Source organism: Lontra canadensis, unplaced genomic scaffold, assembly GCF_010015895.1.
Source record: "Lontra canadensis isolate GAN:19392208 unplaced genomic scaffold, GSC_riverotter_1.0 scaffold28, whole genome shotgun sequence".
Classification (NCBI taxonomy): Eukaryota; Metazoa; Chordata; class Mammalia; order Carnivora; family Mustelidae; genus Lontra; species Lontra canadensis.
Genome location: NW_022631022.1, coordinates 10,880,142 through 11,408,669, shown reverse-complemented (window position 1 = coordinate 11,408,669; position 528,528 = coordinate 10,880,142). Strand labels below are relative to the sequence as shown.

The 528,528-nt window shown below is 38.2% G+C and overlaps 1 protein-coding gene, 1 long non-coding RNA gene, 1 other non-coding gene and 2 pseudogenes across 9 annotated transcripts; 2 read left to right on the top strand and 3 right to left on the bottom strand.

The window, feature by feature from the left end:
* Window positions 1-51,488: 51,488 nt before the first annotated feature.
* On the top strand, window positions 51,489-432,948 carry TCF12 (transcription factor 12). Of its 6 annotated transcripts, XM_032864863.1 has the most exons (21): window positions 51,489-51,753; window positions 52,718-52,814; window positions 53,829-53,901; window positions 218,066-218,139; window positions 250,933-251,035; window positions 318,394-318,458; window positions 348,145-348,280; window positions 352,382-352,434; window positions 384,126-384,231; window positions 385,263-385,402; window positions 385,671-385,815; window positions 386,141-386,205; window positions 395,522-395,600; window positions 403,519-403,592; window positions 404,602-404,673; window positions 405,422-405,628; window positions 413,700-413,814; window positions 414,832-414,994; window positions 419,391-419,623; window positions 427,181-427,334; window positions 430,584-432,948. In XM_032864863.1, the coding sequence occupies exons 2-20, from the start codon at window positions 52,740-52,742 to the stop codon at window positions 427,321-427,323; spliced, it is 2,121 nt and encodes a 706-aa protein (XP_032720754.1). In that variant the 5' UTR covers window positions 51,489-51,753; window positions 52,718-52,739; the 3' UTR covers window positions 427,324-427,334; window positions 430,584-432,948. The 6 variants fall into 6 exon arrangements, with proteins under 6 accessions (XP_032720754.1, XP_032720755.1, XP_032720756.1 ...); XM_032864864.1 differs by lacking the exon at window positions 404,602-404,673 and having other exon boundaries at window positions 51,490-51,753; XM_032864865.1 differs by lacking the exons at window positions 51,489-51,753; window positions 52,718-52,814; window positions 53,829-53,901 and adding an exon at window positions 133,410-133,429.
* Window positions 99,917-100,473, bottom strand: LOC116871950 (annotated as a pseudogene).
* Window positions 165,244-166,257, bottom strand: LOC116871949 (annotated as a pseudogene).
* On the bottom strand, window positions 199,085-199,191 carry LOC116872134. Its single transcript, XR_004383600.1, has one exon. It is a non-coding gene; the product is annotated as a U6 spliceosomal RNA (small nuclear RNA).
* Window positions 432,949-485,901: 52,953 nt separating the features above from the next.
* LOC116872093 lies at window positions 485,902-501,246 on the top strand. Of its 2 annotated transcripts, none has more exons than XR_004383590.1 (3): window positions 485,902-485,981; window positions 496,479-496,581; window positions 501,062-501,246. It is a non-coding gene; the product is annotated as an uncharacterized LOC116872093 (long non-coding RNA). The 2 variants fall into 2 exon arrangements; XR_004383591.1 differs by lacking the exon at window positions 496,479-496,581 and adding an exon at window positions 486,288-486,383 and having other exon boundaries at window positions 485,905-485,981.
* Window positions 501,247-528,528: the final 27,282 nt, after the last annotated feature.

Genomic DNA, 528,528 nt, shown 5'->3' with positions numbered 1-528,528 from the left:
CCTGAAGTAGTCTCAGCCTGCTACTTCTCCGCCATCTTGAATCCTCCTGAGCATGCATCTGTTAATCTTGGAGTATGAGTTCTAGCTCCATGCTGGGTGTAGAGCCTACCTTAAAAAAATAACAAAATGGTTTTTAAAGAATATAGAGAGTCTTAAGTCTTGAAGACTTAAAAAAAAAGTGAAAGAAATTACATCAAGACACATGATAATTAAATTACTCAAAACCAGTAAAAAGGAGAAAATACAAAAAGAAGGAGGAGAAAAAAGACACATTACATGGAAAGGAACACAGGCAAGGATAACAGCAGGTTTCTTTTCAGAAACAATGCAATAGAAAAGACAGTGATGCAACATTGTTAAAATAGTAAAAGGAAAACCTATCAACATCTAATTTTATACCTAACAAAAATATCTTTCAAAAAAGGCTAAAGACTTTCAAACATCCAAAAGCTGAAAACATTCCTCGTGGAATGTTTTCCAGGGAGCATGGAATATCTTCCAGTTCCTCATGAGCACATCTATGCTATAAAAGAAAGGTCCTTAAAGGTTCTTAAGGCATTAGAAAAAAGATACCAGATGGAAATACAGATCTACACAAGCAATACAGAATAATGGAAACCATAACTCCTTGAATAAGTACATAAAAATTTAATCTATAAATCTCTTTAAAAGATAATAATTTAAATTAAAAAATAATAATGTATTATTGGATTTATAATATACATAAAAGTGTGACAACAGCAATTCTATTGTATAAGGATTTTTATACTATATATGAGGTAGTATAATAACAGTTGAGGCTAGAAGAAAGAAGTAAAAGGTATACTATAAACCTACTACATTAAAAAAAGAGTTGTAACTTAAAATAAATGTAAATAATCTAAACACACCCAATCAAAAGACATAAATTTTCAGATTAGATAAAAAGCAAGACAATTATATGATTTCTATAAGAAATATACACATACATACATGTTTTAATTTGAGTAGAGTTGACACACAATGTTACAATAGTTTCAGGTGTACAACTTAGTTATTTGACAAGTTTATAGATTATGCTATGTTCACCACAAGTATAGCTACCGGGTATTCCATGACATCCCTATTACAATTTCATTTGACTCAGTTCCTTACGTTCTGCTTTTTATTTCCACGACTTACTCATTCCATAACTGGAGGACTGTATGTCTCTCTCCCTTTCACCCATTTTGCCCAACTCGCCATCCTCCCTTCCTCTGGCAACCATCAGTTTGTTCCCTGTATAACTGTTTTGGTTCTGCTTTTTGTTTATTCTTTTTTATTTTTTTCTATTTCATTTATTAGTGGAATCATATGATATTTGTCTTTTTCAGTCTGCTTTATTTCTCCTAGCACAATACCATTGTCTCAAATGGCACCATCTCAACCTTTTCTGTGGCTGTTTAATAAATACTCCATTGTGTATATATACTGCATTTTCCCTATTCTACTTTGGTTGTTCCCATTTATGGTTACTGTAAATAATGCTGCAATAAGTATTGAGGTGCTTACTTTTTTTTCGGGATACAAGATTAATATGTAAAAATAAATTGTATTTCTCTATGCTAGCAAATGAATAATTGGAAATAAAAATATTAAAATAATATTTGTAATAGCACTAAAAATATGAAACATTTAGGCATAAATATGACAAAAGATACAGGAGATTTGTACACTGGCAACTCCAAACACTGCTGTAACTAAACAAAGAAATTCCAAATAAGTGAAGATTTATACTTTGTGCTTCAGAAGGTTCAATATTGTGAAAATGGCAATTCTCTCCAATTTGAGCTATAGAGTCAATGAAACTTCAGTAGGCTCTTTTTATTTGTTTGTTTCTGTCTCTCTCTTTCCCTCTCTTCCTGTCTTTTTTAGAATTTGGAAGTCTAATTATAAAATTTATATGGCAATGGAAAGAGCCTACAATAACCAAAACAATTTTGAAAAAGAACAAATTTAGACAGCTAATGCCTCCTGATTTCAGTACATTATTTGGAGTCAATACAGTGTGGTATTGGAATAAAGATGATAAAGAAATACTGCAACAGAATAGAGTCCAGAAATAGAGTCATACATACATATATGGATGACTGATTTTTTACAAAGGACAGAGGCAATTCCGTACAGAAAAGATACTGTTTTCAATCAATGATGCTAGGGCATGAGAAAAGAAAACTTATAGAGAGCTTCTAAATTTGACATGTTCTAAATGTTTATGTAGCCCAATCTGCCAAATATCATAAAATATCATAAAAATTTAGAACATGGGTGTGGAAAAGATAACCTTAACTAAAAGAGAAAACAACAGATCTTCTGAAGAAAAGATGTAATTATGGGACAAAGGATTAAATTCCATAATCTATCAAGAGTTTCCGCAAACTAGTAAGCAAAAGACAAAGAATAGGCAATTCACAGAAAAAAAGATATGCCCAAAAAACCTATAAGTTGTTCAACAGAAGCTTCTTAGTTCGAGTAGTTCCACTTTTTAATTTTAGTTTTTGTTGTTTGTGCACTGGGTGTCATATCCATAAATTGTTGCCAAGGCTTATGTAAAGGAGCTTCTTTCCTTTGTTTTGTTCTAGGAGTTTTTTGGTTTCCAGTCTTATAGTTAAGTCTTTAATCCATTTCAACTTAATTTTTGTCAATGGTCTTAGAGGTCCAGTTTCATTCTTTTGCTTGAGAATATCCAGTCTCCCCAGCACTATTTAGTAAAGAGACTCTTTTCGCCATTGAGTATTCTTCACTCTCTCGTTAAGTATTAGTTGGCCCTATAAGAATGGGTTTATTTCTGGACTGTTGATTTTGTTCCAGTGGTCTATTGTCTGTTATCATACCCCATACTGGTTTTTGTTTTGTTTTGGGGGTTTTTTGTTTTTGTTTTTTAGAAAAAGAGTGTATGAATGGGGGTGGGGGATGGGACAGAGGGAGAAAAAATCTTAAGCAGTCTCCACACCCAGTGTGAAGCCCAACATGGGGCTTCATCTCACAACCAAGCCAAAATCAAGAGTCAGACACTTAACCAACTGAGCCACGTGGGTGCTCCCAGTACCATAAACTCTTTTGATTACTATAGCTTTGTAGTATGGTTTGAGATGGAAAAAGTGTGATGCCTCAAGATTTGTTCTTCTTTCTCAAGATTACTTCGGCTATTTAAAGTCTTTTGTGGCTCCATATGAATTTTGGAATATTATTCAGCCATAAGAAAGAAGAAAATCCTACCACTTAAAGCAACATGGATGAAACTTGAGAGCATTATGCTAAGTGAAGTCAGTCAGACAGACAACTGCATGATTTCAGTTATATGTGGAATCTTAAAAAATCAAGCTCACAGAAACAGAGAATGGATTAGTGGTTTCAAGGGGCAGGGAGGGAGAAGTAATAGTGGGGGCAGAGAATGGGTGAAAGTTAAGGGTACAAACTTCCAGTTATATGACGTATCATATAGCATGATGACTATAGTTAACAATACTGGGTTGCATATTTTAAAGTTTCTAAGAGAGTAGATAGATTTTTATAAGGTCTCACCATAAAACAAACTGTAACTTCATGGGGTGATAGATATGTTAACTAATCTTCCTATGTTAACCACTTTGTAATACATACTTATATGAAATCACTATGTTGTACATCTTAAACTTCCACAATGTTATATTGTCAATTATATCTCAATAAAGCTGGAATCAATAAATAAAAAAGTTGTTTAACACCATTAATGATTAAAGAAACACAAATTATCGAATCTATAAAAGGTTGATAATGGCCCCACAAATCCAGGCCAGTTCTCCAGTGTGCTCTTGGAAGTAGGGTGTCCCTTCTCCAGGCACAGAAAGGATATCAAAACATGATAAACTTCTGCTGTGTACATCTATCTATAGGACCTTGAGAAGAGCATATCAGAGTTAAGCACTAGGTTTCCATACTCAACTCTGACCAATCAGAGAAGTAAACAAGATACTCCCTCAGTCCTTGTCAACTCTAAAAAACCTTCTCAGATTGGCTTAAAGACATATTTTCTCTTAACTCAAGGCAAGATAACTTATCTTTCTGGAGTGGCTACTCAGTGCCAAATGCTATCCCTTCGACCTTGCACTAACTATTTCATTTCATCTCTACCACAACACTGCAAGATTTATATGGATGAGAAGAATGAAGCTCAGGGAACTTAAGTAACAATATACTTCAGTATTTATATTCTTTCTACTATAGTGCAAAGAATCAGTAAGTTTTTCTCTCGTCATATGCAAATCAGAATATGACAAAGGCTCTGAAGAACATCCAATTGGTTAAAATTACAATAGTAGAAGTTCTACCTGAAATGCTGAAAACAACTTTAATGTTGCATATTTCTGTGATAGGCCCTGGTATTTATGTGTTATGTGTATTGCATTTCAAAGTAAAAACAAACAAACAAACAAACAAAGATGAAACTACTTAAGAACAAAAAACAAAACAAAACAAAACAAAACAATCCAAAAAAAAAAAAAAAAACTACTGGTCTTGGAGACGGACCTGATCTCAAATCTCAGCTCTGTTGCTTTCCCATGGTGTAATCATCACCAAGAACCTGATTTGTTATGCTAAACCCTGACTTCATGGTGTTCCAATTGTATGCCATCTATAATGCCATCATTTGACTTGTTTTGGAGTTAGGTGTTTTGTGACAGTCTTCTTAACTGGGAAGCTACTGGAGGACAATTACTTTGCGTCACTGATAATACACCAAAAGTTACTTGTACATAAGAGTTTCACCATACATATTTATTAGATGAATATCTTATTATAAACAAAAACAGGAAAGCTTGATAATACTAAGAGTTGTCAAAAAAATATGGGAAGGCAAATTTGTCAGTGATTAATAAAAAGGAGTACTATAAAGAATAAGACTCAAATGTCGCCCCTCCACACCCTACTCCATACTTCCTCTACCCATACCTTGTTTCCTTGGTTTTCTTTGAGTGCTCTGAATTGAGATGAAACTACTTAAGAACAGGCACCATGTTTTATTCATCTTTGAATTCTCAGAAATAGCATAGTATAATGCTCAAAAGAAGACTGTTGAAACGAACTGAATGGTAATTTTGAGAAGGAAGAGATCATTGCAGGAGAATATTCATCTGAAGAGGTAAAGTAACAGTTTTAACTTATTTTCAGTTGCAGTTCCTCTATAAGTATGGAAATTCTATACCAAAGATTGAAAAAAGACCACATCATAAAACGTGGTTCAGTCCATCTGAGCCCTGTTTCAATTTTAGAACAGAATGTGTTGAACTTCAGCATTCCTGATTCACACCTTTCTAATGCAAATTTATCAAACTTTCAATTATTTGATGGTGAATTATCAAATTTGTAGATTAGCAAGGCTTTTTGCTTCTTCTACTCCCTCCAGCTCACAGTCCTTTGGATGCCTTCTTTCCATGAGCATGAATTGCAGTGGGATTAACTCATTATGAATAAAGGAAACATCTGTGATGCTTAAATGGTGGTAAGGAATGCATAGAAATCCAATATCACCTGTATGCAGCTCTATTACTGGTCATAAATTGTATTGAAAAAAGCTGTCACAGTATTCAAAATTCAAAGGATGTTTCTTGAAGTAGTTCGTCAGAGAACATTTTTTTCCTTGTATCAACCAAAGAACCAACTAAATGAGGCACTTTATTTACAATAATAAAAAATGTTATATTGATTCAGATCATTGGCAGTGTCTACAGACACACAACGGAAAGTGGATGTCAACATCACTGAAAGATTTGGTCAGGCTTATTTCAGTTGTCTATGCTTTTCATTTAGTGGCAGGAAATCTATCAATCCCTATCACTTAGCGGTCAATTAATTTCAGGTTTTGGTTCTATTCAAAAACTTTGCTTTGATCCAGTTGTAATCAACTCATAAAAGTAAGAAAAAGCAATCCTGTTCATAAATTACGAGCATTTTAAAACCTGGCAAATGTAATTTATTCTTTATTTTCCTACTTATATTTTTCTATCACTATTAACACATAGGTATGAATATAAGCTCACATGTTCACAAACCCAGCTGAATGCCAACACCTTTGGAAAGGAAAAAAAGAAACTTGTATAGGGGAACCAAAATGTACCAAAGTGTAAAGCTTTAATGTGTGTATGTCATCTGGTGAGTATATATATCAACATAAATATGGAAAAAAGAAAGGAGGAAGGAAAAGAAAAAAAGTTAAAGTGACTGAATGGTAGGCTTCAGAGCTACCATGTACGGCTACATAGATTGTCAACTGCACCATCTCAAGGATAACAGTCACTGATTACATAGTCTTCTTGGTGGGACTTTCTTTTGGGGGGGACTTAAACATTTTGGTTTATAGTAAGGACTAGACTGTAACTACAGCTCCAGATCACACTTCTTAATTCCCTGGCATGCTTGGAAGTAACTTATTTACTCACAGGGGATAGATGAAGGAGAAAGTAAGCAGAAAGGATAGGAAAAAAGCAACTGTATAGAGGTAACAAGGATAAAATAACACTAGCCAAAAATGTTTTGAACATTCGCTATGTGCCAGGAATGGGTCACAGCACTTTGTATATACTAACTCTTTTAATCCCTACAGCCATCACAGAAGCAGGTACTGTTATTACCCACATTTCACAGATGAGAGAACTGAGGGTCAGAGATCTTAAATAAACTGCCCAAGACCATGCAGCAGAAAGTGAGGTAGAAGTAGCAGAGTGAGCTGACTCCTCTGCTTTACAAAACTGTGTCTCTCAGCTAAAATTCAATGGAGGTTCCCTTCATTTAAATCTTTATTTGGTCTGCTAAAATGAATATTTTATGGGGAAAAGCAGTCCCTTAAGAAGACCCTCTGTCGGGGGTGGCTGGATGGCTCAGTGGGTTAATGGTTAATCGGTCTGCCTTGGGCTCAGGTCAACGTCTCAGGGTCCTGGGATCCAGCCTTGCTCTGGGCTCCCTGCTCAGCAGGGAAGCAGGGAGCCTGCTTCTCCCTGCCTCCTGCCCCAGTCCCTCTCCATCCCTGCTGTGCGTGTGTGCCCTCTCTAAAATAAAATAAAATAAAATAAAATAAAATAAAATAAAATAAAAATAAGAAGACCCTCTGTCTGCAATCATAAAATCAGATTTAAAAATAGAGAAAAAATTAAGTTCCAAATAAAATTTTGACAAAATGAAAATTCTCCAAAATAAGCCCCCAAATTGAAATATAAAATGCCAAGGGTTACATTTATATTTAGCACAAAGACCGAAGGATAAAAATTCTTAACTGATCAGTTAGCACGTTGTGGAAACTTCTGGCTTTTAGAATGAATAAATAGAAACGTTAGGAGAAGATGAGGCACTGATAAAAAAAAAAAAAAGAGGGGAGCAGTAAATAAACACAGCAGTCACCAGAGCCTCAATAGCAAAAGGAAATGGGCATTGGGGGTGGGAGCACAGTTTCTAATATACAGCACAGGAGGCCCGGAATATTTCTCAAGTGAGTCATTAGCCTTTGTATATCTAATTAATTCCTTGTTTCATAACTTCTGAATATTTGAATTTCTGCAGACCTAATTTATTACATAGAATCATATTCACGTTGAGATGACTTCAACTGTGTATGAAATTTAAATCGAAAAACCAACTTAATGAAACTATGACTTCAAATGTAAGAAGAAATCACAAAAAATATCTGTAAATTATTTGTTCCAACTGTCCCATCTCCATGTTGCTGTGTCAAATTATTTGAGCAACTGAAATATTTAGAGCTACAAAGGAAAAAAAGTACAAGTACAGGTAAAATAGCATTTGTAAAATGACCACAAATAAAGCTCCGTCTTACAGACTGTAGGCAACAGTCAATTTTACAGGTTGTCAAAACGACCCATTTTTGAAGCACGTTTAGAGCTTGCAGAGGTCTTCATTTATACCAGAATGTCAGAATTTAAAGAAGCAATAATATTTTGAAAATGATCTGTGATGTATATTTTTTTAAGATTTTATTTATTTATTTGAGAAAGAGACATAGCAAGAGAGGGAACACAAGTAGGGGGATTGGGGGAGGGAGAAGCAGGCTTCCTGCTGAGCGAGGAGCATGATGTGGGGCTGATCCCTGGACCCTGGAATCACAACCTGAGCCAAAGGCAAATGCTTAACAACTGAGCCACCCAGGGGCCCCTATGATGTACATTGTTTTGTCAAATATCTAATCAAGTGGAGGAAATATGTCAAAGTCAAGAAATGTTACGTGGCTAGGGTGGGTAGGACACAGACCTGGCCACTCACTCACCAGCTGCAGGAAATGAATTTAAAGTAAGCTGGTCATCTGTCCTAGGATAAAAAATTCAACTGCCAAATATTTTATCCCAATTTGTCATCCCTGCTCTGTTCTAGTGAATTCCATCAATCGAAGCCCAGTCCTACTGTTCATTCTCTCCAGAACAATAAGCTTAACCAATCGGTTTATTTGTTTAAATCATCTGGTGAATTCTTTTAAATTAAGCCTTGTTTCTAGTGCCACTTGCATTTTGCTTGCATTCATGGAAGCTTCTGTGGCAGCTGCATGAGAAGAAAAGGAAAGGTGGCTCTTGTGAAGTAGTGAGAAGAGAATACATTTTTAAACTTTCCTTTCTTTCTCCTAAAATTAGTACCTAGCATATGGAATATTCAGCAGGTGGCTCAGCAGGGACAGGCTTACTGGTTTTCATACCTGCCACTGAGATGTTTGACATTTTAACTTGCTAATGGAACAAGATTTTTGAAGCTATTACTGTGTGTGTGTGTGTGTGTGTGTGTGTGTGTGTGTGTGTGTGTGTAGGGGAGTGTGTGGGGTGTAGTGCGTGCTCATGGGCAGGCTAAGGAACATCTCATAGAGGTCCCTCAGAGGAGACAGTACAAGAGACTTCAGAAGCAACTAAGAGTTATACAATTGGGAAAAGCTAAATACTAGAAAAGGGAGTACATTTGCGTGCATTTCATATTATTGAAATTGAACAACCAATTCAAATCCCACTAGTGTTAAAGAGTAAGAAATTAGTTTGTGGGGTGCCTGGGTGGTTCAGTCCCTTAAGTATCTGCCTTCAGCTCAGGTCATGATTCCCAGGGTGCTGGGATGGAGCCCAGGTTGTCATGCTCCCTGCTCAGCAGGGAGTCTGCTTTTCCCTCTGCCTCTCTCCTCCCCCTGCTCATGCTCTCTCTTGCTCACTTTCTCTTTCTAAATAAATAAATAAATAAATAAAATCTTATAAATAAACCATCCTTTGGGGAAAAAAAACACTTTGTGACTTAAAGAATTCCAGGAATTACACTATATAATACAATAAGACTACTCTTTGAATATTATTTGAAGACACCAATTTAAAGTTCACTGCAATAACTTCCCCCATTGTCTGAAAAGCGACTATTAAATCAGCATTCCACAAACATTTATAAACATACACAGAATGCATCATGCATTATTTTAGGCAATGGAGCTTTAAAGAAAAAAAGTGGAGTTTCAAATTTGAAAGAAATTTGGTAAGTATAATAAACTAACCTTGGATATGGTCAATGAGGGAGGAAAAAAAGAGTCTCAGATAATTCCTGGTTCTCCAACTTGATGAATAGGTGAATGGTAGAATCATTAATGATGTCTGATAAAGACTACCACTTGCTTACCTAATATCCACTCTACCCATTTTCTTATGTAAATGACCTATACAGTATTAAAGATGGCAACATAACCAGCTAAAAACCATATGAAAACTGTATTTTCCTGTCTCTACTATGTCTAACAAGATATAATGACATAAGACATAGGCAGACATCTTTGGGTGGAACATCCAATGTGTCTAAATACATTGACTCAGCAGGGTGACATTTTTTTCTTCCTTCTCCCCACCTGGAATGTGATGGTTGAGGCACAAGCAGCCAGTTTGTGACCATGAGGTAACTTGAAGATAGACACTTCATGTTAAGGATTGTAGAACAAAAAGATGGATTCCTGAAATAGTGAATCACCATGTTATCCCTGAGTGGCCTAATTCTGGAGTTTTATTTTTACAGAAAAATAAATGTTTATCTTGTTTAAGTTTATTTCAGATCTCTGTTAGTAACCACTAACCCTAATTGATATACCAGTATAAGAAAAAAGTTGCTTGGGGCTTTTTGGAGGTGGCAGAGTTAGGAGGAAGTTGTTTTGGATGTGTTGTATGTGAGGTGCTTGCTGGTGGAATGCCCAGACATTACTTGGAAACACAAGGTAGAGATATAGACTCGGGAGTGATCCAAGGGGGAGGCTAACATCTACAGCTTATCATTTCCAGCCAGCGGTTCTTTATTTTCTTCAGATCAACTATGGTAAGGACTTTCTGTTTTTCATTTTTGAGCATTTAATTTGCACTTTACCTTGAATGCAAAAAAAGGCAATCTTCATGCAGAAGCTCAAAAATGAGCACACAAGGGGTGCCTGGGTGGCCCAGTCAGTTAAGCATCTGCCCTCGGCTCAGGTCATGGTAACAGGGTCCTGGGATCAAGCTCCGTGTCAGGTGTCCTGCCTACTGAGCTGGGAGCCTGCTTCTTCCTCTCCTGTTCCCCCTGCTCCTGCTCTTTCTCACTCATTCTCTCAAATAAATAAAATTATTTTTTAAAACTGAGCATGCAAGGTGAAACTGTGCCAAATGATCTTAATAATTATCAATGAAAATACTGTGATTGTTTCATGAACTTTAAAATTTTTGTCAAGACAGTAAAATCTCTTATCTACACATGTATAGAGAAATGAAAAAATAAAGCTATTATTTACTTAGTATATTGAAATTTAAGGCATCAGAAACATTGAGAATTGTTTTATTTCTTTGTTTTAAATGCATCAAGAGTAACCTAAACGCTGCTTGCGGCCTTCTCACTGTATAACTTACAACAGGAAACAAGGATCTTGTGTTTGCCCTAGTGAATTGTTATACTCTTTCCTAAGTTTGGATTAGCTTCCAACAGTTTATCCTTTGACATTTGTGTTGTGAAATATCTCCAAAAGTTCTGTTAATGTGGAAGGTTTTTTGTTTGTTTGTTTTTTGTTTGCCTGTGTTACTTCTTCCGGGATATCTTCACTCTTTTTATTGCAGCCACTTTCTTTATGTTGATAACTTCTCCTTCACAAAGTTCTTCTGCCTGTACATCTACAGTCTTTCCACTGTCAGCTATTTCTTCTATAATTCTATTTATGTTTAATGTGATTTTCATTTCTAGCAGTGTCATTTTTGTGTTATTTGCTGTACTATTGGCCAATTCCCTCTTTTGACTATCCATTTTTATAAAATGTCATGTGAATTTATCACTGGGAGACAAGATTGCAACACAACTACATGCTTTTGCTGTGTGTGTATAAAATGAATAACAGATGCAGAATGATCAATCACTGATAGATTTTGAAAGAAGGGATTCAATTGGTCGCTGATCACAATGTGCACGTGTTATTTATGTGGTGATTTGTGGACTGAAGACACAGCAATGAAGTTTGTACTTTATGCAATTACTGGACCCAACTGAATCATGGTAACTGAAATGTTACCATATAGGACTGGATTATTTAACTAAACTATGGTAACTGGAAAACATGCATGTCAGAACCATGCAAAGTGAGACCTGTGTATAATACAGCTGAGGGCTGGTGAGGAAAATCTAGATGTATCTATGCAACATTCATTCTCTTCCTTTTGGACCTCTTTCTCACTTTTAGTCATTTCATTTCTATTAGTATCACCTCTAGAGAGAGATAAGAGTAATTTGCAAGGCATCCTAAATCAGTCAGTTTTGCTACTGATAATTTTGGTAAATATCTGACCTAAAGTGAGGGGTTAAAATTATCTTCAATCATATATTTTCTGTCCTTTTCTCATATCCTATAACCATGGTCTGCTGAATTAACATTGCTATAAAGGAGTTTTATTATAATAAATGTTGCTCAACATCCTACCAATCAGAATTATCTTTCTATCCATTCATTTGGTAAATATGTGCTAGGCTCTGTACCATGTGCTTGGAATATTTTGTTTTGGTGAGTAAAACAGGCAATAATCCTTGCCCCTGTGGTGCTTACATTTTATTTGGTAGTTGTGAGGGGCTGGAGTATAAGGCAATAATAATGAAGCCTGCTATGCTGCTACCATGTTATCAGGCTATGATGACACTATAAATAAGAAAAATGCAGATATTCAGGTATACATTTTTTAAAAAGGATTAACAACTTGGCCAGGTGATCAAAATTAATATCACTAATAAAGTGATATTATGGACATCATGTACCTTATTTTTTTTTAATTTTTTAAAGAACTTTCTTTATTTCTTTATTTTATTTATCTTTGGTGGGGGGCAGGGAGAGAGGGAGAGAGAGAATCTTAAGCAGGCTCCATGCCTAGCACAGAGCCTTATGCGGGACTCAACCTCACAACCCAGAGATCATGACCTGAACCAAAATCAAGAGTCAGATGTTTAACCAACTGAGGCACTCAAGTGCTCCTGACATCATGTGCTTTAGATAGGATGCCCTAAAATAGGCATAATATCGCTATTGATATTCTGGTCAGATATGTGTGACTTTAATCCAATCATGATGAAACATTAGACGAATCCCAAATAATAGACATTCTATACAAAAAGAAGTATCCTCCAAAAATGTCAATATCATAAATGCTGAAGGTTTTTTAGAATGTCAGTTTTAGGGCTCTTTATTGCCAAGGATTGTTTTACCAAAAAATCATTATTCACATTTCTGTATCTGCGCAAATTTAGACTCTAAGTTTATTTACAAAATATCTTCTTTAAGAATGCATTTTGACACTGTTTTGGGTACTGTCTTCATTTGGATTATCTAGCAAACAAAGCCTGAAAAAATTTGAGGACAGCACTTCATTCGGAGATATAATCTAAGGACAGGGAGAGTGAGGAAATAAGCACATGAGGCAGAAAAGAGTGCATTACTCAGCTGACCACAGCTTCTTGAGAAGATATGGTAAGGATGTCTTTGGGAAAACTGTACCTAGAAAACAAAATCTGAAGTAAAGCTTAATTCTAATGCTTTGCCTTATTTACTATACTGCTTATCCAGTGGCTTTACTGAGCACCTACTCAGTACTGAGCACTGGCTTAGTATCAGATTCCACTCAGAGTTTAGCCCTAAATCACCTAATTCACAACCATACAGATATATCTACACCTTGTGCTGAGTTTTTCTGTAGAGAAGTCCTTTCAACTCAAATGTTTCCACCTCCTCTTTACTGAGAAGAGTTAAGTGAGCAGCTGAGGTTCTATGTCTGTGTAGGAGAGGCTTAAATGATTGGAAGTAGGTCTTAGAACTTGTACTCCATGTGAGAATCAAAACTAATTTCTTGACTTCTCTCAATTTAAACCTTTATAATGTTTACCTTGAAAACTACTATAGGCTTATATTCAGATGAAAGTAAAAATACCATTCTAAAGACAAGTAGAATAATGTGTGGGTGTTAATGTGTTTTGGGGATACACTGATTCATTTCCCTTTGTTGGTTAAAAAAGGCCAATTTTAAGCAAAATGATGACATAGTAAAAGAAATTTGTTTTTGCTATTCCTCCACTCTCCTCTTTTCCATGTTTCTTCCCTACCCCCATATACACAAATATCTTAAATATTCATGCTGCCCTTGCCTACCTATGGCACCCCCAATCTCACCTTTTCTAGATAGTGCCTCATTTTATTTATTCTTTTATAGTGCCTTTTATACTTACCTACTGCCATCATAAAATGCCATAGGCTGGGTGGCTTAAACAACAGAAATTTATTTTCTCACAGTTCTGGATACTAGAAGTCTAAGATCAAGATGCCAGCAGGATTTGTGTCTGATGAGAGCTCTCCCCTTGGGATGCAAATGGCCACTTTCCCACTATAGGCACATATGGCCTTTTCTCGGTGAATGCATGGGGTGGGGGAGAGGGGTGGAGAGCAGGTTCTCTGGTGTTTCTTCTTAGAGGGGCACTAATCCTACCAGAAGGGAATCCCACTTTTATGGCCTCATTTAACTTTAATTGCTTCCATAGAGACCTCATCAAATACAGCTACACTGGGCATTAGGGCTTCAGCATGTGCATTTTGGGGGGACACACATTCAGTCCATACCATCTCTCATTTTAAGTCATCTTTCAAATCTTACCTCCCCCTATCATAGCCTCAGAGACTTGTTTTGGCTAGGTAGCTATTATGATGGGCTAAGTACATATTGTGATGAACTAATCTGGACCAACAGACTAGTTCTGCTCTTAAAAGAACGATTCACACAGGAAAGCAGATAGAGTTGTGTCCGTTAGAGAGCATCAGTTTGAAAGAAGCGTTTTATTAATTCATCTAACCATCAAGCGTTGCTGGCCACGTTCAGCCCTATGCCCAAGCATTTGCTAGATGTAGCTTCAGAAACTTAGGCATGTGATGCCTAGGCATCTTTCTGTCATATACTATTTGGGATTTCTCGTCATTAATGGTATCAATAAAGTTCAGAGAAGGAACTTCACATAAGAATGGGATAGCGCGCCGGGGTGGCTCAGTTGGTTGAGCATCCAGGTCTTGATTTTCAGCTCAGGTCATGATCTCAGGATCATCAGGATGGAGCTCTGAGCTCGGGAGAGAGTCTGCTTATCTCCCTCTGGCCCCCCACCCAAAATTAAAAAAAAAAAAAAAAACTAAAAAAAAAAAATGAAACAAAGATATAGAAATTGTACTTTCTAAATTTAAATTCCAGTTCCATATAATTTATTAATAATCCCCAAAATGAAGACAATAATAAGCTTTACACTATGGTGATTCTTGAAGATAGTTAAGATTCATTGATTATTTTGAAATATACTGTGCCAGCTATCAATTTATTGCCTCTCAGCTCTAAACTCACCCTTTACTCACTCTCTGCAACATCACCCCCTTAAAATGAGCACAAGTGAACTTTATCAGTAGAGAGCATGGGAAGAACATTGCAGAGAGAAAAGGGTTTCTCTTCCTGGTTCCTGACTGTTGCATTTTGCTTTTTCTAGATCCTGCTGTATCATCTAACAGTGATGCAAGTGTGTGGGGAAGAACTTCAGGCTCTGCTCCAGTTGTGCACCCAAAGTGCACAGTCCCTCAGCAATCTTGTAGACCCCAGCCTAGTCCCAGTGACCACATCATGGTGGTTACTCTGGAGCAGACACCATGTACTCTAAGCCTCAGTCTCACAAAGGGCCTCAACTCCCTCTAGCCTTGGTTCACCTGCACTAGTGAGTGAGACCAGGTAGGATGTTCCTGCAGCAGACTAGCCAAGATATAATGACATCTTTTAATGAGGGCTATTGAAGCAGAGATGATGAGAAATGGTTGGTTCCAGATACAATCTGGGATAAGAGCCAATAAAACTTCCTGATGGATTGGATGTGGGGTGTGCATTAAAGTGAGAAAGCTAGACACTTGTATGAAGCAATAGGATAAATAATAGGGGCATAATTTATTGATATGGAAAAGATTTAGAGAGGTCCATATTTGGGAAGTGGGGAGGGCAGACAGAAATCAAGTTTTCTATTTTAACCATGTTTAATTTGAAATAACTATTAGACATACAAGTAAACTACTGAGTAAGCAGTTCGATAAACTAGTCTAAAACTCAGGAGAAAAAACAAGGTTGAACATATAAACTAGAGTCATCAGCATATAGGTGGTTTACTAAGCCATGGCTCTGGATAGGATTACATTAAGTCTAGATAAAAAGAAGGAAAAAGAAAGAGGAAGGTAACAGAAGGGAGAGGAAGAGAAAGAATTTTGGAATAAATACAACAGAGTAAGCTTAGGAGGAGAGAGATTGAACCATTGGCTGTGGTATTAGTTTGCCATGAGTGATCCTGGTTAGATCTTTTTAAAGGTATCAGTATAAACAAAACAAGTTTAACACTAATACTAGTTCTAGACCTCTAAGGGCTGCTTTTTTCAAATCTTATTGATTGCACTAATATCTTCTGTTCCTTCAAACCAACCATCACATTGTTATACTAAACCATTTGCAACTATACTTCCTTCATTTTATTTTAGCTATTAGGTTGTCAGCAGATTGGAAAGCACAGGTGGGAACAGATGACATTTAAAACATTTTTATTTTCAGGCATTTATACCATCTTTGTTACCATCTGAATTCCAGGTCTTGCTCTGACAAACTCAGTTTTACTTGAACTTAAGTGAATGAAAATCAGCCTGAGAACTGTGAGAAGAGATAGGGCTGGGGTCCTCATGGTTGTGATGTTCCTGGCTTGATATAAGTTCTACCCAATATAATTTACCTTGCTTCTCTCAACATTAAGCATACATTAATTGAACTCCTTTCCTTGCTCTAGTTTCTTCGTACTATTTTTACCCGACATTATGTATTGTAACTTATTTCCTTATCTGTTTACTATCTGTCCTACCTCACTCCCACATAGAACAAAAACTCCATGGTCACAGACTTTGTTTTATTCATTCCTGCTTCATATGCTGTCCTTGGACCAGTTGCACATCGTAGGTGCCCAATAAGTTGAACAAATGAACTTAACAGAAATTAGCTTGGTTAAAATAGAAAAAAATCATGTAGTGCAAAAATTATCTTGTTTCCTCCTCAAAATTAAAACATTATATTATGTAATGAAAAAACTATGTTTATTGATAATAAATACATACAGTATATACATATGTTAGTTACAAGTTCTGACAAAGCTTTTTAAAAGACAGTACATACATCTGGGAGTCTTCATTCAATTAACAACTTACTCAGGCTTTTGTCATTCTCTCTGAAGCTGGACAGTGTGAAAAGGATATGTCTCTTCTTTTTTTTTTTTTTTTAACTGATTTTTTTTTAACGACTTTATTTATTTATTTGACAGAGAGACAGATCACAAGTAGGCAGAGAGGTAGGCAGAGAGAGAGGGGGAAGCAGGCTTCCTGCTGAGCAGAGAGCCTGATGTGGGGCTCCATCCCACGACCTGAGCCAAAGGCAGAGGCTTTAACCCACTGAGCCACCCAGGTGCCCCAGATAGGTCTCTACTGTTTCTATTTGTACCTTCAGTGTGAGACCAGTTGAAGAGAAAAAACATGGTGGGGGAACATCTGAAGGTCAGCTCTAAGGGTACCAGATTAAGAATGAGCTACACACTTAGGGCACCTGGGTGGCTCAGTGGGTTAAAGCCTCTGCCTTCGGCTCGGGTCATGATCTCAGGGTCCTGGGATCGAGCCCCACATCGGGCTTTCTGCTCTGCAGGGAGACTGCTTCCCCTTCTCTCTCTCTGCCTGCCTCTCTGCCTGCTTGTGATCTCTGTCAAATAAATAAATAAAATCTTAAAAAAAAAAAAGAATGAGCTATACAGACATCTCAGATCCATCATTCATTCATACATTCATTCATTCGGCATCTCTTTCTTTCTCTCTCTGTTTCCTAGTCTCTCTTGTGTTCTGGCTCCCCTTGAGCAACTAAAATGCCCACCCTATCCCTAATTTGCCTTCAAAACAGTATATCTTTTTCTGGAACAGATGATCTTAACCAATATGCTCATTTTAAAAGTCTATTAAGCATATCAGCCTATTGCCTGTTGTGCATGTTGCCTTCTCCCCCACCCCGCCCCAGTATTCTGTCTTTTGACTTTGTTTAAATGGCTCTAGCACAAAGATCAGCATGACATAAACTTTAGTTCCTGTTTCTTCCTCCCTTAAGCACACAAAGATTAAGGGGTGCCTGGACGGGTCAGTCGGTCAAGTGTCTGACTCTTGATTTTGGCTCTGGTCATGTCTCAGGTCATGATCTCAGGGTCCAGCCCAGCATCAGGCTCTGTGCTGGGCATGGAGCCTGCTTGAGAGTCTCTCTCTCTCTCTCTCTCTCTCTCCCTCTGCCCTTCTCCCCTCTAAAATAAATAAATAAAATCTTAAAAAAAAAAAAGACATACATAGATTAGGCATCTTCTTCAGACCAAGTACAGTACTAGGCACTGGAGATACAAATTAATAAGACACAATCTCTCCTTCAATGGGCCGATACTCCTGCCAGGATGAGAGCAGTGCTAGTGTTGATACAGACGGAACTACTGGGGTTTATTTCCTCAGCCTTCCCTCCCTGGCCCCTGGCTCCAGGGGAAAGTGGAGGCTTGTTCACTTCTGTCGCTTCTCATGAGCATTAGCATGTTTTCTAAATTTTATTATTGCCTTATATACAGTTTGTATTGACTATAGATTTTGTGTACAGATACCTTCAAGGGTTGACTATGTAACTTCTTTTTCAAAAAGACTCAAAGTCTGACTATTATCCTGTCACAGTGGCCTGGATTCAGTTTTTGGAACATTCCAAGTTTCTCCTTCTTTAAAGCCTTGTTAATGTTCTCAGGATGAGCCTCTCTGCCTGGAATGCTCTCCTCTTGGCTCTTAGGTACAGTCAGCTTCTCCAGCATGAAGCCACCATCACCATCCTACAAAACAGCCAATGCTACACTATGCCCTATCATACATATGTTTCCTTCATGTGATTTAACATCATTTATAGTTATTTCAAGGGATTGTTTTTAGATTTACTGTTTTCTTCACTAAACTGTGAGTCAAATCTTGCCTGTCATGTTCATAGGTATACTCCCAATGCGCAACAGAGTATCTGGCATGTGACAGTTGTTGAGTAAATGTCTGTCATATGACTGGTTAAGTTATGAAGAAGACAGCAAAAGAGGGGAGTAAAGACGGGGAGAAGAAGAGACCTGCACAATCCTCAATCACCTTGCTCTTCTGAACTCTTGAAGGGTCTACTATCTGCTAATCTTTAAAACTCTTTCCTTGTATACCTCCTAAAACAATATATCTAAGTGATACATGCCTCACACACTTAAGTTGTTATCTATAATTTTTCATCATAAGTTTAAGTAAATGCAAACAATAAATATCATGTATAATATAAATAGTAGCATTTAAAGTAAATCTATTATACAATATTCTTTGAAATGTATCCAATGGGACATAAATACAAGAAAAATTTGATATCCACAACTATTCATGGTGGTGAGCCACATGAGCCACAAACACTCAGCCATTCCACTACTAGACATCAGATGGAAAGTAGTATAGAGGTCCCCTATAAGACATATACAAAAGTACTCGTGGCAACTTTATCCATAATAACCAAAAACTGAAGAAAAACCAACTGTTCCTCAGCAATACAAAGGTTAAGTAAATTACAGTACATACATACATACATACATACGTACACACATACATATATACATATACTGGCATATTATGTAGCAATGATTCTCCAACTTTTTGGTCTCAGGACTCCTTTATACTCCTAAAACTTATTGAGGACACCAGTGACTTTTTAAAATCTACTTGGGGATTTCTATAAACATGTGTCATATTAAAAATTAGGACTGAGACATTTTTAAATGTTTATTAACCTATTTTTTAAATAACAACAATGACACAGATAAACCTTAAAGAAGTTTTGTGAAAGGAGCCAGATACACATACACACAAATATTATATGATTTCACTTATAGGAGGTATCTAGGGTAGTTAAATTCATAGAGACAGAAAAGAAAATGATGGTTGCCAAGGACTAGGAAGAAGGGCAGAGTTATTGTTTAATGCATAAACAGTTACAGTTTGGGAACAGAAAATGTTATAGAGAAGAATGGTGGTGACAATGGCATAACAATGTGAATGTACTTAAGGTCACTTACCTATACACCTAAAAATAGTTAAAATGGTAAATATGGGGGGCGCCTGGGTGGCTTAGTGGGTTAAGCCTCTGCCTTCGGCTCAGGTCATGATCACAGGGTCCTGGGATCAAGCCCGGCATCTGGCTCCCTGCTCAACAGGGAGCCTGATACAACGCCCCACCCCCGCCTGCCTCTCTGCCTACTTGTGATCTTTGTCAAATAAATAAATAAAATCTTTTTAAAAAAGTAATAAATCCATTATATGTTAAGGTACCTATTTTCATGTATGACAATATCTTCCAAATAAAAATACTGGTAAGAAGTAGTAGCCTTATTTTAATTATTGGCAAATTTTTTAATAGTAAGGTTTAATAGAACACAATTAAATTTTAATATCTGCTTCAATCTCAATCTGTCACAATGTGTTCTTTTGTTAAGGTATTTGAAGAAAATCTGGCCTTACAAAAACATATAATGGAAAAGAGAAAGATCATTTTAATAGTCTTCTCAGAAAATTTTGAATTGTCTTCTTTAATACTATATCAAAACTTGATAAGTGAAAGTTTCTTAAAATACTCATTCACTATTATATGCAGATCTTCCAAATACTGACATACTTCATTGTATGTCAAAAAAATCACATTTGTTAATATCACCACCAATCTCAATAGAAAAGTTGTGAAGTACTGGGAAGATGTTAAGCCCAAAATAGTGAATATAAATTTTCCAAAATTCTATTTTTGCTCAAAAATGCAAATTTTATCAATGCCAACAAATAAGTTATTTGTCTGCCTTGAAGTAAAAGGCTCACTCCATTTTTTTTTCTTAACAAAATATCTGCCAAATACTTTAATCAGAGTAATCACAGTTTGTCTTGTTTTTTATCAAGTAAAAACAATGTTCTATGAAAAAAACAACCAGTTCAGTTCACAATTCAGTTGCACAAGTGCTTTTTCTTGAGACAATCATCATACTCCTATATGCAGAAGTGCTTCATGTGTACTTCCCATTTCATCACATATAACATTAAGAAGACATGTATTAGTCTCAGCAACCTATGAATGGAAGGAAACTTCTTCAATCTATTAAAAGACTATGAAACACCTATTTGTCATATCATAACTAATGATAAAAAACTGAATTACTTCCTTTCCAAGACTGAAAACAAGGCAAGGATATTTGCTTTTATTGCTTCTTCTCAACATTGTCCTCAAGAATCTAGCCAGTGCAAAAAGACAAAAAAAGGATATAAAAAGCACATAGATTGAAAAGAAATAAAACTGTCTTTATTCATAGATGACATAATTATATATGTATTTATATATCATTTGTATATAAATATCAGAAATAATAACAAAAAAGCTGCTAGAATTAAAAATGGGTTTAACAAATTCACAGGATATAATATCAATATAAAAATATATGCAACCAACAACTGGAAATTGAAATGTAAACAATAAAATTTTTTAAAAATAGAAAATACTGAGGATAATTCCAACAAAATTTGTGCAAGATTTGCATCTTGAAAACCATGATATACTCATGAGAGAAATTTAAAACATATAAATTGAGAGAAATGTAAAAAGATATAAATAAACATAAACCATGTTCATGAATCTAAAGATCTAATTTTGTTAAGGTGGCAATTTGCTCCAAACAAATCAAAATCCCAGTCTTTTTGTAGAAATTGATAAGCTAATTTTAAGCTTTACGTGGTAAAGCCAAGCATCTAGAATAAACTAACAACTTTTGAATTCTTTTCCTCTTGAATTCTTTAAAATGAGCATGACTGTTTAAAACAAGGGCTTAAAACAAATTGGCTGTCAACAGAGATCCTACAGACATTAGAAGAATAATAACCCAACACTACAAACAATATTATGACAACAAATTCAACACCACAGATGAAAAAAACAAATTTCTTGAAATTTACCATGTACCAAAATAGGCACAAGGAAAAGCAGAAAATCTAAATAGTCCTACATCCAATAAACAAATTGAACTGTCATAAAAAACCTTCCCCCAAAGAAAATTCCAGGGTCAGATCATTTTCACTGGTAAAAACACTGAAATTACACAAAAGATTTTCAGAAAACAGTGGAGGAAAGAACACTATCCAACTCATTTTATAAGGCCAAAAGTTATGGGCTGAATTTTGTCCCACCTCCCCGAAAACTCATATGTTGAAGTCCCAACTCTTTGTATTTCAGAATATAACCACATTTGGAAGTAAGGTCTTTATTATGGTGATTAAATTAAAACAATATGCTTAGAGTAGGGTCATAATCTAATATGACTAGCATCCCTATAAGAGGAGAAAGAGACAACAGGGACATGTGGTTGTAAAGAGAAAGGCCATGTGAAGACACAGTGAGAAGACTGCCATCTATAAGCCAAGGAGAGAGGTCTTAGGAGAAACCAAACCTGTCAACAACTTGATCTTGAACTTCAAGCCTCCAGAACTGTGAGAAAATAAATTCTGTTATTTAAGCACAGTCCATGGTATTTTGTCACAGCAGCCCTAGGAAACTAAAACACCAACATAAGCTGAATACCAAAACCTGACAAAGATGATATTAAAAAAAAAATACAGACCAATATCCTTCATGGTGATAGAGACAAAATCCTTAACAGAACACTAGCAAATCAAATGGACCATATATAAAAAGATTAACACTTCAGGACTCAGTAGAATTTATCCCAGAAATGAAAGATTAGTTTAAGAATTTAAAACCAACCAATGTAATTCACTCTAACTATGTAATTCACTAAAAGAAAAATCCAATATGCTAATTTCAATAGATAAAGAAAATGCATTTGACACAATCCAACATTCATTCCTGATAAAAACTTTCAGCAAACCAGAAATAGCAGGGAACTTCCTTAAATGAAAAAGGGATCTATAAAACTACAGTGTAATTAGCAATAAAAGATGTTTTCCCCTATAATGGGAATAAAGCAAACATGCCATTATTATTACATGTATTCAACATTGTACTAGAAGTCTTGGTCACTGAGAGGAAAAAGAAAAGGAAATAAATGTCATTAAGATAAAAAAGGAAGAACTAATATTGTCCCTATATGCATATTACTTGATTATTAATGTAAAAACCTAATGAATCTAGAAAACAATTACTAGAACCCATAAGTAATCTTAGCAAGGTGTCAGAATACAGGGTTCATATATAAGAACCTGTTTAAAGCAAGCATTAAACATATATCTCTATATACTAACAGCAAACTATTGTAAAATGCAATTCGAAACTCCACTCTGTTTACAGCAGGTAAATAAACAAAAATAAACAAAAAAAATAATTATGAATAAATATATCAAAAGATCTTTATATTAGAAAGTACAAAAGACTGTTGAAAGAAATTAAAGAATACCTAAATAAATAGAGAAATATACCATGTTCATGGATCAGAAGATTCAATATTAACAGAACAATTCTCCTCAAACTGTGGTATTATTAAAGGATAGATATATATAGATCAGTGAAACTGAATACAAAGTCTAGAAAAAGAATAAATATACAGTCAGCTTGACAAAAGTGCCAATGTGATTCAATGGAGAGTCGTTTTTACAGTAAGTACTGCTGTAGCAATTGGACACTGTACATCTATATTAAGAAAAAAAAAAGGACTATTGATCCTAAAGTCACACCATATGCATAAATTAACTTGAACTGGGTCATAGTCCTAAATGTAAAACCTAAAATTATAAAAGTTTTGGAAAAAAACATCAGAGAAAATATTCATGTCCTGAAGGTAGACAAAAGATATTTCAGAGAGGACACAAAAAGTATGGACCCAAGGGAAAAAATTCATGCTAAAGTGCCAGCAGTTTTAACCATCATTACTTTTGCATCATAAATTAAAACATCAATGCACTGAAAAAGACAAATAAATAAAATCCTAAATTATTATGAAAATAATTTGACTCATGGACCACCCTGAATATTCTCAGGCACCCCCCCCACCAAGGATTCTCAGGCCACACTTTGAGAATAGCTATTTTGCAATAATTAAAAAGAATGGACTCTGGTGTATGCAACAATGGATGCGTCATACAGACATAATGTTGAACAAAAGAAGCCTGGCACAAAGGGCAGCATACTGTATTATTTACTTTATACAACTTTCAAGAACAGGCTAAAGTACTCTATGGCATGAGAAGTCAGAATAATGGTTATCTCTGGGATGGGGGGAGGAGATTAACTAAGAAAGGTCATAGTAGGAAGGGGAATCACCTATATCACGATTTAAGAGGTGGTTTGTGCATTTTACTGTATGAGTGTTGTACCTCAATAAAAATTTTGAGAATTTTATAAAGAGTTCTTAATCTTTAATGGTTCTATATATTTTCCCCTTGAATTTATACTTCAATTCCACTTCCTTGCAGAATATTATTCTAGTGAAACATATGTCTATATTTAAGTCTTTTATGAAACATACTCTACTACCTTTACACAAAAAAACTATATGCACATTCTCAAGCCAGTCAATTGTATGGAAGAAGCCATAGTGAAGCTGAGAATCTGAGAGTTCTAGTTTGAGGATGATGGACCATAAAATTTATTGGGCATTTCATACCTCAATTGTTAAATACCTTTCATTGTATATATTGCTTACTTCACTAGAAAGTTTCTTAAAGGCAAGGATACATCTTGGATCTTCCATAGCCGAGGACCTGACACATAGTAGGTGGCTCAGTGATTCATTTTCTTATTCATTCAAGCAACACAAATTTCTTCAGCATTTTAGTTATGTTTAAGCTTGCTAGGCTCTCTCTCTATAGTGCTGGGTAAATGCAGGGCTTAATAAATTTCCATTGATAATTGATTGATAACTATCAGCTACATTTCAGAAACAGTATAATTTTCTCTTCTCCCAAATTCCAAGTACAGGTGCACTACCTGCCTTATTAACCCTGTTGTAAAAATGGGGACACCAAGACACTGAGATTAATTAACTGACTCGTTTAGGGTCATGCACTTCATCATGAGTCAAGTGAAGATTAAAACCCTTACAGGGTTTTCTGGACTGAGGTGCTAAGGGAATTCATTCAAATTGACTAGAGTTCATATTTCATTTAAATGCTCTCATTTCACTTCTGCTACATCCACCCTCTCTGGCTTGTAGTTTAGGACCTGCAGTCTGAATTGGTTTACTTCTACTTCAGACTCTGTCAAGATAGATTAGACACTGAGTGTCCATGAAACCATGTGAAGTATAAGGGCTATTAGTTGAAAATACACAAGCAGTTTTATATTTCAATATAGTATAGGCATTCTTTGGAGAGCCTGTTTTCTACTAAAAATGAAAGTGGGATTAATAAACCTAGGTGAAATATGAAAATGCTAAAAAATTAAAATTTGATTTTACTATATATCCTCAGGTGGGTATAGCCAAAGGCAGGCAGATTAATAGGAAATATTTTTATCTTCTGCCAAAGCATCTACAAAACATTCTGTTCAATAAGATCTGGCAGGTTCCTGACTGCGAGCAGAGATAGAGTAACAACTCGGATGATACATAAATTTATATCAGATACAGGTACCATTTTTTGCTATAATCATCCATCCATAGCCTAGCCCGCTCAGCTGACAAGACATGTTATTAATAAAATGTACTGTACCACAAGTGCATTGCCCTACATGGTGTTTATCTTGTTGGAAAGTGTAATTGTCTGAAACAATAGCCTCTGTGAAAGATGTTATGAGCTGTGTAAAGACCAAAATAATTTCCACTAATAGTGGTAGTTGTTTTTGAAGAATTAAAAAATAGATTATGCTGCAGAGAGTTAACAACTCGGCTACTTTGCTTTGAAGGTTTCCTGAGATAGCCTTGAATTTCATGCCACACCTTGTGGATAAACACCACCAGAATGTAAACTCATCGAAGGCGGAGAATTCCAGCTTATTTGCCAATGTCTCCTTAGCACATACTGTGGTCCTTGAAAGAGTCAACATTTAATATTTGTTAAGAAAAAAAAAATGAATGAATATGAGTATAGGGAAGAAATGAAACAAGTTTCAGGTTCAAACCAACCAATATCAATGTTCCACCAGGTTGTGCCTCAGAAAAACAGAGTGGGATCCAAACTCCAGGAGACTCTATCAGTGGAGAGGGAGAAGGTAAAAATGGAAGCAGTCTGAAACCAAGTCCTACATAGAAGCACTCCCACATTGCTGAGGCAGAGAAGCCCTACGTATAGATGAAGATGAAGCCTGTCCTTGGCCCGAGCCCCACTGAATAGGATCTGAACAGGTTCTTGCATCTTTCAATCTGGATCCTCCTGGCACAACAAAAGGAGCTTCAGATCTCTAACTCTCTCTAGTGGAATGCTGGGTGGATGCCTGCAGGTAACTGAATGTGGCTTAGGGACGACTGTGAGGGGCTAGGACAAGAACAAGGTCTTAGGGAGGTAAACAAATGGAGGGCCAGATCCTGAAATGGAGCTGGGTTACCTCTCCATTGAGAGAGAGAGGAAAAAAAAGGAATATGAAATAAGATAGAAAAACTTAGAAGTGATGGAGGACAGTAGACACAGAAACATTTTGAAGTAGAGGAAAGGAAAGTTGAAGCAACCTCCTCAGACCTAAACCACAGTCACTTTTCCTTATTTTTTCCCATGGCAAAATTTGATATTGTTAGGATTATAGCCTCCTACGTGCTCACAGAAAGTGATTTCTCTCTCTCCCCAGCATGAGGGGTAAATTATGTAAATTATGTTTGACATCATTCTCTTTATAAGCAGTTAGGTTAGGTCCTGCCCAATGGGACTCAGTTCTGCCAGAGGCCTCTAGGAACTAGGGTTATCCTTTTTTTATTGTGAGAAAGTGACAGACAGAGAAAGACAGAAAGAGGTGGGAGACAATGTTCCTCTTCTTTGGGCAATGCCCTTACTGCATCTGATGCCAAAAACGCAGAAGCTAGGGTGCAGCCTTGAAGGGAGATGGCCCGAGAGTATCATCTGAGGATGGCAGAGCAGAAAGAAGAAACCCCATTTGGTCCTCGACAACAACATTAAGTTACTCAATTAATCAATATAGGAACGACTTTCCTTCAAACTTCTTATTTTATGAGATAAATTCCTTCTCTTTCAAAAGACGCCACTAGTCAAGTTTTCTGTTGCTTGCATTTTTGTCCAGAGCTTCATCTTTTCTTGTAAAGGTGAGAGTATGTATCTGAATGTAAAATGTGGGACTTGAAAGTTTAAAACAGATGGTTCAGTTTTCACCTATAGCCTCCCTCCATCTTCTTTCCCCTCCCCATCCCTTCCCCACATCTGCTGGACTCAGATGAAGGCCAGGAGACTAGACGCAGAAGGACCTCTCCTTTTTTCAGTATTGAGTCTTTCCTACCCAGAGCTCACTGTGTTCCGCTCCTTCTTCACAAAGCACACGTCTGTCCCAGGAAGCTCCTCAGCCACTCCAGGAAACAGGATTTTGAGGCCATCAGTTCCACAGACATATTCAGATATATCTGAACCCCAAGCCACATCTTAGACTCAAATGAGGAGCCCCAACCGCAGCATCATTCTGTTCCTATAGCAAGCAATGCTCTGTGGTCCTTGAACACAAGTGGAGGACGAAAACGGCCACGACTTAGGAATGGGAACTGGCACAGACATGGGAGAAGGTCTGAGAATGCAGGAATTAGCATGGCTTTACTAGATTATAAGTCTTATGAAGACCACTTAGCACCTAACACAGAACTCTGCAGCTACGGAGTTGGTCTCAAAAGATGTGTATTAAATTTAATTGAAATAACCACTTTGTAGGCTGAAGGTCAGAGGGCTTCGTATTACAGAATCTTCTGTCCCAAGAAATGCCTTTCAACCACCACCAACACCTTCCCCCCAAAACGAAAACTTCCATGTTTTCACCTGTTACCTAAGTTTATTTTTTATAATATACTTTGAGACAGGCAGCAGTAAGAATAGTTTTAACTTACCAGGAGGAAACGAAGACACAAAGAGATGATGTGACTTGGCCACGGTCCCAGAGGGCATCCGTGGCAGAGCTAGGATGGTCTCTAAGTCCCTGGGGGCTCTCAAGCCATTGTTCTGACGTCCCTGTATGTAATTGTTTTGATAGCAATTTCCCTGGTTCTCTCTCACTAGCCTGCTAATCACGCATGTCAATCACATTCAGGACGGCCATGGGCCTAAGGGTCAGCCACGGTCTCAGGAGGACGGAATTCAAAAGGAAAAACAAGACACAATAGTGCACTTTCTCCTCCAAGCAGTATGTCAGTTGTGGCCTCATAAGTCTGACAGTGTGTGCAGGAGGGGGTTGCTTTTTTTTTTTTTTCTTCCCGATGGAGAAAGGTTGTGTCGAGTGCTCTGACCACAGCAGAAAACCCAGTGAGAAATCCACCAGTTTAAGATCCTCTTACTGGAGAACACTCAAGAGTTCTCCACCCACTCTCTAAAGAATCAGGAGGGATGTCCTCTTTCTTCCTCCTCAGTGAGTCTCTGTAGCTTCACTCCATCTGTTAGGCAAGCCTGGACAGCGGAGCAGGAGTGTAAACCTTGACACAGATGCTAATTACCCTTCCCCTACAGACCACTTGGCCTTCTTTCCTCATTTCACTTTCACTTTACAGAGCAGCAACTGGGGCCCAGGAGACGCGGTCCAGGCCTGGACCTGGAGAAGGCCCCGAGGAGAGGCGCGCGTGCAGCCGACAGGGCGGGGTGGGACGGGGAGCGTGCGCGAGGTCGAGGCCGTTCGCGTGAGGCGCCGATCCTGGAATGTGCGTGTGCGCGGCTCTCGAGCACCGCCCGCGCGGCGCCGATTGGCCGGGGGCGCGCGCCGGGGGAAGCCCTTGGCTAATCTCCTGCCACTCAGGCCGGTCGACGTCGGCGCCGGGGCCGCAGCGCGGCGCGCGGAAGGACAAATAGTCCCCACGGCGGGGCTGCGCGCCCCTCCACGGCTTGCCTCGCCCCGCCCGGGGCTTTCGGGGCCCGGAGGCCCGGGCGGCGGGGGAGGGGCTGCTCTGCGGCTGCTCGACCCCCCCGCTCCCCTCTTGGCGGCCTGAGGAGTGGATTGCGCTCCCTTGGGAAAAGTAATTGGATTCCCGGCTCCCTCCAGCCAGGATCGGCGGAAATCGGAGGCTGAGCCTGCAGGTTGCGGGGGGGTTGGGGAGAAGAGAGGTCGGGGAGCTGCGGCTTGGGAAGGAAACTTGGTGAAAGCACCACTCTGCCCTGACGTGTTGGCGTGCTTGTTTCTGTACAGGCCGCCGTAGAAAGCTGGGTGGTCAGGAAGGATCAACGGAGATTACCCTGGTATCCTAACCACCCGGCACGTGACTCTTGCCCCTCCAAGTTGTCGTCATTCTGAAATTCACCTGGTTGCTGATCTCCGGGAAGAGACGTAATTTGGAACGTTTGAGTCTTTCAGCCACCACCACCTCGTTTATCTCTCAGAGCTCTCCTTGGAGCTAAGATGGAGAAAGAGCCCTGCCAACTCTGGGATCGGAGATAACTCTTGTTAACGGGGGTACCTCGGGAGAAAGTAGCGTTCTCACCAGAATCATCCAGGGAAGCATCTGCTTTAGCAGTAGCGAACTTCCCTAAATTGTCTTTCCTTTGGGGAGATGGAGCAGAAGTGAGAGCCTTAAGCAGAGTTTTTGGCCGAAATGATAGGAATGTGCTAGGGATTTAAGTGACCAACTCATCCCTCTTCTGTTTTTTTTTTTTTTTTCTCCTTATTTACTGTACTTAACTCATTCATTCATCTTCAAACAAGTTTTTATTGGGGGCTTTCTATGTGCCATCCTCTGATGTACTTACCAGGGATACATCGGTGAATAAAACAGTCCCTGCACTCCTGGAATCTCATTATAGTTAAGACGATACATGTACAACAAATAGATGTACAGTACAGTGTCATGTAGCGATGAATGCAACGAGGACAAAACAGACTAGAAGGACAAAGATACAGGTAAGAGTAGTGTGGTTTTTTAATACTTTAGGTAAATTGATCTGGAAAGGCCTCTTTGATGAAGTCATGTTCAAATTGTGGTCTGAGTGAAATGAGGGAGAAAGCCAAGCAAATGTCTGGGGGAAGGAACTTTCCAGGCAGAGAAAAGAACAAGTACAAAGGCTCTCAGGCCAGAGTGTATTTAGGGAACTTGAATTAGTGGGAAGGAAGGAGGCCAACATGGATGCTATGCAAGGAGCAGGAAAACAGAAATGGTCTTTCTGACTTCTTCCTCTGCTCCTATCTAACCCATCAGATTAATCATTCTAAGTCTTCACCTTAGTACATCTCTTTGTGCTTCCAAGTTTCATGGCTATATTTTCTATTCCATTAAATTTAAGTTCTTTTGACTGATTGTCAAGCTCTTGTCCCAATCTAGTTCCCTCTTAACCTTTGAGCCATTTTTCAGTCTACTCCTTTAGTTCTAGTTAGGTCTGTCTCTCAAGTATATTCATGTTCATTTACTTTTTTTTTTTTTTAAAGATTTTATTTATTTATTTGACAGAGAGAGAGATCACAAGTAGGCAGAGAGGCAGGCAGAAGAGAGGGGGAAGCAGGTTCCCTGCTCAGCAAAGAGCCCGCTGTGGGGCTCGATCCCAGGACCCTGAGATCATGACCTGAGCGGAAGGCAGAGGCTTAACCCACTGAGCAACCCAGGTGCCCCAACTTTTCCCTTGTGTATTGTTTATGGATCTACCCTCACACAAGTTAGTATTGATTCAGTAAGGATGTATGGTTGCAGATGACATAAAATCCAACTCAAATTGGCTTAAGTAGAAAAGGGAATTTGTTGGCTCACGTAACTGAATAGCTCAAGATAGTTTTGTTAGATGTCGCTTGACTAAAGGGTTCAAATTATGTTGTCAAGATTTGGATTCTCCCTGACACATTAGCTCTTTCCTCTGCTGTTGGCTTCATTCTCCAGCTCCACAAATGAACAACCAGCAATTCTATGGTCGCATTATCCTCACTACTAGCAAAGGTCAAGAGTTTATTCCTAAACCAATCACTGTTGCCAGAGAAAGAGATGCTGGGATTGGCCTGCACTGAATGATAAGCCCATCCCAAAAGTTGAGCCTATCAGTAACACGTGAATGGCACAAGAAGGTGATTTTAGGAAAATAGGAGTGTTGTTATCAGAGGAAGGGTGGATATGTCTTGGATAATGAGAACAGCAGATGTACCACACACCCCTGTTCTTCTCTTGATTCTTTTCAAACATTCTTCCACTACATATGCCTTCAAAATGTTTATGCCTATTCAATGCAATAATATTATTTACCACCAAAAATATGCTCACTTCCTCTCCAAAGAGAGAGGATCCAAATTCTCATATAGTTCCTGAAGATAACTCCGAAGTCCAGAACAGCAGGGTAATAAGTATGTTTCTCTATTATACAACAATATAGTTCCTCAAGGTCTAGTAACCTAAAGCTACAATATAAAATTAGCTACAAAATACTTAATACATAATGACAGAAAAAGAAAAGAACAACTGCAACGAAAACTCATATTTGGAAAAATAACTAAAGGCAAACACATAGTGGTCTTTAATTCATAGCATATATCATGCTGGACAGAAACACCAAGGGCTTCCTCCATTAGAGAGGAGAAAGTTCTTTGATCAACACATCTGGCTGCCATATGTTCAACTATTGGAGAATCTCTCATCCATTGTTCCTCCATGCCATATCTCTAATGGACAGTGAGAGTATAATCTTTCTAGGGACCATGCCTCTCCAACATTCTCTTCCCTGATATAGTGGTGACTGAACAACAACAACAACAACAAACTTGGTATTTCAGAGATAATTAGCTTTTACTACTAAATAGCTGTGATACTCTTCTGCTACGTAGAATTGTTGCTAGGAAGTAGCTACATAGGCAGGGAATACGTTTTCCAGCTTCTCCTATTAATCTTGGTAAAGTCATACAATTAATTACCTCCTTTGGAATATGAGTGGAAGTGATGTGAATCACTTCTTGCCAATGTGGTTAAGAACTAGGTATGTCTTCCATGGTTTCTTTTTCTTCCTCTAGCTGCACTGAAAGTACTCTAAGACCCAGAGAATAGTCATAAGAGAGCCATGACGTAGAAGGAGTCTGGGTAGCTGAATGACCTTGTAAAGGGCCACTTGCTAATCAGGAATACCGATAATGGACTTTACAAAAGTGAAAAATAAACACCGGTGGTGTTACACCAATCAAACTTCTACACTATGTGTTACAACACTTAGTGCTAAGCTTAATAACTAGCCTTTATTCTCCAGACTTAGGATTTCTCTCACCATACAATTTACTTTTTTTTTTTTTTAAGTAGGCTCTATGCCCACTGTGGGGTTTGAACTCATGACCCTGAGACCAAGAGTCCCATGCTCTACAGACTGAGCCAGCTAGGTGCCACAATTTTCTTTCCTTCTTACTAAGCTTCCAGTCTATTTGCTCCTGGCCAATATCATGGGGAAGAAAACCTCCAAAGCTAGATGTTATCTTAAGCTGCAGTCTTTGCATCTAGATTCCAATACGGATATTTTTATCTTTCCGTAATACACCGTGGTATATTCCTCACTTAGTGGCCTCCATTTTAGTTTCTGCCTGAGAATAATTTGAAAAAATTGCTACTGAAAAAAAAAAAAAAGAAACAATAACCACTAGTTTTGCAAGGGGGGACATGGGCATAGTGGAGCTGGAGGGAGTAGCATGGGATAATTATTACCTTTCTAAGCAGGTAGGAATTGCTTGACAGAGGCTTGCGTGTGTTCAGACTTCTCCCAAGTGCCAGTCTTTTCCATTTCTTGCCTTCATTGGCATTAAAATTCTCTTGGGGCTTTTCCAACTCTAATGGCTCCAGATTATTGGAATTTCTGTCATATCTGATTGCAGCCTTTAGCAACAATGGTCACTTATAACAAAGCAGTATTTTTCCCTTTCGGGCTTAGATAAATCAAGTTCAATCCTAAACTTGAGTCTTTCTTATAGGACCTAACTGAAAGCCAACATACCAACATGTAATAGTTGGTGTGCTCTGGTATCTGACCTTTTAGTAACATTTTCTACATTTCATACTTGATAGACACATGTTTTGAATTCTCGTGTACAACAGGTGCCACTTTAATGTACTATTTGCTATTGAATTCCCAGCCCAATATAGATAAGGCCTCATCTGAATCAACTGATTCAACATTTTAAGATCTTTCACTTACTAATCCCTACTTCTGGTACCAATTTGTGAATTGTTAGAGCTATTTTAGTTGCAGGTGACAAAAAACACAAACTGACTTATACAAAAAAGAATATATTGGCTATCAGCTCACATAGCTAAGGAACTAGTGATATATTTAGCTTAAGGCATAGCTTGATCCAAGGGCTTAAGCAATGTCATTAGAATTCTATTTCGTTTCATCTCTTGGCTCTGTCTTCTGTGTTGGCTTCATTCTCAGGCTCCATATGGTGGCTCCTGGCAGCTCCAGTTCACATAATCCTTACTGTTAGCAATCTCAGTGGAAGAGTACATGCCTTTTTCCCAGAAGTGCCAGCAATAATCTCCTTATATCTTACTGGCTTTGATAAGGACATGTGACCAGAAGAATGATTACTCATATTGTTAAGAGTGGAGTCCAGTCTTCCTAAAAGACATCGACTGAAAGTAATAGAGGAAAACAGGGTATGATTATCAAAAGAGTGAATGCTGAGTGGCAAACCAAATGTCTCTCATTAGATACCAATGCGTAGTGATTCCTAATTGCTTCACATGTGTTGGTTTTATCTCCTTCACTGGACTGTAAGTCTCTCTGGAGCAGGATCATGTATTATATGTCTTAATGGTGCCAGCCCAGCAGGCAGTCTTAGATACTGGCTGATTGATAGTCTCTTCGTGTAACACTAAAGATGGCACACCAAAGAGGGTAAAAGAGCTTAATAAAATGATGATTTACAGAGACGTGGGAAGGGTTAAGGGAACCAACTAGCAATGGTAAAGCACTTAACTGATAACAAGGAGAAGACTGAAACCTGGAGGAGCAGCGGAAAGGAACTTTGGAGAGCTACAGTTTAGAAGGGGATGTCTGACAAACGTTCTGACTATAAATAGAGAAATGCAGCCACTGCCAGAAGTGGCCCAGAAGGGGACTGGGGAATAAACACTTGCCCTCTTCTCCCCCAATCTCCAGACTTCTGTTGGTACCTCCCATTGGTCAAATTCAACCAAAAGCTATAGGGTTTAGATAATAGATAAAGTCTGTGGAGGTCAGCCTTCAGTATAGAGCAAGGTAAATGGGATGAAAAATGGATCTGGAGGAGCAAATGGAAAATAACCAGGACATCCTTGTTATATTCCTTAGAGCAACCCTCAATAAAAACTACTCCTGTTTTGTAAGTGTTAACCATATAGCTTGATTTCCCAAGAAAATCTAATTTTATCTTTTCCAATACATTTGTTAAATATATAACTATTGTGGCTTAATTTTTATAGCATTTTAAGACTTTAACATTCATGAATTCATAAAGCATGAAAAATCTTTTGTTAGCCTATGTAGTCAAAAAGCTATCATCATTGTATTGATAGGAGCTCTTCAAGAATATTGTACCTGATAATCCATCAGAAAGCCCTGGCACAGAACTTGTCAAATAGTGACAAATTTGATAAATGTTTGATGATTTGAAGAATGATTAAATGAATAAATTAAAGCATTTAGAGCCAGACTCTAAGTGGGAAACTAGATAGGTTTTCCTTGTTAAAGGTTGGTGCTAGCTATATAACATCTACCAATCCTGTCTCTTAAAGTCTGACATTGGCTTCTTAACTGTTGATCAAGGTCTTATCTCATAGAAAATGGAGCTGCAATAAATTTTCTTTGTCAACCTTTAGAAGTAAAAGGTTTTATATTTAACTGTCATGCTAATAAACTCACTATAAAGTCCATTTCTGTTAAGGGACTTTTTTTTTTTAATCTAAAACTGGGTTTCCTCATGGAATTGTCATTTAAATGTAAAAAAAAAAATATATTTGCTTCAGTATATAAACTGGCATTATAAAATATCAGTCCAAACTGTTTCTCTAACAGATTTTAGTTAAGCCAAAAATCCATGCTTCTATTCTTTGGCAATCTTGGGTATGTAGGCCTTGAACAGTTTATAAAACGTTTTCATGTGAATCACCATTTATTCATACAACAAATAGTATTGAGTACCTTACCTATTGTGTGCCACACATAATCTCTGCCCTCGTAGAACTTACGGCATAGAGCATTGTTTCTCAAACCTTAATGAGAATATAGATCACCTGAGGAGATTGTGAAAATGCAGGTTCTAAGTCTGAGATGGGACCAAAGATCACATTGCTAATTAGCTTCTGGGTGACGCCACTGCTTCTAGTGTAAGGACAACACTTTGAGTAGCAGGAGCCTAATAGGTTCCTTAATTCCCACAACAACTTCATAAGAAATTATCAGTGTTTTTTTATTTTATTATCTTGAGTACTTGTACTATGTACAAAGCACTGTGCTATTAACACTTCAATAAAGATAAACAGTTCCATTGCACAGAGGCCTTTTTGGAAACTCACCATATAGAAGGAAAAAAGCTAGTGTAACAAATAATTATGAATATGATTCTATTTATATGAAATATCCAGGAAAGGCAAATCTATAAAGACAGAAGATAGCTTGGTGGTGGGAATGGGGATTAATTGTGAATCATCATGAAGGATCTTACTGGGGTTATGAAAATGTTTCAAAAACTGGAAATAGCAATGACTACACAACTAAAAAATATGCATCATTGAATTATACACGCTCAAAAAGGGATGAATTTCATAATGTATAAATTATACCTCCATAAAGTTTTAAAAAACCCAATTATTATATAATGTGAAAAAATGCAATAATAAACATGTGGTCTTAACTCAGTTTTTGTAACTCCCTTTAATAGACAAGAAAATGGAGCTCACAGAGACTAAGTGATTTGCTTAAAGTCACGATGTAACTAGTTTATGACAGAATTAGCATATAAATCTAATTCTAGTAAGCCAAGACTAGTTGGTATCAGAAACCTCATCTCCAGAGGAGGCATAGAAGTGATGCCAGGAAATAGATACCCTTCCACCAAGTGGAGGTTATACCTCTTGCAGAACTGTCTTCGCCCTGTGCGGCAGACATCATCCTGAGTGGAATATCATACACATCCTGCGGTTGATGGGCAGTGCAAGCCAGCTAGCTCCTGGCAGACCTTTTGGCTTCATCAGGGTTCTTAGATTCAAGCAATGAAAATTAATTCTGACTGATTTAGTAGCAAAGAAAGTGGCCAACTCACAGAATCACTATGAGGATTGAGACCTAGCTCAGAGCTGTGCGGCCAAGAACGATACCCAAAATCATGCTGCAGAAACAAAGTGTGGACACTGCTATCACCGATGCTGCTAAGCATACTGGACTCTGCCCCTTTCTTCTACCACCACCGCTGCCCTGGGAACTCAATTTGGCCACAACTGCACTGTTGCAGGAGAACGGACTGCTATCTTTGTTTCCTTTTGTTTTTAGCTCTCTACTCAAGGCTAAGCAGGTGCTTCTGATTGGCAAAGGGCAGGTTATGTATCTGAACCCAAGCTGCAAAGGCAGATGGTTAAGTATTTGACAACTTCTGTCCATTTCTAGATAGTGACAATAGGGGATTCACTTCCCACTTTCTTCCAAGATTCAAATATCAATGAATTCTCTATGGTAAGAGAGTTCCGATGCTGGGCCACTGAAATAAAACCAACTAACAAAAAAAGATGTCCATTATAGCCTTGCATAAATGATGGTTCATGAAATAGCAGCATCGATGCAAAGTAGGAGGTTGTTAGAAATGCAGAATCTCAGGTCCTATTCCAGATCTGCAAAATCAAGATCTGCTTTCTAACAAGTGGCTGAGGTAATTTGTGTGCACATTAAAGTTTTAGAAGTGTTGCTCTATATTAGACAGCATGTATTTCTTTTTAATTTTCAAAGATCAGTCACCATTAGGCTCTATTTATCCACAGGGTTGCCAGTTTTAATACAGGATGATCCCCAATTAAATCTGAATTTTAGATCAAGAACAAGTCATTTTCATGGGGCGTCTGGGTGGCTCAGTGGGTTAATGCCTCTGCCTTCAGCTCAGGTCATGATCTCAGGGTCCTGGGATCGAGTCCCGCATCGGGAATCTCTGCTCAGCAGGGAGCCTGCTTCCTCCTCTCTCTCTGCCTGCCTCTCTGCCTACTTGTGATTTCTGTCTGTCAAATAAATAAATAAAATCTTAAAAAAAAAAGAACAAGTCATTTTCAGAATAAATCTGTTCCATGAAATATTTGAGACATACTTATATTAAAAATTAGTTCTTATATATCTGAGATTCAAATGTAACTGGGTATGCGGTATTTTATTTAGCAATCATGATCACCACAAAACTCATCACAATGAACAGAAATTAACAAAAAGAAAGGTCATTAATGTAACTGTCTACAGAAAAGCATTTACACCAGTTTTCTATTTCGCCACGGTAGGCTCTTTAGTATCCTGAGATGAGAACATGGAAATTCTATACAGTTTCAGACCCACTTTGGGTTCTGCTTATAAAGCATTGAGCGCTTGAGATCCCCTAAAATATGAAGGTGAATGTTCTGCTAGCCCTGAATATTTTTTTTAAAGATTTTATTTATTTATCTGACAGACAGAGATAGAAGTAGGCAGAGAAGCAGGCAGAGAGAGAGGAGGAAGCAGGCTCCCTGCTGAGCAGAGAGCTTGATGCAGGGCTCAATCCCAGGACCCACTGAGCCATCCAGGCGCCCTAGCCCTGAATATTAACTGTTCTGTAGGATAAGTTATTTTTAATACATCTATGAGTTACAACTGATTTATTTTAATGAGTTTTGACCAACAGCACCTTTATCCCACAGAACCTGACCACATGAATGGAGTAAATAAACGAAATGAGTGATCACATCACCATTGGCTTCCCTCTGGAGACTGCTATTATCATTTCATTTTCTTCCTAAAGGAAAGAGCTTTCAAACATTCTGTCTGGGAAAGAGGCAGATCGCATCATACATCAACTGGAATTAGAAGCATTACACTCAAAAGTTAAAGAAAACTTTTAGTATTCCAAGATATATACCAATTGCATTTATTTGGAAGATGTTTTGAGTCATTTTAACATTTTAGTCAGTCCCAATATTTCCAATCAGCTAAATAAGGGATCTGGGGTGACCGGGATATGGTGATTTTCCTTTTATAATCTTCTGCATAGTTATCAGTGAGTCGCCAATACAGTTTATCAAGAAAAATCTTCCATTTATCATACTCTCACCAAGGCTTATCTTACTCTCTTGGCTAGTGATGAAATGTCCAGGGACTGTGAGAGGGATTGCAGTTCCAAGAAGTGGCATATCTTTAGGAGATGACAAGTGTTAGGGACTAAAATACATAGTGTCCCCCCCCACAGAGATTTTATATTATATTTGCTACCACCTTTTAATTAGTTGTTTACAAGCTCCACCCTAGAGTCAAATGTCTATACTAGTGAATGATATGCCCTAGTTTATAGGCCTGGCCATAAATGGGCCTATTAACTAGCCTTTCTTTAAACATTAAATAACAGGAAAAAACACCCACTTATTAGTATACCATCAGTCACTCATACATGCTGTTTCTACAAAAGAGATAAGCACTTAAATTTTAATAGAGAACAGCTAGAAACTACATAAATTCTCTTCCTCCCCAGTGGTGGACTAGTTAAATAAATAATGGTGGTTGCATGAGACGCAGCCATCACAAATCATCCTTTCCAGGGATCTTTGGAGAAATTGCCGATTCTAGGACTAGAGTAGGCAATTACAAGATGATCCTGGAACACCTTGTCATACCAGAAGGTGTAAGACTTCTGGGTCATGTCAAAAGGGATTCAGGAGCTAACTTGAAAATGCTCTTATTGGTCAAAGAAGAGACAATCTGAGTATGAATTAGGATAACTGTAATGGAATGGGTCAATGCATATTATATATGTTTCAATCTATTAGCTATACAAAAAACTGTTGGTGTCCTTGGAAAATGCAAAGAAACTGATTTATGATTTTGAAACCTGATAAATAAAGAGAATGAATCAAGCATCTTTCTTACTTCTCATATACATATTGTACCCCAGGGTAACCTAATAGTTGATAAGAGGAGGTTTTAGTTAATAATTGAAGCAAAAATGATGAAATACAACATATTGTAATCCCTAATGAAATAATGCAATTAAGAGGTGACCATTAATGATGGCTAATTTCACAAAAAGACAAGCAGATACTACTTAACTCCTGTGTATATATATATTTTTTTCTTGTAAAAAATAAAACTAGAATCTGATCAAGCCTATATAGCTAAATAATAAGTTACAGAAAATACAGGTGATAAAGGAATATATTAAATAATATACTAAAATCAGAAAATCCAGGCTATGGAAAATCTTACAGGACAAAGCATATGGTTAAAGCTTTAATAAATCAATTGAACAAGAAGGAGGGGAAAGTCATAGATTTAAAGATTTAACACATATTAAACAATTCACTGTGTGGATCTTATTCAGATCCCATTTTTTAAAAAGGTTTTTTTATTTAGAGAAGAGAGAGCGTGGAGCAAGGGTCAGGAAGGAGAATCTCAAGCAGACTCCCCACTGAGTGCAGAGCCCAAGGTAGGGCTGAATACCAAGATCTTGAGATCATCACTCTGAGATCATTACCCAAGCCAAAATCAAGAGTCTGACACTTAACTGACTAGACACCCAGGTGCTCCAGTTTGGATCTCAATTTAAACAGATCCACTACAGCTGACCCTTGAACAACATGGGTTTGAACTGTGGGGGTCCACTTATAAGTGGAATTATTTTGGATAAATACTGTATATGTATTTTCTCTTTTAATTTTCTTAATAACATTTTCTTTTCTTTAGCTTGTTTTATTAAAATGTACAGTATATACTACCTATAATGTACAAAATATGTGTTAATCTACTGTTTATGTTATCATTGAGGCTTCCAGTCAACAGTAGGCTCCTAGTATTTAAGGCTTGGGGGAGTCAAAAGTAATGGGTTGATTTTCAACTGTATGGGAGTTGGTGCCCCTACACTCCACATTATTCGATATCAACTGGGTGATTTAAAAAAAGCATTCATGAGACAATTAGGAGAAATTTAATTTGAAATCACTATCTCGAAGAGATATCTGCATTTCCATGTTCATTAGCAGCATTATTCACAGTATCCATCTACATTCAGTTCCTTTCTGAATATTTTATATTAAAGCATTTTTATAAGCACAGATGTGATGATGATATTGTCATTATAGCTCAAAAAATTCTATTTTTTATATATAAGCATTCTGAACTATTTGTGGATGAACTATTTGATGTTTGCTTCAAATTATCCTGGACGTGGGGATGCTTGAATAATCGTTGAAGCCACAGAGTAGGCTCAAGGGTGCAGATTATACTACCTTTGCATGTGTTTCAAAATGTCCATGAAATAATTAGCTTTTAAAATTGTGTTTAGAGTATGATCTCAATTTTAAGTTTGTACAATAAATGCAGAGAATTAGTTCCCCCTTGAACACATGTCCTCCCCCACTTCCCCTTTCTTACCATTACCTGATCATCCTAATGTTCCCAATAGTTCTTTTCTTCAGGTTCTCTATGTGTACCTATCTCCAAATCAGTTCAGTTCTATAGACAGAGAAAAAAACAACACAGAGATGATATTATTGATGAGCTAATTGCATTCTTTGTTCTGTCCTGGGACCAGTACTTTTTGAGATGGTCAGGAATAGAAGACTGATCTGTAGTGAAGAGACCTCCTGCTTCTCTGAGAGAAGTTAACGGATCCTTTGGGGATAAGCCTATGATTTTGATCTCATTAGCATCTTGAGCTCCATTCAAGTGTGACTGACAGTTACATAAGTCAATACAGGAGCATTTTGGGAGAGCCAAGTTAGTCAGTTTTTTTTTCTTATAGATTAGTGTTTCTGTTCTTACAGAGCTCATCAAAAAACAAATCAGAGCACTTTTGATTCCACAAATGAATGTAATGAAGCTGCATTTCTAAGGAAACTGAATTATTGTGTTAAAAGAGAAATGAAACACTAATCCATTTGTTCAAATAAAAATGTTACTGAAGAAAATGGAAGTGTATTCTAGATGATTATTAGTGGTTTCATTTTCACTTTCTTTAATCCTAGCTTAAGTCATATCTAAAGACTAATTGCAACCTTAAAATAAAGAATATTTATATCTTTGCCAGTTTAGGTCCCACCAAACATAGTTTATTAAAAATAAAGTAAAATCAAGATGGAAATAGAAATTAGAAATGGAGTGGAAAACAGTAGCCAAAGACCTGGGGAATAATGAGCCAGTCCCATCTAGTATTTTCCTCAGGTTTCATTCCCAAACCCTAAGAAGTAAAAGATATTTAAAATATTCAATGGCATCCTTTTATCATGCTACTGAATATAGTTTGAAAGTTTAAGGTGATATGTTTAAAGATTAGAAACAATAAAAAAAATCCTGAAGGCTTATAATGCAAATGAAACAGGAAAAATTACAGCAAGATATTTTGGATTTAGAGAAGAATGTGCCAATCACCAAAATTTAATGTTTAATTGCATAAAAATGCTGGTGCAGTGAAATTAGAAATTCAACAGATGGTCCTAAAATAAAATATTTCTGCAGTATATGAGAACAATTGTTCCCTAACTCCTCTCAAATGAAAGTGCAGATAATTAAGTGCAATCTAAATCATCCAATCCAAGTCAATCAATTCATTTTATCAAACACTCGGGGGAATGAACTCAAGACAAGGCAACTTTCACTGAAAATACAATTTCTCATTTAATTAATAAACAATTACTGAAGGATTACTGGGGCTAGAGAGAAGATACAGTTATTAATAAGAAAAGGAGATTCCGTAGCCTTTCCCCCGAAGAATCCCTAGTTGAAAGAAACTGAAGGCATATCCACCTAAGAACTTGAGAATGTTGACTGTGCATTCTCCTGATTTTTTCATAAATGTTAAAATAAACAGTAAGTTTATTTGCCTATTATACCAATGACTTAAAAGAAAAAAAATCATAAGACCTGATATGTGGTGAAAGCTGAACTTGGTGTCACCTCTTCCTGGATTTTTCTTTTTTCTTTTTTAACGATTTTATTTATTTATTTGACAGACAGAGATCACAAGTAGGCAGAGAGGCAGGCAGAGAGAGAGGGGGAAGCAGGCTCCCTGCTGAGCAGAGAGCCCAATGCGGGTCTCCATTGCGGGGGGGGGGGGGGGCAGGACGCCGGGATCACGACCTGAGCCGAAGGCAGAGGCTTTAACCCACTGAGCCACCCAGGCGCCCCCTTCCTGGACTTTCCACCAGCAATAACATTTGCTTTTAGCAACCATTTAAAAACAGTTCATTCATACACACTTTATTCCTTTCAGCATTGGTCTACCTTGCCAAGTACATTTTTCCAGTGATGTTTATCTATTCAAAGTAAGTACACTCTGGCAATCCATTTCATGTTCATCTTTTTTGTCCCGAGGCATTAAAGACCTCATAGAACCAACAGAACTAAGATGCCATTTCTCAGATTTTAGTGTCCAACAGAATCACAGAGAGGACTTATTAAAAATAGATTGCTAGCTCCACCCTCAGAGTTTCTAAGGATGGAGTCCAAGAGTTTGCTTTTCTAATGAACTGTGAAACTGCTGCTACTATTCCAACGACCGCACTTTGTTTTATTTATTTATTTATTTATTTATTTAATTTTGTTTTTTTTAAGTAATCTTTACTTCCAACATGGGGCTCAAATTCTGAGATCAAGGGTCAGGTGCTCTGCCAACTGAGTCAGTCAGGTGCCTCTGGGACCACACTTTGATAACTACTCTCCTAAGTAATCTCTATCTGCTTATTCTCAGAAGTTAGAGAGCTGAGGTCACAAGAGGAGTTGAGGAAGCGAAAAAAGAATTTTCTTACTCCCATGAAAAATCTCAGGCCTGGTTCTATATGTTCATATATTTTTATTTTGTTTTTATTATGTTCAGTTAGTGAGCATATAGTACAAATACTTAAGGCCAATGTCTTCCTTTCTGGAGGGTTCTAATACCAGAGTGTCTTTTAAAGGCAGGTAGCTCCTAACCCACATGTGCTCTTACTGGCAGGATGGAGGTCAGCTTATATACTTAGAGAGCTGTGCAGGCCACAATAATAGATCAATGATTAATTATTTCCAAAACACATGAGATGAGAAACAAGGAACAGAGAATCCTTATTATGTTATAACACAGGTAATAAGTGACTCCTTATTCCAACAAAGTAAAACTTCTACACACTAAAAACCCAAGTATGAGAGGGTTGGTACGTGATCGTAATAGGGAAGGGAGGGCTCTTCTTCAAATAGTTGTTAAGAGTGTGATCAACTCTTTGGGCACCTGGGTGGCTCAGTGGGTTAAGCCGCTGCCTTCAGCTCAGGTCATGATCTCAGGGTCCTGGGATGGAGTCCCGCATTGGGCTCTCTGCTCAGCAGGGAGCCTGCTTCCCTCTCTCTCTCTCTGCCTGCCTCTCTGCCTACTTGTGATCTCTGTCTGTCAAATAAATAAATAAAATCTTAAAAAAAAAAAAGAGTGTTATCAACTCCAAACACCAGGTTGTCTTTCCAGGTAATGAAAAAAGAGGTTGTCACTGATAGTAACAAGAATCTCATAAAATCTTTACCTCTAAACTTAGATTTCTCCACTATCCTTTTTCTTTCATCTACTTTTCTTTCTTGATTATTGAGCACTGGTTCTTTAACACAGTGAATTGAATGAAAGAATTAAGTAATTTAGTATAGATATCTAATTCAGAGCATTGCTTTCAATAAATGATCAGTGTGATGCCTGGGTGGCTCAGCGTCTGGCTTCAGCTCAAGTCATGGTCCCAGTGCTGTGGGATAGAGTCCCATGTTGGACTCCTTGCTCAGCGGGGAGCTTGCTTCTCCTTCTAGCTGCCACTCCCCCTAACTGTGTTTGCTCTCTTTCACTCTGACAAATAAATAAATAAATAAATAAAATCTTTTTAAAATAAATAGATAGATAAAGACAATTGGATAGCCAACTGAAAAAAATAAACTGAGCCCCTACCACATTCCTTTCACCAAAAGAAATTACAGTTATGTTGAAGATTTAAACACAAATAAGTCAAACTACTAGTTCTAGAAAATAATTATGAGTGAATTTTATTTATTTATTTTTTACAATCTCAAAGGGAGATAGACCTTTCTAAGTATGACATACACCTCAATGCCCAAACAAGATGAATACATTGATTTAGAAATAAAATATTTCTAAAATTTTGCATATTAAAAAATAAAGACGAGAGGTGCTTGGGTAGCTCAGCCAATGGGTGGCATCTGCCTTTGACTCAGGTCATGATCCCACAGTTCTTGGATTGAGCCTTGCATCAGGCTCCCTGCTCAGTGGGGAGTCTGCCTGTCCCTCCTCCTCTGCCCCTCCTACCCCTACTTGAGTTCTCTCTCTCTATCAAATAAATAAATAAAATCTTTTAAAAGAAATAAAGACAAAATACAAGTGAAAATATTTGCTATTAGTATCACAAAAAGATAGCTAGGTCTATGTTAAGATCTATACAAATCAATAAGGAAAGACCAACACCCTAATGACAAAGTGGCAGCTCCAACCATAGCCTGTTTCCTCAAGTTGCTTACTTCTGAATCAAAATCTCAAGCAGGTTCCCAGGTCAAAAGTCTATATCCTGGATGCAAAAGGGTCTTGGGAAATTTTGAGTCTGACTTTTACATGTTAGAAATAGAAGGCAATATCACTGAAATGTCTTTTAATACAGAAAGGCTGTTTACAATGCGGTGAACATTCATGACTATGACAAATGTCTACTACTATTTTTTTTACCAGTTTTATTTTAATAGTGGTCAGTAGGAAAATATGGATGCAAATTTAATTTTCATTTTTCATTTACTTGGAAATTTAGCTGCTACTTGGAAATTTGGCTTCTGTCATTCATGTACCCTTTCAGTTTTTCATAAACCCAACCAATATTTATTAAGCACATACTACGTACCTGGCAGTGTCTTCTAGATGCTTGAAGTACACCAATGAATAAAACAGCAGAAAATTTCTGCCTCCGTAGGGCTTATGTTCTAGTGGGATGTCTTCAGTCCCTGTTGGTAGTACACATCAGTTTTCCAATTTTTATTCCAAACGAGGGCAGGTTGAGTGGGTAGAGCAGAATAAGTAGGCTTATTCTGCAGCTGTACGTCAGCTTCTGCAAGACAATTCTATTAATTGGTCTAGTTTCTAGATATCTGCCTCTTCAAATACATGGCAAAGATACATTCTAAAAAAGCCATTTGCTGTTCAGGATGCTTTCCTCATTGTAGTGAATGAATGAGATCTGACTGTAAGAGATATGCCTATTGAATTTAACTATATTCAAAAGAGAATATAGTAATTAAAAAGATTCTTTGCTAAAAGTTCAGAGAACACTAATATTTTCAAAATGCTTTAGAAATGTTGAGAAAATAGAGAGTAAAAATTGTATGTATATTTGCAGGTGATGCCTGCTTTTTTTTTTTATTATTATCTATCTATCTATCTATCTCTATATCTGTGAGAGAGAGCAGAGCGGGGCAGGGGAGGAGTAGAGAGGCAGAGGGAGAGAGAATCTCACGCAGACTCTGCACTGAGCATGGAGTCTATCTTGGAGCTCGATACCCTGGGCCCAGAGATCACAACTTGAGCTGAAACCAAGAGTTGGACACTCAATGGACTGTGCCACCCAGGCTCCCCAATTACCCTGTGTGTTTTATTGGACCCAGTCAGGCATATCTCTTCATCCCTATCTCACATTGACCAAAACAAGAAAAAAAAAAAAAGCAATAGTTGGTTTAATAATGATATATAAAGTCATTTTAAAGATACTCCCAGGGAGTGCTGGCTGGCTCAGTTGGTGGACCGTGTTACTCTTGATCTCAGGGCTATAAGTTCAAGCCCCACATTGGGTGTAGAGATTATTTAAAAATAAAAAAATCTTTTAAAAAAATCTCCAAATCATTAATTCATTTAGCAATATTTTTTCTTCAGAATGCTTGAAGTCCTTGTTCCACTGCCCACTAGCTCCCAGTATTGTTGTTGAACAGTGGACACAATATCATTTTGAGTGTTAGTCCCTGGTATTTGTCCTGTTTTATATTCTCTCTGGAAGCTTGAAGGTCTTCTCTGTCTTCTGTGTGCTCAAATTTCCTGATCACAGCCTTTGGTATAGATCTATTTTTATCCATTGTGGTAGGCTCATGGTGAACCCACTTAATTTGCTAACTCATGTACTTCAGTTCTGAAAATTTTTTTTAGATTGTTTCATAGATGATTATCCCTCTCTCCCCCGCCCCTCCCCCCATTTTTGGAGGCCTTCTTATTTGGAAAATCCAAATAATTCCCTGAACTAGTCCTTTCTTTTGGTTTTGCATTCTAGGAAATTTTCTCAACGTTTTCTTCCAGTCCTTTTATTAAGCTTATATGCTCTTATTTTCAGTTCTTAAGGTCTAAATGTCTCATATGATAGTGACTTCTCTCAAGTGTCTGATAATCCTCGGTCATCTGCTCATATTTAAGATTAAAGCAACAAGCTGCTGACGGGCAATTCTGAGTATACAGGTGGGGATTTGTCAGTTGCAAACTTACCTTAGAGTAATTTTCTTTGGGCTTATAGTTAGGGAACCTTTCAAATCAGTATCTTCAGGTCTTTCCTTTGGGGTTGATCTGAGTCCATATAGAAAGATCTTCTAATCTTCTCCTTGGAAGTTGAAATCCTGGCTGCCCTGAATCTGGGAGCCAAACTGGTAAACGTATCTGGAGGCCTTATTGTCTAATACACAATGTTAACTTAATTCCCTCACCCCTGAGAGACCTCCTGCTTCACCATCCGCAGAGAGTAAGTTTGCAGTATTTTGCCTCAGTAGGAGAGAGGCATTTGTCTGCCTGACTGCATGGAGTTGGGAAGGGAATCTGACTACTTCTTAAACAGATTGGCAACTAATCCTCCTTATAGTATTCCCCCCTTTCCTTACTTCACTTCAAGGGGAACCTGGCACCGGCTGGTTATGAGTCTTCTAGTGACACTTTAGTATATATAGGTTTGATTATCGATTTACCTCATTGCTCCCTTAAGATGCAGTTGTGATAGTCTACAACAACTTTTATCACTCATTTGCTTTTCCAGCTAAAAGACTTCTCAGGTTTTGTTGCCATTATCTCTTCTTTGGCTCTCTATGATTTTAACCCTTACAAAGTCATTTTATGGCATGATTTACTTTAACTTAACATGGGGGTGGAGAAGCAGGAGGAAAGATAGAAAAATCCATAATTATTAAAGATAGGTGATTAAGGGGCGCCTGGGTGGCTCAGTGGGTTAAGCCTCTGCCTTCGGCTCAGGTCATGATCTCAGGGTCCTGGGATCAAGTCCCGCATCGGGCTCTCTGCTCGGCGGAGAGCCTGCTCCCCCCCTCTCTCTGTCTGCCTCTCTGCCTACTTGTGATCTCTCTCTCTCTCTCTGTGTCAAATTAAAAAAAAAAAATTAAAAACAAAAGATAGGTGACTAAGTACTTGGAGATTCTTAATACTACTCAGTCTACTTTTTCTTTTAGAGGGTTGATACGTTCTATAATAAAAATATTTTTAAAAAATCCTTTTACTGGGGTGCCTAGGTGGCGCAGTGCGTTAAAGCCTCTGCCTTCGGCTCAGGTCATGATCTCAGAGTCCGGGGATTGAGCCCCACATCGGGCTCTCTGCTCAGCAGGGAGCCTGCTTCCCCCTCTCTCTGCCTGCCTCTCTGCCTACTTGTGAGCTCTTTCTGTCAAATAAATAAAATCTTTTAAAAAATCCTTTTACTGAGTTCTTAGTGTGATGTTAGGAGGGAGTAAACTTCAGAGCATGTGTTAAACTGCCATCCATCTAGAAGTACAGAACCATTATTTTTCAATAAATATTTACTGAGCATCCACTATGTACTAGGCATTGTGCAAGGATATACACAGGAATTGGGAAAAGAAATTATTTATTTTACTTGGTCTACTATACTGAGTTAAAAAAATTAAAATCTATGGCCATCTAGGCTTGATGTTTTAGAGTGGCAGTATTTTTTTTTTCCTTTTCTGAATCTGAATTTGTCTTGATTTTGGTATAAATGCACACTTTTATGAAATATGAAAGAAGGAATCCTAAAGGGGAAAAAGACATTGAATATAAGATGGACCCTTAGGGAATATCTCCTTAAGTCTGAAAATAGCATTCACACAAGCCATTTAGTGGCTTAAATAATAAATCACATTAGCAAGGAATAGAGAACTCTTTTTACCTATGAACAGAGAGAAAAGGCAAAATCTGTACCAGGAAATCCTGCAAGGGGTTCTAGCTAGCTGATAGAAGAGAATGAGGAGAGTGGACCTTTGCTGACTAGTAGAATGTGATTGATAATAGTGTGGAAAATCTTGGCTCTTAGTTCATCAGCAATGGAAGTGCCATGAACTGAAGGTAACATTTATAAAATTAATTGTTACATAAAATTGTTCCCTTTAGTCCCAAGGGGATAGTTGTGGAAAAGAATGCAAGAACTTCTAGATGCTCTCCTGTGGAGAAGGGAGTTACAAGAGAGTCCATTACCCACCAAACTTGGTTCTAGTTGGATTATGCTAAGAGGCCACTCACTCCATCTAGATAGCAACTTGCCACTTGACTTGATTAGCTCTATTCTCTTTCCTTCTCCTCCTCCTCTTCCTTCTATGAACCTTCTAGAATACTTCCTTCTTAATCAGAGGCCAAATTCAAGTCAATCTCCCAAGAAAGCAAAGCCCACTGCCTTTATTACTTTTGACTGTAAAGGTTTCTCTGGGCAACTCAGTTCTTCCTCATAAATTTGTGTCTATGTGTTTTTGAGCATAGAGTGGGGGCTCTTAGGAAGTGGTTACTGAAACTCTGTTGACAGAATTATTGTGTCTGCCCAGTGGCAGGCTAAGGTGAATGGACGGGGAAATAAAATATATCAGATTACAAAATTCTTAAGGCAGAGTGGGTTTGAGATTTTCTGTTCCTCACAGCATTCAGCACCAACCTTGGATGTAAGAAATACGTTATATTTCAGTATTGATTGATGTAAGAAATCAAGAAATACGTTATATTTCAATATTGATTGATGTTGACTAATTTACACTATAGATACAATACCCTAAATTATCGCTGAATTTGTATTACTAGTTGTTTTCCCCCTGAGCTTTTCAGTAAAGCCTTCTGGCTCTATTTAACAAGGTCAGCAAAGGCCCAGAAATTAATTATAAGTGACACAAAACTGTGGTTTCTATATTCTCTTTGTCTTCCATATATATAGGGAGTATTATAGGAAATCCATTGGTGGGAATAATATTCCTGTATTAAAAATGATATATACAAAGATTACATAACAGCATGAAAAACTAATTCATGTTATAATGTCAAATGATTGATAGATTTAATTCCAACCTCCCTTTCTTGAGTGTCTATTATGTATTCAGTCCCATGTTAGGTGCATGGTGCAGACAGATGCATGGCAAGCCTATTGCCTAAGGAGTATTTAATCTAAAGAGAAAAAAACCAGTATGGGCCATAATAGATGTGAAAAACTTCAACAGTCACTCCTTCAAAGGAGTAAAGGAGCCCTCATAAGTGAGGGTTTGGGTAGATAGCTATTTCTTCTTCTGAATTAGTTATATGAGAAAGAAGAAAAGAAACTAGTTCCCTCTTCGCCCCCCCCCCTCCTTTTTTTGAAAACAGCCTTAATCCTTCAGATGGGATTACATTCTCCTTTCTCCAATATTTCTCTTCAGGTTTACCACTGAGTGATAGAATGGGCCTTAAAAGTTCTAGTCAGACTTCCCATCTGATGTTTAGGTCTTTGCTGCAAAAAATGGCCGTTGGGTCTGTATTACTTAGAACACACTAGATTACAAATAGCAGAAAACTCGAATTCTGTTGGTTTCATCAATGAAAGAAGACCTGGGTTCAGAAGCTGTTTGATCAGAGCCTCAAAAGCATCATTAAAGATCCTATCTCTTTGCTTTCTCCATGCCTACTTCATTTAATCTAGCTGGACCTTGTACTTGGAAAACAGCTGCCTACAGTCCAGGGGCTCCTTATTTTTCTTTCTTTCTTTTTTTTTCTTCATACAACAGGCTGGTGATGTTCCTTCAATTTTTGTTGTTGTTGTTATGATCCCTGATTTTTGGAGTACATGCAGAAAGAAGAGGTTGCCGCTGAAGTTGTTTTGGAATACGTGAAACAGACAAACAAAACTGTCCCCAAAAGTCCACAGCAAATTGTTCCTCTCATTGTCTCAAATTGTGTCGTCCCCATTGCCAACCAGTAACTGTGGCAGGGATGGGGCTATGTTGCTTTATTTAGGTTGGAATTATGCTAATTTGTTTATATTGGAACCACATGCTCCAGCAGGCCTCAGCCAGGGCAGGGATGTGACGGCTAAGAACAAGGAGTGTTAACCTAGGGAGAGCGGATAATGGAGAAACTACCACAGGATATGGCACAAGGTCCAGGGTGTGTCCATTGGCAACGTCTTGGAAACCCCCAGCCCCAAGCAACAATTGCTTTCTCCCTCTGGACAGCTTGCGTTGTAATAAAGTAAAGCAATTGCATATTTGCAGCTAAATCTACCTCCTTGTTTCCATACAAGTCTGGGCTTCAATGACTCCTTTTTGCCATGTTGTTGCCCTCAAAGCGTTGGCTGCTTCCTTCAGTTTGTTACTTTGGTTGTGTCTTCTTTCTTCAGTGTTTCTACTGCCTGGCCCTTACTGGTCTTTACTACACTCACTGAGCCAAAAGACTTAAAACATTGGATGTCACTGGAGAAAACCTTACTTCTATTTCCAAACTGAAAGGAATTTAAGTTTAGTTTTGTCTTCTTTTTTCTCTGCTTGGAGCTTCTTCGGGCTAAGTTAGAATTTGCGCCAAGACGGCGGCTGTGCGACCAAACCTCCCTGGGCCATCTTTGCAAAATGAAGGCACTGGCTTGATCCGTTTCCAAGAACTCGTCTTGCTGTCCAATTCCGTGGCCCCGACAGGATTCGCGTGGGAAGAGGTGATTGTAGACTTGGGGGATGTGTGAGTGGAGTGTTTGGGTACCTGAAGCCCACACTGCTTTGTATAGTTTGAGGGAGCTTTTGACCCTTTTCCTGCGTGCTGCTCAGCAACGAATTCGACCAGCTGCAGCAATTCCAAGCGGACACCGAGGTGGCTCGGTTTCCCTTCCCCACACACGCATACCCCGCCAGCGCGGCGCAGCCTCCCGGGGCTGGAACGTCCAGGCCCAGTGTGGCTTGGTCGGGAACTGCAGCTTCCAGGGCTCTGCGGCCTCGGACAGGGTGGCCTGAGCAGCGGATCCAGATGCGCCCGCAGCTGCGTCTCCACCGCGCCGCTCTGCCGTCCGAGGCAGGAGCGGGACAAGCCAGAGGAGGCGCCACGGTGCCTGCCTCCCTGCTCCCGGGGGCACGGACTAGGCGCCCTCGGCGGGCGGCCCGGTCCTACTTCGCAGGGTGCCTGCGCGCGTCTCCCGCCCCTCCCCTGCAGCCCCGACTTCGTCCCGCCTCACCCCACCGCGGGCTTTGTCCACCGGCAGCGCGGCGGCTCCTCCCCGTTCCCGCCGGCTCCTCCCCACCCCCTCCGCTGGCCCCACTTCCTCGGCGCAGGCGGCAGGAGCGAGCAGGGGACGGAAGGGTTAACCCGGGGCTCTTCCCGGCGCGGAGGGATCCGGAGCGGAGCCGAGCGCGGTGCTGAGGCCGTCTCAGCGAAAAAAATGTCCGCCTGAGGAGACCCACAAGTTCTATTCGGGGGGACCGCCAGCCCGCCCCGGGAGGAAGGGGCGGCCAGGCCCGAGAGCCGCCTCTCCCGCCCGGATCCGAGAGCTCGCGCGGGGCAAAGTGAGCCGAGCCTCCGGGAGGTGCAAGGGGAAGCCCGAGCCCGCTCTCCCGGCCAAAGTGAACTTTAATCGGGGTGGTTGGATGCGGAGACGGGGCGGCAGGTAATTGCGAAGAGGCGAGCGGGAGGGGTACGCCGTGGCGGGGCTGGGGGCTGAGGGGCGCCGCCGCGTCCCTGCCGGAGCGGAGGCGACCCCGGCCCCGCGCCCCAACTCCGCGCCCCTTTGTACCGAGGCGAGCCCGGGGTTCCCTCCAACTTGGGGAGCGGAGTGGGGGCGGAGGCGAGAGTCGCGGGCGGCCAGGCCCGCTGGCGGCGCGCTCGGCCTGCGCGCCCCGCTCGGCACACGGCTCCGGCTCTGGGGCGCGCGGGAGAGCAGGCTGCTTCGGCCGCCGCGCCGGGCTCATTGTTCGGCAGGTCCGGGGCTGGCTGGCCGCAGTCAGGGCAGCAAAAGTGGGAGGAGGCCGAGCCGGGGGAGGAGGACGCCGGGCAAGAGCGAGACTAGTTGTCGAGGTTTGTATTTTCTTTTTAAAAACGCCCCTCGGACGCGCGGGGGTTGCTTTCCGACCCCCGGGGCCCGCTGGGGACGTCCGGGCGGCGGCGGCGGCAGACGCGGGCCTACGAGAGGCGCGTTCCCTGCAACTTGTCAGTTCTATTGTTGCCGAGCCTGTGAGTCACTTCGCATCTCCCCTCGTCGCCGCTCCGCTCGCTGGACGCCCAGTCGCCCCTCACCCCGCCCCTCGAGACCCCCGCCCGGCCGGGCGCCGCGCCGAACACCCGGCGGCCGCGCGGGGTGGGGGCGCCGCGGAGGGGGCAGGGTTGAGCTCGGAAACTTGCGGGAGCGGCGGCGAGTTGCGGGAGCCGCCGCGACGCTCCCGGGCCGCGCGGAGAAACGCGTGGATTCACCGACCCGGCGCGGTGCTGGGCTCTCCTGCCCCCTGCCCGCACGGCGGTGGGAACGAGTGGGGTAGTGGAAGTCAGCCCACAGCTCTCCTGCCCTACGCCCCTCTTCATCCTCTCACACTCTTTGGGCCTCAGTGGTCTCTCTGAACCTATTTCCTCTGCTTTAGGACCCGCTAGAAGTGGCTGAAGATGAATCCCCAGCAGCAGCGCATGGCCGCTATAGGGACCGACAAGGAGCTGAGCGACCTGCTGGACTTCAGTGCGGTATGAGAGCTTTCCGCGGCATCTTAGGGTTCTGCTGAGGTTTACCAAAAAAAAAAAAAAAAAAAGGAAAAGGGGGGGGGGGGAGCGACGTGGAGACTAGGCAGCGTGAACTCCATCTGCTTTGAGCAGTAGTTCTCAGGGCTGGAGTCCAGCTCCCCCGAGTTGGACACCTGAACTTTGATGTAATGTCTAGACTTGCAGATTTAAAACTTTAATGCCAGAGGGGTCATTTGATTTAACCAGTTAAAAGGAGAACAATGTAACCATGAGCTTTGGTTGAGTCACCTTCTGACCCTGATGATTATTAGGGATTTTGAACTTTATATGAAAAAAGAAAATTATTTTTGGTGCACTCCATTTCTCTTCGAAGATGTGATAGAATTTATAATACCCGAAAGAGGTCAGTGATGAAAAAGCCAGTTAAAGGCAGGAATTTCCAGCCTGTTTGAACACTTTTAAGGACATGTATATTTGTGTATGTGTATAGGTATACATATATATGTATATTTGTAAATCTTTTATCATGGGGAAATAATTAAAGGACTTTAAAATAGCTGAAACCTAAGGCCTACTACTTTATCACAAATGGGTTGAATTCCTTTATTAACTGTTGTTAGGAGGCAGGACCAATACCTACTTTCTAAAACTGGGTTATAATGGATCCTTACTCTATGTAGTTGTTTCATTGGATGTGATTCTGACTGTGTGTATTGAATAGTAGTGTAAATGTAATGAGATCTCTGCTAGAAAGTGAAGATCATGGACAAAAATTTATAATTTTTAACCTTAATGTAAGTGACTGGGTTTTGAGAACAGATGATAACCAGTATTTCCAAGTAGCATTAGGAAATAGTATCACTTAGTGTGTTTGCTTTTCTGGGTCTGAATGTATATTTTCAATTTTATCTTAACTTTCTTCTGAAATACAGTAACTGATGATTCTTGGTGGACTTTTGTTTGCAAGGAGTCTAGAAGAATTTCAGGACTAACAGATACATTTGGGTTATTTTGTAGATGTTTTCTCCACCTGTTAATAGTGGGAAGACCAGACCAACGACACTGGGAAGCAGTCAGTTCAGTGGATCAGGTAAGATGTTATCTAAAATAAGACACTCATATTTTGGTGTTTGATACATTTTAGTAGAAAAATATGAAGTATTTTAATATTTTTATGTCATTCTGTAGTGTCTAGTTCAAATTAGAAGCAAAAACAAGCCTTAGATGAGAGCTGTTGCTTTTAGGATCCATTGATACTTCTGAGAATTTAAATATTGATGTAAGATTTTTCTGTTTTCCATGAATTTTTAAGCTGAATTTGTCTTGTTTGAGTACAAGGGGTTATATCCTGCTTTTATGTTTGGGCGAGTATCAGAAGATTGTGGTCCATGTGTGGTTTTTTTGTTTGTTTAATGTTTATTTACATATGTGTATTTTTAAATTTTGCCAAAATTACAGCCTATTAGCATTATTTACATTTGGGTTCTAAAAAATTGGTGAAATAATGCTATTTGATATATGAATATGAAAAGTGGAATTGAGTCAAGAAGTAATTAGTAAGACTTATTTTAAAAGATGGCTATTCCATTGAAAGACTGCAGCAAATTAACAATTTTGAGGACAGTTAGTTAAAATGTTAAAGGAATGATGTTACAAATAAATGAATAGAAAGATGTATTTTCAGATGACATCTATTAAGTGTCTGAATTCCATATTCCGATGACATTAGGATAATGTTTAGAATAAGTTAAATCAGATTTCTATTCCTACACTGGTGCTATGGTCTTTAAATTGACTTTCTGTATATTTATAATTACTTTGCTCCATTATTAACATTTATCCCATTTTTTTTTTAAGAATGCATTTTTTGTTTTTCCAACTTATTTAAACTCAATGATTTGAAAAATAAATAGTAAGAAGCAAGGTCCATTCCAGTGTTCAAAACCTATAATTTTCTTTTTAAGTTAAACTTATTTCTTAGTTCTCAAAGATGGGAAAAAAAAAAAAAAAAAGCCATGGACAGCATCATCTTAAAACTTCTGTCAAATTCCTGGGCTGAAATATGGTAATTCCTCTTTGACCGGTGCTTTTATTTTCCCTAGTAATATGGTAATTGATTTTTTAAGATATTATAAGAGCAAAACATCAGGAAAGAAGGAAATGTCATAACTGATAACATCTTAATACTGCTTTATATTTAAAAAGTGTTTCTATTTAAAAATAATTCAGTAACTTTATTAAAATTTATTTTTCATGATGAAATTACAGCTTATGGGTAAAATACAGAATGTTTAACACCTCAAATAAGCAAAATAAAAGCATTCTAGGTTTTAAATATGCTCTGATATTGTCTCTATTCAAAAGAATATCATAAAATGTTAGCCAAACTCCAACTCTGTTCCTATCTCCTTTCCATTTACTGGTAATTATTTGAAAATTGTCACTTTTTTGGGGTGGGGAGAAAAAATTACTAGTTAATGTAGAAGGCGGCTATATTCTTTTACTTTCTTTACTACTGTTTTGAGTATGTCTCAATTTTTGCAACTAATTCATTTTCAGTACTTTAAATTTACTTTGTCTGATACATAGTAGATGCTTAGTGTATTTCTTTGAGTAGTGACATTGCTCTTTTTAGGTTGTTTGTTCGAACTTTAATTGTGGAAAATATATTTAACTGATATTCATTGGCATCAAGGACATGAACTTTATTTAGAAACTTGCTATTAGAAAAACTTTCTGTTTTTAGAATAAAGGCAGTTATATTTTTTCACTTTTTAAAATTAATGTGTGGTTTATGTAGTGTGTGAAACTAAAAAGTATGCATGAACGTGGTATATATTATTATAAACGTGACATTGGAACATTTGTAGGCCTTTCTTGTCACTTGCATTATGTGAAGAAGGAAATTATTTGTTTATATTGCAGAAATAATTATATGGTATTTGATTATTTGGAGTAGGAAATTTTAAATTTTAAAACTGTTAGATTTGTTACTTGTCCATTGAAAGTTTGAACTTAAACACGTGTTTAGTGGATATAGTTATATTTATCTTTGTGGTTTGTTTTAAATACCAGGAAAAAAAAAAGCTATGACCTCTAATAATTAGTGAATGGATTTAAATTGTGGGGAAAGCATAATGGCATAAGTGGTTATTTTATATCAGAGTATATTGGTATATGTGGTTTTCCTATAGTCAATTTGTTATCTTAAAAGTCTAGAAGAAATTGATGTAGCAATAATATTTTATTTATATACTTTGTTGACATCTGAATAATCTTCTATTCTGATTTCAAAGGATATTAATATGTCCTAATGCCTGTTTATTTGCAGCAATATAAGGAGCTAAAGAGAGCTAAAGATCTTTCTGAAGAGCTGACTTAAAGATTAGAGTTTTCTTATATTTGGAATAACTTCGTTAAGACCTTAAGCTTTTGCTTAATGAAAACTAGTTGTGCAGTATAATTTGCTTTCTTATGTTCTTTTGGAGGATAACTTAATTTCATGTTGGACTTTTTTTGAGAAATAATAAAACAGACTTAGAATTTTTTTAGGTGAAAGCATACAATATATTTTATAGTTTAAAAAACCATTATTTTAAAAAAAGTTTTATTCCTAAAACTAGTAAGTTGTATGATAGCTGACACTTCTTCAAAAGTCATTGGAAAAGATGAGAATGTATTTCTATTACTTTTTTGTCTGGAGTAATGTGTTATAATGCTGTTTCTTCATCAAGGTGTTAATTTTCTTGCATTATCATAAGACTGAATTTGTCCCCTTCATATGATAGAGTCTGTGATGTTCTTACAGTGACCTTGAGAGGTGTATCTCTCTGTAAGAGTTCAAAGTGAGGTTACTGTGTTATGTTAGGCCAGTGTATCAGGAGAAAACTTATTGAAAGGATTGATAAAATGGAGGTACTTCAGGTGTTTAAATCCACTATTCCCTCCAACTTCAGAGTTTGAGTGTGTAGAACTAAATTGTGGTATTGGATTTAATTTTTAGTAGTTTAAATATTTACATGATATCCAAAAATTTTTCTTTATTAGTTTTTGAATCTAAGTAGTAAGAAATATTGAAACAGAATGGGTATATTCATTTTGTAAGCTATCTTTGTATATATTGAATCTATCTTTGATATTTCTGAAAAATTATCTTGCTTAGCAAGTAAAGTTTTGCTTTTTGTTATTCAAAGTGGATTTTTGTAACATAATTTCTTCTTGCCCAAGATTTTTGGAAATAATTGTAAGAACTGTTTTCCGGCTTTTAATTTTTAAAAGGAATACAGCTTTTCATTCTTCAGTTACTGTTTTTGGGGGAAGTTTTTCATTTGTACAGGCCTTATGCTTTTTGAAAGTAATTTATTCATTCAGGAAGCAAATATGCTAATCTAGGGGTGAGCTGGTGAAGGTTTGACTTGGTATTAGTATATGGGGAAGGAACGAAAAAATACCGGAAAGAAAGGACTGACAGAATTTGAAGAACTGGATTTCTGTAGGTTAAGAGAAATGACTTAAGGTTGCAATTCTAGCATAACTGGAGTGTGGTTGTGCTGGAGGAAATAAAGATGCTGAATTGTTTTGAGCATTTTAAATTTCACAGGACCTGGAACTCTTCTAGCTAATTGTGGGATTTATGAGAGAGAGAAAAGTGCTGGGAGATGAGTTAAAGATGTTGGTTAAAAAAAAAGAACAACAGCAGCTCTTTTTTGTTTATAAAATTAATAGTCATCATTGAAAAGAAAGTTGGAGAACAGAAAAAGCAACAAAGGAAAAAAAAACACCCATTATTTCACTGTCCAGAGAAAATTGTTATGTTTTGATATGTTTCCATTTGGTTTTGTTTTTCCAGTTAGTTCTTTGTTTGCAAAGTTGAGAGCTTAATAATGGTTTCATTTTATGTCCTCCTTTTTTATTTCACTTAATGTTATGAGCATTTTCATCATGTACTTAAAGATACTTTATAAAGTTGGTTTACTATTGTATAATATTACATGGAATGGATATAGTATAACTTAATTTAGTTTTCTTACTGCTTGACATTTAGGGATTTTGTTAATTTGCTTTTTGTTATAAAAAATGTGATAGTGAACACCTTTTTGTACATGTGGATTTTTTATCTACACTTCAATTTCCTTTGGATAGGAGATGTAGGTTTTGTTTTTTGTGCCTGTAAGTTATAATTAAAGCTAAGAGAGTGAATGAGTACCCTTAGGGAAATGAACTCAGAGGGAGATAAATTATCAGGCCAAGGATTGATGTTAATGGTGGAATTAGATGTATAAAATTAGTGACTTTGGATAATTACTTAATGTAAAAATACATTTTTTATTTGTATATAAGTAGAGTATAAGATGACATTATGTAGAGATTTATATTTGTGTGTAAATTGGTTGTGTGGTAACTTGAGGGGATTCCCATCATTCTTCGACCTGTGCCTTTTGAAATGGAGTGTAATCTAATTGGAGTCTATCGGTGAAGGCTCTTGAATTCTTGACTTCTTAAGAGAGGCGCTATAGGATAGTGAGAGGAATTGGGCTCAGGAACCAGACAATTGGAATGGAATCAGTGCTTTGCAGCTTATTAGCTGGGGGTCCTTAGGCAAGTCCGTTCAATGATCTGACCATACTTTTTTGTGAAAAGTAGATGATACTGCCTACCTTCAGAATCTTTATGAGGATCAAGTAAGATTATCTTTTTTTAAAAAAGATTTATTTGTTTATTTATTTGACAGAGATCCCAAGTAGGCAGAGAGGCAGGCAGGGTGTGGGGGGAAGCAGGCTCCCTACCAAGCAGGGAGCCCGACGCAGGGCTGGATCCCAGGATCCTGGGATCATGACCTGAGCCGAAGGCAGAGGCTTTAACCCACTGAGCCACCCAGGCGTCCCAAGATTATCTTTATAAATTTCCTGACACACAGCAGTTTCAAAAATGGTAGCTGCCAAGGGTGCCTGGGTGTTCCAGTTGGTTAATCGTCTGGACTCTTGATTTTGGCTCAGGTCATGATCTCAAGGTTGTGGGACTGAGCTCTGTGTCTGGCTCCGTGCCGGGTGTGGAGTCTGCTTAAAATTCTCTCTCTCTCTTCCTCTGCCCACTCCACTGCCTCTCTAAAAATAAAAATGGTAGCTGCCATTATTATTGTGGCATCCTCTTAAGTAATACTAATGATAATATTAATAATTAACAGTAATACTTAGAACCAGCTTTATAGGCAATGTTTATTGAACATTATCTACTAGGTGCTATGTTAGTGGTGGTGGGTGGTGGAGGTGAGGAAATGCCCCCCACAAGGGCAAATATCAAAGTTGCTTTTCAGTGCCATAAAATTATATATGTTGTCAGAAGTCTAAGAAGAAATCAGGCAGTAGTTTTTTTAAATTAAAAGATTTTTTTCCCCTAGAAGAGTAGCTTTGAAAGGGCACCAGGGACCTAAGAATCTTACCTTTTTTTTCTTTTACAGTGGATTTCTTCTTAATACTATTATTTTGTAGATTAGATATTGTATAGTGCAGAATGATAGACAGAAATGTGTACAGCTTTTGAAACCCTCTTCCATGCTTCGGCATTGCCATTTGGATGTAGTGTTTTCTCCGTATTCTCTAACTACTTGACATTTTTTCTGGAATGAGATATAGACTAAATAAATAAGTAAAATAAAAATTACGTGACCTGAGAGGATAGAATAGCTGGGAGACAGGTTGGAGAGAGTGTTAATAGTCTCTAGAGTAGAGCTTCTCCAATTTTTTCTTAATAGCAGAGGAGAAGTAACATAAACTCCCCTGGGAGCCTGAAGCAACACATTGCAAGTGAGCAGAAGAAATCTTACCTTAAAAATTTTGTGCATTTTACTTTCTACTCCCAAACACAAACATATTTGTTATAATATGAATATGTTTTGGGGCGCCTGGGTGGCTCAGTTGTTAAGCATCTGCCTTCGGCTCAGGCCATTCTCCCAGGATCCTGGGATCAAGCTCCACATCGGGCTCTCTGCTCTGTGGGAAGACTGCTTCTTCCTCTCCCAATTCCGTTGCTTGTGTTCCTTTTCTCGCTGTGTCTCTCTCTGTCAAATAAATAAAAATCTTTAAAAAATAAAGATAAATATGTTTTAATTAATCATTGAGTAAAACAAGTTGTAGGGAGGTGCGTCATGATTAGCTTCTAGCATTGCCTTCCCCCTGTTTTGCTTTGTATCTTTGGGGTTGGGGCAAAGGTGGAGTGGGATGTAGGCTTATATTATCTTTCTTTAGTGAGAAGCCCACTTTTATGCTTTGTCTAGAGCATATTATTCAGCTGTTTTTATTCTTGGGTCTTCTCTTGCTCCCACAGAAGTCTATGAAAAAGGATCATCACATTAGGGGGCAAATTGTTTTGTTAGGGAGGAAATTGTTATTCCATAACTCACAGAGAAATTTGTTAGTAATGTCGCTTGTCTTTTGAACCCTTGTTTTCTGTTTCCAGCCAGATCATCCTGTAATTTAACATGCCCATGACTTGAGAAGAAAATGTGTATTTTTATAGAGAAAGCTTTGTGTTTTTGTTGTTGTTGTTCTATGTCTGAAATGTGCTCTGGTGTGTTCCAGGTTAAAATTGTGCTTTCATAAAGACTGTGGTGAGTCATCCAAGCTACTCTAAGCTGATTGGGAGCATAAAGATCACACTGAAATGTATAAACAGATCAGGGATCGGTTGCTAATTTTTATTGCATTGAGTAGTGACTCAGTGATGAAATTTTCAAAATATAACAATAAAGCAATTTAAGATTAGGTGCAAGATAGAAGAGAAGACTTTTTTTTTTTTGTTTAAAGCAACCACTACCATACCTTAACCATGTTTTTGGCTATTAAAAATGTTGGCGGAAGGTGTCATTTTGTCAGGTCTGTTTTAGGTGCTAGGAAGGTGGCTGAATTTGAATTGAGGGAATTCTCTGAATTTGAAGGATTATTCGTTACCCAAGGGAAGTCTCTTTGGAAACCTCTCAAAAATTGTCAGTTTATTTTCTTCCGGTGGTTTTGCCAGGGAGCCATTGCGAGGCTTTGAAATGAACGGGATCAACTCATGATTACTATTCCACCACTTCTACATTGGTGGTTAATGTAGAGAACACAGGTTGAATTTAATATGATCGTGCAGCTCCAGTCAATGAGCAAATGTGCTCCTGCTCTCAGCAAGAGTTGTGAGTAGTGGTGGGGCACCACAGGGATCCCTGCTAGGAGGGAATTACAGTCATCAAGCTTCTCAGTCCTTGAGGCATATGTTGTTTTGAGGTTGTTGGGGATAAATAAAAGGTTTGCTGTACCACTAGAGAGGAAAAAATACTAGGCTTCACTTTGAACTAGTGGCAGAAGCATGCTTTGGCCACAAGGTAATTTAGAGAATCTGAGTTTGTATGGGTTCTCAAATAGCAAAAACCTGAGTTAGCAGGTCCTCTTAGGTTTTTGCTATTTGGAAGGCTTACTGTATCTAGCTGACTTTGTCATCTGGTCAGAGGCCCATTGCCTGTCTGCTTGGCATTGACATGCTAAAGGTTTTAGAAAATGTTTTTCACTTTTGGTCCCAATTTAGGTAGAGTGAAGTTTAAGGGGAAAGTTGTTTCATGGTGGGAACTTATAGACCGCTTGAATTGATAATGCTTTTCTAGGTAGGCAAGTAATTAGAACCATTTCAAGAGCATAAGAAATATAAATGTCTCTTGTCTAAGCATCAGCTTGTTCCTTTTATTCTATGGGATGGTGTGATTATTATACGCCAAGATCACCTTTTACCTGCCATAGATCCACAATCCCTGATCTGCGATTTTGAAATCCCAAAGAGTCAGAATTTTTCCTTTAAATTCAGCATACATTATTTTAATGGCAAAATCTGATCTTATCTGAAGGGAGGCCGTTAACAGTCTGTTTTCCTAGTTGTATGGTTACCAGGTGCTGGAAGTGATTTGTAATATATGGTATGTGCACTATATTTCTTTCTTAAATTTGAAAAAATGAATTCTAAAATCCACCTATCTCCATGGATTTTTGAAAAGGTATTATAGACCCCCTGCTCCCCCCTTGTGTGTGTCTCCCAGGTATTGTTTACAACTCAAGATAAGAATTTCTTTTTTTGACTAAAAGCCTAGAGTAGAGAATTTATTACTTTAATACAGAAGAAATAATGGTGGTGAACTTGTTAACATAAAGGAAATTCTTCTTGGAATTTGACTTTTCAGGCTGAGCTTTGTGTTTGAGTATCTTGGCCAGTACATGATTTAGGGAATCAATTTCTGTTTTGAGGAGGGATACACTTTTTCATCTTTAGGGCCAAGGAGTGTACCGATATTTCCCTGGTCAGTTTGCATGGGAATTTTCAGGGTGCTAAGCGGAGACAAATTTACACATAGATATATAAACCCAAGTAAAATAATTTCTTATATATATGTGTGTGTGTGTGTGTGTATATATATATATACATATATATATATATAAATATAAATCTGGTACTGTATGATTACTTTCAAAAGGAAGCCTGAACCCTGACCATAGTCACTTTTAACTGTTAGCTGAGAGCAAATGGAGAAGAGAATCTTAGTGAGTAATCATGACAAAAAAGAGGAGCTAAGATAAAGTTTGGTATGGGACAGATAACAAAACCAGTCTTTGGTAATTTTATTTATTTATTTAATTTATTAATTAATTTTAGTTTTTACTTCTTTGGGAGGGAGAGAGCACAGGAGCCCGGGGTGGTGGTGGGGGGGGTTTCAGGGAGGGGCAGAAGGAGAAGCAGATTCTCTTCAAGTGGAGAGCCTGATGCGGGGCTGGATCCCAGGACCCTGGGATCATGACCTGAGCTGAAGGCAGACGCTTAACCGACTGAGCCACCCAGGTGCCTCCAGTCTGTGGTAATTTTATTCTCTTCTTTTATGTTAAAGTTAAAAGTTTTCATAGACTGATACGTAGCATGATGTTTATTCCTGTAGTGTACTTATTAAGGGCATCTTCATTGAAAATACATTGTGATTCTAATGGGTATATGAAATTTTCCTCAGTAACCTGTCATTGGCTCACTTCTACTATTGATAAAAACTGTGGAAGTAGCTTTGAAACTAGTTGGGTATGTTTTGAGGGGCATGCCAGTTGTTGGCCATTCAGACTCTGGTTGCCTTGCAAACCTGTTCCCTGTAATGTTCCCAGTAATGCTGTCTTAAGAACCATGAATACTTAAACAAATAAGCTCAATTAAATAGTTTAAATAATTAAATAATTGAATAATTAAATCCACTTAAAGTTTGTAGGGATTTGAGATTCTCTCCTGTAGGAACACAGAACAGGTCATACTGCCAAGCTCTCTCTTGGCTTCCTATTTATATAATCTCTTGCAGTGCCGCAATGAACAGACTCTGAGTTTGACTGTGGAGCCTTGCTAGACAAGTTGTATGGTAGTAACACTTTGCCCAGTGGATGACTGAAGGAAGGAGGAGTCTGTTGAAAAGAAATCAGTAATGATAAAACTATTTGGTAAATATTTACTCATACACTGTTTTCTTCATAATTCTCTTAGGAAGTTGGTAACTTCATTTTGTAGAGGAAATAAAGAAATCAACAGTGATACACATTTGCCTGTGGTTTCTTATTGCCCCTCAGAAGTAGCAAACTGATGAGTTGTAGTTGCACCTGCACTGATACCAATCTACACCAGGGCAAGGTTTGTCTTGAGGAGGAATTTAGTATCTCTAGAAATCTTTAAAATTTGTTGTTGTAACAGGAGGCTAAAGTGGTGTAATCTTGGTATTCTCCACAAGAAATTGTTTCAAAATTTATTTTTATTAAAAAGAAAACAATAATCAGAGCCTTTATACAATAGAACTTTTAAAAAATATTAGAAGATATTGAATATAAATAGCTACACCCTGAAATGTCTTTAGGAGAATGTAATTCTTGTGTGTGGTCTTATTGTCCAGCTGTCATCAGACTTTGTGCCTTGGGAAGAAGATGAAATTTGATAGCTGTAAGATATTGGAATATTCACAGCTATTACGTAGTTGAATCCTAGGAAAGAATGGTTGCTTGATAGTATGGAAAATTCTTTATTTTCACTTTCCCATTTTCAAAGATTTAATGCTTATTTAGTTATAAAGGCAAGTAAAAGCAGATGGAAAATAGTTATTCCAAGGGTAGTTTAAAAATGTTATTAAACATACAGAAGAGATTTTAATTGAAGTCATTAAAATTTAATTTTGGGAACAGAACTTTCAGTGCATTAAAATGAAGAGACTTAGGCTAACTCTTATAGTAGTGAATGGTGCTGATTTGTCCATTTTGTATTTTCATTTATTTGAAAGTAGACTGGGCTTTCATTTTGTTGAAGGGCATGTATAGATATTTGAGAGAACACTTAGTAATACCCGGCTGTTTTTCACTGATCTTTGCAGGATGGTTTATTTACATTTAAGGAGGTGGAGAATAGAGCGCATTGTTGTATATTGGAAAGAGGAGGGGTTTGGAGTCAAAAAGTTTTGGTTTAGTGTTGGCTTTATCCTTTACTAGATCTGTGATCTTAGCGCTGTATGTTAACTCCTCTTAACCTGTTTATCTTATTGTAAAATGAGGAAAATAAAATACTGCCCTAAGGGGTTGCGATAGTGATCAAGTTAAGTAATTTTTAAGGAAATTCCTTTCTAAAATGTGGAGACTTACAGTTCTATACAAAATATTGGTTGCCTTATGTTAGGAGGCATAGCAACTCTTGAAGGGATTCTAAGATTACAAGTATAGGTGGAGAGAATGACTATTCATGCAAAACTCATAATATTTCTGACAATCACTTAGTGAAGATTACATCAGGTGATTGAGAGGTAAGGAACTCCTTATGGTAGTTAATGCTCAGAATTTCTAAATTCTTCAAATGAATTCTTTCTCTTTTTGTTTAGATGGGGGATGTTAAGGCAGAGAAGTAAAATTCTCATGCATATTCTTTGGTAGAACTCTTAATTATATCCCAAACCATGGAGCCCCCAAATTAGTATCTCTGAATCCATTATTCTCAGCTTAGTTATTTTAAATGCTTTTTTGAGGCTCTCTTGTAGTGACAAGGTTAATCCCAGGCTTAAGTAGGTGTGACAGCTGAATGGTTCTTAGGAATAGTCTGGTTTTGCTTTGTTTGATGAGCAGTAATCTGAACAAAATTTTAATGTCAGTAAGAGTTAGCATTTTAAAGATTTAAAAGTATGAGATCTAGTGTCCTTGGTATATTCCCGAGTGAAGACAAGAGGTTGCAAGGATGAGGTTGGGAAATGCAAGTGGAACTCCCATCTGCTCTACGCCTGTGCTTGAAGCAGGAAGGACCCAGTCTTACCCATAAATGACCTAGGTATCAGGGCTCTGAGATGTTTGATGATGCTTCTGTTTCTGGGTGTGTGATTAGGGAAGACGGGGGCCTCCTCAGGAACTAATACTGCTTCCCATTTAGTATGCTTGTCTGGTTATATAAAACACCTGGCTCATATGTTACTGGGAAATACTGAGGCTTTTACTGACTCTTTGTATGTGTGTGTTGTGGGATTGTGTTGTTTAGAATTCTTCTTTAAAGAAGGAAATCAGCAAATTCAAAGTTCATAGAACCCAGAGCCAGTAGAGGGTGGTTTTGATGGAAGTCTGTGGACTTCTGGGCTCCGTAGGAGCTCTTTGCTAATTATTCTTCAGGATAAGACAATGACTGGGTTTGGAATATAGCATGATTTGACAGCAACTTACCTGGCATCAACAAAGTTCTGAGGCCTTCTGTCTCTGCACTTCCCATTGTAAGAATTCCTAGTCCTTCCTTGAAAGATCTGTATTAAATTGCAATGATGTGAGAGTAGATGGTTGTTGAGACAACAAAATAAGGGACCTTTGGAAATGGAGATTGAGGGTTTCTGAATATAACTTCTCATCCAGGAGCCAGGTGAGATAGTTTATTTTTTTTCCATAGTAGTTGATGGCTTCTGCATGCCTGCTGCCAGCTCTCTGCAGTGGTCTCCTTACTGGGGCTCCTTGTGTCCATTTGCTCTCTTTTCCTCTTAATCTGCTAAGCTGCCATAACAAAATACATACTGGGTGGCTTAAACAATAACAGTTTATTTTCTTACAGTTCTGGAGGCTGGAAGTTTGAGCACAATATGGTCAGGTATTCTTCCTGTATTGCAGATAGCTGCCTTCTTTTTTCATTCTCACATAGCCTTTCCTTAATATGTATGGAGAGGGGTTGTAGGAAAGAAAATGCTGTGGTGTCTTTTTTTACAAGGACACATTTCATCATAGCATTCCCACTCTTATGACCTCCTCTAACCCTAATTATCTCCCAAAGCCCTCACCTCCAAATACCAGCTTCTGTAGATGAATTCTGGGAGGACACAAGTCCATAACACAATCCTCATATTTTTTAAACATTTTCTTCCTGTGATTCATGTCAGATTTGTTCCTTGTTGGCTCTCAAAACAATCAAAAAGGGGCACCTAGTGACTCAGTCCGTTAAGCATCCAGCTCAGGTCATGATCTCAGGGTTGTGAGATCAAGCCTGGTGTTGGGCTCTGTGCTGAGCGCAGAATCTGCTTAAGGTTCTCTCTCTCCCAGGGCAACTGGGTGTCTCAGTCGGTTAAGTGTCTGCCTTCGGCTCAGGTCATGATCCTAGGGTCCTGGAATCAAGCCCCACATTGGACTCTCTGCTCAGTGGGGAGCCGGTTTCTCTCTCCCTCTCCTGCTCCCCCTGCTTGTATTCTCTTTCTTTCTCTCTGTATCTAGTAAATAAAATCTTTAAAAAAAAAAAGTTTCTCTCTCTCCCTTTGCCCTCTCCCCAAAATAAATAAATAAAAATTTAAAACAAAAACAATCAGAAGTCTCCCCTTGGCATTTAAGTTCTTTAATAATCTGATAGGAACTTGCCTTAGTTAGTTTTATAATCACTACTTCTAGTCTGAATCATGTGGTTCACTTACACTGGTCTCCTATGTGACCTCTTGCCTTTAGTTATTTTTTTTTTTCACAAACTGGATTTCCTCTTGCCATTTTTGTGCTATTTGAACCTCCTTTTCTTATGAAATATTTGCCAGCCATTTCAGTCACAATTTTGTAAAAGTATGGCTTCGATATTATTTAAAGACTTTCAGGTAAAGGATTTCTTTTTGGCTCCTGAAGGCAAAGCTAGGGTCAGTATGGCAGTTAGGGCCATTCGATTTTGAGTCCAACCAGTTATTGTAGCTGGACAGCTTCTTTAGTTTGACACTGTAGCTTAAAAGAAGACTGAAGCCTACTTCTGTTGAATACTGAACATAGAATTTCTGTTTGTAGGAGTTGAACTTGGTGTTCTGAGTTCTTTTTTGCCTAAAATTGTTTAGAATACTGTCCTTTAAAAAAAAATATATATATATATATATGTATGTATGTATGTTAGCCAGGTTATAAAAATTCCTGGAAGTGAAGATAGTGTTTTAAGTTTGTATTTCTGCAAAGTACGTTGCTTTGAGGTCAGAAAACACGTGGTGATTGACTGTTTTTAGATTTGGAGATGTGTGATAGTTTGGTGAAAAGAAAGATTAAATTTCCTAAGTTAAATTTCCTAGATCACATTCCCTTTATTGCAGTTTTCTTTTCTAGCATCAGCTACACGGTGAGGTTTTAAGGAAGCACTGAACTTGTATGGATTAGCTGAGTGGATACTGGGGTGTTTGTTAGAATGTTTTACCTGTTCTCTTCTTTCTTCTGAAAAGATCTTAGCCCATCCAGGACTCCACATTTAAATATCAGGGATGAGCAGAAAGTGTCCCAAGTGGTAAAGTTATCGAGGTTGTTTGTGAATATATCTGCCTCTACCAAACCATAGCCGGCCCTTGCTCTGAAAAGCAAAGAGAAGTGATAATTTCATAGTGTTCTCTTTTGACAAGGTATGTGTCATTTATGTTTTTTAGTAATGTCAGGTTGTGGGGAGAATGGCTTGTCTGATGCTGGGATTGATCAGGTAGAGGAGATCTGTTCTATGAGGTGTATAGGAAACATTTTACCACACTCCGGAAACCAGTAGATAGCCAAAACCTTGGAAGTGGTATTTCCCTAAGACAACCCTGATTTTTAGTAGTTGGGTTGAGCCATGGAAGAGAGGTTGGTTATATGATCTAGCATTGTAGTAGTTGTGGGGAAACATGCATAAGGGCAGAAAAAGATGATCTTACTTAATGGAATGGAGTCCATCACCTGCTTAATTTGTGCACCACCCAGGAGCCCCTAAATGTTTCTAAGTCATCTTCAGTTGGAAATTTTTGGGCTAAAGCTGTGTTTGTCTACTGTAGAAAATATGTCCTCTTCATATTTTGAAGTTAGCTTGCAGATCTAGACATGGTATCTTTGGTAGTTGTATCTTAAAAATGTGTGTGTGTGTGTATTTATATATTTATATATATATTTTTTAAACTAGGAACTGAGTTGATCACTCTGATGTAATTTGGAACTAAAGTGTTACCCTTGTACGTGGAATTTGGAAAAAGCTTGTTTTGAGGGAAACATCAGTTGAAGGTTAAGGAGTTTTGTGTGGAGAAATCTGGAGCTGTATCAAGCTGGAGATGTGATCTGTGTGATAAAGATAGTAAAAATTCTCATTTCAGTAATCTACCTCAGAACAAAATTTCTCCATTATAAGCTTCTCACTTACTTAAAGCCACTTTATCTGATCTGTTGGCTGCTAGAATACTCTTTTACATGACTCAGATCTCATTGTAGCTTACCTCTGAAATATGTAGATTATGTTTTCTTGTGTAGTCTGATAGTGGTCTTTTATTTCAAACAGTAATTTTCATTGCTTGTAAAACTCAAAGATTTCTGAGATGCCACCTTTATAGACTTATGGTTGATTTTTCTCTCAGAGTGCCCATTTGCTCCCTGTGAAAGGAACAGGTTTGCATTTATTCAGTGAATCTAAGATGAGATAATTGGTATTTTTATTATGTGAATGGAGGCTTTGTATTTCTGAATTTTGTGGAACAAAGCTGTGTTTGTAAACACATTTCAAAAATATAAATGACACTTTTTGGTAAAGATGTTCACTGAATAGCAAGAAAGTTCAAAAAAGAGCTTTTGTTAACATTCTATAATAATCTAACTGTTTTCATTGACTTCTCATTGATTAAAGAGTACCTGATTTTAGAACTTTTTGTGTTGAAAATAATCCTTACACTGGGTTGTGGTAGGAAAATATTTTCTTGGTATCTGGTACCTCTGGGAGTTTGGAGTTTTCAACTGTTGTCTAGGTTTAGAAGAATGTTTGATAAACAGTGTATTTCAATGTAAAAATAGTCTTGGGAAACTCTAGGAAAGCATTTGTTTAGTGCTCTGATGTAAGATGAACAAGTTGCTCTGGTATTGGACCCATAACAGAAATATTTTTATATGGCTCCAATGGTTGAGGTATAAAGAAATGGTGTAAAAGTTTAGGTATAAATAAGTGGATTTCAGGCAAAATTCAAAGTGAGTCTTCAGATTTTGTAAAACAATGTGGTTGATTTTACATTCCCCTCCAATTCCTTCTTCTTATAAAGACTTCTCTTGGCTTTTTAAAGGAAGTTGTCTGGTCAGGTATGGAAGTATTGTTTCCAGAGGAAGCATATTATGTTTATATGTCGTGATTTTCATGTGGGAGGAAAGTGTTGAATTTTAAATTAATTTTGAGAACCTATATATAAGTGGCCGATTTTTCTTTTTAAACTACTTTTGAAAAATTGTAAAAATATAAGCCAAACCTAAGTGAATCTAAACAGCACAGAAAGGTGCATGGTGAAAAATAAGTTCTAGTCATTTTTTCCTGTTCCCCATTTCCACTCCCTTGGCAGAGACTGATACTGTTCAGTTTCTTTTCACAGTTTTTCATGCATGTGCAAACGATGTAATCGCTTTTGTTTTGCGCAGGGAAAAACAGTTCTGCAGCTTAACCTTTTTATTTAAGAGAGGGAAGGTGGGGGATCACTATGTAAAGGCCATTCTTGAGCCTATGTAGATTTTTACTAGGACATTTGATTCCCTAAGATACGTGTAATGATTTGACCTGTTATAAAAAGTAACATAATTGTATAGTACACATGTACATAGTACATATGGCTTAATGAAGCTAAAAAACCCAAAAGCTTTAGCATTTGGTAAGATTTCAGTTTCACCCACTTAATAATTGTTCTTCCCTTTAAACACACAAATGAATTTTATTGAAATGGAAAACATTTGGTAAGATATTAATTCTTTATGTGCTGTGCACAGGACTCACTTTTACATAAGTTATTTAACCATCTTCATAGTAATAACTGAGGCAAATTCAATTTTACTCCTGTTTTTGCAGATGAGGAAACAGGCTTTACACTGTTGTAACATATATACTAAATGGCAGAATCAGTTTCAAAGCTGTTTCATGCAATTTTGTGGCAGTAGCTAGTTATTTAGATTGTTTAAAAAAATGTAGTCTCATGGATAGTTGTCTAATATCCTGATATCAAATATCACAGTTATTTAAGTCATTGTTGTTATAATGTGTTTAATGGAGGGATTGGCTTTTTCCTGATCCCAAATTCAACAGTGATTAGCATACTTGGGGAGCTTTTAACAAATACCTATTCCTGGATCACTAACCCTAATAGATACTCAGATTGCACAGATCTGGAGAAGAGGCTAGGAATCTGAATTTTTAATAAGCTGCTGCTTAATTCTTAAGCAACCAGCCTGGCTTCACTGAAGTATGTCTTTATTTTAAATTTATGAATATAAAGTTTTAGCTCTCACTTATTTTTTTCTGAGGATAATGAACCATGACTTTATAGAAACACGTGTAAAATGTAAAGGTTCATTTGGAAACAAAGCATCCCTTGTTGAGCTATATTATATTGTGCTGTAAGGATTTTTTTCATAGGGCCACACTATAACTGAAGGTGAATTAAACTGAAGACTTTATCTTGTCTCCTGCACAGGTGAGCTGTGGAAACATTTTGTAAATACATCTCTAAAATGCATAGAGTGGAAACCAAAATTAAGTGATTGAGTCTCAAAAGCCTCTAGAAATGTTTTTTCAGTATCATTTTTAGTTGAGAGCAGGATAATACTTACCCAAAGAAATAATTGTGCATCAGATCTCTTGCCTTATGATTGCTTTAAATGTTGAAGTTATATTACAGTGCTTCTAAGGAAAAAGAATTAAAAAAATAAATCACTTGGTGGCTTTTTGGTTTGGTTTCTGTTTGCCTTTCTCTCTTTTTTTCCCTTTGCTCATTTGTTTTGTTTCTTAAATTCCACATATGAGTGAGCTCACATGGTATTTGTTTGTCTTTGCCTGACTGACTTTCCTTGGCATAATACTCATTAGCTCCATCCACATCGTTGGAAATGGCAAGATTTTATTCTTTTTGATGGCTGAGTAGCATTCCAGGTGTGTGTGTGTGTGTGTGTGTGTGTGTGTGTATACCATATCTTTAGCCATCTATCAGTTGATGGACACTTGGACTGTTTCCATAAGTTGGCTATTTTTTTTTTTTTAAGATTTAATTTATTTATTTGACAGAATACAAGCAGGGGGAGCAACAGGGGGAGGGGGAGAAGCAGGCTCTCCACCTGAGCAGGGAGCTTGATGACTCTGGGATCATGACCCAAGCTGAAGGCAAATGCTTAGCTGAGTGAGCCCCCCAGCCCCTCCATAAATTGGCTATAAACACTGGGGTACATATATATATATATCCCTTTGAATTAGTATTTTTGTTATTCTTTGGGTAAATACTTATTAGTGCAATTGCTGGATTGTAGGTGGTTCTCTTTTTTAACTTTTTGAGGAATCTCTTTGCCTGAGGGGCCATGCCAGTTTGCATTTCCACCAATAATGTGAGAGGGTTCCCCTTTCTCTACATCCTCTCCAGCACATATTGTCTCTTGTGTTGTTGATTTTAGCCATTCTGACAATTGTGAGGTGATATCTCATTTTAGTTTTGATTTGCATGGTGAATGATGTTGAGCATCTTTTCATGTTTGTTGGCTATATTGTCTTCTTTGGAAAAATGTCTATTCATGTCTCTGCACATTTTTAAATTGGATAATTCATTTTTGGAGTGTTGAGTTTCGCAAGTTTTTTACAGATTTTGGATACTAACTCTTCATCAGATTCGCCATTTGCAAGTATCTTCTTCCCTTCCATAGGTTGCATTTTTGTTTACTGTGCGGGAGCTTTTTCTTTTGAAGAAGTCCCAATAGTTTATTTTTGCTTTTGTTTTCTTTGCCTTAGGAGACCTATCTAGACAAAAAGTGCTACAGTCAATGTCAAAGTGGTTAGTCTGTGTTCTCCTCCAGCATTTTTATGGTTTCAAGTCTCATGTTTAGGTCTTTCATGTATTTTGAGTTTGTTAAGAAAGGGGTACAGTTTCATTCTTTTGGATGTGGCTGTCCAGTTTTCCCAACAGCATTTGTTGAAGAGATTGCCTTTTTTCCATTGCATATTCTTTCCTGCCTTGTTGAAGATTATTTGACCATATAGTTATGGGTTCATTTCTGGGTTTTATATTCTGTTCCATTGATCTATGGGTCTATTTTTGTGCCAGTACTGTACTGTTTTGATCAGTGCAGCTTTGTAGTATAAATTGTTCTGCTATATAGAGACCAAAATAATAATATTATTATTAACTTTATGTCCCATGACCTTTCTGAATTAAATAGACTTATTAGGTATAATAACTTTTAAAAATATGGATATCTTAGGATTTACTATGTGTATAATCACATTGTAAATTAAGATGGATATATATTTTTCTTTCTTATCTCTATCTTTTATTTTTTTTACTGATTTAGGATACTGGCAATTATAGTAAATATATAGTGTTAAATAGAGCTGATGGGAGCGGATATCTTTGTCTTGTTCTCAGTTTTAGAGGAAAATGTTCAGTTTTTCACCAGTAAGCGTGATTTTTAAGCATAGGTTTTCTGATGATAGCTTTTACCAGATTGAGGAGATACCCTTCTCATCCCAGGTTGCTGAATGTTTTCGTACAGGAATGGATAGAAATTTTGTCAAATAAATCCATTGAGATCATGAGACCGATTCCTTCCTTTGTTCTATTCATATAGTGAATAACCTTGATTTTTGAATAGTAAACCAGCTTTGTGTTCCTGGAATAAATTCCACTTGGTCATGATACATTATTATTATTATTATTTTTTAAGTTTTTATTTGGTTCTTTTTTTTTTTTTAAGATTTTATTTATTCATTTGACAGACAGAGATCACAAGTAGGCAGAGAAGCAGGCAGAGAGAGAGAGAGGAGGAAGCAGGCTCCCTGCTGAGCAGAGAGCCCGATGCGGGGCTCGATCCTAGGACGCTGGGATCATGACCTGAGCCGAAAGCAGAGGCTTTAACCCACCGAGTCACCCAGGCACCCTGATACATTATTTTAATATTACTGAATTTGTTACTATTTTGCCGAGGGTCTTTGTATATGTATTCATCATGGATATTGATCTATAGTTTGCTTCTTTTTTTCTTTTTTTGTACTGTCTTTTTCTTGGTTTTGGCATCAGTCTCTTGTTTGCCTCATCAAATGCATTGGAAAATGTTCCCTTGCACCTCCACTATTTTCTGAGAGTTTTGTGTAGAAGTGGTTTTATGTCTTCCTTAAGTACATAATAGAATTCACCAGTGAGGCCTTCTAGGCCTACTATTTGTAAGAAGGTTATAAATTGTGAATTCAGTTTCTTTAGTTGTTAAGGTGATTCAGGTTTTCTTTTTCTTCTTGAATCAGTTTTTATAATTTGTGTCTTCCAAGAGATTTGTCCAGTTCATTTATTATTGTTTATTACTCTAAAATTATTCATAATACTCTATTATTCATTCATTTTTCAATTTTATTCTTTTAATTTATTTTTAAAGATTTTATTTATTTATTAGAGATTGAAGAGGAAGGAGAGGCAGAGGGGAAGATAGGGAGAGGCTGACTCTCAGCTGAGCAGGGAGCCCAGTGTGGGACTTTTGATCCCAGGACCCTGGGATCATGACCTGAGCCAAAGGCAGATGCTTAGCTGAGTGAGTCACCCGGATATCCCTCCTTTATCCTTTTTATTGTGTATAGGATATGTACTCATATTTTATCGTTACCTTTTGATATTGGTAGTTGTGTCTTTCCTTTTTTTTTTTTTTTAATAATCAGTCTTAAGAGAAAGTTTAACTCTATCATTATTCATTCCTTATATCCAAGTTTCATTCCTTATATCCAAGTTTCAGTCTTGTCTCATTTCTCTCTTATCTCATTTTCCTTTCACCTGCAGAATTTCCTTTAAATTTCTTACAGTATGGGACTTTACCTTGCTTTTACTTTTGAGGGATATTTTTGCTGGGTATGGAATTCTGGCTTAACTTTCTTTTGACAATTTAAAGATGTTTCTTCATTGTATTTTTGCTCTCATTTTCATGAAAAGTCTGGAATAAGTCTTAATCTTTGTTCCTTTTTTTGTGATATGTTTTTCCAGCTGCTTTTAAGATTTGCTTGTTTACGGTAATTTGATTATGAGGTTTTTATGTGTGTATGTTTGTTTGATATGTACGTTTATTTTTTTATTATTATTATTATTTTTAAAAGATTTTATTTATTTATTTGACAGAGATCACAAGTAGGCAGAGAGGCAGGCAGAGAGAGAGGAGGAAGCAGGCTCCCTGCTGAGCAGAGAGCCTGATGCGGGGCTCGATCCCAGGACCCTGGGATCATGACCTGAGCTGAAGGCAGAGGCTTTAACCCACTGAGCCACCCAGGGGCCCCGATATGTATGTTTATAATGTTCCATCAAATTTGAAAACATTTTGGCCTTTGTATTTTTTTTTAAGATTTTAGTTGTCAGCGCACAAGCAGGGGGAACGACAGGTAGAGGGAGAAGCAGACTCCCTGCTGAGCAAGAAGTCCCATATTTGGGACTCAGTCCCAGGATCCAAGGGATCATGACCTGAGCTGAAGGCAGACACTTAACTGACTGAGCCACCCAGGCATCCCTTGGTCATTATATCTTCAAGTATATTTCCATTTACGACTCCAGTTACACCTATGTTAGCTTTCTTGATATCTCACAAATTACTGAGGTTATATGAAATTTTGTTTCAGTTTTCTTTCTCTTATAGTTCAGTTTTAATTGTGTCTTAAATCTACTGATCTCTTCTTTTGTAGTATCTAATCTGTTGTTCATCCTACCCATTAAATTTTCATTGCAGATACTGTATTTTATTTTTAGAAAAGCACCCCCCCCATTTTTCTTTTGGTCTTGCATCTCTTTCTTCATGGTGTTTTTATTTTCATTCTGTTTTCAATTCTTTATTAATATTGTTACCTTTTTATTCTAGGCCTATTTCTATTGACAGTTTTTTTTTTCTGGTTGTGGGTCACATTTTCCTACCTCCACATGTGGCTGATAAATTTCAATTCGATTCTAGGTACTGTGAATCTTACATTGTTGGTTGTTTGGATTTGTTGTCTTTTAAGAATGTAAACCTTTGTTATGACAGGAAATTAAGGTACTGGAAATCAACCATTCCATCAAGTCTTTTTTTTTTTTTTCTTGTTTTAAAAAAAGATTTCATTTATTTGTTTGACAGAGAGAGAAGGAGTGAAAAGAGAGAGCACAAGCCAGGGGAGCTTGAGGCAGAGGGAGAAGCAGGCTCCCTGATGAGCATGGAGCCTGATGTGGGGCTCGATCCCAGAACCCTGAGATCATGACCTGAGCCAAAGCCAGACACTTAACTGACTGAGCCACCCAGGTGCCCCCCACTTCAAGTCAAGTCTTATTTTTAAGCTTTGTTATAGTAAATCTAGAGTAACTTTTATGCTAAGAATATTTTACTCTTATGAAGTCATAACCCTTCTGAGATTTTTACTTAATGCCTGAATTTTCAATGATTATGCTCCACTATGACTACTTTCAACTTAAAACATCTCCTAGTCCTGTTTGAGTTCTGGAAATTGTTCAATTTAACAACTCTTAGGTTATTTTTTTGCTTCCCTTTGTGGAATTTTACCATGTGCCTGTGTGATTTCCTGTTAGTAACATACTCAGGGGGACTCCATGGAGATTTCTGGAGATCTTTCTTTGCATAGCTCCTTTCTCTGGATCTCTGCCCCACAAATTCTAGCTGCCCTTGTCTTCCAGAATTCTAGTATCTGTCCCAACTCATTGATATCCTCTGGTTTGCTTGAGATCTCCTCCCTGCATAGTGATATACAAATTGCATCTAGGCAGGAAACTAGGATGATGGTAGAGTTCATGTAGTTTGTTTCCCTTTTTTTCAGGGATCATAGTCTTACATTATTTGTTTTCCATTGTCTGAAAGCAGTCATTTGACATATTTTCCAGTTTCCTACTTGTTTGTAGTGGAAGGTTAGATTCAGTTACAATTACTACATTATGACTGAAATTAGAAATTACCTTTCCTTTTTAGGAAGGTAGTGTGGCTAAGAGAAAATGTGTAACAGTGTTCTTGAATGAGGGCAGTGTTCATGAAGGTAGGACAACCACATATGCCTGGCCAAGTGTTACACTGCATTGTGAGTGATGCCCCTGGAGGTGTGTGGTGCGCAGCTTACATGGCAGCTTTGTGTGGAGCACAGCTGGGTGAGAATAGATGTGAGAACATGCTGATGTGGAGTTGACGGGACTTCTCCGTAAATGAGTAGAGTGAGGTAGAGTGGGCCATCCGAGGTGATGTCACAGTTTTTATATTTTTGTGATTTATTAGCACTATAGTGGTGAATAAGTCCTGTTCACAAGGATTTCTTTAAGTTTACAAGATTGTGCATGTGAAAATGCTTTCCAAGTGACAAAGGAGTATACAGCTTGAAATGGTGTTTGTTGCTCAAGTCCATCCTCTGAATCTCTACAAAAAAGCCTGTAATAATGTTGCCCTGGTGTCACAGTGACCTGAAAAGGTTGCTGTAACTCCAAACCATCAGAATTTATATCCAGGGAGAAGTTTTTTCTCTCTTTGAAGAATTCAGGCTAGTATATGAGAGTTTCTTGGCTTCAGGGCAATCTGCATAAGACAGTGCTTTAAAAAAAAATCCCTTGACTCCAGAAGAGACTGTTTAGACAAACTGGGGTAAATACCAGTGGAGTAGTAAATATCAATGACATTTTATGTAGGTTGAGGAAGATAAAACATTGTTTTCAATGGCGCAGTCACCTCAGAATGAAACTGAGGACTGAAGTTTATGACAGAATCAGCTCAAAGATCATAGCCAAAACTACAGAAGTAACAGCAGTCTATAAGGCCTCCATAGAATATCAACATGCTCTGTTATTCTAAGTATTACCACCCACTCACTTGCCTACATATTCTACCTGCACTTATTTTCCTGTATCATTAGAGGGAACAGAATATTTATACATTTCCTTGGTAAGGATAGGAAAAGTCCCATTCTCTTCCCCAGAGAAATCATAATCTATACGAAATGGACAAGACTCAAATACAGATTACCTTTTAATTGATTTTCTCTGCTGATTTCTCTGATTCCCTCCAGATTTTTTTTTTTTAAGATTTTATTTATTTATTTGACAGAGAGAGAGATCACAAGTAGGCAGAGAGGCAGTCAGAGAGAGAGGAGGAAGCAGGCTCCCTGCTGAGCAGAGAGCCCAATGCGGGCCTCGATCCCAGGACCCTGAGACCATGACCTGAGCTGAAGGCAGAGGCCTCAACCCACTGAGCCACCCAGGCGCCCCCTCCAGATTTTTTTGGTGACTGTGTATGAGAGAAAATGTCCCGTTTCATGACTTCCAGAAAAGGTCATTTGCATAGCACTGCTAAATGCAAAACTATTTTTAAACACTTAAAAATATCATGGAAATCCTTGATTTTTATATTTATTCATTAAGTTATTTTATTTATTTTTAACTGTTTTATTTATTTTTTGATCAGAGAGATAGAGCAGCAAGTGAGTGTGCAGAAGCAGGGGGAGTGATAGGCAGAAGGAGAAGCAGGCTCCTCGTTGAGCAAGGAGCCAGATGTGGGACTCCATCCCAGAATTCTGGGATCATGACCTGAGCCAAAGGTGTACACTTAACCAACTACGCTGCCCAGGCATTTCTCATTGAGTTATTTTTGATGTCTTAATTTTTTAGGTGTTCTGGGCTATTTATCTCATCAATAGAGATAAACAGTTGCATTACTGTTTGCGTTATTATTCTGTATCCTAAACATAATCTGTGTATATCTGTATTTGTTAACATTATTATGAATACTTACTAATATGCAGTTTTGTTATCTTGGTAATTTTTAAAAAGTACCTACTAAGAAAGTATCATAACCCACTCTTTTCAATTATTTCATTAGAATGTGAATGAATAGAACATCCTTTGTTTTAATTCATTTTATTCTATAATTTATTCTGAGTACATAGGACATTGTTATATATTAGGGATTCAGTAATTTTGTTGATGAAAAATTATAGATCTGTAAAATCAGTCTGTAAAAAAAAGTCTTGAATCTCAGTCATGAATTAAAAGCATTCCCTTTAGGCGGGATGATTTAACAGTTTCCTTATCACATAAACATATCTAATTGTAATGGTGTTTCTTGGTACAGAACACAGTGTAAAAAGACTAGTTTACAAAAAAAACTTTCATAAAAGAATTGAACTATATACTTTAACATTTATTTGACATGTACTTTGTGCCACGCTCTGTGCTTGGTGTCTAGGATATAAAGGTGATCTTGGTATGGCCGTCCTCTTGGAAGAGCTTCTCATTTTTTTGGAGAAGACAGTCGTGAACAGATACTTGTAACAGTACAACCTGGAAAGTGCTTTAAGAACAATAATTATAGGGGCGCCTGGGTGGCTCAGTGGGTTAAAGCCTCTGCCTTCGGCTCAGGTCATGATCCCAGGGTCCTGGGATCGAGCCCCACATCGGGCTCTCTGCTCAGTGGGGAGCCTGCTTCCCTCCCTCTCTCTCTGCCTGCCTCTCTGCCTACTTGTGATCTCTGTCAAATAAATAAATACAATCTTTAAAAAAAAAAAAAGAACAATAATTACAATTGGACCCCCAGACCCTACAGACCTAAAACATCTACTTCTGTCCGGAGAGTTGGTACGTCATTTGTTAGTATGCTATGTGAAGACATAGTGAGTGGGGAAAACAGGAAAAGGCTCTAGATGTGCTTTTACGGTAAGTCTGAGCCATTCAGTGCAGTAGCAACTAGCAACACGTGAGTATTTAAATTTCTGGAAGTAATTTACAATAAATAGTATATATTTATTTTTAAATTATTTTTATTTTTATTTTTAAAGATTGTATTTATTTATTTGACAGCGGGAGAGAGAGAGATCACAAGTAGGCAGAGAGGCAGACAGAGAGACGGGGGGAAGCAGGTTCCTTGCTGAGCAGAGAGCTCGATGCAGGGCTTGATCCCAATACCCTGAGATCATGACCTGAGCCAAAAGCAGAGGCTTAACCCACTGAGCCACCCAGGCGCCCCATACTTACTTATTTTTTTAAAAAAGATTTATTTATTTATTTTAGAAAGAGAGAGCGTACATGAGTAGGGGGTAGGAAAAGAGGGGAAGCCCACTCCTTGCTGAGTGGGATTTGCAGGTGGAGTTTCTGAGTGGGAGGTCATGACCTGAGCAGAAACAAAGAGTGGATGTTTAACTGACTGAGCCACCCAGATGCCCCTCTGTTACTGATTTTTAGTTTAATTCCACTGTGGTCAGAGAATGTACTTTGTATGAATTGATTTTTTTTCTCAATGTATTGAGTCTTGTTTTATGGCCTGGATATGGTTTGTCTTACAGATGTTCTGCATGAAGTTGAAATAATGCATCTCCTGCTCTGGTTTGATGGAGTGTTTTCTTTTTTTTTAGTATCAGTTCATTTTGGTTTACGGTATTGTTCAAGTCTTTTATATCCTTTCAGATTTTCTGTCTGGTTGACTCTTACAAGTTGTTGAAAGGGTAAATTGAAATCTCTGATTAGAATTGTGTCTTTTATTTATCTTTGTGGTTATATCAGTTTATTTTCACATATTTTGAAGCTCTTATTAAATGCATTAATTAGGATTGTTATGTCCTTTTGATGAATTGACTCTTTTATCATGATAAAATGGCCTCCTTTATCCTTGGTAATACTCTTTGGTTATAAACCTACTTTGCACGATATTTATATATATCCTTCAACTTTCTTTCTTTTTTTTTTTTTTTAAGATTTTATTTATTTGACAGACAGAGATCACAAGTAGGCAGAGAGGCAGGCAGAGAGAGAGGAAGGGAAGCAGGCTCCCTTCCCTGAGCCGAAGACAGAGGCTTTAACCCACTGAGCCACCCAGACGCCCCTATCCTTCAACTTTCTTTTGATGTGTTAGCATTGTATACCTTTTCTTTATTTTTTACTTTTAACTGTTCTATTTAAAGTACATTTATTGTAGGCAGCATATATTTGGGTTTTACTTTTCTATCCCGTCTGAAACCTTTGGTTTTAAATTGGAACATTTAATGTGGTTGTTAAAATGGTTAGACTTAAATCCATCTTCTTGCTATTTGTTTTATCTTGTGTTCTTTGTTGCCTTTTTCCTCTTTTCCTGCTTTTTTAAAATATTGATTATTTTTATGATTCTGTTTTATATTTTTATTACCTCATTAGGTATATTTTTAAAGTTATTTTAGTGGTTTAGCTCAGTGTATCATAAGTGATACTATGTCATTTCACATATAGTATAAGCACTTTACTATAATATAAACCCATCTCTCTCCTCCAGTCTTTCTGTTATTATTACTGTATAGAGAACCAATGGTTATTAGAGGGGAGGTGGTTTCTCTGTCATCAAGAATCTGTTTCTTGGGGTGCCTGTGAGGCTTAGTGGGTTAGGCCTCTGCCTTCAGCTCAGGTCATGATCCCAGTGTCCTGGGATTGAGCCCCACATTGAGCTCTCTGCTAAGCAGGGAGCCTGCTTCCTCCTCTCTCTCTGCCTGCCTACTTGTGATCTCTCTCTCTCTATGTGAAATAAATACAATCTTAAAAAAAAAAAAAGAATCTGTTCCTTGATTTGTGTCTCTCTCTTCTTCCGACTTTGCTCATTTGTTTTAAGTTTCACATATGAGTGAAATCATGGTGTTTGTCTTTCTCTGGCTTCACTTAGCAATGTACTCTGTAGTTCCAGTCGTGTCATTGCAAACAGTACGATTTCACTTTTTATGACTGAATAATATTCCATTGTATATATATGTGTGTTACATCTTTATCCATTCATCAGTTGATAGTGAATATCTTGGCTATTGTAAATAATGCTGTTATAAACATAGGGATGCATAGATCCCTTCAAAATAGAGTTTTTGTAGTATTTGGGTACATATGCAGTAGTGCAATTGCTGCATCTTAGGGTAGTTTTTGTTTTTAACTTTTTGAGGCACCACCTGACTGTTTTCTGCAGTGGCTACCCCAGTTTGCACTCCCCCCAACAGTACATGAGTGTTCCTTTTTCTCCACATCCTTGCCAGCACCTCTGGTTTTGTGTGATGTTGATTTTGGCCATTCTGACACGTGTGAGATTATATCTCATTGTAGTTTCGATTTGCATTTCCTTGATTGTAAGTGATAATGAGCATCTTTGCATGTATCTGTTGGCCATCTGTATTCTTCTTTGGAGAAATGTCTGTTCCTGTCTTCTGTCCATTTTTTAATTGGATTATTTGTTCTTTTGGATATTGAGTTAATTTTAAGTTCTTTATATATTTTGGGCCTAACCCTTTTCAGATATATCATTTGCAAGTATCTTTTCCCCTTCTGTAGGTTTCCTTTTAGTTTTATTGATTGCTTTTTCCTTTGCTGTGCAGAAACTTTTTATTTTGATGTAATCTCAGTGTTTTATTTTTGTTTTTGTTTCCGTTTGCCTCAGGAGACCTATCTAGTAAAAAGTTGTTAATGGCCAGTGTCAGAGAAATTATTGCCTGTGTTCTCTTCTAGGATTTTTATGGTTTCAGGTCTCACATATAGGTCTTTCATCCATTTTGAGTTTATTTTTGTGTATAGTGTAAGAAAGTGGTCCAATTTCATTCTTTTGCATGTGGCTGTCCAGTTTTCCCGACACCCTTTGTTGAAGAGTGTCATTTTCTCATTAGCTATTCTTTCCTGCTTTGTTGAAAATTTAGACGACCATATAGTTGTGGGTATATTTCTGAGTTTTCTATTCTGTTCCATTGATCTCTATGTCTGTTTTTGCACCAGTACCATACTATTTTCATTACTACAGATTTGTAATATAGCTTGAAGTTCAGAATTGTGATGCCTCCATCTTTGCTCTTCTTTTTCAGAATTGTTTTGGCTATTTGGGTCTTTTGTGGTTCCATACAAATGTTAGAATTGTTTTAGTTCTGTGAAAAATGCTCTTGGTATTTCAATAGGGATTTCATTACATCTGTAGATTGCTTTGGGTAATAAAGACATTTTAGCAATACTTCTTCCAATTCATGAGCATGGAATGTCTTTCCATTTCTTTGTGTCCTCTCCAATGTCCTACATCAGTATTTTATAGTTTTCAGAGTACAGGTCTTTCACGTCTTTGGTTAGCTTTATTCCTGGTGTATTTGTAAATGGAATTGATAACTTGATTTCTCTTCTGCTGCTTCATTATTGGTGTGTAAAAATGGAACAGATTTGGGCGCCTGGGGTGGCTCAGTGGGTTAAACCTCTGCCTTCGGCTCAGGTCATGATCTCAGGGTCCTGGGATTGAGCCCTGAATCAGGCTGTCTGGTCAGCGGGGAGCCCGCTCCCCCCCGCTCCCCCCCGCCTACCTCTCTGCCTACTTGTAATCTCTGTCAAATAAATAAAATTTAAAAAAAATGCAACAGATTTCTGTGCATTGGTTTTGCATGCTGCAATTTTATTTGTATATCAGTTCTAAGAGTTTTTTGGTGGAGTCTTTTGGGTTTTCTATGTAAAGTATCATGTCATCTGCAAATAGTGGAAATTGACTTCTTCCTTACTGATTTGGATGCGATTTATGTCTGAAAGTATGTATGTATATATATATATTTTTTTCTTTTTTTGGTCTGATTGCTCTGGCTGGGACTTCCAGTACTGTGTTGAATAAAAGTGGTGAGAGTGGACATCCTTGTTTTGTTCCTGACCTTGGGGGAAGAGCACTCAGTTTTTCCCCATTAAGGATGATGTTAGCTATGTGTTTTTCATATATGTCCTTTATCATTTTGAAGGTATAGTCCCTCTAAACCTACTTGGTTGAGGGTTTTTATCATGGATGGATGTTGTACTTTGTCAAATGCTTTTTCTGTGTCTACTGAAGTGATCATATGGTTCTTATCCTTTCTTATATATCATGTTGACTTGTGAGCACCAAACCTCCCTTACAACCAAGGAGTAAATCTCACTTGATTGTTGTGAATGATCTTCTTAATGTGTTTTTGGATTTGTTTGCTAATATTGTTGAGGATTTTTGTGTTTATGTTCATCAGGGATATTGGCCTCGTGTTCCCTTTTTTAGTGATGTCTTTATCTGGTTTTGGTTTCAGGGTAATGCTGGCCTCGTATAATGGATTTGGAAGTTTTCCTTCTGTTTTTTTTTGTAATATTTTGAGAAGAGCAGGTATTCATTCTTTTTTAAATGTTTAGTAGAATTTGCCTGTGAAGCCTGGACTTTTGTTATTAGGAGTTTTTTGATTCATGATTCAATTCCTTTGCTCTTTATTGGTCTGTTTAAATTTCCTATTTCTTCTTGGTTCAGTTTTGGTAGGTTATTTGTTTCTAGGAATTTATCCATTTCTATAATTGTATTTTTGTGATGTTGGTTGCTATTCTCCTCTCTTCTTTGTCATTTTATTTATTTCAGTCTTTTCTCTTTTTTTCCTTGATAAGTGTGGCAATAGGTTTGGCAATTTTATTATCTTTTTTTTTCCCCCAAAGAACCAGCTCCTGGTTTCATTTATTTATTTATTTATTTTTATTAGTTTTTATAGCATTTATTTTTCCTTTATTATTTTATTATTTCCTTCCAATTCTGCTGATTTTAGGTTTCATTAGTTCTTTTTGTAGCTCCTTTACGCGTAAGATTATGTTGATTATTTCAGGTTTTTCTTCTTGAGGTAGGCCCATATTGCTATATACTTCCCTCATAGAACTGCTTTTGCTGCATCTCAGAGGTTTTGGTCCATTTGTTTTCATACACTTTTTAATTTCATCTTTCATTTCCTGGTTGACCATTACTTAGCAGCATGTTATTTATCTTCCATGTATTTGTAGTCTTTCCAGATTTTTTGTTGTGGTTGACATCAGTCTTCTGAATATATTTATTAAGGCCATCTTCTCTAGTGTGTCATTGAAAGCCATTGTTTCCTTGTTGATTTTCTGTTTAGATGATCTCTGCATTGCTGTAAGTGGGATGTTAAAGTCCCCTACTATTATTGTATTATTGTTGATTAGCTCCTTTATGTTTGTTATTAGCTGCTTTATATATTTGGGTACTTCTGTGGTGGGTGCAAAAATATTTACAATTATTGTATCTTCTTTTTGCATTATCTTTATTATTATATAGCCTTTGTTATAAAGTCTCTTTTGTCAGATATAGGTATTGCTACTCCGTTTTGGGGGGTTTTTGTTTGTTTGTTTGTTTTAATGTTCATTTCCATGACAGACTTTTTTTGTCCCCTTACTTTCAATCTTTAGGTGTCTTTAGGTCTGGAATGATTTTCTTGGCATGCCTGGGTGGCTCAGTTGGTTAGGTGGCTGCCTTCTGCTCAGGTCATGATCCCAGGGTGCTGGGATAGAGTCCTGCATCAGGGTTCTTGCTACATGAGGGGTCTGCTGCTTCCTCTGCCTGTAGCTCCACCTCCTTGTGCTTGTTCCCTGTCTCTCTCTTCCTTTCTCTCTGACAAATAAATTCATAAAATTTTTATAAAAAAAAGATTTTCTTGCAGGCAGCATATAGATGGATCTTTTTTTTTTTTTTAAATCTATTCTGTCACCGTGTGTCTTTTGATTGGAGTGGTTAGGTCATTTACATTCAAAGTAATTATTGATACATATGTATTGTCATTTTATTAGTTATTTTATGGTTGTTTCTGAAGATTTTCTCTGTTCCTTTTCTTGTTTTTCTCTCATGGTTTGCTGATTTTCTTTAGTGATATATTTGGATTTCTTTCTCTTTATTCTTTCCATATTTATTCATGGTTTTGATGTATGGTTATCATTGGGTTTGTATATAATCTTTTCTGCATATAGCAATCTATGTTAAGTTGATGGTCATTTAATTTTGAAGTCATTCTTTACTCCTCCCCATGTTTTAGGTATATGTTATTAAATTTTACATCCTTTTATTTTGTGAGTTCCTTGACTGATTTTTTTCCAGAAATACTCATTTTTAATGCTTTTGTGTTTCCTGCCTTTTACTGTCATTTTTGGTCTCTCCTTTCCACTCAGAGAGTCCTCTTTAATATTTCTTGCAAGGCTGTTTTAGTGGTCATGAACTTTTTTAGTTTTTGTCTGGGAAACTCTTTATTTCTTCTATTCTGAATGATAGCCTTATTGTATAGATTATTCTTAGCTGCTGATTTTTCCCATTTAGCACCTTGAATATATCCTGCCACTATGGCTTATAAAGTTTCTGTTGAAAAATCCCTTAGTAGCCTTCTGGATTTTCCCTTGTAAGTTACTGTCTTCTTTTGTTTTGCTGCTTTAATTTTTTTTTTTTTTTAAGATTTTATTTATTTATTTGACAGAGAGAGAGAGATCATAAGTAGGCCGAGAGACAGGCAGAGAGAGAGGGGGAAGCAGGCTTCCTGCTGAGCAGAGAGCCCAATGCAGGGCTTGATTCCAATACCCTAAAATCATGACCTGAGCCGAAGGCAGAGGCTTACCCCACTGAGCGACCCAGGTGCCCCATTTTTTTTTTTCTTTATCACTATATTTTGCCAGTTTAATTATTGTACGTCTTGGTGTGGATCTGCTTTTGTTGATTTTGGGTTCTCTGCACCTCCTGGATGTGGATATGTTCCCTTCCCCAAGTTAGGGAAGTTTTCAGGTATTATTTCTTCTGATAAATTTTCTGTCTTCTTTTCTTTCTCTTCTGGGAATCCTATAATATCAATGTTACTGTGTTTGATCAAGTCATTAAGTTCTGTTCTCGTTTTATAAAATTCCTTTTTTCTTTCTTTTGTTCACCTTAATTACTTTCCATTACTCTTCTAGGTTATCATCAGTTCATTTCTCTCCTTCTTCCAGCCTGCTGTTCATTCCATCAAGTGTGTTTCTCATTTCATTTATTGAGCCCTTAATCTCTGCTATCTTATTATTCCTTATCCCTGTGTCATAGATCTTACTTACTTCTTCCACTCTTTTCTCAAGTCCAGTGAATATCCTTCTGATCATTACTTTAAATTCTCTATCAGGTATGTTACTTATATCTGTTTTGCTTAGGTGTCTGGCTGTGGGCTTGTTTTCTTTCTTTATTTGGGATAAATTTATTTCTTCTATTTTTATCTAAGTCTCTGTGTCTGTTTCTGTGCATTGAGAGTGTCAGCTGTGTCTCCTGTTCTTGAAGGTAATGGCCTTACGAAAAAGTGCCCTGCTGTGTAGTGTCCCCTGTTCCTCAGGGCCTGGCACATCCTGGAGTATCTCCATTGTGTGCTCTGTGTGCTCTGCTGTTTTGTCCTGGCTGATTTACTGCTCAAGTCAGTCGTCTGCAGAACCTCTCTTTGCCTTTTGAGGCAGTGTTTGGTCCCTGGCCTGAATATGGCACGTTCTAATTACATGTATTCTGGTCTGTTCATGAAATGAGACCTGTTGCCACCATCAGCAAAACCAAAACTCCAAAACTCCTGTGTTGGGAGACATGCGTGAGCAGGGGTTTGGGCCACTCTTCTTGGGGAGGGAGCCTGCTGTGCTGGGACTTAGGCAAATGTAACTGTGAAGGGCATTTCCACTGATGTACAGGGAGGGTAGGGCCTGATGTATGCAATTTAGGTACACAGTGTTGGTGCTGTGCTGGTGTCTGCAGGTCACCTCTTGCTTATGCTAAGGGGTAGGAGACAGAAATGGCATGAGCTCATCTCTTGAGGGGGTCTTTTTGTGAACTCCGTCTCTCTGGTCTGGAATGTGCTCTGAGATGAGCATATAATCTCCCCACTGTGTGCCACAGGCACTCTTCAGATCACTGTTTGCATGCTGTATTTCCATAGGTTGTTTGCCTGCCATCTCTCTAAGAGCGGCACAAGGCTCTCCTGGCTCTCACAGAGCCGAGCACATTGACCTTTAAAACTCCAGATGTTAAGCCCTGCTTGGGTTAAGGTTTCAAGAACTTACAAAATTTGGCCCCTTTTGCTTTCCAAGCCAACTGCTATGGGAATTGGTTTTTCCTGTATGCTCCTCTGTGTGCTAGTTTGTCTCTTGGCTTTCCAAGCCAACTGCTATGGGAATTGGTTTTTTTCCTGTATGCTCCCCTGTGTGCTAGTTTTTCTCTTGCCCTTCTTGGTGATTGTTGCTCCCTCCCCATCACAGTTTCTCTTCCAAAATGTGTCTCCATACTTCCTGCTTCCTTTGATGTGGCCTCTTCTCTGTCTTTTGTTGTAGAGTTTGTTCTCCTAGTGTTCAGGTCAACTTCTGGGGTAATTATGATTTTGATAGTTATCTAGTTGTATTTGGGGAACCAGATGACTGTAGGGTCCTCCTCCTCTACCATCATCTTCCAACCTTCTCATATATTGGTATTTACATATCTAGAAACTGATTTGTACTTTTTTATATCTTCCATGTCTCTAATCATTTTCAACGTATGGAATAGTTTATAAGAACTAACTTAATATTCTGGTCTGTTCATTGTTAGGTCTGTGTCAGTTGTGGTTGGATTTGATTGATTTTTTTCTGCCCCTCTGTATGGTTTGTACTTTTTTGCTTCTTTGTATGCCTGGTAATTTTGTATTATGTATTTTATGTATGTATTATATATTTTTGTATTATGAATTTTACCTCCCATGGCATTGTATATGTATTTCTGTATTACTAAAAATGTTGACGTTTGTTTTAGTTTGTAGTTAAATTACTTTGAAACAGCTTGGTCCTTTCTGGCCTTGCTTGGTAAGATTTGTTAGGTAGATTTATAGCAGTGCTTAATTTAAGGCTGATTATTCCTCACTACTGAAGGAATCTGTTTTTGTGTGTTCTACCAGTACCCCAGGATTCCAGTCTCCCTGCTAGGAACAGATACTATTACTGGCCCAGTGTGAGTGCCTGGCACTGTTACTTTTATTTTGGGGAGTTATTTTCTCTAAAGCTTCAGGTAGTTTCCTCATATGCATGTGTTGATTAGTACTCAAAAAGAACTGTCTGTAGGAATTTGCTTGCTCTCAGTGCTGCACTTAGATTCTCTGTCCTGTTCACTCTGTGAGGTTCATGTCCATGTTTTCAACTCTGAGTCCATCATTCTCCATCTTCATTCCACTTCTCTGTATCTAAGCCTGGAAACTTCCTCAAGTCAGTAAGTTTGGTCATTTGTAGAGCTTATATTATTTGTATCTTGCCTCTTGGAGATTAATGTTCTTTGTTGCCTGTTGTTCAGTGTCTTGAAAAGGCACTGACATTTATTTTCTTCATATTATCTTCATATTTTCTTCATATTATGCTTTTTTTTTCAGGCAAGAACGTAAATCTGTCTTTACTGGAAACAGAAGTTCTGCCTATTTATATTTAAATTAGTGTTTTAGAATTTTTAATTTAAGTATAGTCGACATATATATTTCAGGTGCACAACATACATAATGATTCAGCAGTTATATATATTACTAAATGCTCACCATAACAAATATAGTTACTGTGTCATCATGCAAATTTATTACAGTATTACTGACTATATTCCTTATGGTGTAATTTTTAATCTGCATCACCTATTTTATAACTGAAATTTGTACCTATTTTTCACATATTTTGCCTAACCCCCTGTCCTTTCTTTGGTAACCAGAAGTTTATTCTCTGTATTTCTGAGTCTGTTTCTAATTGTTCATTTTTTTTTTTTTTTAGATTTTACATAAAAGTGAAATCATATGGTATTTACCTTTTTCTGATTTATTTTACTTAGCATAATTTTCTCTAGGTCACCTATCCATGTAGTTACAAGTGACAAGATTTCATTCTTTTTTGTGGCTGGGTAATACTCCATTGTGTACATGTATCATATCTTCTTTATCCATTTACGTGTCAGTGGACACAGGTTGCTTCCATAGTGTGGCTGTTGTAAATAATGCTGCAATGAATATAGGGGTGCATATTTTTTTTTGAATTAGTGTTTTTGTTTTCTTTGAATATCTAGAAGTGGAGTTATTGGGTTGTATGGTACTTCTATTTTTAATTTTTTGAGGAATTCCCCACACTGTTTTCCACAGTGGATGCACCAATCTACAGACCTACTAATAGTGCACTAATGTTCCCTTTTTTCCACATCTTGGTCAGCAGTTGTTGTTTCTTGTCTTTTTGATACAGTCATTCTGATTAGCGTGAGGTGTTATGTCATTGTGGTTTTGTTTTGCATTTCCCTATTGATTAATGATGTCAAGCATCTTTTCATTGATCTGTTGGCCATGTCTTCTTTGGCAAAATGTAAGTTTAGGTCCTCTTCCCATTATTAAATTCGATTATTTATTTTTTTGGTGTTGTGTAAGTTCTTTATATATTTTAGATAGTAACCACCTATTAGGCATACATTTTTGAATATCTCTTTACATTCAGTAGATTGTCTTTTGTTTTGTTGTTGGTTTCTTTTGCTCTGCAAAAGTTTTTTAGTGTGGTGTAGTCCCAGTTGTTTAGTTTTCTTTTGTTTTCCCCTTGTCAAGGGAGACATGCAGAAAAATATTCCTAAAGCCAATGTCCAAGAGTTATTGCCTATATTTTCTTTTAGGTGTTTTATGTTTTCATATTTTAATTTAGGTCTTTAATCTGTTTTGAATTTATTTTTGTGTGTGATATAAGAAAGTGTTTCAATTTTATTCTTTTGAGTGTAGCTGTCCAGATTTCCCAGCACCAGTTATTGAAGAAACTGTCTTTTCCCGTTATATGCTTCTGCTTTAAATTATTTTTAAAAAAGAAAGTTCATTTCCACAGTTGCACTGGCCACATTCTAAGCATATTAGGCCATGTATTGTTGTATGTAGTATGCTCTTACATATATTAAAAGTTCACATAAAAACTGCAACTAGCTTTTTTTAACATAAAAATTATTGAGTTTATGCTTAAACTAGGTTTATGTTTCTAGCTTTTATTTTATTTATTTGTCAGAGCGAGAGGGAGGGTGAGCATGTGCACACAAATAGGGGGAGTGGCAGGCAGAGGGAGAAGCAGACTCCCCGCTGAGCAAGGAGTCCAAAGTGGGACTCTGTCCCAGGGTCCTGGGGTCATGACCAAAGGCAGGTTCTTATCCAGCTGAGCCAACCATGTGTCCCTGTATCTAGCTTTTTAATATTAAGAGAAATCTAGCTTTTTAATGTTAACAAGTTTATATTACCTTTCTAGTGGATTATGAAACTGAGAATGGGTTTCAACTTCAGTGCTTTTAAAAAAAAATCTTTATTATCTTTCTGTAGCAGAGTGAGAAAACTCTGTCTTGTTGGGTCATGTCTTATTTTGAATTTTTGTCTGTTTCTTATGGCAAATAGGATTCTGATTGATAATATTCTGTATCCTTTATATTGCCAGGACTAAGACAGTGCTTGGCATGTGGTAGCTATTTAGATACTTGTTCATTCAAGAAATATTTGAGCACTTACTATGAGCCTGGCATTTTCTTTGTGATATGTGGGTAAAAGACTAATTTGTGCTGCAAACCTAATAGACTCTGAGTATCCATTGTTTTCATCGAGAGGCTACAACACCCTAAAAGTGGTGTGAACCTGTATCCTAAACCTTAAACTAGATTTCTAGTCATTTCACCAGGTAAGATGGCACAACTGAGCTGCCTTATAATCAATCAGTCCAGTGGAAAAATAGTTCTTTCCTTGCCCTAGTGACTGTCAGAACTGTTTCATGTAGAGAGCAAAGTCTCTAACAGTTTGATGAGCACTCTTAAAGAGCTGTGAGATGTTAATCACCTGGCTTCATGAAAAATGGAAGTAAGAATCCAGTTTTTTTTTTTAAGATTTTATTTATTTATTTGAGAGAGAGAGAGTGAGCAAGAAAGAGGACAAGAATGTGGAGAGAGGCTGAGGGAGAGGGAGAGGCAGACTCCCTGCTGGGCAGGGAGCCTGATGCAGGGGGAGGGGCCTGATCCTGATCCCGATCCTGGGATTCCAGGATCATGACCTGTGTGGAAAACAGAGCCCCCCAGTCATCCCAGAATCCAGTTTTTATAGGAGAAAAAACCTTCTGCACATAGGAGACCATTTTCTTCCAAGAGTCTAATCCATTGTAAATTGAAGAATTGGGAGACAATTTAATCAATCTTTAAGTTTCTTGTTTTGACTTGGCTGTTGAGTCTACTTAATTGTTTAGAAAAAAATTTACATTCAGGATTCATATATCTACATTATTGAAATGGTTATGTATGTGTTTACCACTTCATAAAATTGCTTATAAAAAGGTCACGTTTTGGTGATGGTGCAGGCAAATACTGAATTAGATGAAGTTCACAGGCCATCTGTTTCATTTCATTTTGGTCTTGAAATAGTGAACTCATCATTCAATTTTTTGAAATGACAGAATTAATCTGAATAATCAGAGTAAATAGATGCTGTAAAATATAGTATCTTTTATCAATGAAATCACTATCTCTGAGTTGTAAAGCTAAAAAATGGATTTGTTAAATATGTAATTTATTTGTATTCTGATTTATCCGGAAAAGAATTTGAGTCAGAATATTCCCTTGTAGAAAAGAAATGATTAAATTAAGACTTACTAGCTACTCATGTGGATTTTTAAAATAGGGATTTAATTAATAATAAGTGGGTTTTGGAATTTGGTTTGAGTCATTTTTAAAATAAAATTCTATTTTTAAGTAATTTCAAAGGTCTTACAAATACATAGAGCAAAATTTAGGCTTCCAGAGATTTGATTTGATATTTGAGGTATTTTGATAGTTGTATCCAAAAATACTTAGCTAACCCAAAACTGTTTTATTGTGCCTTATCCTAATTCTTTGAGATTTAAACTATTCTTTAAGATGATATAAAACCATTAGTTCAGTAAATAAGTACCTGTTCTTTGTTAACTCCTTCAGGGATAAGAAAGATGTATTGGATATGGTTAATACTTTCCATATATCTAAAAAGAGAGACTATGTATACTATGTATACTATACTACTAATTCTAATACAGATATAAACCTTTTTTGGTATTGTAGACATGTTAGGAAAAATTAGTGTGAAAAAACTTAATGAATAAATGGGTTAACCCATCTGTCTTTTTCCCCTTGTGTATCTAACATTATTAAATAAAAACCACCAGAGTACAGTACTCTATAGTTATATTTGTATGAGTAGTCTCAAGATCTTACAGTATAATAGGTAACACAGTATAGTCAAATACATAGTATTATGCATGCAGTATTAGCATGTGGGGAATGAATGCCTGAAAATTGTTCTTCCTGAGGCTTTGTCTTAGTAATGGTTAAGATATACTTTCCATCATTTTCAAACTGCAGGCCATTACCCTTTAGTGAGTTGAGAAAACAATTTAGTGGATCTCACACATCATGATCAATGCAGTAGAACAGAAGCTATGAGAATGCATCGTATGTACTTACAGGATTGTTTTTATATAATTTTAGTTTGTTATATAAATATACATTTTTACACACTAGGTGGTGATATAAAATGTATTTAACAGTGGATGGTAGTAAAAAAAAAAAAAATCAACAGCAGCAACAATAAAAAACACCCCGAAAAAAACCTTTGAAAGCCATGATCTCCTAGTTGATTTTAGCTGCCAGTTTCTCTTTACTATTTTGTCAGGTGTGAAAATGATTGGATTTGCACATCTGAGGTGTGATGGGTTTGGTCTTTGTTAATGCAGCTTTGCAAAGTACTTGGCACTATGGCTTAAACTACACTCCAGATTCCTGTATTGAATAAAAGGTCTGTTACAACTGTTTTTATTCTAGGTAACCTTTAGTCTTTCAGATCACTGACCTTTAACTCGCCTTAGACATCTTCCTTTCCAGAAAGAGGGTAATTTCATTGACATTGGAGGCAATTGATGTTTCTATCCATGTGAAGGAAAGAGTGCAGAAACATGAAGAGAGAAACTAGAATGTAACTTTGTAAAAACCAAAACCAAAATACAGTATCGCAGAGGAGACAGTTCTTCCAGTTAATGATGTAACCTACCTATACCTCAGTTTGCAAAGAAAAAGGAGATTGTTGTTACTTGATTTCTCCGGTTATTTTCTCATAGAAAATGTGGAACTTTTCAGACATCTTTACTTCTCTTTCAGCTCTGGAATTCCATCAAATATTTGGAATGATATTATGAACAACTTGATTTTCGGGAATTCGGAACCCCTAATGAACTGGAAATGGACTGCATTCATTAATATGTGTGCATTTAAGTAATTTTCCATGAGCCTGTCTGGTCTGTTTGAAAAAGTTTATGTAGAAGAATTAAAAGCTCATAGCCTGCGTATTGGAAAAAAATATCTTGGAACTTTCCTTGAAGTAAATGTTTCTTTGAAGCAGATTTAATTTGTATTAATGTGTCAAGGCCACTGTTTTTCACTCCCTGTAGAATTATTTTTTGACACTGTAATGAAAATCAAATGCAAAAGATAAACTCTGCATTTGAATACTCTTTACTCTGACTTTCATTTTCTAGGAACACATATAGTTCTTAAAATTGAGGTTATTTTCAGAATCTTCGCAGGTCCTTGCCTTCATCATGCTTTTTCAGTGCTTGATTTTTAGAGTTTACTGTTACGGTATTTACTGTTAATATGAGAGCTACTTGAGCATAGAAAGCACAGCTTACTTGGTTTGGGAATGTGGAGCAGTATAAGTTGAGTATAGATGAAAAAATAATTTCTTTAGGTCAGAAGTATTTTACATCTAGAAACATACACTTGAACTCTGGCTGTGATTTTTCACATGTGCCGTTTATTAGCAGATATGTTCTTTATGAAATTTTGACAGTATACTTTGTAACCTCTAACTTTCAGAGCCTCTACTCTTTCTTCATAAGGAAAGTTTTAATTCTAGGCAGAATTTAGCTTCGTTTGTTTAAATAAGATGCTAAATCTTCAGTCAGGGTAGGGGACATTCTTAACCAAGGGATCACAGCTGTATTTTTATTCAGGTTTCTTCTTTTTTTAAGGAAAGTGTTTTGAGATATATGAAAAGGGAGAAATCTTTGATCAAATTTCAGTTGGACTCAGGGTTTTATTTAATTGGCTTTCATACTTTAGTACGTCTGCTTTATAATGGAGATTCCCACCCACAGTTTTCTCTCCTCTTTAGATGCAGCTGCTTATTTTGAAGTAACTCTGGTTTTCCATGAATTGGGAGATATTGTTGATAACTTGTATTACAGCAAGTAAAAATTGTTAGGCTTGTGACACAGGATATTCCCTGTGCCTGGAGGAGGAAACAGGCCAAGTTTGAACCTTGTTCATGTATGTATCATAGGGTGCTGCTAACTTGGTTCCTTGAGAACATGAGATTGCCATAGCAACAAAGGCTCTTTCAAGGCAGAAATCTTGGCAGAACAGTCGGGTCTTTGAAGTGCGGGTTGTGTTGATAGGAAAGGATCCAGTCAGCAGTAAGCATGCAACTGTAGGCCAGCACAAGGAAAATAAGCATTTAGTTTTTAGCTTTAGCTTGAAAGCAAGTATATTTTGAGTTTCCCCCCAAAGCTAATCTTAGCTCCAAACAAATATTTATATGAGGTTTTCTTTTCACATGTATGCTGTTTCAAGAACATAAGTTCCCAAGCATGTGCTGTGTGATACTTTGGCTGGCCAAAGATTGTTTTAATTTTTGGAAAAATCAGTGTAGTATAATGCATTCTAATATTAATACGTTTGGTTTTAAAAGCAGAGTAGATAAAAATCATTAAAAATTGGGGCGCTGGGGTGACTCAGTGGGTTAAGCCTCTGCCTTCAGCTCAGGTCATGATTTCAGGGTCCTGAGACCGAGCCCCACATCAGGCTCTCTGCTCAGTGGGGAGCCTGCTTCCCTTCCTCTCTCTCTGCCTGCCTCTCTGCCTACTTGTGATCTCTGTCTGTCAAATAAATAAAATCTTTTAAAACATCTTAAAAATTACTCAGTTCAGAGTTTGGTCTTGTTTAAAAACTAGTAAAAAACACAAGTAAATCTTCAAACTCCATGATTTGCCTTCTGTTCTCAGGATCGTTATTTTAGCTAACCAACTTTCTCTCTCTGTTCTGCATCCTGAATCTCCACCTTCATCATGGTTTTGCTCTTGTGGCTGTTCTTGCATCTTCTTTTTTATGTGTTTTTGTGTTGTGTGCTAGACCTAGTGTCTTAATAATAAGCTTTTTTTGATAGAAATTGTGTCCTCCACTCTGGTGCCTTTTAAGAAAAGACTGGACACATGGTTAGGACTTGGTAAAAACTAGTTTATTGATGGTTTTAAATTGAAATATATTGATCAAGAAATCATATTCAAATAATAGACTAGCCTTTTATTTTATTTATTTTTTTTAAGATTTTATTTATTTATTTGACAGAGATTACAAGTAGGCAGAGAGGCAGGCAGAGAGAGAGAAGGAAGCAGGTTCCCTGCTGAGCAGAGAGCCTGATGTGGGGCTCGATCCCAGGACCCTGAGACCGTGACCTGAGCTGAAGGCAGAGGCTTTTAACCCACTGAGCCACCCAGGCGCCCCTAGACTAGCCTTTTAATAGGTTGTATATGTAGTCACTGTAGATAGTGTGCTATCTTGAGGATGCTGTGTTATTTTTAATGCTTGATCCCAGGATGGATAATAATTTGTATAATTTTTTCCCCATCCATACTTACTCATCTTACACTGGTGAACCCAGAAATTATTTGGATGACTTTTCTCACTCCTTCCAGAGAATGGTACATGTAACTGGTATCATTTTAGATGCCTAGGAGAGAAGGGAATACAGCACGTAGAGTGAAGGACTTGGGTACGAGGGCTTAATTCTTTTTTTTTTTTTTTCTTTTTTAAAGATTTTATTTATTTACTTGAGAGGGTGAGAGAGAGAGCATGAGAGGGGAGGAGGTGGGAGGGAGAAGCAGACTCCCTGCTGAGCAGGGCAAAGGCTTAATTCTTTTTTGGAAATGGGATGCATGTGTCACTTCTGTATTATACTTAGTTACCTCCTGTGTGGATGACTTGTTTGAACTTTTCCATATGGTACTTTTACTATTCTTTTCTGTTATGTCTTTTTTTTTTTTAAGAAGCTGGTAAAACTTTTAAGGAAAGCCGTTCAAGGGACCAGGTAGAAGTCTTGCCATTTTGATTTATTAGAAGCTATTGAAATGATAACCCTGTTTTAAGCACTACTATCTGCAAATTTAAAATACAGTTCCTGCTTTTTAGCCTAGTTGAAAAGGGAAAATTTTTGGTATTAAAGAAACTTGAAAACAATTTTCTCCTTCTAATCTAAAAATGAAGAGAAAGAGCAAATCTAGCTGCTGAATTAGGTTTTTAAGATTATTTTCTTATCCCATCTGAAAAAGAATCCATTGGATATTTGCATGCATTTTTATACCAAGAAATGTTAAACTTTATCCGTTGTTTTTAAAAGTCATTATTCATTTAAGAAGTATCTAAAGTACATAATTAAATTCAAAATTCACATTAGGCTTTTTGCCTTTGTTTACTGAGCAGGTTTAGGGGAAATGCCCAGGGCCTAAGGGGGTTCTTGGGTCTTTTGGGTCAGATAAAACTTTAGGGATATTCCCCCTTCACAGGATAGTTATTTTTCCCTTAATACAAGTAGAGTAAAGAGACTCTTGCAATTAGCTGATAGGGAAAATGATTTGACAGTTGAGGATTTACATATCATTTGTCATTGTTTCAGATAGTATAAGTTATAGTCAGTTGAATTTTCTTGAAGAAGCAACACTTTGTTTTAGTCACTTTTGAATAAAATCTTTATAAACTGTATTTTGAGTTTTGTTTTCTTAAAGCTTACTGGATATTTAGCTTTGTCAGGGTTATAGTCATGAATATTTCTTGTACTTTGCTCTAATACAGGGATATTTATTATGATGATGGTTGGTAGGGTTCTTTGGTTCTATGGGACTCTTTTTCTGATTTCTGTGCATGTATATATGTGGCATTTTTATTTTTTATTTCCTTATTACCTATAGTAATTTCTTACCTTGTCAGTTTTTATCAGGACTGAGCAGTTTTTGGCTTTTATTATGCTGTGTAGTCTATTTGGTTCTATAATCTAACCTGCTAAAAACTGACTAGGATTAATGATGTAGGTAAGTTGTAAAGTCTCTTGTTAAAATCAAGAGACTCTTTTGGTATATGAAAGTAAGCCAGGGAATGATTTTCACCTCTCTTGTGGGGAAGAGTGCATCAGCTTTATTTAAGCTTTTTTTTTTTCTAGCTTATTTCTCTGTTTGCTTCTGGTTATTGTTGATTGCAGTCACTTGATATGTGGCTACGAGATATATAGACTGTTGTGATTTCTTCTTCAAGTGACTTTGATATTAAAAGCAATTTATTAAATATTTTTTCTTTCATATAGTAACAAAATTTGAAAAACATAACAAAGTAAATGATTTATATATATTAAATATATTTGAATATGAACTCAACCAATTGTGAATTAAAGGTATATCAAGTACTTATTAGTAAATAACAGAAATGTTTTTGGCATAAAATGGATTGATTTGGATTTATAATTATTGGTAGTGATTACTTCATTAAATCTAATATGCCCTGACCAAGGAACATTCTTCTGAATACCTTCTAGTCTTTTCTGGTGTGAAGAAGCCTTTTTGTAAATGTAAAAGAAAATAAAGAATATTTAAATCATCCCTTTTGGTTATTGAGGGCAGAGATTGAATGGCTCAGTTAAATACTTGTCAAGGATATTCTTTGGTACTGGATGAAACATAGTTTACTAAAATGTTGGGTTCTGTATAGCTCCTGAAACTCATAGCTACTATATGAACCTTTTTAAAACTTTGGCTTCCATTCATTCTTCTGTGTTTGTCAGTCTGTCTAGTTCACTGAGTGAGGAGGATAGAGCTGTGTCTGCCAAGGCCCAGATGTGCCTCTTTCCTCACTGTGGCACTCTTGGCTTTTTGCTGAGTTTTCTGTATTAGGGAGTAGGCCAAGTTCATTGGGGAAGAAGTAGGGAACCAACTGGTTAGGACTTGTTCTGGTTCAAAAAAGTTCATAAAGGGGGAGAGGATTGTCATTACCTAAATGGTGTGGGGAGGGGCACTACTGCAGGTTTTTCAGCTCAGTCTCTCTGCAGTGAGAGGAGGAGATCAAGTATAAGGGCATATACTCCTATTTCTATCCATTGGTGCTCTTCTAATCTGAGGAACTTGAACACAGTAACCATAGTAGAATTGCTTTAAAAAAAAAAAAGGAGTGTTGTTTCATATTATGCTAGTTAAGTGGAAGAGTTTCTCTTTTAGCTAGATTAAAAAATTATAAATTTTTTGAGCTTCTCAGTGGTTACTAAACGAGAATATAATTTTGATCCCTGTTGGGGCACCTGGCTGGCTCAGTCGGTAGAACATGTGACTCTTGATCTCAGGATCATGAGTTTTACTTACTTAAATAAATGAATAAACTTAAACTAAATTTTAAATTTAAAGTAAATTTAAAAAATAATAATTTTGATTCCATTTCTTTGGCTTGTGTTTAATTAGAAATAGTTGAAAAAGCTGGCTTCCATTATTTTCTTTTGGATCTATTCATAATATTACTTTTAGAACACGAACCAGAAGAAGTCAGATTACTTTTCAGTCAATTTGAAACAAATAGGAGCCATTTTCAAGTGTAGAAGCTTGGCTTTGACTTTCACTCTGACTGAAATGGGAAGCTATTGGAGGGAATGACATCTCATTTAATGTTTTAAGAGGATTACCCTGGTTGCAGTGTAGAGAATAGGGTAGAAAAAAGAGACCTCTTAGGAGGCTAAGAACATTGGTTAAATTTGAAATATACACTGAAGGTAGAACTGATAAAACAGAAAGAATAGTTACTCTAGTTGAGAATGGAGAAGACTAAAGGAGTAGGTTCTTTTTTTTTTTTTGACTTTATTTATTTATTTGACAGAGATCACAAGTAGGCTGAGAGGCAGGCAGAGAAAGGGGAAAGCAGGCTCCCCGCTGAGCAGAGAGCCCAATGCGGCGGGGCTCCATCCCAGGATCCTGGGATGATGACCTGAGCTGAAGGCAGAGGCTTTACCCCACTGAGCCACCCAAGTGCCCTGGTCCTTTTTTTTTTTTTTTTAAATCAGCATATGCTGGTTGCTTTAACTTTTTACTTTAAAGACAAGACCGCCCCCCCCCCAAAAAAAAAGACCAAAATCAAAACCTTTAAACTTATACTTTTCAACCTGAAGGAGTCAAATAATAGCTACAGTTCTAAAATAGCATCAATAAAGCCCAGTATTATTCTTAATGAATATTAATGGGCTCTACTGAAACAAGGTATAAAATATAAATCTCTTATTTTGTACTTAATTTGAAGTGTTGCCACTGAAATCAATTATAGATGTTTATTCTGAAATATGCTACTATGAAAGTTGGAGATTCAAATGCTGGTAGTGGTTATTCAAAATTAAATTTATGGAATACCCAGATAATAGGTTTAATTGGAACCTGTAGACAGTTTTTTTTTTTTTTTAAGATTTTATTTATTCATTTGACAGACAGAGATCACAAGTAGGCAGAGAGAGGCAGGCAGAGAGAGAGAGGAGGAAGCAGGCTCCCCGCGGAGCAGAGAGCCCGATGTGGGGCTCGATCCCAGGACACCGGGATCATGACCTGAGCCGCAGGCAGAAGCTTTAACCCACTGAGCCACCCAGGTGCCCCTGGAACCTGTAGACAGTTTTGAAATACTCATTAACAACAATTTTTTTTAAAGACATAGAAGGCTGTTGTTTTATATAATTGGATGTTTTAAAATCATCTCCCTTTAGTGCTTTCAATCTTCACATGGTCATTAAGCAAAGACCCCAAATAATTTCAAATGACCACAGATACTGTGTAGGCAGAAATTCTCATGTGTCAGTACTTTTAATGTTGTGTACATCAGATTTTAGTGAAAAGATGACTAGAGACAAGATGCAAACCTTCTATTTTCAAGACTAACACAACAGATTATACAGTAAACTGAGCTTATATTTCATCATCAAGTATGGTTCTCCCATTAGTTTATTTTGTGACAGGTCAAGAATATCTTCAAATCCAGTAGTCCCATCATTACTCTTCAGAATATCCAATGAAAGGTTTGATCTTGGAAGAAATAGAAGCTGAACCTGCTACACAACCTTGAACTTCATTTGAAATTTTAGTGGAGCAAATAGACCATGGGTGTTCTCAGTGTGGAAAAATTCATTTTATCTTGGTTGAGCTGGAAATTATTTTCTGATAATTCAAGAAGATGACTGGGTGAAAGTTTGTTTTCATACAAGGAAAACCTTTCAAATATGATCATGGCTTTCAAAAGGTCCACTGGTTGAAAGTTCAGTAATTGGAATACTGTCCTTTAACTGGGATCGAAGTTCTCTGACATTCATGTTCAGCTTGTTCTGTGAGTAGCCCAGTTCATTTTTTAAGAAAAAGGATTGGGAATCCACTTTCAGACATGCTAAATACCTATTAGACATTCAGTTGGTGGTATTAGTAGTAATTCAATATTCTGGTCTGGGATGTTCTAGAGAAGTGAGCTAGAGATTATACTCTTGGGATCATCTGAAAATATGGAATTTAAAGTGACGGGATTGGAGTGAATATACATGAAAAAGAGATGGAAAGACTGTATATGCACTTCAGCATTTACAGGTTGAGGTGATGAGCAGGACAGACTTAAGAAGCCCTGTCCAGAAATACAGTAGGAAAACAAGGCAAGTATGGTATCATGGAAGCCATATGAAGAGAGAGTTTTAAGGAAGAGGGGCTGCTAATAAGGGTATTAAGTGGTGCTGGTAAGACAATTAAGATGAAGATGACGAACTGACCACTTGATTTAATTATGTGGAGGTCATTGGTGACTTCGAAAGGAGCAGTAGTGGTAGACTGGAAGGAACAGGAGTCTAGTGGGAAGAAGTTTAGGAGAGTGGAAGGAAAGAAATAGAGACAGCAAATACAGGCTCTTTATCCCAGAATCTTGCTCTTGTGGGAAAGATAGAAAATGTGCTGTTGTGTAGTTGTGTGATGATGGGGAGAGGTAAGTGGGTCAGAAATAGTTTTTAATCTTTTTTTATCTCTTTTAAGAATTAATATAGCATATTTATAGGGTCATGGAAGTGAGTTAGTAGAGAGAAAAAGAACTGATGTTACTGGAGGGAGAGGAAGAATTGCTTGAGCTGAGAGGAGGATAGATCAAATGCACAGGTGGAGGGAATAGGTTTGGCTAAGAACAGTGGCAGCTCGTGGTAGCAAGTGAGAAAGTAAAGTGCATTAAATTAATCAGTATGTTCATTTTTTAGAAATATAGAAGTGTAAATACTGTTACAGTATTACTTTCTCTCTACATGACTTTTATTAAATCTAATAATAAATATGTGAATATTATGATAAAGTTTGTATTGAAAGGTATGGAGGAGGTATAAAATCTTTCTATTTAAAGAAAGCAGTTGAAATATATTTAAGTAATTTTGCCCTTCATACAAAGTCACTGTCATTCTCCATGGTTATTAATTGATGGACGTAACTTTTAAGATAATATTTGTAAATCAGCACATCCTAACATGCTTTAGCTTACTTACACAACTAGTGTAAATAATCATTGTCAATTTTATGTGATTAGACCAGTTAGTATTAGCATGGCCGCTTCATGGTGACTGAGTATAGATGTGGTATAGATGTGGTGTAAATTTCTTTTTAAGAGTTAGATATACAGTGGGAGGAATCTTAAACTTCAACTGGTCTGTCTCATTTGTAAGTTAGATTTTTGTTTAATGCAGACAAAACAGGGTTATAGAATAGGAAAAATGAGATAGAGACACAAGAACATATGGAAATTTGGCACATGATAAATCTGGCACCTCAGAACGCTATGGTAAAATCAGCTTTTTAAGAAATGGTTAACCATTTGGGAAAAAGATAAAATTAAATTCATACCTCATATCATATAGAAAAATAAACTGCAAATGGATCAGAGATCTCAATGTAAAGAATGAAACTGCAAATATGAACAGAAGAGATGGATGAACTCTTTTGTAATTTGGGTATAAAAAACGGTTTTCCCTGTGACTCAAAATCTAGATGCAACAACAGGAAAGGCTGATAAATTTGACTCTATAAAAATATAAAGTTAAGACTTTTGTATAGCAGAAGCAAAGACACCCACTAATAACAAAGTCAGTAGATACAAAACTGTAAGAAAATATTTGCATTATCTATCACAGATAAAGGACTAATATGCCTCCTCTGACAAACCTTTAAAAATAGAGGGTAAAGAGAAAAGACCAAATTGAAAGAGATGCAATAAGCAAAAGAAATGGACAGTTTTCACAAAAGGTATAAAATTTTTCCTTATTTGAAAAGATACTCACTTTCACTTATAATAAGAGAAGTCCAAGTTAAAATGTACATCAAGATGACAGTTTTCACCTGAGATTGGTAGAAATTTTAAAGTACAACCAAATAGTCCATTAGCTGTGAAGAAAGAGGTATTTTTATACTTTGTTGACAGCAGTGCATACTAGTATTTTGATATGATTGTACCCCAGTTTGGTGCAGGACAGCTCTAGAAGTGACTTCTTCCAGAGCAGCAGGGCAAGGTAAGAGAAGTGTTTATCATTATCCGAGGCACTTTAGGACATATATCTGACCCCTTCGCTTGGTCCCTTCTGCTCCTTACAAATCCCTGAGATCAGAAAGAGGTGGGAATTCCCACCCCTTTCTTCCCATTTTGGGACTACCTTCAACCTTTATGGTCTTTCCTACCAATATAGGCTTTTAAGAGGAATATAAACAATTCCTTCCCAAGACAGCCGGACTACAACATGTGAATCCTATTTTTGATTTCAGGAAACTGAATATTCAGTAACTGTCTTATTATATTCCTTTGGTAGCAAGTCATATTCTCTCTTTCAGGGTTATTGGATTTGTCAGGCCTGTGAGAGCAAAGGTCAGGTGATTGGAAAGACCAAAATTAGTTTACTAATTAAGTAAAATTGTCCTCCTTAACTGGTTTGCATAAGGTATGCATTATATATGTATGCGTGAAGAGACATGTTTTGGGGACATTTAATCTGTGGAATATATCAAAACACATGTGTACTTTGAATAGAAACTGTTATGTGCTGTGTAAATACAAACTTTACGCATTAATTCACAACCATTTTATCCTGCACTCCTGTGTGTATGCATTGCTGATTAATATTTAGATCAGTGATGCCACAAGGAAAGTTAACTAATCTGAACTCAACAGTGCCCTGATTATATATCATCATATTCAGAGTTATTTTGTTTGTGTTTGTTACTAGAGCTGGGATAGAAGGTGATGTGGCAATTTGTAATAATAAAAATCAAGTTAAGAGATGAATTATGTTGTTGGTGGCAATGTAAAATGGTGCAAACTGCTTTGGAAAACAGCATGGCTGGTCCTCAAAAGGTTAATCAGAGTTACCATATGACTTAGCATTTTCACTCCTAGGTATATACCCATAAGAGTTGAGAACATGTCCACTCAAAAACTTGTACATGAGTGTTTATAGCAGCATTATTTATAATAGCCAAAAAATAAGCCAGAGGTCTGTCTTGTGATCAACATGTAAGTGTTGTATATCCATAAATGGAGTATTATTTGGTGATTTAAAAAAAAAAAAATAGAATACTGATACATGCTACAACATAGATGAACTTTGCTTTCTTTCAATTAGCATGTTTTCAGTCACAAAAGTTCACATTATTACATGATTCTGTTATATGAAATGTCCAGAATAGGCAAATCTGTAAAGATAGAAAGTAGATGAGTGGTTACCAAGGTCTGGGGCAGGGCGGTAATGAGCAGTAGATTAGAGGGGAGAAAAGGGGAGGGACTGTGAACAGATATGGATTTCTCAGAGGTGCTGTGTGATGAAAATGTTCTAAAATTTGATACTGGTTATTTGATGGTTGCACAACAATGAATATATTAACTACTGAATTATACATATTAAATATGTGAATTGTGTGGTATGTAAATTATATGAAGTTGTTATAAAAGAAATGAGTTACCTGTGTGTAGTGACTAAGTTTTTTTTCCCCATCACTAAAATGTCTGTGACCCATTCTTGTGCATTGCTGGTGAGAATGTAAATTGGTATAACAAAAGAGGAGGAAAAAAAAGAGGGAAGGGACTTTGGTAGTATCTCACAAGACTACATTAGCATTCACCTTTTCTGTTCTTTTCTTTTAGAATGTTATTAACATGTAATGTATTATTTGTTTCAGGGGTACAGATCTGTGATTCATCAGTCTTACACAATTGACAGCACTCACCATAGCACATACTCTCCCCAGTGTCCATGGCCCAGTCACCCCATCCCTCCTATGCTCCCTCCCCTCCAGCAGCCCTCAGTTTCTTTCCTGAGATTGAGAATCTCTTATGGTTTGTCTCCCTCTCTGGTTTTGTCTTGTTTCATTTTTCCCTCCCTTCCCCTATGATCCTCTGTCTTATTTCTCAAATTCCTCAAATCAGTGAGATCATATGATAATTGACCCTCTCTGACTTATTTCGCTTAGTATAATACCTTCTAGTTCCATCCACGTCGTTGCAAATGGCAAGATTTCATTTCTTTTGATGGCTGGATAGTATTCCATTGTATACATATTCCACATCTTCTTTATCCATTCATCTGTTGATGGACATCTAGGCTTTTCTGTAGTTTGGCTATTGTGAACATTGCTGCTATAAACTTCCGGGTGCACGTGCCCCTTCGGATCACTACATTTGTATCTTTAGGGTAAATATCCAGTAGTGCGATTGCTGGATCGTAGGTTAGCTCTATTTTCAACTTTTTGAGGAATCTCCATGCTGTTTTCCAGAGTGGCTGCACCAGCTTGCATTCCCACCAACAATGTAGGAGGGGTCCCCTTTCTTCGCATCCTCGCCAGCATCTGTCATTTCCTGACTTGTTCTGACTGGTGTGAGATGGTATCTCATTGTGGTTTTGATTTGTATTTCCCTGATGCTGAGTGATGTGGAGCACTTTTTCATGTGTCTGTTGGCCATCTGGATGTCTTCTTTGCAGAAATGTCTGTTCATGTCCTCTGCCCATTTCTTGATTGCATTATTTGTTCTTTGGATGTTGAGTTTGATAAGTTCTTTATAGATTTTGGATACTAGCCCTTTATCTGGTATGTCGTTTGCAAATATCTTCTTCCATTCTGTCAGTTGTCTTTTGGTTTTGTTGACCGTTTCCTTTGCTGTGCAAAAGCTTTTGATCTTGATGAAGTCCCAATAGTTTTGCCTTTGATGATGTTTCTAGGGAGAAGTTGCTGTGGCTGAGGTTGAAGAGGTTGCTGCCCGTGTTCTCCTCAAGGATTTTGATGGATTCCTATCTCACATTGAGGACTTTCATCCATTTTGAGTCTATATTTGAGTGTGGTGTAAGGAAATGGTCCAGTTTCATTCTTCTGCATGTGGCTGTCCAATTTTCCCAACACCATTTGTTGAAGAGACTCTTTTTTACCTTTGGATGTTCTTTCCTGCTTTGACAGATTGGTTGACCATAGAATTGAGGGTCCATTTCTGGGCTCTCTATTCTTTTCCATTGGTCAGTGGGTCTGTTTTGGTGCCAGTATCATACTGTCCACACTGACTTGACGATTACAACTTGTTATAGAGCTTGAGGTCTGGAATTGTGATGCTGCCAGCTTTGGTTTTCTTTTTCAACATTCCTCTGGCTATTTGGGGTCATTTTTGGTCCCATATAAATTTTAGGATTATTTGTTCCATTTCCTTGAAAAAAGTTGATGGTGTTTTGATAGCGATTGCATTAAATGTGTAGATTGCTCTAGGTAGCATAGACATTTTCACAATATTTGTTCTTCTTAATCCATGAGCATGGAACTTTTTCCTTCTTTGTGTCTTCCTCAGTTTCTTTCATGAGTATGATACAGTTTTTTTCAGTACAGATTCTTTGCCTCTTTGGTTAGATTTATTCCTAGGTATCTTATGGTTTTGGGTGTAATTATAAATGGGATCGACTCCTTAATTTCTCTTTCTTCTGTCTTGTTGGTGTATAGAAAGGCAGTTGATTCCTGTGCATTGATTTCATATCCTGATACTTTACTGAATTTCTGTATGAGTTGTAGCAGTTTTGGAGTGGAGTCTTTTGAGTTTTCCACATAAAGTATATTATCTGCAAAGAGTGAGAGTTTGATTTCTTCTTTGCTGATTAGGATGCCTTTTATTTCTTTTTGTTGTCTGATTGCTGAGGCTAGAACTTCCAGGACTATGTTGAATAGTAGTGGTGATAGCGGACATCCCTGCCATTTTCCTGACCTTAGGGGAAAAGCTCTCAGTTTTTCCCCATTGAGAATTATAGTTGCTATGGGTTTTTCATAGATGGCTTTGATGATATTGAGGTATGTACTCTCTATTCCTACACTGTGAAGAGTTTTGATCAAGAAAGGATACTGTACTTTGTCAAATGCTTTTTCTGCATCTATTATCTCAAATGGTTCTTGTTCTTTCTTTTATTAAAGTATTATATCACATTGATTGAACCAACCTTGGAGCCCAAGAATAAATCCCACTTGGTCGTGGTGAATGATCCTATTAATGTACTGTTGGATTCTATTGGCTTGTATTTTGGTGAGAATTTTTGTGTCCATGTTCAACAGGGATATTGATAATTCTCCTTTTGGTGGGGTCTTTGTCTGGTTTTGGGATGAAGATAATGCTGGCCTCTTAAAATAAGTTTGGAAGTTTTCCTTCCATATCTATTTTCTGGAACAGTTTCAGGAGAATAGGCATTAATTCTTTAAATGTTTGGTAAAATTCCCCTGGGAAGCCATGTGGCCCTGGGCTCTTGTTTGTTGGGAGATTTTTGATTACTCCTTCAATTTCCTTACTGGTTTTTGGTCTGTTCAGGTTTTCGGTTTCTTCCTGGTTCAGTTTTGGTAGTTTGTATGTCTCTAAGAATGTATCCTTTTCTTCCAGATTTATCTAATTATCTAAATACCTAATTTGTTGGCATACAGTGCTCATAGTATGTTCTTATAATTGTTTGTATTTCTTTGGTGTTGGTTGTGATCTCTCCTCATTCATTCATGATTTTATTAATTTGGGTCCTTTCTCTTTTCTTTTTGATAAGCCTGACCAGGGATTTGTCAATCTTACTAATTCTTTCAGAGAAAGAGCTCCTAGTTTCAGTGATCTGTTCTACTCCTCTTTTGGTTTCTATTTCATTGATTTCTGTTCTGATTTTTATTATTTCTCTTCTTCTGCTGTGTTTAGACTTTCTTTGCTGTCCTTTCTCCAGCTCCTTTAGGTGTAGGGTTAAGTTGTATATTTGAGACCTTTCTTGTTTCTTGAGAAAGGCTTGCATTGCTATATACTTTGTTCTTTGGATCACCTTTGCTGTATGCCAAAGATTTTGAATAGTTGGATTTTCATTTTCATTTGTTTCCATGAATTTTTAAAAATTCTTTAATTTCCTAGTTGACCTATTCATTCTTTAGTAGGATGCTCTTTAGCCTCCATGTATATGAGATCTTTCCAACTTCTCTCTTGTGGTTGAGTTCTAGTTTCAAAGCATTGTGGTCTGAAAATATGCAGGGAATGATCCCAGTCTTTTGGTACCACTTGAGACCTGACTTGTGACCCAGGATTGATGTATTGTGGAGAGTGTTCCATGTGCACTAGAGAAGCATGTGTATTTTCATGCTTTGGGATGGAATGTTCTGAATATATCTGTGATGTCCATCTGGTCCAGTGTGTCATTTAAAGCCTTTTTTTCATTGTTGATCTTCTGTTTAGATGATCTGTCCATTTCAGTGAGGGGGTTATTAAAGTCTCCTCCCGTTACTGTGTTGTTGTTGATGTGTTTCTATGATTTTGTTATTAATTGGCTTATATAATTTGCTGCTCCCATGTCAGGGGCATAGATATTTAAAATTGTTAGATGTTCTTGTTGGACAGACTCTATAAGTATGATATAGTATTCTTCCTCATATCTTATTATAGTCTTTGGTTAAAACCTAATTTGTCTGATATAAGGATTGCCACCCAAGCCTTCTTCTGATGTCCATTAGCAAGGTAAATTGTTTTCCCCCTCACTTTAAATCTGGAAGTGTCTTTGGGTCTAAAATGCTGTCTTGCAGTCAGCATATTGATGGGTCTTGTTTTTTTTATCCATTCTGATACACTGTGTCTTTTGATTGGGCATTTAATCCATTTATATTCAGGGTAACTATTGAAAGATAGCAAATTTAGTGCCATTGTATTGCTTGTAAGGTGACTGTTACTGTATATTGTCTCTGTTCCCTTCTGGTCTATGTTACTTTTAGGCTCTCTCTTTGCTTAGAGGACCCCTTTCAATATTTCCTGTAGGGCTGGTTTGGTGTTTCCAAATCCTTTTACTTTTTGTTTGTCCTGGAAGCTTTTTTAATCTCTCCTATATTTTCAATGACAGCCTAGCTGGAGATAATATTCTTGGCTACGTATTTTTCTCGATCAGTGCTCTGAATATAGCATGTCAGTCCTTTCTGGTCTGCCAGGTCTCCATAGCTAGGCCTGCTGCCAATCTAATATTTCTATCATTGTAGGTTACAGACCTCTTGTCCAGAGCTGCTTTCAGGATTTTTTCATTGTCTCTGAGATTTGTAAGTTTTACTTAGATGGAGTGTTGACCTAATTTTATTGATTTTGAGGGGGTTCTCTGTGCCTCCTGGATTTTGATGCTTGTTTTCTTCCCCAAATTGGGGAAGTTCTCCACTATAATTTGCCCCATATGCCTTCTGCCCCCCCACCCTTTTTCTGGGATCCCAATTATTCTAATATTATATTGTTTCATCTTATGGTATCACTTATCTCTTGAATTCTCCCCTGGTGGTCCAGTAGTTGTTTGTCTCTTTTTTTTCTCAGCTTCTTTATTCTTTGTCATTTGGTCTTCTGAATCACTAATTCTCTCTTCTGCATCATTTATCCTAGCAGTAAGAGCCTCCATTTTTTATTGCACTTCATTAACAGCTTTTTTTATTTCAACTTGGTTAAATTTTAGTTCTTTTATTTCTCCAGAAAGGGAGAAATATCTTTAGTATCTTCTATGCTGTTTTCAAGCCCAGCTAGTATATTTTTTTTTTAATTTAAGATTTTATATATTTATTTGAGAGAGATAGAGAGCACAAGTAGGTAAAGCTGCAGGCAGAGGGAGAGGGAGAAGCAGGCTGTCTGCTGAGCAGGGAGCCCAAAGCGGGGCTTGATCCCAGGGCCCTGGGATCATGATCTGAGCTAAAGGCAGACACTTAACTGACTGAGCCACCCAGGTGCCCCCCAGCTAATATATTTGTAATTGTCATTCTGAACTCTGCTTTTGATATCTTACTAACATCCCAATTAGGTCCTCCCTAGCAGTTGGTACGCTCTTCTTCTTTTTTTTTTTTTTTTTAAAGATTTTATTTATTTATTTATTTGACAGACAGAGATCACAAGTAGGCAGAGAGGCAGGCAGAGAGAGAGAGAGGAGGAAGCAAGGTCCCTGCAGAGCAGAGAGCCCAATGTGGGGCTCGATCCCAGGACCCTGGGATCATGACCTGAGCCGAAGGCAGAGGCTTTAACCCACTGAGCCACCCAGGCGCCCCTGCTCTTCTTTTTTTTTTGAGGTATTTCCCACTTTATCATTTTGTCCAGAGAAGAATAGCTGAATGAAAGAAAAAAATGCTAAAAGTGTAACAACGACCCCAGAAAAATATACACTAAAGAAATCAGAAGAGACCTGAAACTGTGGGGAAAAGAAAGAGGGGAAAAAAATAGGATCAAGCTGGTGAATCGAACAGAGCTATACACTAGATTTTGGTCTATTAGAAGAAATTGTCTTCTAGAATTTTAAAGGAAGAAAAACATACATATACAAAAATAAGGGTAAATACGATGAAAGGATGGAATATGACTGTAAAGATGACAATTTTAAAAGATTTTAGAAAGAAATTAAGAAGTTGATTTTAAAAAAAGAAGAAATTTAGAAAAAAGAGAGGAGTGGGAGACTAGAACAAAGGCATACACTAGATTTAGGGTATATTTTGGTCTGTTAAAAGAACTGTATTCCAAAATTTTAAAGAAAGAAACACATATATACAAAAAATAAGATTAAATACAATGAAAGGATAGGTTATAATTATGAAAATGGGAATTAAAAAAGATTTTTTAAAAAGGTATTGATAAAATAAGGTGTTGGTGAAAGTAGGAAAGAGGAAAATTAAAAAGAAAATAGAAAAAGAAATAAAGTTTTAAAAATTTAACTTTGAAAGACTAAAGAACCATGGGGAAAAAGTCATGAATTCTATGTGCTGTATTCTCCTAGTGCTGTGGTTTTGCAGTTCTCATTGATTGGTGAACTTGGTCTTGGAGGCATGTTCTTGCTGATCTTCTGGGGGAGGGGCCTCTTGTAGTGACTCTCTTACCAGGGGTCAGGCTAAGCCATTTGCTGGGGTTTGCTCTCAGTAGCTTTTGTTCCCTGGAAGTTTTCTGTATAGCGTTGGAGAATGAGAATGAAAATGGCAGCCTTGGAATCTCCGGCCCTGGAGCAGCCAAGAGCTGCCCGCTCTGCCCCTACCTTTAGTGAGCCATCAAAGAAAAGCAGTCAGTCACTCCTCTTTCCCTGGTTTCTGACGGTGCTCCATGCTTTCCTGGCCTATGACTCAATGTTTCTGTCTCTGGTGCATGGCCCCTGTTGGGAGTCTCCAAACCGAGCAGATTCCTGCAGCGCACTCCTGTGCCACTCCTCCTGGTGGAGGAAGGTGGGGGATCTCCCTAGATCTGCCACTTGTGGGGCTCCTGCTTGAAGAGTAGTGGCATGGCTGTGCCATGGATCACAGTTTTTGGCAACCCTGAGCTGAGAGCCCACTTCTCACTCTGTCTTTGCAGCCGGCTTTCCTGTTCTGATACGTGGGATCTCTGCTGCACTTAGGCACCCTGGGTCTTTCTTTGACGCTGAGGGTTCTGAGACCACACTCACAGCGAGGATTCCACCCCTCCCTTAACCACTGGAGTGATGTCCCTCTGTGCAGCGGACTTCTAAAAGTTCTGATTTTGTCCTCCGCTGCTCTATCAATTGTGGTAGCCGGCTGATGGAAGCTCCCCCCGACACTCTCTGCAGTCTGTCTTACCAAATATCACTTCAGATTCACTTCTCCGCATGTCCTACCTTCCAGAAAGTCGTTTTTCTGTCCATAGAATTGCTGCTGTTCTTTTCTTCAATCTGCTGTTGAGTTTGTAGGTGTTCAGGATGGTTTGATAATGATCTAGCTGAATTCCTGGGACCAGATGAAATTAGGTCTCCTACTCCTCTGCCATCTTGCTCCTCTCCTACTTTTTCTTTTAAGATTTTATTTATTTGAGAGAAAGAGAGAGAAAGAGACCGTGAGCAGGGGAGAGCGGCAGAGGGAGAGGGAGAAGCAGGCTCCTTGCTCAGCTCCTTGCTGACACTGGGCTCAATCCCAACACCATAGGGTCATGACCTGAGCCAAAGGCAAACACTTAACTAACTGAGCCTCCCAGGCACCCCTACATTTACTTTTTGAACCAGCAGTTGCACTTCTGGCAATTTACCCTAAAGATCCAGCAATGCAAATATATATATGGATAAGATTATTCATTGCAGCATTTTTTTGTAGTTGTAAAATACTAGAAACAACCTACATGTCAGTACAGAGAAAAATGATTAAACTGTAGTGCATCCACACACCATACAGGTATAGGAAGGAGTGAGGCAACCTCTGTGAATTGATAAGTAGTGATTTTTAGGATTATATGTTTAAGTACACAAGCAAAGTACAAAAGAGCAGCCATAGTATACTACCTTATTTAAGAAAGAAGGCAACATAAGAAAATATACACATATCTGCAAATGAATTACAGGAAGAATAAACCAGAATCCACTGACACAGTAAGAATAGGGTAGAAAGAATTAGGGGTGGGCGTGAGATTAAAGTAACAGAAGAGGTTGTGACATACTGTGTATACCTTCTTGTAAGATTCTGACGTTTAGAACTATGTTAATGTTTCATATGTTTAAAAAATCTGTAAAGTTAGAAAAAAATGAAAACAAAAATGGACTAAAACAGAAATGAATGAGCGAACTCAACTAATTTCAAATGAGTAGCATAATTACAGTGGGTTGGGGAAGGATACTAACACAAGTAATTTTAGTTTTTTTTAAAGAATTTATTTATTTGTTAGAGAGTGTGAGCAGAGGTGTGGGGGTTGACGGGGAGGGAGAGAGAGCATCTTAAGCAGACTCCAGGCTTGAAGTCTGACATGGGGCTGAATCACAGAACCCTGAGATCACAACCCAAGTTGAAACCAAGAGTTGAATGCTTAACCGATTGAGACACACAGGCATCCCAATCAAATAACTTTAGAACATAGTATTGGACTATATGCCTCGAGGTTGATGACAAAAAGAACCCTTAAAAACATACTGAACTCTGGTTTGTTAGGCTTTGTTTTTTTGTGTAGAGTTCTGGGTCACCAAATCCAAAAGTACATTCTTTGTATACCAGGATTGAGAAAATAGGTAAATAATTATTTTATGAATAATGGAAGCCAGATTTCTTATCGAGGAGACACTTTTAAATATGAAAAGAGGGAAGTCTGGAATGACGAAATACTATAGTGTTCAATTAGAATATGAAGTATCAATATAAACTCTTCTTTCCTTCTATGCATGTGTGCATCCATCCATCTGCCTATCTAAGAAATAGTTATAGGTGAGATGTGTGTGTGTGAGTATACATGTATGAACGTGTGTGTGTGTGTATTGTTTATTTCATATGTTTCTGTACCAACTTCCCTTGCACTAATCTTGCTAGATGATTTTTATTCAGTAAATTTACCATTGACTAAACTTGCTAGGTAAGATATTTTGAGATTATTTAGGTGCTATTTTTGTTTTTGTAGTTGAGCCATTTACTAAAAAGACATATCAAGTACATTTGCTAAAACATTAGACTTCTGGCTATTTACTTGTGAATAGTAGTGACCTCCTTAAAATATATTTGGTTTAATTTTGTAAAGGTTCCTTCAGATTTTCTTTTAAGAAAAATGTTTGTAATATTGATAAAATATTATTAAAGGACTTCCTGTAGCAAACATTTTTAGCTTACATGCAAGTGGAAAACATGTCTGTAGCTATCTTTCGTGATTAATAGATTAAATTCATTTTGACATTTGGATTTATGTACCAACATCTAGCTTGTGGCCATGATCTAATAATAATTAGGATATGGTAATGGGTCATTTAAAATAGTAGTAATCAATACGCTTTTATCTGTAGTTGACAAAATATAGTCTAAAGCAAGAATTAAAGATGTACTAGAATTTGCTAGTAAATCCTACTTTTAAAATTATATTAAAAATATATAATTATATATATGGTTATAATCATACTCCCATACTTTGTATATAATCATAACACTATTGTGAAAAAAAAAGTGTGAAACTGTAGGTATTTTAATGATTGCCAATAAATGATGTAATAACTGAATTTTGGTAATTTCAAGTTACTAGAATCCATCCAAAAAATTTGAATTACCTAATAAAATCTGCTTTTCTATAAAATTTGTGTGAAAATATTAAGATACGCTAGTAACAAAAAACTGACTTTTTGTTTCTTCCTATTTAACATGAGGCAATTCTAAGCATTTACAGTAGTTAACTGACAAGCAGCCAATTCTAAATAACAATTTTAATAAAAGTTTAGAATCAGTTTTTAAAGAAAAAAATTTTTAACATCTAAATTGAGGTCTCTGCGCATTAATTTCTCATTAAAAGTGATCAGAGGTATGTGGAGAAAATGGCCAATCTCATATTTGAGGCAGGAAATTTTTAAAATAAGCCTGAAACATCTTGTCTTACGAGATAATACGGAAGCTTCAGGGACTATAGAGTCTTGTCAAAAAGACTCACGGTCCAATTTGAAGAACTTTCTACTGGCTAAAAATGGGACAATTTGAACTTTAAATAAAGTTAATATCTTTGATAGATTAAGACACAACATATATGTTTAAATGCTTCAGTTTATAGTGATTCCTAAAAAATTACTGCTCATACTGGTGGGGATACTAATAAACCATTTATTATTTTTGAAAGTGGAAAGATTTGAATGTTTATGTTGCCTTTCCTCTAAGATCAGTACCATTGGGCTACTAAATAGTAAGTGAAAAGTTTCTTTTTGTAGAACTAGTTAACATATGGGAAAGGAATTATAAAATTAGAGTATCACCATTTTTGTAAGCCCTAATAAATTAAGGAATATAATTGAACAATGTAGATACTCACACCAGAGAAAGACAGAACATTTGCTTCCTGATAGAAGACAAAATAACTACCCAGAGAGTAGTCTTGCTCACCATCCCCCAGAAAAAAAGAATTGAACTTCAATCTGAGAAAACATCTAAATTCAGCTACTAACTTATAGAAAACACAAAAGAGGAAAATTTTAAGTAATAACAAGTAGATTAATCAGAAAAATCTAGACTATGGTAAACTTTATAGAACAACTTACCAGTTTCTTTACTCTCTCCCATAAAAATCTCAAAGAAAAAATGTGATGGGAAACCTTTGAAAATTTACACATTTCAGGAGCTCAATAGCCACATATGGCTAAGGACTACCATATTCAACACTGTAGGTATATAATATTTACATTATTGTAGAAAGTTCTGTTGGATAGGTAAATTAGTTTCATGGGGTTCGATAACAAATTACCAAAAATTAGGTGACATAAAATAACAAATTTATTCCTTGACAGTTCTGGAGGCCAGAAGTTCAAAGTCAGTGCGTTGGCAGGGCCACACTCCTTTTGAAGGCTCTAGTGGAGTGTACTTCTTGCCTCTTCTAGCTTCTCTTGGCACTCTAATGTTTTTTGGTTTGTGGCAGCATACCTTCCATCTCTTCCTCCATGTTTGCATAGCCTTTTCCCTTATGTCTCAGTGTCTCAGATTTCTCACTCCTTTTTCTTTCTTTTTTTTTTTTTTAAAAGATTTTATTTATTAATTTGACAGACAGAGATCACAAGCAGGCAGAGAGAGAGGAGGAAGCAGGCTCCCCGCTGAGCAGAGAGCCCGATGTGGGGCTTGATCCTAGAACCCTGGGATCATGACCTGAGCTGAAGGCAGAGGCTTTAACTACTTAGCCACCCAGGTGTCCCTCTCACTCCTTTTTCTTATAAGGATACCAGCCTTTGGGTTTAGGGCCCACTCTAAATCTAGCATGCTCTCATCTTGAGCGTCCTAACTTTATCTGCAAAGACCCTGTTTCCAAATAAGGCCACATTCACAAGTACCAGATGTTAAGACTTGGACATAATTTATTGGAGAGAAATAATTTTAATGAACTATAGTTATGCTACTAAAAATCAAAATGGATTGAAAAGACATCTTGAACACATGCAATGCCTGGACTTTATTTAGATCCTGATGCAAACAAACAGATTATAAAATTAAAAATTGTGACATGATTGTACATTTGAATGCTGGATATTTATATTAAAAAGTTTTTGTTAACTCTTTCATGTAATAATATTGTGATTATGTTTAAAGAAAGAGCCTTTATCTTCTAGAGGCAGAGCAATATTTACAGTTGAAATGTTATATTGGAGGTTCTTGAAAAAAATAGAGAAATGAGGAAATAGGGAGGGATATAGATCAGAAGCTATAAAGCTACACCCTATTTAGCTTGTAGCCTGTTTAGTAAATAAGGTTTTATGGGAACATAACCACACTCAATTCATTTACATACAGTCTATGGCTGCTTTTGGGATATAGAGGCAGAATTGAATGATTGGAACAGAGATCCATGGGCCTACAAAAACCTGAAATACTTACTGTGTGGCATTTTATGGAAAGTTTTTTGACCCTTGGTACAGATGTGAAGCAAGGTAGGACACAAATTGATAATACTTAAAACCTTTTCATGTATTTTTGAAATTTTCCATATGTTAAACTTTCTGAAAAATAAATTTGACTATTGGTCTGATTTTAGAGTAAGAAAGAACTAAACCTAAAAAAGAAAAACTCAGGGTGCCTGGTGGCTCAGTCATTTAAGCGTCTGCCTTCGGCTCAGGTCATGATCCCTGGGTTCTGAGATCGAGTCCCACATTGGGCTCCCAGCTTAGCAGGGAGTCTGCTTCTCCTTCCCTCTGCCTTTGTGCTGTCTCTCTCTCTCTCTCACTCAAATAAATAGATAAAATCTTAAAAAAAAAAAACCTCAAAGGAAAAATATGAAAAGGTTTTACTCTAAAAAAATTCTGTCATCTGCAATATTCTGTCTTAAAGTCTGAAATGAATATGGTAAGATGTTAACATCTGGGCAGTAGCTACATGAATTTTATATAATTTTATCTTTATATGCTAGAATATTTTTAATTTAAAAAAGCCAAGCTTTGTGTATAAATCTAAGTTAAAATGACATATAGAGGCAAACTACACATTTGGGAAAGGATTTGCAGTATATAACAATGGGTTGAGAGCCTTAATTTATACATAGCCTTTAAAAAGTTGTCAAGGAAAAAAAATCTCCCTATTTAGAAATAAAGGACACATAGATGGTATTTGCCAAAGAAAGGTAACTGGCCAAGGTGTATGTGGGAAAAATGGTTTAAAAAAGAGAGAGACCATAATTAGAAAATGGCTAATTAAAAAAATTAGAAAGTCTCAGAACAAAAACTGTATATATAGAGAGAGAGGGGTGGGGGAGAGAAGGAGACAGAGAGAAAGTAAACTAGAAGTATATATATAATTAAGATGGTAACTTTCTTGTTTTCTGTGAGTAATTGGCCAATTAAGTTATTTTGAATATAGTATTTTAGATAAGCTGAAGTTTAAAAAATTCAGCAAATGGAAAAACGATAATCGATTTTTAGTAATTGAGTTTGTTGGTTAATTGTTAGAAATTTGTACATGTGTTTAACATCTTGCCTATACTGATTGTTGAGATACTTCTCTAGAGGTTCTTAAACTTTGGCACACATCAGAATCACCTAGAGGGCTTGTTAAAACAAATACTGCTTGACCCCATCCCCAGAGTTTTTGATTCACTGGGTTTGGGTTGGGTCAGAGGATTTGTCTTTGTAACAAGTTCCCCTGTGATCTGATGCTGCTAGTTGAGGAAACCTACTTTGATAACCACTGCTCTTGAATTAAAAAGAGAACAGAAAAGATATATTTATGTGTAGCAACTAAGATCTGTCTTTGATGCACAAGAAAGTTTTTCTCTGTTTATGAGCAGTTAAATGTATATGAGAAAACATTCATTTGTTTTATAGGGAATCATTTGGAATCTTTAGCTTTCTGTTTATAACTTACAGAGCTTTGATATATAGGTGGTGATTTCATTGGTTTAGGTCTAGCTTTTCTGAATAAAATTGAGCTCTTTGTAGTGTAATGTATCAAATAGCAGAGTTAGATAGAAGAGCATAAACTTCAGAATAAGTGGAAATAGTGAAAAGAGCAAGTGGTGTAAAGAAAAAGTATGATTCTCCTTATATAAAATTAAGTGGGCAAAACAAAACAATACATTTTTAGGGAAACATTTGGTAAAATTATTTTCAGATAGCAAGGGAATGATAAAGCTTAATTCGATGTTTCGGTTACCTCCTAGGGGATAATATACGCACATGATATAAATAATCTTTTTTGAGAGTATTGAGTAAGACTAATAAAATACTAAAGTAAAATGCTCTATTTCTTATAAGAAAAAAATCTGAATAAGAATAAAACTCCCTTAGAGCTCTTCAGTTGGGCCTGCTGAATAACTCAGGCCAGCACTGTCTGATAGAATTTCTGCAGTGATGAAATGTTTTTTTCTATCTGTGCTGTCAAGTAGGGCTAGTAAGCATTTGAAATGTGTCTAGTTATGTTGAGGAACTGAATTTTGAATTTTCATTATTTAAAATGTATGTATAAACAGGCACATATACCTGGTATCTACTATACTGGACAGTATAATCTAGGCACTATAGAACATGGGTTTTCCGTTGAATTCTTAATCTATTAATAATTCTCCAATGAATATTCAGTTTTAGTTTGCTAACATTTTGCTTATTAGGTCACTGTTTTTTTACTGTTATCTTGTGTTTTTTGACTCCTGCTTCTGCTTCTTGTGTTCAGTGGTGGCAGTGTGCTTTACTTTCTCATGGCTTATATTCCTAAAGTGAGTCTTCAGGATCAGAAGCTGCTGTACTATAAAAATTATTAAAAGCATAGTAGTATTTACTCATAATATTATTTGAAATTCTTACAGAATCACCTTTTGTGTATGTCAGGGTTTTATTACTTTGATTTTCTGTTGATTTTATTTAAAATACCTCTCTATTGACTATTCTGAGCCCCCAAGCAAAATTCCTTTTAATTAATTCAGTTAATATGTTAAGTCGTTCAGTAAGTATTACTTATTGTGAACTATGCATTCCTGAGAAATGGGGAAAGATAGAGGAGATAGACTCTGACTTATGATATGAGTATATTTGGAAGTATTTTTAGGAAGCAGAATGCACCTGAGAAAACACATCAAATAGTCATATGAAATAGCTGGAGGAATGAGAATAAGAAAGTATATAACTGGGAAGGGACCAACCAAAAATGTTTATATATTTCTACTTTGTTATGTTGTCACTTGATGGTAACAGAGATTATCCACCAAAATTCTTAGCACTGTTCCTGTTACTTTGTAAAGGTTTTGAATTTTTAATTTGCACAATATTGTATTTCAAAAAGGACTTATAGAAAGAACTTAAAAAAAAAAAAGACAACCCAGTTGGAGAAAAAGGTAAAGGATCAAAGGGGATATCTCCATCAAAGAAGATCCATGAATGACCAACAACACTTGTAAATATGCTCAATGTCATTAACATTGTTATCAGAGAAATACAAATTAACACCACATTGCACATTGATTAGAGTGGCTAAATTAATAACAATAACAATAACAAATGATCATTCCACGTGTTCCTGAGGATGTGGAGCAATTGGAACTCTTCATGTTGCAAGAAGAAGTGAAAAATGACACAGCCATCCTGGAAATCAGTTTGGCATTTTCTTAAAAGTCGACATACATCTACCATATGACTCAACATTCCCACTCCCTGGAATTTATTCAAAAGAAATGAAACACATGTACACAATTTTTTGATGTTCATAATGGCCTTTCTCATGATAATACCAAATGGTAAACAACCTAAGTATTTTTCAACTGGTGAATGAGTTTTTAAAAATCATGTCACAATGTGTACAGCACAACCATGTGAAGGAAAATTATTCAGCAAAAAAAGGCAGCTGAGTAAAAAAAATTACTCAGATACATGCTTACATGATTGAATCTCAAAAGCATCAAGCCAAGGAAAAAAAGACACTACATATGGTATGAGTCCATCTACATGAAACTTCTCTGTCTTAATGATTCTCATATCCTTTCTGCTACCTATGTGATAGTTATCTATTTTATCTGTTTAATTTCAGTACATTAATACTAGGTTGATAGCTTATTATATAGTGTTAGGTGTTTCCAGATGTCTGATACTTGTCATATAGTGCTTAGAAGATCATTTTTAGATTTTTGGAATTACCCACATAGGGATAGATGCTAATTGAAACCTTAGGAGTTTTTGTTTATAGAGAATGAAAATAGCTGTGGAAGTATAAAATTATTACAGTAAAGGCTCATATGTTTGCCAAAAAATAATAAAATACAATAAAATGGCCACTTAGGCTTGTTCAAGTAAAGAAGGACATTGGGAATCCAACATGAATACAAATACAGTTAGGTCTTACAGGCATCGAAAACTAGGAAGAGTCTGTTTTCTCTGTCTTTTAGGGACCCATGGTGCGTGTTAAAATCAGGTTCCCAGATGGATGTCTACTTTTTGCTCCTCTTCCTTTTACAGACCACTTTTCTTCTTTTTTGCTTTGCCCGTATTTATAAGACCTCCAGCTTAAGCATTATCTTTGTGTCTGACTCTTGGGTCTAATTTACAGAAGAACATTTGGTGATTATTAAGCCAGTGGAGTAATTAGTCTTAGATTGGCCACTCACGTCTCATCCATTTGATTGGGGTTAGAGACATGATGTTAATTCTTACAAACATGTCTACCTATATTTTTTTTCATTACTCTCAGTTCTGGTGTAATCTTTATTCTTGAAAGATTGTGATTTTTCCTACTATTCCTGCTGAAGAGGACATACCATCTTCTTGAGACTTGATTTTTTTTTTTTTTAAAAGAGCCCAATGTAGGGCTTGAACTCAGGACCCTGTATTTATTGTTACTTTTGTTTTTTAATTTAATATTTGAACTTTTCATACAACTTTTTGAAACTACAATTTTATACATAAGCATTCTTTGTACACATATTATTTCCACTAAATTTTAATTTTTTTAAACTAAAATTGTTCTTGATTTTTTTTAACATTAATTCAAGTTTATGTTGATAAGTCATTCTTAAATGATTAGTGTGCAGGAAAAGTACCTCTTACTTATATGATCGTGAATCTATGTATCAGCTTACAGATTTTATTGCTTAAAAGCCACACATTTTACACTTAAAAGTTTGTTACTTTTGAGATAAATTCTTTAGGGAGATGTGAAAAAGATTCTTTTGTTTCTCAGTTGAGACAGATAGCATGCCACCGACTGTTAAGTCACGTACTATTAAATAAAGTACTCACATTAGTTATTAGATGAGTGAGTATGGTACTTAATTTTTCTGTTGGCACTTTACATTAAGACAGCCATCGCCAAAATTAGTTCTTCAAAAAGGCAACTGACAAATACATATTATTTACTACATGTATATTATGTAATGAATGATGTGGTATAGTTACGGATTCTGGAATTTTAAAAAATGCCATTCATATATTTTGGAGGAAAGCATATATATTTTTTCTCAGATTATATTTTTAACTTTGCAAAAGCAGTACATACATAAATACAAGATACAGAGATTTAAAAAAGTTAAAAGAAGGTTAAAGTTAAAAGAATAATTACAGAAAGTTAAAAGAATAAATAAGAAATTAAAAATACCATATTCCCACCAGCCAGAGATGACACCATTAATACTTTTGTATATATTTGGTATGTTTTTTCTGTATGTATGTATACAGATGTATTCCTTTACTAAAATTATATCATGCTATTGTACCTGTTATTTTAGTATATGCCTTTCTTAGTGAACAGTTTTGGGTTTCCCATGTCGACAGATTTTTATTTTATCTAATAACTAATATATACTCCCATTTTTTTAGTTTTCTGAAAAATATTTGCAGTTGATCTGTCCAGACTGGGTCCATCCCAAGATGACTCATTGTATTTGATAATTATTTCCCCTCATGTCTTTTTTTTTTTTTTTTTTTTTTTTAAGATTTTATTTATTTCTTTGACAGACAGAGATCACAAGTAGGCAGAGAGGCAGGCAGAGAGAGAGGAGGAAGCAGGCTCCCTGCCAAGCAGAGAGCCGGATGCAGGACTCAATCCCAGGATCCTGAGATCATGACCTAAGCCGGAGGCAGAGGCTTAACCCACTGAGCCACCCAGGTGCCCATCCCCTCAGGTCTTTTAAATCTAACATAGTTCTCCCCTTCCACTCCTATATTTTTCATGGTATTAACTTTTTGATTAGGCCTCGCCTTTTGTTGTGCATGTCTGTTTTTTTAGGGAGACAGGTGGGCATATCTGGTTGCTTCCTAATGGTGCCATTTAGCTTTTTCTTCCATACCTTGTATTTTTTTTCTCTCAGCTCTCTGTATCTTGTATTTTAAATAAGTGTATGATTTTAAATCTAGTTAAAATATAACCTCCTCAATCTTTTAACCAGATCAGATGGTAACTATAAATACTGAATGATTTTAATTCTTGTTTTCCTTTTTGTTCAAAGACTGGAAAAGAAAAATGAGTTTTCATGAATTGTCTATGTATAAATTTCTTAGTTTAGATTAATAAAAAGAGGAGGGGTCCCTGGGTGGCTCATCTGCCTTCGGCTTAGTTCATGATCCTGGGGTCCTGTGATTGAGCCCTTTTAGGCTTCTTGCTCAGTAGGAAGCCTGCTTCTCCCTCTCCCATTTCCCCTGCTTGTATTCCCTCTTTCACTGTATGTCTTTGTCAAATATATAAATAAAAATTCTTCAAAAAAAAAAAATAAAAAGAGGAAATATAGATTCATATATGTCCACAGATACTATTATCTTTAGTCATTGATAATCTACTTGACTCTAAATTCAAGTTATCCTTAGGGTTTTCTTTACAAATATTTAATAAAACATTTAGTATTTTCTTTAAAATGATATGAACTAGGTGCAATGCTCAATCATTTGCATTCCTTACCTTGTAATAATGTAACTATAATTGATCAAAATAGAAAGTTTTAATTGTAAGAATCAAGTCTTAAAATTTACATTACGGTATGTTTCAGTTTTGGGAAATGCATAATATTGCTTAGTGCAAAATGTTTTAATTATTATTTGTTGGTACATTGATTACAGTTGACATTCAGTGTTACTGTTAGTTTCAGGTGTATATTAGTTTCAGTGATTTGACAAGTCTGGACATTGCGCTGTGCTCACCCACAAGTGTAGCTATCATCTGTCACCGTACAATGCTATAACAATACCACTGACTCTGTTTCTTATGCTGTACCTTCTCTCCGTGTGACTTACTCATTCCAAAACTGGAAGCCTCTATCTCCTGTTCCCTTTCATTCACTTGCCCATTCCAACACCCTGCCCTCTAGCAACCTGTTCTCTGTATTTAGGGTCTGCTTTTGTTTTTGCTTATTTATTCACTTGTTTTGTTTTTTAGATTCCACATGTAAGTGAAATCATAATGGTATTTGTCTTTCCTTGTCTGACTTACTTCACTTAGCATAATATACTCCAGGTCCATCCATATTATTGCAAATGGCAAGAGCTCATTGTTTTTTTATGGCCAAATAGTATTTCTGTGTGTGTGTGTGTGTGTGTGTGTGTGTGTGCGCGCGCGCGTGCGCGCGCGCGCGCATAAGAAATAGACCACATCCTTTTTATCCATTCATCTATCGATGGACACTTAGATTGCTTCCATATCCTGGCAGTTGCAAAGCTGCAGTAAACATAGGAGTACTTATATCTTTTCAAATTAGTGTTTGTCTTCTTTGGGTAAATACCCAGAAATGGAATTAGTACATCATATTGTATTTCTGTTTTTAATTTTTTGAGGGACATCCATACTGATTTCCGCAGTGGCTGCACCAGTTTACATTCTAGCTGATAGTGCATGAGGATTCGTTTTATTCTGCATCCTAACCAACAATTCTTCTTCTTCTTTTTTTTTTTTTTTTTAAAGATTTTATTTATTTATTTGACAGACAGAGATCACAAGTAGGCAGAAAAGCAGGCAGAGAGAGAGGAGGAAGCAGGCTCCCTGCTGAGCAGAGAGCCCGATGCGGGGCTCGATCCCAGGACCTGGAATCATGACCCGAGCCGAAGGCAGAGGCTCTAACCCACTGAACCACCCAGGCGCCCCAACAATTATTATTTCTTATCTTTTTGATTCTAGCCATTTGGACAGATGTTAAGGTAATTATGTGATTGTGGTTTTGATTTGTATTTTTCTGATGGTTAGTGATGTTGAATTGAGCTTCTTTTCATGTGTCTCTTGGCCATCTGTATATCTTACTTGGGAAAAATATTTATTCAGCTCCTCTGCCCATTTTTAGCCAAATTATTAGGGTTTTTTGTTGTGGAGTTGTATAAGTTCATTAAATATTTGGGTATTAAAAAGCTTTTTGTTTTGGTGTAGTCCCGTTAGTTTATTTGTGCTTTTGTTTCCCTTGCTGGAGGAGACCTACCTAGGAATACGTTGCAGTGGACCTTGTCAAAGACATTATTGCCTATCTTTTCTTCTAGGATTATTGCCTATGTTTTCTTCTAAGAGTTTTATGTTTTAATGATTATTTAAGAAAACCAATTCCTTAAAGGTTTGGCATTTTTGACAAATAATATGTATTTGGATTCTACTGCTTATTTTTTTTGTAATTGGGAAAGTGGTGATAAATTGTGTCACACTAGATCTTAAGATACAGGTATCCATCCACAAACTACAAAGAGATGGAAATATGAATAGATGTATCTAAAAACATATGAAGTATGAACCTTAAAGCTTATATTTCTGAAAATCCCATTGCAGTTAATGGAATTTGACTTGTGGGAAAAACAGATCTGGGCAACTAAAATTGCAAACAAACACAGGTCATTATACTGTTTTATGGGTTTTAACTCAGAATCATGAAGAAAACTCTAGACAAGTAATTTATGAAAATTTTACACATTTCTAGTTAGGTGAACAGCATTCAATTAATTTCTGTTTATTTTACTTATTTATTTATTGTTTATTTCTGGTTACTAAAAACATTTCAGGGCTCCCTCCCCAAAGTTTCAGTGGAGTGATCATACTCATTTTTGTCTCAGGCAAATTGAGTGGTTCATGTCTTCTCCATCATTCAGCTGTTTACCACCTTTCTGATTTTTATGACTCAAAAGTAATTGATGTCAACTTCTGTTCCATTATGGGCATAGAGACAGATTTGCATGTGTGAGCAAGGAAGAGACTTTGGAAGATCTTCACTTACTCAGTGATTATTTCTGATTCCTTACTGTGCTTTTCAAAACTCAAGGTAGAAGCATAGCTGAGTTCTCTGACTTACATCAGAATATCCTGTCCAAATCTAAATTCCCTTCTACATCAGACATAGGAGTCTTATTTGTAAGGCCTGGTTTTAATATTCTTTCCTAAGCCTGAATTTCAAAAACCTCTGCACCTGTTTGGTTATCTACTTCATCTCATACGTATTTTTAAACAATCTTTAGGTACCTCATTTTCTAAGTATGCCTTACTTAAATAACTGAATTTGAATCTCTTTATTGAGATAAAGCAATCAGAAGTGAATCTGTATGTATACAATTAATTATTAAATTGCCCATTAGCTGGTAAGGAGAGAAAATGGTTTGGAAAGAGTTTATTTATTTGCATAAAACATTAATATATTGAGGTGTAAAAAAGGATCTTGATTTTTCAAGTTATAAAAACAGCATTATAAGAACAGGGGCGCCTGGGTGGCTCAGTGGGTTAAAGCCTTTGCCTTCAGCTCAGGTCATGATCCCAGGGTCCTGGGATCAAGTCCCAAATCAGGCTCTCTGCTCAGCGGGGAGCCTGCTCCCCGCCCCCCGCTGCCCCACTGCCTGCCTCTCTGCCTACTTGTGATCTCTCTCTCTGTCAAATAAATAAATAAAATCTTAAAAAAAATAAATAAAATAAAAACAGCATTATAAGAACAAAACAAAAGCCCATCCAACTTAATCTTACCAAATTAAGCAGTTTAATTTTTATTTATTGAAAGTGAGCTTTTAGCTGTTTTCTTAAGAAATACACATTTTTCTTCATATCCATGATTTAAATGGATTACCTAGCTCAAGTTGCCCTCCTCTATTTTGGTTATTGACCCCCAACCATCCTTAAAAATATGCTCTCATTTTAGAAAATGGGGGATAAAAAGGTCACCTGTGCTAATAGCAGCTATTTTTGGGAGGTTGCCTTGTCTACCAGAAATTCTTGGGATTTGGTAGCCCTTCCACCAAAGTCCAATTTTGGAAATATTTATTGAGCATTCTTCATTTGTATTTGGGTATTCTTAGTAGTTTAGGCTGTCTTCAAGTTAGAGCACTGTTGGGAGAAAGTTAATCGTAGTGCAGGGTGTGATGAGCAGAGTGATAAGAAATATAGAATGTGTTGGAGGGAAAGAAGGTAATATACAAATTAACCTCCAGATGGGTAGAACTCAGAAAATACTGATTTCAGTTAACATTTTGGAAACATCCCTCGTCTAATCCCCCTAAATGTTAACTTGGAAACTGTTGTCTTGGAACTTTTTTTTTTTTTTTTCAGGAGGAAGTTTGGGCATTATACAACTTAATATTTCTCTAAAAAATATTCATGGCCTTTAACACATTTTTACCCACGGTCCTAGCAAGTAAGAAGCCTGAAAATGGTTGTCTACTTCCAGATCTGTTTTTTTGTTGTTGTTGTTCCACCATCCATACCCCTGGGTCTCTTAAAGGTTCACTTCCACCCTATAAATTCTCAGTGTTAATTCAAAAGTACAAAAGAAAGAAAAAGGCAGGGGGATTCGATTTAAGGAAACATGGGAATAGAGGAGCTGAAGGAAGGAAAGCTGAAAAATCCAGGTCAAGAGTACTAAGCCAGTGTTTACATAGTAATGAGAGTGATTTCTTTATGTGGTTAGTAAATTTTCTATGATGGAGCTTTCTGAAAAGAAAGTTCTGAAATTATTTGAAAAGTGGCAACATAAGTTAAATAAGTATTAAGCTTTTCAAGGAGACAGTTTTGAAGAATAGCATAGTTTTGGGATAAGTGTTGACATGCTTATTTAGAAAAGAATTAGTCTTGGTACAGATCATGTTAAATGGTTTAAAATAGCCGGTGAGTGGAACAGCTGTTGGATGCAATTCATGATTCCGTGATGAAGTACAGAACTCTTGGTCTAGTTTTTAGGATCAAGTTGAGTTTTCTGTGCCTTTGATTTCAGCTACCTTTTAAGTCAAACACTTTGGGACTTGTTAAGGTTTCAGAAATAACAATGTAGAGGAATCAGAGATGACTAGTTTAATAAAAATAAAAGTTGGCTCATGTATTTTGAAGTCAGGTATTATACATTCTGTAGCATCTGAAACAAAATTGAAGCTTCCTAGTGTTTATGAGATAGCCGCTTAAAAGAACAGACTTTACTGCTTCTGAGGTAGTAATTATATACCAACAGTCTGGCTTGCTGGAAAATGAAAAAGAAAGCTAGCTGTGTAGGCCCAGGTCAGTTTCATCTATGTGTAAGATATTCCTTCTGTAGATAGATCATGGTATAAATTGAGTGGAAATGGACACTGGCTATGTTTTCAGAAGCTCATGGTTCTATTATTGCGTAAACCATTTAATCCTTTTTTAAAGATACCTTTTTTTTTAACCTCATAAATGGTAGGTCCTAGTTTCTTTATCATTAAGAATTTTCAAAGGATAACAAAGACAAAACAAATCAAGACTTCAAGTGTAGCCAGCTATAGCCAGGGCTATTTTATAAATAATCAGTTGAAATAAACTGCTCAAGAAGCTCAATGCTTAAAATTTTTTTTTTTTCTTTTGAAGAGTGGACTTGGGTTGGAGCCATTGATAGAATGGAAAGATTAGAATGAAATTCTCATAATGTACTCCAAGAGTAAAAGTCTAAATAATCATCAGAAAGCTTCCATATTCACAGAATGTCTTATTGCTTTAATAGTTTTGCCATAGCTTTTGTTCATTATTTTTAATCTTTTGCGTTTTCATTCTCTTTTAAATTGTCTTGTAATATTTAAAAATTCTTATTAAAATTAATGAGAATTTTTCCTGTTAAAATCACTTTATAGGGGCGCCTGGGTGGCTCAGAGGGTTAAAGCCTCTGCCTTCGGCTCAGGTCATGATCCCAGGGTCCTGGGATCGAGCCCTGCATCGGGCTCTTTCCTTGGTAGGGAGCCTGCTTCCTCCTCTCTCTCTCTCTGCCTGCCTCTCTGTCTACTTGTGATCTCTCTCTGTTGAATAAATAAATAAAAAAAATCTTAAAAAAAAAATAAAATCACTTTATAGACAGTTTCTAGGAATATTTTTATTTCTAGAAGCAAAGCATATATAATACTCTAATCAAAGCCTTTTAGTAAATGAATTCATTCTCTTCCTTCTAGGGAAATATCCTTAGTTTTGTATTTTTCAAGTTTATAGTACTGTGTATTATTTCACACACATTCTTAGCGATGTTTACCTCAACCTGTTCCTTTTTTAAAAATACACAGATGTACTCATGGATTACTACCCAATATTCTAAGCATAATCACCTTTACAATTAATACATTTATCTGTCAGTCACAAAAAGAATAGTTCCTTTTATTGCTGATTCTCACCAAGTATACTTTTCTCTGCCAAATGTTTTTGAAGTGTCGTTTATTGTCTGCATAGTCTAAGTGCATTTTTAATTCCAGTTTTATTTATTTACTCCTTCAGTAAATATTTTGGGATGTCTTCTGTTTGTGCCTTCTTACAGAAAATTTAAGAGTCTCTTTATCTTACATTTTTCTTTAGTTTTTCATGGTGGTGGGAGAATTGGGAAGCATAAAAACATTTAAACTTCAATGTTGCATTATTTTTTTTTTTTTTAAATATTTTATTTATTTATTTGATAGACAGAGATCACAAGTAGGCAGAGAGGCAGGCAGAGAGAGAGAGGGGAAGGCAGGATCCCCGCTGAGCAGAGAGCCCGATGTGGGGCTCGATCCCAGGACCCTGGGATCATGACCTGAGCCGAAGGCAGAGGCTTTAACCTACTGAGCCACCCAGGCGCCCCGCATTATTTTATTTACAGTGTTGGCTTAGTGTATAAACTACAGGTGGCAAACCTTACTGTTAGGGTCTCTCCTGTGTTTGCTCTGAGTTAAGCTGGTTGACTAATAGAATTATCTATGAAGGACAAGGTTATAATCAAACGGGATGCCCAGTTATCATGATAGGATGCAAATTAAAAATTCTTAAAAGACTAACTTCCACTGTTTTCTGGTTTTCTTAGACAATGTGGTCAACTAGAATGAAAAGCTGCAAGTCTGTATAATGTCGAGTATATTTTAAAATAGCATGTGCTTTGAAATGCTAAAAATCGCAATCTCTATAAACATGTAGTCAGTAAATATTTCATTGAACATCCACTATTTTTCTCAATCTGTGGATATTCAAAGACTATTAGGAAACTTTTTTTGCCTTTAAGGAAATTATGGTCCTCTTTGAAGAGATAAGGTTAATAGCTGTGAAAGAACTGAAATCCGTGAGTTTTAGAATAAGGGACATGACATGAGGTTCATGAGAGTAGTAAATGAAAGGTAAGGATTTTAAGCTATTGCTCGTGTGGTTTTGACTTGAGCTTAAACATCAAAGGAAATGATGTAAGATCTGTTCTATTTATTTTAGATAATAGGTTGAGTTACTTTTCTGGGACTATTTATAAATTTTACATTAGTCCTAGAATTTTAGATTCTGAAGAGAATAAATTTGGTTAAAATTTTTTTGTTAAATTCTTTTGTAAGAATGTTTTATAAAAAGGGATGTCCATAGCAAAATAGTTTAACGTTATTTTGTTTTTTAAAATGTTTTTATTATCTTTCTCCTGTATGTGTATATACGTGTGTGTATGTACGTGTGTGTGTATTCCTCTGTACCTTTACTCATGCTGTGCCCTCTGTTCATAATGCCTTTCTCTGACACCTTAGGCTTAGCAGTTTCTCAACACCCACATCCTACTCCACATTCCTTTGCCACCAGATCAGTTGTCATCTGACCTCCAATTTCAGTCTTTTTTTTTTTTTCCCAGTAAGATTTTGTTCATCCTGCCAGTCATCTTTGGTTATTTACTCATGTGCCTCTCCTCTCTCACATTTGTGCTTTTCTTGAAGATAGATATTATTTGCATATGTATTTGGGATGCCTAGCATAATACTGACCACAAAGTAGATAAGTGTTTAATAAATTATTGAGTTACCTAAATTCTTAGTACTCAGAACTAGAGTTTGGTTTTTGGTATTTGTGGAAGATTAGGCTATGACAGGGTCATCACTTTAATGGATTTATTTATGTTGAGAGCTACAAGGCTTCATCTTTCTCTGTATTTTCAGTAATCAGGCCCAATGGTGATTCATCTAACAACATGAACTTATATAAGTCATTTGATAAGATACTAAACTCATCAGAGTTTGCTGAAATAATAAGCTTCAAATAGTAGATTTTTTTTTACAGAAAGTTATACATGTATATATAAAACAAATTCTAAATTTAGATGTAAATTTATTAAGTAAATATTACACGTCTACTAAGCTCCAGGCACTCATATAGACTTTGGAGATACAGTGGTGAGCAGGACATATGTAAGTCCATGGAGCTGCTTAAAAAGTAAAAAGAATAAAAGTAAAGCATGATTATACTGAATAATGAAAATTTTTAAGCTTCTTGGTTGATATCACTAGATTAAATTTAATTTAGGTATCACATTTTATATGTCTAATGTATTTAAAAAGCTATATACAATGTTTAGAATCCTTATGCTTTAAAGAATATAGGTAAGTTCAAAATTTCTATTGATTTTTATGGTGACTAAATCTAGTATAGGTATAATTAGAGATTTCCATAAAATCAGTAATTAGCCTATTGAATTTCAGAAGCTGGTTTGCTTTGCAATAACATAGTATCTGCTTCATTTAGTTTTGTGATGAAATAGCCAGGTTGTTAATTTCAGACAAATTTACAGAATTAATTTCAGTAAATATTAAACCACATTATTGCTTTAAGTGTTACTACAATTTAAAGAAAGAAAACCCTATATCCACATCTTAATTATATAGAACATACTTTAATGTTTCAAGGAAGAAGAATGCATTCTATGTAGAAAACAGATGAAATGGAATCTCCTTGACTAGTGATTTAAGTTGATTTAATTAAACATATCTTATCTGAGAGGTAAACAGTATCATTTAATCCCAAAGTAACTGCTAATGGAAAAATTTTTTATATTCTATCTTAAAATACATCATTTGGTTTTCTTGCTGTAGATATGCCTTCTGAATTATCTTTGGGGTAGGTATTAGATGAGTTGTAGGGTTTAGATAGTTTGGGATTAAAATAGGTAACAGTTCTACAAATGAGTTATATACAGTGACTACAGGATGACTACAGAGTATGAAGGTCAAATGACATATTTGAAGTTCAACAGAGTCAAAATAAATGATTGTTATTAATGCAAAGTTATTATTAGAAATAATAGTAACATTAAGAATATGGGAAATTCTCAGGATTCAAGATTCCTGGCTTGAATATTTTCTGTGAACTTTAAAATGTATTCAGCCCTCTTCTGTTACTTCTGTGTCTCCTAGTCACCCTCTGGCTGCTATTGCTGCCTGTAGTCCAAGGTAATCCTTCCTTGGCAAAAGGGAGATTAATAAGAATTAAAGAGAGGAGTTAAAAACCTGAACCTTATTGTGGCTCCCTATCTTCTTCTCTTCCTTCCTTTAGAATTTATGGAAGATTGGAATTAATGAAAACTGTAGAGGAGAAGCAGATAATGATGTAAAATAAACCATATTTTTTAATATAAATGTATTACTTGGGGTGCCTGACTGCTCAGTCAGTTAAGTCTTCAACTCTTGGGTTCGGCTCAGGTCATTTTCTCAGGGTCTTGAGATCGAGCCCCACATTGGTCTCTGCACTCAGTACCGAGTCCGCTTGAGACTTCCTCCCCCGCCCTTCCTCTCCCTCTTCCTCACATGCATGTGCACATGGCACTCTCTCTCTCAAATAAATAAACAAATAAATAAAATCTTAAAAAATATATAAAAATAAAAGTATTACTCCACAGTTGGTTAGCCCCAAACCTTAAAATTGGATTTGCTTTAGAATCCAGAATTTCTTGAAATTTAGAAACTAAATTAGCAGTGTATACTATGTATTATGTAACATCCCCTAGAGGAATCTATGGTAAAACCTTATAATCAAATAAATAAGTATTTCTGAGTTGAAACATATTGACATGCACATTGAGTGGAATAAATGAGGGCTATAATTATCTTCATTTCAGGTTTTACCAATAATTAAGTTATTTAAAACTGTGGTTTTCAGAAATTTTTGGATTTAAAAATTTTTGAATGAGGGATTTGCACCTCTCTTTGTTTTGATATTCCCAAGGATCTGTAGAACCTATTTCTGTGAAGAAAGATATACTGTTCTTTTGTTTTGATCTTTATGAATCGTATGTGTGTCTGATTGAGATGATGTGTATATATAGAAATAAAATATGTAGTATGCATACACGCACATATGCATATATACAGATTTAGGGAAGCATGTGCGTATTGTGTTTGTGTTGGAGAGAGTGAAGGAAATGTGTGTGTGCGTGTGGATGATAGGGACAGGGAGTGGTGAGCTGGGTCCGTTTAGCTATGTTTCATCCTTGTGCTTGCTCAGGTTTGGTTACTAACATGGTGTGAAATAAAACCTTAATTGTAGTTTCATAGCCTTGTTAGCACTTAAACTCATCATTGACAAAGTCTGTTGACATAGACAAAACCTGGGAATTCTATGTAAAGTTATAATCAGAACATTCTGTGTGTCATATAAAATGATAGTAAAAAATTTTAAACTAACAGTTAAATAGAGTTGGCTTAAACTACTGTTTTACTAATCTTCAAGGAATATGAAAATTTTTTTAATAAGATTTATTTATTTATTTTAGAGAGAGCACATAGGCAGGAGGGGCAAAGGGAGAAGGAGAGAGAATCTCAGCCAGACTCCCTGATGAGCACAGAGCCTTACCTGGGGCTCAGTCCCAGGACCCCGAGATCATGAGCTGAGCCAAAACCAAGAGTTGAATGCTCAACTCTTGAGCTGTACCACCCGGGTTCCCCTGTATGAAATGTTTTGTGTGGTGGTAGGCACCCAAAGAAGCCATTTCACTTTGCCTATTTAATAATTAGTACACAGACTGTGGTTCAAGACAGGAAGTGGCAAGTATCTGAGCCAGTTGGAATGGTAATAGGAATTTAGGTAAGCAGAAACTAATGATCCATATTGGAAATAGGCCAGGGCATTGGGGATTAACACCCTCCCATTATGAATAGTCCCATGAGATCTCAGGCGACCTCAAGAGGCTTGCACTTTTGTTTGTAAGAACTTTGTAAGATGGTTCTAAGACACTGTGAAAAATACTTGGGCTTTCATAATGTAAATACCAGTAAATGTGGTTAGAAATTACCTTTCTTTCCACTCAGTTGTATAAACTAAATATCAGATGAAGTCAGATGAAATAAAATCCTGGGTTGAAACGTTGTGTTTCTTTTGCAGTATTCACAAACTTCAGTATTTTTTTTTTTCTTCCAAATTTCTGTTTGAATTCTAGTTAGCAAATTTCTGTTTGAATTCTAGTTAGTTAACATATAATGTAATATTGATTTCAGGAAGAGTTTTCATTATTTCTTAAATTTAAGGTCCCAGATCTTCACAGACATTACTCTCTGAGAAGCTACACTTTCATACCCCTCCAATGCTTCTGTGATGCTTTTCTCCAGACTCTGTGTTCTTTGCTGACAGCAGCAATTGTGTGTACTTTGTGAGGTCAATAAATGCTGATTCCTGCAAGAAGAAAGCTCTTAGGAAGTGAGCTTAGACATTGTGAAGAGGAAGCCCTAAGAATGAGGCAATTGATGAGGAGTATTGCAAAGGACTATTTAAAAGTGTGAGTCAGAAGGCAAATTAATATTACTTTCCTCTGGTGTACCAATCTTCATATGTATATTATGATTTATTTTTTTTCTTACCTGGTGAGTTTATCCATATATGTAGATGGTAGCAAGTTGGCATTATCAAATCCCTTCTTTTTCATACCAAAAAGCTCAATTAGTATGCTTGTAACTATAGTTATTTTCATAAAAAATATAAAAATGAACCTCAGACTTATAATTTAAGGTTATAAAATAGATGACATTTAGTGAAGAAGAGCTTGTCCTTAGAGTCTATCTTTATTTACCACATGATGCCTACTTAATAAATTCTAATTTTTATTATTCCTTTTAAGATAAAAAGCTTAGGAATTCTATAACCTGTTTAATTCTGAACAGTATTTTTTTCTGTTTAAATGAGGAGCTCAACAACTAAAAAGTTAATTCCTGCAGTTTTTCTGAAATGATAGAATTTAGAAGCTATACATGGTAAAACCAATAGGACTAACTATGAGCCTGAGGGAATTACTGTTATGGGGGTTTTGTTTTTTATTAATTTAAACTGTATGTTTTACAGAGTGGGCAGAAAGGGAAGATGAAGATTCTGAAATTACACCCAACAATTTTCAATCTTCTGTCAGCCTTTTGTGATGCTACAGATGACTGTAGTTTGAAACTTGAAATCTGAAAGATTTGTGTTTTGTATGTTTCACATACTGCTGGGTTTTTCCACATGGTTTACCATAGCATGAGCACAAGATCATATTTATTCTATAGAACTGAAAAACCAGTGACTTGTGTTCTAGAAAGATGAAAGTGTGGTTTTATTCAACATTATAAATAAATTGCCTTACATTACTGCTTACATTTCAGTTTTCTGGTGTGCATATTATCAGTTGACTAAAATTAATATGTTGACAGAATCAGAGGAAAAAATTGGGCTTATGTTGCTCAATAATGAAATGCTACTTTTTAAAATAAAACTTTACCCGTATAGACTGTTATGTATGATCTGTGTTTCCATGAGGAAATGTTGATTAAGTAGTTTCCATTTTGGTATTACAGTATGTCCTGTTGTAAGTTGCTGACTGTGAAAAAATTTTTAGAGTCAAAAAAGCAGCTCAGCTTAAACCCCTGGTATTTAGTATGGCAGATACAGAAATAGAAAGCTACCAGCAGTTTTATAATCTATTGAATTTCTGTATATCTTTTGAAGTAAATTAGTTTTAAAAGTTTTTAAAAGAGTCTGTTGACTATAGGACTGAGTTACTTTGTATATCCTCATACACAAAGGGTTTTTTTTTACTTGATTTACTAAATACACATCTACAGGTTTTGTTTTTTTTTTTTTTAAAGGCGGCCCTAGCTTAGAGTAAGTTGCAAAATTGTCTCTGTTTAGTGTATCTGTTAGAGATGTTGGTAACCTGTAAAATACATTAGTTAAATGTAATTTTGACAAGACTTATTTGTATGGAATATTTAGCAGGGTAGACTTATTTTGGAAGAAATAAAATGTCTTTAAAATCTTAAATAAGTAACTTGTTTTTGGCTTTTTTGAGGATATTTGACTATCCTTGATAAACATATCCTTGGATCTGTTAATAAAATAATATATATATATATTTATTTATATATATAATTTATATATATAAAAGTATATATTTATTATTTATATTATATATATTATTATATATATAAATGTATATTTATATATATATATAAATTTTAAAAATGGGGAAAAAAAGGAATTTGGATTTATAATATTAGTCTACTTAAGTAAGAAAGTAAGATAAAATTTTGAGGATAAGGCCAGTACTTGAATTTTGGTGTTTACTTGCAAAGTGCAGTAATTCAATAGTATATGATAGTAAGTCTTTACCTTTTAAATTATTATTGATAAAGGCTGTGGAATGTGGTTTTTGTTTTTTTTTTTTTTCCGGAATAAAAAGTTTCTCTCTCAGGGCTTGCTTCTGTCATCCAGAAGAGAGGGAGGGGGGAAAACTCTTATAACTGCTACTTTATATGAAGTTAGGACTCTAGTCAATGTTAAGTGGCTATGGAATCTTTTATTACTTTGCAGTTTTGGCACATGGCATGATCAATACTTTTTACTTTTTTTTTTTAAAGAATTTTATTTATTTATTTGACAGAGAGAGCATAAATAGGCAGAGCAGCATGCAGAGGGAGCAGGAGAAGCAGGCTCTCCACTGAGTAGGGAGCCCATTACAGGGCTCCATTGCAGGACTCTGGGATCATGACCTGAGACAAAGGCAGCTGCTTAACCCACTGAGTCACCCAGGTGCCCCAGTCCTTTTTACTTTTAAAAAGTTGGTGTTTTTACATTTTAATGAGATTACATTTAATAAGATTAAATTAACAGTGCACTATAAAGGGAACAAATATTTTGTGGCACTTGAAAAGCTGTTGTTCATAGTCTGATAGGTTGTATTCTAATTTAAATTTGTGCTTGGGGAGAATTGAATTTGGACTTTAACATCTTCAGAAGTAAGATTTCCGTGCTTTTTCGTGATAAACCCAGGAAATAAACTGTAAAACAAAGAATGGTTTTTGTTTCAGAACACAGTTGGAGAGGTGACTTTTAAAATGTCTTCTAACCATTCAAAATAAACCTTTTATTTATCAAGTTAGAGTTACATTGGTTATAAAGATATATATCATGTATATTAGTATATTGTCTTACATTTACAAAGTTAATAATGTGTTTCAAAATAACAACTGAAACATATAAGCCATAATTATTGAACAAGAAAATTAAAATATTATTTATGAAAACAGACAAGATTGTTTCATTGTACTTCAGTGTCAGCAGAACACCTGTCTGATATTTAAACAGTAACATTTTATATCAGGAAAAATAATTTTGTTTGAATTGATTAATGACTTAAGAAATTTTACTGTCTAGTATGACTTTAAATGTTAATGCTTTAGTTATAAAGAGTATGTGGAGTGTATGTAAACATATGTAGTGTTTTAGTCAAAGTTTTTTAAACCATGTTTTGAAAGAAACACTGAAGCTAACTGAATATAGTAGCCAGCTAATACTTGAACTTTGAATTATATTGAGTGTTTTATGATGTGCCCAAGCATTAATTCCAAAGCAGTGACTTTTGAGAGTCTAAATCAACAATTCTGACTTCTGATAATCAAAACAGAGGCTCTTATCTTTTTTATGTATGGTGAAAGATGTAAAGATACCATTTTAATTTGCAACAGTTTGATTTATAGTCAGTGGTAAATACTGAAGTGTTACGGAACCTACATGTGAGTAACCATTATAACTATAATTAAAGTCACTGTAATCTTTTAAAAAGTACACTGTAGACTTTTAGAAGTGCACTGTAATCTTTTAAAACTATTTCCTGATTGTGGCTGTGATAGGCTCACTTAAGATTTGGAAAGTACAGAAAAAATAAAGGTGAAAATAACATTTACCGAGCTATGTTAACTATATACTGACATTTTGATGTTGATTTCCTTCCTGCCCTTTCTCATGCATTGTGTGTGTGTGTGTGTGTGTATATATATATACACACACACACACACACACGTATATATACATATATATATGTGTATATATATATTACTGTGCATGTTTATATCAACATTTAAATTGCGATCATAGTACTTCTGTAATGTTATTCAAATTTAACATAAAAATATTCTTTTAAATCATATTTGCATCTTATAGCTAAAATTTATAGGGGAACCTAGTTTTTGCTTTAGAGAAATCAACAAAATTTTTCTAAAAGGGCCAAATAGTGAACTATTTTAGGCTTTGTAGGTGAAGATGCAAGATTTATGATATAGTAGCTTCTCATAACCATTTAAAAATGTGAAAGCCATTCTTAACTTGAGTGACTTAAAAACAACAACAACAAAAAAACCAGAACTGGCTAGATTTGGCTTATCCTCTGTAGTTTGCAACCTCTGCTTCAGAAGATTGTTTGCTAATATTTTATTGTGTGTGTGTGTGTAAGTAAATCTTTGTTTAACAGTTCTTGACATTTCTACTGCAAAGGCATTGAATGAGCCTGGGTGTGACCCAGATTGTAATTCCAGTGTTACTGCTGCAGGAATGAGTTTGCTGGCTCCTAGAAGGAGGGCTGACCTTGACTTTGTAAAATATGGTACTTGCGGTCTCCGTAGTAGAACTAACTTGAGCTTAAAAGTGAGCATAATTCATCCTTTGCAGGAAACTTTTGTACTTGGGCTTGATGATAGGAGATGAGGATACTACATAGGAGTATAGACCTACCTAAAAGTATTATTTAGCTTTAAAATGTCAGGGCCATGCTCCTAAATCTAGTTTTCCTTGACCTGACTGTATTTTCTTTTTAGTATCCATTTTTCTAAGTTCAAAGATAGAACTAAGTAATAAAAACTTTATTATTCTATATGTTTGTAAAGGAGTAAGGGTGGGAAAGAAGGAAAAAATAAGGTAGTTAAAAATCAGTGTCAAAAAACATTTTATCTTACCTTAGGATAGAAATTGTATTTTAAATGTTTCCAGCAGGGGAAAACTGCTGCTGCTTTGATATTGCAGTAATACTGTTTATTATTAGGTATAGTGTGTGTGTGTGTGTATCAGTTTACACAGTTGGAAAAGTACAAAGCTTTTCCAATTAACTCTTGTCTGTTTATTGCACTTTATGATGTCTTCAGTGGAAGAAAATGTTTGGAGCAGAATAGTAGATGTAAAATAAGATTTCATGCTGTTGTTTGAAGCTGTATCTGTAATGATATACAAAACCAAAGTGTTGTGCCTCTTTTTTGGGGGACAGGTTTATAAACATACTTCTAGACTATGGTTATTGGGCAGTTATATACTGAAACTTTATTCAAACAAAGCTCCATTGTTTTTCTTTGTGGTGCTTGTATTTCACAGAAACATTTGGAGGGACACAGTGCTGTATCTTCCTTTGCCCTTTTACTCATTTGATAAATATTGGAACCACACATTCGAGTTGGTGAATTCTAGATTGCATTTCATAGCTTGTGTTTCCTGAAACACTGAATGTACTTATTTTAATAGGGAAGGGGTGATAATTAGTTTCTAAAACGGGCAGTTTTGCTGTTATTTATGTGCCCTATGTGTCTATTAGCCTGCAGCATGCTACCTGCAGAACTTGGAGCAGAGGAAGTTTTGGTGGGTCAACATGTTGTTCTTGAAATATGTTTTAAGATACTGCTGAACTTTTAAAAGTTTCTTAGCAACTTTGAGCAGGAGACCTAAATTAAAAATCTTCACTATGGGGGCGACTGGGTGGCTCAGTGGGTTAAAGCTCAGGCCTTCGGCTCAGGTCATGATCTCAGGGTCCTGGGATCGAGCCCCGCATTGGGCTCTCTGCTTGGCAGGGAGTCTGCTTCCTTCTCTCTCTGCCTGTCTCTCTGCCTGCTTGTGATCTCTGTCAAATAAATAATTAAAATCTTTAAAAAAAAGAAATCTTCACTATGTTATACACCTAAAACTAATAGAACATTGTATGTCAACTGTACTTCAATAAAAATGAAAATTAATAAAAAGCCTATAAAAATCTCCACATCACTTTTCAGATGACACACCATCTTAGTCACTAAGTTTTTTTTCTCCTAACAGTAAAGTATTTGCACTGACCTAACCATCCATTCTCCTACGATTTCTTTGCCTTTTTTCTCTCGTTTTCCCTTATTGACCCTCTCTTTCCACTGACTAATTGAAAAGGTTGATCAGATCTATGAACATTGGAAAAAGCTGAATATTGAACTTGCATTCAAAAGGATAAAGCTTGTGACCTTATGTTATCTTCCATGTAATTCTTATTGCTGCCTTATAATGTGTTAACTTATTTAATTCAAACTTTTAATTGGTTAACAATAAAGGATGGCCATTTAAATAAAGTTTGGGGGAAATAAGATCTCATCAGTATGCATTATGAAAAATGTCGTTTTTAGTCTGTGGGTGTACTGAGTTATCTACTGCTTAAATGATGATCGTCTAAAGATTTAAAACACGTTTGGGGTTAATAATTTCTCATGGCAGAGCATTTAATATTTTTTAAATCAATGAAAGTCAGTACAGACTTTTATGTACCTTAATTCCTTTGAAATGCTGTTGTTAGGACCATGAAGTTGAATCTCATACAAATAATTTTATTATAGTACCCTTTTAAATGTATCTTTGTTAACTAATACACTGTACAAGAGTTAACAGTCTTATAATATTCAGAGTACAGAATATCTGCTTTTGATCTTTCATTGTTTTTAAAAATTTATTTATTTATTTTAGAGAGAGGGAGGGTGGGAAGGGGAGGGTCAGAGAGAGAGAGAGAGAGAGAGAGAGAGAAAATCCTGAAGTAGACTCCCTGCTGAGTGTGGAGCCCAGGCAGGCCTTGATCCCAACACTCTTGAATTCATCAACCCAGCTAAAAATCAAGATTTGGCCACTTAACTAACTGATCCACCCATGTGTCCCTTTTTCTGTTGTTGTTTGTTTCTTTTTATTTTTTTTTTTAAGGAAATTTAAAAACTTTAATTTTTCTATCATTTAGCAGTCAAGAGTTTGGAAGGGTTTAAGGACTTTTTTTTTTTTTTAAGATTTAGTTTATTTATTTGACAGAGACACAGCAAGAGAGGGAACACAGGTAGAGGGAGTGGGAGAGGGAGAAGCAGGCTTCCCACCGAACAGGGAGCCTGATGTGGGCCGATCTCAGGATTCTGGGATCATGACCTGAGCTGAAGGCAGATGCTTAATGACTGAGCCACCCAGGCGCCCTGGGCCAATCTTTTGAAAGGAAATTTGTCCTTAATGATTTTAGTTGGAGTCTGCTATGAAAAGTATTTAACATTTCTTTGAATGATGATTCTTATTAACTAATTAACCTGTAAAATGAACCACTCACATAGATACCCTGTGGTGTAACCATCATGTCATTGTGATTTTCATAGAGTGGGGAAGCAGATTCCTTTTTTAATTTTTAAAATATTTTATGTTGAAAAATTCTCTCTAAGAAAGAATATAGGAGGATATAAAGTTGGATGAGTTGCATTACTTAGGTTTAATTGCAAATACCATTTTGTATTTATTTGTAATTATAATTTGTTTTTAAATTGTGTTACTTTTTTGTATTTGTATTTTATATTTTTTGTATCATATTGTATTTTAATTTTATAATTATAGTTCTGTAGATTAAATAACATTTCAGACATATTTTTCTTATTAAAATTTTTTTCTCTTTCAGCTTTATTGATATGTAATTGACACGCAGTATTGGGCAAGTTTAAGGTATACAGCATAATGACTTAATTAAGATTACTGTAATAAGTTTAGTGAACATAAATTATCTTCTGTAGGTACAAAAGAGGAAAAAAGAAAAAAAATATTCTTCCTTGTAATGAGAACTTTTAGGATTTCCTCTTTCAGCAACTTTCAAATATACCATATAGCAGTGTTAACTGTATCATCATATTGTACATTCATCCCCAGGACTTACTTATCTTGTAACTGAAAGTCTGTACTTTTTGACTGCCTTGATCATATTTCTCCTTTTCCTACCCCCCACCTCTGGTAACCCCAAATCTGATCTCTTTTTCTATTAGTTTTTGTTTGTTTTTTTATATTCCACATACAAGTGAGGTAATATAGTATTTTTCATTCTCTGTCTGACTTATTTCACTTACTATAAGGCCTTCAGGCTCTATTTAAGTTGTTGCAAATGGCAGGATTTCCTTTTTTATGGCTGAATAGTATTCCATTGTGTATATACTCATCACATTATCTTTATCTGTTCATCTGTTGATAGACATTTAGGTGGTTTCCTTATCTTGGCTATTACAAATAATGCTTCAGTGAACATGATGGTGCAGATATTTCAACATAGCGATTTTGTTCCTTTGGAAATATACCCAGAAGTGGAATTGCTATGTAATATAATAGTTCTGTTTTTAATTTTCTGAGGAACCTCCATACTGTTTTCCATAGTGGCTGAACCAGATCATAGTCCCATCAGCAGTACACGAGGGTTTCCTTTTCTCTACATCCTCACCAACATTTATCTCATCTTTTTGATGATAATTATTCCAGCAGTCATGAGGTGATATCTCACTGTGGTTTTAATTTGCCATTTCCCTAATAGTGATCCTGAGCATCTTGCAGATACCCATTTGCCATCTGAATATCTTCTTTGGAAAAGAAAACCTTTGTCCAGTTTTTAATTGGATTATTTATTTTTGTGCTATTGAGTTGTATGAGTTCTTTATATATTTTGGATATTAACCCCTTATCAGATACATTGTTTACAAATATTTTGGTCTTTTGCGGTTCCATATTTATAGTTTAAGATTTTTTTTCTACTTTTGTAAAAAATGCCATTGGAATCTTCATGAGGATTACATTGAATTTGTAGATGGCTTTGGGTTGTGTGGACATTTTAACAATATTCTTCCAATCTATGAACATAGGATGTCTTTCCATTTATTTTGTCTTAAGCAGAATCCTTATTTTCTGATAGTGCATATTAACATTTTGAGGACCTTGCAGTGATAGTCTGTAGCTATTAAAGCTCTGTAGCCAAAACATGAACAGGTTTTCTTAATAGTATAATGTGTGTCTTTCCATGAATTAGTTACTATGTCAATTAGGGCTTTTTTGGTAAGTGGAAAGAGAACTCATAACACTATTTTAGTTTTTTCTTTTTCTTTTTAATTATTTTAGAGAGGAAGGAGGGGAAGGGAGAGGCAGAGAGAAAATCTTAAGCAGGCTCCATGCCCAGCATGGATCCTGATGCGGGGCTTCATCTCATAACCATGAGATCATGACACAAACCAAAATCAAGAGTCAGATGTTTAATTGACTGAGCCACCCAGGCACCCCAAGACTGTTTTCTTTTTTTAGATTATTGATATCTTCTGATAAGGATATTTGAGGAGTCTGTATGTCAGTGAGAATTGCATAACTAAGAATAGAAATTAGAGGATAGTTTCATTTTTAGCTATGTAGATAAGCATATACACTTTCTTCCACTGAATGCATCTATAAAACCTGGACAAAACGGATGGACAGCTATTTGAGGATTCTGAAGAATAAATAATAACTAATGGATTGGAAAGGAAGACTAGAATTCAAAGTAATAACCAAAATGACTATCAGTTTACCATTTTGTTCCTTTCACTATTACTGAGGCTGAACTTAACACAGTCTGAAGGCTATAAGTTGGCATTTAAGTATACAAAGAGAGCTCCAAAAGAAGCGCACTAGTTCTGGCTCCAGGAATGGGAAAGTTAAGTCCTAATGCGCAATGTGAATATGGAAATTGTTTTTTTCTTTTCTTTGTTCTCTCATGTCATGGTCCCAAGTATCCCTGTAGAAATGTCAGCAGAGACTGTAGCAGTAGCCTGCAGTGAAAACAGTGAGGGATGGGAATCCTCCTTTTCATTTGACAACTCCTATTACTTTTTGTTTCCTCTTTCTGTTTTTCTAGTGCCTGGCCCCAGAGCAGGTAGAATAATAGAAGTATATGACCAAGCAGTTACCTAAAGCCCCAGCATTCTTACTGAAAAAATGAAAAGGGATGCCCCAGGGAATTGGAAAGTACTGAGATCATGTAAGAGGGAGAAACTTGGGAAGACAGTACCATAAATTTGTTCATGAATTTCTGGACTCAACTCTGACCTGTGTATACATACTACCACTCAAGTCCTAGACTGCTCATTGGATGATACAAGGTGGGACAAATTCAAATAGCACATGAAAACCTTTGAAAATTGAACTGATATTGGAACCATGGCCATAACCATTTTAGAACTTGTGGCCTGAACCTAACTGTTGATCAGCTATTAACAAAAATACTAACATTATCCACAGGATTTAAACAGGAACCAAAGTTTCATATTTAAAATAATCAGATTATAATCCAAAATTATGTAGCATATAAAGAACCAGGAAAATTTCATTCACGTGGGTGGGAAGCAATGGTATATATACCATCATGATACCGATATTGGAATAACATGGTAGAGAGATTATAGTACCTATTATACAGGTGTTCCAGCAAGCAATTGTGAATGCTCTAGAAATAAATGGAAATAGTGGGAAAGAGAAGGTATAAAAAAGACGTGGAATTGTTAGAACTGAAAGGTACAACAGGTGAAAAAAAAACACTGGAAGACTCGATAGCAGAGAGGAAATAAATTTTTAAGAATTGAACAGAGCCTCAGGGTACTATGAGAAAATAACAAAGTGCTAGACTTTTAAAGACATTTTAAGAAAGAATGTGGTGCTAAAAATATTTGAAGAAATAATGGCATTAAAATATCACAAATGTAGGTAGAGATGTAGACATACAGATTTGAAGAATCCAAAACAGGATAAACCCAAAGAAATCCATATCCAGGCAGATCATAATAAATCAGAAATTAAAAGCAAGAAAAACATCTTGAAAGCAATCAGAGAAAAATAACATATAACTTCTAGAGGAACAGTGATTTGAGTAATTGAGGAATTCTTGTCAGAAGTCATAGGGCAGGGGTGAGAAGAGGCAGGCAAAACACTCTTAAAGTGCTGAAAGAAAAGACCTATCCATAACAAGCAAAAATCTTTTTCAGGGATGAAGGTGACATAAAGACTTAGATGAAGGGAAGCCTGAGACAGAGGGCAAAATGATACTAGAAGGAAAGTCAGACATCAGGAATGAAAGAAGAGCAACAGAAATAGTATATATCTGTGTAAATGTCAGATTGATGAGTTCTTTAAAATATATTTGACAGTTTGAAGTAAAAATTGTAACATTGATGTGGTTTTCAGTAGATGTGGTATATAATATATGATATCTCTGGTCCACTTGAAGTGATAAGATACTGATTCTAAGTAGACTCTGAAAAGTTAAGTATGTATTCTTTTTATCCCTAGAGCCACTACTTACACAGTAAGGAGATATGTTAGAATCACAATAAATTAAAATGGAATATTAATATTCACCCTAAAGGAAGGCAGAAAAGGGAAAACAAAGGGAACAAGTAGAAAATAAATAATAAATTGGTAGGTGTAAATTCTTACAAATCAATAATTTCATTAAAATTGCTAATGCTCTAAACATCAATTAAAAAGACTAAAAATATGATGCCATTGTATATTAGAAAGTATACATGTAATAATATTGGTAGATTAAAAGTGGAAGGGTGAGGAAAAATACACCATGCAAACACCAATCAAAACTGTAGTTGCTTGAGTACTAATAGACTTCAGAACAAAGATAATTGTCTAGGATAAAGAGGAGCATTATACATTGACATGATGATTAATTTACCAGTCCTGAATGTGGGCATATCTAACAACAGAACTTAAAAATACATGAAGCAGAATCTGACAGAACTTAAGGGAGAAATAGAGAACTTAACAGTTATAGTTGAGGACTTTATCTCTTTCTTAGGAATGGTTAAATTAGCAGATATCATCAAGGGTACAGAATGCCTGAATAACACTATCTACCAGCCAGAGCTAATTGGTATTTACAATATACTTTACTCAAAATCAACAACAAAATATGCATTCTTTTCAAATACACATGGAACATTACCAAGATAGAACATATCTTGGTCATAATACAAGTCTTAATAAATTTGAAAGAATTGAACTCAAAGTGTGTTCTTCATACCACAATGGAAATGAACTAAAAGTCAGTAACAGATAAAAGAAAAATTTCCAAGCTCTTGGAAATTAAACAGCAGACTTTTAAATAATCTGTTGGGTAAAAGTGGAAGCTTTAGGGGAAATTTAAAAAGATATTTTGAACTGAACAAGATGAAGATATAACATCAACATTTATGCAGCTTAGGCAGTGTTCACAAGAAAACTTATTGTATTCAGTGCTTATATTAAAAAAAAAGAAAGCCCTCAGGTCAGTAGTCTATGTTTCTATCTCAAGAAACAGAAAAAGGAACATAAAATAAATCCCAAATAAGAGAAATCAACAAAATTCAAAGTGGAAATACGTGGGGTGCCTGAGTGGGTCAGTCATGGGGCGTCTGCCTTTGGTTCAGGTCATGCATGATACCAGAGTCTGGGATCGAACCCCACATTGGGGTTTCTGCTCAGAGGGAGGCCTGCTTCTCCTTTCCCACTCCCCCTGCTTGTTTGTGTTCCCTCTCTCGCTCTCTGTGAAATAAATAAATAAAATCTTAAAAAAAAAAAAAAAACTAAAGTGGAAATATAGTAGTGAAAATTCAGCCAAAAGTTGAAGGATTGTTTTTTCCCCCAAAGATTAATAAAATTGGTGGTTTCTAGCAAAATTGACAAAAAGAAAAGAGAAGACATGTAGAACTAGTGTTAGCAATGAAAAGAGAGGTTATCGTTACAGACGTCACAGGAATCCAAAGGACAGTAGGAGGACTAAGATCAACTCTGTGTGGGTAAACTTGACAAATTAGGTGAAATGGACCAGTCCTTTGAAATGGACTAATTCCTTAGCAAACTAAACTCACCCAGGAAGAAAAAGATTAGTGTGAATAGTCTTACAACTATGAAAGAAATTAAATTCATAGTTGAAAATTTTTCAAGAAAGAAATATTCAGACCCAGAGGGTTTACTGGTAAATTCTACCAAATACTTAAAAAAGAACTAAAATAACATTCTTTCTCTACTATTTCTTCCAAAAAATAGGAGAGAATACTTTCTGTCTTTCTGAAGCCAGAATTAACCTGATACCCAAACTAGACAATGACAGTAAATAATAAAGAAAGGAGAAAAGAAGGAAAGTAGAAAGAAACTATGGGCCAGTATACCTTATGAACAAAGTTACAGAAATCTTCAATAAAAGAATAGCAAATTAAATTTTATTATCCACAAAAAAAGAATAAATAATCAATGACCAAAAACCTTACCAAGAAATCTACAGCCAACAGTATACATTATGCTGAGGGACTCTGTGCTTTCTCCCATGAATAAAAACAAGGCAAGGATGTCTACTTTTACTTCTCCTATTCAGTATTTTACTGGAGGTCCTGGTTATTATTCATATGGTAACAAAAGGAAGTACAAGGCATACAGATTACAAAGGAAGAAATAAAAATGTCCCTATTTACAGACATGATTGTCAATGTAGAAAATCCCAAGGAAATCTTTAGAGATTTAGCAAGGTCACTGGATACAAGACTAACACACACACAGAGTTGTATTTCTATATACTAGCAATGTACAATGGTACAATGACATAATGAATACAATTTACATTAGTCCCAAAGGAATGTAGTACTTTTGTGTAAATGTAATATACATGTGTACATGATATACATGCTGTGAACTATTAATGATGAAGGAAATCATAGAAGACCTAAGTAAATATAGAAGCATACTGTGTTCATGGATTGGTAGACTCAAAATAGTAAAAATGTCAATCCTCCCAATTTGATTTATAAATCTAACACAATTCCAGTGAAAACTCAAGCAGTATATCTTATAGATATAGGCAATCTGGCTTTAAGACTTATATGAAAATGTAAAGGAACTAGAGTAACTAAATTTTGAAAAAGGAGAATAAAGTTAGAAAATTGTACTTCTTGATTTTGAGTTGCTATGAATCTATAGTAAAGAAAACAGTACTGTATTTGTGAAGAGATAGGGACATAGATCAGTGGATCATAATAGAGTGCTGAGAAACAATCACAGATATGGCAAAGGTGTGAAAGAGATTCAGTGGGTAAAGGATATTCTCATGAACAAGTGATTTTTAAAAGATAATACTTTTTTTTTTAAAAGATTTTATTTATTTATTTGAGAGAGAGAATGAGAAAAAGAGCATGAGAGGAGAAAGGTCAGCGGGAGAAGCAGACTCCCTGCCGAGCAGGGAGCCTGATGCGGGACTCAATCCTGGGACTCCAGGATCATGACCTAGGCGAAGGCAGTCACTTAACCAATTGAGCCACCCAGGCGCCCCTAAAAGATAATACTTCTTAGGGCAAATAAAAAATCCGATGTTGCAATAATTAGACATTTATTTACAAATAAAACCTCATTTTAAAATTCCATCTTCTATAAAAATTAACTCAAAACCCACCATAGACCTAAATGTAAAATGTAAACTATTCAACTTTTAGAAGAAAACGGGAAAAAACCTTCCCAATCTGGAGTTAGGCAGAGTTCTTAGACATGACTTAAAAAGCAGAAGTCCAAAAGAAGTTGATAAATTGGAGTTCATTAAAATAAAAATTTTGCTCTACAAAAGACAATGTTGAGAAACAAAAAGACATGCTAGAGATTAGGCAGTGATATTTGCAAATAAGTATCTCACAAAAGACTTGTATTCAGAAACATATAAGTAACTCTCAGAACTCAACACTAAGAAAACTAACAGCCCAATTCAAGAGTGGATGTAAGGTTGAGCAGACATACCACTAAAGAGGATAAAAGGTTGGCAGATACACATCTGGAAAGATGTTCAACTCATTAGCCGTTAGAGAAATGCAAGTTAAAACCATGTTGAAATAAATACCCCTACGTAGCTGTTCGAACAGCTAAAACTAAAAAATATTCTGACAGTATACCAAGTACTATTGAGGATGGAGATCAGTGGAGCTTCTTACATATTGTTGGTGTGGATGCAAAATGGCATAACAGTTTGGAAAGGAGTTTGACAGTTTCTTATAGAGTTAACCATACACTTAGCCTATGACCCAAGAACTCTACTCCTTGACATTTACCCTAGAGAAATAATAATTTATATTTACACAAAAATCTGTATACAAATACTTACAGAAGCTATATTCATAGTTGGAAAAGACTTGAGGCAACCTAGCTGTCCTTCAGTAGGTAAAAGGTTACACAAAGTGCCGGCGAACTATACAATGATATGATATTCAGCAGTTAAAATGAAAAACTGCTTATACATGCAACAAATTGAATGAATCTCAAATGCAGTACTCAAACTAAGGAAACCACTTTAAAGATTCAGTACTGTGTGGTTCTATTTATACAACATTCTGAAAAGACAAAACTATAGTGATAGAAAACATATCAGTCCTTACTGTAGTTAGCTTTAGTGGGAGCACATGGCTACAAAGGCATGAAGGAGGTTTTTGTGTAATGTAACCATTCTCTATCATGATTTGATGTTGGCTCAAAGAATGTAACGTTACCCAGTTCATAGACTTGCACACGACAGTTTTAAATTAATTTTATTCTATGACAATTTGCCAAATACAATTTTAAGAACTAAAAATAGAAGTTAGGGAAAATGGGTAGGAAAGGTGGTAGAGACCAGAATTGCACCAAAATTCAGAAATTTGTTTCTGGATTTAAATAAAACACTGAGGCACACCTGGGTGGCTCAGTGGGTTAAGCCTCTGCCTTCTGCTCAGGTCATGGTCTCAGGGTCCTGGGATCGAGCCTCGCATCAGGCTCTCTGCTCAGCGGGCAGCCTGCTCCCCCCACCCCGCCCCTCTCTGCCTGCTTCTCTGCCTGCTTGTGATCTCTGTCTGTGGAATAAGTAAATAAAAATCTTAAAAAAAAAAAAAAAGAAAGCACTGGTTCAATGGTTGTATTTTCTACATAATGTGAAAGCCAACTACAAGTTATTATTTTTAAAAACATATTTTAAAATGTTTATTTTCATAATTGTCTGCTAAACTTGCTCATTTTGTTTTTAATTTGGAATATTCATTCAACCTACTTGATAAAATTTGAGAGAAAACATGTTCCATATATATAAAACCTACCAATTTTCATTTTGATCTTTTTCACTTCTTGAAATTTTTTTAATGTATATAACAAACAATGATAACACAATTCTCAATAAAACAGTTGAAGAAGAAACCTCAAAAGTAATTAAAAAATATTTTGAACTAAAAAAGGAAAACCCAACTTAGTAAAATTTGTGGCATGCAGGGAAAACAGTGCTTAGATATTTATAGCATTGAATGTGTATATTAGAAGAAAGATATAAAATCAGTAATGTAAACTTTACCTTAGGAAGCTAGAAAAAGAACCCAAAGTAAGCAGAAGAAAAAATAGAAAATTTGATCAGAAATCTATGAAATTGAAAATAGGAACTCAATGGAGAAGATCAGTGAAGCCAAAAGTCAAAATTCTTCAGATAGATAAAACATGATGAAGCTGATGGTTTGCCAGTGCCACCTTTCAGGGTCTGGTTTTGTTTTAATTAACTATTAATGGTTTTTGGTTTTGTGCATTAAGCCTAATTATTCTTTCCACTGAGGTATCATCTGTGAAATACTTGCTTCGACCAGGGCTTGGCTTCTTTTTCTCCATTTTAGTTTTTCATGGCAGGTGTGCACTTAATATGCCTCTGTAGCAATATATCCTTTCAAGTCATAAATTTTACATTTCTTCTAATTCTTCTAATCTTTTTATTTATATTTCATTGTCCAGGAATACCACAAAATTGTTTTGATTTTTATAGGTTTCACAGTTGAAAATCAGCCTGCAGTACTACAGTAAGCCTTTCAGAAGAAAAAGTTCTCCTACATAACCATACCACCCTTTTCATGACAAAGAAAATTAACTGCAGTTCCTCTAACACTGTTCCTATTTACACTTAACGAATTGTCACCCAAAATGTCTTTCTTGGGTTTAAAAAAATAGTCTTTGCATTTGATTTCTACATATTTTCAGTTTCTTTTAATTTAAAAATTTCCCTTACAATTGACTTTTTTTTTTTTTTTAAGATTTTATTTATTTATTTCACAGAGATCACAAGTAGGCAGAGAGGCAGGCAGAGAGAGAGAGGAGGAGGCAGGCTCTCTGTTAAGCAGGGAGCCCGATGCAGGGCTCGATCCCAGGACCTCAAGATCCTGACCTGAGCCTAAAGCAGAGGCTTTAACCCACTGAGCCACCCAGGCACCCCTAAAATTGACTTTTTAAGGAAAGCAGAACAACTGTATGGTAGAATGTCTTATATTCTGCATTTGTTTGATTTTTCCTAAAGTTTATTAAATGTTTTCCACTCTCTTCCATTTTTTTCCTAAAACATTTTATGTCAGTGAAACTTTATAATTGATGCTCTTACGTATAACATCAAGAGGTGCATAATACTGAATAACTGGTTTTTATTTTAACCATAGTTTGTCCTGTGGGTTGTCTTTCTTGTAAGAGTTCAAGGGAAGAGGTAAAAGGGAAGGATTGCCACTGCCCTTAGAAGTTCATAGGAGTAAAAAAAATGTGTCCAGGCATAACAGGTAGAACAACTCTAGCATAACTGGATTGTGGAGAATATCAAACTGTTTCTAGAAAAAGAGGGACCAGTGAGATTTGGTTTTGGGGTATGGGTATGTTGAGGTTGAAGAGCGTTATGTCTAGTTCTTCTGTAGGGTTTTCTTTGTCTACAAAAAAAGGCCAGTCCCGGAGTACAAGGTGACATGCACTGTTGCTCCAAAAGAGAAAAACTGGAAGCTCTTGCTTTATTTATAGGCAGAGACATGGTAGTGGCAGTGCGGTGTGTGTGTGGTAGGGTGGATTTGAGGGTTTGGAAGGGGGGTGTTCAACATGCTCCTTGAAAAACACACACTTCTTTTACTTTTCACTCTTCAGAAAACTGAGCACAAAGAGGAATAACCAAATATGCCTTCAAAGAAATCGCATTCTCATTTTCCTCCCTAGGTGAGTGTATGTAAGGTCATATTTAGTCAAAATTAATGTTAGGATTACTTAACATGTCAAGTCTATTAAAACAAATGCAATCCACCTGACACATGTATTTTATATTCATTAACCTGAGATTTCTTTCTGTGTTGATAGACACCAGTGTTGATTGCCTACAATTAATTGATTTCTTCATGTATTTTTTTTTTAAAGATTTTATTTATTTATTTGATGGGGGGCAGAGAGAGATCATAAGTAGGCAGAGAGGCAGGCAGAGAGAGAGAGGAAGGGAAGCAGGCTCCCTGCTGAGCAGAGAGCCCGACTCCGGGCTCGATCCTAGGACCCTGGTATCATGACCTGAGCCGAAGGCAGAGGCTTTAACCCACTGAGCCACCCAGGCACCCTGCCTTCATGTATTTTTTGACACAGCACGGAGTATTCAACTAGCAAAAGACAGTTACCGGTGAAGCATGTCATTTCTAGAGTCCTACACAGATATACCCCAATCTGAAAAGGAAACTGATTTGAGAGAATGTCCTAAAAGGTTTTCTTTTGATTGACAAGCTGTCAATCTAAAGGGAAACTCAATTTCCACTCAGTATGTCTCTGTAAAAACTTCAAGTTTAAACAGATAAAATAAAACAAGCCTAGTCCATGGATCCTCTCATGATGCACGACTCATGCATAACACTTAACAGTTTGTGGGTAATGAGTGATTCAGATTAATCCTTTATCATGTTCATACCTGGGAAACCAGCAGATAATATGAACTCTGCGTCTAAGAAAAGAGGATCAATTCTGAAGTCTATGAATTGGATTTCCAAGTGAGCTGAGAGTTCACCAGTTAAAACTACTATACTTCTTCCAGACTGTATCACTACTTAGTTAATAGTATACTTAGAAAAATTTATTCTTCTAGAGGAGGATCATGATTATTTCTTAAGGGCTTTTATATTAGAAATTTAACAAACATTCATATCTGGAAACTTTCAGATTCGCACTTTCCATTGGTTGAGGTAACCTAAAGATGGTGTGGTGTAGGGTAATGGATAACGATAGTCAGTTTTCCTTCAAGATAGTTATGTTCTATAAAGTTATCAGATGCTAAGTTAATGAATAATGAACCATTGCTTCTGGTAGAAATATAGAATTAGGTTCCTGCAAGCCTCTGGTCACAGAACTTTTGTTAATTAGTCAATATATGTACACTTGTTTTATGTTTTATTTGTGTTTCTGTTTAAGGACTTAATGTATCTCGTTGATTCATTAACATTGAACTCATGATCAACAGTACTATAATTCATACCTGAAACTAAGCATATTTTCTCCATAAGACATGTCCCAACCTTCTTGTGCTTTAGGAACACTAGAAAGCACTTAAAATGGCTTGGGAGCCATTTTGAACAGTGAAACCACCAACAAAAAGGACAAAAAAAAAAAAAAACATTAAAAAGGGCACTAAATAGTTTGCAAGAAGGATGCTTTTTTATAGTCCGAGGGCTAAAACAAGAAGGCCTTGTTTGACCTCAGCTGGGAATATGTATGCCAGGTATTCCCAATTCTTCGTGACTCTGCACATGTCCACAAATAGCTGAAAGCCCAACCAGTATATGAATAAATTTAATAAGTAGACAAATTTGCATATACAGAACCTGTGAATAATGAGGTTCAATGGAATCTAATGATCCTTGGGTACCTGTGCAGACTGAGAATGGGAGCTTTTAAATAATGTTATTTTTCTCTTCTGTGCTTTTAGCTTTCTCTTTACTTGTTTCACAGGCAAACTTAAAATTAAATGGAACTTTTCCCTTTCTTGAAAGCTTGTTGACTCTGGCTCCTCATGTGGTAAGGCATCAGTCTCCCAGTATTTTGAGGAGGATATGGGCTGTTGACCTTTAATGAGGAATATAGCTTTTGTTGTCAGTGATAAAATTTATGTTAAGACTGATTCTCACTCCTAGGTTATAATAAACTAATATTCTGACTTCATGTGAAAAATTACATAGTATTTTCCATCCTCTCCTCTGAATATTGATGATTAAATATTCAACTAAAACCTAAACGTGGAACATAACATTAATTCATATTTTGTGTGGCTCATTTTTTTTTTTTTAATTGTGAGTTTATACTCAATTCTCTAACTTTTCAGGAAATTTAGAAATTCATTCTAATTCTTAAAAGTATTAGCTATACTGTATGTCTCTTTTATGGAACTCTTTTTCTTCTGTTCATTAAAAACATTTTGTGCTTAAAACTTTGTGCCTATAAGATAGATTCCAGCCAGATAATGTGAATATCTGTTTATTATTCTTTAGGAAATTCATCTAGTTTCTAAGGACTTATGATCAGTGTATTATCCTTAGAAAAGTGTTATTATATTGATACTTCTCAATATTTTTAGGGGTTACTTAAATAAAAATAGGTGTAAATATAACAACACTCATGGTAAAAATTTGGAGAATACTTGATTTTAAAAAGTTAAATAGACTTTCTTAGTATAGGACTTTTTAGTACTCATGTACATTTTCATTTCCCTGAGGTACTCAAATGTATACACTGTATAAACACATTGCATATGTTTCCCAAATTTATGTGAAAATGGAATTCTTTTTGAGAGTTTACTTGGTGGGTTAGTCAGTGGTCTATGGAATAAACTTGGGGAAATACTGGCTTTGACACCTCCTTACAACTTCTTCCCATGGATCTCATTTCTGCTCTTGTGGCAAAATGAAGTGAATTTATTTCCTCTTCTATATAATAGTCCTTTGAGTATTTTAAAGAAGCTAAATATCACTCTTTAGGTTTTTATTTTCCCGGTAAAATGTCCTCTGCCCTTTAAAGGCTTCTTAACATAATCTTACTATTAGACCTTTTACCAAACTTTTGATACTTTATTAGACATATTAGTATCACCTTTATTGGACTATAAGGTTATGATAAGTTCTGATTTCTTTGTGTATCTGATTTTATTTACCTTTGCATGCAGTATCTGTTTTACTTAATTGTTCCTCTTGCCTGCTTTCTCCCTATCTCTCCCATGCACACCCCAAAACTCCTTGACAATAAGTGAAGGCCAGGAAAGAAGTGTAAAACATGGACCCAAATAGAGAACATTGGTAACATGCATTTCGTTTGCTGGTGTGATTATGTGAGACAGCGTAGTTGGTAAACTCTGAGCTTAAATGCAAGATGTATAACTTAACTTTTAGTAAAAAAATGAAAATTCTTCAGCAAATTCTTTATAAGAATAAAATTTTAAAGCAAGTCTATCTTAACCCTGACATGACAAAAGAACAAGAAGGAGCAACACAGGAGAATCAGTTAACTTTCATTTGGAGAGTTTTTAACTCATAGTTGGTCAAAGCTGATCTTATTTATAAGGAAAGGGTTTGTTTTTTTTTTCCCTCTATTTTTGAAGCAAAAGTAAGGAAAATAGTTATCGCCTGATTTGTTGATTATCTAAAAACAGCCCCTGGGCAAGGGAGATCCACTTGGATATTAGGGTGTGTGGATAGAGCTGTTCTGGAAAAAGTTTGGAGACCCTCTTAATTTTGGAAGATGGTTATTAAGCATTCTTCTGGATGAGTCATCAGATGTTCTTGATTCCTTAAAACAGAATTTCTGGTAGTTCATGTGGCTGCATTTTTATTTAGTCTTAATGTTGTAGGTCTAAGAACTGGGCACGAAGAGTCATGAGCTGGTGTTTTTTAAGTTTTGGGTGTCAGAAAAATTCCTAGGATCCTTCTTTAGGTAAAGGGAGGTGATCTTTGAGTTTGTGCTGGCTTTTTGTTGGACTTACCTTGATACCAGCATATAGACATTATATAAAATGGTTAATAAAAGTTTTGTTAACCATAGTAGTCATTTTAAGTTTTTGGAATGATTAAATATTAAACAAACCAACTGTCTTTTTCCAAAGAATGCTCTCCCTTTCTCCTATCATCCGCATTCTCTATTGCTTGTGTTGGCAAAAACTAATTTTCAGTTCAGATATTTATAGAGTCTAAAGACTTTCTATCAATTTTTAAAGACTTTTATGATTTCAAGGACTTCTAAGAGAAGAAATTACATTTTGAGAGCCAGCTATGAAAGTAGACCTAGGAAGTGTTTTCCTACATTTCTCCATGTAATTAATTCATATTCTAACTTTGCTTCTTGTAATGAGATTTGTATAAAATGATACTTTTACTAATATGACTAAATCATTTCTGAATGTTTGCTTTTTGCTGTTACATTTCAGTAAAGTATTTTCTTCCTCTTAAGGGATCTTAACAGGCAGACTTTTTGAATTTTAATTTGTGTGGAGGAAACAGAATATCTAAATGGGGAATTTCTGTTATGATTAGAAATTGAAATATGAAAATCACATAAAACATAAGACCATGTTAATAACCTAATGTTTAATATACTAAATTAATATGTTCAATGACTGTTACTTGGGTTTAGAAGGAAAGAAATATTGTCCCAGCCTGGAAAACAGTGCTAATAGGTGTAAAAACTGAGGTCTTTAACATGTTCATAACTTTAAGTGTATCGATTTTTTTTTTTTTTTAAGGAAAATATTTTGGTTCAGTTAGGACTATCACAGAAAAATTGATGGTATTTTCTTTTACAGTGTTGTTTCTCCAACTATTAGAATATATGAGTAGAAACTATTAAAGGCTTGTGTGCTCTGTAAATATAAGTATTGCTCTTGGGAATTATTGCAGATTCCATGGGAAGCATGAGATAGAGCTTAGCTTACAGGATGTTCGTTGAATGTTCTCGGGATCAATATCTGAAAAGGAAAGGAAGGAAGCAGAATTTGGTATATGATAAAGTTGAATTGTGATTCAGGCCCAGTGACATTCTTGACCTGCTCTACTATGAATTCAGTAGATAGATTGTCCCTTTAGAGTTGTCCTGAGTTGGGCTACGATTGTAGGCCTTCAAAGCTTTGCATGGATGTCATTGGATAGGGGCTGCCTAGGAAGCCGGGGTGGGGGGGGAGGTCGTGGGGGGGCAGGGTGAGCTTGGGCAAAACTGCTCTGTATAGCTCAGACACAGCAACTGAGGCAGTGAGCTCTTTATTAAGAGGGGTTTGGTGGCAAGCAGTATTCTCTACAGGAAAATTTTGTTGAATCTGGTGTGGTTTCTTTTTTTGCTTATTTTTCTTTATGGTTGTCTTTGTGCCTCTGTGGTAAGTTATATCGCTTTTCTCTCCTCTGAGCAAGGGCAGAGGGGCTTGGCTTACTTTAACTGACTTGAAGAATTACTGAGAACCTTTAAGTATTCTTAGAGTATCCTTTTTAAATTTAGGATTAAAGATTATTTATTAAAAATTTTTATTGAAGTAGTTGGCACACAATATTGCATTAGTTCCATGTATACAACATGGTGATTCAACAACGCTATATGTTATGTTATGTTCACCATAAGTGTTGCCACCATACAATACTATTAAATACCATTGACTGTGTTTCCTTTGTTTTACCTTTCATCCTTCCCAAGTGGCATTCATTCCATAACTGGAAGACTGTATTTCCCACTCCCCTTCCCCTATTTTGCCCACCCCCACTAACTCCCCCTCTGTCAACTACCAGTTTGTTTTCTGTATTTTTGGGTCCATTTCTGTTTTTTTGTTGTTGTTGCTTTTAGATTCCATATATAAGTGAAATCATATTGTATTTGTCTTTTGACTTACTTCACTTAGCATAATCCCTCTACATCCATCCATATTGTTGCAGGGGGTAAGATCTCATCTTTTTTATGGCTGAATAATATTCCATTGTATATATTACCACATCTTTATCCATTCATCTTTTGATGAACACTTAGGTTGTTTCCACATCTTGGCTATTGTAAATAATGTTACAGTAAACATAGGAGTGCATATATCTTTTCAAATTAGTGCTTTTGTTTTCTTTACTCCTTAGTAAAGGAATAGAATGTTATGGTATTTCTAATTTTTTGAGGAATCTCCATATTGTTTTCCATAGTGGTTGCACCAATTTACATTCCTGTCAACAGTGCACAAGGATTCCGTTTTTTTAAGAATAAATGTTAAAAAATTCTTTGATATCATTCTATATAAGATGCTACAGATTTGTTTCTTTGTTAAACTGAATAAAATTATGAGTAAAAAGAAAGATAATGTGTTTTTCTCTTTTGTATTTCCATACACAACATCTTCTCCTGGTTGTCTTGAGGCATTTAATCTGCCTTGTGTCAGGTAGGGATGGAGTGTATTAGAAAGTCAGAGAGAATTTAAAAAAAAAAAATTGGCTTTTGATTTTAATTTAGTCAGTGAGTTTAAGTGCCTACTACGTATCAGACACTCATAGACTTTGGGAGAGAATAGAACTTTGCAGCAAGAAAACGGGCTTAACAACTAGGCATTTTCAGCAAGTTGAAGCATTTGTACAGTCCTGAGTTTTATCAAGAACCATGTGTGAAGTAATGAAATTATAGAGTTTCAACCATAGTATAGAGAAAATACCATAATATAGAGAAATTCTTTAGACTTTTTTTTTTAAATCTGAAGAAATTCTTGGTACATTTTCAAGTTGACATCTAAACTTTTTAATTATAAGTTTAGTAATTGCGAAGGATTTAACCTGGGTGTTTGGTTTTGACATTTAGAAATAAAGTGGTTATATTGTTCTTTTGAATGCATTCAGGGGAATCTAAATGGCTTAGCAAAGTTGATACCATCTCTTGAAAACTGGTTAGGTGTGAGATGCTAGTGTTGGGCACAAAGTCAGAGTACTCTTATGTCTCTAATGCAGAGGCCGCTGCTGTATACCAGGCAGTGACTCATTCCAGAAATTGACCCTGTTTTCTTGCAGTGATAGAGGCCTGTTCTTTTTGGCATTAAGCCTTTGACCTTTTCTTGGAGCTATTGGTAGTGCCTCACTGCTGTTGACACTTTTTCAGATTACAGTGTTGTTGTACCAGTCTGATCAGCCAATTCTGACTGTACCATTGTGGCTCTTGAAACTAATCTGTGGCATGTTTTCAGCTCTCAGACCGTGTGCATCTTTTTTTTTTTTTTTTAAAGATTTTATTTATCTATTTGACAAACAGAGATCACAAGTAGGCAGAGACAGGCAGAGAGAGAAGGGGAAGCAGGCTCCCCTCTGAGCAGAGATCCCGACGTGGGGCTCGATCCCAGGACCCTGGGATCATGTCCTGAGCCGGAGGCAGAGGCCCCAACCCACTGAACCACCCAGGCGCCCCAGACCATGTGTATCTTAACAATGATACACCTTTATTTCTCAAAGCCACTCAACAGTTGGCTGAGAGTTAAGGTATTCAGTGGACCTTTCACATGGCCAGTCATCTATGGTCATCCAGTATTGTTTTGTGTTGAAATTGGTCTGAAAGTTGACTTAGAAAGTTTCTAACCTTCCCTCACTTCCTCCTGGTTCACACACTTTTGTAAGTGGTTTGGTCATTGAATGGAGGTAGATCCAGAAAGGCATCTTCTCCTTTTGGCTGCTTTCTGAATAATGATCAGGATAAAAGGTATAGGGAGTTATACAGATGTTACCCATCTTGAAAATCACTGGGTATCATAGGTCTTTTTTTTTTTTTTTTTTTTAAATAACCTAAAAGTAGCTATAGGGCAGCCTAGTTGGTACACCCTTTAGGTGACAACCTACCTTAAGAAACAGTTGTCGGGGATTCAAACCTAATTCTCATTCAGCCACCTAGGTTCTTTTGTTGTATTCTAGAATCTTAGGTTATAAGAATAATGACCATTTGGTCAAATATACTGATCAAATCTCCCTACGATGGCTTATGGGAGTCAAAATAAAGGGGTGTATAATGGTTCTCTAGAATTTTTATTTTTAGAAAACCCTTGTTTCTTTTGCATTTGACTTTTCCAGATGAAGAGTCTGGGTCTGGGGAGGAAATTATTAGATAAAGATTGAATTTATGGCTACTGGAATGAGATACCAGTTTTCCCTGGGTTCTAGGTAGGTAATATCTTACCTGTGGGAAGTAGGGGCTGAGGAGAAACCATTCATGAACTTTGTTTTTCAAAATCACCCCCAGAGCCTTCCTCAGGAATGAAAACTTCTGGTGCAGCTCCCCCAAACTGCTCCCGGTGCCTTACATTTAACTGAGTGCTGGGTATGCTGTCCACCTCCAGATAGCTCTGATCATGGTTTGTCATTCCTCTTAACTTTATTGAGAAGTCTACGGAAAACAGCAGGGGATGACCCTAACTTCTCTACCTCCCACACAAAACACCTGTCAAAACCACATGCCTTCCCTGCACCCATTCTGGTAGCCATTGTTCAGTCATTTCATAGAAGTGGACAAATGCCAGCTGGCTGATGTTTGGACAAACAGGATAGTTTGGCCTGACTTCTTAGGCAGTCTTTTCACAGTTCAAACTAAACTGGGAATCCTAAAGCAGACCAGCCCGTTAAAAGGCCACATTTGATCCACCGTTAGCTTGTGACTTAGGTCCTATTTGTGGATCTCCAACAATTGGAAGCAACACTCCTGGCATCGTGCTGCTTGTATGAAAGCCAGGCATCAACTCCCCTCCTTACCAAAAACACAGTGACTTGTACTATAAGGTGAGTTTTAAGAAACCTTTATGTATTTAATGAAACATTATGTTGTTTTTAAATTATTATAGAGATTTCTCCAAAATGAGGCTAATCTTGAACACATGGGGGAATTTCTTGGAAGGATGACTAATTCATTATTTACATGAACTCTGCAGGCAGTTATCCTTGCGATGGAATCATCCTGTTAGGATAGGTATTATGAAATTTGTCCCCGACTTTAGCTGAAGTGATCAATAATACCACCATGGCTCTAGAAGGTATTAAAGTCAGCCTCAAGTTACCGGCCAGGGTTGTTATGGATGATAGAATTGCCTTAGATTTCCTTGCGGGCCGGGCAGAGTCTAATTGCTAATACATGTTTCCTATACCTGGATTAGTGCTTCCATCTAAGTGGAAAGGTCAGTTCAGACACATAAGGAGAAAGCCACTTGGATTTATGGGACTTGTTCAACTGTTTTGGCCCAGGACCCTGGAGGACATGGTGGATTTAATACTCTAGGTTGGCCTTATCTTGTTTCTTTGGAATCCTGTTTATAGTGGTAGCTTTCATTACATGAAGGGTAAGACAAATTAAATAGATTTGGTCCTCCCTTTGTCAGATTAATCAGCTTGGTCAATAGAGTGGAACACTTTGGAAAAATTTGCTAGGAGTCCTGACAATGTAGAAACAAAGGATACATGGTACTGGAGGTAATTTTCCACAGGCCGCTTATATTTCCACATGTTTTGCAAGCAGAGGCACTGATTGACTTTGTTTTGGACTATCCTTTCAAGGATGCTTATATAGTAAACAGTCTTGGGAAATAGACATAGTGTCTTTTTCTAGGGCAAAGGTCAGATATGTTTTACTGTTCAGTATAATGTCTCTCTAGACAAAGGTCAGCCATGCTTACTGTGCACTACAAAAGATTGGGCTCCCTAAACAAAGGTTTTCTCTCCCGTAAACTCACTGTGCACACATCCATTTGGACTCATTTTTGCTGCCTTGGGATGTGGGGTAAGGGGGACTGATGCAAAGGCACTGATGCTCATGCTGCTTGCTATGATATGACTAATAGAGTAGTTTATCTCTGACTCAGGAGTCTCATGTGTTCTGCCTTCATCTACAAAACTGAAGGGTTTACCTTGTTAGCTTAGGAGTAAGGCCTAATCTCAGACCCTTCACAATTCTTGACACTGAGATAAGGAGTGCTGTCTCTGGAATGTCCATTTGGGGGCCCCATATCTCTATTTTAAAAAAGATCCATTTGAATAGTAAGAAAAATGTCAAATGCATATAACTTTCAGCCTGGTACTGCCATTTAAAGGTATATTACCTGTAGTAAGGACATAAACTACTACCCTCACTCTTGGGACCAAATCGGGCTCACTGCCTGTTTTTTTTGTAAATAAAGTTTTATTGTAATACAGTCCCGCACATCTATATTTATATTGTCTATCTATGACTACTTTTGCACTACAAGGCAAAGTTGGGTAGTTGAAAGAGAGACTGTATAGATCACGAAGTCAAAAATGATTACTTGTCCTTTTAAGAAAAACTTCTAGAGCCCTTCTCTAGCACTCGACCCCAACATTATTTCCTTTAAATATGCTTGCAGAAGTGTGTCAAGATAGATATACAGAGATGCTCAAAGCAGGATTGTTGATAATAGTAAAAAAATAAATAAAACTGGAAACAACTTCAGGAATCGTGAGGTCTAGATTTATTGCTTGAAGATTGTACTTGTTCTGCAGATTTTCACATCATCCCTTGGACTGAACTCTGCCCAGTGAGTCTGAGACACCACATTATGTTCTTGAACTTAAATATACGTGAAACACTATTTCCTTCTTCATCCAGGATAAGGGGTTGTCAGTCAATACTATCTGGGAGAGAAAGCAAGGGACACCAGATTAATTTGGCAAGCCTCTAAACTCCAGGGAGTATAAGGATTACCTAGTAAGAGGCCGGGGTATTTCTGTTAAGTTTTGCATTTGAGTCCAAAGATATTTGAAAGCCAGTCAAAACGTAGTCATCGGAAAACAAAAACCAGACAAAACAGAAAAGACTGTGTTACAATAGCAACAACAAAGGTAATGCTTTTGATATTGATGAGCCGCACTTAACTACTAAATCTTTGAGTTAAGGAGGACCCTCTGTGTGCTCAAGTATGAGAATAGAAGCCTTACATGAGGTGGAAGGCCTATGCTGACTGGTAGGAGAGAAGTAAATTTACAGTTGACCATTGAACAACATGGATTTGAACTATGCAGGAGGTCCACTTACGAGGATTTTTTTCAATAAATATGTTACAGTACTGTAAATGTATTTTCTCTTCTTTATGATTTTCTTAACATTTTTTCTTACAGCTTACGTTATTGTAAGAATACAGTATATAAATACATAAAACATGTGAAATATGTGTCAATCCACTATTCATGTTATTGATAAGGCTTCCAGTAAACAGACTATTAGTAGTTAAGTGTCAGGGGAGTCAAAAGTTATATGCAAAGTTTTGACTGCTCTAGGTGTCTTCTGTCCCTTCACTATTCAAGGATCTCAAGGGTCAACTGTATTTTAATGAGCCTTTAGTAAGGAAATCAAGACCAAACTGTTTGGAATTTTGGTAACCTGCTAAGAAGGGGAGGAGTTAGCCTGGTGGCAACTTGTATTTTAGAAATCCATCTAAGAGAAAGAAGACCAAGTTCTAATATTGTGGTTGCCAGCATTGACCAAATACAAGTTTTTAGCGGGCACTATTAAAGATGTTTCAGATGTATTTTGCTCACTGCCTTTATTTACAAATGTAGTGACCATGTGTTTTGTACAACTAATCCGTGTCATTTAATTCCTTTCATTAGACCTTTGTATTCACAAAGTCTTAAAAATTTGTAACAGTTCACTCACATTTCATTATACTTATGACATGCGTATGGAGGGGAAAAGGGTAAATGAGATAGAGATTGTCCTAGAAAATCTAGGACATGTATTCTCTTTATGTAGCCAAGCGTTACATACATATTGTGGTCAGGAGATAAGTGGCGAACCTGTGGATAATTGGGGTAGGAGCAGAGGCAAATATATTGAATGCATCTTGAGGTCCTCTTCCAGAGAATTCTTTGTGTTGTAAACCTTGTGTTTATATTTTTTCAGGTGTGAATTTGGGGAAGTAATACCTTACATGGCAAAGTTTCACACATATTGGTAGGGAAGTCTTTTTTAATTTTAATTTTAATTTTTAAAAATATTTTATTTATTTGACAGAGACACAGCGAAAGAGGGAACACAAGCAGGGGGAGTGGGAGAGGGAGAAGCAGACTCCCTGCCTACTAGGGAGCCTGATGCGGTGACCCTGGGATCATGATCTGAGCCCCAGGCAGGCAGAGGCTTAATGACTGGGCCACCCAGACTCCCCAGGAAGTCTTTTTAAAAGGTGCTTTTTTTTCCTTTTGAAAAAAAATCTAAAAGTAGTGAGGGAGAAATCTATTATTATTTAACTTGCTGCATAATTTCCATAGATTATATTTTGCCTCAGACATTAAGTTTGAGATTCAAAGAATCTTAAGTAGATAAGCAACACAGAGAATCATTATGATCTGACCAAAACTGAATAGCTGGCTAGCTGAATAAGATCACTTGGGAAATGTGCTCAATTAAGTAAATAGATTAAGTGGTTTATTTTTCTATATGGGCAGTTTGGAAAGCATGTTATTTCAGGTGGCAGACATGGAAGAATTTTGAGACTGTGTGTAGGTGGAACAATGCTGAGCTCTCTTCTAGTTAATCAGGGAAGACTTCATGGAAGAGGGATGAGTAAGTGTGGATAAGAAACAGAGGGTGGGTATGGCTGTCCTTGTGAAGAGCTTCAGAATCAACAGGAGCAATCTGTCAGTTTTGAAATTAAGGATAATCATTAAGTTTTGTATTATGTGAGGTGGATGGGGGAGGTAAGACACATAGCACCTTTCATTTTTTTACACTTCATGTATGTTATGCTAATTTCACATTTACTTTCACCTTGTATTCTCTTTAGTTAATCTCTTTCTCTTAATTAGATTATCTTTTCTGCTGCTTTTGTGTCCCATGTAGAACAAAATTATAGACTCATGCTAACAAAATTTCAGTTTTTTTGAAAGAAAAATTAAGATTTCAAATACAGAAAGCTTAGCATTTTTGTTGGCTATTGGGCAGAATGTGAGTACATAGAGCACTTGGGACTAAGAGCTGAGGCAGAACCTTTAAAGTGTTTCTAGATTTGAGGGCCACGCTGAGGCTAGAGTGTCATAGTGAAAATAGAAGACAGGGGTAAGGTCCTGAGTATATTAGATGACAGGAGTGAAGGAACAGGAAACTGGCATTAACAGTGGCTTAGTGTATAGGTTAGGTTAGGATTCTCAGCCACCATGAAGAGACTGTTTGGGAATGCTGTTCACAATAAATTCTATGCCTCAGAATATGTAGCAGAAAAACATGTTTATATAGGATAGGAACCAGGTTATAAGTCTTGTTCTTTGCAAATAAGTGACGTTTTTGGTCTTTATATATGACTATTACATTGACTAAAACCTAGCAGATATGAACTTAACATTTAGTGTACTGTATTTATTTTTCAGGGTTGGCCTATAATGGTAAAAATGTAATTCTGAGTAGTTATAATCCATCTATCCTCCCTTCCTTCCTTCCTTCCTTTCTTCCTTATCTTAGATTCTAGTGATTATATTTCCTTAGATGGATCCTATCTTGTCAGGCCATGGTGTTAGTAGAAGGAAATAGTAATATACTGATTTTACAGGATTTCTGAATTGAAAGGAGAACAGGTTGCTGTTTCCCAGCCAACAGATGAGAATGGAATAATCTGCAGAGTGCTAGGTGGTTTTTCTTGTCTTTTTTTTTTTTTTTTTAATTTTTTAATTTTTTTTATAAACATATAATGTATTATTAGCCCCAGGGGTATAGGTCTGTGAATCGCCAGGTTTACACACTTCACAGCACTCACCATAGCACATACCCTCCCCAATGTCATAATCCCACCACCCGGTTTTTCTTGTCTTTTAGGATATTGAGGCTTTTCCTTTCTCTCGATGTTTAGAGGCATTAAATGTCTTGTTTACGTTATTGGGGAAGTTTTTTGTTTTGTTTTTTGTTTTTTGTTTTTCCAAAAAAAAGTCACTGTTCAAATTTTATTTGGTATTTTAGTTGGTGTGACACTTGGTTGCATGGTCTTTTTACATTATATGGCAATGTACACTGTATTCTGACATACATGTTACACGAAGTAAGATCCTTTGGAACAGTTATGCACAATACATGCAATAATGAATTTATACATTGGAGCCCAGGATGTGACTGACTGGAAAAGATGGACTAGGCATGTTGGGTGTTGAGTGAAGGAACCAGAAGTCATAGAACACACAGGAAATACGTATCTGGTTTGAAGAGCGCCTGCTGCATATGCAATATTGGCAGTGGTGCCTCTGAGATAAACCCATTTAGGACTACAAAGGCCGGTATCATCCAGCATTAGGGTATAGCTGCAGGGTTTGCTGAACCATTCCTATTTAGAACTTAAGGAAACCGATGTTTTTTCCTAGGCCATTTTGATATTATTTAAGTAACAGATCAGATAATAAGGTTGATGTACACAACCTCCAGCTAAAACCCTGTCGTAGTCTAGACAGTGAAGTGGTACATTAGAAAACTTTAAAACTGCAGCTCCTTTTGGATCCCCCAGAGTGGGGGATCTTCAGACGGCCCTCTTCCTCAGGAGTCAGAGTCACCTTCACAACATCTGAAATTCCATTCTGTCCCAGGACGCAAGGAACACTAAGGAAGACATCATCTTTTATTCCATAGAGACCCTTAATCATGGTGGAAATTGGATGCACCTGCCTAAGATTCTTCATTATACTTTCTGCCAAATCTTCCACAGACAGTCCAGTGGCTCAGGAAGGGTAGCCTTTCAGTTTGATCACCTCATAGGCACTGTCAACCACCTGTTTGTGAACCTCTTTCCACTGTTCCTTATCTGCATCGTGCCTAAGTCAGGGTGCAGATTCTTCAGAGAGACACCAGCAATGTTTACTCCACTCCATACAGGCACACTGGCGTCTCCATGCTCCCTGAGGATCCACCCGTGACAGCTTAACGGGTGAACTCCCAGCCTTTCTCCCATTAGGTAACGGACCAGGCTGAATCCAGATTGCAACCACTTCCAATAACTCGGTTTTTGGGAAAGCCACTTATCTTCCAAGCCACATAGGTCAAGATATCCACTGGATTGGAAACAACAAGCAACTTGCAGTTTGGGCTGTATTTGACGACATTAGGAATGATGAACTTAAAGATGATCACATTACACTGGACCAAATTAAGACGGTTTTTTCCCTCTTGCTGACATGCCCCAGCTGTGATAATAACCGGCTTAAAATTAAAGACTTGATAATAATCAGTCTTTCCCAGAGACAATTTTTGGTGTTCTAAGGAAAAGGCTTTCATGCTGGAGATCCATCATCTCTCCCTTCAGTTTGTCTTCCATAACATCAACAAGAGCAAGTTCATCTGCCAAGTCCTTCATTAAGATACTGATGGCACAAGCCATGCCAACAGCACCAACCCCAACAACTGTAATCTTATTTTGGGGGACATGTTCTTCCTTAAGATTCTGAATCAGCTGATCTTTGAGAGTTGCCATTTTGGACTTAGAACCAAAAGGAATCGGGAATGCACATTGGGAGGGCGGGCGTCAGCGGTGCATGAGACTGGATCCGGACTTGGCTGCAGCAGCTCCGGCACTATTGGGGAAGTTTTAAAATTTGTTTTTGTCTCCCATACTGAAACGTTAGCCGGGATTATGGGAAATAATCCCCAACAACATTCCCAGTTTTTACCTCAAGTAGATTATTCAGATAAGATCGACTTGTGTCATAAATTTTCTGCTGTTTGGATATGGAGCTTGGTTCCATTAAGTGTGGGCCTCATGTATTTATTGAGCACTTGGTTTGTGCCAAATACTTCTCTAGACAGTTTATACCTAGTACTTCATTTAATCCTCATGGGAAACTTAAAAGAAGGATAGTGGTATCCCCATTTTAAAGGTGAGGATATTGAAGTTCTTCTTCTAGTTAGATTAATCAGTTCTTTCCATTCCCCCTGGAAAATACATCGACTAATAATGATGGACCCATTGGTCATTTGTGTCTAATCAGTTATACTCTAGCGTGCTTCTGTGCTTCCGCTCTAATATATGAGTTGTAGCCTTACCAAGAGTCAATTGTATTTGTTCCCAGACCTGTTAATAATTATTCATTTAAAATTAAATCTATGAGGGGCGCCTGGGTGGCTGGGGAACCTGCTTCCCCCTCTCTCTCTGCCTGCCTCTCTGCCTACTTGTGCTCTCTGTCAAATAAAAAAAAAAAATCCTTAAAATTAAATCTATGAATTCCTAACAAAGATTGTTTTATGAAAGCTGAATTGGAAGTTTGGAAAGACCTAATGATAAGGATCTAAAGCACTTGCTATTGAATTAGACATAATGAGACTGTTAATAGATTGTAGAAAAAACAAATGCGGAAGATTCTGAATTTATTTCTTTGCAAATGCATTAGTTTTTGTTATATTTTAAAGAAGCAGGGTGAGGGGTGCCTGGGTGACTCAGTCAGTTAAGCGTCTGCCTGTGGCCCACGTCATGATCTCAGGGTCCTGGGATCGAGGCCCATGTTGGGCTCCCTGCTCAGCAGGGAGTCTGTTTCTCCCTCTGTGCTGCACCTCCCCACACTCATGCTGTCTCTCGACTTTTCTCTTTCTCTCAAATAAATAGACAAAATCTTTTTTAAAAAAAGGAAATAAGCTGAACACTGAATTACGAGTGTGACTTATGCAAGAAGGGCGATGTAGAACACTAATCAGAGGACCCATATTCAGAAGAGGGGTCCTGGGGGTGCCTGGGTGGCTTAGTGGGTTAAAGCCTCTGCCTTCAGCTCAGGTCATGATCCCAGGGTCCTGGGATCGATCCCTACATCGGGCGCTCTGCTTGGCAGGGAGCCTGCTTCCTCCTCTCTCTCTGCCTGCCTCTCTGCCTACTTGTGATCTCTGTCAAATAAATAAATAAAATCTTAAAAAATAAAGCAGGGGGGCGGGGGGGTCCTGATCCTGATTTTGGAACCAAATGAAAATTAAGACATAAGAGAGTTCCATATGAAGTTTAAAACATCAGTATTATTAATGGTACAATGATGAGAGTTCATAGCTTTAGAGCTGCTGCTGCCAAATGGGCTTGCCGATGCAACAAAAAAAAAATACTCAGAATTTCTGCCTTATTCCATTCCAAAACCTGATTGGAAGAATAGTGTCAGTCACTAGTGTTGCCAGCTCTTTATGATATTAGCTCCACATATTCAAGAAATGTGCACACTAGGGACACCTGGGTGGCTCCGTGGGTTAAGCATCTGCCTTTGGCTCAGGTCATGATCTCAGATGTGATCTCAGGGTCCTGGGATCAAGCCCCAAATCGGGCTCTCTGCTCAACAGGGAGCCGGTTTCCCTTTCTCTCTGCCTGCCTCTCTGCCTACTTATGATTTCTCTCTCTCTCTCTCTCTCTCTCTCTCTCTGTGTCAAATCAATCAATCAATCAATCAATCAATCTTAAAAAAAAGAAAGAAAGAAATATGCACACTAGTCAGGAGGTTTATTATTATTCTTTGGGTTAAGGCAGGTAAAGAAGTTCTTCCAGATGGAAGTCTGAGGCACTAGGTAAAGGTGATTTCTACATCAAAATACTGGATATGTTTTATGTTTAAAAAATATTTAAGGTGGGGCACCTGGGTGGCTCAGTGGGTTAAAGCCTCTGCCTTTGGCTCAGGTCATGATCTCAGGATCCTGGAATCGAGCCCGCATGGGGCTCTCTGCTCAGCAGGGAGCCTGCTTCCCTTCCTCTCTCTCTGCCTGCCTCTCTGCTTACTTGTGATCTCTGTCTGTCAAATAAATAAATAAAATCTTAAAAAAAATATTTAAGGTAATGCTTGGCTCATTAATTGTATCTTCACCTTAATCTACTTTTAAAATTATCCTGTATGATATAGCTAAGAAGGAACAGAATCTATGTCAAGCTTAAGTGTTGTCTGATCTATAAGGCTTTGCATCTTTCACCAAATCACACTCTCCTGCTTCTTCCTAAGCTCTTCATCTGTATACCGGTTTTCTGAATGTTCCTTTAGTACTTTCAGTATAATAGAGCCTGTTTTGTTTCCTTCAGGAGAATAATTCTCATATGGAAAAACTTGTATCAAACAACAGAATAGAGCTATAGCTTACAGTAAAAGAAGAGAAAGAGAAAATTATCACGTAGGAGCCTCAAATATGTGACATAACATCTGGCCCCCAGATCCAGACAAATTATGTTGAAAAGAATGTGTGGATATTTCCTCATAGAGTGTTTTTGTTTACAAAAGTAATACATACACATTGCCTTTTAAAAAAGTTATTACTGTAAAAGATATGTGTCAGGAATGTGAAGGAGCAAGAGGTAAGTAAATGAAACCTCTTCTTTATGAATATAAAAGATAAATGAAACCCTAAACTGCATTAATAGAAATGTTGTATCAGAAAACAGTTCCACTGTCTTCTTAGATGGGATGATGGATTCATTTTCCTACTTTATCTGAGGGTCATTCATCAATTATAGTGTAGAGAAGGGCATGTTTAAGGATTTGAGCTACTGAAAATAGTGACATAGGAGTAATAGTCCATAAATGGGAAGAAAAGACTAAAAGCAAATGGGACTAATAATCTCTAGGTTTTTTAATACTGTCATGGAAAAGAGGATACAGACTTCACTGGTGTTGCTTTAGAAAAGTGGGAGGCAAACTTTTTGTAAAGGACCAGATAAATATTTTGGGTTTTGTTTGCAACAGTTTAACTCTGCCATTGTAACATGAAAGGAGCCGTGGACAGTAATGTGGAACACAAATGGGCATGACTGTATTCCAACAAAAATTTATTTGTAAAAATAGACAATAGGTTGGATTTATCCATAGGCCAACTCCTGCTGCAAAAGAGCACAATTTTCATCTCTCAGAATTTTTGAAGGTAATTTTCTAAGATATTTCGGTAGGGAGAAAGACTGCCTGAGAGGTCTGGGCACACCTGCACTGATTCATTAAAACCATCAGCTTCACATGCTGTTGGTAGGACTCTTGCACTAAATAGAAGGGAAGACTAAATGACTCCTAAGACTTCTGCCAGTGTTCCCTGCCACTTTTCCATGTTCTGACTGACAACATTTCTTTGATTTAATTGTTTGAATATTTATACCTTGATGGGTAAAGATTCAAGCCAGAAAATAGATCTGTATTATACTTTGTTTTATATGAGTTTGCTAAATTTTATTTTATTGAATTTAATTCAGTACAGTAGTTGATTTTATATATGTATTTTATTGCATGTAATAAAATACAGTATATATTTTGTATATTCAGTTATTTATACTATATATACGTGTGTATATTTATATATAAAATACGTAATTTTAAATTTTTAAATTGAGTATAGTTGACTGATTAATTTCAGGTATACAGCATAGTGATTTGACAATTATATACACTTTATGAAATGCTTACCACAATAAGTATAGTTAGCACCTGTCACTCTGCAAGATTACCGTGATGTTGTTGACTGTATTCCATATGTTGTACTTCTTATCCCTGTGACTTGTTTATTTATTTTTTAAAAGAATTTATTTATTTATTTGACAGACAGAGATCACAAGTAGGCAGAGAGGCAGGCAGAGAGAGAGAGGAGGAAGCAGAGAGCCCAATGCGGGACTCGATCTCAGGACCCTGAGATGATGACCTGAGCCAAAGGCAGAGGCTTAACCCACTGAGCCACCCAGGCGCCCCGACTTGTTTATTTTGTAACTGGAAGTTTGTACCATTTACTTATGTACGTATTGACTGATTTTTTTCATTATAGTTAGCATGCAGTATTATAATAGTTTCAGGTGTAAATATATGATTCAGTAATTCTGTACATTACTCAGTGTTCATCATAATAAGTTTAGGAAATTTGTACCTCTTAATCCCCTTCACTATTTCACCTATCCCATCACCCCCTTCCCCTCTGGCAGCTACCAGTTCTCTACATTTATTTGCCTGCTTTTTTTGTTGTTGTTGTTCGTTCATTTTTGTTTTTATTTTTTTATTTTTATTTTTTTTAAGATTTTATTTATTTATTTGACAGAGATCACAAGTAGGCAGAGAGGCAGTCAGAGAGAGAGGAGGAAGCAGACTCCCTGCTGAGCAGAGAACCCGATGTGGGGCTCGATCCCAGGACCCTGAGATCATGACCTGAGCCGAAGTCAGAGGCTTAACCCACTGAGCTACTCAGGCGCCCCTGTTTTTGTTTTTAGATCCACATGTAACTGAAATCATATGATAATTCCTTTCTCTAATTTATTTTTTGTTGTTATTGTTAAAGATATTATTTATTTATTTGACAGAGAAACAGTGAGAGAGGGAACACAAGCAAGGGGAGAGGGAGAAGCAGGCTTCCTGCTGAGCATTGAGCGGGGCTCGATCCTAGGACCTTGAGATCATGACCAGAGCCGAAGGCAGACGCTTAACAACTGAGCCACCCAGGTGCCCCTGTCCAACTTATTTCACTTAGCTTGATACCTTTTAGGTCCATCCATGTTGTTGTGAATGATTAGATTTCATTAGTTTTCATGGCTGAATAATACTCCATTGTGTATATATACCACATCTTCTTTGTCCATCGTCTGTTGATGGGCACTTACATTGCTTCCTTATCTTGGCTTGTAAATAATAATGCAGTAAACATAGGGGTGTACATATCTTTTCTAATTGGTATTTTTGTTTTCTTTGGGTAAATATCCGGAAGTGGAATTACTGGATTGTATATTTCTATTTTTAGTCTTTTAAGGGACCTCTGTACTGTTTTCCAGAGTGTTTGCTCCAATTTACATTCCCATCAACTATGCACAATTGTTTCCTTTATTCCACATCATTGCCAATACTTGTTACTTCCTGTCTTTTTGATTCTAACCATTCTGACGGGTGTGAGGTGATATCTCATTGTGGTTTTGATTTGCATTTCCCTGATGATGAGTGATGTTGAGCATCCTTTCATGTGTCTGTTGGCCTTCTGTCTTTGGAAAAAAAGTCTGTTTAGTTCTTCTTCCCATATTTAGTTGAATATGTATATATTCTGATTAATATATATATATTTTGAGTTATATTAACCCCTTATTGAATATATCATTTGCAAATATTTTCTCCTTTTCAGCAGCTTGCTTTTTATTTTTTTGATAGTCTTCACTGTGCTAAAGCTTTTTGTAGTTTCATTTAGTACCAGTTATTTATTTTTGCTTTTTTTCCTCTTTACCTGGGGAGACATATCCAGAAAAATATTGCCAAGACTGATGTCCAGGATTTTACTGCCTGTGGTTTTTTGTTTTTGTTTTTGTTTTTTAAAGCAGTTTTATGGTTTTAGGTCTTATATTTAGGTCTTTAATCACTTGTGAGTTTATTTTTGTATGTAAGAAAGTGGTCCAGTTTCATTCTTCTGCATGGAGCTATCCAGTTTTCCCAACACCATTTATTAAAAAGTCGGTGTTCTCTCCGTTGTATTTTCTTGCCTCCTTTGTTGGAGGTTAATTGACCATATAAGTGTGGGTTTATTTCTATAAAGTCTATTCTGTTCTTTTTTGCTAAATCTGTTTTTGTGCCAGTACCATACTATTTTGATTGCTATAGCTTTGTAGTAGAGTTTGAAATCTGGTATTGTGATATTCTCAGCTTTGTTCCTCTTCTCAAATTTTTTTTTTTTTTGGCTATTTGGGGTCTTTTGTGTTTCCATACAAATATTAGTATTAATTTTATTCTGCTTTTGTAAAAAAAAATGCTATTGATATTTTGATAGGGATTTCATTAAATCCACAGGTTGCTTTGGGTAATATAGATTTTTTTAACAATATTAATTCTTCCAACCCATGATCATGGTATACCTTGCCATTTATTTGTGCAGTCTTCAATTTCTTGCATTAATGTTTTATAGTTTTCAAAGTATAGGTCTTTCACTTCCTGGTTAAATTTATCCCTAGTTACTTTGTTGTTGTTCTTCTTCTTTTTTTTAATATTTTATTTATTCATGAGATAGAGAGGTAGAGGGAGAAGCGGTCTCCCCATGGAGCAGGGAGTCCAATGCGGGACTCGATCCCAGGACGCCAGGATCAGGACCTGAGCTGAAGGCAGATGCTTAACCATCTGAGCCACCCAGGCACCCCCTTTTCTTTTTTAAGAGAGAGAGAGGTGAGGGAGGGACAGAGAGAGGGGGAAAGAGAGAATCCACGCTGGACATGGGGCTCATTCTCAAAATCCTGAGATCATTACCTGAGTTAAAATTAAGAGTTGGACCCTTAATCGTTTGAGCCGCCCAGGTGTCCCACTTTTTTCTTCTGGATGCAACTGTAAATGGGATTATTTTCTTTCTTTCTTTCTTTCTTTCTTTCTTTCTTTCTTTCTTTCTTTCTTTCTTTTTCTTTCTTTCTTCTTTCTTTCTTTCTTTTTGTGTATAGAAATACAACCTGAATATTGATTTTGTATTCTGTAATTTTACTGAATCCATTTATTAGATTTTTTTTTTTTATTTGACAGAGAGAGATCACAAATAGGCAGAGAGGCAAGCAGAGAGAGAGAGGAGGAAGCAGGCTCCCTTCTGAGCAGAGAGCCCCATGCGGGACTCGATCCCAGAACCCTGAGATCATGACCCGAGCTGAAGGCAGAGGCTTAACCCACTGAGCCACCCAGGCACCCCCTGAATCCATTTATTAGTAAATACATACATTTAAAGTATGTATTTCAGTAGTTTTGAGATTTATTTTGTTAGATGTATAGAACATGTTTATCATTATTCCAGAAAGTTGCCTTATTGTCATCGTTTGTAATCAGTTTCCTTAACACCAGTCCCTTGGAACAATTTGATACCTGTCACTGTAGATTAGGTTATATCTGTCACTGTAGATTAGTTTTAGTCTGTTCTAGAAATAACTTCATAATAATGGAATCGTATAAAATAAACTCTTGTATCTGATTTCTTTGACTTAAACAATGTTTTCTTGGTTTTGGTTTTTGTTTTTCCTGGGTGAAATTGCCCTTTACTTTCTATTTCATATCTTTGAGGAGTTTGGTTTTACATTTTGATGCAGTCCCAAAAGGTGGGACACTGATAATTTATTCAGAGTATTATGATTTTTGCAGTGTTTAAAAATGTGTTTAAAATTTACGTATTTGGAGTTTTTTAAATTTAAATTCAACTTAGTTAACATAGAGTGTAGTATTGGTTTCAGGTATAAAATTTAGTGATTGCTCTCTTACATATAACACCCAGTACTCATCCGAAGAAGTGCCCTCTATAATACCCATCACCCATTTAGCCCATCCCCTCATATACCTCTTCTCCAGCAAACCTCAGTTTGTTCTCTTAACTACAGAGTTTCTAATGGTTTGCCCCCCCCGTTTTTATGTTATTTTATTTTTCCTGAAACTATGTTCATCTGTTTTGTTTCTTGTGAAATAATATAATATTTGTGAATCATATAATATTCTGTGAAATCATGTAATATTTGTGTTTCTCTGAGTGACTTATTTCTCTTTGCATAATACTCTCCAGTTCTATCCACATTGTTGTAAATGGCAGGATTTCATTCTTTTTGATGGCTGGGTAATATTCCATTGTGCACATACACCATATCTTCTTTATCCATTCATCAGTCAATGAACATTTGGGCTCTTTTCATAATTTGGCTTTTTTGATAGTGCTGCTATAAACACTGGCGTGCATGCGCCCCTTCAAATCAGCCCTTTTGTATTCTTTGGATAAATACCTAGTAGTGCAATGGCTGAGTCATAGGATAGCTCTATTTTTAACTTTTTGAGGAACCTCCATACTGTTTTCCAGAGTGGCTGCAGCACTTTGCATTCCCACAACAGTACACAGGGGTTTCCCTTTCTCCACATCCTTGCCAACATCTGTTGTTTTCTGAGTTGTTAATTTTAGCCATTCTGACAGGTGTGATGTGGTATCTCATTGTGGTTTTTGATTTGTATTTCCCTGATGATGAGTGATGTTGAACTTTTTTTCATGTATCTCTTAGCCATAAAATAATGTTTTTGACATTCATTCAGGTTGTTGCATGCATTAGAAATTAGTTGTTTTTTATTGCTTGGTAATAGTTTTCCATATACCAGTGTTTGTGTATCCATTAATCTGTTGATAAATGTTTGGATTGTTTACAGTGTGTTGTCTGTTATGAATAAAGCTGTTTTGAAATTAGTATACAGCTTTTTATGGACATTTTTAAAAAAAAGATTTAATTTTTAAATAATCTCTATACCCAGTGTGAGGCTAAAACCCACAACCCTGAGATCAAGAGTCGCATGCTCCGCTGATTGAACCAGCCAAGTGCCCCTGAATATTTTGTTTTTGTTATTTTTGAATAAATACCTATGAATAAAGTTTCTGGGTCATATTAGAAGTATATAGTTTATACTCTATGAAACTGGAAAGCTGCTTTTCAAAGTGGTTGAACTATTTTACACTTCTACAAGCAGTGGATGATTGTTCTCATTGCTCAGCATCCTCTAACACTTGCTGTCGTCAGTCTTTTTAAGCAAGTCTTTTTAGCCATTCATGTGAGTATGTGGTAGTATTTCATTTTAGCTTATGTTTCTCTGATGATTGATGATTTTAACCATCTTTTCATGTGCTTATTGTCCATTCATGCATCTTCTTTGTCAATTTTGGATGTAAGATCTTTGTCAGATATATGTATTATGAATGTTTTCTCCTAGTTTTTGTCTTTTCATTTTCTTAACAGTTTTTTGAAGGGCAGTAGGTTTTAATTTTGAAGAAACCAAATGAAGCTTTTTGTGTGATTAAAGTTTTGTTCTGCCTAAAAGAATCTTTGCCTAATCCCAAATTGCAAGGATTTTTTCCTCCTCTGTTTTCTTCAGAACTTTAATAGTTTCAGATTTCATTTTTAGGTCTCTAAGCCATTTCAATTTTTTGTGTAAAATGTATGATGGGAGTTGGACTTTCTTCTTTATCTTCCATAAGATACTCAGTTGTTTTAACACCATTTATTTGAGACTGTCCTTTCATTGTTGAGTTTCTATTTAGGGTCTTAGTTGAAAATTATTTGACCACATATCTTTGGTTCTATTTTTGGGCTCTGTTCTCTTTCATTATCAGTATATTTCATTGATGCCTGCCTCACAGTGTCTTCATTACTGTTGATTTAAAGTAAATCATAAGATTAGATACTGTAGGGGCGCCTGGGTGGCTCAATGGGTTAAAGCCTCTGCCTTCAGCTCAGGTCAGGATCCTGGGATCGAGCCCCACATCGGGCTCTCTGCTCTGCAGGGAGCCTGCTTCCTCCTCTCTCTCTCTCTCTCTCTCTCTGCCTGCCTCTCTGCCTACTTGTGATCTCTGTCTGTCAAATAAATAAATAAAATCTTAAAAAAAAAAAGATTAGATACTGTAAGTCAGTCCAACTTTGTTTCTCTTTTTAAAAATTATTTAGCCCATTCTGGGCCTTGTATTTCCATATGCATTTATTTCAAATAAGCTTGTTAGGATTTTTATTTGATCATTGATTCTGTGTTTATTTTTTTAATTATTTTTGCTACTCTGCATTTCTGGTTGTTTGGAAAAAAATGTATTTTGTAGCATTATACATGAGTTGTTCAGTATGGCTGTTTTTAAATTTTATTTTAAAAATTAATTTGTAATAAAATTGATTTTTTTTTTTTGAGAGAGAGTGTGTGCACGTGCTCACACATGTAAGTGTGTGGGTGGGGGTGGGGGCAGGGCAGAAGGAAAGGGAGAGAGAATCTTGAGCAGTCTCTATCTTATGACCCTGAGATCAGACCTGAGCTGAAACCAAGAGTTGGACGCTTAACTGACTGTACTATCCAGGCACCTCTAAAATTGACTTCTTCTTGGTATATAGTTCCATGAATTTTAACACAAGTGTAGATTCATGTAAGTCCTACCACAATCAAGATTCAAAATAACTTTATTACCCCAAAAAACTAGCTCATGCTGTTTCTCCCCCTTTACTTTATCTTAATCCCTTGGAGCCACTAATCTGTTCTTTATTATTATGGCTTTATCTTTTTGAGAGTTTTTATATAAATATAGTAATATAGTATATAACATTTTGAGACTGGCTTCTTTGACTAAGCATATTACCTTTTAAATACAGCTATGTTGTTGAATGCATCGGTAGTTGGTTCCTTATTACTGATGAGCAGTATTACATTAAGTGGATGTACCACAGTTATTGTTGTTGTTTTTACCCTTGTTAAAGGACATTTGTGTTATTTTATGGTTTTTGGAGAGTATGATTAGAATGGCTATGAACATTTTTATATCAGTTTTTTTGTAAACATCTGTTTGCATTTCTATAGGGTAGATACTCAGGAGTGGGACTTCTAGGTCATATGGTTATTGTTGGTAGTTTGCCGTATTAATATTTTTTTCTTATTTTTGCAGTAATTAGAGCAAATTTAGAAAGTGTGGGCAGGAAGGAAAAAATGGGGATAATGTTGCCCATTGTCTCTCTGCTAAAACCCAAATACTATAAACATTTCAGTATGCTTCCTTTTGAGCTTCCTTTTCCTCTTCTATCCTTCCTCCCCACCTCCTCCCCATCTTTTTTCTCCTCTTATCCTCTTCCTCATCTTATTACTTTTCTTCCATCCATGTCTTCTTTTTCCTCTTCCTTCTGTTTTTACGTAGCAGTAGTCATATTGAAAATAAAGCTTACTATCAATTTTATTTTTCTTAATTGCATTATTTACATGTAAGACTCATTACACATTAATTTTCTAGCTAGCATATAGCACAGTACCTAGCATGTGTAACTGTAATATATATTTGTATGGTGGACTTTTAGGCAATTGGACTGGCTAAGGTTTGATATTTTGAATTGATCAACCTTTTTTATCAAATCCTGGGCAACTATGGACTCCATCCGTTTCCCTGATCTTGGATATGTTGTGGTTGAAGCTAGCTAGCCACTTGCCACTTGTACTGAATAGAGCCTTAAGGCAGCTCCTACATATTTGCCATTGTTTAATATGTGATTATTTCTGGAGCAGATAGACTTTTCATCTAAATAAAGTAATACTCTTATTTGTATTCATGAAACAAACAACATGGGAATGTTTTTATGAAGTTTTTAACCAGATGCTGCTAGTTCCGTATTTTTGTACACCTTACCTTTACTTTTAAGTGCTATGGGCTATCCTGTTATCAGAATGTTGGCTCTTGTCATGTGATTGCTAAGGCCTTCCCTGATGTGGCCTTGTGGAACTCAGATAAATATTACCTTCTTTGCCATTTGGCAGAAGCCCAGTCAGTGATGTTTCTGTCACCTTTGCAGCCAGGAGCTCTGCTAAAAAGATTGTTGGCTTGAGGTTTGGGGGATTAAATCAATCTTCTCGTCTTTCTGACCTCGTTTCTTACCACAGGTGGGTATTAGAAATTATCTTAGGCTAATAGACCCAAAACCCAGAATTCAGAAATCGGGAAATGTAAGATTCTTTTACTTACTTAAAAATGGGTAGTATCCTCTGGGTCTGGGTAATATGGAATAAACACACACTGCTCTTTCTTTATAACTGAATGTAATTGTAAAACCTGGACAGAATACATGGTAAATAACAACAAGCTGATTGGAGAAAAGCAACAGTTTTTAAAATACCACCAAACCTCCAGGATCCCCTGACCTAATCCAGTGCAGCCAGAAACCTGGAATTGAACATAGTGATACAGAGTGAGATCCCGAAGCTCTCTAGTTTTGGCTTGAGGAATGAGAAAGGGTGAAAGGCTGTTAAGAGTTGGGGGTCACCCCTTGTTTTATTTTGTTTTTTTCCCTTTTACTGTATTTTGTCACACTCCGTTTCAAGCAGTCGTATGTTAATGAATCACTTTGCATGGGGTGTCTACGGGAGCCACAACTCTGAGGGAGGGGAACCTTAATTAATGTCTGCTTGCTGCAGCTGTAGTTCCAGGAAGGCCGTGACAAACTCCATTGCTTTCTTTAATCCATTCTTCCAGTATATGTCATCTGACGGGCATGATGCGGACTGGTCCTGGCTGGAGGACAGAGAAGAGTGGTCTTCAGTAAATTGGAAAGTGCCAGGAGAGAAGAAGAGTAAAGAATTTCGGATGGAGACTCATGAAGTTGTTTGTGTACAACTACCTGGGCTCCCTGTAAATCTGTGCAGATGCAAAGAAAGATCTGATCCTAATTAGCATTTCAAAGAAAATTTTGATACAGGGTAAAACCACCCAGGTTGCAGATTGACCACTGGGTGGCCCACCGACAGGAAAAATCCAAATAGAAAGGCTTTGAAAACTGGACTGATAAATAGAACCACAACCAACAGAAAGCATATTGGAACTTGCAGCTTGAACCTACCTAATCGGGTTAACTGCCTGTAAAAACGAAAAGATCTATTTGATGAAGTTTAGAATATAAGTGAGATTCAGTGGGGTGAGGTCCAGAGCTGATGACCAAGAAAGAATTCTTGAGACATCTTTGGTGCAAAATGGTGGGTTATTAAAGCACGGGGACAGGACCCATGGGCAGAAAGAGCTGCTGCCCTGGGGTTGTGAGAGGTGGCAGGTTATGTACGATGGGGTTGGGGAGGTAAGGAAAAGGGAGGTTTCAGTAGAACTTTCATAGCTAAAGAGGACCTACAAGATACTGGAGGCCTTGAGGTCTTGCCATTGTCAAGGTCATTTTTCCCTCTAGCAAGACATTAACATTAAGATAGGTGGGAGATTCCTAAAGAATGTCACATATGTCCCACTCAGGAGTGGGGGTGGGGGGAAAGTTTCAGGGTGTCAGCGTTTGCTTTGTCCTCAGCTGGCCTTCTGTTCCCTCATTATATTAGCATACTATTCAGAATGTCAAGGATATAATCCAGAATTACTCAAAATACAAAGAACCATAAATACCTCAAATCATGTTGGTAAAAGATTATAATACAGATATAAACTTTAAATCATTTATTATAAAAACACATGAATAAGCCATTGCAAATACCTCTGTGATAAGTGTTCAGCTAAAAGTATCAGCAAAAACCTTAAGGAATAAAGAGGAACCAAATAAAAATTTGAAACTGAAAAATATAATGATCTTAGAAAAAAAAAGTCACTGGATGGACTCAATATGATAATGGAATAGAGATGAAAGAGGAGTCAGTGAACTTGATAGACCAATAGAAGAAGTTTTTCAGTCTTGAATCATAAAGAGAAAAATGATAGGGAAAAAAAATTATCAGAGAACTGTGGGCCAGTAACATAAGGGCTAACATTTGTGTCGTTAGAGTACCAGAAGGAGAGGAGAAACAGTGCAGTGCAGAAAAAAAATGTTTGAGGAAATACTGGCTGAAAACTATAATTGTGTTAAAATTCATAGACCTATACACCAAAAGGGGGGGGAACCAGTTTTCCTGTATGAGAATTTAAAAAATAAAATTAAAATTTGAAAGGAGGTGGTATTTTATTGTGGTGGTAACATGGAATGTTTATTCAGCAGTGGTAAATCCTGGACTCCTTTGACCTTAGGCATTACTGGCTTCATGGCTGGTGATGGCAAATGTTTTAGTCTTTTCCCTCCTTTTCCACCTTATTACCTGAAGTGAGTTAATAATTTGGTGTGAACATTGGTGGCAATATGTTTAGTTTCTTTTTTTTATTTTTAGAGCCACTCCTGGTATATATGATAGTTTGGCTCCTTACATCTTATTTTCTAAGCTGTGAAAGTTTCCTGCTAACTGCAAGGAGCTGAAAGGACATGAACAGGCCTGAGAAAGAAAGAAGGTTCTTACTTTTTTTTTTTTTTTTACCTTAGAGTATTTTATGTATCATTAGGAAAAATTGGCAGCTTTGCTTATTTAATTCTAAAAAATGTTCCATTAACTAAGTACGTATACTTTCACAGCTCTACAAGCATTTGGCAGGGATTGCACGGGTTCAAAAGGAAAGTAAACACTAGGGTATCTATTAGAAAAAAGAAATGGACGTGGTTCAGAAATGGATGCCATGAATTGACTCTTTAGAACCCATGTAAATGCTATTTGCTCTCTAAAAGACTGGGGCGCCTGGGTGGCTCAGTGGGTTAAGCTTCTGACTTCGGCTCAGGTCATGGTCTCAGGGTCCTGGGATCAAGCCCCTCATCGGGCTCCTTGCTCGGCAGGGAGTCTGCTTCCTCCTCTCTCTCTGCCTGCCTCTCTGCCTACTTGTGACCTCTCTCTCTGTGTCAAATACATAAATAAAATCTTTAAAAAATAATAAAAGAATGCTTAATTAAAGCTGTTCATTCTTCAGAGTTAGTGATATGGTAGTTATGAAATTCAGGCTATTTCAATTTAAGTTTATTAGTGAGCTACTTTGCATTATTGATCACCATGCTAGTTTGATAGTTCCTATTTGTATTTGAATACAATTAGCAGTTCTTTAAGCAAATAGCTGTCCTTTTGGGGGGAATGCTTGGGTTACCTAGGTAATATGTATTAAAATTGTTCAAATTTTCAGATTTTCTTGAGTATCCAAGACTATTTTTTGCTGTTGATTATACTATGAATGGAAGAATCTTGACTTTCTGTTCTTCCCGTTGACGGCTCGCTATCAGATGGTTAGTGGACTTGAACTGTAAGGTACTGAAACTCAAGGTGATTAAGTTGATTGACTGGTTATCCTTATTTATTGCTTCTGTCTTCTTTTATATGTTTTGTCACTACAGTTGACCATATCTAGGTAAATAAGAAGTTTTGGAACTCAGCTCAATAAAATGTTTCTACTTCTGAAAGGGATTATAATGTTGAAGAGGCAGCAGTGAAATAGATAATTAAAGTGTGGTTTTAAGGTCATTTATGGATATTATATGTTTGTCTTTGTAGATGTGAATATGTTTCTTAATTATGACAACATAGAGGGGAAATTTTTAAATAAGAATAGATCTGTATCTCTATACGTGTGTGTGTGTGTGTGTGTGTGTATGGATTTATAAGGAGATATAAGTAGTTGACAAAGCATTTTCTCATGTATGTATATTTTTCACCTAATACAATAGTATAGTGAATTTAGTAGTGCTAATATCACTATTTTATATATAAGGGACAAGACTTAAAGGATTTAAATGGCTTTCCCAAAAACATATAGTTAATAAACAGTAAAATTGTGACTTGAATATGGAACTAGGACATTGACTCCCAGCTCAGCATTATTGTGTTTCACAATACTGCCTTTTAAAAAGCAGTGAGAATCTAAGTTACTATTTGAAAAGGGGATGTTGTCATTTAAAATTCCTTTTACTGTGATTTCTGTTTTTAAGGACATTTAGTACCCTGGTATCATGTGGGTGCCATAGGAGAAACCATATTAACACATAAAATATTTCCCTCAACATGTACATTTCCAGACCTTTGTATATATGTTAGGAAATATGATAATAATACTAGATTTTACTGAGTGCTTTATACGTGTACTTAACATGAATTATTTTATTTTGTTCTTATAGCCTGCCCCATGAAATAGGTACAGTTTTTTTCCTTACCTACCATATGAAGAAACAGTCTTTGTTATTAAGTAATTCGTATAGGTTATGTATGCACAGTAATTAATTGGGGATTTGATTTCAAACTCTTAAAATTATAGTGTTGGGATACCTGGGTGGCTCAGTTCGTTGAGCATCTGCCTTTGGCTCTGGTCATGGTCCTGGGATCCTGGATTTGAGTCCCATATTGTGTGTGTGTGGGGGGGGGGTGGTCCCTGCTCAGCAGTGGAGTCTACGTCTCCCTCCACCCCTCTCTGCTTGTGATTCTCTCTCTCTGTCTCTTAAGTAAATGAATAAAATCTTTAAAAAAAAATAAGGGTAGTGTTTCCTAAAAGAGTAGTTTTATTCAACTGACAATATGAAAAGTGTTTGCATTCAGGTCATATTATGTACAAGGTGTTTTGGATGGACTGTGAAGGGTATCTTAGATGCATTAAAATTTTCTTAATTCTCTAATTTGTTTTTATATTTATATTTATTTTCTGGGGGGGGGGGAGACACTGAAGATCCTGACCTGAAAGAATTGGAAAACTTCTAATTGGAATCACATGGGATTTAATGATGTTACTAGAAAAGTGGGTCAAGATGAGATTGTGGGAAGCCTTGAGTGATAAGTTGAGTGGGGCTTTGAGGGACTTTTGACATCTTTGAAGCAGTGTTTGTGAGATCCTCACTAAGTCTGGCATGGAATGGATAAAAAAGAATACCAATTTTGAGGGTAATGAAGGCATTTTGATGTAGATAAAGGCCTGGATTAGGGAGATAACAGGAATGGAGTAAGAGAGTTGGAAAGGAGCTATTTTAAAGGGCAGGTTGACTGTATTTTGTAATTTGCCATTTATTAGTCCTTGTATTTACCTGGGAGTGGAATTGCTGGTTTATGGCAATTCCATGTTTAATATTTTGAGGAACTGTGACACTCTCTTCTTAAAGTGGTTAGCACCTTTTACAATGTCACCACCCATGTATGAGGGTTCCAATTTCTCCAGATCCTTACCCACAGTTGTGATTATCGTCTTTTGATTATAGCCATCCTAGTTAGTTTGAAATGGTATCTTATTTTGGTTTAGATTTGTACCTTGATAGTTAATAATGAACATCCTTTCATGGGGTTATTGGCTATCTGTACATCTTCTTTGGAGAACTGTCTGTTTAGATCCTTTGCTGATTTTATAATTTTTCTTTATTGAGTTATCATAGTTTTTTATGTATTCTAGATACAAGTTCCTTATCAGACATATGATTTTGCTGCCTTTTTCATTTCTTTTCATTTTCATGATGTTAACTGTACCTTTTTCCTTTATTGTTTGTGTTTCTTCTTGGTGTCATATGTCAGAGACTTTTAAATGGAACAGAGGAAAGAAGGAAGCAAGCCCTATATCATTTTTCCATCTGTAGAAGAATTTTTTTAGGCTTTCCTTATAGTAGATCATAAGATTTGGACAGCTGCAAATAACTGGGATGTTGGGATTATGTGGTTACTTTAATTAAGAGGGGAGGTCAGCTAATTGAGGAGAAAGGTCAATTGTTTTTCCCTGGAAAAAAAAGTAAAAATTTACAACATGATCATTTTCTTAAATTGATAGTTGTGAAGTGATAAAACGTAAAGTAATAAAACCAGAATAGTTTAGAAAATTGCTTCCTCTGTAGATTTTAAAGGATAGTACAAGTTACCTGACTGTAAGTTGAGTGTGAGGGTGGTAGAAGTGTCAAAGGATCCGGTGTGGGACTGGGGAAAAGAGAGATAAAGAAGCAGTTCAGGCTGTCATTTTCTTACGATCATGTTGGTTGTTGGTAGCAATTCTTCCAAAGATTGTTTAATATATTAGGTACATGTGTTCTTTTCTTTGTTTTTCTGATGCTGCTACAAGAAGCACTCTTGATTTTAATGGGCAAATTAACTAAAAGGTAGATGCCGTTTTAGTACTGATTTCCATTTTTCTCCTCGTGTTTATGAATATGTAGTTGATCTCTTCTTCCCTCTCTCTCTCTCTCACATGTGTGTACACAATTTAGATAGACATGGCAAAAAATCAGTATTCCTTGTTCAGAAAGGACTTTGTAGTGTTAAACACGTTTGTATTTTTAAACCAAATCCTATGGCATGTCACAGTCAACGGTGTAGTAAGATATAAGCTGGCCATGTTTATATCTTTTTTTTTTTTTAAAGTAATCTCTACACCCAGGTTGGGGTTCGAACTCATAACCCAAAGATCAAAAGTCGCATGCTCCACCAGCCCAGCCAACAGGTGCCTCTGATATAAGCCATGTTTAAAACAGCTTGGTGGATTTCTAGGGGAAAGGAATTTCAATTACAAAATGGTAGTTTTAAACATGAACTAATGTTACATATTTGAGGAAAATAAAATGAAAAAAATTACATTTTAATTTTATTTGGAAAGGGATCAATAGCTATTAATTTACAGTGTATGAATAGGAAACTGGGTTAGGGAAAGCTGTCAATAATAGACAAATGTCTGAGTACTATTTTGCTATACACACAGATTGAGTTTTAGGGATCTGCTGTTTGAGATTTCTAGAGCTGAATCACCTACAGGAAAATCTACTCTCTACCTTCTTGCCAAATTTTGTCTTTCCCTTAACTAGGAAAGGAGAATTAAAACATAACTTGCATGGAAATAAAAGACAAACCATGGAGTTTATCTAAAATATTTTTGTTCTTTTAAAAATGTATTTTTCTACCTTTAACCAGAAACTTCTACATTAGGAAGAGAAGAAAGGAAGATTAGGAAGATCATAGTTTCCTTTAGTTCATATATATATATATAAAGATTTCATTTATGTATTTGAGAGAGAGAAGAGAGAGCATGAGCCAGGGGCTGGGGCAGAAGGAGAAGTGGACTCTCTGCTGAGCAGGGAATCTGACACGGGGTTCGATCCCAGGACCATTAGATCATGACCTGAATCAAAGGCAGACGCTCAACCAACCGAGCCACCCAGGTGCCCCAGTTGTTCAAGTATATTGAGGACAAAGAGATAAAACTTGAAATGACATTAAAGTACAGTGGTTCCCTGGGCATATTCACGTGTGTATATATCTTGTTTTCCAGAGTTGATAGAGAGTTAGGACATTGAATAGGTGACAGCCTCTCTGCCATGTTTCTCCCCCACCTCCATGTGTGAACAAAAGAGAAAGGTACTCCAAATTCTATGATTTCTGTGGTGGAGTTCCTTTCCTAACTCTTAATTATCAAATGTTTTCCTCCCCTCATCCTCTGGTGCTCCTGACACACATATAAACAGTTTCATTGTTTAGGCCAAACTAGCTGGCATGCATTTATGTTCATTCTGGATCTTCAATTCACAAAAATTTACCTAAAGTTTTCTAGTACTTTTTAACTTTTTATTTTAATTAAGATGTCTCAAAGTACATTGTAGACTGTCTTCTGCTTCTAGTATATTAGGGTTGAGTGGACCCATTTGTGTTCACCTCTCTGGGTGATTGATGAATCGAGAATTCATTAATGATGAATATCATGTAAACAGACCTTGGGTTGTTTTTTTCTTACATGTTTGCCCATATTATAACTTATGTGTTACTTTACCCCATTTAGGAGGAGGCCCTATGAAGTATTCCAGCAATAGGCTTAGCATTTTGTTAGCCAGAGTTACTTCATTGTTATTTGTACACCTAGCCGTTTAAGTTGGTTTCCCTGTCCAGGTTATTTACCTTTTCTGATCACTGTAGAATCCATTTATACTTCAACATCTATTTCAACAAATATTTTCCTCTCCTTGGTTTTGTTGCCTGTCAAATGTTTAACCAAGACAAAAAAAAAACAAATATGCTTAATTCCATCACAACATAGCATAGGCTTTTGTTTTTGTTGTTGCTTTGAAAGTCCATATCAAAGAATCTTTTAAAAAAAATGAATAAATATTATAGCATTACTTCAATAGCCAGACTGTGGAAGCAGTCCAAATGTCCATGGATAGATTAATAGATAAGAATATGTGGTATAGGGTACCTGGGTGGCTCAGTGGGTTAAGCCTCTGCCGTCAGCTCAGGTCATGATCCCAGGGGCCTGGGATCGAGTCGCGCATCGGGCTCTCCGCTCAGCAGGGAGCCTGCTTCTCCTCATCTCTCTCTGTCTGTCTCTCTGCCTACTTAAGATCTCCGTCTGTCAAATAAATAAATAAAATCTTTAAAAAAAATATGTGGTATATATATATACAATACAGTATTATTCAACTGTAAAAAAGAATGATATCTAAAAAAAAAACTTGCCATTTGCAACAAGGATAGAACTAGAGAGTATAGTGCTAAGTTGAATAAGTCAGTCAGAGAAAGACAAATACCATATGATCTCACTCATGTGGAATTTAAGAAACAAAACAAATGAGCAAAGGAAAAGAGGGAGAGAGAGAAACCAAGAAATAGAGTCTTAACTGTAGAGAATAAACTGATAATACCAGAGGAAGGTGGGCGAGGGGAAGGGGGAGATGTGGGGGGCTGAAGATTAAAGAGTATACTTATCATGCTGAGACAATAAATAAATTACACCCAAGAGTTACCCTTTTTTTTTTAAATTTTATTTATTTATTTGTAAGAGAGAGAGACAGAGGCAGGCAGAGGGAGAAGCAGGCTCCCAACTGAGCAAGGAGCCCAGTGCAGGACTCCCAAATCCAGGACCCTGGGATCATGACCTGAGCCCAAGGCCGCTTAACCAACTGAGCCACCCAGGCATCCCCAAAAGTTACTTTTGACATTATACCCTTCAGAGGAAGTCTAAGAGAGATTAATTTTATGTCTTTCTCTCTCCTACCTTTCCCCATCCATACCAGTAAACTTTGTTTCCTTGCTCTCTCTAGGTTATGCATGCTTATTGAATCAGTGGACCTTTTTGTTCCAGACCAGCTTTGTAAGAATCATGAACCAATTTACCTGTACAGTTCAGGCTTTCTCTTGGACCTTCTTAAGGACAAGTAGAGTTACTAATTTGCTTGTCCTCTGACACAGTATCTACTAATCACTCAGTAGTCACAGTTCTTTGAAATTATGAAAAGTCATGGTTAGTTGTCATCCAAACCTAGTTAATTTCTTTGTCAATTTCTTTATTACTTTTTGATCTACTGTCTTTAACTTGTGCTTTAAAAATTATTTATATCTTTCTTTATCAACTTCTCTAATAAATATAGAAACACGGACTACATGGATATCTCTTCTCACTTTATCTACTGAGTAAAAACTTTTATTATTAAAATACTTTCAAAAAGTCAGTTGCATTATGATTCCCAGACTCCTTTTCAGGGTTATTATTTTCTCATAAGATGCTGTCTTTGAAAACATTGTATTGGTTCTTACTTATTATCTGTCCATCATAGAATGAATTTTTAATGAAAACTAGAAGCAAAAATTTCTGAACTGTTAATTTCTTGTTCAGTCTAGAGTCCTGATTTTGTTTATAACATGGACTGCATATTTGATTGTAGAGTTTATTTTGACATGATGTGTGACAGCTTTTCATATTTTAAATTAACGATATTTAGTAACAAGTTAATTGATTTTTTTTTCCATTTGTCTTTACCAGTGGACTCAGTATCCAAAGAAAGCTCTTTGGCAAGTGCATAACCTGACCGAAATGTCAGAGAACAGATGGAAAGGAGTTCCATAGGACCTGGCTGAATAGTAGGAGTTTGAATTTCTGAAAAATAGCTTTACCGGCTTTCCTCTCCTCCAGAAGTGATATGAATAAGAGCTCAACCTTCAAATGAAGGAACAGCTGTTTTTAGGCTGGTATTCAGTAGGAGATAAAAGCCCTTTCAAATAAAGTCTTAAGCCTATGATTGGTTTATTTTTGAAGGGCTGTGAGTTCTCAGAACATCAGTAATGTCTCATGATCAGATGTAAATATAAAAAGCATAGTTCATAGCTGATAAAAGTCTTTTGAATTTTCCTAATGATACTGCTGCCTTGATTAGGATGAAAAATTATATTTAGGATAATTAATTTACTCATGATATGAATACGAAGGCAATTGAGTATATTTATGATTATATAAATGTGTGTTGTAAAAGTTATTACAAATTCTCTGCTTATGTGCAGGTAGGATATCCATACATATTTTTAAGTTTCACCATAAAGTGCTGAAGATAAAATTCACAATGTTTCATAATTCCTATTTAAATTATTGATCCATTGCATGATCTACTTAAATGAATCTATAATGAGGCTCTAAAGTATTAACTTTAACAAATTAAGCTATCACTTTCACAGTTACATGATGAATTTGAGGTAGGAGACTGCCTGACAGAAAGTACTTTTGTATTACATAGAACTAAAAAGATATTGGAAGAAATTACGATGAAGAGAAACATGGGCATTTTGGCAGCCAAACTGATTGCTGGGGTCATCTCTGATTACTCAGCTTTTAAGACATTAAGATTGGGTGTGATCTTTACGATGAATTTTTTTGTGGATACTGTTGAACCAAACAGTTCTTATTCTTAATTAGCTTTTATATCTTCAGGTGGAGAAATCAGGTGCTGTATTTGTGTTTTTGTTTTTTTTTTTTTCTTTTGGGTTCACATAAGCATAATTTGCAAGACTTTGCCAAGGTGGGAATTAATTTTGATGATGGAAAATGAGATGTTGTTTCATGCTAATTTTATAATGTGTATATACTGCAGAAGTTAGACAAAGGAACTAAGTTAAACAAAGATCTAGAGCTACTGCCAAACCTAAAAACAACAATGGCACAAAGAAGAGAACAGAATGCAGGTTCCAAAGCCAACAAAATCCAAATGTAAATTTGCTAGTTGACAGGCATCACATGTAAATGGGCTTATTTTGGCAACTGTTGGGAGTTAAAATACAAAAGACATCACTCATACAAAGGCAAAAGTAATTGAGGTAGGTTTTTGGGTGTTGTTTTTTTTTTTTTGTAATTTTTAAATAAAATAGTCTTTCACAATTTATAGTAGCCATTTAGTTTGTATGAAGAGTGCTGCCTTTCACTTTTCTTAAAACCCATTTATTGTTTACTTAATCCCATTACTAGTGTGCTGTCTTTCTTCATATTCATGAAAGTTATTTTGGGGACGCAAGAAGAGGACATAGCTATTACATCAAGAGTTTACTGAATATATATATATTTATTTATTTATTTATTTAAAGTCTTGAATTGAGCCCATAGTTAGCCTTTCTTGCTATGTTTGCAGTGTATTTTATATTGGGAATATAATTGCCACTTTCCAGCCCTCGCCTGTGTGGCATTTACTTGATATAATTACAGAAATGCCTTTTACCTTATTTTGTGACAGGGAATAAAATAAAATGAATCTAACTAGTTACCTATCTGACTCAGTTGTAGCTCATCAGATGGCTACGTACATAGGGAAACAAAAGTGGAAAGATTTCTTCAAAGATCGAACTAATGAATGAAAGGAGATTATTCTTATAAAAATAAAAAGACATAAGAAATGGGCATCACTTTTCTTTATGTTCAAAAAACAATGATTCTGCCCTCTACCCCCACTAGATGGTATTATTTACACAGGAAAATTGTTCCTTATGAGTTATCAGGTGTTCGTTTTTCTTTTAATTGTGATAAAAAAGGACATTAACATTAGATATATTCTCAGCAAAATTTTGAGTGTGCAGTACAGTATCATTAACTGTATGCACATTGCTGAACAATAGATCTCTAGAACTTTTTCATCTTGCATGATTAAAATTATACCCATTGAACAACTCCCCATTTCCCCTTCCCCTAGCCATTGGCAACCATTATTCTACTTCCTGCATCTATGAATTTGTCTATTTATGTACATCATATAAATGGAATCATGCAGTATTTGTCTTTCTGTGAGTGGTTTATTTCACTTAGCCAAAGTTCATCTACATAACATAAAAAAGAAGTTCCTTTTTTTTTTTAAAGACTTAGTGGTATTCCATTGTATGACTATACCTTATACCTTGTTTTCTTCAACCTTTCAACAATTGGATATTTTATGTTGTTTGTCTCTTGGCTATTGTGAATAATGCTGCAATGTACACAGGAGTGTAAATATCTCTTCAAGATCCTGTCTTCAGTTCTTTGGGATAAATTAAACAAAGTATGATTGCTAGATCATAGGGTAGTTCTATTTTTAATTCTTGAGGAATCTCCATGTTGTTTTCCCAAATGGCTGCACCATTTTACATTCCCACCAATAGTGTACAAGGTTCCAGTTTCTCCAGATCCTCACTTACACATAATTTGTTTTTTATTTGTTCATTTTCTGTAATGGCCTTCCTAACAGTTGTGAGGTGTAACCTAATTGTGGTTTTTGATTTGCATTTCCTTGATTATTAATGATGTTGAGAATAATTTTATGTACTTGCTGGTCATCTATCTGTATGTGTTCTTTGGAGAAATTTGGTGTTATCCATTTAATGAACTGGTGTTATCCATTTAATGAACTATTTAGGTCACTGAAATGCCAGTGAAGTAAAAGAAAATGAATTTCTTCAAGTTTTTTGTGATTGCATTTGAATTATATGTAATTGACAAAAAATATTTTAAATATATAAATGTTTAAATGATAATATATGTTAGAGTGGAAATAGTTCAGTATTTTCCCAGTGGTTGCTTTTGTTTAGCATATAATTTTTCAAAAAACTTATTTTTAAATTACATAAATTCATTTTAAGATTTTCAAGTAATATAAACTAATTTCACAATAGTTGAAAAACAGTAAAAAAGGAATAAGAATCCAACTTTTCAAATGAAACTATTAGTCCTGTTTGTATTTTCTTCCAGTTTTCTTTCCTCCTCAGGCATTATAGTTACCATGCAGTTTGTATCTTGATTTTTTTTTTAATTTAACTATGATGGAAAGAAAATATCAAAAGAAGCCTTAACAGATAAAAGAAAAAGCAGAACCATTTTGTATGTTCAAATTGGACATTTTCAATTTGGAAACAAAGAAAAAGCTTTTAAATTAAATGGGAAGAGTGAAAAAGCAGAAATGATAGGTGGTGCTGAATTACTTAACTAAGAGGAGAAAGTGGGAAATAGTAATTGAATTATTCCATGTATGTCATCTTAGAAATGTAAGTCAGAACATGTTATATTAAATCTGTACAGTCATGAGCCACATGAGTACTGGGTTTTAAATTTGTGAAGACGTTATCAGATTTTTTAAAAAGATTATTTATTTGAGAAAGAGAGAGCACACTAACAAGCATGAGTGGCCGGGGTGGTGGCAGGGATGGAGGACTGTGGAAGCTGGGAGGAGAGAAACAGACTCCCTGATGAGTGGAGAGCTCAACATGGGGCTCCATCCCAGGACCCAGAGATCATGATCTGAGCTGATGGCAGTCGCTTAACTGACTAAGCCAGTCACTCAGGCACCCAAAGAATTTATCAGATAATTTATTTAATAATAATAAAATAATTAATAAAATAAAAATAAATAATTTATTTAAAAATAAAGTGTGATTTTTTAGCACTTCTACATTGTCATTTAGTTACGATTGGCCCTTGAGCAACGTAGGTTCCAGTTGTTTGGGTCCATTTATGTATGGATCTTTTTCAATAAATACAATACAGTACTGTAAATGTATTTTCTTTTATGATTTTTCTCAATAACATTTTACATATATATAACATGTAAAATATGTGTTAATCAGCTGTGTTATCAGCAAGCCTACTTCTAAACAGTAAGCTATTAGTTCAGTTTTTAGGGAATCAAAAGTTATACATGGCTTTTTGACAAATAGGTAATTGGTGCCCCATCCCCTCCATGTCATTCAAGGGTCAACTGTATTTTTATTCCAATGAACTTCTTGATCACATTAGAGAAAGTCTTCCAGGGCATATATTCTTTTGTTAAATGATTCATCATGCTCAGAAAGACTTCGAGATTTATGACTGATTCACGTTACTAATTTTTCTTCTTTCTCAACTGTTCTAATATTTTATCAGTCTTTCTTTTACACATTTTTTTTTTTCTGGCCAGAATTTAAAAATGCTTCTTAACTTTACTGTGTTAGAATTAAAGTTTTTCATTCTGACTTCCATTCACATGTGACTTTCAGGTTAGTTTCTTAAAGGACTATTTTTAGGGCAACATCTTCTGCCTAGAAATAATGCAGTATTTTCATAGGTTCATGGATTAGTTATGTTTTTGATACACAAGTATATGTCTTGAGGTCAGTGAATATAAAATTAAGTAAGTACATAAGGGGGAAAACTTCATCTGTTTATTGAGTTTTACTTGGTCTTTGTGGTTCTGATGCCTGCCACACATAAAATACAAAAAGCAAATAAGAAAAACTTGGTGGGGGGAGTGAATGACAGAATATGGTTCCTCACTCTCATGAGTTACTCAGTAGATGCTTATTGAAGAGAATTTGTTAAATTGGGGAAACATCTAATTGGTGACATAATAATAAAATTTTCTACCACGTGTTACCTTAATTTTTTTAAGCAATCCACTGAAACATTGCAGGGGAAGGGTTTTGTGAGGTTAGTTAATTGTAAATACTTAGAAACTACTACATGCAAGATGCTCTCCAGGCATAATGTATGCTGTCTCATTTAGGAGGCAGAGCTGGTGTTACCTGATTTTTGCAAATGAGAAAACTCAAAGAAAACAGTGTGACAAGTCATATAACTTAAACTATGTTTGGCCTCCTACCTCAAATCTTTTGTTCACCCCTGTGATACAAAGCCCTGTAATATGAAGATACTGTTTCCTTTTTATTTTCTTGGTTTGTATTCTCATAAAAGTAGGACGAACCAACATTGATTTGTCATAAACTTAAATGTCTTTGCAGTCTGAGCATCTTTATAATAGGCTCCAGATATGCTTTATGGTTAGACTTTGGAAAATGACATCATTTACTATAAATAGTCATTTATATTGAAGAGTTTTAAACATAGAAGATAATTGCTTCAGCAGGTTATCAATATTCCAGTTAGAGAAGAACTGATAGTTGAAGAAGTACCACAAATGGGAAATCTAACTTAGATCCAGTCACTTCTTTAAGCACCAGATACCTGCCTCTCCCAATTTTTCTCAGTGGCAAGATTGCCAAATAAGTCCTCCCACAATGAGAATGAAAAAGACATTTCTGAAGTTTCAGACAGCTTACATTTATTGAGCATTTACTATGTGACAGATGCTGTATTAAGTGCCTTGTAGGTATCATTTCATTCTCATCCTTAGTCTGTGCATTATGTACTGTTAGCAACTTCCAGTTTTTGAGAATGAAATAGTCTTAATAGAGTTGTCATATGCCCAGTAAATGGAAAAGTCAGAGATTGTACTTAGGTCCAGTGCCCTATAAAGCATATTTTCCTGATAACGGCTTTTTTTTGTTTTACTATGTGTATTTTGTTCTTTGTTAACGCTGAAAAGACAAAGTGAGAGACTAATGAGAGAAATTGGATATGGAAGGAAATCAGCTAGATCCAGTTTTTTGGGGTACTTTTAAATTTCTGGAAAGAATATATTAAATGTTTAGAATATATTAGGTTTTCTTCACACTGCCAATAAATATCTTTTTCTTAAATGTACAGTTCAGTGAGCTTGACAGATGACAGATGTATACACACCCATGTACCAAGGGAGAAATCGAGAGGTTTTTCTGGGACAGCAGGAGATTTGGAACTCAATCTGATCAGATAAGAATGTAGTTTTGAAGAAAAGTCAGGGGAAGAAGGTAGGCCAGGGGTTTGAATATTGAAAAGTAATGGGAGGAACACAAACAACTAAGATACTTGATACTGTGTTTGGATACAGAATTGGATAAATCAGTACAGTTCAAATCTTCCTACTTTGAGATTGACGGGTGTATACCACTTAGAATTTAGTGTGTCTTCACTTTATGAGCTACTGGAAAATACAGATCTGTTTCTAATTACTGTGAAATCAAAGTATGGTGATTTTTTTCTTCCTCTTCTTTCCTAAAGCAGCTCTGAGGAATTTATAAACTCCTCATATTTGCCCATTTTTTCTTCTCTCTTGTAAATGAAATAATTGAGGAGGTCAAGAATCCAAGTCTAGTTCTGCTCTTGGGCAGAAATCTATTTAAACTATGCATTTCATCTTTACAGATTCTTTGGGTTGAAAGTCCTAAGGATTTTAACATGATAATGATGACTAGCTCACCCCGAAGCCCTAGGACAACGTCAGAATGAATGGGGTTCCTGCTTTAGGAAATATTGCCAATAAAAGTATTTTGCCAGCATTTTATCACTGACCACTTTTTCCATAGGGTTTTATATACTTGAAAGGTATTCTAAATGATATTGAGAAAACATTTTTAAATGATACTTAGGAGTACAAACAGGTTTTTATCATAGATTTTTATAAAATAAAGTTTTGAGATTCTAGCCCTTCCCCTGTATTTTAAGGTTAGCAAAGAAGTGGGTCTATAAACAGTTCCATTAGGATAGACTGTCTTCTATTTATATCTTGATTACCATCTTGTTTTCAAAAAGACTAACAAGGTAATGATTTCATATACTTAAACCTATTTTGAAGTAATAAATTGAGTAATTTAATAGATGCTTAATATAAGAAATTGTAATGGAGGTAAATGACCACAAATTGATTGGGTTATGGAGATTTTCACATTGAGCAGAAATTGAAGATCAACTTTTAGGAGTGAGTAGTAGGTTATTGCAGTAGCACAAAAGTATTACAAAAGTATACTTAATTTCCTCCCCTTCTGTTTTGTGTGGATCATGAAGGAAAACAAATATTTCTGAAAATTTTATAAACAGAACTTTAGCTTCAGTTGAGAAATACCTTCCTCTTAAATATTGAGTGTAAAACACATATTTTTAAAACATGAATTTTTCTACATTTGACTTGCATTAAATTTTCAAAAGTAACTTTGCATTTACCTTCTCACCCTTTAATTTTAGTTTGTTTCCTGGGTGTAATTGGAAGGACTTACCAACTTTAAGCCACTATTTATGTTCTTTCAGTAAAGTTGTAACCATGGTGAAAGAACAAATCTTCTTTCCTGTTTTTGAAAAAAGGCATGCATTTACTGTCATTTGTGTAGTTTTTCAGTATATCATTTTGGTTTCTACTAACTTAGCATTGTTAGTGAACATAATTTGCTGTTATTTCACTTACTTATATACTGTTTCTTACCTCGGAACCTACAAATTTATAGTTATATGTGCACAGAACCATGTGTGCTCATAATGTGATAAAAGTCACCTTTAATCTGATACTGATTTAAAATAGTATTTTGCCCTTCACAGTATAAATAGCCTTCATGCATTAAATCTTTGGAAATGTCTAAAAAATCAATCATCTGAACAATCATTCCTTAGGCTCTTTGTATAGTTCTTCAAAGCATAATTGTTTTAAATACATGATAGCACTGTGATGTTTGCAGTGGTAATGATTAATTATTTTATTTCAAATTGCCAGGCCCAAAATTGGGAGAAAGGGATATTCATTGTAGGAATAGATAATATTTGAAAGGTAATGGAAAGATAGAGCTTGGTTTTGCACTTAAAAAAAATTTTTTTAAATGACAGAACTCTTTCAGGTGTTTGCCTTCTATTGCTTCAACAAAGACTATCAAATCACCATGCTTCTGGGCGCCTGGGTGGCTCAGTTGGCTGTCTTTGGCTCAGGTCATGATCCTGGAGTCCCAGGTTAGAGTCCCACATAGGTCTTTCCTGCTCAGCGGGGAGTCTGTTTCTCCCTCTGCCCTTCATCCCACTCTCTCTCACTCACTCTATCAAATAAATAAATACAAGTCTTTAAAAAAATATCACCATGCTGCTTTGTATCAAATTGCCATTTCATTCTTGCCACATGGTATGGACTTCTATTTGAACTTCAAATGAATACCTCTGAATGTCAGCATCTTTATCTTTCTTATAGTCTCTAATAGTGGGGGCCAATTGCTATGGATACCCACTACTATTTTAAAAGCTGTAGTTTGACTATGGTACTGTTCCATTTTTTTTAAATTTAATCTTCTGTCTCTCTTCATTCCAAGTTGTACTTCGTTAGTATTTAAGTATGGGTTTTTTTTAGGGGGAGGGGGCAGGCATCCAGAATAAGAGTATAACATTTTTAAAGCATGTAGTGGGGGGGACCTCTTTTGGGATAGAATTTACATACAGTGAATTAAATGGATTTTGAGGGAGAGGAGAGGTAAGGGGAGAAGGAGAGAGAATCTTTTTTTTTTTTCTTTTAAGATTTGTTTTATTTATTTTTGAGAGAGAGAGAGAGAGAGAGGGTATGAGCCAGGAGAGGGGTAAAGGGAGAGGGAGAAAGAGAATCCCAAGCAGACTCTCCAGTGAGCATGGAGCTCAACTCAGGGCCCAAGGACTCCAAGATCATGATCTGAGCCAAAATCAACAGTCTGAATCCCAATTGACTGAACCACGCAGGTGCCCCGGGAGAGAGGAGATCTTAAGCAGACTCCATGCCCAGTGTGGAGCCCAGTCTAGGGCTCGATCTCACAACCCTGAGATCATGACCTGAGCCGAAATCTAGAGTCCAGTGCTTGACCAGCTGAGCCACTCAGGTGCCCTAAATGGATCTTAAATGTACAGTTCAGTGAGCTTGATAAATGTATACACATCCGTATAATCAATACCTCAGTCGAGATGAAAACATTACTCTCATGCCATGTTATGAATACAGGGGAGTGCTTCCAGAATTGAACACTTCTTTTTCAAGCTGCTGGGAATGTTGGTGGACAACTCTGACCAAAAAGAGTGTTAAGAGTTGCCTTCTGCTGAAGGGGGAGCTATCTTGATCTTGTCACACCTACTGGGTATATCCAGTGACTTGACAATGCAGTGGTAGGGTAGGGGGAGAGGTATAAAGATCTTGGTCCACTTGCTGTAATTTGGGACAGTTTCTAAGGCCCGTCCCAGGTTGGGAACTCCCCATGTGATGGCCTAAGGCATTTGTGGCTATTACATCACAATTCGACTTCTTCGTGTACCCGCTTGTGCTTCCTTCAACTTGTCACAGGTATTGCCCGTGAGAGCACTTCCCAGTGGACTTATTGAACACAAATAATCCATCTAAGAGTCTGTTTCCCAGGAAACCTAACCCGTAGCACCTCAGAAAGTTCTCTTATGGCCCCTTAGAAACACTCCCGTCACTTAACAAACAATGATCATTCTTATTTTATTACCATAGATTAGTTTTGCCACTTCTAAAATATTACGTAAATGGAATCACAATAGTATGTTCTCTTCTGTGTCTGGCTTCTTTGCTAAAAAGACTCACCCAAGTTGTGTATAGCACTACGTTCTTATTGCTGAATAGCAGTATTCCATTGTGTTAATAAATCATTATATATTTATCCATTTAGGTGTCTGCAGTCATTAGAAATATTTTAAAGTGTTTGGCTATTATGAATAAGGCTGTTAGAAACAGTCTTGGATAATTCAATTTGCAAACTTAAATGTTTTTATTTCTCTGGGGTAAATATGAAGAGTGGAATCTCTCAACATATAGAAATATGTTTAATTTTCTAAAAAATTGCTAAAGAGTTTTTCCAAAGTGATTTCACTATTTTATACTCCCATCAGCAATGTATGAGAGTTCTAGTTGCTCTACATTCTTTCCAATACTTGAATTCTTATTGATATGTTATGCTTAGTTTTATCATGTTATTTAATTTTTTTTGTGCCTTGGTTCTTGCATTTCTCTCTTCTTTTTGGTTAATCAAATATATTTTTGTATTCCAATTTAACTTCTTGAATGACTTTTTAGCTGTACCTCTTTTAATTACTTTTAAGAGTTGCTCTAAGGATGAAAGTATACATTCATTACAGTCTACATGAACTTTATATTTACCATATCAAGATAAAATTAAGAATCTTGTAAAGAATTATTTCATTTGCCTCTTTTTATTCTTTGTTGTAAGACTATTTTAAAGTTTTCAAAACAGCTTCATAGTTTCTGCTTTCAATAATCCTGTGCACTTTAAAGAAAATTGAGGAAAAATAGTCATATATCCTTATGTAACTACCATTTCTGTTCTTTCCTTCTTGTGGATCCAAATCTTATCTGGTGTCATTTTTCTTTTTCTTTTTTAAAAGATTTTATTTATTTATTTGACAGAGATCACAAGTAGGCAGAGAGGCAGGTGGCGGGGGTGTGGGGTGGGGGCAAGCAGGCTGCCTGCTGAGCAGAGAGCCCAATTCAGGGCTCCATCCCAGGACCCTAAGATCATGATCTGAGCTGAAGGCAGAGGCTTACTTAACCCACTGAGCCACCCAGGCTCCCCTGGTGTCATTTTCTTCAGCATGAAGACTTTAGTATTTCTTGTACTTCAGATCTCTAAGCAGTTACTTCAGATGACTTTTTCTTTTCCTCTTAGAACTTTAATGATGTCATTTTATTGTCTCTTGCCTCCATTGTTTTTGATGTGTGGTCAGCCTTTATTTATGTCACTTTCCCCTTATGTAATTTGTCTTTCTTCCTTCTGGTTGAATTTAAGATTTCTTTCTTTGTGTTTGCATTTAGCCATTTGATGATTGTGTGTATTATTGAGGTTTGCTTTGTATTTTTCCTGCTTAGAGATTACTGAGGTCATTGGATTTGCATACACTCAGTGATGTTATTCACAGATTTGGAGACATTTTTGCAGTTTTTTCCCCCAGATGTGTATTCTGCATCATTTTCTTATCTACTTCTCATACTCTGATTACATTTATTTTAGACCATTTAATACTGTTTAACAAGTAGCTGAGGTGCTGTTTCTTTTCTCCAATATTTTTTTCTACTTCACATTGAATAATTTTTTATTGATTCCTATTCGTTTTCACTTACAGTTTCTTCTTCTGGTTCCAGTTCATTTAGTTTATTCAGTGAATTTTTATTTCAGTTAATACAATTTTAAATTCTAGAATTGCCATTTAGAATTTCTTCCTTTTTTTTTTTTTTAATGTGTGGTGGTTCACAAATTTTCATGTCTTCCTTGTGTAGGGGTCATGATAATCTTATCTGTATCGTTCTGGTTTTAGTGTATGTGCTGCTGAAATGAGCATTAGAATTTCCATTTTCAAATACATTTCCATTTTCTCTGCTGAGAGTGTCTTTGTCCATTCATTTTGACCATCTTTTTCTTAGTCTTTGAATATATAATAGCTGCTTTAAAATCCTTTCCTCCTTATTCAGCATCTGTGATCTCGATGTATGGATTGTTTTTCCTGGGCTATAGGTCATATTTTTATTTCTCCATGCCTGTGTTTTTTATTTTGTATTAGAAAATGTACGAGATGTGCTATAGAAGTTTTGGTTTTTCTCTATAGAGTTTTGGTTTTTGCTCTGGTAAGTAGTTACATTATTGGTCAATTATCTGGAGGCTTGGTTTTATGCTCTGTTAGAACAGGTTTGTAGAAAGCCCAAATTATTTACTAAGCATCCCTGATTAGTTTCCTCTGTGGTACCAGTGGATGAAATCTAGGATTAGTATTTTAGCCTTCTAGGCATTGCTCTCAGTGGGGTTTCTTCTATTGTCCCCTTTATTTATGTTGTTAGGTCAGCCAAGGATTTGAATGTAAATCTTTGGACCTTCCCCAACTGTGGCTTGACTTTATCCTTTCTGTGATTCCCCTCCTTACTTTCCAGCCACACTGGCATTTCCCGAATTCTGTTTTCTGGCTTCTTAAACAAAGAAGATAGTAGCTTTCTGCTTGTTCAGCCATGATATGCCATACTGACTGGGGTGTCTTCATTAGACAATCCTGATAGATTTGGATCTTAGTCAGTGAATCTGGTTTGTTTTTTCACTCTTCAGGTCTTTTCCAATTTCTGCCTTTTGCTCACTCTTCCTTGCCTTCAAATAGTTTTAAAAAATTTTGTCCATAGTTTATAATTGTTATTTTCAATTGAATACCTTAGAAAACTGGTCACTAGAATATTTTGTTTGATAAACTTTTTTTTATCCCGTAAGTATGCCTTGCACTGCTTCGTAGTCTACTCTACTGCAGAAGCAACCACTGTCTTTATTTTTATTACTGAGATTTTGTTGTTTTTAGATCAGCATATGAATGGAATCTGATTTCTATTATTAAGCATATGGTTACCAAGATTTATGCATGTTGTGTGTACCCCTAGTCCATGTCTTTGTATTGCTGAATGGGATTGGTTTAAATGGATAAACTGTATAGATTTTTTATTATTTCTTTCCTTCCTTTCTTTCCTTCTCTCCCTCTGGCCGCCCCCCCCCCACCCCGCCTTTCTTTCTAAAAGATTTTTTTTTATTTATTTGAGAGAGCGACCACAAGCCAGAAGTGGGGGAGGGAGAAACAGACTCCCAGTTAAGCAGGGAGCACCAGATGGGGCTCAGTTCCAGGACCCTGGAATCATGACTTGAGCTGAAGGTAGACACTTAACTGACTGAGCCACCCAGGTGCCCCTATTCTTTTTTTTTTTTTTAAGTGATTGTTATCTGGATTGTTTTCAGTTTTAGCTGTTATGAATGCTGTCCTTAATATGAGTGTAAAAGTTTTCTTGTGACTGTATGTTTTTCCTCACTGCGTCTTGGGAAAATACCTAGGGATAGATTGTTGTGTCATAGGGTATGTATTTTTTAATCTTTGAAGAAACTGCCAGTTTTCTAAAGTGTAAGATTTGGTGTACAGATCTTATTTTTATGTCAAGATTATATTCTGTTGTTTAATGGAAGTCATTGTTAGTGTGTGTTTTTCATTGCTGATAAATACTTTTGATAAACACTCCTCTATTTTTAAACTAAAAATACTCTGAGGTAAAGATTTCAAAAGTGGTATGATTTATTTACATAGGCAGAGACCAAGTTTTTCAGCTAGTTTTAACAGCCCCCAAGGTGTTTGCTATGGTAGGTTTTTGATCTAATTATTCATCTTTGAAGTTGTAGATATTTTCAAATGACTTAAGTTCAATTATTTTTTTATGGGTTAAGCTTTAATTATGAGAGTTCAAAATTTAGAAATCCATACATGGTGCTGATTTTTGCTTATATGGTACTACAATAAATATACATGCTTGTGGAGAACACAAGTCAGGGGCTCAGCTAAGAGTCTTCTTAATGTGGTTGCTTTTGTGTCTTGGTCATCAATTATGTCCTTTTTGAAGGCTCCCTTGAAAACTCTTACTGTTAAGTGAGACTGGGGAGAATCAGTATAAGTTGATAAGTAAAAAGCTATACCTGCCACTAGAAAACCTGCCCTTATATTAACTTCCGGTGTTATTTTGTGTATAAAAACTTTTTTTTTAATTGAACTTGTTGTATGTATTCAGCACTATAGGTGATACAGTATAAGAACTGAATGTACTCCTTTTTTTTTTTTAAGATTTTATTTATTTATTTGACAGACAGAGATCACAAGTAGACAGAGAGGCAGGAGGGGCGGCGGTGGGGAGGAACAGGCTCCCCGCTGAGCAGAGAGCCTGATGTGGAACTTGATTCCAGGACCCTGAGATCGTGACCTGAGCTGAAGGCAGAGGCTTAACCCACTGAGCCACCCAGGCACCCCAGAACTGAATGTACTCTTAAATTAATTGGAGGCTGCTTGTTAAATGGTGTTCACTTATAACAGTTATAACTTTTGTGGTGTGTGACATAGATTTTTAAGTTTAGTAAAAGTATTGAAGAGGACTGAGTGAAGATTAATGAGGTTGGGCAAGTTGTACAGCAGAGGTGAAATTGAAAGTGAGCATTAAACCAATAAGACTTAAGTATAGAGGAGATAGAAGTGCCAAGAGGAATAATAAGTGATACTATGTATTATAAATATGCCTGTTGGTTACAGTTGAGAGTTTGAATGGTAAGCCACTGAATGACAGGTGCTTGAAGGTGGGGTTACTGTGTCTTGTGCATTTCTGTATCATCAGTGCCTAGAATCCTCCCTAAACCATGAGTGTGTATGCCATAATAAGAAATTAGTAAGTTTTTTGACTCCTAGGATTAGAAGGGAAGAGGCCATTGTAACTGGGTTTTCAAAGGCTTTGAACTAGGAGGGACAAAACCCAGCACAACTGACAGTAAACATTCATAGAACAGATGATTAAATATTCCATTTCAGATTGAAGAATTTGGGATTTATTTTCTTGGTAGTGGGGCACTGAAACTGCTTACTTTTAAAATCTGGGGTAATGTGTTTTAAAGGGTTGTTTTAGGAAGATTACTTGGACAGGATATTATAAACTAGTGAAATGTTGTGTAATACTGTTTTAGGAAGCTTCAGAGAGACTCTAGGGTATCGTGAAATCCCAGAATAAAAGGGAACAGAAAGGCTGCCTCAGGAGACATTCAGAAGGAATACTCAGTATAGGAATAGAGAGGGAAAAGAGAAGGGAGAATCAAAGATGATGCCAGTTTATAAGTCTGGTTGACCTGAACTATATAGCATTACCTGCAGTATTAGAAATATTAATAATTAGGGTCCAGAGGCATAGGAGGAAGAGATGAAGGGCATGCAGAGAATTTGGTATTAAGATATATAATGGGGTTTAGGAGATGGCAGGAAAACCAAGTGAAAGTTTCCAGCAAGAATTTGATGATTTAAGACCCAAAATACAGAACTGAGATTAAGGCTGGGAATGTGCATTGGAAACGTCATTTGGAGGAGACAGTCAAAATCATAAAACTGAATTAGTTGTCCAAAGGGTAGAGCATAAAATGAGAAGAACATGGGACGAAGAGCAGGTATTTTTAGTTTTCACACGGAAGAAGAAGTGATAACTGTGCAAAAATAGAGGTCAAAAGGTTAATGTCAGCAAATCCCAGAGAGGCATGGTGGTTAATAGGATTAAATGCCGTAGGGTAGAGGTAGGCAAAATATGATCCATGGTCTGTCACCTATTTTTTATAAATAAAGCTTTATTGGAACACAGCCACTCTTTATTTGTTTATATTTTATCCGCAGCTCCTTTTGTACTACATAATACTGTTGAATAGTTGTAAGGCGAGTGTATCCACAAAGCCTAAAATATTAACTTTATGGCCATTCACAGAAGTTTGCTGACCTCTGATACAGAGTTGTAAGAAACAAAGACCAACAGAGGACCTTTGTGTTTTATTTTAGGATAACCTTTGGTGTTTTGAAAAAGTTCAGTTTTACCTTATAAACAGATATTTGTTTGAGAGCTTTCTGTGTGCCTGGCATTTGGATTTGCTGCTATGGTCTAGGAAGAGACTAGATAGTTGCAAGAGATTCATTAATGAGTGAGTGAATAAAATGTGAGGACTGCAAGTGGTCAATGTAAATTTTTGTTGAGTCTAGAGAGAAATGAGTCATAGTTTAAAGGATATATGAGGAAGAGATTTTTAAACATAAGGAAAAATATGAAGGAAAATTTTTACGTAGTTCTCAGACTCAGAGTGTGTTGCCATTGCAGGAATTAATGGTCTAAGACTTGAACGCAGGGAGTACACAGGCCTCATTACAGGAAATGAATAGAATTGTTTGTGGAATTAAGTTAAGAATAGTAATTGCTCACACAGCTGTTTTTAAATAGCAAATTGTGTTAGGTAATCAGCAAAAATCCACTAAAATGTACTTGATAGTTAGGCAGAAGCTGCTTTATTGGTACTGACTTATGATCCTAATGGGTACTATAAAAACAGACAAACTAAAAACCTATGTATGCAGTTTTCACATTGGTATGCTACTGTATGTTTTTTGTTTAATGTAAAAGTACAGTTGTAATGTTTTCATCTTCCTTTCCCCAACACCAAACCCAGATATAATTGTCTTGTTCGAAAGAGCAGCACCATGAACTTTATGAGCGCACAGAGCAATGAGGTGTGCTCTCATTGAAAGGAGTAGTATCTGTTTGATTGCTTCTCTGTCTTCCTCCGTAGACAAAAATGGAATTTTAATTGTGTGGTTGGATTTAGGGATACTAATTTTTTTTTCTGTTTTTCTCTGTATTTTGTTGGATTGTACTTTGGTTCTTTCTTTTAGATATGACTGTTTCTAGAACTCCTTTTAATTTATTTGTTAGCTTTTGAGCAATGCTCTGCTTTTTTTGATAGCTTCTCTAAGGATGTTAATATACATCATTAACTTCTCACAGTCTATTTAGAATTATATTGGTACCAGTTCACGTAAAATGCAGAAATCTTGTGACCTTACAAGTCTGTTTACCCATGCCCCTACCTTCCTTTATGCTGTATTTTTCATTTATATTACCTCTGTTTTAACTCCTATGAGAGAATGTTATGCAGGCGCTTCTTGGAGATATTGTGGGTTTATTTCTACCCACCACAATAAAGTGAATATTGCAATAAAGTGAGTCAAATGATTTGCTTTTCCAGTGCATCTAAAAGTTAAATTTACACTATAGTGTAGTCTGTTAAGTGTGCAATAGCATTATGTCTAAAAAAACAATGTACACACCTTAATTTAAAAATACTGTACTGCTAAAAAATGCTAACTTGCATCCACTTTCAGCAGTTTGTCATCTTCTTGCTGGTAGAGGTTCTTACTTTGATCTTAATGGCAGCAGACTGATCAGGGTGATGGTTGCTGAAGGTTAGGGCAGTTTCTGAAAATGACAGTAAAGTTTGCTATCAATTGCCACCTCCTTTCCCAAAGATTTCTTTGTAGCATCTGATGCTGTTCGATAGTACTTTACCCACAGTAAGACTTTAAAAATTAGAGTCAGTCTTTTTAGACCCTGCTGTTTTATCAAGTAAGTTTTCTGTAATATTCTAAATCCTTTGTTGTCATTTCAGCAATCTTCAAAACATCTTCACCAGGAGTAGATTCCATCTCATGAAACCACTTTCTTTGCTCATCCATAAGAAGTAGCTCCTCTTCTGTTAAAATTTTATCATGAGATTACAGCAGTTCAGTCACATCTTCAGAATCCACTTCTCTTAATTCTAGTTCTCTTGCTATTTCCACATCTGCAGTTAACCTCCTTCATTGAAGTCTTGAACTGGTCAAAGTCATTCATGAGGGTTAGAATCAACTTCTTTCAAACCCCTGTTCATATGGATATTTTTTACCTCTTCTCGTTGAATCATGCATGTTCTTAATGACATCTAGAATGGTGAATCCTTTCCAGAAGGTTTTCCATTTACTTTGCACAAATCCATCAGAATTGCTATCTATGGCAGCTCTAGCCTTACAAAATGTATTTTTTCAATAGTAAGACTTGAAAGTTGAAAGTTGAAATTACTCATTGATCCATGGCTGCAGAATGGATGTGGTGGGTGAGCAGGCGTGAAAACATTACTCTCATTGTGCATTTCCCTCAGAGCTCTTGGATGACCAGGTGCATCATTGTCAACGGGTGGTAATATTTTGAAAGGAATCCTTTTTTTTCTGAGCAGTAGGTCAGAACAGTGGGCTCAAAATATTCAGTAAACCATGTTGTAAACAGATAGGCTGTCATCCAGTTTGTCATTCCATTTGCAGAGCACAGGCAGAGTATATTTAGCATAATTCTTAAGGGCCCTAGGATTTTCATAATGGTAAATGACCGTTGGCTTCAACTGAAAGTCACGAGCTGCATTAACCCCTAACAGGAGAGTCAGCCTATCCTAAGAAGCTTTGAAGCCAGGCATTGACTTCTCCTCTCCATCTGTGAAAGTCCTAGATGGCATCTTTTTCCAAAATAAGGCTGTTTCATCTACATTGGAAATCTGTTGTTTACTATAGCCTTTTTTTTTTTTAAGCCAAGAGAGCCTTTTAATTAAAAGTTCTCAAACGTTTTTGTTGTTCAGAAATAAAAACATTAATTCATCTCTAAGACAAAGTATTTTCTGTGGCAACAAAAACACAAATTTTGTGTATCCACCATCCTCTTGAAATTCTTTTTTTTTTTTAATTTTTTTAAATTTAAATTCAATTAATTAACATATAATGTATTATTGGTTTCAGAGGTAGAGGTCAGTGATCCTTCAGTCTTATATAATACCCAGTGCTATAACCACCTTTCTTAATTATATTAGCTGGATCTTCTGGATATTTGTTGCAGCTTCTGCATCAGTACTTGCTGCTTTACCTTACACTTTTATATTGTGAGGATGGCTTTCTTCCTTAAACCTTATGAACCAGTCTCTGCTACATTCAGACTTCTGCAGCCCCTTCGTCTTTCTCAGCCCTCAGAGGCCTGAAGAGAGTTAAGGCCTTGCTTTGAATTAGGCTTTGGCCCAAGGGAATGTTGCGATTGCTTTGGTCTTCTATCCAGACCACTAAATCTTTATATCAACAATAAGGGTGTTTTGCTTTCTCATCAGTCATGTATTCACTGGAAAAGTACTTATAATTTCCTTCCAGAATTTTCCTGAGTATTCACAGTTTGGCTGTTTGGCAAGGATACCTAGCTTTGGACCTTTCTTGGATATTGACATGCCTTCCTCACTAAGCTTATTCATTTCCTTTTTTTTTTTTTTTAAAGATTTTATTTATTTGTTTGACAGACAGAGATCACAAGTAGGCAGAGAGGCAGGCAGAGAGAAAGGAGGAAGTGGGCCCCCTGCCGAGCAGAGAGCCCTATGTGGGGCTTGATCCCAGGACCCTGGGATCATGACCTGAGCGGAAGGCAGAGGCTTTAACCCACTGAGCCACCCAGGCGCCCCAGCTTATTCATTTCTTGCTTTTGATGTAAAGTGAGATACGTACTACTCTTCTTTCACTCAAACACTTGCAGGCGATTGTAAGGTTATTAATTGGCCTAGTTTCAATATTGTTGTGTCTGAAGGAACAGGGAGGCCTGAGGAGATGGAGAATGAGAAGAGTGAGAGAGTTGGGGAGTGGTAGGTTTGTGGAGCACTTGGAATACCAAAACATTTATTAAGTGTACCATCATATATGGGTGCAGCGACTCTACAAAACAGAGTTAAAATAGTAACATCAAAGATCGCTGATCACAGATCATCATAATAAATATAATAATAGTGGAAAGAGTTTGAAATATTGCAAGAATTACCAAAATATGACATAGAAATATGAAGTGAGCAAATGGTGTTGGAAAAATGGTGCAGACAGACTTGTTCAGTGTAGGGTTGGCACAAACCTTCAGTTTGTAATAAATACAGTATCTGTGAAGCACAACAGTATGCCTATAATTTTTTATATAAATGTTTTAACAAAGTTGAAAGGAAAATATAGTTTTTTATATTTACTATTTCTGGTGCTCTTCTTTCCTTCCTCAGTTTCCAAGTTTCTCTCTGATAACATTTGCTTCAAGTCGAAAAACTTCTTTTAGTATTTATTGTACTGCAGTTTCTTTTCTTTTTTTTGAAAATGGATTTCATCTCCATTCTTGAGGGATGTTTGTATTTTGGCTGATAGCCCCCACACTCCCCTTTATTTTTTTGTTTTTTAAGATTTTATTTATCTGAGAGAAAGAGAAAGAGAGAAAACACAAGTGGGTAAGGGGCAGAGGGAGAAACAGACTCCCAGCTGAGCAGGGAGCCTGATTTGGGGCTTCATCCCAGGACCCCAAGGATCATGACCTGAGCCGAATCAGACGCTTAAACAACTGAGCCACCTGAGCTCTCCTCTACTCCCCTTACCTTAAAGATATGTTTCCATATGTATTGACATCCATAATTTCTGGAGATAACTCTGCAGTAATTTGAATTGCAGTTTCTCTGTATGTAATACGTCTCTTTTACCACTTTCAACATTTTCTCTGTATTTTTGGTTGTCAGAAGTTTGTTATGTGTCTAGGTATGGGGCTTTTCACATTTATCCTGTTTAAGCTCACTGAGTGCCTGTAATTGGTAAGTTTATGTCTCTTACCACATTTGTGGAATTTTTGGCCATTATTTTTTCAACATTTTTTTTCCTATTCTCTGTTCTGTCACTATGCCTGTTAGACTTTTTAACATCTTCCCTTAGGTTTCTAAGGGCCTGTTTATTTTTCTTTTAATTATTTTCTCTTTTTATCAAATTGAATTATTTCTATTGAGCGGTCATCATATTTATACTCACTCCTCTGTCATCACCATTCCTCCCTTAAACCCATCCTGGAAGTTTTTTTTGTTTTGTTTTGTTTGGTTTTTTTTTTAAGATTTTAGATATTTTAATTTTTATTTCTAAGGCTTACATCTTGTCTTCTGTTTTCTTTATCTGTTAGATTTTTAGTCTTTTCTTGTATTATGAGCATATGTCCTTTACCTCATTAAGCATAGTTATAGTAACTGCTTTAATGTCCTTATCTGAAAAATCTCAATGTCTGGGCCATCTGAGGTTGGTCTCCCTTGATTATCTTTTCCTTTGAGATTGGGTCACATTTCATTATCAAGGAATTTGGAATTGTATTATGGGTATCTGTGAATGTTATTTGTATGGAAATTTTGTTTTCTTTCATGTTCCTCAAAAGAGTTTGGATTTCTTTGTTCTAGTGAGCCATTAATTGGATTTAGACTTAAAGTACAAACTCTTTGCTGCCTGAGTTTGGCACCTGCTCAAATCTCAACTTGATTTTTTTTAGCTTCAACTACATATTGCCTTGTCTTGCCCGGTGAATATGTACTTCCGGGCTCTGCCAAGACTGGCGTAGAGATATACCAAAATTTGGGACTCCTCTTTTCTACATCTCTTTTTGGGATTCTGTCATTACTTTGTGATGACTATGGCTGTTCTGGCTCTGACCTCTTCAAGCTAGAAAGACATTTATTGGAACTTTCGTTCTTGCATGCTGTGGCTACTGCTTATGTTCAGGATAAAAGCTTTGAGAATGGGAAGATCACCTATTTTGATTCTTAAAAACTGTTAAAAAGAGAAAGTCACTCATTCTAGTCATTTCTTCCACATATATGTTATCATCTAAATAAGCCTGGTTTTTTTCACTCTCCAGAGCCTCTAAGTAGTTGTTTTATGTTTGTATTTTTCCCAGAATTTATAGAAGCTATCTGTGGGAGCTTACTAGATTGTTTTGGAAGCTGAGCCTACTAGGTCACTTTAGAGGTTTCCTCCAACATATTTGCCATTTGCTTTAAAAAAATAATACTTTGCTTAAAAAATAAGTATTATTTTACTAATTCTTCATCTACTTAGATTGCTAGACATAACTTTTTTATTTTGGGTATCTTCTTTTTATTTTATTTATTTATTTATTTTTAATTTAAAGATTATTTATTTATTTATTTGACAGACAGAGATCACAAATAGGCAGAGAGGCAGGCAGAGAGAGAGGAGGAAGCAGGCTCCCCGCCGAGCAAAGAGCCCAGTGTGGGGCTCCATCCCAGGACCCTGAGATCATGACCTGAGCCGAAGGCAGAGGCTTTAACCCACTGAGCCACCCAGGTGCCCCAGGGTGTCTTCTTTTTAATCCATCCATAGTTACTGAATTCTTATGACAGTTACACGAATGCCCTAATTTTTTATGTTCTTAGTCATTCAGTAAACATTTGAAAGCAGAATATACTTCTCCTAAGTACCAAAACAACATAGACATGAACAAGGTATGCTCCCTATTATTAAGTTTTATTGTTAGAATGTAAATGAAAACAACTAACGGTGTTTAAGGCAGAGTAAGTGCATATAAACTTCTCAAGAAGTGCGATTAATTTAGACTTACTTGATGAGAACACTGCTCAGAGGAGGAGGCATTTGATCTTCGGTTGAATCAAAATTAGAAATTTAATAGGTTAGGAGTTAGAGGAAGGGGAGGGGATATCCTGGGGCAGGGAACAGTAGAATATGAATTTGGTATGTTTGGGGAGTGATTAATACCCTGATGAGATTGGGGGCATTGAGTTTTTGAAGGGATATAATACGTACTGAAGCTGAAAGGGTAGATCAAGGCCATCTTGAAGAATGCCATACTCAGGAGTGTGAATGTTATTCCTAAAGCAGCAAAGGATCACATTTGTGGAATGAATGGATGTGATTCAGCTTGTGTTTATGGTAAGATAAGTGGGCAGTCAATGTTAACTATGGATTGAAATGGAAACATAAAAGACACGAACAAGCAATACACAATACCTGAACCAAGGCACTGTATATACATGAAGAGAACAAGTGGATAGTTGAAATACTGATGAGGTAGAAATTAATGTGAAGAGTGACTGGTTAAGGAAATACAAAAAAGAAGGGTGTGAATCAAGAGATTAATTACATTTCTGACCACATTTGTAAATATCCCAACATCATGCTGAGTATATGAATCTTTTTGGAACATATTTAATTATTTAAAATTCCTTTTCTAGCACTGTAGTATAGAGTGTACTATAATGAATACAAAGTTATTTTTCTTAGAACATGCGTTCAGGTCATTTCACCGTTAATGGTATATAAGGTCAGTGTTGGTTTAGCTACCAAGCCTAGTCAGGATTTAAGTTTCTTTAAAAGTTAATTTTTGCTGTTTGGGAGTAGTTGTCTAGCTTAGAGAGTCATTTGCAATCTCACCTCTCACTGCTCCTCACAGAATTTCAAAAAAAGTATGGTTATTTAGAAAATTGGTTTTGATTATTATTTTAAAAAGGAATGATAAGCTAACAAATAGGGAACCAGTTTCAGCCTCACTTTTATTAAACTGATCTTATTTCCATTTTATACATTCATTTTTCCATACTTATTTATTAGTACCTATTTGTGTCATTCACTCTTCTAGGTAACAAATACTTAACAGTGAACAAAATAGATTACATCCTTATTCTCATGGATTTTTCAATCTGTGGAAAAAGGCAGATAATAAACACCTCCACTGTAAGATGACATTTCAGCAGAAACCTAAAGGAAATTAAGGGAAAGACCATTCAATATATCTGGGTGGGGAGCATTTTATGAAGAGGAAAGAGCAAGTGGAAAGGCCCCAGGAAGGGGGCCTGTTTGGTGTATTTGAGCAAAAGCAGGGGGCCATATTGTTGAAATAGATTGATCCAAGAGAAGGAGTAGTAGGAGATAAAGTTAGAGAGGTGGCAGGCAGAACCTGTAAAACACTGTAGACCTATTTAATTCTGAGTGAGATGGGAAGCCTATGGTAGATTTTGAGCATAAGATGGACATGATTGTTTCTAAAAGGTCGTTCTAGTTGGTATGTAAAGAATATGGACTAGAAGGGCTAGAAGAAGGGGAATGCATTAATGAGTGAGAGATTTTTTTTTTTTTTGCTGAGACTCATTAGAGTCTGAGACAGTCAAGCCTGTTTTTAAGAGTTGACTGTCTTTAGTGCCTCTATGAGGTAAAACAACTGACAGTGTTGTTTGGATACAGGGCTTTGGCATTTATATTAGAGAGAGGAGTACAGGTGTCCTCTGTTCTCCAAAACTTCATTTTATGCCACTTTGCTTTTACCAGAAACCTACATTTGTACCTGTTTTTGGTAACTGAAAGAAATCAGAAGAGGATTTTTGCTTTTACCAATGGTAATCGCTTCTTTGATTTTTGCCATTTCAAATTACAAAAGTCTTTTCATAGGAATACTCTACTTTCAGATAGCAAAGGAAACAAGATACCAGGTCACCAGATAGTTCCCAGTGTGGTACAACATACCTGCTTGCACTCTGGAATTTAGTTTCAATCTCTGGCAATCAGGCATTATCTTTTTTTTTTTTTTTTTTTTTTTTTTTTTTTTGTAAAAGGTAGACTTGCCATTTTCTTTGGATCCTCTGCTCTGTTTAAATTAATGAAATATCCTTTTAATTGTATCTTTACATGGTATTTATATAGAGTGATATAGCTAATAACATAGCAAAATAACTGTGTTTGCAAGTTATTTTCAAAATTAGTCATTTTCTTGGAATTAGCCATGTGTTTGTTAGTATATTTTGGCACTAGAATATCCCTACGTTATATTTTTGTTCTTAGTAATATCAAATAGAAATTGGGGTTGAATTTTAATTTAATTTAATGTGACCTGTGATTCCTTTTACTCTTCTTACTGTTCTCATTTTCTTACATTCTTTTAAAAAGAATTAGATTGTTTTATTTGACTATTATTGTACAGTATCTCAATTTTTATGTTTTTTTTTAATTAAAGATTTTTATTTATTTACTTGACAGAGATCACAAGTAGGCAGAGAGGCAGACAGAGAGAGAAGAAGGGAAGCAGGCTCCCCGCCGAGCAGAGAGCCCGATTGCGGGGCTTGATTCCAGGACCCTGAGATCATGATCTGAGCTGAAGGCAGAGGCTTAACCCACTGAGCCACCCAGGCACCCCTCAATTTTTATGTTTAAGAAAAAACCTCTGTAATCACTATTATATACCTCATATGAGGGACCATGTCTTAACTTCTCTTAAATCCCCTTAGGATTTTAAGATTATCATAGCTTTTCTGTTTTATTTGTTTTCATTAATATTTAGCATAACAGCAAAAGGTTTGCTATTATATTCTTTTTTTTTAAGATTTTTAAATTTTATTTATTGAATAGAGAGAGATCACAAGTAGACAAAACAGCAGGCAGAGAGAAAGCGGGGGGGGGGCGCGGGGAGCAGGCTCCCCGCTGAGCAGAGAGCCTGATGCGGGGCTCAATCCCAGGACCCTAAGATCATGACCTGAGCTGAAGGCAGAGGCTTAACCCACTGAGCTACCCAGGTGCCCCAGATTTGCTATTATATTCTAATTGACCCCACTTCACAATGAATTTCTGGAAAAACGTATTGGTAGATTTATTTTATAAGTCTATAAAATCATAAAATAAAAATGGTGTTGGGATTTATTTGTATATTAACTTAAAATTGATTGTAGCCTTGGAGTGTTAACTAAACAAATACCATTACTCCACAAATAAAATTGAGTAAAGAAACTGTTGAAGCGACACATGGATAGCTTTGGTTATCTAACATAGCCATCTCCAATCCAATTTCTTTCATCAAATTATTTATTGAATCATGTTATATCAGATGGCAGTCCTGCCAAGTATATTGTCTTTCCCTTATTTATAACAGTGTTGGGATTTGGTATTTGTAAAGTACATTTTACTTGCTAGGATAAAAAATTTGATTTCAGTGCTCCTAAAGGGGTGTGTGTGTGTGTGTGTGTGTGTGTGTGTGACAGGGAGAGAGAGAGAGAGAGAGAGAGAGAGAGAAATTCCCTGTGCTCTTCCTTCCAACTTTATGTATGCCCCTTTTTCATAAGGATAGATACCAAGCAGAGTGATGGTAGTGTCTTGTTTTTCTTATCAGCTTTTACTGCAGGGATATCCTAACCACTCTTCACTCCATTCTTTGTATTGTCCCCCTTCTTCCTTTTATTCTTTCTCTGCTCAATAGACTCCCCACTACTATCTGAAATATTTTCCCAGTTCCAGAGCTGTTTGTCACTTTACTCTAGTCTCAGCATCAGGTGGCATAGTCATTGGTGATAGTGGCAAGTAGGAAAAGATGGAACTTGTCAGCAGCTTTTCTCCTTATTCACTCCTTTTACCTCCAGGCAGAACTTCCCTGAGCCTCATCAAACCATGAGTAATACTTTGTGTACACGAACTCTGTACTGTTTTGGGCCCACGTGGGAGAAAAAAACCCAGATGTTTAGAGTATAGAAAAGTCATTCCCCTCCCCCACCAAAGTCTGTTTCCAGTTTTTGCTACTGGATAAAAACCTCGAGGTTTATAGGACTCTGTACTAGGAGAATAAAAGAAGAGTAGGATAGAACTTGTGAGGTAGTTTTATGGTCAACTCAAGAGAATACTTCTGATCAAAAACTAAAGACGGTAGCAACAGAGAGGAAGCAGATAGACTAATATCTGAGTTCTTTTTTTTTTTTTTTTAACTTTATTTATTTATTTGAGAGAGAGTATGAGCGAGGAGAAGGTCAGAGAGAGAAGCAGACTCCCCATGGAGCTGGGAGCCCGATGCGGGACTCGATCCTGGGACTCCAGGATCATGACCTGAGCTGAAAGCAGTCGCTTAACCAACAGAGCCACCCAGGCGCCCTAATATCTGAGTTCTTCATAGAAAAGAGGATACTGCTGTATGTTAAACTTTACCAAGAAGTTTGCTTGCTTCTCCAAGAATTTTGCTCTCTGACACCTCAGAAACTAAATTTTTACCTCTTATTCCTTCTCCAGAATCCTGGCCTCTTAAGGAACTGCCTGTGTATGTAGTGACTAATGATTTGGTTTTAGTTACTTTTCCTATTAAATGAGAAGGTAGTGAATTGTTACCTTAAATTTATAGACCATTATGTTTTTGATGTAAAAAATTTAATGTTCTTTACTGGAAAATATTAAAAATAGTATGTATACCTATTGAAACTGGGCCTGTAGAATCAAAATATATATTAGACTGTATTTAATTGATTCCACATAAAAAAGCTGGTATGTAAGAGAATCTGTATATAAAATACTGAAAAAAGAAAAAGGTTATTTAAATCTCTGTATTAAATTATTGATGAACCCTTTTAATCTTGTTGACTAGAAATAGAATAATTTATTAGAAAGTTAAAACTCAAAGTATTTTTACCACTCAGTGATTGTTAAGCTTTCTCTTACATCTACTAGTTTAATCTATTAATCGAGGAACTAGCTTTTCTAAAAATTGTTGACATTGGAATTCATAGACTAGAAATGGGAAGATAGAAAATACATGGCAGGGATGGTACAGATGTATCTTAATAGAAATGTGTTCTCCCTAATGACTGTATTGCAGCTATATTGTATTTTCCTGTTGATAAATGGTTCTTTAGATTTTTATCAATTTGTATAAATTTTTGTCAGTTTGTACAGTTCTGTATTATTTTCTGTGTATGATTTCTTTTTTTTCTGCTTACCTTGGTCTTATGGCTGAAGCTTTGGAAAGTTTATTATTCCTGTCATATTTCTGTTTGTACAGCCATTGTCTTCAGCAGAAAGGAGTCATTGATGCTGAAAGATGACTCTTGACTTTGTCAGTGCCAGCCACGACCTTCTCAGAGTCTGGATATGTTAACAATAAAACTATAGAGCTCTGAGTTTCAAACCACGCCAAATCCTTGTTAGTCTTTAGCATCCTTTGAACCCCCCTGCCATGTCCAGTATCATTGATATGTCATACTCTTTAGCTGTTGGCTTAATTATCATCTCATTTAATTTCATTAAATCTTTGCTCTTCTTTTACACTGTGGGAGTAATTAGTATCACTTGATGAAAATTGAGTATGTGTTTTCACAGAATTTCATATATCTTTTTAAAATCTTGTCTGTGATGTTTTCTGTAGCAAGCACTCATCTTTTCTGTATTTTCTTTTACAGATGTATGTTAATAACACATAGACCTCATATTGGTTTCTCATTTGATATAAGACCGTTTAGAGTCATAAAACAAATTATGGTCTGATTATTTTCATTAGGCTATAAGTTTCTATTCTGTGTTCTGAACTTTCACTGAAAGTATGATTACCTTCCCCCTCCCAGCCCCACCATTCTTTTTTTTCTCCATGGATTTGACTACTCTAGGCACTTGATATAAATGGAATTGTACAGTATTTGTTCTTTTTGTGGTGGTTTATTTTACTTAACATAATGTCTTCAGGTGCATCCAGGTGTACTGTGTGTAAGAATTTCCTTCATTTTTTTAAAAGACTTTTTTATTTATTCGAGAGAGAGAGCATGAGAGGCGGAAAGGTCAGAGGGAGAAGCAGACTCCCCGCTGAGCAGGGAGCCTGATGTGGGACTTGATCCTGAGACTCCAGGATCATGATCTGAGCCAAAGGCAGTCGCTTAACCATCTGAGCCACCCAGGCACTCAGAATTTCCTTCATTTTTAAGGCTGAATAATATTGCATTTTATGTATATGTCACATTTTATTTATCCATTCATCTGTCAGTGGATACTTGAGTTGCTTATACCTTTTGGCTATTTTAAATAATGCAATAGAATAGAGGTGTACAAATATTTGAGACCCTGCCTTCAGTAGTCAATTTAAGTTTGTATTTTACTTTGGCTATGTAGTATAAAAAAACTTTACCTATATAGAAAAACAGTTGCAAATGGGAAGTATGATTTAAAAAATTAAATTTTCAGAAAATTATTTGCAGTTTCATAAGTAGTTTTTTATTACTGGATTTTGTGTGTTAGTAAGTAGCCCTTTCTTGGAGTGGGTCTCATAGGAATTCTGATTGCTATTCTACGGTGTTGCTTACAAAGAAAATGCTTGGAATATAGCCCAAAGTAATTAGTGATACTGGAGAGATGGTAACAAAGTATATTTTTTGTGATATTTCCCAAACTTGTAGAAGAATCTTTCCTAAATCTAGAATTTTAGTAAGAATTATCCAGGCATGAACAAAACACTGTGTATTTTTGTTCATCATCTCTCTGTGTTTTCAAAGCTTCTGGTTCACTTGAAATTATGCCTAGAGTGTTTTCTGTAGTAGGCACCCATCTTTTTACTATAGTGTTTTTAAAACTTTTTAAAAAATATACATTAATCACTTAATACAGAAAGTACAGGTTCATAAAAAGAATAAATTAAGGTCCTACCAGCTGATTTAGTGATTAGTAAATTCTACTTTGGAAACTGAGTCCTCTTTTCCTGTTTGTTTTCTATCCCTTCAGTTGGCAGTTCTGTCCCTGTGAGAGTGAGAATCATGGCTAGTTACTGGAGAATATGTGGTATTTAACTCACTACAGACCACATTCTCATCTAAATCATGGAGGACGTCAAGGAATTTTTTTTTTTTTTAAAGAAAAGGAGGTTCTAAACTTAGTAGAATGTTGTCTTTGTAATATCTTGAGTTTTCTTATGAAAGAATGAAGAAAAGTCAACTGTTCGTGTTTGCAGAAAACTTGGAAAGGGTTGGGAAAGCATACACTGCTTGGGGTCAAGGATGAAAAGGACTGGTCCTCAAAACAGCAAAGGGAGAGATATCTAGATTGAGAGGTCTCTAGCTCTTTCAACTTTTTCTAGGGACTGGCTGGAAGGCGAAAATAATGGAGCCAAAGCTTCAGAAGGTACATTAAGGAACACAATAAATTGATTTTTTGTTAATCCTTTTTCACTTTGAGTTATACTTTGCAATTTTCATAAGAGTAGATCTACTTGGGGCTCCTGGGTGGCTCAGTCATTAAGCATCTGCCTTAGGCTCAGGTGATGATCCCAGGGTCCTGGGATGGAGAGCCCCACATCAGGCTCCCTGCTCAGCAGGAAGCCTGCTCCCCCCTCTCCCACTCTCCCTGCTTGCGTTCCCACTCTCACTGTGACACTCTCTGTCAAATAAATAAATAAATAAAATCTTTTAAAAAAGAGAGAGAGACAGTAGATCTACTCATTTAAAATCAGATTTTAGAGGAGATTTTACTAGGATGAGTTGTCACTACATTTTTATTAGTTTTAATGTAAATAACATTGATTTGATATGATTTGGTATAGTTTGATTTAATTTGATACCTTCAGTTAAGAATATCTAGTCAATTTTATTAACTTGAACAGTTGTCCAAATTGTTTCATTCTTTCTTTCTTTCTTTTTTTTTTTTTTTTTTTTTAGAGAGGGAGAGGGGCAGAGGGCAATGGGGAGAGAATCTTAAGCAGCCTCCATACCCAGTGCAGAGCCCAGTGTGGGGCTTGATCTCACAACCCTGAGATCATCATCTGATCCAAAATCAAGAGTAAGCTGCCTAACCAACTGAACCACCCAGGCTCCCCAACTTGCTTCATTTTCTAAGGCTTATCCATAAGAACCAAACTCTTCATATTTTCATGTAGACAGCACTAAACTATAGAAAGTTGGGGGTTTCATCTACTTTTAGAAATAGCAGTGGATGTGACAGAAATGAGGAGACCTAGATATGCCCTATCTTGAAGTCTCCAAAGATGTTTTGGTTCTGAAAGTCTGCATTGTTTAAAGGGAGTTGTATGGAGCAGTGATGAAGACTTTCTGAGGTAGCTTATTTTCTTCAGGTTTCTGAGACAAGAATTGGTTGGTACACAGTGAGTTCCATCCAAATGCAAATACTACTTGCTGACTTGTGCTCTCTGCCGAACAGTATGAAAACAAATCCATCATAGTAGCCTTTTGAATTTATATCTTTCACTTTCTTCTCTCCTTAGGTATGGATGAACGAGGAGGTACAACATCTTGGGGAACAAGTGGTCAACCAAGCCCCTCTTATGACTCATCTAGAGTAAGTTCATTCACCAACCCTTGATTAAAACTATAAAGTAATTTGGCAGAATAAGTAAGGCTTTTCCTATATGAGCTCTGTTTCTTAAGAGAAATAAATATTAACATATTTACATGGGAATACCATAGAATATGCAGTACCCTTGTGGTAGATTTAATTTTTTTTATATTTTAATTTATTGTCATACTTTGGGAGTTTATTTTATTTCTTATAATGAAGGAAATGTTCTTGGTGTTATTTCTATACCTGGATTACCTGTAGTACTCTTTACTAAAGTTGGAAGAATTTGGAATGCCTCACTAAGTATTCTGACCATACATAGTCATTTTTCTTTGTGTATTGTTTTCTTCATGTATTACCTTTGAGAGATGACACTAACTTTCCAAATACCATTTTCTAGTCTTCCCTCTGCCATTCTTGTTCCGGTAGTAGTCATCAGCCGTTTATACCAGGGACTCTATAGCCCTGTCTCTTGGAAGCATATCAAAACAGACATAACAGATGACATTTCTTGTTGGCAGTTAAGAGAAAATAGGACCAAGCTAGTGTTTTATGCTTGGAAAGGTCAAAAGGTTAGAACTTTTTTTTTTTTTAAAGCAATAAAAAAACAACAAATCCCCCAAAAGTTTAAAATAATAAGACTGAAATATTAAAAATTAGACCAAAGAATTATCAATAAAATTAAACTCTGTTCCCAGACTCCACAATAAATTGGTGAGGTTAAGGGATAATTTTTCAAAAATGTTACGCTTTGCATAAACAGTGAATTATTTACTTCTCTTAGAATTAACCAGTAGAAGATGGAGAAGCATAACATTTATGGATACTTAATACTGGAAGCAAATTGGCATAAATGGAAGGAAACAGTATGTGATTGGAGTTCTTAGTCTCCATATGGATTATGCTGCTTTGTATTAAAAAAGCGCTAAGTTAAAATATGTTGTTTGTTACTCTATTTGGCTGTAGCCTATGTTTAATTTATTTTAAATAATTTGGGAAGAAACAAAATAGTCATGTAGAATCCAAAAAGATACATAGACAATTAAACATGGTTTTTAGTGTTTTCCTTTTGGGACTCAGTGCTGAGAAAGCTGGGTTGTAGTGTAAAGAGCACTGTCTTGGGCACCATAAGACTTGGGTGTACTGTCAACTCTGTGGTGAATTCTCAGACACCTTATTTTATCTTGGGGATAGTTGAACTGGTTGATGTCCAAATTTCCTTCCTTTAAAAGTTTTTGATGCTTTAAATAATATGTGACTAGGAAAGGTAGGTTTCCTGTTTTAATTGCTAAGTATGAATTTTATTTATATAGTGGAGAACAGAATACTGTTTATTAATATTGGATTATTTTCTTTCAAAGTCTTGAGTTAATGTGTGATAACATATTATTTCTTAAAATACATTAAATGGTGCCTTTGTACGTTTCCTTTCAGACTTCAATTTCTTTTCTTACTTGAGTGCTAAATAGGATTCTAGGAAAAGGGAACATAATAGTATATCCAAACATTTACATATTTCATGACTGTGAAATTAAGTTTACCTCTAGAGATGGACTTCAAAGCAAATCTTCCTTTTCTGTTTTGCTATTTGATCTATAGGTGAATATGAAATGCTATTTTTTACTCTTAATTTTTTGAGTGTGTATTGTATACATTGTAAATTGATTTAATAGTAAACTAGTTTTCTCTTAAAAAACCCAGATTAATCTTTAGCTATTCCCAGTCTACCGTACAAATATATATATATAATTTTTTTTTCCTTTTTCTTCTTAACCTGTCTACTGAGATATCAGATAGAGTGGTGATTTAATGCTACCCTTTATTTTTATTCTTGAAATCTACTCTTCCACTCACTTTGCTTCTTCTGTCCTGGTCATGATTTTGAACCTAAAATGATTTAGTTATCTAGTTAAGAAGTTATGTTTCATTTATAATTTCAAACAGTTAAATTCCCTGAACTCTTCTCACCAGGGAAAGACATTTATGGTTATCTTTGAAGCTGCCCTCAACACTCCTTTATAGGAAGGTTATCAACTTTCTGAGTTTATTGTTAAATGTCATCTTTTAAGTTGACCGTTTTTTTCATAATCATAAATATAGGTGGATATAATTTTGTTAATAAGAATCTCGGTTTACCAAAGTATTTATTCTGCTGAGTATCATAGTATCTTCAGTTTTTTAAATTCAGGAGTAAATACTGATATTAGCTATAAATGAAATTTGACACATTGTAAAATTATTAACAAGTCAATGTAAACTTTAATGAAATTGCAGATACTTTTGTAGAAATTATATCAGTGACATTTATTTAGACTTTACCAGTATAAATAATAAATTTCCATCACAGCAAGTTGCATCATTTAAAAAATAATTTAGTTTTACATTCCTGATAGAAGATTTTTTTATTTTACTTTTTGTAAAGTTTGAAAATACTTAATAGGCCACAATACAAAATATGTAAACCTGCAGAATGAGTAGTTTGGTGGGGTTATAAAGCATATGATTTTAGTTTAGTTGGATTCAGCTGAGTTGCTGTTCTCCCTCCCTCCCTCCCTGCCCCACCCCCCCACTAAAACTGTAAGGGGGAAAAAGAATCATTTTTTGCGTTACTGTATTATTTGGCACATGAACTCTATTAAATACTACTCTATTAATGTATTTCAACCCTGCATTTTACTGTATAAGATTGGTTACACCAAATCATGTAGGTTGAACTTAATATCTGTTTAACAACTTTTTAAAGGGAATTTTTGCTTTGTACACTTTTTGCCTAATTGGAACTGGCTTTAAATCTAACAGAGATGGGCGCCTGCGTGGCTCAGTGGGTTAAAGCCTCTGTCTTTGGCTCGGGTCATGATCCCGCATTGGGTTCTCTGATCAGGGAGCCTGCTTCCCTTCCTCTCCCTCTGCCTGCCTCTCTGCCTACTTGTGATCTCTGTCTGTCAAATAAATAAATAAAATTTAAAAATATATTTAAATCTAACAAAGATAGCATTCTGCTCCAGTAACCTTGATATGTAAGTGAGGTCTACCAGAGTCCTCTGGTTAAGAGGCCACAACTTCTCATCAATGTAATTAGTGTTATATGTATTCTCTCAGAAGCAGGAAAAGTCACTCCAGTCTGCCCTATTTTTCCCAAATTCACAAGATAAGTAGCCTTACAGTATGCAGATGATTTGTTGAGTTCTGGTTATCAGAACTATCCACAGCACATGAATCCAGAAAGAATTTTTGATAGGCAGACACAGAAACAAATGGTGTACCTAATAGTTGTTACAGAAGAAATGGTAGACATGGTTAGCATTTTTAACAAAATGTGGAGATGAGACAACCAAGTTTGAGACACTCATAAGGAAGTAAGAGCATTTGTGGCATGTACCTCAAATCTCTCTGCCTTTGTTAGAGTCCTGGTTTCTACACTGTTGACCTACTGCCTGCCTTTGCAGAACAACACACACAAATGAACAGAAAAAGCACCATCATGATGTGAATAACACTTTTATTTTCAGAAATATGTGAAAAGTAGTGTTTGAGGTTAAAGCACCAGAGATTGAATAGAGCAGGTAAGATCTCAAATAGTTTAGATGTGAACAAGAGGTATAGTTCCTTCTTTCCCTTAGTTTTTGTCTTTTCCTGCAAACAAGTGTTTTCTATATTTGACATTGCACCAGGCATAAAGGGCAGAGAATACCATGATTTTTGTTATTTATTATCGTATCAGTGCTTTATTCCAGTTCCAGTGGTCAAGAGCATAGACTCTGGAGCCAGAGTGCCTGGGTATGAATCCAATCTCTGCCACTTACTACCTGTATGATTGTGGACAAGTTACCTAAATCTGCTGTACCTCAGTTCACTCATCTGTAAAATGGGGATAATAACTACTTTATAAGGTTGTCGTGAAGATTAAATGCATGTAAATCTATTTTTAAATGAGATAAATCTGTGTAAAGTGCTTAGATCAGTGTCTGCTACATAGTGGTGTGTGTTAGCTTTAATCTTATGTATATCAGAATTTATTAACTAGATCTATATGTAACAATCAACCAAATTTAAATGAAGGAATACATTTGCAGATGTGCTACATCCTAAGTGTAATGAGTAAGAATTATTTGCTGATTCTGTCATGGCCGAATATACTTCCCTTTAGATTTGTGAAAGACATAGATAAAATCTCTTTCCTTTCCCTGTCAATTATCTGTTTCTTTCTTAGGAAAGCAGAAGTCCTGTGATAAACTTAGATATAAAAGTTTTAATCTAATACAAGTCTTTTTACATAATGGATGTTCTATACATGTTTGCTGAATATAATCAAATTTGGGAAGAATTGTTAGATTTACTAAATTAATTGTGTCTGGAGATAGAGAAGAATCAAAGTTGATTTATGATGAAGCTCAAAAGTTTGAAGTCAGTAGTGGTGGTTTTTAATGGTAATAGGCTTCCTTTCTCCTATGCTTAACAAATTACTGTCCTGATTAATGATACTACTTAGTGAAACATTTTATTTAAGATCACCACCTCTGGAGAATTGCACTTTGTGACCTTGGACAAGTTACTCAACCTCTTTGTGGCTCAGATTTCTCATCTCTAAAATTATCATAATTTTACACATACTTTGTTGGGTTTGAGCAAAGATGAAATGTAATAATAGCTATGAAGTATTTCATTTCATTTATTAATACAATAAATGAAAGCTGCTATTACTATTATTATCATTATTATTATTCTCTCCAATAATGAGTACTTCATTTTTCTTTTTCATGGTTGTACTTCCTGATGTACAAATTCCATTTCTGAAATGTTGTGTGATCATTTCAGTTCATGGACATTTCAAGGGGCCATGACATCTTGGTTTTCCTGCCCTCTCAGCTCTGCAGTCCAACCTAGGCCAAGCTCAAAGTACTGAAGTACCATTGGGGTTTGCATCCTAGTGTTACGGCAGGGCTCACAGGAAATGGGAGAAGTCTTCCTGTTGACATTCTTTCCCTAAGATACAGAATTTGTCATTCCTCACTTTAAAAAGTAAGAGAGATCAGTAGCACTGCTAGAAATTATATTTATATTTATAGGCATCAGCAGTGACAAGCAGTGACCAGCAGTTGGCATTTTAATTGTGAGCATTTTTTAGGTTATTTTGAAGGAAAGAAGCAACATTCAATTACATGAGTTTGACTGCTTATATTTTCAGTGGCTAAATTTCTACCATGGTTTCCCCTTCTCTGTATAAAATACGGTTTGCAGATTGAAACAGTCATGCCCATGTTGCTCTTCCTTTCCTCCCCATTTTGCAGTATCATAGAATTTCAAAACTAGAAAATATGCTAGCTCTCTATGCCCAGTCCTTTAATTGTATAGATGAAAAACTAAGAGAATTTGAAATTTGGCTAGGTTGAGATAGGTGCTGCTGATACAAAATACACATAAGATTTGGCTAGACAATTTATCTAGTTAATGACAGACTTTGGTCTAGAACTCAGATATTCCACATTCTATACAGTTACTTTTTAACACCCTTGCCTTAGTATTTCCCAAGCCAAAGAAGAAATGTCTTAAATTTTTTGCCATATACAGAAGGAATGGGAGAGGAGAAGAAAAAGCTGAAGACAAAAGAGGATCTGCAATTGATATTTCAGAAGAGGACATGGGACATGATATGATTAAAAAAAAAAAAAAAGTTTGCTAGCCTGCATAGTATATCGTGAGGCAGACAAGCATAGAATTTAAAAGCTTGAACATTGAAATCAAGTTGTGTGGGTTCTATTTCTGCACTTCTACTTCCTAGCTATATGACTCGGGGCAAATTATTTCTCTTTGCCTCAAATTTTTTTTTTCCTTTTCCTTTTTTCATTGATAGAAGGGAGGTGGGTACTAATAATAACTACCTTAGCAAAGTTCCGGACTCAAGCCTATTAGTGGAGAAGGGGAAAAGCAGTTATGTGGTGATGAGTTGGCTTTAAAATACTAGGTTTAGCGGCTGTCTATGACTCAGCACAAAATAATTTCAGACTTTTAATCAAGAAATAAATAGTAGGTATGTTTTGAGGTCTTTTGTTTTAATCTGTACTCTGACTTTCTGCTGCCTGTTACAGTGTGGTAGCAGGGTGAGGGTTCATCTTATTAAAAAAGTACCAGCAGTGGTCATTTCTTTGGCTGTTTATCAGTAATACACATGGATGGCAGCCTGATAGACCCAAGTCAGGTAGAAAATGAATATGAGAGTACAGAGATTCAGGAGTTGCTCTAGCCTTCTAAGATTCATATTCAAAGCCATAGATTGGGTACTTCCTTTGGATAAGGGAAGCAAAAATAAGTAAAAATTCAACTAGAATGGACACCTGGCTTTCAGATTCTATGGAAACTAAGCTGAGTCTATAAGGTATTGTGAATGAGTTAAATGTTACCTCTCTAGCTGCTCCTGGACCATTTCTGCCTGATGTAGCTAAAGTGACCTTTAATTCTGCCTAGTGTTCTCTCCCTTCTTAGCAGGCATTCAGTATCTTTTCATTCATGTGGATGAGCTTGCAAACAGCCATTCTATAGTTGAGTGGATAGCAAGTTGGAGATGAGATAATAGAGCCTCATCTATGTGCTATTTATACATAATACACAGAGGTTCTTCTGACCCTAAGAAGGGTTATACTGGTTATACTGGCCAGAGTATACTGGAGAGTCTGATGAGTATTTCATTTACATTTGACCATAGAGGCCTTGGGAATATCTAGGGATAGAGAGAACCTGTAATTTCCTTCTCCCAGTATAGCACAGTGATCTGAGAGCTAGCTTTGTAAATAAGGATGATAATGTTGTCTTCCTGCTTTTTAAGGAACATGAGCTTACTTTGGTGCTCCAGTTTTAAGATGATGAGATTTGTAGAGGCACTCAATTTCTCCATCATTAAAAGAGAACAAAGTATATCTTAGAGTTCAGGAAATATGGTTAGAAATACAAGTCATATTTGCCTAAAGAGTTAAATAAATTATAAAACTTTAACTCTTAAGGCAGCAGTGAAGAAGCTATAATTATTTGGCAGCAAATAGTTAATTATCAAATTAATTTCATTGGTTATAGGAGATAAAGAGATTACTTTTGGTGATTGGGAAAGAGTGAAGAGGAAGTGTTTGAGTAGATCATTGTAGGACAAACAGTATTTGTATGAATAAGATTAAAAGGAAGACAGCTTCCTTGGAAGTGTGGAATGATGAGACCACAAGTACAGAGCCCTCAAAATCATGAAATTCAGTAAAGAATAAATGATCTTGCTATATAGGTAAATAATGTGATAAGGCCGGTAACCCTCTGTTCAAGTAACATAGTCTGTCCTTTGGCGAGTTAGAGAGCCACTTAAAAATAAATTTTTAGGGAGGGAATGACACAAAGGATTTTGTGAAGATCAATATATTGTGGAATGAGGGATGGATCCAAAGTGAAAGAGTGACAAGAAATAGGATGATCTGGTAAAATACTACTACATAGGCCTACTTGCGATGAAATAAGACAGATTAGGATGATAGGATCAAGATCACAAAATAATGGAAAGAGGAGTGGTGTCTCAAAGGAAAAAAAAAAAACTGGCACATTGGCAACTGAGGAAGATATAAAATTGTATATATTCACTCTTCCCACAGAATGACGACTCCTGAATTAAACTCCTGTGTTTTATTCAGGTTTTGACAAGGTAGCTGCAGTTGTGTGATGCAACTACCAAATTGGTTATAATAGTTTCCCTTATAAATAGGAAAATCTAGTTATGTGAATAAAAAAATAAATTTTTACTCATTGTCCTCCATTGATAGCATTAATGGGTAATAAGTTTAGTGCTACTTTCTCTTCTTTAGAGTAGATATTTTCTCTAGTTGTTTATTGTTTGCTATTGTTTTTATTTTCAAAGGGGAAATGGTGTAGGTTTTATAGCTACTACAAGTTCAAATGCAATAATTAGAAAGGACACACAAATTTTGAAATAGTATTTTATGCCTCTTGATCTCAGGTACAAAACACGAGATGAAGCAGTTAAATAGCAAAGCAAGACAGGAGGGACAGAGAATTAAAGTAAGTGTTTTCTATATATTGCATCTATGTTCCCATTAATCTCTGTTTTGTTATGTAACTGCTCCTTCTGAATGTTCTGAATGTGAAGAAAAACTATGGATGAGAAAAGGGTGCATTTTAAAGTTAGGTTTAAATAAACCCATGAGGGAAAATGTTGTGTGTTACTCTTCTTTGTATTCAAAACAACACCTGCCTATAATTTGTAATTTTAGTTCTTGGGTAAGGGAAAAATTGGGTTAGGATGATGTAAGCTCTTTTAAATCTCTCGCTATCATATATTTAAAATGAAAGAAATCACACAGCTATCAGGTTGTCTACTTTTCCGTTTTAAGATCTAGGCAGACCTATTTTTTTCATTTACCCGTTCTTCCAGGGACAGTGTGCGATCAGATACTGTCACATCGCTTTTGGAACCAGCCTTTACGTCGGTTTGTCACCTCACTGTTTTACCTAACTTTGCATGCCTGTCATATAGCATCTTTATCAGGACTGATCTTTACAGTTCTCTTTTTTAAATCTTATCATTATTTAGTCTTAAAATTTTCTTTCAATTAACGTGTAATGTATTATTTGTTTCAGGGGTACAAGTCTGTGATTCATCAGTCTTACACAGTTCACAGCACTCACCATAGCACATACCCTCCCCAGTGCCCATCACCCAGCCACCCCATCTCTCCCACTCCCCTCCCCTCCAGCAACCCTCAGTTTGTCCCTCTCTGATTTCATCTTGTTTCATTTTTCCCTCCCTATTTAGTCTTTAAATTAACAGATGAAAGTCAAAACTTACTACTCTTTGAATATCTCCTATGTCCCTTTTTGTAATTGTTGAGGTCTTATTTCTGGCAACTTTTTTATTTTCTATAGATTCACATATTTCTTATCCATAAGAACAGAATGGAAGGTAGATTTGGGCTGGATACCTTTCTAGGTCCAGTTAGCCTATTTTTTGTTAAAAGCAGTAATCATAACTATCATTTGTTACAATATCATTTAAAACCTTTCACATGTTACCTATTTTAAGCTTCACACCAGCTTACCAAGAAGCCATTTTTAAAATCCTGTCCATTTTAGAAGTGAGGAAATTGAGGTTCAGAGAAGGTGGATAACTTAACAGATATTAAACATCCAAGACTAGTAGCCAGGCAGTAGGACTCTAAGTTAGTCTTCCCTTCTAACAGATCACTTGCCAAAGTATAAAAGAAACCCCAAAACAGTTGTTATTCCTCCTTGTTCAGGACTTTAAAGACAGATATTCTAGAGTTTTAAGATGATGGTACTGTCATTATTTCTTATAAAAATATTATTTACATTTTATACTTAAAAAATATAAGTCCTAGAATCAATTAGGTGAGTTTCCTTCCTGGTTTCACCACTATATCTGACCTTGGAAAAGATAAGATGCTTAATTCTGAGCCTCAGATTTCTCATCGGCAAAGAGATTTATCTCATAACAAGTGTGTGAGAATTAACACAAGAAGTTTTAGAAAGCACAATATCTGGAATTTATTAAGTAGTCTGTAAGTGTTCCTCCTCTTACATCCAGTGTCATGAAAAATTACAGATCCATTTTGATACAAAGCTACGTAGGAATTATACAAGTCTGAGAGGCTCCTTAGGTCACTATTCCTGGAGTATGTCCTGAACAAGATGAGGGACTTGCTGCAGTTTTTAAATGACCAACAAGAGGTTCTGTAGGTCAAGAAAAGTGAGTTGTTCACAAAATTGAAATTATTGGAAAAGTTTATTGCATTATAGATTTTGGGATTTAGAGATTATTGGAAAAAATTAGGCAGCCCAGATTTTTATGAATACAGATTCTTAGTAGTCTACGTTCTTACAATAGGATGTTTACCCTTCAGTTCCTCAAATTTGTTTGAAGGGGTATCTACCCCACAAGGTAGTTATGAGACCTAAATGAGCTTGTGTATGTCAAAGGCTTAGCATGAAAGATTAATTTTAATTCCTTTTGTGATGTACTTTTGTCATATATTCTAACATTTTTATTTTGCAAATAACAAGCTTGGAGTGTTTTTCAGTGCATTGAGCTGATACTTAAACCTTTGTGCTGTCAAATGGAATAATTACTTTCATGTGGTTTTATATCATAATGTGCTACTTTTTGCATGGAGCAGATCTTTTTCTTGGTGTTTAATATAAGAAGTTACTTAGTGGTTAGCAAAAAAGTATCAACTGTCCTATAAGCAAATATCTGCTCTGTATTGGTGATACCATTACATCTCATTGAGTTTATAGTTTTCTGAGTTCTTGCTCTTTAAATATTATTCTTGATTTGCCATTAACTTTACCTTACTCTCTTAGATCACTTTTTACTCAGAATCTTTCTTCACAATTTGGAGTTCTGCAGTCTTCTCTTGGGCTTGTACTCTTTGTAGGCTTTTCACATGGAATCCTTTTTTTGCTCAGTTCTTTCATTCATGCAGCATTTATTGAGATTCCATAATTTTCTGGTCTCTGGAATAGGTAAACAAAACAAAATGATCAGTCCATACTGTCTGGGCAAACGAGTGCTCATTCTCATGGGAAAAACAGTTTATTTTACTATATGGTGATAAAAGTTATGATAATGATGACCCAGGGAGAGTAGAAGCACAGAAATTGAAGCAGAGTTTGGTTATGAAACCTCTGGGACATATCAGTTGAAAACGGTAGTCTGTTTTATAATACAAAGAACAAAGGACTCAAGCCCGGAGACTTCTCCCTTTAGACAAGTGAGTTTGATCAAATGGTACTTATGCTGGACATTAGTTCATAACATGTAAAACAAAAATTTTCATCAAGATCATGGTTTTTCAAACTGTGTCTAATAAGATATTAATAAGTAACATGTAAATAAAGAGCTCATAGTCCAATATATTTATGTAATGAGTTAAACAAAATTAGACTTCTTTGTTGGATTTATCAGTTTTTAATAAAGTATTGTAAATTGTAATTCCTTAAGAAAGGAATAGAATACACTTCTCACAGTTTTTTCCCCACCATGGAATCCTTCTGCATTACTTATGAATTGAGTTTGATTGCTAGTAATAGTCTCAAGAAATAGTACATTAGATGACATACATTTAATCATTAATTTAGATATGTGATCCATTGTGAGTTCATTTTTGTAAAAGGTGTAAATTAAGGGTTAAAATTTATTTATTTTTTTTTAAATAAAGCTCTCCAGTTTTGTTACCATCATTTGTTGAATAAGATTATCTGCCCCGTTGAATTCTCTTGTTTTCTCTGCTAAAAATCAATTGACCATGTATGTGAGGGTCAATTTCTGAACTCTCTTTTGTTCTACTGATTTTTCAAAGTCTTTACACCAATACCATAGCATCTTGATTACTGTACCTTTAAAATAAATCTTCAGGGGTGCCTAGTTGGCTCAGTCAGTTGGGCAGCCGACTCTTGGTTTTGGCTCAGGTCAGAATCCTTGGGATGGTGGGATCAAGTACCGTGTCAGACTCCATACTTGGCAGTGGGGAGGAGGGTTCCTGCTTGGGATTTTCCCTCCTTCTCTCTCTGTCCCCTCCCCCAAGTGAATGAATAAATCTTTAAAAAACAAATTAATAATTAAATAATCTTCATGTCAGGCAGTGTAAGTTCTCCAACATTGTTATTATGTTTCAAAATTATTCTGCAAATTCTAGGTAGTTTGCATATAATTTAAAAAATTTTAAACCAGCATATCAGTTTTTAAACATTTTATTTATTTGAGAAAGAGAGAGAGCGTGAGCAGGGGGAGGAGAGTGGGAGGATTATAAAATTCTGAGGTTTTGGTTGGGATTGTGTTGAATTTATAGATCATTTTAAGGGGAATTGATAACAATGTGGAGTTTTCTAATCCATGAATATGGTATATCTCTATTCAATTCTTTAATTTCTTTTAGTAATGTTTTGTAGTTTTACTGATCAGATCTTGTATATCTTCTACTTAGTTTACCTCTTTCATAATTTTTGATGCTTAGTATAAATTTTTTATTTCAGTTTCTGGGTGTTCATGTCTTATATAAATGTGACTACAATACATTTTTGTATATGGATCTTGTATCCTGCACCTTGCTAAACTCACTAGTTGTGGTAGCACTTTTGTACATGCTGGAAGGTTTTCTATTTGGATAGTATGTCATCCATGAATGAGAGTAACTTTTTCTTTTCCAATCAGGATTTTTTTTCTTCTTATTGAATTGCTTATGATATCTTCTACAGTATTGAATAGTAGATAAGAATGGTTAGCTTTACCTTGTCCTTGATGTTGGGAAAACAGTATTTCACCATTAAGCATGATGTTGTAAGTTTCCTTGATGTTACTTATTAGACTGAAGTCATTCCCTTCTATACCTAATTTTTTGAGAGTATATATCAAAAATGGACTTTGGATTTTATGAAATGTTTTTTCCACATTTATTGAAATGGTCATATAATCTTTTAGTGTGTTACTCTAGGAATTGATCACTATTTTAAATTTTAAACCAACTTTGCATTCCTGAGATAAATGGCACTGGGTTATTATATACTGTCCTTTTTATGTATTACTGAATTACTAAGATGTTAAGAATTTTTATATTTGAGTAATACTGATCTGTACGATTTTTTTTCTTGTACTGTGTCAGAATTTGGTGTCACCAAATATGGGGTTCAAAGAATGAGTTAAGAGGTATTACTATTTAACTTCTTGAGGAAGATGTGTAGAATTGGTATTATTTCCTCCTTAAATGTTTGGTAGAATTTATCAGTTAAGATATGTGAACCTGGAGTTTTTCTGGGGATGATTTTTAATTACAGTTTCAATTTTGTGAATGGATAAAGGACTACTCAAGTTACTTACTTCTTGAGTGAGCTTTATTAGTTCATATATATATATTTTTTAAGATTTTATTTATTTATTTGACAGAGAGAGCTCACAAGTAGGCAGAGAGGCAGGCGGGGGTGGGGAGCAGGCTCCCCACTGAGCAGAGAGCCCAATGTGGGGCTCGTTCCCAGGACCCTGAGATCATGACCTGAGCTGAAGGCAGAGGCTTTAACCCACTGAGCCACCCAGGCGCCCCTAGTTCGTATATTTTAAGAAATATGTCCATTTGTCCATTTTGTCTAAATTGAATTTATTGGCATAAAGTTTGTAGTATTTGTTAGCTTTTAAATATTTGTGTTAATTATCTTTTGAAATAATCAACAAAGTACCGCAAATCTAGTGTCTGTCTGAAAATAATACGCATATATTGTCTCTCAGTTTCTATTCATGAGGATTTGGGCATAGTTTAGCTTGGTCCTCCGCTTCAGGGTCTCTTACAAGGTTTTAAGCAAGATACTGGTCAGAACCAGAGTTCCATTTGTAAGACCTTTGGAGAACAATCTGCTTCCAAATTCATATTTATTTGTCAGGATTCAGTTCTTTTATTTGTTGAACTGAAGGCCACAGTTCCCTGTAGCTATTGGCAAGAAAATGCCTTCTTCATTATCTTGCTAGCCAGGCCTTTCCATTGTGGCAGCTTACTTCATCAAAGCCAGCAAGTAAGGAGGTCTGTTAGCCAGATTGAAGGCACAGTACTATGGATCCTAATCACAGAAATGACATCATACACTTTTGCCATACTATTTTGGTTAGAAGCAAATTACTAGGCCAGCTCACACTCCGGGGGAATGGTTTATATAGGGGGTATGAATACCAGAGATCACTGAGGGCTATCTTAGAGTCTTCCTGGCACAGTATTTGTAGAATCTTTAGTTACAGTCCCTACCTCATTCCTGATATTATCAATGAATTGTTTCTTTTTTTTCAATATGGCTAGAGGCTTTTCATTTAACTGATGTTCTCAAAGAACTGGTTTTTTGTTTCACTGGTTTTCTCTGTTGTTATTCTGTTTTCAATATGTTTGACTTCTGTAACTCTTATTTTTAATTTAATTTGTTCTTTGTTTTCTAGTTTCTTTTTTTTTTTTTTTAAGATTTTATTTATTTGAGAGAGAGATAGAGAGCAAGCATGAGGAGAGGATAGGGGTAGAGAAAGAGAGAGAAGCAGATTTCCCTGCCGAGCAGGAAGCCTGATGCAGGACTCCATCCCAGGATCCTGGGATTATGACCTGAACTGAAGGTAGATGCTTAACTGACTGAGCCACTCAGTGCCCCTGTTTTCTAGTTTTTTTTTTTTTTTTTAAGATTTTATTTATTCATTTGAGAGAGAGACAGAGAGAGCACACAAGCTGGGGGTAGAGGGAGAGGGAGAAGCAGACTTTCTGCTGAGCCAGGCAGGAGCCCAGTGTGGGGCTCCGTCCCAGGACATGGAGATCATGACCTTAGCCAAAGGCAGACACTTAACCTTATGAGCCACCCAGGCACCTTGTTTTCTAGTTTCTTAAGGTATAATTGAGCTCATTGATTTGAGACCTTTTATCTCTTCTAACAGGCACTTTATTGCTGTAACTTTTCCTCTGATCATGCTGTTGCCTGCATCCTACGGTTTTTGCCATGTTGAGTTTTCATTTCATTCAGTTCCAAATATTTTACAATTTTCCTATTGATTTCTTCCTTGAATACTTACTGAGAAGTGTGTACTGTTTGATTTTGAAATATTTGGGGATTCTCTAATGAAACTTTTTTATTGATACTTATTTAATTCCATTATGGTCAGGAAACATGCTTTAGTCCTTTGTGTAGGTCCGTATTTCTAGCTGGTATTATTTTTCTTGTGATTAAAGAACTTCTTTTAACACTCTCATTGTACATGTCTGGGACTGATGAGGTTTTTCATCTTCTCTGTGTCTGAAATATTCTTTACTTTTCTCTGGAATACAGCTCTAGGTGGAGATATATCCCTCTTCCCTAGTACCCATCAGCAATCCCTGGATTCACTTTGTTTCCCCACTCTTCAGGGATCAGTATTCTGTGCTGCCCACGTCTGATGTCTCAAAACTGCTATTTGTTTTTTTGATTGTTTCAAGTGTGAGGGTTAATCTGGTCACTGTTACTCTATCCTGTCTGGAAATGCTAATGGAAATGGAAATGATCTGATAAGAGCCATGGATTTGCCTTGAAAGTAGAAACCCTAGGAGCAACATACATGAGTGAATGGAGAAACAAAGCCTGCGCAACAGCTTTTTCTGAACAAGACTGAGAGTACTAGGGTATTCCAGAAAGCCCTGGAATTTTGGTACCTGTTTATTATTATGTAATTGCTTTCCTTACTACCAACTGTCCCCAAATAATTGTCTGTTGATATTTTATAATCAAAAGACAAAATCTGTTCCTTAATATAGTAAGATTAAATAACTGCCACCAGGGGCGCGAGGGTGGCTCAATTGGTTGGGCTACTGCCTTGGGCTTGGGTCCTGATCTTGAGTTCCAGGATCATGTCCCACACTGTTCTCCCGGGTTAGTGCGGTGTCTGCTTCTCTCTCTGACCCTCCCTGCCCCCATGCTCGCTCTCTCTCTCTCTCATTTTCTCTATCTCAAAGAAATAAAATATTTTAAATAAATAAATAAATAAATAAATAACTGCCACCAACCAGCTGTGTGATGTTAGGAATGCCCCTTGACTTCCCTGAATTTTTTTTTTTTTATAATTTTATTTTTTATAAACATATATATATATATATTTTTCCCCCAGGGGTACAGGTCTGTGAATCTCCACGTTTACAAACTTCACAGCACTCACCATAGCACATACCCTACCCAATGTCCATAACCCCCCCCACCCCCCTCTGCCCAGCAACCCTCAGTTTGTTTTGTGAGATTAAGAGTCACTTATGGTTTGTCTCCCTCCCAATCCCAACTTGTTTCATTTACTCTTCTCCTACCACATTAACCCCCCATGTTGCATCTCCTCTCCCTCATATCAGGGAGATCATATGATAGTTGTCTTTCTCCGATTGACTTATTTCGCTAAGCATGATACCCTCTAGTTCCATCCATGTTGTTGCAAATGGCAAGATTTCATTTCTTTTGATGGCTGCATAGTATTCCATTGTATATATATACCACATCTTCTTTATCCATTCGTCTGTTGATGGACATCTAGGTTCTTTCCATAGTTTGGCTATTGTAGACATTGCTGCTATAAACATTCGGGTGCACGTGCCCCTTCGGATCACTATGTTTGTATTTTTAGGGTAAATACCCAGTAGTGTGATTGCTGGATCATAGGTTAGCTCTATTTTCAACTTGTTGAGGAATCTCCATGCTGTTTTCCAGAGTGGCTGCACCAGCTTGCATTCCCACCAACAGTGTAGGAGGGGTCCCCTTTCTTCGCATCCTCGCCAGCATCTGTTGTTTCCTGACTTGTTCTGACTGGTGTGAGGTGGTATCTCATTGTGGTTTTGATTTGTATTTCCCTGATGCCGAGTGATGTGGAGCATTTTTTCTTGTGTCTGTTGGCCATCTGGATGTCTTTGCAGAAATGTCTGTTCATGTCCTTTGCCCATTTCTTGATTGCATTATTTGTTCTTTGGGTGTTGAGTTTGCTCAGCTCTTTATAGATTTTGGATACTAGCCCTTTATCTGATATATCGTTTGCAAATTATCTTCTCCCATTCTGTCAGTTGTCTTTTGGTTTTGTTAACTGTTTCCTTTGCTGTGCAAAAGCTTTTGATCTTAGTGAAGTCCCAATAGTTCATTTTTGCCCTTGCTTCCCTTGCCTTTGGCGTTGTTCCTAGGAAGAAGTTGCTGCGACTGAGCTTGAAGAGTTTGCTGCCTGTGTTCTCCTCAAGGATTTTGATGGATTCCTTTCTCACGTTGAGGTCCTTCATCCATTTTGAGTCTTTTTTCGTGTGTGGTGTGAGGAAATGGTCCAATTTCATTTTTCTGCATGTAGCTGTTTTCCCAACACCATTTGTTGAAGAGGCTGTCTTTTTTCCATTGGACATTCTTTCCTGTTCTGTCGAAGATTAATTGACCATAGAGTTGAGGGTCTATTTCTGGGCTCTCTATTCTGTTCCATTGATCTGTGGGTCTGTTTTTGTGCCAGTACCATACTGTCTTGATGATGACAGCTTTGTAATAGAGCTTGAAGGGACAAAATATTTTTTAAGACAGAATATTTTTGTACAACAAGTCCTGAGACCAGAGGGATTTTGAGACCTCGAAAATGGCGTGTCTAATGGTAATTATTCTCTATTTAAGTGTGTACTCTATTACCAGATTTCTTGGTGCTGGAAATGAAAAAAATCAGTGACTAACATTAAGTCATCTACTGTCATAGTTCCCAAGTTTAAATCAGTTCTCTACCATTCTCTGACTTTGAGAAGATTAAATTCTCTAAGACAAAATTTCCTCAGTTTTAAGATGGGGAAAATGGATCATCTGTAGATAATGGCACATAGAAGGCACTCAGTAAAATTTAACTGTGATGATTATGATGCCAACAGAGGTGTGTGCTTGTTGACATTTTTGTTTTCTAGTTAGCATCATGTTTCATTATGCTTTAGGGCATTTTTAGCAAATCTTAGTGCTGTTTCTTTTGCCTAAGAGTGCTCCTTCTGTTTTGATGTTCTCGTTTGAGGTTGTGCTGATATATTACCATCTCCAAACTATTCTTACTCAACTCAGGAAGTTTAACTTGGAAGTTTGCACACTGGCTTGGGCATCATTTAAAATTTTACTGGTTATGCCATCTTACCCATTAGACTAATTAGGAAGTCTAAGAATACAGATCAAACCTTTGGAAGCTGTAATGTGACACATCTCAGGCTCAGACCTCATGCAAAAGTTACTCATTTTATTAAAATGTTTTTAGGTATTATTCCTTTTTTTCTAAACTATGAGCTCCTTGAAGTTAAAGACTGTTTTATTCATTCTTGTATCAGTCTGATTAATTATTGGCAGTATTACTGATGTATACATATGCATTGTCACTTCCATATGCATGATTTGATTTAATTTCTTTAATTTTATGAGTAACTAGAGTAAAATGATATGGAAGACAGGTAAATGGATATATTATAGGGAAGAGGATAATGAGAAGGAAGTCAAGAGCAGGAAAGAAAAAAAAAAGTCCCTCTCACAGAAGTGTCCATAAACATACTTGTGTCCGTCTAGGTAAGAGATTGATAGTATACGTTGAAAACATAAGAACTCAAAGCAGAGAGCAGAAAAGAAGAGAAAATCAATTTCAGTTATTGCTCTAAATGAAACTGTCACATTTGATCAAGTAGATGATAATTCATTTTGTGCCACAATTAGTCTTAATATTTAAGTGGCACATCTCCTAGTCTCTCTTGGGAAGTATATTAAAAAAGACTGGTAATACTATGAACTGCTGTTGATTATCAAAGGGATCCTGGTCTCCTGTTTTTCTGTGTATCTGAAAATTTTGTATTGTGTGCAAATGTAGTTAATTAAGCTTATATTTTTGTAAGTATTTGAAAATACAGTAAAACAGTATTAGTTTGGATTGCATGTCTGAAATACAGTATAATTTTACTTTTAACGAAGTAACTGTCTCACTATTTTTACTTTTAATTATGTGTATTAACCAGACGTATTCTAGTAAAGTAATGCTCTTAAACTTGCCTTGTCAATTTTATTTAATTGGATAAATAGAACACACACACACACACCCCAGAATAGAGTTTTCCTGTGATAATGGATCAGATAGGTATTTGTGTTGTTATTTACTAGATAAAAGTTGTTGGTGTTTTTTAATATTGTAGTGTATGAAGAATACTATCTTTGTACAATAGAATAGCCATGGAGTGAGATGCTTACTCCAGGGTGCATGGGTTTTTGGTTGAGTAGAAGAAGGATGGAACCATTTTTATTACATTAATTTTATTCTTGAATTCACTTAATTTGGTTATTTAAATACATTTATGATATGAGTGAACTAAGATGTCTGGACACATGAATAGCCATAAGAGTTCAGCTTTTAGTGATTTTAAAAAGTTGGGTTTGTCCATATGGAAATCTAGAATGTGTTCCTCAAACTGGTAAATGAGTACTCCCCCACAGGTCATTCCTCAGCAGTATGTTAGAGTTGCTTGGAGGCCTTCTTGATTAGGCAATCGATGGAGGGGATAGCTCTACATATTGATAAGCTGCCAAACATGCAAGAATGAGGGATGGATTTTTTGTTATAAAAGGGCCATGAAAATGGGAGGGGTAATGTATTTAGAGTTTAATTCCTTTGATATTCTTAACAATAAAGGCTAATCTGAACGTTTATTTAAATACATCTTTGAAATATTAACATATTGATAGATATCTGATTCTAAAGCTGCAATATGGTAATTTACAAATATAATTTTTAAAAGTACTTAAACTAAAAAAATAGAAGCTTTCTCAAAAATATTTTGAATGCTTTGTCAAATTTAAAAATTCTTAATGTACAGAATGCAAGAAGAACTTGAGCTCTTTGACCAACCTACTCATTTAATATAGAAGCTTGAGCTAAGAGGACCATGTTTAGTTTTCAGAAGCCCATTTATCATTAAAAAGTCATCTCTAAAAGTTAGGGGTTTTGTATCAGATACATCCATACGGAGTCTTTGTACCTAGTTCTCTTACCTGATGATGATGCTTTTCTGTTTTTCAAAGGAAGTCCTAAGAAAAGAAAAAAAGGAAGTCCTAACTTTTCAGCTTCTGAGGACTCTCCAAGAGAAACTATATATCTGGAATCAGGGGCACTGTCTTCCTTTGGTATTAGGTAGAAGTAAAGTTTTCTTTCTTCATTGGAATATCTATATGGCACCTGTGGTCCTTTAGCCTGGTGACTACCAGGGGTTCCAGACATCCAGGAGCTGAAAAAGGGATAGTAGGTCTTTCTCTTGTCTGGTTAGCTTCAGTGCTACAAAAACAAGTCACCAATTTCTGAAGGAAAATTAGGTGTTTCCTCTGACTCTCTTTCTCAGGGTAGGCCTCAGATTGAAGTTGTATTTAAGGCTCTGACCCTAAAGATCCTTACAATTTTTTTTTTTTTTAATTTTCAGTGTCATTCAGATGCTCACTTTAGTTTATTGGGATAGAGTTACATAGCCTTTCTCTAGACTTTCCTGTCCATTTCGTTGTAATAAATATTAATTATTATTTATAGTTGCCGTGTCATTATTATAAACCCCATCTTACATGGGGCACTCAACTACTAGTCCTAGTGGTGTGTGATTTTCCTTTTAGGTTCTCTGGGGCCTCTGTTTGCAATTCTCTGCAGGAACGATCTCAGCATCACGGAAGGTTTCTGCAGTTTATTCCCACCTTGGGCAAGGGGAATATTCTGCAGGAGGAAGGAATGAATGTACTTGATTATCTACTTACCTTAGGAAAATTTTCCATTTCCCATTTTGTTTGCTTTTTTCCCATCAGAATCCACAGGTTCAGAAAATTCTCAAAAGCTCTTATAACTACCTCCACTATTTCCAATACTGCTTGCCAAATTGGGTGGTTTAAAAAAATTTTTTTTAATTGTTTTACTGTTGTTGCATTTTCCTGGCTTAATTTCTTTTCACCTGTGAGTTACTATTTCAACAAATAGACTCTTCATTTTGTGTCTCTAAACTGTCATTGAGACTTTTAATTCACAATAATTCTAGGGAGGAACAGTTATTATAACTAAAGAGACAGCATTCCATGGTGGGCTCTGGAATTAGATTGGTTTGGGTTCAGACTCATCCTGCTACTTGCTATTGAATATCATGTGAATTATGTAAATTCTCTGTGCTCATTTTCTTATCTATGTAATGGAAATAACAGTTCATGGGTTGTGAGGATTTGTGATGTTGTAAGGTTTAAGTGACTTTAGAACCCTTAACTAATATTCTTGCAAATAGTATCAAACGGATGCCGATGCTATTACTGTTGGCACAGAAAACCTTAAATTATATAGATTAAGTGAAGACTTAATGTGTATTCCTAAAAGGAATCCCTGATCTTTCATCTATGGCTTATTTACTTTTACCTTCAGGGAACTAAATCCAGGCCACAGATTTACCACCCATATGAGCCAGTTATCAAAGGAACTTTATACTTTTAATTTGGGCTTACCCTTAAAGATGAGTGGCTTTCTTCATAGAAGCAGGAAGAGGCAGTTTTAATGGCTGAATCCTGGTCAGTATCACGGTGGCCGACAAGGGAATCCAAAAGTATTGTCCTCTAGATATTACTGTTTTAAATCATGAACTGTGAGCTGTTATGCCTGTGGGGTCAGGATCTAACAATTAGCACAGTCAACACTGTTGCCAAGTGGCTATGACAGCCTGTATTAACACTGAACATCAAGACCAGGTAACAAACTGAAACTATTACTGTATTTCTGTCAAATTTTGCTTGATCAACACCTGGAGTAATGGACGCAGTTTTATTTATAGAACATTAATGTAAACTAAGGGGCCTAGAGAAGATTAACTCATTTAACAAATGTGGTCTTGAATATTTATTATGACAAAGGACTAGCTTTTAATCCAGGTCGGTCTATTTTGGATAAGAAAAAAACTACATAAGGGTTAAATGAACTGATAAGGAAATGTACTCTTGATTGCTTTGTTTTTTACCATCTGGAAAATGCATCATAAGTTACATAAAACTTGTAAATGGGCTTTAGAAGCTTTCATAAGTTGGGGCTCTCTGTATAGCTCGGAAACTTTCTGAATTTAGTATGAAATATGAGACTTTTTTTCCTAAATGATAGTGTATTTCTTTTCTACAGAACAGTTTGGCAATATCTAGTAACTTTGAAGGTGTGCATACTCTATAACCTAGGAATTCCACTCCTAAAGAAAATTTCACATAAATTGTCATGTATATGCAAAGAGACATACTACTGAAGTGTTCATAGCAGTCTTATTTGTAATGGAGAAAAGTGGGAAGCAAGCTAAATGTCATTGAAAGGGGAATGGATAGATAAATTGTGGTATGTTTATAAATGGAATATTATATAGTAGTGACATGTATATACCAGTGCTACACGTTTTCAACATGTGTTAGTCTTACATATTGAATGTTAAGTGAGCAAAGAAAAAGGGATACTATTTAGACAACATTTTGAAACATGCAAAATGGTGCTATATGTTAGGGAATGTGCATATGTAATAGAAGTGTTAAGTAATGCATGAAAGCAATAAAAAGACAAACAGTATATTGTTTACTTCAGAGGGGAATTGGGAGAGAACTCATAGGGGTTGAGCTATATTGGCAATGTTTTATTTGTTGAGTGGTGGGTATGTAGCTATTTATTACATCCATTTTTATGTATGTAAACTAGTTTAGAAACATTTAAAAATTGGGGAGGAAATGTCAAAATGTTACTGATTTTGCATTTCATTTGAGGTAAAATGGGACTCTTTTTTTTCCCCTACTTAGTTGATGCTCTTTCTGTATAATTACTTAACCATTTTCTACAATGAAAGTACAGTACTTTAATCATGTTAGAGGAAAAACTGAAAAACTTATCTTTTTTTGAAAGCAGTAAATGGTTTTCATAGAAATTTTAGAAAATGTAAACAAGTAAAATTTAAAACTCATAATACTTACAGTTTCTAGTCTTTTTCTTGTAAATTGTATAGAGGTTAAATATTATTCTATATACTAACTGACTTTTGTTTTTATTTTTCTCACCTAATACAAAATAAACATTGTTCAGCAGAATTTAACATATGGAACTGCTGTTTTAAAATTATTTAAAAATATGTTATTAGGGGCGCCTGGGTGGCTTAGTGGGTTAGGGCCTCTGCCTTCGGCTCGGGTCATGGTCTCAGGGTCCTGGGATCGAGGTCACATCAGGCTCTCTGCTCGGCGGGGAGCCTGCTTCCCCCTCTCTCTCTGCCTGCCTCTCTGCCTACTTGTGGTCTCTGTCTGTCAAATGGATGAATAAAATCTTTTAAAAAAAATATGTTATTAAAAAAAAAGAAATAAAAATATGTTATTGTACTGAATGCAAAAACATTGTTTTGCTTATTGGTAGGTATCCGTTCTTCTCACAATTAGTTATCGCTTCTTAATGCAAGAATTATTGTGGCAATGTTATTTGTTCCTAGATTTGATTTATTTGAATTAATCTCACAAATAGCAAATATTTAAATTTTTTAAAAAGATTTTATTTATTTGAGAGAGAGATATAATGAGCATTTGAGAGAGAGATAGAGAGACATGAGCAGGGGGAGGGGTGGTGCTGAGCAGGGAGCCCAATGCAGGACTCCATCCCAGGACCCTGGACCATGACCTGAGCTGAAGGCAGATGCTTAATCCACACCCTGGGCCCCAAATATTTAAAAATATTTATTGAACAGTTATTTTATGCTTCATCTTAATCTGTTGACATACAGTAGTAGAAGATAAAAGCTTTAAAATATGTAAGAGTCAGACATTTACTGCCTGAGCCATCCAGGTGCCCCAAGTTTGTAATTTTTTAATAAAACTTTTATAGGGGCTCCCAAGCATCTGCCTTTGACTCAGGTCCTGATCCCAGGGTTCTGGGATTGAGCCCCACATCAGCTCCTCAGTGGGGAGTCTGCTTCTCCTTCTGCACTCCCCTTCATGCTTGTGCTCTCTCTCTCTCTCTCTCAAATAAATAAATAAAATCTTTAAAAAAGAAATCTTTTATAGGTGTAAACTCGGGATGTTAATTTCGGAATAAACTAAATTAACAGGTGTCTTAAAAATTTTATACATGTTGCACAATATTTTGTAATATTTTTTAAGGTAGAGAATTTTCTAATTAAGTTTACTTTTCATTGTTTTTCAAATTTTTGCCCTAAATGGAGCATCTGTTTCTGAACTAGAAATAAGTTAGACTCTGTAAGTTTTGCTAGTTAATGAGAAGCAGCCAAAATCTAAAGATTAGAAACCATCAACAGAATAGTATGCTTCTTGTCTGAAGTTACTGTCTGTAGTTTTGGCGAGAACCATGTAGTAAGTGGAGCTAAAACAAACAAACAAACAAAAAATTGGAACCTCCTCTATGTAATATTTCCTGTATTCTTAGAAACATCAATCCTTGTGGTGCTGCTTATTCATAATATCACAAACTAATATAGCAGCATTATTCTTAATTTACATTTTGTCCTTGAATTTTATATATAAAATAGTTACAGTATAGATGTGTTAATATTTTTTAATAAATTAATTTACGTTACATCCTTTTGTACCCATAGTACAAAAATGTTCTTCACTTTTTATGTTTCATGTGTTAATAGATTTATGATTTTGATATAGCCATTCCTGAAGAGTTAACTTCCAAAATCTGTAAGAAGGATGGTACTTGAGAATTCAGAATCAAAAAACCTAAAAGATGGAGACCTACAATATGGAAAAAAATTAGTCAGAATTAAGTCTCTTAAAAGCACCCAAAAGAGATTTGCTCATCTTTATTGAACTTAATATCAAGGAAATTTACAAGAACTTTAGGAGCAAGACTTACTTTTTTTTTTTTTTTTTTGGATATTTTTTATTTATTTGACAGAGATCACAAGTAGGCAGAGAGGCAGGCAGAGAGAGAGGAGAAAGCAGGCTTCCCGCTGAGCAGAGAGCCCGATGTGGGGCTCAATCCCAGACCCCTGGGATCACGTCCTGAGCTGAAGGTAGAGGCTTTAACCCACTGAGTCACCCAGGTGCCCCAAGACTTACTTTATATACCATATGATACTGGTACAGAATAAGAGGGAAGCTTCTTATTAGAAGTTAATGATTCAGAGTTTGAGTCCATCTGTTTTGTCATCTTGGTTACCCTAAACTCTAGTTTTTTTAATACGTAAAATGAAAATCTTGGCTATATTTGCCTCAGAGTGTTAGTTTTAGAATCCCCTGTGAATTTATTATGAGGTATATGGCATTTTTATTAACTTCAGCAAGCCCAGTCCCTCACTTCCAGACACTCAGCTTAACTTATGTCTCCTCATCTGTATGGTAGATAAAATGAGTGTGAACTATATGGTTTGTTAGGGCTCTAAAATCTTATATACCATCTGGATTCAGTAATGTATTTTTTACTTTTCCCATTTCTTTTTTTTTTTTTTTTAGATTTTTATTTATTTATTTGACAGACAGAGATCACAAGTAGGCAGAGAGGCAGGCAGAGGCAGAAGCAGGCTCCCTGCTGAGCAAGGAGCCCGATATGGGACTCGATCCCAGGACGCTGGGATCATGACCTGAGCCGAAGGCAGCTGCTTAACCAACTGAGCCACCCAGGCGTCCCTACTTTTCCCATTTCAATAAACTTTTTCCTGTTAAGCCTAGAGATGTTTTGATTTCTCCGCATAGAGAAGGAACTTTGAGCAGATGAAATATAGAACCTTTCTGCTTGTAAACTTTCAAACATGACAAAGCTTTAGGCTAGAGCAAGAAAGCATCAAATCTGTTTCTAACAGATGACATTAGCAATTACTTGGATACATTTGTGAATATGAGTGGGCTCACTTAGAACTGAACCCGTATGTACTTTTTTTAGGTGATCCTCTGGAATCTCACATTCCAAAGTAATTTATGTCCTTGTACTAAGCAGTGCTTCATATATCCATCATATTTTTAGAGAATCCTTTCACCTCTCAAAGAGTTTGATTCTCCCTCCCTTCCCACCCAAGACAATTCAAGACTTGCTGTTCAGTCTGGTGTTACAGTAATTTTATGAAACCACTTCCTACCCTTCATCAATAAAAAGTTACCTGGAGGGGTGCTTTGCTGGCTCAGTAGGAAGAGCATGTGATTCTTTTTTTTTTTTTTTTTAAAGATTTTATTTATTTATTTGACAGAGATCACAAGTAGGCAGAGAGGCAGGCAGAGAGAGAGGAAGGGAAGCAGGCTCCCCGTTGAGCAGAGAGCCCGATGCGGGACTCGATCCCAGGACCCTGAGATCATGACCCGAGCCGAAGGCAGCGGCTTAACCCACTGAGCCACCCAGGCGCCCCAGAGCATGTGATTCTTGATCTCAGGGTCAGGGTTTGAGTTTGGGAGTAGATAATACAAAAGAAAGAATAATGATAATAATAATAAAAACTATTAAAATTTACCTGGAGGGGTTATTCATCCTCAAGAAAAACTTAAACACATGGGGTATCTGGGAGGCTCGTTGATTAAGTGTCTGACTCTTGATTTTGGCTCAGTTTGTGATTTCAAGATCATGAGCTCAAGTCCTGTGTCAGGCTCTGTGCTGGACGTGGGACCTGCTTAGGATTCTCTCTCTCCTTCTGCCCCCCACCCTCACACTGTCCTCTCTCTTTCTTAAAAAAATAGAAAAAAGAAAAATTTACCTAATGACGCAAAATTCTCTGCTGGTCTCTTTTGGAATCGTAAAGAGGATTAAAACATTTTTTCCCTTTAGGAATTTATGTATCTGGATGACAAAATCTATTTCCCTGTCAAGAAAATTTATTATATATTAGCATCTGACCAGTTAAAGGATAACAGAACCTTCACATACTGAATATTAAGTAGCTTTTTCATAGGTAGGCCTGATTAACAGTGTTAGTTTTTCACTCATTCATTAAATTAACAAATTTTATTTTTAATACTGTGTACCTATTAATGTGCTTGTCACTAGTGGTAGAGTAACATGATAAAGACACAGTCTCTGCTTTCAGATAACAGACTACTGTGATCGAGTCAACTCACTTCTCTTTTTCATGGGTATATTTTAACTGAGAGAGATAATTACATTCAAGGATTAGCTTAAAAAATATGACATTCTTTATCTAGACATTTATTTTGGTAATTTATCATAGGAGTAAATAAAGAAATACAATAAGGTCACTTGTTTTCTTTTAAATTTCATTTGTTTTATTTCTGCATGGTTTTATTTCCATTTTACTTCTCTTTGAGATGTAACCACTCATTTGTACCCAGGTCTGGTCCAAAGCTTTCTGATGGCTTATGGCTTTTAGCTGATTCTACTGGCTTTGACCACGTAGAAGCTAGAGGATTTCAGTAGCTGGTGTGAAATCTTGTGGCTCTTTGAATACCAAAACTCTGTGGTTTCTTAATTCAATCCAGTTAAATAAACTGGTACTTCATCAGCCTTCTTTCTGCTACTTATTGGGTGTTCTGTAGAAAAACTCATTTAACCTTATACTATCTAAACCCCTGCAGCGTTATAAAGATTTAGCAGCTGAAATCTCCAATCTGTCATTTATTGAGCAACTGCTATATATGTGCCAGCCATTGTTCTGAGGATATAATCATCAAAAAAAACAGACACAGTCCCTGCGTTCTCAAAATTTGTTTGATGTAATGACTTCTAAGTGAAATGATAAAAATGATGATGAGCTTTTATTGTGTGCTTACTATGTGCCAAGCACTTTTCCATTTGCTACAATATATTCACTCATTACTCCTTACAACAACTTGTGAGATGAAGGTAGTATTTATTATTATTCTGATTTTATAGATAATGAAACTGAGGCAAGAAAGATTACTTTGCCCCAAGTCACACAGCTAGCATGTGTGGATGAAAAGATGGAATTCACATCTGCCAGTCTGACTCCAAAACTTCCACATTTATCCACTACACAGTACTGTGCAATTATAACAGATAATTATGGTATAATTTAAATGGATAATTAAATAGGTAATTTCAGTGAGTGTGAGCAGTGATATAAAGGAAATTCTTGCTGTTGTGGGAGCCTAGAATGAATTCACCCAATTTGGTCTTATTAGGGTCTGGGAAAGAGGGGAAGCTTTTCTGAGAAAGTAAATCTTTATTAAAATAGACTTTTCCCACCCCACCCTTTTAAACTATTGAAAAAAATTGGAAAGAATATTTAAAAATAGGATTAGATACTAGTTTTCATACAAAGAAATAACAAAATAGGTTAGGAAAACCAGGAATCTGTTCTCAACCTGGGGAGGTACTCCAGTGATAACACTTTATTTATTGGTTGGGTGAAATAAATTTTTTTAATGAGCTGTTTAAAAAATTATCTAGTGGTAAAAAGTTCTTATATTTTTGAGGAGACAAATAAGAATAGAGTATTATTACGTAAATAAATAATACTAGGTACTTTTGTTATTTGTGGTAGGAGAAAATATTTGACTTACATGCCGTTTAAATTAGTTTAAAAATGGTAGCAGATTTGATTGATTACTTCAGGTCTACTTCACATTGGAGCAGGGATTACCATTTCTGAATTCTGTACCATGAAAAGAGCATAGAAAAAAGTACTAAATGCATTTTTTATAGAACATGTTCCACAATATAAAGGTTTGGCAGAGTGTTATGCATTCAGATGAGGCTGTTTAGGATTTGCAAATTAAGTTGCAATTTAGATAGATTTTTAAGTGTGACGTTGAACAGTTTTTGTTACCTGTGCAATGACTGATTTTGTCAGTTATTGATATTTTGAGTTCTTTCCATTTTTAAAAAGATTCATCATTTTTGAGAGAGCATGCGAGCACAGGGTGGGGGGAGAGAGGAAGAGGAGAGAGAGAATCTCAGGCAGACTCCCCACTGGTCAGAGCCCAAGGCAGAGCTCAATTCCATGATCACGACCTGAGCTGAAATCAAAAGTTGGACACTTAACCAACTGAGCCACCCAGGTGCCCCCTCCATTTTTATCATAAAATGGGAACAGTAATTTTTCAGGGTGCATTTGGAAGTATTTTTGACTAAAAATATTATGACAAAAGCTATATGATAGATGAGTCTGGTAATATTGCATATTCTTCATAATGTAGTGTTTATCATCTCATATACAAAAGTCTCATGGTTATTTTACTATGAAAATGGTTATTTTCATAGTAATTCCATTTTACAGAATTCAAGATCTGAATTAGGAGCTGTAGGGGATCAGGTTTGACCATTTTTATTAGCATAGTAATGCTCTATCAATTTAAAATATGTACCGTGGTTGTTCTGTATTTAATGATATTACTGGTTTATTTCCTTTTCATTCCAGAATTGAATATAGCATTCATTTGTCAATTCCATTGAGTGATCTACTTGGGCTTCATCTTAACAATTTCTTACTTTGTTTTTGTTCCTTTTGTTTTACTCTAACTCCTCCCTCAGGCCAGTCACCTTCCCCTTATTTTCTCCACTCTTTAATATTCTGGCTGGCCCCTGTATGATTCCGCTATCTTCCTTACTGTTCTGTTATCCCCATACTGTATTATGTTATGGCAGTCTTCTCTTTTGCCATTTCTGCTTATGAGCATTCATCCTCATTGCCTAACTCTATGTGGTACTCAGGGAGTCTTCTATTTAAACACCAGGTTAACTAACTTCTTCCATTAAAGCTCTGTTTGACATCTGTTGTCATGTAAAACTATATGGAGGAATATATACCTACATACATAAAAAGAGTTTGTTATTCTAATTGCTTTAGATTTTTTGGTGAACTGTGGGGTTTCTCCCTAATTATTCTTACCTGGAAACTTCTGGCATTTTAATGTGCTTTTTTTTTTTTTTTTTTTTTAAGATTTTATTTATTTGACAGACAGAGATTACAAGTAGGCAGAGAGGCAGTCAGAGAGAGGAGGAAGCAGGCTCACTGCTGAGCAGAGAGCCTGATGTGGGGCTCCATCCCAGGACCCTGGGATCATGACCCGAGCCAAAGGCAGAGGCTTTAATGTGGTTCTTATTTGAGGGAGTGATGGTACCTGGTTATTACGTTCCAAGCCTTGAATTTTTCCCGTCTATATGTGAAAGAGATCTTTATTTCCATATTGTCTTGGTTCTTACTACTTGAAGTGTGGTAGAAATGCAGAATCTCAGGCCCCACTCTTGACCCTATGGCTCTTAATCTGTATTGTACCATGATCTCTAGCCAGTTGATATGAATATTGAAGTTTGCAAAGCACTGTTCTAGGTATCAACCAACTAGTCGACACATTATCATGCTGACAGAGACTGTACTTTCTAGAACCAATCTTACACATGTGACAAAGTGATCTTATTTAAATGTTTCTAAATAACATTGTAACTTTTCATCACGGTTCACAAAAAGTTCTGTTCTGGTGGATATCACTACTACTGTGCAGAAGCAATGAAAGGAATAATCTCGAAACAGTAGCCAGTTTGTCTTTGAAGTGAGTTTTGGTGTGTGCTAGATCCAAAACCATGACAGCCATTTATAAGCCCATTTTCTTTGTTCTGTCCTCTAGCATCAGTTTGCATCTGTGGATGAAGATCTGTCTTTTTTTTGCTTCTTAGGCTGTGACTTTTCAAGAAAATTGTATATATTAAGATGAACCTTTAACGTGCGCCTGGGTGGCTCAGTTGGTTAAACATCTGTCTTCAGCTCAGGTCATTATCCCCCCGCCCCCCCCGGGGTCCTAGGATGGAGCTCCATGTCTTGCTCCCTCCTCAGTGGGGAGTCTGCTTCCCCTGTGCATTCTCTCTCTCAAATAAATAAAATCTTAAAAAAAAAAGAAAAGATGAACCTTTCAGGTATAGGGAAAAATAATCAAATTTCTAGTAAATTTTTAGTCTTACATGAGCAAAAATTAAGCTTTACTGAAATTATATATGTTGGCTAATCATATATGTATACAATTTATGAATAAATAGGTAATAATGGCTCATATTCATATCTTCCTTGTACGTGATGAAAAAGGTTTATAGACTATTTCTCTGTAGTGTGGTATGACAATCGCACATTTTCTGAGTAGACTGGGAAATAATCTTGTTGTAAGTTCTGTATTATATCCTATAGCCTGTGGATGTACATGAATAAGGGACAGTACTTATTTTGTATGGTTGATCATGAAATAATTTCTGTGTTCTCTGAGCACATATTAATGGGGGCTTAGAGATAAATATGCCCTATGTTAAACTGTATTACATGTAATTACATGTATTACATGTAATCTGTGAAGTTAATATACTGTGTGTGTATAATCATTTGGTGATATCCTAAAATTTAGATCTATTTGTATACTTCTGCTTTAGGAGATAGTTTAAAAAAAAACTTGAATGTTTTTATTTTTATGATCAGGAAAGAAAAAACGTTCTTTTTCGGTACTTCAAAAATGAAGAGTTCTGAGAGCACACAAAATTAATCTTTTATTATTCTTCTGCATTTGAATGAAGGTGAACAATGTGGCTCATCTACAGACACATTTCTGTTGGTGTTTTTCTGGAGTAATATCTTTGTGTAATGATGGTAAACAGTATTTCAGTGGGTGTTTTGTAGGTTTTAATGCCTTGTTTGGACTTAAATACCTAAAAGTGACAGTGGGAGGAAGTGGCAGAAAAATACCCAGATGTCTGTGAGATAGTGATATGTCACTTAGCACCTCAAGAGTGTTAAGTTTTAAATAACAGAAGTAAACTCAAAGAACTGACCTTCACTAGGAGCCATTCTGCTGCATGTGGCTGTGACCGAGGAGACTTTCGTTGGGGTTACCAGAGGACACCCTTGTGGTCATAACCAAGTTGTAAATGTCACCAAGATTCTTCTTGAATGTCTATCACATGTGTATCAGTAATTCTAAAGTAGATAAAAATGAAACAAAGATTCATTTGGGAGTTAGCACTCCCAGAAGGTTAGTCTTAAAACAGAACAGCAGAAGGAGTTGTGACATGTATCCATAAGCAATTGTAATGACTTGACAGTTATTTAGCCCTCAGTTCCTAGCCCTGTGGTTGAACTGACAGCATGCCGGCAAGGTAGTGAGGCCTGTTTCAGTCCCATCAATGTCTTCTTGAATGTTAGCCTGCGGTCAGGGTAATGATAAATGTTCAGTGATTGATGATTTTAAAGTCCCAGGGGATTCAGGGTGATCTCTGGCTTTTGTGAGCCAAGGCAGTTTGCGTGCCTGTTTGGGCCTCTAGGAAGTTTTTCTCATCTTTACTAAAATCATTTTAAGTTAGCAAAAGTGTAGATATCACCTGAGGTTTAACTAACCAGGATTCAAAGCCTTGTTTAAAAACAGTATGATTCTGTGCTTAGTATGTGTTAAGAGTTAAAAACTGTAACAGTTATTAATCCACAGAGCTTTTGTAACATTTATTTGTAAACCTTAGTATCTTTTTTCCTCCTTTGTTTTTTTTTTTAAATATGTCTTAAGTTATAAAGAGAAATTTAGTAACATCTATTTTGAAATAATAACATTAACTTTAATATGTTCATGGTGTGTGCAATTTCATCTTCAGGACTCAAGAATTTAAATCTGCTGTTTTTGTTTTTTAAGATTATTTATTTATTTGACAATAGAGATCACAAGTAGACAGAGAGGCAGGCAGAGACGGGGGGGGGGGGGGGGGGGGGGGGGGGGAGCAGGCTCCCTGCTGAGCAGAGAGCCCAATGTGGGGCTCAATCCCAGGACCCTGAGATCATGACCTGAGCCACCCAGGCGCCCCAAATCAGCTGCTTTTAACAAATGTTTTCCTTTTTACATGGTTCAGTTTCTCTAGTAGTCGGTCTTGTTATACTTGTATTGTTAAATATATGTTTGCCATTCAGGAAAAGATTCATTTCTAGTATATTGATTGTGGATTATTTTTAATATTTTAATTTAAACTTGTAATTACCTCGTAATAGGTAGGGTTTGTAGACAGAGGAAGGAAGGTAGAAATAAATATTTTCCTAATTTATTACAACTTAAAAGTATATTTTCTTAGTTTATCCTTTTTTAAAAAAATGATCTATAGAACTTTTTTTTGGCTATAATGAGTTCATAGGGCTAATTTTCTTTAAGATCATTAAGAAACTACTTTAAAACCTTAAAAGGAATAAAAGGAGCACTTCTGTTTAGTTTTTCAAGTAATGAACAAGGAACTTGGTTAGGAGTGACCATTTGTAAGTCTGTATATTAATTAGATGAGTGTCATTATGCTCAATTAGCAGGGCTGCCAAATAATCTCTTTAATACTCTGATCTTTTTTTTTCCCCCTAGGGTTTTACAGACAGCCCTCATTACAGTGATCACTTGAATGACAGTCGATTAGGGGCCCATGAAGGCTTGTCCCCAACACCTTTCATGAACTCAAATCTGATGGGTAAGTTGGTAATTCTCTGCAAGTAGTCTTTATAAAGCCTCTTTGGTCAGAGATGTTTTTTAGTCCTTTGTCCAAGAAATACATGTAAGTATCTAGAAAAAAAGTTCTTGTGTTTCTAGGGGCATCCGGGCTTTCCTTGTTCAGCTCAGTTTGAGGAGCAAGCATTCAGAAATATCACTGGTACCAAAAAAAGGAAGCAGCATTGTTTTTAAATTTGGCAGTGTCTTTGTGATATCGGGCATTTTAAGTTTTCTGCTTTCTGGGCAAAGAAGCATTTTGAGACATTTGTAATTTACTACTTGTCTTAACAGTCGAATCTATATGTGGCAATTAAAAATATGATAAAGGATTGATTTTAAGCAGATTTTACTTACAGAATTTCTTTTGGCACTATTTGATTAGCACTTAATAGAGCGTTTAGATGTTGGCAGCATTTGTTTTAAGCACTTGGGTTCATATTGGGAATTTTGAAGTTGTGTTCTGCATTAATGAAGTTGTACTTTGAAGGATACTACCTATCATCTAAACCGGATTATTAGATTTTGGTGAAACCTTTAGGTTAGCTTTTCTTTTTATTTCTCTCTTCTCCCTGCAAAACACGTATCACTCTCTCCCTCACCTCTTTCTTTCTCATGTGAAAGTTTATAGCTGTTCAAGCTAAAGTGATAAGCCCAAGCTTTTTTTCCCCCTAGTTTGGGTGCCCCCACTTTTTTTTTTTTTAAGCAACAGTTTTACCTTTTTGCGGAACCTGATTAAAAAGAACCTGTGTTTTATACCATTATTTTTCCTTCTTGCTTGTGCTGGGCCTGGGCATATTAGAAAGCTTTGTTTAATCTGTTTTACTTTTTGTCAGTGGCATCATATAAATATGGAAGTTTGTGTAATTGACATTGATTTCATTATTTACTTTGTTTCTTAAGGACGTGACCTATATTATGGTCTTGGAATTGTCCTTTTAAGACACAGCCATGCTAAACTAAGTGGATTATCCAAATCCAAAATCCTGGTGGTCTGCAATTTTTTTATAAACGGTTTTGCTTTGCACAGTCTTTGTTTAATTCCCTTATCCTCTATAAAGTGTTGAGGAGACTGTCTGATATTCTAGTGTGGATTTTGCCTAAAGCAGTTACCACTTTCAAGCCAGAATCATTGAGTATGACATAAGAGTTAAAAATCTAATGAGCAATAAAACTTGTGTTTAAAATGACAGTTTGTTTTAACATAAATGAAAATGAAAATCCTGTCATCCCAGGTAAAAATCAGAATTAAATTGAGAACAAAATAATTATCCTTGCACTTAGTCAGGGAAAACTTTTTTATCTTAATTTTCTGTTGAACTTACTATCAAAGTAAAATAGATGTGACACTCCAAATAATTTAATTCTATAGTATATCTTTTCCCCAAGTAGCATTTAATTTATTGTAAATATGGTAAAGCAATCTCAGTGTTTTTGTAATTTCAGATTGAACTAAGCTTTCTTAATTGAGGCTTTACTTCTTAAATGTGAAAAATCAGAAATTGCCCTTTTTAAAATGTATGTGTTTATATTTATTCTTAGCTCACAGTTATGATTCTTAAGCCCAGTAGAATTGCATCATTAGCATAGCTTTGAGCCAAGGTGACTGTTAAAATTGTGGGGATAAGTGTGGGAATTAAATGAATTCTAAGAAGTATGCATGTCAGTCACTTGGTCTGAGCATCTGCTGGCTAAAAATATTTCTGTAATTCAGTTTGAGGTAACATTTTCTTAAAGACAGCAGTTATGAGTGTGTGCTTGTTGGTTTCTTCAGTTTACAGATAATTATTAGAATACTTTTAATAGCCATGCATACCCTGTGTATTAAATCAGCATCTAAAATAAGTCTTAAAATATTACAAAAACTCAAATTTATAAATAGATCAATCTCTTCACAATATAAGTGAAAAAAAAACTGCATTCATCTGAACTACACTGTACAATTAATCAGGCGAAGCTACATTTTCATTTTAAGTCTTATTATCAAGTCTTAAAAACGTTTATTTACCTACAAAGAAGGGGAAAATGAACCCTGAAAAGATTAGGCAGATATTTTCTTTTTCTTTTTTTTTTTTTTTTTTTAAAGATTTTATTTATTTGACAGAGAGAGATGACAAGTAGGCAGAGAGGCAGGCCGGGGTGGGGGAAGCAGGCTCCCCACTAAGCAGAGAGCCCGACACGGGGCTCGATCCCAGGACCCTGAGATCGTGACCTGAGCTGAAGGCAGAGGCTTAACCCACTGAGCCACCCATACGCCCCTCGGCAGATATTTTCAAAAGGATTTCACTGGTCATTGGCAATACCTAATTTACTATATTTTTTTCCCTTTTATTTTCAATAAAAATGATCAAATGAGGTATCTAGCAGTTTAGTGTAAGCACTGTGCATGACAGTAACTTGCTTTTGGAACTTATTATCTCCTACATTGTAAAGTAGTTCCATACAGCAACAGGCAATCCAACTTGATGTGAGCTGAAGGAAATGAACTGTTACATATCCAAGTATGTGGGTTGATAGCACTCGGTAGAGTTACAGTGCATAGGTTACTTTTCTAGCCGTTTGATAATTTAAGCAAATTTAAGGCTAAAAACCTATGTTGTTAAAGCTTGACTAAGATGTGCATAGCAGTATTAGAAGCATTTGTTACCTAACAGGTAACACTTCACAGTGATGCCATGAATGAAGAATGCTCAAAAACAGTTAAAGCTAATAGGAAAGCTGTGACATATTTCATTATTGCTGTCAACATATAAAAATACCATTAAGGCGGGGGGAGAATCATATGCTAGGGGATGTTGTTATTTTTTGTATTATGTTCAACCATAAGCACATTTGCCTGAAGAAATAGTGGATTCTAAAGTGCTACTGTCTTTTGTGATGGAGCTCTCAAACACTTTAATGATTTTGCACATTGCAAAAATGAGAAATTTTGTCTAACAGGGATTGATAATGATTCAGTAATGAACAATTTGCCACAGAAACATGCATTTCTGTATTCATTTAGTATTTTACACAGGAAGTAAAGCTATTATTGTTCGATCACTTAGTGTTTCTTTTTAATGAATTCCAGAAATATCCCATTGATTTGTCAGTATGGGAAAAAGGCTTTTCTTATGTTTCAAGTGAAATAAATACATCCTTTTGGCACATCACTAAGTAATTAGCATCAAACAATTCTGTACTCTATTATAGGAAAGCTGCAAAGCTTTGACAATAGCAATGAATTGTACAAGTATCACCAAATAGTCACCTATTTCTAGTCTCTTCCAGCTTTAGTCCATTTCAAACTACCCTTGGTTCTGTCCCTAATTTCAATAAAAATTTGCTTTTCTTTATCTGTTGTTGATTAGATAAATTTTTGATGATGGTAGGATCAGTCTGTTAATTAGATATGGAAATGAATTATTTCATAAACTTGTCTACCTTCAATTCCCAAGTGATTGTGAAATGAACTCCTTTTATCTTTCTACCTCTCCGTGTTTATCAAAGCTTTACTTATTTTAGGCTAAATCTATATATATATATAGAGAGAGAGAGAGAGAGAGATGGAGAGGGGGAGAGAGTGTCAATGGGAACTTTAAGGATAGGTATACCTTCAATTGTGTTCTTTTCTGAGACTTACTCTGCTGCTAGAGAGGCTTTATCCTTTAAAGAATGAGAGCCCATGTGATGGTATAGGAAAAACTGCAGGGCTAAGAGTTAGGAGATGTGGGCTTCATTTTACATCCTTAAAATTACCTTTTTGATATGGAACTGCTGGGTAGTCTCAGAAATCTTCTGCAGGTCTAGAATTTTATAATTTTATAATCTCATATATCTAATATCTTTTATCCAGTCCTGAAAAAGACTGCAAATAGAATTATAACTGCTAGTTTGCAAATGACAAAACCAAGGCACAGGAAAATTAAGTGTTTTTTTTCCTGAGGTCACAGAGTCAATAAATGGCAAAATTGAATGTAGGATCCCTGTCTCCTGACTCCCAAATAGTCTTCCCATTAGGCATATAAAGTATTTGTTCTTTCTATATAATGTTCCCAGGTTTTTACTAACTCATCATTTTCCTCAACTTTAATTATGGTGATCCTGATCTTGAGAAACGACAATGAAAAAATGGTTCCATAGCGACATAACTTTGGGACACATTGTATATCATGTGACCCTTCTTAGATATTCAGATTGTACTTTGGGATATTAAAGGCTCTGGGAAAAAAGGGGAGGAAAAGCTTATTTAACTTTCTTCAGCTCTGTCACATCCCAGATTCACACAACACATAGAAGCCCTTTTGTAAAAAGAATCATTAGCCTTTGAGGAACTTCTTTTTCATGAAGCGCACACTAGGAAGTGCTTCTGATTGTTTTAAAGGGAAAAAATAAGAGATAATACATGAAAGTTCTCTGAAATGTAAAATAGCAACAATGTTAATGATACTGCTTTTTATAACTTATTTTAGACATCTTAGCTAATCTTGCAGGTTGGGTTCAGTTGTTCCAGTACATTATTAAATCTCTTTTTCTGAAGTATTTAAGTTATAAACAAACCAGCTGTCCTTCCTTGGATGTCTATTTGCTCAGCCCTTCTTTACCTCAGAGTTTAACGGGCCTCTTCCAATAGCAGTTACCATGTTTTATTTTCATTTCATTAGGGATTAAATAGATTTCTTTGGGCTTGTCTAGGAATTTTAACATAAGTACACTTTTTCCCTATGTATTTGCTCTTTCAAACAACCAGTTTCCAAGAAAACTCTTGTATACTTGATCCTGCCTGCAGTATAATTTCTGATTAATCGAGAATTCTCCTAGAGTCACAAAAAATGTAGTATCACCATTTTCAGAATATCAAAGCACAACAGAACTTTGCCCTCAAAAGATTTCTAACTTTGATGTACATGAAATTCCTTCACTAGATGAGATAACGAAAATGATTATAATTGTGCTTAGGGGAAACAGTGTAGCTTAATATCTGGTTTGACAGTACTTCATAAGATGAGGCCTTCGTACTTTGTCCAGTGTTTTTTTATTTTCTCCAGTGTTTTATTAGCCTCCCATCTCAAGAAAGGGTATGGGTTATATATTCATTGATCTTCATTCTCTGATCTTTAGCTGCTTACAAACACAGAATGTTGGCACTGAGAGAAACTTGAGTGAAAGAGATCTAGCTACCATTAAAGAAACCAAAACCAAGAGGGGTGCCTGGGTGGCGCAGTGGGTTAAAGCCTCTGCCTTCAGCTCAGGTCATGATCCCAGGGTCCTGGGATCGAGCCCCACATCGGGCTCTCTGCTCTGCAGGGACCTTGCTTCCTCCTCTCTCTCTCTGCCTGCCTCTCTGCCTACTTGTGATCTCTGTCTGTCAAATAAATAAATAAATAAAATCTTTAAAAAAAAAAAAAGAAACCAAAACCAAGAAAAATGAAATGAGTAGTTAATTAGGAACTACTAGTTGAGTAGGAAACAGGGACCCAACCCTTCTGGTTATTATTTTTGTTTTAAAGATTTTATTTATTTGTTTGTTTGTTTGTTTGTTTGTTTTTGACAGAGACAGACATCACAAGTAGGCAGAGAGGCAGGCAGAGAGAGAGGAGGAAGCAGGCTCCCTGCTGAGCAGAGAGCCTGATGTAGGGCTTGATCCCAAGTCCCTGGGATCATGACCTGAGCCAAAGGCAGAGGCCTTAACCCGCTGAGCCACCCAGGCGCCCCACTCTTCTGATTCTAATTTAGCTCTGGCCCCTTTCTACTACACTGCTTCTTTTCCTTTTTTACCTCTTATGTGCAACTATTTGTCCGTTTGGTCCTTTTCTCCGCATTATAGCTCTTGTATCTTTTTCTTCTGCTACTGATTAGACCCTGATTAACCCTTCTGAATTGTTGAGTACCTTCCTCCTTCTCCTTCATGTACCCGTTCATGCCTTTTTTCTGGCCTTTAATATGTGAAAATACCATATGGCGAATATGAAATTAAGATTCAGTCTGTCTTTACAGACTTTAGTTTTAGTGTGGTAGGAGAAGTAATTTCAATAATTATTACACTTGTTAAAATGTGAGTGATACAGGGAAGTTCTTACAGAAATTCAGAAGAGATTAAAAGAAGGTACAACCGGAAGTAATCAGGAAAAGTTTTATTGTGGAGTAGCATAATCCAGTCTGTTTAGTTAGAACTCTTTCTCTTACAAATGACAGAAATGAACTTAAACTGTGTTTGATAAAAAGTGGTATTGAGTCACATATTGCAGACAGCTAGAGGTAGATTGATTTTAGGAATGGCAGGTCCAGGGGTTCAAACAATGTCATCAGGTCTCCTTCTTTCCAATTGAAAGTGTTTGTTGAGAGAATGAGATAACTCTGGAGAGGCAAATTGGACCATGAGGAAATTTGAGAAGTGGGAAAGCAGGGGGCAAAGGGGTACAGAGTTTACTACTATCTCTTCCTCTCTGCTTCTAGTTCCCATACTCCAGTCTTTCCAAATTGTTGTAAATTGTCCCTTCTGGCTCCCATATTACAGGATACCTTATTCCTTAGTGGTTTGGATGTTTTCTTTTAGTGCAGTTATGTATTTTTTAAATAATACTCTCTTCCTGGCAGTGTTATCTCTTTCTATGTCCCTACTTTACCTTCACAACCTGAAAAGCATCTTCTTTTCCATAGCTAAAATGACCCGTTAACCATTCTTTCTGAAACCATTCCTATGAGCCAGAGATTAGCTAATGTGTTTTGTTTTGTTTTGTTTTATTTTTTCCTACCCAGTCTGGGAAAGACCAGGCTAGTACTAATGCCTCACTTTGAAAGGGGTTCCAGCATTTCAGGGGTACTCATGTGTAGACTCAGGTCCCCTTTATCTAAGCATAATTGAACCTGAATGAATTACTTAGAAGAGTTACTTAGAATTACTTAAAAGAGATGCCAAGATTTTGGAAGATAGAGGAAAAAATGTTTGATTGGGGCTTTATTTTGAAAATTAAAAGTAATATTAAGAAAATAAGCAATAATTTATATAATTCCCTAGGTCTTAAGTGAACAAAGAGTGAATTAATTACTCAATTTTTTGGTGTATTTTTTTCCTCAGAAAAATGTTTGGTAATATAGAAATGTCTTTTACGTTACATTTGAACCTTCTTGATTTTTCTCTTTAGTTATTAACTGACTCTCAGTTTAGGTTCCAGTCTGCCAGTGGCTTTGTGTTTAATTAAATGGTTCTTTCACATCATTTTTAAGGACCTCCTGCAGTTTTGCTTCTCTTGCATGATACTCAACTTTTGATGGATTTCTTTGTATTTGCTTTGTATAATGGGATATTTAACAAAAGACCGACCAACAACATCATTGACTCTGGCCTGAGATAGCCACACTGTCTGTGAGGGCTATTTCACTGGGATTACTTTTTATAAAATTTTCTGGTTATTAATATTTTCATGGGGTTGCAATGTTGCAAAGTGGTAACTGTAAGGCCTCCTATAAAGACAACCTTTATTTTATAAACCTATGTTTACCCAGTCCGTTTGTTCATCATTACTTGTGTGTGTATGTTCTGTGATCAACAGTAATCCTTTCTGCTCTGCAGTTTTATCATAGGTCAGTGGCATAGATCTGATAAATAGTTCTTCCTTGAATCTTCTCATTGTTTGTGTCTAATTCTAGCCAAGCGAACATGAACTCTGCCTGTAGTGGGATGCATCACAGGAGGTGTGGCTACTTGGTTACTAGAGAACAAATAAATGATTTTTTAAGAGGAATTTTTGTAAACTTTACAGTTTTCCTAGATTTGTATAATCTGAGGACCACACCATGGCACATAGTTGAGAATTTGGGGCACTCTTTCTATTAGGGAAAGTCTTAGAGCAACATTATCATATCTTCCCTTCTATTGGTATTATTTCAGATTTCCTTGCTTAGGGTTATAAATGATGCCTTTATCATTCACTGCCAGTTTTTTGAGTATTTTGTTAAATACTTAAATACTAAAATTCTCATACAATGGTTGAACTGGAATGGATCTTAGAGGTCATCATAAAGACTAGAAGTAGGAGGAGGTGCAACTGGCACTCCCCCTACCCTTTCAAAACGAAGAATTGGTACTAGCTTGGTTAGTGTCACAATGTTTGTGCAGGTTTTAATTAGCCACCAGATGAAAGTAAATTGTTTTTTAAATTTGAAAGCATGTCCTTAATTGCTTTGGTTTATATGGTAGAAACATTATTGTTTGAGGGTATTCAGATCCTACCTGTTACATAGATTTTGTACTGAGTTGCTGTTACTTAATAAGCCTTGTGTTTTCTGTGAAGCTCCTCAAAAGGTTGTTGCTTGAGTGTCAGTCTGCCATTTTTATAGTCTTCTTCACATCTATTTCTCTTTTCTTCCTTAAAAATTCAGCCTTTGCTTTTTATTTTAAAGATTTTATTTATTTACTTATTTGAGAGAGAGAGCACAAGTGCACAGAGGGGCAGAGTGGGGGAGGGAGGGAGACGAGCAGACTCACTGTGGGACCCATTGCAGGACCCTCACATGGAGCTCTATTTCACAATCCTGAGATTATGACCTGAGTCCAAATCAAGAGTCAGACCCCAACCAACTGAGCCACCCAGATGCCTCCAGCCTCTGTTTTTTATAGCTCACATTTTCTGTGGCGTTCATGTTGGGTTTGTTTTGTTTTTGTCATTTGGGATTTTAGATTTTTATGAACAGTAGAACTTGCCCTTCTACCTGTATTTTAAGGCTTTCTGATATATGTATGTATGTGTGTGTGTCTCTCTCTCACACACATGCACACACACACACACACACCAGGCTGAGTTTTAATTCTTCTTGAATAATGGTTTTTTTCCTACTGACATTTGCATTGTGTATTGAAATATATAAACAGTCATGCTTGTATTACGTACTTGTTTTTCACTTTAAGAAAATCTCTGGAGGATTGTCAGACTCTCAGATGGTACAAAATTTCTAGGGAGTCACAATTAAATGGGAGTAGAGTACAAAGCCACTTTACTGCAAATTAATTAGTTTATGGTCATAAATTATATTTATTTCTGTTATATACTTTTCTACACTGATCCCTGAGATCAGGGGTCAACAGACATTTTTGCAAAAAGCCAGATAGAAAATAGTTTAGGGTTTGCAGCCCAGGATGCAAAATCAGTGATATTATGTAGGTACTTATATAACCATTTAAAAATGTAAAAAACTATTCTTAGCTCATGGGCTATAAAAAGAACATTTGGTGGCCTGGATTTACTCTAAAGGCTATAGTGTGCTAATCTTGTTCTAGATAATGTAACAAAAATACTTTAAACAGTAGCAACTCTGTCAGTTTTTGAAGAAGTAACAAATGTTATATATGTATGTATGTGAAATTCTATTGAACATAACAGGGTTGTGTGTGCATGTGTGTTTTGAATATCCAAAGTGATTGGTGGCTGTGTTAGTGGTGAATCATTTCTAAAATTTCTAGGGCTTTATTGCCTCTATATAGAATGGTAAATTATTCACTAGATTAGTAGTTTTCTCTTGCTTTTGTCTCTTTAGATAATGATATTGATAATTGACTTTTTAGGCAAATGTCGATTTCCTTCATCTGAAATCTTGTTCCCTTTGTTTTGTATAATCTGAATTTTTTAAAAAAAAAGCTCCTCCTTAAAATACCAATGTAAAATTGTAGCTGTAGTAAGTTGAACTAGCACATTAGGAGAGGAAAAGATGAAACTTAGGCAACCGAGTGGAGATGTGGCAATGGGGCAGCTCTTTAGAGAGAGAAATCTGCAGAGAATAGCTGTGCAGAAGAGTCTGTAGGAAGAATCCGTGTTGAGAGGGTAGTAGATGATAACTGCATAACCATCAGAAAAGTGCATTGTTGCTTTAGTGAGAGTCTGTACTCTCAATCTGGGAATCTCCCCAGAGATTCACACACTGAGTGTGTACAGTGAAAAAATTAGAACATTTTCAGATTTGTATCTGAACAGCTTCTGTAAGATAAATGTAAATTATGGATTTTTGTTACAGTTCATGTAATTTTCACGTGAAGTACCTTAATGGTTTGTGTTTGAGAATTTTTCTGATTTGATATGCTATTCACCTTCAGTTTTTAGGCTGTCTTCTGTCTAAAAGATTTAAGAGAAGATACAGTGCTATATTTGCTCTAGGATGATTTTTGTAAATTTTTGGTCAGGTTTACATACAGTGAAATAAGCTCCCATCAGAGAAGTCTCATCTTTATTTTCCTTTCATATAGTCTGAGGGTCACAGGAAACTGCACTTAGTGACAACATTCAGTGCAGAGAGCATTTTTACTCTTGGTATTTGTGTGCAGGTGTGTGCACACATACACATCTGCGTATTTAGACAGGATAGGAACAAACATAGTATGTATAGGCTTTTGTTTTATTTTACTTTACAGTAAGGTTTCAATGAGGTGAGGTGTCTTTTTAAAAATGTAAGTATTATTTTTAGGGTTTTCAAAAAAATATTTTTTAAACTTTTTTAGCAATCTCTACATCCAACATAGGGCTTGAACCCAGGACCTTGAGATCAAGAGTCTCACACTGTTCTGACTGAGCCAGCCAGGCTCCCCTATCTTTAGGTGTTTTATAAGATACTAGAAAACATTTTCAGATACTAGCATAGTAGCAGGTGTCTGCTTATACTTTTTCCCCAGAGATACAGAAAAGATATATGTATATATCCATTCATGATTCTTATGTTATGTGTACTCTCTGTATCTGTTTATATCTTTCTTACAATCTGTCCAAGATTCCTTTGGTCAGCTTGCTACACTGAATAGTTTTAAGACATTGCAGCTCATCTGAACTTCCAAACTATTTTCTTTGTACAATGTGCTTTTACCTTTCCAGTTTACCATGACACCTGGATGGGAAAACAGTGTCCCAACACATTTACAAAGGTGAATTTATATACCCATTAAATAAAATACATTGTGTCTCTATTTAATTCTACCTGTAAGGAATTTAATCTGAGAAAGTAACTGAAAACTTAATTAGGAATGTAAAATGGTATAGCCATTACAGAAAACATTCTGTCAGTTTGTTATAGGAGTAAATATGCAATTACCATACAACTCAACAATTGTACTCTTGAACAGTTATCCCAGAGAAATAAAAATTTACATGAATGTTAATAGCACCTTGTTTGATAATAGCCAAAAACTGGAAAGAATCCGAATGTCCGTCACTGGGTGAATGGTTAAGTAAACTGTGATACGTTCATATCATGACATATTATTCAGTTAATAAAAAGGAGTAAATTATTAAACAATGCAAAAATTTAAATGAATCTTGAGTGAATTAGGCTGAGTGAAGAAAAGCCACTTTCAAAAGATTACATACTTCATGATTCTGTCTGTATACTACTCTTGAAATGGTAAAATTAAAGAATCAAGAACAGATTGTTGGTTACCAGAGGTTAAGGAGACAGGTGCGTGTGGTTATAAAAGATAAACAGGAGAGATACTTACATGCTGATGGAACTGTTCTGTATTATGATTTGTGATGGTGAATACATAAAGCCTCACCTATGGTAAAACTACACATGTGCATGCACACAACAACAACAACAAAACCTGCGAAAATCTGAATAGGATAAGTGGATTCCATCAGTGTTGATATCCTAATTGTGATATGGCAAGATGGGGAAATTCATAAAGGGTATACGGAATATCTGTAATATTTCTTAAAACTTCATGTAAATCTACAGTTATCTCAAAAATACATGTACAAATAGATAACTGAATATATAAGTAAATTAATTGAAGGAAATCTTAAAAATGTAGAAGTGTATAGGTTAAGGATTATAGGAAGGAAGAGAGGGGCCAGAGTGTGCAGAGATTATTTTTCTAGAAACATGTCTAATGGAAATCTGTACCAAAATAGTCACCCTTGGAGCCTATGAAAACCCATGTATTTCTAAAGGAAGAATGTCTCTTGAACTTTTGGTTTTAGGAAACCATACCACTCTAATGGTGTTATTAGCAAGTGAGAAGAATCTTTTTGTCAATGTTTGTCTTTTGCTTTGTGTGCACAGCACTATTGTACCTTTGGGCAATAGAAAGTGGGTGGGAAACATCAAAGTCCAAAAAGCTGTGTATGTGTTCTTGAGGACATCAACAATTTGAAAGCCTCTAAAAATCAAAGTAATCTACATTTCAGTATTGAGTATTTACATTGAAAAATATTCCCAAGAGGGCAGCATCTAACGCTTGGTGCCTGGGGTGAGGGAAAGAGAGTAAGCATGTCAGAGAAAAACATTGGAAGGTCCCAAAATTAATTTGTTAGTGGTTAAACGTCACCTGGGGCTGATCTTTTTCATCTTTTCTCCCCTAGAGATGCAACAACAAATTTTTTTCTGGGCCTATCCTCATTTTACTTTAGTGAGAAATGAGGTTTGAGAATCAGGTTGACTGCTGTTTATAATCTCAGTTAGATAGGAAAAATTCTTTCCCCTCACTTAAAATGCTAATCCTACTTAGGAAATTCTTTTGCAGTTTTCAGATTTTCACTAGTCCCAGGAAGCTGCTTCCACAGGAAGAGTTTGAGAGTCTAGGTGAGGCTGTTCTGGTGGTGCTTGGGGTTATGTATTTTAGGCAAACAACTCCTTAGTGGAAGTACTCTTGGAGTCTTTTGAGGTAATTGGGTAGAGAAAAGGGGAAGGTTCTTAGACATGGAGTTGAGAAAAAATATCAGTAGGCTAATTCATAACTTCCCCTGCATTTTTAAAGTTTCTACCTAACTCCTCAAATTTTCCTAAGCTTTTTAAAAAGTCCTGCTTTTAAATAGGGGAGCAAAGAGCTAATAAAAACATGCATGCTTCTGTGTTCTCAAAAGTTTTATCATTTGTGAAAAACAAAGACTATAATTATGGATCTTTTAAAATCATAACTGGTGCATTATAAATTTAAGGTAAGTTTTTAGAAATATTTTTTAAATGATTAGCATTAGAAATGTGGATGAGTCTTTAGGGACAGATTTTTTTTTTTTTTTTTTTTTTGTATAGGTGAACGCTGAAGTAAAAACAAACCTCCCTTTATTTAAAAAAAGGTTTAAGATAAAGTGGCTAAATCTCAAATTTCCCTTTTTGCCTCTATGTGTCAGTTAATCTGGCTGTAGGGTATATTTATCAACTGAAGCCCACTGATGCATGCAAAGCTGAGCCAAGTACAATTTTCCCCACTGGGTCTTCTTTCTTTGGGCATTTGTAGCTGTGCTTCAGTGTATGGGGTCAGCTGGGGAAAGCTAGAAGGGCTAAGATGTCAGCTGTTATAAAGGTACTAAGATCTTGTCTTAGGAAGGTAGTGGGGCATCTGATCTTCTAAAAAAATATATTTATTTCCGATGAAGCTGTTAGTTGGAAGCATGTTCAATAATGATAATTATTAATATTGTAAATGGGGCAGTCTGCTAAGTTCAATGGTATTTAATGATTAATTCTGTAATTTGTACAAGTATGTACTTATGCTTTTCCTAGGTACATAAGTATTTGTTTAGATTCTGTATTAAAAATGAGAGTCTCGGGGTGTCTGGGTGGCTCAGTGGGTTAAGCCTCTGCTTTAGGTTCAGGTCATGATCTCAGGGATCTAGGATCGAGCCCCACATTGGGCTCTCTGCTCAGAGGGGAGCCTGCTTCCCCCTCTCTCTCTGCCTGCCTCTCTGCCTACTTGTGATAGCTCTCTGTGACAAATAAATAAAATCTTTAAAAAAAAAAAAAGAGAGTCTCAAAAAAAAGAATGTCATACACTTAGATCGGAGACTAACATAAGAATATTGGAATTTTTATTTCTCTTAACATAAAGTATTTTAACTTATGAACCTGTGGCCTAGGTTAACTATTAACTAATTAAGCTAGTTCAGGTTATTTATTTTAACCTATTGTCAAAAGTAGTGTTTTAGATTTTTTTGAAATGAACACTGAATACTATTGTAATCACAAATGAATAGAAATGTCAAAGGCAGCTTACTTGGCTTTCTGCCTTCATAAAAAACTGCTAGTTTAAGGTCATGAGATTTATTTAATGTCATTAAAGATTCTTATTTAAATAATTTACACATTACCGTAAACCACAGTTGTACTGATGTCAATCGTAAGGAATTGCTACTCAATGCAAATACATTAGGATATCCAGGAAACATTAATTTGTGAAGGAACAAAAATGAAGAGGTTAGAATGGCCTTCAGGCTGTATATAATGGACAAAGTAATATTTTAAATCAAGATCCAAATGGTCCTTATATTTCTAATGAGAAAATACATATATCATTCAGTGTTATCGGAAACCAGACTACAGATATTTGGAAAAACTAAAAATGACTCCTAAATTACTCAACAAATTGTAAAGACATAGCTTTCTCAACATGCATACTCCTGTTAACATAACAATATATATCTGATTAGTGTCATAATGGATTGCCTTGAAAGATAATGGTTCTAAGGATCAGTAAAGCACCCAGTAGGAAAGAACTAATGTGGTCAATCTGGATTCCAAAAAAACAAGACTTTGTATTCATCTAACTATTAAGATTTTATTTTGAAGGATTCTGTTTTAAAGCATTTTATGTGTACCATAATGAGGGAAAAGGACCTTTCATTTGCCTTTGAAAGCTCTGGCAGAATACTGTCACTAATTATGTGAAACTAGAAGACCCTGAATCTTCTTGGCTAGTATTTATAGTCTCGAATCTAATATGCATGACATTCTCTCTCTCTCTCTCTTTTCACATTCTCATTTTTAATACAGAATCTAAACAAATACGCACACGAGAAACTGAATCATCTTTCCATAGTGCCCATTACTTAATTTCTCTAGGACCAGGCTCTTAGAACTTTGATTGAAAATTTGTTTTTAATTGGAGAAAGTGAGGCTCTTGTGTATAGGAAAGAAAAGAATGCAAGAGTTAGTAATGTAGCCTGCTACCTTCTGTCTAGTTCCACAAAACCCTTTAATTTGAGAGAGTCAGTCTGTCTTTATAGGTTGTTTGGGCTCGACCTAGATAGAATGGATGTGTTAGCTGTTGAAAGCTAAAAATAGAGTTGGTTCGTCTCATACAAATGAGGAAGCTGAGATGTTAAGATTGAGGTGCTTAGAGGCCTCACTTTCAGAATATTCCTAACATTTATGGAGTTGTTAAGGGCAAGGAAAAAGAGTTGATGTGATAATAGGAGATTCACAGTGCAGTGTGTGGGTTACTGGGGTAATGCAGTCAACAGAAATGTAGAATTTCAGTGAGTAAAGAACACATTTACATCCTATCCCAGGTGCAGTGTACTTGGTCTTAGTCTCATGTATGGGGTCTTGTGGTGAAGGCATATTTGAATGTCCTCCCTTTTCTGACTTGCTCTAATCCCATTCTAGTATTTTGTGTTTTATTTTTAGCTTTATAAAGATGAAGCTCACCTGTGGCAGAACTGGCTAGTGGTAAAGTGACTTGCTTCTGGTTGGCTTCTTGGAATGTCTTCTTATTTCACCCCTGGACATAATCATGGAATAGCTAAATCCCAGTGAGTTTCAGGCCAAACTCAGTGAAAACACAGTGCCAGCCGCCTTTCTTAGGGATTTGTTGCAGGCTTAAAAAAAGAAATTTGGGATTCACTGGGGGTTAGTGGCATGCTTATCCTTCCCTGAGACCTAAGAGAGGGAGCTATTTTAGACTGAGTCCCATGGTATATGCTTATTGAGGGAAAATGACACAGAGATAACTGATCAGCAGACCTTGGTAAGTTTTCATAGTTGGCCTGTGTGGCATAGAGGAATCTTGAGAAGGTGGAAATGAAGAGTTGTAATGGAAATTTTTTAGTCCAGAAACAGGAATCTTTTGGCAGCTGAAGTCTCTAGCTTCCTAAGTTTGAGTAGGAAGCCTTGGGGCTGCAAATAACCTTCATGCCAAACTAGCCCTGTGGCTTGACCATGCTTGAGTTTCTAGGTGATCTGACTTTCCAGTGACCTGACATCAAAATGCAAAGGAGCCAAGCCTCAGGTAGCTTTTTCAGGGATAGGCCCTGGATTAATCCTGTGCCTGAAGGTGGATGACTCTTGGGCAGATAAGTTGAGCAAAGAACACTAGCACTTGGAATGGCCTAAGATACCTGCTAAGTGTTTGTGCCTGTGCATGGCTAAGCTGCAGCTTGATCTCTACAACTGTTCAGAAGCAGAGGAGCTGCACTCGAGTAGCTTAGATTGCTGTGTGCTGGGAGTATAGCAGTTGAGATTCCATCCTTTTTTCAAGGCCTGGGCAGTACTGATTTTCTGTGGAAAACCAGTGGACAGGCAGTTCATTTTTGTGAAATTGTTTTGGTATAGCACAAATTCTTACAGTTTTTTCTGTAGGAGTTTTAATACACCCATCTCTTCATGTTTTATTGAGTACCTTCTATATCCTAAACAGTGTGTTTGAGAATGTAGCAAATACCAAGATGAAAAGAGTGTCTTCAAAAGAATTATTAAGGACTCAGACTGTGTGCTTCAGTAAGCTTATAATGTATATAAAAAATAGAATATTGTGTAGACATTAAGTTCCAGATTAAACTATAGAAACTCAGTATATTTGATCTAAGTGGAAAAGAAAAATAAAATGTAAGCTCATTTAACTTAAACATGATTTTCAGTTTGAATGCTTTTTCAGTTTTCTCTTACGAATTTTACTTTTTCATGACCAGAAGCTATCATACATATCTCTACATCATTGTCCGTTGTGCCCTATCTACACAGATAGATGTGTAGGTGCCCTTAAATAGTTAAGGTGACATTTCTTGAGTGGTTTTCCCTTACCTTTCTAGGAAGGAGTACTGTATTTAAGAGTCTTGTCTGCTAGATGATACAGAACCACCTTTGAAAAGTAAATTTAGAGGTGAACCTGGCAATGGTCCCGACCTTGAAATAGAGTCTTGGGCTTTGGTAATGACCTTCTCAGTAGGGATAGGAGACTGTAATGAATGGGCTTAAATTTTGAGAACCATATTTAAGCCTAACAACTGAATTTATTTTTCTGATCCCTTTTTGAAAGCTTGTTTATCTCTAATGTAAGTATTATTTTTTGCTCTTTGACATATAAACATATTGCATGATCTTTATTTATCATTCCAGCAAGAGCTTGGTATTGAGGGGAACTGGTTATGACTGGCAGTCATCCCAAGGTGCTTTTCAGCCAGTGAAAAAATTATAGGCTCTTTAACCTACTGTAATGTTTAAGTAAGTAATTATGATTTTAAGTGAAGGTCATGGTGGGATGGGTGTGGCAGAAAGACAGCTTTTGTAAGCATTTTTAAGATTATGAATTTTTCACAGAATTTGTTCTAGTTTGAGAAAATCTCAGTGTTGATCTTCTTCCCAAAGAGACAGTGTTCTTGGTTTCGTAATGTAGTTGATTGACTTTTAAATTGTTTTGTCTTTTGGAATCTTTATGCCTTGTGCTAATAAGTATATACTGAATTGAATAAATGAATGAGTAAAAGCTGTTCCCTATCAAACTCAGAAGTAAAATAAGGGGGACAAAATGCAAAAAGGAAAAAAAAATTGCAAATTAACCTGGAGCATCTTCATTTACCTCTGTATATTTTGCAAGACAGTTAAAACAGTTACATTCACCACCTTTAATGCATTTCATTAATGTATTTAAGAAATGAATTACATGAGCAAATAAATGAAACAAAGGCATATTCTTCCAGATCTTAGCATCTGATCAAGGTAAATTAAAAATTCTATAATTTCTAAGGTTTTAACATAAAAATATATGGTTTTATAGTTATTATGAAATTGACAGTAACATTGTTGACATTTGAAACTTATAAGCAACTGGCTGTCTTTACACACTACCATGGAATCTGTTTTGAAACTATTCAGAACCTGGTTGAGATGTGGATTATATTGGAAGAAGCTATGACTAATAGAAATGACTTAAAAGAGCAGGTCTTTAGGCAAATTCTTAGAAAAGGCTGGTCTGTCATTTTTGTCTGAGTTTTTATTTTGTTTCTTGTTGCCTTGTATTTTACCAGTGATTGGTTTGGGTTAATAAGCATAATCTGTCAGAATGTTAATGTATTATTAAAACTTAGTCAAGTTGGATTGCTTAGTTCCTGGGAGAGAAGTTTGAATTGAGGGAGAAGGTAATTCAGTTATTTGGAAGTGTGATAGACCATAGATGACAAATCACTGCAGGGATCTACAGTGAAGAGTTGTGCACCCAGGGTACCTGGTGAGCAGAGGGATGCTAGATAGTAGGAGAGGATTAGACATTCAGAGGTAAGAAGATATACTCCTTCCACCTACACCTAGGAAAGAAGGGGAAAATGCCATTTTCTTTCTCAATTCTGTCCAGTTGCCAACCTCTTATTTACATAGGGCCTTACTGTGTTGGGTTCTGTTCTAATTGTTTCTATAACATTGTCTCATTTAATCCTCAAGAAAACTTGTGAGATATAGGTATCCTTATGCTCATTTTACAGATGAAGAAACTGAGGCACACCAAGGTTAAGTGTTTTATTAATACCATTAGTAGTGATAGGGAAATATTGGTCTTCTTGACTCCAAAGCTTATGCTTTTTTTTTTAAGATTTTTTTTTATTTTTTTATTTTTTTATTTTATTTATTAAGATTTATTTTATTTTTAAGATTTTTATTTATTTATTCGACGCACAGATCGCAAGTAGGCAGAGAGGCAGGCAGAGAGAGATAGGGAAGCAGGCTCCCTGCTAAGCCGAGAGCCTGATGTGAGGCTTGATCCCAGGACCTTGAGATCATGACCTGAGCCGAAGGCAGAGGCTTAACCCACTGAGCCACCCAGGCACCCCAAAGCTTATGCTTTTTAACTGTCACACTATACTAACCCTGGATTCCACATGTAAACCTTTTCTCATGTACAAATAAATTCCAGTTTCCTAATATGACTGACTTATAACAAAGACTGTGGGACTCAGTGATTCACACATTACGTTTTTTGGTTTTTTTGGGGGGGGTTAACTCTGCTGGATATTGTTGCATAATATTTTCTAAGTGTGTATTTTCTTTTAGTAATTATTTATTTACATGATGTATGAGAGGTTTACAATCTCGTCCTCTGAGAGGTTACATTTTAGTATGGTTTTATATAATAAGTGCCATTCTCATTTCGTTTAGACTGCTACATCATTTTATTTTTCCTACACAATTTAATCACTGGGAGACAGGTATTTTGTTTACTTGTGATCAAGTTACTGAGAAGAAACCTGGAAACAGAATGATGAAGTAATTTAATAAGAACTTTTATGGACTTCCTTTCCCAGGTATGTCTTGATTTGAGTACTAAGTTTCCAAATTTCATCATTCTTTGACATCAGTGTCAAACTGCTAACCATGCAGGTTTATTCTTTTTAATGGCAGTTTTGCTTATGAAGAATAACAGAACTAAAGTAGGGAAAAAAATGCTTTATGTTGAGACTCAACTGTCAGCATATTTAAAATCCAATAATATAAAAGAGGTTAAAAAAAAGCATATCAATTTATTCTTATAAAAATCAGGTCTTAAGTTAGATGTTACTAACTTTGATAGGAAGTGATCTATCAGATTACTATAATTTTAAGATCTGTCTTGAATGAGCAGAAGAACTACTTTATTACTATAAGTATAAAAGCTACTTTCCTGAAGCATGACTGATGTCAAACTACCTTGATTTAAATTCTGGCTCTGGTTTCTTTATTTTTTTTTAGTAATTATACTTATACTATATATATATAATATAAGTATATATAAAAATATAAGTAATTATACTTACATATATATAATTATATAATAGTAATTATACTTAAGTTCTAGGATTGGTTTGAGAATTAAGGGACATACTGCAAAGAGCTTAACACAGTACCTAGCACGTTGATAGCACTCAACATCCTCTGTTATTGATGAATTAAAATTTGTGGTAACATTTCTCTTAATTTTAGGTGAAGGTCATTTTATTTCAGTTAGAGTCCTGCCACTCTTAATATGAGAACTATTGTTAAAACAATTACATAATTTCAGAAGTGGTTTTATGGTTCACAAAAGGCATAGGAAAGCTTGCGGGTATTTTTAAAACTTGTTTTTATTTTGTGAAGAGATCATATTCAACTAAGTAATCTGTCCACTGGAAAAATAACAGGGAAGGCATATTAAACTTTTGTGGTTGAAAGTTTTATTATTTTTGTCTTTGTTCTATCAGCTCTCACAACGTAGAAGGCTTGTCTTATGTTCAGTACAGTGATCAAGGGACTTGGTTCTGCAGTATTTAGGATGAGGCTGCTAGGCCAGGATGTATTTGGCAGTCTGAGGAAGGCAAGCTTCAGTGTTGATTCTAACTCCGCCTCCTCTCCATTGTGTTCTTTCTAAGTACAGACACAGCTTGGTCCCCTGGCAGTGACATATAGCAGACGTCAATAACAACCTTTGTAAATGTTAAATAAAAGAGCAAATTGAAGGGCAGTGATTCATTAGGAAAGAATTTTGTCTGAGCAAATTAACTCTTATTTCTGTTAACCCACGTTAAAGAATCACTGACTGTCTCTTGAGTCTTTGGATGCAATTGAACTAGAAACTACACAGATGAAGGGCCTCTCTTCACTTTAATGGATGTTTTGGATCTGGGATATGTGCTGTTTATTTGAAATATCTCTTTTTCTCTTTTTTAATTATACTTTGACATCTGGCCAGTTTGATCAGCATCAGACCGTGATGTTAACCTTAATTTGTAGAGCAGTTGTTAAAAACCTTCCAAACTTCATATCTTTATTATTGATTTTTCAGTCACTAGTTGCATTGCACATGTGTCTCTTACTTCCTCTGACCCACCTGTCTGTATTAATTGACTCGTCATTCTTCCTTAGTACCCTTGCCAGACAGGCAAGCAGCTAGATTTTTGTCTTATTTTGTTTTCCATTTCCTTTCCAGTTTTTCTTCTCTTACTTAACTAGTGCAAAAGCAGCCTATATGTCTTTAAAGTTGTTATCTCAAAAAAAAAAATCATTTTAAATGCTTCTTTAGGGGTGCCTGGGTGGCTCAGTTGGTTAAACATCTGCCTTCGGCTCAGGTAATGATACTGGGGTACTGGGATTAAGCCCTGAATCAGGCTCACTTTTCCCTCTCCCTTTGCCTGCTGCTCCCCCTGCTTGTGCTCATTCACTCTGTCTCTCTGTCAAATAAATAAATAAAGTGTTTAAAAATAAATAAATGCTTCTTTAGCCAAAATTAGAATTTGCATATCTGGGTATATGCACACTATTTATTGAAAATATTTTATCCTCTTCTTGAAGTACACTTAAAAGGAAATTCTTTAGATTTTTAAAGCTAGCAGTTTTTCTTTTTTTAAGGAGATGTGACTGTGTGACCTGTCACTTTTTCAGAGTAACTCTTTTGTTCTGTCATGTACTGTCATGGATTAATTGTGAATTTGCAGTTAATGATGGGCTATCTATTTCATGCACACCTTTGCAGATTTTTTTAGTATCTTTTCTATATACTAAGCACTCAAAAAAAACCAAAATGTTATTTTTGAGACTCTGCAGACAGGTAATTTTAAACCAGCTAATATAAGTTTCTTGTTTCTGTTATTTGGACATAAAATCAAAAATAGATTTTCTTTTCTTTTTCCCACTTTATCCAGCAGCCCTCACTCCATGTGGAAACTTTATGCTTTGGATTTTGAAACACTGTAACTCATAAATGAATGGGCAGTGTTATCACAGTGTCATTGACTTTGCAGACATTTAATAAATCCTTACCATCTGCCCTTTCGCAGTCCTAAAAAGGAATTAATCTCTTTCTCTTCTTCTTGGTAGTAGTTTGTGTTCTTGAAAAACGAAGTCGATGACTTGTTTACATTGCTACATTAAACATTTCTTGACCACCAACCTTGCTTGTATTTCAGAACCTCAGTGAAATCCAGAACATTAAAATATCTCATCCTTATTTCCAATTACCTTTTGCCTGAGCCTTAGGTTCTAATACTGTTTACCTGCCTACAGTTACCTGCTTAGTTTGAACTAAGCTTAGTTTGTTCAGCACAGAGCCATAGGCCGGATATTGTGAGAAGTGTTTATGTTAATCATTTCATTCATTTCCTACAACAGTATTATTTTATGAATAAAGGAACAAACTTGAGAAGTCAACTAGCAAACTTGCCTCAATGGCTATTAAATTATGAATCAGGAAGTAGAACTCCACTCTCTCTGGCTGCAAACAGCATTGTACTGCTGCTGTAGTTTCTTAGCTTCACACAGAACCATGCAAGGAACCAATTTCCTCTATCATTTTCTTGCCTGTTTTTATTTTCATTAGGACCTTTGGATTACATCATTTAAATAAAATTGAACATGCAGTCTAGTTTTCAGAAAAGTGTATAGTGAGTAGACCTCTTTTAACTGATCATAAACAGCTCATGAATTTGAGGATATGTTCATTAGCAATAGGAAAAAAAACTAGAGATTTTGAAGGATTCTGTCCACATAGAATATTAGTTATTTGGAAGAATTTCAGGTGAAGAACAACAATAGTTTTGTTACATTGTTTTGTAAATTAAGCAGGATAAACTGACTAAAAATATGTTTAAAATGGTTTAATGGAGGGGCACCTGGGTGGCTTAGTGGGTTAAAACCTCTGCCTTTAGCCCAGGTCATGATCCCAGGGTCCTGGGATCAAGCCCTGCATGGGGCTCTCTGCTTAGTGGGGAGCCTGCTTCTTCCTCTCTCTCTGCCTGTCTCTCTGCCTACTTGTGATCTCTGTCTGTCAAATAAATAAAATCTTTTAAAAAATAATAATAAAATAAAATGGTTTAATGGAAAGGAATCATAAATTATAGTGGAGATGAGGTTGAGTGGATGAGAAAAATCAAACACTTAAACACTAAAATAGCAACAGATTAGAGCAAAAAAAGAGATGTCATTCACAACTATGAAAGATAAAAGTATTACTAAAACCTGCCTTTACGTGCAGTTCTTTCTTGTTAAATTTAAAACTTTAGGTCTTTGCTATTTCCAAAATTTTTTTATTTACGTGGCTTTGGCAACATCAAGAAATGAATGAATGTGAATGAAAGTCTGAGGCTTTTGTAACAAAGTACATAATTAGTATAATTTTTTTTTTTTTTACAGTGAGCTTTATTTTGAAGCTGCAACCATTGCTAAAGACTGTTAAAGACTTTTTAATTTCTTGAAATTATTTCTTTGGGTTACTGTTACAGAGTTAAATAACTTTGAATACCATAATTTTTAATTCCTTTTCAGCGATTTTTTTCAATCTTTCTCATTTTTTTCTCTTTAGGTAATCTTTTGTTGCTAACACATTTCTACCACCTTTCTAATTCTTGTGTGTTTTCCTTTGAAAGGGAAAGAAGCAGACCTTGTTCTCAGAGTCTAGGACAGGAAGGGTTTCTGTTTTTGGCAAGTGCTACTGATTTTCTACTATGTTCTATTGGAGATTCTCTGTGTTTCTGCTTTCACTTTGTTCCACAAAGATGTATCATTTACTTTTACAATGACTTGATTTAGGGGGAAGAAATAAGATGTGAAGAAACTATTAGTATAGCTATGGCAAATAATGCTGAAGGTCGTCTGAGACTGCCTGGGAACTTCGGGAACCAGTGCACTTGGGTGTTTTTTTACTGTGCTGCTGTTCTACCTCGTATTCAGGGTGCTCTGTCAAACTTCCTCTTAGCTAGCTTGATTGGTGCCCTCTTTATGTAGCAGATCAGATGGATTCCATGAGTGTTCCCAGATTTCCCAGGTGTTGCAGGTGACAGCTGCATTTCCTCCGCAAAAATGAAGGAAACACGGGTGACCATGTCCCAGGAAGTCGCCTGTGCTGGCCTCCCGCTGCTCATTTTGTGTCAGTGCACTGGCATTTCACCAGAAACAATGAGTTGAGCTGAGCCTCAGACTATTCATTTTTTCTTAGGTTGGCCACATCCTAGTTATATTTCTCTTTTTCCCCCTTATGGCTAAGTAGTGCCTCAGCAGAAGAAATCACCAATTGGTTGGAAAAAATCAAATGGGGTAATGAGGCAGATCCCACAAGGCAGATCCCACAGGCCCAGGTTCAGTTACCACTCCAAGATCTGGCAGTATTCCATGGCCCAATCTCTGTGGAAAATTATTTGGGGCCTCTGTATGCATGGAAACCTGAGGAGAGTAGGTATGATCTAAAGGCTGAAGTGTAACTGGCCCTGCTTTTCTTTCTCCTTTGGAAGACCCTAAAATAAAATAGAAGCTACAGACTTTTTATAATATTTTTAAAATTTTATTGTAGTAGATCCAGCTGATAAGCATGAGTAAAATCATACAACTACTACTACAATTGGTAGCATGAGGTACCCAGTTAAGACAAGCCACAAATGGACTGATTCATATTTTACCATTACCCTGGGCAGACTTAGAGTGAGCACTGGTACTCATGAACAAGTAAATACAAAATTACTATGCATTTACTTTTAAACTCTAATTAAAACACCAGACTAACAAAGAGTAAATTTCTGAGCAGCAGTGGTTCTACAACTAATAAAGTAAAACTGGTTTTACTTTATTACTATTAAACTCAGCTAATTTGTAGAAAACAGTAAGTTCTTCCTTTACATTGATGAATTTAATACCTCTCATTTTTTTTTAGTTTTTTTTTTAAGGTTTTTATTTATTTATTTGACAGAGATCACAAGTAGTTAGAGAGGCAGGCAGAGAGAGAGGGAGAGGGAAGCAGGCTCCCCGCTGAGCTGAGAGCCAGATGTGGGACTCGATCCCAGGACCCTGAGATCATGACCTGAGCCAAAGGCAGCGGCTTAACCCACTGAGCCACCCAGGCACCCCCCTCTCATGTTTTTGATAAGTGTAGAATGCACTGTACTTTAAAAAATTATTTCTGGTTTTTTTAATCTAGTATTAAATTATATTATAACCTTTTAAGTAAAAGGTATATGTCTTTGTAGCATGGTTGTAAATAGAAATTATTCTTAGCTTGTTTTCTTCACATACAGAAAACTAAAATTGGAGTAAAGATATGAAGGCCACTAATAATTCCAGTTCATACAATGTTTTATAACTCTTAGGTTTATCACACATTTTGTGTAAAAAGAGTCTAGTGTTTTGGGGCACCTGGGTGGCTAAGTCATTTAAGCGGCTGGCTCTGAATATCAGCTCCATTCATGATCTCAGGGTGAAGGGATAGAGCACCATGTTGGGCTCTGTGCTTAGCTCAGAGTCTGCTTGCCCCTCTCTCTCTACTCCTGCCACTGCTTGCGCTTGCTCTCTAAAATAACTAAATAAATAAATAAAATCTTTTTTTTAAAGATTTTATTTATTTATTTGACAGGGAGAGATCAAAAGTGGGCAGAGAGAGAGAGGAGGAAGCAGGCTTCCCGCTGAGCAGAGAGCCCGACGCCGGGCTCAATTCCAGGTCCCTGGGATCATGGCCTGAGCTGAAGGAAGAGGCTTTAACCCACTGAGCCACCCAGGGACCACAAAATAAATAAAATCTTTTAAAAAAATCTGATGTTTTAAATTAGAGACCTTAATGATCTACTATAATTTATCTTTAGTGCAGTGTTTTTTCCAAAGATGACTACTTGTGGTATCATCTTTATATTCTTATTAGCCAAAGTTTAGTAGAGCTTTCCATTCTGTTTATCTATAAAACCAAAAAGGTATACTGAAATATTTTTTTCAAATTTTATAACTACTCCCCTTCCCCTTCAATATAATATACTCTGTTTCCCTCCTTTTGGACAATCATTGCTTATATTTTTATTGCTGTAAGAAACAAAACCCAAAACTGCTCCCTCCCCTTGATCTATATACTGGAAAAACCTCAGTTGCTTGAAGTTACATCTATTTCTCTGATAACGTTGGTCCTTGGCTGCTTGGTCAAATCTCATCTTTCTTATTCTTTAATGTGCCCTAAATCAGACTGCATCTTTGGTTTATTATCTGATGATCTAGTCTCCACAGTAGGTCCAAAAAGATCACAGTGGGGATCTATGCTACATATTTGTTAATATTTAATGGAAATTTCCTGTGATAAAGCAGCACAGGGTAACAAGATCTTCAAAATTCTTTGTAATTGGCTATAATTTTATCAGTCCAATGTAGCAGTCTGTTTTGTGTATTAGCAAGCGATAAAGCTGCATTGAAGAGTAAGGGCCCTTTTTCATGAAAACAAATTAAAACAATTAATTTATTCTTATTCTTCCCTCTAGCCTTCCTTTATCTCTTTTTTCATTCATTCATTCTGTAAACATTTATAAAATACCTATGTACAAGAAGTTCTGCTAAACTTGGAGGAGACAAAGATGGTTAGGAATATTTTCAGTGTTGATAGTTTTTTGGTCATCCACAGGTCACACAAATAAAAGCAGGCTGTATTGGGGAGAGTTGTTTTATCATATAAATTCTGTCACCATTTGTGTAGAGAATTGTTGGGCCCCTTAGGTTTAGGGCTTGTTAAAACGTATCTTTCCAGTGCTTTCCACATTGATTTAAAAAAGCAGGAACTCTTAAGTGACTTTGAGAAGTCTTTGTGAAATATGGAATAAATGAATATGAGAATATAGTAATCAGTAGTAAAATTATTTACCAAGTAATTCTATGGTCACTTACAGTGAAGGTATAACAATAAGTATAGAGAACTCTTCCTATACATATTGGTACCCCATGGGGAGAGGTCTTCCTGTCTATTTTTTACTATCACCTGGGGTGATAAATTAATTGGCATATGAGGACCTGCCTGTTACATTGTGGTTTTTTGGGGGGTTTTTTAAGATTTTTAATTTATTTATTTGACAGAGATCACAAGTAGGCAGAGGATAGGGGGAGCAGCCTCCCCGCTGAGCGGAGAGCCCAATGTGGGGCTCGATCCCAGGACCCTAGGATCATAACCTGAGCCAGAGGTAGAGGCTTTAACCCACTGAGTCATCTGATAACATGTGACACAAATATTTTGCTGGTTTGTTTTGAGATTTAAAAAATGGGTGCACCTGGGTGGCTCAGTGGGTTAGGGCCTCTGCCTTCGGCTCAGGTCATGATCCCTGGGACCTGGGATCGAGCCCCGCATCGGGCTCTCTGCTCCACAGGGAGCCTGCTTCTTCCTCTCTTTCTGCCTGCCTCTCTACTTGTGATCTCTGTCAAATAAATAAAAAAATATATATATATAAAAAAAAAAGAGTGCTTTCCTGAACATCAGAAAATCTATCCAATTCTGAAATTAGAGCAATTTAAATTAGGGCTTACCAAATTCGTTTGAACAGTAGTATTCCTTTTTTCTTTTTTTTAAATACTTTATTAATTAATTATTTTTATTAACATATAATGTATTATTTGCCCCAGGGGTACAGGTCTGTGAATTGTCAGGCTTACACATTTCACAACACTCACCATATCACATACCCTCCCCAGTGTCCATAACCCAGCCACCCTATCCCTACCCCCGCACCTACCAGCAACCCTCCGTTTGTTTTGTGAGATTAAGGGTCTCTTATGGTGGGGCACCTGGGTGGCTCAGTGGGTTAAGGCCTCTCTGCCTTCGGCTCAGGTCATGATCTCAGGGTCCTGGGATCGAGCCCCACATTGGGCTCTCCGCTCAGTGGGGAGGCTGCTCCCCCATCCTCTGCCTACTTGTAATCTGTTTGTCAAATAAATAAATTAAAAAAAAATCTTTAAAAAAAAAAAAAAGAGTCTCTTATGGTTTATCTCCCTCCCGAAACCATCTTGTTTCATTTTTTTCCCTTCCCTACCCCCCAAACTCCTGTCCTGCCTCTCAAATTCCTCATATCAGAGAGATCATATGGTAATTTTTTAAAAAAGAATTGATGTTCATGGCTAATTGTTTCTGAGATGATTGCTGACACAGATTTAGGAGGAATTCTTTGAGATTGTATAAACTAAATTGGTTGTTTTCAGTATGTTTTCTTTTTTCTAATGTTAATTCCAGTTTAGGTAACATACAGTGTTAAATTAGTTTCAGGTATATAATACAGTGATTCAGCAATTTTGTATATTACTCAATGCTCATCAAGATCAGTGTACTCTTAATTCTCTTCACCTAGGTCAGCTTTAGATATGGGCTAGGTAGTAAGTCCATTTTTTTTATACTAATGATAGATATGTACTAGTTTTCCTAGCTGTACTACATATCTATAGACATGTAGTTCTACTCCTTTTTTGCTAATCAGGTGACAAGAATTGGGTAGCTTTATTAAGCTATTAGGTTAGACTCAAAATCATATTTAACTTGTATTGTTCCTGCATTTGACAAAGGGAAAAGGAGATCACATTTCATTAAGAACCTTCAGTGTGTCCCACAGGCACCATGAAGAGTGCTTAAGCTTCATTCATTTAATATTCATAACTCTGTAGGAGTTACGTTTTGTTGTTATTCTTAAATTTTGAAACTCAGTATTTTTTAGTAACAGCTTTGATGAGATAGAATTCACATACTGTAAAACTCACCTTTTTAAAGTATACAGTTCCGTGGTTTTTAGTATATTCCCAATGTTGTGGAGCCATCACCACTGTCTAATTCCATGAAGAAACCTTGTACCTATTAGAAGTCAGTCCTCATTGCTCCCATTACCCACACCCTCGAAACCACTCATTTACTTTCTATCACTATGGATTTGCCTCTTCTGGACATTGCATATAAATAGAAACATACAATATGTGGTCTTTAGAAACAGGAATTTTTTCGCATAATATAGTATTTTCAAGGTTCACCCATGTTGCAGCATGTATCAATAGTACTTATCTTCTTATGCTGAATATTCCATTGTATGAAGGTACTACATTTCAGTTATCCATTCATCAGTTGGTTGAGATTTGTTTCTACTTTTTGGCCATCATGAATAATGTTCCTACAAACATTGGCATACAGTGTTTGTGTGGACATGTTTTCAATTGTCTTAGGTATTTACATAGGAGTGGAATTGCTGAGTACTGGAGCTATATATTTAACCACTTAAGGAACTGCCAGACTGCTTTCTAAAGTGGTTATGCACCATTTTACAATCCTACCAACAACTTAGGAGGGTTTCAGTTTCTTCATATCGTTGCCAACATTTATCATTTTTATTTTAGCCATCCTACTGGGTGTGAAAAGCTAATTGAGGTTTTGACTTTCATTTCCCTAATGAATAATGATATTAAGCATCATTTTATGTGCTTACTGACTACCTGTATATTCTCTTTAGAGAAATGTCTTTTCGAGAATTGGTACTTGAATCTCTGAAGTAATTCTGGCTCTCCTGTATCTTTGAGGATTATTTAATGGAAGGACATACGTAGTGCCCAGCACAGGACCTGACACTTAAAAGATGTTTATTAAATGTTTGTTTCTTCTCTTCTACTTCACTTCCAATTTCACAGATGAAGAAATTGAGGCTTAGAGAATAATTCACGAGAGTTCATTTGGCATTTAGTTGGCCAGTGCTGGATTCAAATCCAGATCTTTGTGATTCTTGCTAGATTCAGCACTGCACTCTTTCCAGCAGTTACTCCTTTTGCCCCTGCTGGAAACCTGCTTCCACTGTGAAATGACTACCATGAGTAGGCAAACATAATTACATGGTATTGTCTTTTATATCTTCACTATAAGAGCAAATATAGCTAGCTGAGTTTTAAAAAAACTTTTCAAGAAACTTAATTTAAACTCTGTCTTTGGATCAGTTTTTAATGTGCTGGACCTTTGTAAATATAAGGCTTTCTTAAAATTTCACCTTTCTGGGATAAAATGTCTCTTAAAAGATGAAAGGCTCAGGGTGCCTGGGTGGCTCAGTGGGTTAGGCGTCCAACTCTTGGTTTTGGCTCAGGTCATCATCTCAGGGTTGTGAGATTGAGTTCTTCACTCAGCAGGGAGTCTTCTTGAGATTCTCTCCCTTCCCCTCTGCTCCCCGCCCCCAAAATAAATTAAATAAATAAATAAATAAATAAATAAATAAAATTAAAAAAAAAATAGATGAAAGGCTCACTTTTGGAATGTCTATATGTGACCCCCAAAATGATATTTCAACTAAAATAATTGAGAAACTCTGGCTTCCAGATCATGCTGTTATCTTTAACCATACTGTTTTTAAATGTAGTTAATCGTGAACAGGACAGCTGACATTTCATTGATTACGTTTGGTTTTTGTGGATACTAGAGAAACAACATCTGTCAATTGTGTATAGATTGACCAGCTTTTGCTTTTTTTTTTTTAAATTTTGCATACCTAACTCTAGAGAAAAAAAAGGGAGAGCTCTTTCTAGACAAAAGCAGAAACCTCTACTCTTTTGGTAGATTTTCCTAATTCATGTTCTCGAGGATATATTATCAAGGGGCCAGCTGAGGAGTACATTGACAAATACCTGCAGTTAGTTGTTAGACACCATAAGAGAACCCTCAGTTTTTCTTTTTTATTTATTTTTATTTTTTTAATTTAATTTAATTTTTTTTAAAGATTTTATTTATTTATTTGACAGAGAGAGATCACAAGTAGATGGAGAGGCAGGCAGAGAGAGAGAGAGAGAGAGAGGGAAGCAGGCTCCCTGCTGAGCAGAGAACCCAATGCGGGACTCGATCCCAGGACCCTGAGATCATGACCTGAGCCGAAGGCAGCGGCTTAACCCACTGAGCCACCCAGGCGCCCCCCCCTCAGTTTTTCTTGTGAAGTTTTTTTCTTTTTTTAATTTCTTTATCCAACAGACAGAGATCACAAGTAGGCAGAGAGGCAGGCAGAGAGAGAGGAGGAACCAGGCTCCCTGCTGAGCAGAGAGCCCGATACGGGGCTCGATCCCAGGACCCTGAGATCATGACCTGAGCTGAAGGCAGAGGGTTTAACCACACTGAGCCACCCACGTGTCCCTTGTGAAGTATTTTTTTAAACAACAGAGTTGGGATCAGTACTGTTTATGAACTGAAACTAGAGCATTTAAGAGATTGCTCCTAATTTTGGTACCTTCAAGTTAATGCTTTTATTAATATTGAATGATATAAAAATTGATTACTTGCTATGTGTTGGATATGTTGCTAAGCACTATATGCTTTAGCTCAGTTAATCTCAACAACTCCTGAGGTATAGGTATTGCCTGTATTATTATTCATCTTTTTCATATCAGGAAATTGAGGTTTAGAAGGTTGAGGTAACTAGTCTAAAAGTCACAAACAAAATTAATAAGCTGTGGAGCTGGCATTTAAGCCAAATACTGTCTGACCCTAGAGCTCTTCTGACTTTTCTCTACATTGTCTTTAAAGACCATTGTTTTCAAGGTGATTAAAAAGTGAAAGTATAGTTTTTTACTTCGCTTTTCAAAGCATTATTGTTAGGTATGTTTTTAACAATATATTTCCTATGTCTTTGAGGGAAAAGGTTCAAACATAGGTGCTTTCCCTTAGGATTGAACTTGGAATCAAGAAAGAGAGAAAAAGTGTTTTGGTGGTCACCCAAGAGATGCCTGGTGGTAACAGTTTGGATGCTGTTCAGTCCCTCCTGCTGATATGCTGAGGCCAGTTATCACTCTTCGTATTTTTCTTTTTCTATAAAATAGGTGGCTCTTAACCCACATCGTCTTCAGGTTCTGCAGAGCTACTGTTAGGAAACCTTAGCCTCTCCATGAGTCACTTCAGAAAACTTTAGCTCAAAGACTGTTTGGAAAGGTTTTATGCTCCTTTTTGGTTGTATTATTGTTTAGGGGAGGGAGTGGTGTAATATGATACAATTTTGGTGTTGTTACACTGTTTGGGGAACAAGCAAACCGCAACTCAAATACTGACTTTGTTTGAGCATACTTCATAAACCAACGGGATGGTTGTCTTTTGTATCTTCATAGGAGGGACCTTATATCATCCATTTGAATGACTGCTTGCTCATTATAACAATAAGCACATTTTATTATGCTTCCCTGTAGATTTTTGGAACTGGTGTACCTGATCTCTATTCATCCTTATGTGGTACCCTGAAAACTACTAAACATAGCCTTTAAAGATATCAGGCCACAAAGGGAGATCATAAATTAGAAGAAACTTCAAGGTTGTCTCTAATCCAGTCACCCAACAAATTAATAAATTGAAGTCATCAGCTTTTCTGATCTGATGAGGACTAAACAGCTAATTAGTAAGAACCTGAGCTAGAATCATAGTACTCTGACTTGAATCTTGTATCCTCTTGTAGTCTAACATATTTTCATTTGGAAAGAAACTAGGCATGATTTTGAAGTAAGTGATATGCACTAAACCACTAGTGAGAGTATCTTACCAGTTATGTCTTTGTGGAATAATAATATCTTTTTTTTTTGACTAAACACTAGATTTTTTTCCTAAGGGGACCTTTATTATAGCAGGTGTATTTTCATAGGATGTATACATTCATTCTTTTAGGTTACAGAAGATATAATCCTTATTAGGTTCCTGTGGGCAAAGCATATTATTTATATCTATAAATAAGTAAACAGCTGTATACCCAGAATCCAAATCTGAAGTGTAATTAGATTTGCTGTATATGTTGTCTTTGTGAGAGTCAAAATAATAAGAATATAGCATCAGAAATTAATCACCCAAGCCAACTTTTAGTATCGTTGAATTGTCTGTTGCTACGTGTCTTTCACCGTTTTCCACGTGAACCCTGGCTCTGATGATTGATGTTCCTAATGGGATTTAAGGATCTGTAAAGTCCCAAACTGCCCAATGAATTATCTAAGAAATCTGCTGTTTAAAAACAGATGTATGCCTGGCCTTGTTCTGCCAAAGATTTGAGTTGACAGGTTTGCTTTTTTTTAGGATGAATCATATTTTTCCTGGTTTTTCTATTTAAATTAGGTCATCTCTATATGACTTGTAGTGAATCAGTTATCCAAGATAACTCTGCCTACAACCTCTCTGAAAAAGGAGCCAATAGGAGCTCTGTGAATGCTGCCTAATAGAATTATAGCAATGTTTGCTGGAAATTGTTCTATGTATCATCTCCTGTAATTATGCACTGTACAGAGTCACTCCTCAAGCACTGAAAAAATGTGAGGAAAACAAAGGTGAAGAACACACATTTAAGTTTTTTATTCATGGTCACTTAATTTTTATTTGCAGTTCAATTTTAGTTAGGTTATTTTAGAAAGATGTAAAGCCTTTTTGTCCTTCATACACGATTACCAACTTCTCTTTTTATTTGCATCCTCCTTTGTCCTTTATCTCTTCAAGCATACTATTGTTTAACAGTTGCTTTGTATAACATACGAGCCTTGCATGCCAACTTTGATGTGGCAGAATAAATCATGTTGCCATTGATCTCAGCCTGAACAGAACAGCCATCTTCAAATAGGAAGTTTCTAGCTTCAGGTTGTTTCAGCCTTGCATGCCTTGCCTAGCCTGCCGTGTAAAGTCAGTTGCTTCACTCCAAACAGCACTGTATTAATATGCACAACATGACCATTTCCAGTAGAAGGTTATTAGAATGCTAGTTTGTATCCTCTAGTGAATGAAATGATGTGTGATTATGAAGTCATCAGGCATGGACCAGTAAGACTCCAGAGAGCCTGCCCCCTCTGAGGTCCTCGGGGTGCCATTGATTGGTGGCCATGTGTTTGTGCCCGATAGACTGTGAAATGGTGTGTTGCTACACGGCTGTGTTGCACCTGCGCCCCACCGAGGTGATTGATTGGTTTGGTCATGTGGAATGTTCCCATCTGGTCTGCAGTAATGTGGTTTTTTTTTTTCATCTGTGAATAGCAAGTACTGGCTAGATAGTTACAGCAAACAGTTTCAGAGGCTAAATAATCCTTTTCCTCTAAGAACAAATTGGGATTTGAAGGAGTTTGTTTTTCCTTGCCCTGTTCTTAGGAAGGTAGTCATTCTCCATGAGGTTCCTACCCCTTCTCTCTAGGATGTTCTACTCCTTTCTCTTTTGCCCTGTTTTCACCTCACCCTCCTCATACTGAATTAAAATGCGTTTTATATCTTTCTAATTTGTGCAAGTCTAAAGCAAAATCTCTTTTTTGCTGTTTGTTGTTCTGACATGCCACTTGAGATGGTTTGCAATTTTTTAAAAGATGGTTTCTATGATCATAATTGGATTATCAAAGTACTGATGTATTTTAAGCCTTCATTTAACCTCACAAAAGTAGTGGTTTATTTATTGAAAACTACTGATGTTGCAGTTTAAATGTCAAGAAATTATTTATTAGGTTCTTTTTAAAAAAGATTCTATAGTTATATTGGGCGGTCTTGTTTGATATTTCTTAATCTTAGTCCTTTTTCATAATTGATCTATTCATTCCACCTAATGACTAATTACATATCAGAGCACATCATCAGCCACATTCATCATAGTAGAATGTAATAATCAATGACATTTCAACAAAGGAAAAAATAAATATGCAAATAAGGCCTCATTAACATTTGCATGAGTTGTTTGAATAATCACGTTGCTGACAAGGCTGTAATTAACAGAAATTGATGCTGAGTTCAGTATTTGATAGTGTGTTTTCTCAGCGTTTTATTGTTGTCACTGCGGGGGCTGAAATGAAGTTCTGCTCTACTTGTACCTTGACTAGAGTTTGATGTGCTGGGCTGTGCCAGGTACCAAAGGCTTCTGGGAGCCCTCGATTTGTCTGTGACCTACACTTAATGCATATAAAGACACTTTATTTAAATTGCCTTATTTTTTAATGAAGCACTATTAGATTTTAGCAATTAAGAGACAACTGTGAAAGAAAACAAACATGGAAATTTAAATCATTCCTTCTTTTGCTAGAACTGCTTTAAATGAATCAGATACTATAAGAGTTTAAGATTTAGGTTTGTTCATACCATGGAAAATTGATGTCATTAAATTTTGTTTTGTTTTGTTTTGTTTTTATTAAATATGGCCCAGTGGATCACTGTCAAGAGGTTGGAGCTTACTGTAATTGAAAATCACATGCTTAGGGAAAAAATCTAATTATAAAATGTACAGTTTTTTTTTTTTTTAATAACTCTGCTCCCCCACATTCCTCCTCCTTTTCCTGTACTGTTTCCTGTTTTTGTCATGGATATTAACTGAAATGCACTAAACACAATAAAGCTGTTTATGTCAGTTTTTTGGATGACTGCAAGTGCTGATTATAACAAGTTTAAGGAATTTCCTTTGTTGAATGTGTACCCGTGCCATATGGCTCAACATGGAACATTAACTTGACAGGGATAATGGATTGTGGTATATGGAGACAATTTTGCCTGAAGCTTTACTATAACTCATTCTGGTTGGGGATCACAGGTTTATAGTATGGGATGCAGCAAACATCCAGATGGATTTACTTTACATAAAAGAGTTGCATTTCTTTTTATTTCCTCCCTGTAATTGGAAAAAGAACATTTTTTTAAAGAAGCAAAATATAAAGAAGTAAACAAAGAAGGAAAGATTGTTCAAAAAATGAATTCTGTGCAGTCTCTTTGTAAAATGCTGTGGAAACTATTTTTGTATATATAGCACATCACTTTAAAATCATGGTTTACATAAGTTTATATTATTTATTCTTTTTAGAAGAATGTCTAAAATGAATCTTCCTTTCTTGGGATTGGAAAATTATCTGTATCAGCTTTATTGTATCCCAGTGTTTCAGGTTTGAAGACCTGAAGGAGCAAGCAGTGTCATTTCTGAACTAATTTTAGTAATGTAGCTCTCCCTGAGATGAATTAGATTTGTAAGATTTAAGATAGAAAAAAATATTTTTTAAATGAATCCTGTTTTTTAACTGAAATATATTACATATAGTAGAGGAAAAGATATGTTGTTTTGATAAACGGTGATAAAATGGCTAACTGCAGGCTCCTTGGTTTTATATGTATTCCTGTGATACTCTAATTTATCTGGTGAGAATAAGAAAACCAAAACACACTTTGGCAAAATCATCAGTGTAACCAAAGGTTAGTTATCTATAGAATGTTTAAATGCATTGTTGTTAAGAAATGACATCTATTTTAACTTAGAGGGGGAAAATTTTTAGAACTTTTTTTCTTCAAACAGTCTTGTACTAAGAAATTGGTTTACTTGACTGTTTTCAGGGTTTTTTTTTTTAAACATTTGATCTTTAAGATTTAGTCTCCACTCTATTAAAAAGCTTTAAAATGGAAAATGTGAAATTATCTCATTAATTAAATTATGTGGGGTTCTGCATTTTTTCTATCTGAATAAAATCATTGGTATATGATTTTGAGTTAGAATCTCTTTGATAACTTAGGTAATGTGCCCTCCCTGAGCCCAGGGGGTAAAGAAATGTGTTTCTTGGTCCTTTTAAACTCTAGCCCTCAAATTACTGACATCTTTAAAAGTTTACTTTGAGTATTTGAGACACATACAGAAGTCAAAGGCTGAGCTTTTAAACCATCTTTGCTCTCAGAAAACACTAGAAGTTGGAAGAGAACTAGGGTGGGAGGCCATGCAGAATACCATACTGGTTTGTTTTGTTTGTTTGTTTACTTGCGTGGTTGCTGGTTCTGGTGAAACATTTTCTCTTTTATGGTGTCATACTGGTGTATAAGAACCATAAGGATTTAGACATAAAACAGTAATATCCTCATGACAAAATTAAGTCACATCTTTTAACAGATCAATAGGTATTTATTATTTCTACATTCCAAACTGTTAAAAATGATTATCAGTTCTAGTGTATTATTTTCCACTGTTACATTCATAGAGAAGAACTATGTCAACTTTCCCCTAAAAATAGTAAAAAAAAATTCAGAGTCATAAAAATAATTTATTACAGATTTATAGTAAGTGTTTTTGTAAATAATGTGATACTTAGCATATGCTTATAAATCAAAAACATTTTTCTAATATGTAAAAAATGCTGGGACACCTGGGTGGCTCAGTCAGTTGGGCATCCGACTCTTGATTTTGGCTCAGGTCATGATGTCATGGGTTGTGGGGTCAGCCCCACGTGTGGCTCCCTGCTGGACAGGGAGTCTGCTTCTCTCCCCTCCCTGTGCCCCTCTACATGCTGTCTCTCTCTCTCTCAAATAAATAAGTAAATATTTTTTTTAAATGTTGTAGGTTACTATGGATATGTGAATGAATAATGAAACTGTTCTTTTTTCCACTGTGGTAAAAGTTTGACACTTAGATATGGAAGGCTTTTATTATATTATTTTGAAAAACATGTAAACAAAAAAAAGGTTTTTTTAAAGTTGCAGATCGAAGTTGTATGTCTTAAAGTGCTATTTTTTAAAAATATTTCTTAATTAACTAGGACTGTTAGAACAGTTGTAGAATTTAAACATTCCAACCATTGATAATTCAGTGGTGATGGTATTGCTTCTATATAATACAATGGTACTGCAGCTACAATCTAGATTTAACTTGCAAAATGCAATAATTTTGAAGAAGTTTTTGTTTGTTTTTATATTGGCAGAGGTTATGGTTCTGAGGTACCTTGTTTTCTCCAGTGACACTTAAGTGTTTATCATGAAGATTTGATTTAAAGACTACTACCACCAATTCTTTTTCTTCTCTTTTCAGCAGCCTATCCTTTGGTTGCTCTCTCCTTGGTAGCACTTCATCAAAGAGAACAGAAACAGAAAAGAAAAGGAGTTCCAATTTAAAAATTTTTTTTTCACTTGTTATTATCACTGAATGGCTAAGTATTTCATAAGATTGGACTATGATGCTTATGTCTAAACATTTCAGCACTATCAAAGTTGCTGTTTTTTCATGCTTTTTCTTTTTTAACACTATTTCTCTGCAATTGGAACTGATTCTCAGCTGTTAAATCAGACTTTGGAAGAGTCTTGAGCTTGGAATGGGCCTTAATTTAAGGCCTCTTTCCTTTATACTATTTATTAGCCACGCCTACCTTACAAAATTCTTTGGGAAGTCATTGCACTAGGGATTGCTTGGGGGGGTCTGCTGCCTCCAGTGGAAGTTCAGGCAACTACATCTGCTACTCCAGACTACAAGACCAGCATAAACAACCATTATCTATTTCATATCTAAACCATACTAAAATAGTAAAACCTCGTGGGGGTTATTCAGGTGTTCTAGAAATTAGTTCTAAGAAAAGGCAGCTGTTTAAGAAATGACTTAACATCAAAGGAATTCCTTAGGATTTGGATAGGGAAGTAGGCAAAAAGAAATGGGATTAGAAGAGGGCTAGCTGTATTTATGGGGGTTAAAAGATAAAAAGGAAATGACCAAGAATTATTATTATGTGTGAACAAATCATAAGCCGTGAAAACAGGCTTTTTTGATGTATGCTATTAGTTGATGTATTAGATTACTAAGACTTCTGCCATTATTAAATGATCAAAATTTTAGAATATTTTAACTTTTTAAAATTAGGACATTTTAAGTAAGTGAATTTATGATTATATTAACTAGTAGCTGAAATTATTTACCCCTATTTCAGCTGAGAACTTGAATTCATAGCTGAGGTTTTTATAGAATACCAGTTGTAAAAAGGATCTTGAAAGTTCCTCTGGCTAAGATCATGTTTAGGATGCCCAAACACATGAAAGTTAGTCTGTGACTATCTCAGTCTTTCTTTCTGTCCTTCCCCCCCCTCCCTCTCCTTTCTAGTTGCTACCCTTGCTGTGTCCTTTTCTTTTGCTTTGATTCTTTTCCCTTTGGTATTTATTTTCCTTTTGCTCTCAAATTTCTTATTCATATGTACCACAAAGAATGATGGCCTTTGATAACCTACTCTATGGCTGTTAATTAATTACATATACACCATTTCAAAAGCCAAGGTTAGTGTCATATCATATGAATATTTTTGGAAATTTTAATAAATATAACTAGATTTTACCTGCCTATCTTTATTTGACCCTTACAGAGTTTCAGGGTATTAGCAGTAACTGATAATCAGGGTCAGAAGATAGATTCTCAAATCTAGGAATACTTTAGTGAATTTTAGCATTTTTCCCTCGAAAAGTTAGTAGTATCACTCATGACATAATGCTTTGCCTTATGTTTCATAGCTTAAACACTAGAGAAATTTTCCATGTACCTAGCTGTCATCTTTATTCATAGTCATTAAGAAACTCTTCTATGTTTACATCTTTAAATTAAAACAAGGGGTGCCCTGGGTGGCTCAGTCAGTTAAGCATCTGCCTTCAGCTCAAGTCGTGATCCCGGAGTCCTGGGATCGAGCCCCATGTAGGTCTCTGTGCTCAGCCAAGAGTTTGTTTCTCGCTCTTCCTCAGCCCCTCCCTCTGTCCTCTCACTCTTTCAATTAAAAAACAAGATCTTTAAAAAAAAAAAAAATTCAGACACATGCTACAATGTAGATGAAATTTGAGGACATTATGCTAAGTATAAGATAGTTACAAAAAGACAAATACTGTATAATTTCACTTATATGAAGTACCTTGTGTGGTAAAATTCATAGAGACAAAATAAAATGGTAGTTGCTAGAAGCTGGGGGTAGGGAAGAATGGAGAATTATTTAATGGTTATAAAATTTTAGTTTTACAAGATGAAAAGAATTCTGGAGATTGGTTGTACAACAGTGTAAATATACTTAACACTATTGAATTGTACACTTAAAATGGTTAAGATGGTAAATACTGTGTTATATATATTTTACCATAACTTAAAACACAGTTTATTGAAACAGGGATAAAACATTTAAGTGTACATTCTGTCCCCAGTCTTTTGAATTAGAGACAAGGCTTGCCATTAGTGGATGGGGCAGTTTGATTGGGTTTTAGATTACCTTTCTTGCTTAAGTTACACCCATCATTCACCATCTGAAAATCACAGATGGTGAATGACAAGTGTAGTTTAAGCAGGAAAAGTTATGTACAGAGATATAGGAAAACTTACATTTTTTGGAGCATTTGTATACATTCCTTTAGACTTTCATGACACCCCACTCCAATCTTTTGTAGTTGTCTAGCTACCACATAATTAGATGATGATTTGGAGCCAACTTCTTTTCTTTTTTTTTTTTAAGATTTTATTTATTTATTTGATAGACAGGGATCACAAGTAAGCAGGGAAGCAGGCAGAGAGAGAGGAGGAAGTAGAGCCCCCCCTGAGCAGAGAGCCCAACGTGGGTCTCGATCCCAGGACCCTGGTATCATGACCTGAGCCGAAGGCAGAGGCTTTAACCCACTGAGCCACCCAGGCGCCCCTGGAGCCTACTTCTTAACACATTCACCATAGTTTTATAGAAATGACTACCTTTCTTTGCATTCATATTTCCTCAGTTGTAGATTTCACTTAGTTACATAAGCACAACAAAAAGTAGAATTGGTGTAAAACACACTTGGGGGTAAATAGAAGTAGCTCTTGGTAAGCATATAACTGAATTGGTGGGAGTAGAAATATTGAGGGTAATTTTTTTTTTTTTTTTTTTTTTTTTTTTTTCTCACAGAGACACAGCAAGAGAGGGAACACAAGCAGGGAGAGTGAGAGAGGGAGAAGCAGGCTTTTCACCAAGCAGGGAGCCCAATGTGGGGCTCTCAATCCCAGGACCCTAGGATCATGACCTGAGCCAAAGGCCGATGCTTAACAACTAAGCCACTCAGGCGCCCCAGTTTTGAGGTTAAGAGAGCAGCCTGTCAGTCATGAGCATTCAGTATATTCTTGAGACCAGTCATGTTTTCTAGAGGGAAGGGAAGGGCATTGGTTTAATCTGGACAGTTAATTTATCTAGTATATTTCTAATCTCTTTCCTTTGCATAATTTTTCATAGGTGAGAATATAGTTAAATAATCTTGTTTTTGAAGTACTTACCATAAATACAAGTTTGAAGGACTCTAGGGTAATCTGTCCTATAGTATGTCGTATATATAATTTTCCCCACTCCTCACCTATTATCAGCCATTTAAATTGCTTATAAACAATTCCACATGGAACATCTCTTATGTGTAAAGTTTGTTCTAACTAGGCTATATCCTTAGAACAGATTTCTAATAATTAAGAAGCTGCCGAGTTGTGAATTTTTTGGATGGTTCTCTGATGCAAATAAAATTGTTCATTATTTTCTTCCTAAACCCAGGTATTGGGGACACCTGGTGCTCCATATATGCACTGAGTCCTAAGTAGATATGTGTTGAATACCCACAATGCTGCTTTCCATAGATCTTAGTTCTTCATTTTTTTTTTTAAATAGACATGTCCACTCACACACTGTGTTCATTTCTTCTTTTATAATTGCTTTGGATGGTCGCTTTTATTTATGCAGTGGTATTTGCTTCTCTTAGCCCCTCTGTGTTCCCATTCTTTCCAGCTTTTATCTTTCAATGAAATGTTGCATAACAGTTCTTGTCTACCTAACTTTCTCTTTTCTAGCTCCTTTTCTGAAATTGAGGTCATCAGCAATGCTAGGTGCTAAGAAAATAACAGTGAACAAAATTCCCTGGCCCCACCTTCATGGAACTTAAATTCTCATGTTAAATGTATTATGCCATGTGTTTGTCTTGTTTCATCAACTAGGTTGTATGTAAATGTGTTAGGCCCATAAAAGGTATTCATCAAAATGAGCACTGTAGATGGAAAAGAGAAGATTGTGACAAGGATTATGGATATTGATATAGGATATACTTTTACTGATACCACATGCCTGGGTTATGGATTACAGCATTGTAAGGGACCTTAAAAGTTTCATAATCCAATAACTTATCAGTATTTTGATATTTATAGGTCATGCTAAATGCCAGGCATTGTGCTAAGGACTAGGAAAATGGAACAAGATTGATAAAGTCTCTGGGTTAATAGAACTAGTGCCTAATAGTAAAGTCTTCCATAACTTAGGGTTTATTGATTACAAAGAAATAATTATAAAAGAAAACATGTATTAAGCATTTATTTATGATAGGCATTAAGCTGAGCCTTTGGTGTATATCAGTGCATTAAGTTCATACTACAATTCTATGCAACAGACACAACGGTTTTTGTTTTACATATGAGAAAAATGGGGTGACTCGCACAGGATTGACAATTTACATTGCAAACCCAGATCTGTCTGATTCCACAATCTGTGCTTTTAACCAGTATACCCTGACTTCTGACTCCAAGTCCAGTACTATCCCTTTTACTTTTTTTGCCTGCCTTTACATCTCCCTCAATAAGGTGTTGTCTAACCTGTGCTTTAAATATCTTCAATAATGTAATACTTATTTTCTCCCTAAGATAGCTATCAAATCCTTGGATATCTCTGTTAGATAGATCTGCTTTATGGTATACTTAAAGAACAAAATCTCTCTCTTTAGAATTGTCCTGTTTTGGCCCTACGTATGTTCTTGGGATCATATCAAACTACATCAGCCTTTCAGATATTTAAAGCAAGCTATCACCTTTTCTCCTCCAGAAATTTTTCCTTACTCAAATCCCATTATTTCAAATGTCTTTACTGTCTCAGTCACTGTGCGCAACTTTTAGATTGCTTGGAGTTTCCTTATTTTGGATTCGCAATTGCTGCATTACCTCCCAGTGTAGAGATAAGACCGCACCATTCTCCAGCTGAAGTGGTAGAAGCATTTACCACTCCTTTTTCTTAGAGACCCTCCATTTATTTAGTGATTATTTTATTAGAAACATCTGAAAAGGAAAGAAGCACCTTCCTTTTCCTTTTATACTGTATAGGCTTTCTAGTTCTGGGCTCAGCTATCAGAAATTATGTACACGTAGCTCTTCTGATTTTTGCAGGGGGTTTAATGGATAGGCATGACATAGGAAGATTGATATGTTGTGGGAAAGGTTGAGAAAAGATTTAGGAACTCTTCCCTGAGAATCATAAAGGGAAGAAGCACAGACCAGAGGGACAATTTAGGTGTTTAATAGCTTGAAGGAGGGAGGACACAGGCATGGTCTGGCTTGGTTTTGTGAAGCAGCCCTTTTGGGAGCCAGTGATCACAACAAATGAGGAGGAGAAATAAGAGCTTCTGTGCAAGAGGACATCCACACAGAAGGGTAGAGGATGCTGTAGCATCAGCGACTGGAAATGGGTTATATACAAGGGAATTGATTAAATAATATATTATGGATAAGGAGATTTCTCACTGCTGGTGAAGGAAGTTACAAATAAGGAAGGAAAGAACTCATAATTTTTAATATACAGCGAGAGATAGAAATGTAGATACAAATATGTGTTGTGTTTCTGTGTATGTATATACATAATGCATATATTCCCTCAGCTCTGTCCACTAAGAAAGCCTATAAGTAGAAAAACCCAGTGACCATCCCTGGAGTCCAGCATTTGTTTTCCAAATACTATACTCCTCTAAAAGAAACCAGGGCTCCTTGGAGAAATGACTGATTCTAAAGCCAGGGCAAGGAGAGAGAATACAAGATGAGCCTAGAACATCTTGTTATGCTGGAAAGTAAGGACATACTCAGAGAATGATGAGATCTTGTCAGAAGGTCATGGAAGGCAGTTTGAAGGGGCTCCCTCTGGCCAAATCTGGGATAATTTGAACAATATAAATAATGATAGTAATGGATTGTAACCCACTGAATAAAAGAGGAAAACATTAGTCCATCCTGATGTAAATTGAAAGTTTTATGAAGAACGAGATTTTTATCTGGTCTCAAAGTGCCGTCCCACAAAATGCTTATTAATTACAGTGGGGCAAAAGTAACTTCTCATTTGATGAGAAGCCTTGGCAGACACAATCTTAATGAAATAATCAGAGTGAACATCATGAGTAATGGGATAATTCAGTTCATGTGCCACTTGATGAGATGCATTGGGAAGAGGACAGCATCACTTTTGTGATATTCCTGCCAAAGATTCATGACCTAAAACTAGTCTTGAGGAAATATCAGAAAAAGCAAATTCAGAATGAGGGACATTCTGGCCTGTAATATCAAGGACATGAGACAAGTCAGGAATGTTAAGAGAAGACAAGACAACTACAGGCAATCATGATTCTGAACTTGATCATGTTTGGCAAAACTCAAATGGGGTCTAAAGATTAAAAGGTAGTAATGTATAAATGTTAATTTGAGGGGCGCCTGGGTGGCTCAGTGGGTTAAGCCTCTTCCTTTGTCTCAGGTCATGATCTCAGCATCCTAGGATCAAGCCCCACATCAGGCTGTCTGCTCAGCAGGGAGCCTGCTTCCCCCTCTCTCTCTGCCTGCCTCTCTGCCTACTTGTGATGTCTCTCTCTGTGTCAAATAAATAAAATCTTTTTTTTTAAATGTTAATTTGGGGACGCCTGGGTGGCTCAGTTGGTTAAGCAGCTGCCTTTGGCTCAGGTCATGATCCCAGCATCCTGGGATCGAGTCCCACATCCGGCTCCTTGCTCAGCAGGGAGCCTGCTTCCCCTTCTGCCTCTGCCTGCCTGTGCTCACTTTCTCGCTCTCCCTCTCTCTGACAAATAAATAAAATCTTTAAAAAAAATTTTTTTTAATGTTAATTTGATGATTCTGGTGCTTGTATTGTACTTAAATGCACAATATACAATACAACATACTAAAATATTGAGGGATGGCAGGGCGTCATGTCTGTGAAAAGTTCCTTTTACTGTACTTGGACCTTTTGGGTAAGTTTTGGGCTGCCCTCCCCCACAAATTTAAAAGAAAACAGCAGAAGGTTAGTTTGGAACCTAAATATGGAGAGTTTGGAAATGTCAGGATTAATAAATGGATTTTGTATCCCATGCATTGGGAAACTTTAATCATTCTTGAACAATGGAATGTAATAGAATGAAAGTGCTCTTGGAATATAAGTTTCTTAACAATCTGTGGATAAATGGGGGCAAAGAGAGAGAAAGGCAGGGATGTCGGTTGGGAGATAACTGCTTGGGTATTTATCCATAGGAGCTTGAAGTGAGAATGGTGGTAGTTGAGGGTGCAAATAAAGTGATGGATATGAAACACATCCTAAGGGTTATCTTTTGGAATTTGTTTGCTCTTAAAATGAGAGAGACAGAAAGGAAATATATGATACTTAGTAAAAAAAGGCTCAAATTCTGGACCAGAATAGTCAATATTTTTGAAATTATTTGAAAATAATTTGATGAAACATTACTGCTTCAATATAATGCTTATTCTGTAAATAATAGCACTACTAACTACACAAATTATTGAGAATTTTTATACTTTTTATGCTTTGCTTTTCTATATTTGTATTCACAGGGACTGTTTTGTAGTGATGATTGGGTAAATAACAACTTCTTCATGCACATGTTAAGTTCTTTATATCCATGAATTCTTTTAAAGATCAAAGTTAAAAAAGAATGTATTATGTACATTTTTTAAAAATCTTCCTCCTACCTCAAATATAATACATATTTATTATAGAAAAAATATAAGTGACCTAAAAATGACATTTTAATACCATTTTAATACTGTTTTAATACTATTACCAAAGATAAATCACTCTTTACTCCTTAGCACTCAAAAATATGGAAACTAAAAATCAAAGATTGATTAACTTGATCCAACATCCTAACACTAAGTAGTGAAGCAAGAATTGGAACCCAAATCTGTTTGAATCTAAATCCACCACTTGTCCCGTTTTGGTTATTTGCCTCAACTGTGTTTTGATTTGTGTATTTGATTTTTTCATCGACACATGGACATGTTATGTATTCTAAAAGCTAGTATGCCTGTCATTTGGAACTCGTCCACCTTTTCCCCACAGCTTATGAGGGCTGTGGTGTCAAAGGGGATCATGTATAGTAAATGTAGGTTGTAGTATGTAAAAAATGTATGTGCTAGACATCATTGATAAATAAGTGATGGATTTAAAATTCTCATAATTACTTGCATTTTGAAAAGTTTCTTTCTTGATCACACAAATTAAACTCTTATTTGGCAGAGTTCTAGTTGTTACTTTAAAAGAAAAAAAAGTGGGAAAACAGAATTGCAGTAGGAGTCACTTAGGTTAGCAGGCCAACCTCACTTACTCACAGTTGCTTCCTAAAATTTTTTCTGATTCTCTTCCTCCCTTTGATCCACCTGGTCTCTAGTCAGTCAACCTTTCCTTCCCCAGCTTCTTCCTTTCCCTTCCCGTCCCCCACCTGCCACGGTAGTTAGAGATAGGAGGGGCAAAGACTTTGGAGTGGTGTCTCTCAAGCATTAATGTTCATAAGAATCATCTAGGGGTCTTGCTACAATGAAGGTTCTAATTCAGATCATCTGGGATGGGACCTGGGATTCTGATTTTTTGCAAACATAATGCCCAAGCCTTTAGTATGAGCATTATGTTTTGAGTGCAGTTAAAACATGGATGATGTTTTTCTGTATATTCCATTTCTTTTTTTTTTTTTTTAAGATTTTATTTGTCAGAGAGAGAGAGAGGAGAGAGCACAAGCAGGGAGAGTGGCAGGCAGAGGGAGAGGGAGAAGCCGACTCCCCGCTGAGTAAGGAGCCCTATGTAGGACTCCACCTGAGGACCCTGGGATCATGACCTGACCCAAAGGCAGATTCTTTTTTTTTTTTTTTTAAGATTTTATTTATTTATCTGACAGACAGAGATCACAAGCATGCAGAGAGGCAGACAGAGAGAGAGGAGGAAGCAGGCTCCCTGCTGAGTAGAGAGCCCGAAGCGGGGCTCGATCCCAGGACCCTGGGATCATGACCCAAGCCGAAGGCAGAGGCTTTAACCCACTGAGCCACCCAGGCGCCCCATAGATACCTTTTAAAATATTAATTTCCTCCATTTAGTGAAGACTGTTTGCTGAGTAAAGCTTAGAACTCACTAGTTATTCCAAGGTGATAATGCAGATAATCAGTACGAGTGTAAAGTGGTTACAGATGAGAGCTGCTAGCAGAGGAAAATGTAACTGATGGTGGTGAGGGTTTTTTTTTTTTTTTCATTTTTAAAACTTTGTCAGCTTCTCTTAATAATAATAAGTAAAATATGAAATTTAAAATAAAAGTAACTACTGAATCTACCCAAATTCATTATTTCTCCCCATATTAAAGATTATACATGTTAAAGTCACTGATAATGAATAGCCAGTGTATTTTTAATATTTTAACAAATTAGGAGTTTTGTCTTAAGAGAACTGCTAGTTATCAAGTCTTATTTATTGAGATCATACAAAAATTACTCATCTGTGCTATAGAACTTTAAAGAAATTAATACTGGATTCAGTCAAGGCAGAAATACCAAAACACAAGGGGGCACTGTTTTACCATAATCTGATTGAATTTAACAGCTTTTTGTTTACTGTCAATGTCCCCAAATTCTGTGTTCTTTGTAGTTACCATGAAAATTTAAACACTATATGTTTCTCTAAAGCTGTAATACTTAAACCAACCAAGCTTTCCGAGTTCACAAATCACATGTGCTCTTAGCAAAATTCAGGAACTTTTCATCATATTTGGCATGAGTTTGGGAGGACTGGGTGATTTGAAGTTTAGAGATTGTGTAACACATTTAGTTGTTAGTGTTTAGGTCTGTAGTAAGGGGGAAATCACTGTAAAAACAATTCAGTTGCTTTGGAGAAATATAGTGCCTCTGTTATGCAGAAAAGAGTTGGGATAAAGATTGAACTGTTAAAAGCTGCAGCTGCATTTGCCATCAAATACCAAGTTGGTGCTGATGAATGTTTTGTTTTTATTGTCATGGAAACTTGGAGCCAGAGAATGGATATTCTATTCATCTGGGAAAATAGTAGTTCCTTGCATAAAACATAAGGACCTTCCAAAGCAGTTCCTAAAATAGATATATGCTGAATATAATTCAAAAAAAAGTTGAGGAAGTAAACGTGGAATAAATGCAGTCATTTCTGGATCACTTCTATTCTCAGTACTAAGAATATAACTGTATATACAGTTGTTAAGCTATTTGCTGCTAGACAGTTGAATTCTAGTAAGCATGGTATTTGTTTAACATCAATATTATAGTTACCCAACCCTTAAGGAGCTGTCTTTGTACTTCTTCCTTGGTCTTAAGATATTTACTTGGAACTCTAAATTTATATCCTATTAAAGATCCCTGAATTTTTATTTTCATCTATGCTACTTACCTGTTATAATCTTCTATTCTAAACATTTTAAGGCATTCTGTATTGGGTGCTGGGGGAACTTTATGCAAAATAAACTTACTGAAACACAAAGATTATTATATGGTCTGGGATAAAAAAGAAAATATAAAACTTTTTAAAACATGAAGATTTAAGTAAATCCTTATATATATTTTATAAAGTCATGAATAAAAAGAGACATTACAGGAGTAAAAAATACAAAGGAATTCTGGTTCAGTTATAGCAAAAGTGGTATAGCAAAATACAAATATGGAAATGATAGTAAATATAAAGTGGCAATACAAATTAAGGTAGAATTTCTAAAGTTTATAAAGGAAAGGGAAAAATTACGAGTTATGGTTTTACTAAAGGTTACCCAGCTTAAGTTATATCTTGAAGGGAAACAAGACAAGTTTTTATGACTTCCTAAAAGATGAGAGAGAAGAAAGGATTAGAATGGACTGTTTTATATAGGTTAGTTAGAGAAGGATTCTCTGAGGAAGTAACATTTGAGCAGAGACCTGAATGCTCTGACATAGGAACTCTTCATTTAGAGAGGCTAGCAAGCCTGACATCCTTCAGTGGGGTTAAATTTGAAATGTTTAAAGAAAATAATAAAAGTTTATGAAAGTTGAAGAAAACAACAGTGGTCTAATAGACTTAAAGCAACACAGTTAACTAGAACATGTCTAGCTTTCTCACATGGGACAGATCCAGGATTAGAGCCTAAATCAAAGTTTAGGTGGCTAGGACATAGGACTCTCTCGGAGGAAGAATAAAATTGTTTCAAAATAAAGATTATCGGGGCGCCTGGGTGGCTCAGTGGGTTAAGCCTCTGCCTTCAGCTCAGGTCATGATCCCAGGGTCCTGGGATCGAGCCCCGCATCGGGCTCTCTGCTCCGCGGGGAGCCTGCCTCCACCTCTCTCTCTGCCTGCCTCTCTGCCTACTTGTGATTTCTGTCTGTCAAATAAATAAATAAAATCTTTAAAAAATAATAAAGATTATCATTGTGAGTTTTATTGTTATTTAATATTGTTTTTTGGAATATTTTAATGAAATTACTGGTTTTCATTGAATATACTCTGACGTAGGCAAGAAGTAATTCAGGAAAAAAAGTGTCAAAAATACTATAAATGTGATTTAGTTTACAGAGAAAATTCTCTTAAGCAATGACCTCTAAAAGAATATAGTTTAGTAACAGTAGTTTTCACAAATACTTTTAATGTTATATGGTATCTAGAAGAGATATTATAAATGAATGTATGTATGTATGTCTGTGTGTGTATCATGTCATATACATTAGGACCAGCAATTGAAGACTTGTACAATAAAAATACCTGGTATTGAATTTAGAGAACTAGTCAGAATGCCAAAAGAAAGTAGAGGAGAAACAGCAAACTCAGCATTGTATTCCATAACTGAAGTGATGAGAAAGAACTGGAAAATTGCCAGTTTTTTAACCTTTTGGAAATAACAGTATGTATAGTTAGTGCAGGAGATCATATTCCTAAAGCAGCTTGTTCCAGATTTAAAAATGTCAGCAAACTTAGTGGAATTCAAAGTATTTTAGAAATAAAACATCAGAGGTTACAAATAAGAAACCTCCTTACAATGTCATGAAAACAAAAATGGTTTAATAAAGTTTTTAGATTTTCCAAGATTCTGTCAAACCCAGTTTCTGTTATGGTAAAGTTTAGCTGAAAAGGATGTATATAATATAGGAGACTCGAATATGTAAAGAGAATAACAAATTTGGAATCTGTTTTTTTACTTATCTTCTACCATATGCGTTCTTCCCAGCAGTTTAATAATAGGAAAGTCTGATAATTAATTGGAGTCAAGTTTTGCTGTGTTCTAGCTTTCTAATCTATAAAAATGGGTTTGCTAGAGAAAGACTAGAAGAATACTTTTTTTCTTCCCCTTCTTTGTGGGGCCCGAGCTGGTGGAAGAATTTTCAAGAGGTGTAAAAAGTTGAGGGATTTCCATAGTAGTCCTGATTAAACCATTAGTTCTCAGACATTGGACAATAGGAGGTACATGAAAGAAGGGAAATAAAGGAGGTGAATAGGCCACAGCAAGGGGAGAGTGGAAATCAACAGAATCCAACAGTCTTACTGGGTTGAGGAGATAAAGAACAGAATTCAGAGAAGCCAAGGTGGGTCAAATTTGCAAGCAAAAAGGAGGGAAAATAGAGAAAGAGCTCAAGATCTGTCGAGGAGTTTCTTCAGGTACTTGACTAAATACTGATCTATATATGCTTGAGAGGAAACTTAATTTTAGACTGGGAATCACTAGAAAGGAAAATGCTGAACAGTTCCTGAAACCTCACACAAAGCTAGGAATAGTTCTCCTTCCAGCCAGTGAAAGTGGAAAGATCATCATAAATGGCATTGTGTAGAATCCACAGAAGGGTATTGTGTTGGTGAGGCTACTTTAGCTCTGGGCTGAAGACTCTTCTGGACCTGCCTTAACAAAGCTTAAAGAATACCCTGGAAGAGGATCAAACTTGATTCCTAGTAACTTAACTGCTAACCAGAAAAAAGTCCAACATTCTTTAAAGGAATGCAATAAAATCTAGCACCGGACAAATGTGAACTTCAAATGTCAACTTACTAAACATAAAAAAAAAAAGGCAGGAAACTATATTCTATAACTGAGAGTAAAATTCATCAGTAGAAATAATAGAGCAGGAAATTATAGAGATGATAGAATTAGCCAACAAGAGTATTAAAATATTTGTTATAAATATACTCTATAGCTCAGAAATGTAGAGGAAAATAAGAAAGTGCAAATGGAATTAGTAGAGATGAAAAAAATACAATACCTGAAATGAAAAATACACTGGATTGGATTAACAGAAGATTATTCACCACAGAAGATCAGTGATTTTGCAGACTTGGAAACACACTATCCTAAATGAAGATCACAGGACATCTAGCTTCTACTTAGGGTATGGAGAGCTTCAAAAATACCATTTCCACGATTAGTGATGAGAAAAAAAGAAAAAGTCTGAAAGCTATAAAATTCTTTTTTGAACCCATCAGAAAACTGAAATTGCAAGGCAGTCATGTGACCTGAATTCCAAGGAGAAGTGAGACACTTGAACTGTATTACCTATGGCAGACCATGGGAGAATAAGTGTCATACCAGTCACAACACAAGCAGGTAAGAATTACTTAAAATTTTGAAGTTAATTGGAAGGCCAGTTTTGGATTAGCAGCATATCAGTTTGAAAGAGCTAGAGGAAGCTAACAAAAGAATAGTTCAAAAGGGATTTCACACTCACCTCGAACTTTTCCCCCCAAACCTGCACTAAGTATTCACAAGGATTTGGGGGTAGAACAGGAGACTAAAGAGATTCCTGTTGATGTTGCAGGCATGCAGTTGCTGATCAGCTGTCACTGTGGAAACAGCAGTAAAGCATGCCAACATCCCTGGACCCTAGGTACCGAAAGACCTAGGAGAGGCAGCAAAGCCTCTTGCCCAAAGGACATAAACTGACACTCTGATTAGGGGAGGAGAGGAGAGGAAACTCATCTTAGACTTAAGATCTTAACACTGATACCAAGTGCAGGTCTCCTGCCAGTCAGAGGTGAAAATTCCAACCCAAGGTCATCTAGAGTTGAGTTTCACTCTTATAGGGAGGAAGGGATAAGGTATAAGAAAGTGACAGCAAAAAAAAAAAAAAAAGAAGAAGAAGAAAGTGACAGCAGTCTACCACGGCGGGGGGCGGGGGCAAAAGCATGGGGAGATACGCACTCTGGGGCACAAGTTTATAGGGTGGTTGAAAGCAGGAGGATGAACTACTGATACTAATAAAAGTCCTCTGCACCCCAACCATATGCTAAGCAGTAGGCAAAAGCAGCCAGTCATTAAACGGAGCTGAGGCCTCTGGTGAACTGAAGGTAACCACAGTGACAATTACACTCAGCTAGATTCCTGATTAGTTTGAATCATTTTTCCACACCAAAGGCCTTATACAAGAGGAGGAATGCTCATTTCCAGGCCTGAACAGTGTCTACTCTTCTACACACAGTAGTCTTGCCTTTGATCAAAATTACGAGATTTGTACATGTGCAAGGGGGATAAAAGGTCAAGCATCAAAATAATCAACAGGACAAGACTGAAAGGTGACTCCCATTGGAACTATCAGACAAGGATTTTAAAGTAACTCTGGTTAACACATTGAAGGATCTAGTGAAAAAGGTGGATAAAAAGCACAAATAGATGGGGAAATTTTTAGGAGATAAATGGAAGTAATAAGTTTAATTGAAATGGGGCGCCTGGGTGGCTCAGTGAGTTAAGCCTCTGCCTTCAGCTCAGGTCATAATCTCAGGGTCCTGGGATGGAGGCCTGCGTTGGGCTCTCTGCTCAGCAGGGAGCCTGCTTCCCCCTCTGTCTGCCTGCCTCTCTGCCTACTTGTGATCTCTCTCTCTGTCAAATAAATAAATAAAATCTTAAAAAAAGAAAAAAAAAAGAAATGCTGGAATTGAAAGACATTAGAGATAAAGAATTCCTTCGGGATCATCAGTAGATAAGATAGTTGTAGAGGAAATCAGTAAATTTAAGTATAGGGCACTATAAACCAACTGAAACACAAAGAGTGATAAAAGTTATGGGATAATGTCATACGGTCTAATATATGTGTGATTAAAATCTCAGATATAGAGGGAAAGAGAAAAATTAATAGATTGAAGAGTTTAATAACAAAATAAATACACTTGACTAGACTTACATTTTCAAACTGCTGAAAACCGACAATTAAGAGAAAATCTTCTATATAGATAGCAGTAAAAACAAACAATAACAGACATCTCTTTAAAAACTTTGCAAGGGGCACCTGAGTGGCTCAGTCTGTTAAGTATCTGCCTTTGACTCAGGTCATGATCCCAGGGTCCTGGGATCGATCTGTGCATCAGGGTCCCTGCTCATTGGGGACTCAGCTTCTCCCTCTCCCCCTCTCTTGCCCCTCCCCTTCCTCTGCTTATGTGTGCTCTCTTACTCTCTCTGTATATAAAAAAATTAAGTAAAATCTTTAAAAATATAATAAAAATTTTGCAAGCAAAGAGGCACGTGGCTGGCTCAGAAGAGCATGCAACTCTTCATCTTGGGGGTCATAAGTTCATGATGTAGAGATTATTAAAAATTAAACAACAAAAAACAGCAACAACAAAAAATTGTCAACCCAGAATTATATATTTATTGAAAATGGGGTTTTTTTTAAATGAGGGTAAAGTAAAAGCTTTTTCAGATACACAGAAAGCTGAGAGAACATCCCCAGCAGACTTGACAGTACAGTAACTATTTTTTTTAATACAGTAACGATTAAATAGGACTCTTTAGGCAGAGGGAATGTGACACTAAACAGAAACTTGGATCTACATCAGGACTCAGCAGATTTTTTTCTGTAAAGGCCCAGAAGCTTTTTATGTCAGATAATCTCTGTCACAACTACTCAACTCCACCATTATAGCCCCGAAGCAGCCATAGACGAGACATAAACAAGTGGGTATGCTTGTGTTTCAGTAAAACTTTATTTACAAAAAGAAGAAACAGACCAGCTTTGGTTCATGGGTCATAGTATGCCAACTGCTCATCTATAAAAAGAAATGAGAGCTTCAGATAATGTAAAAATGAAAGTATAAAAGATACATTATCTCATCTTTTAAAAAGATTTTTGTTTATTTGAGAGAGAACATGCAGGAGAGAGAGCACAGGCAGGGGCAGAGGGAGAGGGAGAAGCAGACTCCCCACTGGGCAGGGAGCCCCAAGTGGGACTTGATCCCACACCCCAAGATCATGCCTGAGGTGAAGGCAGACGCTTAACCATCTGAGCCACCCAGGTACCCCATGTTTCTCATTTTTAAATGAGAAAAAAGTAAAATATGTGACAACATTAACTCAAAGGATGGAGGGAGAATATTTGAAGTATACTGATGAAATATTCTTACACTATTACATAATTACTTAAAGGTAGATCCTGTTAATTAAAGATAAATTTTGTAAATTGAGAGCAAACTGGCAAATTGAGGCCAGTAGGAGAGACGAAATGGAATACTCAATCCAAAAGCAGTCTGAAAAAGAAATAAAGAACAGATGAGACAAATACAAAACATCTAATAAATGGTAGGTCCAACCATATCAGTAATTGCATTAAATATAAACAGTTAAAATGAAGCACGCAGAGACTGAAAAAAAAATAGCTTTTTACCTTTTATTCTTATAGATTCTTCCCCAGATGAAAAAATTTACTATCTTTTTATTTTTTTAAAGATGTTACTTTTAGGAGAGCTTGGGTGGCTCAGTCAGTTAAGTGTATATGCATTTGGCTCAGGTCATGTCACAATCCCAAGGACCTGAGATCAGGCCCCACATTGGGTTCCCTGCTCAGCAGGGAGTCTTCTTCTTCCTCTCACACACCCCCCAACTCATGCTTGACTCTCTGTCTCTCTCTCTGAAATAAATAAAATCTTTAAAAAAATAAGATTTTATTTTTTAAGTACTCTGTACACACAATGTAGGGCTCAAACTCACAACCCTGAGATCAAGAGTTATGCTCTCCACTGACTAAGCCTTCCAGGCACCCCCATAGATGAAAACATTTAAACCGTGAACATCACAATATCTACTTACACACTGCTAACTCTCTGTAACACCTCCTTTCTATCTAATAAAGATGGTCTGCTCCTACTTCCCCCATGAGCTTTAGACAACAACCAAGCTATTTTGAACCCAGTGGCTTAGAACCATCAGACCCAAGTAGCCTGTGGAAAAAAAGAAAGAAGCAGGTTAAGGATTACACTTAAGCCTCTCCATTCTGTTTGCTCTCGGTTAATAGAATTTATAATTCTGTTAAAAGTCATTTTATACCTTCATTTTTCTTCAAATCCCTAACTCACTTTTCCAGTTCATGCATGCTTTCTTTGGTAAATCTTTCTCTTTATTTGAATTGTGAACAGAAACTTGTTTGTGGCTAAGTGTACAGTTAGTGCTAGAGACAGACCAACTCCTTAATGCCAAGGGAAGAGTGAGGCCATCAACCTTTAATGAAATTTAATGAAATGAAAGTCATAAAGAATTCTAAAACCTTTGAGAGTATCCAAAAGTTTCCTTTAAATTATTTCCCCGGAATCTACTTTCCTTTTTTCCTCTATTTAAGCCCTTTTCAAACACTGATATTCAAGATACACATATGGATTTTCTGGTCAGTATATTTCATTTAAGGGGAGCCTGGCTGACTCAGTTGGCTAAGCATCTGCCTTCACCTCAGGTCATGATCTCGGGGGTCCTGGGATCAAGCCCTGTATTGGGCTCCCTGTTCACCAGGGAGTCTGCTTCTCCCTTCCCTCTCCCTCCTTCTGCCCCTGCTCCCTGCTTGGTCTCTGTCTTAAATGAAATCTTTATATATATATTTTTTTCATTTAAAATTAATAACTAATATCTAATTAGACCTTTTGTTTTTCATTTTTTCTAAGCATTTTATATGGCAGTACATTTTATCCTCAAAAAACCAGTGAGATGAAACTTAATGCCCCATTCCACATTAGAGGCAGCTAAGGGACAGTGAGGTCAGGTAAAAAGTAAGAAGCAGAGTGGGAATTTAAACCCAGTTTGTGTACATCCAGAGTCTCTGTTCATAATCATTTCTACATGCCTCCTCCCTAATTTTATTATTGCAAATATTTTTCTTTTCCTCTTTTATTCTTTGGTTTCTTCCTTCATTCCTCCCTTCCACAAATATTTTACACATATATACTGTGATTTAAATTGATTTGTATAGCATTTCTAATGAGTTAGTATATAAAAATATTATTTTGAGTTATGCCCAACTCACAAACGAATTTTGGATTATAACCCATTGAGGACTCAAGGCTAGCCTTTACCTATTTTTCAAATTGCAAAGGTAGGATGGCAGTAAATTGCATGCAATACTGGAGGCCATACAATGAAAACTGAATGTGTCATATTTTACCCCCAGAGTACCTATTTTGTAGCAAGAATCTTATTTAAATCTTAGAACACAGAGGGGATTTAAGACTCTCTTTGGGCTTTCTCCATCTGTTTCAACAAAATAAAATAGTCTCCTTTCAATTGCTCTATGTCTGTATATTTTCTGCGGTTTGCAAAGTATGCTTAACTTTCTGCATTATATAGGTAGAAGGCGTTGAGCCCCAGTGAGAAATTTTATTAACAGAGATTTTCTTAATATGAATAGAATAAAGTCTTGGCAACTAAGTAGACTGACTTTAATTTGCCATATTCAACATATATTAAATATCTCAAAATGTATTAAATGAATGTATGATGAAATGCTTATACACTTCATTTTTATGACTGCACATCATTATTCCTAAAGTCCATGTATATTTTAAAGTTTTTTTTTATTACAGTTAATTAACACACAGTGTAATACTAGTTTGTAGTGTACAGTATAGTGATTCAAAACCTGCATGCATCACCCGGTGCTCATCACGAGTGCACTCCTTCAACCCCATTACCTGTTTCACCCATCCCTTACCACCCCCCTTCAGGTAACTACCAGTTCGTTCTCGGTTTCTTGGTTTGCCTCTATTTAACCCTTTGCTCATTTGTTTTGTTTCTTAAATTCCACATATGAGTGAAATCATACGGTATTTGCCTTCCTCTGGCTGACTTATTTCGCTTAGCATAATATACTCTAGCTCTATCCACATTGTTGGAAAATGGCAAGATTTCATTCTTTCTGATAGCTGAGTAATATTTCTGTGTGTGTGTATGTGTGTGTACACACCATATCTTTATCCATTCATCAGTCGATGGACACTTCGGCCATTTCCATAATTTGGCTATTGTAGATAATGTTGTTATAAACATTGGGATGCACGTATCCCTTTGAATTAGTATTTTTGTATTTGGGTAAATACCTAGTAATGAGAGGTCCTGGGATCAAACCCCATGTCATGCTCCCTGCTCAGCAGAGAGCCTGCTTCTCTTTCTCCCTCTGCCTGCCACTTTGCCTACTTGTGCTCTCTTTGTCAAATAAATAAATAAAACGTTTAAAAAAAAAAAAAAACCTAGTAATACAGTTGCTGGATTGTAGGGAGGTTCTGTTTTTAACTTTTTGAGGAGCTTCCATACTGTTTTCCAGAGGGGCTGTACCAATTTGCCTTCCCACCAAGAGTCCAAAAAGTTCCCCTTTCACCACATCCTCGCCAGCACCCATTGTTTTTGTGTTGTTGATTTTAGCCATTCTGCAAAAAGTCCTTATTTTTTTTACTGTTTGTCTTCTTCCTCTTACTGTTGATGGTGCCCACATTTATATTCTGTCAGAAGCGGGGTGCTTAATTAATAGCAAAAATAGATAGGGATGTCAGTTTCATGAGATACTAAGACAGAAAGAGATCACCCAGTCTGAATTTGCTCTACCCAATCCCATTCCCCGGGTGAAGAAACGGAGGCCTTGGGAGGTTTAACAACTTACCTGTTTCACACAGCTACTTACAGCAGAGACAGGAATAGACCCTTCTGACTCTTCATTCCCATGCTTGTTTCATTTCACTGCCCTGTTTCTGACATAATTTCATTTCACTACCCATGTTTCTGACATAATTGGTGAATGGTAGCAGCTCCATTGATTAGTTCCTTTCTTTCTATTCCAGTTCTTGCTGTCAAGGGAAACTAGCTAATTAACAATCATTTGTTACCCACTATTTTGGAGCACAGTTTTCTTATATTGTCTCTGTCTCCATGTGGCTGTATGCCATAGATAGAGGCTTAGAGTAGAATCTGTCCCTGGCATGCAAACAAAACAACTCTAAAATTCCAGACCAGTGTTCCCTGAACAAGTGGCATCTGCCTTCTGGTCCCCAAGTGCCATAAAAACAGACTCAGACATTGACCTTGCCTAGTAAAGTCATGATGTAAATTAAACAGCCAAAATACAAAAAGTTGTGAGAAAAATCACAGGAATTAACAATAATGAGCTTAATGTGCTCTCTATCATTACATGATGCAAGAAATTTCAGAGAGAAGCATCTATACAAGGATTTGGTGGAAATAGTATGCCAGAAGGTAGTGTGTGATTACCAAGACACTTTGAAAATATGCTCCCCTCTCTTCCCCCAGGCAAATTATTTGTTGATACGACTTTTACTTGATTTTCTTTTTCTCTTTATTTTGGGGCAAAGGGAATAAACTACAATTAAGGTGTTGAAGACTGGCTTAGTTTATTTTAGTCCCTAGAAAGTTGTAAAACATCAACTGCATAATTTCAAATCCTTTTTTATTTAAGAATGGAATAAACACTAAGATACAAAAGTTACTTGATTATTTTTAGAGAATATGTATTCACCATATTTTATCCTGAAATGCAGCCAAAGATAGAGATAATTCCTAGTTCTATAATCTTTTGGCTTGCTATAAAAATGAAATGTCTTTATTTCTAAGTTCTAAACAACATGTGGTTAGTGAAGTATGGAGACATTAAGTGAGAAAACACTTAAATTCTGAACCTAAGGAAAAGCAACAATGCAATATGGATGTAAATATGTGTTCAGGGACAATTTAGAAAATGCAGTTACTAACTAAAATGTCTCAGAGAAGCAGAGTTTAGATTTTGAGCTACCTGTAATGAATACCTTGTTATATTTTTATATGCAGCAAAATTGAGCCATAAAATGGCCCAGAAAGTTTTGATAAATGAAATTGATCAAAATCTTATTCTACTTTGTTCATTCATTCCTAATTTCTACCTGCCTACCCACCACACCCCGTCATATTGAATTCTGCATTTTAGTGTTCTCCCTGGGCATTCTAATGGCTGAAAGGCAAAGAAACTGCTTTGTATAAACCTTCTAATCCTTGTCTATGTGTTCATATTTAATGTGTGAACCTGATTTTAGGGAGGGATTGGAGAGCCTGAGGAAAAATAGCTGGATTGGTGAATGGTTTGCAGCCTGGACTACTTCATCTCAGGTTTTAGTCTCAAGAAGTCATTTCTAAAGCCTGTTCAAATTACTAGGTCTGACTGTGTGCTCTTATCAAGGATAATGAGATACTTCATAGCAATTCTGCAGGAATTATTGATTAGGAAGTTGCTTACAGTTCTGATGCCTGTCACAGGAAGTTGGTGCAGGGCTTGGACGGAATAAGTGATGAGATAAAGGCTGGGTTAGAAAAGTGATTACAACTGGGAACTTGCTAATCACTGACCTCTATAGGGATCCTCTGGTTTATCACTAATCTCACGCACACTTGGCACTTTCCTGTGCTGCTGCCTCATCATTCATAGCTGTGTGAGTAATTTGGCATGGAGTGAACAAGAGGAGGGCATAGAGAGTCCAGCAGCTGTGCTTGTTGGCACTAGATATTTAAATATCTTCAATGTAGCCAGCAGCGTGCTTGGCACAAATGTTAGCCAATAATACTTAAACAAACTGTTGTGAAGAAAATAGGCAGGCATTTATGTTAAAACCCTCTCTCTCTTTTCTTTCCTTTAGAATTATCTGTTAGTTTGAGATCCTTGCTAGATTTTTTGTGTGTAAGATTGATGAGATCGCTGTGAAAATGAAGTCAGTAATTCTAATAGTTAACATTGGCCTAGGTTCTTTCAGACAAGAATTTCCAAGTACTTTATAAGCATTAATTAAACTGTGCAGACCTGTGTGAGGTACATGCTACTGAGTTGATTTTCCTGAAAGAGTGAGTGGGAGCATTGATGTTAAGTGACTTGTAACTTGCTTAGTTCACTCAGTGGAAAGAAGCAAGAGCCAAGAGATTAATCCGGTAATCAGAATCCAAGGTCTCTGCTCTGTTACATACCAAATGGCATTACAGATTTCCCCACTTTGTAGGATAGTGTGTTCTTGTGTTTTTCCAAGTGGTTAGTGCGATTGAAATCGTATGAAACTTGTGGTAGTGTACATCCACAAAAAAAAGAGGAAAAGATTCTCCATGAGCCAAAAGACGGTAGGTAAATAATGATTTTGCAAAAATACGTGGGGGGGAGGGCAGTCTGCTCATAAAACTGTGATCTTATTTAGATTTGTGCCCAAATATTTAGATTGGCCTGTGTAGGGATTTCATATTGTTCCTCTGAAAACTGTATCTGGAAAAGTTCTCATGATTTATATGTATCAGAGTATTTGAGTTTGAAACATAGTAAGGTTGATCTAGGTAACTTTTTTGAAACATCCAAGGATTCTTTTTCTAGGTTAAGTCCTTATCTTTCAAGAAAAACCAGTCTAATGCTTCACTTAAAATATAACACATGGGGTTTTTTATGTAATAGATGATGAATTTGAATTTATGAATGCAGTTCTTTATGCCTTACAAAAATGAACATTGAAACAATACTGGCTTTCAGACAAATAGGGGGACTATTTGTTCTGATTTGTGCTCTTACTCATGAAGTCAACAGTTATTTTACCTATTCATTAAAATTACTAAACTTAAGTTAGTTGTAAATTTTCAGGTGTTCACTAGACCGCTGCAGAAATAAATCCTGAGCCATCTGTATCTTCCATAATAGCTCTGTGTCTGGCCATTTCCTCATGAAAACGTTATTTTGAGTTGGTAGGAAAAGAGCACATACAGCCAGGAGAGTATTTTGGGGCATGTTTCTACAGCCAGTAGATTCAGATCTACAGGAGATCTTGCAGTTTTACTGTCATATCTCGCACCTGTTATCAGCTTCCTCCAGTCACTCCTTGCTATTAACGGGATTTCTAGTAGGAAGAAGCATACAAGTGGCAGTGGAACCAGCACTGTAAATAAAGCATCTTTCACAGTGCCTTACACATAATAGCTCGTCAACAAGTGCCAGTTCCTGTCACCTTGCTCACAGCAGTCTCAAGAGTGAAGGAGAGTAGAATAGTTCTAGATCGCTGTGAACTATAAGGCAAAGCAGCCTGGGAGCCAGAGTTGGTCAACATAGGAGCCAGAATTGGTCAACATAGGAATGCCGTGTCTCCTGGGAGGAAGTGTGGTTTTGTTTCCCCCATGTATTCTATCCAAGTGTGTTAGATGCAAGTAGGCCTCAGTGCAGAGGCAGTAGTTTCAGAGCATAGTAGCTGGAGACCTCCATCACTTATATTCTCTGAAGGAAGACCTTTGCAAGGTGCATTTTCATGGCTTAGCAATTAAATATGTTAAATTGTTTTAAGATATACACAAAAACAAATCCCTGCTTGGCTCCCAGCCTCTCAGGATGCTTTTCTGCCCCCTCTGATCTTGTCCAACTTACTCATTTTATAGATTAGGAAACTGAGACCCAGAAAAACAAGATCAGAATAGATACTTTTCTAACAGTCACTTGAAGCAAGAGAAACAACAACATGTGCCCTTTGCGAGAACTGAAAAGAAGAGCAGTTACTTATGAGTAAAACCAGCATAACTATGTTCTTTATCTAGAACCGGTCTTTGGAAGTTGGGTTTTGCTGCCAATCATTTTAGGGATGGTTTGTCATCCATTTCTTTCTGCAGCAGGAATAGATAGTGTCCTATCATTTGATTGGTAGAGGCTGCTGAGAGGGCTAAATAGACAAAACTTCCTATGAAGCCCTGTATTTGGGCTCCACCAGATGTGTACATATATGATCTAAATATGGGAACTGTGTCCTAAACCTCCACTGGAAAACAGTACAATATGGTATGCCATTAAATTTTGGGGTCAGCAGTAGAACAGACTAGAGAGCCCAGATATGGACCATCAACTCTATGGTCAAATAATCTTCGACAAAGCAGGAAAAAATATACAGTGGAAAAAAGACAATCTCTTCAATAAATGGTGCTGGGAAAATTGGACAGCTATATGTAGAAGAATGAAATTCAACCATTCTCTTACACTATGTGCAAAGATAAACTCAAAATGGATACAAGACCTCAACGTGAGGCAGGAATCCATCAGAGTCATAAAGTAGACCATAGGCAATAACCTCTTCGATATCAGCCACAGCAACTTCTTTCAAGATATGTCTCCAAAGGCAAAGGAAACAAAAGCAAAAATGAATTTTTGGGACTTCATCAAGATCAAAAGCTTCTGCACAGCAAAGGAAACAGTAAACAAAACAAAGAGGCAACCCACTGAATGGGAGAAGATATTCGCAAATAATAGTACAGACAAAAGGCTGATATCCAGGATCTATAAAGAACTCCTCAAACTCAACACACACAAAACAGATAATCATGTCAAAAAATGGGCAGAAGACATGAACGGACACTTCTCCAATGAAGACATACAAATGGCTAACAAGCACATGAAAAAATGTTCATCATCACTAGCCATCAGGGAGATTCAAATCAAAACCACATTTACATACCACCTTAAACCAGTTAGAATGGCCAAAATTAACAAGACAGTAAATAATGTGTGTTGGAGAGGATGTGGAGAAAGGGGAACCCTCTTACACTGTTGGTGGGAATGCAAGTTGGTATAGCCACTTTGGAAAACAGTGTGGAGTTTCCTTAAGAAATTAAAAATAGAGCTTCCCTATGACCCTACAATTGCACTACTGGGTATTTACCCCAAAGATACAGACGTAGTGAAAAGAAGGGCCATCTGTACCCCAACGTTCATAGCAGCAATGGCCACGGTCGCCAAACTGTGGAAAGAACCAAGATGCCCTTTGATGGACGAATGGATAAGGAAGATGTGGTCCATATACACTGTGGAGTATTATGCCTCCATCAGAAAGGATGAATACCCAAGTTTTGTATCAACATGGATGGGACTGGAAGAGATTATGCTGAGTGAAATAAGTCAAGCAGAGAGAGTCAATTATCATATGGTTTCACTTATTTGTGGAGCATAAGAAATAACACGGAGGACATGGGGAGTTGTAGAGGAGAAGTGAGTTGGGGGAAATGGGAGGGGGAGACGAACCATGAGACACTATGGACTCTGAAAAACAATCTGAGGGTTTTGAAAGGGTGGGGGTTGGGAGGTTGGGTGAACCTGGTGGTAGGTATTATGGAGGGCATGTATTGCATGGAACACTGGGTATGGTATATAAACAATGAATTCTGGTACACTGGAAAGAAATTTAAAAAATAAAAAAATTTAAAAAAAAATTTTTAAAGAATTTGGGGTCAGATAGCCCTGAATTCTGGTTCTCTGGGCTACTTGCTAGTTCTGTGACCTTGGGCAAGTTATTTCTCCTCGTTAGTGAAATGGGGGCTTAATAGTACTTGCCTCAGTGAACAGGAAGAAGTTTAAAGCTACTGTTAGCATTCATCTGGATTATTTTAGTAGTGTTCAAATTCATTTGGGTTATTTCAGTAGTCTAGTAGTCTTCTAATAGCTTCTGCACTTGTTCTTCTATAATTTATTCTTCACAAGCAGTCATGATGATACTTTTTAGATGTAGAGTGTCTTTTCAGTAAATAATACTAAGTCATTTGGGTATCTCTGGAAAAACATTTGAAACAGTACACGTAACAAAAAAAAAGGGGGCAAGTTGGCCAATATGAAAATGAAGAATTTCTGTTTATCAAAAGATACAATTAAGAGAGTGAAAAGACAATCTACAGAAAATATTTACATAGAGACAGTAAAAGGTCTTATATCAAAAATACATAAAGAACTCCAACAAATCAACAAGTAAATGACAACCCAAGAGTAAAAAAGTGAACAATATACTTGAATGGCTATTTCATTGTACAATATTCAGCTGTCCAATAAACATGAACTCAGTGATTTACTAGTAGAAACTTGGTTGCCAAAATCTCTGTTAAGTCTCCCACTGCATTAATAAATAAGTCCGCAACAAAAGAGCTAATTGTTCCACAGATCTCCTTACTAATAAGAATACCAGGAATATCATATAATTTTCTACACAGGTTGTATTTTACTCTTGGAAATTCTGTTTTCTGAGCATTCTTTCTCATAACAAGGTATAAGAATGTATCTCTTTTTTTATCCTTTTTAATTTTTCATTTATCCTTATTTTTTATACAATACTTTATTGTTGCTCAATCTCTTCACTAGGACCTGACAGTGTAATCTTGATTCCATCTTAGCATGATAGTTTTGCAAGTATTAAAACATACAGACTGCACTTCTCCCAGATCCTCTCCTCTCTAGGCTAACATCTTGATTCTTTTAGTCGATCTGGTATCTAGATTCCTCACCATTCAAGGGAAGTTACATACCTGTTTAGCAGTTACTCAACCGTGTTCATTTGACATATATTAACGTTATCTATATTTAGCATTCATTTATAATACTTAGCAGAAAACCATAATACACTAACCAAAGTTGTTAGTTGTCAGACACCCTAAATAAAATAGGCTTAGAGATTCATTTTAATTCATGAAAATAGTTCTTGTAAAAAGTAATTTGAGAGACTAAAAGATGAATGTCTTCTAAATCTCAGACTGAGTATGCATTATTTTATTTAAAGAGTAACCAGATTTCTAAGTCCCTCAGAAATAATTAGCTCTTAATAAATGAAAGGTGAAATGAAAATGTATTCACATTTCAAAATCTAATTTGAATAGGTTAAGTATCATTTTAAAAACAAGCTATCAACTTTCCATTTCAGAAGAAACTTTTTCTCTGTAATGTTTTTAACTTATGTTAAATTAGTTTTTGTTTTCTCTGTTTGAATATCCTTGTGAAAGGAAGAAGTTTAGGAATTTTAATAGGCACAGGAAAGTATATTTAAAAACTTATGTTTTCTTTTTTTTTTTTTTTTAATTTTATTTATTTGATAGAGAGAGAGAGATCACAAGTAGGCAGAGAGGCAGACAGAGAGAGAGGGGGAAGCAGGCTCCCTGCTGAGCAGAGAGCCCAACGCGGGGCTCAATCCCAGGACCCTGAGATCATGACCTGAGCCGAAGGCAAAGGCTTAACCCACTGATTCACCCAGGTGCCCCAAAACTTATGTTTTCTTAAATAACAAATAGTGTCCATACAGATAATTAAAATTGTATTTGAAAGCTGTACTTTATTAAAAAGAGAGCTGATATTGATTTCTTACTTTGTTCCCTTTTCTGCCTGAACAATTGAAAAAAGAAATGTTTCTTACTCTGGTACAGTTGAGTGAAAATAAAACAGACCGTAACTTGTTTAACTTTAAGTCTTCATTAGTTGTTTAATGTTTCAGGAAGAGGAATTTGCAAGATAGAAAAGGCCTAAGTATTTCAGCCAATAGTAAGTTCATGGTATATTGTGATGAAAAACCAATATAGTCTCTTTTTAACTTTATGGTGTTTGTTTAGAATGTTAATATAGTTAATATATTTTCTTAAAATTGAAGACACGTTAAGGGCCCCTGGGTGACTCAGCTAAGCATCCAACTTTTGGTCTCAGGTCAGATCTTGATCTCAGGGTCATGAGTTCAAACCTGCCCTGGGCTCCTAGTTAAAAAAAAAAAAAACCAAAAACAGATATGTACTGGAAATGATTTTTGATATCTCGTAAATTTGTTTATTTGATGAATAAAGTAATACCTTCAAACCATAAATGTGTGCTGTTCTTTATTTTCCCTTAGTAATTTGTCTGCCAATCCTTCTAATTTGGCATTTCCCTTCAGTCTCTGCCATCATCTTGGTTCAGCAGGATTTCTGATCCCTTTTGATGAGGCACAGGAATAGCTCCAAGAGAAGGGTTGAGTCCAAAATCCCCATAGATCATCTTGACTATTACAAGCAGTCTTACTTGAAAGATATATATCCTCTGAGAGTTAGGTTTTTTTGCTTTTTATTCTATACGTATATGTTGCAAATTAAAGCTCTTTATGTAGAACATACTGCTTTATGGTGAGACAGTGAGGCAAATAGACCACATTAATTAACCTTTTCTCATTAATCTGCATTTTTATGTTTGGCATTACTTCCCCTGAAATATGTGCTTCATCACTAATAGCCAGTAAGTGCTTTTTAAGACATGTGCTACAACGTCCTAATGGGCTCTGAAATTATACCTTGAATTATTACAGTATTTTCTAGTAACTAGCTTTGTTATTATGAGGATTATTTTGTATATCTAAGGAGTCACTACGTGCCAAATTTAGAGCAGCAAGATTTTATATCAGTTGGCCACTGTGGCATGTAGATGTCAATGAAAATAATCAAATATTAGTTCCTGATTCTCCCAAGTTTTTTTAAATTTTATGCACTGTATCAGTAGATAATTTTGAGCATCCCATTTATATGGGGAGTTTTAAAAATCAATGAACTATACATTTTTATATAATTATAAGCCTAATATCTCAATGTGTAATATACAAGTGTGGGGGGAAGTTCATATAGCCTCAATAATTTTAAATATTTTGGATAGCTTGTCAGATTTAATGATATTTTTACTGTTTTTAACCTCAGAATGGAGAAAAAGAATTAGCTCTGCCATTGTCATTGTTTATCTGTGTCTCCATCTTTGTTATTAACATCAAACTGTGATGTTTACAGAAATCTTTCTGAGCAACATGTCTGTTAGAGACTGTTCAGTTAAAATCAATATGATATTTGTAAATTTACTGAACAATATGTTGAAAAGCAAGTAAGCAAGAACTGCTGTTGTTATCAGCACTGTGGGACATCTACTCTCCCTCCAGAACTGACCCATACCGTTTCTGACATTTAACCATCCAATTTTGAAACTGCAGATACAGTCCCAAAAGGAATTCTTACACATTTCTGGGAATGTAAATTGACATGATGACTTCAGAGACTAGTAAGGCAATACTTAGAAAGTTGAAAGTGTGCATCCTTTAATCCAGTAGTTCCACTTCTCGGTGTCTTTTCTAGAGAAAGTCTTATGTGTATGTATAATACATGTATAATACATGTTTTACCATTCTTCCTGATAACAAAAAAACTAGGAGCCATCTATTTCTCGGGAAGGGAATAGAGAAACTGTGGGGTTTTTGGTATAACGGGACATTTTATAGCAGTAAATATGAATGAGCTAGGTGCATATTATCAACATGTATCTCAAAAGCATATTACATGGAAATCACATTTCAAAAGGGGTGGATTACTATATAATCCCATCTGTTTAAATGTATTAAACACAAACAGTAATATATATTGTTTGGGTGCACAAATATATATTAAAAGTTTCCAAATAAACATGGGGATCATATATACTAACCTTTCGCTAAGGGTTATCCTAAGGTCTGGGGTGAGAATTGAGCTCTATCTATACTTTTAATTTCTGAGAGAGAGAGGAGAGGAGAAGGAGATATCTTCATTCTGAAGCAAATAAGGGAAAATATTCTCCCTACAGAGTAGATCGTACTGTTGACTATATAGATGTCTATTCTTTTCCATTCTTTTGAATATTTTTTCAGTGTTTCAGTGGAAAGTATTTAATAAAATACATGCTATTCAGTGAAAGTGTCAGGATTTGTTAAACTGACTAGAATGATAGTAAGTTTTTAAAATTTTAATTATTGGATTTTATCTTCTTTTTTCTAATTTGTACTCTGTACTTCCAAATCACAATATAATTACTAAGAATGGTCTAGCGGTTGAATTGATTGTCAATAAATGAGGACTTTTGTATACAGTTATTTTCTTTGTTTTATAGGAAAAACGTCAGAGAGAGGCTCATTTTCCCTGTACAGCAGAGACACCGGATTACCAGGCTGTCAGGTAAGTTTAATAAATACAAAATTGAGGTCATTTTTAATACATAAATAAAAGCTTTGATAGAAGAGGTAGGAATTTATCCAATTTCAGCATTATCTGTGCCTTTAATGTGTAACTAAATGTGGTAAGATTTTAGTAACTAAAGATACTTTCTTTTCCCTCTGTTTAAAATGATTTCTCTTCCCCAATTCACCATTGTCTTTCTGTAGAAGCAACAATTACCTTCCTATCCTTTTCCAAAATTCTTATATCATTTCTGAAAATGATTTTTGCATATTTCCTAATGAGAAGAACAGAGCTGCTAATATATTACATGAAGAACATACGATTGCTCTGTGTAGCTTTACTATCCTGTAATGTTAAACTTACTAATGTTCTAAGTGTTTTCATTTCAGTCCTACACCCTAACCCATTCTTTAGGCTTTCAAAAGTCTCTTTGACTTGGAAATGTTGTTTCAGTTTTTCCATATTCCTTAGCATGTTGTATTTTTACTGATGGCCATCTTCTCTGCTTATATCCCCATATCTTTAGAGAGAATCCTGAACACTCAGTTCACCTCTAGATTCCCATCAGAACCAAGCCAAAAAGAATAGGAGGGCAGAATATATGAAATTTGTTTTCTGCTGTCTATATGCTTTTCATGAGGTCTGCCCTAATTTTAGACGTGGTCATGTCAGTCAATTTTAATTCTCATTCTAATAGTACTACTACATTTAATATATATCCTGTAATTGTGCCAATCACAGAAGTCCTAGGTTCAAATCCCATCTTTACAATTTACTGGCCAATGGTCCTAAGACAAGCCATTTAACCTCCAATCCCATCTCTGCATTGATTTCCTCCTTAGAAAAATAGAATTAGCAGTTTTGTTTCATCCTACTTTATAGGTCTACGAAGACCTATAAAGTTATATATAATGAAGGTTAAATTCCATGTACTTGTGGAAGCATTTTACAAAATAAATCCTTTTAATTTTTTTTCCATTCATATAACCTACAAAACAAAAGCTATTTTGTGTTTTGGGGGATGTTTTTTGTATTGTTGGTTCAAGTCATTACATTCACAGTTTCATCAGCAAAGGTCATTATTGTTATTCCATGAAGTGTCCTGTATTGAATCTCTTGGAGTTCTCACTTGGCTTTAGGAAATGAGAGAATATCCTTGGCACAATCGCATCACAGGCCAGAAACTCACAACTCTAGTGGTTCTTTCCTCCTTTATTTGCTCCATCCTCTGTACATAGATTGGGAAGTGTTGTACGTGGACAGCGCATGCATGTAAGAGCGCACATGGATAAATGCTGGAGCAGAGGATGAGTTGAAACAGTGCCCAGTAGTGGTATTATAATAGGGTAACTTGCAGTGATTTTTTTTTTTTGGTATGTTAAATCATCCTTGCATTCCTGCAATAAACTTCATAGAAGCCATTTTGAATCCTTAATATTATTTTTAAGAGACCAAAAGATTTGAGAGCCACTGTTCGAAAGTTAATACTATTGCTAAATTTGAGGGGGAAACGGTTGTAAGCTGTTAGAAAATATAGCTGCATCTAATATATCAGCTAATGCTTATATTAATGAGTTTCCACTTAACATTTTTTATACTCCCTTGGCAAAAGTATTGCTATTTAGTTAGGATTAGTGGTAAGCTCTATTTATATAATTCTCAAGTTTTGAGAAGACAAATCTTAACAGTTTTTCCAAAGATTAATATGTGTTTATACCAGATTTAATTCCTTTCTTCTCAGGATTTTTGCTCTTTTAAATCCAGTATAATTAACATACAATGTCATATTAATTTGAGGTGTACAATACTAGTTTTAATTCTCATATCAGAAAACATTTTTTTTAAACCTAGGTACATAGCACTATAATAACAATTGCACCCATTTACTGAGAACTGAGCCAGGCTTTGAATTAAACATGATCACATTTAATCCCTTTAACAATACCCATTTTTCAGATTGGAAATGGATGCTCTCCAGAGGTATTAAGTAATTTGCTCAAGGGCATGCATCTAGCAAGTGGTAAACTTTCTAAACACAGGGTTGATACTTTTAACTATGATATAACTATACTGCAGCATAACAGTATCAGGTTCCAGGTCTGTCCCCTTACTACCCTTTCATTTTAATTTGTTTGGATGAGGAGGGACCTGGGAATTTATATTTTAAACAAGTGCCCCAGGTGATGCTAATTCACATGTGTTAGGGATTATGCTTTGAGAAACCCAGTTCTCCTGTATATGCCAAATATAAGCATCTACGGAGTATAAAAAAGGAAGAAACCATAAGATCACTGTTCAACAGTTGTTTATAACATTTTGGAGAGATCAGGTAGACCTGTGGAAAAGAGAAACAATGTTACCGGGATGTATGAAATGTAAAATAACAGTATTGTTATTGCAAGAAATGTAAAGGTATTCATATGAGGGAAAGATTTATTTGTAAAGTATTCATAGAACCAGTGCATGAACCCCAAAGAGGAAGCCCACAATTGAGCACAGAGGAGAGGTTTTATGGCAACGAAGACAGATGGCATCAGTGAAGATAGGAAGGCTCTTAAAACAAGTTAAAGAATTCCTCACTGTGAAAGGAACAATGGCCTTGCTATCTATTATTGTTACTTAGTTCTCACTGTGCTGCAGTTGCTAGACAAAATAATGGATGGCACCAGCTGATTTGAGGCCTAAAGAGTAAACTTAGGATATTCAAGAGTTTAAAAAGACGTATAACTCCTATTCAAAGAAAAACCTGTACTCCAAACAGTATTTGTTATCAGGGGTCAGAGAAAACAATACACTAAAACAACAAATTGGCTGCCATTGTCTTATGTGTTCACAAGTGACATAAAAATCTTAACCACACAATGATAATAGAAGGAAATGTAAACAGTGACTGCAAAATTCTATCCAAACACCACTTTGAAACCATTTCTCTTCAGCATAATTCCCAAAGGAACATTAACTCTCCTATTAATGTACATAAAATGCTGCTGACATTCTACAAAATTCATTCTAATTTAATAATGCCTGATGGGCCTTACTTCATGTTAAGATGATGTAATAATATGTTGCTAAATGAGTCTCCTCATATTACTTTCATGGCAGTCCCATAACTGATGAGCCATTAAAAGGAAACTGGTGTAGTGGTATTACTGGAAACACTGATAGATCGTTCTGCAATCAAATTTTTTTAATTGACTCGACACAGAACATAGAAGCCAACATCATTATTAACTATAGGTATAATACTGCACCATGATGTGAAAAATCCTTTTATCATTACAAGTTTTTCACTGCCACCTGTAAAACAAGTATGTGTTCAAGTAGTTTATGTAAGTTTTTCTCCCAAGTGTTCAAACCCAGAAGAGACAGGGTCTTGGTTTTTTTCTTTCGAAGAGATTTAAGTTTCATCAGCATTTAGGTATTACATGCTATATTATATTATATTATATTATATTCAGGTAGCACTTAGTTATTTGGAAATTTACCCACCATTTGCTTATTAATCATCCTCTTTTCCCATTATAACCAGTCTCACTATATACGGACATTTGATAATGAGAAAATTATAAAAGCGCCAGTATATCAGGAAGATATAACAAATGATACATAATGATAATAACCTTAGGTAAATAACCTAAGAGCTTTAAAATAAATGAAGCAAATATTGACAGAATTCAAGAGAGAAGTAAATACAAAACTATAGTTAAATGTTTGAATATCTCTTAGCAATTGACAAAGTAACTAGACAAAAAACTTAGTTCATTTACTATCAACTACCTTGACCTTATTAATATTTGCAAAACTGTTCCCAGCAAATGAAGAATATACATTCATTTTGAGGGTATATGTTCTGTTCAGCAGGATTAAATCATGTGCTAATCCATAAAACTGGTGTCAATAAATTGAAAAGATTTTAAATCCTACAGCATACTGTGTGACCAGAAGAAAACTAAATTAGAAGTTAGAAGATACTTAAGAAAACACCAAATATTTGAAAAATAAACAACCCATATATAAATAATCTGTGGTTTTAAAAAATTAGAAGGGAATTTAGAAACTATCTCTAACTGAATTATAGTGAAATATGATATAGCAAAATCTGTTGGTGCAGCTAAAACAGTGCCTAGAAGAAAAGGTATAGCTTTAAGTGCTTGTATTTAAAAAAAAAAAAAGATCTGAATTATATAGCCTGAGGTTCTGCCCTAAGAAGCTAGAAAATGAAGCACAAAATAAATAGAAGGGTGGAAATCATACAGATAAGAGCAGGAATCAGTGTAATATTACAGAATTAATAGAAAAGCAACAAAGCCAGAATTTGGTTATTTTGAAAGATCCATAAAATTAATAACTACTAGGGCTGCCTGGGTGGCTCAGTCATTAAGCGTCTTCCTTCGGCTCAGGTCATGATCCCAGGGTCATGGGATTGAGACCCACACTGGGTTCTCTGCTCAGTGGGGAGCCTGCTTCTCCCTGTCCCTCCCCCCTGCTTATGTTTCCTCTCTCTGTGTGTCTCTTTCTAAATAAAATCTTTAAAAAAAAAAATTAAGGGGTGCCTGGGTGGCTCAGTGAGTTAAGCCTCTGCCTTTAGCCCAGGTCATGATCTCAGGATCCTGGGATCGAGCCCCACATCAGGCTCTCTGCTCAGCAGGGAGCCTGCTTCCCCTCTCTCTCTGCCTGCCTCTCTGCCTACTTGTGATTTCTCTCTGTCAAATAAATAAAATGTTTAAAAAAAAGAAAAGAGATATTGGGAATAAGTTTGAAAACTTAGGTGAAATAAATTTCTTGAGGAATAATTGCCAAAAGATAAAACAGAAAGTCTGAATTACTGTGCATCTATTAGTGAAAATAAATTCATTTCAAAAATTCTTTACAAAGAGTGATGAGCACCAGGTCATGTATGGAATTATTGAATCACTGTATTGTACACCTGAAATTAATATAACACTGTGTGTTAACTATATTGGAATTAAAGTAAAATAAGAAAGAAATGTGGGGGGACAAAAAATTGTGAGAGAAAACCCATAAAAAATGCTTGAGGGTCATGGTTTCATTGGTGAATTTTTTTAAATGTTCAGGGAAAAAATACCAATCTTATACAAACTATTTTAGAAAATAGAGAAGGAGAAAACACTTTTCAGGTCATTTTACGAGATGAGCAATAAAACTGCACACGTAAGTTTGGCTGAACATTTGAAAATCAGTCAGTTTAGTTCGACACATTAACAGAAGTGAGGAGAAATACAATGTGATCATTTCCATAGATGTAGAAAAGGTATACAACAAAAATGAAATATTCATGATAAAACCTCACAACAAACTAACCATACAAAGCAGCTTCCTCAGTTTGATAAAAGACATAAATGAAAGATCTATAACTAACAGCATATTTAATGGTGAAAAACTAAATGCCCCCCCATATTAGGAACCAGATAAGAATTTCCATTCTTATTACTTGAACTGTATGTGCTAGTATAATAAGGCGAGGAAAAAAAAAAAAAGACACAATTGGAAAAGGAATAAATTAAGCTGAATTTGTAGATGACATGTTTGTATACATGGGAAATCTGAATGAATCATCATGAAAACTTTCAGAACTGATAAACCTTTAACTTTTTCACAGGATATAAAGTCAATCTAGAAATTAATTGTATTTCTACACACCAGCAATGAATAATTAGAAAATGAAATTAACAAAAAAGTACTATTTGTAGTTACATCAGAAAGCATAAAATACTGAGGTATACATTTAGCAAAAAATTATAAGACTTCAACGGTGAAAACTGTATAGTATTGCTGGGAGAAACCAAAGAGGATCTAAATAAATAGATATATAGATATAAATAAATAGATATGAATTGGAAAACTCAGTATCATTTAGATGTCAGTTCCATTAGGCTATAGATTTAATGTAGTCCCAATCAGGATTCTAGCAGACTTTTTTTAGACATTGACAAGATTATTATGTGCTAACAGGCACATGACAAGATGTTCAACATCACTCATCATCAGTGAAATACAAATACAAATCAAAACCATGATAAGAATACCACCTCACACCTGTCAGAATGGCTAAAATTAACATAAGAAACAACAGGTGTTAGCGAGGATGCAGAGAAAGGGGAACCCTCTTAAACTGTTGGTGGGAATGCAACCAGTGCAGCCACTCTGGAGAACAATATGAAGTTTCCTCAAAAAGTTAAAAATAGAACTGCCCTATGATCCAGCAATTATACTTCTAGGTATTTCCCAAAGAATACAAATACAGATTAAAAGGGGTGTACACACCCTAATGTTTATAGCAGCATTATAAACAATAGCCATACTATGGAGAGAGCCCAAATGTCCTTACTGATGAATGAATAAAGAAGATTTATATAAACAGTGGACTATTATTCAGTCATCAAAAAGAAGGAAATCTTGTCATTGCAGTGCCATGGATGGAGCTGGAGTGTATTATGCTAAGTGAAATATGTCAGAGAAAGACAAATAGCACATGATTTTACTTATTTGTGGAATTCAAGAAAGAAAACATGAACATATGGCAAGGGGAGTAAAAATCAAGAGAGGGAAACCAACCATAAGAGACTCTTAATGATAAAGAACAAACTGAGGGGTAATGGGGGGAGGGAGGGAGGGAGGGAGGGGATGGGTTAGATGGGTAGTGGGTATTAAGGAGGGCACTTGTTGAGCACGGGGTGTTGTATGAACCACTGAATTATACTCCTGAAGCCAATATTGCCCTATGTGTTAACTAACTAAAATTTAAATAAAAATTCTGGGGGAAAGTTAATTAACACAAAAATAAGTCAATTGGAAAAGGCATAGGATTAAGAAGTGCCAAAACAATCCAGAAAGAAAGGAGAAAGGACTTACTTCATACCTGATTTCAAGACTTAGTATAAAGCAATACTAATCAAGATGGTATAGTATAAAGACTGACAGATCATGAACAGAATAGAATCCAGAAAAGGACCCACACCTTTATGCTAAATGATATATTTTTTTTAAACAATATATGTTCTCAGCTTGTTCATTTTTTTTTTTAAGATTTTATTTATTCATTTGACAGTCAGAGATCACAAGCAGGCAGAGAGGCAGGCAGAGGGGTGGGGGAAGCCGACTCCCTGCCGAGCAGAGAGCCCGACTCGGGGCTCGATCCCAGGACCCTGGGATCATGACCTGAGCCAAAGGCAGAGGCTTTAATCCACTGAGCCACCCAGGCGCCTTGCTAAATGATATTTGATAAGAGCACCCTAGCAACTCAGTGAGGAAAAAAAAAAATCTCTAATGTACAGTGCTGAACAACTGAATTATCAGTATGGAAAGAAAGGAAAGAACTTAAAGCCTTACCTTATACCATACACAAATTTGAGATAGATAATGGACTTAAATATGAAAGCTAAAGTAATAAAGCTGCTGGGGAAAAAAATAGATGAGTATCTTTGCCACATACAGGTAAACAAAATTTCATAGGGAACACATAATAAAAGCATCAAACATGAAAGAAAAACTGATAAATTGAACTTAATTGATAGTAAAGGGGCACCTGGGTGGCTCAGTCTGTTAAGTGTCTTACCTTCAGCTCAGGTCGTGATTCCAGAATCCCGGACCCTCTCTCTCCCTCTCTCAAATAAATAAATAAAATCTTTTTTCAAAAATTAAAAATTTGTGGAAATGAAAAGAGAAGCCACAGATTGGGAGAAGGTATTTGCAACCCATATATCTGACAAATAAAATGATCCCTGACAACTCAATAATAAAAAACAAGCAACCCAGCTTCCTTTAAATAGGCAAAACATGGGGCACCTGGTTCGCTCAGTCATTTAAACATTTGACTCTTGATTACAGCTCAGGTATTGATCTCAGGGTCATGAGTTTAGGTGCTGCATTGGGCTCCACATTGGGTGTGGACCCAGCTTTAAAAGTAAATAAATGAATAGGCAAAACACTTGAAGAGACACTTCACGTAAAATATGCAGATGGAGTGAGCCTTGATTTTGGCTCAGGTCATGATCTCACCCTTGTGGGATCATGCTCCCTGCAGGTTCTGTGCTTAGCACAGAACCTGCTTCAGATTCGATCTCCCTCTCCTTCCCACTCACTCTCTCGCTCTCAAAAATAAACAGAATCTTAAAAAAAAAAAAAAGAAAAATACAAATGGGTAATCAGCACGTTACAGGTTCCATGTTATTAGCTGTTAGACACATGAAAACTAAAACCAGTATACAACTACCCAGAATAGCTAAAATCAAAAAGATGATGCATTGTTGGTGGGACTGTAAAATGGTATGACTTTAGAAAACTGGCAGTTTCTTATAAAGTTAAACATGTATCAGCCCCACGACTCAGCAGTTTACTCCCAGGTATTTATCCAAGTGAAATATTGTTCACAAAAAGCTTTTTTCTCAAAAATGTTTGTAACAGTTTTACTCACTTTAGCCTAAAACTGGAAACACAGATGTTCATCAAGAGGATAATGGATAAATGAACTGTATCATGTTCATACACTAAATGTCATTCAGCAATAAAATGGAATGATCTAATGATCTCGGTAATGCTGTGCTAAAAACAGGCCACATCTCAAAAATACTGTATGGCTCCACTAATGTGAACGTCTGTAATAGGCAGAGCTATCCTGTGTTGATAAAAATCAAATCAGTGGTTGCCAATAGGAGGGTTCTTCTATAAAGGGACCCCATTGCTGAAGTAATAGAAATGTCTGTCTTGATATGCATTCATCAAAACTGATGGAGTAGTTCACTTAAGATCTGAACATTTTATTGTATGTAAGTAATAGCTTAGTTTTTAAAAAATGAAGAGTGAAGAGCACTGCTAGAGAATGTTTTCTACCTGACTTTAACACCTGATACACAGTTGTGGTACTTAAGCAGCATAGTACTGGCCTGATTGAGAAATAGAACACTGGAACAGAATACAGCCCAGAAGTACACCAACGCTTTATGTAGTTAATTTGATTTTCAGCCAAAGTAGTCCACTGGAGAAAGGAAAGGATGTTTTTTTGTTTTTGTTTTTGTTTTTGCTTTCGTAAAAGATGTAATACAAATAGATATTCATGTGGGCAGATATGATTGTCAGTCCTCTCACACTAAACAAAAATTATTCAAGATGGATCTGAGACCTAAATGTAAAAGCTACAACTACAAAGTTTTAAGAAGAAAACATGAGAATTATCTCCTCAATTTGGGAGTAAGCAAGCAAAGCTTTCTTACACTGGATACAAAAATTTAAAAACCATGAAAGAGAAAAATGACAAATTAGACTTAATCAAAATTAAAGGCTTATAAAAAGGCCTCAAATGTGAGTTGTGAGTTGACAGTCATATCTGGGAGTCAATACTTGCAAAACCTATCTGACGAAGAACTGGTATCCAGGATATAGAAAGAAGTCTACAAGTATATAATAAGGTTACCCAGCGCTTCTGTGGGTTTTCTCTTCATGGCAGGAAGTTTAAGTGCAGTGGATGAACAAATTACCAGTCCCTTCTGGATTTGTATAATTCCATGGTAATTTCAAGAACAGAATCCTTTTTAGGACTACAAGTTGCTTAATAAAAGATTCTTGTGGTGTGGCTATTTCTCTTTTTCTTTCTCCTGCCTCCCCCTCCTCCCCATAAGGCTGCTTTCCTAAGGAGGACTATTTACCTTAGCCAGTAAGAACAAATAGTTCTGGAGTTTAACTATGTTGCTTGATGAGGTGATTTCTGACAGTATATTTAGAGAAACCCCTAAAGGATGAGGCCTGTGGAATAATTACCTAGCCTAAGACATCCATAAGAACATGAGAAAATCTTACTGCCCATAGGGGAGAAAAGTTTTCCTCAACCCCTTAAGATTCCTCTCTGGGTCTGAAAAGCAGATTGACAAAGACCGATTAATAGGAGAAAAGCATACAGGTTTATTTAATGTAAGTTTTAGGAGAGTCTTCATAAGGAAATGAAGGTGAAGACACAGACTTAGTTATATTTATGCTAGGTCTGATGAAGAGTGGATGGATAGTCATGGAAGAATATGAACAGATTAAGGAATATGAGGTAACTGTAGTAAACTAGGGGAAATTTAATAAGGCCTGTTTCTTAGGATTCTTCTTGACATCCTTTTGTCTTTGGATATGGGATGTTCCTTTCCTCCTGGCATAGGAATCGCATATCTCACCTGAGGATATTATGGCCTATTTTAGGGAAATAGGCCCTGGGAGGGGACACTTAGAATGACCTCCTCGCTCCTGGCACTTTCTCAAACTCCTCATCTTAAAATATTCAATATGCCAAGGTACCATGTTTGGAGGTGATATATCCTGAACCCTATCACTGCTTTTACTCATAAAATTAAGTTAACATAGAACGTTTAATGTGTTTTAAAGTATTAAAGTATTAGTAATCCTAATTGTTTCATCTTTAGAGTTCGTTTGGTTTGAGGTCTTTTTTTATAAATTTTAATACATTTAAAATAAATTCCTTAAGTGATTTATTTCAAAACTCCTTTAATCAAATAATGGGAATTTTGCACAGATTACATAATACTAATTACAGATCCATATTCCACAGCATAATGTGTTCATTACATTTTAACATTTTATTGGCCAGATTTTAGCATTTTTAGTGTTCTTTATTTTTAATAAGAATCCCTTATTATCTAAGAACTATTATGCCCTTAATAATTACTGCATTCCCAATTTTTAAAAAATCTACTGCAACTTCCATTTTAAGCAAACCAAATTCACTTACAATTTAAATGTTTCATCTTTTCTCTCCTGCTTCTTAGTGGGCGAAAAATACCAAGGAAAGGGCTTCACACATTATAAGACTTGATTAAGAGATAAGGAATCAACAAAAAGTTTCTTGTTTTACCATTATAAGGATCTGGACCAGGCAACAGAATAAAAGATTTAGCATCGGTCCTCAAGAAGTTTACATTCTAGATGGGGGACACTAGCTCTGTACACACAGAAAATTTATTAGAATGATAAGATAATTTGTAGTAAATCTCAAAAAAGTGGCATAGATGTGAGTTAGAACTCAGAAGAGGAAAAAAAAACTGAGTGAAATTAATGTGATTTTTGATACAGAGAAGATTTTGCAAAGGAAGCGTACAACTCTAAAATCTTGGAGAATGGGTAAAATTTGACCAAGTAGAGAGGAAGACATCTTAGGGAAAGAAAACATATGACCAATATAAACAGAAGTAATAATATTCAACACCTTTTGTAGCTGCTTCCTTAATTTTCTCCCACTGAAACTATGAGCTTTGTGAGGTCAGTGGCTGTTTGTTGTATTTTCATCAACTACTTTTTGCCTGACAAATTGAAGTATCAATGAATACCTTTTGAATGAATGTACTTTGAATGAATAAAAAAGTGAGTGTGTATTCTAGGAATAGTAACATTTTAGTTTGGTTTGAATGAAATACTTGTTTTGAGGAATGGTGTGAGGTGTTTGAATTGTAAGAATGTTGCTTGAATGCTTAACCCCAAAGACTTTTATCCTGTAAGGGTTGCAGGTTGCACACATGGCAGAATAAAAAATACAGGTGTTTCTTAGAAAAGTTAAATTTTGGTTCCAGATATACAAGAGAATTTATAAACTGGACCCAAGGAAACTATTTGAGATGGCCTAATTGCTCTAGAACATGAGCATGAACAGTGGGATAAGGGGTAGTTTAGACAGATCTTAGTTATCCTAGAACAACAGCACATTCCATGTGTTAAAAGATAGATTTATTAAAATATGTAAATTCATGACTCTCCTCCAGATAAAAATCTCATACTCAGAGTATGTATATAGATTTTATCTCATCAGTGAAGAAATTTGTGTCTAAACCAGTTCAAAAGAGAATCCAAAAACAGGTACAGTCATAGATCAAAATTATGGAAATGACTAAAAAAGAAACAAAACAACAAAGAAAAAGACTCATAAATACAGAGAACAAACTGATAGTTGCCAAAGGTGGGGGGGGGTGTGAATGAAATAGGTGAAGGAAATTAAGATATGCAAACTTTCAGTTACAAAATAAATGTCATGGAGATAAAAAGTACAACATAAGGAATATTTCCAGTCAGTAATATTGTAATAATGTTACATGGTAACAAATGAAAACTACACTTATCATGGTGAGCATTGTGTAATATATAGAATTGTGAAATCACTATGTAAACCTATTGTATACCTGAAACTATACTAAAACATTATGTCAACTATAATTCAATAGCAAACATTTAATAAATTTTTAAAATTGTGGAAATTAATGTTCAAATGTAGGCCAAATTTTTTTTTCTCCTTTGGAGCAGGGTGGTAGAGTTATTAAGAGTGGAGAATAGTTGTTCATCCCTTCACTGAAAAGAATGTTTTTACGGGTCTGTAGATAAGAATTATTTTACATTGCTATCAGTTACCTACAATTTACAGAGTTGTAAAATAGCTCCCATAAAACCCAGAAAGTTGTGTTCTAGAGTAGGGGTTGGTGAATTTATGGCTATCAGCCAAATGTTCCCACCCCCATTTTTTTGGTAAATGGTTTTATTAGAACATAGCCATTCCCGTTCATTTACATATTGACTGTGGCTTCTTTCTTGCTGCAAAGATAGAGTTGAATAGTTACAGAACTAACCCTACTCCACATAATGCATAATTTTCCATCAAAACACAAACTTTTCCTACACAACTATTGTTTCTGACAAGAGAATCAGTGGCTTTCATATGTGGCCAATCCTGTATTGACCTGCTATTTCCCCAATAGGTTTAATTAAAGCTAGTTGTTTTAAAGAACAATTTGGATATTTCTTCATAACAGCAAGCCTAATAGTAAGGGCTTTAGTTTTAGGCTGAATTACTAGAAACATATTATTTAGAATAAGGAAGTTGATACTGTATACCATTCTGAGCATATGCATTTCAAAACAGGATTTAAGTAAACTAAAACTGACTTGGAAAACTTGCAGATAAAGTAATTTGCAACTCTAGCATATGGGAAGTGATTGAAGGACTGAGGGCTGTCTACTTTTAAGAAGACTTTCATGAGAAGCATCTTCAAATATTTGAAGCATAATTTGGCTTGTTCTATCACTTTTAAGGTTAAAACTTTGGATGATGGGTAGGCGTTAGCAGTCCAGATTTTAACTTAATGTAAGAAGGAATGTTTTCATAATATAGAGGATGGAATAGTCAGCTTTGGTGGATAGTGACTTTCTTCTCAATGTATTCAAGCATAGGCTAGACATACACTTTACTGAGATTTTTATATTAGAGAGATGAGAGCATATGTTGTTTTATTGAAATAAAATACCTGAAAATATTCTTTGAATTCTGTGGGCTCTCTCATGACAAGTAAAAGGCTTTCCAAGAGGTGTTGATGATTCAGCTCAGGTTAGAGACCAGAAACTATTGACCTAACCTATATAGTTTTATATATGTCTTAATTGTTACTCCAGTAGTACTCAGCAGACTAAATGTAGAAGCATAGATAGCAAATGTTTGACTGGATAGGTTAACAATAATAGTGAAAATACAAATACACCTCAGAAGTTCTGCAGGTTCAGCTCCAGATCACTGCAATAAAGCGAGTATCACAATGAAGTGAGTCAGATAATTTTTTTGCTTTCTCAGTGCATTTATAAAGTTATGTTTACACTATACTTTAGTCTATTATAGTATGCAGTAGCATTATATCTGAAAGAACAATGTAAATATCTTAATTTTAAAATACTTTATTGTAGGAGCACCTGTGGGGCTCAGTCAGTTAACCATCTGACTCTTGATTTCAGCTCTGGTCATGATCTCATGGGTCATCAAATCAAGCCCTATGTTGGGCTCTGCACACTGTGGGGAGTCTCCTCTTGCCCTGCTCTTTCTCATGCATGTGCTTTCTCTCTCATGCACATGCTTGCACTCTTTCTCTCTCTCAAAACAAATAAATAAATCTTCAAAAAAAAACCTTTATTGCAGGTACCCGGGTGGCACAGCCAGTTGAGCATCAGACTCTTGGTTTCAGTTCAGGTTTTGATCTTGGGGTCATGGGATTGAGTCCCATATGGGGCTCTGCACTCAGCATGGAGTCTGCTTGAGACTCTTTCTCCCTCTCTCCCTGCCCCTCCCCCCTCCATAAAATAAATAAAAATTTGTAGTCATTAAAAACAATAAAAAATAAAAATGCTTTATTGCTTAAAAATGTTAGCTATCATCCAGGCTTTCAAGTGAGCCATCATATTTTTGCTCTTGGAGGGTCTTGCCTCACTGTTAATGTCTGCTTACCAATCAGGGTGGTGGTTGCTGAAATTGGGGTGGCTGTGACAGTTTCTTAAAATAAGACAACAATGAAGTTTGCCACATCAATGGCCTCTTTCTTTCACAGACAATTTCTCTATACCACATGATCCTGTTTGATAAACAGTTTTACCTACAGTAGACCTTTTAATTTTAACACTTTATTTTTTTAATTGACAGGGAAAGAGACCGCTAGAGAGGGAACGGAAGCAGGGGGAGTGGGAGAGGAGAAGCAGGCCTCCCACTGAGCAGGAAGGGAACCCAATGTAGGGCTCAATTGCAGGATCCCAGGACCCCAAAACCCCTACCTGAGCTAAAAGCAGACACTGAGACGACTGAGCCACCCAGGTGCCCCTACAGTAGACCTTTTAAAATTGAGATCACTCCTCTTACCAAAGTTTATTCTAATATCTAAATCCTTTGTCATGTCAACTATCTTCATAGTATCTATATCAGAAGTAGATTCCATCTCGAGAAACCACTTTCTTTGCTCATCCATAAGGAGCAATTCCTGTTAAAATTTTATCATAAGATTGCTGCAATTCAGCTGCATCTTCAGACTTTAATTCCAGTTCTCTTGCTGCTTCTACCACATCTGCAGTTACTTCCTCCATTCCTCCAAGTCATCCATTAGGGTTAGAATCAACTTCTTCCAAATTCCTGTTCATATTGATGATTTGACCTCTTCCTGTGAATCACAAGTGTTCTTAACAGCACGTAGGATGGTGAATCCTTTCCAGAAGCCTTTCAGTTGATTTGCACGGATCCATCAGAGGAATTGCTATCCATGGCAGCTCTAGCCTTATGACATGTATTTCTTTAGTAATAAGACTTGAAAGTCAAAATTATTCTTTGATCCATGGCTGCAGAATGGATCCTTTGTGAGTAGGCATGAAAACAACACTAATCTCATTGTACATCTCCATCAGAGCTCTTGAGTGACCAGGTTCACTGCTGATGAGCAATAATATTTTGATAGGCTTCTTTTTTTTCTAAGCGATAGATCTCAACAGTGGGCTCAAAGTATTCAGTAAACCATGTAAACTAAACAGATACGTTGTCATCCAGGCTTTGTTGTTATATTTATAGAGCACAGGCAGAGTAGATTTAGCATAATTCTTAAGGGCCCAAGGATTTTAATAATGGCTAATGAGCAGTGGCTTTAACTAAAAGTCATCAGCTGTATTAGCCCCTGACAAGAGAATCAGTCTGTCCTATGAAGCTTTGAAGTCAGGCATTGACACCTCTTCCTCAGCTATGAAAGACCTAGATGGCATCATCTTCTAATAGAACGCTGTTTCATTTACACTGAAAATCTCTTGCTGAGTGTAGCCAGCTTCATTAATTATCTTAGCAAATCTTCTGGATAACTTGCTGTTGCTTCTGTATCAGCACTTGCTGCTTCACTTTGCACTTTTATATTACAGAAATGGTTTCTTTCCTTAAACTTTATGGACCAGGTTCTCTGAATTAATACTTTTCTTCTGCAGCTTCCTCTACTCTCTCAGCTTCAAAGGATTGAGGAGAGTTAGGACCTGGCTCTGGATTAGGCTTTGCCTTAAGGGAATGTTGTAGTTTGTAGTAGTTTGATCTTCTATCCAGACCACTAAAACTTTCTCCCTATCAACATTAAGGCTGTTTGGCTTTCTTACCATTCACGTATTCACTGGAATAGCACTTTTAATTTCCTTCAAGAACCTTTCCTTTGTATTCATGGGCTTGGTTAACTGTTTGGTGCAAGTGGATTAGCTTTCTTCTATCTCCACATTTGACATGCCCTCCTCACTGAGCTTAATCATGTCCAGCTTTTGATTTAAAGAGAGAGACATGGGGTTACTCCTTTCACCTGAACTTTTAGAGGCCACTGTTGGGTTATTAATTGGCCTAATTTGAATATTGTTGTGTCTCGGGAAGTCAGGAGGCTCAAGGGGAGGAATAGAAACAGAAAACGACTGGTCAGTGGAGCAGTTAGAAAACACACATCTATCAAATAAATTTACCATCTCATATGGGCACAGTTTGTGGTGCCCCAAAGCAATTACAATAGTAACATCAAAGATCAGTGATCACAGATCCCCACAACAAATATAGTAATAATAAAGAAATTTGAAATATTGCAAGAATTTTTACCAAAATTCTCAGTTCTCAAAAAAAATCACCAAAACATGACACAGAGACACAAAGTTAGCAAATGATCTTGCAAAAATGGTGCCTATGGACTTTCTTGCCAGAAGGTTGCCACAAACCTGCAATTTGTAAAATGTACAGTATCAGCAAAGTGCAATAAAACAAGGTATGCCTAGGGGCGCCTGGGTGGCTAAGTGGGTTAAAGCCTCTGTGTTCAGCTCGGGTCGTGATCTCATGGTCCTAGGATTGAGCCCCACGTCCAGCTCTCTGCTCGGCTGTGAGCCTGCTTCCTCCTCTCTCTCTGCCTGCCTCTCTGCCTACTTGTGATCTCTGTCTGTCAAATAAATAAATAACATCTTAAAAAAAAAAACCAAAAAAACAAGGTATGCCTAAACATAAGGGCTAACATCTATCATAGTTTCCTAGTGCCAGGCCTTGTGCTAAGCACCTTACAAACATTTCATATGGTCCTCGCATGTGACAGAAGTGTTGCTGCTCTTGCTGTTACTGTTTTTCCATTTGACAACTGAGGAACCTGAAGCCTCAGAGAGTATGTAATTTATCCAATGTTTCATAGCTGGTAAATGGCTAAGGATAGAAGAACCGAAGTAGTGACGAGGTAATGGTTAAAGTAATAGACTTTGTGCGTTAGTTTTCCAAAAGAAGGAAGTGAAGCTGTGATTAAACTTTGGGACTGGGGGAGAAAATCTTGATAGTGAATACCTCGATACAAAAGAACAAGTGCAATAAGTAGTAAAGGAGCAGTGGTGTTGTAAGAATAGGTCATGTCAGAGTTGAATATTGGACTTAAAATTTGGCAGGAGTCAAGTGGTTTCCAGTACGTACAGCATCTTTTGGCAACAGATTAGTTGATGGTGATGGGAGGATTGTTGGGAGTCAGGAGTGTTAAAAAGACATAAAAGTGTCTGTGGATCAGTGTTGAAGCTCAAAAAGATGATTCACTCATGAAGTACTGTGTGAAGGAGCCGTGCTTATTCAGTGGGTGTTCAGAAAATCTTTGAATCTGAATTCTGTGACCTAGGAAGGAAAATATAACCAGGATAAGCCATCAGCTAGCTACCTGCAGAGTGAGCTTCTAAGTTTCTAACATAGATAAAATAAATTACTTTGTAGAAAGAAAGTCTCATCTAAAGTATCAGGCAGTAGGCAAGTATAATTTCCTGCTTCTGTTAAAGGCCAAAGAAAGATGATGCAGAGGTTACTTGGCAGGGGAAAAGATCATTGTTTCTGTTCTCTCCATAAAACTTGCTAATTATACTTCGGTGGTACTCAGTGTTTTTTGGGAACATTGTTTAAAAGTCAATGTATTCTTTTGGAAACTTATCTTAGAAGAAAAGAGTATATTAAATAATGGCTAGAGATTAGACACCATCTCAGGAAAAAAATTGACAGAAGAGGTGACCTTTTGTCACCCAGGCATTACATGTCAGACTGGGCATTACATGATTGTAAGATATTATTGTCAATTGTGAGGGCCATACCAAGAACTGAGAGTTGGCAGAATAAATGAAGCAGGAACAGAAGAATGCTGGCAGTTACTAAAGCTGGGTGAAAGGTGGATGCCTGGGTGGCTCAGTCAGTTAAGCAAGTGCCTTTAGCTCAGGTCATCATCCCAGGGTCCTGGGATTGAGCCCTGCACCCTCCCTGCTTGAGCTCGCTCGCTCTCTCGCTCTCTCTCTCTCACATTCTCTTGCGCTCTCTCAAATCTTTTCTTTAAAAAAGTTGGGTGAGAGGTATAGGAAGGTTCATTATACTGGGATTTTTTTTTCCTATTTTTGTTTATATTTGAAAACTCCCAAAATAAAAAGCTTAACTTCTAGATGTTCCCGTAGGGAATATTTCAGTTCAAAAGTATTGCTTATCTAACTACATGCCTACTGCTGTAAGGTCTTTTATGTTAGTCTTAATTGTATTCTTCAAAATGCAAGGGATTGTTGGGAAGGGGTGGTAGTCATTTACAAGATGTGAAAGCTAGCATTAAAGGAAGAGGAGTGCTTTCTAAGTATCAGAACTCTGCTGAAAATCTTAGGGCTACATAATACCACTTCACAAAAGCAGGGGAGAAATGACATTTCTTTATCTCCTGTTCTTCTAATGTTGGTTAGCACCTCACATAGCAGGCTCCTTTTTATTCATAAAAGAAAGGGTTCAAAGGCACACTGTAACTTTGCAGGAAGACTTTCAGAGGACTATATTTAACAAGGAAGTTTCCAACTTCACACATTCAGAAAAACTGCTCACTTAGGAAGAAGACGGGCCTAGAGTATGCTGGCTTGCTAACCTCAGAAAAAGTTTGCTTTTAAGAAATCCCTTATAGCATTTCGAAAGTAGGGACTCTCTTAATGGGAACCTTTAAAAACCTAAAAGAAAGTCATTCTCATTGCATATTTGCAATTATTTAAACACTGGATATGTTAAAGTGGTTTTTAATGGTTTTCATCATAATTTTTCTTTTTATACCCCCCCAATTTTTCCATTATTGATCTGTACCCCATACCTTCCCACTCAATACCTTTTCATTGGCTGATGCAGGACTTGAGAGAAAATTTCAGAGAAAAATTAGTGAAAATGAAATATTAAGATGGTAAAATTTCCCTCTGCTACTGATAATTAAAGAAGATTGGGAAATCTAAACTGCTAAGATTACCATGTTTTACTAATTTAATAGTACATAGGTAGTTTCTTAAAGATTGGGCTGATTGCCTTGGCAGCATGCATTTGATGGATGACTGTCATTATCTTCTCAACCTGCCTGACACTTTAAGTAGAGAAAATGATAATTAAATTTTCAAGAGACCATGTTGAGATTATAAGATTTGGGGCTTGTAAAAGAACAAGCCTAACAGTTGGGTAGTGGTGGTTGGTGTGTTTTTATTGACCTGGGGGAAGGAATGGAAACATCTCAGGTTTTCTTTTACTTTATTTCCCTGTTCATCCAACCCCCCCCCCCCCCCCCCCCCCCCCCCCGCCTGCTTCAATTAATGTATTGTCCAAAGTGTTGGTAATGACTTGGAACTATTCAGGTTGCACAAAGCATTTAATGAAATCTTGCCTTAGACAAAACACTAGAGAGGATCATAATTAATGTCTCATTTTCTGCCAGTTGCTATTGATTACTCATTCAAGATCCCTTTGTTCTCAGAATGATAACAACTGTAGTTTGCATCACTATCTAATGAGATTCTCAGGATAGAATTCTTTAACAACATGCTGATAATTGCTAACATATCCCTGGAATTTCAATGTAAATGAATTTGCATCATAATACAATTATTTCACAAATATCAGTGTTTTCCAAATTCAAAATTTATTACAGTCTCTTTTTAAATTATTTATAAAAAATTAACAGAAGACTGGTACAGTATAAAAGCCCTACATTTATATTTTGCCTTAGTTCCCTTTATCCTCTGAGTTTTTTATTTGATTGTGAGAGGCTTCTTTGTCACTCTCCAGTTTCCCTGTCATAATCTCTGAAACTTCAAGCGGACTTACAACTAAACTGTACTGTGATGTTTCTCAAGTTAAAAAAAAAAAGTTACAAATATGGCAAAACTGTACTAATTTTGCTCTTAGAACAGTTTTGTTTCTTCATCCCTCAATGACAAAAGAAACGCATGATATAGTATAAAGAACTCAACTGAGAAATTCTAACAGTTTGTTCTTTATCTTGATTATGTTTTATACTTTTTTTTTTTTTTACCTCTTTAATTAGTACACTCCCCTTTCAAAAAGACAAATCTGGGAACAGCTGCTTGCCTTTATATATTAAAACTGCGTACCGTCTCAGGGCTGTAAAATAGGCATGAAATTAAAGAATTGTGTAGAAAGTACACAACAGAGGTTCCATAAGTCCATATTAAATATTTTAAGGTTTTTGCAATGTGTGACTATAACATTAGTTAGTTTGAATCTTATTTTTCTAGAAAACAAATCACTGATGAGTTAGTGCTTCATTCTGATCATAAAATGACACTAACAATTTTTGACATAGGGTTAATTAGGTCCTAATTTAAACCGAAGTTATGAATGGATAGCAAAGTATATTTAGTACTGTTTGGGCCAAGCCATTTAATGGTGAAAAGCAGTTCTGAGGAAGCACATTTATGTTTATCAAGATTTCAGACACTTCCCATTTTAAGGGTAAAGAATATCCAAATTACTGCAGTGTGGTTCTGAATCTTCTGGGCTGCTGAGCCCCACCATTCTTACATAGGATATTCTTCTGCATTTCCTATTAAATCACATTTAGTGTGCCTTCCTAGATACTTAAGAAGTTACATCAATAAATGATGTTGGCCAAGCTCACTACTCTATTCCTCTCCTTTACTTTTTAGTCAGTATCACCATGAAGACTTACACTGACTAGTCTGTTTTCAAGTTCACATTTTAGAGTCAGTGTTTTTCAAACACTTAAAGAGGGAGAGAGAACTGGGGGGGTGGAATGAATATATATATATGTATGTGTGTGTGTGTGTGTGTATATATATACATATATATATATCATAGGCTACTAAAATTCCATACAAAATAGAGATTTTTATGGAAGGCTAAAGGTTTGTCATACATAATTTAAAATAAATAATAAATACAAAAAATCAAATGAAACTTACTCTAGTTTTTATTATAATAATCTAGGCTATATTAGTGTTCCAGGGATGAACCTTCATTGGTTATTCTTCAGTAATTAGATATATTTTTCACAGTTGAGGTTCTAGATGACTATTAAAAAGATTCTCCTCTAAGCTTGTGTTAAGAAATTTAGCGGTCTGTCATTTCAGAAAACTAATTCTGCCTTGAATAAGACAGCTCCGCAGAATAAAACTGCTTTGCCTAGTTCTGTATCCTCAGGGATTGTGTATTCTTTTTGCCTGAGATACCTCCAGGACAAGATCAGTGGTAATCAATAATGCTTCTCATTTGTTTTTAAGCCGGCAGGAAAATCAATAATAGGAGCTGATACATAATTTTATTTTAGGGCGAAAGTTAAAATAGTTTATTATTCGTGATTTAGTGTTACCAAAATGTTTGAAGAATCAAATAAAAGATAATTTTATTAGTGGTAGAATATCAAAATGTTACGCTTCATATAGCTTAGCCCTTGATTTTTTTAGTCATTTTCCATTAGTTTCATGGGTATTATTTCCTAGATTATCAAATCCTTATGAGGAAAATATTGTCTTAAACTTCTTTTGTATTTCTTATAGTACTGAACAATTCATTTGAATTAACAGGATAGAATATCATCTTGTGTTCTTAAAAAGAAACAATTTCTCCTACTTTCACCTTACCTAATCCTATAAATCATGATACAGACTGAACAGGCAGACGTGGTTATTTTTATTAGGACAGCTGAGTGAAGAACATCTTTGAGGTTTTTTAGTGTTAATATTCACCGTAGATCAAGAATACAGAATGTTTCCAAACCATAAGGTTTATCAATATTAAAATTGGTAACAAGTAAGGTTTTCTCCTAAAAACCTTTGTTCTTTTTTTTTCTTCCTTTATTTCATGCATATGTGCAAAACCTACCAGTATCTGTTCTATAGATAATACAGTTTTAGGATTGTAATCCATAAAGTCATTTACAGGTTACTTCTCTTTTTTTAAGTTAACAGTCTTGTAAGTGGTAATTAGGTTCCTGGGCTGTCGTGGAAGTCTTCTTTGTAATAAAGAAAGAGCCTCTTAAACAGACCTAGATTCAAATTAGGGTTCTACTACTTGTTATCTATACAACATATAATTTATATAATAATAAGATTGCAGTAAATATTAATTGAGATGGTACATTTGTAAGTATGCTAGTCAATCCTTGATATTTATTCTGATTTTTTCCCAACTTTTTATTTTGAAAAATTACAAACCCACAGAAAAGATACAAGAATAATATAGTAGATGTCCATGTGCTCTTAATGAAATTTCATAAATATTTCACCACATTTATGCATACACATTCCTTTTCTTTTACTCAATATGTATATATGTTTGTATGTTGTATGTGAGTTTATAATACAAAGACACATCTGCTGAATAATTTTCAGAATAAGTTGGCAGTTTTCTATTTCTTCTTGATCTTGATTGGTATAGTTTGAATCTGTCACACTCCTCTTTGAATTTAGCCTCTAATTGTCAACTCTCTCTCTAGGGAACTGTTCATTCTCTGATTTCCAATATCCTTTCTTACTATAGCCATTAGGAGTTGTAACTTAGCCAGCTTGGATTCAGGGCAGACAAGGTCTCCTGACCTAGGGGATAGAGTTTGTGCCCTGGAAACAGTATATAAAATGCCATTCACCTCATTTTCTTTCTTTTGTGATCCTTACAATGTGGTAATCTATGGGGAAAGAACCCAAAGAAATTGAGTTTTTTATTTTCACTAGGGCCTAAAACCATGCTACTCGCTTTTACTTAACCCTTATTTACTTCTACTGGCAACCACGTGAGCAAATTATTAATATGCCCATTATACAAAAGGAAACTAATGCATTAATGTTAGATAATTTAACCAGAATCATACAGTCAGGATTGGAAGTCAGGGTAGCTAATTCCAAAACCCATGCTGTTTTTAGGACATCACAGTTTTTGTAGACATTCTGCCTACTTTTAGGAATATTAGGAATATAAGAAATGTATTTCCCTATTCACCATTTAGTTTATTTTATGCCTCTATCAGTCTTTATTATAACTATATTTTACTTCTGTGAAAAAGTAATTCACTGGCTACATTTTACTCATCTGAAAGTTTCTCTGTCTTTATCTTAAAACTTAAGAGTTCTTCACCATTCAGCATACTTAGTCCTTTGTCCCTCCACCGAAGCATTATATAAGGGGTCAATAAACATCTTCCAAAAAGGTCCAGATAGTAAATATTTTAAGCTTTGCTAACCATACAATCTCCATTGCAACTACTAACCTCTTCCCACTGTAGCATGAAAACAGTCATAGCCAATACATAAATGAATGGGTGAGACTGTGTTCTAATAGAAGTATTTGCAAAACCAGGTGCAATTTGACCTGTAGGCCTTGAAATTGACCCCTGTTGTAAATCATCATCTTATATGCCCATCTCCTGTCGGAATTTGTTTAATTGTGTAAAATGACCAAGTTCTTTTGTCCCTTCTACATGAAAATGCACATGATATAATATATACAACAGATGCCTCAAAGCATGCCATCCTGAAAGTAAGTTTTACGCTGAGGAGGGAACATCTTAGTAAAAGATTAGTGATATTTAGAGGAAAATTTCAAGGTACATGACCCCTGACCTCAGACGTGTTGGTAATAATATGTTCCATCTAGCATACTATGAGCCATATTCTGATTGCTATTTTAGGTATGTTGAATGTGCCCAGCATGACAAAAAAAGAAAGACAGAACAGGTGTGACAATGGAAATCTCAGTGTAATGTGTTGGAGATTTGATGATTCCTGGGTCGCACTACTCACATGAGTAACATAATCAGGAGAGTCACTGCTAATGGTTTCTTATAGAAATAGAAATAAAACTGTTACATATATTTTCTCAATTTCAGCATTTCTTCTGGAGATTATTATCCTAAGAGGGACTGTTTCTCCTTTATGTCTGATAATCACACCTTCCTTTTCCTGTCTGTTGAGCCTCATCTCATAAATTCCGATCTGTTGGAATTTATGCAATAAATACTAAATAATTATATTGATATTATGTAGTCTTTTCATGTACACATATATATTGTCTGGTGTTTGAAATTTTCTTTTCCTCACTTTTCTCCTTTATAAAGGAAGATACCAACTCTTCAAAGAATAATTTACCTTTTGATGAGTCTGAAAAAATTTTCTTTATTATAAACATTTCTGAAAGATGTAATGATCTTTGGTTTAGTAATTGATTATCTCATGTGTGCTTCAGCATTGCTGAATAGGCTTTTTTAAACAAACTGAAAAATCAAATGAAAATTACTGGAAAGGATAGCAAAACATTAGATGCATTGAAAGGAGTGATCAGAGGAAAATTTATAGTTGTAAATACCTGCATTAAAAAAGATCTCAAATCAATAACCTAACTTTATAAATAGGAACCTTAAAAAAGAAGAGTAAACTAAACTGAAAGCCAGCAGAAGGATGGGAATAATAAAGATTAGAGCAGAAATTTTAAAAATGGAGAATAAAAACTAACAGAATCAACAAAATCAAAAGTTGGTTCTTTGAAAAGATCAAAAACTGTCAAACCTAATTACATTGACTAAGGAAAAAAAAAGTCAAATCACTAAAATCAGAAGTGAAAATAAGGAGTATTACCACCAGCCTTACAAAAATAAAAAGGATTATAAATGAATGCTATGAATAACTGTATGCTAATAAATTAGACAACCCAGATGAAATGGACAAAGTCTTGGAAATATACACCGTATGAAAACTGACTCAAGAGGAGATAGAAAATCTAAACAGAGCTAAAACAAGAGATTGAATCAGTAATAAAAATTCTTTTGAAAAAGAGAAGCCTAGGACCAAATGACTTCACTAATGAATTCTACCAGTCATTTAAAGAATTAACACCCGTCCTTCTTAAATAAACACTTATTCTATGAAGCCAGCATTACCCTGGATAAAGCCAGACAGAGATATCCCAGGAAAAAGGAAACTACAGGTCTATATCTTTTTTTGTATATTAATGTAAAAATCCTTTACAAAATAGCAAGCTAAATCTAGCAGCATATTAAAAGGAATATACACCATGATCCAAGTAGGTTTTATCTCAAGAATGCAAGGGTAGGGGCACCTGGGTGGTTCAGTGAGTTAAAGCCTCTGCCTTTGGCTCAGGTCGTGATCCCAAGGTCCTGGGATCGAGCCCCACATCAGGCTCTCTGCTTGCCAGGGAGCCTGCTTCCCCATCTCTCTCTGCCTGCCTCTCTGCCTACTCGTGATCTCTGTCAAATAAATAAAAATCTTTAAAAAATAAAAAAAAGACTGCAAGGGTAGTTCAACATATGAGAAGTGATCATTGTAATTTATTAACAGAATGAAGGGGGGGGATCATTTGATCATCTCAATCAGTGCAGAAAAAGCATCTGAAAAAATCCAACATCCTTTCATGATAAAAACACTTAACAAATTAGGATTGGGGGGAACTTCTACTCGATAAAGGTCATTTATGAAAAACCTATAGCTGATATCATGCCTAATGGTAAAAGTATGAAAGCCTTTCCCACTAAGATTGTGAAAAAGATGGGGCAGCTGGCTGTCTCAGTAGAACATGTGATTCTTGTTCTCAGAATTGTGACTTTGAGTCCCATGTTTGGTGTAGAGGATTAAGAATAAGACAAGGGGGGGGCGCCTGAGTGGCTCAGTGGGTTAAAGCCTCTGCCTTTGGCTCAGGTCATGATCCCAGGGTCCTGGGATGGAGTCCCGCATCAGGCTCTGTGCTCAGTGGGGAGCCTGCTTCCCTTCTTCTCTCTCTGCCTGCCTCTGCCTACTTGTGATCTCTGTCTGTCAAATAAATAAAATCTTTAAAAAAACAACAAAAAAAAACCAAACAAGACAAGGACGTCTAGGGATGCCTGGGTGGCTCAGTTGGTTAAGTGTCTGTCTTCAGCTCAGGTCATGACACTAGGGTCCTGGGATCAAATCCCACATCGGGCTCCTTGCTCAGTGGGGAGCCTGCTTCTACCTCTCCCTTTCCCCTGACTTGTGTTCTCTCTCTCACTCTCTCTCTCTCTCTCTTTGTCAAATAAATAAATAAAACCTTTAAAAAAAAGTAAAAATTAAAATTAAAAACTAAAAAAGAAGCTATTTGAGCTAATAATGAATTTACCATAGTTGCAAGATTCATGATCAACACACAAAAAATGGTTCTATTCTATACACTAATAATGAACAAACCAAAAATAAAATTAAGTCACCAACTCCATTTAGCATCCAAAAAGAATAAAATACCTAGGAATAAATTTAACTACAAAGTGTAAGTCTTATATACCGGAAACTACAAAGCACTGCTGAAAGAAATTAAAGAATACCTAAATAAATAGAAAAATATTCAGTGTTCATTGGTCAGAAGACTTAATGATGTTAAGATGACAAAACTCCTCAAAGTGCAATCCTTATCAAAATTCCAATGGTATCTTTTTATATAAATGGAAAAGCTGGTTCTCAAAGTTATGTGTAATTTCAAAGATTCCCAAATAGCCAAAACAGTATTGAAAAAGAAGAGTAAAGTTGGAGTACGCAGTCTTTTCAATTTCAAAACTTACAACAAAGATACACTATGGAGCTGGCATAAGGCAGACATACAGACAAATAGGATAAGATTGAGAGTCCAGAAATAAACCCAAATATCTATGAGCAATTGATTTTCAGCAAAGGGTGCCAAGAGCACTGAGTAAGGAAATACTGTTCTTTTTAACAAATGGTGCTAGCATAACTGGATATACACTTTCAAATGAATGAAGTTGGCCCCATACCTTCTACCATATACAAAAATTAATTCAAAGTGTGTCAGTGATCTATGTATGAGTTAAAACTATATATTCTTAGAAGAAAATAAAGGGATAGATCTTCATTACCTTGACTTTGGCAGTGGATGCTTAGATATGACACCAAAAGCACAACAAAGAAAAAAAATAAGGTAAGTTAGACTTTATCAAAAGTAAAAACTTGTGTTTATTCAGGGATGTTAAGAGGTGAAAAGACCAGGATGCCTGGGTGGCTCAGTCAGTTAAGCACCTGCCTTCAGCTCAAGTCATGGTCCTAGGGTCCTCAGATCGAGTCCTGAATCAGGCTCCCTGCTCAGCAAGGAGTCTGCTTCTCCCTCTCCCTCTGCTGCTCCCTCTGCTTGTATGCACACATGCTCTCTCTCCCCCTTTCAAATAAATAAATAAAATCTTTTTTTTTAACAAAGTGAAAAGACAACCTACAAAATGGGACATGCAAATCATATATCTGATAAATGTCTAGTATTCAAAACATATAAGAATTCTTACAGTATAATATTCTTACAGTAGAAATACAACCCAGTTCAAAAATGGAATGGTCAAAGGACTTGAACTAATATTTTTCTAAGGAAGATATACAAAAGGTCATCAGGCCCATGAAGGAATATTCAACATCATTAATCATTAGGGAAATGGGAATCAAACTACAGTAAGATACTACTTCATGCCCACAAAGATGTCTATAATTGAGAAAAGAAGGAAAAAAAAAAAGAGCAAGTAACAAGTGTTGGTAAGGATGTAATTAGAATCCTCATACATTGCTGGGGGGAATGTGAAGTGACACAGCCATTGTGAAAAACAGTTTGGAGTTCCTTAAATTGTCACATGACCCAGCAATTCTGCTCTTGGGTATCTCCAATAAGAATTGAAAACAGGTACTCTGACAAATACCCATACACGATATTCATAGCAACACTATGCCCAGTAGTCTAAAGCTAGAAACAACTAAAATGTCCCATCAATGCATGAATGGATAAACAGATTATAGTATGTTTATACAATGGAATATTACTCGGCCCTAATAAGGAATGAAGTACTGATAAAAAACTACAGTGAGGATGCACTTCAAAAAACGTGAAGTGAAAGAGGGTCCCATATGGTTCCAAATTACATGAAATATTCAGAATAGGTAAATTGATAGCGATAGGAAATTAGTTGTTGCAAAGGCTAGAGGAGGGGAAGAATGGAAGTAACTAATTAATGGCAATAGGGTTTCCTTTGGAGGTGATAAAAATGTTCTATAACTAGATGGTGATGGTCATATAACATTGTGAATGCACCAGATGTCACTGAGTGGAAGCTTTGCAATGGTTAATTGTATGCTATGTGAGTTCCAGCTGAATTTTTTTAAGCTGAAACAACAAAAATTACTTAAAATCATTAAATATGTGATAAACTGAAAGAGAGTTTTCCTTGATTATTAGAATGGAGGCAGGAACTGGGATACTATGACCACTGTTACAAAGTTCTGAATTTTTCTGACCAAAGCAGTACCTCTGTGATAATCAGTGGCTAAAAGGACAACTACTAAGTTATAACTACTAACTACTAAGAATATGGTGATGGCAGGTATTAAATTTGGGATAGGAGGATAGTCTATTAGAGGGATCACAGCTCTTTTCACATGAGAGCATTCTCTCAACCGTATCCAGCACCCTTTCCAGTTGAGGCCTTTTTCTGTCTGCTACCAGAAAGTTGGAACCAAATTCTGCCAAATTGACTTCATTTGCTTTATGTTAGGGTCACTGGTTTAGTAGGTCAGTGAGTAGGGTCAGCTGAATCTCTGGATTTCAGTGAAGCACTTAACAAAGTCTCATGTCACTGTAGCATATAGCATAGCATAGGGATCTCCTCAGCCTTGTCATCCTGATGTCTTTTTTTAATCCCATTTTTTATGCCCCAATACTAGAAAGACTAGCAAATGCATCAGTTGACAGACTTGGAATCTTAAAAAGGCAGAAATGAATATTGTGTATAAAATGTAAAAAAAAAATAATAATAAATAAATAAAATGTAAGAAAATGAATTTTATCAGGTAAATGTTAACTGTTGCACTTGGGACAAAAAACCCAAGTGAACAAGGAAACTGTTGGAGGGGACAGGATTTGATAGCAAGATATGCAATAAAGAGTAACAGCATGTGATCACTCCTAAACTTTTAATATGAGCTAGCACAAATGGGTTATTTAAATGCAATGTTGAAAATGACTCTGCACTAATCAGACCACATCTGGGGCATTGTTATCCATTCTGTTTTACAAGACACGTTGAGAAACTGAAAATAAATCCAGAGGTCTTATGTCAGAAATGATAAGGATTTCATTCAGTCCCATGCCATGAGACGCAGTTGAAGAAAACAGGAATGGCTAGTCTTGACAATATTGGCCTTCTTCAAATAATGAAAGCCATCCTAAAATAGAAAAGGAAAAAGAACAGAATAGACTGCCATGTATGGTCATGAAAGCATTCAAGCAAAGACTTGGTGACCATTTTTCAAAAATATTCTTGATTAAAGGGTGGACCACATTGTAACTAAAGTATCTTTCAACCTTAAGATTGCATAGATCTGAATATTTACTAGAAAGCAGGCAACATGAAGATAGGGAAAGAAAATATAAGTTTAATCCAGTGGTCTCCTAGAACTCAAGTATTTTATCGATGCATCTAAATTCAAGGCATGGTTGAAGGTACTAGCATCCTCTGAATAACCTTTGGGATTAACTCAGAAGTGGTGATACTTTCAGGTTTGGGTTGGTATCTGTAGGAAGATAACTTCTTTCCTTGGCTTTGTTTTATAGTCTAGTCTCCTGAGACAAGATCTGGGCCTTGGAAGCCCAGCACAGCTCTCTTCTTCAGGAAAACCTGGAACACCATACTACTCATTCTCTGCCTCAAGTTCCAGGAGAAGACCACTCCATGATTCTACAGCACTTGGTAAGTGTGTTGTACAACAAATCCTATCTTACAAATGTTCCTTTTCTTTTTTTAAACTCTTAGTCTTCTGGCTACACTTTTATTTAGTAGGAATTTGGGTTCTTAGATATGATGTTGATAATAAGGCTAATTTGCATATAATAATGTATCAGATATTTAATAAACAATCAATTTAATATTCTTATTTGGTCATCATAAGAGGAACTAAATAGTGAAAAGTGGGACTGGTTTTTCCTATTATAATAAAAATGCCGTGGGCTAATATTAATACCTTATTTTTGACTGAGATTGATATAATGCTGAACAGTTAACAGTGTGCTTTTACATACTTTGTCATCTCTTAGGTCCAACAGCCCTGCTGGTCAGTGAGTGTAATAACTAGATTTAAATAAAATGAGGCTCAAGAGGACATATTCATATAATTAGTAGATGGTTTATCCAAGATAAAATTTAAGAATTTCTGACTCCACATCAGTGTTCTTTGCATTTGAAGTTTTCTACTCCCCATTTTTTAAAAAGTTGAGGTAAATCAATCATATTAAAATGTACAATGCAGTGAAGGTTAGTATATTCACAGTGCTGTGCAGCCATCATCTCGGTCTCGTTCCAAAGCATCACCTCAAAAGGAAACTCAGTATCTATTAAGTTTTGAACCCTAATTTTCTTTAGCTTCCTTCTTTTATGCCTTATACATACCCTAACCAGGCCAGTCTGTTTTGTGTTGCTGCTTACAGCAAGCCTCAGGTACACTCTGGCTCCTTATCCAAGCAGTTTTTAAGTGTGAGAATTATTGGTGATTCCTTCATAGGAATCTTCCTTTACACAAAATTGAAGTTGTACAGGATAATTCTATCAAGGATAGGCCAGCTTCTGAAATAAATATATCCCACTAAAAGAAAATATGTCATAGGGGTGCCTGGGTGGCTCGGTGGGTTAAAGCCTCTGCCTTGGGCTCAGGTCATGATCCCAGGGTCCTGGGATTGAACCCCACATCGGGCTCTCCGCTCAGCGGGGAGCCTGCTTCCTCCTCTCTCTGCCAGCCTTTCTGCCTACTTGTGATCTCTGTCAAATAAATAAATAAAATCTTTAAAAAAAAAAAAAGAAAATATGTCATAGTTATTTATTCCGCAAATACCAATTTATATATCTTCCTTCTGTGAAAACTAGATTTTTGTGAAATAGCCCTTGTCCCTGGGTCTAGAGTATGCTTGAATATATGAAAGGGCAATGATAATCATGTTTGCATAGAGAGCTCTGACTAGATATGCCCACCTCTCAGCATTATGGGTGAATTAGTATGTGTAATAAAGTAAGCCCAGAAGATTTAGACCAGTATAATGTTTATTAAAGAAATGATAAATTGTAAAGCATCTTTTCTCCATCTTCACTTTTGTTTCCCACCAAATGAGTTAGGGTAGGAACACTCATTTAAATCTAGATGTGTTAGTGTCACTAGAGAAATATCTTGTTAGTAAGCTATGTGAGTACATACTATGTCAAAAAGCACTAATATGGACCCATATAATATTACTAAAAATCAAGGGAGAAAATGAGTTATTGATTCACTAGGAATTAGGGTGGAGGTATAAAACTCAAGTTTTCCAGAAATTAAAACTTATATCTTCATTTTCATTTTTTTATTTTGATTATGATAGTGATCGATACTTTCATCTCCTCCATGCCAAGTATATATCTTTACACAGGTTCTCTGAGGTTGTAATACTAACCTGTGTTACGGATGAGAAATCAAGACCCAGGAAGCTAAGCAACTTAGCCAAGACTTGGTACCCAAGAAAGCCCGCTCATTTCCTGTATGAATACCACTTAGTGGAGTGTTATTCCATTCTTCATTGTTACTTCTCACTCTGCCACTCTTTCTTGGCATTGTAGTTACTCATAAAATCTCAGAGTTGAAAGGACTTCAGAGATCATCTGTACCCACCTCAGTATCTTCTCAAGCTGCCTTGATGCTTTACGAAATCTGCATTCTGCAAAACAGCATCTAGCTATCTAAATTATAATATTTTGCCACAGAATTTATTATAAACATAGTAATAATGGCTAAAATTTATTGTCACTCTCTTGTCAGGCACTGCCCCAAATATCTTTCCATATTATCTTTACTACAATAGCTCTAAGGGGTGTTATTCCCTTTTTACATCTTACATAACGGAAGCTCAAAGAGATTAAAAATAACTTGCCCAAGTTCACATAGCCACTGTATTTGTTGCTGCTGAAATTAGGAGCTGAAATTTGAATCCAGCCAGCTTACTCTAAACTGTTAGACTTTGCAACCCCTCTAAAGTGAACTATGAATCCCAAATTCATTATTTTTAAATAGAACATTATGTACATAATTGTGCAGTGGCAGCCAGTGATGAGATAAAAATATAAAATAAGCATTTCCAGGTGCCTGGGTGGCTCAGTTGTTAAGCTTCTGACTCTCAATTTTGGCTCAGACTATGATCTCAGGGTTGTGAGATCATCAAACCCCATGTCAAGCTCCATGCTGAACGTGGAGCCTGCTTGATTCTCTGCCTCTCCCTCTGCCCCTCCCACCTCCTCTCTAACTAAAAAAAAAAAAAGAATAAAGAAAGAAAAGAAACATTTCTATTACATAGGCAGTATAAACTGTCCTAAACTAAAGAAAACATCTTCTGCTAGTTATTAATCCAAAATAGATTGATGAGCTCCAAACTGATAGGAGCAGTTCAGTTGACTCTCTTGGTATAGAGTGTGGCTTTTGCTCAAAGGATACTATATTTGTTAGTTTCAAAGAGTTAGGTTCTAGAAAAGCCTCACAAAGAATAAAAAATTTGCTTCTAAGATTTATAAGTATAGAGTGTGCCAGATATTGTTTATCTTGGCGCTTTTCTTTTAAGGAAATATAGGCTGCCTCTTGGTATAGGAACTTAAATAGTAATGAATGATTTGCCCCCTTTTTTAATGTATAAAATTTCCCACATGCTACTTCTAAAGTTACTTTTTTAGCTCTGCAGCCTTATTGTAAAGATGCCCTGTCCTAATTTAAAATACGAATTTAATTCTTTCTTAAACAACTGTCTTACTGTGTCGTATAATTTATGACACAGGAAAATATGCTTGTTTAATACTCATTTTTATGGTTTGCAAAATAGTATACTTTATGCCAGCCTTATTACTAGCGAAACCCTCTGAATTTCATCCATTATTTGTTTAAGATTGGAAAGCTGCGCTTACCACCTTTTTTTTTTTTTTACAATAAATAAGATGGACAAGTTTTAAATTTTAAATTTTACAGATAAGTAAAATTAAAATACCAAGTAAAGCTGATCAGGTATCTGTGAAAATAGTCAGGTTCTCATTTATATTTTATAAAGAAATAGGCTTTCTCTAGTTATTTTTGAAATAATATCAACATCCATGGACAAATCACACAACAGTTAGTACTGAATTTGCAGTTTTATCCACGCATTGTAAACAGTAAATATTCTTACAGAATACTAGATGACATTGTATATGACAGTGCCTGTATTTTAATAGTTTATGTAGCATTTCCTCTGACATGATTACAAGCATAATTTTTCATTCATTAAATTTTATTTCAAATTTTTAACATAATAAATTGTAGCACAGCATTAGCTTTCAGTCTGTTTAATATGCTCTTAAACCTAATTCTTCATGTGATGTGGACACTAAATTTGCGTCTCCTTTTAGCAGTTGTATTATTAAAGTGACCTGTTGCACCAAATGCCCTCTGCAAGTGAAAGTGAGATATGTGATATAAAGTGCCTGGTATGGAGCCTGGCACGTAATGAGTTTTTAAGAAATATTAATTCCCTTCACACATGCTTATTGGTTTGTTATTTTCTTTCTTGTTTTACTTTGTTTGCTTTCATCTTCCTAAACTTACCTGATAACGTATTTCAGAATATATCCCTTCATTAGGAGAACTGTTTTGCCCAGGAACCGTCAGAAAGAACGAAGCCCCCATCCCTATATGCCCTTGCTTTTTCCTAAGTACTGGAAAACAAGGCACTAGAAGGAAAAAATTTCTGGCAGTTGAAGTCTGACCTTTTAAAATAGAAATTCTGATGAAATAATATTGTTTTCCAAATGCAGATCCTTTGCAAGCAAAGAAAGTCAGAAAGGTGCCTCCTGGTTTGCCTTCTTCAGTAAGTACCCATTTTTTTGACTTTGTGGTAAACAAACTCATTTCAGGTATTCAATATTTGCTGGCTGTAAGGATATATTCGATTGGCGTCAGCAGGCACACTTCACATAGTAACTGTTGACTGTTTAATGGAATCATTGATTGAGATAAATCCACATTTAATGTTAGGTTTTCAGATTTCTCTGCAGTAATTTGTAGCTTACTCATATGCTGTTACTCCGTGTCCCTGTCATTTGAATTCCCCTCTTGGGAAGAGGACTAGGCCGGTAGCTGTCAAAGAAGATATCCTGTACAGGTCTTTTGATGTTTAATTAGTCATTATGTTGCTGAACAGGAGGACAGACAGAGATTAATAGCTGAGAATCTTAGAAATTTACATTTGTAATAATCCCAGTGGAGCTAAAGACATTAAGATTCGGAGGACATGTTCGGCTCAGCTTGCCTCAGTAGGACTGAAGTTATTAATATGCATAAATCACCGAGTCAGATGTTCATTGTGAAGCCCTTGTGGATTTTAAAGCCTTCATTAAGCCTTTCCTAACTTCAGCCTAGCATCAGGAAAGCTTTCAAGCAACTAGTTTGTTGATCCCCTTTTGCTCAAAAAATGTATCCTTTGAGAATAAAGAGCTTTCATGAAGGAGGTTGGAAAGGTTTGGTGAACAATCATTAATGGCCGTGATAATCTAATGCTGTAGGGGTGTTTGTGCTATTAAACATACTTTATTCTTTTAAAGAGTGAAAGTATTTGTAAATTAACCTACATCAAAAATCCACCTACATTTTTAAAAATCTCTGGTGTGAGAAGGGAAGATTTTTTTTTCTCCTTTCCCTTTGCTTAGAACAAATGGAGAGTGGGGCTTTTGGATTGAGGCCCCATGCCTTGTAGGGTACATCTCTTTGTTGTGTAAATGGATGTTGGGCTTTTATGTGGCAGTACTTAACACATGGGCGCAGGTGCTGCTGGATGAGTCACAGCTCATCCAAGTATACACTGAATGGAATATCCGGCTTGGCAAGTAGTAATCTAGAAGGAGCAGCATGGGTCTGAGCTTTTTATTTTTTATTAAGGCTGAAGTAGAGATATCATCTTTTTGGTTGTTTGCCTTCCTTCTTTCCGGTGTTCTTCCCCTGCCTTCTCTTCCGTGTGATACATGAAAACTCAAATTTGAAATCCTCTTTGAAACCCAGTTCCAGATGGATCTGAGTTTTATGCAGCCTAGGGCAGCTGTGCTCTGAACCTGCAGCCTACCTGGAAGGTTGGATTGCAGCTGCAGGCATTCTTAAAAGCTTTTGCTTGCATAAGCACTTGGGCCCACTAGAGGCTGAATAGCTGCTTGATAAACAAAATGAACACAATGCCTCAAATCATTATTCCCGAAGACAGGAATTTTTTTCCACAACAGCTAAATATAGTTGGGCAATTTACATTTTAACAGTTGTGTGCTGTGCTGGGGTAGGTGGTTCAACAGTAAAACAGATGATTTCTGCTAGATTAACAGAAATCATATTTAAAATTGACGGAACTGCTAAAACATGTAACTGCAATTTTCTTGTAATTTATTGCCATAATTCTATGAAAGTAATAAAGGTTAAATTGCATATTATTATTTAGCAGAACGACACAGGTGAAAAAAAATAAGATTTATAAATGAAAAATTCATCCTATTTCTCTTAGCCTGACCTTGATTTTAAGAAACAACCTATTTTCAGTGTTTCGTAGTTTTTTCATGTTTAAAACAAAAGGGCAAAATAGAACAGCCTGGAAAGAGTATACACACAAGAGGTAACCAATATTCCCTCCAGTCCTAATCATAACAGCATTCACTGCTTGGGGGTAGTTCCCTCTACTAGTCTTCTGTGTCAGGACAAGCCACAGAGAAGGGGAAGGCCACTGAATTCTGAGCTTTGATTTCTTTGAGAACCATTAGGAAATTTCATAAGCCAAGCCTACTTACCTATCGTGTTACTAACTACCTTAGAACAGAATAGAATTCAGTGTTTTCAATTCTATATTTAACATCCGCATCTGACATACACTACTTAGAAACCATGCTGAATATAGTATTTAGACATATTGAATGTTATTAAGGATATATAAAGAATAAATGCATCTTAATTAATTGAAAGTGTATTTTAGATTAAGTGCTATGTTGAAATCTCAGGTTTTTTAAAGAGAATTTTTTTTAAACTTTAAAAATGATACTTTGATAAGTATTAACAAAATAATAAACTTCTGAGAATACTTATGGTTACAGTATTTACCTTTTCAGTATCTAAAGCAAATGGGAATTTAAAGTTACAGTGCTTTTACTGTTGAAATGCTTTTACTGAGATATATGCAGTGTATAGACGTTTAACAATATGAATTATAAAAAGGTATAAAAATGAAATGGAAATGTGTATTTTATTTCATGACCATTTGAATATTATACTTCCCAAACAAAAGTAGAAACTTGGCAGTAACATCTCAGATTTCACAGCTTGCTGCTTATCCAAATATCTTCAATCATCTGTAAAACACATGTTACCTTTACTAAATAAACAGTAGAAGAACTAGGTTAATACTGTACTACTCTTACTGCTACAGAAAACAGAAGGTAGGGTTACTTAACATGCAAAAGGCATTGATAATCTACTTAGTTGACCACATAGCATTGGTTAGAGGCCTTTTCTTTTTGTAAGTCATGGTATAAATTTAGGTAACATAAGCTCCTTTATTCCTCTCTGCAGATCAACTGAATGGTAATTCCTATCTGTGGATAAAGTCCCAGTAAGGATGTGTTGGCATCTTTAAAGCAGCATGGTCAGTAAGGTTAGGAGAATGATCTGCTCAAATCTGCTGGCTCAGTTGATGATTGACTGTATGACTCTGGCCTTGTCAGTTAGCCCTTAGGAAGTTTGAAGTGGGAAATCTGAATTTCCTTTCAGGTCTAAAAATGCTAAGTACTTACAGTTTTAAAACTGATGTGCCCCTCCACCTCCCCCCAGAAAAACCCTGATGTGCCCAGCACTTAACCAAAAAGCATAGTGATCCTAGTTTCCTTCCTGCTATTTAAAAAAAAAAAAAAAAGGCATCCTTAAGCACACTACATTTTCTACTTGCTTTTCTAGGTAGGTTGAAATACTGGACAATGTAGAATGGTAGCAACAACACTGGAATGATGCTTAAACATTGAAAATTCTACCATATACACACACTACCAGTACCTTCAAGGAACTTACCATCTAGTATGAGAAACAAGCATTCAGTGAATTAATTATATTGCAATGAGGCAAGTAAAGGTGTATACCAAGCACTCTGGAAACAGAGGGTAGGTAGAACTAATCCTACCTTGGGAAATACTAATAGCCTTGGGAGTTGACATCTGAACTGTGTCCAGAAAGGTAAGTAGCAATTCTTCTGTTAGAGAATAGGGAGGATGAACCGTGGAAGGCATAAACATGAGAAAATAAACACATGCTCAGGACACATCTAGAAGTACAACATTACTGGATTCTATACCAGACACAATTTTTGTACTTTCCCTATTGACAGGCTCACTTTCCCACTCCAGAAGAGGATTGGGGAACATACAAAAAATCAGTCCAGATACGAAACGGTATAAACAGTCACTGAAGTATCCTGGCTGATAAATAATAGGTGGCATTTGTAATTATTAAGGTTTATCTAGGAGACTTTCAAAAGGTATGGTGCTTTGACTTTGTGAGGTGTTTTCCTCCTTTTTTAGGGTTCCTGAGCTGCTTCTCCCCTTCTCTAACCACTGACTTTAGTCTTTATCCTTCTATGTACATCAGTTGTTTTTCATCTGTATCAGATTTGTACCAAGATAGAACGTTTAAGGATATTTTTGAAGCACTGGATAGGGATTGGGGGCAGTTGTGATTTTTTCCAATAATTCCAAAAGAAAAAAAAAAAAAAAGGAAACAGTTGTTCTGTGTTAGCATTTTTCATAGCCTCAGTGTCACTCTGTTAGAGGTGTAGGATTTACCTGTATGAGGATCTGTGTTCACCATTATCTGTATTACCTTAATCTTTAATCTTTGTAACACACCTCTTTAAGATAACTAATACCCTCTTCTTACAAATGAAGAAATTGAGACTCAGAGATATTAAGATCACACATACAGCCAAGATTGCAACCTCATTTAATGTCAAAGGCCATTTTCTGTTTATTTTGAATGTTAAAGCATATTACATATCTTGGTTTACTCATAAAACATCCTGTTTAGTATATTAAATTTAAGCCATAGTTTATTCTGTCATTATGTTTTTGTTGATCAAATTTATTTTTAATTAGCTTTGTTCTTTTAAGAACCTATCACCATCAAAAGGATGATGCAGAAAAGCACAATCTTTTCCAGTCCAGTAGATAATGGGTTTTACCTGACCTCAGCTACGTTTTATTTTAAAACCCGAGAACTTGCTTTTAAGTTTTCTGAACAGCAAGGAGAATACAGTGCCCCTCTCAAATGTCAGTGTGCCAGGTATCCTGTGCCCAGCATATACCTAGCATATAATAGACACTCGATAAAGGTTCTTTATTTTTTCTAGTTCCTACACTGCAATCTGAAATTTAAATCAACATTTCATTTTTACCAGATGTTGCTGAAAAGCAAGCAAAAGTTTGAAAAGTTAAGGATGGGTAAATGTTAGACTGAAAGAAAAAAACAGATTATGTTACCTAGACTTGTATATGTAATGTATGTGCTTGGTACATGAATTGTAAATTGTAGCTGCTCTTGTTGTTTAGAAAGCATTCATCTTCAGAAAAGGAACCTGTAGGGAAAAAATTCATTGAATTAAATTCTGCCTAGAATTCATACTACTTATTTTTGTTTTCTGAACTATCAGGAGTCTATGCTTTCGCCCCCCATCCGCCCCCCCCCCCGTATTTTTATCATTGGTTTAACATCTTTATGTCCCTCTGAAGTATTTCTCAGATGGAAGGAAGTTTCTTTGCTCTTTATTCTTTATCTTCTAATTTGTTGTTAGTATTTTCAGACCTAGATCCTTTTTTTTTAATATGCTGCAGAAGATGCAGAATTCTGAAGTAAGAAAGAAGCAAGACACTTTCAAATTTTTATCACCAGAAAGTAAACACATAGGACAAATTCCAGAAGGCCTTTTTTAGACCCAAATTCTTCCTCGAGTTTTGTTTTTGTCCAATAGCACTTGAAAACATCTTTTGAACATCAAATTTTAACATCTTCTTTAATGTGGCATGTACTTATTAATTCATTTTGAATGTAACTGGCTTGTAGTCCCAGACATAGGCTGATGATGCAATGTTTGTTTCTTGATCAAATGCTATGCTGTACTTTGTCCTTTGTTTTTGAGTGTGTATGAATTTTCCCCACAAAAGCAATGCAGTTTATCACATAATTTCTTTGCTTTGTACTTAAACTCTCAAAGTGTATTTTACCAGCTCAGGCATCAAGAAGAAATTTTTTTTTTTTTTTTGCTCACTCTTTACCCATAAGGAACTTAGCTTCTGAGGTCAATCAAAGCAGCTTAGAATCCACCTTTTCTTTCTTCACTGCAGATAGGCAGTTCCATAGCCTTTTGTTTGGTAGTTGGCTGTAGTTTGGGAAATGATGCCTTCTTTCTCCCCAAGTTTTTATGGGATTTTATATTGTCAGGAATGGCTTTTTAAAAATTAGTGTGAGGCGCGCCTGGGTGGCTCAGTGGTTTAAGCCTCTGCCTTCGGCTCGGGTCATGGTCTCAGGGTCCTGGGATCGAGCCCCACATCGGGCTCTCTGCTCAGCAGGGAGCCTGCTTCCTCCTCTCTCTCTGTCTGCCTTTCTGCCTACTTGTAATCTCTATCAAATAAATAAATAAAATCTTTAAAAAATAAATAAAATAAAAATTAAAATTAGTGTGAATTTTGACTTGGAAAACTACCATTTAAAAGATCACTGGCAATCTAAGCCAGTAAGAAAAAGGTAAAGGAGGAAAAAAGAAAGGAAGAAAAAGGTAAAGGGTTAGAACCATAGAGTGACTATTATTTCCAGGTTATCCACACACATAGCAAACAAGATGAGCAGCAAGTAGAATACTCTCAAAGGGAGTGTCTTATGCAAGTCTCTCGGAAGCTAACAGAGTGATTATAGACGATTATCTGAGGCCTTTAAGACTAGCAAGAATCCTAGTGCTTCTGGAATAAACAGTAGTTATACACAGCAACAGCATCAGCTGAGCTTTATGATGAACCCTCCATTTCTTGAACGACTTGGAATAGGTATTAGCTTAGCTCCTTTGGCAGACAAACATAGAGGCCACAGAACAACTGTAGGTACTTGAGAGTTTCTTATTCCTGGCAGTTAGATAAGCTGTTTCTATTTGAAGGCCACTGTGATATAAAACTTCCAAAGTGGCCAATTCTTTCTCTGACTTTATAGGTCAGACTAGCAGAAAAACCTTAGTATATAAAGAGGATGGTTCTATAATCCATTCCAAACTTATATTCAGTTTAGCCATTGAATGAAAGATTTTCTTCATACATGAATAAGAAATAGCTTCTGTTTATTCTGACAGTAGCCACTGTTCTGAACAGTGTCTGAATTGTATCAGTATAGATAATAGGCTTTTAATCCATAGTTCTAAGATGTTCATTTTTGTGATGAGCCAGTAATGTCTTTGATCTTGTTTTAAGACAGAAAGTAGAAGGATAAGTAACCAGTGAGTAAGTCCTATGTAGCCAGTTTTTTGTACTGATGTGGTTGTACAACCATATCAATATTTATTATTTTCTGATGTCTCTTATTTTTTAAAAAATAAGAAATAAAGATATAAAATAGAAATAAAGAAATAAAAAATAAGAATAAGAACGTCTCTTATTTTTTTTTAAATACTCTTTTAAAAAAGAACGAATGTCTGAATTTCAGAGCTGCCTTTTAAGGTTTATTAAACTCTCCAGTTGTGGGTATTTCAGATCTTTAATACTTCACAAACCAGATGTAGGATAAGACCCAATGTGTGTTTGTGTATAACTTGTGTAGTTTCTAATGTAGATGTGGTAGTTGAATTTTGTGACTGCTTTTAGAGTTTAAGCCTACTGTCAGGGTGTTCAGCATCAATAGAACCATGGAAGGGTTTTTGTTGTTGTTGTCATTTGAATCTAATAAAATTGAGGATTATTTTTGCAAGTATAGGAAAGAAGGAACAAATTAAGAAATTCCAAATTTTATCACTGGGGATGTTTGGGGCTCTGAATTTCATTCTAAGTTAAGGAAGGCAGTTATATCCTAAGTAATTTGCTGACCTGAAATTTGCCATCTCTGATACTCCCTTTGTTTAACCAGTAGTGATTTTACTTTGAAAAGTCATTCATTGTATTTATGTAGTACCTAATTTCAAGGACTGTTATGCTATATAGATAAATGCATAGTTAGACTTTTAAGCATTTTAAACACTATTAGTCCAAAGATAGTTTCTAATTTTCCACTGTGTTTTATTTATTGAGATTTTTTTATTTTTTAAATTTATTTTTTATTATGTTAGTCACTATATAGTACATCATTAGTTTTTGATGTAGTGTTCCATGATTCATTGTTTGCATATAAAATCTATTTTAAACAAATTTTAATATGTTGACCATTCGGAGTTTTTGTCTTTTATCATCTGTATTTGTTTTGTTTTATATTATTTTAAGATTTTATTTATTTGAGAGTGGGGGGAAGAGAAGCAGAGGGAGAGGGACAGGCAGACTCTGTGCTGAGTGCAGAGCCAGATGCAGGGCTCAGTCTGACAACCCTGAGATCATGACCTGAGCTGAAGCCAAGAGTCCGATGCTTACCCTACTGAGCCACCCAGACGCACCCATATGTAATTATTTTAATATGTAATGCAACATTTCTATAATATGCCAACATTTATTAGTGTTCAAAAATAATTTGGTGCTAGAAAATATGTTTCTGAAAAATTTGCTGCTAGAACCTGCTTACCTCTTTGTTAATAGCCTATATTTCTACTCTACATCAATGTACTTGACTAGGAGTCAGCAAACTTTTTGTGTAAAGGATTATGTAGTAAATATGTTGGGCTTTGTGGGCCTGATGGTCTCTGTAACAAATGTTCATCTCTGCTACCAGAGCATGAAAGAAGCCACAGATGATACATAAATGAATGGACATGACTGTGTTCCAATAAAACTTTATTTGTAAAATCAAGTGGTGGGCCAAGTTTGGCCCACAGTCGTAATTTGCCAACCCCTGCATTAGACTTAACAAAAGTTATATGCTTAAAGTTAATGCATTCTTACTCCCACAGTGTAGTTCCTGTGAAAAACAGACTCAGAGAGAAACAAAATTAAATAAAATTAAATATTTTTAGGTCTGTTCCCTGGTTACTTATGGGCTTTTTAGATTCATTACCTGATGATATTCACTAGTCCCTTCTTCATTTCCTGAAGGCTCTGGGCACTGAGCTAGAGTTTATTGTATTGACAGAAACTTTCCAGAACTGTTACTTACCTTACTCTGACTATAATAGTAGAAAAGCCTCATTGTATAAAGTGGGTGGTACAGTGTCATAATTTTTCTAGATTTAAATGTCACATGAGGTAATATGCAGGAGAGTTCATTACATCAAAAGTAAGCCTATGAATATATATATTAGTAAATGATTATTTTAAACAATTGGGTTTAAAGTACTTAAATAATTTGATTTTGATATAAACAGCCCTACTATAATTTTTTACCTAAACTTAGATATGTGTGTGCCCAATCATCATCTTTTATCCTGGTCCAACTTTCTCACAGAACCCAAAGCTAAAAGGTTGTTCTAACAGCTTGAGAATTCCAACCCAAATTGATTGTGAAACAGATTCTGTTGAAACATGAACACTCTCTAAACATAAAACCTTCATATGAAATGTAAGAGAATCTTCCGTCCTGTGACTAGAAAAATCACTTTTTCAGTGTTAATCTTTATAAATTTAAGTTAATATTTATGGCTTATTTAGTTCCCTTTTTAGCTTTATGATGGCTAGTATTAATAAGAAATAAGTAATTAAAATCTTATCAAGTTTTCTGACTTGTGCTTCATAATTTGTAAACTATGTAACTTGATATTATTTGAAATCAAGTTTTTTTTTCAACATCATCAAAGATATTTGTATATTTTAAAATCTAGTAATTTGAATAAGAGTTAGAAACACTTTGACAGAAGAGTGGGCTCCATTTACTAGATCTTCTGTTAGTGGAATATGAATCCAGTCTATAGAAGTCAGTAAATTTATATTAAGTGCTTATTATGAGAGAAGAATTATTTAAGACTTTATAGATTTAAGTATGAATAAAGCATGGACCCTCGTACCCTGTCTTCACAATGCTTATAGTCAAAACATAACTTCGGCCTTTGGAAAGAAGTAACTTTGCAATTTTTTTCTATTGAGTAATTGTTGCCCTCTGGGCCCATCCAGGAAATGCTTTTTGAATTAAATTAAAAGGATAAAAATAAATACTGTAAAGCCATTATTTTATGTTATCTGTGATAGGGAACATCATCTGTTAATGACTTCCTGCTCCAAGCTATACTTTTCATCTTCCTGCTATTCCAGCTATTCAGATCATCAAAATATGTGAACTTACTTCCTTTGTGTAAGAAACTGAATTATTTGCCCTATTTTTTCCTCCTCATTTATGCAGTTAACTCCTGGTTATATACAATAGTAAGAGTAAATTTGTTTAAAAAATAAATAAAATAAATTACAGGTAATTCAGCCATTACTCTACAGAGGACTAGGATTGACCTAATTAACAATATAGGGCCATGATCCTCATGTGACAGAAGAGTATGGAAAACCAAAATACAGAAAACCTACTCCTAAAGGGGAAAAAAGTTATAGTTTCCCTGACACAAAAATGAAACAGTGGTTATCTTCCCATACTAAATTCCTCATACTAAAATTATCTTCAGAAACTAGACCATTTGTCATCATCTGTTGCTTTCATCATTGTCCAGGCCCACTTTTTTTTTTTTTTTTAAGATTTTATTTATTTATTTGACAGCGAGAGAGGGAATACAAGCAGAGGGAGGGGCAAAGAGAGGGAGAAGCAGGCTTCCTGCCAAGCAGGGAGCCCAATGCAGGGCTCTATCCCAGGACCTGGGATCATGACCTGAACTGAAGGCTCACACTTAAAGGACTGAGCCACCCAGGCACCCCTGTCCAGGCCCACCTTTATTTCTTTCCTGAATTATGGCAACATCTTCCCAACTAGTCTTCAGTTTTCCTTTAGTCATTTTTTTAACACAGGAAGAGCCTTTTAAAATCTGAATCGGATGATATTCTGTTCAAAATCCTCCAGTAGCATTTCTTACCACCTCACAGATACCATATTCTACTAATTTACCCTCTACCCACATACTTGCCCTTTTTTACTGCTCCTTAAATATATCAAGCCTGCCTTGGGGGCTTTGCATTTATTCTTTTCTCTGTCAGAGCACAACTCATTTAGTATCCCTGTAGTTAGTTTTCTCACCTACTTTTCTCTTTGATCATATATCCCTTTATTGCTAGGCATCTTTCTTGACCATCCTACATAAAATGGTAACATGTCTCCATCACCCCCCCCTTTTCTAACCTATTAAATTTCTCTCTATAACACCTATTACCCTCCGATATACTAGAATTTGTTCATCTGTTTTAGCCAGGAGAAACTTAATAAGGCAGGAGTTTTCTTTATGTTGTTTATTGCTTTATCTGCAGCACCTAGGTGCATAATAGATGCTCAGTGAATACTTGTTGAATAAATGAACAAACTCAAATGATTTGCAATATAGGCATCGCTCTTCTTTCATCCTGGACCGTGCTCAGCTGAGTCATCTCACAAGGCACAAAACAACATACTGGGTAATCTGAAATTAATTTATCCTTCAAGATGAATAGGTATATTTTATCCATCTATATTATAAGTGTTTAACACGTGTAAACTTTGTATAAAGCTTTTCAGGGAGGAAAAGAAAATCTCCACAATTTTTTATCAGAAAAGTGGAAGTCTTTTTAGTGGCAAAGATCACTGAAATTCTTTCCATTTATATAGATTCAGTCTTTCCCTGTGTTAGATATATTAGAGTTAGGAAGATCTGCATTTGGTTTTCCATGTGAGGTTTCAGCATTAGGTAGTTGTGTTCTTATATTCCAATTTTAACAAGCAATAATAGTTTGAACCTTTATATTTATATATATTTATTTATATATTGTATATCAATTATTGCAATCTGAAATAACCAATATTAGGGTAAACAAGTGTTCTCAAGATCACACAACTGTAAAGGTACTATAGTATTGCTACCTGCTTTTCACTCTTTACTTTCCTATTGTACCTAGTAAACTTAACCGGCCTACATGATTATTACCTGTTTATAATCCACATGACAATCTCTTTTATCGATCTACTAAATTCTCCAGCCAAAAGGCACAAAGAAGCAACTCACAGGCCCAAAATTCTTTATTACAGAATAGAGCAGGAGCCACAGCCTACTTAATTACCATAGACTCCCTATTGACTCCTTAACTTTTTGTTGCTTGCTAAAATTATAACAAACCATCTTTGTAGAGGCCTACATGTATATTTCAAGGACATAGCCAAAAATCTTTTATTTTTCAGATGATGCTGTGTCAAAAACATAAAATGTCTTGCATGTAGATCAAATTGTACATTACTGAGAAATCAAAATTGTGGGGTCCTGGCTGACTCTGTTGGTGAAGTATATGCTCTTGATCTCAGGGTTCTGAGTTCCAGCCCCATGCTGGATGTCGAGATTACTTAAAAATAAAATCTTAAAAAAAAAAAAAAGAAATCAAATTGATATTGAGCTAATTGAACAAAGACAAAGTTAGATAAGAGCGGTTACCTATTGGTACAATGTTAACCCTATTTTTTTTTTTTTTTACAATTTTTAGACACTACATAGCTATTTTAAAAGATGTTAGTTTTATCTCTTTTTTAAAGATGTATTCATTTGTTTTAGAGAGCACAAGTGAGGAGGAGTAGGGGAGGGAGAATCTCAAGTAGACACCATGCTGAGCATGAGCCTGAAATGAGGCTCAGTCTCACAACCCTGAGATCATGACCTGAGCCAAAATCAAGAATTGGACTCTTAAATGACGTACCACCCAGGTGCCCCAAAAGTTAGTTTTAAATGAAAATATTACTAGGTAATAGAAATGTATAACTAACCCCTTATAAAGATATTTCATTTGCTAGCAAAAATGTTATTAGAATATAAAGCATTTAGAGTCAGCTTTGGGACCAAGAAGTTGTAATTATGTTTTTGAATTCCATTTTGGATCAACCTTTCATTTCATATAAGGCTTTTAAGCTTTTAATTATGCCACTCACAGATACAATTATAAAGATACAATTTAAGCTTGGTGTGGACAGTGGGTCTCATCTATGCCAGTGAGTCACAGTGCTGGGTCTTCAAAAATAGTAATATAAGAAGATGTAAAATATTTAAAAATAACAAATAGGGGCGCCTGGGTGGCTCAGTGGGTTAAAGCCTCTGCCTTCGGCCCGGGTCATGATCCCAGGGTCTGGGGATCGAGCCCCACATGGGGCTCTCTGCTCAGCAGGGAGCCTGCTTCCTCTTCTCTCTCTGCCTGCCTCTCTGCCTACTTGTGATCTCTATCTGTCAAATAAATAAATAAAATCTTAAAAAAAAAAAAACTAACAAATTGTGTAGTTTGCTGAAATAAAAGTATCCAATCTGTAAAACATCACATTTCTTTCACTAGAATGATTTCAGCTCAGCATGGCAAAGTTTCATTTCCCCTTTAATCAGAAGTTCTGAATGAAAGTTATATGGCTTTGTTGTTTTTTTATAGATTTTTTTAATTTATTTGACAGAGATCACAAGTAGGCAAAGAGGCAGGCAGAGAGAGAGAGAGGAGGAAGCAGGCTCCCTGCTGAGCAGAGAGCCCAATGTGGGGCTCCATCCCAGGATCCTGGGATCATGACCCGAGCCGAAGGCAGAGGCTTTAACCCACTGAGCCACCCAGGCGCCCCTTTGTTGTTTTTTAACAGGAAAAATACTCATTATAATTTAATTTTAAAAATTGAGAGACAAAAATCTTGCAAAAAAGGAATTCAGTGTTTTGGGGTGGAATAGATAGTAAAAGATTTTATTGGTGGTGAAATGGCTGTGAAATCTTTGGGATAATTTAATGCCTGTACTTTGCAGAAATGGAAACTTCAAGTCAGGGAAATGCAATGTCCTACCTTCTAAGAGACAGAGCTAAAACCTGGGTCCCTATCTCCTGACTCCTAATCCAGTGCTCTTTTTCATTATATGGTATGAGTCCATAGTTCTGGAACCCGAGCAGCCTATCTCACATTACAGAGTACTAATGAGTGGTCGGGAGAATATTTCTGCCATATTATATGCACTTGTAATACAGATACTGTTGACCTTAATAATAAAAGTTATTTTACTGGTAGAAATGAGTTTATTTGGGAGTAACAGAGAATTGCAATTCATGACAAATAAACTATGACAAAACCATAGGTAAGTCCGACAAAGGAGAGGAATGTTACTTTAGGGAGAAAAAGAAAGCTGGGAAGGTTGTTTTGAAGCAAAGCCCCTTAGAGAAAAGCAGGATTTCAGGGTGAAGATGTTTCTCATTGATGAGCTGTGGAGGTAGTTTATTATAGGAAATGCAATATAAGTCTTTCCCTTTGGGCACTGTAAATGATGATTGTTTCCAGTTGAGGATTCTTCTTTTAGGGCTCTATAATTGACAAACCTTCTTGTAATTGACATTGACTGATAGGGCTCCCATTCCAGCCTCCCTTCACTTCATTGAGGTTTCCTTTTAACAGTTTTCTGGTACATAGAACAAGTAACTTAACAGGTTTCTTTTTTCAAAGTTTTGTGTCTGTGTCCTGGACTGTCTGATAAAGGACACTTGTTGGGGTGGCATTATTACGTTTCCCAGTGAAATTATGTTTTGTTTTGTTTTGCTTTGTCCTGTGTTGAACTGACACCATCTCTTATTTCCTCCCGTTTATGATACCCTTCTCAGATGTGTTTTCAAAATGCACTATTAATGACTTTTCTTGAGAATGTTCACCATAACTTAATAGTAAGAAACCATTCTTTTTAAGATAGTTTTTTCCATAAATTTGGGATCTGGGTGACTTCTTCCAGTGACTCTATGACTACTTGATTACAGATATGAGGCAGGATGATTTGGTGGACTCAAGATATTTAATTAATTATAGATATGAAGTATTTAAAAATTACTACCAGGGACAAGAATTTTTACTGAAACAAAAAACATAGATTGGGGCCAGATAATAGTTTAATGTATAAATTATTTAGAGCTTTAGGTTGCAGATTCTTGAAATGACTGTGGACTAAAATGCAGGTATTACTTTTGGTCTCTTTAAAAATTAGACTTAGGGGCGCCTGGGTGGCTCAGTGTGTTAAGCCGCTGCCTTCGGCTCAGGTCATGATCTCAGGGTCCTGGGATTGAGTCCCACATCGGGCTCTCTGCTCAGCAGGGAGCCTGCTTCCCTCTCTCTCTCTCTCTGCCTGCCTCTCCATCTACTTGTGATCTCTCTCTGTCAAATAAATAAATAAATTCTTTAAAAAAAAAATTAGTACCCTGTTGCTGTTCCATTTCTCATAAATTGAAAGGATCTAGTGCTTTCCAACTCAGAAGAAAAAAACTATAGAAGAAACAAAAAAAGTCGTGTGGCACTTTCTCTAAGTGAGAGCTAACTTAACTCAAGACCACATTGTTTACCTTTTACAGACGATTTTAAATAATAGCTTTGTTTGCTTACAGTTTTGTTGTTGGGTTGCCTAATAAGTCGATAGTGAAAGACTTTGTCTTGAAAGCTCTTCAGAAGTGCTGGTTTATTGAGGAATTTGAAAACCTGGGTGTCCTCCTCCTCATTGTTTTTACGTGCGCACACACCATTAGGCAGCCCTGTGATTATAGAGCCATCTGCAGGAAAGTTATCAAGTTGCAACATAGTTAATGATTCTCTTACCATGTTATTTCAAGTGGCAAATGAGAAGTGACAAACTGCAATTCATGTGGGGAAAGAAATGGACAGTCAAGAGATGTAGGAATTACTAGGGAGGGGGGACCCCCTCCTTTAATTTTTCAAAGAAAACTGCTTTGTCATGGTGAGTTTGTGATCAAAAGAAACATGCAATTTGCTTCAGGTTTTATATATTCTCAGTAATTACAGTTCTATCTCATTTGAAGGGTGTCTAATGATAGCCTTTGAGAGGCTTTGTATGATCTGTCAGCTCTTTTTGTATTGATATCAGGAGGATACTATTTATTTACCCCAAAAAGAGATTTATTTGATTTCTCCTCCAGGAGTTAGGATTGTTTTTTACACATTCTCATTGTACTCATATGGTTGTCAAAAGAGGAACTAAACAAGTGTTTTTTTGCCCTATAAATGCAGTTTATATAGCTGGTTCTTACCACTGGCTATATAGATAGTTGTTTTCTGTTTTGTTAATCATTAAGGATCTGTAAAACTCAAGTTAGACTTGAGATTTTTGTAAAGAAGCAATAAGAAATCTGATGTTCTGTGTCTGAGACAGGTAATATGATTTGTGAACTTTAGCATTGTTTTTACTCTACTCTGAGAAGTGTATATTTATATGTATGTTGATGCTCCTCATATCCAGTCAATATCAAAATAAACTGTGTATCAATATTCAGACCAACCTTCAATATCATCCACTCTAAGTCTGATTATTATTTGGTTTGGCTTAGATTTAGGTACTCAAAATTAAGGCATAATGGAACAGTTTTTTCAGAGTATCACTTGAGTAAATAACACTCAATATAGTCTTTGATTTTAAAGATTTCATACAGCGGAAAAGAGTATTTGGAGGCCTCTTTACTGATTGAATGGTATCAGCAAAATTAGAGTGATACTGTTGTATTGGAAGATGCCTTACATGATTTAACATCAGTAGCATTATTATCTTTAAATAATATGCCTTGAATGTTAATCGTTTCATTTGAGAGAGATGCATTATTTTTTAAGATTATTTATTTATTTATTTATTTATTTATTTATTTGAGCACAAGCAGGGGGAAAAGTAGAGGGAGAGGGAGAAGCAGGTTCCCCACTAAGCAGGGAGCCCGATGTGGGGCTTGATCCTAGGACCCCGTGATCATGACCTGAGCCAAATGCAGACACTTAACCAACTAAGCCACCCAGGTGCACTGAGAGAGAGATGCATTATTTTGCTAGAGTTTTATATGCTTGTTTTCGCCTTTGCAAAAGTAAATTTTCTAAATTGTGAAGGTTTTAGAAAAAGACCAGAAGCAACTTCCTGAACACTTAGGAATGACTTTAGTAACAAAGCAGCATAAACTAGAAAAATCTACAATACAGTGTTAACATATAAAGCCTGGTATTGTGGTGTCTGATTTTGTTAGCCAGCCTAACTAATACTGTACATTTAGGAGACGACATTCATTCACAGGTCATTTCTCTATAACCTAAATCAGGATGAGGAGGCATTGGGGAAGGGTCTTTTGCTTTGAATCTGCCTACTCATATATTCTATCACTTATTATCCCTCTTAAACCTATCCTCACCCCACCTCCCTTGCATCCATTAATTTATTCATTATTTACTGAGTTTCATGGTTAAGAAAACACAGAGCTCATTTGTAGAATTATTCACATGTGAACTTTGTTTGGCTTCTTCACTCTGAAAGTCGTATTTTCCAGGAATTGATTCACTTAGAAATGATGTTGAAACTTTACGCGTTTTAGATTCACTTTTCTAGCCAGATCTTCTGGCCTCTTGGGACAACAGAATGTTGCCTCCTTGTTTTAGAAAAATGTACAATAAGATTAACCATTAATTGGCTTTTATTAACTAATTAATTCAAGATGTATAATTCAGTTAAAATTTTCTTTTGAAAACTTTTTAGAATTTTAGGTCACTCTGAAACATTCTTGCTTAAGAATAGTTTATAAGACAGGTATGAGAGTTAATAGTGATTCAAATAGGGATAAAGAAGAGATAAGAAAATAGATTAAAATAAAATATTGCATTGGTAATTCCATGAAATTTTGCATAGTTCTCCAGGGAAGATATATCTGTTTCCCAACCAACAGAAAATAAGAAGGAAGAAGGAAATTTTGCATGGAGGCTTGGAATTAAACAGAAGCTGCCAGAAAGTCCCTAATAGACTTTTCGAAAACATCGTTTCCTAAATCTTAAGTAAAGAAGTAAAATTGCTTAGGCAAAGTACATTATAGCTTTGTCTTATCTAGTTTAGGTCTGTGTTTGACAGCTGCTGGAATGACAGTAAACATCACATCCTGAACCAATTGAAGGAAGGGGAACTGTATTTGAAAATTGGTGAAATGCAGTAATCCTCAACCAGTATCATCAGTTTGTTAATAAAAGATGTATGTCCAAGTCACAGTTTTTCCAGGGTTTTGTGATATTTTCATTAGTCATATCCCTCATGTGTATAGTAATGCCCATTTCATTATAAAATTTGGTGATAAGTTTAGATTGTTAGACGAAGTAGCATGAATATTAAGTCAGATCACATCATCTTAGAATAACACATAAGTGATTACATAGAATTGTTAGTGGAAACAATTCAGGATAAAAAGTGCAGGACAGTTCGGAGCTCCTGTGCAGACTGCACGTCTGTCTGAAATCAGGTTTAAAAAGTGGCCCTGTCTCCAGCTGACTCGTTTTGTCATACTGAGTCACAGGATTAACCCTTGACATGTTCCTTTAAAAAAAAAAAAAAAAGGCAAAGATTAAACAACTGCATTCACTAGCGCAGCACTTGATCCATCTATATGCCTTTTTTTCCCTGTAATATGATTCTTCTTAAGAAGAAAAATTGTGCTGCAGCTGTTGCATAGATTAAATTAGAATTTTTTCAAAAAATATTTTTGAGGAAGAGAAAAAAGACATCATGAAAGATCATTTGTAATTGTGATAAAGAAAATGACAGTCTATGTCAGCCACTTGTTTTTTCAGGGTAAGGCCAACTTCAAAAAAATATTTGGGGATAACAAAAGACCTTGCCATAACACACAAGTAGACTCTGGGAACATTTTATTTAGATTACCACCGTTTTCTTGATGATTTACTGTGTTTGAAAAATTAGTTTAATATCATAAATATGTAGATCTATCTAAGTTTCTGCTTCTACCTTCAATTTCAGCAGTAGTGTATACCAAGTGAATATGTTGTGTACTGGGGAAGAGGAAGGTGTCTTAAATACAACTGTATGGATTTTGTATCTCTGCTTTTGAAAGTAGGAATGAAAAGGAGAAGCAAGAGCTTTTAATTAACTCTGTTTAGAAACTATTATGTTTCACATTCAGGTTTCAGCTTTAATAGCAAACTTCTCCAGTTGCTTAATAAATTACTTTAGAACAGTAAAAGATTATAGTGTCTGACTTTACTCTGAACTTTTTTTTGCCTGAATATTATTTATTCATTTCAGAGTACCATATAGTTGTCTCTAAAATAAAGAACTGATGATGAAATACTAAAAATTTCATCTGCTTTAATAGCAAAGATTGTATAGTTGGGTTTACATTATATTGTTTATCAGACAAAATAGTACTCTTTTCTGGCAAGCCCCAGAGAAATTAGCCTTATTATAAGTGGATTTTGTTGTTGTTACCAATGTATAAAAGTTGTCTCAAGTTGGAGGAAGAAAATGTTCAAGTATTATCAGTGCTTGTGGCTTCCCTCTTTTCCCCATTCCTCCTCAATTTCTGTTCAAAAGTGAATTTTTAATTTTTTGTTATTAAGAGAAAAAGGAAATTTTATTTTAGATGATTGATTTCCCTTCCTTTTTTTTTTTTTTTTAAGACTAGCTGTTCTGTCAGAGAACGACTATATCTATGAAAGAGTAAAATTTACTTGAATGGTTTTAAGGCTTGGCATTGTTAATTGTAAATCAAAGCTTTTTACACAGTTCTCTAAGGATTGAAATGGGTCTTTGTGGTCTCTCAGGAGGGGAGGAAGTTACAAACCACTCTGCAGACTGGCATTTTAATAGTCTGCTGTACAGTGATGTTCTTTTGCAGCTGCTGCTTAGTCTTTTCTGTATCTGGAGAATGTGGGGAGGTTTTATTGTTACTCCGATACCATCAGCTTTTAAACATTGTGAAGTTAGCTGGCCTCATTGTCTGATTTGGTTTTATTACTATAATTTGATCAGTATGTTTCATAAGAATGAGTTGAGTTTTTTATTTTTTGCCCTCTTATTGAATGTTTCTGGAATATTTTTTAGAAGACCTCTGCTTCAGAAAGGTACCTTAAAAAAAGGTGATGTGCCCCTTTTTGCAGCTTGTTAGTTCTCCTCTGATTGGCAAAGTTTTGTTAGAAGCTACAAGGCACGGGGAGAAGAGAGAGTAATACAAAGAGGTTTTGATGAGGGGAAAGGAGAGAAATGTTTCTATTTTGTTTCTCTGGGTTAGAATCCAGACAAATGCAAAGACAAATTGAAAAATTTTTAAATAACAAAGTAATATGTGGGAAAAATATGTATTTGCAGATTGTGCCTAAAACCTTTTGACTTATAAGAATAGTAAAATGTTTAAGTCGATGAGACATTTATTCCTACATCTTATTTTTCCTTTTTGAGAAATCTGAGCAATAACATAAAATATGAATATAAAAAATATTGTTTAAGAGCAGTAATAAACTTGGAAGAAAGACATCTAAGAAACCTTTTTTAGTTTATCGGCTGTAGTACACATCTTATCTGTTATACATACCAGCCTTCCATACTTTTATATAAGGGAAAACAAAACTACTACTATTTATAAGGGATAATAAAACTACTGTATTTAACTACTGAATTGCTTTTACATATTAAATGGTCTAGAAGATTGTAGTCCATTATAAACTTTAAATTGGTGTTGTGAATGAAAAATTTAAGGACATCTATAACTGAAAATCTGTACTAATAGGTTTGTTTTTAAAAACATTTATTTTCAAGATAATTTTTTTGTTTTTATAATGAACTTTTTCTTGAAATGTGCTCCATTTAACATTTTTTTCAATATGATATTTGTAACTTAAAAAAAAAATCATGATTTGTTCTAGCTGGTTAAGAGGTACTTACGTGACTGGTCCGCTTTCTCCCGGAAGTGATTTTGTACGACTTAACTGTCTAGATCCTTCTTGTTACACATGATTCAGTGTTTCCAATTCCTGATAGCTTGATCATGTGTTTATCAAAGTTGGAAGCAACTTTAGACCAGGCCAGATGGTAACGTTGCTAGAGGTGTAGCAAGCTGGGTTTTCCTGCCACCTGTACTCTAATTAAAACTAAAAACAGATTAAGAGATGTCAGTTTGCCTTTCTTTGAGAGAGAGGTATATATATATCATATATATGACCAAATTAACAATTTGGGGGGATATTTATTTCTAGGACACTATATTTCTTCATTATTTAGCATTCCTAAGTGACTGGTATTTTTTTTAAATACCCAAATTTTGTCTTACTGGTATCCTCCACGAATGCAAGGACTTGATTGAAATTGAAAGAGGTTACTTACAGCATAAACCCTCCCTCTCTGCTCTGTGAGTTGGTTCAGTCCTATTTTGCATAAGTTCCTTTTGAGTAGATCCATGTGTGGATGCATAGTGCTGAAGACTTAACTCTGTTTGGCTGTGTGGATGTATGTCTTGGAGAGAAGCTGTGTGCGTTAGCTGCAAACTAACCTTTTCAAAATCAACATGTATTGTGCTTATCCTGTCCCTGGAATGGGCAGCAATTCTTTGATGTATTACTACAATGGGAAAACGGTAAGTCTTTTTCTTTGTTCATATAGCTTCAAACTGGCTTGTTTAATGGAAAACAGCGTAGATTAATTGCTTTTTACTAAAACCTGTGAGGTTTTATCATTTTCTGCAATACATTTGCATTGTGTATTTCTTTGTAAGTAGTGTCAGTGAAGTTGCCTCTGACACTGTTACTAAATAGTTGTTGGCTTTTATTTTTAAAATAGGATAGAAAATAAACCTGAATTTGTGAGTTACTATTTTTAATGCCTGATGTCTTTACTAGCAATGAGCTTGAAAGTACTTATTTTTCAATTTTTTTTAATACTGTAAACATATAATCTATATATAAAACACATACACTCACAGAGAGAGAGGATTGCTTGATGCTTTGTAGATAGAAGGGAAAGATGAAAGTCATCTTGGATATTCATAAAAATAACAAGTATGAAGCTCTGGGAATGATTAGAGAAGCAGTCAGCTAGTGAGGGCCGTATTTCCTGTTTGGAGTTTCAGGTCCAGAGCCTGACTTTACTGGGATACCATCTGTTTCCAATCAAAGCAGAATTTTGACCCTGTACAGATTCATAAAATAAATCACTGTTTTTCAAAGAATGCATTTAAACATTTTCCAAAGAATGTATTTCTGGTCAATTTATAGCACATGGTTAGATGTTTTAAAAATAATACCTTTCTGTGTTGCTAAGCATGACTTTTCTATTCTTCAATCACTTCGTATTATTCAGAATGTTTCTGCAAAAGAATCTTTAAGTCAGAGGATTTTGTATATTCTAAAAGTAACTTAACTGGAAGATTAGCAGTTACTTTTATAAGATCATTGATCAACATAGTAAAAATGTCCTAGTGAATTACAATCTTGGGTTTATGTCAGAAATTCAGTTTTCCTCCTCAGTCCTTATAAAAAAAATTTTTCCCTCAGGTGTCTTATTAAATATATATATGACTTTGGTGATTTTTGTTGTTGTTGTTTGGGAGTAAAGGCATTTTTAATGTTAATGTTTGAAGTTACAAAGAAAATACAATCACATTTTCCTAAAATAGGTGTAAAATCAGATATATTTGTTCCTTCCCTTTTCACCAGTTAAATCTTTCCCAGTAGCATGTGGTTCTAACCAGGGTACATGAGAACTAATGAAAGCACTTTTTCATTCTCTGACTGCTTTGGGAAGGCCTCTTTGGACTCTGTTAGCAATTGGTTGTTAACTTTAGGGTAAGCTTTTCTAATAGATGATTATCAAATCAAAATATTGGAAACCCATTAAAAACTATATGTTCACACTACGCATATAAGCAGAGCTTTGGAAAATGTGAGCGGTAGCTCTAGAATGTAAGTGAAATTACTTGATCTCTGTATAGCTTCCTTGCTAACTGTCTTTAAAGTGTGAAAATTCTTTTATGTCCAATTCTGAGTAAAATAGTCATTTTGAAGATTGTGTGTGTATGTGTCTGTGAGTTCAGTAAAATTAATTATACAGGACCTCTGAAGCAGAGAGCCTGTAACTCAAATTGAGTTTAGATTTTATTCTTTCAAGAGCACAGAACACTCTATTACAACATTTCTCTTTGTTCTACATTGGGTTGGGGGCAGGGGACAGCTTTGATTGTATTAAGTATTTCCAGACTTACGGTAGATGACATAGCTAGTATGATAGAGAAGTGTAGCCTGAAAATTGATAGCCTGTGCCTGATATAGGTCAAAGGTGACTTTTATGTTCTTGAAAAATGCACAAAGAGCTGATATATTGCTTAGTCCTCTGTATCATAAGGCCCTAGTCTTAATGTATTTTCTTATATATATTTTACTTTTACCACCTCTAGTTTCTTTTATTCTAACTCTTCAGGAAGAAAATGATGTAGTATATAATTACATTATCCAAAAACTATGTGAATGCCTCATTTTCCTATATATATTGGGGAATGTCTACATATCATGGTAAAAACTGACACTTTTAGAATTTCCAGTCTCTAAGTGAAATATACTTCCTTACTTCAGTTATGGAATATTTATATAATCTTCATAGGGAACAAGTTAAATTTAAGCTCACTCTTTAATCCTATCTTACATTTTATTTTAGATGATAGGGCAGATTAATAGTTTGAAATACTAACAAGTTCCCATTGATTTCATTTTTAAGATCCCATTGTGGGTATTAGGGAGCAAGAAATCCTAAGTGGTACTGGTCTTAAAGTACTTTCTCTTTTTTTCCGGTTTTTATTTTTAAATTTTCAAGTTGGTTTCATGCATTTAAGGGTGGTTGAGGTACTTTAACAATAAGACTGAAGAGTCTCTAGCAAAAAAAAAAAAAGATTAATGAGAGAATAGGCTTTCCATATTTTATTATTTAAGATTTTCTGATAGCAGTATATTGTTTGAGATATAAAGGCTTGAGCATCTATATGCAGAAAAGCCAAGATTTTAACCCTATTTTTCCCACTATTCATAACGAGAAGGGGTTAATGATCTGTATCATATGTAGCCTTTGTGTACTTGTATTCTATAATATACTATAAAATATTAATATGTGTTTATCATAAACAGGAAACTAAAAACCATTTGGAATATCAATTTTTTGAGATTTAAAAAATAGCAAGGAAAAATGAGTTTCTGAGCTCCTTATGTATAAAGAACTTGGCCTGCATTCAGTTTTCTCATTGATATGACTAAATTGTGTCCTTTATGCAGAAAGGTAGAAAGTCTTAGAGGTAAAGGAAGTAAAGTTTTGGGAGGAGAGGATTCCTATTTTCTTCACCTTGAGGATTCTGGAGTTTCGGCCTTCCTTTGATCTGATCAGCCTCCATTTTCTAGGCCTTGAAATGAAGATCCTACAGACTGTTCCAGGTATAAAAATTGTAGCAAGTACAGACATGATGCTCTTTTAATTGTATGAGGGGATTATTTTAATCTTATCAGAGACAACACAGAAATCCAAGTTTTGAAACTCAAGCTTAGAAATACATTTTTAATATTGAGCTTCTTTGGATGGAATCTGGGAAAGAAGAGACAGGAACTAACATGATTATAAGGGCTACTCTGTGTCAGGAGCTACACTGAGGGCTTTATGTTGACCTCATTTAACTCACAACCACTCTGTCATTTAGTTGTTACTGTCATTCTATTATAAATAAAGAAAATGAGGTTCAGGGAAGTTAAGTGATTTGCTCAAGCCCCAGCCAGTTAGTAAGTGCTGAGGTCAGAATTGAACCTAGATCTGTCTCCCAAGAACAGGTTTTCCTAAGGAGAAGTTAACTAGCCTTCATAGCAAAGGGCCAGACTTCATTTATCCTTACTATAATTTGTATCAAAATATACTACACTGGAAAGAAAATGTAACAGGAAAACACAAGGCCATTCTTATAAATACTTAATGTATTTTGCACCTGTAATAAGACTAATAGTTTTATGAATGCAAATTGATGTGGTCAGTCAAACAGATATTTATTACTTTCTGTTTAAGATGAAGAGCTTTAAACTAGGTTTGTTTAAAAACTCAGGAAATCAGACTAGCGGTGGTCTCCTCTTCTAATAGAACTCATAGTACTGAAAATTGGTTTAACCATGGTTTTGGCACCTGTCTGCCCATGTAGTTTGTATTTTCATAAGAATTAAGAATAGGAAGCAGCTAAAATTTTGTTGTAAATACATCTAAGCCTTGTGTTGCAAATAAACATTCTCACTTAATAAAAGCACAGAAACCAGCATGAAAGTATATAGAGCTACATTTCCGTTCCATTGGGGATTTATTGCTAATTAACATGAGAGAGGAAAGTACAAGTGAATTAATTCAAGTTTCCAGCTTGTCTGTAGGCCCAGTAGAGTTAAACCTAACATTTGTATGATGAGTAAAACAAGAATTAATTTAAGAATTCTATAAAGATACAATGCTAACGACATAGAATGACAAGGACTTTAACTTAAACCTACTTTGGTTTTTCTCCCCTTTATCAAACTGCCTAATATTGTATTCTAGACATAAGTCCAAGGATATTTTCCCCTTTAATTTGTGGACACAAATACCAATGAGTTTAAAACTATAGCTGTTGCCAGCAGAGTATCTCATCATTGGTCAGCTTTATTAATATTTTAGAAAGAAACTTATATCCCTTTCATGAATGTTCATGAATGTGTTGAAGAAAGAGATCAACATTCTCTATTGTTGGATCTAAATTTTTTTAAAATGTAGGCAGCTAAGGAGTGACATTCATTGGTTTGTTTACTATATTATCCTAGAATACAAGTTTCAAAACCAGTCCCTTAAAAATTCCATAGTTTATCTCTCGGGAAAAACTGTGGTCATTATGACAATGATAGCAATTATAAAAGGAGCAGGTGAAAAATGCCCAGTGATGTTAAGATTAATACAAATGTGCTTGACCTCCTAAGACATTTTTCTCACAATTGAAAACCGGTAATATCCAACTATGTTTGTTAGACAGCAGAACTAGTAATTTATTTTAAGCTGCTTTGTACTAAAAACTAGAATTTTGTTTTCTTATTGTTAGGAAATTTTACTTCATTTCATCCCTAAATATGTCTCTGAAAATTCTTGGGAAAAGACATTGATACTTTTATTTAGGAAACTTGAAAATAAAAACATGCATTTTTTTATCCCTTTTTTTAAAATTCCAGTTGTGTTTTTAGCAGGCTACTTAGGTAAAACGAATCCTTGACAGAGATGGCTTGTACGTCCTTGAGTTAGTCCTTGTACTTCAGACATTCTGTGTCATGATGCCTTTGGTTTTGATTCTTACTGAAACTGTCTAAACATTTTCCCTCTTAGGCTTGGAATTACCATAAAAACTCCAGTAGTAGATTGGACTTTCTGGCAAAGTGGCAAAAGTTCTATTTTTATGTAATAATAAAATACTAAAAACATTGAAATATTAAATGTTATCTAAATATTCTTAGATATTGGAAAATTCTTAAATTAGACTGTTTCATAGATTTGTTTAAAAATGTTAATGTCTTCCTTTGGGGTTCTATTTCTTTTAATTTTGATTAGAGAAGAAAGAAGGAAATTGGGAAGACCTAAATTTCAGAAACTTCAAAATTTTTCCATTTAGGTTAAAGATGCTTTGTATTTGAATTTATACGTTGGATCATTATTTATATGTAAATTAGTAGAAAAAATAGTAGAATAAATTAGTAGTATAATGATAATAAATTAGTAGAATAATGGACCCAAAATGATCAGAAAAATCAATAGGGAATTGTTTTTAGGAAATTTCTTGAATTTCTTCTAACACCTACCTAGCACCCTGCCTGAATCAATATAATTCTTAAAGCCAAATTTTTATTTATTCTTTTAAAAATTCAGAAATAGAAACTGTTGTTTGTATTATTGTGTGAGGAACTTGAATAGGTTAATCAGCGGTAACTAAAAAATAAATTCTTATAGTAATTACCTAGTTTTTCTTAATTTTTAAGTGTTGCTCTTTAAACATGCATATCTTAACATTATTGGCCCAGAGGTTTAATAGTTTTTAAAAAGATGGGCTTTGACTTAGGTTGTGGTTTTCTTTTTTCCCAGTGATCTAGACTTTTTTTTCCAGGTTTTTAGATACTCAGGTATGTCTTGTAAAATTCATATTGTTAATACAAAATATAGTTATATAAAAATAAGGTAAATTAAGTGGATGTTCCTATATATTATATTATACGTTTATTTTGAAATTGTGATGGTAGGGTAAATTAGCCAAATGTTTTGTCCTGTTATTTTGGTAAGTTGATAAAGACTGTACTGAAGGTGATTTGTCTTTTTATTTTAGACTTTTCACATATTGGATGTCCATGTTAGCATGTATTAAAGTGTTTAATGATACTTACTGGAATTTAAAGAAAACTGCTATTCAAATCATCTTGACAGTAGAGCTAATAGAAGCCTAAACATAATGAAATTTTGATAGAGATTACTGTGTTAGAGCATGTTCAGAAAAATGGATAAGCTCCTCCATCTTCCTTTTTTCCAAATCAGTTGACGATGTTCCTAAATTGTTTGACAGTTTAGGCTGATTTTGGTTTTCATAGGCTTTGGAGCTTATGAGAGTCCGAGAATATTTCTTTAAAAATAATTTATGTGATTCTAAACCGAGTAAGGAAAGATGATCTAAACCTATGTTGTTCAATATAGTAACCACTAGTCACATATGACTATTTTATTAAAGTAAAATTAAAAATTCAGTTCCTCAGCTGTGCTATTCATATTTCAAGTGTTCAGTAGTCACATGTAACCAGTGGCCACTCTGTTGTATAGAACAGATGTGGAACGTATTCATCAGCACAGAAACCTCTATTGGATAGTGTTCATCTAAAGCATTCCTCTCATTTTCTGTGGAAGGGTATCTTAATTAAGATTTATAGCTATTCTCACATACTAAGGAAAATTCCCAACTCATCTCCTCATCATTTGGGACATTTAAAAATATCAGCCACCACACAAGCTATGGATCTATTTTTAAAGGCATGGGGAGTGACATCGTCTTTTAACCCATCACTGGATGTGACAAAATTTAAAAAAACAAACAAAATGAAAAGGAAAACCTGTCTTTTTAGCAAAAGCTACTACTTCTTTGCATCTTTTCTCAAAAACTGTCAGAAAATCGTTATGGCTCCCTGCCTGACAGGGATGTTTCCAGTATTAATCACAGGAAGGATGCACTAAAATCAAGAACACAGTGCACAGTTCCAGCCTTCGAGCTAAACGGAGAATGATCTGCCTTGAATTTGGAGTTATCCATATGACTAAACTGAATCATCCAAGCAAGTAAAAAGGCATGTTTTTATTAACTTGACTCCCAGTTAGTTGAATGAGCTAAAACATCCCAAGGATAATTATGTAACCCCTGTAAAGAGTGATTATAAATATTCATCCCTGAAAATGCTCTGTCACTCTTTAAAAGTAAGTTTGGGTAGGATGAGATGAGGACATTAAAGATACTGATGTGGATTTGTTTCTGTTCAGCTAGACTTAACAGGGAGGTGTCTTAGATTTTCACTTATATTCACTCAAGTTGGAATAAATGGTATAGTTCTGTTCACCAGAAACTCAGAATTTCTCTCCTCACAATTCCTAGAGGATAAAGTGTAAGTGCTTGGGAAAGAAGACAGACAGTCCCATGGTAACAGTTGTGAGCCTGACATTCTGAAATGGAAATTAGAATTCTAAAGAAAATTTCTAAATATCAACCACATTCTATTGGAATATCTTAAATTACTTAATTGTACCTTTTTCTAAGATTTTATTTTTTTAAGTTACTCTCTAGACCCAAGGTGGGGCTCAAACTCACAACCCCAAGACCAAGAGTCACACACTGTACCAGCTGCAAGATGCCCCTCTATTTCTCTTTTAAATAGTTTGATTCCTGGTAGATTTTAATCATCTTAAAGCATATATATTCCTTTCTCTTAATTTTAAGATTGTTTGTTGTGATACAAAATCATACTTAAGATGTAAACGTATGATTAGATCATTAACTAGGAAAAAAACTGGCATCTATGTGCAGGTGATCAGATGACATAAGCAGTCTGGTTTTAATTTGTGGCCAGTACTGATTATAACTAAAAGAGACTTGCTCTTTTTGTGGAATTGGCTGACTATTTCCCTACATCTGGAGTTAATAAAGTCTTTGAGACCACATCAGTTGCGCTTTGCCGCAAGAACTCTTTGATCTGAAAAATTGAGACTGGCACAACTGCTGCTTCATAACATTGCATCTATGTTTTTGCAAGCTGTGGTTAAGATACCAAAAGTAAACTTATTTGGACGGTGTTAGAAATGCTATTAGGTGGGCCTCTTTGAGAATAACGTTTTTCAAAACATTTTTATTATGATTAAAAACTTTGAACGTATGTTAGTAAATAAATGATAAACTTAATAGCTGAGAGTTTTCACCATTTCCATTTATAAGGTCTATCTTTTAAGAGTCTGTTTATTCTTTTTCAGAGTCTGTTTATAAAGACTAACATTAAAAAACTTTACCTCTAAAATGAACCCTGTTTTTTCCCATACAGCTTAAAATTTTTACCTAGGAATAGGCCAGACTCTTCTGCTTTGGTGGTTTATCTTGGTTTCCTTGTTTTCCATGACAGCAATCATTAACCATTATCTGATCAGCATATTCTCCTTTATTTAACTCTGATTTGTAAATCAGTACAGTCAGGTTTATCCTTTATTTGCTTTTATAATTGCAAACATTTCGAATTTTCTAAAGTGTAAGTATATCATGTGGAATACAGTGAATTGAATGAGAATAAGGATAAGTAAATATAAACTGACAAATTATGCATGTAAATTGACAAATTATGTAGATTTTTTTTTTGTATGTGAGATGACACAACTCACATCTCAACTGGAGATGACAATGAGATGACAATCTCAACTGGAGATTTTTTTTCCATAAGTTTGGAGGCTTACATATTGTTTCAGTCTATAACCTAGATAGGATTAGAGAATTTTGTATTTCATACTTTGAGATCAGTGATGGTGTATTCAGTAAAGAAGCATTTGTGACAAAAAGCATATGTTCTAATGTTCTCTTCTAAATTTTATCTCATATGTATTTTCTTACTGGGTCTTTGGATTTACTTTCTTCTTTCTTGGATTTACTTTCTACTTACTATTCTTCATTGTAGTTTCAGCCTAGTTTGGAAAAATCTTTGTATAAAGGAGACAAAGGACATCTGGCTGTGGCTAAGTTTAGATACTGAAACTTGATTAAAAGAAAAAAAGTGCAAAATTCTTTCCTGAAAACTTTTCCTGCCCATCAGTCTATATAATACATTCCAAACACATTTGTATATACCCATTTATTTCGTTCTGACATTATCTTATGTAATAGCGCTAAACTAGAAAAATACATTTAATATGTGTAATGGGGAAGAAAACATATTTTATCTGCCATATTCCTTTATCTGGGGTCTTTCTGGGTAGTTCTTGGGAATCCATCATGTCTCAAACTTCTCAGGTACCACAGGTGTGTGGGATGTTAGAGGAAACTAACCTAAATGCCGGTCCACTGAAAAGAAACACCTGTGCTAGTATGAAGCTCACTAGTAAGAAGCGTAAAAATAGACTTTTTAATCTTTTATTTAGCACAAGTTGTATTTATAAGTAGGATTATGCGGACAAAAAACTGTAAGAAACACCATTCAAGAACTGAACAAGGGCAATATTTTGTAGAATAACAGCTCCTGCAAGAAAAACAGAAATGATCAAGATACTGTTTGCTAATACTTGGTGCTTACTGTGCTGAGCATGGTATATGTGTTATCTGATCCGATTTTCCCATCAACCCCCTGATGCAAGTACTGTTAGCACCATCTTTCCAATGAGGAAATTGAGTCTTGGAGGCTTGGGTAATTTGTCAAGAGTCTCCATAGTTAGTTAATGCCTCAGAGGAAGAATAAATGAATATAAAAAATAGTTTATGTAAAATAAAATTTTGGCTCACATTTTAATCTCAGTGTACGCTTCCTCAACTTTTTTATTAGTGCATAGACATGCTTAGGAGAAAAATACCAGACTATGTGAAAGGACATAAAGTAAATGTCTTCCTTCCCAATTCAAAGTCCAGAGGTGCAACTGTGCACTAAGTTTCTATGTATAATTCCAGAAATTTCCTGTGCTTATGATTTTTTACACATGCTCCCATAATTTTAACAAGGTAGCTACTTTCTTCCACTTAAGTGAATACTTAGGGTATGTATTTTAGAGTGACATTTAATAGATGTACCCTTATCTAACTAAACAAAAGAAACAGGTTTCCTACACTGTTCACAATAGGATACCTCTCCATTCTTCTGGCTCTTGCTTTACTTTTGCTTTTAGAGAGTGTGCATTACCTTAATTGTTTTTTATTTGTTTTCCTTCTTGATTTTAGTAATCATCATGAGAATGGACTTATCATGCTTTGATTATTAAGGTTATTTAGATGCCCATTTAGTTTTGTAGGGAAGTGGCAATGATGGCCATTTGCCAATTCAAAATGTTCATAGTTTGCTTATCTGAAGCAAGGGTTACCAAAGGAAATTAATACTCCTCTGACAAATTGAGTTTTCTTTTTTTTTTTTTTAAGATTTTATTTATTTTAGAGAGAGAGATAGAGCTCGCATTCACATGAGTAGGGATAGGGAGAGAGCAAGGAGAGAGAGAATCTCAAGCAAACTTTGCACTGAGTGCAGAACTGGTGCTGGGCTCAGTCCCATGATCCTGAGATCATGACCTGAGTGAAACCGGGAGTCAGACCTTCAACTGACTGAGCCACCCAGGCACCCCTAAATAAGATTTTTCTTAAAGCTATGCCAGACTTAAAAGTTTACTTGAAATTAAAATCCCTCAGCAGAATTTTGTTTTAATTTTGCTAATCCTACTAAGTTAAGCAAGTTTCTGAAAACTTGCTGTGTGCCTTTTGTGCTTATTCTTTAATAATAACAAAGTATAGTAACCTTTAATCTAACTCATTTTGATTTTGATAAAACTTGAAACAGTGAAAAGAATGAATTTTATGAACCCAAAATTTATTTCATCCTGTATTCAAAAGACACCTGTTTCCACCACCACATTTTGAATCATGAGCCTATATAGATTTTTGTTTTGTAAGCAAAGTCAACCTTTATGACTTTATTCAACCACTTGGTGTAATTAGCACACAAAAATGCATTATGGAGATATTTGGAGTAGTATTTTTCTCTAGTAATCAGCTAAAAACAAATATGTAGATTGTAACCAAGTTAGGTTATTATATATAATGGATTTAGTTTCTTTGGATTTGTGGCAGCCCTTTATAGATATTAGTTAGGTCTTTTTAGGTCCTTTATGAAACTTTATGAAATATAACACTCATTTTTCATAAGTGATAAATATGATTGTCATTTACATTTTAATTAAATTTCCTGTTTAAGGTATATGCACCATCCCCAAATTCAGATGATTTCAACCGTGAATCTCCTAGTTATCCATCTCCCAAGCCACCAACCAGTATGTTTGCTAGCACTTTCTTTATGCAAGGTAAGTACTGCCAAATAGTTGTCAATACTACAGCAGTTATCTGTTGTGTATTAACTAATATTTAAGATTGTGAGGAAAGGGAATACCTACATAGGAGTTCAGTTGTTACTTATCTAGGTATTTTTGGCTTAAGTAAATTAAAATTTAGGTTTAAAATTTCTAAAGATGTTTTTGCTGATAGCACTGTAGTTGGACTATCCAGCAAACCATTGGAGTGTCCCATCTAGTATTGGTCAAACTTATAAAGGACTTCAGTTTAGAAAAATAAGTAGAGCTGCTCTTTCTAATTTTAGAATTTAAACGAATGAAAGATATTAACGATTCTAGTTTCTTATTTAAATTACAGACTCTTATCACCCCTACAATGATCAATATAAAGAGTGAATATCAAAGAACAGAATAAGACTTGTTAAGAGAAAAAAGTATTGCATTTCCTTTAATTCATTCTAGCAAATCATTTTTATTTGGTCTCTTGCGGTTTTGGACTATGGGAAGCATATACTATGGGAGCAGTAAATCACTACATAAACGCTTCCTTGTCTTTACACTGGTGAGTGAAGTCATTGCTAACACATTTCATTTGAAGGCTGTCTATAATATAGTCATTATCAATTACTTATGTTTACTCTTAGAGAAACTTCTTTATTCCATAGTTTCAGAATGTTTGATACAATGTACATTGCTTGTTACAAAGAATTTTTTGTATATTTATGATTATACCATTTAACCAAAATTAAATCCAACCCATCCTCAAATTTGAGATTTTTATTATCTTCTTTGATACGAATTTAAATCTTCCAAGGATTTTTATAACAACATGCTTACTACAGTTTAGATTAGTTTTTTCCCCCTCTAACTATAAAGCTTTGTTCCCTCTTTTTTAAATAGTAATTGAGGGAAGAAAACTAGATGGAAGACTGGGTTGGAAAGGGGAGGGGAAAGGTATCTGGAGGATATCCTTTTGAGGTCTTACAGCATCATCAAAATAAATTTTAGCTAAGGAAAATTTTTTATTTCTCTTTTCATCTTAGATGGGACCCACAATTCTTCTGACCTTTGGAGTTCATCAAATGGGATGAGCCAGCCTGGTTTTGGTGGAATTCTGGGGACCTCCACTTCCCACATGTCTCAATCCAGTAGTTACGGCAGCCTTCATTCACATGACCGCTTGGTAGGCTATAACACATGACTAGGGTGCAGCAACACCCTGTCCTCACTTGAGATTCTCTTTGGATTACAAGTGTAAGATTTGATTCTACCAAAACTAGTGACATTTGAAATACTTCTAGGCTCACTGCATTTAGCATGCCTTGTTAAAAGTAAATGACAATAGTAGGACAAATGTTCTTTTTGACCTGTTATAGTAGTTGTCCAGTTATATGTGCATATTATTTAGAAAATGTATTGAATAGATCATGTCTCTTTCCCCATTTCTCTAGAGCTATCCTCCGCACTCAGTTTCACCAACAGACATAAACACGAGTCTCCCACCGATGTCTAGCTTCCATCGTGGCAGTACTAGCAGTTCGCCTTATGTTGCTGCCTCACACACTCCTCCCATCAATGGATCAGATAGCATTCTAGGTGAGCCTTTTGGGGGTTGGCAGAACTCCCTAAAAACCTACTTTGGGGATTTTCAGTGAACCCCCCCATCTTTCAATATATATTTTAGTATTGGGTTTTCAAATGAAAGAAAGGAAGAAAAACTTTTTAATTTTCGTTAATGTAGAAACTGGTACTGAACCCATCTTTAACTTATTAAGTGTAACACATACACAATATTTGCTGCAATGGGTGAGATAATGGTAGAGAACACCCTTGAAATCATGGCAGAATGCTTTAAAAAAAAAAAAAAAAGGCATCCCTGCCTGCTAAAATTCTTTATTTGTTTTCTACCTGAAATATTCAGGAACCAGAGGGACGGCTGCTGGAAGCTCACAGACAGGTGATGCACTTGGAAAGGCTTTGGCATCTGTGAGTATTGATTTTACCTGTTCTGCGGAATGAGCTTTACACTGCTAAATGCAGTGGTACTATTTTGTGGACAGTACGTGTCATAGTTAGAGGGTGTAGTTACAAAACAACCAACTTCATATCTCCATTAGAACTGTTCTCAGTGTGTATTAATTCTTGCTGCCCTTAAAATAACTCAGGAGAACACCTTCCCATCCCATTCTCACAAGATCTGTCCTTCTAATTTCTGTTTAAAAATGTCTTTGATTTGATGGAATAGACGTAGATAGAAAGAAGAGAAATTTGGGAGTTTTTAGATCTAAAGCAGAAATTACTGAGATTAATTGTTAAATTTATTTATTAGTTTTAAATACATACTTAGTTGCCCACTTAACGTAAGTCAGATGGAACCAAGAAAGACAATTCAGTTATTCTTCTGGTCCACAGAAGAAAGTGCATTCATAAGAAATTTTTCTTAGGCAGAAAGTATTTTACATATTTTTTAAAAGAAAAAATAATCATCTACAACTGATTCATTCAAGAAATAGGAGAGTCTTCCCCAAAAAAGCCAGATTTATTGAAGAATTCATGCTAACATGAGTAAAACTGATGTGAAGGAATCCCATAGTATTTTCTTGAGCAGCTAATTTATATCACCTCAGGACATTAATGACAAAGCAATGATTGTTTTAGTAGCAGATCCTTAAAACATTAAAAATGAAATCCCTTCTTTCAGAATTCTTTTGGGAGAGCATTTACCAGTAATTCACAAAGACTCCAAATCTAATTGTTTAAGAGAGGCACTTCTGCTTTGTACTTTCTGAATTTTCTCCTTAGGCTTTTTCTTTTCTTCTTTTCCCTTTGAGCGGTATGCCTCAGAATTCCCACAGAGTTGTCTTACATTTTCTATGAAGTGCAGTTAACTCTATCAGACACATTTAGGGCTGTTCCTGAGGAACGCAGACCACTTATAGAGGAAGCACCCATTGAAAAAGGAGATAAACCTCTTTGTATAAAGTTTCTGTAAATAAACCTTTTTCTGCATCCCAGTACAAGTTTCTTGAGAAATAAAGCGAAGGCAAACTCATCTACCACATAGTGGAACACCCCTCAAAAAAATAGAGCTCATTAAATGTTTGTTGAATACAGTCTTGCATCATATGACAAAAATAGCAAAGATAAGAACAAAGCCCACAAAAATATCAGCTATAATTTGAATGCTTAGTAGGTACTGGGTATTATACTAAGCATTTATGTGCTTTGTTTTATTTAATCTCAAGAAAACCCTGTAAGGTTGGCATTATTATCCTCACATTACAAATGAGGAACTAGAGTTTCAAAGGTTAAGTAACTTCAGCTCAGAAAGATTAAGTAGTTTGTCCTAGGGATCACCAAGCTGGGAAGGGTAAAGCCCATATATATTAGGTAAGAACCTGGATCCAACTGTCTTCACTACTGTTTCTCCAGAAAGAGAATTGCTACAGTGACTGCGGTTTCACAGGATGTTGATGAGGATTAAAGGAAGTGGTCCTACTTTTTCTGGACTTATTCCCACCTGATAAAAACTACCTGCTTAGAAATAAAATTATTCTTTAATATTAAATCTGAGTGCCTCCCAGGAATTTGATTGGCTTGCCATATTTTCTGTTGATTCTGAAAGAATCCAGTAGCAGATATTTCACATGCAGGAGGAGAAAGAATGTTGAAAAAATACAGACTGCATTTTGGGAGCTTTTTTCTCAAAGGTCTTCTGTTGATTTTACACAAGGAAACTTCTATAAAGGAACCTTGGCAGGTAGGCAGGCAAGAATTTGTGATGTTCTTGGTGATTGTCCTTCAAGCTCCCTTTCAGTTACCCTTTCTTGTAGTTGACTGTTTTCCCATTTATGACCAGCATACTAGTGAAACCAGTTGGCATTAGGGGGAAAAAAATCCAAATTCTCCATGAGTGGAAGCCAGGGAAGAATGTTTAATCTAGTTAGTGGGTGGGCTTTGGTTGTCATGGAAACTCAGCTCTGTCATCCTATGTTGTTACTAGGCAGGAGCAGCCAGGTCATTCCATAAATCATTTCTGTCATAGCTGACGGTGATGCATTCCATCTGCTCCATCACTGCATGCCGTAGTGTACACACTTGAAATCCCTTCCTTCAACCCATCTGCTGCCCCCTCCCCGCAAACACCTCCCCAAAACACATTCTTTCTCTAACTTGCATTACAGACTCACATTCACTTTAGTGCTCACAGAATGTACTGAAAAACAAAAACATTACATGGGGAGTAGGAAGGATTAGAAGAGATGAGGAGAAGGAATTTTCTGAGGATTACATTTAAGAGTCTAACATATCAGAATTTTATGTTAGGTTTTACAGATCTTTGGAAATGGTGAGCAGGAGTATTTTGAAATTTTAAGTTCTTTAGAATATGACGTTTTTAATATAGCATCTAGTTTTAGATGGAGAAAATACTATGCTATTGTCATTAGAAATTATTTCTAGCTCCCCAGTCGTCTGATACATGTCTTAGAAGGTCTTTCATGTGTGAAACATCACAGGGTACAACCTTTGTTCTTTAGTTTAGGTATTAAAGAGCACACAGAATACTGTGATTAAACATGTAAGGCCAGATAATGCATTTGCAAAGGTTCCTTTATTTTAGGTTTAAGCCGGGATAATTGTGGTCTTAATCTCAGGATAGCTAGAAAGAGAATTGTACATGAAAGTATTTACACAAAGTTCCCAAAGCCCTGTGGATTATGCATTAGTTTAGATAATAAACTAGGGTAGATAGAAGGAAAGGAAAATCTGGGTATTCGTGCCATTTCTAATGTGTTTCCCTGAACATTTGCCAGACAATAACCCTTTAAGATTGTGCCCATGGAGAGTTATATAGAGGAAGAAACATCTGGTTTATTTCAATGCCTAATACCATATCAAAACACTTGGTCTTTAATTTAGAGGAGATCAAACAAGAGGACTGTTTAACTTTGTTGATTATATCAGACTTCTTTGTGATAATTTATGTTTTGATTTCTACCTCCGAGCAAAGGAGAGAGAGAGAGAGAGAGAGTGTGTGTGTGTGTGTGTGTGTGTGTGTGTGTGTGTGTGTTTTAATCTGGATAGTTAAATGGTCAGTAGTCTCTAACAAAAGAAAAGAAAATTCAGGGAAGTTGACGTTTAAAAGTAATTCATGAAATAAGTTTCTTTGTTCCTTCGACTCAATAACATTAGCATAATAAAGATTAACTGAAATGTGCACTGTAGTGTTTAAAAAATTGGGCTCACAGTTCCAAGGTTGGGCTTGGGAGCCCTTCATTGTTTCTTTTTTGTCTGAGGCCCTTTTCATTAGCTTCTGGCTTATTGGCACCCTGCTGATTGGAATGGACCATGACTGATAGGAGGAGGAGCCTCATTTGTTGCAGTAAAATGAGGCATATTACCGTTTAAGCCTGGCAGAAGGTATTGGGAGTTATTCATCATTGGTCATTTAACAGTATGAGGACCATGGACTGCATGCAGAATGAGTTCTTACTTTGTGTTTATGCTTTACATTCTAAATCACTCTCATCCCCATTTTTTAAGTGACTGACTTTTTTCTTTTTTCTTTTTTTTTCTTTGAAATGTCAGTGTAGGCGTTCCTTAAGGTCAGAAAGTACAAGAAGTAATGAAATCCTGTTTTAGAATGCTCTTCGTCAAATAAAGTCTAATTTTAGGATTTCTTAAAGTAACATCAATTTCTGTAGAATAAGTTTAATTTGTATGTGGTTTAGTGATAAACATATAGAGGTGAAGTTTAATGAAATGATCTGTGATCTAAAAAGCTGTATTACCCTGTTTTTTTAATGTTGTTTTGCTCCTCATCTTCCCACATACCCATTCTTCTTTTAAAGATTTTATTTGTCAGAAAGAGTGCACAAGTGGGGGTTGGGGTGTAGCAGCAGGCAGAGGGAGAAGTAGGCTTCCACTGAGCAAGGAACCTGATTCGGGACTTGATCATGACCTGAGCTGAAGGAAGATGATGCTTAACTGACTTAGCCACCCAGACATCCCCCACATACCCATTCTTTTTTTTTTTTTTTTTTTTTTTTTTTTAAGATTTTTTTTATTTATTTATTTATTTATTTTAAGATTTTATTTATTTATTTGACAGGCAGAGATTACAAGTAGTCAGAGAGGCAGGCAGAGAGAGAGGAAGAAGCAGGCTCCCTGCCGAGCAGAGAGACCGATGCGGGGCTCAATCCCAGGACCCAGGGATCATGACCTGAGCCGAAGGCAGAGGCTTTAACCCACTGAGCCACCCAGGCGCCCCTGAAGATTTTATTTATTTACCTGACAGAGAGAAACACAGTGAGAGAAGGAACAGAAGCAGGGGGAGTGGGAGAGGGAACAGCAAGCTTCCTGCTGAGCAGCCAGCCCCATGCGGGGCTCGATCCCAGGACCCCAGAATCATGACCTGAGCTGAAGGCAGCCGTTTTAATGACTGAGCCACCCAGGCGCCCCAATACCCATTCTTTCTATGAAAGTAGAAGGGGCAAAAAAAAGTCCTGTAATTTGTCAGGCTCTCTGTCAGTTCAGGAAATATATTAATAACAATTCTGTCTGTCATCACTTTAATTTAGGGCAAAGGAGAACTAGACAGTATGATGGGTGAATGGAGGAAAATGCCTTTTATTATACAAACGGAGAAGCTGTTTTTGAAAAAACACCAAAATTATATATTTTTATACTTGATACATTTTATATTTGATATATGTTTTTACAGTGATTTTTTTAAAGCCCTCATTCGATTATCTTGATAGTCTATACTCATGCCTGCCTACGAGTGTGGTATGGACAGCTTAATACATGAACACTAATTCTCAAAAATATTCGTGGAACCTTACCATACCATTGTTCTCAAAGCTTATACCATAAAACTGATTTGTATGTGAATTCACCTTTATGGGGTCTCTTAACCTCCTTTGGTATTTCTGTTACTGAACCCCATTGCGTAAATACTAAGAAATACACATTTACTGAGTCTTGCCTTTTATCAAAAAGTACCTGTAGCAGATTTCAAGTACAGTTTAGTTACTCCAGGGTTTTTTTTTTAAATAAACTGTTCAACACCTACTTGTATAAGACAGTGATAGGCAATGATGGATTCAATGTAGAACATTATAAGGTCTCTGCCTTCAAAGAGCTTACAATCAAGGAGAGAAGATAGGACAGGTATATAAAAAATGATCGTGTAGAACATACTGTGAAGTAAAAGACCCAAGAAAAGTGTAATTATTCTAAGAGTATAAAGGAAGTGAAGATGCATGTAAATGGGGAGGTGACATTTGAGCTGTTGTATCATGTGGTATAGAATTCCATCAGGGAGGGGCACCTGAGTGGCTCAGTGGGTTAAGCCTCTGCCTTCTGCTCAGGTCATGATCCCAGGGTCCTGGGATTGAGCCCCACATTAGGCTCTCTGCTCAGCAGGGAGCCTGTTTCCCCCCCTCTCTCTGCCTGCCTCTCTGCCTACTTGTGATCTCTCTCTCTCTATCAAATAAATAAAATCTTTTAAAAAAAGAAGAATTCCATCAGGAAGAAATTTTTTTAAAAAATAGGAATTTTGAAAGGACAAGCTATGTTCAGAAAATGAAAAAAAAATACATCTTTTGTTTGGATTATAGGGTACATAATGTTTATAATTAGGTTATAAGGTAGAAAGCTATTTTGTGTCCAGATTATGGAAGACATCAAATGTCATTCTCTTCTATTTAGTACGCAACAGGAAGTACTTTGTGGGATTTGACTGTTGAGAACTGGTTGGGGACAGTAGCTCAGGCAATTATATATGGGGTAAAAGGAGCAGGGAATAACTAGAAATATAAAGGCTTAAATGATCCATTCATAAGTTCTACTAAAGGTTTAAAGTAGTGTCAGAGCGGTGAGAAAGATGTGTTCCTATTCCAGAAACACAGAGAATTGCAGGTATTAGAGTCTGTGGTGGGAAGGCTAGAGGGAGGGGAGTAGGGGCAGGGGAGAGAGAGTGGATTTGGTCACCATGAGAATGCTGGTGCTGAAGTAGAGGAAACAGAGGAGTAGATATGGGAAGGACGGGAAGCTTGGGGCAGTGATGCAAAGTTTGGCTTCGCATATTGAGCTTGAGGTGAAACCATATGTCCAGTTGGAGAGGTCCAGCAACCAGTATGCACATAGAAATGTCAACTTAGTAGTCATTCATAGAGCTGTCATAGTTGATACTTTCAGAAATGATATTACTAAGGGATAAAACACAGGTAGATAGAAAAGAAGCGCTCTGAAGGAAACCTACATTAAAAAACCGGAAGGATGAAAGAGAAATGGAGCCCAAGTATTATATCCAGTGATTTAAAAGAAATACTCAAACAGTAACTTCTCACAAGGATAATAATCATTCTTTCAACAAGTATATATTTACCATCACTGTTGTAGAATCTGAATACTGCAAATCTTGTATAATTCAGATTTTGTCTGAATAAGACAAAGTCCTAGCTCTTCTGGAGCGTACATTCTATTGGGAGAAAAGGTAAGAGGCAGATAATAAAACAAGTGAACAAGTTTCTACAGTTAAGGATCAGTGTAAACACTATGAAGAAACACAACAAAACCAGGAGGGTATGACAGAAGCAGCACTGTTTCTCCAGGCCTTTCATGCTGTTGATCTTTACAGCAAGTTGGTCTACTTGATGCTGAAGTTTGGCGTGAAACTGAAACTTTTCTCACTGCTCATCCACCCACTCTCCATGTATCAACTCTTCCCTCTATTACCAGTATTACAGTTAAAACATGTTTCATCAGAGTTAGCATCAGGGGGTGCCTGGGTGGCTCAGTCAGTTAAAGTGTCTGCCTTCAGCTCAGGTCATGATCTCAGAGTCCTGGGACTGAGTCCCGCATCAGGCTCCCTGCACAGTGGGAGCCATCTTCTTCTTCTCCCACCCCCCCTGCTTATGTTCCCTCTCTCACTCTGTCTCTGTCAAATAAATAAATAAAATATTAAAAAAAAAAAAGTTAGCATCAGTTATTCCTAAAAATGTGACCTTTAGCTAATTTTCACATGTGCATCCTGATTTTTTTCCGAGGTAACAACTGTAAGACCAACAGTATTGATCTTAATAATACTACCTTCCCTGTTACTAAGTCCTTCCATGACATTTTTTGAAGCCTCGATACTTTTGCCTTCCCAAAATGGCTTTTTAACTTGAATATACAACTTCTAGATCTGTTTGGAGAGAGTTCGTGATTAAAGGCATTTACAATTAGAATTTAGTAACATTATACAGATTAGTGTATTTTCTTTGAGGTAGGTATATCCATTTGCAGTCAAAGGAAAATAGGCTTTTTGGCTGCTTGCAATTCACTTAGTGCTTTCTTCTTTTTAAAAAATAAAAGCTGTTATGTTTAATGATCATGACTTGTTGAATTTTGTTTTTCATGAGCCTGTCCCAGTATCTGGCTTTTTCAGCATATTATGCTGTCTTTAAAACCAATGCTGAGACCCCCTCGTTTGCCATAATTTGGGCCTCTTTAAATTCATTAGAGCCCTAAGCTTATACAGAACAAGGGTATTTCTGTTGGAGGACTCCTTTCACCCACAAGTAGTTTTCCTTTTTAAAATGTTTGACCACAGTTCATCCACATAAGTTGATTTGTCCGCCTAAGTTAAGTGCTAAGATGTGAAGATGGTTTATTATGCTTGTATAGAATAGAAATCGAATTTCCTAGGGAAAACTTCCTAGGGACCCTTAGTACTTGGATTAAAGAGATTTTTAAAATATTTAATGGTTAATTAAGTAAACTTGTCCCTATTCTCTGTCACTATTTTTTTTTAGCAATATGAAATAAATACAAAATACTGCAACAAAACTTTTAACCAGAATACCAAAATTTATGCATCCAGATGTTATACTCTTTAAAGTGGATCCCAGGGGCGCCTGGGTGGCTCAGTGGATTAAAAGCCTCTGCCTTCGGCTCAGGTCATGATCCCAGGGTCTGGGATCGAGCCCCACATCAGGCTCTCTGCTCAGCGGAGAGCCTGCTTCCTCCTCTCTCGCGCTCTCTCTCTCTCTCTCTCTCTCTCTGCCTGCCTCTCTGCCTATTTGTGATCTCTCTCTGTCAAATAAATAAAATCTTTTAAAAAAAAAATAAAGTGTATCCCATTAGGGATGCCTGGATGGTTCAATGGATTAAGCATCTAACTCTTAATTTCAGTTCAGATCATGATCTCAGGGTGGTGAGATCAAGCCCACGTCGATACCACATGGGGCTCTGTGCCGGGCATGGCGTCTGCTTAAGATTCTCTCTCCCCATCTGCCCTCCACCCCCATTCCTGTACCTGCATGCTTTCTCTCAATGAATGAATAAAGTGGACCTCTTAGGAGGTGGAATCCACAAATCATTTTGGGAACATTTTCGGAAGGACTTTAGGGTTTCTCCCACTTTCCTCAAGAGTGACAAAATACCCTTTGGTAGCAAGTTCGATTTTATATGATACATCATTTAAAGCTAAATTTGGCAAAAATGTAGTTGATCAAACTGAGAACTTATTAAATGAGAAATAAAGAATATCTATTCTAAAAAATTACTTTCTTTGGCTTTTAAAACTGTTTTTAAAGACTGTTGTCAAAAGATAATAGTGTCCTGAGATAATTATTTTTAATGAATACCATTTATTTGGATGATATATTTAAGAAAGATTGTTGGGTTTTTGTTTTTTTTTTTAAGATTTTATTTATTTATTTGACACATAGAGCACACAGCAGGGGGGAGCAGCAGAGAGAGAGGGAGAAGCAGGCTCTCCACTAATCAGGGAGCCCCGATTTGGGGCTGGATCCTAGGGCCTTGGAATCACGACCTGAGCTGAAGGCAGATGCTTAACCTTAGAACTGAGCTGCCCAGGCATCCCAAGAAAAATTGTTTATTAGATGTGTTAACTCTGTAGTCACTTCTCTTTTTTGTTCTAACAGAAACCTAAATAATTTTCAGTTGGGATAATAAATAGATATAATCTGTTTTATTCCTCTCATTATTATATGCGATACTTTTTTTTAAGTAGTCTCGTGTCCAATGTGGAGCTCAAACTCATGAGAGTCACACACTCTACCGATTGAGCCAGCTAGGTGCCCCTAGAATATATAAGATATCTTTTAATCCTAGTTTTAAAACCATATATAGCTTTCAGGTAATGGATAGTACTAAATTGATGAAACCAGTTTTTCACTCTGAGTTTTAGGGGTGGCAGCTTAGATTATAAGAATAACTCCATGCAAATGGATTTCCATTTTTGTTGTTATCACTATATTGATACATGTATGTTTTGTTTTCTGGTTAGATTTATTCTCCTGACCATACCAGCAGTAGTTTTCCATCAAATCCATCAACACCAGTTGGATCACCATCACCTCTCACAGGTAGGCTTCTGTTTTAACTACTGACTTGTGTATGGGGCTGCTTTGAAATATTTGAACTTTGTTTATTTTCCAATAAAATCTAGTAAAAATTTATGAAAAATTATCTGAATTTTGAGAAAATATGTAAACAGAGTCTTGTTCATTTTGAATAATGAAATATTTGCTAGTTTTGACTCTTCTGATTCTTAATTCAGTCTAATTTCTAAAAATAATTGTTATAACAGGGTAAAAAGGCTGACAGTTGGGATAAAAGCAAATTAGAGAAGGAGATAAATCAAAATTTTTGGTAAGGTAACATAGGAAGTAAACAGAATTACCCTATGTAGAAGTACATGTAACTTCTTTCTTGTTCTCTGCCTTTTCCTTGTACCATGTGTAAGACTCAGAAATGAATAAGTTTCTACTAGTTTGTCTTTATTTTCAGATTCACTAAGTTATTCATAATAATGTAGCTTTTTGCTAAGGAAAAGAAGTGTCTATAAATGTGGATGAATATTGTTAGTAGAGTTAGGTAAGCAGTTCAGATTTGTTTTCCCTGTTTTTTTCCACATTTGCTCTAACAAGTTCCAGTTACTATCCTACAGTATGAATTTGTTGAGGTACAATTGTTACTATTATAAATAGGAATTTTTAGATACTAGGAATAAATAAAATTATAAGAAAAGGTTTAATATTTATTAAGCTATAATTTTAAAAATTGTTATGTATTTTTCTGAGCAGTGTTTGAGAAAAAAACATGCTAAGAGGACATACATTAGTTCTGAGGAAAAGACATTAGGCAGCTGGGTGAAAATTGCCTTATTCCTCCACTAGTTGACCTGTTGATTCTCTTTTTCTGATCAAGTCATTAATTAAGTCCATGTGGCTTTGTTGTTGTTGTTAAACCTTTTTGCATTGTTGAAGGTTTCTGGTATATCAGGGCGCTGGCTATCACCTGTGCTTTGTGTATCAGCTTTGTGACTCTGCTGAGAAGCATTCCAGTGTGGAGATGATGAACTGCTGGCAGCTGGTCTCAGCTCTTAGTGGGTTCTGCCACTTTCTCAGACACCATGGCTTCAGCTGTCTAGTAAAAGTTGAACAGCTGTTCCCCACATAGTCAGGACTATGAAAGACCCATTGACTTAAAGTTGTTATTTAACAGAGAGCTGAAATTACAGGAAGAATGATGTAACTTTAACCCTACTCACCCTTCTGGCACAGTTTTACTGAAATTGATCAGTGTCATTTTTGCCACAGCCTATTCCCCTTTCTCATCCGAGATGAGAATATCTCTCCTTACTATGTGTTCCCACCTCCTCATCTCCTCTGCCAAAACTAAGCTGTAAAAGTGTCCTTTGGTTTTTATTAATACTGGGAGGGAGGTCGGGCAGCAGAGTTCAGCATTTATGAGGGGACATCACTAAAATGGAGAATCAGAGACTTAGACATTTTTCAAAAAAATCATGGTTCAAAGTAAAATCTCACATTTCCTCCTCCAACTTTATTTGGTGTTTAATAGGTAATATTCTTCTCCCCTCTTTAATTGAGTTGATTAATAAATATCTGTGGTCTGTTGAAGTGTGTAATGAAGGTACTAATAGGCTTCCTTCTCAATTCGGCAGTCATAATCAAAGAAAAATTCTTTCTTTCATATATTCCTACTGAAACAGCACATCAAAGACTGATTTTAAGTGTATCTCTCCCATCCCCTGTATCTAGTATTTCCATCCTGTTACCACACACATACATATACGCACATTCTAAATTGACAGAAATGTAAAAGGGAGAAGGAGAAAGGAAAGCACAATGTGATAAATTACAGCCAAAGGAAAAATGAAAAAGATGGAGCAAACCAAAGCTTCTATTACAATATGCGGAAATTATTTGGTACCTTATATTGTAGTGGCCTGTTATCTAAAGTAAAAAATTCTACCCCACTGTGTGCTCTCTATGCTTATCCTATTCTCTATGCCTGAGCATCAGTCAGACTGGCCCAGGTCTTTGAGGATAGATACACAGGCAGAGAGCCACACAGGCATCTTCTAAAGCAACCATCATTCTTATTTGAATTCCACTTATTTTCCTTAGGAAATTTTCAGGCCAAGAACATGTATATCTGCCTAGAGCATGCTTATGAGGAACTTCGGAGATGGTGATACTGTATCAGTCAGGATGCTTTAAGCTGAAAGGAAGAGAAACTCTTGTCTTGACTAGCTTTAATTAAATAATGAGGGGATTGCTTATCTTGTACAACAAGAAGCCCATGGCAGGGCAGGTTCCTGGACCCTAGTATGTCAGAACTCCTGCTCTACTGCTTTGCAGGTCTTCCTCGGGCTGGTAGCAAGTTCAGTAGTTCAAGGTACCATATGTGGCCAAAAGAGTGTTCAGTAGAAGAAAAAGACCATCTTTTCCTTGTATTTTAAGAATCTTTTTCAGAAGCTTCTTCAACAGATTGGCCCTCATGAGTCTTGGCCAGCATTGGGCCCCTAACACACCTGCTCTAAACAGAAATGGGACCACCATGGTTATCTTAGACATTAGGATTTACCCCAAAAGCTAAGAATAGAGTTACTCTTTTCTGTTACACACCAGGAAAGGACAGCTATCCCATCCACCTTCTGAACAAAATTAGGGCTCTGGCAGCAAGGTAGAAGAGATGACTATTCTATTACAGTTGCCATTTGGGAACCGACACAAGTATTTAAAAGGGTATATTTTCTAAGGGAACTTGGAAAGCAGACAAGCAAAACCTTGTTTTGCCTTTCTTTACCTCCTTCTAGAATATAAATAAATAAAGGTTTAATAATTGCCATGCTCAGTAGCAATCTTGAGAATATTTACAATAGAAATAAAGAAAGAGGAAGAAAAGCTTCCTTAGTTTTGGCTAGTTTAATCAATGAGATATTTATTTTTATCATCTGTCAGTGTGCCTGGTGTTAGGCATTTATCTGATGTCAGCATGTTTTCAGTTTAGCTGAGAAAATAAAGATAAACACATAAAAATACAGCCATCAGAATTCACTCTCAGCTCGAGTGGTCAGGATAAACTTCATGAAGAGATCAAGACTTTAAAAAGAGGAGGAAGAGTCTAGGTCTAAAGAGAAGAGTGTAACAAAGATCTAGATGCAAGAAAGCGCATGACTTCTTCATCCAGAGTCATGGGCATGACTGATTATGAACTCTTCACATATGGAAGTGTGAAGCACTCAGGTGGAAAGGTTGGCTGGAGCCAGATTATGGAATGCAAAGCACTCATTGCTACATTAAGGATTATCCAACCTTTTCCAAGTAGGAGGGCTCTCAGGAAAGTTTGAGTTTAAGGTAAGATTACTAAGAGAAGCAAGTAAAAATAAATAAATAAATAAGAAAATGCATGATGAATGGTCTTTTAAGAATTTCTTCCAGCCATTCACTATGTTGGTATCTAGTCTCTAAAGTTATCAACCAGTTAACTCTAAGTTCCACTCAGAATGAGAACAGATCAGAAACACTAGGTGGATCTTAGATTTAGTGATCAAAGAAGCCTATCCACATTTTCTAGCCAGATAATTCCATTCTCCTATTCTAATCACCTAGCTACCTTGTTTTTTGGAAATGGTCACTAAATTTTAATAGCAGGTAAGTAAATTACAATCCTTCTTGAATAAGAACTAGCTTTTTGGGGTGATCCCTAAAAGGCCCAAGTAATTATAGAAATTGTTAACTACAGAAACAGTTGAAAGCTTGTGCTTATCTAGTAGAAGGAAAGGATAAGTCCCAAGTCAGTACATGTTTCTATACCAGATATCAGGTGACAGGGAAGAAAGGCAGGAAATAACCCTATCATCCATATGTGTGTAATAATGCTACAGTTGATGATTACAGGCTAGAGAGAGAGAGATGCCAGCATCAGCTATAGGATTGACTTCTACTGAACTAACTATCCATTCGTCCCCTTTGGGACAATAGCATGAATTTTTGAAAAGACAGCTGGGGTGCAAGGAGCTCCATCCATCAACTATAACTTGACATTTCTATGAAGTTCAAGCAGGTATCAGTGATTTAAGCGTGTTACTCTATTTTAACCAAGTGTGTCACAGTGGGGCAGCCAATCTATAATAAAAGCAAAACAGTTTTGAGTGTGTGTATTTTTCCAGTTTAATGAATTACATTTTGGATATAGACCTTAGCATGGTTTCATATCATTATCAAAAAAATAGTGTAGGTGATTTCTTACCTAAGTAACTCTTTGCACATCTCATTCCTCAACACTAAACCCGTTGAATAACCACAAAAAATGCCTCTTTTGCCAAGCAGATACATGCTAATAATCCTGAGGTGTTTAAACATAAAACCTGTATTAATGTCCCATACAAATTAAATAATTTGGGGCACCTGGGTGGCTCAGTGGGTTAAGCCTCTGCCTTCGGCTCAGGTCATAATCTCAAGGTCCTGGGATCGAGCCCCGAATCGGGCTCTCTGCTCAGCAGTGAGCCTGCTTCTCCCTCTCTCTGCCTGCGTCTCTGCCTACTTGTAATCTCTCTCTCTCTCTCTCTCTCTCTCTCTGTCAAATAAATAAATAAATAAAATCTTTTAAAAAAAATAAATAATTTGATGATTAGTGTCCTGTTACAGGCCAATCACCCAAAGGGAAATGGGAAAGATGGAGCAAAATGTTTGAAAATAAAATATTGTAAACATCAAAAGAAACTACTTTCAAAGTAAAGTCTTTTCAAAATGGATTATGATTGGGACGCCTGGGTGGCTCAGTTGGTTAAGCGGCTGCCTTCGGCTCAGGTCATGATCCCAGCGTCCTGGGATCGAGTCCCACATCGGGCTCCTTGCTTGGCGGGGAGCCTGCTTCTCCCTCTGCCTCTGCCTGCCTCTCTGTCTGCCTGTGCTTGCTCACTCTCTCTCCCTCTGTCTCTGGCAAATAAATAAATAAAATCTTTAAAAAAAAAAAAATGGATTATGATTAACCTCTTATTCACATAAAATTCATAATTCTACATCAATGCTTGGAACACACTAATGGCTGCTGAATTCTACTTGTTATATAAATTAGTTCACAAGCTTCTGTTCCAATGCACAATTTTAGATTGTCCATAATTTGTGTAGTTGAATTAGGATTACCTTTGTATGTCTCGCAGGAAACCTTTAATTGTCCTCAAAATATTGTGATATGCTTACAAGTAAAAAAAAAAAAAAACCTGTTAGCTGATGAAGTATATTAACATGGTTTTTTTTTACAATATTAGTGTCTAATTTTTCTCTATGTAATCACAACAGTATGCATATAATTGTGAAATACAGTCAGGTTAAGAATCTATGTATCCAACTTTTCAACTTGCAAAATATATATGATTGATGGGAATACAATTACTAGGTTACTTAGCTAAAGTGAACTATAATAGTTACAATTTATCATAAGTTTTCAGTGCTTCCTAAATGTAGCAAATAATCTGCGACAATAGACTTGATGGGACATAGGTTAAAACTAAAGTTAGCAGGGGCACCTGGGTGGCTCAGTGGGTTGGGCCTCTGCCTTCAGCTCAGGTCATGATCTCAGGGTCCTGGGATCAAGCCCCGAATCAGGTTCTCTGCTCAGCGGGGAGCCTGCTTCCCCCTCTCTCTCTCTGCCTGCCTCTCTGCCTACTTGTGATCTCTCTCTCTCTCTGTCAAATAAATAAATAAAATCTTTAAAAAAAAAAAAAACTTCAGTTAGCAGTAAATGAGACAAATTAAGTAACCTTCGAGTTCTCCAACTTCGGATTTCTAATATAACTACGGTTGTCGGTGACGCTTTTATTAAGAACAAAAATATGTATTTAAGTGAATGGTTTTTGTTATTTTCTATAAATTTATTTCCAAATGCACAGTCATGAAAATAGTATTTTTAATCAGTCGTGGTTTTTTTTTTAGCTGTTTTGGCATAACCATTTAAACAGAGTTCTCCCCAACACATGGATGAATTAACCCTTTCATTTTTTTAATCTTTTTTTTTCCTTTTTTTTCTACTCTGAACTTCTTCTTTCTCTTTATGTTATTATATTACTATCTTTCTAAAGTTGAAGGGTAAACATTTAACAAGTTTCATAATGACATTTTCCAAATTTGATGTAAATTATACCGGGAAAATGTTTAATAGATAATCCTAAATGTATCTGCAGTCATTTGAAATTGGTGCATTTGTGTATAATTTAATGGCACAACTTAGTAAGACATTTTAGAAAGCAGTTTGGCTCTGTGACTTAAGGATCATAAATATATGTATACCTTCTCGGAAATGCTGTTTATCCTTGGGGTGCCTAGGTGTCTAAATCAGTTAAGCATCTGACTTTTTTTTTTTTTTTTTAAGATTTTATTTATCTATTTGACACAGAGAGGATCACAAGTAGGCAGAGGGGAAGGTGGGAGGGGAAGCAGGCCCCCTGCTGAGCAGAGAGCCAGATTCGGGGCTCCATCCCAGGAGACTGAAATCATGACCTGAGCCGAAGGCAGAGGCTTAACCCACTGAGCCACCCAGGCGCCCCTAAGTATCTGACTCCTGATTTCAGCTCAGATCTTGATCTCAGGGTCATCAGTTCAAGCTCCATGCTGGGCTCCAGTTTAAAAAAAGAAAGGAAGAAAGAAATGACATTTATCCTCAAGACACGTTCCCAAAAAGAAAATAACAGTGTTTACCATTCATAGTATAGTAACACTTTCTGTGATAGCTAACTGAAAGCAGCCAAAACATCCAATAGTGAGGTAATAATGGTGGTTAAATAAATTATGATCTAGAAAGTCAGGTGGATATTAACATAGTCATTAATAACACTATCATAAAGATTATGTAAAGCCATGGGTGAGGAACAGAATTTTTTTTTTAATTTATTTATTTGACAGACAGAGATCACAGATAGGCAGAGAGGCAGGCAGAGAGAGAGGAGGAAGCAGGCTCTCCGCTGAGCAGAGAGCGTGATGCAGGCTTTGATCCCAGGACCCTGGGATCATGATCTGAGCCGAAGGCAGAGGCTTTTAACCTACTGAGCTACCCAGGCACCCCCGAGGAATAGAATTTTAAATTACGTATATTTTAAGCACATTTTCTCAAGATAATGTGTGCTAACGGATAAAGTCTGAAGATATGCAAACATAAAAGTAATTTGGGGTTTTTTGGTTTGTTTGTTTGATTTTGTTTTTTGAAGTATAGTTGACACACAATGTTACGTTAATTTTAGGTGTACAACATAGTGATTCAACAATTCTATGTATTGTGCTATGTTCACTGCAAGTGTAGCTACCATCTGTCACCATACAATACTATTACAATACCATTGACTAGATTCTCTATGCTGTACTTTTCATCCCATGACTTATTCATTCCATAAGTGGAAGCCTATAATTCCCACTTTTTCCTCCCCCCCCCATCTCTCCTCTCCCAACCATCAGTACTCTGTATTCGTGGGTCTGTTCCTGCTTTTTTTGTTACAAAATAACAGTAGTTAATAATAACTAATACAAATTTTTTAAAAGTATTTTTAAAAGTATAGTTTTATTTCAACTCCCTACATTGTTGTGTTAATAATGAAAAAAAAATGTTTTAATGTATTGGGGTTATAAGTAGCCAATACTACATTGAAGGCTGAACAAAAATGCTTACATATGGGGCGCCTGGGTGGCTCAGTGGGTTAAAGCCTCTGCTTCCAGCTCAGGTCATGATCCCAGGGTCCTGGGATCGAGCCCCACGTGGGGCTCTCTGCTCGGTGGGAAGCCTGCTTCTCCCTCTCTCTCTCTGCCTGCCTTTATGCCTACTTGTGATCTCTGTCAAATAAATAAATAAAAATCTTTAAAAAAAAAATGCTTACATAAGTTTATATATAGCGACAGAATATTGTTACTGTTTCTTTCAGAACATTATCAAGATCTTTGAGTTAACCAAGGTACCTATATGTGCTTTTGTGTTTTGTTTTAACAGGTACCAGTCAGTGGCCCAGACCTGGAGGTCAAGCTCCTTCATCCCCAAGCTATGAAAACTCACTCCACTCCCTGGTAAGAGCCTCTTAGGAATATATGGGTCACTTTTATCTGATAGCGTGGGTGCATTTTTTCAGTAAATCTTGAGTAACAGTGAAAAAACAGTAGGATAGCATTACACACAAATTATTTGGTAACAAATGGCCTGATGTAGTTTAACAATATAAGATACATTGGGTGTGCCTTTTGCCATCTGTTCTTTGGGACCACAGGCTTCTGGTCTCAGGACAGCTGGTGTTAAAATAGAGTTACAGGATTTTTGCTCCTTTGATAAATATAGAGTTCAGTTCTTCTATACTTTTATGTTTACCTATAAGAGGAAACAAAAAAACAAAAAAGCACAGAGACCAAGTAAAAGCAAGAAAGTTAGTCCAGCAGGGGAAAATGGCATATTTTATTCTTTCTCATGTGACTATTCTGTATATGGTTTATTACATTTCAATTAAAAGTTTAAAATGTATCAATTATATTTGTCATGAAAAGTGTTATTTCCCATGTTTTCTCTATTTTTAAAATGTATCATGTTCATTGTAAAAGCAAAAATGTTATTTAACGAAATGAATAAAGCAGTAGACTAAAAGAGCCTGTCTAGGTATTAAGCATGAAGAATTTGTAGTAGAATGTTAACTGCTGTTGCTTTTCAATGCTTACCATAGAACTACAAAGGATTATAAAAACAAAATGAGGATAACTTGATGGAATGCTAAGTCATGCTATCATTCAATAATTCCAGGTTGCAAATAGAGAAGTTCTTTTTCTGTGACTAACAGAACAATTGAAAGGAAAGTCTTCTTCTCTCATATTTTGCAAGCAAATATAAGCAATGTGTGCTGTTTAGATGCTAACCTTATAACTTTGCTGTTAAATCCCAGCCTTCTCATACCTTAATACAAGTAGATCTTGCAGGTCTCCGCGTTAACTTTACTAACATGTTATGCTGACATGCGCATCAGCTATTTCCTCATCTCTTTTGGAGTTAATCTTAACCTGTGCTTTGCCTCCTGTTCTGTCTTGACTTTGCCAGAAAAATCGAGTTGAGCAGCAACTTCACGAGCATTTGCAAGATGCAATGTCCTTCTTAAAGGATGTCTGTGAGGTACTATTTCTTTTAGATGGTGCCTTTTTTGTGTTTCGGTTAATTATACTTCCTATTATCCATTTAAACTCTTCAAGCCTGTACAGACTCCAAAGTCTTTTAAAATCACACAATGACCATTTTCGTTTTTATACAGTATATAAGAATAGACTTTTGTTCTTTCATGTTATTGAGAATGATTCCTTTTAAAAAGGCTCTACTGGCATGTGCTTTTGATTTTTAAAATTCTAATATGTTTGTGTATGGGGCATGTATGTATCCACAGACAGTATCATTTCCTCAGTTTTGTGAAAGAGCATATTTGGATGTGTTCACCATTTCAGATAGGTATGCTTTGTTCACTTAAAATTACAGCTTAAACTTGATGAATTTGAGGACCCTTCCCTAAATTGCCCACATTTCAAAGATCAGTATTAAAGTCCAGGTTATCGTTTTTATTACCTGTAATTATCAGACACAGCAGAATAGTCTTCATCTTCTGTAGGAAGCTAAAAGAAATAGCCTCATGGTAGATCAGTAAATAGATTTTTATGAAGCGGTGATTTGTTTCTGAAGCATTGTTAATTTTGCATAGTCAGCAAATATCCTTGCTTTGATTCTTGATTGTAGTACAGGTAGTTGCTTTTGAAGCTACATGATAGTACATTTTACTTGCTGTCTTCCATATATCCCAAAGTAGGAAACATAGCAGTTTAATAATTTAACAGATACCAGTGGTAACGTCCATGTCTTTTTTTAATCTGTACAGCAGTCTCGAATGGAGGATCGTTTAGACAGACTGGATGATGCTATCCATGTGCTGCGGAACCATGCTGTGGGACCGTCCACCAGTTTGCCTGCTGGTCACAGTGATATACACAGTTTATTGGGACCATCCCATAATGCACCAATTGGAAGCCTCAATTCAAACTATGGTGGATCAAGCCTTGTTACAAGCAGTCGATCTGCTTCAATGGTAAAATAGTGCTCATCTCTTTTGTAATGACCACTAATGCCTATAGTCCTAAATGTTTTTCATGAAATCTTTGGAAGAGAAGTCCTTTTTGAAAAAAGGACTTATCGGACAGGGTCATTGGCAGAGCATTGGCCCTTAAAGTCCTGCTACAATCATGTGAAAAGAGCTGAAACTCTCTGCAAGTTCATTTTAGCTTAAAGTTAGATTTTTTTCTTTCCAGATGTGTGGCCAGAACAGTTTTGCCTTGAAATAGTGTGTAGGAAGTCTGAAGAGCAAAAAACAGTAAAGCAAGACTGAATTTTAAGAGGTCTGGCTGTTTGTTATAATTCAGAACCAGCCTTCAACGGCAGAAGGAATGTGAAATTATTTGTACACTCCAAATTTAAGCTTTATTACCAAATGAAGAAAATATGGAGTAGTTTTAAGAATAGTTGTAATTTAAATGACAATGAAAGGAAAAAAATATTCAGTTAATTTCTGAAGAGAATTAGATAATTCAATCCATCTTTTTAAAAACATAATAATTCTTTAGAGAGAAAAAAGTAAAATTTTTCAGCAAATCAAAAATTTTTTTACATATCCTATGTTATTTTTTATCCAGATTGTCTTTGAAAGGAATGAAGCTCTTTTTGAACCCACAATTTAACTGATGCCGTGTATTTGAATGTTTATAGCATTGTTTTGAGGATTTATTGCATGCTATGAAATGTTCTCCTATGAAACAGATTTCTGTAAGCCATGTGATCAAGGGTAGAATTCACCTATCACCAAAATAATTAGGTGCCCCAGATGCTGAGGGCTTGTGTTCTGTAAAACAGGATTGGTTCCAGATTTTCACATTCACATGTCAGACAGCCATTTATATTCATTTTGAAGCAGCTGAAGTAAACATCAAACACGGCTGCCTCATTTCCTGAACACAGTGTTTTCGGCAGCAGAAGTAACATTAGATGCCTGCATATCTTAACAACCAGTTTGGGGGGTTTTTTTCAATGTCAGAAACTTGAAATTCAGGCTCCTTCTAAATTTCTGTTGCATTCAGTAAGCTAATTAAATGTGGAAACATTTAAAATTATGGAAGTCATAGAAATAGAAGGGGGTATTATCACTGTTAGTAGTAATAGTAAAATGATACCAGTAGTATAATAAGATAGCATTGTTGTAAATATAAATGTAGAATGTCAGATATTGTTTTGTTGAAATAAGTGCTTATCCTTCTTTACAAGAATGACTTAAAAATTAAATATACTTAAATCCCAAGTTTGCCTGAACTGCAACATTTGAAGTTCTTCCTTCACCTCTTAATTGACTTTTGATTCTTCCCTCTTAATAGTTCACTGCTCCTATATAATATTTGCTGTATCTCTGGCTCCTCCCAATGTCAAGTTTGTATAAAAACTTCTGTCTTCCAGAGGTTGTTTTTATGAACTTTGGATGTGGGTTGGAAGGAGACTTTTCAAAATCCAGTCCTCCAAAGCCATGTAGAAATCTAGTGCATTTTAGAAGGACTTTTGGAGGGAAAGATTGTTTCATTAGATATTACCCTGAAGCTTTTAATTTAAAAAGTAGCGTCTGTTATATCCTTTGGGAATATGCTGCCTACTTCAGAGCATCAACAAAAAGGCTGCCAGAAGTATTCTTTTAAAAGGAAAAAAAAAAAAAGTAGTTTAGAAAAAGCCTTCTCATTAGGAGGTACATCTGACTTGGTCTGAGCCACAGTTCTAGAGCAGCTAAGCCCATGCTGTTGCTCAGTATGTCAAGGTCCTCTCTCCAGTTCTGGCCTTTTGCGAGACGTGGAGCTGGTGAAAATCTGCCAGACATGGTCTGCTCGATCTGTCCCATCCAGATTCAGTCAGTAATGGAGGTGGATCCACAGATGTGTCTGCCAGGCTTACCCTCAAAATACAAAAGTTATTAACTGTCAAAAAACATCTGAAACTGTCAGGTGACTCACTCTCCATCTCCTGTCTTTCTGAATGAACAGTTTAGCTCTGAGTCCTCAGTTCTCAATTTCAGCAAAAAGATCCAAGGATAGAATGAAATGAAGCTCATTGTCAGCCAGGGACTCTCCCAGCTAAGTCTTAGGCATCTGGTTGAGGAGGATTCTTATCCTGGCAGCTCTTCAGCTATCTGAGGACATCAGTAGTGCCAGGAGCCCCCTGCTTACACGCCCAGTACCCACCTGTATGAAATCAACTCTCTTCATATTATTGGAAGGTATGTGATTTAGCTATTGCCAGCCATCTCCAAGAATTAATCTCCTGCTTTTATTATTCCCTCCTGCCCCTCTGTATTCTAACTGATGATGACTAAGAAATCACACAATTTTACATTCTCAAATCACTCTTCCTTTTTGGTCCTGTTTGACTTCCTGGTAGTTTTTATATTTTTCCTTTATGTTAACATAAATTAGTATTTGTTTTAAAGGTTTCTAAAAATGGAAGTTACGTGGCCAAAATTACGAAGTAACCACAGAAATACCAGTTTATAAACAGTTCTGTATCGCCATATAGAATTTGTAAGGTCAGCTTCTCTCTAAAGTATGTAATTTTCATCATTCCATTTATTTTCTGCAGAAAGTAGAATTATTCTAATAAATACCATTTCAGGAATTCCACAGAACATTCAAATAAAATTTTTGTTCTCATGGGACTTTACTGTAGGTCACTATCCTAATTGCAGGTTTTAAATATGATACTGCTTTCTCTCCTAGCATTTAGAAGAGGGATCAGCATTCTTCTGTAAAAGGCCAGATAGGGGCGCCTGGGTGGCTCAGTGGGTTAAGCCTCTGCCTTCGGCTCAGGTCATGATCTCAGGGTCCTGGGATCGAGCCCCATGATCTCAGGGTCCTGGGATCGAGCCCCGCTTTGGGCTCTCTACTCAGCAGGGAGCCTGCTTCCTCCTCTCTCTGCCTGCCTCTCAGCCTACTTGTGATCTCTGTCTGTCAAATAAATAAATAAAATCTTTAAAAAAAAAAAAATCTTTAAAAAAAAAAGGCCAGATAGTAAATATTTTCAGCTTTGCAGGCTGTATGGTCTCTGTCACAACTACTTAACTCTAACATTGTAGCATGAAAGCAGCCAGAGACATTATGAAATCAAATGGGTGTGGCTGTGTTCCACTAAAACTTCATTTACCATAGAGCGCCTTAATTTATAAAAAAAACAAACAAACCAGGACCAGATTTAACCAACAGTTCACACCTTGCCAGTTTTTGAATTACAACATAAATTAGCTTCCCAATGCAGGTAACGAGGGTTAGCAAGTTTTCTTCTTTTTCTTGGAGACTTATAACTGCTTGCCTTTTTTTTTTTTTTTTTTTTTTTAATAAAATCGGTTTGGGAGTTTTGTTGAAGTAGTTGGAATATTGGAGGTAAGCCAGAATACGCTTAGAGTAGAAGAGTAAGAGTTGATGTCAAGAAAAAAGTGGTACAGACAGCCCAGCTCTCAGCCTGCAATGCTATCAAGATTGCTTGTTATAATAGGCTACGTAGACAGATTTAATCAAAATAGTGTCCCTTGGTCAGGGAAATAACTTAGTTGCTGATAAACTTTCTTTACATTGTTTTCGATTGTAAGAAGATTATGTCAGTAATAGTCATCCATAGCTGATAGTATTGATTTTTGAAAGAGCCATCTTCTTGTCTTATAGATGAAATAATTGGTATTCCAGAAGAAGATTTTTATATTTCACACCAAGGAGATAAGACTACCAACTGCGAGAAACATATGATAATAGAAGCCAAAATCAAAAGACTGGATTTTGACTGTTACTTTTAACTGAACTTGACCAGCCTCAAAGTTTAGAATTAAATGAAGTTTCAACTACAGAAAGCTTTTAACATTATTTTAACTACCTAATACACGTAAAAATTAAATTTTTAATTACGTGTAATTTTAATTTCTGTCAGAAAAAGAAACTAAGAAATAAATAATTCCTGCTTTTTAAAATATAATTAGTATAGCCAGCCTAACATAGTTTTAATATTTGCTCTTATTTTTTAATAGGATTAATATTTTCATTTACTTAATTTCATATTCCCTTTCAATATTTTTGATGATTTCTTCATATTTGCTAAATGCAAATATAAAACTTGAGACTTTTTTGTCAGATAGTCTTACTAGGATATGATTGGTATACCTTCAAATTTTAAAGTCAGGGTTTTGGGAACTATTAAAATGTCAACATTGGACTTCAGTTTTGCTGCCACTTATTTAGTGTAAGAATAAACTCTTGGAATAAACTTCAAACTAGAAAAGATACCAAAAAGGACCAGAATTGTTAATTTTATTTGGGCATTATTAAGAGGTCTCAACAGTATAAAAGTTATTGTATGTCATATCTGTTTATGGCTGTGTAGATGGCTCATGATACCACTTTTATCTTTAACAGAAAGTACTCATTCCTCTAAGAGTGATTTCAACATCATACTAAGTTATATGAGAAGCTTTTTGTATTAATGGAAGCTTGATGGAAATCTTAAAAAGTTCCTTATTTATGATATAAAACTTACCCATAAGGTCTTTTGATTTCTTTATTATAAATACTAAGGAAATTTAATCCAACTATTTCTTTTAATTTTTTTAATTATTTGGGTTTTTGTTGTTTAAGCCATGGTTGGAAATGTCTGGTGTTCTTTTATGACAGCAAATAAATAGTGTTAAATTGTAGGATTTAAAGTTTCTTATATAATGATGTAAATATATAAGTTTTATCTGTTTACTAAATCTTAAAGCAGTTAGAAAATCGAGAATAGTTGTAAGAGACATAAGATGAGGTTATTAAAGACTAACAGGCAAATAAAGTAATATTTATTCAAAGTTAGCACTTTTGTTACATAGCAAATTTGAATTGTTTTAACCTTCATTTAGACAGTATTTAATTTTATTAGTATAGGTGTATGCCATAGAAATTGCATGTCTAGGTTTCAAATGAATTGAAGGAGTTTATTTTTAACTATATTTTACTTTTTCTAACCAATTTTTTCCTGAGTGGGCAGTTTAATTTTTTTCTCATTAAAACTACATTATGGTGGTTTTTAAGAGATTTGATACCATTTTTTAAATTCAGAGTTGTTCCAAATGGCAACTTTTTTAAGTTTGAAAACCATATAGGTTATATGTTTATGGCAAAATCATTAAAGAAGCACCATATTCTACCATTTCTAGCCTAAAACCCCTCTTTAGGTAAAACAAAATACATACAGAAAATAAAGATCTTTTAATCAGTCTGTAGATTAATACTGATTAATTTAAATAATTAGTATTCAGTGAACAGTACAAATGGAACAAATTATTAGAATAGAATTCAGAATCAGAGAGGAATTCATACTCAGTACTTTTCAGTCTGCTTCTTAATTCACAAGACCTCTTATTCATCAACTAATTAGATTTAGCATTTTTCTATTGTGGGTGCTAAGGCTGTTGGCCAAATTAAATGAAAACAGGTCCCTTGTTGGGTGCTCCCACAAAAGTAAGGCCATACATAGATTGTGAAGATTCAGAATGCAAGATGATGTCATTTAATGAGATGGGCCTTTTATTCTGAAATAGAGCTCTTCATAATAATTGAAATATAGAGCATAGCAGGCCTAGGGGTTTGCCTTCCCCTACTTCTCCCCCAGTAGCAGCAGCCTGTCAGCTGTATGCTAACGAGAGGAACAATTAAACATAGGGTCCTATCTGGCTGGCCCAGTCTCTGAGCTCAGACAAAGAACTGTTTATACACCTGTTGTGTCTGTGGACAGAGCTGTTTGAATGGGTAGCTGCAGATTAAAAGGAGGACATGGGAGCCAGTGTGAGCAAGGGTTAAATAGAACTTTAAGAACTGTGAAAGTCAAATTCTCCAGAAAATATATGAGGGCCATTTGCAAGGGGAATCAAGTTACCAAAAAAAAAAAAAAAAAAAAAAAAAGTTCCTGCTAACTTCATTAACATGAAGAACTCCAGACTTCAAGCTTTTTGCTAGTCTGAGGCCATTTTTTTAAAGCTTTAATATATTTTTTTTTTCTTTTTGGGAGCCAAAAAAATACTTAATTTATAGTATTCCAAAGAGATGAAAATATTTGTTGGTGTTTATATCCCAAAACAAATTGGTCAACCATCCGATTTTCCTTCAGGGAAAGGCAAAAGCCCTAAGATTTACTTAGATAATGATTCAGAAAATCAAAGAATTGTTTTTACTAATAAAATAAAAAGAAGTAAGAATTCAGAAGATGCATCATCACTTATTGGTTGGATGGAAATTCAGTCTGTGACTATTCAACAGTATTGTCTTACAGAGCTGTAAAATGAGTTGTACACATACAGTATAGAGTAGATGCACATATGTTTAAAAGTTTAAGTTTTAAAAGACTATTTTCTTTTAAGTTACTTGGTATGATAGCTCAGAATAGTAGGTGAGAACAAAATTTACCACGTATTACCAATGATCAGGGGAAGTTCTGTTTTAAGTTCACATTCTAAACACAAACACAGAAATCTTAGCTTTTACTTTGTCCTGCAATGATTTCTTCAGCCAGTCAATATTGTTCTGGTGGTATTTATCTTTAGAATAGGCTTAGACTCCTAAAGTCCCAAAGATTTTACAGCTGTATATTGTATTTTTATTATATTTATTTTTATAAATGGGATTTTTAAACTGACCTTCTTCTTAGATCATTAAGTAGTTTATAGCAAGCAAAGAAAGCAGCTAATCTTCAGCAATGACTGATCCTCAAATAAATTTAGAAGTACATAGGGAATCCATTAAGTGAGTTTTTTAAAATTACATTAAAGGGCCACCTGGATGGATCAGTCAGTTCAGTGACTCTTGATTTGGGCTCAGGTCATGATCTCAGTGTTGTGAGAGATGGAACACCACCTCGGGCTCCATGCTGGGCTTGGAGCCTGCTTAAGATTCTCTCTCTCCCCTCCTACTCTCCTCACCTATGCCACCCTCCCTCCTTGGAAAAATTTAAAAAGAAAAGCTACATGAAAGATAAGAGTAAGGACAGAGCGCAGACATTTCTTTAAAAGAGTGGTGAAAAACCTGACGTTTTCTAATCTAGTCCAATACCAAATGGCCTGTTGCCTAAAACTTTGCTTTGGTGCCTTTTGTTGGGTTCACAGGAAACCAAAGGATAAACTTGCACAGGGGTATTTATACCTCTTAGGGTAAAATCCATACAAACTCATGAAAGATAAAAGCTAAATTAATTACTCAGGAGGGATCCAAAGCAAAAGAGTTTGCTGGGATTGAGGGATTTGTTGAAAAACAGTGATTCTTATATATAACTTCAAGCAATAAACCTCTTAATTAAAGGCTTAATCTTGTAGTTGACACATGTGCTACTGTTCTAATAAAAGTTTATTTGTAACCAGTTTTTCTAAAAATACAACTATAGCTAAAATACTTGGTGATACTTGCATGTCTTCTAATTTTAGGCTAATTGTGATTTATGCAATTAGCATAATTCATCTTTTTCTTTCTTTTTCTCTAAAACAATAAAAATACGTCATTTTTGTTGCCTGCCAATACAGAACTTTTGTTTTAAGTTTATTTCATTTTATATTGCTTTTGCTGCTCTTTTAAAATTTTTGAGGGAGGCAAAGGAAGAAGAAAAAACAAGAAACTGTCCGTGTGTGTGAGGAAAGGGTATGCAAAGTATAGATAAATACTGTTATTACTTGGAGTGTAGCAATATTTTGTTAAATGCAAATTCATACATATGGAATATGCATATGGAATAGATTTGCAGATTGATTGATGTAGGATTATTAGCAGATGCTATAATGTGTAGTGCTTTATGGCTTCTAGAGTGCTTTATCTCTGTTAGCTCTTTCAGTTCATACAGCAACCTTCTGTGGAATATAAAATTTGAACGTTGGAATTTTTTTTTTATTTTGATTCAGAAGCAGTGGTACCAGCAAGTCTTTTGAAATCCAAAAATCAGAAAAGTAGCATCCCAAAAAAGTTGTTAAATTCAGATGAATGATAGATTTCATTTTCTCTATTAAGCCCATTAAAAGAATTTAAACAATCATTGCCCCTAAACGGTCTTGACTTTTTTTTTTTCTTTTTAAACTTTAGGTTGGAACTCATCGAGAAGACTCTGTCAATCTCAATGGCAATCATTCAGTCCTGTCTAGTACGGTCACTGCTTCAAGCACAGACTTGAACCACAAAACACAAGAAAATTATAGAGGTAACTGTATTGTTGGTCTCAGCAGTAATGCATACAGAGATATCATTTGGAACACTGATATCTTTCTTACAAGCAGATTGACATCTGTGAACCAAAAGTCATCTTAGGTGGGGCAATTCCAAACAGTAGTACCACTGAATATAGAGGGTAGGTATTTAGTTCCAATTTTCCTATTTGGCTGGGCCAATTTTAGATATTTATTGACAGATAGAACCACATGCAAACTGTTCAGTATTTACTGGTCATCTTACCTGCTCATGCTTCCGTTACGTCTCTTTCCTAGTCACTTCCCCTCGTGACTGAGCCCTTATGGTCCTTAGAGGCAGTAAAGAATTTTTCTGAGTAGGTTGAGAGCTCCAAGTGATAATAGCTTTTATTTAGAAGATTATAATTTAATTAGAGAGACAAACAATAAACTGATAAATGTTATAATAGAGCTTATAAGTACAAATATATTACTAATTTTAAGACCACCAAAGTAAAGTTTTCCCAGTTATATTTAATCATGTGACCCATTTTATTGTATTTATCTGGGGAAATGTTAAAGCTTATTTCCTTTACCTTAGCAGCATCTTAGAAGTCAGTTTCTAAACTGCATCAAGTTTCTCATATTTGTTCAATTGTTAAATAGTGCCTTAAAGTAAGCATTAGAGTGACCATCAAGGTCGGACTTTTTCTTTTATTTATTTACTGATTTTTTAGGATTTATTTTTTTTGGGGAGAGGTGGGGGGAGAGAGAGAGAGAATCTCAAGCAGATTCCCTGCTGAGCATGGAGTCCGATGCCTAACCCACTGAGCCACCCAGGCACCCCAGACTTTCATTTAAATACAGATGCTTTAAAAGTAATTTTTTCCAAGGTTTGTGGATCTGTTCTTTCCACCGCTAAATAGTATATTATCCTACATCTTCAGACTTCCATAAGAGTCCTGTAACAAGTAAAAACATTCACCATCTAGAAGGCTTTTTACTGTCTTAGTTCTAATTCTGGACATTTGTGTTTCTTGCCTCTTTGTTAGGTGGCTTGCAAAGTCAGTCTGGAACTGTTGTTCCAGCAGAAATCAAGACTGAAAACAAAGAAAAAGATGAAAACCTTCATGAACCTCCTTCATCAGATGACATGAAATCAGATGATGAATCCTCCCAAAAAGATATCAAGGTTTCATCGAGAGGCAGAACAAGGTATTTGTTAGCACCCATGTATTACATTTCACTCACTCGCCATGGGTGAAAATGCTTGGAAAATTGAAGGGTGTCATGCATTTATTAAGTGTCACCTATGTTCTAGATAGTGTGTTAGGACTTCATATTTTACCTCATTTAGTGCTCACAGTAGCCCTAAAAGGGGGGTCATAAAATGCTGACTCCAAAATTATGCATTCCATTGTACCACAGTATTTTAGGGGCTACATATAAAAAAGAATTATATCTCTCCCTTCAGTTGGAGCACAAAATAATTAAAACAGTTAAATTTTACATTTGGAGACATTTAGATACAGTACACCAATAAATATTTGAATATATTATTTTAACGCTATGTTTATGGTAAAACTGTTGTATGATTTAAACCAGGGGTCGGCAAACTATGGCCCATGGGCCAAATCTAGCCCATGGTCTATTTTAATAAATAAAGTTTTATTGGAACACTGCCATACCCCATTCATTTGCATATGGTCTATGGCTGCTTTCCCAACACGGTGGCAGATTTGGGTAGTTACAGCAGAGACCAGATGGCCCACAAAGCTGAAAATATTTACTATCTGGCCCTTTACAGAGGAAGTTTGCCAACTCCTCATTTAAACAATGATTTGAGAAGAACATGGAAAAGGAAGTACTCCAGGTGGACTGATGTTGTTGGGGAAGATTTTCTAGAAATCACACTTGACTTTGCTTTTCACTATGGATATTGAAACATAGTACATTAGTTTCAAATGATTTTCAGATTCTTCCCTCAGATTTTTCTTCTCATTCTACATTAAATTTAGATGGTTTGGTGTATTTCTGGCATACCCTGTTTTTTGGCATCAATAATATGTATATTTTTAAGATTTTATTTATTTGACACAGAGAGAGAGGTCACAGTAGGCAGAGCAGCAGGCAGAGATAGAGGGGGAAGCAGGCTCCCCGCCGAGCAGGGAGCCCCATGTGGGGCTTGATCCCAGGACCCTGAGATCATGACCCGAGCTGAAGGCAGAGGCTTAACCCACTGAGCCACCCAGGCGTCCCTGTCTTTTTTTTTTTTTTTTTAAGATTTTGTTTATTTATCTGAGAGAGAGCAAGAGCAAGCACAATCTGGAGGGAGGGGGAGATGGGAAGGAGAAACACTCCCAGCTGAGCAGAGAACCCAGGACCCTGGGATCGTGACCTGAGCTGAAGGTAGATGCTTACCTATCTGAGCCACCCAGGTGTCCCTTAATATTGTCATTTTAGTATGCATTATACTCAGTTGTACCGGAGCATGAAGAAGTAAAAATTGGGTCAGAGAATCCAGAGACTACTCCTTTGAGGCATCTTAATTATTTAGCAGTTTTATTATTCAAATAGAATTTTAAGAGAAATAATTTGCATCTTTCCTTCTAATTCATCTTTTCATCTTAAAGGTCAGAGTTCAGCAAATTTTCCATGTAAAGGGTAGAGAGTAGCTATTTTAGGTTTTGTGGGCCATTGGGTGGGTCTCTGTCACAACTACTCAACCCTGCCATTATGATAAAAGCAACCAAAGACAATACATAAGCAAATGAGCATAGCTCTTTGAGTAAATTTTATGTAAGAAAACAGGAAGCCAGCTTATGGGCCATAGATTACTGAACCCTGTTATAGGTCATCAGAAAATGAGAAGGAGGTATAACAGTTTACTAGTAACAGCAATGCTTAGTAATTAATGATAATCAATAGATTAATATCATGGTCCTTGATTGAATTACGGCTTCATCACATACTTGCCAAGTTACCCTGGACAAGTTGTTAAAACTCTCTGAACTTCAGGGTTTTTTCCTCTAAAAAGAGAGTAGTATAGGATTCTTATGGAAATAAACTGAAAATGATGCATATAAAGCCCTTTGCACACTTTTTTGCATGCAGTAAGGTACTGTAGTTACTATTATGATAATGATGATTTTAAGAGTGTGGTATAGCCTTGTTTCCATAGAATACTTACCTGGGTCCTTGTCATTACACTGCCACTAATTAGCTATGTAATGCTAGGATCGTCACTGATCTCTCTCGATCTGGCAGTAGTTCTCAGCCCTAATGCACAAAATCCTGAAGTGCTTTAGAAAAACAGGTTGTCTTAGTCCCAACCCAAGCTCACTAAATCAGCATCTCTGGTAGTGGGACCTTCGAAGCCTGTATATTTCAGGTACCCCTGAAGATTCTGATTGGTGGCCATATTAGGAACCCTTTGGGCTAGATGATCTGTAAAGTTTCCTTTGAATAAAAGAGCTAGTGATTCTAATATAAAAGAATATTTTTATGTAATTCTTGACAATTAGCTAGAAAAAAATCTATTATGTACTTAATCTTTATTACAGTACTCAAGTTTATTAGAGCTCCTTTGTGCATATTATTTCAGGGTTCTGAGACTGCTCATTTATTTCTGAAAAATAAATAGAATTTTCTAAAAGTAATTCCAGATCATCTCCTTCAAATGTTTGGGCTTTTATCTGATTACTTAATCTGTTTTCATTACAGAAATTTGGAAAATATAGAAAAGAACACAAAAATCACAAGAAACTGATCTTTCAAGAATTAACTACTATTTACTCTTTAATGATTAGATATGCCATAAATATAAATTGGAATTAAATTGGTTATCAGTTTTACAATATCAATTTTTTCATATAGCAGTGTATTTTTCATATTTTCATCTGTCCCTGATTTTTCTCACATGTTTTTTTCCTTTGTTTTTTAGCCAGCATTATTGAAGTTTAATTCACATATATATAATAAAATACACCAAGTTTAAGGGTACAGTTTTTGTCCAAATGTGTATGGTCTTATAACCACCACAACATTACTAATAAGAATATTTCTACCACCCCAAAAAGTTGCCTTATGCCCCTTGGTAATCAGTACCCTTCTTCCGTCCCTTGGCAGCCGTTCATCTGCTTTTCATTATTAGCGCTTTGTCTTTTCTAGAGGTTCATGTAAATCATACAGTATGTAGTCTTGTGTCTGGCATCTTTTACTTATTAGCACAATCTGCAGCCTAATTTTTAGAGACTACACAGTAGACAGTTGTCTGGATGTCCTGTGATTTATTTTAACCTGTGTCCTATTATTGGACTCCTAATTAGTTGCTAGACTAAATAATTCTGTTATCAACTTTTTTACATAAATTCCTATGTACATCCCTAATTATATCCTTAGAGTGAATTTCTTAAGTTAGAATTGCTGATCAAGATATAAAGAACATTTTAAGGCTTTAGGTTCATTTTGCCAATTTGTCCTTCAAAAAAATTGTTCTATTTGATTCATGGGGTTTTTTTTGTGTTTTTTTTTTTTTAAGATTTTATCTATTTATTGGAGAGTGAGAGCGTGCACATGACAGAGAGGGAGCACAAGAGGGAGCGGGAGACACAGACTCCCCGCTGAGCAGGGAGTGCAACACAGGGATTGATCCCAGTACCTCAAGACTATGACTCAACCCTGCCCTATGACTCACCCCTGCCCTATGACAGTGCCAAGGGCAGATGCCCGGCAGACTGAGCCACCCAGGCATCCCATGCCTCATGTTTTAGAATCATCGCCACTGACGATATTTCTCTCAAACAAAAAGTAGTCATTTTCTGAGATACTTCTCTTATTCTGTGTCGTAAGCTTTTCTTCATCAGGTGAGGGGGAAAAAAAAGCATGTGAGAGAGATGATTTGGAATATATTTAGGAGCACAGGTTAGGCAAATTATAGTAGATTAGTGTACTAGGACAGTGCTTCTCAAACCTTAATGTACATATGAACCAGCCAGGGATCTTGTTAAAATGTAGCTTTCAATTCAGTAGGCTTACAGTAGAACTTTGAGAGTCTGTGTTTTTAACAAGTCCCAGTAATGCTGATGCTGATCACATTCTGAGTAGCAAGGCCCTAGAATGTTATGAAGTCATTCAAATTATGTTTATAAAAACTTAAACTAGTATGGAGAAGTGTTTATGCTGAAGATGCAATGGAAAATGCATTTAAAAATGTATGTTGTTGGGTGCCAGGGTGGCTCAGTTGGTTGAGCCTCTGAATTTTAATTTCAGCTCAGGTGGTGATCTCAGGGTTTTGAGATCAAGCCCTGCATCAGGCTCCACAATCAGCTTGGAGTCTGCTTGGGATTCTCTCTCTCCTCCTCTCTGCCCCTCTCCCCACTTATACAGTGTGTTTGCTTTATAAGTAAGTAAATAAATAAAATTTTTTGAAAATGTATGTGATATAATTTCAACTATATATATATATACACACATTAAAGAAAGACTGGAAAGATATATATATACATATATATATATAATCATGTTAAGTATAACTGTGTCTACTCTTTGGTAAAATTATAGGTAATTTTCATAGGGATCTAATAGACATTGTCGTTACTTCATTTTCTAGCAGTACTAATGAAGATGAGGATTTGAACCCAGAACAGAAGATAGAAAGGGAGAAAGAAAGGCGGATGGCTAACAATGCCAGAGAACGTTTACGTGTGCGGGATATTAATGAGGCATTCAAAGAGCTTGGTCGAATGTGTCAGCTCCATTTAAAGAGTGAAAAACCCCAAACAAAACTCCTTATTCTTCATCAGGCCGTGGCAGTCATCCTTAGTCTAGAACAGCAAGTCAGAGGTAAGTAGGTTCAGCAAAGATAAATAACTGTTCTGCCTTAGGTGGGCAGACTTTTCTTTTTTCACTTGCTCTTCTGCTTGGGAAGTTGTTTGTCAAGTTCAACTCGTACTTCTGCCACTGCATCATCTGGATCAAGTTTTCTCTGTAGTTCTCTCACCTCTGCCTCCTAGTATTTGTCCGTATCTGTAGGCTTGGTGCTTCCCACAAACCAGCACAACCCTTTGAAATGTTGCAGAGAATAACCAGCCTCTGCCTTCTGCTCAGCATTAGTGCTTTATGCCCTTCTTGTTCCTGTTCATGTTAAGTCTGATCTCCCACACTGTTGAATTTGCCTGCCTAGGCCTGTTTTCCTCCCTGCTTCTTCCTTTCTTCCCCATTCTCTGTACTGAGTTTCTCTCCTACTTTACCCTGGGCTGTCTATTAAAATGGCCCTGCTGATTAATAGGATGCCTGAGCATGGCCACTCCCGGCTTTACTTCATATAGATGTTCTTCATACCCAGGTTAATATGGTCTCAGGGCTTATTTGTTGATTCCTGATCAGGAATGCTATGAACTTCTTGGTCTAATGTGCACCAACATGCTTGTGTGTTTCTCAGGGCAAAAGTATGGTTTATTTCAGGCTTATCCACTGCTGACTCAGTCAAGTGCCCCAACCGTTTTATCTTTTGAGGAGTTTGATGGAATCTTGAGGAAGCTTTGAAACTTCATTTTTTGAACAACTATTTATTGCACACCTCCTATCTAAATCACCTCTATGTTGGATCCTATCTTACCAATTAATATAAGCTTCCTGCCCTTGAAACTTTTGAGTTTATTTTTTTCATATTCCTCTTTGTTTTCTCATTCAGAGTTATGAATGTTTTATCCTAAGTCTTTTGGCAAAGAATTATAGATGTGCCCTTGGGTTCCAAACCCTACTTCTAGCTTCTCTTCATTAAGAACAACTCTTTCTTATTTAATGGATGTTTATATGGGATTTTATTTAAAGAAAGTTGGAAAAGAAAAAAGAATATGAATAGAGCAGACACTTAACAACTATAACCATGGACTCTCAGCATTGGTCACAGAAGGAATACACTAAGGAAACCAGAGTTTGGAGAACTTGAATACACTTTCAGAAAAGCTTAACCATAGTAATTAATTGATCCATCCACTTCCCCTCCAGTATATTTAATAAGAATGATGAATAGATTATTTCATGCATAACCAGTATACCATTAAACTCAGATACTTGCCCCTATCAAGGCCCTTGGACTATCTGTAAAGGGTGAATGTTAATGAAACCTGATTTTCAAGAATGTATAGCCTCCCGTCGGATGCTCACAAAGAGTCTGATTGTTGCCCACTCATCTGTGGTAGGATCAGTGACTCCTTGAGCCTTCAGTATTTGCTCTCACTTTATCAGAGTTTTGTTTTGTTTTGTTTTTCATTGTGTCTGACACCTTTTTTCTCACTCTGAAGGCGGTGCGGCACCTGTGTTTTGTGGTCCCTGTACATTCCTCCTCCTGCTCTGCAGACTCAAGATCTTTTCTACCCTGACTCGACCCAGCTATTTGCTGTAAAAACTGTTGTCAGCACTGGTCTGTTTGGACAGCAGCAGTGCCAGAGCTTATCCCTGTACAGCTTTCCTTCCCGCTGTTTATTAGAGCTAGAATACAGAGTCCTTTATTTTTAAAAACACCTCATTTAAGATCAGACTCTTAGATCGGAGTCATCAAAATGAGAAATACCTCTGTGTTTGAAAAAAGTTGTAAACTCCACCGTGCCTGGGTGGATTTTACTCATTCACTTGTAAGATTTGACTTTGTAGTGGTTCCCTGTAGGTAGCTAGGGCAGAAAGGCTGAGTCTGAGAGAAGATGTAACACATAAGCTCATCCAACTGCCTGATAACTTTCTGGTAACCATTAATGGGTACTGACTTTTTTGTGCAGTTCTGGAAAGCTCTATATAAGGAGCCACTGACTGATTAGAGTGTGAACAGAATTTAAAATACACTGACTATAACTTCAGTTAGGGGCTGCTTTCATATTCATAAAAGCCTACCTTCCTTCCAACCTCAGACTCTGGGCTTCAAAGCCCAGAGCTTTTATTTTATGTCTTTAATGTAAAAGCCTTGGGATTCACTCAAGATCCTTCTTGAAAGGCACTCTGATGGCTGTCAAAATGGATTTAGAACCCTTCGTGCAGCCCACATACCTCTGCCTTTCTGTGGGAGCACCTTTAGAGTTTAATATGGCCAGTGTCTTCTCTGGGCATTATCTCTAGCAGTTTTGAGTTATTTGAGTAACCTGTTTACTTCTGAGAGCCTCTTCATCCCTACAAGGGTTCTACTCAGCAGTCCCTGGGCCCATTGGTTTCTATAAAGAGGCACATTTTGTTTATAGGACTACTTCGGGCATTCTCTGCACTTTTTCCTTACCTGATTTGGGATAGTGCTTCAGGACTGTATCTGGCTGTCCGCAACCTGTTATCCCTGGACAAGTGGCTATATCAGGAGGGCAACCAGCGGTGTATTCTAGAGAAGAGCAGGAGGAGTGGCTTCCCTTCTGAGCCTCAGATCTTGCCAGAGCACTTTTTGTGTCTTGGTGCTTCACATACCAAATTCTACTTGGTCCCTGCCATTGCCAGTTCGAGCCTTTCCATTGTGACAACTATAAAATCAACATTAGTTTTACTAATTCTCAGTAGATTTTGCATATTACTTTCAACTTTCTAGTCTTATCTTTACTAACAATTAGATTAGTGCTTAGACATTTCCTCCTCAAACTTTCACAGGTCTGCTCAGTCAGCTTACTTCCCTTCCAGGAATAATTTAAGGAAAGTAGAACTATTAGGATTTTAGTTTCCTGGTGTCTTAGTAAGTTTGAAGATGAATGAGCTAAGATAATGGTTCCCAAATCTGCCAGAATCTCCCAAGGCTTTTCCTTTTCCCAAATTTCCAGACCCTACTACCCTCAGGAGATTTTAATTTAGTTGCAGTGATATGGTTAATACATGGTAGTCTTAGCATAGTCATTGATAATACTCCTTACTAAATCTTCACTGAAATGAATAAATATAGTATTAATCCACAAAGACAGATGGAAAAAGATTATAGCATTCAAATCAGAGAGCATAATATGTGTGTAAGATGGAAAGTAGACAGAGTAGTGGTAATTGACTTATTTAGACAGAAGAAATTAAAGTGGAACAGGAGGAATACCATGAAAAGCAGGTTATTCTGTCCCACAAAACTCCTAGCCCCTGAAAGGCTCTATTCTTTGCTAATGTTGGAGAAGGCATTACCTGAAAACAGAAGATTAAGCAAAGGTCTGTCTAGTGTGAAAAAGTTGGATCCCTCAGAGTCAAAATATCATCAGAATTCTAGGCCAATAATGCTGGATTCCAGGAGATAGTAGGACAGTGCCTTCAAAATTCTGAGGAAAAAAATCATTTTTAATCTAGAATTCTGTGTCTACCCAAACCATTAATCAAAGGATGAAGATAGAATAAAGAGATTTTGGATATGCAAAGACTTTAAAATTTTACCTCCTATGTACATGTTCTCAGAAGGCTTCTGGAATATATGCTTTAGCCAAGTAAGGACATAATCAATAAAGATAAAGGCATGTGATCTGAGAAGCAAAGAATCTAACACAGAGAGCATCAAAAAGAGATCTCATGACAAGATCTATTAGGCCTAGAAAATCAGTGTGCCTATACATTGAAAATAGGAGATGGTGGGGCACCTGGCTGGTTCAGTAGGTTAAGCGTATGACCTCAGCTCATGTTGTAATGTCAGCATCCTGGGATCAAGCCACACATCAAGCTCCCCGCTGAGTGGGGAGTCTGCTCCCTCTACCCCTTCCTCTGCTCATGCTCACTCTGTCTCTCTCTAAAATAAAAAATCTTGGGTTTTTTTGTTTTTTCTTTTTAAAGATTTTATTTATTTATTTGACAAAGATCACACGTAGGCAGAGAGAGGGGGAGAAGCAGGCTCCCCGCTGAGCAGAGAGCCCGACGCGGGGCACGATCCCATGACCCGAGATCACGACCTGAGCTGAAGGCAGAGGCCCAACCCACTGAGCCACCCAGGCACCCCTAAAATAAATAAAATCTTAAAAAAAAAAAAATAGATGTTAGTTAGCTGCAGAAGAAAGAAAGGGATTTTTCCCAATTTTCTTTCCAGGGTAAGAAAATGGAATTAATAGATGAAATGATGGTATGTTTGAAATTTTAAGGAAAAATAAAAGGTTGATAGGCATTTATTAGATCTCCTGGAGCATGGGTCGGGGGACAAAATTAGCATTACTAGCAAATGAATAGCAAAGCAAGTGTTAACTGCAGGAAAAACAAGCAGTCATACAAGTAAGGAAACAATGTAAAATTCTTGACTTGCAAGTATGTCCACATAGTTATATTATAATAATGAATATTTATCCAGTCATAATAATGTAGGAAGTGACTGTGTAGTTAGCCAAAATTTGAGCTTTAGGTACATTGAGAAGATGCTATTTTAAGAGAGCTCAGTCCTCAATAACATACCAGAAGTCAATAACAGAATTACTGTAATTGAAATGTGAGAAAGATAGTCACTTCTCATGCCCTGCAGGTAATGTCTGCTCACCTGTACATCAAGGCTTCTGGCTACTTAATACATTTCCCATGGGCTGATTCCACACACCAGAAGGTATTAAAGGCAACACCAGCATTTGGCTTTTTTGGATCAAACCTCACTTAACATTTTCTAGCGCTTATTCTCTTGATTCTTACAGCCCTGAATGTTCTTTTTCTGACTGACCGAAGAAATCTTGCGAGATATTGCCCAGCTTGAGTTTTTGGTTCTAGTCCTCTCTAGCTATTCTAATCATCCTTGTGTGACACAAGGTCATAGTTTGCTAAGAGCAGGGGTTTTTTATGAGATAAATGTGAACCTGTTTCAGCTGGAAAACTTTCAAATCTCAACTTTCTCCTCTTTGGATTTAACATGTTAATTTATGCCTTTTTCAGTCTCTCCAGTCATTATTGAAGACTGCTCTCTGCATAGCAGAGGGACATGGCACCTAATAAAAGACAGAACTCTAGTTATTAGAAGTGTACATTTACTTGTTAAGAAAACAATTCCTGGTATTTTTACATAATGAATGAACATGCCTTTTTTTCTTACTACTTATCCTAATAAATAAGTGTGTACCTTTCTTTCTTCATTGATCTTCTTTTTTTTTTTTTTTTTTTAGATTTTATTTATTTATTTGACAGACAGAGATTACAAGTAGGCAGAGAGAGGAGGAAGCAGGCTCCCTGCTGAGCAGAGAGCCCGATGCAGGGCTCCATCCCAGGACCCTGGGATCATAACCTGAGCTGAAAGCAGAGGCTTTAACCCACTGAGCCACCCAGGCACCCCGATCTTCTTAATAGTTGAAGCGGCTTTATGTCTTTTCCCAAATAGGCTGAGAAAATACGAACTCTAAAATGAAATTTTATCATTGTGCATGAGTAATTGTCAATAGAATCAGCTGAGTTTACCATAATAAAGTCTTTTGTCTACTTTTTTGAAACTTAGAAGTGACTATAAATATGTATTGTAAATGCATGTTCAAATACATTTTACTTGGCTTACAGGAAATACATAAAAAAAGAAGAGTCCTGCTATGTTGCATTCAGTTGGCCATTTCAAGAAAATCTAACAAAATTCACATCTTCTGCAAGATATGGTTTTCATTATAGACTAAACTTTTTTCAGATTTTTTTTCATTATAGATTTTAAGTAGTCTCCACACCCAGCATGGGGCTTGAACTTATGACACCAAGATCAAGAATCCTGTGCTCTACCACCTGAACCAGCCAGGTGCCCCAAGATGTATTTTTAAGTAATCTCCACACCCAGTGTGTGGCTCAAACCACAAGCCTGAGCTCAAGAGTCCCATGCTCCATTGACTGAGCCAGCCAGGCACCCCTTCATTACAGACTAATTTTAAGTGATCCTTTTATATTACATTCATTAGGACATTTTTAATCAGTTCACAAAAATACATTTAACAACTTTTCACTTTATGATATTATCAGAAACAAAAAACTAACCAAAAGCTGTCATGGGTTGGATATTTTGTACGTAAAACTTATAAGGGGGCACCTGGGTGGCTCAGAGGGTTGGGCATCTGCCTTTGGCTCAGGTCATGCTCTCCAGGTCCTGGGATCAAGCCTTGCGTTGGAGGGGGGGGGCGGTACTGGCTCAGCGGGGAGTCTGCTTCTCCCCCTCCCTCTCCCTCTCCCCCTGCTCAGGCTCTCTCTATGTGTCTTTCTGTCTCAGATGAATAAATAAAATCTTTAAAGATAAATAAATACTCATTTAAGGAAAAGATATCATGAAAAATAATTCCCAAGTGGATTTTGATCTAGTGGGTCTCCAATCCAATGGTTTTCTTTCCCTTTATTTCACATAGTAAGACCCTCTACTCTTGAAAATGCCCACTTCAAAAATTCCATTTAGTTGTCTCTGCTTTTTTTTTTTTTTTTTAAGATTTTATTTACTTATTTATTTGACAGAAACACAGCGAGAGAGGGAACACAGCAGGGGGAGTGGCAGAAGCAGGCCTCCCGCCAAGCAGGGAGCCTAATGCGGGGCTCAGTCCCAGGACCCTGGGATCATGACCTGAGCCGAAGGCAGACACTTAATGACTGACCCACCCAGGCACCTCATGTCTCTGCTATCTTATATACAAAGCAGTAGAGAAGGTTTTTATCACCCTTTTAATCCCACCTCTCGCAGTAGAAAGAAACATTCAGTCATCTCGTTCTACATATAAAAGTAGAAAAGCAAGATAATGTGCCAGCTACCTCTCTACCTTAAGGAGTTGGCACATTTTTTTATAGAGGAATGGCTGAGGGTATCGATTTTATCATTTTCTAAGCTGATAAAATTCTAGATAAAGCACAGATGTCTCTCTCCAGGTACATAAGAGAATGTCACATTCATATCAATCCAATGTACCATATCTTAGCAGGACACTGAGGAGATTTGGTAGACTAACACTGGCACTTGCCCAAATGTTTGAGTAAAGCAGTAAAAGAACTGCCTTTACCTTTGGATGTTGATGTAGATCAAACCAAACCCAGAAAACTAAATCAGAAGCAGAATAAGAAGACACCAAATACTCACTAGAGGCTTATTTAATCTGAAGGTTTATGTGAGCACATCATTGTTGCCTCTGTGTGATGTTACTCATTGTGGGAATGAAATTGCAGAGAGTGGTAATCCCCTTAGAAAGAAAATCTAAGGGATGCCTGGGTGGCTCAGTCGGTTGAGCCGCTGCCTTCAGCTCGGGTCATGATGTCAGGTCCCGGGATGGAGCCCTGCGTCGGGCTCCTTGCTGAGCAGAGAGCCTGCTTCTCCCTCTCTCTCTGCCTGATGCTCTGCCTACTTGTACTCTGTATCTCTGTGTCAAATAAATAAAACCTTAAAAAAAAAAAGAAAAAGAAAACATAAGAGCAGTTTGTTCAATTTAAGACCTAAGAGTCCCTAATTCATAACTTACCACTGTAACGATAAAAATTATTATTTTTTTCCTGTTTCAGAGAGGAACCTTAACCCCAAAGCAGCCTGCCTTAAGAGAAGGGAAGAAGAAAAAGTTTCTGCCGTATCGGCAGAGCCGCCAACCACACTGCCAGGAACCCATCCTGGGCTTAGTGAAACTACCAACCCTATGGGTCATATGTAAACATCAGCCAGGTAAGTCTGGGTATGAAGAGGAAGTGCAAGGAAATTACCTGATTCATCTGGAACTAAGTTAGAACCTTTGAACAGAATTCTCTGGTAGCAGTACTCATGCTAAAGATCACATGTAATTTGAAATCCCAACAGTTTACTTTTCTGTTGTATAACCATACTTAGAGAGCCAGTGCCCTTTAATATCAAATTACTATTCAAAGTGGGATAGTATCCTGTAATTTACAAAGAATTTTGGGTTCTCCTGCTCTGGATCATCATGTATATGCTCTCAAAAGAATACTACTCTGATCCAAGAAGAAAACAGTACAGTGACTAATCTGTCAGTTAAGTTTGTTACCACTCAGAGTCCTCATTCCTCTACTCAGATACTCATCTGTATCATGAGCCAGTTTTCTCTTAACCATCTACCTCTTCCTGTCATGAAATCTTTGTACACTTACTAGTTGCTTCCATTTGGATCAACAATGCAAGTTTGTAATATGCATCTTCTTTCATAAGTGTATCACTTATACCTTCTGGAATCTACTAATGAATATAAAGGTACTACATCTGATAGAACCACAGTGTCCTTCTCTTTGGAATTTTACATGTTGAAAACTCTTCTTTCTCTCTTTTCCTTCATGGATTAAACACAATTCACTTCCTTATGTTTTTTGTTTAACAGTGTGACGAGGGTAATACGAGGTTGTTGCCCAAGTAGTTAATGTGAATCACCCTTTTTCTTAAATATTTACATTTACATGATCTATAACAACCTAAGTTGTAGTTATTATTTAGGTGTCAGAAGTTAATATAGAATGTAATTAAGTATTTTAACTAGCAGCATGGGTTAGGGATATATCTGGGATCTTCATTTTTATAATCTGCCTGCATCAGTGTGTAGTTCTTTTTTCAATTTCATCAGGACATTAAAAGCAGTAAATAAAGGTGAATGGAAGGGAGGTGCGGAGCACAAAAAAAAGTCAAGTGCAATTTCATTTAGTCGTCTTTGTAGCTATCTCATTCTGAGCTGAAAGTCTGGAATTTGATAGAATATTTTGTAAAACACAAACATAACTCACCTTTTCCTGAAGAATTTGGTTCCTACCACCTCTGTATATATCCTTCCTAAGATCAAACTAGACCAAAACTGAAGAGTTCATTTGGGACAAAAGGAAGAAGGGTTAATGTGATTATTTAAGTGTCACGTATACTTGTAGCACTAGAACACTGGAGAAAACTAACCCACCTCCAGCTCCCCCACAAAACAGTACCCAGCAACCTAAAAGATTATGCATGTCAAAGAGACCAGATGAGAGCTAGTTAACTTACAGATCCTTTATTCATTTGTTTAACAGAGAGAGACACAGCAGGAGAGGGAACACGGGGTGGGCGGGCGGTGTGAGGTGAGAGGGGGAGAAGCAGGCTGCCCACTGAGCAGGGAGCCTGACACGGGGCTTGATCCCAGGACCCTGGAATCGTGACCTGAGCTGAACAGACGATTAACTACTGAACCACCCAGACACCCCTACAGATCCTTTAATACTCAAGCCACTGTTTCATATTTTGTGAACAATATAGACTATCATGAAAAGAGATATTTTTGTTCAAAAATAGACTTTAACATTTTAAAATAAAAACGTGCCATTATTTTTCAATATTTCTAAATTGGCATCTCATTTTAAAAAAGAGTGGTGAGAGGTAACTTGTTATGCTCAGGTCCCAGGTAGCCACCAGGCTATGATAAGAGCACTTGACGTTGAGTTGTTACTTTTATCACAGAACCTGTGTCTCTCTCTAGTTGTACCTGTTTCCTCTTACTCTCTCTTCCTGGTCTCACTCCCCACCTCACATCTCTCTCCTTCCCATGTTTATTTCCAGTTCTTTTACTGCTTTTATATCTGATACTGCTTTTATGTCTCTACCCTTATCTTGAGAATGAGGAAATTCCCCCACTTAAGTTAAAATTAAACCTAGGCGGGGCGCCTGGGTGGCTCAGTGGGTTAAGCCTCTGCCTTCGGCTCAGGTCATGATCCCAGGGTCCTCGGATCGAGCCCCGCATCGGGCTCTCTGCTCAGCAGGGAGCCTGCTTCCCTTCCTCTCTGCCTGCCTCTCTGCCTACTTGTGATCTCTGTCTGTCAAATAAATAAATAATCTTTTAAAAAAAAAATTAAACCTAGGCATTCTCACCTATCAAAAAGAGATGAAGATTCCTTAAAAAAAAAAAAAAGAAAAAGAAAAAGTTTCGGGGTTATAAGAAATGTAGCAAATTTACTTGGTTCCATAAAATTCTATAGGTTTGTGTTTATCACCTTAACATAATGTTTTAACGGTTGCTAATTTAATAAAGGTGGTTGTCTGGTTTCACCTTATAACCTTCAGTTCTTTATAGAACCACATAACAAATTAAAAACCAGCAAAAGACTGCGCAGCAGGGAAATTACTTCTAGAACCAAAATGGCTGATAAATGACCATAGAATGACTGACTATAAAAGCACAGAATTTGCCACCACATGATACAAGGCCAGGTAGCTTTGACTAACTTAGAAGTTACCCATTTATAAGAGCATAACTCTATTATAAAACAATACTGTGGTTATTATTTAATAAAGAAGTAAAAGGTATGATTCTTTGTAAAATTACTTTCATCAGAAGTGGCCAAAATGGAAAATTACAGTGTTTACTGCTATGTATATTGAGACTGTAAGTGTATGAAATTTGTATTAATACCAGTAAATTTTAATCATTCATTCGTTGAACAAACATTTATTGAGGACCTTCTGTGGACCAGGAGCAGGGACCGTTGTGAAAACAAATACCAGATGGTCCTGCCTTCAGAAACCTTCAGTTTAGAGAAGGTATAACCTATTAAGACAATGTGGTAGACTAGATGTATCAGTAGTGTATGCTTTACCATTGTCTCTCCACTGAAAAATGGATAAATGGAACCTCAGAGCTCAGGTATTGGCAACTTGAATGTTGCCAAAATAGAAGTTTGCATAATTGCCACAGCTGTCGTATAATCCTATATCTTATGATTGCTGTAATCACATTATCTCCTTTAAAAATCTTACCATACCATTTCAGTTACACCTTTAAAAAAATTCTGAAGCTCTTATATAAGTCATTTAGCAGACTGCTAATTTAGTATAAACCTGGGTTTAAATGAGGAATGTCAATATCAACTTGTTTTTTTCTGGGGAGGTATTTATTTTTAATGATGATGTCCTAACTGGTTCTGTTCTTTCCCTTGACTTTCCCCGCCCCAGTTCCAGAGTTATCAGTAGGCTAGATAGAAGGTGACCTCTCCTCATAAGGACTTGGACAACTCAGATTATCTGAAGACACAAACCTGTTAGGAGGGAGAAGAAAAAACAAAACACTTGAAACAAGAAACTCAAATGTAATCCTACGATCAAAGCAACTGGTCAACACTTCCATCAGAAGTGAAGATAGGAAGCTCATCAGATAGAACGTCAGCCCATGAAACGTTTGCATCATATCACTTTGTTGCAAACAGTGTGTCGCTTCTGCACAATCAGAGACTGTCTCGATCTCTCCACTCATTGTGGAAGTTGCCTTGTGCCTAAACTGAATTGACAAATGCATTGTAACTACAAATTTTATTTATTGTTATGGAACTGTAAGGTCTACATATAAAGGGAAAAAGTTAATGTGGAAAGCTGATCTAAACTCAGCTGATGCCAGCATTCGTTAAAGCTGTTCACGTGCAGAACAAAGCAGTGACAACCATTGGCCCTTAGCATTCCCGGCATACCTATTAGTGTCTTAAAAAGGAAGGGAAAAGTCTTTTGTTTGCCCTCTCCTATCCTTTTGCCATATGAATAGTGTTTTCCATGAAATAGGAAAATATTACTTGGTATAGCATTTCTCTTGCTCTCGTTTTTCATTCACTTTTATTTTCTCTTTGTGGGTGTTTTATTTGGTCTCTGAATCTGAATAGTTTATGGTCACAATCCAGAATCCTCATGTAGCCCTATGTGCTTTGCATATTTACCTTACAAAAATAAACAGAGACCATCTGTGACCATAGCCTAGCTAAGATTTTTAAGGGGGAAATTTTGTCCCCTAGATTTTCCCCAAAATAAACATTGCTTTATTTCTAATAATAACCAAGACTTTTCAAGCTTCTAGATTTCATAGTAAAGCTTGTAATAGCAAGAGTATAAATTACAAGGGAAGAATCTACTTCTTAGAAATTGCTTTGTTTTCCAAGCAGTAAGTACTACATATAGTACTTGTAAAGTGTTAGCTGTAAAGTAAGCACAAAATGGATTTAAAATACAAAGAAGATTTTCAGGCTGTGATTATGGTGACTGTAACAAAACCCAGTAGTCACCAAGGCAGGTAGTGTGATAAATGAACACACCACTCTGAGGCTAATTACCTAATGGAATACAAGAGCAACGGTCACCGTGTTTCCTTATCCTTGCCTTTATTTCTCTGTCACTTGGATGGCTGGTCAATGGGGAGGAATTCAGTGGGTGATTTAATCAACCGCAGACCATATGCCCCTGTCCCAAGAAGATGAGCCAGATTAGCCGTAAACCAGTGCTTGTCAGTCCATCTTAGCACAGTACATTAAGGCACCCCTCTGTTTCTAATCCTTCAGAGTTGTTTTTTAAGATACCATAATCACTTTGAACTTCCATGAAATCTGTCTTCCACCACAACAGCCCTAGGAGAGAAAAACATGCTAAACAAGGTTGTCTTGGCTTAATAATTCCTTATGGCCAATATCAACAAAGGCAGTCAGCACACAGAAGAATGGACCCAAATCACTCTGTAACTTAAAGATTTCTGTTAATTTGAAAGAACAAAAACAATTAAGACAGGACTTCAGATCCTCCAATCAGGATGATTCCTAACAAATCCGTCTTTTGTGAACTTAGTGGACTTTTTGGTTACTTTAATTTGCATATATTCTCCAATTACATCAGACTCTATCTGTGGCCTTGTTCTTCATTTCAGTGTTAAATCAGCTAAACAGAAGTTGTTGCTTATGATGTGTGAGTGAACATACGCCACTGCCTGGCCTTTTTTTCTTCAGAGCTTGTTGTCTTTTTCGCTATATTAGACTTTGCAGTATGCCCAGAAGCTTTCCTTCATAAAATAGAAAGAAAAAACATTTGGCTTATTTTTCACTGTAGCTAGTCTTTTATACAATAATCTTGTAAGAAAATTTCTTGAATTCTAAATATTACTCTTTCTAGATTTTTGAAATCGAAAAGTTTTCAGTAAAAAGTTTCTTACTTTATTTTATTATATTAGGTAGTAAAAATGTAGGGTTATTTACCATAACCTGTTCATTAATACCAGAAATTTACAATAGCATTTTAAGACCATAGTAGGATTCTAGCATACCGTGTAGTACCTATGGAGTATTGTAAGAGCTAATTGTCCGAGATGAATTGCTTCTCATCTTGTTCTCCAGTTTCCATTGTTGGTTTATTGCAGATTTGTATCCTGTGTCAAATTCAAGGTATTATTGATAAACCTTTTCAACCAGCAGCAAGAAGTTCAAAATTTTTTCTGTCACTGTAACAGAAAACACAATATGTATATAACATTTATGTAGCAATAAATGTGCCATCTTTTTTTTAACATAGTAAACTAGTGAGTTTTTTACATTCCTCTTTTAAAGAATAACGCATTTTGCTCTTGTCTCCATCTGATTCCTCCCACACTGCTTTTCTTTTTTCCCTCCAGCTTTATCAATATATAATTAATTGACATTATAACATTGTGTAAGTTTAAGGTGGACAATATTATGTTTTGAAATCTGTATATATTGCAAAAAATGACTACCATAGTAAGGTTAGTTAACATACCTAGCACCTCACATAATTGCTTTCTGTGTGTGTGGTGAGAATTTTTAAGGCTGACAGTGCTTTTCATAATCTGCATTATCTACATTATCTGGGAAGCCTATCAGGACAGAATCAGGCTTGTGGAACTAAGTTGGTAATCTACTTTGTAGTTGCCCTGGCTTGTGTATTTCTCCCCTTGCCCTCTTTATGGATAGTGGCCTTTTAGCCTTTTTCTGGAGGTTGACCAAACAGTGATTAGTAGTTCAAATCTCTCTTGCAGATCAAGAGGAAAGCAAAGATGGGAAAACACTCAAATGAGGCTTTTCAAATCAAGTTTTCAAAATACTTTGTGTTTAAAATCCCTTTTCTTACAAAAAGCCTCTGTCATGGGGCACCTGGGTTGCTCAGTCGTTGAGCATCTGCTTTCGGTTCAGGTCATGATCTCAGGGTCCTGGGATCGAGTCCCAAATTGGGCTTCTTGCTTGGCGGGGAGTCTGCTTCTCTCTCTCTCTCTCTCTCTCTCTCTCTCTCTCTGCCTGCCACTCTGCCTACTTGTGCTGTCTATCGCTCTGACAAATAAATTTTTAAAATCCTTAAAAAAAAACACACACAAAAACCAACCAAAAAACCAAAAAGCCTCTGTCGTAAGTAGGGCCTGATATTATTTACTGTTTTCAGATTAAAAAATTCTCTTTTCATCTAGGTTTTCAATCACACAATGCCACCTACCCATCACCAGTAAAAATATGCATAGAGACTATCCATGAGGACTTAATGCCAAGCAAGAACCTGAGACAAACTGTGGACAAACTTCTGGACAAAGTTTCTCTAGGGCCTGTATATAAGATAGCCATGGTTGTGATCACACCCTCTTGGGATCCTGGCAAATTGCTTCTCTTGGTTAATTGTAAAGTCCACTGTTCACACTGGAGGCCCAACAGATAATTTTACTAATTTTGAGATATGGTGAAACCACTTAAACATTGTACTTTGATTTTTCTTTATATAAAACAGTAAACTAAATAAAAAAACTCTAAGAAGGAAATACAGAATGTTAGACCTGAAATGACATCTAGAGACCATCTCATCCACTGACTCATTAATAGATTATAAAAACTGAGGCCCAGAGAGGTTGTATGTCTCTAAGAGCACAGTAACAGATCAGGACATTTAAAACTTCAACAAAACCTCCCTGCCCTTGTTTTCTTTTCTTGCTTTATCGATGTTTAGGCCAATTTTATTCAGTGGCTTTGTTTTTGTTTCCTCTACACATTTTTTTCTTTTGTTTTTCCTCTCCTCTGGTTCATATATTTTTTCTTCTATGGAACTCAAAGTTTGAATGACATCATGTGTATACGCATGTGTACTGTTTGTGTGTGTCATGATTAAAGAGTATTAGCTTTGGCATCAAACAGTCCTCAGTTCAAATCCAAGCTCACCTAATTAGCTCCATTTCCTCACCTGAAAAATGGAGACAGGTATTAGAATTGTGTTTAAGTACTGAATGAAACAATGTATGGAAAGCTCTTACCATGGTTCCTGTCACATAAGTACTCAATAAATGATAAATATTTTTTAAATAAATAGTAGCTTTCCTTAAAACCAACTCCCAGGAATCATCCTCATTAGCCATCCTGTGAGAGGTCATGGTGGTCCAATCAACCCTAAGTGATCTACGTTCTTTTGGGGCAATCCAAAGAAACATTTATTTTCAGCACCCTCCTACGGGACTGTTGTTTAAGCCTTCACATTTCAAAGGAGTGAGCAGGTAGGCTTTGGCCAGTTACACTGTGGGTTGGTAGCTGCGTCAGATTGAGTCCTCAGGAAGCCGATGCCAACGTGGAGTTAGAGGGATTTGTTGGCAGTAGTACAAGTGGGAAACAAAAGGGAAAGGAAGCAGGAGTAGCCAGGGAATGGCTTTACCATGATACAGGTCTGACATCCATGAAGGAAGGGAGAAGGAAAAAGAATTAGGTAGGAAGAGCCTCAAGCTGCCTCGAGAAAGTCCCCGAGCAGTCCGATGGAGTCCATGAAGATCGCTCCTTGCTCTTGTGTTGGGCAGAAATGGTAAGGCAGTGACGTCCCTGTCGTGTCGAAGCATTTCCTGCTGGTCACCTGGGAAGACAGACCTTGGGAACACTGCAGCAAAGGTGCGGCGCCTGCAGGCTGACCGCGAATTCCCCCGGCAGGTTCTCCCTCAAGGGGAGGTGGAGGTGGCCAGGCCTCCCTGGCACCTGGGTGCTACTTCCTACAAACTGGCAAAACCCAGAGGGTTTGCGGAGCAGTCGCTGGGACCATAGCGGAGCTCAACAGGCCAATAGGTGTTTGAAAAATTGCCATTCCTAACTCTGGCCGTTCCACAGTCAAGTAAACCTACACGTTATTGAGAAGGGTGAATCCCATTCCTCAAAATTTCATAGCAGAATAAAAACACTTTTTAATGTAGGATTTGAGCTCATGTTCACATATTTATTTGGGGAGGGGGGAGTAATTTATAAGGTTTTAAGTAATCTCTACACCCAATGTGGGCCTCGAACTCACAAACCTGAGTTTAAGAGTCACCTACTCTACCAGCTGAGCCAGTCAGGTGCCCCTTAACATATTTGATATGATAGAGACTAGGACTTCCAAAGGTCATAAAACCATTCTGGTTTCTTCAGTTCCACAGTCTCTTTCAGCTACCACTTTCTCTTCTCTGTTTCTTGATTGTCTCCTTGGCAAGAAACAGAACACTTGGCTCCCCGTCTGGAGCAAAGCCCCTCTCTGTATCTCTGACAATCTAACCTAGTGCCTAAGCCATGAGGACCCCCAGGGACAGCACATATTTTTTTAGAAACTAAATAGACTCGTTTTCCCCTGCTCCATGCATGGTCCCTTGGGGCCCTATGAGATTTTGTTTTGTTTTGTTTTGTTTTTTTGCTTTCTCCCATTTCCCTGGCCTTCAACTACCTGTTTTATCTTTTTCTTTAAGCCTGAGTCTTCTCTCCCCAACCTTTGGTCCTTGATGGGCAGAGGCAGCAGCCCAGTGTTGAGAGCAGGCTGTGCAGCAGGAACCACACTGACCTGAAATATGACCCAGCCATTTGCTGTGACGGTTTTTCTCCATCTTCTGAGTGCTCCCAGTGACTTACCCTCGCATCTCAGAGAAACTGGGTGGTGTCTGAAAGCAACACAGTAATGAAGCTCCAACCTCTGCCTTGTAGGGCCTCGGGCATTCAAAAGCCCTGCTGCCCCGTGAGGGCCACCTCACACTCAGAGGTGCAAGCTAGAGGGTCCTCTTCCCTGACACCTCCATCCTGTCAGACTGGGCCCCCACACTTCCTCGTTCCAGCCTCCCCCAAGCCATTCCACCTCATCCACCTCATCCTCATTAAAGCCCCTGCTGAAAGGGGCCGGTTGTTTTCAGATTCTCAGCAGTGAGTTATTGATCAACACTGATAGTGTGAGGAGCTTGATCTCACCCCGGGGTTGGCAAAGATTAATTAGCTTGATTCCCAAGCATAATTCCTAATTAGGCATAGGAAGAAAAGAAACAAAACACAAAGGAACTATTCTTTCCCTAGAACCACCGACCTTTCTGTCCTGGGTGGAGGGGGAGGAGCAGGAAACCCAGGACGAAGCAGGTAAACAGGTCCTAGAAGCAGAGTACTTCCCGCCTGGTCCCATCCTGAGGCAACCAGCTCATGAGTACAAACAATGCCTTCCTGCAAGGACTGCCTGTGAAAATGCGTGTTTAATTTTCCAACTTTGTTCCCAGCCTAATGGTGCACAAGAAGGCACAATTAAGCAGGAGGCTTTGAAGTACCTGCTCTAGGCTCTCCCAGCCACTGGGGACTGAGGATGCCAGCAGAGGAGAACCCAGCTCCACTGGGCTGGGGGAGAAAGGTTGGATGGGGAGGGGGTAATTGCCGCAAGACAGGAGTAGAGAGAGTGAAAGAACCATTTCCTGCAGATGGGAAGCAGGAGACCTCTTGCTCTATCACTGACATTTTCTTTCTTTTTTTTTTTTTTTTAAGATTTTATTTATTTATTTGACAGAGACACAGTGAGAGACGGAACACAAGCAGGGGGAGTGGGAGAGGGAGAAGCTGGCTTCCCAATGCCAAGCAGGGAGCCTGATGTGGGGCTTGATCCCAGGACCCTGGGATCACAACCTGAGCCAAAGGCAGGTGCCCAGTGACAGAACCACCCTGGCTCCCCTATGACTGATATTTTCTAGAACTTTCCAGCTAGGACTGACAGCCCAAGTAGCGGGGGGCCTATAACCTTGCAGCCCTGAAATCTGACTAAACCACCATACAGAGCTGCAGTTTCCTCTTCTGTAGGGTGGGGATAAATAATAATCACACTAGCTCCCATGATTATGAGAATTAACTAAGGAATTCCGAGGTGCATGGCACATAGGAGGCACTTCCAAGCCCCCCCTAATGAAAGCAACCTGAGGAAGCAGCAAATCAGAAAATGATGACTTGCACTCCTGTTCTTTCCCCACCCACCCACATTTAATAAGCTTGCTGGTGTGCCAGGCACGTGCCGCCCCCACCATTGCTGAGATCATGGTGGGAAGACAGACAAACGGCATAGCAGAAAGTGTGGCCAGGGAAAGATAGGAGACTCAGTACAGAGAGACAAGGACCCTGGCCAGGGGTGATGGCCAGCGTGAGGACGCAAAGAAGCCATGCCACAAACTGAGTTTGACCAGGAAAGCAGGTGAGGGTTCAAGGGCGAGCTGGTGATGAGCTCTGGAGGGTTAGCAGCAGAGCGAGAATGGAGAGGATCCTCCCCCCCTCCCCACCCCAACCACCCCACGTCCACACCACAATGTGGCCTCCATCAACCCCTTCAAGTCTCCCTACTCAGTGTGTGATCTCTGTTTGTCTGGATCCAGATCCAAACTGACCAACTTCGAAAGCACAGCGATGAGACCCTCGGGGAAATCTGATCACGGCTGGACCCTTGATGCTATTAAGAAAATAATTGTTTGCCGGGGCACCTGAGTGGCTCAGTGGGTTAAGCCTCTGCTTTTGGTTCAGGTCATGATCTCAGGGTCCTGGGATTGAGCCCCGCATCAGGCTTTCTGCCCGGAAGCCTGCTTCTGCCTCTCTCTCTCTCTCTGCCTACTTCTGATCTTTCTCTCTGTCAAATAAATAAAAAATAAATCTTGAAAAAAAAAATAATTGTTTGTATTTTTAGAAGTGATATTGTGGTTGTTTTTCTAAAAGTCCTTGCCTTTTAGAGATACATGGTGAAGTGTTTACAGGCGAAAGGATATGGTGCCTGGAATTAGCCCCAATGTGGTCCAGGTGGTGGAGGTAGGGGCAGTGTGGAGGGAGGAGGTCTGGATGAAACAAGCCTGGCTTGAGTTGACAGTTGTTATGTGGGGTTTCATTATGCTCTTTGCTTTTGCGATGTTTGACATTTTTCATAGTAAAACGTTGAAAGAAAGGAGAAAGTTTTGAAGGCAGGAAGGGAGGGAGGAAGGGAGTGAAGGAAAGAAGGAAAAAACCTTTGCTCCAGCATCCCTTCGGACAGCTTCCCTGCTCCCCGCATTGGCAGGAGGAGAGCAGGCTGTTTTCTGCTCAGCCAGAGCAACAAGGCCCATGTGGAGATAGGAAAGACATCCAGGGAGCAGCCCCAAAGCAGGGAGCCCCCCACTCCGGGACCAGCCTACATCATGGAGAGACAGCAGGACAGGGTGACGTGGAGGAGTGTAGCTCAGGTAGTACCTATGACACCAAGTGTGAAGGGTCATGGGACCAGGAAGGAGGCATTAGAAGGGAGGAGTATTAGAGGCAATGTGAGACTTCCCTACCTAGGGGAGGGTGGCAGGGCCCTTGAGATTGGGTTGAGGAGAGGGTGATCCAGAATGAGAGTGGTTTTTTTTGAAGGAGAAGGAGGGCCTATGAGACACACAGACACCTCCTGGAGGACCTGGGCAGGACCTGCCACCACCAAGGGCAAAGCTTCTCCCACAAGCCTTCCTCACCAGTGACAGGCCACCCCTGAGTCCTTGAGGGAGGGAAGCATTGTCATTTCCATGAGACTTCTCCAGAGGTTTCCACCAGGACTGAGAACCCTCCTACAAGGACCCTCTCCCAGAGGAAGGGCTGTATCCTAGAGCAGCCTGCACGGGGGAAAGAATGTATGTGTGGAGAGGGGTGACATGTCCAGATTTGCCTAGGGAGGCTGGTAATGAAGAGGAAAGCATCTGCCAACCAGTGTGGGGAAAGTAGATTTTGCAACAACCTGGATGGTGTTGGGTGCTTGAGGGGCCTGGGAAGACCAAATGTTTCATATTTGGGAAAGAGGCTGTCTAAACAAAGTAATTAGGAGGCTCCTTTGTAGTGATATGAAAGAGATGAATTGGGTTTAGCCGACATCAAAGGCCAGGAGATACAATGGGGAATGAGGCTCACGGCAGCGTGGGCAGGGCTGGGCCAGAGACCCAGCAGTCCCGGGCATGGGGGCGGCAAGTTCCCAATAGTGTGTGTCTTGAGGATCACTTTGAAGCCCCCCCATAAAACCATCTCCCACTCACATCATGCTTTTCCTAAAACCTAGCTCTCAGATTAAGATTTAACCTGACCAACCACCTTTTCAAAAGCACCATTCACCACCAACCAGGAGAAACACAGGAGCCTGCCCTCCACTGCTCGCCGTTGGGAAGGGAGCGTTCGCGACTGCTCTGGGCTTGGTAAACTGAGAAGAGGATGTGGGGCCCAAACGGGTGGCGCAGTCAAGCAAGCCTGGGCTGTGGGGTTCCAAAGAAGTGGGGGAGAATCCCGCTTCCACCCCCATCGACAGGGTGAGGGACCATGGGCTAGTGACAGCCTAAGCATAAACTGCCTTGCTTGTAAAGTGGAAATGACAGTCCCTAAGGGCAGCTGCAGCAAAGGAAGCAGAGGGCAGATGACAGGCTGCACTGTGCATTCGAGGCCCTCCTGGGCGGGGCGGGGGGCTCTTCCCTGGGCTGGCCCCACTGCCCAGACTGCCAGCCTGGACCGGCCTGCTGGAACACAGGATGACTTCTGAGGTTCATTTAACCCAGAAGTTCATTGATCCTACATCACAATCTCACATTCTTGGATTGTTCTAGGGTGAAATTATATGATATCTGGGATTTGTTTTTTAAATATTCCAGGAAAAAAAAGTACAGAGGATAAAACAAAAACATCAGAATATTGATAATCATTGAAACTAGATGAACCTACATGAAGATTTGTTCCTATAATTGCTCCTACTTTTGTGTATGGTTAACACTGTTAACCATACAATAAAAAGTTGTATGTTGTCACACAATAAAAAGTTAAAATCATGAAAACAAATTTCAGTCCCCTGGAGCTCCATTCCCAACTGGAGGAGCGAGGCCGAGCTGATGGGGCTCCCTGTGCGTCCCCCCGCTTCAAACGTTTTCATGAAATGGCAGGTGCCAATACTGGTGCTTTGAGAATTGAAGACGGTCACGGCACAGACCAGCAGGAAAGGCCAAGAGATGAATGAGAAATGACAAGGCAGCACAGCAAGCCCCTCTGCACCCACACACCACACCAGGCTGGGGACCCAAGGCTCTGGGACCTGAGGAGGGAGCAGTTAACTCAGGAGAGAGGGTATCCAGGAGGACCAACCATGGAGACAATCAGGGAGCATCAGACCAGAACCAATGGCTGGGTGCCCTGGGGGCCTGGGGGCCCCATGTTGTTGGGGGCTTTAGAGCAGAAGCTGATGCACTGTACCACATCGAGTCTTAGAGCTGCTGAATGGAGCTGAATTCTATTTGAACCCATTTGGAGTCTCCTGAGACAGGAGTCAGATGTCTGTTGAGCCATCAGGGTGCTATAAGGTGCCTCCAGCCACTGACTTCATTCTTCTTTGTAGAAATAAATCAGGATTCCCAGACGAGCTGCAGTCCCCTGTCTGTTCCCTCCTTCCTTCAGTTACCCAGTTGCAAGACATTTCTCATTTCTCCCAATTCTGTGGGTCAGGAATTCTGGCAGGACTCTGCTGGGTGGTTCTTCTGCTCCATGGGGTGCTGGCTGGACTCACCCTACCTTCCAGGAGCTCACTGCCTAGTTGCAGAGGCAGGTGAATTAATGCAAAGTTACAACGCTACATGATTACCACACTTCAAATCTTCAATCTTCAGGGCGCCTGGGTGAGCTCAGTTGGTTAAGCATCTAATTCTTGGTTTCAGCTCAGGTCATGTTCACAGGGTCATGAGATGGAGCCCATGTTGGGCTCCGTGCTCAGGGGAGAGTCTGCTTGAGATTCTCTCTCCTTCTGCCGCTCCCCTTGCTTGTGTGCTCTCTCTCTACAAATATATAAAATAAATAAATAAGTAAATTATTCCCCCCAAAATCTCCGGTCTTCATGAGTATGAGTCCTTCCTTGTAGATGAAAGGGTTCCTGGCTAGATAATGTTACTGTGTTAGCCAGCCAAGCACACACAGTCTAGAAAATGTACAGTTTAGTACTTTGCTCCTAGCTCAAGTCCTACCTTCCAAACACAAATTGGCCAGGGCAGGACGAGGTGTACGTGTTGAGACAATCCCTGTACCCCATTCTGTGTACTGTCTCCCCCAGCTCCCTGATGCCTGGAGACCTGCAGACTTGGCCTGCAGGGCCACTCAACAGCTCATCTACTAGAGGGCCCCTTCTCCTTCATGGTTCTCTTTCCTCTAACTTCTCTTCCTCTCCTGGGTCCTACTTCTTCTTGCCAGACGGGGGCTTCACCAGTCATTTGGCATCACTCTGGATGGACAGAGGGAAAGGGGTCATCCAATCCTATGAGCACATTGTCTGCATGTTATTCTGCTCCAAGACTTGACACTGCATCACTAAATGTCCCTTTGTCCTGGCTCGGGGGTGCACACAGACCTGGGAGTGGGTTCATATTTGCAGATGGGGGGAGGAGATTTCTCGGAGTCGGGGCTGGGATGTGAGCCGTGCCCCTCTGCTGGCTGTAAACAGGGGGCGGGGGCAGCAGGAGAGAGCCCCCCGCTGAATGAACAAGAGCCAGGTCAACCTCCCCCTCCTCGGTGAGGCCCAGTGGAAATGGCAAGGAAGGCAAAGTCCTTTTAGGAAATAGGTGACTCAGGTAGCTGAGGACCCTAAACAGTTTAAAAGTGAACTTGCATCTCTTATGATTCCATATGTCAGGAACTCTTGTCCTGCCCTGTTTTGCCACACCTGCGGGGGAGAGGGTTCCAGGGCCCACTAAAGACCCCCAGGCCTTCTTTAGTGCCCCCCCCGCCACAGCGTGGCCGCATCAGGAGCAGCAGAGTGACATGCGACCAGATAACCTTTCGTGGGGAGACACTCTATGCCCTGTCCCAGCCTCCTTTCAGTTGCCAGCACCCCGATCCCATATATCCTGGAGGGAGAAATCCTCCTTCCCACACTCCTCCTTTGTGTTCCTTCGGGCAGCCACAATGACCAACCGCTCAGCCCCCTTGGAGCTTGACGGTCCTGCTTCACTTCTGACAGTCCCTCACCTCCACCACACCCTGTCTTCGGCCCCCCTACCTCATGGCCTTTTGACCTGCCCCCCAATCCTTCCCATGCCCAACCCAGATGAGACCCCTCAGTGTGAGTGCATGCTGGCTTCAACCTTGTTCCTGCTAAAAACAGAAATCACGCTTCTTCGTTGGCTTAGAAAAGGAGGTCAGTGAGGATGTGCGTATGGGTTGAGGTCATACCTACCATTTCACCTTCCTGCTTCTATGACTCTGAAGCCAGTCACTAAATCCAGTCCACCTTCGAGGACAAGGGCATGCAGCCACACCTCTTACAAGGAAGAGTCTTCACATTTATGTTTGGAATTCTTCTGTGAGGAAGATTTGTCCCTTGTCCCTCATTCTACTCAGTCCTTTTAAATCTCAGCTTCTCATCTGTGAAGTGCTGGTAACAGCTGGCCTCAACGAGAGGGTTGCTGGAAGGTTTACCTACTACATGCGGAAAGCACTGAGCACCAGCAAAGGCTAAATCCAATGATCAGGAATGATCCACAAACACATCAAACCACCTGCGGGGGTCGCCTCGAGGTCCACCGTAGGGCCATTAGTGCTGGTCTCCTTCAGACCCAGGGAGCGAAGGGCCTGCGAGGGGGCCGCGTGGAGCCAAGCTGGCGTTCACCTGTTTCTGTCCTGTGAACCCCGGAGAAGAGAAGGGAGGTCTGGAGGTAGAATGCCAAAAGCCCACTGGAGGCATAGCCTTGCAGGCAGAAAGGGAGGCAGTCAGGTGGAGAGAGCCCAGAGGGGCTCTGCTGAGACAGGTTTTGTGGACTGATTTGGGAGATGATAAAGAACTGGTGGGAATCGAACACCGGAGAAACTATCCTGCAGCCCACTCTCGGAGGAGAGCTGTCCTCATTCTCGGAACAGCTCCATGACTAGAAACAAAGAACGCTAGCCTAGGGCCAGTTATCTGGATCTTGCTTTCCAGATTTTTCTGCCCACTTGCCTTGTGACCCTGAGCAAATGACTGAACTTGTCTGGGCTTCATCTTCTATCTGCATAAATTGTGAGAAAGCTGAGAAGAGACGAGGACGAGGCCCAGGCCTTAGAGGTGAGGCCCTAACCCCCACTTCTCCCTCTGGCACCCCACTCTTCCTGACCCAGCCTAATTCCCCACCATGCTTTCAAAGCAAATGCAGCAATCTGGGAACTTATAAAAGAACCAGGTCATTGTTGGAGGTTTTTCAGAATTATAGTACCTGTGCTGCCTATCTCTGCCCTCTGCTTCCTACACAGGCTCCCTTTGCTTCTCTGCACCCATCCCTGACTGTCGCCCCACCCCCACGACTGCTCCCTCCTGTTGCCCCCCAGCTGCTGCCAGGGCCACATGGACCCCTGGGGGGGACAGCTTTATGTAGGCTTCAGGGGTGGCCCCTCTGAAGAGGGGATCCTATCCTTTTTCCCTCTTGTTTATGGGTTTTTTAAAAAGATTTTATTTACTTATTTGACAGAGAACATGCAGGAGAGGCAGGCAGAGGGAGAAGCAGGCTCCCCGCTGAGCACAGACACCCTCCACACCCCCCACCCCCACCCGGCCATGAAGAACTCAATCCCAAGGCCCTGGGACCATGATCTGAGCCAAAGACAGAGGCTTAACAGGGTGAGCCACCCAGGCGCCCCTCCTTGTTCATGTTTTGGCAAAGGCAAGCCATGATCAGAAAGGCTATTGGGACTCAAAGCCTCCGGAAGGGAGGGTTAGCTCAGGTTTTTCCGTTCAATCATTCATGTGGCGTGTTCCCGGACTGACACAGAGCCGTTCTTGCCCTTTCAGGGAGGAAGCAAGGAGTCTGGGGACAGAGCTCCCAGGCTGGGAAAGGGCTTTTCAGAGGTGGGGTTGGGGTGAGGCGGATAAACATTTGATTTTTTAAACGGGCCCCCTCCTGCCTGGGAGGGCTTTCTAGACCGAAGCTGCCTCCGTCGGCTGCTGCCTCAGCGTCAGGGTATAGCCCAGTCTCCGAACCCTCTGGCATTTTCCTCCACCCCCAGTTTTCCTGCAGCCCCTGCCCTCCTCGGGCCACCCAAGCCCAAGCCCGAGGCTCCCACCCCTGGCCCCGCCAGCTCTAACTCCCAGCGCTGGGGCGCCTCCTGCTGCTCGGAACTGTTGTGACCTTCGGGCCGAGGGTTCGGTCAGCTGGTTGAGTCTACCGTCACGTGGACACGAACTTAGTGGTTCTCGATAAAAAAGAACCTCTCAGTGGTCCACGGGCCGGAACTGTGCTGGGTATCGGGGAAGACGCAGAGTGAGTCTCTGCTGGGTTACGGCCTGGGGGGCGAGGTAGCAAAACCACATCTTGTGAGCCTCCCCACCTCCTGCCCCAGAGCGCCACACCCATCCCCCCCACACGTACACCTGACCCCCCTTTCAGCCAGCCCCCAGGCTCTGCGCCAGCCTCCCGGCTCCAAAGGGAGACTCCACGCGCCCTCGGGGAGAGGGGCGGGCGGGGCAGCGCCAAGGGCCCCCCCCCCCAGACCGGGCTAAGGCGCCCCCTCCTCTTCTGGGTGTGGGGGGGGGGGGGGGGGGGGGGGCGGTGTCGGACGGACGGACGGACGACTACGCAGCAGCCAATGGCAGGGGCCTGGCCTCGTCACCTTGTGCCACACTCTCTGCCGGGTTCCGCCAAGAACCAAGCCTGTTTTTCCATCTTCCAGCCCTCGTTGACCCCTCCGAGCTCCAAGGGCCCCCACACCAGGACCGGAGCCCATTCACCCATGAGGCTAAGCAGGCCCCCGGGCCCAGCACACTGGAAGGGCCCCCCCGGGAATGTTTTAATTTATTTTAAAATCAGAAGGAAGACATAAACTTTTAGGCTTAAAATACTTTGATATAGAATATTAGCACTTTCATCTTTAGAGCAACCCGGTTGTAAAATACAACTCTAAATACTATTTTGATGTAGAAAAGGGTCCATGAAGGCAAAAGTGCTCAGGGCCTCCCCCCCCCCCAGAGTCCTAATGAACCCCCGGACATGACTGTCCACCTGGGCAGCCATCTGAGGCCCCACAGAGCTACGGTGTTGGCAAAGGCCAGATTCCTTGAACTTTTCTGTGTTCGGATTCTCTCTGTAGAGCCTCATGTGGAGTCTTTGCTTTTTATTTTCTCTCTTAATAAAAATCTGTAATGTTTACATTGCCAGAGAACAAACAGAACCCTGGCTTGTGTTTCACATCTTAGGAAATGGTTCTCGAGTACTTTTGGCTATTCCTTCATGTTCCTGGTAGTCACAGGCTCGACCTCCTTTGGAATGGAGGGGCAGTATATCAGGATGTTGGTGGGTGGAGCGAGCAAGTGAGCCCCTCCAGCGCTCCCTCCCACAGCTGATCTATCTGGAATCTTGGCTCTGACTTCCAGGGCTCTGCTTCCAGATCCCAGACCTGCCCCCAGGCCATCTCCCAGTCCAACAGCTCCGAGGCTTATCTTCTTTTAACAGGCCACCCTCCTAAGTGTCCTCAGCACTGGCCGCCTCAGGGTTCTAGAAGCTTCTTCCCTATCCACTTTGTTACCTCCCCCACTATGTTGGTCTGCTTGGGCTGTCATAAAAAAGTACCCCAGACTCTGTGGCTAAATAACAGAAATTTATTCTCCCACAACTCCGGAGGCTGGAATGTGCTGGTGGGTTTGTTTCTTCTGAGGCATCTTTCCCCGGCTTGTTGCTGGCCCACTTCTCCTCTCTATCCTCACAGGGCCACCCTTCAGCATACGTGTGTCCTGATCTCCTCTTCTTAGAAGGATGCCAGTCATTGAATTAGGGCCCAGCCCAGTGACCTCATTTTAACATAATTACCTCTTCAAGGGCCCTATCTCCAAATACAGTCACATTCTGTGGTACTGGGGGGTTCAACGTATGAGTTGGGGGGAATGACACAATTCAGCCCATGATATCCCCCACCACCTCCATCTCCACGCACAGAAATGGTTGACAGGACAGACATTTTTGGAGGCCATAGGGTAGATTGATGGAAACTATGGTTTTTGACAGGCTAAGTGCTGCTGAGGCGTGCCCAGCATGGAGACTGGGAGAGGGAACACTTGTCTGGGAGAGGAGGAGGTTCTCCTCAGATGGGTCCATTTGGCAACCCCTTGAAAAGACTGCCTCTTGACGCTTGTGAAATAGTTATCATCAACGGGAAAGACTTAGTGCCCCTTGATCTATATTGATGGATACTCTTTTTACTCCTGTGTAAAAATTACAATAGAAAGTAGCAGCCCTCCATCCCCCAGACCTACCCAGACCCTGGCGCCTCAACCCAGATATTATTTGCTTTTCCAACCAAAAGGTCAGATCCTTGTTCCAAAAATTATTCAACTGCTAAAACTCCAAATTCGTGAATTAAATTTATGAAGAATCTCATAAAGAATTATTTTCAGAGGAAACTTTTACAGAGTTTACATACTAGGTTTACATACCTAGTCTATACTTATCCAGTGCTTGGATTTTTGAACATTCTTGAAAACTTCCTGGGGCACCTACCTGGGTGGCTCAGTTAGTTTAGCATCTGCCTTCGGGTCTGGTTGTCATCTTTGGGTCCTGGGATCCAGCCCGGTGGAGAACCTGCTTCTTCCTCTCCCTCTGCCTGTGCTCTCTCTCACTACTTCTCTGTGTCAAATAAATAAATAAAATCTTAAAAAAAAAAAAAATACTAACTTCCAAGGGGCCTCCCGGTCTGCCACCCCCACCCCCCCAGATTTTTTTGTCCCACTCATTTAGCTGGTGCTTACTCTGAGTCAAGTTCTTCAAAAAGCTGGAAGAGGGATAAAGTGGGGGAAGATTAATCTTTTCCAAAAAGAATTATTCCCAGGATTCCAAAGCCAAATGCAAATTAAACATACATATATATATATTTTTTTTTAATTTTTTTTATTTCTTTTATAAACATATATTTTTTTCCCCAGGGGTACAGGTCTGTGAATCGCCAGGTTTACACACTTTATCACATTCACCATAGCACATACCCTCCCCAATGTCCATAATAACCCCACCCCCCCCAAACCCCCTCTCCCCAGCAACCCTCAGTTTGTTTTGTGAGATTAAGAGAAACATACATATATATTTTAAGATAAAATATTGTTTGGCACTTTCCAAGTTGGTGCTCCTTTCCATTACTACACTTCCAGATCTGTGTTCTGAGCCCATCAATTCTGCTAGTAAAGTCAGAAAGAGCCATAGTCACTTCTTAATCCTACCCGTTCTGGCTGGGAGCCTTTCTGGCCCTCCCTTAACCTGGCCCACATCGTCCCCCCCCCCCACCCTCCCCCACAACTCCCCCCTTGTCCCATCCCTTCCCCATTCCTCCCCCTTCCTCCTACCTCCCCACCCCTTCATCCCCCACTCCCCCACACCCCCTCCGGGTGGAAGCTGAGGGAGGTGAGGGAGGGCAACTCCTGTAGCTGTCTCATCTCCTTCAAAGCAAACCCCTCTGCTCCCGTCTCCAGATGCTGACTGGGCTTCAGAGGAACTTTAAGTCCCAGCCTGATGGCCACTCCGCCCTGAGTTGCTGGTACAGAATACCGGTGGCCCCGAGCTGCCCCAGATGCAGAGTTCAAACCCGGAGTGAGCCAGGCTGTCTGGTGCCTCGACTTCCCTAACAAAACAAAACACAGCCTCCTCTGCTGCCCTGTTCTCTTGCAGGAAGGACCTGGACCAGACCGGAAGACTTTCTGGGAACTCCTGTAAGAGCTTCCCAAGACGTTCCACCTCTGTATCTCACCTCCCTAAGCACACTGTGTGCCCCTGTTCTCCTCACCAAACCCAATACACTCGGGCAAATTCTGACCCAGAGAGCTGCGTTAGCAGACAGGCTCACATTGACCACTTTATTCTGCACACCTCGGGGCCTGGGACACTCTCCAGAAGCATTGCCCAGGTCCCCTTGGGAGCCTCCAGACGTTGTCGTGCCTGGGCCCACCAACAGGCCTTTCAGAGGTGCCCTGTGTGGATGAAGAGACACTGAGAGCTCAGCCCCCTCCCAGCCTCTGAGAGGCGCTGCCCCTGGGCCTGCATCTATTCAGGGGGGAGCCCCGGAGTAACAGGAACAGAGCTGCACCAGCCTGGAGGCCCCAGCCCAGGGTCCCACTGTGCTCTGTGTGGCTAGGAAGACTTCCCTCCCACTCCCTGTCTCGTCCTCTCACCCTGACCCTGGAGCCTCTACTTGGGTCCTGAGCCGCCCCAAGACCCTTGTGAAAATCTTCACGTTAAAAAAAAAGATTCTTGGGGCACCTGGGTGGCTCAGTGGGTTAAAGCCTCTGCCTTCGGCTCAGGTCATGATCCCAGAGTCCTGGGATCGAGCCCCGCATCCGGCTCTCTGCTCCGCGGGGAGCCTGCTTCCTCCTCTCTCTCTCTGCCTGCCTCTCTACCTACTTGTGATCTCTGTCAAATAAATAAATAAAATCTTTAAAAAAAAAAAAAAAGATTCTTTTTTTTTTTTTTTAACGTGGGGAGCAGGCACCTGGGTGGCTCAGTCTGTTAAGCGTCTGCCTTCAGCTCAGCGCCTGATCTCAGGGGCCTGGGATCCAGTCCCGCATCTGGCTTCCCGCTCAGTGGGGAGCCTGCTTCCCCCGCTGCATCTGCCTGCTCATCCTTAGGTGCGTTCTCTCCCTCTCTCTTAGATAAGCAAATAAAATCTTAAAAAAGGCGGGGGGGGGTGGGATAAAGTCTTCACAAGGAATAGACTTAGTTCCCAGGGGCAGACGGGGAACAGGCCCCATATTGTTCTTCCACTGCCCATTTCTTCGGTCTCTCTTCTCAGGCACCTCCGCCCAAAACACACTTATCGCTTCCTTCCTTCCTCACCCACAACAGTCAACGGTATGGAGTCCTGGAGGCTGCAGGCCCACAGACTCGCCCGATGGAGCTCTGTCTGGAACCCAGGGTTAGGCTCCGCTGGGAGGGGGACCCTCCTCGCCTGCCGTTCTGTCCTGAGACGTTTCCCATCTCCGGTGGTCCTGATACCCCAGGGCTACCCCCAAGACACCTGGAGGTAAGTTGACACCAGCCTGGGTTCTCATGGTTTTGATAGCAGAAGTCGGGCAGGAATCACTGCCCCCCATGAAACCAGTATGCAAACCCTTGCGACCTGAGGGAATCATGAAATCTTGAAGTAGGAGGCACTTTGAAGTTGCCAGCTCAGCTGTGACCCAGCACCCTCCACCAAGGCCCCCCTGCCTCAACCGGCTTATGGCCAACTAGGGAGACCCTCCTCACAGTGTGGCCCAGCCTCCCCTCAGAGCAACAGGGAATGAGTGATACTAACAGTAACGAAGCATTACAGAACTCTGTGATGGGCCTGGCACAGGGACAGGCACTCAGGGATATGACAGGGGTGTTGCCAGTGCCCTGTGGAGTAGAGCCAGAGTCTACCCTGCTCGTGGTGTGGATATATTCAACACCAGGAAGAAGAGTTCCTGAAAAGGCACCTCTCTGTGCCTCAGTTTCTCCACTCATAAACTGAGATAATAAAAGTACCTATTGCCTTTCAGAGTTAAGTGAATATATATCTTAAATATTTCACAGATTGCTTAAAAATGTACCTGGTACCTAGTCGATGCTATATAAATGTTACTATGTGAATCTATCAGTCAGGGTCCATTCTGGAGAGAAAACTCCACAGTAATTTGAACAGGGACGTTCTTTCTTTCTTTCTTTCTTTCTTTCTTTCTTTCTTTCTTTCTTTTTAAGATTTTATTTATTTCTTTGACAGAGAGATCACAAGTAGGCAGAGAGGCAGGCAGGGGTGGGGGGGGGCGGGGAAACAGGCTCCCCGCTGAGCAGAGAGCCCAACCCTGGGATCATTACCTGACCAAAGGCAGAAGCTCTAACCCACTGAGCCACCCAGGCGCCTCTGAACAGGGAAGGTTTAACATAAAAACTTATCAACTGTAACAGAGGATTGGAGTAACACTAGGGAGTGTAAGAAGAGCACATGAAAGGAACAGTTAAAAAGCTGCTGGCTGAGGGGGAAGGCCCCCACACCAGACCTGTTATAGGGGGCGCAGCTGGGCCCACTTGGTACCACAGAAGTCACCGTGGTGTTGCAGCGGTGGAACTTGCTGGAAATGTGCCATCCGGGGGGCTGGGGAAAGCTGGGCAAGAAGGTGTCAGCCCATAGGCATGGGTTTGCTGATGGTTCTGGGTGCTGCTGGCCGCCATGCGCCACAGGTCTGCAGTGGGTGTGCGGCCCAGGCTGTGGAAGGGGAAGCTGGACCCAGTGAAGCCACTGAGGCTGGCCGTAGGAGCCTGCGCCTGGGCACCCCAGAGCCAGACCCTTTCCTCCTCAGTGTCTCTCCAGTGGCCTCTCCTCACAGAGCTTTGATGCCAGCTGCCAGCATTGGGGGGAAGATTTACAGGGCCCATATTCAAACTCACAGAGCAGGTGGAAGGGGTAAAGTCAAATCAGAGATGCAGGAGGTCAACAATGGGCACAGTGAGCTATTATTATTTTTATTATTTGCATTCTTTACATAAGCCCTTTAGGAAGTTGGGGTCAGAAAGACAGAAATGCTAGAAGAACTCTGGGCTTCACCATGCTGGCTTCAGGGGGTCCCGGGCCACAAACAGTGGACTGCACAAGTCCGGGGCTCCTCTCCGCCGGGTGAGGGGGCTTGGACGTCCCTGAGACGGAGGCGAGTGTTTGAGTAGGACAACACGCAAGGCCCAGCCAAGCCTTGGGACTATGGATGTTTCCCAAGGCCTGATTTGTGAGTTGGGGACTGCAAAAGAGGCAGGGACCTGAAGGGGTCTGCTGAGGCCAACCTGGCACTGGGACGCACCTCCGGGGTCAGTTCCCTGTTTTGCCAGAGACAGCAAAGAGCCGGACTGGAGATGGAAGTGTGGCAGGGATCCCGTTAACCAAGCTAACAAAGGGGCCCCAAAGGGCTGGAAGATGTGGTGACTTTATTGCTTGTGGTGGGGGGAGCAACAAGGTGTTTGGCTCACATTTCAGTGTGTCCTGTGGCCACCAGAGGACCTCAGAAGTCGTGCACTCCTCAAAACAGATTAAGGTCCTTAGGAACTGTACCTGGAACTTTCCTGGGATCCGAACCTGATCTCACTGCTCCATGCTGTGCAGAGAGTGGTCCACAGACCACCACATCAGCAACACCTGGGAGCGTGTGAGAAATGCAGACTCTCGGGCCCCTCCCCATAGAGTGACTCAGAACTCAGATCTTTGAACCCCTGAGGGATTCATGTCCATCAGGGTTCCAGAAACCCCGCTGAGTTCTGGCCACGTAACACCCCAGTGCAAAATGCACATGAGGGTCCTCTTGTTAAAAGATGAACAATTTCAAAACAGCTGCAGAATTCTGTTTTGTTTTTACTGGGGTACAAAATATACAGCATAAAAGTTGCTATTTTAACCTTTTTGGGGTGCACAATTCAGCGGGATCGACTACATTCGTATTGTACAATCACTGTCATCCATCTCCAGGCTCTTCCATCTTCCCAAACCGAAACCCTGTAGCCCTTAAATAATAACTCCCCATTCCCCAGCCCCCAGGGCCCTGGCAGTCACCACTCTATTCCCTGTGTCTACAAGCGTGACCGTTCTCGGTACCTCATATCCGTGGAAGCAGGTGGCATTTGCCCTTTAGTGTCTGGCTTATCCCACTGAGCGGAATGTCTTCAAGGCTCATCCAATGTGACAGCAGAGTGCTGAGCCAAGTGTGGGCCCTTCTGGGCCCAGGTCAGTGGCTGCCCAGGTCATATGCCCACATGCTACTCTAGAGCAGTGAAAGAAAGAGGACATGTTTAAACAAGTCCCAAGATAACTACTCAGTGTTTCCTCAAAGCAGAGGCTTTGGGATTGTGTGTGTGTGTGTGTGTGTGTGTGCATTTTTCAAAGCCAAGGATGAGAAACTAGAGAACGTTTTCCTAATTACATCTATACAGCAACAGGGAAAACAGGGAAGGCATTTTCAAGGCGTGAAAAGGTCAGCTCGGCCTGGAGTTTTCAGTAGGGACCCTGGAGAGAAGAGGAGAGAGGCCATCTCCACGTCACACGTCTGGGGAACACACTGTGGCTCCCCGCTTCTCCCTACACCTCCACTGAGAGGTCCAAGCCCCAGAGGGATGGTGTCAGGAAGGCAGGGAGCTTGCTGGTGTCCCCCATCCTCCCTGTGGATGCTGTAATTTATCCTCGACGAGGAGCTGGACGCAGTGTCGTGCATGTGCATGGAACACCACAGGCCACGTCACAAAGCGTGACCCTCCAGAAATATGGCCAAGGGCACCGAGTCCGAGATTACCTTCCACCAAGCAAACTGACCTAACCCCTCGCCTAAAATAACGTCATGTGTATGATTTCAGTTTATTCTCAAAATCATCAACGTATTACTATTTTCAGTAACTGGTGTAGCATTTTACCAACCACTGTCTCACTCACATGGCAGAAATCTCACCGAAGTAGTAAAATGAAATCTGAACATCCATCTTTTGAACAAAACAGCTTTATTGCTTTGAGGGCGTGGAGAAGTTTAGGGGAGATACATTTCAGGCAGGAAAACTCCCTCGGGGTTTTTCATGAAGACCCGAAAATGGTTTATCATCAGCTTATCAGTTACCCAATTGAAATGGAAGATTTTTATGGTTCTGGAAAAGCCTGTTTCTTCTCTGCAGCAGTGATACCTGGTTTTACACCCTCCTTTTTTCAGTTGACTCTGACCTCATCACTTCTACCAAAGTACACGTCAACCCCGATCCTGCAAAATATCGCACGTTTCAAATTGCTGTCTTTCAGTAAATTCTTGATAAGTTATCTGGCTTTGTCCCAGGCTCTTAAAATGCTTCTTCAAGAAACCTGCTTGGACCTGTGGCAAGAAGCGACGCTGAGATTTTCTTTCTGAAGAGGAGTTGCAGAAATGTTGAGGTTGTGACTTCATTCTTTGCCCGAGTTCCCAGGATCCCCACTTCCCATCTGCACCCCATTTACTGGGCAGTCCTCCCTCGGCTCCCGGCACGGGGCTGAAGGGGAGGCAGCTCCGGAAGCCTCCACCGCCCTGAGTCATTAGAGCACAAACACAGCCTGTCCAGTGCCCGCTGCCCAGCACGTGACTCCGCTTGGCATGAGGCCCTGTCTGAGTCACAGGCAACTGGGAAAAACAGGGCCTTGTTTTCCTCATACATGTCCAAGGCTGCCTTCCAACTTGACCACGGCCACGGAAGCACAGAACCCCACAGCTTCTTGGCAATTAAACGGTTTTCACACTTCTATTTTTAAAAGCCTTGGAAACAAGTAACCTGGGGGCTCAGGGCAGTTGGGGGAATGTCTTTCCAAAGTTCTCCCAGCCAAAGGCCCTGTCCTGGCTGGGGTCCCAGAGCAACTGTGAAACCGAAATGCCACGACAGGGCCCTCTCTCCAAACCTGCTCCTCAGGTGATAAAAACAGAAACACCGGAGGCACCCCGGACCCTCACAGTCTGTTCTGCTTGAGAACCTTCTGGCCCCTGGGCCCCAAGTGGTCCGGATTGTCGTCCCACTGCTTTGTGTGGGTATGTCAAGCTTTTAGAGCTGAAACTCTACTGCAGTGGGTCTCCCGCCTGCTGACTGGGCTCAGAGGTGGAGGGCAGCAGGCAGGAGATTGCTGGGGGAGCCGGCGGTGAGGGCTGGGGGCCGGGATCCCCAAATGGGAAGGGAGGGGCAGAGGAGGAGTGGCACTGGGATGCAGTCTGGGCAGACAGTTCTGCACTCTGAGGCTGGGTGGCCCCACAGGGGCAAAGGGGGTCAGGCCTGAAAACCACCACTTCCTCCTCTTTCCCAGTCAGTCAGGCATCAGGTGTGGCCACCCGGGGATGGAGTACGACTGTGGGTGAGGTGCCTCGTGATGGGGAGGGGCAGTGCTGACAACCCAGGCCCTCCTTATGAGCAGCACCCAGGCATCTGGGGAGTAAGTCCCTCCTTCCTTCTCACGGTGAGACTGACCTGTCCATTTTTCTCATCTGCCAACTAAAGAAAAAAAAAGTGAAATTCACATAACATAAAATCATAAAATGAACCAGTTTATCTTTTTTTTAAAAGATTTTTACTTATTTGAAGGCACCTGGGTGGCTCAGTGGGTTGGGCCCCTGCCTTTGGCTCAGGTCATGATCTCAGGGGTCCTGGGATCGAGTCCCGCATCAGGCTCTCTGCTCAGCAGAGAGCCTGTTTCCCTCTCTCTCTCTCTCTCTGCCTGCCTCTCTGCCTACTTGTGATCTCTCTCTATCAAATAAATAAATAAATAAATAAATAAAATCTTTAAAAAAAAAAAAAGATTTTACTTATTTGAGAGAGAGAGAGTGCATGCAAGCAGGGGGAGTGGTAGGCAGAGGGAGAAGCAGGCTCCCCACTGAGCACCGAGCCCAACGTGGGACCCGATCCCATGACCCTTGGGACCATGACCTCAGCCAAAGGCAGACGCTTAACTGATGGAACCACCCAGGTGCCCCTAAAACGAACCATTTTAAAGCAGCCGATTCAGTGACCTTTAGAATATTCACAATGTTGTACAACGACCACCTATATCAAGTTTCAAAATTCGGTCATGGCCCCAGGAACAAACCCCACCCCATGGACCAGTCCTGCCCACGTGCCCCCTCCCCCTCCCAGGGCTCCACGCACTTACCTCCTGTGGGCATGGCACACAAACAGGATCATAGACCGTGTGACATTTTGTGTCAGGCTTCCGTCCCGCAGCCCAAGACGTTTGGGGTCTGTCGCTGCTGCAGCGTGCGTCAGTCCTCCAGCCTTCCAGTGGCAGAACCGTCCTCCGCGGTGTAGCTATGCCGGCTTTTGTGTGTGCCCTCATGCACTGATGCACATTGGAACTGTAGCACGTCACCAGTTTAAAGAGTTGCTTAGGCACCATGTGCAAGTTCTCAGTCATGGAAAATAGACTTTACCTCATTTGGAAGCAGAAAAAGCCCTCCAGGCTCCTGTGCGGATGGGACATACCATCGGTTTATACTCCAGGAGAGGCTCTTGCTCAGTGGAAAATCCAATGCCTGCCTGCCTCCCTGGGCCTGATAGTGGCACTGCAAGTTGTCCCTTGCCCTCCTGCCTCCAGGTGCATGTCAGGGTGGCCTTGGCCTGGCCATGCCTGGCTCAGGCTGCGCTAAGCTGTTTATGTGGGTGCTGTCTGCGCCACGCCTCTCCGCTCCGGGGAACCAGCCTGGGATTCGGGACATCCTGCCACCTTGGCTCCGTGCCCTGCACACCCTCCCATGTTTCCGAGGAGTCCTTGCCAATCAGCCTCAGTGCCACCCTCCTTGACTGCATACAGGACTCGCGGGCTGCACCCATGTCCTCTGGGGTGCAGCCTGTTGGTGAATCTCCCCACGGCCCTTTCGCCCACCTCGGTCCCCATCTGAGGGCAGAGGAGACGGTGCCCTCTGTGACTCCCTGGTGCCTGGATCAGGGCAAAGGCTGGATGTGAGGCTATGTCCGGGGCCCCTCGGCGGGCTGCTCGAGGTGGGCTGCCTAGCCCATCCATGCACACCCGTTTCCGCACAGCTTCCTTGCCCTGCGGGCTCTGTTCCCTCCTTCTCTGGTACTCCGAGGGGCCCCAGCACCTAGCAAGATCCAAAAATGTCTGGGGACTAAAGAACCTCTCTCTTGGACATTTCAACTCCCTACCAAAATGCTTCTCTAGAAAACCCCTTACGAGAGGGCCCTCTGCTGTGTGTGGTTTCGGTTTTATACACACAGTCTGTGATCATCACAGCAGTCCCCCAGGAAGGCATGACGATCTCTGATTGAGCCCACCCAGGAGGGAAGTGGCAGGGCCCCTGCCTCTGCCTGCCAGGTCGGTTCTGCCATGGACCCCCTCTGTGCCAGGCTGGGGCTCACCCCTGGGGCTCCCCATGCGCTGTCGGGGCAGAGGTGGGGAGCAGGCTTTCAGATGACTTTCAGTGTAGTGGGGAAGCCGTCCGCCAGGGCGAGAGAGAGTTGTGCTCAGCCTGAGGGAAGAACCCCCTTTCTGTGGAATTTTGAGTAACATGTATATGAACACTGTCTCTATCATAACCCAGGGCCAACTTGGCCCAAAGGACATCACCAGGTGAAAACCTTACTGTTAAACCTCAGTCCAGAAGAGAAAGCCTGCAGGAGGGAGGAGGTAGGTGGCGGACAGCACCCTCTCCTCTGGATCCTGACGACATTCTCCCTGAGGGATCTGTTCCTCTGCCCGCAAGAGTTGCTCGGACTTGAAGGCAGGATCTTGTCTACCTTCCTTTCCAGCCACAAACACAGGCGGTGACACAGTGTGGGTGCCCAGGAGGTGCCCTGGGAACAAATACCCAGGAGGGGGTGCTAGGAAGTGGGGAAGGAGATGGCCAGTGGTTTTAGAGCCTGAAACAGAGGCATATGTGAAACCTTTGCACTATTTTTTCCCTTAAAACGTGGATGGGGATTAAGAGTTCTTGTTTTTCTGGGGCGCCTGGGTGGCTCAGTGGGTTGAGGCCTCTGCCTTTGGCTCAGGTCATGATCCCGGGTTCCTGGGATCGAGCCCCGCATCGGGCTCTCTGCTCAGCAGGGAGCCTGCTTCCTCCTCTCTCTCTGCCTGCTTCTCTGTGATCTCTGCCTGTCAAATAAATAAAATCTTTAAAAAAAAAAAAAAGGCTTTAAAAAAGAGTTCTTGTTTTTCTTTCTCTTTAGAGTGATGAGCAGTGAACAGTGGATGCCCCGAGGAAAAGACTCAAATGACCAGCACTCCGAGCAGAACCCACCCACCCTGTACTGATGGTGTCCCCCCTCCGGCCTCCTCTCTGGCCAGGTCTGCTGACCGGATGCTGGGGGTCCCAGCAGGAAACGGGCAAGCATAGTTGTTGGGATTTATCCCTCCCCTGAGGATGGTTGTACTTCCCCTCCCTCCTGCTCCCCAGGTGGACGTCTGGCTGTGGGTGAGGAAGAAGGGTAGGAAGGTGAGAAGGTATGTTCTGGGCAGAGAGGAAGCCGCTGGCACTCACCAGGATGGCAGCTGGTGGCCCCTCATGCTGTGAGAGGGAAACCTGTGAGGAGTCTCCTGGTGGGAGTCAGGCCTGGAAGGCCCATGTCCCAGAGAGCCTGCATTCCCAATGTGAAGCTTTAAAGCAGGGGGGTTGGAGAGGAGAGAAAAGGTTCTGCAGTCCTAGACAGTGGTGTGTAGTGCAGGCCTGAATGGACACTGAGGTGGATGGTGTAGCCATGATGGGTGGTTTAAGGTTCTGAACCAAAGGAGAGAGAGAGAGAGACATCCTGGGGCCCAGGAGGCAGGATAGAGCCCCTGACCATGGACAAGCCCCATGGTATCCAACTGGGTGAGGCTCCACCCTTCCCCAGCCCATTTTTTTGCCTCTCTATGCCTTGGGGGTCCGGAGTAGGCCTGGGATGTGGGGAGGTGTCCATAGTCCTCAAGGAAGGAGGTGAACTTCACCCCAGCTTGGCCACTTGCCTGGCGGGGGCCCCACGGAAGTCCCTGCGGCTATAAATAGGTGCTTGTCCAAATTCACTCCAGCAGAGGCTCCTATGGACTGGGAGGACAAGAGGAGCATACACGGGGCGTGTGAGGAAGAGAGAGACTGGTTTCCTGAGAGCTGGAAGCTTCCGGACAGTCACTGCCATGTGGGAGTGTGTGTGTGCACACACACACGCACACACACACATCTACACCGCTCCACTTCTGAGACCAGCAGACCCCACCTTGCTGCTCCCCAGGAAGGAGGGCTCCCAGCCCAGTGTCTTCGCTGTGAAGTGAGTGGTGGAGGCCCAGACAGACCTGAGGTGGTTCTGGTGAGGAGGGAAGGGGACGCTTTCCGACTCAAGGGAAAAATGGGGGGGGGTGCAGAAAAGGAGGGATGCGGAGGGAAGGAGTCCTCCCTGAGCAACTGCAGGGGGAGGCCTGGGCTGCAGCCAAGGCCCAACCACCGCCTGAAGAGAGCAGATGGCGCGGGCTCTCCTGCCTGCAAACCCGGCCCTGCTCCTCTGTGCTTCCCACGTGTTTCTTCAGAAGGCGCATGGATTTGGCTCCAACACCCATATCCCTGGTTATTGTTTCCTTTTAGATGTTCCTTTTAGCTTCTACCTCAGCTGAAATGTGAAGATTAAGCTAATTTCTTTGTCTCTCGGACTCTTGCGGAGAGCTCTCACTGTACTTCCTCTGCAGGCCTCCGAGGACAGAAAATGGTTGCTATGGGGATTCCTTCATTTGTAGAGTCATCATTTTCAGAAAAAAAGAATGATTCACAAGTTCTTTCAGGATGAGCAGAGTGTGTCCTTGGGGACAACATGATGTAATAGTGTTTAAAAGAGGAACGATGACCGGCTTTGGTTTGTGCATGTTTCCTCTTCTTCTTCAATCTCTGTGCATGCTTAGGGCCCACCAGCAGCTTCCTCAGAGCCTTGTTCTGCACACAGAATTCTAGCTGATGCCTGACACCTCCCTTTGCCTACACGCAAATCTGAGGGCAGGTGTTACAAATGTAGAAATGCCCAGCGAGGCTCACCAGGGAGTTACTGTTAGAGTCTTCATGGCCACTTCTGGGCCTACCCGGCTGGATGAAGTTATTAGCCTGAGGGTGCCACGGGGCCTTTGCACATTCATTTACATTATGACTGGGCAGAAGGCTTTCCCTAGTTTGACTCTCTCCAGAAAGCCTGGGGTTCATAGAGCAACCTGGAAACTGAGGTCCACAGAGAGGATGGACTAACCCAAGTCCCTAGTGTATGTAAGGTCCAGAGTTAGGCCCAGAAGCCAGGCATTCTAAACCTCTGTGGCCAGCAGAGCAGAAGGAATACATTTATGAGCCAACTCTTTCCTAATAATGAGCAAAGAAAAGGAGGCTGGCTTCTTGGAACAATAGAAAAAAGTAATGAGGGGTTAAAATGAGATTGAAATCTGATTAAAACAATCCTTTTCTTTTGGAAGGAGCACTGTACAGGGAGTCAGCTGTTGACCTTGGGGAAGTCACTCTCCCTCTCTGGGGTGCAACTTTCTCACCTGCCAACTGAAGGGGCAGGACTAGAATGAGTTTGGATCCTTCCAGTGATGACAGGCTTAAATACTGCACCTGCACTGGAAATGTTAGCGAAGCCTTCTCCATGCCAAAATTAACGTGCAAGGATTCCCTGGGGCCCCCAGCATCAAGCCCACACTCCCTGCCTGCAGCTCAACGTTCTGTGTGATTGCTCACAGTTCATCTTTCCAGTCTTATCTCCCATGGCTATTTCCTCTAGATTACTTATTGTTCCAACCACCCAGCTTCCACACCTGTGTTAATACTCTCTACTTGCAAAGTACACCTCCTCCCACCCCAGTGCCCTGGCATGAACACATCCAGTTAGTCTTACAGCTCTCTGTTAAAATGCCAACTCTCTCGGGAGGTCTTCCTGGAATACTGAGTTTGGGGTCGTGATCTTTCCAATCCCCTATCCACCATCATCACCTTCACCTTAACACGTGTTGTAATTATCTGGTTATTGGGTTCAACATATATTCCTGAATGATGAGCAGGTGTAGGACAATGACAAATTCAGACAAACTTCTGCCCTCATGGAGGGGGTAGGGAGGGAGGCATTAATCAAATGATCATGTTCATGAATGTGTAATTGCAAACAGAGAAGTGTGAGGGAGGAAAAGGGTTCCCTGAGAGCTCATCTGGAATGGGGAAGGAGAGGGTGGGCAAGAAAGGAGGTGTGGCTAGGAGGGGAGGAGCCTGAGCAGAGGACAGGAAAGGCCCAGGTAGGGGGAGATCTCCCAAATCAGGGGGCCAGGAGGAAGTGAGCTGCCCCTGGTGGGTGGGTAGGCAGAAGGCAGCCCCTGGAGGGTGTCTGGATCAAAGAAGCCATCTGGGGAGCCTCTGAGGGGGTTTTTGGGAGGGAGTGACAGATCACATTTACATTTGGAACAATTTTCTTGGCTGCTGTGCGGAGAATGGCCTAGAGCAGTGAGTGGCTGCTCCAGAAGTGTTAGGAGCACAAAGTGTGAGAAGAACCCAACTCTGCCTTCTGGCCAGACCTCCCCATTCAGTGGGTCTGGAGGGAGGAGAGAGTAAAGATGGAGCCTAATAGGAGACGGGGCTGTGGTGCAGTTAGGAGCTGAGAGCAGCTTAGACAGGAATGAAGGGACTTGGAGGGACTTGGGGCAAGTTTTAGAGATAAAAGTGACCAGGTTTGGCAATTAATTCCCATGTGGATGACAGAGAAAGATGTGTGGGGGTTGAGCCCCGAGTTTCTGGATTATGCAAGTAGACAGTGGGTGGTGTGCCCTGACACAGGCAGACGGGGAAGACCTGATATCAGGGGCAAGAAGCAGATCCTAGCACACAGGCCCCGGGAGACCCTGCAGAACCTCAGAGCCTACCTGGGGCAGGGGAGACCTTGCTCTCCTGGGCTTCCCCGTCAGCCCCTCACAGCTCTCAGCAGCGGAGGCCGGGGTGGGGGGCGGGTGAGTGGGGCTTGGTGAGTGGCCCACGTCCCTCACTGTGTGCCTGGAATGGTGATGGGAGGAGGTCTGAAGGTGGGGAGCACACAGGCCTGTTCAGCCCCTTGCCCAGGGCAGCCCGGCCCCTGCCTGCCACCTTCCCTTGCAGGAGACCCATGAACAGGCAGTCCACTGGCTGGGACTCTCCCCTCCATCCTGCGGGATCTCAGAGCCGGCAGAAAACCCTACGTGGAGTTGGGGGAATTGGGTCCTAGGCCAGTTATGGGGGGTGACAAGTTTTGTGACCTCCCATAGGTCACTGATCCCACCAGATCCTGGAAAGGAGAGAAGCTAGAAGAACCAGGGCTGCTCTCTCCAGAGGCTTAGGACTCTCTGTTCAGCAGGCCCCCGGGGGGAGAGCAGGCTGCACCGCCACAGATGGTTTTGTGGATGAAGAGAAGGGAGAGGAAGAGAGGAGAAGGGGGAGGGGAGGCAGAGGAAGGGAGAGGGACCCTGTTGGGGAGGGGAGGAAAGGTGCGGGAGCAGAGGAGAGGGGAGAGGAGGAGTCAGGGAGAAGGTGTGGAAGGGCCAGAGCAGAAATGGGGAAGGGACTGAGGGAGGAGAAGGAGGAGGACACCTGTCCGTTGTCCTAGCGCGGACTGTTCCTGCTCCTTAGAGGAGCCCTGTCTCACATCCCTCTGTCTTCATCTGCAGGCAGGAGGCCTGCAATGTCTGTCTGTACCACAGTGACTCTAACTAAAACTCTGAAGTTCAACTGGAAAGTCACTTTTATTTTTCATTTTAACCCTCCGTGAGAATCTGTAATGGCGAGAGATACTTTTTTGTGCTTGTTTAGAAATTCTTTCTTCACAACATCTTCTTTTATGCCCCTCCATGCCCTTTCCCTGTGCTCATAAGCCCGGGTGCTTTTCTCCTTGTGCTTTCAGACAGCATGACACGTAAAGGGTGTCGCTCCTTTTAAGTCACTGCTTGTTGTGCAAAAACGGGATTATGTCAAATACAGTTCCCGCCACTGAATGCCTCATGAAAATCCCTCTGTGTGAGCAGATACGCATCTTCTCCTTTTTAATGGTGTGGAATACTCCATGGTAGGGCCTTCCTAGAGCGCTCCTACAGGGCTAAGAGATTTTTCCCCAATGGCAAAATAGAAATCGAATTTTTTTAATGCTGAGACTTTAGTGAATTTATTTTATCTGGCAAGGAACTGAACTACCTGGACAGTTCAAGAGCCAAGACCAGCATCCCTCTGTGAGTTTGTTGGTAAAGACAAAGAAACGGTTCTGCCCCAAGGAGTTTGCTTTCCTGCCATTAGGCAGCCCCCCACCCCATACACACAGCCCTATGAGGAAGGCTGAACCACGGGCGTGCAGGCTGGAGGCCTGACAGTCCCCCCGACCCCGCCCCCACCGCCACCAAGAGGGTATAGCCCTGGGGAAGAGCATGGGGGGGGGGAACACTGATGTTGGAAACGATCTGATTTGTTGTGTGGCCAAGACACGAGCCAAGTCAGGATTTTTGGGAGACAAGAGAGAGAGTAGGCTCCATATCCAACATGGGGCTTGAACTCACAACCCTGAGATCAAGAGTCACGTGCTCTACCGACTAAGCCAGGCAGGCGCCCAGGCCATGAAGCTAAGTAGGAAAAAGCCTGGTTACTCTAAGGATGGGTGAGTGGCCACCCTGCTCCCGCTAACTTTGCCCCAGGAATGTCAACAGCCCCAGCTTATTTCTGGCCTCTCATTCCCTTCTGTGAGGCTCCTGCCACTTGCCTCTTGATTTTCTAACTGCAGAAGGGATGAAAGTCTGAGATTTCAATCAAAAGCTTAAGAAAATGATAATCCCTGGTTGCCCTAATTCTTTCCTGAAAATACCTCACGCTGACAGAAATTGTCTTTAAGCCCCTTTTCTCTTCTTTCATGCTCTAAATTTCCTCCTTAATTAAAAAGAATTGTTTACTGGATGTGGGCCCACAATGCTTATTTATTTTAACTGATCTTGTTTCTTTTTTCCTTATCTTAACCAAGTGACTTGATAACTCTATAACTCTCTATTCTGCTGTCTTAAAATGCCATTGTCTCTGTCACCAAGGTAACATAATAATGAACTTTATAATCAGCCCATTTCTATTCCCACAGAACGGAAGCTGTGTCAGTAGCAAGCAGAAAGCACAGAGCCCCTAAATTCAGCTGCCTTAAATTGTCTGCCTGTCCCTAGGAGAGATTTTAGAATGGTCTTCTCCTCAGAATAATATTTCAATTTCTCTCAACCCTATGACATTTGATGACAACATTAACTGAAAATTAATGATGAATGAATGTGTGGATTCCAAAGTACCTGGTTGAATTCCCTGCATAAAAAGAACAAAAAACAAAAAACAAAAAAATGAAAGGGGGGGAAGGGTAGCCAAATGGATACATCACTGAAAACCAGCAACTGTTGATTGACAGAATTTTTTCCCCATTCCTTAAGGTGATCAAGTGCAGTACCCCATCTGAGAATGCCTTGGAGACATGCCACCCGATGACTTGGGCCTTTGAGCTCAGGGGATTGTGATAGAATTAAGTCTGACTCAACAAATGAGGTCACTGGGAAGAAGCGCTGGCGTTAAATTTACCATTAATGCCAGGGTCAATTTGCTAAATGGTCATCTGCTTGTGGTTCCAGAAGACCTCTGGGTAAATTCCAGAGACCGCCTGGACTGAAGATAGCTTGCACATGAAGTCACCAAACCTTGGTCAGTGCAACTTTGGGTGACTATCGTTGAGTACCCCAGCAAGTGTTTCCCGAGGCAGGAGGCCATTGGGGGGTATGGAAAGCCTTTGAAATCTGTGGAAGGTGACTTCTCACGGTAAGCGTAGAAACGGCACATGGCAGGAGGGGAGAAAACCACGCCTTTGGTGCCAGGAGACTCGAATTCTAGTTCTGCCACAGATGTTGACTGGGCTGAGCAAATCAAGACACCGGATGGCTCATCTCAGAGGTGTTTTGAGGTTAGCCATTGTGCTGTATCAAATGTGTAGAAAAGTAAGGAATTCTGTTAATCACCAGTTGTCAGGCATCAAGGACTCCTTTTCCCCCATTTCCCTGAGCCACATATTCCTTATCTGTCAGGCGGAAACACTAATTGCTTACTTCCTCAGCCCTCCCTCCCAGGACAGTTAACCTGCAGGATGAGAACAGGCACGTGAAATGAAACCACTGGTTTCATTCTAGAAAGCACTAGTGGAAATCATTGCCAGATTCTCTCTGATGAAGTTTTCGATCATTTCCAGCCACAGTTTGAGGGATTCACGAAGTATGCGCTTGCCATGGAGCCTGTGCCAGTTCAAAGGTCAAACCTGCGGTGGCAGTCGGGCAGTCGGGCAGTCGTCTTTTCTCTGGCCCCACCCTTGGGGCTCAGCCTGGCCTGCCTTCAGGTTCTGTCGCTCACGGCCTCCCGCCCCCTGCCGGTGACCTTGGGGAAGCGGGGGCCACAGAGGAGCCCCTCTGCTTCCTCCTGACCCCGCCGTCCTCACACACAATCGCTGGCTGGGCACCCGCTCTCGGGAAGCCAAGTCAGGTCTCCCGAATTCCTAGAACCAGCAGAGCGTAGGGGTAACCTGTGGGCCTGACAGATCGCTTATGAAATATCCGCGGGCCTTGCCGAGCCCCGGTTTTCTCACGTGTAGAATGGAGATGATTTATAGCCTTTACTGGGTATTCAAGAGGATGAGATAAGAGAGGTATACCGCAGGAGCTGAATATAGGGTTTTCTCCCTTTTGCCTTCTTCCCCTGCTCCCCTTGCTGCGGCCTTCGAGGAGGCGCTGTCCACTCGCCTGATTCTCTGTTCCGTTTGCTCTCTCCGCCAAGGGGGTCTGGAACACAAACTCGGTCACAGGTCTGTGCATCCTTCTGAAAAAGTCTTCACAAGGCTGCGTCCTGACCTTCCACACTGGCCTTTTCTGCCTGGTCCCAGAGTCTCCACATTTGGGGCTTTTGCGGTGTGGGGCGGGGGAATCACCTGGGGGCGGGGTCACTTCAGTTTTCATGTTGCATCTGGAGGTGTCCCACAGCCTCACCATCACGGCACACCCTGAATTGTGGCGAATTGTGGCGTTTGCGCTGCTGGGGAGCCACGAGGAGGCTAGATTCGCTAGAATTCCTCAAACGGCTGGGTGGCCCCAGAGGCAGAAAGAGGGACGCCCCCCGCCCCCCAGCGCCTGAAGTGGGAAGTGAAGGAGGATCTTAGTGAGTGGGGGTTTAACTGAAGGCTCTTAAAATCCCTACTTCCTGCCATCCTTCTGGGGGACACCCAGGGCTGGAAATCAAATTAAGCTGGGCTTTCCAAAGTCACTGGAGCTATGCCTTTCAATCCAGGTCGCAGGGGTCACAGGCCCTGCCAGCCATACACCAAGGCACACCATTCTGCAGGGGGGAGGGAGTGACACCGGAAGGGCTGGCATGATTGGCATTTGGCACCCCACCCCCTCACTCAGAGGCCTCCCTGCCTCTGCCCTTCCCCTGTCTCCTCATCTCTCTCTTCATTTTTGTTTGTTCTTGTGGCTGTCAATGGGCTCTTGGGTCACCTTTGTCATCATAAACTCATGATTTCCGAAGTGTTCTCTGTGGAACACCTGTTCCTTGAGGATGTGCCTCAGAAAATCGACAGCAGGGAATGCTGGATACCCTCCATTTCCCTCTTGGGATTTTTGATTCACATTATCTGTTCAGAGCTCTGAAAAATCCCATAACCACTGGTTTCATTCTGCTTCTATAGTTTTTTCCAAAACTCTTTTGGTCACGAACACTTACCTGGGAGTTCCCAAGGAATACCTATGAACAGGGTTTGGTGAATCACTCTTTGGGAAAAACTGCCATGAACAATGTCTTATTTGTAGGAGCCCTGTGAAGTCAAATTCACTAATGAGGAATCTGGCATCAAAGGCCGATGGAAAAATGCATGTGCTTTGCTCTAAAGAAAATATGACATTTGTGTAGATCAGAGGTTCCCACCCTTTTCACCACGAAAGATCCTTTTTAGTTCTTTCCTCAAGGGATTCCATGTTTTGAAAGCTTTTATCTACCCAACAAACTACACTTATTGAATAATAATTTGTTTCTTTGAGTTTTATTCATCAAAGACGTATAACTGCCAATTAGTGCTTCTGATCAGGCAAGATAACCACTGTTACCACACTGAGTTGATATGACTCTAGCCAAAAGCAAATAAACCTAATGTTTTATTTAGTCTGGAAACCTCACTGAGGTAAATGTATGATTTCCTTTGGGCTTTTTGAAATCTTGAAAAGAACTTGCAGACCGCCCTCGCTGCCTTCATAGAGGGCAGGGTGTGTGGGAAGCAGGGCTGTATGTGGAAATGCAGAGAGGACGCCCAGAGTTAGAGGAAGTCAGGAGGTGGTGGTTAGTGAGGGTCCCACAGACAGTGTGGACAGTGAGAGGCTAAGTGGCTACAGCCCCTGGGAAGCCTGAAGGTCCCTGGATAAGGGGGATCAGATCCTGGTGAGGAGATGAGGCCAAACATGGAGCTTTCCAAGAGGGGCAAGAACCTGGACAATGACAGTCGCCAGTCGTGCACCTCCTGAATTCATGTACCCAGAAGAGGGCTGGGGAGTGGACAGGATAGGACAGGAAAGCTGTTGGACTCCTTTCCCCATACCTCCCCGATTGAGTTTTCATTATGAGCTCCTGGGTAGGGAGTGAACTCAGTTCTACGGCTCTCTTGGCTAGTGAGGGAGCTTTGAGGGCCCCTTTGATATCGGTCTTCTAGATTGTGGTTGGCGCACCCCAACCCCTGAGGAAGAATCTCTGCCCCAGGGGTTCCCTGACTTAGCAGACCCTGAGGAAAGCGGACCCTGTGGGAAATTGGGGGGTATCATGTAGCTCTGCCCTGGATGGCAGATGACCATGGGCTCCTGGTGCATTTGAAATGGGCTTTAGTGTCCTGCCACCTGACTTTGCAGAAGAGCTGCTGGGGGCATGGTGGGTACAGCCAATGGCCCTATTACCTGAAGTGAAAGAGAGGGCTCCTCCAGGAGGAGGCCCTTTAAGCCCTAATCAGCCCTTCGTGGGCTCATGGACCCTAGCCCTGCTTAGCAGTGGCCTTGAACTTAAACATTCTGCCTTGCTTCATGTTTCTTTTCCCTCATTAGACAGGACCTAGCATTTTCCCAGAAGATACAATCTGTGTCTGGCAGAAGCCTGCTTGCAAAAATAAATCTTTCCCTGAACATTTTCCAGGCTCATTTTAGAAACAAATCTGGGTGATGCCTTTTAGCCATTTCCAAAGACAAATAACCAAGGCCTGAGGCCTCTCTCTGCGGCATACGTGTGCTGAGCACGGAGGAAGGGGATCTGCCCCTCAGAGGAAACCCCCCCTCACCAGGAAGCGTGAACAGCTCTCCAGACTGACCCCTGCCACGAGCCCCTGCTGTTCAGTCTGGTGACAGCGGTGGGATGCCCAAGCCACATGGGGCAGGCCCTTCCTTCTCACCCTACCCAGGTTCTCCCGCAGGTGGGAGCCTTCTGCGGCTTCTGGAAGCACTGACAGCTGCAGAGGCTACAACCTTCCCCACGTCCATTCAATCACTCATTGGTGCGCTCAGTAAATATTTATATGGAGCACCTGTCCTGTGTCGGTAGCGGCGCCGCACTGCGGGCGGGGCAAGCAGCGGTGAACGAGCACCCGCAGGGCCCTGCGCATCCCGGGCGCTGCACGCACGTGGCCAGGACGGAAGAAGGCTGGAGAACGCGGCGGTCACCGCGGACCGGCAGCGGCTCGCGGGGCCCTGCCGCGGCATGATCGCGTGTGGGTCTCCCAGGAGCCCTGTGAGCTGGGACGGAAAGAAGGAAGGGAGGGAGGAAGGGAAGCTTCTCTGCGTCGGGCTCGAGCCGTCCTCTTGCACATGCGCTGTCTGCTTAAACTTCCCAACGCCGCCCCGCGGTAAGGAGGTATCTCGGTCTCTGCTCGCACAGAGAAGAAAGCCCCGGCCCAGAAGATGGCAGAGGAGGGACTGACACAATGTGGGTCTGATTCCAGAGCCCAAAACTGTCTCTCGTGCAGGCACAGTCACACGCGCGCACAGACGCACGCGGACACACGCACACGTGAACTGTGGGGCCCCTGCTCCAGCGGTTCGCCCACATGCCCACAGTTCACCTTCCTTCATCAACACAGAGGACACACTGTGTCCTCAGGAGCCCGCTGTCCCAGACGGTGGCCACGAGCCACCTGTGACTACTGAGCACAGGAATGCGATTGAATCCCAACTGATACACTTTCCAATGATCACGTGCTGAATTGATGTATCTTTCGGGATACTGGGTCGAAGAAAACGTGTTCTTAACATATTTCCTGTTTCTTCTTATTTTTGAAACATGGCTACTAAAACATGTAAAATCACACATGTGGCTCGCATCCTATTTCTTTTTTTAAAGATTTTATTCATTCATCTGATAGAGATCACAAGTAGGCAGAGAGGCAGGCAGAGGATGGGGGGGGGGGAATCAGGCTCCCCCCTGAGCAGAGAGCCTGATGTGGGGCTCGATCCCAGGACCCTGAGATCATGACCTGAGCTGAAGGCAGAGGCTTTAACCCACTGAGCCACCCAGGCGCCCCTTGCATCCTATTTCTAAAAGGTAGCACTGCTCTGGATAAAAAGAGACTCGTTTGGCTCAGTGTGTTAACTGTCTGCCTGGGAATCAGGTCATCATTCCAGGATTCTGCGATCGAGCCCCGGCATGGAGCCCCGCATTGCACTGGGTTCCCTGCTCAGCGGGGAGCCTGCCTCTCCCCCTGGTTGTGCACACACTCTCTCTGGCAAATAAAATCTTTTTTAGAAAAATAAAGAAATGCAGAAGAGGGGTAGTTAAAAGTAGGGAAAGGGGGCGGGGAGGAAGTAGTGCAGAGCAGGGCACCGAGCACGGCTGGCAGGTGGGCACTGGCAGTCTCAGGGTGCAATAGCATGGGCGGAGGGGGTGGCAGGCCTTCCTGACCACAGGAACGGGCAACTCCCACAGTGGGGAGGTTCGAGGGCTTGTGCCTGAAGGAAGGAAGGAGCCTGTGTCCGTAGGTCCAGGGGGCAGTACAGGCTTCCCTCAACCGAACATGAGTCCTGGAACTGCAAGGACCCTCAAGGTCACCCCTTCTGCTTCTGGGTTTCAGAGAGTTGGTGTTTGCCAAGACCCTGATATAAGACCAAGTGACTCTCCTATGCCCAGCCCCTGGGGAGGGGGGGTGGTTACTCCACAAAACATTGTCCCAGTGCCTGTGACTATCCAGCCTGTTCTAAGCTCTGGGGAAGAAATGGGGATGAAATAAACCCAGAAGCTCATTAATAAGAGTGGGGTGGCCAGTGACCGACAACAGGCAAAGAAACAAATGTATACATCAGGTGTGATCGGTTAAAAGAAAAATCAAGAGGGAGTACGGGTCGGTAGGAGCTTTGTAAGGGAGAAGGTGACATTTCAGTAGGAAGTCCTGAAGTCACCGACAGGAAGAATGTTCCAGAGAGCTGGAACAGCATGTGCGAATGTCCTGAGGTAGAAGGATACCTATTGAGTTCAAGGACAGCTTTAAGCCAGCATATAGGGCAAAGTGACCAAAGGAGAGGTAGGGAACCTCAGAGCCAGGGTGAGGACCTAAACGGATCTAGAGTCACACAGATGTTTTCCATCAATGGCAGTCATGGTTATCATCATGACTAGTATTCAAAGAGAACACAGGCTTCCCAGAAAGACGGCGACTGCCTCCATTCACAGGATCTTCCAAGATGAAGAGGTACCTCTGACCTCAAGGCCCAGTGCAAAAGAAATGGGACAGCCTGTGGCTGGACAGGCCCACAGTGTCTCAGGCTCAGTGGTTTATCTGTAAGAGACACCTGCCAAGAGGCATTTGGACTGTGTGGTCTCTGGGGGTGGAAGCATTGTGGCTACTCAAGAGGCAGGAGGCCCAGGTGACCACAGGACTCTGATGTTTCCTACAGTTAGGGAGCTAGAGCCCCAGTGGCTTGCTCATGTTCTGGTTTATCATCCTCTCCCATCTGCCCCCAGCCCTGGGCTTGTCATTGCCCCTTCCCCACTCAAGAACCCACAGTGATTCCCTGCGGTCTGCTGTCTTCTTCATCAGCTGGCCCTTTGCCACACGATCACTCAGGCCCTTCATGTGTCCTTGTCCAGTGGTTATTTGCCAAAAAAAAAACTTGGCTAAGACTGCTGGAGGAAATTATTTATTTTCTGCTGAGAGGGAAAGACCTATTTTAATGAATTTTTCCTCCCAAGAAAATGATCCTTCTGCCCTTCTCTGAACCACAAAGCCAGCGCTGTATTGGCTGTCTTGTCATTTTAAGAGTCCCTTGGGGTGAATGCTCAGAACAGGTGAGGCTCCCCTGGACAGCCTCATTCCCCAACCTTGGCCTAGACTCACCAGCTACCAGGGAGGCCGGCGGGCAAGTGGGCATGGCAGGTGCCTTCAAGGAGCACCAGCTCCCACCCCATTATGCTCAGCCAACATATAGTGAAGGCCTACGGTGTGTCCACTGCCATGGCCTGACAGCTTGAATGTGGCCCCTGTGGGGGACACTTGTGTCACAGAAGGGCCACCACCATTTTTGAAATGAAGACTGGTAGAAACAGAAAACCAGTCTTGTGAATCTGATAACTGCAGAGCTTATAAAACTGCAAGCTTGTAAGAATCTTTCCAGAATTGATCCCATCTCATGACGCCTGTTATCTGATCTCTGGAGGGGATCTAGTATGCAGATCCTTCTGTCCGCTCTTTATCGGGAAGATGGGCAGCATTACACAACAATTTGCAAACGAGACTCAGAAAGGTTTAGTGACTTCACTAAAATCACACAGACCCATGATCGGAAGGCAGAGCGGGACCTCTACACCTGAATCTAGAAGAATTCCCCAATCCAGCTGCTCAGGGAACCCCCCGGGGGAGCTTTTGCAATGACCAACCCCACAGTCGACACCTGGGGAGGATATGATTGAATTGCTAGGCCCGGAGGGGAGGGGAGATCTCCCTCGGTGATGCTATTAGCATTAGGAACTGAGGATCATGACTCCAAAGTCTGCAGGCCTGCTGGCCTGGGGACGGAGGAACCATCATGGCTCTGCCGCTGACTTGCTGTGTGATTTTGGGGTAGATTCCATAACCTCTCTGTTCTTCAGTTTCTTCACTTGCCAAAAGGGAAATCTCTTTTGGGGTCTCTCTTGCACGTGGGGTCTGGGAGTCACGTGGTAATGGGAAGATGCTTGCGAAGCCCACAAGGGAGGACACTGTGAGAAAGGGCTTTGGCCCTTGGCCCTCCTCCTATCAGACCAGAGGGAGGGACAAAACGTCCCATGCAGGAAACCGTCTCACCGACCCCCACATTCTCCACCCTGCAGATCCAGGGCTGCTCTTCCTGGGTTGGATGTCAAGTGTGTCTTGGCAAGGGGAGGGCTTCTTGGAGGAGGGGCAGGTAGAACCAGCCCAATGAGCCAACAGGGCCCCAAGTGGCTAAGGCTGGGCTTATGGTGGCTCCAGAGAAAGAAGAGAGGCCATGGGGCATGTGCGTTCAGCAGCGCAAGCCGCCCCAAGAAGGGAGATTTCCTTGAAGGAGGGCCCACAGACAGAGGCCTGGCCTGATCGAGATGACTGGGGAGAGGGGGTCCTTCTCCAGAATGTGATTCTTGGAGCTTTTCTTTGTTCCCGGTTCCTAATTGTGAAAAATATGTTACAAAACAAACAGAACTAGGATCATGTTTCCCATGTTATAAAGGTGATTTCACGTTATTTGGTGATTTTTCAGTGCGTTTGTTTTTCTTTGGAAATATTTTAGGGCTCACGGGGACATTACCATGCGATGATGGGGGACTGTTGGAGGCCGTCGGCCCTCCCCATGCCAGGTTTATTATCATGGTGGAGGGAGGATCAGAGAGCTTGAGACTGGGGGTGGAGGGGTGTTGGGGGCTCTCAGGATACAAGACTACGGGGGCAGACCTGAGCCACTAAGAACTCCCCGAAGCCCCCTCCTGCACAGACAGAAGCTGTGTCTCCACAGTCCCCTGTGCCCAGTAGGGACATGCCTCACGCGCCTTTCTAACTGGGGCCTGATGGAAGCAGCTTCCCTGGGGAGTGACGGGCACGAGCCAGGCTGCCAAGGGCAGCCCCGGCCTTCCCTCTCTGACGCAGAGGACAGTTGTCTCCCCAGCGCCCTGTCCACGCCGGGCCAGAGGATGCAAGCTGGCTGGCCACACTCCTGCTGGAAATGTGGGCTCTGGAGCCAGGACTTCTTGGGGAAAAAAAGCACATCCTGCTTCAGGAAGCGGAGCTTCAAAGTCTCTTTCTGAGCCCTTTTCTGCTTGTGTACATCTTCTGTAGCCAGAGTCTATATACATGAGCTGGGGGTGGCCAGGAAAGGGGCCTCGGGTATAGAGCCATGTGGCTGGGCACCACCCCTCCCCAGGCCTCCTGGCAGCAACCCCCCACTCCCACCCCCCAGGCTGCTGTCCCCTGGGCGGGCTGTGGATTTGCTGGAGAGACTTGGGCCGGAAGTCTGCGGTTTCCTTTGGTTTTCTAGCTCCCTCTACCAGGCTTGGAAGGAAATCCCATCTATTGTGTTTGGCAACCTTCTCTGCTCCCTTGGGTCCTAGGGACCTGAGAAGTGGTGTTCTGGGCCTCTAGACACCATGGACACTGCTGAGTGATTGGCCCTTTGTCACCTTGGTCCCCACAGGCAGTGGCACCACTTAGCCCAGGCTCAGCCCCCCTCCCCCATTCATGCCTCATCTCCATGAGCCACCTTGGGCGCTCCCCAAACCCTGATTCCTTTGCCTTTGCTGAGGCCGCCACTCCTGTCTCCCCTCTCTCCCAGCACTGTTGACTGCCCCTCTTTAAGTTAAGATACCAATCTCAGCCTCTTCCCCTCTAAGACCACTCAACTACTCCCTCCTCCCCAGGGGTAAAGCATAAAAGTCCTTTACTTGTGGAGCTGATAGGTGGGTGGGAGAGCTCAGCCCTTCAGAGGTCTCTTATCCCAGAACAGGGAGGAAGAAAGGTGCTAATCCAGAGCAAAAGCACTATTAGCCAAATGACCCTTCCATCTCCCCCACCAAAAACCAAACAGAACAAACAAAACCCTAGTTTTTTCGTTTTACTAAATAGCTCACCTTGTTACAATAGCCTTATTTTACAGACCAAGAAACCAAGGCTTCCTCTCAGCCCTTCTAGGTTCCTAACCCTCCAGGGAGCTCTCCGGGTTTAATCTGAAACTGCTCCCCGCCGTGTGAAGGACAGGGAGCGACTGGAGAAAAGTGGCAGACACTCTGTGCTCGTAGGTGGCAATTAGTTTTTTAAAGATTTTATTTATGTAAGAAAAAGAGCACGCATGCACAAGTATGAGCAGGCAGAGGGGCAGAGGCAGAGGGAGAAGCAGGCTCCCCGCAGAGTGGGGATCCTCACACAAGGCTCGATCCCAGGATCATGACCTGAGCTGAAGGCACATGCTTAATCGACTGAGCCACACAGGCGCCCCGGTAGGTGGCAATTTGAAGAATAACGAAGAGAACTTAACATGTGAGGCTTGTCTTGCAGGGCGGCAGATTGAATAAATCCCAACACCTGCTCTCCAGATCTTAAGAGTTTATGAAAAGGCCCTAATTGGGCTCAGTCACATGTACTGTGTAGGTGTCATCAACACCACAGCTTCCTCATCTCCAGGCTCTGTCCTTGGAGCAGCCTCTGGGAGCAGGAATGGTAAGAGGAGCCCACGTTTTAAGGACAGGGGAGGGGTGAGAAGCCTCTGAGTGCTCAGGTCCAGCTCAGGGGTCCACTGGCGGTCACGACTTTTGGATGACATTCCCCAGCAGCCCTGGGTTGACATTGATCGAGAAGCTCGTCCATTGTTTAACCATTCAGTGGGACCAGTGTCAGGCAGGAGGGTGGGCACTGCCTGTGGCCCCCGAGCTGTTCCCCACCTGCTGAGATATGGCCTCCGTCATAACCTCGGCCACTGACGGTGAACAGGTAGAACGTGACCAAGTGACTATCACATTCCACCTACCTGACGGTAGGACTGGCTAAGCCCTCCTTCAGAAGATGCCTCGCCATGGCTCGGGGTTCTGCAATGTGCGTGCTTGATTCTGAGCCCCTGTCCTGTCCCTGGCACTGCCCTCACAGTCGTGCGTGTATTACCATGTGTCATCTTCATAAGAATCCTCTGCTTCTTTTCATCCTCCAGATAAGGAAATGGGTCCTAAGTGTGCTGAGTAACTTTCCCACATCCTATAACCGGTAGGTTGCCAAACTGGGATTTGAACCTGAACCGATTTTGTTTTTAAGAAGGCTCCACACTGAGTGTGGAGCCCAACGTGGGGTTTGAACTCATGACCCTGAGAACGAGACCTTAGATGATATCAAGAGTCGGACACTTAACCAACTGAGCCACCCAGGTGCCTCTGAACCTCTTATTTTTAACTCTTGTGTTTCCATCATATATCAGTGGATATATTGCTCAGCTGACCAATTTCATTTTTTTAGACTGACGAAAGCAAGAGAGGGGAATGTCCATATTCACTCCTTTCATTTGGGGTGATCGGTCGACAGACAAAAGACAACAGAAGCCTTCAGAAATTTCAGTCTCTCAGGAATTTAGGGATGGGATAGGAGCTACCACGGTGAGTATTCTAAAAATGACCAGCAGGTGGCACCATTGCACAGCAGCTGCACACCCAATTGGCTGCTCTCAGAACAGGATGGGAAACGGTTTCCAAAACCCTTTTGGAAACCCCAGGGTTTCCAAAAGTCACTAAAGAACTGATAAGCCTAGAAAGACTGTGTCCATGCCTGTCCATTGCTCATGTTCCCCCGATGACAACAGCTGCTGTCTGCATAAGAATTCACTCAGTCTGCTCATGTCCATTTACTAATTCATCTATTTAGCAGAGATATCCTTTGTACCTAGCAACTATTTTTTAAAATATTTTGACTTGTTAGATCTTTTAATAGAATCTGGTCTGTCTCTGAAAATGCTGTGCTTCCTTGACTGGATGGAATTCCTTTTTTTTTTTTTTTTTTGTAAGATTTTATTTATTTATCTGACAGAGATAGAGCAGGAACACAAGCAGTGGAAAAGGGAGAAGCAGGCTTCCCGCAGAGCAGGGAGCCTGATGCAGGACTCAATCCCAGGAACCTGGGATCATGACCCAAGCCAAAGGCAGATACCCAACGACTGAGCCACCCAGGCACCCCTGGGATAAATTCTTTAATGAAGTTTCCACCTTGGCCTGAGTGGGTGGTAGAGACAGGTGTTTGGTCTGGGTTGAAAGTGAAGAAATCAGAGGTCAGGCAAGAGCAGTGGTGGGCTTTGAACAGGTATTTGGGGGCCAAGCAGGCAGCTTTACACAATCTACTCTTTGCCTCTGTATGGGTTTGGGAACTTGGGGAGGTTTGGAGTTGGAGAGAGAGGAGGGGAGAGAACTGGAGAATAAAGATTTCTCACATCGTTGATGGAAGAAGGGTCCTCTCCATTGCTAACGTGGTTCTTGGATTTGAAGTTCCTAGGAAGGCCACAATAGGGGCAAGAATGGCTCCACTGTGGCCACAGGGTGTCTGTCACATACTCTACAAATGTGGGGAATATCCCCCAGGAGAAGTAGGGAGTCAACATAGAGGCCCCAGGCACTGAAATGTGAAGAGATGGGTCTTTCTTGATGGAAGGAAATAATGGTGCAGCCAGAGTCCCGAGTGGGTGATGCCCACACGGGGAACACACAACTCCCAGTGTGACATGCCCAAGATTACCTTCAGAGAGCAGGTGAAGGAGCAGGTAGAGTTACTTGTCATAACAACCTCTAAAACACCTGCTTCCCATAACTCAGAGAAAGAAATAGAGCAAAGGGTCAGGAAAGGAGCCGGGGAAGGAGGCTTTCAGGGACTCCGGCATGAACTGTATGACTGTGTGTGGGGGCAGCTTGTTGCCCAAGTGCCAGATGGAGAGTGGCTTTCTCCTAGGGGGCAAGGCAGGGCCTTGGGGCATACCTCAGAGTCCTCATTGGTGAACGCTGACTCCTGGAGGGAGTAGCCCAGTGGGGGAGAGCCCAAAGCTCTTCAACAGTGCTTTCCACCTTTTATTTTCTCTGAAACTGTAGCCCAGTCTTCATACTGTGAGTAGCCAGTAATGGAGAATTTGCTAGAAGGAATATGGAGTGCTAGAGAGAGAGTCAAAGCTGTGCTGGGGGAAAAACAAACAAACAAACAAAAAAACCATAAAGTGCTGTGACAAACTTTGTGAATTACAGCTTAAGAGATACCTTAAAACATTTTTTTTAAATTTTATTTATTTTAGAGAGACACGAGCGGGAGGAGGGACCAAGGGAGAGAATCTTCAGCAGGCTCCCTGCTGACCATGGAGCCCGATGCAGGGTTTGATCTCACAACCTTGAGATCATGACCTGAGCTGAGATCAAGAGTCAGATGCTTAACCAACTGAGCCACCCAGAACCCCCTTAGAAACTTTTTAAAAAACCTATTATCTTAAGATGACAGGTATCTATTTTCATAACTATGGCACAAAATCTAAAAAATGAGAACAATGAATATTTTTAAATGTCATATAAAATAATTGCTATGATTTATTTAAATACAGTTATAAAGGAAGTTCATAGAAGATTTTGTATTCAAGTTTCATTTCTTTGCAACTCAGAAAAACTTTCCTTCTGTACAAGTCCTTATGTGGAAGCATGAAATTCTAACAGTTCTATAAGAGAATATAAAAGCAGGTTATCAACCAATAAGACCAATAAACATAGCATAATGTCTACACACTGTAGAAATACTAATTTTTTATTTAATAATTTGGATTTAAGGGGCTTCAAATTTTTTTTTTTTTTTTTTTTTTTTTTTAGATTTTATTTATTTATTTGACAGAGAGCACAAGCAGGGGGAACAGCAGAGGGAGAAGGGAAAAAGCAGGCTCCACTGAGCAGGAAACCTGATATGGGGTTTGATCCCATGGCCCTGGGATATTGACCTAAGACAAAGCAGATGTTTAACTGACTGAGCCACCCAGGAGGGCTTTGAATATTTTTAGGTGTTTTGTATTTCACCAACACCTGGAAGGTCTTTCAAATGATTAAATCTAAATTCTAGTCTGTGTAATGATAATGCCAATTCCCAAATGTTATGGGCTGAATTGTGTCCCCCCCCCCCTCAAATTTATATGTTGAGGTCCTGACTCCAGTACTTCAGTATACGGCTATATTTGAAGATAGTTTTGGGTTTTTTTTTTTTAAGATTTTATTTATTTATTTGACAGAGAAAGAGAGGACAAGCAGGCAGAGCAGCAGACAGAGGGAGAAGCTGGCTCCCTGCAGAGCAGAGAGCCCAATGCAGGCCTTGCTCCCAGGACCCCGGGACCATGACCCAAGCTGAAGGCAGACCCCCAACCAACTGAGCCACCCAGGTACCCTTGACGATAGTTTCTTTCTTTCTTTTTTTTTTAAATTTTATTTATTTGACAGGGAGAGAGATCACAAGCAGGCAGAGAGGCAGGCAGAGAGAGAAGAGGAAGCAGACTCCCCGCTGAGCAGAGAGCCCTATGCGGGGCTCCATCCCAGGACCCTGAGATCATGACCTGAGCCGAAGGCAGAGGCTTTAAACCCACTGAGCCACCCAGGCGCCCCAGAAGATAGTTTCTTTAAAGAGATAATTAAATTGCGCACCTGGATGGCTCAGTGGGTTTAAAGCCTCTGCCTTCGGCTCAGGTCATGATCTCAGAGTCCTGGGATCGAGCCCCACATCGGGCTCTCTGCTCGGTGGGGAGCCTCCTTCCCCCCTCTCTCTCTGCCTGCCTCTCTATCTACTAGTGATCTCTGTCTGTCCAATGAATAAATAAAATCTTAAAAAAATAATTTAATTAAAATGAGGTCACTAGGGTAGACTGCTATCCAGTATGACTAGTGTCCTTATAAGATGAGGGAATTTGGACCCAGATACATACATAAAGAGAAGACCACGTGAAGACACAGGGAGAAGACAGTCGTATCCAGAGAGAGGGGTCTCGGGAGAAACCAACCGTGCCAACATCTTGATCACTAACTTGTGGCCTCCAGAACTGTGAGAATTTAAGTCTCTGGTGTGGTTCTTTGTTACAACAGCCCCTGTGGACGAAGACACGGAGCTACACAGACAAACAGGGACAAAACAATAAGTATAAAGGAATCCCTTTTTCTAGAAACCATAAATCACTTTTTCTAGAATGACTTGTGTCTGCCTTCTTAAAGGAGCTAATTACATCAAAAGGGAATAATGAATTCTCAAACTCCAAATGTGCTCATTTGTTTCTTTGTGACTGAAAGTAACAGTAATCTTATGGCCTGAAAGTGACAGTAATCTTTGAGAGAGAGCGAGAGAGCCCCCCATCTTCTACAGACTCACGGCTGCACTAAACAGAACCGTGGCCAGGTACGGACTCCAGTTTGGGATGACAAATGAGCAGACGTACCTGGTCCCCGTGGGGGTTTCCCACCCAGAACTGGACCAGGAGCCCCGAAGGAGCTGCCTCAGGTGGCATCTGGGACCTGTGCTCTGTTTTGGTGACTACAGCTAACTACTGTTTTAAGAACAAATAGTTGGTGGACTGACTATAGCTTTTTCAAAAATTAGTTTTGTATGGATAGGCTAGATCCTCCTAGCACATAAACCAATTTTCTATGGAAAAAAAAACCGCAAGAAATTACAGCTCTTGGTCTATGAGGTTGCCAGGCCAAGGAGCAAAATGAATTATTTCAGAGCTCTGTTTCTTGGCCGTCAGCATTTTGCTGACATCTCTGCCTACAGGTACCTGAACTTTTTCTACAATAAAACCTTATTAATTTGAAATCCAAAGAACAAAAAGGAAAATTCTCCAACCCCCAGTGGACTTTGCATTAACCAGGTTCGGCTTATCTCAGCATTTTTATTAAATAGTAATAAAAGGCCACACGTTGGTTGGGGACCAGCAGTGGCTTTGAAATAGTCACTATTTTTAATTAACCAGCATGGAAATGGTAAGGTTTTACTGTAATTTGGTTTTGATTTAATTAACTCTGTGTTGTGCCTTAAACCTCCCCCCCGCCCCGCCCCAAGTCCAGAAAATTCTCAGCAAACTGCTTGGATTAGGCGTTTCTCGGGACAGTGGGGCGTCTGGGGAGACTACCTTGCTTGGCCTCTGTGGTCAGCAGCAGACACCCCACTTTTGCTCAGCAGCTTTGCGGTCACCTGTTCCTCTGTTTTGTTTTGCTTTTGCTTGCCATCGCCGCCGACTCCACGTGTCTGTAAGCTTCCCTCCGCCTTCCTCCCGGACTGCATCCCCAGCTCCACAACCATCCATCCACCAGGCTCCCAGGCTCCAATCCGCCCTTAAAAAGCCTTCTTTTCTCCTCAGACCTTCACAAGCCCTCCTTGATCTTCCTTCTCAGAGCCTCTGTGCCCCTGTGGCCGCCTCTGCCCAGTCTAGGCCATCCACACCTGCCCCATGGGCTCCCTGCTCCACTCCTCAGCTGGCTCAACCCATTCCTTTGTCCACTGACCCTATCTTTCTCCTCACAAGCCTCCACAGCTCCCATCAGAGCTTGTCTTTGATCCTCAGCGCTCAGAGGAAGGGGGGGTGTGGTTTGGACGGGAGGATGCGGGGAGGAAGGGACGCCCCTCCCGGACGGGCCACTTCATTGGCGCTTCTGCTTCGGCCAGACTGGCCCTGCTTTCCCGAGTCAAGCTTGAAGCTTCTGCGGAGTATTTGACATGGAAATAAAAGGTTTCTGTGTCTAAAAATAAGTTTGGAAAACCGCTGATCTGTGCAATGGGATCCATGTCCTTCAGCTTAACCCTCATGACCCAGAACAGTGCAACGAGGACCACCTCTCTGTTTTTGTCCGCTTTTCCCTCTCTCCAAAGCCACTCACTCATCGGGCCCTGAGAACATCTGGTTTCCTGCCTTTGTGTCTGGACTAGAAGGCCCTGCCTTCTCTGTCTTTCTAACTCTCTGGGGTTGAAGGCACACCACCCCGCTCTGGTGCAGAGCCCACTCCTCTGATGCGACTGTGTCCTCCCTGACTGCCCCCCCGCCCCCGAAGGCTCTCTCTCATTCCATGAGCCCCTGCTCCTCTCCCTGGCCACGGCTGGTCTTACTAGCGGACACTTTCCAGTCTTCCATGGCCTGCTACAGAAGCCCCTGGTTGCTGGAAGGTGTGGAATGAAGAAAGGAGACCCTTCCAGACAGGGGCAGAGAAAGAGAGGTTGGGCGGGGGGATACTCCTGACAGTATCCTGGTTCCTTTCCTGCTGGGCCGTCTTGCAGCAAACCTTCCCCCTGCTGAATGAAGCCCATTGCCGGGGCCTCTGGTCCTGCCAAGGAAAGAGCTGGTTCACATCTCCCTGACTGGACCCCGAGTGCCTGGAGGACAGAGACTGTGTCTCATTTAGCATTTACTGTGTACAGCACACAGCACAGGAACACGGCAGGCGAGCTGGGGGAGCTCCAAGGACCAGCCTGCCTGCCTTGAGCACAGAACATGTCTGAGCCTTCTTGTGGACAGAGCACAGCCCAAGCCACCCAGGCACCCCTACATTGTAGCTTTTATTAACACTTCATTCCTTTTTAGTCTTGAGCAATAAACCATTGTACGGACAGACTACATTCTGTTTATCCATCCTTCAGTTGATGGACATTTGGGTTGTCTCCACTTTTGGGCTTTAAGGAATAATGGTGCTGTGCACATTCACGTACAAGTTTTGGTGTGAGCATGTTTCTGTTTTTCTTGGACATGTACTTAGCAGAAGCTTTGTAGTTTGATGTCCTGTTGATGGGTTTTTGCCTTTATTGCTTATGATTTTGGTGTCACATCTAAAAAAAGTCATTGCCAAGACCAATCTCAAGGTGCTTCTTCCCTGTTTTCTTTTAGGAGTTTTATGGCTTCAAATCTTATGTTTAAGCTTAATCCATTTTGAGTTAGCTTTTGTGAGTGGTGTAGGAGAGGGGTTTGGTTTCATTCTTCTGCATGTGGATATCCAGTCTCCTTATACGATTTATTAAAGAGACCTTTACCCCGTTAAGAATTCTTGGCTCCCTGGGGCACCTGGGTGGCTCAGTGGGTTAAAGCCTCTGCCTTTGGCTCAGGTCATGATCCCAGTGTCCTGGGATCGAGCCCCACATCGGGCTCTCTGCTCAGCGGGGAGCCTGCTTCCTCCTCTCTCTCTGCCTGTCTCTCTGCCTACTTGTGATCTCTGTCTGTCAAATAAAAAAAATCTTTAAAAAAAAAAAAGAATTCTTGGCTCCCTTATCAAATATTAGTTGACCATACACACACACACACACACACACACACACCCATACCCATATATATATGGGTTTATTTCTGGGCTCTCAATTCTACCTCCATTGATCCCGATGTCTGTTTTTGTGCCAGTACCATACTGTTTTGTCTACTATAGCTTTATAATATAGTTTGAAAGAGTCTTTTGTGCTTCCATACAAAGTTTAGGATTTTTTTTTCTATTTCTGTAAAAAATACCATTAGAATTTTGATAGGGATTATAGTGAATCTTTCCAGATCTGATAATAGCATTTTTTTGGTTGTGTTTTGGGAAAAGAGTCCTTACGTTTTAGAATTACTGAAGAATTTATGGGGGTGGAGGGTAAGCAATGATGCCTGGAAATTATTTCCAAATAATCAGGAGAGAGGGAAATGGGTGGCAGTCTAGATGAAAGGAGATTGACCAGAAGTAGACAATTGTGGAAGCTGGGGGAGAGGTATGGGGAGGGGGGCTTGTTTTGTTCCTACTTTTGTGTGTTTGAAATTGTCCATCTTGCCATGTTTGTTTATTTTTAAAGTAAATATGAAAGGGGACATTGAAAGAGAAACATCACAGGTAAAGCAGTGGTCGAGGTGGCTGTCATACCTGCCATAGTCAGCAGTAGACTGGACCCCACAGGCTCGCTCCCACCCCTTTGCTGGCTGCCGCTGCCCAGGGGGCACCTCCCGGGCCTCTCTGCCTCCTGTCCTGTGGGCGCGTCCCAGGAGGGAGTGATCTCAGTGGCCTTGACCATCCAAGCCTGGCTTCACCGCCGTTTCCATGGGGACCAAGGTAGGAAGAGGGGCCGATCCCATGTGGCCAGGCTCTCGGGTGTCCTGTCACTAGAGCCCTTGAGTAAGCAAGGATCTGTGGTGAGAGAAGCAGGGTGGAAAAGCTCACCGCAGGGTAGGAAAGGGAGAGCGGATTTCTGGATCAGAGGTTGTGGAAAATCTTGACCAAAGGAGTGAACTGAAGGAGAGCAACAGTAAACCAGGCAAATCATCTTTGAATGCGGAGCTTAATGAAAATTAAAAGGCCCAGCAGGGAGGAGGTTTGCTTCTCCTTTGCTCAAAGAGGAGCCACTTTGGAAAGGGCTGGTGCCCCGGTAAGAGCTCATCTGTAGGCCTGGCTGTTTAAGAACAGGGAGCACGTTTCCCATGGAGGCACTGTCAAGTGCAGTGTGGGGTTCCCAAGTTCCCCCTTATAAATTTATTTATCCATTTTAAATGTTGAGCATTTGCCCCTGAAGTCGCTAAGACCATTATAAAGTTTTGGCAAGAGAGACAACACTGGAGTTAAGCTTCCAGCCAGCAAGAGGGGGGCCGTAGCCCTTGGGCAGTGAGGAGGAACCGGAAAAGGGAAGGAGCCCTTCCGGATAGTAGGCCAGGTAGGCAGTGAGATTGGAGGTGGGCTCGGGGTGGTGAATACGCGTCAGGGGCAGAAGCAACCCCTCTGTCCTCCTTCCTCATCTTTGTGAAGGAAAATTCTTCAGTGTGCTTTCAAGCAATTGCCAAATTAGCCTGGAAGGAGGCCGCATGAGTTAGGAGGGAATGTTAGGAGCCAGGCCAAACTTATCCAACACAGACGTGAATGTGCGGAGGGTGTGATGGGCTGAGCTGGTAATCATCCTCCAGGTCCTTGGGATGCCTCCAGGTGTCCATCCCTGCCCCCTATCTCCTCCAACTCCAGCCCCTTGGCTCCCTATTTCCTCACTTCCAAGTTTGTCAAAACTGCAGGGTCACGTTGGCTCTTATCTTTGTTTTTATTTTTGAGTTTCCAAACACAGTATTCCTCAAGCGAACTTTTCCACCAGGCCTGTCTTCCTGAAACAAGTATCCAGAATGCAAATACCAGACCCATTCGGCAGGTTCAAAAAACAGGTCTCTGATGGCTTCCTCATTTCAGGAAACATTGAATTAATTATTTCCACTCAGGAAAATACAGTGTTGGAACCCATTCCTGCTTCTAGTCCCCAAGTGAACACCAGGAGGAAGCCAACGAAAAGCATTCTCGGTGCATACAGATCAAAGGAGGAAAGGAACTCATTTTCCCTAGAATGAAACTTTGATAATTATAATAATAAAGTAGATGGGTTTCCTTGGCTCCCTCCTACCCACTCCAACAGCCAGCCATGCACTCACTTCCCATTTGCCTCTTAATCGTGAACTGTTCTGCATCAGTTATCTATCACACAATAATGCTGTGTAACAAAACATCCCTGATTTTAGCAGCTAAAACAATAGCCATTTATTGTTGCTCCTATGTCTATGGGTTGGATGGATGGTTCTGGTGATTTGGGTCAAGCTTGGCTGATCTCACCTGGGCTTACTCTGTGGCCAGCTGCTTGGTTCCAGAGCTAGAGCTAATGGATTTGGCATGGCCTTGAGCAGAGTTGGCTCTATTCCACAGATTAGCCCACGGTTGTCCTTTTGTCCTCCAGCGGGTTGGTCCTGGCTTGTCTTCATGATTGAGGCAGGGGTCCTAGGCAAAGAACAGACACATTCAAGGCTTCCTGACCTGGACTCTAAATGGCACATCACTACTTCTGCTACATTCTGTTGGCCAAAGCAAGTCACAGGGCTAGCTCTGATTCAAGAGGAGAGAAATCATATCTACCTCTTTTTTTTTTTTTTAAAGATTTTATTTATTTATTTGACAGAGAGAGATCACAAGTAGACAGAGAGGCAGGCAGAGAGAGAGAGAGAGAGAGAAGCAGGCTCCCTGCTGAGCAGAGATCATGACCTGAGCCGAAGGCAGCGGCTTAACCCACTGAGCCACCCAGGCGCCCCAATCATATCTACCTCTTAATGGGAGGAGTTGCAAAGTCATGAATCCAAGGGGTGGGTACAGGGAGGCCATTAATTATGGCCACAAATACCATCCATCTATTGGAAATGCCAATTTCTTTTAATTGTAGACTTTGTCCAATTTCACACAGTCGTGAAACTCTTACAGATTCAACTTCCAGATTCTTCATTCCTAAGGGACTGGGAAAGCAGAGGGTGCCAACTTTCTATAATCCTTCTTCACGTGACAAACATTTCCAGAGCACTGGCTCTGCCAGGTTCCTTGCTCAGTAGGTCCTGGGGAAACAGAGGAAAATGACAGCCCCTTGACCTTGATGTGCTCAGCTCAGCAGGAAAATGGGGCCGTGAACAGTGAGAGCAGGTGAGAGGCAGCCACTCAGTTCCTGCAGAAATCCCTGGGAAAGTAATAGTTGGTTTTAAGAGGTGAGTTAGAGTTTTCCAGAAAGAGAAGGAAGACAGTTTATTCCAGAAGACTCGAGAATGAAAAGATGGCTGTGTTTTCGGGAATATGAACTGCTTGCCGGGAACGGCAGGTCCCACGGGGTGAAAGGACTCTTCTGTCGAGTGTAGACATTTATTGTGAAGGGTAGGCAAAGCCAGCGGTGGGGTGTGTGTGTGTGTGTGTGTTAAGCTGCACTCTCTGGGAGGGTGGGGGAGACACACAACAGGACAGCTGAAGACAGGGAGACCAGCTGGGAGACTATTTCGTTTTAAGTCCTTTTAGGTTGCAGATTCTCTGACAGTTCACCTGAAATGGGGAGAGTCTCAGAGCAGCTAGCCAGTCTACGGTGGGGGCAGGGCTGGGAGGTTTGTCCTTCTCCTCTCTTGACTGACTTCATAACAGGTTAGCTTTTAAACGTCCAGTTCATTCCAGACACTACGCCTCTGGCCCTGAGAAAGAACTGGGCCTCCCTGACCCTGCATACCATTTCCACTTTCTGGGAAACACACCCCGTGTGTGCTTTGGTGAGGGAGGAATGCACAGATCCTTTCTGTCTCAAGCCTCCCATCCACAGTCCCTTATTTATGCACAAACACTCCAGCCTGCGACAAGCCCCAGGTACGGTTTTCTTCTTCTGACACCATGTCCAGCCCTCCTGAGCTTTCTGATTCCAGCCCTTCTCTTGCTAACCGGGTTGTCACAGTCTCATGGGAAGTGGGGCAGGCAGGATAAATGGTCCCCCAAAGATGTTTTTTCCCCAGAACCTATGAATGTGTTGTAACATGGCAAAGAGGAGCTAAGGTTCCTAATGAGCTGACCTGAAGACAGGGAAGTTACCCTGGATTAGCAGGTGGGGCGCCATGCCATCCCCAGGGTCCTTCAAAGCAGAAGAGGGGCACAGAAAAGGAGGGCGGAGGGAGGCAGTGTGAGAGGATCCCTGCCGGGCATCACTGGCTTACAAGAAGGAGGGGAGGGCCGTGACCCAGGAACGTGGGTGGCCTCTGGAAGCTGAAAAAGTCGAGGAAACAGATTCTTCCCTGGAACTTCCAGAAAGGACCACAGCCCTGGCAACCCTCTGATTCTGGCCCCAGTGAGACCCACATTGAACTTGTGAACCACAGAACTATGAAATAGTAAGTTGGTGTTATTTTAAGCCACCAATGTGTGGTGGTTTGTTACAGCACAATAGGAAACCAATCCAGATGTGTGAGTGGACAGTGACCTTCTTGGTGACAGGGTGTCCGCTATACCCCCATCACTTATGTGATGTCATATGCTCAGGGCTCAGGAAGTGCTTTGAGAATGGACAGGGCTGACTAGATGAAGGAGTTGACATCTGGTGTCTCTAGGCCCCATCTGGCTGTGTGACCATGGGTGAGTCCCCTTACCTTCCAGTGACTCAATTTCCATGTCTCTGAAATAAGGATGTCAGGCTTCATGCCCTCCAACATTTGGGTGATTTTGAGTCGATTCATGAATAGGTCCCTTAACTTCCCTTTCTCTCCCAGTAGCCACCAGTGGGTAAATCTCTCCCTTCCAGCTGGTCACACCCAGAAAGTCTAATACCGCCAATCTCAAATGCCAAGGTCATTAATTAGTTAGCGCCTGAAGCCTTTGTCAACTCTGTTCTCATCACCCTCTCTGGGGCCCCCTTTTTTTTCATGGGTCCCCTGTCTGCAGGTTCAATTTGGGAGTCATGGTAGATAGACACGGCTGCCTGGGCCCACCTCATCCTCCAAACTCTGGGACAGCCCCTGGCCTACTGTCTGCGATGAGGTATGTGGCAGGGACTCCTACATCACAATTTTGCTTAGGGTCAGAGCTAGGACATCCCCCCGGCCCATGACGATGTTTTTAGTAGAGCTTTGAATTTGAATCTTGCATTAGCTCCGACCAGTGTGTGGCTTCTGGGTCCAGCTTTTTTTCCTTTTCTTTTCTTTCTTTCTTTTTTTTTTTTTTTTAAGATTTTATTTATTTATTTGACAGAGAAATAGAGAGCATGAGTAGGCAGAGCAGCAGGCAGGGGGAGTGGGAGAAGCTGGTTCTCCGCTGAGCAGGCAGCCTGATGTGGGGTTCCGTCCTAGGACCCTGGGATCATGACCTGAGCTGAAAGCAGACACTTACCTGACTGAGCCACCCAGGCGCCCATGGGTCCACTTTCTCTATACAGTGTTAGAGGACAACTACCGTATCCACGGGAAGAAAATAAAGCTCTGTGTTCTCAGCACTAGAAGGACTGTGTCACAAATATAGGAAGATACTCACAGTACCATCTGTTTTCCTAATCCTTCTACCTTTGTTTTCAGAGAGTAGTGATACATCCAAGTGCAGATTCAACTTAGAGGATTTTTTTTTTTGTTTAGTAAAGAACTGAACCAAATTATTGCAGCCTACCTCCGCATGACGCTCACATGGTCTACGTTGTTTTAAAGTTAGAGATGTTTTGTCTTAGAGCGGAAGTTCTCTGTCTTGGCCACCTATTAGAATCACTCAGAGTGTTTAAAACCCAAAGCTGGACCCAAGAGCTGTTGAAACATTGGGTTAAAACCATTTGATTTAAAAAGTGTCTCTACTTTCCCAGGTGCTTCTGAGAACCACTGCCTTAGATGGCAGTAATTCCTCTTGTCCTTCACCTTGTTTACAAAGGCAAGTGTACTTAGTGGTGACTCGGAAGAGCCACAGTGTCCCTGGGCCCTTGACTATCACACTAGAAGATGCTTTGTCCTAACTCACCCTGGATTCCACCTTAGTACCAAATAACACTTTCAGAAAGTCCTGGGATCTCAGCCCTGGGCCTTCCGGCCAGCTCAGCATCCAGAATCCTCCGGAAGTGCACAGGTGAGACTCTTACAGACTCCCTCAGCAGTGTCTCTTCCGTGAGCCCAAAGGGACAGACCCAGCACCTGCAGGGGTCGCTCGGGCCCTGGTCCAGAGAAGCTGCTCTCTCCAGCCCACCTCCCCACTTTCTCCCTGACTCCTCATGTTTTGCTCACAACTTTTCAGCCCTGGTGCATGTGTGAGGTACAAAACGCAGCTGCCTCCCCGTGGACCAAGCCTTTGGAGCCTACCCTCAGCCCAGCCACTGGGCTGCCCTTAAACAAACCGGATGCTCTTCACCCACTCATCCAGGGGGACTGGTACCTGCAGAAGTGGCTATGAGGTCCAGGATGGGGTTACATGGCGACCTGATGATTCCAGGCACCTAAGTTTCCTCTGCACCAGCATTGACCACATGGAGTCAGGCTCCTGGAAACAAGGGCTTCCAGGTCACATCTGGAGCATGGGAACACGCTGGGATCCGTTCAACCAACAAATGCAGCTCACTGGTAGTGATTGTTAATGATCTCAAGGGCTCCTGAAGACAGGCATTGAGACCACAGCCTAAGATTTAAGGGGAAGGAGTCAGGAATCTGGTCTGTGGTGCTAACCCCTGAGCAGGGAAGGGACCCCAGTAGGCCCTGCGGCACCCAGTGCGGTTCCTGCCACCTACAGCTCCCCCCTTGCCCTTGCAGCACGCATTCCCTCTGCAGGCTACACGTGGCTTTTCGGCGTCAAGCAGAAGACGGTTAGCGTCCGCTGGTGTGTCTCCTTCCGAGAGCATGTCTGACTCCTCTTACCAGCTCCGGGCTGCCATGGTTGAGAGGGAACCCAGTCACACAGCATATCTCTTTCCTGAGTGAAACCCCGTTGGCTAATGGTTCACAACCCAAAGGAAGAGATATTCCTCTTTCAAAGAAGAGTGAAACATCCCTCCTTCCAAAGAGCTGCTAAGAGCAAGGTGCTAATGGGGGCGGTGGGGGGAACTTGAAATTCGGGGATACCAGTTCCCATAGCAACCTCGGGGAACTCTCACAGCCTGCCGCTGACACACACTGCTTTAGCAAGGAGTTTTGAGAGAATCACGTATTTCTAAAACTAGTTTTTTTTTTGTTTAGATTTTATTTATTTATTTATTTATCTATCAGATAGAGATCACAAGTAAGCAGAGAGGCAGGCGCAGAGCGAGAGAGAGAGGAGGAAGCAGGCTCCCTGCCAAGCAGAGAGCCTGATGCCGGGCTCAATCCCAGGACGCTGGGATCATGACCTGAGCTGAAGGCAGCGGCTTAACCCACTGAGCCACCCAGGCGCCCCTAAAACTAGTTTTAAACATAATTTTTATGTAGCTGTCCAGGGGTTCCTCAGCTTAGTCACTTTGATGAGAAAGTTGTGTAACTACTCTGATGTGACTCCCAGTGGTGGGGAGCAGAAGGACACGGGCATAGAAGCAGCCAGACTGCATCCCCTGACACAGGGGGACACCCAAGGCTTCGCGTCGTATTCGAAAACCTTGGACAGGCTTCCATGCACAGTGCCATTTTGGTAATCTTGCCAAGAATCACAGAAGCCATAGATGGGTGATGTCAACATTGGTACGAGCCCTCTGACAGCCTGATTTGCACCGAAAACCCACATCTTTACTTAGCTCCTTTAATCTGCCACCTCAGAGCCTTCTGAGGAGGAATAAAAAACCAAAAACCCTTTTTCCTCTTTCCTGGGCACTTCAGGAGGGAATGAGTCAGTTTCTCTCCAGGTCCTCTTCTGGGAGGACAGGATGTCTGGTGCACTAGAGTGGATTCTCCAGGTACAAGGGCTTCTTGAAAAAAAAAATGGACTGGGATTTCCCTTGAAAAAGGGAAAAGAGAAAATAAGCTAGGAGAGCTTGTGGTGCCAGAAAGTAAGGAAGTCCTTGAAACACGGTGGGGACATGTGAAGAGATCCCAGGAGCCAACTTAAAAGGGCTCTCAAGAGCCAAATCTGGGGAATCTGAGCAGCAAAATAAATAACTGTGACAGTAGATCATGACCCGTAGAGGAAAATGAACATATTTTGTGAAGTGAAAGAAGCCAGATCCCCAAAGCTAGCTATCTCTAAGCTATTACATGAACCCACTCATTGGACATTCTTGAAAAGGCAAAACTATAGAGGTGGAAAACAGATCGGTAGTTGCCAGAAAATGGGGGGGGGGGTTGTGTGGGGAGGGGCTAATTACAAAGGGACAGCTGAGGGAATGCTTTTGGTGAGGGATGCAACTGTTTGTTTCATGACCGTGGTGATAGATATGGCTCTAGACATTTGTCACATCTCATAAGACTACAAAGCACATAGAGTGAGTTTCACTGTATATAAATTTTTTAAAAAATTAAGCAGGATGCGTGTTCCCCAAATAGAACACAGGTTGTTACAAATGAACCCAGTACAGATGAATAATACAATCACACTGATAGGTGGGGGTAGAAAAGAACTAACCCAAAAACCTTTAGGAAATAGGAATTTGACTAGATACTGTCAGGCTAAGGAAAAAGATTGTATGTCAATACAGTCGTCCTAGTTATTTCTCACAGGAAAGTAAGTTAGTAATTCTGAAACTACTTTATGTAGAGACTAGTGCTGAACAAATGAGTAAATATATTGTAGATGTTGAGAGCCAATTTTCTCACTGGCAGAGAAAGAAGTTACAAATAAGAGAGGGGGGAGGCTAGAATGAGCCTGTAGTGTTGGGTTGGAATCTGAGACATCAGTATGAAGGTATGAAGGCAAGGAAGACCGAGGAGCCATCATAGAGCAGAAGAAGCTAAGGAAACAACAACACAGTGCAGTGGGGTATCCTGAAGGATCCTGGAGATGAAAAAGGAATTAGATGATTAGATAGACAAATGGTGAGCATTTAGTAAGACCTGTAGATTATATAGTAATGTCGTACCTGTGTTAATTCCTGGTTTTTATAATTGTATTTTGGCCCATATAAGACGTTAATGTTTGGGAAATTAAAAAGATTTTATATTTATTTGAGAGAAAGAAAAAAATGAGATGGGGAGGAGCAGAAGGAGAGGGAGAAGTAGACTCCCTGCTCAGCAGGGAGCTCAACATGGAGCTCCATCCCAGGACCCTAAGATCAGGGCCTGAGCTGAAGGCAGCCACTTAACCGACTGAGCCACCTAGGCGCCCCTAACATTCAGGAGATTTGAGTGAAGGATTATGGCAATTCTTTTTTGTCCCCTGGTTTATTGAGATATGATTGACATATAACATTGTGTAAGTTTAAGGTGTCACAATGTGATAATCTGATATAATTCTATGTTACAAAATGAGTACCACAATAGGGTTAGTTAACATCCCAACCATGTTACATAATTACCTTCTGTTTTTTTGTAGGGAGACATTTAAGATTTACTTTAAGCAGCTTTCAAGTATATAGTTCAATATTGTTATTTATAATTACAATGCTCTACATTAGATCCCCAGAACTTAATCATCTTCTAACTGGAAATTTACACCCTCTAACCAATAGTTCCTCATTTCCCAGCCCCTAGCAACCACCGTTCTACTGTTTCTCTTAGCTCAGTTTTTTTTTTATTCCACATTTAAGTGAGACCATACAGTATCTTTCTGATTTATTTCACTTAACATAATGTCTTCAAGTTCCATCCATATTTTCACAAGTGGCAGGATTTCCTTCTTTCTCATGGCTGATAATATTCCAGTGTGTGTGTGTGTATCTCACATCTTCTTTACCCGTTCATCTATCAGTGGACACTTAAATTGTTTCCAGATCTTGGCTATCGTAAGTAATGCTGCAGTGAATGTGGGAGTGCAGATATTTTGTTAAGATCCTGATTTCGGGGGTGCCTGGGTGGCTCAGTGGGTTAAGCCACTGCCTTCGGCTCAGGTCATGATCTCAGGGTCCTGGGATCGAGCCCCGCATCGGGCTCTCTGCTCAGCAGGAAGCCTGCTTCCGTTCCTCTCTCTCTCTGCCTGCCTCTCCGCCTACTTGTGATCTCTCTCTGTCAAATAAATAAATAAAATCTTAAAAAAAAAAAAAAAGATCCTGATTTCGTTTCCTTTGGATATATATCTAGAAGTGGTGGGGTGCCTGGGTGGCTCAGTGGGTTAAGCCTCTGCCTTTGGCTCAGGTCATGATCTCAGGGTCCTGGGATCGAGTCCCGCATCGGGCTCTCTGCTCAGCAGGGAATTTGCTTCCCCCTCTCTCTCTCTCTCTGCCTGCCTCTCCGTCTACTTGTGATCGCTCTCTGTCAAATAAATAAATAAAATCTTAAAAAAAAAAAAACTTTAGAAGTGGGATCGCCAGATCATATGGGAGGCTTTCGCCTTTCCACATAAACTTTAGAATTAGTTTGTCTATACACACAAAATAGTTTGCTGGGATCTTGGTTGGAATTGCTTTGAATCTCTAGACTAGGTTGGGAAGAATTGACAATTCAACAAGATTGAGTCTTCCAATCTGTAAACACAGAATATCTCTCATTTATTTAGATATTTTTCCTTTCATTGGTTTTGAGGTTGGCTGCATATGGATACTAAAGATAGTTCATTAGGTTTATATGTAAGTGTTCCTTTTTTGGGGTGGGGTTGCCAGTATAAATGGTACCGGCCTTGGGGCGCCTGGGTGGCTCAGTGGGTTAAAGCCTCTGCCTTCGGCTCAGGTCATGATCTCAGGGTACTGGGATCGAGCCCTGCGTCGGGCTCTCTGCTCAGTGGGGAGCCTGCTTCCCCCTCTCTCTCTGCCTGCTTCTCTGTGTACTTGTGATCTCTCTCTCTGTGTCAAATAAATAAAATAAAATCTTAAAAAAAAAAAATGGTACCGGGCTTTTAATTCCAAGTTCCAATTGTTTGTTGCTGGTTTATAAGAAAGCAATTAACTAAACTATATTAACCTTACATCCTATGACCTTGCTATAATTGCTTATTTTTGAGAGTTTGTTGTCAATTCTCTGGGATTATCTACAAAGGCAATTGCTTTTTCCTTCCCAGTCTCTCTGTCTTTACTTCATTTTCTTCCCCAATTGCTCTGGCCAGAACTTCTAGTATAATGTTGACTAAGAGTGGTGAGAAGTGACATTCTAGCCTTGTTCTTGATCTTCAGGAGAAAGCATTCAGTTTCTCACTGAGTATGATGATGTTAGCTGTAGGCGTTTTATATATATTCTTATCAAGTTCAGATAATTGCAATTTCCAGTTTGTTCAGAGTTTTTAATCATGAATGGACGTTGAATTTCATCAAATGCTTTTTTTCCCTAAACAGTTGTCATGATTATGATTTTCTTCTTTAGCTTGCTTATGTGGTGAATTAGACTGATTTTTAAATGTTGAACTAGCCTTAGATACCTGAAATAGCTCCCACTTTTAATTTTTTTAATACAATGCTGAATTGATTTGCTAATACTTTGTTGAACATTTTTCATATTCATGAGAGTTATTGGTCTATTATTTTCCTTTCTTGGAATCTTTATCTCATTTTGTATTAGAGTATGCTGGCCTCATAGAATGAGTCAGAAAGTAACTCTCTGCTTCTTTTTTATGGGCCCTTATTTTAAAAATTGTTCTTATCACTTGTATTGTCAATATTTATGTAGATTTCCAACATGTTTTTACTGTTGCCTTGCTCAGTACTTATTGATTTTTTAAAAAAGATTTTATTTATTTATTTGACAGAGACACAGCCAGAGAGGGAATACAAGAAGAGGGAGTTGGGGGAGGGAGAAATAGGCTTCCTGCTGAGTTCGGAGCCTGATGTGGGACTCGACTCCAGGATCCCAGGATCATGACCTGAGCTGAAGGCAGAGGCTTAACCCACTGAGCCACCCAGGCGCCCCTCTTTGCTTACTTTTTCATCTGTTATTCCATTTCTTCGTTAAATGTACATTATTTCTCTTAGCAAGGATCTGTATGAAGTAAAATCACTTAGTAGTTGATATCTGAAAATGTATTTAATCGTTGCTCTTTTTTTTTTTTTTTGGCAGAGAGCATGAGTCCAAGCAGGCAGAGGGACAGAGAATCCTAAGCAGGATCCATGCTCAGTGTGAAGCTGACGCAGGGCTTGATCCCATGACCCTGAGATCACGACTCATGGTGAAATCAAAAGTCAGATGCTTCACCAACTGCACCACCCATGCGCTCCTTCACCTCTGTTCTTGAATAACAAGCCTGAGTATAGAATTCTCATTTATGAAATTTGCTGTGATTTTCCCTCAGCCCAGTCATGATTATTATTCCACTATTTTTTGGTATCTGTCATTGCTGCAAAAAAGTTTATTGTTAATATGAATAGTCTTTTCTTTCTAGTAATTTTTAACATTTTCCCTTTATCTCTGATGTTCTCAATTAATGGGACCTTTTAAACCTGAGGACTCAGGGCACCTGGGTGGCTCAGTTGTTAAGTGTCTGCCTTTGGCTCAGGTCATGCTCCCAGGGTCTTGGGATTGAGCCCCTCAGCAGGGGGCCTGCTTCTCTCTTTCTCTCCTACTCCCCCTTATTGTGTTCCCTCTTTCACTATGTCTCTCTGTCAAATAAATAAATAAAATCTTAAAAAAAAAAAACAAAAAAACCCTGAGGACTCATGTCTTTCCTCAGTTTGGGATATCCTTAGGCATTTTAGCCTTGCATATCCCTTATTTTCCCTGTTCATTTGTGAAACACTTTTTTTTTTTTTTTAAGATTTATTTTTTTATTTATTTGAGAGAGAGAGAGAGAGAGCAAGAGAGCACAAGTTGCGGGAGGGGCAGAGGGAGAGAGAATCTCAAGCAGACTTCCTGCCAATCATGGAACCTGACATGGGGCTCAATCTCAGATCATGAAATGAGCTGAAATCAAAAGTCAGATGGTTAATTGACTGAGCCACCCAGGCACCCTCATATCTGGAACTCTTATCTGGAATTGGAGATCTCACCTTTTTTTTTTAAATTATTTTCTATCTCTACTTCTTTAATCTGAGTCCTGGGTGATTGCCTCAGCTGTATTTTATAATTCATTTGCTGTACTTTTTAGCTGTGTCCAAACTGATAATTATCCCTCTCTTTAAATTTTTAGTTAAATAATTATTTTTCCTTTTCAATATTATTTTTTAATTTTTTTTTTAAGATTTTATTTGCTTATTTGACAGAGATCACAAGTAGGCAGAGAGTCAGTCTCCCTGCCAAGCAGAGAGCCCAATGCGGGGCTCAATCCCAACTGGGATCATAACCTGAGCCAAAGGCAGAGGCCTTAACCCACTGAGCCACCCAGGTGCCCCTCAATATTTTTTTGTTAGGGCTTTTCAATACCTGCCTGTTTTTGTTTCACAGCTGCTTTTTCTTGATTTCTGAATACCATCCCTTCTTTTCTCTCTGGGGAATTTAAGAATATATATATTCTTACTCTATACGTTCTCTTGTGGTGTTATCTACATTTCTGCCAGCATAAAGTACCTCATTTGCTGGACCCGGTCCAGTGTTCATAGCACTGAACTGACTCATATGTTTTGCCATTTTGTCGGAAGACTCTTCTTTCAAATGAGTTTTTCCTTCACTGTTGGGTGGTTTCCTGTTTGCACATTCTTAAAATTTGATCTGAGGGTAGTGGTCTAACATTTCTTCTCTGGGCAGAGATTAAATTCTGGAAACTAGGTGTGAGTCAGTTTTCAGTCATGCAAGTACCCTGTGTCATTCTCTTGCTGTGGGCAAGAGGTATATTTTTGGTTCTAGATCTAATAAGCAAGCTATTTTAGCCCCTATTCTTGAGCAGAAAGCATGATTTCCAGCCTTGGCTTTGTACCCAAGGCTCTCAGGTTAGTCTGCTCCCACCCTGAGGAACGTGAATAAGGCTCCCGTTCTCAAGCAGGCATGGGAGACTGTGCCCCTGGCTCATATCTGACCTTAGCTCTCCACAAGTTCCCGGGGGCAGACTTTTAGCTAAAGATTTTTGTTGTATGTGTTCATCTTTCCTTTATTTCTGTATCTGTAATAGAAGAGAGTGGTTGCAGTCTGTGCCATCTTGACTTGGAAGGTCTGAGTTATTTCTATAATGAAAAAATATGCATTCTTAGATAAACATGGATGAAAGAGCTGGCTCGATAGACATGTGATACACCACAATGATTAAGCACATAATCCTTGGAGTTAGACAGATCTGGGTTTGAATCCTAGCTCTGCTAACGTGCTAGTTGTGCAGTCTTTTTTTTTTTTTTTTTTAAAGATTTTATTTATTTATTTGACAGAGAGAGATCACAAGTAGGCAGAGAGGCAGGCGGGGCAGGGGTGGGGGGAAGCAGGCTCCCCTCTGAGCAGAGAGCCCGATGCAGGGCTGGATCCCAGGACCCCAGGATCATGACCTGAGCCGAAGGCAGAGGCTTTAACCCACTGAGCCACCCAGACACCGCCTAGTTGTGCAGTCTTGAGCAAATTATATAATCTCTGTGTGCCAGTTTCCTCCCTGCACAATGGATATAACAATACTGCCTGGGCTATTATGGACTGAATGAGACAATGCATTTAAAATCCTGCATAGGGGTGCCTGGGGGGCTCAGTCGGTTGGTTGTCTGCCGTGGGCTCACGTCATGATCCTAGGGTCCTGGGATTGAGCCCCGCATCAGGCTCCTTGCTCAGCCTGCTTCTCCCTCTCCCACTACCCCTGCTTGTGTTCCCTCTCTCACTATCTCTGTCAAATGGATGGATGAAATCCTTAAAAATAAATAGATAAATAAATAAATAAATAAATAAATAAAACCCTGTGTTGCCTGGCACATGGAAATTCCTCTCTCCCCTCTTCCCAGGTCCTCACCTATTGAAATGGGTGTCAGAACCAGGCAGAGGAGACTGAGTGAGCATTTCCATTGCTGGTGGAGTTGTTGGAGAACAATAGGAATATTAGGTCATGGATATCTTTCCAAAAAATGATGCCTCTTGTCATCATTAATCCCATTTTCAACAGATTGTGTTACAATATCCGGGCCAATACAAAGAATTTATTACCACATGCATGTTAATACTGCTTTGTTGCTGCCCCTCCAATAGTTCACTTGCATAAGAAACATTTTCAAAATATGCTGGTATCTTTCAGAGATTTCAGAAGAGGAGTTTGTTGGTGGTATGGATTTTTTCTCTGCCTGTGAGTGCTTTGCATGGTAAGGAGCAGGAATAAGACTGGAAGAAAGCATGACTAGGTGAGCTTGAATAAGATGCTAAATGTTAAAAGGAATGTGGTGATTCTTTTTTCTTATCATTAGTTAATTAGCATGTAATTATAATATTTCCTAAAATAAGACCCAGACGCAAATTTCCTCCATTGACTAGATGCTTTCACTACTCCACAACATCCTAGACATGTACTGATGCTCATGTTTTGTATTTTCATCAGCCAGACACAAGTAACCAGAAAACTCTTTTTAAAATAAATGTAAATCCTCTTCTCTCTTCCTTTTGTCATATATAAGTAGACACACGTAGGCACATAAGCAAAACCACAAACACAACGTTTTTGTATTTTCCCCCCTCCAATCTGGACTCAGGGGCTCATTATTATTATTATTATTATTTAAATAGCGATGAAATCTACAAACATAAAATCCCCCATGTACACCATTTCAAGTGGGCAGTTCACTGGGATTAAGTATATCACACTGATGTGAGACGATCACCATCCATCTCCAGAAAATTTTCACCAAAACACACTGTTTCGAAAGCTATCCATTTTATTAAGTACCTCTCGTTCAAGCAGAACAGCCAAAGAAAGAAATTCAGACAGAGCGACAGGGACACTGCCAGCTGCTGCATTTCAGAAGCAGTAAAGTATCCTGCTTTGAAAAATCTCTTTCTACTTTGTCATTCCTTGCAAATCTTGCAAATTCCTGGCTTTATGAAAACAAAATTTAAAATAGAAAACAAATATTTTGTCCCTGCTGGTATATAACAAGCAGAGTTTATAACAAAGCAACTGTTTTATAGTCCTCCAAGCTCATTAAAACTTCATTCTTCCTGTTGTGCTCTATCTTTTGGACAGGTATATAATTAAGATAGATGGCATGTGTGATCTTAAGAGCTCCCTTATCAGAGAATGTTCTGGCCAAATTCAGTTTGTTACATTATATTTTGTTTTTTTTTTTAATGTCCCTTAGTATCATACTTCTTAGCTGTCTCCATAATATCAAATGTAGGTCATTTTCATTCCTAAAATGTTTTCAACCTTTGCTATATCCACTAAAGAAGTTTTAATTCTGAGATGTCTGAATTTTACCACTGATGGGAGAGATCTTTTTCTGGCATTAGGTGTAAGTTTTAAGGCAGTGAAACATGAATTGAACTATGTTTGTGGTCGGTCGTTATCTTTCGCTTCTTCTGTATTTTCTAAAAATTTTGTCATCCTGTGAAGATATGCCAGGCCATCTTATTAGAGCATGGTATCCAGAACTCCCTCCACCTTCTTGGAGCTTAAGAATGTTCTAGAATATTATCAGGTAGGAACGGAGCATCCAGGATCAGGAGAAGGGGCTATGCAAAATCTTTGGCACGAGTGGACGTCGCCTCCTGGGTGGTCGCCAGACAAAGGGCTGACTGTGGAGAGAGGGAAGCCTCGCCCAGGGAGCGGCAGCTGGCCTAGTCTGGGAGCCAGCATGGCGGCTCCCAAATTACTCCTTCATTCCCTTGCAGTGGTCCTCAAATCTATTTTTTCTCCTTTGTTTCAGTGGTTTTTTCACATTCAACCACCACCCTCTGCCCTCAGTTAGTCTCTTCTCCTCTAGTCTGGAATAATATTTTCTGTTCCTCCAGAGCAAATCCCACAGCTATGCCTCACATTTCCCAAATTTGGGTCTAGGCCTAGAGACCTCCAAGTGCAAAGGCCTTTAAAAACGACCACTCTGAATTCCTTTCTTGTCTGCCTCCCACCACCTCACATCTCACCCTCAAGGCAACAGCCAAACAACAGGGGCTTGGAAAGGGGAGGGACAGCTACAGAGAGCATAAAGGAAAGGGAAGTTTTTCATTAATATTTCAAAAACATCGTCCCACTGTGACGGAGAGAAGTAGATTTTGTCTGATGGACATAAAATACAGTCAGGCTCTCTACTAAGAAAACTGACCTACAGAATGCCAGTCCCTCTCTAGCCTCAAAGGATAGTCCCTTAACAATTTTTTTAGAAAAAACAAACAAACAGTAAGTTGGGGTGCCTAAGTGGCTCAGTCTGTTAAGCATCTACCTTCCGCTCAGGTCATGATTCCCAGGGTCCTGGGATTGAGTCCCATGTTGGGCTCCCTGCTCAGCGGAAAACCTGCTTTTCCCTCTGCTTGTGTTTTCTCTGTCAAATAAATAAATAAAGTCTTTAAAAAAAAAAAAAAAGGAAGAAAGAAAGAAAACAATAAGAGAATTTGTTTTTGAGAAACTTAACGTCCTTACAAGGAAAATATTCTTAGAACTTTTTAAAAATGTCAAAAATAGGGTGCCTGGGCCCACCCCTAGAGACTTTGATTTAATTGCCCTGGGATGGAACTCCAAACAAAGCTAATTCTTAAAGTCCCCCACATAGTCAGTGTAGGGCGGAAACCCTCCTCCGTATATAAACAAGGCATACTCACTCATGAGACACAGCATATACACTGCCCAGGCCCACAATACTCTCAGAAATCCACAGACATAATTAATTTATTTTAAAATTAGAGGTGAAAAAAAATGAACATTTAGGTGGAAGAACATGTTTTTCTGTATAATATTAACATGCTTTATACTAATGCATTTGTAAAATACAATTTTAATATTTTTTTGGAAGAAGGGACCTATGCCCAAGTGCCCAGGTACCACAGAAGACCACGTAGCCCTATAGTAAAGGAGCCAGTGTAAGAGTACATCTTTGAGTACTCTTTAATATAATTATTCTGTTCACTTTAAAATATAGCAGTAATTTGGGGCACCTGGGTGGCTCAGTGGGTTAAAGCCTCTTCCTTCAGCTCAGGTCATGATCCCAGAGTCCTGGGATGGAGCCCCGCATCATCGGGCTCTCTGCTTAGTGGGGAGCCTGCTTCCTCCTCTCTCTCTGCCTGCCTCTCTGCCTACTTGTGATTTCTGTCTGTCAAATAAATAAATAAATAATCTTTTAAAAAATTTAAAAAAAATAAAATATACCAGTAATTTAAAAAAAATCAGTAGTGTTTAGACTTTGCCCTGGCAATAGTGATGCCTACATTGTCTTTACTATGTCCTGTCCACTTCAGGTGGTTTGTGGTGGCCTCTAACTCACTTCAGTGAGCCCAATGTAAATTCCGCTGTGTTACCCATGACAGCCTAAGAGGCATTTTTGAGGGTCTAGTCTTTTATGCCAACATTTAATGCCATGTTTGATGTGGAGCCACTGACCGGGTCCTGGTGGTTTCAGAGACAGAGTGGATTGGAGGCCTCAGAACAAGAGAAGCTTTGGTCCTGAGTGAGAGGCCCAGGGTGACTCCTGTCCCCACCAGTGTAGGCGCTTTCCACTCTGGCTGTGCTGGCTCCTGATGCCCAGCTCAGCTCTTGCCTAGCCTGTCCTGCAGGCAGAGCTTCCTGAGGCTCACTTACACTTACACACAAACTTCTGCTGCCCCTTTTCCTTCTTTCCAAGCCCACATCCAAAGCTTAAAAGTCGTCATCATTTGTGTTGGCACAAATTCTGGAAATCAAAGTGGTGAGGGAAAGGCCTCTGGACATCCATCTCCGTGTCCTCATCGCTCATGGAAGGGTCTCAGGGCTGGGAGGGACAGAGTTCTCAGGCACGGAGGGACGGCTCCATGCTGGGTTCTGGGGGCACATGGTCCCCTCTAAGCCCTGAGTGTGAGCACACGAGGGCGAGCAGGGGTGCAGTGGGGGGCCCAGCGCCAGGATGGCTCAGTCAGTTAAGCGTCTGCCTTTGGCTCAGGTCAGGATTCCAGGGTCCTGTGTGGGGCTCTCTGCTCAGCTTCTCCCTCTGCCCCTCCCCACCACTCATGCTTGTGCTCTCTGTCTCTTCTCTGTCTCTGAAATAAATACATACAATCTTTTAAAAATAAATGCATAAATAAAGCACACAGGGGAAAAACTGCCTCCAGCCCCCCATCTAGAAACTCCCTGCGGCCACCCAGGTGCTGAGGGTCCCTTGGCTTCATGCAGGGTGCTGGAGAGGGGATGACCCACCCTCTTCCAAAACAAGGGAAGGAAGGCTTGGGATGGAATCTACATAGAAGCTTGCAGTCTGAAGGCCTGGGATTCTCCAAGAAAAGCTGACAGACCCAGGAGCCGTGGAGATTGCTCCCTCACTTACTCATTAAGGAGCTGGTCTTGGGCAAGCTGTGTGGCTTTTTTGAGCCTCAACTCCCTCATCTATAAAATGGGGATAAGAACATCTACCTCACCAGGTGGTTCTGACATTTAAATGTGAAAACGTGAATTTCCTCAGACTGCCCTGGAAATCCAAGTTCCCACTACAGTCACTGTCTCCTTGGTCACAGGACTTTAGACAGAGGGATTCACCAGCCTGTGGACTTCAGCTCACCCTTTAGTAGCAGCTCACAAGCCCTATGCCAACTCCTTACACCTAAGTGCTAGGAAAATAAAATGTATTGACTTTTGCAAAATAAACTAAATTCTAGTTTTCATTATTTCAGGACTAGTTTCCAATTTATCCCTTGGTATTTCTTCTTCAGACATACCCAGAAAAGTGCATTCTGGAAGGAGAACTCCCCTGTTTGAGAGCTTTGGCAATCCTAAATAAACAAAAATGCAACATTTAAAAAACAGCTCATCTGGTGTTTCATGTCTCATCTGCTGCTCAGTTGGTCTGAGAATGTGGCCCAAAAGATGGCTTAGATGATCTATGACCAAGTAATCCAACCCCCGACAAAAGATTCATTAATTTGCTACAGAGAAAATGTGGCCCACAGTGTCAAAGTTTAAAAAAAAAAATTTTTTTTTTAAAGTTCTGTTTTCAATTTGGAATTTGAGCTATCCTGACGTTGGCCAAAGTGTGGTGGAAAGGCAAGTGTTTTATATCCTTGAGTTATTTTGGCATAGCCAGGACACTCAGGGGATAAGATTCAACAAATGCGTCTTCACTGAATTCGTGTCAGTGATGTCAGAGTGAGCGAGGAGACAGGGATTGTGAACTTGTCCTGTTTCTATTAGTTCCTCCCTCGGCTGATCAGCTGAGCTCTGCCTTTCCTACTCCAGACAGGCATGATGAGCTTCTAGAAAGTTCGGCCCTGTTTGGGGTCAACAGAGTCCCAAAATGAACATAAAATTCTTTTGACTATGCTGGATCTCCCTAATGTTGCTATTCTCTCTCTCTCTCTTTTTTTTAATTGTGTGCATTGAAATACCTGTGGGAAAAATTCATAGTCTCCTTAGAGGAAATTCTGGAAGGGCAGTGTGGAATCAACTCAACCACGTTTCATTTTTTCCCTCCTCTTTTGACATGTTCACCTATATGATAGGGATATCCTACCTTTAAAGTGAGTAAAAAAATAAAGTGACTGTGTCTTTATCTTCCTGTCTCCCACAGCATAAGAACGTGTAAATGGCACACTCAGCTTCATTACCTTCCTCCACACTACACACAAACACATTTGTTTTTCCAAAGGCTATTTAGGATCTTTAAACAGTAATTAGACTCCACCTCTTCCCTGTGGGGTTCATGAATATCACCTCCCTTTAGAGACCCTGGGATCAAGGCTACAGGATATTAAATTACTAGTCCAAGGCCACGGGGCAAGTTTTGTTAGAATCAGATGGGCTGGGCTATATTCCCTGGTCTGGCCACAAAATGAACTCAGAACCTGTTTTCAGTGCATTTCCTGATGGCTATGGCTGCGCCCAGGGAATAGCATGTGTTTGTTTATTCATTCATCAAACATTTACTGGGACACCTGCCATGCGTGAGTGTCTGGAGACTCAGTGAGGGGTCTGGCCCTCTCCCTGCGGTTGAGGGGCTTACCATGAGTTGGGGGGACTGAGTTATAATAGGTGCTGTGCAAAAACTCTGCACGGCAACATGGGTGGACAGAGAAGGAAGGACTTGAGCTAAATTTTTAAAGATAAAGAGCCAGGAGAAGGGCATTCTAGGTAAAGGAGCCTTGAGAGCAGGCCCAGAGTGCAGGGGGAGGTGAGCAGGGAGCCTTGTTGAATTCTCTGGCATCTGGGCCAGAGCCTGCATGGCTTTCCATACCTTGCCAAAGGGTTACTTTGTTTTTTTTTTTGTTTTGTTTTGTTTTGTTTTTTCTCCTGGAGGCCAAAGGAAGGAAGACCTAGCAAGTTTGCCAGCCCACAGGACTCTAGAACTTCAAAGAGAAATTTAATTGTTTGGTATATTAAGTATCTTTCTCTAGCACCTACAAGAGTGAACACTTAGACAGGTGACTCACTGGAAACAGAGGTTCTTAGCCCCGTGTGGGAAGGGTGGACGGTCTAGAAATGAGATAGGGCACCCAGGGAATGGCCTCCCCTCAGCTTTGGCTCAGAGCCTGGCCTTGCTGGGGAGGGCACAGCTCGGTCTCCGTGGATGGCACAGAAGTCGCTGTGGTGCCAGGCTGGTGGGACTGGCTAGACGTCTGACCTCTAAGGTTCCAGGGGAGTCTCTCCACTGTGAAACAGCTTGGGAGTGATGCAGTGGGGGGATCCTACCCAGAGAAGCTGCTAGACGGTTGCTGTAGCTGCAGGAGGCAGGTGCTGAGGACCCACATGTGCTATGAGAGCTGTCGCTGTTGGGATAGTTCTGTGCAAACCCAGTGTCACTCAGGGCTGTCAGCTGCCCACGTGGAGGGAGCGCTTTTACCCCAGGCAGCTGGGGTGGGTAGTGTAGCCCCAGTGGCAGTCCTTGCTGGACCTCTGGGAAAATTCTCCAGCCACCCCCCCAATCCCCTGACCTTCAACTTGTCAATTCTGGGGGTGGGGGAAGCATGGAGCATCTTCTCCAGAGGCACCATTGCACCCTCATGATGGCTGCCTCCTTCCCTCTCTCACTTTTCATGCTCCCTCACTCCATGTCCAGGGATCCTTTCTGGAGTAACCCCTGGACCCTCACCCTGTCTCAGATTTTCTTCCGCCCCCACTTTCTTCCCAAGCAGAGCTTCTCCATTTCAACCCAATAAACCACTTTACTCTTTTCTGCTTTACGCACTTCCTCCTGTTTCCTGTCTTGTATGTCTGAGCTCACCTTCCACAAACGTCCTTCCACACTCCCATTACTCCCCACATTCCCTACATCCTGGCAGCAGGAGCCACAGGATGCAGCTGCCCCCTTTTCCCCGGGGCCCCTCCCGTGTTCTGCATCACTACTTCTACGTTATTTATACTACAGCATTTCTTTGCATATTTCCGCATCATGTATTCCACGGACACAAAATTTGGTGGAGAAAAGAGACATTTTCTTGACTCTTCCTCCTGAAAATTTCACTTCTGGCAGGTTGCTCCAATTGACAAAACAAAAACAATAAAAAAACCCCAACCTCCTCTCCACCAAATCTCTTTCTATAGGCTCAGTTGCAAAAGTCAAGGGAGAAAGACTTACACTGAATAAAAATAAAGGAAGGATGCTTTTCCAAAATTTCTGAAGCTTTGTCTGGAGAGAAATGTTTGCTTTCAGTTAGGACTGAAGGGGTTTGAGCATGCAACCTGATAGCTGCTTCTCTGATAAACTAACCTCTACCCCGTCTGTCTCTCTACTTACCCTCAAAGGCTCCTCTTATTTTTGTTATTGGCCTTGAAGTATTGGGGTGGGGGCAGTTGCTGATTAATGCTTATTTTTATTTTTATTTTTTTTAAGATTTTATTTATTTATTTGACAGAGACCACAAGTAGGCAGAGAGGCAGGCAGAGAGAGAGCAAGGGAAGCAAGCTCCCTGCTGAGCAGAGTGCCCGATGTGGGGCTCGATGTGGGGCTCGATTCCATGACCCTGGGATCATGACTTGAGCCGAAGGAAGAGGCTTTAACCCACTGAGCCACTCAGGCACCCCTGCTTTTTATTTATTTATTTATTTATTTATTTATTTATTTATTTAAAAGAAATATTTTATTTATTTATTTGACAGAGAGAGATCACAAGTAAGCAGAGAGGCAGGCAGAGAGAGAGGAGAAGCAGGCTCCCCACTGAGCAGAGACCCCGATGCGGGGCTCGATCCCAGGACTCTGAGACCATGACCTGAGCTGAAGGCAGAGGCTTAACCCTCTGAGCCACCCAGGTGCCCCCCTGCTTTTTATTTTTTAAAAAAGATTTTATTTGAGAGAGTGAGCGCATGCAGCAAGGTGGGGGTTGGGTAAACGGAAGTACAGAGGGAGAGGGAGAGACTCCCCAGTAAGCCTGGGGCCAGAAATGGGGCTCAATTCCAGGACCCTGAGATCATGACCTGAGCTGAAGTCAGATGCTTAACTGACTGAGCCACCTAAGTGCCTGTGATTAATGCTTTTAAGACACTTAAGAAATACTTACTGAGCGCCTACTTTCTAGAGTTCCCACCCATCATCTCTGTTCTCTGTGTCCATGAGTTTTTTTTTTTTAAGATTCCACATTTAAGTTGTCTTTCTCTGACTTATCTCACTTAGCATAATACCCTCAAGGTCCATCCATGCAATTGCAAATGGCAAGATTTCCATCTTTTTTTAATGGCTAAAATAAAATTTGTATATATATATCCTTTATTCATATACATATTTGTGTATGTTATATGTACATACACTTTCTTTATCCATTCATCCACCGATGGACACTTAGGTTCTTTTCCTATCTTGGCTGTTCTAGATAATGCTGCAGTGAAAATGGGGGTGTGTGTGTGCATATATTTTTTTGAGTTAGTGTTTTCATTTTCTTCAGATAAATACCCAAAAGTAAAATTGCTGGATGATATGGTGGTTCTATTTATAATTTTTTGAAGAACTGCCATACTGTTTTTTTTTTTTTTATAATGGATGCTCTAATTAACATTCCCAACAATGCACAAGGGTTCCCTATTGTCTACATCCTTACCAATAGTTACTTCTTGTCTTTTCTAGAATAGCCATTCTAACAGGTGCGAGATGACATTGTGGTTTTGATTTGCATTTCCCTGATGTCTTTGCATAGTGATGTTTACATCTTTTCATTTATCTGTTTGCCATCTGTATGTCCTCCTTGGAAAAATGTCTCTTCAGATCCTCTGCTCATTTTTAAATCAGTTTGTCTGGTTTTCCATTGTTGTTGTTGTTACTGAGTTGTAGGAGTTCTTTATATATTTTTGGATATTAATCTCTTATCAGCTATATAATTGGCAAATATTTTCTTCCATTCACTATTACTTTTTAAAGTCTTCTTATATTGTTACTTGAGATTATTGAATTTTCAAGTGTCTTCATCATTCAGTATGTCCGCAACCGCTGACTTACTAAGTACCGGTTGCCTGACATTTCCGTATTTTCTCAGGCAACTTTCACAGCTTGGTGGGATAGGTATCCTGTTCCTCATTTCATACTTGGTCTCAGGCTCTCCCAGCTGTCAGGGGCATCCTGCAGTTTCCCCCCGGGACGGGCCTAAACTAGATGCTAGAAATCTGGTTTCCAATCCCAGTCCTACTACCATCAACTGTGCGACCTGGGGCACCCCAGTCCGGCCTCCCTAGCAGGGACAGACTTTTATTATTGTTAGATTGTAAGTGGCACCTATCATCTGACACCCCTCCACCAGTGTCTAGACATAGTAGGTGCTCAATAAATATTTGTTGATTGCGGTGGAAGAAAAGTTACACTTCAAGTTTCTGCCCAGTTGGGGTTAAAAGGGCTGCAGGGAGGGGTAAAGCGAAAACTGGGCTCAGGGGCCGGGGGGCGGGACGGGGGGAAGACAGGCGGGGGTGTCCGGGAATTTGGAAAGTTGGAGGCTTGCAGGAGAAAGACACCCAGCGATGGCGGAGGGGAGGTGGGAGGACATTCCGATCCGGGGCAGGGGGAAGACAAAGCGTCGCAGGAGAGGGGCGTGAGGCGTGCGGTGCGGTGCGGTGGGGAGAGAGGCGGGCGCGGGGCGGCGCGCGCGGCCCAGCCCCAGTCGGGGTGCGGAGCGGAGCGGGCGGCGCGCGAGGCGGAGGCTGGGGAGCGAAGGGGCGCGGGTACCGCGGCCGCCCGGCTGCTCTCGCCCCCGCGCGGCCCCCTGCCCCTCCTCCCCGGAGGGCGGGGCGGGCCGGGCTCGGCCGGCCTCCTGGCGGCGCCGCGGCCCCTGCGCTCGGGCCGGGTTCTGCTGGCTGTGGCGGGAGCGGGACCTGGGCGGCGGCGGCGGCGGCGGCGGCGGTGGTGAGTGAGGCGGCCTCGGGCGCTGGGCCGGGGGCCGATGTGACTCCGAGGCGGCGGCGGGGCCCGAGGGGCTGGGGCTCCGCCAGGTGCGCGGGGGCGCGTCCGCCCTGCGGGCTCGGGACGGTACCGCGACCGCCGCCAGGCGCGCGGGTGCCGGGGCTGGAAGGTGCGCTCGCGGCTCCCGCCCGCCGCCCGGCCCGACAGATGGTGCGGACTCCGGCGGAGCGGCGTCGGGGCTGGGGCTGGGCCTCCAGGACCCACCTCCCTGCGGAGAAGAGGGATTGGCAGCCTTCGCGCCCTGCATCGACCCCCGGGTTCCTGCGACAGCTACGAGGAAGCCAAGGTCCCACACGGAGCACCTCAGCCCATGTCCCACCCAGTGTTACTTAATTCCTCGGCGTGCTCGTCCAGACAGCCCCTTGCAGAGAAAGGGCTTGTGGCCGCGGCTCTCTCCCCGGCGGTCCGCGGCCAGGCAGGTCTTCCCTGAAAGCCCTCGCCTCTCTCAGAGCACAGAGCCTTGCTTTCCAAGGGACTTTTCCAAGTTGCATCACTCCTTGGCCTCTAGACAGGTGCTTGGCTATCATGTTGGAGTTACACAGGATTTTTAAAACTTTGTGTGTTTACTGTGTGCGGACCCCTTCCACCCCAAGGAAGCCCTGCCCTTCCAGCGCTGTTCAGAACACATTGAGAATTCTTTTGGGGCACTGGTTCTCAAACTTGGCCGCACATCTAGGGAGTTGTTCTTTTTTCTTGCTTGCTTGCTTTCTCTTTCTTTTTTTTTTTAAATACTGATGTCTAGATCCCATCTCTAGAGATCTCATTCAGAGGGTCGGGTGGGAGGTGGGTGGGGCAGTCTGGACTCTGGGATCAAGAAGCTAGGTGATTCTTAGGTGCAGCCCCATTAGAGAACCTCCTGGCTTTGGAGCTTGCTTTCACAGCCACTTTTTGTACTGGGGACGATCGGTGCTAACAGCTCATCTCCAGCCCTCTTGGCTGCCTGCTGGGGGCCACCTCTCCACCTGGAGAGCCTGTTGGTGGGTGCTTGCCAACCTTAGACTGCAGATGGTGCCTTTTTCTGGAGTATGCTTTCTTGCTGCCTTTCTGTTTACAGTAAATATTGCCTGGGCACTTTCTGTCCCCGAGGTGGGAAGTGTAGGAATTAAAGCCACAAAGTCCTTGTAGGATCAAGGTTATAATACAGGGTTGTCCTGCTCAGGCAGAACAGAGTGTGACTCGTTCTAGGGGGAAAAGGTTTCAGATTCAAAGGATGAACAGTACTTAAGGGATTTGTGAACTTTTGGAGACCCTCTGCCACAGATAATGATTTTGCCTGTGATGTGAGGTTTTGTTCTTCAAGAAAGCAAGCTAATAAGATCCTTAATGTGCCTGCATTTGTGACTTAAGCTTATTCCCGTTGTGTTTAATCACACAGTGGTTGTAACACAGTGTATATTTCTTATTGATAGAGTAATATCTGAATTACGGAATTGGTGCCTTACAATAGCAATGCACAGCTGAGGTGAGTCCTTAGCCACGTTTTGGATGGTCTTAAAAATGACAGGGAAATAGGACGAAGGAAAAATTGAACATGGGTATCTGTATTGACTGAATTTGATCATATATATTTTATTAAGAAAGTGTGTTTTCAGTGTCTGTGCTATTGTGACAGTCTGCTTGGATCTTGGTTAATTTTCTCTTGTATCCAAGTATGATGTTTTTATGAGATTCCCACCCAGATGTTGCTACCTGGCCACAAACTGGTGGCATTTATTTATTTATTTATTTATTTATAGGTGTTGACTGGAGCTCTAATTGGCATTTTTCTTAGGAGCGGGGTGACTTTTAAGAGAAAGCTCTCCAGAGGTGGAGAAACGTTTGAGTTCATTTCTAGCCCCTTCCGTGAGTCCAAAGAACCATTAACTTTTGGAAAAAAAAATTGTGTGGTTCTGCCAGTTGGATTTTCTTTTTCCCACCTTCTGCTTGCATACCCTGCTCCCATCACTGTGTTCAATTGCTGGAAATGGGGCTACTGTGGGAGCGGTCTTAATTGTCTTGGCTTGAGAATGGAGGTTATGTGGAGTGCATGGTCTCACAGGGTGGCCCCTGACCTGAATCCTCAACCTTTGGGGAACAAGACCATATGGAAAGTGTTTTCCTACTTTTGATTTTTTTTTTTTCCTCCTTGGACCAGGCCAACAAAATGAAGCCTGCCTTATTGTGGATGGTATCGCCTGGCTTCTAACCTTTCTAATCTTGTTGCCATTTTGGGGGAAAATGTTTATTTGAGGATGCTGTTGAATTCTTGGTATCTGAAAAGTTGCCCTTGAACAGCCATGGTTACACTGAATATAATAGTGCATCTGGCCAAAAAAAAAAAAAAAAAAAAAGTAAGTATCTGTGGCTCCAAACAAATTTATTGAAATATTTCTCACTTAGGGCTTGCAACTCTGATATTCTAAAGTGATTGGAAATAAGTAAAGGAAAATGAGAAGAAAGTTAGCAAGGGGCTTCTTCATTTGGAGGAAGGGTATATGACACTCAGAAGAGTGACTTTTGATTGGTGTTACGAGTAGACTACACTATTGGTTTCCTCTTTTTTTCTTTCTTTAAGTAGGGACAGTTAACTTGCTTGTACAGTTGGGGTGCAGAGTGGTTAAAGAAATGTAATGGCTTCCTTAACTGCCTTTCCCCCTGAAACCCATTTATCTAAGAGATGCCATCAACCTTTAAAAAACAACAACTGATTCTGTGCCTTGCCTTTCTTTGCTCTCTCTGATCTGGGCAGTGCAGTGGCTGAGAGGTTGGCATCAGCAGAGAAAAACAAAGTTCAAGGGAACTGAAAATTGGGTAATTTTCCCTGAATGACCAAGTGCTTACTTTATTTTGTCACATGACATTGGTGTTATCAAGAAACAAGTTACAGCATGAAGACTCTGAAAATGGAAAAGAAAAGAAAAAAAGGATGTGATGGTAATATCACCATGGTTGACTGGCTTTCATGTCGGGGAAGCTTATGGGAGTTTGCAGTCCAATGCCCAGATACCAACCTGTCTTTACCTTCTTCTGTCAGGCACTGCCCTCCCTCTGTCTCCTGAGCCAATATACCCTGGGAGAGACAGTGCCTCAATCTTAAATTCACACCAGGTTTTTGTTTGTCCTTTGTTTGCCCCTATTACCGGCAAAGCTCTGTATTCCCTTATTGAGTTCTTGGGGAACAAGGGACATCCCTGAGTTAGGGTGCTTGACGTCTGGCGGAGATGAAAACAGTGGGTGACAGTAAGCTGGGAGCTCTTATAATCACAACACACATGAAGAACTGTGAGGGGCAGCCAGGTGGCCCTGGCCAGCTGCACCTAGCCAAATGCCTTCTCAGTTCATGGGCAGGCCCCTGGGAAGCTTTGTTAGGGTTTAAATTAGAATTTACTAGGTTCGACATCAAGGCTTTTTGTTTTAAGTAGGCTCCACAGCCAGTGTGGAGCCTAACGCAGGGCTTGAACTCATGACCCTGAGATCAAGACCTGAGCTGAGATCAAGAGTCAGATGCTTAACCGACTGAGTCACCCAGGTGCCCCTGGACATGAAGTTTTAAATGACTGACCTCAGTATGACAGAGAGGAGAGATCATGCAGGGAGGTAGTGGGGAGTGAGGAAAGGAGGCCGGATTCTGGCAAATGCCTTTAGTGGAGGGAGAACTTAACCTCGCAGTGCAGGGCATTCCCTGGGGTTGGGAAGCTGGTAAGGAACGGGACTGGATCCATTTGGGGCTGCTGGTAACTGGCAAAGTAAGCGTCCTTAGCAGCAGCTACCTCTGCTGGGCAGGAAAGCACTCGGTGCCTCCTTAAAGACACAGCTGGGTACTTTCAGAGCAAGTGATTTGCTTCCTGTCTGCAACTCCAGCCAGCAAGCAACACTCATTCTTTATCATTCTGTTGTCACTTTAGCTCACATTTCTTTGGACCGAGAACTGGACTTCACGCTGTTTTTCGCTCCAGAAGGTGGTTTCCAAATAGCTGACCCGTTGGGCTAATAACCCCGGGGTTATAAGAGGTGTTACCTTTTGTTTGTTGACCCCCTTCCGAGCACCGGGTCCTGTGCCCAGCGCTTGTCTTCCGCAGCTCTGAATCTGTACCTCCTCCAGAGGCAGGGGACAGTGGCTTCACCTTACAGGTGAGGAAGCCGAGGCCCAGCGAGGGCCTGGGTCCTGCGGTAGCTCACAGAGCTGCAAGGAAGTAGCAGATTGGAGGTTCGAGAGCCTTCCGTGGTTTCTGCTGCTCCGTGTACTAAAGCAGAGCTGATTAAGAAAGTGTGTTTTCTGTGCCCTGTTTTTCTAACATCCAGTCCTCTAAGGTTTGGATTGCTTTATCATTTCCCTTTACCAGGTGATATGTTTTGCTTCTTAATGGAGAGGGTAGATTAGGCTGTTCAGAAAGACTGAATGGATCCCACATCTGAGATGAGAGAGAGGCCCGCATTTCTGCAGGCTCTGCAGACCTCTGAGTTTCTGTAGCTACTTGGCTGTGGTGTAAGAAATTAAAAGCAAAATCCAGTGTTGAACATTCTGGAACAAGATAAAGCTGTGCACGTTCAGTTCTTATTTATGTGGTGCTTTCGACAAAAACAAACCTGTGCTGCATAGCAATTACCCCAAGCTCCTAAAATTACAGGTAGTAAGGGCTTCGAGGCCCTGTGGGGCTATAATTAGTAAAGATGAGTTTAAAACAAGGTTATGAGTGTGTGTTCATTACTATGGTGGGTTGTAGCTCACTATTTCAATCTGAGAAGGATTGGCTCCAGGGAACATTTGCAGGGGACTCAGTATAGGGTCATCATGGAATTAGTATGTTAGGGATTAGAGCACAGGACATTTGTCATGAACATAGACAATTTCTGGCAGACTTTTTGTTTATAGGGACAGGTTTATTCCCTGCCACCCAGTCACGTGGTATCATTTCTGCTTGCACTAGGTAGAGTACACAATGGTTCAGGTTGTTACTATGTAGCTTTTTTTTTTTTTTAAAGAAGTATAAAGCCCCTTTATTATTAATAATATTTCACTGTTGTTTATTTGGCCTTAATCACAGAGGACTGAGGCAAGGTGACCAAGATTTTCTAGTTTTGGCTTCAGGAATTCTCTTGGTTTTTACCTCTGACTCTCCCTGGCTCTCTCTCCTTGCATTTTATCACATTTGAAACAGGCCTTCTGATTTCCCTTGCAAATCTATAGCCCATACCTGGGAGAGGACCTACTGTGGCCAAGACTCCTCCTGGGGATCCTGTGACATCAGTCTTGTTAGTCCCGTTTTCCGGGTCAGGAAACTGTTAAGGTCGGGAGTCGGGTACTAAGTGGGAGTTTGGGGATTTCAGACTCTAAACAGCTGGCCTCTTTGGACTTCATTTGAAAGGAAAAAGAAATGGCCCAGTTATCAAAGCCATGAAGACGTTCTCTATAGCCTATGAATTAATATATATCTTTGAACTTCATTGTAGCTGTATTGGTCACTTAAAAAAAAAATTTTGCCTAGGGGATTTTTATCCTCCTTCTTAAAAACAGTGACTTAGAATTACACAGCAGCAGCTGGAAAATTGATTACCCTCTCTCCTTGCCCTAATCTAATATCAAAAACCTGAAAAGTTACTGAGAGTGTGATTACAGTGGAAGCTTTAGGAGTTGGAGAGGAACTGATAGAGAAAGAATGGAGGGAGAGATAGGGGTAGTTGGCAAGAGACTGCAAGGTAGATTTTACCAAATTTAAGATTTCTTCTCCTTGTGAGTTTTTAGTTTGGGGATTGAGCCCCTTTGTTCCAGATGCAGGAGGACTGGCTCAGCCTTGCCACCCTGGGCCACCTGTGAATTTTGGGGGTGGGGGATGGTGAGGGCATAGGGAAGGAGAAGAAAGAGGGGAAATGGGGAGTGGGGCGGGATTAAAGCCTGGTTGCCTGGTGTCTGGCCTGCTCTGGACCTGACAGCACTGGGTCCCTGCAGTGAGGCTAACTTCTTGGGTGTGAGGCAGCTGGGTGGTGTACAGAAGAGAGGGGGTGGGGTGGTCATCTTTGGACTTCCCCAGAGACTTGTCCAAGATCAGTAATTCTCATAATTATAGCAGATCCTCCTAGAGCACTTACTTCCAGCTCTGTCTGGGAGACTTCTAATATAACAACTCTAGGGACCAGGTACTCCCATAAACCCATTTTACAGGTGAGGGAAACAAGGCCATGAGACATTGGGTAAGTCATTCAAGTTGTGCCACTACAGAGTGGTGGGCCCCGGGGTTCAGACTCGTCTGGCCCTGAGCTGTGTTCTTCTTTTTTTTTTTTTTAATTTTATTTATTTATTGGACAGAGAGAGATCACAAGTAGACAGAGAGGCAGGCAGAGAGAGAGGGAAGCAGGCTCCCTGCCAAGCAGAGAGCCCGATGCGGGACTCGATTCCAGGACCCCGAGATCATGACCTGAGCCGAAGGCAGCGGCTCAACCCACTGAGCCACCCAGACGCCCCTGAGCTGTGTTCTTAATGGCTTAGGTGGTCTCTCTAGACCAAGAGCTCTGGTTGCTGCTGCAATGGTTCCTTCATTTCTTTGACCAAAAAAGCCCGCTTGTATATGCCTTTATCTCACAGTTAGAATACCATCGGTGCCCTCTGTGTACGTGTTTCACTTCCCACAAACCTGCAAGCAGACCTATGAAGAGGAGGGATCTCACCACTGACTGGGTATCCTTGCATCTAGCAGAAAAGAGGTGCTTGGTGAGGTTTTGTGGAGGGAAGGATGGAAGGCAGCGGCCTTTGGGAACACAAAGATGTCCCTGTATTTCTTCTCTCTAACAGCTGCAGTGATTTTTTTTTTAAATTATTTATTTATTTATTTGACAGAGATCACAAGTAGGCAGAGGCAAGCAGAGAGAGAGGGGGAAGCAGGCTCCCTGCTGAGCAGAGCCCGATGAGATGCGGGGCTGGATCCCAGGACCCTGAGATCATGACCCAAGCTAAAGGCAGAGGCTTAACCCTCTGAGCCACCCAGGCGCCCCTGCAGTGATTTCTAAACAGAAAACAAAAACAAAAACAAAAACCAAACCAAGAGGGAGCACTGGTGAGTGTTTCATAAAAGTAATCAGAATTCCTGAAAAAAAAAAAAGCACATTTGAAAAATGGAATTTGGGTTCCCAGTGCCATGATCTCATGTTTGTGGGAAAAGCAGTTAACTATTGGCAGCACCCCCCCCCCCCCCCCCGGGATTGCAGGGTGCTTTGTGAGGAAGGAGGCCCTTCAGACTGAGACATTGTTGGGACGGCTCTTATCGGAGAGCCAGCAGACCATATTTTCTTTGGGGCTGAGCACCACATACCAGGAGGCTCCAGGTCCCCCGTCTAGTTTGCTAGGGCCACAGACAGTGGTTCTGTCCCTTGTGTCCTCATTCTGTCTCCAGAGCAAGGGAGTGGGGGAGCACGTTGGGAGCCAGGACTGCCCTTCACCAGGAATGAGGCATTCCGGGCAGCTCCCCCTTCCATCCAGACGGACTTGTTTCCTCACCTGTAAAATGGGGGTGTAGTGCCTGCCTCATAGAGTTGTTGGGACCACGTCTCTTTGACACGAGAGACTGGCTTTCAGGTGGGGCCCCACTGGGGACAGGTGGCGATCTCTGGAAACATTCTTGGTTGTCAGACTGGGGGTGGCGGTGGCTTCTGGCATCTGGCAGATAGAGGCCAGGGATGTTGTTAAAGACCCTCCAGTGCCCAGGGCAGCCCCTCTAACAAAGAATCATTTGGCCCCAAAAGTCAGTCCTGCCAGGCTGAGAGCCCTGGCACGCGTGGGAGCTCTAACAGTGGTGGCTGTTTTTCCGCATTTCTTACCAAAGGGAGCTGGGCCAGGGGCCGAGAGAGCCCTTCTTTCTTAAGTAGGGAGGAGGAAATGGAATGAACCTTTTATTGCTGCCTCTGGGGTTCCCCACAGGTCCCCCTGAAGTGTGGGAAGAGCTGCTTTCCTCTCGTCAAGTGCTTAGCTTCATTTGTAATTGCTTGCATCTATTTACATATAAATAATACACATACATTTACATATCAATATCAATAACTTATATGCTAAACCCCTTAACGTCTGGGGTAGGTTATAATCCCGGTCTGCTGTCCTGTCTTCAGTGGCAGGTGGCAGAGTGGGGCCCTGGGTGGAAGCCAGGCTCCTGCCCGGGTGTGTGGCTTAAGGTCAGCCAAAGACCTTGTGAGGCTTGCTTTTCTTTTCCTTAACAGAGGTCGGGTAACCGTCCTATCTCATGCTGTTCCAGGACTAAAGAAAACGAAATGAAATAATTTTCACGTGTGCCCACGTGAAAATTGCTGTACGCATGCGAAGCTTCGGTCTGGCTCCGGGGCGTGCCTTCTGGTGGTGTGTTTCCGAGAGCCCCTTTCATAAGCGGCCACTCAGTAAACGGCACTGAAAAGGATTCAGGCTCAGTAGCCAAAGAACGCTGTGTTGCTGGTGAGGTGGAGCCCGGAAAACGTTCGGGTAGCGAGCGTGTGACTCGGAGGCCGTGCAGGGGTTGAGAGGATGCCTGTGGCTGTGAACTAGCTGGTCCCCCTCTCTCTAGGTTCAGCCTTTGGCTTTTCCCTTATTTGTTCTGTGACCCTGGGCCACCTCCTTGACCTTCCTTACACCCCGGTTTCATCACCTGTGAAACGAGGCTGATGATAACACCACCACCCACCTGAGCACAGGTGTGGGGAAGTGACGTGTCCTTGAGAAGTGTCCTTGAGTGGGTGGTGCCTATGGGGAGCTTAGTGGGATAAATGTGTTATTAGGAAAATAGCATTATTTATTACTTTGGTCTACAGCATGTGTAATTTTACTCAGGTGAGGAAGGGATGGCTCTTTGTTTAGGAGCTGAAGAAGGTTTTCTCTGGAGTTTCCTGTATCTTTTAACACTTCAGTGTGGTTCAAGACACTTAACATAAGATTGGCCATTGTCACCGCTTTGAGCAATTTAGGTTTTCAGTGGCATTAAGTACATGTACAGCGTTGTGCAACCATCACCGCTAATTCCAGAACGTTTTCCATCCGCCTAGAGGGAAGCCCTATCCCTGCAGAGAAGTCACTTCCCGTCCCCCCTACCCCCAACCGCAGGGCCTGCACCCCCTGCTTTCCTCTCCAGCTCCCTGGGAGTCACCTGTCCTGGACGTTTCTTATACACGGCATGCTACACTATATGGCTTTTGTGGCTGGTGTCTTGCCCTTTGTATCAGGCTTTCCAGGCGTCTCCACGTATCCCAGCCAGTGCCGGGACCTCATGGCTCTCATTTACCTGGCCTTTCCCGAGATCAGCCCACACCTCATTTCCACTGGCCTGTGCTTTTCCCAAGTCCTGTCTGGTTTGCAGGCGTTTCAGTGTCTTTCTTCCTTTTGGCCCTTCTTGGCCTGCCTTCTTTTTTCCACGGTTCCCACCTGGTGATTCTAATGGTCCTCGAAATGAAGATTGGAATGAAGCAGGCTGGTTCTTGGTGCTGCTAGGGAGCAGGTCTTGTCAGGGATTTTGTTTCTGTTGAAGAATTAGCAGCAGGAGTGAGCACCGGGGGAGCTGCGCTTCGTTTCCCCAGGACAGAGTGGCAGGTTTTAAAAACAAGTGTCTGGAAAACACCTACCAGGCCCCTTTCATTCCTCTGTTTAAAAGCCTTCCACAATGAGAAGTGGCCCTCAATGAAGTTGGTTAATAAAACCCTCCCCGCCGTTTTAAAGCATTCTTGGGAAGTGTTTACACTGAACGCCACTGTAGGCTTCTAAATGAGAAGCTGTGGAGTGAGTGATCCTTAACCTGTGACTTTAATAATATCCTTTGCTTGAGATTTCCAGGTGGAGGCCTGGGCCAGATCTGTGGCTTGTCATTAATCCAGACAATCTTGACTCTCTCCCTTGTCCCTCCCCCTTCAGGCAGACCTGGGGAAGATCCGACAGGCCTAAAGCCTCTCAGAGATGCAAACTAGCTCCCTGGAGAGAGACCGGGGTGAAAGGGGGGTGATGTGTTCCCCACAGCCCCTGTTCTGACCTTAGGAACAGGGTGGATGGCATCAGTAACAAGAGCTGAAAGCATTTAGGAAAGCAGCTCCGGGCTTCTGGGGCTCTGGCTCCTTCAGGAGAGGCCTGAGCTTTCCACCAGGATTTGGAGCTTTCTCGGGTAAAGGAGACCACCGGCCCCTAGAGCTGAGGACGCTCCACTTTTTGCTGTGGTTCTGGAGAGATGAGCAGGTCCCCCCCAGAGGAAGCAGGGTGTTGGCTGCTTTGGGGGAGCTTATGGAGTTTGAAACAGAGAAGCATCCAGAGAAAAGCTTTGTCCTGAAGTAAAGGGCCCTCTAGGATGCCTTCCCTTTGTGCCGCTTCCCTGGGGATCCGAATTATGCTGGCTGAGGACAGGAGGGTGGGGAAAGACCAGGCTCAGTGGCACAGGTTGGGATTTACCGAGGGGCAGTAGGGTCTGCTGGTTACCAGCCTGGCCTCTGGCCTTGGACTGCTCCGTCCAAATCCTGGCTTCTGTACATGAGTTCATATGTCTAAGGTGCTTGGAGCAATATCTGGGTAGGGAGGTTTACATGCATATGTTCTTTTCATTCTGGCACTTCACTTTTGTGAATTCCCAGTTAGAATTGTAGAAATGCTCCTTGCTTTCAAAGCTAATTTACCTGTGTACTGGCAGTCTTGTGCAGTCCATGGGAGAGAGTGGTATCACGGGACGCTTAAAAAGCATGACTTCCAGATGGAGAAATCATGCTTGATGAGTCTATGAAAGCTCTTTGAGGGAGGAAGTAAACATGGGAAGAAAAAGGGCAAATCCATGGATATGGTTTTAGAGTTCTGAAAGACCTTTGAGAAGACTTCATGCCCTAGCCTATTGAATGTATGAGTCTCCCTCATCTTTCTGTGTGGAGGAGAGTTTAAGAAGGAATATGGCTGAAACCATCTTCTATTTGTCCTCAATAAGAGGAGAAAGGGGAATGGTGAAATCTTCACATTGCAGATGAAATGAAATCTTTTTAAAAGTAAAATGCAGGGGCGCCTGGGTCGCTCAGTGGGTTAAAGCCTCTGCCTTCGGCTCAGGTCATGATCCCAGGGTCCTGGGATTGAGCCCCACATTGGGCTCTCTGCTCAGAGGGGAGCCTGCTTCCTCCTCTTCCTCTCTGTCTCTGCCTGCCTCTCTGCCTACTTGTGATCTCTATCTGTCGAATAAATAAATAAAATCTTAAAAAAAAAAAAAAGTAAAATGCAGAGACGTTGGAGTTAAACCATAAGGAGTTGTGTGGTTTTCTTTTTTGTTTGTTTTTGTTTTAAACTTTGGACGTTGTACAGATATGTCAGCTATATGTCTATTTTTATGTTATTTATTTATTTTTAAGGATTTTATTTATTTGAGAGAGCACCTGTGCACAAGCAGGGGGGAAGGGAGAGGGGGAGGGAGAGGGAGGAGCCCACTCCCCGCTGAGCAGGGAACCCGACGTAGGGCTCCATCCCAGAACCCCGAGATCATGACCTGAAACAAAGGCAGATGCTTAACCAACTGAGCCACCCAGGCGCCCTGGAACTATATATACCCTTATTATTTATTTATTTATTTATTTTTAAAGATTTTATTTATTTATTTGACAGAGAGAGATCGCAAGTAGGCAGCGGGAGGGGGGCAGCAGGCTCCCCGCCAAGCAGAGAGCCCGACGGGGGGCTCAATCCCAGGACCTGAGATCATGACCTGAGCCGAAGGCAGAGACCCAACACACTGAGCCACCCAGGCGTCCCTGAACTATACTTTTAAATTATTCATTTGTTCTCTGTGGCTGCACCTCGGCAGCCAAGACTTGGGCCTGAGAATTGTGTGTGCTGCCTCATGCGCCACAGATCATGGGTGCTCAGTAAATATAGGTTGAATGAATAAGGAAAAATTAAAAAATAACTTCAATTCTGTCTTTACAAAAATTACTTCCCTTTTCTGTGTTTTAGTTAAATGGTACATCTGTAGAAGAAAGTAGATTCCTCCATCAGTAAATAGACAGATAGGATCACTTATGTGCGCAGATGCTGAATGTCATCCCTTCTGTGATTTTGTGATTAGGGACCTTGGAGTTTTGCTAGACTAAGAAGACGCTGGCAGGAATTGGTTGCCTTTGTATTTTTTGTTTTTCTTAGCTCCCTGTGGGCCAGCATGGTGCCACATGTATAGAAATGCTCTGCGAGGGGCTGCCTGGGTGGCTCAGTGGGTTAAGCCTCTGCCTTCAGCTCAGGTCCTGATCTCGGGGTCCTGGGATCGAGTCCCACATCGGGCTCTCTGCTAGGTGGGGAGCCTGCTTCCTCCTCTCTCTCTCTCTACTTGTGATCTCTCTCTCTGTCAAATAAATAAAATCTTTAAAAAAAAAATGCTCTGCACGTTTGATGAATGAAGTAGGTAGGTTCTCCCTACAATAAGCACAAGTGTTTTATTATCTCATGTCTAATACGTACCAGGCAAATTTATCATTGTCTTTTTTGCTCTTACAGTGGTTATGTTAACTTTTGCTGCATAATAGTGCCGGGTAACAAACAACCCCAGATCACTATGCCTCACAACCACAAACATTGATTTTTTGCACTTGGTCATCTGTTGATTGGGTGTGGTCAGGTTGGCCCATGCTGGCCTTGGCTGGGCCAGGCTTCCGTTTGGCTTCGGGTCTCTTCCGTGTTTCTTATTCTGGGGCCCAGGTTGGAGGGGCAGCAATTCCCTAGTGCATGTGCATCTTGGGGCGGATCACTGTAGCATAAGATGTCAAGTGGAAATGCATGATGACTCTTCAGACTTTAGCTCATAACTTCCAAATGTTCTGCCAACATTCCATTGGACAACAAACTCATGGCCAAATCCAGTATCAGTCGGGTGGGGAAGCGCGATTGGTCCATTCTAGTGGGACATACTGTAAAGTCACATGGTGAAGAACGTGACTGTTACTGCATTATAGTGGAGTGAAGCATTGGAGAACTTGGAAAACCAGTGTCTTGGGAGCTTGTGGAACCTCGGCCAGCTTGGTGAAGAATCAAAGATGTTTTGTCCAGCTACTACCCTAGGCCTTGGTAGTTATAAACTAGCCTGACACGCACTGACTCCTGGGTAGCTGGATACCATTTCATATTCATTCACTGTGCTGGTGCTCCTGGGAGTTCCGAGTATCTATGGGAGGGGCAGAAGAGATGCGCTGGGTTTCCTTCTGGTCAGTAGTCATGACTTGATCTGCTCCCACGGTGATGGCAAGAGAGCAGCAGGTAGAGCAAAGAGGACAAAGGGCCAAAGTATCCAGGGAGGTCGGAGGTTTGGCTTACCCTCTGCAAGGTCCCTTCTCAGTATAGGTCCACGGGAGTGACCACTATGGACCAGGCAGTGACACAGGGCCTTCATGCATGCTGTCTCATCTTTATAAGGACCCTGGGCCTTCGTTTCCAGAGTCCTCCTTTTCTGTCTGAAGAAACAGGCCTCAGGAGGGCTAGGTGACTTCTCTTAGGCCAAGTGGCTCATAGGTAGCAGATCCAAAGTAGGTGATCCTAGTACCCAGTCTAGGGCTTGTCCTTCTACATGCCTGTGACCGTCTCAGCCCAGCAGAGAACTGGCTTTAAGGCGCTGCAGCATATCCCAGCCCTGTGATGGCAGCCTCTACTTTCCTGAAGGAGTCAACTCAGCCTCATGCCTCAGTACAATGCCTTGGGAGGAGCAGAATGAAATTTTGGCCAAGAGGAGTCAGCCCTTGTATTACCTCTTTGCCGGATGTCCTTTTTAAATGAACTGTCAGGCTGTCCAAGGAAAAAAAGACTGGCCACTAAGTGAGAATGCCCTGAGAACAGACGGGGATAAAGGGGGTGAGGAGATGAGATACTCCCATGCGCATGGGTAGGTTATAAAGCCAGTCGACTTCTTTTTGGGGAGTGATTTGGCAGTGGGGATACCTTCACCAGCAAGTAAATAAAACTCAATTAAAAGGGGTTTAAATACAGGGCGCCTGGGTGGCTCAGTGGGTTAAAGCCTCTGCCTTCGGCTCAGGTCATGATCCTGGGATCCTGGGATTGAGCCCCGCATCGGGCTCTCTGCTCAGCAGGGAGCCTGCTTCCCTTCCGCTCTCTCTGCCTCCTGTGATCTCTGTCTGTCAAATAAATAAAATCTTTAAAAAAAAGGGGGGCGGTTTAAATACATAAGAGACTCTTAATCTCACAAAGCAAACTGAGGTTTGCGGGGCTGGGGTGGTTATGGACATTGGGGAGGGTATGTGCTACGGTGAGTGCTGTGAAATGTGTAAGCCTGACAATTCACAGACCTGTACCCCTGGGGCAAATAATATATTATATGTTAATAAAAAAATAAAAAATTTTAAAAAAGTGGTTTAAATAGTAAAGACATTTATTATGTCTTGTAAACCAGAAGTCCAAAGGTAGGGCAATTTGGGCATTAATTAATGGAAGACCCAGATTGAATTTCTCTTTGCCAGCCTCAGTGTTTGATTTGTTCCTGAGCTCATCTCTTCTACGGTCCTGTTATGGCTGCCGCTGCTCCAACCTGTGTGCTCATATACAGGGATGTCCTGGGACAGGAAAAGAGGAAAGCAGAGGAAACCTTTGCTAGGACCCCCACTCCCCCTTTGGCAAAACTGGGTCAGATGGCCACCCTGAACTGATGACTTGCATGGGAGAGTGGGCTCCCGTGGTTCGCTTAGACCAATCTGTGGGTTCAATAGAGGCCCAGTCTTTCCCGAAGCAGATGGGTACAAAGAGGAGAGGGGTCGAAACTGGAGCTTTGCTGGAGGGGGGAAAAGGGCAGTTGTAAGCAGCCAGTGGTGTTGGCCACAAGATGATCTTTCAAAATTAAGAATGTGTACATTCTGACTCAACCCTTCCATGGTTAGGAATTTATCTTATGGCTATATCTGCACAAGTGTGCCGGTAAATATACAGATATCCATTGCAGCATTATAATAGCAAAACACTGGAAATAACTTAAGAATCTTCCAAGAGTGTACTGGTTAAATATATTAATACATTACGGAATTGAGCAAATCTGTAAGTACGGATAAAGAAAAATTCACAAAATATACTGTAAATTTTTTTTTTTCATTTTTAAGCAAGGTGCATTGGTATGTATCCTGAGATCCCATTTTTTTTTTTTTACATCTTAATTCTTGATTATGAAGATAAATTTCTGTGAAAAGTCCCAAGAAACATGTTATTTCTGGGCTGTGAAATATGTGTATGATTGGCCTGAAGGGAAGCTGGGGAAGGAGAAAAGACCAGGAGTGAAACAGGGTCATTTAAAAAAAAGAAAAAAAAAAATCTCCTTTGGTATCCTGCACATTGCCTTACACTTAGTAGAATCAAACATACATTTGAAGAATGAATGAATATTTAGATCAAGACCCAAAGCAGCTTTATGAAGTGCCAAAACCCAACTTAGCAGTTCAAGTCAGCAAGAAAATCGATTCTGCTGGAAATTAATTTTGAAAATAAAATATGGCTTCTGTTTCCTCCTATTTCCTTGAGCTCCCAGAATCCAATTCATTGCTAAAAATCAATCTGAGTATGCAACTTTCTGTTCATCATTCATCTCAAACTGAAGCCTACTGCGCCAAGTTCTGAATAATAAAGCTGAGTAAGGTTTTTACAACTAGGGGTAGGGCAAAGACAGGAACCACCATCATGTGTTGGCTGTGTTTATAGTTGTGGCTTCAATGGAGAGGTATCTGGATGGCCTAAACTGAGCAATTATTTTTGTAAGCAAAATAAAGCTCTTTGATACTCCAGACTAACAAATCAGAAAATTAATCATGTCACTCTGATAATGGGAAGAAAGCAGGTAATATAGTGAGATAGGGATTTTCTATTTGATTGGTCAGTATTAGTAGAAAAGTATGGATGTGCTTATTGGTGAAATGAAAGAATTATATATAGTAGTATTTTCAAGTAGCATTCTCTGCCATGTGGAAAAGCAAAAGCATATGATTATTGAAAAGTCTTTATATTGGAAAGGGCAGGGAGAAGGGGCAGTAGGGTGCTTTTATTATGTTGTGCTGAAACTCTTCATAATTCCTTTGCTTGAGGGCTCTCTCTGAATTTGATTCTTGTAAATCAAAGAAAGAATGTTGTAACTGACATTTCCATTAAGTTGCTTTTAACTTTTATACCCTTGGGTTTTAGCATTTGGCTCTCCGTAATGACCACCGGATGCCCACTTTATTCAGACAATAAAGATACCGTTGAACTGTGGTAAGATCATTTCCTTTGGAATAAAATGAAAAGCTTTCTGCGCTCACAATTGGAGGAAAATGTAAAATTTTAGTAGGCCTTTTCTGCTAAGACTGAAAAGAGTCCATGTTTGAACACCATCAGCTTTGTGGCTCAAATGTGCCTTGGAAATTTCCAGCAGGCTTTTGAAATAAAAGAAGCAAATATACCTTTTCAGTGTGTGTTTTTGTAATGGGCCCTTAGAAATATTTGCAAGAAGAGTAATATTTCACATCTTTGTTGGGATTATTTTGGGATCCAAAGATCCTGAGATCATTGGTATATCGTGCTCTAGAGTGGACCTGATTTAAATTACTTGTGTGTGTGTGTGAGAGAGAGAGAGAGAGGGGGAGGGTGAAGGAAAGAAGGAGGAAGTAAGAGGTAGAGCAGAAGGAAGAATGGTATAAGAGTGGGGAGGGAGAAAGAGAGTCTGTGTGCGCGCGTGTGTGGATCCCTACAGACCCAAATGTTTATGCTCACTTTACATAATGTTAGTAGACATCCTCCTCTGGCTTTCAGACAGTCTATCCTATATCTGCAAATTCTATGATTAAATTTGATAATTTTATTTGTTTTTTAAGTAATCTCTACACCAAACGTGGGGCTCGAACTCATGACCCAGTGATTAAGAGTTGCATACTCTACCGACTGAGCCAGCCCATTTCTCCTAAATTTGATAATTTTAGATGAAATCTGCATCTATATCAGAAAATATAAACATTAGGGTAGTAACATTTCTGTGGTGCTTGGTAGTGCTTGGCACTGTTTTAAGCACTTCACGCCTATTAATTCACTTAGTCATTAATAATAACCCTATTATTTTCCTATTTTTATAGTTGAGGAAGGCACAGACAGATTAAGTAACTCACCCAAGGTGATGCAGTTAGTGAGTAGTGGGGCTGGGTTCAAAACCAGGTAGTTTGTCTTTGTCTTTTCTCAGTTGGAAGTAAATGAAAAACTAATTGAAGTAAAAATTCATGATATTTGAATCCTTCTGAAATCTACCAGTTAATCTTGTAAATCAGAGACTTTTCTACTGGTGTTGATAGTGTTACATTTAACTACAATAATCTATGTACTCTGAGTTCCTTGCTTCATGGTCAGCACTTTCAGTTATGTTACACGATAAGAATATATTTTATACATTATTTTAGTTGTGATTCTGACTTACATTAAAGGACAGTAGATTTAGCTAGTCAACAATAAAAAGAAAAACTTTTATTTAAAGATTTTATTTATTTATTTGACAGAGAGCGACAGCGAGAGAGGGAACACAAGCAGGGGGAGTGGGAGAGGGAGAAGTGCGGGGCTCAATCCCAGGACCCCGGGATCATGCATGACCTGAGCCGAAGGCAGCTGCTTAACAACTGAGCTTAAACAACATGAAAAACTTTACAGAGTTCCTTGTCTCCTCTTTCCTTAGGGAAGAAAGATGAGCTCTTAGTTCCCAAATGACTCTGTAAATTAAAATGAATTGTTCCACTGGAAGAAAATATTCTTTCTCCTCCTGCAGGAAGCAGCTACTTTTCTCTTTCAGAAAAGAGGCTGCAGTCATTTTTCTCTTCAATGGCCTGGATTTAGTCCTGATGTGTGACTCTTGCCAGTTTCCTTTCTTTGAAATCTCAGCAGCAGCGTTAACTAGTGATTCACCCTTCTTGAAATAAATCTTGGGGCTCGTGTTCTTTCTACACAGACAATTTCTGAATGTCTGGGTTCCTGCCTGTGCTTTTGGCCTTGAGTTATGATGGAGAACGAGCCCCCACTGGGGGAGATGGTATTCCAGAGTGACTGAGCGCTAAAAGCCAGGGGCAGTCCCTGGCACCCTAGTGAGATCTCAGGAAATGATCATCTCTGCTATGGTTGTTGGGTATCCAACCCTGTCCTCATGCTGTGCGCTATGGTGGATACTGCGGGCATTGTCTGCTTCCATTCCCAACACATTCCCCCCAGGCAGGTGCTGCGTTTGTGTCTGTCCCCACTTACAGATGTAGACAGCAGCTTAGAGAGGTGGAGAGTTTGCCCGGTGTCATATAGCTAGTAAGTGGTTAGAGCTATGGTGCAAACCCGGTTGGTTTAGTTTTTTAAGGTAGAAAAGTACAGCAATCCTAAGTGTATAGGGTTTAATAGAACTTTTCACTTCTTCCCAGGCATCATTCCTCAACACAGATGACAACCTTCCTGTTTATATCACCATAGGTAATTTTTTTTTCCTTAACCATAGGTAAATTTTGACCATTCTTGAACTTCATAAAAATGGAATCCTATTCATTTAGAGTGTGCTCTTTTGTGTCTGGATTTTTTCATCCGACATTATGTTGACATTCATGCATGTATTTGCACTAGTAGTCATTTCTTTTTTCTCATTGCTAAATACATTGCTATATTTCTCACTGGGTATTTCATTTTTTGACTGTGCCTCAGTAATTGATTTATCTACTCTACTGTTGATGGACCCAACATCAACCCCCAAAAGGGTTGTTTGTATTTCTTGGCTGTTACTAAAAGTCTTATTTAGTATTGTATGTACATTCTTTTCTTTTCTTTCTTTTTTTTTTTTTTTTTCCAAAGTAATCTCTACATCCAACATGGGGCTTGAACTCAAGACCTGGTGATCAAGAGTGGGGTGCTCTTCTGACAGAGCCAGCCAGGTACTGCCATGTAGATTGGGTCTTTGGTTCTATATCTAGGAACAGAATGGCTGGGTCTTCATTTTTGTGGAGCTGTGGTTGATACCATGAAACAGTTTTCCAAAGTGGCTTTACCAGTTTATATTCCCACCTGGCAGTGTGAGTTTCAGTGGTTCCAGTGTCAATGCTTGGTGTTGTATGTCATCTCCATTTTAGTCCTCTAGTGAGTGTGTAGTGGGACTGTGTTGTATCAAATTTGGTTTTGGATCAATAGATACTTATTGTAAAACATTTGGAACATCACAGAAAAGTATAAGATGAAAATTAAAAACTTTTCATTTCTACCATAAAGATATACAGGTGTTAGTATTTGGGTATATTTTCTCTTTTCTCCACTACATATGTGTAAGCATGGGTATGCTAAATATGAAACTGGAGTTGTTTTGCACAAGCAAGATACTGTTAAAGGGGATATTTTGGGTGCCCCTATAATGAAATAAGAAAGCAATGAATGGACTGCCCAGGAGTAGAGTCCTAATGATATTACAAGTGTACATCATATTGCCATTTGGTTATTTTATTTGGAGGAAGAAGGAAAAAGGAAAGGAAGCGAGCATTTATTATGCACTGCCATGCCCTGGGTACTGTGGTGCTGGGAAGTGCTATACATGTCCAGAGGGGACCTGTGTGCTATGAGAAATTATAACCCACACGGCAGCCATCTCCCATACAACATGTTTGAAAAATAAGTCTTATTTTACACCTAATAACAGAGCATGTTGGAAAACTGGGCTCATGTCCCGGTGTAAATGGAGTTTAATTAAACTGACGGGTTGTTTTCCCCATTGCAATGGTACACACACTACTATTGTTTTAACCCGCTTGAACACTCATGCACAGAGAACAATGCTTTGAATGGAGAAGACGTCATTATTTGGTGCATAGGCGTCATATTTTAACAGTTGTCCTGTTTTCTTCAAATGCATGAAATCCAACTCTTTGTTGTTTTTGAACATTGAATCTAATCTCAAAATCCTAATTAAAGTCTATATCTGAATAATTTGCATTATTGGCCGAAATTTTCGTTGGTTTGAAAGGTGGAACCTTGTTCTTTGAAGCCATGCTTCATTTCCTGAAAACCAAGGACTAAGTTTTGTTGCCCATAAAAATGCATTGGGGGTGGGGTAAAGTAGAAAAAAAATACACAAGAAATACATAGTCTTTTTAAAAAAATTATTTTTTTTAAGACTTTATTTATTTATTTGACAGAGATCACAAGTAGGCGGAGAGGCAGGCAGAGAGAGAGGGAAGCAGGCACCCTGCTGAGCAGAGAGCCCTATGTGGGGCTTGATCCCAGGACCCTGAGATCATGACCTGAGCTGAGGGCAGAGGCTTAACTCACTGAGCCACCCAGGTGCCCCAAGAAATATATAGTTTTATAATATTGAATCTACTTTGGATCTTCATGACAATCAGTAGAGATTTCTTGGTCTTCTCTCAAGAGCAAAGGTATGGAATCTTTATTGAAGCTTGCCAGCCTACAGTAAATTCTCTCATGTGGGTATAAGTTAATTTTGCGTGCATGGGGAATAACTTTTAAGAATGATAAATATTTTGTATAAACTTATCAAATCACTAAGTTGTACACCTGAAACTAACATTGTGTGTCAACTATACTCAAATTAAAAAAAAATTTTTTTTTAAGAATAGTGAGTATTGGAGCACCTGGGTGGCTCTGTGGGTTAAAGCCTCTGCCTTCAGCTCAGGTCATGATCTCGGGGTCCTGGGATCGAGCCCCACACCCCGCATCGGGCTCTCTGCTCAGCAGGGAGCCTGCTTCCCCTCTCTCTCTGCCTGCCTCTTTGCCTACTTGTGATCTCTCTCTGTCAAATAAATAAATAAAATCTTAAAAAAAATAAAAGGATAGTGAATATTTACTCTAATGTCTTTAAAAACAAACCCCAGGGTTCATAAAACTTTATTCAGAAGATACAACCTAACTAAAAATAATAGCTTAATTATAGAATATGTTGGACAATTACATATTTCATATTAGTTCATTTTCCTGATTTCTGAAGTTTATTTTTTTAAGGGATAAGGCTAAATATTTAGCTTTTTAATTAAAATTTCAGTAGGGACACATTGTCCTGAATTACTAAAACCTAGACACTAAGTTTACCATTTTCATTCTTATTAGTCTTATTTATCATGTGAAGATGTCTTTTTACATTTTCTTTTTTAACTGAAAACTAGTTAACATACAATGTTGCATTAGTTTCAAGTGTACGGCTTAGTGATTCAACAATTCCGTACCTTCCACAATAGGTATAGTCACCATCTGTGACCATATGTATTACAGTATTATTGACCATATTCCCTAGGCTGTACTTTTCATCTCCATAACTTATTTTATAACTGGGAGTTTGTACTTCTTCATCACCTTTATCTAATGTCATCCACCTCCCCCCTCCACCTCTCCTCTGCAACCACTAGTTCTCTATATTATTTAAGACTTTGGGTTTTTGTTTGTTGGTTTTGTTTTTCAGATTCCACATATGAGTGAAATCATATGCTATTTGTCTTTCTCTGACTTATTTCACTTAGCATTATGCCCTCTAGATCATCCATGTTGTCACAGATGGCAGGATCTCTTCCTTTTTTATGGCTGATTAATATTCCATTATATATATATGTGTGTGTGTGTGTGTGTGTGTGTGCGCGTATATATATATGTACATATACATATTTAGGCATATACCTAAAGTACATTCAGGAGTATGTGTGTGTGTGTGTGTGTGTGTATGTGTGTGTGTGTGTACTACCTCTTCTTTATCATTCCATCTATCAATAGACACTTGGGCTGCTTTCATGTGGAGATATCGTTAGAGGCTCTAGGTACCTAAGTCTCCTTGTTCCTACAGTAAGTGACTGTGGAAATTTGCTGTGCTTCTATTCCATAGGACTGCTTTTTGTGGTCCTCTGTCATTGTCT

Coding starts and splice junctions, on each gene's coding strand:
- TCF12 (XM_032864863.1), top strand. CDS start 52,740: ATGAATCCCCAGCAGCAGCGCATGGCCGCTATAGGGACCGACAAGGAG. Junction 403,593..404,601: donor AAAACTCACTCCACTCCCTG/GTAAGAGCCTCT, acceptor TGACTTTGCCAG/AAAAATCGAGTTGAGCAGCA. Junction 413,815..414,831: donor AACACAAGAAAATTATAGAG/GTAACTGTATTG, acceptor CCTCTTTGTTAG/GTGGCTTGCAAAGTCAGTCT.